The 576,716-nt window shown below is 41.0% G+C and overlaps 11 protein-coding genes and 2 pseudogenes across 18 annotated transcripts; 8 read left to right on the plus strand and 5 right to left on the minus strand.

Moving 5' to 3' along the window:
- The first annotated feature begins 81,477 nt into the window (after positions 1-81,477).
- LOC147631241 (pentatricopeptide repeat-containing protein At4g18520, chloroplastic-like) lies at positions 81,478-84,985 on the plus strand. 2 transcript variants are annotated; one of them, XM_086809590.1, is made up of 3 exons: positions 81,479-82,064; positions 82,178-82,679; positions 82,804-84,985. In XM_086809590.1, exons 2-3 carry the CDS (start codon positions 82,651-82,653, stop codon positions 84,116-84,118), a joined length of 1,344 nt encoding a protein of 447 aa, XP_086665716.1. In that variant the 5' UTR covers positions 81,479-82,064; positions 82,178-82,650; the 3' UTR covers positions 84,119-84,985. The 2 variants fall into 2 exon arrangements, with proteins under 2 accessions (XP_086665715.1, XP_086665716.1); XM_086809589.1 differs by having other exon boundaries at positions 81,478-82,064; positions 82,178-84,985.
- Positions 81,508-331,228, plus strand: LOC147631242 (putative pentatricopeptide repeat-containing protein At3g15130). Of its 2 annotated transcripts, XM_086809584.1 has the most exons (3): positions 81,508-81,742; positions 327,882-328,218; positions 328,332-331,228. In XM_086809584.1, exons 2-3 carry the CDS (start codon positions 328,037-328,039, stop codon positions 331,132-331,134), a joined length of 2,985 nt encoding a protein of 994 aa, XP_086665710.1. In that variant the 5' UTR covers positions 81,508-81,742; positions 327,882-328,036; the 3' UTR covers positions 331,135-331,228. The 2 variants fall into 2 exon arrangements, with proteins under 2 accessions (XP_086665710.1, XP_086665709.1); XM_086809583.1 differs by lacking the exon at positions 81,508-81,742 and having other exon boundaries at positions 327,631-328,218.
- LOC147631243 (pentatricopeptide repeat-containing protein At4g16835, mitochondrial pseudogene) lies at positions 84,353-84,961 on the plus strand (annotated as a pseudogene).
- LOC147631244 (cold-responsive protein kinase 1-like) lies at positions 165,755-168,839 on the plus strand. Its single transcript, XM_086809161.1, has 6 exons — positions 165,755-166,491; positions 166,581-166,738; positions 166,830-166,986; positions 167,305-167,542; positions 167,732-167,861; positions 168,226-168,839. Exons 1-6 carry the CDS (start codon positions 165,864-165,866, stop codon positions 168,526-168,528), a joined length of 1,614 nt encoding a protein of 537 aa, XP_086665287.1. The 5' UTR covers positions 165,755-165,863; the 3' UTR covers positions 168,529-168,839.
- LOC147631245 (uncharacterized) lies at positions 180,658-181,123 on the plus strand (the record flags this gene model as incomplete). Its single annotated transcript, XM_086809162.1, has 1 exon — positions 180,658-181,123. A coding segment is annotated over exon 1 (345 nt), but the record flags the coding sequence as incomplete, so codon positions are not given.
- Positions 181,781-183,754, plus strand: LOC147631246 (putative LRR receptor-like serine/threonine-protein kinase At1g56130). The gene is made up of 4 exons (XM_086809066.1): positions 181,781-181,901; positions 182,220-182,457; positions 182,647-182,776; positions 183,141-183,754. The coding sequence occupies exons 1-4, from the start codon at positions 181,850-181,852 to the stop codon at positions 183,441-183,443; spliced, it is 723 nt and encodes a 240-aa protein (XP_086665192.1). The 5' UTR covers positions 181,781-181,849; the 3' UTR covers positions 183,444-183,754.
- A 65,606-nt stretch (positions 331,229-396,834) lies between the features above and the next one.
- LOC147631247 (cysteine-rich receptor-like protein kinase 29) lies at positions 396,835-400,155 on the minus strand. 2 transcript variants are annotated; one of them, XM_086809592.1, is made up of 7 exons: positions 399,200-400,155; positions 399,011-399,124; positions 398,758-398,909; positions 398,442-398,652; positions 397,936-398,173; positions 397,615-397,744; positions 396,835-397,410 (listed from the first exon to the last, which is right to left on the minus strand). In XM_086809592.1, exons 1-7 carry the CDS (start codon positions 400,023-400,025, stop codon positions 397,054-397,056), a joined length of 2,028 nt encoding a protein of 675 aa, XP_086665718.1. In that variant the 5' UTR covers positions 400,026-400,155; the 3' UTR covers positions 396,835-397,053. The 2 variants fall into 2 exon arrangements, with proteins under 2 accessions (XP_086665718.1, XP_086665717.1); XM_086809591.1 differs by having other exon boundaries at positions 398,758-398,921.
- A 19,059-nt stretch (positions 400,156-419,214) lies between these two features.
- LOC147631248 (uncharacterized) lies at positions 419,215-555,332 on the minus strand. 5 transcript variants are annotated; one of them, XM_086809598.1, is made up of 11 exons: positions 554,881-555,332; positions 546,230-546,414; positions 545,210-545,267; positions 545,063-545,122; positions 502,103-502,171; positions 456,698-456,799; positions 456,511-456,588; positions 423,561-423,605; positions 420,792-420,870; positions 419,963-420,025; positions 419,215-419,757 (listed from the first exon to the last, which is right to left on the minus strand). In XM_086809598.1, exons 1-10 carry the CDS (start codon positions 555,268-555,270, stop codon positions 419,964-419,966), a joined length of 1,128 nt encoding a protein of 375 aa, XP_086665724.1. In that variant the 5' UTR covers positions 555,271-555,332; the 3' UTR covers positions 419,215-419,757; position 419,963. The 5 variants fall into 5 exon arrangements, with proteins under 5 accessions (XP_086665724.1, XP_086665722.1, XP_086665721.1 ...); XM_086809596.1 differs by lacking the exon at positions 420,792-420,870; XM_086809595.1 differs by lacking the exon at positions 420,792-420,870 and having other exon boundaries at positions 419,963-420,026; positions 423,508-423,605.
- On the minus strand, positions 431,670-433,716 carry LOC147631249 (uncharacterized). The gene is made up of 2 exons (XM_086809593.1): positions 432,050-433,716; positions 431,670-431,938 (listed from the first exon to the last, which is right to left on the minus strand). Exons 1-2 carry the CDS (start codon positions 433,546-433,548, stop codon positions 431,812-431,814), a joined length of 1,626 nt encoding a protein of 541 aa, XP_086665719.1. The 5' UTR covers positions 433,549-433,716; the 3' UTR covers positions 431,670-431,811.
- Positions 468,651-470,270, minus strand: LOC147631250 (uncharacterized). The gene is made up of 4 exons (XM_086809913.1): positions 470,242-470,270; positions 469,847-470,192; positions 469,579-469,740; positions 468,651-469,448 (listed from the first exon to the last, which is right to left on the minus strand). Exons 1-4 carry the CDS (start codon positions 470,268-470,270, stop codon positions 469,002-469,004), a joined length of 984 nt encoding a protein of 327 aa, XP_086666039.1. The 3' UTR covers positions 468,651-469,001.
- LOC147631251 (uncharacterized) lies at positions 470,157-471,773 on the minus strand (annotated as a pseudogene).
- On the plus strand, positions 487,458-488,575 carry LOC147631252 (uncharacterized). The gene has a single exon (XM_086809067.1). The coding sequence runs from the start codon at positions 487,507-487,509 to the stop codon at positions 488,434-488,436; it is 930 nt and encodes a 309-aa protein (XP_086665193.1). The 5' UTR covers positions 487,458-487,506; the 3' UTR covers positions 488,437-488,575.
- On the plus strand, positions 488,444-493,096 carry LOC147631253 (uncharacterized). Its single transcript, XM_086809914.1, has 2 exons — positions 488,444-489,583; positions 492,963-493,096. Exons 1-2 carry the CDS (start codon positions 488,581-488,583, stop codon positions 493,094-493,096), a joined length of 1,137 nt encoding a protein of 378 aa, XP_086666040.1. The 5' UTR covers positions 488,444-488,580.
- Positions 555,333-576,716: the final 21,384 nt, after the last annotated feature.

Genomic DNA, 576,716 nt, shown 5'->3' on the forward strand with positions numbered 1-576,716 from the left:
TCCACAACTCAGGTCGAAGCTTTATCAAATCAAGCAAAGGTAAGGTACAAGCCACTGGTGATGACAAAATAGCTTGCACGATACCCATATCCATCTCCTTTGTCAACCTTCTATACATGGAGGGTATCCTCAAGGTTCGAGAACAGTTCTCATATTCTCCCAAATATGATGGTAAGGTTTTCATTGTATGCTTACTTCTAGGAGAAACAATTGTTTGAACTTCCTCCTGGATGCTTGGGCGTCTAAAGTTGTTTTCTGTGCTCCTAGAAAAATCCACCTCAGAGAATGGAGGTGAAATAATAGAGGACATATTCTCATTAACTTTCTCATGAACTGCTGCCCACATCTCATTTGCCATGTCCTCGTTAGCATCAATAACTTCATCATTGCATGGGAAGGCAAGGCTAGGTGGTGGCAGAATACCTTCTTTCAATGGGGTGGCAATTGGTGCAGACTTCTCGCTATGAGCTTGTGAGATGAGCTCACTTTTCATTTCCCAACTTGATGACACTTCTGGTATGGTTTCTAATGTTGGCTTAAGAGAGGTTGGGCCCCGAGGGATAGGTGGAGGTGGTCCCTCCAGTATTGATTGAGCTTCCCTAATGAGTTGCTGATGTACAGCTAGATTGATCTTCTCCTCACGAGGGTTTGGGTATTCTTGAAGCTTCTTGGGTAGCTCAGATAAAGCTACAATGCGACTTCTATGGGCATCAATGATGGCATCTAGAGTCTCGTTCACCTTATCCACAAAAATAGAACCCCCAGAACTATCCTCGGTCGTACTAGCCTCATCTTGTTTAGCACTAGGCCCAGGTTGAGGTTGATGCTCCTCATACACTTCTTGGGATGTAAATGCTTGATCCTTCATGTTTTGTTTAGAGACTTCTTGAGAACTAGTGGATGCACTCTTAGTTCGCTTGTTGCGGTTCTTTTTCCTCCTAGTGGTCTTTTTTCTATTGGAATGTAGGGTCTTGTCCACTAGATTTGCCTTTGCATCCCTAGTTCGAGGTGTCTCATCAGTTTGCATTTCGGCATTTCGTGTCTGTGATCTAGTCATGACTCTAAGTGGCATGACGTCCTCATTCTCTGATGAAGGTGGCGATGGAACTGCCCCTACCAAGTTGAGTGAGACCTTTGGTTGAGAGGTGCCTTCCTCATGTGGTTTCAGCAGACAATCCTTTGGGAAGTGTTCTACACAACACCCTAGATAATATCTTTCAATTGGTGAAAACTGTGGTACTGTTGTATTGGATCGAGCTGCTTGTCTTAAGCGATGTGGACAATCATGAGCCCAATGGGGTTCTCCACACTCATAACAGGGGCCCATTAGTTTGGCTTCTACTTTCCTTTGCTGCCATTGACCTGAGGGGCTTGGAGTCCTAGGTTGGTAGCCGCCTAGCAACATCAAAGAATTTTGTTCCCCCAGTGCTTGGCTTGGATATGCGGGACTTTCAAAGAGATTTTCCTTGGATGAATATGATGCATATTCCTCCTCCACATAGCCTGGGTTTACCAAGTCTCTACACATATTTGAATTGTCATAGTCAACAACCCTCACAGGAGCAGTCCCAAGAGCAGGAGGTTGAGCTCCAAGAACAGGTCGTGCTTGTTCTTGTGCCATCGGTGGCTTACGTTCAAAATTAGTATACTGTTGATGCATTTGTGGAGTCACTCCACCCCTTTGTTGCTCACGCTCCTGTCTCATTCTTGGAATGCAAGTACATTCCTGTGTGGTGTGGGTAAAGTTCCAAGCACAGGTCTGGCACCACTTCTTTGTGGGTTGGTTTGTGACTAGAGGAGAAAAGGTATTACATTCTTCAGTTTTATGGTTACCGCCACATGCTCCATAAAGATGAGGACCTGTAGGTAGTACACTCCTCATTCGCTGCTGGTGTTGTTGTGGCTGCATGGGTGGGCGATAGGTTTGTCCCAATCTCCTTAGTACTAGGTTAGCTATCTGGTCTGGATTTACTAGCGCACTAGACCCTGAACTTTGGTCATCACCCCACTGATCCCTAGGTTGCACCTCAGGGCCAGAACCATCTTGGAATTTGAAGTTATCTGTGAAATCCATAGCATCATGGCAACACTCATTGAAATTTGTATGCTTCTTTGCTTAGAGATGTGTATGCAGTGTTGAATTTTTGAGTCCTTTTAAGAAGAGAGAAATTAATCAACTCTCGGTGGGCTTCTCATCTTCTGGGCAACGATTAATGTAATGCTTCATCCTATTTACACAATCTCTAACACTCTCAGTCTCGCCTTGCTTGAAAGAGTAGATGTTTGCTACCGTGTCATGTTGAATCCCCATCAAGGAAAAAGCAGCAATGAATCTCTCTTCCAGAACTCGTAAAGAAGATTTGTCTGAAGCCTCTAGTGCCTGAAACCAAGCAAGGGCCTTTTCCTCAAGAGTGAGCCCAAATCCTTCAACTTGCATATGCTTGTCAGTCACTTGCTCAGCTCGAACTGCTTGCCTAAATGCTGCTACATGGTCATATGGATCTCCCGACCTTCGTACTTCTTTACCAGTTTCTGAAGAGTTGATGGCCTTACTTGTCTTGAATACTCAATCATAGGGCCCACGGCCTCTCACTCTCAGTGGGAATTGTTCCTCTCTTTGGTGAGATGGTCCACATGCATCCCAAATCGGTGTGGGTCTCCTATTACCTGCCTCACCAACCCCCTCCAAAGATCTTGTTACCCGCATTTCAAGAGGTGCATTTATGGGAGGCCGAGTTGGCTCCCCTACCCTCCGATTGTCATAGTGAGAGAAACGTTGTTGTGGTGTGATCTGTGGTCACACTTTTGGTGTAGGATAATGTCTTGGTGCTAGAGTTGGGCTACTTGTAGTGGTCCACTTTGATGTTGAGGGTCCCTCTCTAATGAACTCTCGTAGGGGAGGAGCAGCAGTTTCTCCAAGAAAGGCTGTCTCTCCTGGTTTAGCTGTATATGTTGAGAACACTTCCATGAATAATGGTTGTCCTTTCCACGTGAGCTCCCGAATCTCCTTCCAATCTAAGGTTCGATATTCATTGGCCCATTTATCAACGATTCGGTTCTTGTATTCTGCAAGCTTCTTGACTACCACCACAAGTGCTAGAGGAAGATCTAGCTCTCGCAATCTAGTTGTGGCATAATATCCTTCTAAAGAGTCCTTATAGACCTCTTGAAGTGGGTCATCTTGTAAGACCTTTGTCACTGGAATTTATCGTACAAACTCCCATTGGTTCTCAGCCCCCTAATCCATTTTGCTCTTGCCTTTCCTATCCCTTTCCAAATTTAGATCTACAAGAAGTAAATCATCTATGGATGGCTTTGAGGACTGGGCATTGGATGGTCCAAGCATGTCCGGCTGAATGAGCCAATCATCTCTAGACTCCCTTGCTCTGGAAAGCTTTGATAAGTCTAAGAACTCGCTTTTAGAGAGCTCCCCTAATTTGTCTACATTCTTTGGATGATAGGTGACTTCGTAGCGAACACCATCTCCACCCATGTACATGTTACCCTAGTCATTGACTAGAGGTGCTCTATCAAGTTCCGAGAAAAAGTCTGCGATCTTAACAAGATACCGTTGTTGTGGATCCCTAAAGATCTCAGCTCCTTGAGCATTCGTGTAGACATATTGAAGTCTCACATTGAGTGGTAACCCCATGGTGTCGGCTTCAAATGGATTAAAAGATGTGGGTATTCTATTTGGGGCTAAGGGATGACTATTTGACAGCCCTAGATTGTCCATGGACAATGAGCTAGTTGTTCTGGAAAGGGTATCAGATTGGGATTCGGAAAAGGTTTCAGCAATATCTACCAAATTTCCTACCGATTGGGTCCCACTTTCCTACGTAGGTACTCTAGAAGGTGCCCTAGGCCCTATGGCAGTGTCTGTATGACATCCCGACCGCAAGTGCATAAGGTCAAATTTTAAGGTTTGTTTTCTTATTTATTTATATATATATATATATATATATATATATATATATATGTATGTATTTTTTTTAAAATCCTACCTATCCACTAAATGCAACTAACCTGAATATGTGTGTAACTATCTATTTTTTTAATTATTATTATTCTTTTTTAAAAAAACTAATTACACAAAATACTAATTATGCACAAAATTATAAAAATTTAAAAAAAATGCAAAATATGCAAAAAATATGGACTCAAAATAAAACACATAATTTACAGAATTTTTCTTTTTCTTTTCTTTTCTTTTCTTCTCTTTTTTTTTATTTTTTTTATTTTTTTTATTTCTTACTAATTACACAAAAGTACTAATTATGCACAAAATTACAAAAATTTAAAAAGATGCAAGTTACACTAATTATGCAAAAAATTATAAAAATTTAAAAAAAAAATAAAAAATTACAAAGTATGCAAAAAAATGTGGACTCCTAAAAAAAATGTGGACTCCTAAAATTATAGATTTTTTCTTTTCTTTTCTTTTCTTTTTAAATTATTTTTATTATTTTATTGTTTTTTTATTTTTTATTTTATTTTATTTTATTTTTTAAAAAAATGTAAAAAAACATGAAAATTAACAAAAAACTAAAAAATAAAAAAATTAAAAAAATACTAACCTTATCTTTCTGCCGGTGCGCCTTCTTTCTCACCGCCACACGTTCTCTGCACGTTCGCCTCCTTCACACCTCCACTGCGGATGCTTTCAATGCTTCCTCTGCCGGCCACTTCACCGTCTTCTTCACCTCGCCTACAGCCAATACCGCCTCTGCTGCAACTGCCTTAGCTTCCTACGTTGGCCACTGCAGCGGCCTTCTTTTCCTCCTCGCTCTCTCTTACAGCCAACCGCCTTTGACTGCAGCTGCTTCCTTGCCTTCTGGCAGCTTCGCCTTCTCTGCCGGCCAGTTGGCTCCTCCGCAATGACTCCTTCGCTCTCTTTTGCTACTGTCGCCAAACCTTTGGCCACTTCGCACCCAGGCGCCCTCCTTCACAGCTGCTGCCACCGCTTCGTCGGCCACCTCAGATGCAGCCGATGATGCCGCCTTCTTTTCCTCCTCAGTCACCTTAGCTGCAGCCGGTCAACTTCTTGCTGACCTTCGCCTCCTTCGCAGCCATAGCCACCGGTTGGCTTTTTTTTGTTTTTTACTGCCTCGCCTTCTTCACCACCGTCAATGCTGTAGTTGCCTGCTTTGCATTTGTTCATGTGAGCAAACCAAATTCAACCATCTCCTAATCATTGCTACCTTGTTACACGTCCTCGTGGAGATAGTGGGCATTTTACAAGCATAAGACAGAAAATTTCTATACAATATCAAAAACATCACATGGAAGGGTGTGGACACATAGAATGCTACCAAACAAAGCAAAATCAGCCCGCTAGTGTACTATGCAAATTTCGTTTCCAATCTATGAACAAAACATGAACACAACAATGAAAGCAACCATGGAAAGCATAAACATGAATGAGAAAACATTAGCGGGAGTAGATCTCAACCGCACAAGTAAGTACTAATCTACTTTTTCTCTTCTAATCACTAGCTCTAAGATTCCACCCTCGTGCTAACCCTAAACCTAAAAACAAAAAGAATTAGTGGTAGTAATGCAAGCTTCTCAACCGGTTTTGAGTCTTTTCCCCGGCAGCGGCGCCAATGGAGAGACGGAAAACTCTCTCACTTGTAGCAAGAGTAGCATGATCCACGTGTAGCTCAATCCAATAGGATTTGCATCCCTTTCGGAGCTAGGGATTCAACCCGTACCGGTGCACAAAAGCTTATCCACAAATAGAGAGAATGCTTATGGCTACCATCACATGACACTAGACTAAGCACACACACAAGCTCAACTTGCCCTCATTCCTACACACCCATTCATTCACAAATACAAGCAAGAGGAACACAATCACTATGCACAACACAAGCAAAGAGAAAGACCTCACTCCACTCCTATCTTCCTACAAGCATGCACACACTCAAGCATCAAGCTTCCATGAAAGCTTCAAATCAGCCCACATACATAAAAACGAAATACTAAAAGCATGCATAAAAGTAAAATGATTAGAGAAGACGATGAGAAAGACTCATGACATTGCTGTTGATTCAATGAAGAGATTTATCTCATACAAAGATGTAGATGGGGTGAGAGAAGAGTCTTCACCTCTATGGAGAAGAGGGAGAGTAGCTCTCTCAAAGGAGCTCTTGCATGAACTTAGCCCAAAGTGTATCTAAGCTCTCAAATGAGCCACTTTTTATACTAAAACTCCTAAAACTCCCAAAACTTCCCATGTGGGATTATTCTTAACCCCACTCCCACACTCATCTACAACTTGGAACTCTTTACAAGAGCCCTAAATAAGAATGTCACTTGTTTTCCTGCTTGCATCTTTGTGTTGCATCCTTGCATTGATCACCACTCGTCACGCAACACATCTCGACCCTAATCAATGGGTTGGACCTAGTTTAAGCAATCTTGTCCGAGAACGGACCCTGATTAGATTGGTATGAAGGAATTGGTCTCTGAATTTGGGTTCTAGACTTCCTTGTGCCCTTTTCATGGTAGGAGTCAGGCAATCTTTTAATTGATGACCAAAACCTTGGCATCCAAAACACCGGTTCTCACTTCTGAACTCATTGTTCTGAATCCTTAAAACAGGTGGGCTCCTGATAAGGTATTCTGGGGAAAGTGTCTTCCCTTTTTAAACAGAATCTTTCTTTTATTTTAGAGAGGGAATCATTTTAAGATCAGAAAGGGAGATTCTTACTCCTGTATACCTTGAAGGTTGGGGGGAGGAATCTTACAAACTTCTACCCCACTTAAAAAGGTGCGAGATGTCCTCATCTTGCAAAGTAGAGGACAACTCTTTTTCTTAAGATCCAATTTATTATGGGTTCCTTAGATTCTGGTCAACCCAACAGAATACTGGGATAAATATTCCTTATATAGAACTCATCATTAAATAATAATTCATTTAGATCATATCATTCTTACGATAATGGTCCATTAGATCGAAAAATTTCCTTCTGAACATTTCTCCACGGGAATTTCAGTTAAGTTATCAATTTGTCATCCCTTAACTTGATCTACCGTGACAAGTGTTAACAGTAGCAATTTGACAGCACAATCCACTAATCTCATAGTGATTTGCTGAATTCATTATCATCATTCTAGTTATGAGTATCATCACAGGGACTCGTCCCATTCATCCTCATTGTGGTTTCGCTCAGGTTATTATATTTCAACTAAATTTCAGAAATCATCATTTTTCAATCAGAATCCAAATCAATTCATCAATTCTCTAACAGAATTAAAAATCATATCAACCACATTCGAAATCATCATCTGGATAGCATTAACGCTTGTAATTTCATGTCTTAGATTTACTCGTATATACTGCCGGTAAAGAGCTGTAGTTATACCCTCGGTATATACGGGTAGTCATGGTACTTGGAACTATAAGGTAAATACCATCATGTCTAGGCCTCAAGCAAGTTCAGGATTCCATATAATTGCGATACTTCCATTTGAAGACCCAATTACTAATTTATGAATTTTTAGTTTGAATATCAATTTGTATGAATTATATCACACAATTACAACCTTTTTGTGATTCTTGATAAATTTTTGACATATTTGGCTTCTCAGTTGATCTTTATTAGCCAATTGGCTCTGATACCAACTGTGAGATCCCTATCCCCACCGTGCAATGGATTCGGATGCTAGCAGCGAAAGTAGCACATCTTGCGAGGGGCAGGGTCCCACACTCGGGGCCTCGCCCATGGATATCCGGACAAGAGACTAATCCGTCGGTTTATCCAAACCAAAACCGGAAAAACTTCCTTTACCGGAAGGCACGGGCGATTTCACTAGGATAACTTTTACTCTAATGTAGTCAAGACCATTTCTGATCAAGCTGATCCGATTGTATCTATAAAGATACTTGGTCAGATCAAGGAAGAAACTTGCACTTGGATCATTGGGATCAACGCTTTTTTCCCCATCAAGAGGCACAGCCGTTGATTCCTATCCATAGAACAATTACTATCTGAGATTTACTTTATCTATCGTAGTAACAAAAATTGAGTCTCGATTTACGGATCCATCAGTCCAGCCTAACCCCATCCAGTCCCATGGATTAGCCAACCGCCCAACCACTATAGTGATGGGATCCAATTTAGAATTTGATTTTTTTGTCTCGGGTACCAGGGAAAAGAGTTCCCAGGCCCCCTAGCCGGATGTTCATGCAAAAATAAAACTAGTCACACCACTTACACACCCAATATGAAATTACCTTTTTCACATATTCAACCAGTTTTAAAACAATCCTTTAATGAACCATAGTATCACTGATCACAATCTTCCAAATCATCTGGTTGATTCTTAACTTCCCATCATTCCTTCATCAGAGTATCTATGGCATCATTGGCAACCAGAACGCTCACCACCTGTCCACTCAGGGGCCTAGCCCATAATACTCGGCAATATAATCACTTATCAAGATGGACTCTCCATTGAAGATCAGCAAGATCAACCAACAGATCCATATAAAGAGCCATGGACTCATCCATTGAAGACCAGCAAGGTCAATCAATCCAGTTTCAGAAAACAACTCTTACTCCTTGTTCCAATATCTTCCTCGATGCACGTGTGGGTATCCTAGGCGACCCAGAGCCCGAGCACCGTATGGTCAGCACCCTCTAGGATCCTTCGCAGGTGACCTAGCGCTTCACTCATAGGCCGCTTCCTTGGTCCCTCATCCACCGTACCGGAAGCTCACCATTTTAATCGAACAGAGGCTGGTCAAGACCTCGGCCGACTTTGCTACGCGAGACGTCCTCCATTGACTCTCCGTCAGCAGTTGTAACTTTAACAGTTAGGTCTTCATGACCTTAATCCACAGGACAGTCAAAATGCTTCCCCAGCATTCTTGACATAAAACAATCATTTACAAACAGTCACAAAATACAGTTTCTAAATCGAACTCTCGTCTTTCCACATTATCCCTCCTTAGTCCACATTACTAATTCCATTCCATTCAATGTGTACTCATTCTCATCCATTTCCTCATATCGACGACACATTAATTCACATACACATTCACATTCACATCCATACATCCACATCTACATGCATACATCCATTTTCACATCCTCGTTTATACATCCACATCCCATATCCACATTGATACATACACATCCATATCCACATCCACATCCACATTCATATTCATACATCCACATCCACATTCCCATTCACATCTATACATCCTCATCTACATCCACAACATACATACATCCACATCCGTATCTACATCCATACTGTTAGATCCCTGTTCCCACCGAGCAACGGATTCGGGGTACTAGCAGCGGAAGTAGCACTTCTCGCACGGGACAGGGGTCCCACACTCAGGCCTCACCCACGGATATCCGGATAAGAGACTAATCCGTTGGTTGTTCCAAAACCGAACCCGGAAAAACTTCCTTTACCGGAAAGCACGGGTGATTCCACCAGGATAACTTTTTACTCTAACGTAGTCAAGATCATTTCTGATCAAACTGATCCAATTACATCTATAAGATATTTGGTCGGATCAAGGAAGAAACTTGCACTTGGATCATTGGGATCAACGCTTTTTTCCCCATTCAAGAGGCACAGCCGTTGATTCCTATCCATAGAACAATTACTGTCCGGGATTTACTTTATCTATCGTAATAACAAAAGTTGAGTCTCGATTTATGGATCCATCAGTCCAGCCTAACCCCATCCAATCCCATGGGTTAGCCAACCGCCCAACCACTGTAGTGATGGGATCCAATTCGGAATTTGGTTAGGTTTTGTCCCGGGTACCAAGGAAAAGAGTTCCAAGGCCCCCTAGCCGGAAGTTCATGCAAACATAAAACTAGCCACACCACTTACACACCCAATACAAAATTGCCTTTTTCTTAGCATCAGCTAACTTTAAAACAATCCTTTAATGAAACCATAGTACCACTGATCACAATCTTCCAATTTATCCGGTTGATTCATAATTTCCCATCATTTCTTCATCAGAGTATCTATGGCATCATTGGCAACTAGAACGCTCACCACCTGTCCACTCAGGGGCCTTTTCAATAGTTCCTAGCCCATAATACTCGGTAATATAATCACTTATAAAAATCAAGATGGACTCTCGTTGAAGATCAGCAAGATCAACCAACAGATCCATAAAAAGAGCCATGGACTCATCCATTAAAGACCAACAAGGTCAATCAACCAGATCCATGCCCGGTTTCAGAAAACAACTCTTACTTCTTGTTCCAATATCTTCCTCGACGCACGCGTGGGTATCCTAGGCGAGCCAGAGCCCGAGCACCGTATGGTCAGCACCCTCTAGGATCCTTCGCAGGTGACCTAGCGCTTCACTCATAGGCCGCTTCCTTGGTCCCTCATCCACCGTACCGGCGGAAGCTCACCATTTTAATCGAACCGAGGCTGGTCAAGACCTCGGTCAACCTTGCTACGCGAGACGTCCTCCATTGACTCTCCGTCTCAGCAGTTGCAACTTTATCAGTTAGGTCTCCACGACCTTAATCACAAAACGGTCAAAATGCTTCCCCAACATTCTTGACATAAAACAGCCATTTACAAACAGTTTACAAATACAATTTCTATATTAACTCTCATTTTTCCACATTATCCCTCATTAATCCACATTACTTATTCCACATTCCATTCATATGTGTACTCATCCAATCACATCATTTTCCATCTCTTCACTTCAGATTCCTTCACATCACATATCATATATTCACATCCATATCCACATCCATACATCCACATCCACATCCACATTCACATCCATACATCCACATCCACATCCACATCCACATTCACATCCATACATCCATATCCACATCCATACATCCACATCCACATCCACATTCACATCCATACATCCACATCTACATGCTTACCTCCATTTTCACATCCTCATTTATACATCCACATCCCATATCCACATTCATACATACACATCCACATCCACATTCACATCCATACATCCACATCTACATGCTTACCTCCATTTTCACATCCTCATTTATACATCCACATTCATACATACACATCCATATCCACATCCATACATCCACATCCACATGCATACATCTACTATCACGTCCTCATTCATACATCCACATCCACATACATACATACATCCACTTCCACATTCCCATTCACATCTATACATCCACATCTACATCCACATACATATATACATCCACATCCACATTCCACATTCACATCTATACAGCCACATCTACATCCACATTCACATCTATACAGCCACATCTACATCCACATTCACATCTATACATCCACATCTACATCCACATTCACATACATCCACATCCACCTTTCCATTCACATCTATACATCCACATCTACATCCACATACATACATACATCCACATCCACATTCCACATTCACATCTATACAGCCACATCTACATCCACATTCACATCTATGCATAAACATCTTCATGCATACATCCCTTTCCACATTCATACATCCACACTCCCATCTCCACATCCACACATCCACACTCCCATCTCCACATCCACACATCCACATACATACATCCATTTCCACATTCCCATTCATATAACCCCATATGCCTTCACATCTAATCTTTTACGTCACATCCATTCTCGCCCTATCACAACCCATATACATCTTATCCTATCACATACACTTCTTACCTCATCCCATACACATCTTATCAAATCTTAATTCATCTTATCACCTCATAACTTATTTCATAAGCATCTTATCACCTCTTGTCACATCTTATACACCTCTTATCACATCCTATCACATCTCATATCTATTTATAGAATACAAGAGAATTCTTATATTTGATATAAGATTTCTTTACACATTTATTTATACATAAATTCTATTTAAGGAGATTAATACTTTCGAAGTAAAAATCAATCTTTTATGCATCTTCTTATGCATAAATTCAATTTGGTAGGATTTACACTTTTAGAATAAAAGAATTTCTCTTATGCATCTAAGTTATGCATAAAATCCATTTATGATGAAAATCACACTTTTAGTATAAAAGAATATCTTTTATGCATACCTCTATGCATGAAATCCAAATATAATAAAAGTCACACTTTTAAAATAAAATAATCAACTTTTATGCATACCTTTATGCATGAAATTCAAATATAATAAAAGTCACACTTTTATAATAAAATAATCAACTTTTATGCATACCTCTATGCATGAAATCCAATTATGATAAAAGTAACACTTTTACAATAAAATAATCATCTTTTATGCATACATCTATGCATGAAATCCAAATATGATAAAAGTAACACTTTTATAATAAAATAATCAACTTTTATGCATACTTTTATGCATGAAATTTAAATATGATAAAAGTAACACTTTTATAATAAAATAATCAACTCTTATGCACACTTCTATGCATGAAATTCAATTGTGATAAAAGTAACACTTTTATAATAAAATAATCAACTCTTATGCATACTTCTATGCATGAAATTCAATTGTGCTAAAAGTAACACTTTTATATTAAAATAATAATCTTTTATGCATACCTCTATGCATGAAATCTAATTATGATAAAAGTAACACTTTTATGTTAAAATAATAATCTATTATGCATACCTCTATGCATGAAAATCAATTATGCATAATATAAAAATCAATTTCTCTATGAATATCTTCAATTAATCTAGGATGATAATTCCTTGAATATGGTAGGAAGTCCTCTTTTCATGCTTTGAATGAAATTATTTTATGCGTAATTTTTATAAAAATTTTGCCATAGCTCCGCTGCTATGAGACTGATAAATCTCAATTTTTTCTAAGGGATAAAGCTTATCATTAAGAATTAATTAGAATGATCCCTAATTGGATCAATAATCCATAATGGATTGAATCATTAATATTCATGAAATACATAAACTAAAAGCATAGAAAAAAGCTATTAATTTGACCTCAAGTATAGATTAATCTTGGATTAAGGAAAAGCTTTATGAAAATCTTCATTTGGATTGAGAATGGGTCATGAGTATGACCATTTCTTGAGTGAGAGAGAGAAATTTCATAAAAACCATTTGAATTAAGCATAAATAGAAATTTATGTAATTCTTAACTATCATTAATCAATTAACTTCAATAGCATTCATCAAATTATGTAACTCTTCACTACCATTCATCAATTAACTTCAATAACATTCAAAAACCATTCTAATTAAGCTTCTCAAGCTTGAGAGGGGTTGAGAAGAGAGAAACATTGAGAAATTATAGAAAATGATCAAAATTCACTAATTACCTTACAAATTGCTTGATTCTTTGTTCACGGTAGAGGCCCCCAACCAATCAATTGGTTAAGTATGTTGATGGAACCACCAATGGGGATTGAAGAAAGAGGGAAGCTCCAAAAACTAGTGAATTATTAATGAATTCACAGTTCTTGGCTTAGGTGGAGTAGAGTAACGATGCATAAACACTATATTTTTCAACAAGGGGTAGGCTTCTATTTATAGAAAAAATTGAGCTCCTAACCAAACAAACTGATTCTAGAATTTTCCAAATCAGTTTGGTCAATTTTTTACCATTTTTAGGTCAGTTAAGCTAACTTTTTGGAACTAGACTTGAATGAGGAGAGAGGAGAGATGAAATATCTCAATTTTTATGAGTTTAAAACTCATTCAAGCATGTGAAATATGCACCTCCTTTAAAGAACTTCCCTTCCTTACATATGTGTCAAAATGGAATCATTATACCCAAATATCTCATATTTTTAATATTGCTCATAGTTTTTTACTAATAAACCTTGTACATTTTCAACTCTTCATCTTATGTGAAATATGCAACTCCTTTAAAGAACTCCTCTTCCTTACATATGTGTCATAGTTTTTTTACTAATAAACCTTGTACATTTTTAACTCTTCATCTTATGTGAATTATGCACCTCCTTTAAAGAACTCCCCTTCCTTACATATGTGTCAAAATGGAATCATTATACCCAAAATATCTCATATTTTTAATATTGCTCATAGTTTTTTACTAATAAACCTTGTACATTTTCAACTCTTCATCTTATGTGAGCATTTACTCATTTTTGGATACCCAAAATATCTCATATTTTTAATATTGCTCATAGTTTCTTACTAATAAACCTTTTACATAGTCAACTCTTCATCTTATGTGAGCATTTACTCATTTTTGGGTATCTTCTTTTACAAATTGGATTTATCTCCTCCCTACACATGGATTGATGCTATTGGCCCATAGAAACCTTAATTGGACCATAATCCAAAAATTTCTGAAAATCTAAACTCTTAGGCTAAGGTCCTTTATACACATTTCCAATTAATTCCAATTGCACATTGGAAATTTCTTTTTGAATTTCTGTTTCAGGGAAATTCATCTTAATTATAAGAGATATTTTTCTATCCAAAAATATTCAAAATCTGAATATTCTCTCTCTAGAATATTTTCTCTCTCTAGGTTAAAATAGTTAGAAACAAGGTCTTTATATTTCTGAAGAGGGATTGATTACAGGGGAAGATACTAGACATCAAAAAGGGGTTGGGAGAGGAATCTTACACATACATCCACATCCACATCCACATCCACATTCACATTCACATTCACATCCATATATCCACATCTACATGCATACATCCATTATCATGTCCTCATTCATATATCCACATCCACATACATACATACATCCACATCCACATTCCCATTCACATCTATACATTCACATCTACATCCACATACATACATACATACATCCGCATTCCCATTCACATCTATACATTCACATCTACATCCACATACATACATCCACATCCGCATTTCCATTCACATCTATACATCCACACACATACATACATCCACATCTACGTCCACATTCACATCTACGCATATACATCTTCATGCATACATCCATTTTCACATTCATACATCCACACTCCCATCTCCACATTCACACATCCACATACATACATCCATTTCCACATTCCCATTCATATATCCCCATATGCCTTCACATCTAATCTTTTACATCACATCCATTCTTGCCCTATCACGACCCATATACATCTTATCCTATCACATACACTTCTTACCTCATCTCATACACATCTTATCACATCTTAATTCATCTCATCACCTGCTAACTTATTTCATAAGCATCTTATCACCTCTTATCACATCTTATACACCTCTTATCACATCCTATCACATCTCATATCTATTTATAGAATACAAGAGAATTCTTATATTTGATATAAGATTTCTTTACACATTTATTTATGCATAAATTCCATTTAAGGAGATTAATACTTTCAAAGTAAAAATCAATCTTTTATGCATCTTCCTATGCATAAATTCATTTTAAATGAAAATGACACTTTTGAATTAAAATTCAATCTTTTATGCATCTTCTTATGCATAAATTCAATTTAGATGAGAATGACACTTTTGAATCAATCTTTTATGCATCTTCCTATGCATAAATTCAATTTGGTAGGAATTACACTTTTAGAATAAAAGAATTTCTCTTATGCATCTAAGTTATGCATAAAATCCATTTATGATGAAAATCACACTTTTAGTATAAATAGAATATCTTTTATGCATACTTCTATGCATGAAATCCAAATATGATAAAAGTAACACTTTTATAATAAAATAATCAACTCTTATGCATACTTCTATGCATGAAATTCAATTGTGATAAAAGTAACACTTTTATAATAAAATAATCAACTTTTATGCATACCTCTATGCATGAAATTCAAATATGATAAAAGTAACACTTTTATAATAAAATAATAATCTTTTATGCATACCTCTATGCATGAAATCCAATTATGATAAAAGTAACACTTTTACATTAAAATAATACTCTTTTATGCATACCTCTATGCATGAAATCCAATTATGATAAAAGTAACACTTTTACACTAAAATAATAATCTTTTATGCATACCTCTGCATGAAATCCAATTATGATAAAAGTAACACTTTTATGTTAAAATAATAATCTTTTATGCATACCTCTATGCATGAAAATCAATTATGCATAATATAAAAATCAATTTCTCTATGATTACAATGAATATCTTTCAATTAATCTAGGATGATAATTCCTAGAATATGGTAGGAAGTCCTCTTTTCATGCTTTGAATGAAATTATTTTATGCATAATTTTTATAAAAATTTTGCCATAGCTCCGCTGCTATGACTGATAAATCTCAAATTTTCTAAGGAATAAAGCTTATCATTAAGGAAATAAATAGAATGATCCCTAATTGGATCATTAATCCATAATGGATTGAATCATCAATATTCATGAAATACATAAACTAAAAGCATAGAAAAAAAAACCATTAATTTGGCCTCAAGCATAGATTAATCTTGGATTAAGGAAAAGCTTTATGAAAAGCTTCATTTGGATTGAGAATGGGTCATGAGTATGACCATTTCTTGAGTGAGAGAGAGAAATTACATAAAAACCATTAGAATTAAGCATAAATAGAAATTTATGTAATTCTTTACTATCATTAATCAATTAACTTCAATAGCATTCATCAAATTATGTAACTCTTCACTACTATTCATCAATTAACTTCAATAGCATTCAAAAACCATTCCAATTAAGCTTCTCAAGCTTGAGAGGGGTTGAGAAGAGAGAAACATTGAGAAATTATAGAAAAGATCAAAATTCACCATTTACCTTAGAAATTGCTTGATTCTTTGTTCACGGTAGAGGCCCCCAACCAATCAATTGGTTTAGTATGTTAATGGAGCCACCAATGGGGATTGAAGAAAGAGGGAAGTGTCAAAAACTAGTGAATTTTTAATGAATTCATAGTTCTTGGCTTAGGTGGAGTAGAGTAACAATGTAAGATTCCTCCCCAGCCTCTCAAAATGTCCAGCATATTTCCTTGTAATCAATTCCCTCTTCAGAAATATAAGAAATCTTGTCTCTGACTGTTTTGGCATAGAGAGAGAAAATATTTTAGAGAGAGAATATTTAGATTTTGAATAATTTTGGATTAAAAAATATCTCATATAATTAAGATGAATTCCCTTGAAACAGAAATTCAAAAAGAACTTTCCAATGTGCAATTGGAATTAATTGGAAATGGATATAAAGGACCATAGCCTAAGGGTCTAGATTTTCAAAAAAATTAGATTATGGTCCAATTAAGGTTCCTATGGGCCAATTGGATTAATCCATGTGTAGGGAGGAGATAAATACAATTTTGTAAAAGAAGATATCCAAAAATGAGTAAATGCTCACATAAGATGAAGAGTTGACTATGTACAAGGTTTATTAGTAAGAAACTATGAGCAATATTAAAAATATGAGATATTTTGGGTATAATGATTCCATTTTGACACCTATGTAAGGAAGGTGAGTCCCTTCAATGCTCACATAAGATGAAGAGTTGAAAATGTACAAGGTTTAATAGTAAGAAACTATGAATAATATAAAAATATGAGATATTTTGACTGTAATGATTCCATTTTTGACACATCAGTAAGGAAAAGGAGGGTCTTTAATGAGGCGCCTAATTCACATGCTTGAATGAGTTTTAAAATCATAAAAATTGAGATATTTCATCTCTCCTCTCTCCTCATCCAAGTCTAGTTCCAAAAAGTTAGCTTAACTGACCTAAAAATGGTCAAAAATTGACCAAACTGATTTGGAAAATTCTAGAATCAGTTTGTTTGATTAGGAGCTCAATTTTTCCTATAAATAGAAGCCTCCCCCTTGTTGAAAAAAAGATAGTGTTTATGCATTGTTACTCTACTCCACCTAAGCCAAGAACTGTGAATTCATTAATAATTCACTAGTTTTTGACACTTCCCTCTTTCTTCAATCCCCATTGGTGGCTCCATCAACATACTAAACCAATTGATTGGTTGGGGGACTCTACCATGAACAAAGAATCAAGCAAATTGTAAGGTAAATGGTGAATTTTGATCTTTTCTATAATTTCTCAATGCTTCTCTCTTCTCAACCCCTCTCAAGCTTGAGAAGCTTAATTAGAATGGTTTTTGAATGCTATTGAGGTTAATTGATTAATGATAGTTAAGAATTACATAAAATTGATGAATGCTATTGAAGTTAATTGATTAATGATAGTTAAGAATTACATAAATTTTCATTTATGCTTAATTCAAATGGTTTTTATGTAAATGCTCTCTCTCACTCAAGAAATGGTCATACTCATGACCCATTCTCAATCCAAATGAAGCTTTTCATAAAGCTTTTCCTTAATCCAAGATTAAGCTATGCTTGAGGCCAAATTAATGGCTTTTTTCTATGCTTTTAGTTTATGTATATTGATGATTCAATCCATTATGGATTAATGATTCAATTAGAGATCATTCTAATTATTTTATTAATGATAAGCTTTATCCCTTAGAAAAATTGAGATTTATCAGTCATAGCAGCAGAGCCATGGTAAAATTTTTATAAAAATTACGCATAAAATAATTTCATTAAAAGCATAAAAAGAGGACTTCCTACCATATTCTAGGAATTATCATCCTAGATTAATTGAAAGAATTTCATTATAATCATGGAGAAGTTGAATTTTTATATTATGCATAAAGGATAAATTTTTATATCAAAAGTGTTACTTTTATCATTTTTATGTTCATGCATAGAAGTATGCATAATGGATAAATTTTTATATCAAAAGTGTTACTTTTATCATTTTTATTTTCATGCATAGAAGTATGCATAATGGATAAATTTTTATATCAAAAGTGTTACTTTTATCATTTCTATTTTCATGCATAGAAGTATGCATAATGGATAAATTTTTATATCAAAAGTGTTACTTTTATCATTTCTATTTTCATGCATAGAAGTATGCATAATGGATAAATTTTTATATCAAAAGTGTTACTTTTATCATTTTTATTTTCATGCATAGAAGTATGCATAATGGATAAATTTTTATATCAAAAGTGTTACTTTTATCATTTTTATTTTCATGCATAGAAGTATGCATAATGGATAAAATTTTATATCAAAAGTGTTACTTTTATCATTTTTATTTTCATGCATAGAAGTATGCATAATGGATAAATTTTTATATCAAAAGTGTTACTTTTATTATTTTTATTTTCATGCATAGAAGTATGCATAATGGATAAATTTTTGTATCAAAAGTGTTACTTTTACCATATTGAATTCATGCATAGGGGTATGAAAAAAAATGATTATTTTATTGTAAAATCGTAAAGAAAAAAAATAATTATTTTATTATAAAAATGTTATTTTTATCATATTGAATTTCGTGCATAGAGGTGAAAAAAATATTATTATTTTATTATAAAAATGTTTTTTAAATGATTATTTTATTATAAAAGTGTTACTTTTATCACATTTGAAATTCTTGCATAGAGGTATGCATAAAAGATGATTACTATATTATAAAAATGTTACTTTTATCATAATTGGATTTCATGCATAGAGTTATGCGCATAAAAGATATTTTTATACTAAAAGTGTGATTTTCATCATAAATAGATTTTATGCATAAATTAGATGCATAAGAGAAATTCTTTTATTCTAAAAGTGTAATTCCTACCAAAATTGAATTTATGCATAAGAAGATGCATAAAAGATTGATTTTAATTCAAAAGTATCATTCTCATCTAAATTGAATTTATGCATAAGAAGATGCATAAAAGATTGATTTTAATTCAAAGTGTCATTCTCATTTAAAATGAATTTATGCATAGGAAGATGCATAAAAGATTGATTTTTATTTCGAAAGTGTTAGTCTCCTTAAATGGAATTTATGTATAATTAGATGCGTAAAGAAATTTTATATCAAATATAAGAATTCCCTTGTATTCTATAAATAGATATGGGAAGGGATAGGATGTGATAAGAGATGTATGAGATGTGATAAGATGTATATGAGAAGAGTTAGGATGTGATAAGATGAGTTAGATGTGATAAGAGACCTATGGGATGAGTTAGGATGTGATAAGATGAGTTAGATGTGATAAGAGACCTATGGGATGAGTTAGGATGTGATAAGATGAGTTAAGATGTGATAAGATGTGTATGGGATGAGGTAAGAAGTGTATGTGATGAGATAAGATGTATATGAGATGAGTTAGGATGAGATAAGATGAGTTAGGATGTGATAAGAGGTGTATGAGATGTGATAAGAGGTGTATGAGATGTGATAAGATGTGATAAGATGCATATGAGATGAGTTAGGATGTGATAAGATGAGTTAAGATGTGATAAGATGTGTATGGGATGAGATAAGAAGTGTATGAGATGAGATAAGATGTATATGGGTTGTGATAGGGCGAGAATGGATGTGATGTAAAAGAATAGATGTGAAGGCGTATGAGGCTATATGAATGGAAATGTGGAAATGGATGAATGTATGTGGATGTAAGAATGTGAAAACGGATGTATACATGTAGATGTAGATGTATGGATGTGAATGTGATTATGGATGTGGATGTATGGTTATGTATGTGGATGTGGATGTATGAATGAGGATGTGAAAATGGATGTATGCATGGATGTGTATGTAAAATAATGAACGTGAATGTGTATGAAAAATAATGTGTCGTCGATATGAGTAAATGGATGAAAATGAATACACATTGAATGGAATGTGGATTAAGTAAAGTGGATTGTGGAGGGATAATGTAGAAAGACGAGAGTTCGATATAGAAACTGTATTTTATGACTGTTTGTAAATGACTGTTTTATGTCAAGAATGCTGGGGAAGCATTTTTACCGTCTTGTGGATTAAGGTCATTGGAGACCTAACTGATAAAGTTGCATGGAGACCTAACTGATAAAGTTGCAACTGCTAACGGAGAGTCAATGGAGGACGTCTCGCGTAGCAAGGTCGGCCGAGGTCTTGACCAGCCTCAGTTCGATTTAAATGGTGAGCTTCCGGTACGGTGGATTAGGGACCAAGGAAGCGGCCTATGAGTGAAGCGCTAGGTCACCTGCGAAGGATCCTAGAGGGTGCTGACCATACGGTGCTCGGGCTTTGGGTCACCGAAGATACCCACACGTGCATCGTGGAAGATATTGGAACAAGGAATAAGAGTTGTTTTCTGAAACCGGGAATGGATCTGGTTGATTGACCTTGCTGGTCCTCAACGGATGAGTCCATGGCCCTTTTATATGGATCTGTGGGTTGATCTTGCTGATCTTCCATGGAGATTCCATTCTATTATATGAATATATTGCCGGTTACTATGAGCTAGGAACTATGGAAAAGGCCCCTGAGTGAACAGGTGGTGAGCGTTCTAGTTACCAATGATGCCATAAGTATACCGATGAATGAATGACTAGAAATAAGGATTCAACCAGAAACTATGAGTATTGTCATCAGTGATATAATGGTTTCATTAAAGGATTGTTTTAAAGTTAGCTGATGCTAAGAAAAAGGCAATTTCATATTGGGTGTGTAAGTGGTGTGACTAGTTTTATGTTTGCATGAACTTCCGGCTAGGGGGCCTAGGAACTCTTTTCCTTGGTACCCGGGAAAAAACCTAACCAAATTCTTAATTGGATCCCATCACTACAGTGGTTGGGCGGTTGGCTAACCCATGGGACTGGATGGGGTTAGGCTGGACTGATGGATTCGTAAATCGAGATTTAATTTCTATTATTACGATAGATGAAGTAAATCCCGGATAATAATTGTTCTATGGATAGGATTCAACAGTTGTGCCTCTTGATGGGGAAAAAAGCGTTGATCCCAATGATCGAAGTGCAAGTTTCTTCCTTGATCTGACCAAGTACCGTTAGAGGTGCAGTCGGATCAGTTTGATCAGTAATGATCTTGACTACGTTAGAGTAAAGAGATATCCTGGTGGAATCGCCCGTGCTTTTCGGGTAAAGGAAGTTTTTCCGGTTTCGGTTTTGGATAAACCGACGGATTAGTCTCTTGTCCGAATATCCGTGGGGGCGAGGCCCCTGCCCTGCGCACGATGTGCTGCTTCCGCTACTAGTACCCCGAATCCGTTGCGCGGTGGAGACCGGGATCTTACAAACAATGCATTAAACATTGTTGAGTTTCAACAAAGGGGAAGGCCTCTATTTATAGGAAAAAGTGAGCTCCTAACCAAACAAACTGATTCTAGAATTTTCCAACTCAGTTTGGTCAATTTTTGACCATTTTTAGGTCAGTTGAGCTAACTTTTTGCAACTAGACTTGAATTAGGAGAGAGGAGAGATGAAATATCTCAATTTTTATGAGTTTAAAACTCATTCAAGCATGTGAAATATGCACCTCCTTTAATGGACTCCCCTTCCTTACATATGTGTCAAAATGGAATCATTATACCCAAAATATCTCATATTTTTAATATTGCTCATAGTTTTTTACTAATAAACCTTGTACATTTTCAACTCTTCATCTTATGTGAGCATTTACTCATTTTTGGATACCCAAAATATCTCATATTTTTAATATTGCTCATAGTTTTTTACTAATAAACCTTGTACATTTTCAACTCTTCATCTTATGTGAGCATTTACGCATTTTTGGATACCCAAAATATCTCATATTTTTAATATTGCTCATAGTTTCTTACTAATAAACCTTTTACATAGTCAACTCTTCATCTTATGTGAGCATTTACTCATTTTTGGGTATCTTCTTTTACAAATTGGATTTATCTCCTCCCTACACATGGATTGATGCTATTGGCCCATAGAAACCTTAATTGGACCATAATCCAAAAATTTCTGAAAATCTAAACTCTTAGGCTAAGGTCCTTTATACCCATTTCCAATAAATTCCAATTGCACATTGGAAAGTTCTTTTTGAATTTCTGTTTCAGGGGAATTCATTTTAATAATATGAGAAATTTTTCTATCTAAAAATATTCAAAATCTGAATATTCTCTCTCTAGAATATTTTCTCTCTCTATGTCAAGGCAGAGACAAGATCTTTTATATTTCTGAAGAGGGGATTGATTATAGGGAAAGATGCTGGACATCTTGAGAGGCTGGGGAGGAATCTTACAGGGTGGACACACACATACATATGAACACATAACCCTTTGGGGGTAGTACACACATGGACACAAGTGGGTACACATGTGAACACATAAACATGGGTACATACATGAAAGCTTCAAATACACAATAGTAAAGAACCCTCTGCATTCACTTGTTCCTATCTTAAAATAATTTGGTTTGAGCTAAAATTCTTGCATTTTCCCATCTCACCACATAAAATTTAGTAGGTAGACCCAAATCAAACAAGATTTTGTACCAAGTAGGCTCAACATACATACAATTACTTAAGCTAGTAACTTTTCAAAGTTCTAATTCTAGGCAGGAAATCTCGCTTGGCTCAGAAATCCATCAAATTTCTATGCCTAGCTCTAAAACTCTCCACTTTAAATCTGACTAGACAGAAAAGCTAAGGGAAACTAGAGGTATCCTCACACCAAGTTTGGTCTTCATCAAACATTGTTGGGTCACCATCTATTTTTAGAAATCCTTACTAAAATTAATAATTCTTTATCAGAGACTAGACTTAAAGCATATGTTGTATTCTAAATTCACTAGGCATCCTTACTGTCAAGTTTGTAACCATTCCAGAAGAGATCTAGTCAACTTGTGAGCCTTCTTAGGTCTCTTTTGAGGAAAAGGACAAGAATTTTTCAAAGTTTGGAAATAAAAACTCCTTGGAAAAAGAGCAATTAATTCTGGCTAATAACTCATAGTCAATTGTTAATTAAATCTAGATAAGGATTTGCACAAGGAGTGCACATAACCACAGACGAGGCATGTTAACTTATATTTTAGAGTATGAAGTGGAGGTGTCTAAATAGGCCTGACTCAAAAACCTATCAATTTCTTCCCATGCCTAGCTCTAAAACTCTCCCCGTTTGGTCTTTCTCAGTTTTAAGTTTACACATTGTGAGAGGTTTTCTGAGCCCAATGGAATCATGACATAGACAAGCCGAGAGGAGGAGAAGGCAAATTGTAAAAAGATGGTGTGAACATATGCTAGTCTAGGACATAGTATGTAGCTGATGTAGCTTGAAAAGGATAGATGTGAAGGCCATACAACGGCTAGAAGAGGGAACTGTGCATGGAGATAGGAGGAGATCCTCGAGGTCTACATAACATAGGAAACATGCATGGAGCAACATGTGGTTAGGAAGGTAGGAGAAGTAGGTTGTTTTTGGTTTTCTCAAAAAAGGGCTTTGGGTGCAAGTCGCAAGGTTAGAGTTTTGGTTTTTTGAATGCTTTGAGGGAGCCATTGTAGAGAAGGAAAGCACCCAAAGAGAAGAGAAGGAATTAGAGTGTGCAGATTTAGGAAAAACGAGAGCAAAGGGTGTGCAAGAGAGATCAACTAGGTTGCAAAGGTAAGTCCTAGGATCCCTATTTACAACTCTGTTAGAACTTGGTGCTACCCAAGTCTTTATTCTACTGTTAGTTTCTATTTGAAGGAGAAGTTCTGTAGAGGTGTCTTTAGAATCCATGAAGAAGGTTTGGAGCTGTGGAGGTTCTCTCAATATTCATCTTTCTTTCTCTTGTTTGAATCTAGGGTCTCAGGGTTAAGACTAGTTTGGTTTTATCTACATGCACACAAGGTGTTTGTGTTTGAATCTATTGTAAATGGATGATAGAATATTATGATTTGGTGTTTTAGCTGGGGTGGATATGTTGTTTTGATTGAATTTGTTGAGAAAAATCAATTGGGAGTCAAAATCTGAAGTCTGTTGAGTTAGTTTTGAGTTAGATAGCCTCAGTTGAGAGTCATCAGAGTCAAAAAATGTCAGCTGAGTATCAGAATCAGTTAACTCAGGGTGTAAAAGGATAAAACTAGTTTTTTTTTTTTGTTTAGAGGATTTTGGGTTCATTCTAATAGTCAAAAGTCAATCAGAGTTAGTCAGGAAACTTTATGGACTGAATGATATCTACTAGAGTTAGCTAAGAGTAATATATTGGGTTGTGGTGATAAATCATTGAGGGGTCCAAGGTCTTTGGGAATTTTTAAACCTTGGAGGATACAGAAGTGGAAAGCTCTAAATCAGTTCAGCCATCTGAACCACACAGGAATCAAGCAAGTTACAGAGCTGAAGGCCAGTTGGAGTGAGATAAGTGATTAAAGCATTGAATTTTTGTAGGATTTGAGGTATTCGAAGGTGTGTGAGTGTCAGCTAAGTCATCTGAGCTTATCAAGATGCTTTAAACTAGCACCCTGACTAATGAAGAAAATGAGCAGTATGGGGCTTTACTTGAAAGAAATCCAAAGCTTTTTGCCAAAGATTGCAGTCAAATGAGGGGAACTTCAAGTGTGGTCCATGAGAGAAGGCTAAAGGAAGGTGTAAAACTAGTAGCTCAAAAGCTAAGGAGCGTAGGTATTATTTAGAGATATGTTTTAGAGGTAGAAGTCCCTAAATTGTTACAAGTTGGTTTTATTTACCCATTATTTATGCAAAGTGGGTTTCCTCTATGGTCATTGTGCCTGAGAAGGGAAATAAGTGGAGTGTTTGTGTGGATTACAAACCTCTAAATGTAGCCACAAAGAGGCATCACTATCCTCTCTCAGTTTAGGATGAGATACTGGACTAGGTTGTAAGACATGATAGATATTCAGTTTGTGATGGATTTAGTGGCTATTTTAAGATTAGAATAGCCCCCAAAGACCAAAAAAAGACCAAATTTATTACTCCTTGGGGGGTGTTTTGATAGAGGGTTATGCCCTTTGGGCTTCTGAATGCATATGCAAATTTTTAGGGCTGGATGGATAAGGTTCTTGGCCCATATCTTGAATCCTTTGCTAGAGTTTTTATGGATGATTTTTGTGTTTATAGTGACGTATGGATCCATGTGGAGAGGTTGGACATAGTGTTTAAAGGTCTTGATGAAGATGGAGCTCAATTCAATCCAGCTAAATGCAAACTAGCAAGGGCTAGGGTTATACTTTTGGGTCATGAAGTTAGTGAGATTGGCTTAGCTCCAGATCCTACAAAAGTGGGAGGTTTGTTGTAGATGATGGAAAGCCCAAAGTCAACCAAGGAGTTGATAAGTTTTGTCCAAAAGCTCAGGTATTTGTCCATATCATTTTGTATGCTTACAGAGCGTGTTCATCATTTATAGAAAGCTAGTCAGCAAGATGCTTTTATGTGGAGTCAAGTGGAGGAGAATACTTTTGAGAACATCAAGGATATGCTTTCCACCCTTCCTATCATGATGCCCCCAAATTGGATCCATGTGTTCTATTTGAGCCTTAGTGTGTTGGACAGTATGTAGTAGGGGCAATACTAATGCAAAAAGGCATAAAGAAATCATACATGAGGCCTTAGTGTTGGATAGCATGCCGTAGGGGCAATACTGATGTAGAAAGGCACAAAGAAATCATACATGAGGCTTGTCCTATGACATCATCAGGACAATGGGTGAAGTTAAGAAGTTATGGCATGAGGTTGAGATGCTAACTTGGACTCTTGTTTATGCTACCAAAAGGCTGAAATCTTATTTGATTTATAGATCTTTTGTAGTACTTACCTCTTGTAGTATGTTTCCCCATGTGATGAGATACCCAGATGATAATCCCAAGGTATAGAGGTGGATTATGGTTCTCGAGGGGTTTGATATGAGTTTCATCAAAGAGGACAGTTGAGAGCTCACATGGTTGATATGCTCACTTACAGGGAATTTTAGGTACAACCTAAGTCTGTCAAGGATGTTGAAAAGTAGATTGTACCAATCCTAACCTACATGAGGAGCTGGAGGACATTGATGGTATACTATTTTTTGAGGGAGATTTTAAAAGTAGTGTTGGCAAAGGAGAAGCAGGATTGGTTTTTGTTGATAAGCAAGGGAAAGAGCTATGGCGTGGATGCCAAGAGATAGTAAAAATCAATAAGCTATGGTGTGGCTACCAAGAGATAGTGGTAAAAAGCAATAATGAAGTTAAATATTTCAGTTTGTGTTTGGGCCTTGAAGAGTGCAAAAGAAGAGAAGTGAAAAGGTTGATCATCAAAGGTGATACCATGCTCATTATAAGGTAGGGTGCAAGAACTTGGAAGGTTAACAAAGATGAGATGAAATGTTGGCTGTCAAAGGCAAGAAGGATTCTTAGTAGTTTTCAAGTTTTTCAAATATGGCCTGTCTTGTGTCTAGGGATGACAACAAGAGAGCCCATGAATTGGCAGAGCAAGTATTTATTAAATATGTGCATGCTATAAAGATCCAAGAGCCTTTGTATCAAGGTAGAGAGACACTTCATGAGGAAGAGCATGTTCTTCTTATAGGTTTTGTAAGAAAGACTTTGGATGATTCAAAGAGGAAAGCATTAGTCAAGAGAGCCATGAGGTATCTCATTATAGCGATTTCACTGATGGTGTTTTGAGAAGAGTTCTATGTCATGAAGAGATTTAGGATTGTTTAAAGTCTTGTCATAAGGAGGGATGTGGAGGTCATTATGGAGTTAAAATCACAAAGAGGAAGGTTTTTACAACCAAGCTTATGTGTCCAAGCATGAACAAAGACATTAATCATTGGTGCAAGAGTTGTCATGAGTGCCAGGCATTCTAGAGAAGAGTGTTGATTCCAAAACCCATGCATCATATATTGAGATATGGGGATTTTGAGAAATGGGGTATGGATGTTATAGGGACTATTCTAGGGAGCAAGAACAAAAAACATTATATTATTACTGCAGTGGATTATCTCACTAGGTGGCCAGAAGCAAAGCAACAAGTAGTGCTACAGCAAAATAAGTGAGAAAGTTCCTTTTTGAAATGATTTGCTATCATTTTGGAGTCCCTTTAGAGCTAATGACTGATCAAGGATGAGAGTTTAAGGCTGATATGATGAAGTATCTTGCAAAGATGTTTAACATAAAGCATAGGTTGACTAGTCCTTATCATCCCCAATGTAATGGGCTTGTGGAGAGTTTTAATGGTGTCTTATAAAAGATGTTATTCAAGGTTGTGGAAGAAAATCCAAGGGATTGGGATATGTACTTGGACAGAGCTTTGTGGGAATACAGGGTGTCAAAAACAAATGCTACAGGGTTCACTCCATATCATTTGGTATATGCTGATGAGTGTGTGTTTCCAATTAACAACATGCTCCGAGGTTTTCTAAGCCCAATGGAATCATGACATGGACAAGCCTAGAGGAGGAGAAGACAAACTGTAAAAATATGGTGTGAACATATGCTAGTTCATGACAGTGTGTAGCTAATGTAGTTTGAAAAGGACAGATGTGAAGGCCATACAATGGCTAGAAGAGGGAACTATGCATGGACATATAGGTAGATCTTGGGAGGTCTACATGACAAAATGCACATGGAGAAATAGGTGGCAGTTTCTGGTTAGGAAGGTAGGAGAAGTAGGGTGTTTTTGGTTTTCTCAAAAAAAGGGCTTTGGGCACAAGCTGCAGGGGTTGGAGTTTTGGTTTTTGGAATGCTTTGAGGGAGCCATTGTGGATAAGGACGTGAGAGCACACAAAGAGAAGAGTAGGAATCAGAGTGTAAAGATTTGGGCAAAAGTAGAACAGAGGGTGTGCAAGAGAGTCAGAGGATCAGCTAGGTTGTAGAGGCAAGTCTTGGGATCCCTATTTGTTCCTCTATTAGAACTTGGTGCTACCCAAGTCTTTGTTCTATTGCTGGTTTCTATTTGAAGGAGAAGTTCTATAGAGGTGGCTATAGACTCCGTCTCGAGAAGGTTTAGAGTTGTGGAGGTTATCTTAGTATTCATCTTTCTTTCTCTTTTTTGAGCCCAAGGTCTTAGGGTTGTTGTTGAGACTAGTTTGGTTTTATCTACATGCAGAAGAGAACGGTGTTAGCTCATTTCTCGACGATATTGGTCTAGAAAAACTTCTCTAAATCAGTCGGTCGTCTATTCTTTGTATTGAAGATTTGGAATTGGTCACAAGATTTTGCTTGATTGAGATTCGAGAGATGGGCTAGTAATTTACTGGCCCGCCATTCTCGTGGTCATGGTCTAACCAAAATTTATTCAATTTACTTCTAACTTTGATTCCGAAGAATTTTCTTCAGATAAATTAACTGATAAATTAATGGTGACTTCCAACCGTAAGAGAAAATCCAATTTTATAAAAATTCATTCTATTTGACCATAATAGATTTAAAAATAGTTCTATTTGAGAATAATGTGATTTTATAAAAATAACTCTTTTTCCAAATAATCCAATTATGAATATGCATCTTTTTACTGATTAATCCGCATAGAATTATCTTAAAATATTCTTTCCATCAATTTGTTCTTCAACATTTAGAATACCATAATTTCCTATGTGAAATTATGGTGAAAACTCTTCTTTTAACATCAAAATTAATTTAGACATTTTTCTACTTAAATACAATGAAAATTCCTCTTTTTAAGTAAATAAAAATATTCATAATTTAGAATATGCCAAAAATTCCTCTTTTAACATTTAAATGTTCATATCTCAAATATCATGGGAATTCCTCTTTTTGCATCTAAATCCTATGCATGAAAATAAATTTATCAAAAATTTCTCTTTTCTCTTAATTAAATACATATGCATAAATACTAAAAAGTATTTTCCATAAATATAATGAAAATCATTCTTTTAGCATAAAATATCTAAACCTAGAATATGGTAGAAATTAATCTTTTTGCATTATTAAAAATATGCATAAAAAAAAGATATATTAAAATATCTAAACCTAGAATATGGTAGAAATTACTCTTTTTGCATTATTAAAAATATGCATAAAAATTACTCTTTTATGCATTATTAAAAATATGCATAAAAATAAGATATATTTTTTTATCTGAAAAAAATTACCATAGCTTTGCTACAATTACTGAAAATATTCATTTTTCTATTTAAATGAAAATATGATAGAAACTCCTCTTTTAAACTAAAAATACATAGCATAATTATAACCACAATTATAAGCATAATTATGATTAATTCTCTAGATTAGACTAAAATAATCATTCCTCATTTTTGAAAATTTTACCATAACCTCCTTTCAATTTAGGATGAATTTATATGATTTTTCCATACCATAAACAAGATTAAAAGAATTAATCTTTCTTTTTTGATTAAAAATCATGAAAATAACTAATCTTTTTCTCTAGCTTGTCAAGAATAGAGTTTGGCTTAAGATAAAGAGAGTATGACAAAGAAACATCCTTCTACCAAGGATTTAGCCATAGGAATGACTAATCTTTTCAAGAGAGATTTTCTTAAAGGAAAAACATTAAGATTAAGCATAAAAATTAAAATTAATCTAAAAAGACATTATGAATCTTTGGGAAAGCTTGATTTGAAGAAAAACCATTGCTTAGAAAGCTTCTCAAGCTTTAGAGGGGTTGAGAAGAAGAAAAACATTGAGAGAATTGAAAATAAACCATTAAATTAGGTTTACCTTTGATTTGGGATTGTTTCTTTGGCTACTAGAAGAGAAGCCCCCAAGCAAGTCCTTGGCCACCAAGAGAGAGAGAGTAATCTCCAAGAGAGTTTGGAGGAGAGAAAAGCTCCAAAGCTCTCAAGAGAAGAGGGGAATTAGAGAGATAATAGAACTAAGATAATTTAGAGAAAATACTGGCATGGTAATGCTCCAATATGAAAATACAAAGGAATGAGGGTCTATTGATAGGTGAGGGAGGCCACTAACCAAGCCCAACTGGCATGGTAATGCTCCAATATGAAAATACAAAGGAATGAGGGTCTATTGATAGGTGAGGGAGGCCACTAACCTTGGCCACCAAGAGAGAGAGAGTAATCTCCAAGAGAGTTTGGAGGAGAGAAAAGCTCCAAAGCTCTCAAGAGAAGAGGGTAATTAGAGAGATAATAGAACTAAGATAATTTAGAGAAAATACTGGCATGGTAATGCTCCAATATGAAAATACAAAGGAATGAGGGTCTATTAATAGGTGAGGGAGGCCACTAACCAAGCCCAACTGGGTTCTAGAGCCTTCCAGCTTCAGTTTGACCCAATTTGGACAAGATTTGGATCAGTTTAGCTCTCTTTTTTATCTAGTTTGCACCAGGAGAGAGGAGAGATTAAATATCTTGATTAAATTGAATTAAAAAATCCAAACAATGATGAAAAAAAAGGTGCCTACCTCAAGTGGGTTTCCCACCTTACTGAGGTGTCAAAAATGCATCATTTTACCTAAATATCTCATTTTTTTACTAATATGCCTTAATCTTTAACTAATAAACCCTGTACTCACTCAACTGTTCATCTTTTTTTTTTTTGAGGAAACACAGAGCTATATTATTGAGTATGAAAAATTCCCCAAAGTGCCAGTGGTGCCCTACTGAGAGGGCATACAAACTGTGTAGTGAGAGGCGTGTAGCCTGTGAGCGGTCAGTGCTACATCACGGTGGATGATGTGATGTGTGCAATATGAATCACTGTGGGGGAGTGTACTCCCATCTAGCATGTCCTCCAACAATCCTGAAGAAGATACCCGTGCGCCCCCATCGTCGAATGAAGGCCTGGTGTCTGTCCTGAGCTGTCTGTGAAGGCTGACAGGAATCATCATACATGGAGCGCAGTGCACGGATAAGATCGAGCCAAATCAGGACTAGAGTATCACGTGTCGATTGCCGCGTGTGACTAAGGACATGGAGACAACAAGCTCTCCAAATGTTCCACATCGCAATCGCAGCAATCACCATAAAAACATCATCCCTATGCCAATGCTCCATCTGCAAGGCGTCTAGTGGAATCATACTAAGGTACCCCCGCCGATACCCCGTCGCCGTAAGCATGAGCACAGCATCGGTGCCCTTACCCTCAAAGAACATGTGGTCCCGACCAAGGAAGGAGCCATAACACAGATCCCCAACTGAGGAAACCTGCATGCTGACCAGCTCTGCTGAGTAGTAGAGCCACTGCTCGCCAAACAGAGGAAGCCAGTGGACACAACCAGAGGTAGTGGGCCTCAGACTCCTGAACCTGATGATCACAGCATATACATATGGGATCATGGCCCATCAAGGCACACCAAGTGCCGACGGCAAGACCAGCATGAGCAGTCAACCAAAAAAAGGGAGTGATCCGCCGAGCAATCCTCAGCCTCCAAATAGATGCCCAGTACTGTGTCAGGAAAGCATGAGAGAGACCTGCATGTAGCCAAGTGTCGAAACGCGTAGGTCTATGTAACTGTCGTCGAAGCAAGCAATGTCTCCCAATCCGAACAGTATACCCGAAAAAGGAAGTACGCCTAGTGCCGGTCTCCACAGCAGGCCACTCCCATTCCCCGGGTCCCAAGTCAGCTGTGCGAAAGAGGCTGTCCCTCCCAGATCCATAATCACCAACGGGCAGCCATACCAATGTGAAAAGACGGGTCCACCTCCCGTCTTTTCCTGTAAGAGCCTACAACATGGATGGGAGTCCAGTCGGACTGTCGCAACTCCTCTAGGCAACCCAAACCATGAAACTGTAATCTGACGTGGCCGAAAGCATTTGGCATGCCCATAGGGATAAAAAGCATAGGCCAATAACAATGGGAGCTCCAAACAAGAGAGGGTGTACCCTCAGCACCAAACATGCATAACCATCCTGAGTGCTCATGCATCTCATGTAAACCCCGAATGGCACGATCCCAAAGCTCTGGAATAGTTGCATCAATCTCTGCAATCCGAGGCAGAATACCCCTGCCTATGGAGAACTCCTCCCCAATGAAATCTGTCAGAAGCTGCCGTGTCTGTGACCAAGCATGCATCAAAGCAGCCGGGCCGCTATTGACACCCAGTCTATGTGTGTCCTCTGGCCAAGCTGGTGACCCTCAGTATCCAACACATGGGGATTCCAGATCAAGGGCTGATGCTCAATCTCTGGCAAAGAGGTAGGAGGACGTCTATGCATGCCCTATCTCATGGAGATCCATATCTGTAAAATGGAGCGCATGAAGGGTGACAAATGAGCTGTATGCAGAGGAGAATCTGAAAAAATATAGCGTATACTCGCAGCCCAAGTATGACCATCGCGGGTTCCCAACTGCGGGGTCACTGTGTGCAAAACCGATCTGAAAAGTAGCTTCCAAGTTTCATTGCCCGGAAACAAGGTGCGGACAATGAACTTGGTAAGCAAAGCATGACACTGCATCTCTGGATCAATAATGCCAAGGCCCCCCTCTGCAATGGGCCGGATAATCATCTCCCAACGGACTCTAGCTCGTGTCAACAGTGCCATCGTGGCCACTCCACAGGAAGCTCTAGTGTCAACAGTGCCATCGTGGCCACTCCACAGGAAGTTGCGAATCAGGCGACAAACCTGTCGCATCACTCCTGTATGAAGCATCCAGCAGGAAGCAATTTACCAAACAGATGCCAACAATACCTGATTGGCCACAAGGACCCACCCTGCAAGAGACAAGTGCTGGGAAGACTAGTGGCAGAGCTTCCTGCGAAGCGACTGCAAAACCGACGCAAACTGCTGCTGGGGAGTGATATCCAGCCCAACCTGAAAACCCAGATAGCGACAAGACTGACCTCGCTGCAACCATGTAAACCCCTCTGCCACACCCCAAGTCGGAACATCCTCTGAGCCAACCAGCATACCATATGACTTGTGCCAGTTAATGCGAGCACCACTGGCCAAGCAATAAACATCGAGAACTGAACGCGTCACATCAAGGACTGCAATGGCATAACGGACCATAAGCAAAGTATCATCAGCATACTCCTGATCAATTAGGTCTCGCTCACCTGTAAAAGTGGCAAGGTGACTCCCTATATATCTCTTTGCCGGGCATGAAGAAAGTCAGAAAGTGCCTCTCCCACAAATAAGTACAAAAAGACTGCAAGGGGGCATCCCTGTCTCACAGAGCGAGAGATGTCAAAAGATCGGCCAACAAAACCCCCAATAGTCACTGCACTGGCTGCTGATCTGTAAAGTGCGGATACACCAGTGATCCACTGCTGCGGAAACCCCATGCGAGCAAGAGTACCCTCTAGGAAGGACCAATCCACCCTATCATATGCTTTCTCAAAATCAAGAAAAAGCAATGCTAGGGGAGTGCCAGTAGACCGAGCCCACTCCACCGCCTGATGGTAGCAAAAGATATTATCCAGGATACATCTGTCCTGGATAAAAGCAGTCTGTGATCCATGAATGATGTCTGGAAGAAAGGGCCTCACTCGCACTGCCAGCATGGTAGCTAATATCTTATATACCGTAGGAAGGAGAGTAATGGGGTGCCACTGTCGCAAGAGCGTGCCATCCCCCCCCTTAGGTATAAGAGATATGAGCCCAGAGCAAAGAGACTGAGGCATGGTCCCAGAATCATAAATCTCCTGAAGCCCTCTCAGCAAGGGCCTTGAAACTGCGTCGCAATGAGTAATGAAGAACTGTCTATTGAGACCATCATCCCCCGGGTAAGAAGCAGGGTCTAGAGCCTCTACCGCCTCACGTAACTCCTGGACTATGAACAAAGAGCAAAGGGAACGAGCCATGTCAGCAGTGACTGAGCGTCGCGTGTGGGACCATACAGTAGCTCTGGCCGCCTGAATGTCATCTGTCAACGGATCAGCACTGAATAGATCTACATAATAGACTGTAGCAATCTCCAGGACTCTATCTGGTTGAGTTTGTAAATGCCCATGGTCATCCAAAACTCCACGTAGAGCAGTCCCACAAGGTCGCTCTCTATGTGTTGCAAAGAAGTCTTTGTTTATTCGGTCACCGAGCGCTACCCAACGAGCCGCAGTCGCGTGACCAGAGAACTCAGATCTCCTCTCTTGAATCGTCCGGATCTCATCAAGCAACTGTGCATGTATACCAGCATAATGTGCATCTCCTGGATGGGACTGCAAGAGACGCTGCACCGATGCTAATGGGGCAAGCAAAGATCGCTCACGCTGGGCCACCTCACGACGACGACAAGCGGAGGTGGTCTCCCGACAAGAAAAACTGGACTCCCTGATATAAGTGGCAAGGAACTCAGCATGTAGGTACTGCACTGTAGGTACTGCACTTTAGTGGACTGCGAAGTGGGATCGGCTCCCCAGATCTGAGGAATCGAAGCATATAGATTGCTACCAAAGAGTAGCCTGTCCGGAATGCGAGACCCCTGGCGTACTGCATGAGGCCGCTCAAAAGTAATAGTCAATGAGACAGGGCTATGATCCGACATCGAGGTGCCAGGCCAGATGCAAGTGGAACCGCCCAGGAAGGAGGCCCAATCGCCAACATAAAATCTATCCAGTCTCTCCAGTAATCGGCCCTGCCTGACGGCGTAGACCCCAAGAAAAGGCCAAGGAGCAAGGCAAGTGGGCAAAAGAAGGCGTATACCACACGTCAACAGCTCGAATGCATAGTAGAAACCTCTCCCAAGCATCCTGCTCTTCTGAAGGTGTGAAGAGGTCAACACAGGGGCGACCTCTGCCTGGTAGTTGCGGGTAGACTCAATGTTGTTAAAGTCACCTCCAACAACCCATGAATCTACCGAGGAAAGCAGAGGACACAATGCATCCACTAAGAGGCTCCAGAAAGCTGAACGAGCTCTGGCAAAAGTCGGGGCATAAATCGACAGAAGCCAATCCGAGTATCCGCAATCCTCACAATCACATACATCGCCCTACCAGGTACCAGAATACCATGCCGAAGTACCGAAGCCACAAAGGATGAGCTAACAGAAATGCAAACACCACAACTGTGACCGGAGTCCCCAATGGACGGCGACCAGTAAGAGCGGGACCCAGAGCCCAGGAGGTGACCAAAGGGATGCGCTAGCTTATGCTCCTGTAGATGTCTACAGATGGCGAAGTGGCGCTAGCAATCTCTCGCTTTAGTCGGGAAGCTCTGTTCCCAACTATCCTCGAAGTACATAAACCATTAACATTCCAAGAGAGGATATGCATAGCACCAAGGTGGAGGAACAAAGCTGTATACCCAAATCAAACGCCCACGAGCAAGGAACCGGAGGACCCCAAACCATAGGTATAAGGCAACCACAATAGTGTACAACCAACAAGTCGACCGAAGCAATACATCCCATGAAAGAGCATGTACATCTGTAAACATAGCATCAGAAAGCATCATGTAGTATAGCCAGCAGAAATGACTGCATCACAATCTCTGCCTCTTGGAAGAGGATGTCTTCTCCAAAGCATCATCCTATGGAGGTAGACAAGGAATCCTCATCCCCTCCGCAAAGAAGCGTACATCCCCGAGCCACTAACTAACCACAGTCTGCGTACATCGCAAGGCTGAAGCCACCCTCTTGATGCCCCAAATCTGCATAGAGGATGGCATCGAGAAGGAGTCCTATAAACATATAACCACCGGCAAGCAGAAGCAGGACTCGGCATCCAACCACTCTAACGCGCCACAGCAGCGTGGGAACAGAGAAGTGAGCCAGTCAGCGTCAAGACGGGCACCAAGCCAACCCAACTGGGACAAAGTATGGGAGCGAACAAACTGTAACACACTCTCTTCTGACCAAACCTCAGAGCCTCCGAAGGGTAAGACAAAAGAGTGCACCTGAAGTGCCAACAAACTGCATGCCAGCACTTGCTCTCGCTGATGGCTGTAAGACATAGAGTCTTATCAAGAAAGGGCCTAAGCCATGGCCGCAGCATTCTGCACGTGCTGCACCCCAAGCTGGCGGACTAAAGTCTAGAAATGCTCGAGACACTCTAGAAGGCAGTGGAGGAGGCGATGGAGGTGGAAGAGGAAGCGATGGGGGCAGAATGGAAACTGGGGGCGCAGGAAGAGCCAGAGGAGCAGGGGGTGGGGCATCAACCTGCATGGCAGCTGGCTGGGTCGACCGCTGGGAAGCCCGTGGCGAAGGTAGCGGAGGGAAGTGAGAGGTCTGAAGACCTGTCACTGCAGGCGGAGACTGCTGACCCTGCTCTACAGAAAACTGAGTGCCCTGGACTGAAGAGAGTGCCGGTGAAAGAGGTCTAGCCGGAGGGATCAGTCGAGCAGGCGGAACTGGAGGAACGCGCCGCTCCCTCTGCTGGAAACTATGACGGCGCTGAACGCGTCTCCACTCGTCAACTGGAGGAGCAAGAGCAGAAAGGGGTGGTGGACGACTCGATGAAGGAACATCTGGCTGCACTGGAGTCTTCCCTTTATGCTCCGGCTGGGCACGATGCTGATCAGTGGTAGGATTCTACTGACGTGGCGACGGGAGAGTGGGACACTGCCTAGCCAGATGCCCCATCTCATGGCACCGAAGACACTGACCAGGTCTGCCAGTGACGAGGAGGCGTTGTGTAAAACGACAAGATCCTCTGCCTGTAACAAGTATAGAGTCCGGAATGTCAGAAGAAGCAAAAAGCTGTACTCGAGGAGGACCTGCTGATAAACGGACGGAACCAGGTACAACTATCCCCAAGTCAGAGGCTAAGGCAATGACAAAGTCCTCCTGTACGAACTGACGGGGCAACGAAGGTAGAGAGAGTGTGAGCGGAAAGCGAGGAGCAATCTGTCGGGCCTCAAACTCGTCCTCTGTGAAAGAAGGGTACCAAGGCAAGATATACAAAGCACGCCCTCCTGCAAGAATAGGGACCACTGCGCAAATGGCAGCCCCACTGAGGCTGCATCAGAGAGTAAGGCCATGAAGATCCCACGTCCGAGACAGGAGACCTCCACCACACGACCCTAGAGGGTACCCATAGCAGTCTGCAAATGATCACACAAAGCAGCATGGGTGCTGGAGCGACCTGTGATGTGTCCAACAACTGCTCTTTCCCTGAAAACACGGCTCGTGGCGTCCGCTCCATCATAACTCGGTCAGGAATCACAAACTGGTGAAGAGGTGGTGGGGGAGCCTCCTGGTGGAAACCCGAAACCAGCGTAGACGCCATGCCAGCAGGGGATCCACAGAAATGAGCTTGATGGTGGACACAAAGATCTCTCTCCCTCCCTCTCTCTCTCTCTCTCTCTCTCCTCAACTCTTCATCTTATGTGAGCATTTACTCATTTTTGGGGTATTTTCTTTTATTCTTTGTATTTATCTCATCCCTACATTAGATTACGCCACTTGGGAGAAGGAAGAAGAGTTGGTAAAAGATTACCCCCACTTTGTGAGATGAGGACATCTCGCGTTTTTCAAGTGGGAGAGGATGTAAGATTCCTCCTCAGCCCTGAATACTGTATAAGCTTTTACCTCAATCCCCTTTAACCATCCCCTAATTCAGAATGTAAGAAAAATATTGTTTTCCATTATTTTGGCTTAGAGAGAGGAAATGTTCTAGAGAGAGTAATTCAAAATTGAGATATTTTTGGATATAAATTTTTTCCTAACATCTAAGATGAATTCCCTTGAAAGAGAAGTTCAAAATAAACTTTCCAATGTGCATTAGGAATTAATTGAATATGTGTATTAAAGGCCCTCTAAAGGAAAGAACTTCCACTTGACCAAACATCCTCTGAGGACTCTGCTCCTCCTGAGAACCTTCTCTCGGACCATCAAGGATTTCTTCAGGTTGGAGTACCATCTAACCTTGAGTCAGAGATATCAATTGTTCATCATCAACCACGTGACTCGTGCTAGGTACATACTTCTTAAGAAAACTGACATGGAATACATTATGTACTTTGAGATGGGGAGACAGAAGAAGTTCATAAGCTAAATCTCTTACTTTCTTTATAACAGCGTACGGTCCATAGTATTTGGGAGAGAGTTTCTTGTACTTCCCTAAAGATAAAGAACAACTTTTGGGTTGTATTCAAATGAAGACCATGTCTGATTCTTCAAACACTCTCTCTCATGTCTTTTTATCAGCATACTTTTCCTATCTTGGGCAGCCTTAATATTTTTGCGGATTAATTGCATTTGCTGATCCATATCATCAAGAATCTGTCTGGACCTCTCGACCCTGATCAATGGGTCGGGACCAAGTCAATGGTGTAAGGCAATCTTGTCTGTACAAAGCTTTGAAAGGGCTCATCCCATTGCCGCAGTACATCCTTTTTGAGTCCTGGCCACCCAGAAGAAGCTTTTTCACAGACATGTAAGTTTTTATGAACCCTAGATGTCCAGCTATCAAGCTATCTAGGGCTTCTTCTAAAATCTTTCCCTTTACTCCCTCATCATTGGTAATGCATAGCCGGTTATCATAATACATCCATTCTTCATCCAATTTGTACCCAAGAACATGACTCATTTCCTAAGAAGTCTTGCTTTCCTGCATTAGTAGGGTAGAAATAAGGGCAAAGAATTTGTCCTGCATGATTCTCTCTCTTGCTTCACTGATCAATGGATTTGACACCAATGTTATTGCAAAAGGAGGCTTTCCTACTGCGCACATCTGCTACCACATTTTCTTTCCTTGATCGGTACTTAATCTCAAAGTCGAATTCCTATAGGGTCTGCATCCATCTTTTTTGACGTATGTTGAGATCCCTTTGGTGAAGATCCACTTCAGACTTTGATGATCTGTCTCATCAAGGTGAATCTATGTCCCAAGAGATAATGTCTCCACAAATTTAGAGAATAAACTATTGAGAGTAACTCCAAGTCATGGACAACATAATTTTTCTCATGCGTTCTGAGCTTTCTGGATTCATAGGCTATTGCATGACCACCGCCGAAGGCAAAACCACTGGCATCTGTAACTACCTCAAAAGGTTTAGAAAAATCTAGCAACTTAAGGATAGGGTTGGTCACTAAGGCTGTCTTTAGCTTATCAAAGGCACTCTGACACATAACAGTCCACTGAAATGGGGTACTCTTCTTCAGGAGATTAGTCAAATGGGATGCTATCTGAACATATCTGGGTATAAAGATTTGATACCACCCAGTTAATCCTAATAATCCTCTGACTTCTTTTACCATCTTGGGCTTTGGCAAATCTACGACTGCTTCGATTTTTGCGGGGTCAGGAGAAATCCCATCTTTAGACACTATGAATCCCAAGTATTCAACCTGGTCAATAGAGAAAGAACACTTGCTCTTTTTTGCAAAGAGTTGGTGCTTCCTTAGGATCTCCAAGACCTTGCGCTCATGATCTTCATGATCTGCTGCATTCTTAGAGTATACCAAGATGTCATCAAAGAAGACAAGAACAAAATCATCCAAGTATTCTCTGAGAATATCCTGCATGAACGTCACTGGGCATTAGTCAATCCAAATGGCATGGAATTCATAATGCCCATAGCGAGTATTGAAATCTGTCTTCGGAATGTCTTGTTCTCCTTGATTCTGATCTGGTAATACCTGGATTTGAGATCTATCTTTCTGAACATTTGGGTTCCACTTAACCGATCCAGAAGTTCATCGATCCTAGGGATAGGATACTTATTTTTAATTGTTAACTGATTCAATCCTGACTCTGTAATCAATACAGAGTCTTAACGTTCCATCTTTCTTCTTCTGAAAGAGAACAGGCGCACTCCAAGGTGAAACAGTGGGTCTGACGAATCCTTGCTCTAGCAATTGTCTTAACTGCTCCTTAAGTTCTATGGCTTTTGGAACTCACATCTTGTATACATGCTAGGCTACTGGCTAAGCTCCAGCGGTTAACTCTATCTCATGATCTACTTCACGAGTCGGAGGCATCTCAGTCAGTTCTTCAGGGAACACATCAGCATACTCACTTAACCACTCTAGTTCCTTAGCCTTAAATTTTATGTCTACTGGATTCATCTTAACTACGTAGACAGCTTGCCTCTTTCTGAGTCCCTTTAACAGTTTAGAAGCTTTGACTAATTACAGCACAGGGATCCAAAAATTCCAGTTCCTTGAACTTTATTCCCGTGAAGGTCAAGGAAAGAGGTGGTTCCATCGTGACAATGAATGTCATCCTGATTCTTATGGAGCCAATCCATTCCAAGGATTCCATCATAGATGGAGCCAATCCATTCCAAGGATTCCATCATAGATTCCCAAGGGTAGGACTCTGAACTAGCAATCTGTTATGTTCCCATCTAGATTAAACTGAATACGGTCTGTCTCAAGGTGGGTGAAAAGAATCTTTCCACTGGCCAATTCCACTTGCATAGGTTTCCCTGATTTTTTATTTAGGACTAACTTACACAGACATCTTGGGGAAATAAAAGAATGTGTACTGCCTAAATCAATCAAAAGCTTACCCTTGTACTCTGCTAGAGTTTGGAGGACTGAGAATTGACGATTCTAACCCTGATGCTCACTGGCGACATAAATCTGTCCTTTTTCTTCCTCCACTTCCTCAGCTATTGTGACGGCTCTAGCTGCTGCAGTTTGAGGTGAAACTCTCTCTCTTTTGTTTTCCCAATTCTAGGAGGGATTTCTAAGGCTACTTTGCATTGAGGCTGCAGGTTAAGTTGGCACTCTTATGGGGTTGCCCTGATTTTGGTGAGAGGGGGACCCTGATTGGTGGACTGATACGAAGGAGACGGTCTCGGGACTCTAGGACCTTGGTTCCCTTGGCCCATAGAAGGAGTTGGGTAATCCTTGAACTGGTGCCCAAACCCTCGACAACTGAAGCACCTATTTTCGCTTCGAAGCTCTTCCCTCTACATTCTAGAAAGAGTCAAAGTTCCTGGAAAAGAGCTTCGAGGAAAAGGTCTTCCTTCAATTCTAGAGTTTCCAATCTCCTGGTTTTGATTGGGACCTTGATGTCTCTTTGGAGGCGGAAGGTTAGAAGAACTTCCCGGTGTCTGAAATCTCTTGAAGGATGAGGGAGCTGTGGCTTTGGTAGGACCTTCATAACAAAGGCATTCAGGAAGTCCTTTGCCATCCTCACTGCTTCATCCCATTGAAACTGGCTTGGCATTCTTTACTAGAGTATCCAATGGTTCGTTTATTCCCCGAATGAACCTGGCCATCAGCTGTTTCTTCATCCAAGCGGTGGCGAGTATTTGAGGAGGAGAGCGAATGCTTGGTGATACTCTTCAATAGTTCTGCTCCCCTGAGTCAACTCCAAGAATTCATTCATCTTGGTTTCAAAAAATCCGAGAGGAGAGAATCTCTTCCTTAGATAAGCCTTGAGATCAATCCATGTCTGGGTGTTTCGATCTAGATGGTTGGTCTCATAATGGTTTCTCCATGCCACCCTGGTTGTCTCCACTATCTTCAACCTTGCAAGAGCCATTGTACTCCTCTCGTTATGTTCGGTGACATCGAAGTATTCTTCCATCGTTTTTGATCCACTTCTCCACAAACTCGCCCAAGTTTTCCCCTTCACCCTTAAAGGGACCTAGTTGAGTTCTGTGAAGGGCTTTACGAACATCGACGTCATTCTCTTCCTCATCTGTGAGCGGATCTCGCTGTCGGCCACAGTTCGCGTGCCTCATAATTCTGCCAGAAAATGATACATCATTAAATTTCTATCTGAAATAAGACTTACGAGGTTCAAAAATAATTACTTCAACAAGATAATCGATCTTATTGGAGATCTATGACATACGTCCGAGGGATAGATCTTATTTCTTCAACTCATTATCTAATAGGCAATTCACTTATATAACTGGAAATTTTCCACAAAACACTTCTTTATTTATATAAATGTTGCAATATGTACATAGAGCATCCAGGCTCGAGAAAGTCAAACCTCTGCGGGAAACACATCAGACGGTGATACTGGGCTACCGACATGCTATGGTACAACTGTTTCCTTACTGCTAAGGGTGCTACAATCTTTCTTTTTGGAGCAAAATAGCTAAGAAGTCTATAAGTATGGCAAGATAGTCTGAAATTTGGAGGCGTGGGGTGATACAGGATCACACCGTGAACCAGCTTTAGCTTCAACAGGATCATAGTCAAAGAGATATTCTCCCTCAGGCGACGCTGGCTGTAAGAGGCGTGGACATACTGCCCTGAATACCACATATGCTACCACCTCTACACTGGGTTGGGAAAATACAACTCTTGAAAATGTTTCACGAGCCTTGCTCTGCTGCTTTGAGACATAGCGGAGGAAAGGATATGCTCAAAGGCAAAAGCAGTCATATCTTGAGATGGAGTGAGGTCGGGCATTAGGAAGTGAATGGGGTCTTCTTGGGCCCTTTAATTTGCCCAAGCCTAATCAAGGTGATTAAGGAATAGCCAAATGGGGGGTTGCCATGTGGACTGAAATGTTGGGTTTTTAAGAGAGGTGTAAGAGTGGTCAAAGGGTGCACTTTTTTCCCCAAAAAGGGGGGGAGGGGGAGGGGGGAAATTTTACAATTTTTGGACCTCCATAACTTCTACATACAAGCTCCGATTTGAGCGGAGATTACATATCCGTGATCTACGCATCAAGAGCTTTCCATAGATATGCTACATGATATGGTTTTATCCGCTAGATTTTAAATTCCATTTTCCCTCCAAAATTCAAATTCGAATAAAGTAGCCGTTTTGAAGCTTCTAATTAGAAAACGTTTCTTCTTAAGAGAAAAGGTTTGACTCCCTTAAACTGCCAAATAAAAGGGCCCAAGAAGCCTTCCATTGAGGTCCTAATGGAATACCAGATAAACATAGGACTTCCATCTATAAAATCCGATTCATCAATTGAAAGTCTTCATTAATGAAGCTTAAGGAATGAAAAACAATATGTAAATGCTCTTTCTGAGTTCTTTATTATAAATTTCTGACAAAATTCATTTTTCCTTCTTAAGCCTTCAACAACGCTCTGATACCAGCTGTGAGATCCCCCCTACCCTCTCTGCGATGCCCCCCTCCGCCGGGGGGTAGCTGGCATAGCAAAAGTAATAGCTTTGGCCTCTCGTGTGCAGGGTGGGAAAATTCCCACTCGGGGCCTCGCCCCCACGGATGTCCGAACGAGAGACTAGCCTGGAGGTTCCTCCAAAACCGAGCCCAGAAAAACTTCCCTCGCCCAGAAGGCTCGGGCGATTCCTCCAGGAAAATCATCTAACGAAAGAATTAATCTAACGAGTCAAGGCCCTAACTAACTTTTCTAATCCAACCACCGAACCAGTAGGTCACATGGTCAAATCAAGGAAGGGACTTACACTTGGGTCATAGAATCACCGCCTTTTTTTCCCTTAAACAAGGCACAGCCCTTGAATTCTTTCCTGCAGAACAAGTGTCTTCCTGGGATGACTTATCCCAGCAATTGTAACTTAATCGTAGCTAATTGTATCATAGGAATCCACCGATCCAGCCTAACCCCCCAACCGACCCATCGGTTAGCCAACCGCCCAACCACTGTATTGGTGGGATCCTTTTATATAAAAATTTGGTTATGTTTTGTCTCGAGTACCATGGAAAAGAGTTCCCAAGCCCCCTAGCCAGCACACACACAAAATACAACTTAGGCACACCACTTACGCACCCAATATGAAATTGCCTTTTTCACAGATTCAGTTGTCTTTCAAGAAAACTTTTAATGAAACCATAGTATTACTGATCCACTGAGGAGTTAGGGTTGAAGATCAAATTTGTTCAAAGTCAAATTTAAGCTAAGAGGACAATTTGGTGGGTCAGTTGATTCAGGCTAAAGAGGGTGAGGTGTCCAATTGTGTCAACAGAGATTCAAAAAGTATTTGTGGAGCTGCTATGTGCCTTGGGCTAGGGGTTTTTAGTGGATTTGATGCTATAGAGGCTAGTTTCTAGAGTGTTATTTTCTCTCTCGTCGGGGGGGGGGGGGGGGGGGGGGGGGGGGCACTCATAAATATGTAAGCATAGCACGTGGGTTTAATAGAAGGGGTTTTTTTAATCCCTTTTTGATAAATTTTTTACACACAGAAGGGTACCATTTAAAAGGGGTATTTACAGATTGAATAGAAAAAGGGTGTGTTTTATTCATGAAAATTTTACATATAAGGAGTTTTTAAATTAGGCCTTGAACGCATGTGATATAGAGGGTTTACATATAGTGAACCCCCCGAGATTGCTCTTCCTAATGTGTTAACATTATTCTGGACTACCCTCATGCTAAATTTGGCCTTGATCAGACACTGTTAAAGTCACTACCTATGTTTAGTAATCCTTGCTAAAATATTAGTTATTTCCAAAAAAGTGGGTTTAAGACATCCATTGTGTACTTAACACCTCTGAGAATCCCATCAGTCAAATTTGGTCTTATTTGGACTAGTTTCAAACAAGTTAAGATCCTTGTTTTGGCTTCTTTTTAAGTAAAAAGCCTTAATTTTTCTAAGTCTAAAACATAGAAAACCTTAGAGAAGAGCACTTTTTGTAAGGCTAGAACTCCTACCCTAAAATTCCATTATAGACAAGGTTTTTCATAGAGTTAGATTGTACCGCGGAGTCCAAGACTATTAATGAACTACTTCTCTGAGATAAGAATCTGAGATCTTACACAAACTAGTCAAAGAAAGTATCAATTGAGGTCAATTTTCTATGCTTGGCAAAATAATATCATTTAGACCTCTAAAAGTAGGCATGGAGAAAACGAGAGGGGAGGGAGGGTATTTATGCTTACTTGGGGGGCCCAAGGTATGCACCAATCAAACTTCCAAGTGTGAGGTTAGTCCACAATCCCTTTTTACTTAACTAGGTGCATGAAATTAAGTGTGATGAGTTCTCAATTCCACTCCACTAATCATGGTTTGAGTCTTGATATTACCCCTTCTGTCCTATCATTTTAATAATTTATAATATGACTATTAGTCTTAGTATTATGGGCTACCACACCTCCAAGAAGGAAGTCTATGCATTCACTTTTGGAAGAAGCAATAGAACACAATTGTCATAATGAACTTACCAATGCTTCGACCTCTTATCCCTTAAGGTCTCCAAGCTCACTTGAGAAGCTCCAATCCTCCAAGCTTCACCTCCACGTTGTCACCGTAGAGTCGCTCACACCACCACACAAGGAAATCACTCTCTCTCACTTCTCTACACAAGCATACAAACATACAAGTATAGAGAATGCAAATGTGCTAGAGTACTCTCTCTCTCACTTCCCTACACAAGCATACAAACATAAAAGTATAGAGAAGGCAAATGTGCTAGAGTACTCTCTCTCTCTCAAGACAAAAGCAAGAACTCTCATAGCACAAAGGGGGATTGTGTCCATTCATTATGAGAAAATACCTTACATACAATTGGCCCTTATTCACACTTGGGTGCCCAAAACTTACTAACTAAGGCCTTGGGTGGCCAATATCTCATAATGTTACAACTTTTATAGTGCCTTTGCATGACACTTATTAATGTCCTCAATTGGAGGAGCATAATTATTAATCCTAACTGGGATTAACATCCCCCCTACCTGATTTAGGTTTTGTCCTCAGAACCTGTCACATCGAGGTCTAAAGACCTGGTCACCAAACTCGTGTGACAATAGAAGTTTAGGCGTGATTGAAGCTTTTTCAGGGCTCTTTTGAATGCAGAGAGTGATCTCCAGAACCCGGTGTCAACCATATCTTCGAATGTTACATGCATGTATGCGCGTAGACACCTTAGGCGTTAATAATATAACATCATGCCTCTATTAATAGGGCCTTGATTCATGTCGAATTGTAGTTGATCCAGCATCATATCCATCATATCTTGCTTTAGGTTGATTAATGAGGACCATGATCAATCTCAGAAATCACACTGCCTACAATGGCAGGGTCTGGGATGCGACACCATGCATGTATCAAAGTCACCATGCGACACCATGCATGTATCAAAGTCAGCAATTACTTCCTTTGTTGTCCTATATCTTTAAATGTTGCTGGCAAGAATAAAGGAAATTTGTAGCAGACATGCGAATCTCTCTGCTTAGTCTCATGGAATTCCAATGGTGTCCATCTTCTTTTCATTGGCATATACAAAGGGTCCACTCTCTGTGTTGGTGGGGCACACATATATTGATGACTATATTCTGGAATAGTCAGATACTCCTTCCTCCACATTGGCTGTGTACCAAAATCTTCCAGATCATCTGTGACAATGGTTTTATATCCCCCTCGTGTATGGATTGGATTTGCCTTTCTGCACCTACAATAACTGATCATGAATGTTACAATTCTGATGTCAAGTAAATCTACCATGTGCGGGTTTGCCAACTTTGTATGTCGTGCCACATTTGACCACCATAAGGTACCCTCTCCAGCCAAGGGAAATAATTCTTCTAATTCTAGCTTTGGTGCTCAGAGAGGGTATGGTACATATGGCTACTTCGTTGGACTAACATCATATGGCTGCTTCGTTGGACTAACATTCTTCTAATTCTAGCTTTGGTGCTCAGAGAGGGTATGGTACATTTGGCTGCTTCGTTGGACTAACATCATAATATGCCTCTGGCACAGGATCCGCCGAGTAGGCTCAAAAGGTGTTATTTGCATTAACACTTTGAACATTAACTTTGGCTTGAGGAGAGGATTCCCTGCTTTGATGAGGCCTTTGTATTCTATAGACAATGACTCAAGAATAGTATCATCGGTAAACGACTCAAGAGTATCTTGGGGTAGATTGTGACTAACCTCTTGAGTTGGCCGTGGTGTAGACGGCGGGTTGGGTGCTGGCAGCAACTCTCGGGGGTTAGAGTGTTAGTAGGAAATTCTAATGGAAGATAAGGAAGACGTGAGAAAACACAATCTGCCTAAGATTTGTCAGTAGGAGGAATATTAGGGTATGGATTTAGTAACTTACTTGCTCTACGGATGAAACACCAAATAAGTAGGAAGATTAGATGATCTTGGTGTCTCCTCTTTACCCTCTCCAAAACTAGGGGGTGGATGGGTGGGGTTTTTGAGCTTCATAAATTCTTGTAGCTCCAGGATATCCTCATGAGATATTGTAGGATATTCAATGTGGAGTTTATCAAAATTATAGAGTATTATAGTTAGCATGGCTTCTAGATGTTTGTGTATATTGCGATAAAGTTTAAGAATGCCAAATGGATGATAGAGTGTACACTCACAAAGATTTAAATGTTGATGGGTATTATACACTTCTAACCACCCATGACTTATGATCTATTGGTAACTACGAGCTACAACCTCGTGATTGGTCGGAGCATCAGAAATATCATTTGGTACAAACAGGTCTAATTTGTCGACATTGTTGTTCAGGATGTCTGAGTTTTGTAACACCCGACACCAACTACGAAGGTTAAGCACAATAGGGTGTAGTGGATAGAAGAAAATATCCTTTGTATCAGTTATAGTACTAGGTCCCTCGAAAAATCCCCATGATATTAGTAGGGTCCGCATCTCAGTATTTTGTTTAATTAGTGTTAAATCTCCTAAGCTCAAGTCATCAGACAGATTGATTTCATATTGTAGTAAAGAGAGTGTTAGTGTAGACAAAAAGAGAGTCAAAGTTTGAGGAGGGGCCCGAGGAGACGAACCTATCTCCGTGGCTCGCTCAAGAAGTAGTCGCAACTCGGTAGGGTCGTGTCTTTCGCTGCATTCCCGGATTTCTAGTTGATGCTCCAATTCCTGTATCATCCGAGAATCCTTAAGGTTTAGAAGATTTGAGATGGTTGTTTCTCGTACCAGTCTTGTGGCATCCAATTCTTCAAAGCGTCTTGTGGCCGCTTCCTGTGCTCGTTTGGCCACAGCTTCCATTTCTTAAGCCTCTGCAATCTTTTAAAGCCTTTCAGTGGCCAAAGCTTGACTAGATTGGAGCTCCTGAGTAATCTGTAGCATTCCTATTTGTGGGTGTCAATTAGCTTCTGCATCTCTTTCTACATTAGCTTTATTTATTTGTTCTCTTTCTTGTTGAAGTTGGATCACTCTGTGTGATCAGCATCCTTAAGAGCTGCTGATATTGATTTCAAGTTGCTTTGTAATTCCTCCTCCTTAGCCTAGAATGTATTTTGGAATTCTTATAGCTATTGAGCTTTGAATGCTCGCTTATTCCTTGTTATGTGCAACTTCTCTTTGAATGCTCGCTTATTCCTTGTTGTGTGCCACTTCTCTTTGAATCTGTTCTTTTGCCTACTCCAATTGTGCCTTTAAGTCAATATTTTCCTTAATTCTTTGTAACAATGTTTGGCTGAGAATGAGATTATTGCTTTTGAGTGTTTGATATCTTACTTCTTGCTCGTCACAGTAGCCTTTAAGCTTTTTAAGATTACATCTCAGTGGGTTGCCTCTGCTGTGCTATTAAATGCTATTACATCTCCTGGAGCATTTGAACTTGGTTGGTGGTGGCATCCTGGACCTGCTTCCATAGAAGCATATGAGTATTCAAAAGGTGGCATGGCCACACCCTATGCTCTTGTTCCCAAATAGAATCACTTGTTCTAGCCGCTCATTCCAATTCAGAGTGTGGTAACTATAAGAGACTGTCTAGGCCTTCCATTATAGTCTCATGAAGGAATTTTTCGTAATCCAAGTTATGTAGGAAAGACTTTTCTGTAATCCTTTCTACATCATCTAGACGTTGCGTTTGCTGGGGCATTGTGTCTCCTCATTTCTGTTGGGGTGACGTGGACAACAGAAGCAACAAGAGATGGAGACAAGAAGCAAAGCATACTGTAGAAGATGTATTGCTGAAGTGATAAAGAGTGCAAAAGATACACCTAATATGATGAACCCCTAACTGGGTGTGTCATATATGTACTAGGTGTCCCAATTGGAACTAGTACTACTGTACCATCGGTCCTAACTTATAATATCTAGGCCTACAAGGCACATACCAAGGAATGAGTGACACCTATGGATAGTCCATAGAGTGGCCTACAAACCCCCCTCAATGGTATGGGCTGAAGTATCCTGGAAACGTCTCAAGATACCTGAAGACTAAAGGTCATGGTTGCACAAATTCATCCAATATGGATATAGCAACCTATGACTGTATAGAGTAGCAGATCACGTAACAAATGGTACCAAGTGTAAAGCTTGTCGAAAAGCCTCAAACTTTGGTTGCGGGAGAGCCTTCGTGAAGAGATCTTCCAAGTTGTCTTCAGTGAGAATGTAAGACAACTGAATGTCACCATCTGACCATCGCTCTCTGACATAGTGGTAATGAAACTCAATGTGTTTCGTGCGAGCATGAAACATAGGATTTCGTGCAATAGCCAAAGCACTCTGACTGTTATTATGAATGACTGTAGGAGTAGTCTGACCAACTAGAACATCTGCAAGTAGTTTCCGTAGCCAAACACACTCTACTGTAGCTGTGAAAGCTGCCCTGTACTCAGCCTCACAACTAAATGTGGCAAAAAATTGTCACTTGCTTCTTGCTGAGCCAAGAGATGCATGAAGAGCCAAGCATGAAACAATTGCCACTGTGGGATCGACGTGTATCATAGCAGCCAGCCCAATCACTATTAGTGAACCCATGCATGATAAGTGAAGAATCAGCCTTGTAAAAAAGGCCCAAGTGTTGTGTGCCTTTGATATATCTGAAGACACGTTTCATTGCATGCCAATGGTGATGAGTGGGACCATGCATAAACTTGCTCAACTGGGAGACCACGTACTACAAGTCCGGCCGAGTATGACACAAGTAAAGTAAACAACCAACTGCCTGCTATGCTGCTGATAAGAGGTAGCATCACAAGGTCCACTGGTATCTTCAGCAGAGAAACGAAAACCAGTCTCTAATGGGGTGGAGATGGGTTTGCAGTCCTCAAACTGAAATCTCTGTAGTAAGAGCTGCCCAATGTACTTGGATTGTGACATAATAATCCCCCCCTCAGTCCGAGCAAATTGTATGCCCAAATAATACTGCAACTGGCCAAGATCAGTAAGAGCAAATGATTGCTATAATTCCCGTTTAAAATCTGCAATTTTCTTGGGATGTGGCCCAGTGAGAATCATGTCATCCACATAGAGGATCAAAATCAGCAAATGTGCCCCCCTCTTGCAGATATATAAAGTCACCTCTGTGGGACTATTTTGAAAACCAAGGCTGAGCAAATGAGTGTGAATCCTGTCATACCAAGCTCGAGGTGCCTGCTTCAATCCATACAAGGCTTTCTTAAGCCGGCATACCTTTTTTTTAGAACCTACAACCTCAAAGCCAGGAGGTTGTGCAACATACTTCCTCTGCCAATAGACCATTGAGAAATGCTGTCTTGATATCCAACTGATGCACTTCCCAATTATTGTGGGCAGCCACAGCAATAACACATCTAATGGTGTGATACGTGAAGTGGGAGCAACGGTCTCTTCATAATCAATGCCCTCTTTCTGAGCATAGCCTTTGGCCACAAGACGGGCTTTGTACCTGTCAAACAACTGAACTGTAGCAATCAAAGCATGAGTAACTAGGTTTGCCAAATCTCTTTTGGCTGTAGCTCTCGTACGGGCTGGCAAAGGAGCATCTAACTTGTTGTCCTTCAAAGTTTCAAAGAGCCAACGAGGAGCTCTTTTAGGCTATCTTATGTCAGCCAATTCCTGCTCTACTGCCTCTTCCACAACATCCTCAAGAGCATGTGGCATCTATGTCACCATAGGTGGCTGTCTGGACTGCGTGATAGGCTCTGTAAATGAGCAGTATGTGGAGGAGTGTATCCCTGTGGTGCATCATCGGAGGCATCAAAACCAAGAAATGGCACAAGACTGTCAAAAATGTCCAAGACACCAAGTGTGGACTGCATTTTGCAATCCCGCAAAGGCATAGATGTCTCATCAAAGATAACATCTCTACAACCACCCTACGTGATGAGGGCTCATAAAGTCTATAACCTCTGCTCTCTGCACTGTATCCCAAAAATACGCATTTGATAGCCTTATCATCCAACTTTGTCCGCCTCTATGAAGGCACATGTGCATAGGCCAAACACCCGAAAGTATGCATATGGGAAATGGATGGCTTGTGACCTTTCATAATTTCCACATATCACTGCATCCAACCAAAACATATTAGGCAAATTCTTGCCCTTAAGCATACACCTAGCCATCTCCATAATGGTCCTGTTTTTCTGCTCAGCAACTCCATTCTGTTGAGGAGTGTAAGGCACTGTGCACTCATGATGAATACCATGAGCTGCCAAGTAATCATTGAATTCCTTAGACATGTATTCCCCCCCTCTATCAGATTTCATATTGGCAATCTTCAAGCCTGCATCATTTTCAGCCAAGGTAATGAAGTTCTTGAAGCATGTGAACACCTCCGACTTGGACTTCAATGCAAATATCCAAGTGTACGTAGTAAAGTCATCAATGAAGGTGACAAAGTAGTAGAAGCCACCAATAGATGCGGTCTTCATGGGACCACACACATCACTGTGAACAAGAAATAACTTGCGAGATGCCCCAACTCTGCCATCTTTGGGGAGAGCAAAGCGGTGCATCTTGCCAAAGTAGACAAGCTTCACAGATATGTTTCTTAGTAGGCATGCGCATTTGTGGCATATCTTTAACCATTTGTGGCAACCGTACCAAGGCATTAAGATTGAGGTGACCAAACCTCTCATGCCATAAATATGTGTCAGGGACATCTGCATCCATAGCATGGGCATCATGGGCTGAACTGTCACTGCATCTATCATATGCATCCAGGCTATACAAGCCCCCTTGAAGAGTACCAGTCAAAACAATAGCATCGACATGACTCAAGTCAGAGACTGTGCGCTGGCGTCTGTGCACGATTATCAGTGTATTGGCTTTTCACTATCGGCCTCTGTTCTTTGGCCAGTTCCTCAGGTTTTTTTTTTGTCACATGGCCAAAAGCTATGGCCATTTGAGGATTCGACTCCAAGTGTCAAAAATGCATGAGACTCTCTCTCTCGACAAAAGAAGATCGCATGTGAGAAACTAGAATACGGTAGGGTTTCTTCAGTGTCTACTTTAAGGTTACTACAACAAAGCTAGGTGGGGTGGCCTCATCCTCAGGGCAATCTGGTTATCCAAAGACCTTCCCATGATGTAATCAAGGGGAGATGTGACCCCCTGTCAGCCTACCCTGTTTCACCCTCAATAATAGGTAAGCCCCTTTCCCCAGTCTCTGCATATTTTTGCGCAAGTACCTGATACTATATAGGCCCTCCACAAAGATGGCCCCAAGTAGCAAAAGCTGAAATGGAAATAAGATTTTTGCGTATGCTTAGCACATACAAAACATTCTCCAGAGTGACAACATTGCCTGCAAACTGAAGTGACTGCAACCTGCCCAACACCCTTAACCATATAGGATGCATTGTTGGCACACGTCACAGAACCCCCCTTTGGGGCATCACTAAGGGAAGTGAACAATGTCCTGCAGGAAGTGATGTGCTTAGAAGCACCACTATCAAAGAACCACGTGGAAGCTAAAACTAACATGCAAGCATCACCTGCATCATGTACAGAAGGATCATAATGGCATTGGACTATGAAACTCCAAGACTGTTCCGTGGCAAAATGAGCATGCTCATTTAGGAGTGGCATCATTGCTAGAGGCAGTGGAGACCACAAGTCCCTTTTCTTTCTTCTTCTTCTCAGAAGCAATCCTTTTCCTGCGTTCAGCTATATCATGGCCTGCAACCCTGCAGTAATTACACCTCTTCTTTTTCTTCTGATCACCCTGGGATGATGAAGAAGAAGACTGATTTGCTGTATTTTTAGGGACAGATTTCTGAAATTCTCCCTTATTCCTATCATTGGCTGCAAATGCTTGATCAGAATGCATACTGGCATTTTTGTTAGAGCGACTCTGCTCCTCCCGCAATAAAAGTGCAACCAACTAATCAAAGGAATAGTAGTTGGCATTGCCCATGGCAACCAACCTCAAGGTAGTAGCAAAACCTTGGTAAGAGTCAGGCAATCCATCCAATATGCCAGATACAAGCTGAGAATCAGGAATATCCTCATCAATGTTGGCCAATTGCTTTTTCAAATCTTTGATAGCTGTCAAATAGGCATCCATGCTATCACCCTCATTCATATGTTGATCCTCCTTTAACTGCTTGCGGAGATAGGCAACACGGGCCTCGTTGCATACCTGATACAAAGAGGCAAGCTTATCCCAAGACTCCCTAGCAGTAACGCATGATCTGATATGAGGTACAATACTCTTCTTAACAGAAAGAGCAATCAATGCCTGTGCCTTAGCATCATGAACGTCCCACTGAATCATCTCCTGAGTAGGAGGTACAAAGGCATCACGGGAAGAACCACTGGATGTGACACCACTAGTGGAAGATGTAGCCTACCTGATAGGCCTAGGCTCATTGCCATTCACAATATTCCATAAATTCTTGGCCACCAAGACATGCTTCATCATAAATGACCACATAGGATAATTCACCCCATCAAGCTTGTCTTCAGCACCGAAAGCCCCAAAAAGATCATCCTTGCCATTGGCCATTTATGCAAACAAATGCACAAATCCAAATGTGACAAAGGCAAGATTAGGAGCCTCAAGATCTGAACTACAAATACCAATTACTGACTCAGCAAGCCTCAAGGCTTTCCAGGCATAAACCAACTGTATGACCAACTGAAATCTGCCAGCAATATTTGAATGGACCTGAAAAGACAAATCCCCGCTGCACGAAGGCCAAATGCGAGCAAAGGCCCAAATTTCCAAGGGATAAATTTGCCAAAGCAAATTGGAAATGAAAATGAAAGCTTACCAAGCAAAATTCAAACTGAATGCATGAATTTCAGTCATGGGTGTCTGATTTTTGCACCAAGTAGGGGCGGATCCCTTGTCTGGAGTTCGTCGACAAGGTTGGGTTGCGAACACTTCAAGGGGGGTGGCTACTACGAGGGGCGCTACTGGACCATGTGGAAGCTGCCCATGTTTGGCTACAATGACTTTGCCGCCGTCCTGACTTGTAGAACACAGCTATGCCAAAAGTTTGCACTTTGTCAAAACCGTTGTGTGCAAGAAGTGGTTTTCTGACGCAGCAGGTGGTTTTGACCCAAATGAAGGCTGAATCAGCTTGAATGGAGTCTCCCAAGGTTGGAGAAGCAGCAAGAGGGATGGGGGATCAAATTTGAATTCCCGCGATGAAACTTCGAGCAATGGCTGGAAACTTCAGAAAATGGCAATGGGTAGCCTCCTGGGAGTGATGATGACCAGCAAGAAGAGAAAGCGGAAGGGGCAGATCTGATGCAATGAAGTGATGGTAACCTGCTCTGATACCACTATTGGGTGATGTGGACAACAAAAGCAACAGGAGACGGAGACAATAAGCAAAGCGTACTGTAGAAGATGTATTGCTAAAGTGATAAAGAGTGCAAAAGATACACCTAATATGATGAACCCCTAACTGGGTGTCATATATGTACTAGGTGTCCCAATTGGAACTAGTAATAACTATACCATAGGTCCTAATTAATAATATCTAGGCCTACAAGGCACATACCAAGGAATGAGTGACACACCTGATAGCCCATAGAGTGGCCTACAATTTCTCTTTTGCTTTCTTGTATCCAGTCATTCTTCGGGGATTTCTCCTTGTAATGAGGTTGCCTCTTCTTAGCTTTGGTGCCTTTCTTCTGGCAAATTGTCCTGTTGAGTGGCTTTCTCTGTACCCAACTCAGCGCGAATGTAGGTGTATCTAATATGGTGGAATCCCAAAGAGGGGAAAGGTTTTTGAAAATTAATTGGGTTGGGCTTGAAGGTGGGGTTCGTTGATGTGTTTCCATTGCCGTGCCAATTGGAGGTGCTGAAAAACTGAAGCTTGTTGCTTCCCGCTGCCCCAGTACTTCCTGAGATGCTATCTCTTGGGCTAGCTCAGCCTTAGTCTTTGTGTTTCCTCTACGACACTAGGCATTATTCCCCTCATCTTCCTATCAGTTTCTTCTTTCTACCTTTCTTGAGCTCCTTCATGATTTCCTATGTGTTCTTTTATAATGCTTGTCCTTCTCATAGCTCTTCGGAGGTAAGTGATGGTGGTATTAGCTGTGTTGTGCCTACTGCATCTGTTCTTTTTGTTCTAGATCTGGAAAAGGTGGTTATGCTATATGATTCAACACCTTTTCATTAAGTACGGATTGCATACCTTTGACTGGTGTGCCTTCAGATAGTTTTCCATTTCCCTATAAATGTACCATGCCCAATCATCCTCTTTTTCTTCATGTACTTTGGTGATTCTATTAAGGGGAACCCTCTTGTACCTATCTACTGACTTTACCTACATTATGAGAGACATGGCTCTGCAAGATTTCTCTATCACCTCATCTCTGATGTTGTCATATTCAGTCCCGTTTGGAGTTGTAAGAGCTTTTCTTCAACATGGCTTCTAGGGGGATCTTCTCGAAATTGTGAGAGTGTATTTTGAGAGGTGGTGGTGGTAACTGTAGAGCTTCCCGTATCAAGTCCTCTGAGAGTAATACGTGCTCTATTGTTCCATCTGCTTTGGCCACATTTCCTCTCTTAGTGGCCTTGTCATAGGACTTGAGGTACTCCGTAGACAATTCTATATTCATGGTTCGGGGGAGACATTCTGCCATTCAATCTAGGCCAACTTTCTCTAATTTGTCTTTGACTTCTAAATCCTCCAAGATCTACAAGCACTCTACGCTATGGTACTGTAGAGCTATCTTTCCATAAGTACTCTGGACTTCCTTGCTTATGATGGAGCCATGGAATGTTTGTGTGTATACTGACCCAAATAGCTTAATTTTGGGCCCCTTGTGGGTCTTTTCTTCCTGCTAATTGGTGATCTAGTTACACTGGCTTGTGTTACTGCCGAAGTCCCCTCGGCTTCTAGGTCAAAGGTAGCTGAGTTCAACATCTGTAAGAATGAGAAGAAGGTCAGTCCGATGACTAGTGAGAGCATGTGTATATGCCTCGTTGTTTTCTTCTTCTTCCTTCTCTCTTTTTTTTTATAAAAGTGTGTATAAGGTTATATTTGATGAGAAGTGTGTTAGTGGTGTGAGTAAATAAGAAGGTATGAGTTTACAGGCGAGAAGGTGAACCATGTGAGAGTGCAGGTTTATGCATCATGAGATGGTAAGGTGCGAAACCCATGAGATGGGCTAAAACCGTGACATGGTTAAACCTATGAGATAGGTTAAAACTGTGAAATGGGTAAAAATCGTGAGATGGTTTAACCCGTGAGATTGGTATTCAGTGAACTGGTTAAACCCGTGAGATGGGTAAAAACTGTGAAATGGGTAAACCCGTGAGATAGGTTAAAACCATGAAATGGGTAAAAACATGAGATGGTTTAACCCGTGAGACTGTTGAGACTGTTATTCAATAGATGGGTAAAAACCAATGAGATGGGTAAAAACCGTGAGATTGTTTGACCGGTGAATTAGTTGTTCCTCCATGAGGCTCTAGGGTATGAAACCTGTGAGGTAAGTAAAAGCCGTGAGATGGTTTAAAACCGTGAATTATTGCTCCATGAGACTTCAAGGTATGAAACCCATGAGATTGTTAGTGCATGTACCCTGTTTTTGTGTATTTTTTGAGAGTTAATTAGTGAGTGTAGGTTTTTTTCGTGTTTAGGGAAAAGGAACAAAACACAAGTAAACAGCAATCATAGCAATCATACTTTGTGAAAATGTAGAATCGTGAGAGTGTAGGGTGCGAGTTACAAATGTGATTGCAAGGTTTTGTGAGTTTATGAGAATGTAGGTTTATGAAGACAAGGGAAAGAAACACACATGCAATCAATAAAATTCGTGTACTTGTATGACTTAATCCTATCATGCAATTTTGATTACGTTCAAGAAGGAAAGAAATGAAAAAACGGAAAAGAACATGAAGGCAAGGCACAAGCTCCCACCTTAACTCGGATATGTCGATTGCGCAGGCAGATGATCAACTAGAAATCGAGCACATGGAGATGCAAGCTCGGGAAATCACATGATATAGAATGGTGAATGTGGAATGCACAAGAAAGGAAAGAATTTTGATTTTATGGTGTGTTCGTTGGACTGGGCAGCTGCCTTAATGGAGTATGTCACATGACCTCTCATGATTGGTTGAAGAAAAAGTGACCGTTTCATGCCGTGAACCATTTAGAACCAGTTCATGGTGTGAACTGTTTGGACTGTTTCACAGCGTGAACTATTTTGGAACCAGTGTAGCATTATATCATAGTCATGTGTGTGAACACACTTAGGACCGTCAAGGCACTTTTTTCCTCAATAGGAGGTTTTTTCCCCCGTGCATATGTACCCCCTCTTATCTACTCATTTTGGGGTGTGTACTTATCTTTTGTATCTAGCACACATTTGTTGATTCTAATCTAGTGAGTTTGTATGATCTCAAGCTTCTCAATCTTGTGTGTGTTCATCATTGCAACCCTAACCCTAATTCCAATAATTAGTCTCAGAGCTAGCTTCCTTGACACTTGATCTAGTAGTCTACCTCCCTCCTCTCATGACCCTGTTTTTCTGTCTCCGATTAAGATACCCTCTTAGGAGAAGAAGGTATATACTGTAGTGTGTTGTATACAAAGTATACTAAATTTTTGGGGTCCGTGGCACGATTCGGGCGTGTTTTGGGCACCGCAAGGTTTTTGCAGAGGTTCTGGAGAGGCATCATTTTGGATTGGTTTAGCTCGATTTTGGGTATTTGGGTTATGCAGAACGGTAAATATTTGGTGTAAAGCAACATCTACAGTGTCTTCAACAACATCGACCATCATACTTTCACTACCAGTAACACTCTATTATCAACTTTGTGTTATTTTTCATACACTTTGCAGGTGATTCAGACAGTTGGCAGCCATCTGGGGTTGCATTCAGTGAAATACTTGAGTACTTACAGTGCATTGAAAGATTTTTCATTTGGTAGACAGTCATGGCTGGTAGTGGTGATGTATTCAACATGTTGTCTGCTGCTACTGCTGATTGAGGACAAGCTTGATGGGACTGACTACCCATTGTGGTCCTATATGATGAGGCATGTACTGGTTGCTAAAGCCTTTAGAATGTGGTCAGTGGTAGTGAAACTCATCTTGTTTCACAACTACCTATGCAACCAAGTGTTGCAAGTACATTTGAAGTAGAATCTGATACATTTGAAGTAGAATCTGATACAGATGTGGCTCCTCCACATGCACACAAGTACCTCCCACTGCTGCTGAAACGAGATGGAATGGAAGAGATGCACAGGCACGTGCATTGCTTGCACTTTCTGGGAAGCCAAGCATTATTCCTCATATTCGTTCATGTAAGACTTCAAAACAAGCATCAGATGCACTTGCTGCATTATACTAAGTGCACAATGAAGCACGTGTTACATATCTACGCAAATGGTTGGAGTTTGAGCACATGAATGAGGGAGACTCAATGGACAGCTTCTTGACCAAGATCAAAGATTTTAAGGAGCAACTCGCTAGTGTGGATGACATATATCCTGTTAGTACATTGGTGCCCATAGTTCTCAATGCATTGCTAGATTCTTATCAGAGTTTTGCCTCTACACTTGGACTCATGATGAAGGGAAATCCAAATGCCCTTACATTTGATGAGTTGGTTTCAGTACTCTTGCAAGAAGAGCAGCCTAGGCAAAACAGATTTGTTATGCGAGTTGGTGACCAAGCTTTTGTTGCCAGTCAGAAAAGGCAAAGGTAAAGCTTCTTTGCATGGTGGATATAAGCCAAAATCAGAATCCTCAGGTAAGGATGCAGAGAAAGAAGGTGATAAGCCTAAAAAGAAGGGCAAGTGTCACTATTGTAGAAAACCAGGGTACTATATAAATGAGTGCAAGAAAAGGCTAGAGAAGGAGAAAAAGAAAGAATCAGGCATGGTTGTGGTGGCTGATGCATCCTGTACCAAGTGCAAAGAAGAAGGAATCTGCAAGTTTTGCTAAAAACACCATATTCGTGAGTTTGGGAATCTCCCAAGTCCCATTTTTGTAATACTAAAAAGGTGGGACCCGATTAACATGTCTATAAGTTTCTCAAAACCCTATCATGTGACCTATCATTGGAAAGCGCTTGAAAAGAGGGATCTATTAAGCTTTAAAGCGCACAATTTGGAGTAATGGTGTTCAAGTTATGGAAAATCCAAAGTTTTGACCACATGTCCCAAACTTATGGGAAATTTTCATATTCCCCAATGTGGTGTTTAAAGATGATTGGGCATGGACTGTACATTGCAGTTATGACCCTTCTGTTCATGATGTATGCATGTCAGTGGTGGCAGAATTGGATGCTTGGTATTTTAACAGTAGTGCCAGTAAGCACATTACTTCACAAAAAAATTATTCTCATCTCTGGAATCTATCCCAAGTGCAGGAACTGTCACATGTGCAAATGGTTCCTCATATCTTGTCAAAGGAGTTGGTAGAGTTGTACTCGCTGTGCTGCAAATGGGGGCGCATTTACTCTTTCTAAAGTTTTATATATGCCAGGCATTAAGAAGAACTTGCTATCAGTTTCAGCCTTAGCCTTGTCATGCTTGATGGTGAAATTTGTGGGTGAGACAAATATACAGTTCAGGATAGTAATGATGGTTATTCTATCATTACCTCAGGTACCTTGTTTCATGGCCTATACAAGATGGATGTATTTGAGAAGTTGTAGCATGATGCTTGATCAGTCTCTATGACTCGTGCTATAAGTGATGCAGAATTATGGCATCCACGATTTGGCCATCTGAATTATGGCAGTTTGTTACACCTTCAAAGGCATAATATGGTGTGAGTTGCCAACTCTTGAGACCCCTTCTAGACATGTATGTGAGGGGTGTATTCTTGTTGCCAACTCTTGAGACCCCTTCTAGACATGTATGTGAGGGGTGTATTCTTGGTATTCATTGGGCATCATTTCCAAAGAATGGATTTGTGAGAGCTGTTAAGAAATTATAGCTTATACATAGTGATGTATGTGGTCCTATGAGGACACCATCTATTGGGGAATATCTCTACTTCCTCACTTTTATTGATAATTACTCCAGATATAGCTGGGTGTATCCATTAAATCAGAAGTCAAAGGTTTTTATGTGCTTTAGGCACTTTGTATCCATGGCTGAAAATGCATGTGAATGTAAAGTTGGCACCCTTCGTTTTAGATTGAGGGGGGGAGTATATGTCTAAGGAATTTCATGCATATATGGCTGAAAAAGGCATAAGGCATCAATGTACAATGCCATACACACCTCAACAAAATGGTGTGGCTGAGAGGAAGACCACGTCTTTCATGGAGGTGGCACGATGTATGGTGAAAGACCAAGATTTACCTCTAGGTTTTTGGTTAGAAGCAACTATGTACGCAAACTATATGTTGAGAACAAATGCCCTACCAAGGCCTTACAGTCTAAAACGACTTATGAAGCTTGGCATGGCAAGAAGTCCTCTGTGGCTCATTTGCATGTTTTTGGTTGTTTTGCTTATGCTCTTATGCCTGAGAAACAACACAGTAAGCTTGATGATAAGGCAGTTAAATGTATATTTGTGGGATACAGTTCAGAAAGCCTGGGATATAAACTCTACCATTCGGCCTCAAATGTATATTTGTGGGATACAGTTCAGAAAGCAAGGGATATAAACTCTACCATTCGGCCTCAAATTGGATTTTGGTAAGTAGAGATGTTCTTTTTTGTCAAAAACTTAGTTCATCCCATGCTTTCATGCAAAAATCAACAGAATGTATGCTCAGAGGACATGTTCAATTTGCTCCTACCTTTGTTTAATGGAGGGCAGCCATATGTAGAGCAATTGAATACTCAACCAAGTGCTGAAATTCAGCCTTTGCAGGTGCAAAATCAGCCTTTTGATGAGGCAATTATTGAGGATGTAGTGGATGAGGAGAGAGCAGCCATAGAAGAATCTAGACATATGCCAAAATTTCTTGTGCATACATTAAGGGATAGCAAGTTGGAAGCCCCTTTACCTAGCAGAACTCGTGCAGGTTCTCATCATGCAGATTATTCTCATGTGGATCATGTTCTCATTTCTACTTTATGTAATGAGGAGGAACATGTTTCCTTTGAGGAAGCACAGGATGATGATCATTGGATGCATGCTATGCAGGATGAGTTTAACTCTATACTCAAGAATGACACCTTGTATTGACAGATCTACCTCATGGAAAGAAGGCCATTGGTACTAAATAGTTTTACAACTTAAAACACAAAGCAGATGGTAGCATTGATCGCTACAAGGCTAGACTTGTTACAAAGGGGTATGCCTAGCAAAAGGGCATTGGTTATGATGAGACCTTTGTGGCCACATCTTGTATGACTACCATTAGGTGTCTCATTGCTTTGGTAGCACATCATGGGTGGAATGTACATCAGTTGGACATTAAGACTGCATTCTTGAATGGTGATTTACACATGAGGAGGTGTATGTATCACATACTCTTGGTTTTGCTCTATGAAAGGAGAAGAGTCTAAAGTATGCAAATTGAAAAAGGCTCTTTATGGCCTTAAGTAGGCTCCTAGAGCATGGTATGAGAAGATTCATGCATACTTGGTTGCAAATAATTTTTACAATAGTACAACAGGGAGTACCCTCTATATGAAGAGGAGTAAGGACACATTTTTGGTCATCGTTCTATACGTTGATGACATGCTACTCACGGGACCCGATATAGATCAAATTTTAGGCTTTAAGGCTAATTTATAGTCATCGTTTGAGATGTCAGATTTGGGGCCCTTGCATTACTATTTAGGGATTTAGCTTATGCAGTGTAATGATGGCATTATTATGCTATAGTCTAAATATATACAGAACCTATTGAAGAGGTTTAATCTTGAAGACTGTAAACCTATGGCTACACCTATGGAGATAGGTATGCGACTTAGTCTTCAAGATGCAGGAGACTCTTTTGATGCTAATTTGTATCAGCAGGCTATTGGATCCCTTCTTTATGTGTGCAACACGAGGCCAAATATATAGTATGTAGTCTCACAATTAAGTATATTTATGCATGGCCCAGGTACAAAGCATTGGTAGGATGTTAAGCGAGTTTTTTGCTATTTATAGGGCACTCAGTATTTTGGATTATTTTATCCAAAGGGGGGTAAGTCACAGCTGCATGCTTTTAATGATTCAGATTGGGCTAGATGTTATGACATACGAGTGTGTGGGTTTTACTTTTGCCTTGGTGATTCATGTATATCATAGCTCAGTAAGAAGTAGCCTACAGTGGCCACTTCTAGCTCTAAAGCTAAGTATAGGGTAGCTTTTATAGCTACAATTGAGTGTGTGTGGCTCAGACGTCTTATGGTTGATTTGGGTGTTGGACAGTCGTCTAGCACTACAATCTTCACTAACAGCCAGAGTGCATTAGCAGTTACAAGGAACCTAGTATTTCATGCTCACACTAAGCACATTGAGGTGCATTACCACTATGTCAGGGAAAGACTATGCAGCAGAGATCAGCTTGGTCTATATGCCTACACATGACAACATGGCAGATTTATTCATGAAGGCTCTTCCTTGTGAAAAGTTCAAAGCTTTTCGTAAAGCTTTGGCTTACTGCCTTTTCAAGATCGATCGGCCATACCCTATACATGTTCACATCATCACTCCAAGGGGGATTTGTAGCATTATATGGTAGTGATGTGTGTGAACACACTTAGGACCGCCGGGGCACTTTTTCCCTCACTAGGAGGTTTTTGTCCCATGCATATATACACTCTCTTCTCTACTCATTTTGGGGTGTGTACTTATCTTTTGTATTTGGCACACATTTGTTGATTCTAATCTAGTGTGTTTGTGTGCTCTCAAGCTTCTCAATCTTGTGTGTGTGCATTATTGCAACCCTTACCCTAATTCCAACAACCAGTTCACAACCTAACTATTTATTGCCATGAACCGAGGTGATACTTTGGCACTTCTAGGCATTTGTTGTTGCAATCTTTTTAACTTCATGTGAGAGTGCTTGATCTTTCCTTCCATCAAACTAAAGAGTGCCTCTACTGAATCTAGTTGATTGTGATTTGTCTCTGTCTCTACTGAATCTAGTTGATTGTGATTTGTCTCTGTCTCCATTTGTTGCACCTTTTTTTTTCTTCTCAATAACATTGCCCACCTCCTCTATTTTGGTGGGTGCAATTGGTGGTATTGCTATCTTTAGATTATCCTATTGAATTGGCTTCTTTTCCCTGAAACCTTATCTTCGTATCATTGTATAGTTGGTTTTCGAGTTGATCCTTAAGGCACCCACTGCCTGAGTACCTAGTGACTTTGGCTATTTTTTCGGTATGGATTGTGGGGTTAATGTCTTCTCTAGTACGTGAGATGATGTTCCCGTCCCCTTGGTGTTTCCATACCATCAATCATAGCTTGCTTCCCCTTGTTTATTAGGCTACATAAGGGCATGATAATGACATTGTTGCCCTCATCGAGTTGTGTCATCCTCTTTTTCCATTGGATATTACAATTGCTAGTGCAAATCCAAGATCGTCCCAGGATCATTTCTTTCTCCATAGATCTTGCAGGCATCACAAACACCTTCCTAACCAAGGGATTATTTTTTATGGAAACATTAACACTTAGAGATCCCTCGGCTTTCATTGTTGACAAGTGAACACTTCGTACTTGTGCATTGGTGGCCTCAAGGTGTGATCTTTGTTTAGAGCTACCCATGTCTCATAGGAGATCAGATTACGACTTGATCCCGTATCTATTAATGCAATGCTCATCATATGACTTTTAGTCATATATAGAGAGTTTTACCCTAAGCCGTGCTAGCTCAATGTCCAGTACTAGTTCATCCTCATCAAGGAGGTTTAGTGAAGCCATGTTCACATGCAATACTCTCTTTTGGAGTATCTATTTGACTTTGGCCTCTCTTCCCTTAGCTTCTTCCTGAGCTTGCTTAATTTTTTCTTTTGCTAACTCCTTCCGTTGTTTTAAAATATTCTCTTGCACAAGCATCTCTTGGGTCATTGGTCCATAATATTTTTTAAGCTTGCTTCCATTGATGTAACCCTCCATTTGTACACCCTCAATTGTTTCAATTCTAACCGACCCCTTGAGGTGTGATTTTGGACACTCTGAAAGGTCCTAATCCTCTATACTTGAGTTTCCTTTTTCTAGTGCTTCCCACACCATACATGAGGATAAGGTCCCCCGTTTCTAATTCCTTTTGTTTCAAGTTATTGTCAAACCAACGTTTTCTTCGTAATTTTTTGACCATAAGACCATGTGATGCAATTAGTTGGATTTCATCAAGTTTCTCTACGTCAACTAGCCTTTCAGCTAATGCATTCTTAATTAATCGTTCTTGCACCACAATTCTCAAGCTTGGAACTAGGTACTCTATAGGCATTACCGCTTCAACACCATAATTTAGACAGAAGGGAGTATATCCGGTCTCTACCTTATACGATGTTTGATATGCCCATAGAGCTGTTGTTAGCTTATATTCCCAATCCATTTGACTTGCTTCTAATGTTTTTGTGTCAAGATAGTACACAAAATCTTGTTTGTACTCTCCACTTGACCATTAGCCTATGGATAATAAGGGGATGACTTTCGGTGGACTACAAGGAATCCAGCAAGTAAGTGATCAATCACCTCATTAACAAAGTGTGAACCACTATCACTGATGACTAATTCTAATGGGCAGCCAAATCTCGAAATGATTTTTCATATAAGAACTTACCTGTTGTTTGTTCATCAGCTTGCTTAGAGGCACTGGCCTCTGCCCATTTCATGAAATAGTCTGTGGCCACATGATCACATATCAAGCTTATGATGGATGCGCACATGGACTAATAGGTCCAACAAAATCAATTCCCCATTTCTCAAAAGGTTGTCTTACAATAACATGGGTAAGTGGCATCTTGTCCCTTTGTTGTAGAATAGAAAATCACTGACACTGTTTGCATCTTTTAACAAATTCCATGGCGTCCCCGAATAACGTAGGCCACCATAGTCCTACTTGAAGCACCTTGCAAGCTATAATTTCTCCAAACGAAATTTCCTTCAGCCATCCCTGAGTGTTCTTCATCTAATATTATGACAAATTTGTCTTCCCGCACACATCTCCTTAAGACATTGTCCTTACCTTGTTTGTATAGTTCTCCAGCAATTAATTGATAAAGTGCAGCCAGCTTAACAAGCCAATGCATTTGATCTTTGTTCAAGGGTCGTTCTTGTGGGAAACCATAAGCTGGATAATCTGATATTCCTTTGCTCCATTTGGGCACCATGTCTAGTTTGAACAAACACAAGTTGCTAGTTTCCCATTTGGAATTCTCGACATATGATCGGCCAACACACGTTGTGTTCCAATAGTAATAACAACCAGGGTGTGATCCTTCCCATAGGGTGCAAGGCTTATTTAACAAGTATAATAGGGCCTGATGATCTACAAAGAATATAAACTTGTTGGCCAATAGGTAATGTTGATACTTCTTGACATTATAGACCATGGCCAACCCCTCCCATTTTGTGGTGGTATAATTCACCTCTACATCATTCAAGCGAAGCAAACTGGGTAGTCCAGTTTGAACTCACCAGGCTATGCCAATACGCATCCAATAGCAAAGTTCAAGGCATTGATGTGCACATGAAATATAAGATCCCAGTTAGGTGGTCTCAGAATTGGTGCATTGGCCAATGATTGCTTCAATCTATCATATGCTTCCTAGCATTCTTCAATCCATTCAAAGACAATGAGTAGCTTATATAATGGTCTGGCAATTTTAGCATAAAATATTATGAAGCGACGATAATACACAACGTGGCCCATAATCTTTGCGCACCTTTGTAATTAGTGGGTGGGGGCAATTCTAAGATCAACCTAACTTTGCCTTCGTCAATGGAGATACCGTTCTTAGAGATAATGTGTCCCAATATCACATTGTATTTAACCCAAAATTGCCACTTTAAAGGGTTTAAGGATATACGATACAATAAACATTGCTCAAAAACTTTTCTCAAGAAAGCCAAATGGTCTATGCATTGAGAGTGCACACAGATCATCAATGAATACCTCCAACCACTTTTGCAATAGTAGTCTTTGAAGGCTGTTCACATTAATTGTTAGAATGTTGCTGGGGCATTGGTGAGGCCAAAAGGCATGACTTTGTAATAAGAAAATGTCCCCCACAAGGAATTGAAAGCTATCTTATGCTGGTCTTCGGGTGCTATAGACACCTAATTATAACTTGAAAATCTGTCTAAGAAGCTATAAGCTTCTTCACCAGCTACTCCCTCCAAAATGTGTTCCGTATAAGGCAATGGGTAATGGTCCTTCCTAGTAGCTGCATTGATCTTTTTGAGATCGACACAAACCCTAAGTTTCCCATTTTTCTTTGGCACTATTATGATTGGTGACAACCAATCCATATGTTCTATCTCGCATGAGTTTATCAATTTCCTCCTTACAATTGCTACATATTTAGGATTCATCTGGTATGGTTTTTGCCTGGTTAGTCTTGATCCGTTCATGATTGGGATCGTGTGTTGCACCACTTCAAGTGATACACCCTTCATCTCTTTGTAGTTTCACGCAAAACAATCCTTAAACTCCTTAAGGAGAGCAACAAGCTCTTTTTCTTCAGCCCAGAGTCAAGTCTTTAGTGATATAAATAGGTTTGGTTTCCTCCCCTGGCTCTGCAATAGGTTTGGTTTCCTCCCAGAGTCAAGTCTTTAGTGATATAAATAGGTTTGGTTTCCTCCCCTGGCTCTGCAATATCAATTTCCCTGACCTCAGCTGGGCCATCATATGATGTGGATAAACCATCTTCCTTAACCCTTTTTTGCCGTCAACCAGACCACTTTTCGTTTGTCAATTGTGTATGTCTTGAAATGGTATGGTACTGAAAGCATGTCTGGTTTATCCTCATCCTCACTTTTTGTTTTAGCCATCACCTTCTTAGTCTCACGCTTGGCTTCCACCAAAGCTTTATTTCGTTTTTGGCGCCCAACTTTTTTAACCTTAGGTGTTTCCGGTTTCTTGAAGGGTGACTTCCTCCCTATGTTTCCCTTCAAGGGATATCTTGCTTAAATCCTCACCCCAATTCTTAGAAAACTCGTCGTGTACCTTAGTAGCTTCGAGGTATCTCAGCCACTGGGCATATATCTGTATAGATGTGGTTTGCTCAATTGTGACCGAATCATTATCAAACCATTGCCCTTCCATGGGGTGTGCTTTCCATGTTTGCAGATCTATCTTTAGAGTTTGTGAGTCCCTTCAAACATACACATGGTCTAGTGCCCAATTGTGCACCAATTGGATTCCCTCATCCATGAAGGGTCTCCCCAAGATTATGTCATATAAGTTTGGTTGGGCACTGAAAATCCATTATCATAAATTTATGATGGTAGTGGAATGTAAAGAGTTTAAGTCACACATTCTCTAAAAGCCCAATGGGTCTTGAAGATGTTCTGTCTCCCATTTTAACGATAAGATCTGCTCTTTTCAAATTGGGTTTTCCCTAATTTTTTGAACATCATTTTGTGTGTCTGGTATTTGAAACATCCCCCTAGGTAAATATGATGGGTTTGGCTATCCTATCTTGTAGGGGAGGATGGTTTCTCCTCTTTCCCAAACCCAGAGAATCGTAGCCCTTCTTCTTCCATGGATTCTTAACTACTTGTCTTGATGAGGTTAGATTCCTTAAGACACTTAGTTGAGTGCTCAGTGAGTGGCCTGAACCAACACTCTTTTGATAGGAAGATCTTGGGTGATTTGATGCACTGTCATCGGAGTAAGGTCGTCTCCGATGAGCTTTCTACATGTGAATGTGATTTGATAAGCTGATTTGCAACCCCAATTGAATTTTTGTAAGGTACTGTTGATCTGATTCTTTGTTTTCTATGGCCGTGAGATCGAAAATAATAGCTCACATCGTGAGATGTGAGAGAATTGTTCACGTCGTAAGATCCAAATCATTCACGTTGTCATGAAATGGTAAGTAGTTCACGTCATGAACTAATTTCTATATTCTCACGTGCTCCAATAATTACTTCGAATTCACAAATCAGCGTTACCTTGATCTAATTTTACTAGTCTCAATGTGCTCAATTAAGGCACTTCCCTAATCTTAATCTGATAATACTAGATTCGTGAACTAGATCTGGTTACATCATGAAACTGTAGAAACAGTTCACGTTATGAAATGGTAAACCATTCATGCCATGAAAAGCTGCATCGTGAGATTTAATTGGTTTATGTCGTGAGATGTCCAAGAACAGTTCACGTCATGAGATCCAAATCATTTAGGTCGTGAACTATATAGTGTTTCAGGTCGTGAAGCATTCTCTACTACTTCATGGATTACAATTTTGTCGGACTCGTGGTGTTAGAGATGTCAAGATAAGACAACCTATTTTTTGCAAGGTAATCCCGTGATTTGCAGCGCTGATTGCAAGAGCGGTTCACGCCATGAGATGGCAAGAAGTAGTTCACGTCATGAGCTATTTTCCTACACTTTCACGTGCAGAGTTCCTGCGTTGATAGAGAGGAGTTTGGGTGCAAATTACCTATCCAGATGCTCCAAAATGATTGTGCTAGCAATAGGGAATGTAATGCGAGTTCAAAACACAACCAATGGCTCCTTTTGTGATTCTTGTGGATTTTTCAAAAGAAACAAAAACAGAGTATCACCCTGCTCATTCATTTTCACAAATTTGGTGATACAAACATCAAATTTGAAAGGAAAAAATAGTGGAGCTTTCCTCTAAGGTCACTCCATACACACCCACACAACAAAAATGACCAATTCCTCACAAACCTTCACTTCCACTCAAACCTTATCCATTCATTCGATACACAATGCACTACCAGAATGCAAAGGTAATGATGAAACTTATGTAATGGGAGCTGAAACTCAAAGAGGATGGAAGAAACAAAGTGGTTTCCCTGGCAGCGGTGCCAAAAATGTTATGGGCTATCACACCTCTCCAAGAAGGAACTCTATGCATTCACCTTTGGAAGAAGCAATAGAACACAACTATCGTAGGGTAACTTACTAATGCTTTGAGCTCGTGTTCCTTGAGGTCTCCAAGCTCACTTGAGAAGCTCCAATCCTCCACGCTGCCACCGTAGAGTCGTTCACACCACCACACACAAGACAATCTCTCTCTCACTTCTCCACAAAAGCATACAATTATAGAGAATGCAAATGTGCTAGAGTACTCTCTCTCTCAAGACAAAAGCAAAAACTCACATAGCACAAAGCCTAGGGATTATGTCCATTCATTATGAGAGAATACCTTATATACAATTGGCCCTTATTCACACTTGGGCACCCAAAACTTACTAACTAAGGCCTTGGGTGGCCAATATCTCATAATGTTACAACTTTTATAGTGCCTTCGCATGACACTTATTAATGTCCTCAATTGGAGGAGCATAATTGTTGTTAATCTTAATTGGGATTAATACTTAGATAATACATAAGGTTCATTAAATAAATTTAGAAGGCCTTACACTTAACCTTTGTAATTTCAAAAGGTTTACATCCATTTAATTTCTCTTGTTGATAATTGTAATATTTTTAACCCAACCTTAGCACAAAATAATGTCCATCTTTTTAATTATTCACCCATTTAATTTCTCTTGTTGATAATTGTAATATTTTTAACCCAACCTTAGCACAAAATAATGTCCATCTTATTAATTATTCACACTAGTTTTTGATTAATACACTATGGGTACATGAGTCTACATGGCTAGGTTTGACATGGGACTATTAACACAATCATTTTCACGTTCTCAATTTCACAACCCTTATTAATTATTCACTAGTTTTTGATTATGGGTACATGAGTCTACATGGCTAGGTTTGACATGGGACTATTAACGCTTAATCATTTTCACGTTCTTAATTTCACAACCCTTATTGAATTTTACCATGGCACCCACATTTCCATGGTTAGGGTATGTACATTCATCCACTCATATACATGCATACACGTGCATATACACACCATGTGCACATCTTGCACATATTAATTTGTAAGGGTTAATCTCTAAAATTCTCAATAGTTGTGCACATTAGGCATAATTTATTTCATTCTTAAGAATTCCATATTATCTAATCAAAGTCAAGCTCTGAGGTTCAAATATGCATATGTGCACCCCTCATGCACCTTTTTCACAATTATTTTATTCTAATTAACCAAATTCTCACTTCTATTTTCTAAAACTATTTTTTTAATAATTTCAAGAACTTTAGACCACCCCCAATTTGTTTTATTTGTTGATAAAGTTTCTAGTAATACATTTTTCTCAACACCTGTTACACCTCCAGGTTTTACTATGGTTGCATGTGGCGAGTACACATCTTTGATGAACATCACAGCTTTGATACATGGGAAGGGCATTATCTCTTTGACTAGAAGATCCCCACTGTCTTGCTATGCATGTGGTGGACCCCTCACATTAAGGTCGAGTGTCCTAATAGGATATATAAGCATGTGCCAATGGCTACAAACCATGTTTCTTTGGATAGATTCTCCACTGGGTGTGGTATTAAGCATTTTCTCAAAGGCTGTCCCTACCATACTATTCCATTGATAAAAGAAGTGGGCATTTGGAACCAACTATAGCTTGAACATGTTAAGTGTCTTGCAAGGGAAAAATACTGAGCATTTTCTCAAAGATTATTCCTACTGTACTACTCCACTGGTATAAGCAGTGGTCCTTTGGGACCAACTACAACTTTGAACATGTTGTCTTGCAACAAGGGCAAAAGATTAATCCTTATATAAGCTAGCTAAAGAGAACAAGGGCAAGACCACTGAGATGAACTCAAAGCTCGCACTTCTAAGAGTGAAAAAAGAAGAGAAAAGTAGAAGACACACAAAAACCTCTAGCAATGTTTGACTCCTTGATCTCCACTGCCAAGATCTAAAGTTCCATCTATTATCGATGCCACTTCACTTTGAGGATCTTTTAAAAATGGATTTGATCGAGATTTCCTAGAGGGGTCTTTGGGAACTCTTCCTCGATGTACAAGAAGTGAGTGTGATAAACAACAAGATAGAAATCCTTGGACCAATTATAGTTAGATCTATATGGTTTCACAAGGATGCCCAGACACAAGAAAGAGGTAAGTAACCGAGGGATGTGGAATTGTTGTAGACAATCTTGTCTACTCACATTACTCCCTTGGTCCAACTATTACAAGGCAATCGTGTGATGTGGAATGATATACAAGATTAGTTAGGCGGCAAGCTAAAAGCCAAATATGAAGAGTTAGATGATGATGAAGAAGGAGATTTTGAAACTTATAGTGATGAGAGTATTCCAAAAGTTCTAATTAGCAAGCTTTAAGAATATCAGTACTCTGAAGGTGAGGATATGAATCCAACCATTCCCATATCTTACAAGGGATATCAAATTCCAATTAGCCTTGATAGCATAGTTGGGAGTGAGTATTACAACTAAAGCTTGTTGGTTAAAGTGGGAAAAACTCTTGAACCCACAAGAGTCTCTGTGAAAAATGATTGTTGGACCGCTAGAATGATGATATATAAAAGTTAGCAAAATGCACATGGAAAACCTACTCTTGAACCCACAAGAGTCTCTGTGAAAAATGATTGTTGGATCTCTAGAACGACGATACATAAAAGTTAGCAAAATGCACATGGAAATATGTGAAATTACCTTTGAACACAATTTTGTTATTATGGAATTCAAGACCTACAATATGATGCATGCACTACCGATATGGCAAATGCAATTTTGTAAAGCACTAAGCCAGTCTCTTACTCTCTCAAGGTAAGCACATAGGGAGAGAACCAAGCTTGGAGAAAATAAAAGAATGGTTGTCTACAAGCCCACCAGCCCAAGGAACACCCATGTATAAGGCACCTACCCCTCTCGTCGGTGACAAAGAAAGTGCACGCCAAAAGAGACCAACCGCTATGGTGATTGATATTGATGGATGAGGCCACGCATCAACCAGAGTATAACGAACATGTACGAGATCTTAAGTATGTTGGGAGGCCACATAAGATCGTAAGTATGTTGGGAGGCCACATAAGATCATTTTTAAGGAGCATGATACAAGAAGTACTCTAGAAAGAACAATGGAAGTCGCAGGGTGCAGTGTCATTGATGAATGAAGGAATGTGGGCAATCCGAAGGACATATATTGGCAACAAGGTCACATGCAGCGGAATGCCTCGCGGGGGTAAGAGGTGTGGGCACAACACATAGTCGGAGCTACGAAGGGGTGTGTGACACCCATTTAGCATATTCATATTCTAGTATTTTATTGGCTTTTCCAATGTCCTTGTACATATCATTTTGGAATGGTTACCTTTTTTATATAGGCTCAAACATTATTATTACCCCTTTTGCTATTTCTATGCACATGTTGTGCAAGCTCTCTATTTTTGCAAGCCTTGAGCTATTTTTGTAAGGGAGCTAATTTTGTAAAGGGGTACCGTAAATAATTAATACAAAAAAATATGGGTGAAAAGGTACGGGAGCCTCTTCTCATGCCAGGGGAGATTCAAACCAATACTCTTGTTGATGGTTATTTTCCATGCTTGTCAATTATTTGTTTATGCTATGCTTTTGTTGTTAATTTGTGGAGAGTCTTGAGCTATTGGATTTTAAGCGTATGAGTTTATTAAATCTCTTCTCGAGTGGTACAAAGATCCTGATAGTGGTATTAGAGCTTGGGTAACCACTCATGGGAAGACTATGAATTCTTTTAAAGACATTTAGTTGCAGTTGATGTTGTAGTTGGAGAGAAGCAAGTACACTAAAGGGTAAAGATTTCAGCAAATTTGAGCTTTTATGGAGGGGCCAAGACCTCAGTTTTAAGGCTAACTAAAGCGGTCAAAATCAACTCCAAAAGGGTCAACTAAAGCTTAAACAAATCCTCAACTAAGTGGGTTTTGAAGCAACACTTATATGCTTTTTCTTAATCACTATTAAGAGGTCTTAATCAAGCTTCAAAGTAGGCCCAAAGCCAAAAACGAAAAAGCTAGCTAGCGGGTTGCTCTAAAGCTTTGGAAATCTACAAACTACTCTTGATTGAAGATCTGTTTCATTGGATCCGTTCGACTCAGCCTCTCACTCAAAAAGTACTTGACACTTGCATACTTTCATCAAGGATCAGAGCTTACAAAAATCCTATTTCTTTCCATGCACAAAAAGCCTAAAATCTAAGCTGTGGTTCATGTGTGGAGCCTTTCTAAGTCAAAAACCCTTCAAAATCAGTCTGAATTCATTCGAATTTGGCCCGGCTTCAAAGTAAAAATATTCTCAATTTTTTGTACCCATTTCACTCATAAATTTACATCTCGAAATTGTGGGATTTTCAAATTTTGTCAAAAAAGCGACTTCCGTAATTTACCAAAAAGTGGTCAAATCACCTCCGAATCGAGTGGGCTTTGATGTGTGGTCTCTCCCCACATTTTTCTAAGAAAATTCAGAGCTTCCACACAAAAATTCAGAGTTTTTGCTTTACCATGGTGTGGTCCTAGCTTTGGTATTACTTGATGGATCGGCTACCATCTCTACGTCGAATTCCACAAAGTTTCAGACTTACTTCAAATTTTGAACAAGGCAATAAGTATTACTTTTCATACTTATTTTCTGTTTGCTTATCGTAAATATTATCAATTTGTGCATTTTATTATTCTTCTTCTTCTCATTCCATGGTAAATCCACAATCCCCAATAATCATGGAGCAACTTCAATATATTCAAGCTCAACTCAACCAAGAAAGAGCTAAAAGAATGGAATTAGAGCAAATAGTCAACAACAAGAAACGTGAACGAATTGTTGAGCCTCAACTAGACATCTGTCGTACCATTCAAGAGACTTTTTGAGAGCAAGAAGAATGAAAAGGCAAGAAGATTAGTTAAAAAGCATTCACTTTTCAAAATTTTTATGGTAAGAAGGAACCAAATGTTGTATTGTCATGGCTTATTTAACTTGATGACTATTTTTCTAGGGAAGAATTTTCTGAGAAGGACAAAGTTAAATATGTTGCCAACCACTTGGTTGAAAGTGCATCTCTATGGTGGAATGCCATTAAGTAAGGATGGGATAGACCAAGGACGCGGAAGAAATTTCAAAAGCTCATCAAACAAAATTTTCTTCCACCTCAATACAAAGCCAGGGTGCGTCAACAATGGGATATGCTACGCTAACTTGATAAAGAAACTGTGCAGATGTATGTGGATAAATTTTGGCAAACACTTATCCAACTTCAAGCCATTGAGAGAGTGCGATCGAAGGACCAGAAGCAAAAGTTCATTGCCGGATTTAAGCCTACACTTAGGGCGGAGATCAAAATGTTTCAACCACACTCTCTATCCACAACTATCTCTTTAGCCCACAGTTGTGAGCAAATGAATGGAACCCCAAAGTAGAACAAACCACCACCTGAGTCTCATACTAATAAATTTAAAATTTTTGTTCCTTATTGTAAGTTTGACAAGAACGCCAATGTGAATAGAAGCATAGCTTCTAACAATGATAAACAAGGCACCCCAACAAGAAGAAGAAGAAGAAGAGTGAAGATGTGAAACCAAGGCAAGTTTTCGTACCTAAAATCATGAGATACTACAATTGTGGACAACGAGGAAACATTGCAATCAATTGCCTAGAGAAAAAGAAGAAACCCACTACTCGAGTCAACATGATTGATGGTGAAGACGATGAGGACGATGATGACTTTTCTCTCGAGCAAGAGGGTAATTCTGAACAAGAAGAGGAATATGATGATCAAGGTATGCCTAAAACCATTAAAAAGAAAGTCTCTCTTCATATTCTTCTTAAAATGAAAGGTACAATTAAGGGTAAGGAAGTCAAAATATTGCATGATGATGGTAGTACTCACAATTTTATTTTCAAAAATCTTGTGCATGATCTTAAATTAAATGTTGTTCCTTCTAAGTACAAGATAAAACTGCATTTCAAGGATTACGCTCGAGAAGTGAAAGAAGTTGTATTATCCATTGCACCTTATGAGCAACCCCACACATTTCTCGTTACACCTTTGCATTCATATGATGTTATCCTTGGTATGCCATAGAGACATGAGCACAACCCATGCATTGATTATAACTCTCGTAATTTATCATTTGATTCAATGGTGAGAGTGTTTGTATTAAAAAACTAAGGGAATCTAGTGGATGTGCACTCCTTAGCCACACCCAGGCTAAGCAAGCCACTTGTTTCATGAATGAGCTACCACCAAGTTCACCTAATTTGAGATGAGAAGACCATAGGATAGACATTATTCCTAGTAGCATCCCACCTTGTAGAGCTCCTTATAGGGGGTAAAAATTTTTAGAGCAAAAAGAGATCTAAGATATACTAGAGGACTTACTTGATAGAAAAATTATCAGGCCTAGTAGTTCACCATACGAAGCACCCGTTCTCCTTATCAAAAAGAAGAATGGAATATTTTGCATGTGTATAAACTACTGAGCTTTGAATAAGAATACTGTCAAGAATAGGTATCCTATACCCTGTGTAGATGATCGCTTAGACAAGTTGAAATGCGGTATTTTCCAAGATTGACCTTAAATAAGGTTATCATCAAGTTAGAATGGACTGCCTTTTGCATGCAAATGGGTCATTATGAGTTTTTAGTAATGCCATTCGGACTTACTAATGCTTCGACTACATTTAGTCGTATGATGAACCGTATATTCTTGAAGTATCAGAATTTCGTGGGTGTCTTCTTTGATGATATTTTAGTCTTTAACAAAGATCAAGACAAACACAAACATCATTTAGAGAAAGTGTTCAACTTTTTGAAGGAGAATCAACTTTATGCCAATCTAGACAAGGGTGATTTCTTTTAAAGAGAGATTGAATACCTTGGGCACATTATGTCTACTGATGAAATTCGTGTTGACCCTAAGAAGATAGAGACCATTAGAACTTGGACAAGACCAAAGGATATTCATGAATTAAGATCTTTTCTTGGATTGTGTTCATATCATAGGAGATTTGTGAAAAAGTTTGCTTACAAAGCCCATTACTTAACTGAACTCTTGAAAAAGGCGAAGGTTTTTCATTGGACTGACATGTATGAGAAATCTTTTAATGCTCTTAAGTATGCTTTTACACATGCACCTGTATTGACGCTACCTGATTTTCTTAGACCATTCTTTACAGTAGTCACTGATGATTAGTGGATATGGAATTTGTGCTGTACTTATGCAAGGCAATCATCCCATTGCCTTCAAGAGTAGGAAATTGAAACCGTCTGAGATTAATTATAGCACTTAGACAAAGAACTGATTGTTGTCGTGCATACATTAAAAATTTGGAAGCATTATCTCATGGGTTCATAATTTATTATTAAAACTGATTCAACAAAGCATCAAACACTTGCTTTCACAATCTTTGATTTTGGATAGACATATTAAGTGGGCATCTTTTATTCAAAGTTTTTAGCTAGCTATTCAATACACTCGTGGATGCAAAAATGTTGTTGCTAATGCTTTGATTAGGAGACCTAGCATTAATAACATATCTTTTATTGAGGGTATTTTATTTGATAACATGAAAGGAAACTATGAAAATGATTCTGATTTTCTAATGCATATAAAAAATGAAGGATAATGATTGTTTGCCGCATTTAGATTACTCATATGATGATGGATATTTCTGTTCTTTCACTCAACCATTTAGGCGAGTCATCATTTAGGCAAGTCATCATTGAAGAATCTCATGAACCTTCTTATGTTGGACATAGAGGTGTCTCTTCTACTTTTCAAATTGTTGCTAGAGATTTGTTTTGGCCTAGCATGCATCGTGACATTGCAAAGTTTATTTTTGAATGTGTTATATGTCAAAAGATAAAAAGTCATAAAGGAAAGACATTTGAATTGCTTATGCCTTTACCCATTCCCAACAATGAACCTTGGGAACAAATAAGCATGGATTTCATTTTTGATTTTCCTGTGAGACTGCTAGCAAGAATGACATGATTTGGACTATTGTTGATAGATTTAGCAAACAAGTTATTTCATTCCTTGCAAAAATACATTAACTGCTTATCAAGCTACACATATGTTCATTAAACAACTCTTTGTGCATCATGGATTACCTAAGATTATTGTCTATGATAGAGATAGAAAGTTTTGTAGTGATATCTAGACTACATTGTTTGACAATCTTGGTACAAAACTTGATTTTTTTGCTACTTTCCATCTTGAGCCAAATGGTCAAATTGAAGTTACAAATAGCACCATTCTTGATTTTCTTAGATCTTATGTTTCATCCCAGCCTAAGCAGTGGGACAAGTATTTACACATTTTGCAATTGGCATATAACAGTTATTCTCACACTGCTACCAAGAAAGCACCTTTTTGAGATAGTCTATTGAAAGGCTTTGCCAACTCCTCCGATTCGTCTTTCACATTCTATAGAGGATGCATACTCATTTGCTAGAGACTTTGAACAAATCCATAATTTAGTGAAAGAGAACATTCAAAAAGCTCAAGAAAAGCACATAAAATATGCGAATTGTGAATGCAAGCATGTCATCTTCAATGAAGGCGACTATGTACTTCTTCGGATTGAGAAAAGAAGACTCAAGTCTATAAAGACCAACCCTGTAGTTAAGCTAGCTCCTAGATTTTATGGACCTTTCATGATCATTGCAAAGATTAATGCCTTTAAATTGGAGCTACCCTTCTAATTGGCATATTCATAATTATTTCCATGTTAGTCTTTTGAGACCATTCAAGGGACCTCTACCTTCTCATCCTATGCTAGAAGAACCTCCTGAATTAGTAGATGAAGAAGAACGTTTGGAACCTGAGTCTATTATTAAACATGAGACCACGATTACACTCACTGGCAACACTTATGTCAAGTATCTTGTGACCTTCAAGAACCATCCTATTGAGAATGCTAGATGAATGCCTAAGCAATTTTTCCATTCTTTCCCAAATCTCATATGCTCTTACTAAACACGCAACTGAGGTCATTTGTAACCCAAGCAAGAGATCAAATGGGGACACCTGTGTGATCATTACGCATGCATTGTAATGTGGGTGACACCATTGTTTAATTCCATATGTGTGATGTATACTTATCGGGGGTACATTTTGTGTTTGGGTTATGCTGATATCTTTGAGGACTAATGTGTTTAGTCAACTGTGAGCGCTCAATTTAAATGGTCGGGATTAATTTATTAATCAGCTGTGTGCGCTGACATTTTATTTATGGACATACGATAATTGAACAACGACGACGGACATTAGTTCGGAGCGAGACATGTGTTGGATTGTAATGGGATCTCCGGGAGCATGTGACACCCATTTAGCATATTCATATTCTAGTATTTATTGGCTTTGCCAATGTCCTTGTACATATCATTTTGGTATGCTTACCTTTTTGATATATGCTCAAACATTATTATTACCCCTTTTGTTATTTTTGTGCACATATCGTGCAAGCTCTCTATTTTTGCAAGCCTTGAGCTATTTTTGTAAGGGAGCTAATTTTGTAAAGGGGTACTATAAATAATCAATACAAAAGCATATGGGTGAGAAGGTACGGGAGCCTCTTCTCATGCCAGGGGAGATTCAACCCAATACTCTTGTTAATTGTTTTTTGCATGCTTGTCAATTATTTGTTGATGCTATGGTTTTGTTGTTAATTTGTGGAGAGCATTGAGCTAATGGATTTTAAGCGTATGAGTTTGTTAAATCTCTTCTCAAGTGGTACAAATATCCTTATTATAGGAGAGCAAGAATGCAAAAGGTGTTATTCCCGGTGGGGCTACAAGGTTCTTTACAACTGCAACTTCCAAAGAACCACAAACACAGAGGCAGGTGGCTCAAGCATGCGAAGTGGCATAAGAGTCGAGTACCACACGTCGATATCAGAGGAAGCGGCAAAAAAAATAAAGGACACTTTGAAAATGAAACTATGATGGTAGAAGAAGTGTAGAGACTGGAGCATGAGTATGAAGTTTTCAAGATCGAAACACACGGGGATAATGCACACGTGGGAAATATATGATGTGCATGTGAAAGACGAACCATGTTATACATGTCTAGATTTTACAACTAGAGAATCTAAGAAGAAGCGTATATTGTATGCAAGCACTTGTACTTCATTTATTTGCATATGCTAGGCTTGTGCTAGAATGAGAATATGTTCATCCCACCAGCCTATCCTATCGGACTTGGAGCTTTATAATGCCTTGTCTCGTAAGAGAACCTACCCTAATTTAGACAATTGAATGCATGGAATATCACTTGTCCTCCTGTAGTATTTTGGGACTTTTGTAACCTTAGTCATTGTAGAGGGTTCGATTGTAGAATATCTTCCCCCCATCCCCCCCCCTCTTCCCCCTCTCGTTATAGGTTGTGCATTTTCAAGCAAGTATGGTATTGTAGAATATGCTCATCTATTAAAATGAATGATATTCATGTTACGACTATTAAACGGTTTGAAATCTTACAAAAGTGACAGGGGAACAATGAGCTAGAAAGAGAAGAGAGAGGCAAGGTTCACCACAAAGCACACAACCCCTTATTTGAAGTTGTATGTATTTTAAAAAAAACAATACATTCTCGCTCTTCCCCAAAAAGTACAAAAGATGCCTTTATTATTGACATTAAAAAAGACAAAATGTGTTTTTATTTTGTTTGTTGCAAAAGTAGAGTACATCTTTTCCACTACTATAAATATAAAGATAAGCTCCATAACACTTTGTTAATCACCATTGCCACTAAGCCTTGTTAGTAGAGTACACCACCCTAAACCCTCCTTCATATTGTTTGTGATTCATCAAATATTAGCATTGAAGTTGTTGCTACGCGTATGTGGAGGTCAAGCAAAAGACCATAGATGGTGCACAAGCATGCAAAGGTCTCACATCCTTTCCACTTCCTGGTAATGATGATGCTATTTCTCATGAAGGGCAAAGTGTATAGGCTTAATTGTGATATGGAGAGCCCATGGTTTTATTGATGAATCGTCTAAGCGTGTCTTGCTAGAGGAAGTCCAGAATTATATGAACACTATTCACTTACTTTGTGCCTTCACTCCGGAGGACAAGCGAGGCCCATAGTAGTAAATATGATGGTTTTCACATTTCTGTATTTGGAAGTTGAATGAACTTGGTTTTATTTTCACTTTGAAGCAATAACCTCGATGGAGAGGATGCGATGTTGTCATGTTTTTCTCTTTTTCACTCCGTCTGGCTCTCTCTTGCCCTCTTCCTCTCAAATAATTATGTCATGAATCTCTCTCTCTCTCTCTCTCTCTCTCTCTCTCTCTCTCTCGATGGAGGGGGGAGGGAACCTTTTTGGAATCCGCTCGCCCGATTCCAAAAAGCGCTCGCTTTCTAGAAAATGCTCACCATAAAAAATTCCCCTATAAGACATGCAAGCTCTCTCACACACTCTCACACTCTCTGTAATAACTGCACACACTCTCACACTCTCTGTAAACTGCACACATACTTAAGAGATAAGGTAGAGTAGAGAAGATAGTGTCCATTCTCATTAGAGAAGTTTTCCTTAGCTCGGTCATCCCTTGATTACATCGTTATGAGCACATTAGAGCAAAAGAAGTCAAAATTTCAAAGAAACCCAAATGAATAGATTTGTTGATACCAATCACTTGCAATGACTCTGGCTTTGTAAAAAATGTGTCAAAGAAACCTGTCAAAGTTGTCTCAGTAGCTAGGAATTTAGGGAGCAAAAGGAGCCATCTAGGAGTCTATATGAAAGTTGTAAATAGATACCCAATGTTTGCTATTTAAAAAAAAAAGGTTTAAGTGATGTTAACTAGAGGTGAATAAGCAGGAAGCCACTCATGCAACTTCAATGCGCTCACTTCTATGCAAATAGCAAAACCAAGAAGCTTAAATTAACAATAAAACCTACTATACATTTAAAAAAAATATTAAGACATGAATTTGTTAAATTATTTTGTGATTACTTCTTTTCTTGCTTGCTAACTCCTTTGGAACCTGTATAGGAGGAAAAAAACATTCCTTTGGGCATCGTTGAGCTTAAATACAGAGATTGCTCCTCTAGAAACACGAATTAATGTCCTAATAGCCAAAGCAAGGAGGTTTCTGCCCCAATTAGGAAGATTACTGAACATGCTACTTCCGTAAGCGGGTAGATTAATGCCCATTTACTACCCTAAATTTGAGAGGTCACTACCCTAGACACAAGGATTGCCACCATAAGGTTACAGGATAGATTGACATATGCTTCGGACTTTGATGGCAAGACTCAGAATTCTAGGGTTTTTCTAGTGTCAAGGGTTTTGGTGGGTGAGGTAACCTTTTATGGAGTTGTGCAGATAAGATATTCGAGAATCCAGAGCTATGGTGGTTCAGGAGCTATGGTGGAAATGCACAGTGGATCCATTGCAGGCTTTTCGCAATAAATACACACAGGAATTTCAGTCTTCAAACTCTCTGTGTTTCCAGATAAACAGGCACCATGCAGATTTTGCAGTTGAAGCCTTGCACGTTGAAGGAGCTTCATGCGTGGAGCACACACTCAGGTTTTCCTTTAGTGGTGGAAATTCTCATGTTCCTCACACTTGTGTGCTGCTGCCTGTCATTACTTAATCTTACAAGTTAGCCATGGGTTTTAATATACTTCTCCTCCTTGCAGAGCGACACAGAATGGGACCTTCGGCAGCACAGAATGGTGGCTTCATGGCGCATCCCATGCCTGTGAACATTTCTTGTGACAATGATTGAGGCGCTTCCCCTGGCCTTGACACGTGTGGATTTGCAAGAATTTTGCATGCCCAAACACACATTGCACCATCTTCTAAATAGCTGCATCATGGAAGAGGATCTGGTGGCAGGAAGGCGGGTCCATCAACATGTGGTTGAAAGCGGACATGAGTCGGACTCTTCTCTTGGGAGCCACCTGATTCACATGTTTACTCTGTTCGACTGCGTGCTGCAAGCGAAGCAAATATTTTGCAAGCTACCTGAGCCCAGTTTGTTTGCGTGGGGCGCATTATTGTCAGCACATTCAAGCGTTGGAGAGAATGAAGAAGTACTCAAACTATACCAAGAACTGGTACTTTCAGGTGTGAGGCCAGATGGCCATGTTTTTGGCACCATCCTGAGAGCATGTTCCAATATTGCAGCCTTAGAACAAGGCAAGTTGATTCATGCACATTTAGTTGAAAGTGGATATCAGTACAATATTTTTGTTGCCAGCAACCTTATACATATGTATGCCAAATGTGGGAATCTGAAGGATGCATCTATTGTGTTTGCCAGGTTGCCCAGGCTTGATGCTGTCATATGGAGTGCCTTGATTGCAGGTTTTGCCCAGCATGATTATGGTCATGAAGCTCTCCGTCTTTTCAATGATATGATACATGAGGGCTTGAAACCTGACCAGGTCACGTTCATTGGCACCTTGAAAGCATGTGCCAGTGCAGCAGATCTAGATGAGGGTTGGCGGATTCATGCTCTCATAATTGAAGAGGGGTTGGAACCAGATGTCTTCACTGCCAGCACTCTTGTTGACATGTATGCCAAATGCGGGAGCCTTGACAGTGCACATGTTGCATTCAACAGGCTGCCAAAGCAGAATATTGTAATATGGAGTGCTTTGATTGCAGGTTGTGTGCACCACGGGCATGGTGTAGAAGCTCTCCAACTTTATAGGCAAATGCAGCAGGAGGGCCTGCAACCTGTCCCCTTTATATTTTCCTGTATTTTGAAAGCGTGTTCTATGACGGCAACCCTAGAGCTGGGCAGAGAAACACATGTCCTGATCATTGAAAGGGGTTTTGAAGGAGATCTATATGTTGGCAGCACCCTCACTGACATGTATGCCAAGTTTGGGAGTATTGAAGATGCACGTAATGTGCTTTGCAGACTGCAATTACGAGACATTGTGACATGGAGTACACTGATTGCAGGGTATGCTCAGCATGGGTATAGCAATGAAGCTCTTCAACTCTTCACACAAATGCAGCAGGAAGGGATCCGGCCAAACTCAGTCACCTTTGCATGCATCTTGAAAGCATGTTCCTGCATTGCGAACCTTGAAAATGGAAGGCTCTTCCATGCGCAAGTCATAGAAAGTGGTTTTGCATCAGACACATTTGTGAGCATTTCTCTTATTGACATGTATGCTAAATGTGGATGCCTGCCAGATGCCTGCTCTGTTTTCAACATGTTGTCAAGTCGGGATGTTGTTGCGTGGAGTGCTTTGATCACAGGGTATGTTCAGCATGAGCATGGCCATGAGGCACTCCGACTATTTCAACAAATGCAAGAGGAGGGTAAAGAGCTGGATCCTACTGCGTATGTTTCTACTTTGAAAGCATGTTCCAGTGTAGCAGCATTGGGACAAGGCAGGCAGGTTCATGCCAACATAATTGAAAGGGGATTCGAGTTAGATGCCTTTATAGGAAGCACTCTCATTGATATGTATTCCAGCTGTGGAAGCTTCGAGGATGCTTGTAGAATATTTTACATCATGCCTTGGCAAACTGCGGTGACTTGGAATGCAATTATTGCTTGCTGCGCTCAATACAGTGATTATTTTTCAGCAATCAAATACTTCCAGGACTTGCAGTAAACAGGACTTAAGCCAGATAGTATTACTTTTCTTTGCCTTTTTTCGGCATGTGGTCATGTGGGCTTAGTAGATGAAGGTTGTTTACTTTTTAGATTGATGAGAGACAAAAATGGTATCATACCTAGCCTTGAACATCTTAATTCTATAGTCGACCTCCTTGGCCATGCAGGATGCTTGACTCAGGCAGAAGATTTACTTGAAACAATCCCATTTCAAGGGAATGTTGTGGGGTGGATGACATTGCTAAATGCATGCAGAACATACGTTGATGCCAAACTGGGGAAAAGATGCTTTGATTTCATAGTCTCCGTGGATTGTGAGAAGGTTGCTGCTTATGTGCTGATGTCGTACATCTATACACGTGCTGGTATGCATGAGGAGGCAGTGATAGTTGAAGGCCTGAGAAAATGCACTAATCGGTGGAAGAAGCCAGCAAAGTGTTTCATTGAGATTAACAATCGGGTGCATTATTTCACCGTGGGCGACGAAAAGCATCCACAAACTGATGTTATATATGCAAAGCTCTATGCACTCAGCAAGGAGTTGAAGGAAGAAGGATATAAGCCACGGTTAGATTTGATACTGGACTCCTATTCTAGTGAAAACAAGGAAGATCTTTTGTGCGGACATTGTGAGAAACTGGCTGTAGCTTTTGGGCTCGTTTGTACACCCCACGGGGCGACGATCCGGGTAACTAAGAATCTGAGGGTGTGTGCTGACTGCCATATGGCCATAAAATTGATATCCAAGCTTGAAAAACGAGAGATTATAGTAAGGGATACATACTGTATACATCGCTTCCAAGATGGAGCATGCTGTTGTAGAGAGGACCATGAAACTTAGAAGGTTTGAAGGCTTGAGATCTCACTTTCCTGGATTGCATCAGAACGTATTAAAAGTGTTGACAATAAACAAAGTAAGACAGCTTGGATTGAATCTACTAAGCTTATCGTTGAAGGTATGACTCGTGGATCCCAATTTTCCAAATCACAAAAAAAAAGTACAAGTGCCTAAGAATGCATCTTACACTTTTATGTGTAAGTTGTTTCACATGTAACCAGCAGCAGCAAGAACAATCCACAGATCATGAGTACTAAAACAATGGAAAAAACTTGCTTTTGAGCCTATTAAGATATCACTTTCAAGAGTAAAAAGTCTACTTGCTAGAGCCCTTGGGTACAAGCAAACTTTAAAGAGTGGATAACTGTGTAAGTGACGAAATGGATAGATTACATACAACATCTAAGTACCAAATCCAAGTTTTTGACACATCAAATACTAACTTTTGCATAATTATGCACTAACTAAACACATGATCATTAAATAAACGAGGTGTGGATGGTCAAGGATATGTCATGAAGTTGGCATGCAAGGTCAAGTGATATAATTCGGGGCTGATTTGTAGCTGGATGAAGGGCATATTTGGTGAGAAGGTTTGGGTAGCCCTCGTAGTAGCAGGTAGCTTGTCAAGGCGGCATGAAAGGTATAGGCAATGTAAACACTCTTCATGTAAGGCCTCCTTTTGTTGTGTGAATGATTGGACCCTTGAAAATTAGATAGTTGGTAGAAGTTACCCACACCCGTGTGATTGGTGGAATGAGCACCAAGAACACCATGGAATGATTTGGTGGTCAATATCTTCTTGGCATGACATGATATTATACTCGGAGCATATAGCATTATTCCTAGAGCTTGGGCTTCTTTGTGGCAAATACGTTGGAGCCAAGGTGAGGCTGTATTGGAGTTGAATTAAAGTCAAAGCACAGGTTGTATACATTGAAGCTCTGTAGAGATACCTGCAAGGTCGAGGGTTCTCCAAGCAATGGGTTTGGTCTCCCATCCAAAGATGTACCTAGGGAGTTTTTCGTTGACTAGGTTAGTTGCAAGTGTATATGTGCATATATATCGTGAGATGCAAGACGTGAAAAGAAATGTGATGCTTGTATTGATATATGCAGGTGACGTACATGGGCAATGGGCATAAGGCGTGCATGGCTTGGAGGTGAAACTCCTTTTGGTAGAAACTCCAATAGAATGTTTTCTTTGATATTTATTTGTCTACTTTCTTTAACTCTTATACATGGTTTGAGATAGCGAATTGAGTGTTGATGTGTAACGAGGCTGGCTGATAAGGCGGGTGTAAATTGTTAAATTTGCAGCAATGTGATGAGCTATGGTGGATCAAATGCTAGAATCAACATCATTAACAAAGAGATTAGATGATAATTAAAATATGATTAGTGAGCAATTAACTGATAGCTTAATGTAGGCATGGGTAATTAAAAACCAGCAAATTCTCATTAGGCCAATGCCTCAATTTATAGGGTTTACATCCAAGCATCAAAACCAATGATTTCTCCTTGATTCACTCCACCTCTTTGCTTGATTCTCTCCACCTCTTCCCAGAATATCTCCACACCTCCTAAATCTCCTCATGCTACCCTTTATTCTATCCTAGTAAATACTTCTCACCTTTTCACAGGTTCTCTCACATTTACTGATTCTCTTTTATAGCCTCTTGCCAAGGGCTTGTTCCCGCACACACCCTATTCACTTGTATATTTCAACACCTCCTCTCAAGTGAATACTCCTAGCACACCTGAACCCTATACCAAGTTTCCCTCTTACTTTTGATAGTCCACGACCAGTGCCTCAAGTCCCTAAACTCATAGTCCTTGACACTCTCTCTCTATGTGTCCAAGGCTTCTATACAAGTGTCCGCGACCTTGACTAAAGTGCTCACACATACATCTACCACATGGCCTGATAAAAAACAGAAGCAGGAGGGAACACACACAAGAGAAGCAAACCCTAATCCATATCCATCAATCATAAAGAAGGAGAGAAGCCAAAGTCACCATCTCTCTCTCACACACAAAGGAGAACACAACATAGTGTTATGTCCACACTACAAAGTAAACCTAATGTAATGTCCACACCACACATGACCAGCTGGACGCGGTCATAAACACACCACATGATATCTATCTACCATACTGTCAATCTGTCAGCACCCATGTGCTATCCTCCAGCTGTATACGTGCTATCCTCCAGCTGTATACGAGCTTGACATTTCAACACTCCCCCTCAAGCTCGACATGTCCATCTCGAGGACTCCCAATCTGGTACAGAAATACTCGAACTTATTCTTACCAAGTGCTTTGGTAAAGATATCTGCAACCTGCTCATCTGTCTGCACATATGTCAAATCAACATGCCCATCTACTTTCTCTCTGATGAAGTGATAGTGGACCTCAATATGTTTGGTCCTGGCATGATAAACTGGGTTGCTAGCAAGCTGAATACTAATGTTGTCACAATGAATGACAACTCTCATATCACTCTGTAACCTGACATCATCTAGCAACTTCTTCAACCACATAGCCTCACATGCAGCTATGGCTGCTCCACGATACTCTGCCTCTGTGGTAGATAAAGCAACTGTAGGTTGCTTTTTACTGCTCCAACTCACAGCTCCACTACCAAGGCTGAAAACATAGCCATTGGTAGACCGCCTGTCATATGCACTACCGGCCCAATCTGCATCTGTATATCCATAGACATGCATGTCTTTTCCTGCCTCATAGAAAAGACCATAATGCACGGTAGTTTTGACATATCTCAGAATCCGTCTCACAGCATCCAAGTGAGGTTTACGAGGACTCTGCATAAACTGACTCACCAAACCAACTGCATAACTGAGATCTGGCCTCGTAATGGTCATGTAGATAAGGCTACCAACCATTTTCCTGTACATGGTGATATCATCAAGCTCATCACCCAAATCAGCCCTAAGCTTCATGTTTTGCTCTAATGGTGTCAACATTGGTTTGCATGCTGTCATACCATACTTTGCCAGCATGTCAAGTGCATATTGCCTTTGCACCAACCATATACCCTTGCTTGTTCTAATCACCTCAATGCCAAGAAAGAACCTTAAATCACCAAGGTCTTTCATATCAAACTCTTTGCATAAAGAGGCCTTAACCTCATCAATGCCTTTTCCACAATCACCTGTGATAATCAAATCATCAACATAAATGACTATCATCACGATACCATCATGTGTCTTCTTCACATAAAGTGAAGAGTCTGCATTTTCGACCACAAATCCAATACTGACAAGATATCTGCTGATCTTGTCACTCCAAGCACGAGGTGCTTGCTTCAAACCATAGATTGCTTTCTTTAACCTGCAAACAAAAGTCGGATATTTTGGATGTACATATCCTTCTGGCTGTTCCATGTACACCTCTTCTTGTAGTTCACCATTCAAGAAAGCATTTTTTACATCCATTTGATGTAAAGCCCAACCTTTTTGTGCTGCTAGTGCAATGATAGACCTCACTGTAGCCATCTTAGCCACTGGGCTGAAAGTTTCATCATAATCAAGACCATAAGTTTGTGCATATCCTTTAGCGACCAGCCTTGCCTTATGTCTCTCTAGGCTGCCATCTGACTTGCACTTTACCTTATACACCCATTTGCAACCAATTGCATTCTTTCCTTGCGGTAACTCAGCCAATTCCCATGTATCATTTTTGTCCAAAGCATCCATCTCTTCATCCATGGCTTTCTGCTATACATGCTCTCCAATAGCCTCTGTATAGCATGTAGGTTCCACATGCTTTACCATAGATGTCATGTATGCATAGTGCATAGCAAAATCTCTATATGTCAATCTTTCCACTGGATATCTGACTCTCTGGGATCTCCGCAATGCATGCGGGTCACTCTGTACACCTGTAACTCGAGCATGTGGTGGCACATATCTGTCCTGCCTAGCACCAGGTGTGCGTAAAACAGGTATGCCAAGCTCCTCATCCAAACTCTCAGAACTAGAGGACTCATAGCCTGTGATCCCAATTCCTTCAACTTTCTTCTTGCCTTTATCCATAGCACTGCTCCCAGTGCTCACACTCTCATGCCTCAGACGTCCTGACCATGGACGTACACTGCTACTCTCAGCTTCTGCTGCTGGCCCAGACATAGTAGTAGAACTAGAACTTGCTTGTGATGGCAAGTTCACAGACACATCTGCCTCAAGTGAGTCAATAACTCCCTCATCTTTTGCTTTGTACCAACTAGCAAGCTCATCAAACACCACATCTCGTGAGATGACTACTTGTCTAGTTTGAGGGTTATAGCATTTGTAGGCCTTTCGATCCTGTGCATATCCAACAAATGCACATTTCTCTGCCTTAGGTTCCAACTTCCGTCTTCTTTCATCAGGCACATGGACATAAGCTACACATCCAAAGACTTTGAGATGTCCAATGTCTGGCCTGTAACCTGTGAGCCGCATCTCTGGCGTGCTTCCATGAATGGCTGCTGTAGGTGTTTTGTTCAGGATATACACTGCAGTAGCACATGCTTCTGCCCAATAGTAGTCTGGCATGCTCTTTTCATTGAGCATTGCCCTTGCCACTTCACATATGACTCGATTCTTTCTCTCAGCCACACCATTCTGCTGAGGTGTATACCTGCATGTCAACTGTCTCCTTATCCCATGCTTCCGCAAGAAATGCTCAAAAGCTTTTGAGGTGTATTCACCACCTCCATTTGTTCTCAGACACTTAATCCAACAGCCATATTGTTTTTCTACAAGAGCCTTGAAATCCATGAACTTTTCCAGCACTTCTCTTCTCTCTCAGAAAATATATCCATGTCATCCTGCTGAAATCATCTATAAACGTCACATAGTATAGACTGCCTTTGATAGATGGGTTTTGTGCTGGGCCCCATACATCACTGTGCACTATCTCAAGTGGCCTATTACTCATATTTCCTTCTCTAGGAAACCTTAACCTTGCCTGCTTTCCAAACTGACAGGCTTCACAAATATGCATATGTCCATCATATTTGAATCGAGGCAATCCACTGACAATGCCTCTTGTTTGCATGTTCTTTAATCTCTGTATATTGACATGTCCAATCCTCTTGTGCCACATGTCAATGTCTTGCACAATCCCATTGCTCTTTGAAAACATGGCTGAGCTCAATTCTGGTATGCCTGAATCCAATTTGAACAACCTTTCTTCCTTCTTGCCCTTGGCAATCAATCTACAGCCATGCTTAAAGTCTTCCACAAAACAGCCATTCTCATTGAATCTTACTTGTAGTCCCTGCTCAACCATTTGGCCTACTGATGCCAAATTCTTTGTGATGGATGGTACATATAACACTTCTGACATATTCTTCACATTTCCATCATGCATCCTCAAAGGCACACTGCCAACATGTGTTATAAGATGCTGAGAATCATCTCCTGTGACCACATAACCATTTGTATCCAATGGTTGCATCTTCTCAAACCACTCACCATGACATGTCATGTGGTTTGAGGCACCTGAATCCATATACCATGACTCATCTCCTGCATTCTGAGAATCCATTGTCCCCATAACGTGCTTCATTGCAAAAAGATGATTTGAACTCCCATCATTGTTGCTAGTAGATGCATAATTCCCATGTTGTGGTCTTCCATTCCTCACATCATTCTGCTTTTTGTAACAATCTTTTGCCATATGTCCAAGTTTGCCACAATAGTGACATTCAATCCCATTCAAATTTTGTTGAGGACCTTGCCATCGTCCTCTACCACGAGCACCTGTTCCAAATCTCCCCCTATGGGATTGAAATCCATGACCTCCACGTGATCCAAATGATGACTGTGAATTCTGAAAATTCTGATTTGATTGTGGTTGAGTAGACCTGTCATTCCAACCACGTCCTCCATGGCCTCGAGGGGTAAATCTCCCCCTGCCTCGAAAGCCTCTAGATGAGTAAAAAGCCTGATTCCTTGCATGCTCATCATTGCTTGACGAGGATGCACCACCTGTAACACTCATACCACCAAGGCCAAGCTTCAATTCTTCCACAATGAGCAATGACACAAGCTCATTAAAGTCTGGCATTCCTCCCAACCTTACTGAGATGGAAGTGTCAAAAGATTTGTATTCTTTGCCTAAACCACGCAATGTGAGAGAAACCAAATCATCATCATCCATTGGGGCATGGATTGATGACAAGGAATCTGCATAACCCTTGATTTCCTGAACATACTCATGTATACTCCGATTCCTTCGTGTTACACTGTGAATCTGTTGCTTTAGTTGAATCTTCCTTGCACCAGTGTCTGTCTCATACATTCTGCACAATATACCCCATGCTTCTTTCGGTGTATCTGCATCTTGGATGTGAATAAGCAAGGCATCTGTTACACATATGGAAAAATAATGCAACACCTTCGAAGACCGCTCTACCCATTGCTTGTGAGCCAGTAACTGAGCATTATTTGGTTGAGGAGGTAGGTATGGCTCCGGGTCTTCCTCCGAGACGAGACTCCATAAACCTTTTCCTTTCAAAAAACTCTTCATGCGAAACTTCCACACTTGAAAGTTAGTGCGATCAAGTTTCTCTCCAACAATCTGTATCGGACCATCTCCCATTGTTGCAAAAAAATATAGTAGATGTACCCCTTTGACAAGTTGTATGCCGGACCTGTAAGGCTTCAAATCTCTCCAAATCACATCAAATGCTTGCAAATTGTGTGCATTAACATCCCACAATGATTCACCAACAATGTGCACTCGATCAAAGTTGAAACCAAATGATACTCCTTCACAAAAAAATTTCTGGTTTTTTTCTCGCCAGTAATTTCTCGCCAGTAACCAGTCAAGATTATGCTCTAAATCCTTCAAATCTTGTCCAAATTCAATGATTCAACTTGCATTGGCTTCCCAACACATTGCTCCAACATATCCTAGAAGGGTTTGATCAAATTCTTCAAGGTGAATGAGAACCACCAATTTTTTGTAGCTCCTTGGTTTGCTTTTTTCTGCATCTGTCAGGTACCACCTCTCACTAAAAGTGCTCTATCTCCTTCAAATCTTATCCAAATTCAAAACTTTTTGAATAAAAATTTTAGCAACTCATAGGACTCTACTTGTACCAAAGGAATTAGGCCAATTTGATATAGACAAAGATTAATGCCTTGATTAAAAATGCTCTGTTTCTGGACAGACTTTCTGCAAACCTGCAAACCTCTGCTAATTGAGTTCAATGAGCTCCAAATACATCAAGTGAGCTGCCCCAAATGTTATATAGCTCTCTATCACACTTTTGCTAAGTACTCCAAGATTTAAAGCATCCAATTTGGTGTCCAAATGAGTGAATTAGACATTAATCATTGCAAACTATCCAAGTATCTGCTTCTTTATGCGCCGCCTGCTCCTGAGGGCTGTAGAAGAAGGGCAAATGCTCATTGACATCATCAGCACCTTAGCAATGACCTAAACTAACATGTGCTTGAAGGGTTTGGCTCAATTCTTCCTCTAGCTTCCGCAATCGATCCTCCACCGGCGGGCATATGTTCTCTGTTTTTGTAGAGTCCAAAAAACCAGAATTTTTTTCTTCACAAATTGCCTGTAATGCATCAATTTTCATGCAATGGTTTGCTCCAGTGTTGCTAATACATGTGCCCTTTCACAATACATGAGAACCTCTGTGTTTCCCTTGTATTTGCACCAATACTTTTGACAAAATACATTCCTTCACAAGCTTTCCATGAAAGCTTCAAAACCAGAAATTTTCTGCTTGCTTTATGCACTTTAATCTTCACTGAACTTGCTCTTTGATACCTGCAATCCGCAGAGGGGGTCTTGCTACACTTACCAATGGTCCTTAGCTCTCAGATCTGATGCCGATGTGTGCTCCACAGCTTCTCCTTTGCTCCAAGCTCCAATGGCTTCCTTCACAGCTTTTTCTTCTTCTTCCCTCTTCTCTCACTCACTCTCACAACACAGCTAATGAGCTCTTGGCTCTGATACCATGATAAAAAACAGAAGCAGGAGGGAACACACACAAGAGAAGCAAACCCTAATCCATATCCATCAATCATAAAGAAGGAGAGAAGCCAAAGTCACCATCTCTCTCTCACACACAAAGGAGAACACAACATAGTGTTATGTCCACACTACAAAGTAAACCTAATGTAATGTCCACACCACACATGACCAGCTGGACGCGGTCATAAACACACCACATGATATCTATCTACCATACTGTCAATCTGTCAGCACCCATGTGCTATCCTCCAGCTGTATACGTGCTATCCTCCAGCTGTATACGAGCTTGACATTTCAACATGGCCTACATCATCGGCGGTGGCTCACAGGTAGTTTTACTCTGTTGGGACAGGTTACATTGGGTTGTGGGTTCTCTCTCTCTCTCTCTCTCTCTCTCTCAGATTTTCACATGGCTCCTCACTTCTTGGAGCCTCACATCTTCTCTTGTCTTCAGTCTTCTTGTCGTGGCAGCTTCTCTTCACGCGTTCATGTCTTCCTTTAATGCTTCGTCTAGCTCTTCTTCTCGGTGTTGATCTTCCTCTTGGTAAGAGATGTCCTTCTTCTTTCATGGCTGGGGCCATGAGCTTGTTGACCGTCAGTTCTTGTTCCATGTGAGCAACATGTTTTAATGTATTGTTGACAGTTCTTTTGGGCTTTTTATGTCTATCTTGTGTCATTATGCAATGCAAACCCAAATCTATGTGGGAGGTCTTGCCTGTTGTCTTATTCTGGATAAGGGTAGTGTCTGATCCCATTTTTACAATAATGTAATGTGCCTAATACATAATACATATAGCATTCATTCTTATGCACATTCCCAAATGCAACTCTGGCTGTGAATAACTTGAATTTTTGTGTGGGTTAAATGCAAGATGATGATTACCACAAATTTATCAACATAATTTTAGCAAAAATTACATTAAACCAAGGGTAACAAATCTGTACGGAATGGTTGGACTGTCAAACCATCTCCGAATTGCAATCCGAAGTTATAGGGATATGTATCAGATACCTAATAGTTAATTTGAACCCTCAGTTGCATCAAAAAATAGGGATTAGTGTTAATTACTCACTGATTCGTAAATTAATCCTTCGTTTTGTGTACAAAAAATAGAGTATGCGAGGAGTCCAGATCTGAGGCCTTAGAGTTCAAATGAGCTCAAATCCTTTCAAGACCATCAATAGCAATTAGTCTAGTACAGGATTAAGCCAAGAAACACAAGATTTGACCAAACATTGAATGCTTAATCTCTGTTTTACCAAAGTCACCTACAGATTTGATGAAGAGCTTGGATCTCACTGTAGACTTGATCAAATCCAAATCTGTCTTCACCACCTTGTAGAGCACCCTTGAAAACCTCTAGGGCCAAGAGGAATTAGAGCAATTTGATCTAGAGAAGAAGACATTTCATTTTTTTCTCAGAAAAATGACGCCTGCAGATTCGTAATTTTTGGGAGCTGTAGAAGGGAGTTTGACGTTTTGATTGAATAGGCTCAAAGGTGGGCAAGGTAGCTATGTTGCCTAGAATCTTTTGCCCTAATGTTTCACCTGGAGGGAGATCAAGCCCCTCCACTGGCTGGGGGTGCAGAGAGCTAGTTGAAAAGAGGTAAACATCTTAATTATCTGCTAATCCTAATTAGCCATGTGATTAGCAAGATAATGGGCTCACAAATTGATGGATTCTAGGGTAGGCTCTAATACCATGTTAAATTTGCAGCAATGTGATGAGCTATGGTGGATCAAATGCTAGAATCAACATCATTAACAAAGAGATTAGATGATAATTAAGACGTGATTAGTGAGCAATTAATTGATAGCGTAATGTGCACTACTTGGGTCTCTTTTTGAAAACTTAGTGGTTACTCGACCCACTCACTTGAAGCATGGTGATAGCGATAGAAAGAAATGAAGAATTTGAGGTGAAATTACGAATTGTTGAACAAGGCCAACTGTGGCATGCATCTTTGCATTGAGCTTATGGGTATCTATACCTCGCTTGATTTTAGCATGGTTGTAGGAATGGTTTGTGCCTTGGAGAGAGATGTATAGGCCAGTTGATTCTTAGCTTTTATCGGCTTCAGTTGCATATAAACAATTTGAAATATATGATCATCGGTTGTTTTGAAACTAAATTTTGTACTGGAACTAAATCTATATGTTGAAAGTTTTATGTGACCCTCGCAGGTACAATGAAAGAGAGCATCATTCTTAGGAGGGGATGTGAAAAGATGCAGGGGGGAAGAGAGCTTGAGCTCTTGCAAGCACACACACACACTCACAAAACCCTAATAGAGAACACACAAGGTGAGAGGCTGAAAATCTTCTTCTTCTCTACTCAACACTCAACACACCATATACAAGATAAGAGTACACACAATATGAAAGGTACTCAACCAATACATACACGAGTTCTCTATAGTGTGAACCCGACTAAATGAGCTGGCGCTATAACTATGCCAGTCTCTAGAATGGCTGTCACACAGCCTATCATCCCACTGGCTGCATATCACCCAAGATCTCACCAACCATGCCAGTGGTGTAAGTGTGGGGCCTATCCCCCAGGCGGGTCATCAGTGGCCACCGCCTCACTAGACGAGCTCGATATCTCAACACTCCCCCTCGAGCTCAACTCCATCTCATGTACACCAACCAAGTGAAGCCCTGAATCTGCGGAGCTTCTCTGTACCCAATGCTTTGGTGAAGATGTCAGCTACCTGATCCTCTGTGCTGACATAAACAAGGTCAAGATCTCCTGCCAAGACCTTCTCTCTGACGAAGTGGTAGTGGACCTCTATGTGCTTCGTACGAGCATGAAAGACTGGGTTCCTTGCCAACTGTATACTACTAATGTTGTCACAGAAAATGACAACTTGTCTATCCAATGATAGACCCAAATCTGCAAGTAGCTTTCTCAACCAAGCTACCTCACATGCTGCCATAGCAGCTCCTCTGTACTCGGCCTCTGTACTCGATAGAGCAACCGTAGGCTGCTTCTTGCTGCTCCAAGTCACAGCAGCACTGCCCAAAGAAAACATGAATCCACTGGTAGATCTTCTATTTGAGATACTACCAGCCCAATCAGCATCTGTGTACCCATGTACACATATCTCTGTCCCAGTCTCATAGAATAGTCCACAATGTAAAGTAGACTTCACATACCTCAGTATGCGTCTGATAGCATCCAAATGCGGTTTCCGTGGAACCTGCATAAACTGACTCACCAACCCAACAGCATAGCTCAAATCTGGTCTGGTGATCTTCATGTAGATCAAACTTCCTACTATGCGTCTGTACATAGTAGGACCTCCAAGATCTCTCCTGAATCTGCACTCAACTTGCCATTCTGATCCAATGGCACAGAAATAGGCTTACAGCCTGTCATACCATACTTGGACAACATGTCCAAGCCATACTGTCTCTGCAGTAATCCAATACCATGTGGTGACCTAATCACCTCAATGCCCAAGAAATATCTGAGCTCCCCCAGATCCTTCATCTCAAAGTTCTGTCTTAGCAAGATCTTTACATCAAAGATCTCTGCATCATGGTCCCCCGTAATGATCAAGTCATCTACATAGATGAAAACAAGCACAACCCCTCTATCACCATGTCTCACATACAATGAGAAATCTGCATTGGCTACATGAAAGCCAATAGTGACAAGATATTCAGAAATCTTGTCAGACCATGCTCTTGGTGCTTTAAGCCATACAAGGCTTTCTTCAACCTGCAAACATGCTCTTGGTGCTTTAAGCCATACAAGGCTTTCTTCAACCTGCAAACATGCTCGGGGTGACCCACATCCTCATAACCAGGTGGCTGCAACATATACACCGCTTCTTGCAAATCCCCATGCAAGAATGCATTCTTTACATCCATCTGATGTAAAGACCATTGCTTTGACGCAGCCACTGTTATCACAACTCTCACCGTTGCCATCTTGGCAACTGGGCTGAAAGTTTCCTCATAATCAATCCCATATGTCTGCGCATATCCTTTGGCTACCAATCTAGCCTTGTACCTGTTTATGCTTCCATCACTGTTATGTTTAACTTTGTACACCCACTTGCATCCAATGGCTTTCTTGCCTTCTGGCAATTGCACTAAATCCCAAGTTTCATTTCCATATAGTGCATCCATCTCCTCATCCATAGCTTTCTCCCAACACACATTTCCAATAGCCTCATCAATGCATGTGGGCTCAACAACCTGCACAACCTTTGCCATATATGCATAGTGATGCGCCACATAACCATCATAGGTAAATCTCTGCACAGGATTTCTCACTCTCCCAGATCTTTGCAGCTTCTCATTCATGGCTTCCATAGCCTTCTTTACACCAGGTGTTCTCATAGCTGGGATCCCAAGCTCCTCATCAAGGCTCATATCTGAGCCACTCAACATGAGAATGCCCTGCAGAAATGTCAGGCATACCAAGGGGCTCAATCACTTTCTCTTTTCCTTTACGTGATGTAGTAATCACATTTGCAGGACTGGTATTATGACGCAGCCTGCCACTCCATGGTCTATCAACAGACCCACTAGATGAGGACTCTCCTGGTCCACTCAAAGACTGTGATTGCTGACTTGCATTCTATGCAACCACACTTCCACTCACATCAGCCCCAATAGCTTCTTTTTCAGCAGCATACCAGCTGCTCATCTCATCAAAGACAACATCCCTGCTTACCCTCAACTCACGTGTAGTAGGGTTATAACACCTGTATCCCTTTTGCTCAAGGGAATATCCAATAAACACACATTTTTCAGCTTTTGGATCCAGCTTGGTTCTCAGCTCATCTGGCACATGCACATATGCAATGCATCCAAAAACTTTCAGATGAGACAAATCTGGTTTTCTGCCAGTAAACCTCTCCTCTGGAGTTACATCATGTATGGCTGCAGTTGGAGTCCTGTTCATGATGTATACTGCTGTAGAAACAGCCTCAGCCCAATAGCAATGCGGCATATTCTTCTCTTCCATCAATGCTCGCGCAATCTCAGCAATGTGCCTGTTTTTCTGCTCAGCAACTCCATTTTGCTGCGGAGTATATCTGCATGTGAACTGTCTCCGAATACCATTCTTCTTCAAGAATTCAGAGAACTCATTGGAGAAGTACTCTCCCCCTCCATCTGACCTTAGGCACTTTACATATTTCCCTGTTTGCTTTTCAACCAAAACTCTGAAATTCTGAAAGTGAGTGAACACCTCACTCTTCTCCTTCATGAAATATACCCACACTTTTCTTGTGTGGTCATCAATGAAAGTGACATAGTACCTGTAGCCTCCCATAGACACGGTCTTCGTAGGACCCCATACATCTGAATGCACAACATCTAGTGCATTTCTGCTCACATATCTGTTACGTGGAAACACATGCTTTGTTTGCTTCCCAAATTGGCATGCTTCACAAATTTTATGCATACCTTCCACTTTAAATTTTGGCAGCCCTGTCACAATTCCTTTTGTCTGCATAGACTTCAATCTCTGCACATTCACATGTCCAATTCTTTTATGCCATATGTCTGTGTCTGCAACAATTCCTGAACCATTTGCAAACATCGCAGCACTCATTTCAGGCATGTCTACATTCAACGTAAACATTCTGCCCACTCTGTTGCCTTTTGCAACCAATCTGCACTTGTCTTTGAAATCTTCAACATAACAACCATCAGGGTTAAACCGAACCTGCAAACCCTGCTCAATCATCTGGCCAACTGAAACCAGATTCTTTGTTATATTCGGTACATGAAGTACATCTGCAAGGTACTTCACTTTGCCATCCTGCATAGACAATGGCACATCTCCAATGTGGGCAATTGGATGAGCAGTGTCATCCCCTGTTTCCACAAAACCTGGTCTTTCCGGGTTTTTCATCTCCTTGAACCACTCCCCATGACTCGTCATGTGGTTCGAAGCGCCTGAATCCACATACCATACATTATCCTTTTGTGCTGCATCAACATTTTCAGACATGGCATTCACAACATGCTGCATAACAAACAACCTTTCATTATCCTCATTATTTCTGCTTGAGGATGCATAGTTGTTTTGCTGCACTTTCCCATTTTGCATGTCAGCGTGCTTCTTATAACATTCTGACTGCACATGTCCAGGCTTACCACAATAATAGCATTCACGTGCATCATTATATTGCCTTTGCCAATTTCCACGGCCTCTTTGACTCCCCCTGCCTCTGAATTTGCCTCTTCCACCTGCGTGTTGTTGTTGTTGTTGATTCTGGGACTGTTGTTGTTGCTGCTGCTGCTGACCATAATTCTGATTACCTGTTCGGCAACCTCCTTGACCGCGTCCACAGCCTCCTCTACCTCGTCCTCTTCCTGACTCGTGTAGAAGGCCTGTTGCTCTGAACTGTTTTTGCTTTGTGAAGACTGTTGGTCTTCACCCAAGCTCTTCTCTTCGATAATCAGCATAGACACCAAATCTGTAAAGTTGGGAATGTTTTCCCGAGTCTGAATAGACGTCTTAAACGCCTTGTATTGTGGCCCGAGACCACGTAGACAGACTTCCACCTTGTCATCATCATCTACTGACACACCAATAGATGCAAGGGATTCCACAATACCCTTTATCTTCAATGCATAGTCATTCACAGACATGCTCTTTTTCTCCACAGTATGAAGTTCATTCTTCAATTGTATCTTACGTGCCTTGGTATTTGTTTCATAAAGCTTTACCAAGGTGTCCCACGCCTCCTTGGGGGACTTGGCATCTTGAATGTGCCCAATCATGGTGTCCTGTATACTAATGGATAGCCAATACATAACCTTCCTGGCTCCTTGGTTCCAGTCTTTAAACTCTTTCACATCTGCAGCAGTCGGATTTATGTGTATCTCCGGTGCCTCTTCATGTTCACCTTCTATGTAGTCCCAATAGCCTTTTCCCATCAGGAAATTAGTCAACCTGAACCTCCAAGCATGGAAGTTATTCTTATCCAGCTTCTCAGCCACAATCTGTGTTATGCCATCATTAGACATCTTGCCAAACACACAATTTTACCAAAAACTCCACTCTGGTTTTTCCTGCACAACTGCTGTATTTTCTGCACAGCGGTACTGCAGTCCACTCAAATGTCACAACCAGTGACCTCAATGTGCATACATACACCCAATGGCAACTGTAGACCTCTTTGCAGCACCCACAGTGTCTGCACAGTCAATCTGTCTTCTTGCAGTACTTAAAACAGAGTTCTGCAGAGAATCGATGACTTACCCGCAGTGCTCGAAATCGCCTGTTTTCTGAAAAACGGAGGTCCAGACGCGCCCGAAACGCGTTTTCGGCCCGGAAATTTTAGTCCGAAGGACTGTATAGTTGCCCTATAGCTTTACTCCCGCGAAGAAAGCTCCTCAATCAGAGATCGTTTGCCGGTGCCTCCCGTAGAGCTCCCGACAAGGGTGTAGTCACCAACACAAATAGGGAAGAGTAGTTGAAGCTCTTACCCTCGTACCGCTTCCTGTGGTTCTCTTGCTTGCAGCTCAACCCTTAGCACGAACCAGGCTCTGATACCATGAAAAGATGCAGGGGGGAAGAGAGCTTGAGCTCTTGCAAGCACACACACACACTGACAAAACCCTAATAGAGAACACACAAGGTGAGAGGCTGAAAATCTTCTTCTTCTCTACTCAACACTCAACACACCATATACAAGATAAGAGTACACACAATATGAAAGGTACTCAACCAATACATACACGAGTTCTCTATAGTGTGAACCCGACTAAATGAGCTGGCGCTATAACTATGCCAGTCTCTAGAATGGCTGTCACACAGCCTGTCATCCCACTGGCTGCATATCACCCAAGATCTCACCAACCATGCCAGTGGTGTAAGTGTGGGGCCTATCCCCCATCAGTGGCCACCGCCTCACTAGACGAGCTCGATATCTCAACAGGATGGATAGTAAGTTGGCAAAAAAGAACCGCAACACTCGTCAATCTTTCCCTTGGAATGGTTAGCACCTTGGTGGATGAGGGCACCCTCACCTATCACTTCCCAAGCATTGTCCTCCATCACTTATAAGCCATCACCTCATGTAACCCCTAACATTCAACACTCTCACTGCGTCGACCACCCCCTAAAACCACTAAGGAGATCCAAAACCTCATTGACAAAGATGAAGAACACCCCCCAAACGTAAATCTCAATAACCCTTCAAGAAGGTCACCAAGAAGGGTAAGCTAAGGAAACAGATTGCCCATTTAGCTAGAGCCTACCCATGAACATAGATCTACCAAAGCGAAAGCCCCATAGAACAAAGTTTTACCCAAACCCTGAGCCCCATTGGATCCCCATCAAAATGTTAGAAGCTCAAGGATCCTAAGACAAAAACCCTTTCGTTTGGATCCTAAAAACCTTGCACATTGTACCCTAATCTCCAAGACAAAGGCTTATACGAAGGGAACCCCTATATTTGGGTTATGCAATTAAGAAAACTTGCACCACAAACCTTTGATGCAACCACGCCATTAAATGCAAAACCAAAGTAGAGTAGAGATTAATAGACGATACCAAAGCTTAAGGAGAAATGGAGATGAGTGGGTTCCACCTTGACTCATGTGCCAACACCACCTTCTAGGAAGTCGGCGGAGTCCTGAGTAAGTGGATGCCAAGTAATAAGAGGTGATACTCATGTGTCGACACCACCTTCTAGGAAGTTGGAGTCCTTCGTGGACACAAGCATTAAGAGGCAGTACCTTGTCATGGTGCAATAGCCTTATCCATCCATGTTCCCATCAAAGAAGAGCCACCCATGGTACCAAACCCCGAAGAGTGCTCTTCAAACACTTCTGTGGCACCACCCACCATTGAGCAACCCCAAGGCTCAAAAAAATCACCCAACCAATGCCGGCTCTTTTCCCTGATTAGGTTCTCTTCTCAAGGGAGTTTTCATGCTCTCTTTCTCTCTCTCTCTCTCTCTCTCTCTCTCTCTCTCTCTCTCTCTCTCTCTCTCTCTCTCCTTCTCTCTCTTTCCTCTGAAATAAAGTAATAATAATGATTTTTTAAGATTTTTTAATGACATGGCACTCATGCCACATGGCACCCTGGGCTTGCATTGCTACATGGTACATGTAACCCTTTGTTAATGACTTGGCACACAGTGCCATGTGGTATTGTGGACTTGCGTTGTCATGTGGCACAAGTAATCTTTTTTTTTTCCCAAGTTTTTTTGGGTGATGATGTGGCACACAGTGCCACATGGCATCATAGGCCTATGTTGACACATGATTCTCTTTTTAAAAAAAATATTTTTTGAGTAATGGCGTGGTACTACCTTAGTGACACGTGTTGTCGTTGGCGTGCGTTGCCTCATGGCACATGTAATCATAATGTTTTATTTTTCAAGATTTTTTTGAGTGCTAACATGGCACTCGATGCCATGTGGCACCATGGGTTTTCATTACCATGTGGCACATGCAATCTCTTTTTTTGAAGATTTTCTTATGGTGGTAACATTGCCGATAATTGTCAAAAACGAATTGAGCCCAAAAAAAAGGGCTCACACAAATATAAAAATGCAATCATTCGCAAAACCCCCCACCCCGTTAGGAATTCCCAATACACCACTAACCTCTTCATTCATTAACTATCTTTTCTTATTCCTTCTGGAGGAACAAAGACCATTGAATGTCATTCAACATTAAAGCCATTGACAAAGCTTGTTCATTCTCCCCACACAAAGGTCTTCAACGTGATCATACAAACGCAATCGCCCATCAGGAAGGGGGGAATGTTAATCCAATTCTAGGATTAACAAGAGCTACTGCCGTTATCTTACATCAAAGAGTCATGGTGGATACACCAAAGGGTTATACATTCATGATATGAAGAAATAGTGTCCAAAGCTACAACTTGGACGAGCGCTCGTAATGGTGTGACGGAGTATTTATGGCAATTCCCGTTTCAAGAGCATGTGGTAGCAAGTTAGGATGAAGTCCTAAGTGATGTACTTGTTGCCATATACATAGGCAGTGATGTGTGTGAACACACTTAGGACCGTCGGGGTACTTTTTTCCTCTTTAGGAGGTTTTTTCCCTCGGCTTGTATATACGCCCATCATTCTAGGGCTAACTTATCTTTTGTACATTGACACAATCTAATACACTTTGTGTTGTGTGCATTCTTGCTTCTTCTTCTCCAAGCTTTGTGTGCTTTCCTGCAACCCTAATTCCAACAATTGGTATCAGAGCAGGCATCGGCTCCCAGGGCTACGCCGCCAGCACCCTCCGACTCACGTTCTCCGATTGAGGTGAGTTTTCACGAGCGCTTGCAGATCCCTATACTCTGCAAATTAGTCCAAAGGGCTTCGCGTTCTCAGAATTTGCATTTGAGGTCGTTTCGGGCTCCGTTTTTGCATTTCAAGTTCTGCACAAGTGTTTTCGTCATTTTCTGCAGAAATTTCGACAGTGCAGTTTTCTGCAAAATAGGCATACGTATTCTATTGTGGACCGTGCTACATAGCACGAGTTGTTCTCTGCTTCATTACAGGTAGCTTTTGCATCAGTTTCAGTCAGTGGCCATGGCTGATAACAACAATGATGTATTTTTCATGTTGTCTGCTGAAGACAAACTGGATGGAGACAGCAACTACCCACTTTGGGCATACATGATGCAGCATGTTTTGGTTGCAAAAGGAGTGTGGAACATTGTGCAGGGTATGGATGTACGTCCAGGTTCTGTGGATGTAGGATTTGTTGAGGATGTTGCAGGTTCTAGCAGCTCTACTGTTGCTGCTATTTTACCCACTGCTGAACAAGCTCGTTGGGATGGTAAAGATGCGCAGGCTCATGCCTTGATTGCACTTTCTGTCAAACGTAACATCACCCCACATATTCATTCAGCTAAAACAGCAAAACAGGCTTGGGATATTCTAGCTGGTTTGTATGTATGTCGTAACGAGGCAAAAATCGCTTACCTGCGTAAAGAGCTAGAATTGAAGATTATGCAAGAAGATGATGACATGAATGTTTTTCTTGCTAAGATTAAAGATCTCAAAGAACACTTGATTTCTGCAGGTGAGATTATTCCTGATCATTCTCTTGTGCAGACTGTTCTTGATGCTTTACCTGAGACATATCAGACTTTTGCTTCCACGTGGAGACTTCTTAATGAGGACAGACCTGATGCTGTCAAGTATGATACTTTAGTCAACAAGCTCTTGTAAGAAGCGCAGTCCAGGCAAAACAGGGCCAGGCAACGTGCAGTTGATCAAGCATTTATTGCTGCCCAAGAGAAGAAGTGGTAAGGCAGTCCCTTCCACTGTTTCTTCTCCTATTAGTAGGTCTGCAACTTCTTCTCCTTCCACAGGTAGCAAAAATAAGTCTGAGAAGGCTCTTGATAAAGGCAAGAAAAAGACCAGGTGCAACTATTGTAAGGCAAATGATCATGTCATTAAGAATTGCCCTAAGCTAAAGGCTAAAGAGGCAAAGAAGAAAGAGTCAAATGCAGCCACAATAGCGGATGCTTCTACAAATGCAGATTCTGTAAATGTTGTGCAGGATACAGAATGGGCGTTTAGCGTGTATTGCCAGTATGACCCATCTGGGCTTTGCGTTCTCAGAATTTGCATCTGAGGTCGTTTCGGGCTCCGTTTTTGCATTTCAAGTTCTGCACAGGTGTTTTCGTCATTTTCTGCAGAAATTTCGACAGTGCAGTTTTCTGTAAAACAGGCATACGTATTCTATTGTGGACCGTGCTACATAGCACGAGTTGTTCTCTATTCAGTCTTTGCTTCATTACAGGTAGCTTTTGCATCAGTTTCAGTCAGTGGCCATGGCTGATAACAACAATGATGTATTTCGCATGTTGTCTGCTGAAGAAACTGGATGGAGACAGCAACTACCCACTTTGGGCATACATGATGCAGCATGTTTTGGTTGCAAAAGGAGTGTGGAACATTGTGCAGGGTATGGATGTACGTCCAGGTTCTGTGGATGTAGGATCTGTTGAGGATGTTGCAGGTTCTAACAGTTTCTGTTGACTCTCATGTTTGGTATTTTGACAGTGGTGCTACAAAGCACATTACCTCGCATCGTGATATGTTCACTTCTCTTGAGGCTGTCCCTAATGGGAATACTGTCACATGTGCCAATAATGCTTCTTACCCAGTGAAGGGCATTGGTAAAATTATGCTTACTGCTGCAAATGGCAGCGCTTTCACACTTTCAGATGCTTTGTATGTGCCAGGGATAAAGAAGAATCTATTGTCTGTCTCTGCGCTTGCTAGACTTGGACTTGTAGTCAAATTTGTGGATGACAGATGTACTGTTCATGATTTGGCTTCTGGTGATATGATTATTGTATCTGGCACCTTGTTTCGTGGGATGTATAGGCTCAATTCTTATGACAAGTGTGTGGAAGATTCAGCAAATGCAGTTTTTGATGAAAAGGCAGTTTCAGATGCAAAACTATGGCATGCTCGTTTTGGTCATCTGAACTTTGCTAGTTTGCTGCGTTTGCAGAAATTTGATATGGTTGCTTCATTGCCCCCTCTTGAGGCACCATTGAAACATGTTTGTGAAGGCTGTATTTTGGGCAAAATGCAGCGTTCTGCGTTTCCAAAGGATGATTCTGTGCGGGCCACTCGCAAATTGCAACTTGTACATAGTGATGTATGTGGGCCTATGCAAACTCTGTCATTTGGTAAACACTTGTACTTCGTGACTTTCATTGATGATTACTCAAGGCATACATGGGTATATCCGCTAAAGGCAAAGTCCGAAGTGTTTTTGTGCTTCAAACAGTTTTTTCTTATGGTTGAAAATGTATCCAATTGTACTGTGGGCACCCTCCGATCGAGGGGGGGAGTACTTGTCTAAAGAGTTTGATGCATTTCTGGCTAGTCGTGGGATAAAACACCAATGTACAGTGCCGTATACCCCTCAGCAAAATGGTGTTACTGAGAGGAAGAATAGGTCACTTATGGAGATGGCACGATGTATGGTCAAGAGCCAAGCTTTGCCACATGCGTTTTGGCTTGAGGCTGTCATGTGTGCTGCATATGTACTCAACAGGTGTCCCACTAAGGCCTTGCAGTCTATTACTCCATACGAAGCTTGGCATGGCAGGAAGCCTTCTATTGGTCACTTGCGTGTCTTTGGTTGCTTGGCCTATGCTTTAGTGCCTGTGCAACAACACAGAAAATTGGATGATAAGGCTGTCAAATGCATTTTTGTTGGTTATAGTGTTGTGAAAGCAAGGGTTACAGATTGTATCATCCGCAGTCAAAGCGTATCTTGATTAGTCGAGATGTTGTTTTTGTGGAAGATGCTGTGCAGCCCTTGTTATCATGTACCAAAGAGATAGGTGTGAGCTCACGGGATGTATTTGATACGTTGTTGCCTCTCTTTACAGGTGGGAATTCAAATGTAAGTCCTAATGAGGTAAATATTCAGCCTATGCAGATTTCAAATGACATCATAGATCAGCCTATTTCTGATGCAGATTTACAGGATGTAATTCATGAGGATAGGGCTGAAAATGAGCAGGCCAGAGGTATGCCTAAATGGCTGGTGCAAACCTTGCGTGATAGTAAGATTGATGCACCTATGACTAGTCGTACTCGTTCAGGTTTTCAGCATGCCTCTTATACATCAGATTGTTATGCTTTGGCTGTGTCTAGTATGTGTGAAGAGGAAGAACCTCTTTCATTTGATGAGGCACAAAATTCAGAAAATTGGTTAGCTGCAATGCAAAGTGAATATGATGCTATAATGAAGAATGGTACATGGTCTTTGTGTGATTTGCCTATTGGTAAAAAGGCCATTGGATGTAAGTGGGTTTTTAAGCTGAAACGAAAGCCAGATGGCAGTGTTGATCGCTATAAGGCTAGGCTTGTTGCAAAGGGTTATGCTCAAGAAAAGGGCATTGATTTTGATGAGACCTTTGCTCCCACTTATTGTATGACTACCATTCGTAGCATTTGTGCATTGGCAGCGTTGGAATGTACATCAGTTGGACATAAAGACTGCGTTCTTGAATGGAGATTTGCATGAGGAGGTGTATGTATCGCAGCCTCGTGGTTTTGTTCAAAGAGGGCAGGAAAACAAAGTGTGCAGGTTGAAAAAGGCTTTATATGGTTTAAAGCAAGCTCCACGAGCTTGGTATGAAAAGATACATGCATATTTGACTGCACATGGGTTTCAGAATAGTCCAACAGAAAGCACTTTGTATGTTAAACATGTGGATGGTGTACATCTAATCATTGCTCTCTATGTCGATGACATGCTGCTCACAGGACCAAATGAGAGTCATATTGCTGATTTTAAGGCTGATTTGAATGCCTCTTTTGAGATGTCAGATTTGGGGCATTTGCATCATTACTTGGGGATACAATTTAAGCAGTGTGATGGAGGTATTACTTTGTGTCAGACAAAGTATATTGAGACATTGTTGCGGAGATTTGGCCTTGAAGACTGCAAGCCTATTGCTACTCCAATGGAGACAGGTTTGAAGTTGAGTCTTCATGATGCTGGAGATCACTTTGATGTCACACTCTATCAGACAGCTGTTGGTTGCCTCATTTATGTATGCATTACGAGGCCGGACATTCAGTTTGCAGTCTCACAGGTGAGCAGATTTATGCATAGCCCAGGGTCTCAGCATTGGAAGGCAGTTAAACGCATCTTTCGCTACTTGAGTGGCACCATACATCTTGGGTTGTTTTATCCCAAGGGGGGATCATTGCCGCTAGATTTGCATGCTTTTTCGGACTCAAATTGGGCTGGTTGCTATGACACAAGAGTGTCCACAAGTGGTTTTTGTTTCATGCTCGGTAGCTCATGCATATCTTGGTTGAGCAAGAAGCAACCTACTGTGGCCACTTCTAGTTGTGAAGCTGAGTACAGGGCAGCTTTCACAAGAGTGTCCATAAGTGGTTTTTGTTTCATGCTCGGTAGCTCATGCATATCTTGGTTGAGCAAGAAGCAACCTACTGTGGCCACTTCTAGTTGTGAAGCTGAGTACAGGGCAGCTTTCACAGCTACGGTTGAGTGTGTGTGGCTCAGACGGCTTATGGCTGATTTGGGTGTTGGACAGGAGTCTGCCACCTCTATCTACACTGACAATCAGAGCGCATTGGCAGTTGCGAGTCCATTCAGGATCACCAGATGTCAGTGCCCTTTTATGTGGCAAGTAAGTCCAAGGCAGTGGTAGAGGCTGTTCTCGGTCGATCATGGTTAAGTGCTACCAATTGTTTATTAGATTGGAAGAATAGACAATACAAGTTGCAAATTGATTCTGATTGCATCTTGGGATCTGCTACTCCACGAGCTTTATCATGTCAAAAGGGTGGTGTTTCTACCCTACACAACCCACTTTCAAAATCTGCTCTTGAAGCTCCAACACAAATGATGTGGATAATTGATGAGTACTCAAGTGAGGGCCATGGCTGGCATGTTCAACTACTTTAGTCACTGCTCAAAGAAGGCCAGGCAAGAAGGAATTATCAATTTGGCTACCCAAAGATGCGTACAAACTGGTACCATCTAGCCTAGTAAAAAGCACATCTTTTCCAAGCCTAAACCTCGGATTGTTACTCGTTGGGTCCCCAAGCATGTTCTTAAAGCACAAGGCTATTATGAGGGTGCAACAGCACTTTGGCTTCCCAAATGCCATGGTTTGCTAGGGGTAAAAGAGTGTATCAGAAAGATTCCAAAAGCCACCCTTGGTTTTCCATATCAGTGGATGCAAAAGAAATCAACACAACCTCTTCAAGATAGGATAGGTGGCTGCGATAGCACCTACAAATCTACTTGTGTTGATCCTCCTAAAACATGTATTGAAACACCAGTTGTCCCAATTTCTCCTTGTTACAAAATTCCACCATCAACTTGTGTACCTAAGACAACTTCACATGAGTCTCCTTTGAGCATAGATTCTAGCACTTCAATGCCTAAATCCTCTTATCTTGCTCAAATTCCTCGACAATTGCTAACCTTCCCACCTCTTAAGAAGGACATACCCAAAACCAAAGATAAGGCATTAACACTACAATTGAAGCTCTTTGGTAGATCAATGTTTGAATAGTGTGGTTCCTTATGCCTTTAGAGGATTGTGTTCTTTTTGAGATGATCTTATCTAAAATGTTTTTGATTGGGATTGTAATGATGGATATGAGTGTTTCTAAATATCATTGTTCTATGTCCAGATAACTCCTGATGGATACTTGGTAAGATACATGTCCACCATGCATTGACCCCGATAGTACTCGACCTGAACATCGTGGGGGTTATAGTGCTCCTCCTTTTCAAACTCATTCTAGGTACTTCTATGCTCCCTTAATTGCTGTGGGCATCACTTTGTCACGTTATTCTATCAACAGCATCACCCATTTCCACATTGTCAAGAGTGTGCACGACTCGTATTAGGAGAAGCTTCACACATTTGTTGGATATGCTGCTCTTACTTTAGACGATATGGCACGGGCTTAATGAAACAAATTGTGGGAATTACACTGCAACGCCATAATCTTCTTAATGTGAGAATACCAGAGAGAGGACCAAATCAACGTAGATTACCTGAGGAGGTTCAAGCACAACAATGGAGGGATACATGCTTAAATGACTTGCAACCACCGATCTTGCAAGCCCTCCTTCCCCAAGCCTCAACATGTCAATATTGGATCAATATGAGTACCTATATTGCACAGTTCCAAAATCGAAATTGTCTGCTTAACCTTCCCATAGAACCAATGCCATATTTTAGTGAGGAAGCACTCCTTCCTCTAGTACCTTTTCCAGAGGCTGGTTTTTGTGAAGGGTTGTCCCTGCATCCTGAAGAAATTGATACCATCTTTCCAGCAGACGTGGACACGAATCCACCACCAGTGCAAGGGTAAGCTCAGCGACTCCATAATAAGATCAACAAGCCAGGGCACTTTTCTCCCACTGGGTTTTTCCCCTCGGCTATATTCTCGGTGATTGGCACCAATAGCAAATTTTATTCCTTTCTTTTCTTTTCTTGTTTGTTAATAAACATTTTGCAGAGATCTCAGCTAAACAAGAGCATACAAACACGCCCCAATAGTCCACCTACCGTGCACACAAATTAGGAAGGGGGGAGACATGCAATGCCTACAAAGAGCAAAGAGAAGCAATCTGCACAACATCAGCAATGCATCAATGCAAACGAACAACATCAACGAGCACTACAACAGGTGTATTCAAATCATAATCTTTTGTTCTTTATGTGCTTTCAACTTTTGAATACATTGTTTGCATGTTCACACACAGTTGGCTGGTTTAAGTTTTAGATTAATTGTTAAAATGTGGTGAGTGAATTCTAGATTCTTAGAGGACTTAGTAGAAGATATTTCTATTTAAAGACAGTGTAGGATATATACCAATGGAGTATGCCAAGTTCTTATGCTTTCAAGGTATATTAGTTATCCCTTTGGTAGCTATCTCTTAGGTATGGGCTAGGATTAATAAGGAAATTTACGAAAAAATATGCCCTAAAAAATATATACAAGTGAATCGAGACATGACGTGTTTACAGCCATGTGGAATGCTTGGTAGGACCTGGGGTTGTCTTAGCACCTTGGGGCCGATGTCTTGGTTTCCATGGGGTGAACACTGACGTCTAAAAGCTTCAGAAAAAGACCTTCAAGGAATCTATCACCTTGATAGATGTTGGTAGGACTGTGGGGTACATTATAGGCCCTCGAGACCGATGCCCTCATCTTCATGGGATACTCCTTATGTCATAAAAGAAAGAAAAGGGTCTGTCGCCCTTGAGATACTTAGCGGCCTTTAGATTCTCTTGGTGGAGGTCTCTTGGCCATTGCTTGGGTCTCATTGGGATGGAACCTTAATCTTTATCATCCTCTACACACACATCAAAAAGTTAAAAAATAAAAATAATAAAAAATAATAAAAAAAACAAAAAGAGGTCCAATCACCATTGTTCATATTTAGGAGTAGGTTTGCCACTTAGGAATAACTTAAATACTTGTAGGACATTGAGACTGCAGTCATAACCTGTGGTATGCAAGCACACTTGCCTTTGCATAGCACTATCTACCACTTAGTCTCACTTTGACTAGTCTTTACTCACCTATTTTAGTACTCTTTAAAACTCTAATCAGCCTTTCACTTGTATGCTCACGTGTGAAATTGTCATTGCTGGTTTTTTTCTTTCTTTTTCTTTTCTTTTTTTCAATAAAAGGCTTTACTTGTATCCATTGTTTTTGCAGCTCTTGCTTCTACCGCGCTCGAGGACGTGCGCAAAATACGAAGGGGGGAGTGTTGTGTGACGAGTGAAGATCAATGCAAGGATGCAACAAAAAGATACTTAGGGCTCTTGTAAAGAGTTCCAAGTTGTAGATGAGTGTGGGAGTGGGTTTGACAATAATCCCACATGGAAACTTTTGGGAGTTTTAGAGTTTTTGTATAAAAAGTGGCTCATTTGAGAGCTTATGGACACATTGGGCAAACTCATGTTTGAGCTCTCTTGAGATTAGCTCTCCCTCTTTTCCCATAGAGGTGCAAGCTCTTCTCTCTCCCCATCTACATTGTTGTAAGTTCTATTTTTGTTAATTCAATGCAATGAGTTGATATTTGTCTCTCTTCTCATGTCAATTCTCTTGTGTGCATGTTTCTTATTGATAGCTTCAAGGTTTGTGTGCATGCTAGGGAAATGAGTATTTGAGAATGAAGAATGCTTTGATCTTGTGTATGTAATAGCTAAGCTTTCTTCTTGTTTGGATGCATGGATGAGTGGAATGTGGAGTTGAGTGAGCAATAGCAAGATTGAGCTTGTGTGTGTGTTAAGTCTATGTCAATGGTAGTAGTATTCTTAGCATTCTCTCCATCAAATGGATAAGCTTTTGTGCACCGGTACGGGTTGAATCCCTAGCTCCGAAAGGGATGCAAATCCCATTGGATTGAGCTACATGTGGATCATACTACTCTTGCTACAAGTGAGAGAGTTTTTCGTCTCTTCAGAGATCTATCTGTTAAAGTTGCAACTGCTGAGACGGAGAGTCAATGGAGGATGTCTCGCGTAGCAAGGTCAGCCGAGGTCATGACCAGCCTCGGTTTGATTAAAATGGTGAGCTTCCGGTACAGTGGATGAGGGACCAAGGAAGCGGCCTATGAGTGAAGCGCTAGGTGACCTGCAAAAGATCCTAGAGGGTGCAGACCATACGGTGCTTGGGCTCTGGGTCGCCGAAGACACCCATAAGTACGTTGGGGAAGATATTGGAACAAGGAGTAAGAGTTGTTTTTTGAATTCGGGTGTGGATCTGGTTGATTGACCTTGCTGGTCCTCAACCTCCGTCCGAAATTTAGTCTTGTGATGATGGCCAACATGATCAGTCTCCTCTCCCCAATGCGCTATACACAGATACCCAATATCATTGATCTTCCATGGAGATTCCTATTTGTTATGTGAATATATTGTCGTGGTTACAATGAGCTAGGAACTATTGAAAAGGCCCCTGAGTGAACACGTGGTGAGCATTCTGGTTGCCAATGATGCCATAAGTACACCGATGAAGGAATGATTGGAAATAAGGATTCAACCAGAGATTTTGGGGATTGTGATCAGTGACACAATGGTTTCATTAAAGGATTGTTTTAAATATAGCTGATGCTGAGAAAAAAGGCAATTTCATATTGGGTGTGTAAGTGGTGTGACTAGTTTTATGTTTGCATGAACATCCGGCTAGGGGGCCTGGGAACTCTTTTCCCTGGTACCTGGGACAAAACCTAACCAAATTCCTAATTGGATCCCATCACTACAGTGGTTGGGCGGTTGGCTAACCCATGGGATTGGATGCGGTTAGGCTGGAATGATGGATACGTAAATCGAGACTCAATTTATGTTTAGTTTGATAGATAAAGTAAATTTCGGACAAAAATTGTTCTATGGTGGAAAAGAATCAAAGGCTGTGCCTCTCAATGAGGAAAAAAGCGTTGGTCTCTATGATCCAAGTACAGTCTTTTCCTTGATCTGACTATGGAACTTATGGGTTCGGTCAGATAAGCTCAGTTAGTTAAGGCTTTTGACTACGTTAGGAAAAAGTTGTCTTGGTGGAATCGTCCGTGCTTTCCGGACAAAGGAAGTTTTTCCTCGGTTTTGGAAAAACCGATGGATTAGTCTCTTGTCCAGATATCTGTGGATGAGGCCCCGAGTGTGAGACCCTGCCCCGTGCAAGAAGTGCGAATTCCGCTGCTAGCACCCCTGAATTTGTTGCACGGTGGGGACAGGGATCTTACAGCTGAGGTTGTTGTGGGTAGTGGCATTGTGCAGGCAGTCAAAATAGAGAACACCAAGATCATCAAGTGTAAACGTATAGGCGGCTGTAATCGTTACTCCCAAGAAGAATAGGAGGTTGACGAAGCTGAAGAAGAAGTAGCCTATCTAATCATATTCATGAGAGAAAAAAGGACTTCATTGAGAGTGATGTCACCATTTCTCAGCAGTCATGTAAGAAAAAGGACAAGGATGAAGCAGATTATGCCCTTGGTGAAGGTAGTTGAGGCCAATGTCACCAAAGTTAATGGTGAAATTGTAAATCATCGTACCATAAATGAGGAGGAATTCAAAATGCCATGACATGTAAAAAATGTAAAAAGGTTTACTTTTTTAACAAAGTCATTTTTCTTTTATCCATTTTTATCTCATTACATTCAATGGTAGTTGAGATAATTGGGATTCATGAAAGAGACAACTTCCCCTAGACTCCCCACCTAATTGCATTAGCATCCTAATCCATCTCTCTCTCTCTCTCTCTCTCTCTCTCTCTCTCTCTCTTGCTTTAACTCTCTAAATATTTCATACTCTGTCTAACTCTCTATGTTTCTCTCAAACTAACGAATCTCTCTCTCTCTCTCTCTCTCTCTCTATAATTCTCTCTCTCTCTCTCTCTCTCTCTCTCTCTCTCTCTTTAACTCTATCCATCTCCCTTACTCTCTCAAAAAATAGGACAACTCCCTCTAACTCTCTCTAGCATACACTCTCTCTCTAACTCTCTCTAACTCTCTCTCTTTTCGTCTCTCTAACATTGACACTCTCTCTCTAATTCCCTCTCTCTAATACTCACTCACTCCCTAACTCCCTGTAACTCACTCTCTCTCTAACACTCACTCTCTTAAATTCTCACCTTCCAACTCTCTCTCTTTAAGTCTGTCAATATCTTTTACTCTCCAACTCTCTCTAATTCTCTAGAACTGGCCAACTCTCTATCTAACTCTCTCCAAATCTATCTCTCTCTTTCTTTCCTTCTCTCTAACACTCATTTTCTCTCTCTAGATCACTCTCTTTACCTTTGTCTAACTCACTCTCTACCTCACTCTCAGTCACTCTCTCTTTCTCTTCTCTCTCTCTCTCTCTCTCTCTCTCTCTCTCTCTCTCTATCTTTTTCTCTCTCTTTAGTTCTTTCTCTATGTCTATCTCTATGTCTATCTCTCTTTCTTTAACTTTCTCAATCTCTTTCTCTATGTCTATCTCTCTTTCTTTAACTTTCTCAATCTCTCTCTCTCTCTCTCTATCTATCTCTTTCTCTCTCTTTAGTTCTTTCTCTATGTCTTTCTCTATGTCTATCTCTCTTTCTTTAACTTTCTCAATCTCTTTCTCTCTAACTTTGTCAATATGTGTGTGTGTGTGTGTTTAACTTTCTCAATCTCTTTCTCTCTAACTTTGTCAATATGTGTGTGTGTGTGTTTAACTTTCTCAATCTCTCTTACTCTCTCTAACTCATTTCTCTCAAATAGGGAAACTCTCTCTCTAACACTCTCTCGATGTAACTCTCTTAACCTCTCTTAGTATCCTCTCTAACACACTCTCTATTTTTATCTCTCTCTAACTCACTCTGTTTACCTTTCTCTAATTCACTCTCGAACTCTCTTTCTCTCTCTCTTTTTAGCCTCTCTCTCTCTCTCTCTCTCTCTCTCTCTCTCTCTAGAGGAGATGATGATGTTTATGGTCAGTGTTCATGGTAATGGGAGGTGATATTGGAGGGGAGGGAAGCATATTGAGCATCAAACAAATGAGGGGTTGGGATCGAAGGAGCCCCTATGCTTTTTAGATAGTGTGTCCAAGTGTGAGGTGCTTGCATGAGCAAGTGTAACATGCCTGCAATGTGCAAGGGGGACATGCCAAGTGTGCAAGGTGCTATAGGGTTGTTGCATACTAGGTTAATGTGGAAGGGCATGAATATGTGACATATGCCATACATTGTTGTGCAATGGTGACATCGCCATTGTGTGTAAATCTAGCATGTAGATGATTTTAGTAGAGATATACACACACTCAAGTAGTAGTGATGTGATTGCACCAAGTTGTAATGTTGCATTTTTCATTGGTCACGTCATCAACCTATGATGTGATCACCCCAAGCTGCTATGTTGCATTTTCTACCAGTCACATCATCAACCCATGATTTGTCTACCTTATGCAAGGATATCATTTCATCTACACTTTGTTGTTGATTTGCACTCCACATTGATGTATATTTGATGTGGCTACCCACTTGTGTCCTTGTTTTCTTGTATTGAAGGTTCATGCAATATCTATACCATGGGCGAGCTATAGTGATGAAGCCAAACTTTGAGAGGCGATGTTGGTGGTGATAGGTGAAGTGCGTTAGCAATAAAAAATGGTAATAATTGGGAGGCAAGAGTTTATGGTGGAGTTGGCACAATGTCAATTGGGAGGGAGGTGATGTCTAAGCTTGGCCTAAGCATGAGTGAAAATGAGAGGCAAGGGCAACGTGATTTTGGGCAAGGAGGCATCTCAAGGGTTTCACTTTATACAAAACTTGTATATCACATGTCTATTCAAGAGGTATTTTTTAAATCCCTTATTTGTGAACTTTGAGTATTTAAAATGTCCCCTTTCTATACAAACTTGTAATTTTTTTACTTCATTGAAAAAATCCCTTATGTAAGTAAAATTCTATGAGTGTGTTTTTTGGGGGAGCTTGGTGGAGGGAGATTTTTTGGCAACCCTTATGTCTTAAAGATGTGAACGTTCTCTCTCTAGTCCCTCTACCACTAGCTCCTCCCATCTCCTCCCACTACCTCCACGTCCACCACCTCTTAGCCTAGGCCACTTTTCCCCCTCTAGCATGGCTTAGCTCCTCCCTTTCCTCTCTCCCCCTTCTCCTACCCTCTCTCTATCCCTCTCACTCATTTCATCTTACACTACAATAGAATGAGGGTTTAGCATCGAAAATAGCAACGTTTTTATAACTAGAAGGGCAGCTAGGTGTTAGACCATTTTCGCTGCTAGAAACACTTCTATTTTCGCTGCAACGGGTTCGCTGCAGCAACGACTTAAATTTGCATTGCTAAGCAATGATCACTCTTTACACATCAAAAAAAGATCTAGGATAGACTCGGGAGTCTGCACAGGGCTCCCTAGTCTGCCCCCAACTCTTAAAAAAAAACAGAGTCACAATTTCAGGTTTGTAACACAAACACAAAGATAAGAAATACATACATTGTGGAGAATGTAATTGAGCCCAAAAAATTATTATATTTAAGAAATTATTAGGCCTTTGGCCATATATACATCAAGTTTTTACAATGAAGAGGTATGAAGAGGTGGGTGTCTAACTAGAATCCTCATCGGATTCCGAGTGATCATCATCCAATTCCTCATCCTCTTCACTTGCTTTTCCGCTGATAATATGGATCCTCCTCTTCTTCTTCCCCTTCATCTTGCATACATGCCATCAAGCGTAAGGTAAGCAAGAGCATTAAAATACAATTAGACGTAGAAAAGAGAATGGTTTAGGCAACACATTACCTTATCAGCTTGAGTCCCCAAAATGGACTCATCCAAGTGTACACCTCGTGTACGCATCCATGCCCACAATTACAGACGGGTTCATATTACTCCTTTGTTCGGTCACCCCCCTCTACAAAAAACAATTAAAAAAATATACAATTATTTCAAGAAAATAATATAGTATAAAACCAAATGAAAGGAGAGAAGAAATGGTACTTACGAAACGAGCAAGAAAGGAGGATTTCCCACTAGAGCCGAAGTGTGAAGCCCCTCGCATCTGTAGTGAGGAAGCACTCACCGCCGTTTGTTGTTGAAAAGCACCTAGATGCTTTCTCTCACAAACTGTGTGTGTGCCTCCACTCCTTAGCCATACACACGCTAAGCTTCTCCAAATTATCTTTCACTGATCTCTTGATATTTGCTCTCCTATTAGAGGGTAAAATCTTGATGCGCCGCTTTATCCACGCCTCGGAGAAGCGCAGACCCGCATGTGGCATGGAAAACTCTGACTTAAGCACAACGATAACATATTGATTAGAAATTTCATATTGTACTTTCCACTTTTTGAAGGAGTTCACAAATTCCAGGCTCGTAAGTACATGCATACGATTCATGACTTGCTTTTCTCGTGCATCCATCACACGAGGGCACCATCACATCCATGGTGTATGGTAGGAGGCGTGGATCGAACGATGGAATGGGCCTCATGGGGGACTGGCTCATAATGTGTAGATGATGAGCCCCCTATTGGGGAGACGTATCGTGAGACCTAGTGCTGCTTTTGCCAAAGCAAAAGTAGCCAGATCCCCCCTGCTACTAGCATGTCTACTACCCCCTAGACTCTCTACTACGTTGTCGTGGTGGTGGTGAAGACGGACATGAGGGAGCGAGGGGTGGGTCTAGTAGAGGAAGGTGGTGTAGGCTCATCATAGCCATATTGTGATGGGCCTGCACCACTCAGCCCCACGCGTATCAAAGGCGTGGTCTGCCCCAATTGAGCATGTGGGATAGATTTTGTCCACAGCATCGACTCGCTAAGTGGGGGAGTTTGCCCCCGTGTGGCATCGACTGACCCGACTGTAAGCCCGCTTGCATATAAGATTAAAACAAAAGACAAATAGAATACATAAAAGATTAACTTTGTGTATGTGAAAAGGCTTGATGGAACCATACTTGTGTCTGTGTAAACTAAGACCAAGCTTGCTGCCCATATCATTCATTTATAATGGATAACAGATTGGCCACATCAGGATCTTGTAACGGGTCGATTGACATTATTGCTACATACATGCATAGGCAAAAAAATATGGTTGCTCTACCAAGACATACTCAAATCTTAGACAAAGAATACAACATGTGATATTAGAACATTGTTAAGACCTCCTACAATATTGCTTAGACAAGCAGGGTGGATAGTGTCCCTTTCGGATGATAGCTTCTAAGGACTTTCCACATGCTCCCAACTATTAAAGCCAAATGCAACTCCTATTTTGCAAGAGAAAGATAGTGAGAAGATGGAGGGCTCCCCCTACACTATAACCACCTACTCGTGGATAACTACTCCTAACCTGACATAAGCAGCATTCTAGATGGCATATAAGAATTCCCCATATCACTATGTATAAGTCCATTTCCTAAACCCGGCACCCAAGGGTGGAGTAAACATGAGGTTGAATGAATAAGGCCACTTACCTTGCATATGTCAAGCTAACCAAGCAAAAACAACAACACAAGCTTTAGATAAAAAATACAACTTGTGATATTAGGACATTGTTATGACCTTGTAGAATACTGCTTAGGCAAGCAAGGTGGACAGTTCCCCTTTTGGATGATAGGTTCTGAGGACTTTCCACATGCTCCCTACTATTAAAGACAAAGGAAACTCCTCTTTTACAAAAGAAGGATAGTGAGAAGATCGAGGGCTCCCCCTCCACTATAACCACCTATTCGCGAGACGGATAACCACTCCTAACCTGACATAAGCAGCATTCTAGATGACATATAACAATGCCCCATATCTCTATGCATAAGTCCATTTCCTAAATCCAACACCCAAGGGTGCAATAAACATGAGCTTAAATGAATAAGGCCACTTACCTCGCATATGTCAAGACAACCAAGAGAAAACAACAACACAAGCTTAGACAAAAATTACAGCCTGTGATATTAGGATATTGTTAACGACCCCCTTCAATACTGCTTAGACAAGCAGGGTAGATAGTGCCCCTTTCGGATGATAGCTTCTGAGGACTTTTCACACACTTTCCACTATTAAAGCCAAAGGCAACTCCTCTTTTGCAAGAGAAGGATAGTGAGAAGATCGAGGGATCTCCCTCCACTATAACCACCTACTAGCAGATAACTACTCTTAATCTGACATGAGAATTATTCTAGATGGCATATAACAATGCCCCATATCTCTATGCATAGGCCGTATGCAGACGCGGTATGCATAAGCCATGTGTATAGGCCGTATGAGCTATCAGCCGTGCTTTATGGCAGTCAATGGAACCATCTGATTTGCATTTCACCTTATAAACCCATTTGCAACCAATGATATTTTTGCCTTGTGGGTAAGGCAACCAAATCCTAAGTTTCATTATTATGAACCAATGCGTCCATCTCAACATCCATTGCCTTCTCCCATACATGCTTCCCAATAGCTTTGTAGGTTCCACATGCTTCACCAAAGAGGTCATATATGCATAATGCATAGCAAAGTCACGATATGTCAACTTGTCAATTGGATACTTGACCCTTTGGGATCTCTGCCGCAATGTATGCGGATCATTCTAAACACCTCACTCTAGCATGTGGAGGCACATATCTATCCTGCCTTTTGCACCTGGTGTGTATAAAACTGGTATGCCAAGTTCCTCATCCAAACTTTCTGAACTTGACAACTCTTAACCTGTAATGCCAACCTTCTTTTTCCCTTTATCCCCCATAGTGCTCACACTCTCATGTCTCAAGCGTCCTGACCATGGACGTATAGTGCTACTCTCAGACTCTGCTGGCCCAGACATAGAAATAGAACTTGCTTGTGGCAAGTGCACATGCACATCAGCATTAACCGAATCAGTGACACCCTCATCCTTTGCTTTGTACCAACTAGCAAGTTCATCAAACACATCTCGTGAGATAACCACTTGCCTAGTTTGTGGATTGTAACATTTATATGTCTTGCAATCCTGTGCATACCCAACAAAAATGCACTTTTTTGCCTTGTACCAACTAGCAAGTTCATCAAACACATCTCGTGAGATAACCACTTGCCTAGTTTGTGGATTGTAACATTTATATGTCTTGCAATCCTGTGCATACCCAACAAAAATGCACTTTTTTGCCTTAGGATCCAACTTCTTCCTTCTCTCGTCTAGCACATGCACATAACCTATGCAACCAAACACTTTGAGGTGTCCAATGTGTGGCCTAAAACTTGTAAGACGCATCTCTGGCGTACTTCCATGTATGGCTACTGTGGGTGTCTTGCTGAGGTGTATACATGCAAGTTAACTGCCTTCTTATGCCATGCTTGCTCAAGAAATTCTCAAAAGCATGTGAGGTGTATTAACCACCTCCATTTTATCCAAGAGCCATATTGCTTCTGTGCAAAAGCTTTGAAGTCCATAAACTTTCCCAACACTTAACTTTTCTCTCTGAGAAAGTAAATTCAAGTCATTCTGCTGAAATCATCAATGAATGTCATATAATACGAGCTGCCTTTAGTGGATAGGTTTTGTGCAGGACTCCATACTTCACTATAAACTATCTCAAGTGGCCTGTACTCATGTTGCCTTCTTTAGGAAATGGCAACCTTGCTTGCTTTCCAAATTGACAAGCATCACAAACATGCATATTCCCATCATACTTGAATCTAGGCAGCCCACTAACAATGCCTCTTGCCTGCATGTTCTTTAACCTTTGTATGTTCACATATCTAATCCTTTTATGCCACATGTTAATGTCCTATACCACATTTTGGCTTTTAGAGAACATGGCTGATTTTTCAACTCAGGAATCCCAGTAATAACCTGCCTTCTTTCTTGCCTTTGGCAATGACTCTACATCCATCTTTGAAATCCTCAACGAAGCAACGATGCTCATTGAAATGAACCTGTAAACCCTATTCCATCATTTCACCAACTGAGGCCAAACTTTTTGTAATAGAAGGCACATACAAGACATCTGCCATAGACTTTGTTTCATCATTGTACATCACCAATGGTACACTTCCAACATGTGTGATAGCATGTTGGGAATCATCTCTTGTCTCCACATAGCCTTTCACATCCATTGGCTTCATATGCTCAAACCATTTGCTATGTCAAGTCATATGGTTTGATGCTCCAGAGTCCATATACCAAGTGTCATCACTGTCACCATTTGTCATCATAGATCCCACGACATGTTTCATGGTAAACAAGTGATTTGCACTGCCATCATTAATGCTTGATGCAAAATTTCCACCATTTGCATAATTTCCACCATTTGCCTATTTCCACCATGTTGTGCATAATGTCCACCATGTTGTGCTCTATCCCCTCTCAAATCATTTTGTTTATGGTAACAATCACGTGCCATATGATCAAACTTCCCACAGTAATGGCATTCCACATTTTGCATAGATGCTTGTTGGCCTTGCCAACGTCCTCTTCCACGAGGATTACCTCTGCCTCTCTAAGGTGTATATCCACACGACCACCTCTGGCACCATATGTAGGCTAAAAATTCTATTGCACGGTGACCTATCCTGCCATCCACGACCTTGACCACGACCTCATGATGCAAATCTCCCCCTGCCTCTAAATCCCCTTAGTGAATAGAAAGCCCGATTTCTGCCATTATTATCATGGCTAGTAGATGCATCATGAAAAGAGTCACTGAGTTTGATTTCCTCAACAAGCAAGAGTGAAACCTACTCATCAAAATCTGGTAAACCTATACTCCGAACAGAAATAGATGTATCAAAAGACTTGTACTCCTTGCCAAGACCACGCAAGGCAATGTCTACCAGACCATCATCAGGCATTGATAGTTGCCAATGCATCTGCATACTTCTTTATCTCTTGTACATAATCATGAATACTCTTTCCTTTCCGCTTCACATTATGAATCTGTTGTCTCAATTGAGCCTTACAAGCACTAGTATCTGTATCAAACAACTTTACCAATGTATCCCATGCATCCTTGGGATTCTCAGCATCATGTATATTGTATGAGTATAGCATCCGAGATACATATAGACAAGTAATGTACATAATCATGAGTACTCTTTCCTTTCCGCTTCACATTATCAATCTATTGTCTCAACTGAGACTTACGAGCACTAGTATCTGTATCAAACAGCTTTACCAATGTATCCCATGCATCCTTGGGATTCTCAGCATCATGTATATGCATGAGTATAACATCCGAGATACATATAGACAAGTAATGCAAAACTTTGTATGCCCTCTCTGACCATTGCTTTGTATGAGCTACAACCTGTTGGGTTATGTAGGTTATTGGGGTAGTTCTGGATCTGGCTCCACACCTATAACAAGGTTCCAAAACCCTTTTCCTTTTAGAAAGCTTTTAATCCTATACTTCCATGCCTGGAAGTTCTTTCTATCCAACTTCTCACCCACAATCTGTACTGCCTAGAAGTTCTTTCTATCCAACTTCTCACCCACAATCTGTACTGGGTTGTCTCACATATTTGCTCAATGCAAATGCACCTTTCGCACACGTCCAATTCTATAAATGATCCTTCCTCAGCTCAACCACACTTTAATAAGTGTTCCAGATACTCCAAAGTACTCAATGGACTTCACTGTTGATGTACAAATTCACTCTGATTGCATTCAAATTGAACTGGCATACACAGTCCAAAGTACCCTTATTTTATCGTGCTTTCCAAGGCTTCAAATTGTAATGTAGTGGTTCAATCAAGTGTGAATAACTTGCATTGACACCTAAACAAGCTCAATGTTGCATACAACCAAGGTGCGTACATACCAAAATTATCAAATCCCCTTCTCTGTTTTGAGAAAAACCAGTAGTAAAAGTGCTTTGATTCCTTTGATTCTTGTCCAAATTGAGATACCAGGCATTCATTAGCTTAGCAATGATGTCTACTAACTCCATGTAAAAGGAATTAGACCAATTGTTTAAGTCGAGAGAGTAATTAGCCAATTAATGACCCTCTATTTCACTAATCATTGTATACAGCCTGTTAATTAGCTCATAATCAGCTCCAAAATGCATAATTGCTCCAACCAACCAAATAGCAACCTTCTCATCTGTGATCACAAAATTGCTAAGCAAAGTTTTAATTTAATCAATCACCAAACTAGAATTTAGCCTCCACTTTGCTAATAAATGAGATTTCAGCTCTATTTTTGCCCTTCAGGAGGCTATGCCGCCTGCTGTAGGGGTGATTTCAGTGATTTGTTGTGGTTATTGAGGATATATTTAGGTACCCAACACTCTAGGCATGCACAAAATCCACCAATTGCTTGATTTTTGTAAGAGACTAGCTCCAATTTCATCAACAATGGACTCCTCTTCTCTGTTTTTGTGAGGGCTTCAAAACAATGAATTTCCACTCACTTATATGCATCAAAATTCAATCTAGATCTTGCACATGAGTTGCCAATACATTTCCATTTGCCAGATACATGATTCTTTGTCACATTTGTAACTATTTTCCTCATACATTCACCACACTCAAGCTTCAATGGAGAGCTTGCAAAACAGAATTTTTCTTTGCTTTGGGTAACTCAAATCTGGTGTTGTTTGTGTTTTTGCACCTGCAATCCGCTCAAGGATGTTTAGTAGTCCTTACCCAGTAGCCCAAGCTCTCAGATTTGATGAAAATTGGTGTGCTCTAAGCTTTGTAGCTCCAATGGCAAGCTTCACAGCTTCTTCTCCCTCTTCTCTCACTCACTCTCATAAACCCTAATAGAGAGCACCAAGCTATGATACCATGATGAAAAATAGGTAGAGGGAGAGGGGACACACATAGGAGTAAACCCTAATGTATTAAAAAAACCCTAACCAAAGAGGGAAGCCATCTCCCTTCTCACACAATGCATAAAGCCATAATCCATAATCTACAACACACTACATGTGTTGTGTCCACACACTGCTAACCCTAGCTAATGTCCACACACTATGACTAGCTGGACGCGATCATTTATGTCTCACACATGTTACCACCTAACATGCCAGCACATAGTGCAACTGGCACAAGTTGACATCATCGAGCTTGAATCTCAACAAGAAGCATGCATTAAGTTCTATGCATAGAGCTAAATGGCAAGAAGCATGCATAGAGCTTAATGTATGTAGCTAGATGAAAGAAGCATGCATGCATTAAGCATGTATGCAAGAAGCATGCAAAAAGATTAATGCATGCATAGAGCTAGATGTAAGACACTGCATAGAGCTAAATGCAAGAGCTTGATACATAGAGCTAGATGCAAAGAGCTTGATACACAGAGCTAGATGCAAAGAGCCTGGATAGAGATAAATGTAAGGGCCTACATAGAGCTAGATGCAAGAGCCTGATGCATAGACCTTTATGCAAGAATCATGCATGCATTAAGCTCTATGCAATCTTTCAAGAAGCCTATGCAAGCTCTATGCATAAGCTTCATGCAAGCTTGCAAGAAGCCTATGCAAGCTCTATATATAAGCTTCATGAAAGCTTACAAAGCCTATGCAAGATCTATGCATGAGCTTCTTGCATAAACTCCATACAAGAAAAAAAGCCTATATAGCATGCTTAAAGAGAGATACATGTACCTGTGCACACATTGTAAGTATCAAGTCACTCGAAAATGAAGAATTTGTAATAACCATGTACGCATGTATGGTATATATCCAGTGGAACATCTAAAAAATCTACGTTTTCACTCTCACAAAGGTCCTAGTAATATTGATGATCATGTCGAGCAAATAGAAATCTAGCCCAACAAAACACTACCAGATATAATTTTCAGGACAAGAAACTTCGCAAACCAAACTATACAGAAAAGTTATCCTGGAGAACCCATCCAATAACATTAACAAAACAAGAGGAAATATTGGAGGAGGCTATGATGGATGAGATGTTAGATGCATTTATAGAATCACTCGGTGATAGACCAGAGAGTCATGGTGAGGAGAACGATACCATAGCACAATGTTGAGATATAACACATGAAGAAGAGGAATTGCATAACCTCATACATCTACCACTTTATCCTCGAGCTTGGATATCCAAATTATGCACGTGCTTGTCTATGTTCAACTTACAATCAGTGTTTGGGTGGTCTGATACAAGCATGACAAAGCTATTCAAGTATGTATGACATGATTATGATGTAATTTTCTTGTGTGTATAATGTACACAGTGTTGATTAAGCAGATCTATTTTATCTTGGCAAGTTATTAAAGGACCAAATCTTACCAGTCCTGGATACTAAGATGCCAAGCTCTAATGCGAAGGCCAAAAGATTGCTACGTGTGATTGGCATGGACTACAATTGTATCAATGCTTGTCCCAATGATTGTATCCTATACGGACACGAATACACACATCTCAAGAAATATCCAAGTTGTGGGATGCTCAGATATAGGCAAGATGTTCAATGATAGAAGGTTCCTACAAAAGTTCTCAGACACTTCCCTATCATACCTTGCATAAAACATATGTTCAAGTTCAAATCTATAGCAAGTATAATGACATGGCATCGGTCTACTAGATCCACGAACAATGTCATGCGTGTCCTAGGTGATTCACTCGCATGGAGCCACATTGAGGAGAAGTGGCCTATTTTCAAGGAAGAGAGCCACCACATTTCTACCTACCCCCCCAAAGAAGCACATGGATTAGATAATAATCAATTAATTGTTTCCTTCCCCCCAAGTCACGTACATCCCTTCTACCTCTTCCTCCCATCAAATCTCATCCTCTTCCAAGGTATGTGCTATTCTCTCCCTCTCCTATGCTCTAAAGATTTCATGGAAAGCTTCATCCCCTTCCCCTTTACTCTCAAGATTTCATGGAAAGCTTTATCCATGGAAAGCTTCATCCCCTTCCCCTTTACTCTCAAGATTTCATGGAAAGCTTTATCCATGCTTTGAGGTGAGATTTTATCTTCCCTACCCTCCCTTTACTTTCTCTTTCTTCTATCTCTTTGCCTTTCCCTAACCCTAGCTTCTACATAGAAGTGCCAATATAAAGCTTTGATGGTAGGCTTTCAATTTAGATGCAAGGGTTAGGGTTTCATAAACCACAATCTCTCTATTTAGTTTGTATTAGAGTTAGGGTTTCATAAACCACAATCTTTCTATTTAGTTTGTATTAGGGTTAGGGTTAAGAGACTCACCTTGTTTTTCTCCTCTTCTCCTTCTCCTCTTTCACTTCTCCTCTTGCTTTCTTACATGTTAAAATGTAGCATACCTTTTAAATTTTTATTTTATTTTGTTGATATTTTGTGGGCTTATTCAAGTCAACACTTACAACATTCTTGAGAGCTTTCAATGCATGCATTGAAAGCTCTCAATGCATTCATAGAGCTAGAATATAATTCACAATGCATTCATTGAGCTAGCATAGTTCTCTCGATGCATGCATAGAGATCTCGATATATGCATAGAGTACATAATGAGATTTATTAAATGTGTTATACTAATCACTTTGTTTAATGCTATGCTTTGTAGGTCTTTCACTAATCCTATCCTTTGGCTTGACAAATAAAGAGGTAAGCTCTATTTTTCTTATAATCGTTATTACAAGCTTTACGTTTATTACGCCTTTGGGTTCCGAATTTAGGTTTAGCTTGCACAAATCTTATGCATAGGCTTTATGCATAAAGCTTGCATATAATTTTTATGCGTTGGCTTTATCCATAAAACTTTATGCATAGGCTTTATGCATAAAGCTTGCATAAGCTTTATGCCTAGGCTTTGTGTAGACATAGATCTCTCAATGCATAACGATTTATACATAAAGCCTACAAAAGCTTTATGCCTAGGTTTTGTGCAGGCATAGATCTCTCAATGCATAACGATTTATACATAAAGCCTACATAAGCTTGCATAAAGCTTATACCTAGGATTTATGCATAAAGCTTGAATAAGCTTTATGCATAGTTGTAGAGCGGTTCTCTCTACCATGCAATATAGTGCTCATAGAGTACTACCGATCCGAGGACTCGACCCGATTAGTGCATGAAGGCTTATCCCTTGCGGGAGAGCTCACATACACGAACCACCACTTGACGATTCATCCATTCAATCACCTCAGTCAATCTCTCAATCCCTTAAACCCACTACACTAATCAAGAGAACAAGCAATGCATGGCAATCTCTGAATCCCATTTAAACATTGATTAAATCTTAGCTTTCCCTAATGCCAGCAAACCACAAGCGTGCATCTACTAATCCATAAGCTTAAGCAAGCATAGAATGTAACATTCACAAACCCACAAGCTCATAGAGAGAGTCTATCCATGAATAACTCATTGCCAATGAAGTGGGCAAGAGCTTGCATCAATGGAGAGTACACACACACACACTACAAGCATGTAGCATAACACAAGAGAAAGAAAGAAGCATTTAACTAATCATAGATTAATCTACTTCAATGATGCTAAAAAAAATTAAGAGAATGTGTAAGATTCCTCCCCAGCCTCTCAAAATGTCCAGCATCTTCCCCTATAATCAATCCCTCTTCTGAAATATAAAAGACTTGTTTCTAACTATTTTAACCTAGAGAGAGAAAATATTCTAGAGAGAGAATATTCAAATTTTTAATATTTTTGGATAGAAAATTATCTCATCTTATTAAAATAAGTTCCCCTGAAACAGAAATTCAAAAAGAACTTTCCAATGTGCAATTGGAATTAATTGGAAATGGGTATAAAGGACCTTAGCCTAAGGATCTAGATTTTCAGAAATTTTTGGATTATGGTCCAATTAAGGTTCCTATGGGCCAATAGCATCAATCCATGTGTAGGGAGGAGATAAATCCAATTTGTAAAAGAAGATACCCAAAAATGAGTAAATGCTCACATAAGATGAAGAGTTGAAAATGTACAAGGTTTATTAGTAAAAAACTATGAGCAATATTAAAAATATGAGATATTTTGGGTATCCAAAAATGAGAAAATGCTTACATAAGATGAAGAGTTGAAAATGTACAAGGTTTATTAGTAAAAAACTATGAGCAATATTAAAATGATTCCATTATGACACATATGTAAGGAAGGGGAGTTCTTTAAAGGAGGTGCATATTTCACATAAGATGAAGAGTTGAAAATGTACAAGGTTTATTAGTAAAAAAACTATGAGCAATATTAAAAATATGAGATATTTTGGGTATAATGATTCCATTATGACACATATGTAAGGAAGGGGAGTTCTTTAAAGGAGGTGCATATTTCACATGCTTGAATGAGTTTTAAACTCATAAAAATTGAGATATTTCATCTCTCCTGCTTGTCTATTTCTTCTTTTATCTTTCGTGGAAAATTCTCATTGTATAAGTATAAGGACGTTGCTTGGAAAGCTTTGCATCCTCTCGCAATGGAATTGTATGCTGACATATGCTTGGATCAACTCCTTTGAGGTCTTTATAACTCCAAGCAAAAACATCGTGATACTCCTTTATTGTCTCCTCATCTAAGGACAAGTTTGTGGCAATCCACACATAGCGAGGCTCTTTTCCTGGCTCAGCGATATCAAATTTTTTTTGCATCTTCTGGACCATCATATGAAACCCCTGGCATGCTTGGCTTTTGTCGCATGGGTTGTTGAAGAACAATCTTCGATCTTGAAAGTGTATTGTGTGAAGTTTGGGGGAACATTGAGACCTTGTTCTTGTCCACTTGAGTCATCACTCACTAATTGGCTTTTGTCGCATGGGTTGTTGAAGAACAATCTTCGATCTTGAAAGTGTACTATGTGAAGTTTGGGGGAACATTGAGACCTTGTTCTTGTCCACTTGAGTCATCACTCACTAATTGAAGACCATGCGGTTTTGAGCTCTCTTTTGCAATCTTGCATCAGAGTTTTTCGTTCAACCTTTACCTTTGCACTTCTGACACTCTCTTTTGAATCTGTTTTAGACTTGAGTTTTTATTTTGGTCTCTTTGTTTTTTTACAATTTTTGCTAACAGTGTTTTAGCTTGTCTCCTGGTTGGAATCCATCTGATCATTTTACTTGGTCTTTGACACTATCTTGTGCTTGGACATAGTATAGATATCCATTCTTTCCTGAGAAGTGAGGTGGTGGTCGAGAGTGTTCATTCTTAAACTCCTCGTCTTCTTTTTGTATTCTCTCACGTCGTTCCCTCTCATCTTGTTTACGGATTCTCTTATGGCTCTTACAGCATTTACGTTTAGGTCGGCTTCGAGGGATCTCTACTTGAACCTCCTTTCCTCTCAAGAGTAGGCATGCCTATCCTAACTCTTCCTCGGGGATTATCACATCATCATCAAAATCAGAGTCCCATCCATCTTCCTTATTAGCATCATTAGCAGATTCGAGTGTTAAATCCTCCACTGAGACTTTCTCTACATGTAGTGCTGTTGTGGATGCATCTCCATAGTACAAATCATCTAGAAGGTCACGTGGTTGTACCATTCATATAGGAATAATGTCATATCCATTTGAGTCACAAAATTGAATTGGCTTAGGTAAAGCACATGTCGATATTGTTGCAAGGACGTGAGTCCATTCTAGGGGATCAATTAAGTGCTCAGGGAAGGGTTGTGGAATGTATGCCTCATCTGATACACTTCAATTACCCTTAAGTCTCTCAGTGTTGAAATCCTTACATGAGGCTCCACACATCCACAGATCTTCTCGCCCATTTGACAATGTAACTCAGATGAAGCAGAATCAAACTCATCTATTGGAGACCTTGTTACATCACGATATGAGTGATTCTTTAGGTTGACCCTTGTGATGACAGAATCATGTCGGAGGTACAAATAATTGTATCCCCAATCTTGAATCATTTGAAATTGTCGCATGAATGGTCTACCCAATATCACTTCATAGTTTGGATGCTTTCCAAAATCCACTACTGCAAATGTGTGCTCATATTCAATCCCACATGTGATGACCAATATGTTCTCTAGCAGCCCAATGGGATGTTCTAAGCTTCCATCTGCTAGCTGCAAGTGCATCCTTGTACTCCTAATAGCTGGTTTGCCCCACTTTTCCCAAATGGACCTTGTCACAATGCCCACTCCTGCACCACTATCAAGTATTGCAGTTGAAGCTACTTTTCGCACTTCTAATGGGAGGGTAGCATTTCCCTGATCATCCTCACAAAATTTTCCTACTTTGTTGATAGGAACTGGCATAACATGCTTTGTCTCAGGGTGTATAGTACAATGATGGTGACCCTTTTGTATAGCAATACCTGCTCTGACAAACATGTGGCAATATCATTCCACAACTCTGGTCGAAGCTTTATCGAATCAAGCAAAGGTAAGGTACAAGCCACTGCAGGTGCTGACAAAATAGCTTGCACGATACCCATATCCATCTCCTTTGTCAACCTTCTATGCATGGAGAATATCCTCAAGGTTTGAGAATAGTTCTCATATTCTCCCAAATAAGATGGTAAGGTTTTCATTGTATGCTTACTTCTAGGAGAAACAATTGTTTGAACTTCCTCCTGGATGCTTGGGCATCTAAAGTTGTTTTCTGTGCCCCTGGTAAAATCCACTTCAGAGAATGGAGGTGAAATAATAGAGGACATATTCTCATTAACTTTCTCATGAACTGCTGCCCACATCTCATTTGCCATGTCCTCGTTAGCATCAATAACTTCATCATTGCATGGGAAGGCAAGACTAGGTGGTGGCAGAATGCCTTCTTTCAATGGGGTGTCAATTTGGTGCAGACTTCTTGCTATGAGCTTGTGAGATCAGCTCACTTTTCATTTCCCAACTTGATGACACTTCTGGTATGGTTTCTAATGTTGGCTTAATAGAGGTGGGGCCCCAAGGGATAGGTGGAGGTGGGCCCTCAAGTATTGATTGAGCTTCCCTAATGAGTTGCTGATGTACAACTAGATTGATCTTCTCCTCACCTCACGAGGATTTGGGTATTCTTGAAGCTTCTTGGGTAGCTCAGATAAAGCTGCAATGCGACTTCTATGAGCATCAATGATGGCATCTAGAGTCTCGTTCACCTTATCCACAAAAACAAAACCCCCTGAACTATCCTCGGTTGTAATAGTCTTATCTTGTTTAGCGCTAGGCCCAGGTTGAGGTTGATGCTCCTCATCTTGTTTAGCGCTAGGCCCAGGTTGATGTTGATGCTCCTCATGCACTTCTTGGGATGTAAAAGCTTGATCCTTCATGTTTTGTTTAGAGACTTCTTGAGAACTAGTGGATGCACTCTTAGTTTGCTTGTTGCAGTTTTTTTTCCTCCTAGTGGTTCTTTTTCTATTGGAATGTAGGGTCTTGTCCACTAGATTTGCCGTTGCATCCCTAGTTCGAGGTGTCTCATCAGTCTGCATTTTGGCATTTCGTGTCTGTGATCTAGTCATGACTCTAAGTGGCACGACATCCTCATTCTCTGATGAAGGTGGCGATGGAACTGCCTCTACAAAGTTGAGTGAGACCTTTGGTTGAGAGGTGCCTTCCTCATGTGGTTTCAACAAACAATCCTTTGGAAAGTGTTCTACACAACACCCTAGACAATACCTTTCGATTGGTGAAAATTGTGGTACTGTTGTATTGGATCGAGCTACTTGCCTTTGGCGATGTGGACAATCTCAAGCCCAATGGGCTTCTCCGCACTCATAACAGGGGCCCATTAGTTTGGCTTCTACTTTCCTTTGCTGCCATTGACCTGAGGGGCTTGGAGTCCTAGGTTGGTAGCCGCCTAGCAAGATCAAAGAATTTTATTCCCCCAGTGCTTGGCTTGGATATGCGGGACTTTCAAAGAGATTTTCCTTGGATGAATATGATGCATATTCCTCCTCCACATAGCTTGGGTTTACCAAGTCTCTACACATATTTGAATTGTCGTAGTCAACAAACCTCACAGGAGCAGTCCCAGGAGCAGGAGGTTGAGCTCCAAGTATAGGTCGTGCTTGCTCTTGTGCCATCGGTAGCTTACGTTCAAAATTAGTATATTGTTGATGCATTTGTGGAGCCACTGCACCCCTTTGCTGCTCACGCTCTTGTCTCATTCTTGCAATGCGAGTACATTCCTGTGTGGTGTAGGTATAATTCCAAGCACAGGCCTAGCACCACTTCTTTGTGGTTGGTTTGTGACTAGAGGAGAAAAAGTATTACATTCTTCGGTTTTATGGTTACCGCCACATGCTCCATAAAGATGAGGACCTGTAGGTAGTACACTCCTCATTCTACTGTTGTTGTGGCTGCATGGGTGGGCGATAGGTTTGTCCCAATCTCCTTAGCGCTAGGTTAGCTATCTGGTCTGGATTTACTAGTGCGCCAGACCCTGAACTTTGGTTATCACCCCATTGATCTCTAGGTTGCACCTCAGGGCCAGTACCATCTTGGAATTTGAAGTTATCTGTGAAATCCATAGCATCATGGTAACACTCATTGAAATTTGTATGCTTCTTTGCATAGAGATGTGTGTGCAGTGTTGAATTTTTGAGTCCTTTTAAGAAGAGAGAAATTAATTGACTCTGGGTGGGCTTCTCATCTTTTGGGCAATGATTAATGTACTGTTTCATCCTATTTACACAGTCTCTAACACTCTCAGTCTCGCCTTTCTTGAAAGAGTAGATGTTTGCTACTGTGTCATGCTGAATCCCCATCAAGGAAAAAGTAGCAATGAATCTCTCTTCCAAAACTCGTAAAGAGGATTTGTCTAAAGCCTCTAGTGCCTGAAACCAAGCAAGGGCCTTTCCCTCAAGAGTGAGCCCAAATCCTTCGATTTGCGTATGCTTTGTCAGTCACCTGCTCAGCTCGAACTGCTTGCCTAAATGCTGCTACATGGTCATATGGATCTCCCGACCCTTCGTAATTCCTTACTAGTTTTTGAAGAGTTGATGGCCTTACTCGTCTTGAATACTCATCATCGGGCCTACGGCCTCTCACTCTCAGTGGTTCCTCTCTTTGGTAAGATGGTCCATATGCATCCCAAATTGGTGTGGGTCCCCTATTACCTGCCTCACCAACCCCCTCTAAAGATCTTGTTACCCGCATTTCAGGAGGTGCACTTATGGGAGGCTGTTATATGTACATTATATGTGCTATGTTATATAACCCACATTAGGCTTCTGAGCATGGGAGCATGGGAACAAGCTCTAGTGGAGCATGGGTTAGGACTAACCTTAAGGGTTAAGGTTAGGGTCAGGCATCCAAGGGTCACACATGAGGAATGGAAAGTCAAGAGTCACTTGAGGGCCCTCCTATATAATAGGGGAATGGGGCAAGGGGGCTTGGGGGCTTGGAGACTTGAGGGCTTATGCTATAGTCTCTTGTGTAGAGGTCCATATCTACTCATCTACCATTTCACACTTTAGCTACATGATATTGGATTGGAGTTATACCTCTTGATGGTATGGGACATCAAGGTAGAGGTATGATGTATTTCATTTATTATTCATGTGTGCATCCCCTGGGCTCTCGGGGGTGGTTGGGTGGTTGGGTTTATGCCTGATTTATGCATGTTTATGCATAACAATTATCTAGAGAGATCTTAGGGTTTTAACAGAGGCCGAGTTGGCTCCCCTACCCTCCGATTGTCATAGTGAGAGAAACATTGTTGTGGTGTGATCTGTGGTCGCATTTTTGGTGTAGGATAATATCTTGGTGCTAGAGTTGGGCTACTTGTAGAGTGGTCCACTTTGATGTTGAGGGTCCCTCTCTAGTGAACTCTTGTAGGGGAGGAGCAACAGTTTCTCCAAGAAAGGTTGTCTCTCCTGGTTTAGCTGTATTAGTTGAGAACACTTCCATGAATAATGGTTGTCCTCTCCACGTGAACTCATGAATCTCCTTCCAATCTAAGGTTTGGTATTCATTGGCCCATTTATCAACGATTCGGTTCTTGTATCCTGCAAGCTTCTCGACTACCACCACAAGTTCTAGAGGAAGATCTAGCTTTGGCAATCGAGTTGTGGCATAATATCCTTCTAAAGAGTCCTTATAGACCTCTTGAAGTGGGTCATCCCATTGGTTCTCAGGCCCCTGATCCATTTTACTCTTACCTTTCCTGTCCCTTTCCAAATTTAGATCTACAAAAAGTAAATCATCTATGGATGGCTTTGAGGACTGGGCATTGGATGGTCCAGGCATGTCTGGCTCAATGAGCCAATCATCTCTAGACTCCCTTGCTCCAGAAGGCTTCGATAAGTCTAGGAACTCACTCTTAGAGAGTCCTCCTAATTTGTCTACATTCTCTGGATGATAGGTGACTTCGTAGTAGCGAACACCATCTCCGCCCATGTACATGTTACCCTGGTCATTGACTACAGGTGCTCTATCAAGCTCTGAGAAAAAGTCTGCAATCTTAACGAGATATCGTTGTTGTGGATCCCTAAAGATCTCAGCTCCTTGAGCATTCGTGTAGACATATTGAAGTCTCACATTGAGTGGTAACCCCATGATGTCAGCTTCAAATGGAATAAAAGATCTTGTGGGTGTCCTATTTGGGGCTAAGGGATGACTATTTGACGGCCCTAGATTGTCCATAGACAATGAGCTATTTGTCCTGGAAAGGGTATCAGATTGGGATTCGGAAAAGGTTTCAGCAATATCTACCAAATTTCTTACCGATTGGGTCCCACTTTCCTACGTAGGCACTCTAGAAGGTGCCCTAGACCCTATGGCAGTGTCTATATGACGTCCCGACTGCAAGTGCATAAGGTCAAATTTTAAGGTTGTTTTTTTTTTTCAAAAAAATCCAAAAATTTTCAAGTTGGCTCAAACTTTGCCAGAACCCATTTTGAACCCCCTCGAACACATTAGGCCAAAAAAATAGCGTATTTTTTAGGATAAAAAATCACCTAAAATTTACCAGTTTTCCATACTGAACTCACTATGGGAAAATGGTTTCGGGACCAAAATTTCGACGATGGGTGTTTTCTAACTCCTCTCAAAAAGTTAGATAACCTCCCAATTTTTTACGGCAGAAAATGAAAAAATTTCCAGATTTTTTTTTTGGCACGCCTTTATCCAGTGCGGTGGCGGTCTTTATGGTGCGGTGTGTGGGTCTCTCCGCACGGTGCGCTATTCACGCACAACCGCCTTCTTTTATTATTATTATTTTTTTCTTTTTTGAAGTGCGTGTGCAGTGAACTCAATGCATGTACAGCTGTGAGATTTGCAGCGAATGCATGTGTAGGGAACTCAATGCGTGTGCAGCTGTCTATGAGATTTGCAGCAAATTCGAAATGTTCAATCTTCATGTGTGTGTACAGATTTCAGTTTCTCTACAGGTGCAGGTTTAACAAAGAACTAAAATGCACATAATTAAAGATGCAAAAAACTAAACTAAGCTAAGAACAGAAAAATAAAACGAACATGCAGAACATTGAAACTGTAAAAATTAACCTCAGACAGCAAAAATTATCCTCAAACAGAATGACAGAAATGCAAATTAGGGCTCTCTCTTTCACACAAAAATTGAAATTGGTAGGTTTAGCGCCTACCTCCAATCCTTCCCATGTGTTGAATCCTTGTCTTGACCTCAAGGGAGAGGCATAGAGCTAGCCAATCGCACTCAAATTGTAAGACAATAAAGAGAATTTAACAACAGATGAGTCTTAAATAAGTACCAAAATTAGTCCCAAAGCTTTCTCTCCTATCCAACGGTTTTGCAACCGATTGGAGCTTAACAAGGAGTGGTAGTGTGTGTATGCTGCTCAACTAATGTAGGCACTCGCTCCTCGATAGCGGTGCCATTGTAGAGCGGTTCTCTCTATCGTGCAATATAGTGCTCATAGAGTACTACCAATCAACAAATGTATTGAGAAACACAATGTCAATCCGAGGACTTGACTCGATTAGTGCATGAAGGCTTATCCCTTGCGGGAGAGCTCACATACACGAACCACCACTTGATGATTCAACCATTTTATCACCTCAATCAATCTCTCAATCCCTTAAACCCACTACACTAATCAAGAGAACAAGCAATGCATGGCAATCTCTTAATCCCATTCAAACATTGATTAAATCTTAGCTTTCCCTAATGTGCCAGCAAACCCATAAGCGTGCATCTACTAATCCATAAGCTTAAGCAAGCATAGAATGTAACATTCACAAACCCACTAGCTCATAGAGAGAGTATATCCATGAATAACTCATTGCCAATGAAGTGGGCAAGAGCTTGCATCAATGGAGACTACACACACACACACTACAAGCATGCAGCGTAATACAAGAGAAAGAAAGAAGCATTCAACTAATCATAGATTAATCTACTTCAATGATGCTAAAACAGATTAAGAGAATGAAGTGGAGCTATACTCATTGGAGCTTGATGCTCATTAGAGTACAATAGAGAGAGAGTTAGAGAGTTGCCATAGATTGAGAGCTCAAGAGCTTCACTCAATAGCTTATGAGAATGGCCAAAAATGTACTCTTTCTTTAGCTAACATCTCTTTTATAGAGATGTCACTAACCCTAACCCTAGGCCTCTTTCACACATGGGCGGACAACCCCATAAGTGAACCTTGCTTAATACACTTAGAACTCTCATTTAGAACCCACATTGGCCTAAAACGATTTACATTGCACTTCGGCACAAAAATATGAAAAAATTATGTGCGTCTTTATGTTCCCATGGCTACAATCCCGCTCTCTCGAATTAATTGCTTCCGGCCTCCTTCCATAATCCGTGTTCCCGTGAGTGAACAATAGTCTTTATGCATAAAGCTTTATGCATAAGCTTTATGCATAGGCTTTATGCATAAAGCTTGCAAAGCCTACGCATAAAGCTTAAAAAAGCTTTATGGTGGATAAGCTTGCATAATCTTTATTCATAAGCTTTATGCATAGGCTTTATGCATAAACTTGAATAGGATCTATACGTAAGCTTTATGCGTAGGCTTGAATAAAGCTTGCATAGGATTTATACATAAGCTTTATGCGTAGGCTTTATGCATAAATCTTATGTATAGACTATTTATGATGAATGTTTTATTCTTAGAGAAATTAGCTCCTCTGCATGTATTTAGATTGGGATATATGTATAGGGAATGTGGAGCGATCCTAATTAGGACTCAGATGTTGCAAACATGCTCAACATCATCAACAACCAATGTTATGGTGCACAAGCAGGGATGCAATTTTCATATACACAAGTATGTTGTATGACCTCTTTTGCATTTTGTAAGTCCATTCATGCATCCTTATATGCATGCTAGCATACCATCAAGCCAATCTACTTCATATGGCCAATCTACTACATATGGTCAATTGACTCCATGGGGACAATCTATTCTTTTGATAGGCCTAGGTCGAGTGGTGCAAGCCCATCACACTATGGTTGTGATGAGCCTACAATGCCAATGGCAACTAGACCCACCCCCACTCCTTCTTGTCCAACTTCACCACACAAAATCATAGGGATTCTGAGGGGTCTACTAGATGTAGTAGAGCGAGGGGAGAGCAAGGTGCTTTTGTTTTGGGAAAAGTAGCACTAAGTATCCGGAGACATCTCCCCAAAAGGGGGTTCATAATCCACTCATTTTGAGCTACCCCCGAGGAGAGCCATGCCACAATTTGATCTACGTACCCTACCATATAACATAGATGCTGATGGGACGCTTGTGATCGATGTGGTAGAGGGAAGAAAGTCATCAATAGGATGCATGTACTTGCAAACTTGGAGTTCCCAAACTCCTTTAAGAAGTGGAAAGCACAAGATGATCTATCAAAATAATATGTTATTGTTGATGTGCTCAAAACTAAGTTTCCTGTTCCACATCCGGCCTCGGCTTCTCAGAAGACTAGATAAAGAAGAGGATAATTATTATCCTTTTGAATAGGAGAGAAAAAATTAAGAGAGTGGCCAAGAACAACGCAGATAAGCTAATAGGGTTCTTAATGGCTGATAGAGGGAAGCAAGTCATCAATATGATGCATGTACTTGCAAACTTGGAGTTCCCAAACTCCTTTAAGAATTGGAAAGCACAAGATGAGATATCAAAATAATATGTTATTGATGTGCTCAAAACTAAGTTTCATGTTCCACATCTAGGCCTCTGCTTCTCAGAAGACTAGATAAAGAAGAGGATAATGCTTCTCCTCTCTAATAGGAGAGCAAACATTAAGATAAGAGCAGCCAAGAACAATGCAAATAAGGCAAGTGTTTGCTCACAAAAGGAGTGGAGGCACACATGAGGCTTTGTGAGGAAGCATCTAGCTGCTTTTCAACAAAAATTTGTGGCAAGTGCTTCAAGACTATGAAAGTGAGGAGCATAGCACTTTGCATCGGGAGGAAAATCCTCCTTTATTGCTCACTTTGTAAGTGTCTATTTTACTTATCGTCTTTATTTAAGCTAATTAAGTTTTGAACTATATTATTTCCTTTAATCTAATTGTATCTTTTTTTAATAGTTTTCTAGAGAGAGGTTTTTGGACATGACCCAACAAAAGAACAGTATGATTATGGGTATAGAGTCCCCCGTCTGCAATTGTGGGCTTGGATGTCTACATGAGGTGTGCATTCAAACGAGTCCATTTTGGGGACTCAAACTTTAACAAGGTAAGTAACACATAAGACCTTCTCTTATCTATATATTATCTTTTATTATTTTATAGTTACTTTACTTTTGTTTGAATATATGTAGGATGAAGACAAAAGGAAGAGGAAGACCCGGACTACAAATGTGAAGTAGGTGAAGTAAGTGATGAAGATGAGCTGGAAGAATACGTGAAGATTCTGATCAACCATCCCTTCCTTAATTTTTTTTATATGGCCAAAGGCCTTACCAATCTAGCAAAATAAAATATATTTTGTTCACTTGCATCCTTCCTAGTTTTTCTTTCTTTTTCAAGTTTTACTATCTACGTAAAAAGTTAAAAGAGCTAGGGCAAATTGGGGAGTCCTTTGATGACTTCCGAATCTCCACAGTTTTTTTTTCATGTAATAGGAGCATTGCTCAACAACAAGAATAGCAATGAAATAACACTACTCACAGTAGAGATATTTTGTTTCTATTTTCACTCTTGAGTGCTCTCATTGTTTGTACAAAAAATAACACTATTTCTAGTTGCAAAATAGGCTCAACATCTCCGTGCCGTTGTAGTTATAAAAGGGCTCATTTTGTTGTAATGATATATGCATGTGTATGTATGGATATATATACACACACACATAAACATAAATATATATTTATATGTGTATGTATATATGTATATATATATATATATTATATGTATGTATATACATGTATGTATAAGTATATACATATATACACACATATATGTGTATAGATACATATATGTATGTATCTATACACATATGTATGTATATATATATAATATGTATGTATAAGTATATACATATATATACACACACACACACATATATATATATATATATATATATATATATATATACATATATATAGTGTTATGTAAATGCATAAAGCTCAATGCATTAGGATGTGGGAGATTTTATCCATATGGAAAAAAAGTACCCACATAGCATCGACATGGATACATCATTAAAAAAAGAGGGTTGTGTTTAGAGCTTACCTTAAGAGTGTATGGCGAGGGAGAATAGAGACTTCACAAGATAGATAGAATACCTACACATAAGAAAAACATGAGTTATATGAAAATAAATATGCATAATAAATCTTATGAGAGATTATGCATCTCATGAGAGGTTATGCAAAAAAAGAAGAGGGTTGGGTTTGAGCTTACCTTAAGAGTGTATGGTGAGGGAAAGTAGAGACCATGCAAGATAGATGGAAGACCTACACATAAGAAAAACACGAGTTATATGAAAACAAATCTTATGAGAGATCATGCATAACTCATGAGAGATTATGCACATAGACAGCTCTCTTTATGCATATCTTATGAGAGCTTCATATGCCCATATGAGCTCTACTATGCATAGGTCGTCCATAAAAGATATTTTTTTATACTTTGTGCATGCACCCAAATGAATAGAGCATTATAATCTATGCTGCATGATAGAGCTCTTTTTAGGAATAGAGCATTATCATCTATGTATAGAGTATAAAAGGTCATAAGAGATCTCTATGCATGCCCAACCAAAGGAATAGAGAATTATAATCTATGTATATAGTTAAAGTAGAGAGCTCATACATAAAGCATTGGGAAAACATGTGTGCATACCTAAACCCTAACAATAGAATTTAAAAAACATAAAACCATAGAACCATAAAAGAAATTCAAATTGGGTTTAGGATTGGAGCCTACCTCTAAAGAAAGCATGTCCTAAAGAGTCTTTATATTAACATAAAAGTAAACATGCATAAAAGGAATATTAAATCAATAGAGAGAGATGGATTGGAGAGAAGGAATGAACAAGAACATAGTAAATATAAATATTTTGATGGAAAAACATAGAGTATTAAATCAATAGAGAAAGCGATATTGGAAAGGAGGAATGTAGAAGAACATAGGAAATACACACATTTTAATATTGAAAAACATAGAAGGAAGGAGAGACATACTTTGGGATTGACAGCACTATGCTTGTAAAAGAGAACAATATGCTTATGGAAGAGAGCATTATGCTTGTGGAAGAGCAAGGAACGAAGAAGATTAATGAGATAAAGGAAGACCAAGGTAGGCAAGTCATGCAATGAGAGGCACCTTATTACGTTGTAAATGTTTTCCTAGTCTCAACACACCTATTTATGTAACTATTTGGGTGGCTAGACATGAGCACATCCGTGCAAATACATGGGTACATCCGTGCAAATACATGGGCACATCCATGCTAATAGTTATGTGCATAGCTACATGTATAGCTAGAACCATTGAGGGTAATCTTCTTTTGAAAGTTGGCCTCTATCACCTCCCAAAAGAAACACACATACAAAGACAAAAAAGAAGAGATATCTTAATCCTAAACAAGCTCAATGGAAGAAGAAAAAAGGAAGCATCCATGTCATAAATAAATTCACAACCCACTAATGGAAACTGAGGCTTGAAACATATGGAATAGACCAAAGATTACCTATTAGCTCTCAAATTACAAGAGAGAGATAGTGGCTTAATCACACATGGATTTCACACACCTAGGGTGATGTTGGCAAGGGCCACATGATGCGGTGAGCATAGAGAGGAAAACCAAAGACTTTGGTGAAGGTATGGGTGATGGGGAAAGAAGAGGCTAGCATGATCTTGAGGACTAAGAGAAAACTTGTTCTTTGATGGTGATAGATGGGGAAAGAAGAGGCTAGCATGATCTTGAGGACTAAGAGAAAACTTGTTCTTTGATGGTGATAGATGGCCCCTTTTATAGGTGGAGAGGGACTCCCTTAGCAAGGATTTAAGTGTTGTGAAATTGGTTCGATGAAGAGGTTGTAATTGGACCAGGTCTCCAATTGCTGCTAGGTCCAAGATGGTGGAGAAAAATTCAAAAGATATGATTATAATTTTCTTTTGAGCCAAGATTTTCAAAGGCTATTTTAAATAGGTTTGGGGTGAAATCATTACAAAGTGGTGAATGTAGTTGTGGGTAAGAGAATGAGTGAGGAAGAGGTTTGGGTAAACTGTCCAGAATTTTTGCAGTCAACTGTTTTGATGTAACTTTTCTGTGTAGCTTGGATTGAGGAGCTTTCAAAACCCAAATTGAAGTTCACTACATGCTCTGTAAATTTGACTTTTTGTTTTATACATAGTATGAACCCAAAAGTCTCATCCCCAAATTGTGAGTGGAAGATGGTCAAAAATTGAATTTAAAATGTATACCCTAAAAAAGTCATTTTGGTGGGTCTCCCATGTCTCCAAGACTTTTTTTGCCAAGCCATCTTGGGAAGAAAAAGTGTACATATATGTATATAATATCAAATGGAATCTTGAATTATTTATGCATAATGCTCACCTCCTCCCCTTTGGTGATGTAAGACTTGTGCACATGTGGAAAATGCCAATAAATGCCAAGTCTTTGGGCACTCTGTGGATTATAATACTATCCCAATTAAAAATAATTTAATCCATTATTCCCACCCTTCTTGACTTAGATTGCCAAACTTATTCTACTCGGCTTATTACTCACCTTATATGCTGAAATCTTATATTACTCACCTTATATGCTGAAATCTCAAAACAATCCCACATGCCTTACATATGACCAAGATATGTATATAAGATAATAATAATAATAGGAATTTTTACATTTGGAATAGGCTATAGTTTTTCAATGTGAACAATGCCCATATAATTAAATAAATGTAAGATGGGGTCTAAGAAATGGTGAAGAAGAATTGCCTTGGATAAATCCTCAAAATGACAAGATGGTCCATGAAGATGATGAGAATGTGATAGTGGACTAAAATATATTGTGATAGGTTGTGCATGTACTCTCAAGCCCTTTTTAAAAAAAAAAGTAAATGGATAACGTAAATGAGCTATAGTGTATGTAATGTGTGAGGTTTTTTAACATTTTTTAAGGAGTGATTTCTAGGGAGGGTGCTAAGCATTGATCTAGAGGGTGTGCAAGAATGTGATTGTTTTGGAAAAAGTGCAACCTACTGTGTGAAAGGGTGAATTTACAAATATGTGGGTACAAATAGTGTTTTCAAATAAATATGGCTCATATTTATCCCCCTTCATTAGAGGCATTCATACCTCTAATGGTGAGCTGAAGAGGTAGGAAATTGAGGAGGTATACTCTCTGGGATCAAATGTGTTGAATTGATCCTCTTTCTTGTCATCTAGATTGTCCTCTTGCTGTTGTTGAATTAGAGAGGCTTCCAATAATGGCTCTACCCTCTCAAAATATGGCTTTAACCTCCAGCCATTCACTCTAGTTTTGTGTAACTTTTTCAGATAGATCTTGCAATATGTAGCTACCATTGGCAATTTTCTATTGGATAATGAAAGGACCCTCCCATCTTTGGAGAAATTTGGTGTCATACCTATTATCCAATCTGCTATCATATACCTGAGGACGAGCATTCCCTTCTCCAAGACTTTCTCTTTGAGTGCTTCATTAAACTTATCCCGCTTCTTGGTGGCCTACTGATGGTGGCCTACTGAATGTAGAATCTCATTCTTGGTGGCCTACTGAATGTAGAAGCTCATTGCTTCATCCCCCTGTCAAACTCAAGCCTTTGTAGATCTAGTAACCGATCCTCCTCAAACCTCTCATGTGGCCCAACTTGGCTTTTCACCAAGACCCTAAGGCTTGGTATCTCCACTTCCAGAGGCAACAAGGCCTCTTGACCATAAACTAGATGGAAGGGTGAGAAATTGGTGGCTACTTTGAATGACGTTCTGTAAGCCCATAGCGACTGCAATCAAGTTCTTGTCCAAATCCTTAGCTCATCTCTCCACCTGTTTAGTGATTATTTTGCATAGAACTCCATTGACATTTTCTACTAATCCATTGCATTGAGGGTAATAAAGGCTAGAATATTTGTGTTTAGTCATCAACCTATCCAAAAGCTCCTAGAGAACATCTGCCCTCCTGAACCATGGTCCCCATGATCTGACACCAACTCCAAGGGTGTTCCAAACCTGCAACAAATATTGTCGAACACAAACTTGCCCACTTCTTTGGCTGTAATCCTTCTAGTGCTGGTCGCTTCTGCCCACCTGGTCATGCAATCCACAGCTACAATAATGTAAACTTTTCCTGTGAGACTAGGTCCTTGGGAGGGGACCTATGGCATCAACTCTCCAATTTTCAAATGGGCCATAGGAGAATATGGGATTCCTTAGTTCATAAGTGAGTCTCTTATCTCCTACAAGTTCGCAAGCCTTACAAGTCTTGCACCATTGTTGGACATCCTTGAGTAAACTAGGCCAACTTTATCCTATCAAGAGGATCTTTTTGCTAATAATTTCTTGTGCAAAGTTCCCACCACACACTCCATCATGGCAAGATTGGAGTATGTGACCTATTTCATCAGATGAGGGAACCCTCCTTATTACCAAGTCCTTCCCTTTGTGGTTAAAACCTTCTCCAATCAATTGATAAGATAAAGCACTCCGTACTAACCTGTGTCTTTGTACTTTGGTGAGATGGCTTGGAGAATCTCCTGTGATTAGGACCTGAATGATTTCCTAAAGATGCTCTTTGCCTTGAAACTTAGGCTCATGAGGTTTTATTGCACAAACATCTAACTACTAGTTAGCTAGGGCATCTGCACCCCTATTATTATTCCTAGGCACATGCTCGATTTTCACACAACATCAAACTCTCTTGTTAAAAACTTGACCTGCTTCTAGCCAAGTACCTCACCTTTTGGAGAACAGTAACTAGTTGTTTGGTGCTTGTTGATGGAGACGGTAGAGCTAGGAGGTTCCTCACCTTTGATGGATCTGCCTCAATTCCTTGTGCATAAATCATGTGGCCCAAAAAAAGCAACTTGCTTTGAGCAATGTGACACTTCTCTGGATTCAATTGTCCACCTAGTTGAAATAATCTCTTCAAGCTCTCCTCCACCATTTGGCAATGTGAAACCCTGCTACTGTATATGCAGAAATCATCAATAAACACCCTTATAGATGATCCAAAGAATGGCTAAAAAACATAGTTAATCTTTGGAAAGTGGCAGGGGTATTAGTGAGGCCAAAAGGCATCACTTTGTAAGCAAAACATCCCCAAGGGGTGATGAAAGTGGTCTTCTTCTGGTCCTCTTTAGCTATCTTGATTTGAAAATAACCTGAATAACCATCACAAATTGTATACCTTTCATGACCATCTACTTCATTTAGGATCTCATCTTGGAAAGGGGAAAGTGATCCCTCTTTGTGGCTACATTGAGGGGTTTATAATCAATACATTCCCTCCACTTACCATTCTTTTTGGGAGTGACTACCATAGGGGACACCCACTCAGAATTGTCCACAGGATAAATGAACCCTACTTTTAAAAGTCTATTCACCTCTATTAACAAAGCCTCTCTTTGTACTACCCCTAATCATATCAATTTTTGGACAACAGGCTTTGATTATGCCTTCAATTCAATATGATGCTCAATTGCCTCTACCCCAGTGATTTGAGAGTAATTAGAAATGAAAAGATAAGGATACCTCTTGCTCAATTGCCTCTACCCCAATGATTTGAGAGTAATCAGAAATGAAAAGATAAGGATACCTCTTGCTCAATTGCCTCTACCCCAGTGATTTGAGAGTAATCAGGATACCTCTTGCTCAATTGCCTCTACCCCAATGAAAAGATTAGGATACCTCTTGAGCATGTCAAGGTAGCTTTCTTGTTCTTCTGGTGTCAAATTTGCTGCCAGCATTTGTCTCAGCCTCTCCTTTGGCCCTGTATCTATTTGGTGTGATGTCCTTAGCTCCTTGTTGGCTTCCCTATTCTAGGCCATAACATCAAACAAGCTTGTATCCTCAATGCTTGATGTTTCTTCCTCAGTCTTTGTGGTGGAGTACTTACTAATCTCTTCATCTATAGTGGTTTCATATCTCAAATCAATTTCCTTACCTTTGTTCCAGTAATATGTGACCTTCTGGCTAGAGGATCCCTTCAACCCTTCTGGATTTAAGACAAGCATTTATGTTCCCCATTTTTTATCTCCATTCATGGCAATAAGCCATGGCCTCCCTAAAATGATTGGATATCCCTCCCCCTTGCTAGAGATAATATACATGTCAACTTCCACTTCAATGGAGCAAACTGTGATTCTTACACCCTTAATGACTCCCAAATATTTTATGCTAGAGTTGTTGGCTAAGGTTACTTTAAAGGGAGATGGAGAACCAATCTCCAGACCTAACTTGTGCATAGTCCTCTCTAACATTACACACATCTGAGCTCCTCCATCCACATACACCCTTGACACCATATGACCCTTAATCCAGGCATATGACACCATATGACCCTTAACCCAAGCATCTAAAACTGGGACAATGTCTTTATGGGGGTTGCTTCTAATTAGATTCATGGTCCTGACATGCTTTTTCTTGGGGATTCTAGTGCTTTCAACCTAGCCCACTTCTTTCTTAATAGAGGTGACATCTCTAAGAGTTATGTATAAGTAATATTGGGTCTTTGTGAACTCAAATCAATGGAAAGGTTATAAGACTTGAGTCCCTTACCAAGAGGAAAGTCCTCCATAGTGATCTTTTGCCTGGACCTCTTGGCTTTCTTGACTGGCTTGCTACTCTCGCCTTCCTCCTTCTTTTTCTCCTTCATGGCCTCCTCTAGGTCTTCCATCTTGTCATCCATGTGCTGAGCTGTAGCTCTTTTTATTGCTGGCATGGCCTCTAATTTCTACATGGGTTATTCAACTGTGCCTAATTTGAGCACATTGATCACTCAATTCTCTGTCGGTGGTGGTGGTTGTGGTTGTGGCACCGGTGGAATAGGTGGAATGGTTGCAAGTAGTTGGGGTGGGGGCATATCCCTTCGGAGTGGTTGAGCGGGCCTTTGGACGACTAGGAACATCCCCCCTCGAGGTCTCCTTGGGTATGGGAAGTTATACATCCCATGACCTGACTCATTATAGTTGTGTTGTGAGACCCCACTGCCCCCTTCGTGCACTAGATTCCCGGTTGCTAGCAGCGGAAGTAGCTTCCCCTCGCGCGGGGTAGGGTTTCCCACTCGGGGCCTCGCCCTCAAATGTCCGGACAGGAGACTAAACTGGTGGTCATTCCGAAACCGAAATCGGGAAAATTTTCCTTGCCCAGAAAACAGGGACGATTCCACCTTTTGGATTTTCCTAAAGAATTTTCTAATAACGGGTTCAAGAGATTAAACTATCCTTCATCTGATCAAACCAGATAGAAGGAAAACTATCACTAAAGAAATCAATGCTTTTTCCTAACCGAAATCAGGCACATCCGTTGATCTAATCATCTGAGAAAATCAATGCTTTTTTCCTAACCAAAATCACGCACAGCCGTTGATCTACTCATTTGTTGAGAAATTCTTCAGGGTTTTATTTAACTACTCGAACTCTAAGCGTATTCCTATTATTTGAATTTAATTATTAAAACTCCACTGATTTCAGCATAACCCCATCTGGCCCATGGGTTAGCCACCACCAACCACTGGAATCGGTAGAACCAGACAATTACTCACCCACCCATAATTGAATGCCTTTCTTAACTTTTGCTTTCGAATACAAATACGCACACACTCCTCTTTAAAACTTTAACATATCAAATAATCCATTGATAAACAGTTATTGGTTACAGATATCATAACTCAAAATTTCCATCCAGTCCCTTGTTTCTAAAAAAAAGAAGTATCACTCTGGACTATCCGTTGAGACCCACAGTAACAGATTACAATAATCATTTCGTCCATCATACATATCTTCCATGACATACCCATGGGTGTCCTAGGCACCGCGAGCCCATGCATCGCCTGGTCAAAATCCTCCTTAGGTGTCCTTGCACTTCACTCAGGGACCGCTTCGTCGGCCCTCACCCATCATACTAGAAGCACACCATTTTTCAACCATACCGAGGCTGGTCAAGACCTAGGGAGGCTTTGCCGCATGAGCCATCCTTTGAACACTCCCCGCTAGCTATTGCAACCAAACTTCCCTTAGAAAAACATATACCAAATGCTTGTAAGATAGTCCTTTAAGAAAACAGGGTTTTTATGCAAGTTTTCAGTTTGATTTTCTTTTGAATACAATGAGTATTTCTTGAATGAGTATCCCCAAAACTTCTTGAACGGAATTCTGAATTTCATACCAGAATTCCTCGAATTCTGTAACCTTGATCCACAGATCAATTCGAAGGGTCTCAAACTTAGTTTCAGATTTGGCGAGAGTTTTGAGTGTATTTTTCTAAACTAGTCACATCTTCTTTCCTCGAAACTGACGAGTTTGGTCTTTGTCATAGTCTGATTCAAGGTTCGAGTTTGATAAGTTTTTTCTTGAACTATCTTTCTTGAGAAGGTTTGATAATTCAGTTACTATTTTACAGAATTTCTTTCTTTGAATATTCACTTAACTGATTTCTAAATTAGTTACGAATTGCAATGAGGAATAAAATAATCATTTATATGAATATTTTGATCTCGATAGATTTCTTGAATTTTCTTTTTACAATCTGTGTGAATATAAAACGACAAAAATTTATCTCTTAGAGTATTTAATTATTCATTCATCAAATACTCATAAGATTTAAACATAGAATTTAAAAGAATTCTAATTTTGATATAAAAATTCTTTATGCATCTATTTATGCATAAAAATCAACCTCAATGGGAATAACACTTTTATAAAAAGAAAATCCTTCTAATGCATTTATTGATGCATAAAATAAATTTTAATAGGAATAACACTTTTAAAATAAAAAGAATTTCTTTGTGCATCTATTTATGCATAAAAATCTATTTTTATAAGAATAACGCTTTTATAATTAAAAAAAAAATCTTTAAGCATAAAAATTTAATTTTAATAAGAATTTATAATTTAAAAAATATCCTTTATGCATCTTTCTATGCATAAAAAATAATTTTAATAAGAATAACACTTTTGTAATTAGAAAATTCCTTTATGCATCTTTCTATGCATAAAAATCAAATTTAATGAGAATAACACTTTTATAATAAGAAAATTTTCATTATGCATCTTTCTATGCATAAAAATAAAATTAAATGAGAATAACACTTTTATAATAAAAAAATTTCCATTGTGCATCTTTCTATGCATAAAATTCAAATTTAATGAGGATAACACCTTTATAATAGTTAAAAATTTCCATTATGCATCTTTCTATGCATAAAAATCAAATTTAATGAGAATAATACTTTTATAATAAAACAATTTCCATTATGCATCTTTCTATGCATAAAAATCAAATTTGATGAGAATAACACTTCTATAATAAAAAATTTCCATTATGCATCTTTTTATGTATAAAAATCAAATTTAATGAGAATAACACTTTTATAATAATAATAAATTTCATTATGCATCTTTCTTTGCATAAAAATTAAATTTAATGAGAATACCACTTTTATAATTAAAAAATTTCCATTATGCATCTTTCTATGCATAAAAATCAAATTTAATGAGAATACCACTTTTATGATAAAAAAAAATCCATTATGCATCTTTCTATGCATAAAAATCAAATTTAAAAATTAATATCCGTGATATCCATGCGTATTCATTGGTGAATATGTACATGGAGTAATTAGAATATTTCTTTTAGATGCAAAAATGGTGGAAATTACTCTTTTGGAATAACATAAAAACAAACTTTCTTTTCCACAAAATTCTCGAAAACTTTACCATAACCTCCTTTGTATGGCTAGCCATTTCTCATTTTTATCATTCTATTTTAACTTAAATTAGCCCAAATCAAATTCATAGAACTCTTATCTACACAATTTTCTAAGTTCAAGAGAGTAAACAATAAGAACAGTTGAATTAATCCCTTAGTTAATCTTTCTAGGATTAAGAAAGGCTGGAATGTAAAGAAGAGAAGGAGGTGGCCTTTTCCTCAAAGGCATGCTATGCCTTTCCTCAAAGGCATAGCATTTGAATTTATTTCAATCAACTGCAAAACATAAAAATCAAGAAAACCATAGATTTAAAATTCATAATAAGTAAGAAAATTAGCTTACATGAAGCTTGTAAGCTCTCCTTTGGCTTGAGGGATTGAGGGTTCTACTCTTGTTTGAAGCAAGAGTGGCCGCCAAATCACTTTGGAGAGGATTAGGCCAAAAACAATTGAATTATTAAGAAATTCAATTTAGATGGCTCAAGACATGAGTAGAGTAACAGTGCATAGACACCATTAAGCTTTTACAAAGGAGGAGGCTTCTATTTATAGGAAAAAGTGAGCGCCTAACCAAGCAAACTGATTCTAGAATTTTCTAGATCAGTTTGGCCAATTTTTGACCATTTTTGGGTCAGTTCAATTTACTTTTGGATCTAGTTTTGAGATAGGAGAGATGAAATATCTCATTTTATTGATTAAAATTTGGGAGTAATAATGAGAAAAAAGGTGCCTCCTTCATGAGGGGAGATCCCCACTATGAGGTGTCAAAATTTAGTTTTTTAATTGTTTTCTTTGGTCCTTAGTCCATTTGGATTAATCTTATTGGTCCATAAGAACCTTATTCCAAAATTTTCAGAAAATGTGGACCCTTAGGCTAAGGTCTTTTGTGCACATTATAATTTATTTCTAATGCACCTTAGGAATTTCTTTTGAAACTTGTGTTTCGGGGGAATTTATTTTACTAAGAAGGGATATTTTTCCATCCAAAGATATCTAAAAATTGAATTACCTCTCTCTAGAATATTTTCTCTCTCTAGGCCAAAAACAGGTAGAAACAAGATCTCTTATTATTCTGAAAAGGGGATTGATTACAGGGGAAGAAACTGGACATCTTGAGGGGATGGGGAGGAATCTTACATCCTCTCCCCTTCACTTGAAAAACGCAAGATATCCTCATCTCGCAAATTGGGGGTGATCCCACATCAGTTCGACTTCTCGCAAATTGGGGGTGATCCCACATCAGTTCGGCTTCTTTCTCCTAGGTGTTGTCTTCAAAAGGATAGAACTTCCATTTGACTAATAATTCTCTCAGAATTCTATTCCTCATAACCTTCTCTCGAACATCAAAGGATTTCTTCAGGCTGGAGTTCCATTTGCCCGTGGGTTGAAGAAGTTAACAGTTCATCATCATTAAGCACATGATTCGGGCTCGGTACATACTTCTTAAGTAGGCTGACATGAAATACATTATGTAGTTTGAGATAAGGAGGTAGAAGAAGTTCATAGGCTAAGTCACCTACTTTCTTTGTAACCAGATATGGCCCACAGTATTTGGGGGATAACTTCTTGTACTTCCCAAGAGATAGGGAACTTCTTTTGCGGCGTACTCGAATGAAGACCATATCTGCTTCTTTAATTTTTCTGTTTGATCTCTTCTTATCTGCATACTGCTTCTGTCTATCCTGGTGGGTAGCTCTTATATCCTTGTGGATTGACTACATCTGCTACTCCATGTCGTCAAGCATCTATCTGGACATCTCGACCCTAATCAATGGGTCGGACCAAGTTAATGGTGTTAGGCAATCTTGTCCATACAGAGCTTTGAAAGGGCTCATCCCGATTCGGTGATAAGAAGCATTGTTAGGCAGTCTTGTCCATACACAGAGCTTTGAAAGGGCTCATCTCGATACTTTGGTGATAAGAAGCATTGTAGGTAAATTCGACTAGGTGCAGATAGCTTAGCCACTTCTTGGGTTCCCTACCATAGCATGACCGAAGTATATCTTCGATTACTTGGTTCACCCTTTCTGTTTGACCATCGGTCTCGGGGTGATAAGCTGTGCTGAGATCCAAGAAAGTTCCTACTTCTTCAAAGAATGCAGTCTAGAATCTTGATGTGAACTTGGGATCTCGATCACTTACTCTTCTCCTGGGTAGGCCATGCAATCTGAAGATTTCCTTGAGGAACACTCTGGCCACATCCACTGTAGTGTAGGTTTCTTTTACTGAAATCAGATGGGAAACTTTGGTTAGTCTGTTAACTACCACGAAGATGGGAAACTTTGGTTAGTCTGTTAACTACCATGAAGATGGAGTTGAAACCTGATTGCATTGAAGGTAGTCCAGTAATAAAATCCATACTGATACATTCCCACTTCATCTGGGGGATGTGTAATGGATGTAACTTCCCAAGCATTTTTACTCTCTCGACCTTGACTTTTTCACATATTAGGCATTGACGTACATGATTAAGTACATCCTTTTTTAGTCTAGGCCAAAAGAAGCTTTTCAGACATGTAGGTCTTGATGAAACCTGGATGTCCTACAATACGGCTATCATAGAATTCATTCAGAATTTGACCCTTAGTTCACTCATCATTGTGGGAATGCATAGCCTGCTATTATAATACATAATTCCTTCATCCATAGGGTAGCAATAGGGCCAAAGAATCTATCATGCAGGATCTTCTCTATTGCTTCATTAATCAATGGATTTGACACCACTGTGATTGCAAGCAAGGAGGCTTTTCTACCGAGGGCATCTGCTACCACATTTTCTTTGCCTCGACAGTACTTGATTTCAAAATCAAATTCCTACAGGGTCTGCATCCACCTTCTTTGGCGCATGTTAAGATCCTTCTGAGTGAAGATCCAGTTTAAGCTCTGATGATCCGTCATCAAAGTGAATCTTTGACCCAGTAGGTAATGTCTCCACAACTTTAGGACATAGACTACTAAAAGTAGCTCCAGGTCAGTGGACAACATAATTTCTCTCATGCATTCTAAGTTTTCGAGATTCATAGATCACTGCATGACCTTCTTGCATGAGCGCACCTCCCAGGGCAAAACCACTGGCATCAGTTACTACCTTAAAGGGTAGAGAGAGATTTGGCAACTTCAAAACGAGATTGGTTACCAAGGCGGTCTTCAGCTGATCAAAAGCGCTCTGACACCTGGTAGACCATTGAAACAGGGTATTTTTCTTGAGAAGATTAGTCAAGGGGGAAGCTATGAGAGCATACTTAGGTATAAAAATTCTGTACCAACCAGTTAATCCCAAGAATCCTCTGACTTCTTTCACTATCTTTGGTTCAGGCCAATCTATGACTACTTGGACTTTTGCGAAATCTTGAGAAATTTCATCTTTGGATACCAGAAAGATTTATTATTCAACATGGTCAACAGAGAAAGTGCATTTGCTCTTTTTTGCAAAGAGTTTGTGCTTCCTTAGAATCTCAAGAACTTTACGGACGTGAGCTTCATGGTCAGTTGCATTCTTTGAGTAAATTAGAATATCATCAAAGAAAACAAGAACAAAATCATCTAAGTATTCTCTGAGAATGTCCTGCATTAGGCGATTGAATGTAGCTGGGGCATTTGTTAATTCAAACGGCATGACAGTAAATTCATAGTGCCCATAGCGAGTATTGATTGCTGTCTTCGGGATATCTTGATCATTAATCCTGACTTGGTAATACCCAGATTTGAGATCTATCTTTGTGAAGATCTTGGCTCCATTTAGCTTGTCCAAAAGCTCATCAATTCTAGGGATAGGATACTTATTCTTAACTGTCAGCTAATTGAGACCTTTGTAATCCACACAGAGTCTTAACGTTCGATCTTTCTTTTTCTGAAAGAGAACTAGCGCTCCCCACAGTGAAACACTAGGTCTTACAAACCCTTGTTCTAACAGTTGCCTAAGCTATTTCTTGAGTTTGATGGCTTCAGGGACTGGCATTTTGTACGTGCATTGGGCTACAGGGCTGAGCTCCGGGGGTCAATTCTATCTCATGATCTACTTCCCGAATCAGAGGCATCTCAGTTAGCTCTGCTGGGAATAAATCATCATACTCACTTAACCATTCTGGTTCTTTAGCCTTTAACTTTGTGTCTACCGAATTCATTTTGACAACATAAATGAGTTGCTTCTTTCTAAGTCCTTTTAGTAACCTAGAAGCTTTTACTAATTGCAGATTTGGGGATTCAAAAACTCCAGTTCCTTGAACTTTGTTCTCGTGAAGGTCACGGAAGGAAATGGTTCCATTGTGACAGTGTGTCAACTTGATTTTTGTGGAGCCAATCCATTCTAAGGATTCCGTCAAAAACTCCCAAAGGTAAGACTCTGAACTGGTAGTCAGTTACATTCCCATCTAGATTAAACTGAATACGATCTGTCTCATGGTGAGTGAAAAGAATCTTCCCACTGGCCAATTCAACTTGCATAGGTTTCCCTGATTTCTGTTCTAAGACTAGCTTACGCAAGCATCCTGGGGAAATAAATGAATGAATACTGCCTGAATCAATCAAAAGCTTGAATGTCTTACCTTTATACTCAGCTAGAGCATGGATGACAGAGAATTGATGATTTGGCCCTTGGTTTTCAATCGCGGCATAAATCTGACCTCTTTCTTCTTCCACTACTTTTGCTATGGTAACTGCTCTGGCTGCAGATTGGGACGGAGCTCTTTCTCTTTGGTTACCCCAGTTCTTGGGAGGGAGTTCTGAGACTACTCTGACTAGAGGCAAATGGTTGAGCTGGAGTCCTCCTGGGATTACCCTGATTTTGGCAAGACGGGACCTTGATTTGACTGATACGAAGGGGCTGGTCTCTACACTCTGGGTCCTTGACTTCCCTGTCCTCTTGACATGGCAAGAGTCGAGTAGTCTTTAAGCTGGTGACCAAAACCCTGACACCTAAAACACCTGTTCTCACTTCTAAGCTCATCCCTCTAAATCCTTGAAAGAGGTGGGGCTCCTGAGAAAGTGTTCTGGGAGGGAAGGGTCTTCCTTCACTTCTGAATCTCCTAGCATCTTGATTCTGAAGAGGGTCTTGCTGCCTCTTTGGGGGTGGAAAGTTTGAAGCACTTCCCGAGGTTTGGAATCTTTTAAAGTTTGAGGGTGCAAGCTTCGGTGGGACCTTAACAACAAATGCTTTGGCAAAGTCCTTTGCCATTCTGACAGCTTTTGCCATTGAGACTGGTTTGGCATTTTTCACTAAAGTGTCCAGTGTTTCGTTCATCCCTCGAATGAATCTGGCCATCAACTGCTCTTCATCCAAAAGTGGAGAATATTTGAAGAGAAGGGCAAATGCTTGATGGTATTCTTCAATCGTCCAGCTATCTTACTTTAATTCCAAGAACTCATTCATTTTGGTTTCCAGGAAGCCCAGAGGACAGAACCTCTTTCTGAGGTAAGCTTTAAGATCTGACCAGGTCTGGGTATTTCGATTCGAGACGGTTTGTCTCTCGCAATGGTTCCTCTATGCGACCCTGGCCGTTTGCACAATTTTCAATCTGTCGAGAGCCATCTTGCTCTTCTCATTATAACCAGTTACATCAAAATACTCTTCCATTACCTCGATCCATTATAACCAATTACATCAAAATACTCTTCCATTACCTCGATCCATTTTTCCACTACTTCTTCTAACTGTTCCCCTTCACCCTTGAAGGAACCAGGTTGGGATTGGTGCAGGGCTTTAGGAATGTCCAGGTCTAACTCTTCATAAGAGGATTCGGCTGCCTAGCGCACGGGCCGCGCCTCATGATTCTGACAAAACAATATTTTTGTCAACATAACTTTGTCATGACTATTTAATTTTTGACATTTATTTCTTAAATAAATAAATATTCCATCATAATTCTTGAAAACAAGATTCACTCTGATAATTTTATTAACCAATATTCACAACCACGAAAACAATTTGGAATCTTTTGCAAACATCATTTATTATCACAAGTTTTTGATATATACATAGAGCGTCTCGGCTCCAAAAGTCACTGCCTCAACAATCGCGTATCATAAAAAGGCGATACTGCGATGGAGACATGCTATGATATACATGATTCATCACTGATAATGGTGCTGTAGTTCTACTCCTAGGAATAATGCGGCTAAGAAGTCTAAAAATACGGTAAGAAATTCTAAAATTTCGGGGTGAGTGATTATAGAGTTGCACATAATGAATAACTCCTAGCCTTATCAAGATCATGGTGGCTAGCGAGATATTCTCTCTGAGTCTCGCTCGTTGATTGGTATTGACGTTAATACTTCGCCCTCTAGAGAACCACATATGCTAACGTCGCTCTACTGGATCAGAAAAGTATAGATCCTCAAAGTGACGAGCGAGTCTCACTCTGCTTTCTCAAGTTGTAGCGGAGTTGATGAGATTTTCGAAGGCAAAGGTGATCATATCTTGACTATGGGAGAGTCCACGAATGCTAGACAGATTTGGGGTATCCATCTAAAAATCCAGTTCAATTTATGAGTTTTTAATTTATAAAGTTCATTTCAAACATAATCTTAACAAGTGAAAACATTATTTCCCAGATTTACTTTAAAATTTTAGGCAATTTCTGCCCTGCTATTTTTGTAAGTTTACAACAGTACTCTCTGATACCAACTGTGAGACCCCACTGCCCCCTCCGCGCATCGGATTCCCGGTTGCTAGCAGTGGAAGTAGCTTCCTCTTGCGTGGGGAAGGGTTTCCCACTCGAGGCCTCGCCCTCGAATGTCCAGACATGAGACTAAACTGGTGGTCATTCCGAAACCAAAACCAGGAAAACTTCCCTTGCTCGAAAAATGGGGATGATTTCACCTTTTGGATTTCTTAACGAATTTTCTAACGGGTTCAAGAGATTAAACTATCCTTCACCTGATTAAACCAGATAGAAGGAAAACTATCACTGACTTAATTTGAGGAAATCAATGCTTTTTCCTAACCGAAATCAAGCACCTCCGTTGATCTAATCATATGAGGAAATCAACTCTTTTTTCTTAACCGAAATCAGGCACAACCGTTGATCTACTCATTTGAGAAATTCTTCAAGGTTTTATTTAACTACTGGAATTCTAAGCGTATTTCTATTATTTCAATTTAATTTTTTAATCTCCACTTTTTCCAGCCTAACTCCATCCGGCCCATGGGTTACCCAACCACTGGAATCGGTAGAACCAGACAATTACTCACCCACCCATAATTGAATGCCTTTCTTAACTTTTGCTTTTGAATACAAATACGCACGCACTCCTCTTTAAAACTTTAACATATAAAATAATCCATTGATAAACAGTTATTGGTTAGAGATATCATAACTCAAAATTTCCATCCAGTCCCTTGTTTCTTAAAAAAAACAGTATCACTCTGGACTCTCCGTTGAGACCCATTAGTCAGCAACAACGAGATCCAGTAAGAGATTACAATAATCAATTCGTCCATCATACATATCTTCCATGACATACGCATGGGTGTCCTACGCACCGCGAGCCCGTGCATCGCCTGGTCAGAACCCTCCCCAGGATCCTCCTTAGGTATCCTGGCACTTCACTCAGGGAGGATCGCTTCGTTGGCCCTCACCCATCGTACCGGAAGCACACCATTTTCAACCATACCAAGGTTGGTCAAGACCTCGATAGGCTTTGCCATGTGACCTGTCCTTTGAACACTCCCCGGCCAGCTGTTGCAAATGCTCCCTCCACAATTCTGGTGTAAGACAGTCCTTTAAGAAAATAGGGTTTCTATGCAAGTTTTCAGTTTGATTTTCTTTTGAATACAGTGAGTATTTCTTGAATCAGTATCCCCAAAACTTCTTGAACGGAATTCTAAATTTTATACCAGAATTCCTCGAATTCTGTAACCTTGATCCATAGATCAATTCGAAGGGTCTCAAACTTAGTTTCAGATTTGGCGGGAGTTTTGAGTGTATTTTTCTATACTAGTCACATCTTCTTTCCTCGAAACTAACGAAAGAGTTTGGTCTTGGTCTTGGTCATAGTCTGATTCAAGGTTCGATTCGATAAGATTTTTCCTGAACTATCTTTCTCGAAAAGGTTTGATAATTGAGTTATTATTTTACTGAATTTCTTTCTTTGAATATTCACTTAACTGATTTCTAAATTAGTTACGAATTCCAATGAGGAATAAAATAATCATTTATCTAAATATTTCAATCTCGATAGATTTCTAGAATTTTCTTTTTACAATCCTTGTGAATATAAAACGATAGAAATTTCTCTCTTAGAGTATTTAATTATTCATTTATCAAATACTCAAAGGATTTAAACATAGAATTCAAGAGAATTCTAATTTTGATATAAAATTTCTTTATGCATCTATTTATGCATAAAAATCAACTTCAATGGGAATAGCACTTTTATAAAAAGAAAATTCTTTTATGCATCTATTTATGCATAAAATCAATTTTAATAGGAATAACACTTTTAAAATAAAAAGAATTTCTTTATGTATCTATTTATGCATAAAAATTCATTTTTATAAGAATAACGCTTTTATAATAAAAAAATTCCTTTATGCATATTTCTATGCATAAAAATTTAATTTTAATAAGAATAACACTTTTATAATTTAAAAAATATCCTTTATGCATCTTTCTATGCATAAAAATCAATTTTAATAAGAATAACACTTTTGTAATTTAAAAAATTCCTTTATACATCTTTCTATGCATAAAAATCAAATTTAATGAGAATAACACTTTTATAATAAGAAAATTTCCATTATGCATCTTTCTATGCATAAAAATCAAATTTAATGAGAATAACACTTTTATAGTTAAAAAATTTCCATTATGCATCTTTCTATACATAAAATTCAAATTTAATGAGAATAACACTTTTATAATTTAAAAAATCCATTATGCATCTTTCTATGTATAAAAATCAAATTTAATAAGAATAACACTTTTATAATTAAAATGTTTTCCATTATGCATCTTTTTATGCATGAAAATCAAATTTAATGAGAATAACACTTTTATAATTAAAAATTTTCTATTATGCATCTTTCTATGCATAAAAAACAAATTTAATAAGAATAATACTTTTATGATAAAAAAATTTTCATTGTGCATCTTTGTGTGCATAAAAATCAAATTTAAAAATTAATATTAGTGATATCCATGCATATTCATAGGTGAATATGTACATGGAGTAATTAGAATATTTCTTTTAGATGCAAAAATGGTGGGAATTACTCTTTTAGAATAACATAAAAACAAACTTTTTTTTCACAAAATTTTGGAAAATTTTACCATAACCTCCTTTGTATGGCTAACCATTTCTCATTTTTATCATTCTATTTTAACTTAAATTAGATTCATAGAACTCTAATCTAAATTCAAGAGAGTGACCAATAAAAGAAGAGTTTAATTAATCCCTTAGTTAATCTTTCTAGGATTAAGAAAGGCTGGAATGTAAAGAAGAGAAGGGCGTGGCCTTTTCCTCAAAGGCATAGCATTTGAATTTAATTCAATCAACTGGAAAACATAAAAATCAAGAAAACCATAGATTTAAAATTCATAAATAAGTAAGAAAATTAGCTTACATATGAAGCTTGTAAGCTCTCCTTTGGCTTGAGTGATTGAGGGTTCTACTCTTGTTTGAAGCAAGAGTGGCCACCAAATCACTTTGGAGAGGATTAGGCCAAAAACAATTGAAATATTAAGAAATTCAATGTAGATGGCTCAGGACCGGAGGAGAGTAACAATGCATAGACACCATTAAGCTTTTACAAAAGGGGAGGCTGCTATTTATAGGAAAAAGTGAGCCTTTAACCAAGCAAACTGATTCTAGAATTTTCTAGATCATTTTGGTCAATTTTTGACCATTTTTGGGTTAGTTCAACTTACTTTTTGGATCTAGTTATGAAATAGGAGAGATGAAATATCTCATTTTATTAATTAAAAATTGGGTATAATGATGAGGAAAAAGGTGCCTCCTTCATGAGTGGAGATCCCCACTCTGAGGTGTCAAAATTTAGTTTTTTAATTGTTTTCTTTGGGCCTTAGTCCACTCTTCATCTTATGTGAGCATTTACTCATATTTGGGGGGTTTTTCTTTTATTCTTCAATTTATCTCCTCCCTACATTTGGATTAATCTTATTGGTCCATAAGAACCTTAATCCAAAATTTTGTGCACATTATAATTTATTTCTAATGCACCTTAGAAATTTCTTTTTAAACTTCTGTTTCGGGGGAATTTATTTCAATATGAAGGGATATTTTTCCATCTAAAGATATCTAAAAATTGAATTATCTCTCTCTAGAACATTTTCTCTCTCTAGGCCAAAACAGGCAAGTAGAAACAAGATCTCTTATTATTCTGAAAAGGGGATTGATTAGAGGGGAAGAAACTGGACATCTTGAGGGGCTGGGGAGGAATCTTATAGTTGTAGCAAAATACCTCTTGTGCTTGTCTCATAGGTCCCCTTCCAGCCTCTCGTGGTGCTTGTGCTCTAGGATTTTGCACCAAATTTAGATTTAGACTCTCTAGTTGTTAAGTTATCTTTTGGAGAAGCTCTTAATGTGTAGCCTCAACTGCTCCTGGTGGTGCCATACCTAAGACTGTAGATGCCCTTGGTGCCAAATGAGCTAAAGGATTCTTTTGAGTGCCCTCCTCTCTTCTTCGCATGTCCAATTCTACCTTAGGTCCAAGTGATTGGAATCTCAAATTTCTATCTTTCTCTCTAGCCACTCTAAGTGCCTCTTCAAAGTTGATTGAAAATTTAGACTCTACCTTTTCTCTCAAGGGTGGGAAAAGACCGGCTACAAACCTATCCCTCTTAAGAAAATTTGGGGCTACCTCACCTCGAGATAAAGAGTTGATCCACCTGGTCCAAAGTTCTTGTTTTTTAGCCTTGTACTTTTTAAAGTATTTCAAAGATCCTTGTTGATGTTGTAGTAGTTGTGCTGCCAAAATCCTTCAGGGGATTCACATCTTCCATATTTGTTCATGAAGGCCTCTTGAGGTTCCTCCCATCCATCTTTGGTAGCTTGCGGCAAGGTACCATACCATGTCTTGGTTTCCTCCTTTAGGACAAGAGGGAAAGCCCTGATTTTTATGGCCTCAGTTTCTCGCCCAGAAATGAGATGGGCCATCTCTAGATTATACAAAAACTCCATGGCATCTTCGTTTGCTCTCCCATGAAAGTGGGAAAAGAAGTATCCGTTTGGGAAAAATTCAAGAAGATGAGGGCTCAAGAAAATAAAGGAAGAAAACTTGCTATAGAGCTTAGGAAAAGTGGATATTAGGACATCAAAACAAATATAAATACATCAAATGTGACCTCATAATTAAGAAAGGGTAAAATGAATGGTTATTGGGATGCATTGATCTCTGCTAGCCGCTCAGCCCCGAAAAGCAATGCAAGGCATTGTTGGAAATTAGCTTTGTGGCTTAGAACCACATGGATTGACAAGGCTGGAATAGGTTGATAAGGATGATTTGGCCTAATTGGCAAATTAGGGCGGTTCATCCTCCTAAGACAAACCTAAATGGTAGGAAAATTGTAAACTGAAGGGGCTTGGAGAATAATCCTCAATGGGGGCACCAATTTATGAGTGTGATTTTCTTGAAAGGTGGCCTCTATCACCACCCAAAAGAAACACACTCACAAAGACAAAAAAGAAGAGAGCTCTTGATCCTAAACCAACTCAATGGAAGAACAAAAAAGGAAGAATCCATGTCATAAATACACAACCCATTAATGGAAACTGAGGCTTGAAACATATGGAATAGACCAAAGATTACCTATTAGTTCTCAAAGTACATGGAGAGAGAGAGAGTGGCTTAATCACACATGGATTTCACACACCTAGGGTGATGTTGGTAAGAGCCACATGATGCCGTAGAGAGTAAAAACAAAGACTTTGGTGAAGGTATGGGTGATGCGGAAAGAAGAGGCTAGCATGAGCTTGAGGACTAAGAGAAAACTTGTTCTTTGTGATGGTGGTGATAGATGGCCCCTTTTATAGGTGGAGAGGGACTCCCTTAGCAAGGATTTAAGTGGTTTGAAAATGGTTCGATGAAGAGGTTGTAATTGGACCAAGTCTCAATTGCTGCTACGTCCAAGATGGTGGAGGAAAAATCAAAAGATATGATTACAATTTTCTTTTGAGCCAAGATTTTCAAAGGCTATTTTAAATAGGTTTGGGGTGAAATCATTACAAAGTGGTGAATGTAATTGTGGGTAAGAGAATGAGTGAGGAAGAGGTTTGGGTAAATTGTCCAGAATTTTTGCAGTCCAGAAGTTTTGAGGAGCTTCCAAGACCAAAATTGAAGTTCACCGGAAATTTGACTTTTTGTTTCATACATAGTATGTATTGAAAAGTCTCATCCCAAATTTTGAGTGGAAGATGGTCAACAATTAAATTTAAAAATGTATACCCTCAAAAAAGTCCTTTTGGGGGTCTCCCATGTCTCCAAGATTTTTTTTTACCAAGCCATCTTGGGAAGAAAAAGTGTACATATATGTATATAATATCAAATGGAATTTTGAATTATTTAGGCATAATGCACACGTCCTCTCCTTTGGTGATGTAAGACTTGTGCACATGTGGAAAATTACAATAAATGCCAAGTCTTTGGGCCCTCTTTGTGGATTATATTACTATCCTAATTCAAAATAATTTAAGCCATTATTCCCACCCTCCTTGACTTGGATTGCCAAACTTATTCTACTGGGCTTATTACTCACCTTATATGGTGAAATCTTTAAAAAAATCCCACATGCCTTACATATAACCAAGATATATATATATAAGAAAATAATAATAGGAATTTTTACATTTCGAATAGGCTATAGTTTTTAAATGTGAACAATGCTCATATAATTGAATAAATGCAAGATGGGGTCCAAGAAATGGTGAAGAAGAATTGCCTTGGATAAATCCTCAAAATGACAAGGTGCTCCCATGAAGATGATGAAAATGTGGTAGTGGTTTGAAGTATATTGTGATGGGTTGTGCATCTACTCTCAAGCCCTTGTTAAAAATAAAAAAGAGAATGGATCACATAAATGAACTAGTGTATGTAATGTGTGAGGTTTTTTTAACATTTTTTAAGGAGTGATTTGTAGGGAGGGTGATAAGCACTAATCTAGAGGGTGTGCAAGAATGTGATTGTTTTGGAAAAAGTGCAAACTAGTGTGTGAAAGGGTGAATTTACAAATATGTGGGTACAAATAGTGGTTTCAAATAAATATGGCTCACCATGTCACGATGGATGCCACCACTATCACTACTTGCACCACTCTCTCACTATTTCATGGCTATGGCCTTTATTCTCTTATAGTTTTTCATCCCCTTAGCAAAGGAAGCTCTACCTTCACCCCCATAGCAAAAGAAGCACCATTCTCCTCTAAATATAGGTAAAAGAGACACATTTCATATAGCTATTTGTTTCTACTATTTTAGTTAAATCACTTTGATTTAGAAATTTAATCCAATCCTTACTATGCAAGTGGGGTGTAAGACCATGGCTATTGTAGCATTAGAGTCTAGTTTCCATATGGACATGAGAGTGACCAATCCTTACTATGCAAGTGGGGTGTAAGACCATGGCTATTGTAGCATTAGAGTCTAGTTTCCATATGGACGTGAGAGTGACCAACTCTCCATTGCTTTCTAGAATTGTTATGACAGCTATAGGGAGTGTATGTGAGTGAGGGGGAGTGTATGTGTGTGGGGGGCATGTATGTGCTACGTGCATGAGATGTATGTGAGTGGGGGACATGTAAATAAGTGGGGGTATGTGTGTGCGAGTGTATCTGAGTGGGGTTGTATATGTGAGTGTATGTAAATAGGGAGCATACTTAATCCTACCCATCTGATACAAGTACTTAATCCTACCCATCCACCACAAGTGTTGGCATCATTACATGAGGGACATACGCATGGGCCACTTGACCTTGACTCTTTTCTTAAGCATGTTAGAGAATGTAAATAGGGAGCATACCTAATCCTACCCATCTGATACAAGTACTTAATCCTACCCATCCACCACAAGTGTTGGCATCATTACATGAGGGACATACGCATGGGCCACTTGACCTTGACTCTTTTCTTAAGCATGTTAGAGAATGTAAATAGGAGATAGGGTAGTGGAAGCATACCTTTTTGGAGTGCCTACATGGGACAACGGAAGCCAATGATGGGTGTGTCAAGGCAATCCAACCAATAATGCTTTTGATACAAAAAGAAGAAGAAGAAGACAAGGCAAGAAAAAAGAAGGAGAAGACAATGCAATAAAATAAACTTAAATCATCCGCATCTTGCATCATGCATTGAAGTCTTACAATGAAAAAACAAAATAGAAACAAAAAATGGTAAGAAGGGGTGTACCATTGATGTGGGTTTTTCAAAAAGGCCAGTATTGGAACACTAAACTATGAATATTTAACCTAAGCTGGTAAATCCCACGTGGGAGGTGGAGGACTGGGGACGTTGAAGAAGCTGTAAGTCTCGTAACGATAGTATCAGCTGACAGAATGCTAGGTTTCCCCTAGAGTGAAATCACACACTAGCCTCCAATTATACAATGTGAGGCACTGAGAGCACTCTGATTCGTTAAGATATCCTAGGCACTGAGAGCACTCTGATTCGTTAAGATATCCTAGGCATTGAGCGAGGGAATCAAAAAGCAAGTCTAGGACTCATGTTCATGAGGGATGGATATCACTAGAGATGGATGTCATCATTTCTCAAGAGTCGTGAGACGACAAAGAAACCACTAAATTATTACTTTCGCTTTTCTTACTTTTGCTTTCTTTCTTTTCTCTCGACTGGACATCCATCATGTATCTATAGTGTCTTTAATTCACCTATCCTTTTGGCGACCGTCTTAACTACTTTAGCACACATTTTCTAAAATAAGATTATTCCAAATAACACCATATTAGATAAAGTGGGAAAAATCCCATTCCCAGGTTGGTCGTGTTTTTTATTTTTGTGTGCTTTTTGTGTTAAAAAATATTAAAAGACAATGCAAACTTGCTAGGAAATATATGATATATACTATGAAATTAGGAGCCCCCATGTTCCACACTATTATTTTAATAGTCCAAGAACAAGATTAAGGCTGTAGAGTAAAGAGAAACTCTTGTAATTTGGTGTTTTCAAATAAAAGTAGAACAAACCCTATATGCAACACATTGAAGTTAGATGGGAGTTTGTGTGCAAATACACGGGCACATCCATGCTAACAGTTATGTGCATAACCGCATGTATAGCCACATGTATAGCTATAGCCATTGAGGGTGATTTTCTTGAAAGGTTGCCTCTATCACCACCCAAAAGAAACACATTCACAAAGACAAAAAAGAAGAGAGCTCTTGATCCTAAACCAACTCAATGGAAGAAGAAAAAAGGAAGCATCCATGTCATTAATCCACAACCCATTAGTGGAAACTGAGGCTAGAAACATATGGAATAGACCAAAGATTACTTATTAGTTCTCAAAGTACAAGAGAGAGAGAGAGTGGTTTAATCACACATGGATTTCACACACCTAGGGTGATGTTGGTAAGAGCTACATTATGCGGTGAGCATAGAGAGGAAAACCAAAGACTTTGGTGAAGGTATGGGTGATGGGGAAAGAAGAGGCTAACATGAGCTTGAGGACTAAGCCTGAAAACTTGTTCTTTGATGGTGATAGATGGCCCATTTTATAGGTGGAGAGGGACTCCCTTAGCAAGGATTTAAGTGGTGTGAAAATGGTTTGATGAAGAGGTTGTAATTGGACCAGGTCTCAACTGTTGATAGGTCGAAGATGGTGGAGAAAAAATCAAAAGATATGATTACAATTTTCTTTTTGAGGCAAGATTTTCAAAGGCTATTTTAAATAGGTTTGGGGTGAAATCATTACAAAGTGGTGAATGTAGTTGTGGGTAAGAGAATGAGTGGGGAAGAGGTTTGGGTAAACTGTCCAGAATTTTTACAATCCATTGTTTTGGCTGTAACTTTTTTTATGTAGCTCGGATTGAGGAGCTTCCAAAACCAAAATTGAAGTTCACCGCATGCTCTGTAAATTTGAGTTTTTGTATCATACATAGTATGTATTGAAAAGTCTCATCCCCAAATTTTGAGTGGAAGATGGTCAACAATTGAATTTAAAAATGTATACCCTGAAAAAAGTCCTTTTGGTGGGTCTCCCATGTCTCCAAGACTTTTTTTACCAAGCCATCTTGGGAAAACGTTGCTTATATTCTGGACATTAATTTCTAACTTTGCATTTTTTAAGCTTAGTAAGCTAGTTGTCTAAACTTTAAAATGTCTCAAATCTATCCTAACTTTTTAAAAGCTTTGTTGCCTAGATTTCAAAATATCTCAAACCTATCGAAGTTATTGAATTTTGTTTTCCAAATTTCAAAAGATCTCAATCCTTTCCAAAATGCATCCGTGTACCTCTGTCCGCTTAGATTGGAACTTTGCATTGATTTCAAGGTTTGTTCAACTTTCTCTCTAATTGGGCTTTAGCATTTTTGAAAGGTTGTATGATGGTCCTTTACCACCTAATGTCCAGTCGAGAGAAAAGAAAGAAAGCGAAAGTAACAAAAGCACGTAATAATTTAGTGGTTTCTTTGTCGTCACGACTCTTGAGAAATGGTGACACATCCATCTCTGCTGATATCCATCCCTCATGAACATAAGTCCTAGACTTGCTTTTTGATTCCGGTCATGGGCAGAGGCCAGACGCCAAGCTCCCATGCTGATACATGAACTGTTTCGCCTAGAGTAGAAGTTCACACTTGCAGTGGTACAGTGTGTGGCTCCATGGCTTCACTCAGCAGCAGCTGCTTCTTCTTCTTCTTCTTCTTCTTCTTAATCTTCTGCTTCATCAACCTCTTCTTGCCAGCAACGGTTGCAGCTGGTTATGAATATACACCCGATGATCTTGGTGTTCTTTTTACTAACTGCCTGCACAATGCCACCACCAACAACAGCCTCAGCAGCACGTTCCAGCACAACTTGAAGTCGGCTCTACGCGACCTGACAAACCTCTCTTCCTCCGGGACGAGGTACAACATTACCTCCGTTGGCTCCGGCAACGACCAAGTCTTTGCCATGATTCAGTGCCGTAGCGACCAATCGACGCAGGGCTGCTACTTACGTTACGAGACTTACAGCTTCTTCAACCCAAGTCCTCCAAGATCTACCCGGCCACCAGCTCCACCGACAGCATCGGCCTCAACCACACACAAAACACAATGTGGTACTTTGCACTCTCTCTTACTTCTTAACGACGTCGTCCGACGTCGTCTAATAATAGAATTTCAACTTCCAGGATCGAAAATCGCAATCATTGCGGCAGGCGCTGTTGTTGGACTAGTTGTCTTTGCCGCAGTAGCTCTATATTATCTCACGGTCGCAGTGCGGCGACGCAAGGCAAAGACAAGACAAGGTGAATGTCATGGATATATTGTATACAGTGTGTGCTAATTATAGTCCACTTATTGTGTGCTAATTATAGTCCACTTATTGCTGGTCCAGCAGATCTTCATGCAGCTCGACAAGGTGATCCTTGGGCGCAACCATTGTGCGCCCAACGGAAGGCCGAAGTATTCTCGTTGCATGAATTGGAGGTAGCAACTGGGAACTTCCATGCCGACAACAAGCTTGGGGAGGGTGGATTTGGTCCTGTCTACAAGGTTGTGCTCCTAAGTATGATCTACTAAGTAAGCTTTGGCTGCAGCAGCTCGACCTCTATCTAATGTTTTGCCATCTACTGCATGTCTTCAGGGAACTTTACCAAATGGGCAACATGTTGCTGTCAATCTCATAACCAGTGTACAACACAAGAATCTAGTAAAGCTGCTGGGAAGCTGTGTGAAAGGTCATGAGTGGATGCTAGTGTACGAGTATCTACCCAACAAAAGTTTGGCCGCACTACTCTTTGGTAAGCCTGATCACTGCACAGTGGTAGGAAGAACACAAGGCATGAAAATGCCCCATCTGCATACAATTGAGACAAGAAATAACCATTTTAAGGGCCAAAGTGGTTCACTTCATTCCCTTGTCCCAACCTTTTATGGGATGCCTGGGTGATGGGATTAACCGCACATGGATTTGCAGTTGTTGTTGCTTTTCTGAAGAACTTCAAAGATCTTAATGCAGTATATCTTTCTTGTTATATACAGCTAAACAATTGTTAATTTCTTGCACAGATTACACACATAAAGAAGCTCATTATACTGGTATTTTCTATTGTATGCAGGAGATCCAACGGATCACAAGAAACTAGAGTGGCCTACTCGATATGGCATAATTCTGGGTATGGCTCGAGGTTTAGCATACTTACATGAAGAGTCTCAGATCCGCATTATCCACAGAGACATCAAACCGAGCAATATCCTTCTAGATGATGACCTCAACCCAGTCATTTCGGATTTTGGCCTTGCTAGGCTCGTATTAGATGAGGAGTCACATATCAACACAAGAGTTGCTGGAACCTTGTAAGTCTTTTGAGGAACAAAGATAAAATCAAACCACAAGGTCACATATTTCTAAGAGGTGCAAGGAAAATTCAAAACACAAGCTCATGTACAAGAGAATGTTTCTTCAAAATAGACTAGATGCTGCTTTGGTCATAAAATGCTGTGTCAAGATAGTTCTAATGACCAACATTTCCCTCTGTGGTGAAGAGGATATCTTGCCCCAGAGTATGCCATCCATGGAGAGCTCACTGAAAAAGTTGACGTCTTCAGCTTCGGGGTAGTCACCCTTGAGGTCATAAGTGGAAAACGAAATTCAAATGAAAGGCTTCTTGAATGGGTAAGTAATCAATGTATTCTCCTACACACCAACAAGCTTGCAGTGCTCTAAGCCTATTTACACAAGTACCATTGAATTTCATTAATTATTATTTTTAATTAGTAGGTAATCAATCCATTCTTCTACACACCAAGTTCCAACCATGCTCTCACAAGTAGCATTCATTGATTATTAATTTTAATTAGATGGACTTTCCTATCTGTTGACATTTGGTTGGCTATAGAATTGTTGTAAAATCTTCAAACAAATGTGAGAGCAATTTTCTTTCAACATTAACTTTGAGAATTGTCCTTGTGCATACATACACACACGCATGTATGTAGAGTTTTGCTGAAGCAAGCCGATTTGCATGATGTTAGTGCAGACATGGAGGCTGTACCAGCAACAAAGACAGTTGGAGCTGGTAGATCCAAGCCTGGGTAGCAACGTCTCTGTTGGACAAGTCATACTTGTAGTTCGTGTTGCATTGCTGTGTACTCAAGCGATTCCAAAGCTGAGACCAACCATGTCTACGGTGACCTCACTGCTTTCTGGGAAGTCTGGCATATTGGAAAAACCTACCAAGCCCGCATATGTTGAAATAAGCACTCCACATGATTCCTCTAGCACTCCACTTATCCATATTTCTAATAATGCACAGTCCATAAGTGAAGTGGAAGCTAGGTAATTCTTCACATAGTCTAGGTTAAGCATTCTGTATGATGACGAGTATTGTATCACCCTCCTCCTCAATAATTATGGCAATTTTTATTTCATAAATGATGTCTATGGCCTCAATCTCCACTTCTCCCATAGAAGGAAGGGAAGACGTACTACATTTTGGTTCTTGTAATCTCCTATGCATGAGAACAATTTATTGATATAATTTCTAGCATCAGGACTCTAAAGATAATATTTGTAGCATTCTAGAACAATTTATTGATATAATTTCTAACATCAAGACTTGAAGCTAATGTTTATAGCATTTCTACACCTATTTAGTTTGGTTTGAGTTTATGCTTCATGTGTTTGTTAAAGAAGCCAGAGTCTCCACAATTGTTATATTGTGCAAGCTCTATTAATTGAGATAAATCTTTACTTTGACATGTTCTTTCTTTAATAATATTTTAAGCATAGCTAGAAAGACCAAGCGACTAACTTCTGAGCTTGTGTACACTTTACTACCATGATGCCAAAATAGGGTAAAGTAGGTCTACCATTGTAACAAGAATGAATAGGGGATTTTTGGGCTTAACAAAGGGCCCACTAAGGGATTTTCCATTAAGAAGGACCACTTCTATTATCTTTATTAATTCTACGTATGTGAAAAAGTAAATTGATGCCTAAATTGCATACACTAAATCTTTTTATAGAAATTGAAAGATCTAATTGATAAATACATGAATACGAGAAAACACCAAGTGAAAGACATCAACATGTACCTGGCATCGCTCATCAAAGATCTACAACACCTATGGAAGGGGATAAAGGTGCTTGACATGTCCAAGCCTATAGGCAAACAAAGCTTTGACGTTCATGGCATTCTAGTATATGGACTATCCATGACTATATTGCCAATGGTTTTTCATCAGGTACATGATTAAAGCCTTGGATTGTTTGAATTTGAGAGTATTTTGGAACTCCAATTGCACCCAGAAATCAACTTTTTTTAATAGGTCTATCAAACAAGGGTTATAAGGCATGTACAACGCTATGCGGTGATTGGTTGTTGCAATCAAAATATAGCAAAGATCTCAACAAGGATATATATTTTTGACATAGACCCACAGTACACATGTTAAGATCTAGATCACAAGAAAAAATTTTCAATGGTAGGATTAAGAAAGGATGTTGTCCTATACGAATGATTCCTATGGAGCATGGTATATAAAGTGGAGAGTTGGGCCTCTTATAGATCCAGATGCAGAGCTTACAAGCGATGAGGAAGAGAAAGAGGAAGACCATCATAAAGCTAGAGGGAAAAAATCAATGGCACCTTTTGTTTCATGCTGGTATAGTTTGGAGTATTGGAAAGATTTGAAGATTACTTATCTTCTAATTACCTGCCGATGCACATTTTCAAAAATGTTCTCACTTTGGAAACACCTTGTGGGCTTGATAAATTCAGAGGCTGTGAGAGTGGATTTAAAGGAACATAACTCTAAACCATCTTTATGGCCTATAGTAAACATTGAGATATGAAAGAGTACTTATATGCCAGCTCCATGGGTTCTTACAAAGTAGGAGATGAACACAATCAATGAGAGGATGAGATCGATACTACGTACACATATGGGCTATGGTGCATCGCTATGGAACATGTTTAACGGATGATACCACTCTTTTTGGTTTAAAGATGCATGACTAGCATAACTTCCTAAAGGTAGGTTGTGTTTCTAACTCTCCTTCTTGACATTTGATCATTTTACATGTTATTGACAGCAAAAAGTCATATGTGCAAATGTCGGGTGATGGCCTCTATAACAGCACGAAGAGGCATAGAAGAAGAAAATGTAAAGGGACCAGAAATATGAGATGCTAAGATCCCTACTCCAAGGGCACCAATCAACTCTGCTTCTATCCTTAGCTCTTTAGCTAACACCTTCAGATACCTTAACACTCCCCAATCTGACCCAGCTGACTCCACCAATTGTCCTCCCAAGTCAGATATGACCTCCAACACCTTTGATCTTCCACCAATATCGCCTAGCTGACCTCCTCTGACAGTCTGCTGACCTAAACCCTCCCTAGTTGACACACACCTCACTGTAAACCAATTCAAAATGTTGACACTGACCCCAATCCAATATATGAGTCCTCCTATATCTTTTATTGTCATCCAGCATTATCTAACTGACCCCAATCCAATATATGAGTCCTCCTATATCTTTTATTGTCATCCAGCATTATCTAGCCTTCAACTTACAACCCCGACATCTTCCTAAACACTTTGTTGACTCTTTGCTTACTTGCTCTGACACCAATCTGATTGTACTAACCAAACTGACTCAGCTGACTCGGCTGGATCAAACTTCCTCTTCTTTGTGTCCTCTGACACTCTTAGCCCCTCAAAACACTCAAACCTCACAAGAATTTAACACTATAGACTCTCAATTGATTGCACTGACTCATAGCTGACTCTAAATTCCCATTTAGCCCACAAACCAGTCTGATTTAGTGTTGACTGTTGTTGCTAATTGTTGACTTTCTGCTCATAGTCCTCTGATTATAGACCTAACTCAAAACCACAACCCTTCAACTCGGATATACCAATCCTAGCCCTCTACAACTTCAGCCGATTTTACGTGATGCTCAACTGACCTTATACAACTCTGTATTCTCTCATCTGATGATGCTAACTGAGTCAGCTCTGACTCAGCCCCCCTAGCTCTCCAAACATCAGACTGACACACACATATGTTCTATCTCCATAAACTCAATCAAAGAAACACATTCATCACAACAAAAATGTCACAACAAAAAACTTTGCATCCATTTATAGCAGATACAATTCAAACTCTCCAAACACACAAAAAACACATAGTGTCTCAACATCCCTAAGATGTGAGCCAAAACATATGAGAAGAAAACACTAAAAAACTTGGGGACCCTTCACAGTTAAACCCCAGTGAAAACACTTCAAAGCACCATCTTTAGTAGCTACATTTGAGCAAGAATAGGACTGAGTCAGTCTCTAACAGAGATGCTGCACATAGATCCTAGGGCAACCACATCCTAGATGATCCTCTAGTCTTCAGCACACCCTCTACTTTGGCTAAACCAAATCCACTCACACTGTATTGCTCTTTCCTCTGCAACCATAAAAAATACTACAGGACCTCCAGTCTGTAATCTTAAAAAAATTGATTGCAGGTAGCGTCTCCACTACAGTACTCACTCTCTCACTCTCTTCTCTCTGGTGGTCTCTCTAGCCACACCCTCAATAAACCACCACTTCAAAAAAACTCTCCCCTGTCTTTAACATGTCGCTGCCTTACTTTCTTCCAGAAAGTTTTGCCGCTCGGTTCCTTTGTTTGCCCATTCTCTTTCCGTTCTCATTTCACACCTGCGCATCTACACTTGGTTGCCACATGTCATTTTTACCATCTAGGATCCACCATATACCATCATATATATACTTCATCCACCTATACATCATGCTTAGATCGGGATCGGGATTTTTCTCACATATTGCCCACCCCCTTGGTAAAACATAGTGTTTAATGGTCTCCTTTGTGCTCCAAACTCTTTTCTGCCACCACAAACCACTCCATTCAGCTCCATTGACAGTAGAAAAAGGTACCATCCAACATCTCAACACCCTCTTGGATCAAAAGGGTATAATACCATCTTCCAAAGCCATCCAAATTATTGGATTGATCCACCCACCTGGATCAAATACCTATAAACAATCTTCAAACAACCTCAAAGTCCTGCCCCTATCAAATGGTTGTATCATGCAAACAAACCTCTTTCTACTTCCTCCATTCCTATCAGATTTATTCACTTCATATGATTTGGAAAATTTGGCAATTCTCTATACTTCCACCAATCCTTCATTCCATTCCCCCAATACATCCTCGCCATCGCAAAAAAACGTTCCAGCAACATCCTGAACATTGACATGTAAAGAGCCCAAATCGACAATATGTTGCATCCCCTGGTCAAGATCCTCAGCTTCCTCATTCCATAATCTTCTCACATCATCTAAAAACTCATCATACCAAACACACACTCTAGTATCCATATGGGCATCAACGTGCTTAACATCATCTGGATACATAGATTCTTCAAGAAAAACAAAGATACCCTCCAAGGTGTCATGCAACAAAGTATCTACATCAATATCCATATATTCATGTACATATAATTGCTGATTTGTGCTAGCATCATAATCACCTGTGTCATCATAGAAAGGCAATTCTAACAAACTCTCTACCTCACACTCTAACACTTCACCAAACAAACCTATAGATTCCACACTAGCATCCTCTGATGAAGCAATTTCCCAAACTCAAGTACCTGAGATATCTCCAACACACTAGGGACCACCTGCCCCTCCATAGTATACTCACCAACCATTGATAAGTCCTCCATCACTTTGTCAGCATCTACTACCTCCAACTTTGGGTCCACAGCCATACAACCTATACTTTATGTAGCTTCACAAACACACTAATCCATTACCTTTGCATCCATCAACACATCACTCACACAGTGATCGATAACATGCTGACTACTCCTATCATGACACACATCAAGCAAATCAAAAGTATCAACTTTACTCTCGACATAGTGGGTGGCATACACAAACCAGCTCACCATCTCATCTTCCTCTCTTGGTACATGGCAGTATTCACAGCTTCTACAAATGTGTGTGGTTCTTTCACCTCCACCTTCTCTTTGATCCTCCCATGTAGCGCTTCAATAAACTTGTCCTTCTTTAGAAAGTCATGAGGAACTTGATTCTCCCCCAAAGTCTTGAGCATCATCCTCCATGTAGCTTTACACCTATCCACAAAATTTGACACTTCTTCATTCTCCCCTTGGTTCAACTTGTTCAGATCTCTCCACAAGTTCTCAGGAGTATCTACCTTTATCTTTTCCTTAGGGCTTCCTTTATCCTATCCAAGCTTCCTCTTTTAGTATTTGTGGCCTCATACTCAAACCACTCCTTGTGGCTGCATCTTGTAAGGTCCCCACCCTAGCTGGCTCAAGGGGATCTTTTTGATGGGAAGCTAAGTCCCCTTTGTCTTCGATTGACGACACCTCGATCTCTTGGAAATATGAGGATACGAGCAAATGAAGGGACCAACTCTATCTCGCAGGGGAAACATAATTATTCTAATAGGAATCTATTCCTCCGATCAATGTGTGTGATCAAGGATGGAACAAGTTCACACTTGATTCATGGAACCTAATGCATTTTTCCTCTTTTCTTTATGAGGCACGGCTACTAGGTCGTTCTCCTAAAACGGACTTGTTTGGGTGCTATTCTATTATGGATCATAAATAATAATTATGTTGGAAAGTTACCCGACTCATTGGGTCCAACCTTCCATAGGATGGTGCCATCGCGGCATCCATCCACCCACTTTCCACCCATGCACCCAATCATTTTTTACCTAATTAGGTCCTACCACACTGTGAAACATATAAAAACAAGTTCTTTAATTATTTCTCATCACTAACTCATTAAGACAGTTCTTCCAAAACAGTTGAAAAAAATGGATCTTCAAACACAATCATAATATTATCACTTGCTCGTTACATTATTCACGTTCTCCCAGGAAACCCTCGCACCAACATGGGTGACATGGTTCCTGTGGGGTAGCAATTATTCATGGAGGGGTCTAGAACTCCGAACATCACTCACCTGCTTAGTGAGGACTACTAAGTGGGTCCCGAGCTCCCTCATCCTCGGCGTGGTGGTGGTGACGTTCAAAATTCAAAGCCTCCACTGAGTCCCACCTGCCCCCTCGAGGGGTGTGCCCCTTAGTTGGCTTTTATTTGCACACCATTTGCCCCTCACACCTGGAAGCAAGCAGCTCATCCACCTAGATGGGTCCAACTCTGAGTATCTAGTGGGTTGTTCCCTCAAAGCAGGAGGATAGCTTTAGGGTGGACCGGCGATAACCGATCAATTGGTAACAACCAATCAAACCTCATAAGCTCAGCGATAACCGATCGATTGGTAACAACCAATCAAACAAGAGAATCATGGAGGGGCTAGAACTCCCAACATCACTCACCTGCTTAGTGAGGACTACTAAGTGGGTCCCGAGTTACCTCATCCTCGGCGTGGTGGTGACGTTCAAAACTCAGAGCCTTCACTGAGTCCCACCTGCCCCCTCGAGGGGTGTGCCCCTTAGTTGGCTTTCCTTAGTTGGCTTTTATTTGCACACCACTTGCCCCTCACACCCGGAAGCAAGCAGCTCATCCACCTAGATGGGTCCCCCAACTCTAAGCATCTAGTGGGTTGTTCCCTCAAAGCGGGAGGATAGCTTTAGGGTGGACCGGCGATAACTGATCAATTGGTAACAACCAATCAAACCTCCTAAGCTCAATGATAACTGATCGATTGGTAACAACCAATCAAACAAGAGAAAATATAATTCCATAACATTCACAGTAAAAAAGAGAAAATAGTCTTTTCAACTTGAGATTGCAATAAGACATTCTTTATTAAAGAATTTGCCATTGTTATATGCCCTTCTTGTTCTTTTTTTAGGCAAGTTTTTGTGTAGGACTTCCTAATCTTACTAGGTCGCATAATGCAAATATTAAAGAGCATTTCTAACTTGGATGATATTGACGATGGCGGTAGTGCCTGCACAGCGGTGTTACTTAGTCCGTTAGAGACCTTGCTTAGTTCGAAGGTTGCTTGGTCCCGCGTTGTTACTCGCATTCTTAACTCCACGTAATTGCTTCTTACAATTTCCCTGTGTAGAGACCCTGACAGAACCAACAAATTTTTTGCCATAACTTTGTGATGAAAACTCAGGATATGGTTATGTAGCCAGTCAAAAGAACCGGAAGTCATCGGGTCTACAAGCTAATATGGGCAGAATAGGCAAAAACGTCTGTATATAGCCACAAACATCCATATTTTTAGTGTGCATGGACTCTAAATATATATAAGTACTCTAAATATGACCTCCTATCACCAAAATTCAAAATTCTATTTTTGGAGATATTTATCTCTTAATATATCTATTCTTGTCTTCTTATTTCTTTTCAAATTTTTGGGACTAATATTTTTATTCTATCACTTTCTTAACGTTTCTAGCCTTATATTCTCTCTCAAAGTGCACTCTCTTTGTTCTTGAAACCTATATTAAAAGAGAATCGTTACATGGCTTGGGAGGGATATTACACATCTTCTAACCACAGACTCACCATCTTCAACTTGTAGGCATCATCATCTCTATTATTCCTGAAAGCTACCAATTCAATTCTCTTAAGGAACACAGTGACATCCTCTCCCTTCTCACCTCTAAAAACATCATATCCAAATTCAACCTAGATGGCAGCCCATGGTGGCAAATTGTGCATGTGAATCCTCAAGGTGGATGAACTGTTGAGAGCATGGTCTCCATCATAGTCGAGGATGTGGACTAGCAAGTTATCCATCATGATACAACATTGTCCATCAAGAGTACATGTCCCAACCTTGACATGATGAGTGAGTGCACATGCAGATAGACCAACACCGTCAACATTGCATGAGGAAGAGGAGGATGGGGTGGACGAAGATCTCCCAGAGTTTGGCATTGAGAAGGTTTCAGAGCTTGTAATGTCCACCAAGATCCCTCCTAGACTAGACATGGACCTAATGGAGGAGGAACTACAACAAGCTAGAAAGGACAACGACAAGACACTCTTTAGTCAGGTATAATCCTTTTCTACCTTATCTCCAAGGAGCTGGATACAATTGTGAAGACGAATGTAGTAAACTTTTTCTTTGCTTTTAGGTTGCTTTCTTTTTATCTTTCAGAAGTAGCTAGCTACGGGTGGGGTGGAAGGGGTAGCCTCTTAGTCGTAGAGTAGCCATACATGGCTACTTAGGGGTTTGATTCCCCTTGGGCTCAGGCTCAGTTATTTTTGTGTAGGCCATATGTCATGGAGCACGTTATGAACAGATTGTAGGCCATATGTCATGGAGCATGCGTATGGTAGGGGTACAAAGGTAATACATGCATACAGTTCTTGTTTCTTATTTTATGTCATTTCAAATTGCTAGTGCAAAATTTTCTTCCAACTTTCTTATGGTCAAGCAGCCAGAAAGTGCCCATGCTTGTTGGCTTTCATCTATGTTAGCCCGCCGCAAGCATGTAGGCTTGTTGGAGTGGAGTTGGAAGCGTAAAATTTTATTTTGCCACCATTTGGTCCCTACACCAATCTTGATCAATGTTTCACACACTGAGCAAAACCAAGGTGTGAATAGGGATTTTCCATAGAAGAAAGCTAAAGCATTTACTGGCAAAGTTTGGCATAAAAGACGACTACAATACATAAGCAGCATGGGATTTATTTATCAAGGTGACTTATAATGCTTATAAGTTACTGTGTTCACATATATTTAATGAAGTCTGGACATATTTAATATTTGAGGCATGGAAAGTTTTACATCTACTGTTTTCTCATAGACCTAGCCATACAACAAGCTCTATTTCAGAGCTGATTTTGATATTGTTTAAGGCTCATTTATGGACTATTTTGAGACAATTTTTGGACAATTTTTTGGGCTATTTTACATTTGTATATGGAATTAGACCTCTTCATGAGACTTTCTGTTGTTTTGTGGAAAATATGGTGTTGTATGCACCCGCACCTTGGTGTTGTATGCACCCGCACCTTGGTGTATTATAAAAGCTTCTATGTGAATAAAGAAGCTCCTACGGGGGGGCAATCATTCTGGCTTAGTGTGGTTTGGGCTATGAATCGAGACTAAATTAAAGGCTATTTAGATCATAGGTGCTTTCAAATGAATAAAATGCCACAATAAACATAACAGCGAGCTCCCACAATAAATATAACAGCGAGCTCCCACATAAGACATGAGATGCACATAATTCTAACATAACTACTAAATAAAGAATACTCATTACCATGCATTAGCTTGTTGATGCATCATTAGAAGTGCCATCTCCTGAACAAAGACCTTGTGGCTCCACCCCCTCCTAAACTCCTACTCCAGCTGGGCGATGACATAATTTTTATTGATCTTGTCCTAGTCCCTACATTTAAAAGATAATTGTGCCTAATAAGATATCATGCCATGTAAGAAATTGTAATTATTTGAAATGAATACATGTAATCAAATTGAAACTTACATTCACATCCTATGGAGCATCAAGTAAAGGTTCACGAGGTCTCTCATCCCGGTGACAAAAACCGATGCTCTTATCAGTGGCACAATGACATGCCCCACCCCACCGTCATAATGATACACTACACATATGCATCACCAATACAAGTGTGGGGCACTATACGCAGTGGTGGGTCCTTTGGTGCATCAAGTGGTGGTGAGGACACCAATAGCAACACATAAATATTTTCAGTTAAATGACATTATAAATAAAAAATTCTTTTTGTCTTTTATGCAATGATTTGAATTGCATAAGCAATGCCCGCTATTTTTGCCTATAAATTTACCCTATTGCTAAAAGGGGGTCTTTCTTCTAGTGTCCAAATGAACACCTATATTTGTAGCCAATTTTGTGTTCTAATCCAATGGCACTTAGATTGGCTTACAACTTGTAATTTATACTTAGGCACAACATGTCCAAAGCATACTGCCTTTGCAAAAGCCAAATCCCATCATGGTGATCTAATCACCTCTATACCTAGGAAATATCAAAGATCACTCAAATATTTTATTTCTAACTTCCTCTTAAGGAGAATCTTCACCTCATGAATAATAACATCATTGTCCAATGTGACAATCAAGTCATCAACATAGATGACTAATAATCCCCCTATCAGTATTTTTCACAAAAAGTGAAATATATTATAGATATATGAAATCCAATAGTGATAAGATACTCTCTTATCTTATCTCACCATGCTCCAAATATACAAGGCTTGTAAATAAAATCAAGATGTGTATGGTTCTCATATCTTGGTGGCTGCACCAAAAGAAGCAAAAGAAGCAAGATTACTTTTTTCGGGCCATGCTGCTGAGCACGTTTTTTTTTACACAGTAGCATTTTTAGTAGCAAAAAAATGCTGCTGAGCAGCGCTTTTTCACTGCAACATTAAATTTCTCTTCCAAAACGATGCCAAATAACGCTACTGTGCCCTCAATGTGCTGTAATGACTTGAAGTGGCTTGCATTGTACCTTCTGGTAGCCACTTATTCACAGATTTTCATGATGTACTTAACATTGAAAGAAGATAGTACACTCACAACTAAACAAAGAGGAAGAGGGGTATTGACCGGTGTGAATACCCTCTAGCATTTTTGCATTAGCTTGGGTGTGTACATCCCCTAGCATTAGTAGAATTAGCTTAGGCTAATCAGTTATGGGATTTGGTTATTACAAGATGTCAAGAAGTGGTTATAAGAGGGCTAGAGGGGACTTCGGATCTTGTGCAGGTTATGGGAGCCCAATAGTTACATAGGTAGCCCAATAGTCACAAGTGGTATCCCAAGAGTCACATGGTTGGATGGCTATATAAAGCCCCTCTTGTATGTAAATTGGACATGAGTATAACTTTGGTATATACATGATTCTTGCACACACAATATGTGATACATGGATATGGAATACACTAGTTATAATGTTATATTGTTATGCTTGTATGTTTATGTTATATCTTTTATCTTATTGTTGATCCATGTCTCCTGCTCCATGCTCAAGTGTACATGTGTACTCCATGGCTATGTGTGTAGGATCATGTGTTCCCCCATGTTAGCAAGGCGATGCTAACAGTGTGCCTTGAGTAAGTTATTAATAAAAGTAAAAAATCAGAGCAATGTTGTCCCCATAGGACCACATACATCACTATGTATTAGCTATAATTTATGGATAGCTCTTATTGATCCATCTTTCAGGAATGTTGATGCCCATTGTTGCCCAAAATGCACCCCTTATAACATGTTTGATAGGAACCTTAAGATTTGGAAACTTTGACAGTATCTCTTACCTTTTAAGGCACAACAAACTACCAAAATTCAAGTGACCAAATTGGGCATACCATAGCTTCACATTACTTATAGCATATGTGGCAGTAACTAAACAAGCATTATATATGCCAATGTCTCATACCTATCCAGCCTTGCCAATCTCTCATATCTATCTAACTTGTAAAGCTCCTGGATGTGTCTCCATTATTTAAGTCATAAACTATACACCTATCATCAATAAATTTGTAACATTGCTTATATTTTGGACATTAATTTGTAACTTTGTATTTTTTTAAAGCTTAGTAAGTTAGTTGTCTAAATTTTAAAATGTCTCAAATCTATCTTGACTTTTTAAAAGCTTTGTTGCCTGGATTTGGATTTCAGAATACCTCAAACCTATCCAAATTATTGAACTTTGTTTTCCAAATTTCAACACATCTCAATCCTTTCGAAAATGCACCCATGTACATGTGTCTTTTTAGATTGGAACTTTGCATTGTTTTCAAGGTTTGTTCAATTTTTTTCGAACTTTGCCAAGCTTAGTAATTTAGTTGCCCAAATTTCAAATTGACTTAATCCTATCCAAGCTTGTTGCCCAAATTTCAAAACATCTCACTCATGTCCAAAATCCCACCTAATTAGAAGTCAATTTGCGACTTTACTTTGTTCTTCAACCGTTGTTCAACATTTCCTGAAATTTTAAAAATTATGCAAAATTTATTCAAGCTGTTGCTTAAATTTTAAAATATCTCTAGTTGGACTTTAGCATTTTTGGAAAGTGATTTAAGGCGTGGTTCAACTTTACTCGACACTTTTATGATTGTCCTTTACAAAAGGAAGAAAAGCAAGTAATAATTGAGTGGTTTCTTTTTCGTCACACGACTTTTGAGAAATGGTGACATCCATCCAGGGGTCGGGAAAACAATTTTACGGAAAAGGAACTAAATCCTTTTCACAACTAAATGAGAAGGAAATTGCTATTTTTGAGATGGTATTTTCTATGTGAACTTAGAAAATATAACTAAAACTTGTAAAATTTGAAAGGGTTCTATTTCCTTCTAATAGGAATTTGAGAAGGATTTTCCCGAAGTTGAACAAGTTCTAGGCTAAAGCCAACCCGTCTTTTCCCGTCTTTTCCGAACCCTGCATCCATCACTTTGTGAACACGAACACATGAGTCCTAGACTTGCTTTTTGATTCCGGTCATGGAGGTTGTTCAAATTGCAAGTCAGTGGCGCATGCTGATACATGAACTTTCTCGCCTAGAGTAAAAGTTCACACTTGCAATGGTACAGACTGTAGCTCCATGGCTTCACTCAGCAGCAGCAGCAGCTGCTTCTTCTTCTTCTTCTTCTTAATCTTCTGCTTCATCAATCACTTCTTGCCAGCATCGGTTACATCTGCCTATAAATATACACCTGATGATCTTGGTGTTCTTGCTATTTACTGCCTGCACAATGCCACTACCAACAACAGCCTCAGCAGCACGTTCCAGCAGAACTTGAAGTCGGCTCTACGCCGCCTCACAAACCTCTCGTCCTCCGGGACGAGGTACAACATTACCTCCGTTGGCTCCGGCAACGACCAAGTCTTTGCCATGATTCAGTGCCGTAGCGACCAATCGACGCAGGGCTGCTACTTACGTTACGAGACTTACAGCTTCTTCAACCCAAGTCCTCCAAGATCTACCCGGCCACCAGCTCCACCGACAGCATCGGCCTCAACCACACACAAAACACAATGTGGTACTTTGCACTCTCTCTTACTTCTTAACGACGTCGTCCGACGTCGTCTAATAATAGAATTTCAACTTCCAGGATCGAAAATCGCAATCATTGCGGCAGGCGCTGTTGTTGGACTAGTTGTCTTTGCCGCAGTAGCTCTATATTATCTCACGGTCGCAGTGCGGCGACGCAAGGCAAAGACAAGACAAGGTGAATGTCATGGATATATTGTATACAGTGTGTGCTAATTATAGTCCACTTATTGTGTGCTAATTATAGTCCACTTATTGCTGGTCCAGCAGATCTTCATGCAGCTCGACAAGGTGATCCTTGGGCGCAACCATTGTGCGCCCAACGGAAGGCCGAAGTATTCTCGTTGCATGAATTGGAGGTAGCAACTGGGAACTTCCATGCCGACAACAAGCTTGGGGAGGGTGGATTTGGTCCTGTCTACAAGGTTGTGCTCCTAAGTATGATCTACTAAGTAAGCTTTGGCTGCAGCAGCTCGACCTCTATCTAATGTTTTGCCATCTACTGCATGTCTTCAGGGAACTTTACCAAATGGGCGACATGTTGCTGTCAATCTCATAACCAGTGTACAACACAAGAATCTAGTAAAGCTGCTGGGAAGCTGTGTGAAAGGTCATGAGTGGATGCTAGTGTACGAGTATCTACCCAACAAAAGTTTGGCCGCACTACTCTTTGGTAAGCCTGATCACTGCACAGTGGTAGGAAGAACACAAGGCATGAAAATGCCCCATCTGCATACAATTGAGACAAGAAATAACCATTTTAAGGGCCAAAGTGGTTCACTTCATTCCCTTGTCCCAACCTTTTATGGGATGCCTGGGTGATGGGATTAACCGCACATGGATTTGCAGTTGTTGTTGCTTTTCTGAAGAACTTCAAAGATCTTAATGCAGTATATCTTTCTTGTTATATACAGCTAAACAATTGTTAATTTCTTGCACAGATTACACACATAAAGAAGCTCATTATACTGGTATTTTCTATTGTATGCAGGAGATCCAACGGATCACAAGAAACTAGAGTGGCCTACTCGATATGGCATAATTCTGGGTATGGCTCGAGGTTTAGCATACTTACATGAAGAGTCTCAGATCCGCATTATCCACAGAGACATCAAACCGAGCAATATCCTTCTAGATGATGACCTCAACCCAGTCATTTCGGATTTTGGCCTTGCTAGGCTCGTATTAGATGAGGAGTCACATATCAACACAAGAGTTGCTGGAACCTTGTAAGTCTTTTGAGGAACAAAGATAAAATCAAACCACAAGGTCACATATTTCTAAGAGGTGCAAGGAAAATTCAAAACACAAGCTCATGTACAAGAGAATGTTTCTTCAAAATAGACTAGATGCTGCTTTGGTCATAAAATGCTGTGTCAAGATAGTTCTAATGACCAACATTTCCCTCTGTGGTGAAGAGGATATCTTGCCCCAGAGTATGCCATCCATGGAGAGCTCACTGAAAAAGTTGACGTCTTCAGCTTCGGGGTAGTCACCCTTGAGGTCATAAGTGGAAAACGAAATTCAAATGAAAGGCTTCTTGAATGGGTAAGTAATCAATGTATTCTCCTACACACCAACAAGCTTGCAGTGCTCTAAGCCTATTTACACAAGTACCATTGAATTTCATTAATTATTATTTTTAATTAGTAGGTAATCAATCCATTCTTCTACACACCAAGTTCCAACCATGCTCTCACAAGTAGCATTCATTGATTATTAATTTTAATTAGATGGACTTTCCTATCTGTTGACATTTGGTTGGCTATAGAATTGTTGTAAAATCTTCAAACAAATGTGAGAGCAATTTTCTTTCAACATTAACTTTGAGAATTGTCCTTGTGCATACATACACACACGCATGTATGTAGAGTTTTGCTGAAGCAAGCCGATTTGCATGATGTTAGTGCAGACATGGAGGCTGTACCAGCAACAAAGACAGTTGGAGCTGGTAGATCCAAGCCTGGGTAGCAACGTCTCTGTTGGACAAGTCATACTTGTAGTTCGTGTTGCATTGCTGTGTACTCAAGCGATTCCAAAGCTGAGACCAACCATGTCTACGGTGACCTCACTGCTTTCTGGGAAGTCTGGCATATTGGAAAAACCTACCAAGCCCGCATATGTTGAAATAAGCACTCCACATGATTCCTCTAGCACTCCACTTATCCATATTTCTAATAATGCACAGTCCATAAGTGAAGTGGAAGCTAGGTAATTCTTCACATAGTCTAGGTTAAGCATTCTGTATGATGACGAGTATTGTATCACCCTCCTCCTCAATAATTATGGCAATTTTTATTTCATAAATGATGTCTATGGCCTCAATCTCCACTTCTCCCATAGAAGGAAGGGAAGACGTACTACATTTTGGTTCTTGTAATCTCCTATGCATGAGAACAATTTATTGATATAATTTCTAGCATCAGGACTCTAAAGATAATATTTGTAGCATTCTAGAACAATTTATTGATATAATTTCTAACATCAAGACTTGAAGCTAATGTTTATAGCATTTCTACACCTATTTAGTTTGGTTTGAGTTTATGCTTCATGTGTTTGTTAAAGAAGCCAGAGTCTCCACAATTGTTATATTGTGCAAGCTCTATTAATTGAGATAAATCTTTACTTTGACATGTTCTTTCTTTAATAATATTTTAAGCATAGCTAGAAAGACCAAGCGACTAACTTCTGAGCTTGTGTACACTTTACTACCATGATGCCAAAATAGGGTAAAGTAGGTCTACCATTGTAACAAGAATGAATAGGGGATTTTTGGGCTTAACAAAGGGCCCACTAAGGGATTTTCCATTAAGAAGGACCACTTCTATTATCTTTATTAATTCTACGTATGTGAAAAAGTAAATTGATGCCTAAATTGCATACACTAAATCTTTTTATAGAAATTGAAAGATCTAATTGATAAATACATGAATACGAGAAAACACCAAGTGAAAGACATCAACATGTACCTGGCATCGCTCATCAAAGATCTACAACACCTATGGAAGGGGATAAAGGTGCTTGACATGTCCAAGCCTATAGGCAAACAAAGCTTTGACGTTCATGGCATTCTAGTATATGGACTATCCATGACTATATTGCCAATGGTTTTTCATCAGGTACATGATTAAAGCCTTGGATTGTTTGAATTTGAGAGTATTTTGGAACTCCAATTGCACCCAGAAATCAACTTTTTTTAATAGGTCTATCAAACAAGGGTTATAAGGCATGTACAACGCTATGCGGTGATTGGTTGTTGCAATCAAAATATAGCAAAGATCTCAACAAGGATATATATTTTTGACATAGACCCACAGTACACATGTTAAGATCTAGATCACAAGAAAAAATTTTCAATGGTAGGATTAAGAAAGGATGTTGTCCTATACGAATGATTCCTATGGAGCATGGTATATAAAGTGGAGAGTTGGGCCTCTTATAGATCCAGATGCAGAGCTTACAAGCGATGAGGAAGAGAAAGAGGAAGACCATCATAAAGCTAGAGGGAAAAAATCAATGGCACCTTTTGTTTCATGCTGGTATAGTTTGGAGTATTGGAAAGATTTGAAGATTACTTATCTTCTAATTACCTGCCGATGCACATTTTCAAAAATGTTCTCACTTTGGAAACACCTTGTGGGCTTGATAAATTCAGAGGCTGTGAGAGTGGATTTAAAGGAACATAACTCTAAACCATCTTTATGGCCTATAGTAAACATTGAGATATGAAAGAGTACTTATATGCCAGCTCCATGGGTTCTTACAAAGTAGGAGATGAACACAATCAATGAGAGGATGAGATCGATACTACGTACACATATGGGCTATGGTGCATCGCTATGGAACATGTTTAACGGATGATACCACTCTTTTTGGTTTAAAGATGCATGACTAGCATAACTTCCTAAAGGTAGGTTGTGTTTCTAACTCTCCTTCTTGACATTTGATCATTTTACATGTTATTGACAGCAAAAAGTCATATGTGCAAATGTCGGGTGATGGCCTCTATAACAGCACGAAGAGGCATAGAAGAAGAAAATGTAAAGGGACCAGAAATATGAGATGCTAAGATCCCTACTCCAAGGGCACCAATCAACTCTGCTTCTATCCTTAGCTCTTTAGCTAACACCTTCAGATACCTTAACACTCCCCAATCTGACCCAGCTAACTCCACCAATTGTCCTCCCAAGTCAGATATGACCTCCAACACCTTTGATCTTCCACCAATATCGCCTAGCTGACCTCCTCTGACAGTCTGCTGACCTAAACCCTCCCTAGTTGACACACACCTCACTGTAAACCAATTCAAAATGTTGACACTGACCCCAATCCAATATATGAGTCCTCCTATATCTTTTATTGTCATCCAGCATTATCTAACTGACCCCAATCCAATATATGAGTCCTCCTATATCTTTTATTGTCATCCAGCATTATCTAGCCTTCAACTTACAACCCCGACATCTTCCTAAACACTTTGTTGACTCTTTGCTTACTTGCTCTGACACCAATCTGATTGTACTAACCAAACTGACTCAGCTGACTCGGCTGGATCAAACTTCCTCTTCTTTGTGTCCTCTGACACTCTTAGCCCCTCAAAACACTCAAACCTCACAAGAATTTAACACTATAGACTCTCAATTGATTGCACTGACTCATAGCTGACTCTAAATTCCCATTTAGCCCACAAACCAGTCTGATTTAGTGTTGACTGTTGTTGCTAATTGTTGACTTTCTGCTCATAGTCCTCTGATTATAGACCTAACTCAAAACCACAACCCTTCAACTCGGATATACCAATCCTAGCCCTCTACAACTTCAGCCGATTTTACGTGATGCTCAACTGACCTTATACAACTCTGTATTCTCTCATCTGATGATGCTAACTGAGTCAGCTCTGACTCAGCCCCCCTAGCTCTCCAAACATCAGACTGACACACACATATGTTCTATCTCCATAAACTCAATCAAAGAAACACATTCATCACAACAAAAATGTCACAACAAAAAACTTTGCATCCATTTATAGCAGATACAATTCAAACTCTCCAAACACACAAAAAACACATAGTGTCTCAACATCCCTAAGATGTGAGCCAAAACATATGAGAAGAAAACACTAAAAAACTTGGGGACCCTTCACAGTTAAACCCCAGTGAAAACACTTCAAAGCACCATCTTTAGTAGCTACATTTGAGCAAGAATAGGACTGAGTCAGTCTCTAACAGAGATGCTGCACATAGATCCTAGGGCAACCACATCCTAGATGATCCTCTAGTCTTCAGCACACCCTCTACTTTGGCTAAACCAAATCCACTCACACTGTATTGCTCTTTCCTCTGCAACCATAAAAAATACTACAGGACCTCCAGTCTGTAATCTTAAAAAAATTGATTGCAGGTAGCGTCTCCACTACAGTACTCACTCTCTCACTCTCTTCTCTCTGGTGGTCTCTCTAGCCACACCCTCAATAAACCACCACTTCAAAAAAACTCTCCCCTGTCTTTAACATGTCGCTGCCTTACTTTCTTCCAGAAAGTTTTGCCGCTCGGTTCCTTTGTTTGCCCATTCTCTTTCCGTTCTCATTTCACACCTGCGCATCTACACTTGGTTGCCACATGTCATTTTTACCATCTAGGATCCACCATATACCATCATACATATACTTCATCCACCTATACATCATGCTTAGATCGGGATCGGGATTTTTCTCACATATTGCCCACCCCCTTGGTAAAACATAGTGTTTAATGGTCTCCTTTGTGCTCCAAACTCTTTTCTGCCACCACAAACCACTCCATTCAGCTCCATTGACAGTAGAAAAAGGTACCATCCAACATCTCAACACCCTCTTGGATCAAAAGGGTATAATACCATCTTGCAAAGCCATCCAAATTATTGGATTGATCCACCCACCTGGATCAAATACCTATAAACAATCTTCAAACAACCTCAAAGTCCTGCCCCTATCAAATGGTTGTATCATGCAAACAAACCTCTTTCTACTTCCTCCATTCCTATCAGATTTATTCACTTCATATGATTTGGAAAATTTGGCAATTCTCTATACTTCCACCAATCCTTCATTCCATTCCCCCAATACATCCTCGCCATCGCAAAAAAACGTTCCAGCAACATCCTGAACATTGACATGTAAAGAGCCCAAATCGACAATATGTTGCATCCCCTGGTCAAGATCCTCAGCTTCCTCATTCCATAATCTTCTCACATCATCTAAAAACTCATCATACCAAACACACACTCTAGTATCCATATGGGCATCAACGTGCTTAACATCATCTGGATACATAGATTCTTCAAGAAAAACAAAGATACCCTCCAAGGTATCATGCAACAAAGTATCTACATCAATATCCATATATTCATGTACATATAATTGCTGATTTGTGCTAGCATCATAATCACCTGTGTCATCATAGAAAGGCAATTCTAACAAACTCTCTACCTCACACTCTAACACTTCACCAAACAAACCTATAGATTCCACACTAGCATCCTCTGATGAAGCAATTTCCCAAACTCAAGTACCTGAGATATCTCCAACACACTAGGGACCACCTGCCCCTCCATAGTATACTCACCAACCATTGATAAGTCCTCCATCACTTTGTCAGCATCTACTACCTCCAACTTTGGGTCCACAGCCATACAACCTATACTTTATGTAGCTTCACAAACACACTAATCCATTGCCTTTGCATCCATCAACACATCACTCACACAGTGATCGATAACATGCTGACTACTCCTATCATGACACACATCAAGCAAATCAAAAGTATCAACTTTACTCTCGGCATAGTGGGTGGCATACACAAACCAGCTCACCATCTCATCTTCCTCTCTTGGTACATGGCAGTATTCACAGTTTCTACAAATGTGTGTGGTTCTTTCACCTCCACCTTCTCTTTGATCCTCCCATGTAGCGCTTCAATAAACTTGTCCTTCTTTAGAAAGTCATGAGGAACTTGATTCTCCCCCAAAGTCTTGAGCATCATCCTCCATGTAGCTTTACACCTATCCACAAAATTTGACACTTCTTCATTCTCCCCTTGGTTCAACTTGTTCAGATCTCTCCACAAGTTCTCAGGAGTATCTACCTTTTTCCTTAGGGCTTCCTTTATCCTATCCAAGCTTCCTCTTTTAGTATTTGTGGCCTCATACTCAAACCACTCCTTGTGGCTGCATCTTGTAAGGTCCCCACCCTAGCTGGCTCAAGGGGATCTTTTTGATGGGAAGCTAAGTCCCCTTTGTCTTCGATTAACGACACCTCGATCTCTTGGAAATATGAGGATACGAGCAAATGAAGGGACCAACTCTATCTCGCAGGGGAAACATAATTATTCTAATAGGAATCTATTCCTCCGATCAATGTGTGTGATCAAGGATGGAACAAGTTCACACTTGATTCATGGAACCTAATGCATTTTTCCTCTTTTCTTTATGAGGCATGGCCACTAGGTCGTTCTCCTAAAACGGACTTGTTTGGGTGCTATTCTATTATGGATCATAAATAATAATTATGTTGGAAAGTTACCCGACTCATTGGGTCCAACCTTCCATAGGATGGTGCCATCGCGGCATCCATCCACCCACTTTCCACCCATGCACCCAATCATTTTTTACCTAATTAGGTCCTACCACACTGTGAAACATATAAAAACAAGTTCTTTAATTATTTCTCATCACTAACTCATTAAGACAGTTCTTCCAAAACAGTTGAAAAAAATGGATCTTCAAACACAATCATAATATTATCGCTTGCTCATTACATTATTCACGTTCTCCCAGGAAACCCTCGCACCAACATGGGTGGCATGGTTCCTGTGCGGTAGCAATTATTCATGGAGGGGTCTAGAACTCCGAACATCACTCACCTGCTTAGTGAGGACTACTAAGTGGGTCCCGAGCTCCCTCATCCTCGGCGTGGTGGTGGTGACGTTCAAAATTCAAAGCCTCCACTGAGTCCCACCTGCCCCCTCGAGGGGTGTGCCCCTTAGTTGGCTTTTATTTGCACACCATTTGCCCCTCACACCTGGAAGCAAGCAGCTCATCCACCTAGATGGGTCCAACTCTGAGCATCTAGTGGGTTGTTCCCTCAAAGCAGGAGGATAGCTTTAGGGTGGACCGGCGATAACCGATCAATTGGTAACAACCAATCAAACCTCATAAGCTCAGCGATAACCGATCGATTGGTAACAACCAATCAAACAAGAGAATCATGGAGGGGCTAGAACTCCCAACATCACTCACCTGCTTAGTGAGGACTACTAAGTGGGTCCCGAGTTCCCTCATCCTCGGCGTGGTGGTGACGTTCAAAACTCAGAGCCTTCACTGAGTCCCACCTGCCCCCTCGAGGGGTGTGCCCCTTAGTTGGCTTCCCTTAGTTGGCTTTTATTTGCACACCACTTGCCCCTCACACCCGGAAGCAAGCAGCTCATCCACCTAGATGGGTCCCCCAACTCTGAGCATCTAGTGGGTTGTTCCCTCAAAGCGGGAGGATAGCTTTAGGGTGGACCGGCGATAACCGATCAATTGGTAACAACCAATCAAACCTCCTAAGCTCAATGATAACTGATCGATTGGTAACAACCAATCAAACAAGAGAAAATATAATTCCATAACATTCACAGTAAAAAAGAGAAAATAGTCTTTTCAACTTGAGATTGCAATAAGACATTCTTTATTAAAGAATTTGCCATTGTTATATGCCCTTCTTGTTCTTTTTTTAGGCAAGTTTTTGTGTAGGACTTCCTAATCTTACTAGGTCGCATAATGCAAATATTAAAGAGCATTTCTAACTTGGATGATATTGACGATGGCGGTAGTGCCTGCACAGCGGTGTTACTTAGTCCGTTAGAGACCTTGCTTAGTTCGAAGGTTGCTTGGTCCCGCGTTGTTACTCGCATTCTTAACTCCACGTAATTGCTTCTTACAATTTCCCTGTGTAGAGACCCTGACAAAACCAACAAATTTTTTGCCATAACTTTGTGATGAAAACTCAGGATATGGTTATGTAGCCAGTCAAAAGAACCGGAAGTCATCTGGTCTACAAGCTAATATGGGCAGAATAGGCAAAAACGTCTGTATATAGCCACAAACATCCATATTTTTAGTGTGCATGGACTCTAAATATATATAAGTACTCTAAATATGACCTCCTATCACCAAAATTCAAAATTCTATTTTTGGAGATATTTATCTCTTAATATATCTATTCTTGTCTTCTTATTTCTTTTCAAATTTTTGGGACTAATATTTTTATTCTATCACTTTCTTAACGTTTCTAGCCTTATATTCTCTCTCAAAGTGCACTCTCTTTGTTCTTGAAACCTATATTAAAAGAGAATCGTTACATGGCTTGGGAGGGATATTACACATCTTCTAACCACAGACTCACCATCTTCAACTTGTAGGCATCATCATCTCTATTATTCCTGAAAGCTACCAATTCAATTCTCTTAAGGAACACAGTGACATCCTCTCCCTTCTCACCTCTAAAAACATCATATCCAAATTCAACCTAGATGGCAGCCCATGGTGGCAAATTGTGCATGTGAATCCTCAAGGTGGATGAACTGTTGAGAGCATGGTCTCCATCATAGTCGAGGATGTGGACTAGCAAGTTATCCATCATGATACAACATTGTCCATCAAGAGTACATGTCCCAACCTTGACATGATGAGTGAGTGCACATGCAGATAGACCAACACCGTCAACATTGCATGAGGAAGAGGAGGATGGGGTGGACGAAGATCTCCCAGAGTTTGGCATTGAGAAGGTTTCAGAGCTTGTAATGTCCACCAAGATCCCTCCTAGACTAGACATGGACCTAATGGAGGAGGAACTACAACAAGCTAGAAAGGACAACGACAAGACACTCTTTAGTCAGGTATAATCCTTTTCTACCTTATCTCCAAGGAGCTGGATACAATTGTGAAGACGAATGTAGTAAACTTTTTCTTTGCTTTTAGGTTGCTTTCTTTTTATCTTTCAGAAGTAGCTAGCTACGGGTGGGGTGGAAGGGGTAGCCTCTTAGTCGTAGAGTAGCCATACATGGCTACTTAGGGGTTTGATTCCCCTTGGGCTCAGGCTCAGTTATTTTTGTGTAGGCCATATGTCATGGAGCACGTTATGAACAGATTGTAGGCCATATGTCATGGAGCATGCGTATGGTAGGGGTACAAAGGTAATACATGCATACAGTTCTTGTTTCTTATTTTATGTCATTTCAAATTGCTAGTGCAAAATTTTCTTCCAACTTTCTTATGGTCAAGCAGCCAGAAAGTGCCCATGCTTGTTGGCTTTCATCTATGTTAGCCCGCCCGCAAGCATGTAGGCTTGTTGGATTGGAGTTGGAAGCGTAAAATTTTATTTTGCCACCATTTGGTCCCTACACCAATCTTGATCAATGTTTCACACACTGAGCAAAACCAAGGTGTGAATAGGGATTTTCCATAGAAGAAAGCTAAAGCATTTACTGGCAAAGTTTGGCATAAAAGACGACTACAATACATAAGCAGCATGGGATTTATTTATCAAGGTGACTTATAATGCTTATAAGTTACTGTGTTCACATATATTTAATGAAGTCTGGACATATTTAATATTTGAGGCATGGAAAGTTTTACATCTACTGTTTTCTCATAGACCTAGCCATACAACAAGCTCTATTTCAGAGCTGATTTTGATATTGTTTAAGGCTCATTTATGGACTATTTTGAGACAATTTTTGGACAATTTTTTGGGCTATTTTACATTTGTATATGGAATTAGACCTCTTCATGAGACTTTCTGTTGTTTTGTGGAAAATATGGTGTTGTATGCACCCGCACCTTGGTGTATTATAAAAGCTTATATGTGAATAAAGAAGCTCCTACGGGGGGGCAATCATTCTGGCTTAGTGTGGTTTGGGCTATGAATCGAGACTAAATTAAAGGCTATTTAGATCATAGGTGCTTTCAAATGAATAAAATGCCACAATAAACATAACAGCGAGCTCCCACAATAAATATAACAGCGAGCTCCCACATAAGACATGAGATGCACATAATTCTAACATAACTACTAAATAAAGAATACTCATTACCATGCATTAGCTTGTTGATGCATCATTAGAAGTGCCATCTCCTGAACAAAGACCTTGTGGCTCCACCCCCTCCTAAACTCCTACTCCAGCTGGGCGATGACATAATTTTTATTGATCTTGTCCTAGTCCCTACATTTAAAAGATAATTGTGCCTAATAAGATATCATGCCATGTAAGAAATTGTAATTATTTGAAATGAATACATGTAATCAAATTGAAACTTACATTCACATCCTATGGAGCATCAAGTAAAGGTTCACGAGGTCTCTCATCCCGGTGACAAAAACCGATGCTCTTATCAGTGGCACAATGACATGCCCCACCCCACCGTCATAATGATACACTACACATATGCATCACCAATACAAGTGTGGGGCACTATACGCAGTGGTGGGTCCTTTGGTGCATCAAGTGGTGGTGAGGACACCAATAGCAACACATAAATATTTTCAGTTAAATGACATTATAAATAAAAAATTCTTTTTGTCTTTTATGCAATGATTTGAATTGCATAAGCAATGCCCGCTATTTTTGCCTATAAATTTACCCTATTGCTAAAAGGGGGTCTTTCTTCTAGTGTCCAAATGAACACCTATATTTGTAGCCAATTTTGTGTTCTAATCCAATGGCACTTAGATTGGCTTACAACTTGTAATTTATACTTAGGCACAACATGTCCAAAGCATACTGCCTTTGCAAAAGCCAAATCCCATCATGGTGATCTAATCACCTCTATACCTAGGAAATATCAAAGATCACTCAAATATTTTATTTCTAACTTCCTCTTAAGGAGAATCTTCACCTCATGAATAATAACATCATTGTCCAATGTGACAATCAAGTCATCAACATAGATGACTAATAATCCCCCTATCAGTATTTTTCACAAAAAGTGAAATATATTATAGATATATGAAATCCAATAGTGATAAGATACTCTCTTATCTTATCTCACCATGCTACAAATATACAAGGCTTGTAAATAAAATCAAGATGTGTATGGTTCTCATATCTTGGTGGCTGCACCATGTAGACTCTACACACGGAACTAATGGAAAATCTTGTAGAACCTTATGAGGAACATTTGTTGATTCCTCTTTAAAATGTGATGCACCGCGTTTGGGACAAGTAATGGAACTGTCATGCTCTCTTTGATATAAAATACAATCGTGAATGCAAGCATGAATTGTTTCGTAGTCAAGTCCAAGGTTGGTCATCATCTTTTTTGCCTCATCTCTTGTTTTTGGAATGACATTATGAGGAGGTAGAATCTTGCTAGAAATAAACTTGGAATTCACAAAAACAAGACGTTAGGCAAATAAACATATCATATCATGATCAGTGATAAAATCCAAATGCATTTCACTTATGTGAGTAATGCTGAAACTGATGCATTGCTCCTCCAGGAGTAGCAAAATTGGAGGTTCAGGATGAGCAAGGTTGCACTTAATCGTGTCAAAGAGGAGCCCTCATAGATGTTTTTGAGCGCTTCATCTTGAAGAATTTTTTCATGGGGATCACACTGTTGGCTACAATGTTGAAACCACTTGTTAAGAAATTCATTCATGCTATCATCTTTATGATGCCCATCGTTATGTTTCTTTATTTGATAGGCATATTACTCTCTCAACCTTTGAAAAGTACTAGGATTATGAGTTTGTAAAATCCTCATACAATCTATCGACAACTGAGAGTTCCCCTGGTCATCCTTTGTAATATCATAATATGGAACTTGTGATCCATGTGGAATCATGCCAGTGTAAACATGTAATACAAATGAATAAGACAAGCACCACCAAAGTAATAAGAGAAATTACAACAAAGCATGCCGTTGCCTTATGCAACGCATAACTTGTATTGAAATGTTTCTTCCACCATCTAATATACACGCCATAAAATCTAATTAAATCATGACATCTTATGCAACAATTATTTCAAATAAACTCAAAGATATTTGATCTTTGAACATGGCGAGACATAGTGACCAAAAATATAAATGACAATGATAATGACAAAATTCTAGACAATGACAACACCCAATGGCCTTTTACAAAATTCTAGACAAAATGACAGCTAAAAATCCATCTCATCCTCATGAGGAGTTGGCAGGGATGTCTACACTAACCATAATTCACTACTAATTCCTCACCAGCACGTAATGGTCTAATATCATCTACTACACTGTATCTAGGCACATCTCTATGCCCTAGCTCATGACCATTCTCACACTTCACAAAAGTACAATTAGTTCTTTCATGTTTCCATCCACTACTGTTGGTTAGCCCTGAGAGGCAGCATTAGCACATAGCCCATATGTGCTCATGTTCTTGATGTAGAGAGCAAGATGATGCCATGGAACCCATGAATAGATAGGCCCACAAAATGTCATAAGAGTCACCTCTGAATGAGATGGCACGTGCAAATTCTGTGCAATCCAAAGACCTCACCCACCATCTGGAATCGTAGATGGTGCAATCAAATAGCGAGCACCCCAAAAGCTAAAACCCTCTTCGTCTCCGTTGGAGTAATGAGACATAGCTTTGTGTATGATCGATCCACAAGAGAGAGAGAAAGTAATAATTAATTGATTTATAACCGCTTTGTGTGTGTGTGTGTGTGTGTGTGAGAGAGAGAGAGAGAGAGAGAGAGAGAGAGAGAGAGAGAGAGAGAGAGAGAGAGAGATCTTTAAGTGTGTGTGTGTGTGTGCGCGTGTGTGTGTGTGTGTGTGAGAGAGAGAGAGAGAGAGTATCTTATGTGTGTGTGAGTTATAGATTATAATCCGGCACAAAAAAACATATTAGTGTCGCTTAAGTGATGCCCATCTCATCACTTAAGTGATGCTCCCCAAAATAAAATATTAAGTGTTGCTTAAGCAATGTTTTGTTGTTTATATGATGAAAAAATGTGTCGTTTATACATCACTTTTGTGTCTCTACAAGCATCATGTAAGCGACGTCCAATAGAGACAACCTATATGACACTAAATTTCCCCTTTATAGCGACGAAAAAAGCCATCGCTATAGTTGTGCAGGACCCTACTATGCACAAGCACATTTTATGGAGTTTGATCTACATGACTATCACCAGGCTAGATTTGAGCTATTTTGTTGGATTGGTGAGTTGGTTTCTACAAGACTTAAAGAAGCCACACTTGGATACGAACTTGGATGTGGCTATGAGGATACTTAGGTACATAAACTCCACAATTCACTATAAACTCACTTTCCTATAACGCTAGAGTATCGGTACTTGTATGATGGTTATACAAATGCAGGGGTGGTAGTATCTCAGATACAAGATCTAATAGCATTTTTATGTCTTCTTGCAACAAGGAGGTCAAGCTCACCCTCCCTCGTATTCTTCTCATTCCTCACTAGGTATCTTGCTAACTACTTCTAATTCATTGGGATTCACCTTTTTTACATTCTCCTCAAAGCTTCCCTTTATTCTCATACACTTCCACCTCATGGAATTAATACCATGTATGCTACCTTCATGTGTTGTTCCCTTATGAAGACCACATTAAGCATGCCAATGAGATCGCTTCACACATTTTGTGGACCATATCACCAAATTTCCTTGCTTTGAAAATGATTGCCAAGTGTTAGATTTAATGTACTAGTAAGAAAGATGAAATATTCAAAGAAGTCAAAATTAAAATACGTCTTACCATGTAATGTATAAGCTTTAGTTTCAAAATCATGAAAAGGTATTCACAGTTAAATCAAAATCTTTTGCATCCCCCATTTTAAACTTCATCTTTTGCATAAATGGTGCCAATTTATCACAAGTGTAATCCACACATTTGCCTTGGCCAGCCTTGTCTAACCTCCATTGTGCTGCACTTAGGAACAACCCTATGGTGCGACTTCTTCTATGCATCATACTTCTCTAATTTACTTCACCCTTTTCATCTTTGATACAAACAAAAATTTCCCCACCAATTAAGCAAGGTTTGCACAATAAATAACACTCTCCCCTGATTTTTTAATATCCTTCTTGATCTAACCTTTCCCTTGATGCAATCCAATCTCTGACAAGTGGCTTCGACATCAAATCTATAGGTTGCATATTCTACACAAAATTGACATATTCAAATACTAAATTCTTTACGTATTGATGTATTAATTTCTTTACAGTTCTTAGTGATAACATTCAAAGTATAGAAATGAACTCTTGTATGTGATCTCCTTTTGGATCCCATACTTGACATATCCCCTTGTAGGGGTAGGTCAAGTATGGGACCCCGTTTGGATCCACTCATGAGTACAATTTTAAAAGTTTTGTGAGCTCCATTTGAAAATGGCCCTCTACTTCACTCCTTCTTTATCTCTTCAAACTCTTAATAGGCATCTCTTAATTAGGAGGATGCTTAAACTATTAATGCTTAGAATGGAGGGAAAGGATGATATTGAGTTAAAATAATGAAACTAAAAATATGCTAAGAGAAACCAAAAGACTCAATACAAGAATCCAAATTTACCCTCCGAATGGATCATACTTCTCTAATTTAGTTCACCCTTTTCATCTTTGGTACAAATGGAAATTTTCTTGCATTTTCCCCACCAATTAAGCAAGGTTTGCATAGTAAATTACACTCTCCCCATATTTTTAATATTCTTCTTGATCTAACCTTTCCCTTCTTATCTCTGACAAGTGGCTTCGACATCAAATATATAGGTTGCATATTCTACACAAATTTAACATATTCAAATACTAATTTCTTTACATATTTAAGTATTAATTTCATTACAATTCTTATGATAACATGCAGAGTATAGAAATGAACTCTTGTATGCAATCCCCCTTTTGGATCCCATACTTGACATATCCCCTTGTAGGGGTAGGTCAAGTATGGGTCCCCGTTTGGATCCACTAATACAATTTTAAAAGTTTTGTGAGATCCGTTTGAAAATTGCCCTCTACTTCACATTGTCCTTCTTTATCTCTTCAAACTCTTAATAGGGGTGTCTTAATTAGGAGGATATTTAAACTATTAATGCTTGGAAAGGAGGGAAAGGATGATATTGAGTTAAAATTTTGAAGCTAACAATATGCTAAGAGAAACCAAAAGACTCCATACAAGAAACCAAATTTACCCTCTGAATGGAAGGGAAACTAGTTGGGGTGAAAATTGTAAAAAAACTAAACAAACAAGCTTGAACCATAAAGACAGATGTTGATAAAAATAAATAAAAGAAGTCAATCTCTAGATGTCAAATTTTCAAATTTCTACTTTGTAGAAGTATAAAGAGCTCAGATCCACCTCATAAAGATGAAATTAGAAGGGGAAATGTAACAGCTTGGTTTGGGAATCAATTCAACTGTGCATTTTTGGTTGAAATAGAAAAGTACTTTTTAAGATTTTTAAAATTTGGCAAGATTTAAATTCTATTTTGGAAATGGACATTGTTGGAATAAGGAAATGGCTTAATATATTAGAATATTGTGACTTTAAGATTTAAAACAAGAGGACGAGTTAATTTTCTATAAATTCTTTTTTTCCTTGACTTAAGGAAGACCATAGAAAAGATTTCTCTCATAGCTGCCATCCTAGAAAATGGGCTAAAAATCTCATCATTGTAAATATCATAGGTTTATGCATATTCTCTGGCTAATAATCTTGCCTTGTACCTGCTCATAAACCCATGTAAATTTTGTTTTATTTTGTAGACCCACTTGCGTATCCAATTGCAAGTGGGTCTACAAAGTAAATAATCTTGCCTTGTACTTGCTCATAAACCCATGTAAATTTTGTTTTACTTTGTAGACCCACTTTCATATCCAATTGCATTTGAATTTTACTTTACTTTGTATACCCACTTGTATCCAATTGCCTTCTTCGTCTTATGTAGAGGCACCAAATCCCATGTCTCATTTGTATCCAATGTAGCCATCTCTTCATCTATGGCATCTTCCTAATGCTTATGTCCAAGTGCCTCCTCAAAACATGTGAGCTCTATCTCTTATATTTCTTTGACCTTATTGAGCTATGTATGTGACGGTCCCAAATTTAACCATATCTTAATCGTACAACTTAATCTAAGAAAAGATTAAGACTCACTTAATCATGATATTTCTACATAGCAATATAATCAAATCAACCCTCTCAAATAGCAAAACAAGCATGCATGCCATATCCAAGATTCTTATCACATAAGCAAAGAATCATAAAATCTCAAACATACTTTCACATAGTATAAATCTCTATCAATTAAAGCATAGCATCTCAATCAATCTACATATATGTGTCCATATCAAAGATTATGTCATCATCACCATGCTCAATAACATGGTTGGTCATAATGATCGATAGATCTAGGGCATTACCCTATTCCACCCAACTTCCCATGTACATCACGGTCATCCCAAGTTCACCTCTATCTTATTCTTGTCCTTTTCTAGTTCTACCAGAAGGGAATAAATCTCATTCTTTAAAGTCACATGGGAATTATTTTTAAATAAATTCAGTTATCATGTTCTAATCAAGAATATTATCTCTAGCCACTATAACTATGTCATAACTATGCTTATGCATTATTCCATCTAGTCTATATAGGCAGAATAGTCAATCTTGATAGAAATTTCCATTGCAAAGCCTGACAATTACCCTCTTTGAAAGAGAAATATCTTTCAATCTATTTGTGTGTGTGTGTGTGTGTGTGTGTGTGTAGGACCTTAGAGAATAAGAACTGTTGCATGGCCACGTGAAACTAGTGAACTGATGTTATCAACTACTATGAAGTGAAGATGGAACTGCTACATGGATACCTAGAGTTGGGGGTAGTTGACAAAATGGAGAAGAAGATGTTTGGAATTAGGGGGTGATGGAAGAGTATAAGAAAAGCGCATGGTTATGAGAGGGACAAGAAGAGAATAGAGAAGACGTGAGAGAGCCAAGGCTTTTTTTGGGATGGTGAACCAGCTCTAAGATAGCTTGCAATTGAGTTTTATTATGTTTTGAGAAGAAAGTGACATAGGTTTGTTTGAGGAGATTGGGTTTGCTGAGAGCAGAGTTTGTATAGGGTAGAGGGTCTTATATGACATGGACCTTTGAAGCTGCAACTCTGTTGGAACTTGGATCATCTAAAAGCCTTAATCATTCCATGTGGTATTTTTTAGTGGAATCCTGCAGAGTATACCTACAACCCTTATTGTTGTTGTTGGTATTATAGAATTAAAGATACAGGGTTTTGCTAGGATAATTATGTGGAGGTCGATCCCTTCATTTTGTAGAGTTTTCTCTTATCTGTTCAATCCCCAAATCTCAGGGGTGTTCAGATTTGCTCAATTTTATATATTTACAGAAGGTTTGATTACGTGAGATTTATGAGTTCCTAGACTTTGGTTTTATCTATGTTGTTTTAAAAGAGTTTGTTGAAGATAACCAATTTTGATTGAAGAGCTGACTTGTGTTAAATCAAAACTATGTCAGTTAGCTTGTGTTTGAGGTAGTAGGTTCTGACAGAGGCATCTTGGTCAGCTATTGATAATCATGATAGGTCAGAGCTGGTGTTTATGAAGTATAGATTTTGTTTTGTTGAACACTTGTTAAGGCTAGGCTGACAATCAAGACCAATCAGAAGTCAAGTTCATAGGTTGGGAAGCATTGCTAGTGGCCTTGGTGTCAGAGAGCTATGGGAGGTCAGAAGGGAGAGTTAGGATTGGTTGAAGCTTAGTAGGAGTCAGTTGTGGGTGTTCATAAGTAGTTCTGATCTTTTTGTGCTGAAGGGGAAAGTTTTGAGTCAGGTCTGACAGTCAGCTCTATCATCAACAATCAGGCGCAGAACTAAAGGAAAGGTATTCCAGAGTCAAAAGGGTGTCAGGTACTGTCAACTATGTAGGGAGGTATGTCCTGGTGGGGTTGGAGTGTTTTGAGGGCTTAAGAGGGGCAGTGGACATGGAGGAGAAGAATTCTGATCCAGTTAGGTTGATCCAGTTAGGTTGATGTGGCTAGTTTGGTCTCAAAATAGTGAGAGTAGGGTTAGTAGGAGTCATCACAGCGATCAGTCTCTTTGGTATGGTATCTCTTTGAGATTAGAGCAAGCTAAGTGTCAAGGAAGCTCAAAGGACACGTGTGTAAATATTTTTGCTTCAGTTGAGATAGTTGAGTCGTGAGGGTCTAGTTCACTTAGGTTCAATAAAAAAATGAGTGTCAACAAAGGGTCAGCAGAGCAAAGTGTCCAATAAGTTTCTAGGGTTGTGCATTTTAGGCTAGCTAATGCTAGAGGATTCTAGGAGAGCCTCGAGGACTCATTTCTGATTGGAGTCATCAGCTAGTGTTTGATTCGGAATACAGGCTCAACATCTTATTTGTTTGTGCAGCTAAAAGATTTTGTGGTCATCTGGGAGTCAACTAAGGGAACCTAATAGTTTATAAGTGAAGAACTAACCTGGGAGGACCATTGGGGTGGTTAGTTGAATATTTTAAAGAGTTTGGAGTGTGCCCAAGTATCTGCTTGCGTCAACTAGAGATCAGAGGATATTAGCTGAGTGGTCAACTACTTAATTTGGTGTTGTCTATTGGTGTTGTGGTGCTGGGTAGTGCCCTCTTCAAAGTGGTGTGTTCAGACAGGCTATAGAGACAGGTCTCCCCGACACATCATTATTTTGGTGCCCCCATTGAGGAGGGCTTTGAAGCACCCTTCAGTTTGTGTGCAAGTATGAGAGTTTTCAGTAGAGAAGATGGCAACCATGATGACATATGTGGTGTTCCAAGGACATGCTCGAGAGGATCCCAAGGATTTTTTGGCAATGGAGTTGGTAGCTTTTACCTTTTGGACAGATAGAGATGAGGATAAGCTGACATTGTTGTCTATGTTACTGAAGGGAGACGCCAAAAGGTGGTTGTAGACATGGAGAGACATTAATGTGACTTTTATGCAGAATTATAAACAAAGTGAATCCCCAAATGCCCTATTGTAGGAGATCAAAAAGTTAAAGCATAATTTGTCTGATGTGCTTGACAGATTTGTGGACCATTTTGAATACCTATGGGGAAGATGGGATGCTTCCTTGGGAGAACAGAGCACCCGCTTGTTCTTTTAAAGAAAGACTTGTTTATCCAATCCCTTCATGCAAATATGAGGGAGAAAGTGGAGCTGAAGAGGCCCAGAACCTTTGAAGAGGCCTTGAAAATTTCCCGAGAGAAGGAGTGGAAGCTACAAAGAATGGCTCAGAAGCAAATGGAAGCCAGTTATGAATGGGAAGAGAAGAGAAGAAGGGAGGACTGCTTGAGTAGTCCCAATGGTTATTGATCAACGGATGCGGGTATTAATCATCTAACTCAACAGATGGAAAATTTGAATCTAAATATGTTGCAAGGAGGTAGAAATGCCCCTAGGGTAGGAGATAGAGATGTTATGAGAGGCAAGGGAAGAGAAGGCCTAAACATGAATGGGGTGTCAAGCTGAGAACTGTGGGAGGTCAAAAGGGAGTCACTTAGGATCGTCCAAAGCCCAGTAGGAGTCAGTTGTGTGTGTTCAGGAGTATTTTTGGTCTCTTTGTGCTAAAGGGAGAGGTTTTGAGTCAAGTCTAATAGTCAGATGTCAACACTCAGGAAGAATTGAAGGAAAAGGTATTCCCTAGATTCAAAAGGGTGTCAGCTACCGTCAGCTGTGAGTGTAGGGAGGTGAGTCCTAGTGGGGTTAGAGTGTTTTGAGGGCTTAAGAGGGTCAGTGGACACAGAGGAGAATAATTATGATCTGACTAGGCCAATTCAGTCAGAACAGTTTCAGAATAGGATTAGTGTTTGTTGTAGATGATGGAAAGCAAAAAGTCAACCAAGGAGTTGATAAGTTTTGTCCAAAAGTTCAGGTATTTGTCCATATCATTTTGTATGCTTACAGAGCGTGTTCATCATTTATAGAAATCTAGTCATAGAGCAAGATGCTTTTATGTGGAGTCAAGTGGAGGAGAATGCTTTTGATAACATCAAGGATATGCTTTCCACCCTTCCTATCATGATGCCCCCAAATTGGATCCATGTGTTCTATTTGAGCCTTAGTGTGTTGGACAGTATGTAGTAGGGGCAATACTAATGCAGAAAGGCATAAAGAAATCATACATGAGGCCTTAGTGTTGGATAGCATGCCGTAGGGGCAATACTGATGTAGAAAGGCACAAAGAAATCATACATGAGGCTTGTCCTATTACATCAGTAGGACAATGGGTGAAGTTAAGAAGTTATGGCATGAGGTTGAGCTACTAACTTGGACTCTTGTTTATGCTACCAAAAGGCTGAAATCTTATTTGATTTATAGATCTTTTGTAGTACTTACCTCTTGTAGTATGTTTCCCCATGTGATGAGATACCCAGATGATAATCCCAAGGTATAGAGGTGGATTATGGTTCTTGAGGGGTTTGATCTGAGTTTCATCAAAGAGGACAGTTGAGAGCTCACATGGCTGATATGCTCACTTACAGGGAAGTTTAGGTACAACCTAAGTCTGTCAAGGATGTTGAAAAGTAGATTGTACCAAATCCTAACCTACATGAGGAGCTGGAGGACATTGATGGTATACTATTTTTTGAGGGAGATTTTAAAAGTAGTGTTGGCAAAGGAGAAGCAGGATTGGTTTTTTTGATAAGCAAGGGAAAGAGCTATGGTGTGGATGCCAAGAGATAGTAAAAATCAATAATCTATGGTGTGGCTACCAAGAGATAGTGGTAAAAAGCAATAATGAAGTTGAATATTTCAGTTTGTGTTTTGGGCCTTGAAGAGTGCAAAAGAAGAGAAGTGAAAAGGCTCATCATCAAAGGTGATACCATGCTCATTATAAGGCAGGGTGCAAGAACTTGGAAGGTTAACAAAGATGAGATGAAAGGTTGGCTGTCAAAGGCAAGAAGGATTCTTAGTAGTTTTCAAGTTTTTCAAATATGGCCTGTGTCTATAGGGATGACAACAAGAGAGCCCATGAAGTGGCAGAGCAAGTATTTATTAAATATGTGCATGCTATAAAGATCCAAGAGCCTTTGTATCAAGGTAGAGAGACATTTCATGAGGAAGAGCATGTTCTTCTTATAAGTTTTGTAAGAAAGACTTTGGATGATTCAAAGAGGAAAGCATTAGTCAAGAGAGCCATGAGATATCTCTCATTATAGCGATTTCACTGATGGTGTTTTGAGAAGAGTTCTATGTCATGAAGAGATTTAGGATTGTTTAAAGTCTTGTCATAATAAGGAGGGATGTAGAGGTCATTATGGAGCTAACATCACAAAGAGGAAGGTTTTTACAACCAAGCTTATGTGGCCAAGCATGAACAAAGACATAAATCATTGGTGCAAGAGTTGTCATGAGTGCCAGGAATTCTAGAAAAGAGTGTTGATTCCAGAACTCATGCATCATATCTTGAGTTATGGGGCTTTTGAGAAATGGGGTATGGATGTTATAGGGACTATTCTAGAAAGCAAGAACAAAAAACATTATATTATTACTGCAGTGGATTATCTCACTAGGTGGCCAGAAGCAAAGCAACAGGCGGTGCTATAGCAAAATAAGTGAGAAAGTTCCTTTTTATCATTTTGGAGTCCCTTTAGAGCTAATGACTGATTAAGGATGAGAGTTTAGGGCTGATATGATGAAGTATCTTGCGAAGATGCTTAACAAAAAGCATAGGATGACTAGTCCTTATCATCCCCAATGTAATGGGCATGTGGAGAGTTTTAGTGGTTTCTTATAAAAGATGTTATTCAAGGTTGTGGAAGAAAATCCAAGGGATTGGGATATGTACTTGGATAGAGCTTTGTGGGAATACAGGGTGTCGAAAACAAATGCTACTAGGTTCACTCCATATCATTTGGTATATGCTGATGAGTGTGTGTTTCCAATTAACAACATGCTCCGAGGTTTTCTAAGCCCAATGGAATCATGAGAGGGACAAGCCTAGAGGAGGAGAAGACAAATTGTTAAAATATGGTGTGAACATATGCTAGTTCATGACATAGTGTGTAGCTAATGTAGTTTGAAAAGGACAGATGTGAAGGCCATACAATGGCTAGAAGAGGGAACTATGCATGGAGATATAGGTAGATCTTGGAGGTCTACATGACAAAGGAAATGCACATGGAGAAATAGGTGGCAGTTTCTGGTTAGGAAGGTAGGAGAAGTAGGGTGTTTTTGGTTTTCTCAAAAAAAGGGCTTTCGGCACAAGCTGCAGGGGTTGGAGTTTTGGTTTTTGGAATGCTTTCAGGGAGCCATTGTGGATAAGGACGTGAGAGCGCACAAAGAGAAGAGTAGGAATCAGAGTGTAAAGATTTGGGCAAAAGTAGAACAGAGGGTGTGCAAGAGAGTCAAAGGATCAGCTAGGTTGTAGAGGCAAGTCTTGGGATCCCTATTTGTTCCTCTATTAGAACTTCAGGCTACCCAAGTCTTTGTTCTATTGCTGGTTTCTATTTGAAGGAGAAGTTCTGTAGAGGTGGCTATAGACACTTTCTCGAGAAGGTTTAGAGTTGTGGAGGTTATCTTAGTATTCATCTTTCTTTCTCTTTTTTGAGCCCAAGGTCATAGGGTTGTTGTTGAGACTAGTTTGGTTTTATCTACATGCAGAAGAGAGGGTGTTTATGTTTGAATCTATTGTAAATGAATGATAAAATATTGTGATTTGGTGTTTCAGTTGGGGTGAATATGTTGTTTTGATTGAAATTGTTGAGGAAAATTAATTGGGAGTCAAAATCTAAAGTTTGTTGACTCATGTTTGAGTCGTATAGGATTAGCTGAGAGTCATCAAAGTCAAACAAGGTCAGTTAAGTATCAAAATCAGTCAAATGAGGTGTAGAAGGATAGAACTAGTCTTTTGGGTTTAAAGGAAGCTATTTTGGGTCTAGTCTGACAGTTAGAAGTCAGGGTGTCAGTGTGACTTTCAAAAGTCAATTAGAGTCAGTCATGCAATTTTGTGGGGTTGAATGATATCTACCAGAGCCAACTAAGAGTCAAATAAGGGGATGTGGTGATAAATCATTAAGGGTTCCAAGGTGTTTATGGATTTATAAACCTTGAAGGATAGAAAAGTGGAAAGATCAGAGTCAGTTCAGCACACCAGCTAAAACCAGACAAGAATCATGCAATTTTCAGTTGAAGGTCAATTAAAGTGAGATAAGTAACTGAAGTGTTAAATTTTTGTAGGATTTGAGGTATGTCTAAGTGTGTTAGAGGACACATAGATGAGGAGATCTTAATCAGTTCAATTAGCTGAATCAATTCAATTAGACCTAAGTCAGATAGAAATCAAGTAACAAAATCAGAAGTGGTGTGTTATTAGGATTTGAGATATTTAAAGGTATGTGAGTGTTAGAGGACACATAGGTGAGGAGACCTTAATCTGTGAGATCCCCCCTGCTGCCCTCTCTGCGATGCCCCCCCTTCGGGGTAGCTGGCAGTGACAGTAGCAACTTTGGCCTCTCGTGCACGATGGGGAAATTCCCACTCAGGGCCTCTCCCCCACGAATGTCCAAACGAGAGACTAGCCCGGCGGTTCCTCCAAAACTGAGCCCGAAAAAACTTCCCTCGCCCAGAAGGCTTGGGCAATCCCTCCAAGAAAATCATCTAACGAAAGAATTAATCTAATGAGTCAAGGCCCTAACTAACTTTTCTAATCCGACCGAGCCAGTAGGTCACATGGCCAGATCAAGGAAGTGACTTGCACTTGGGTCATAGAATCACTGCTTTTTTCTCCTTAAATGAGGCACAGCCGCCGCTAAATTCTTTCCCACAGAACAAGGGTCTTCCTAGGACTTATCCTCCCAGCAATTGTAACTAATTGTATCATAGGAATCCACCGATCCACCAACCGGCCCATGGGTTAGCCAACCACACAACCACTGTATTGGTGGAATCCCTTTATATAAAAATTTGGTTATGTTTTGTCCCGGGTACCAGGAAAAAGAGTTCCCAGGCCCCCTAGCCGGCACACATGCAAAATACAACTTAGGCACACCACTTATGCACCCCTCGGGGGGTCACTATATGTAAATCCTCTATATCACGTGCGTTCAAGGCCTATTTAAAAAGTCCCTTATCTGTGAATTTTTTAGTGAATATAATGTATCCTTTCCTATTCAAATCTGTAATTTTTTTTAAAATACAATAAATAAATCCCCTCTGTAAATATATTTCTGTAAGTTTTAAATATTTAAAATGTCCTTCTGTTGAACCCACGTGATACTTACATATTTATACGAGTGACCCCCCCGCCAATATGAAATTACCTTTTTCAAAGATTCAGCTATCTTTCAAGCAAACTTTTAATGAAACCATAGTATTACTAATCATAATCCTCCAAAATATCCAGTCCATTGTTCTACAAAAATATCATCCGGACTCTCCGTTGAAGACCAGCTAGTCAACAAACGAGATCCAATATCAAGTTCTAGTTCCCATAAATAGTTCCTTTCTAGTCCATCCATATCTTCCTCAACATACGCATGGGTGTCCTAGCAACTACGAGCCTATGCATCACCTAGTCAGGACCCTCTAGGATCCTACTTAGGTGTCCTAGCACTACACTCAGGGACTGCTTCGTCGGTCCTCGCCCATCGTACTGGAAGCGCACTATTTTAACCATACCGAGGCTGGTCAAGACCTCAGCAGTCTTTGCCACGAGCAACGTCCTTTGATGACTCCCCACCAGCTGAATCTCTCCTTAGTTAAACAAAAGCCAAATGCTTCCTCCAGCATTCTGGTGTAAAACAATCCTTTTCAAAAACAGAGTTTCTATGCAAGTAAGAATTTTTCCTTTTTGAGTTTGAATCCACAAAAAACCCTTTTTCTTGAAAACCCGACTTTCTTAATGAATTCATGAATCTCTTATATCAGGGTAATCCACCCATCAATTTCAAATGAATTTCCAGCTCATTTCTCGACGATATTGGTCTAGAAAAACTTCTCTAAATCAGTCGGTCGTCTATTCTTCGTATTGAAGATTTGGAATTGGTCATGAGATTTTGCTTGATTCAGATTCGAGAGATGGGCGAGTAATTTAGTGGCCCGCCATTCTCGTGGTCATGGTCTAACCAAAATTTATTCAGTTTACTTCTAACTTTGATTCCGATGAATTTTCTTCAAATAAATCAACTGATAAATTAATGGTGACTTTCACAGGAGACTCTTTTAATGCTAATTTGTATCAGCAGGCTATTGGATCCCTTCTTTATGTGTGCAACACGAGGCCAAATATATAGTATGCAGTCTCACAATTAAGCATATTTATGCATGGCCCAGGTACAAAGCATTGATAGGATGTTAAGCAAGTTTTTTGCTATTTATAGGGCACTCAATATTATTTTATCCAAAGGGGGGTAAGTCACAGCTGCATGCTTTTAATGATTCAGATTGGGCTAGATGTTATGACACATGAGTGTCCACTAGTGGGTTTTACTTTTCCCTTGGTGATTCATGTATATCATAGCTTAGTAAGAAGTAGCCTACAGTGGCCACTTCTAGCTCTGAAGCTAAGTATAGGGTAGCCTTTATAGCTACAGTTGAGTGTGTGTGGCTGAGACGTCTTATGGTTGATTTGGGTGTTGGACAATCGTCTCTAGCACTACAATCTTCACTAATAGCCAGAGTGCATTAGCAGTTGCAAGGAACCTAGTATTTCATGCTCACACTAAGCACATTGAGGTACATTACCACTATGTCAGGGAAAGACTCTCTATGCAGCAGAGATCAGCTTGGTCTATATGTCTACACATGACAACATGGCAGATTTATTCATGAAGGCTCTTCCTTGTGAAAAGTTCAAAGCTTTTCGTAAAGCTTTGGGCTTACTGCCTTTTCAAGATCGATCAGCCATACCCTATACATGTTCACATCATCACTCCAGGGGGGATTTGTAGCATTATATGGTAGTGATCTGTGTGAACACACTTAGGACCGCCGGGGCACTTTTTCCCTCACTAGGAGGTTTTTTCTCCCATGCATATATACACTCTCTTATCTACTCGTTTTGGGGTGTGTACTTATCTTTTGTATTTGGCACACATTTGTTGATTCTAATCTAGTGTGTTTGTGTGCTCTCAAGCTTCTCAATCTTGTGTGTGTGCATTATTGCAACCCTAACCCTAATTCCAACAACCAATTCACAACCTAACTATTTATTGCCCCATGAACCAAGGTGGTACTTTGGCACTTCTAGGAATTTGTTGTTGCAATCTTTTTAACTCCATGTGAGAGTGCTTGATCTTTCCTTCCATCAAACTGAAGAGTGTCTCTACTGAATCTAGTTGATTGTGATTTGTCTCTGTCTCCATTTGTTGCACCTTTTTTTTTCTTCTCAAACAATAACATTGCCCACCTCCTATATTTTGGTGGGTGCAATTGGCGATATTGCTATCTTTAGTTTATCCTATTGAATTGGCTTCTTTTCCCTGATTCCTTACTCCCTTCATATCATTGTATAGTTGGTTTTCGAGATGATCCTTAAGGCACCCACTGCCTGAGTACCTAGTGGCTGGCTATTTTTTGGGTATGGATTTTGGGGTTAATGTCTTCTCTGGTACGTGAGATGATGTTCCCATCCCCTTGGTGTTTCCATACCATCAATCATAGCCTGCATTCCCTTGTTTATTAGGCTGCATAAGGGCATGGTAATGACATTGTTGCCCTCATCGAGTTGTGTCATCCTCTTTTCCCACTGGATATTACAATTGCTGGTGCAAATCCAAGATCGTCCTAGGATCATTTCTTCCTCCATAGATCTTGCAGGCATCACAAACACCTTCCTAACCAAGGGATTATTTTTGATGGAAACATTAACACTTAGAGATCCCTCGGCTTTCATAGTTGACAAGTGAACACTTCGTACTTGTGCATTGGTGGCCTCAAGGTGTGACGTTTGTTTAGAGCTACCCATGTCTCATACGAGATTAGATTACTATGAGATCCCTGTTCCCACCGCGCAACCGATTCGGGTACTAGCAGCGGAAGTAGCACATCGTGCGCGGGACAGGGGTCTCACACTCGGGGCCTCGCCCCCACGGATATCCGGACAAGAGACTAATCCGTCGGTTTATCCAAAACCGAAACCGAAAAAACTTCCTTTACCCGGAAAGCACGGGCGATTCCACCAAGATAACTCTTTACTCTAACGTAGTCAAGATCATTACTGATCAAACTGATCCGACTGCACCTCTAACGATACTTGGTCAGATCAAGGAAGAAACTTGCACTTGGATCATTGGGATCAACGCTTTTTTCCCCATCAAGAGGCACAACCGTTGATTCCTATCCATAGAACAATTACTATCCGGGATTTACTTCATCTATCGTAATAATAGAATTTAAATCTCGATTTACGGATCCATCAGTCCAGCCTAACCCCATCCAGTCCCATGGGTTAGCCAACCGCCCAACCACTGTAGTGATGGGATCCAATTAAGAATTTGGTTAGGTTTTGTCCCGGGTACCAAGGAAAAGAGTTCCAAGGCCCCCTAGCCGGAAGTTCATGCAAACATAAAACTAGTCACACCACTTACACACCCAATATGAAATTACCTTAGCATCAGCTAACTTTAAAACAATCCTTTAATGAAACCATTATGTCACTGATGACAATTCTCAAAGTCTTTGGTTGAATCCTTATTTCCAGTCATTCATTCATCGGTATACTTATGGCATCATTGGCAACCAGAACGCTCACCACCTGTTCACTCAGGGGCCTTTTCCATAGTTCCTAGCTCATAGTAACCGGAAATATATTCATATAATAGAATGGAATCTCCGTGGAAGATCAGCAAGATCAACCCACAGATCCATATAAAAGAGCCATGGACTCGTCCGTTTTGAGGACCAGCAAGGTCAATCAACCAGATCCATGCCCAGTTTCAGAAAACAACTCTTACTCCTTTTTCTAATATCTTCCATGACGCACGTGTGAGTATCTTCGGCGACCCAGAGCCCGAGCACCGTATGGTCAGCACCCTCTAGGATCCTTCGCAGGTGACCTAGCGCTTCACTCATAGGCCGCTTCCTCGGTCCCTAATCCACCGTACTGGAAGCTCACCATTTGAATCGAACCGAGGCTGGTCAAGACCTCGGCCGACCTTGCTACGCGAGACGTCCTCCATTGACTCTCCGTCAGCAGTTGCAACTTTATTAGTTAGGTCTCCATGACCTTAATCCACAAGACGGTCAAAATGCTTCCCCAGCATTCTTGACATAAAACAGTCATTTACAAACAGTTCACAAAATACAATTTCTATATCGAACTCTTGTCTTTTCCATTTTATCCTCCTTAGTCCACATTACTTATTCCACATCCCATTCATATGTATTCATCATCATCCATTCACTCATATCGACGACACATTATTTCCCATACACATTCACATTCATTATTCTACATACACATCCATGCATACATCCATTTTCACATCCTCATTCATACATCCACTTCCACATACATACATCCACATCCGTATCTACATCCATACATCCACATCCACATCCACATTCATATCCATACATCCACATCCACATCCACATTCACATTCATACATACACATCCACATCCACATTCACATTCATACATACATATCCGTATCTACATCCATACATCCATATTTCATCCATTCTCGCCCTACACATTCCATATACATCTTATCATATCCTATTACATCTCATACACATCTTATCACATCTCATACACCTCTTATCACATCTTATCACTTCCCATACGCATCTTATCACATATTATCACATCTCATACACCTCTTATCACGTCTTATCACATTTCATATCTTTTTATAGAATACAAGAGAATTCTTATATTTGATATAAGATTTCTCTACATTTTTATTTATGCATAAATTCCATTTAAGGAGACTAACACTTTCGAATTAAAAATCAATCTTTTATGCATCTTCCTATGCATAGTTTCATTTTAAATGAAAATGACACTTTTGAATTAAAATTCAATCTTTTATGCATCTTCCTATGCATAAATTCAATTTGGATGAGAATTGACATTTTTGAATTAAAAATCCATCTTTTATGCATCTTCCTATGCATAAATTCAATTTGGATGAGAATAACGCTTTTGAATTGAATCTTATTCTTTTATGCATCTTCCTATACATAAATTCAATTTAGATGAGAATGACACTTTGAATTAAAAATCAAACTTTTATGCATCTTCTTATGCATAAATTCAATTTGGTAGGAATTACACTTTTAGAATAAAAGAATTTCTCTTATGCATCTAAGTTATGCATAAAATCCATTTATGATGAAAATCACACTTTTAGTATAAAAAGAATATCTTTTATGCATACCTCTATGCATGAAATCCAATATGATAAAAGTAACACTCTTACAATAAAATAATCAACTTTTATGCATACCTCTATGCATGAAATTCAATTATGATAAAAGTCACACTTTTATAATAAAATAATCAACTTTTATGCATACCTTTATGCATGAAATTCAATTATGATAAAAGTCACACTTTTATAATAAAATAATCAACTTTTATGCATACCTTTATGCATGAAATTCAAATATGATAAAAGTAACACTTTTGATATAAAAAATTATCCTTTATGCATACTTCTATGCATGAAAATAAAAATGATAAAAGTAACACTTTTGATATAAAAATTTATCCATTATGCATACTTCTATGCATGAAAATAAAAATGATAAAAATAACACTTTTGATATAAAAATTTATCCTTTATGCATACTTCTATGCATGAAAATAAAAATGGTAAAAGTAACACTTTTGATATAAAAATTTATCCATTATGCATACTTCTATGCATGAAAAAAATAATAATAAAAGTAACACTTTTGATATAAAAATTTATCCATTATGCATACTTCTATGCATGAAAATAAAAATAATAAAAGTTACACTTTTGATATAAAAATTTATCCATTATGCATACTTCTATGCATGAAAATAAAAATGGTAAAAGTAACACTTTTGATATAAAAACTTATCCTTTATGCATAATATAAAAATTAAATTTCTCCATGATTATAATAAAATTCTTTCAATTAATCTAGGATGATAATTCCTAGAATATGGTAGGAAGTCCTCTTTTTATGCTTTGAATGAAATTATTTTATGCATAATTTTTATAAAAATTTTGCCATAGCTCCGCTGCTATGACGGATAAATCTCAATTTTTCTAAGAGATAAAGCTTATCATTAAGGAAATAATTAAAATGATCTCTGATTGGATCATTAATCCATAATGGGTTGAATCATCAATATACATAAACTAAAAGCATAGAAAAAAGCCATTAATTTGGCCTCAAGCATAGCTTAATCTTGGATTAAGGAAAAGCTTTATGAAAAGCTTCATTTGGATTGAGAATGGTTCATGAGTATGACCATTTCTTGAGTGAGAGAGAGAAATTACATAAAAACCATTAGAATTAAGCATAAATGAAAATTTATGTAATTCTTAACTATCATTAATCACTTAACTTCAATAGCATTCATCAAATTATGTAACTCTTCACTAACATTCATCAATTCACTTAAATAGCATTCAAAAACCATTCCAATTAAGCTTCTCAAGCTTGAGAGGGGTTGAGAAGAGAGAAACATTAAGAATTTATAGAAAAGATCAATATTCACTAATTACCTTACAAATTGCTTGATTCTTTGTTCATGGTAGAGGCCCCCAACCAATCAATTGGTTAAGTATGTTGATGGAGCCACCAATGGGGATTGAAGAAAGAGGGAAGCTCCAAAAACTAGTGAATTATTAATGAATTCACAGTTTTTGGCTTAGGTGGAGTAGAGTAACGATGCATAAACACTATATATTTTTCAACAAGGGGGAGGCTTCTATTTATAGGAAAAATTGAGCTCCTAACCAAACAAACTGATTCTAGAATTTTCCAACTCAGTTTGATCAATTTTTGACCATTTTTAGGTCAGTTGAGCTAACGTTTTGTAACTAGACTTGAATTAGGAGAGAGGAGAGATAAAATATCTCAATTTTTATGAGTTTAAAACTCATTCAAGCATGTGAAATATGCACCTCCTTTAAAGAACTCCCCTTCCTTACATATGTGTCAAAATAGAATCATTATACCCAAAATATCTCATATTTTTAATATTGCTCATAGTTTTTTACTAATAAACCTTGTACATTTTCAACTCTTCATCTTATGTGAAATATGCACCTCCTTTAAAGAACTCCCCTTCCTTACATAGTGTCAATATGAAATCATTATACCCAAAATATCTCATATTTTTAATATTGCTCATAGTTTTTTACTAATAAACCTTGTACATTTTCAACTCTTCATCTTATGTGAAATATGCACCTCCTTTAAAGAACTCCCCTTCCTTACATAATGTCAATATGAAATCATTATACCCAAAATATCTCATATTTTTAATATTGCTCATAGTTTTTTACTAATAAACCTTGTACATTTTCAACTCTTCATCTTATGTGAAATACGCACCTCCTTTAAAGAACTCCCCTTCCTTACATAGTGTCAATATGAAATCATTATACCCAAAATATCTCATATTTTTAATATTGCTCATAGTTTTTTACTAATAAACCTTGTACATTTTCAACTCTTCATCTTATGTGAGCATTTACTCATTTTTGGGTATCTTCTTTTACAAAATTGGATTTATCTCCTCCCTACACATGGATTGATGCTATTGGTCCATAGGAACCTTAATTGGACCATAATCCAAAAATTTCTGAAAATCTAGACCCTTAGGCTAAGGTCCTTTATACCCATTTCCAATTAATTCCAATTGCACATTGGAAAGTTCTTTTTGAATTTCTGTTTCAAGGGAACTTATTTTAATAAGATGAGATAATTTTCTATCCAAAATATTAAAAATCTGAATATTCTCTCTCTAGAATATTTTCTCTCTCTAGGTTAAAACAGTTAGAAACAAGTCTTTTATATTTCTGAAGAGGGATTGATTACAGGGGAAGATGCTGGACATTTTGAGAGGCTGGGGAGGAATCTTACATTCTCTCCCACTTGAAAAATGCGAGATGTCCTCATCTCGCAAACTGGGGGTAATTTCGCAAGATGCACAAGTAAGAGACTGAGAGAAAATTTTTAATTAAGATTAACCACCAATTAAAAAAGTCTCAAAGAGAGTAAAGGTCAAGACAAGAACAAGATTTAAACTTTATTCATTCTTGGAACATATACAGTAAAGATAGAAGAACTCTTTACACTTCCATAAGCCCGTCCATCATATGATCACAAAAGCAGCACTCACAAGCTGCGCACGTATAAGGTAACTCATCTATGGGAATTATTCTGTTGGTTATTGCCGCGCCTATCTCAGTGGTATGAGGTGTTCTAACAAAAGGACCTCTGAGAGGCAAACCAAAAACGGGGTAAAGGCATATCTTCTGATGAGGAAGAAAACACGCCAGTAAGAAGACCCACTCAGAAAACCCAAGATGTCTTGATCTCATGACGCAGTAGTATCGGGGACCCAAACCCAAGGCTTCGATAACCATGGCCAAGCGGACATTGTTACGAAAGTGCTGCTAACCCCAGGGTGTTACCCTAGTTATGTCTTGATAGGTCCGCCATTTGGTCTGAGCTACAGACGTTCCCAAGTGAGGAAAAAGTGAGCGCTCATACTGTTCTATAAAATCCTTCTTCACAGACTCACTTGCGTCTTGAAGGTGAGAAATCATCACGGATAAAACTAATTCCTGTTGCCAAGCCATGAAGGAGATTAAGAAGAAGGGAGATCGATGGAAGTAAGATTACTGTGAGCGATAAGTAAAAGTTACGACTTATATAAAGGAAGGAGTTAGCGTAACCTAGAAGCCAACGGTATCTTGCCACTGAAGTTTTACCGTCTTTCCATGATTTGGGTTTGGCACAAATTTCTATAGAAGGCATTAAGAACTTTGAGATGAGGAGATAAAAGAAGTTCGTAGGCTAAGTCACTTACTTTCTTTGGTCCATAATATCTGGGGGAAATAACTACTTATACTCCCCTAGAGATAAAGAAATTCTTTTGGTCCGTATTCAATGAAGACTATAACTGCTTCTTTGAATTCTCTGACTGTCCTCTTCTTATCTGTATATTGTCTCTGACGATCCTAGGCAGCGTTTATATCTTTATGAATTGCCTGCATCTGTTGCTCTAAGTCGCCAAGCATTTGACTGGTCATCTCGACCCTAATCAATGGGTCGGACCTAGTTAATGGAGTTAAGCAATCTTGTCCGAGAGACGGATCCTGATTAGATTGGTATGAAGGAATTTGTCTCTGAATTTGGGTTCTAGACTTCCCTGTGCCCTTTCCATGGTAGGAGTCGGGCAGTCTTTTAACTGATGGTCAAAACCTTGGCATCCAAAACACTGGTTCTCACTTCTGAACTCATCGTTTTGAATCTTTAAAACAGGTGGGCTCCTGAGAAGGTATTCTGGGTAAAGTGTCTTCCCTTTTTAAACAGAATCTTTCTTTTATTTTAGAGAGGGAATAATTTTAAGATCAGGAAAGGGAGATTCTTACTCTTGTATACCTCGAAGGTTGGGGGGAGGAATCTTACAAACTTCTACCCCACTTAAAAAGGTGCGAGATGTCCTCATCTCGCAAAGTAGAGGACAACTCTTTTTCTTAAGATCCAATTTATTCTGGGTTCCTTAGATTCTGGTCAACCCAACAAAATACTGGGATAAATATTCCTTATATAGAATTCATCATTAAATAATAATTCATTTAGATCATATCATTCCTACGATAATGGTCCATTAGATCGAAAAATTTCCTTCTGAACATTCCTCCACGGGAATTTCAGTTAAGTAAGTTATCAATTTGTCATCCCTTAACTTGATCTACCGTGACAAGTGTTAACAGTAGCAATTTGACAGCACAATCCACTAATCTCATAGTGATTTGCTGAAATCATTATCATCATTCTAGTTATGAGTATCATCATAGAGACTCGTCCCATTTATCCTCATTGTGGTTTCGCTCAGGTTATAATATTTCAACTAAATTTCAAAAATCATCATTTTTTAATCAGAATCCAAATCAATTCATCAATTCTCAAACAGAATTAAAAATCATATCAACCACATTCGAAATCATCATCTTGATAGCATTAACGCTTATAATTTCAAGTCTTAGATTTACTCGTATACTGTCAGTAAAGAGCTGCAGTTATACTCTCGGTATATACGAGTAGTCATGATACTTGGAACTATAAGATAGATACCATCATGTCTAGGCCTCAAGCAAGTCAAGGTTCCATACAATTGCGGTACTTCCATCTGAAAACCCAATTACTAAATTACGAATTTTTCAGTTTGAATATTAAATTGTATGAATTATATCACACAATTACAACCTTTTTGTGTTTCTTGATAAATTTTTGGCATATTTGGCTTCTCAGTTGATCTTTATTAGCCAATTGCTCTGATGATTGTATTCTGTGATGACAAAATACTCTTCCAAGACTTCCACCCATTTCTCCACAGCCTCACTCAGGTTCTCTCCTTCTCCTTTGAAGGGTCCTGGCTGAGACGACCTATGAAGAGCCTTGCGAACATCAAGGTCAAGCTCGTCATCTTCAGAGACAGGATCTGGCTGCTGACGACCACGGTTTCCTCGTGTCATGATTCTGCCAAAATTTATATATTATTAAATTTTTATTTTGATATTATTCACGAGATCCTAAGACTTAAGAGTTCGAAAAACAATTTCTTATACAAGACAAGATCTTAATGGAGATCTATGACATATGTCCGATAACAGATTTTTTTTTTCTTTATCAGCAGCAGATCGTTTGCCCATAAACAATCATTTATCCAACAGAAATTTTTTAACCAGAAAACGTTTCTTTATTTATATAAAAGTTGCAATATGTACATAGAGCAACTCGGCTCTGAGTTCAAAATCTCCTCGAAAGACATATAAGAGGACCGTACTGGGCCATAGTCATGCCCTGTTACATAAGTTCTCTAACTGCGAAGGGAGCTATTATTTTCTCCTTAGGGATAAATCGACTAAGGAGTCTATAAACTCGACAAGCAAGTCTGAAATTTTGAGGCGTTGAAAGATATAGAATGACACCACGCGTCATTTTCAGCTTTATCAAAATCATGGCCAATGAGAGGTTCTGCCTCAGCATTGCACGCCGGTTGTAAGAGGCATGGATATATAGCCCTGCAACCCACTTATGCTGTTGTCTCTCCACTAGGTTAGGAAAATATAATTCCTTGAAATGGCGTGCGAGTCTTGCTCGGCTTGTTCATGTTGAAGCGGAAGAGATGAGATGCTCGAAGGCAAATGCAATCATATCTTGAGACTGGGTGAGGTCGGGAATACCAGATAAATGGGGAACTTCCATCTATAAAAATAATTTCTTTGATTAAAATTTCTTTATTAAAGAAGCTTACGGAATGAAAATACATTATGAAAATGCTGTTTCTGAATTCTTATTACCAATTTCAGATAAGAATTTAATTATCTTTATTAGCTTTCAAAAACCGCTCTGATACCAACTATGAGATCCCTGTTCCCACCGCGCAACCGATTCGGATACTAGCAACGGAAGTAGCACATCGTGCGCGGGACAGGGGTCTCACACTCGGGGCCTCGCCCACGGATATCCGGACAAGAGACTAATCCGTCGGTTTATCCAAAACCGAAACCGGAAAAACTTCCTTTACCCGAAAAGCACGGGCGGTTCCACCAGGATAACTCTTTACTCTAACGTAGTCAAGATCATTACTGATCAAACTGATCCGACTACACCTCTAACGGTACTTGGTCAGATCAAGGAAGAAACTTGCACTTGGATCATTGGGATCAACGCTTTTTTCCCCATCAAGAGGCACAGCCGTTGATTCCTATCCATAGAACAATTACTATCCGGGATTTACTTCATCTATCGTAATAATAGAATTTAAATCTCGATTTACGGATCCATCAGTCCAGCCTAACCCCATCCAGTCCCATGGGTTAGCCAACCGCCCACCAACCACTGTAGTGATGGGATCCAATTAAGAATTTGGTTAGGTTTTGTCCCGGGTACCAAGGAAAAGAGTTCCAAGGCCCCCTAGCCGGAAGTTCATGCAAACATAAAACTAGTCACACCACTTAACACACCCAATATGAAATTACCTTTTTCTTAGCATCAACTAACTTTAAAACAATCCTTTAATGAAACCATTATGTCACTGATGACAATCCTCAAAGTCTCTGGTTGAATCCTTATTTCCAGTCATTCATTCATCGGTATACTTATGGCATCATTGGCAACCAGAACGCTCACCACCTGTTCACTCAGGGGCTTTTCCATAGTTCCTAGCTCATAGTCACTGGAAATATATTCATATAATAGAATGGAATCTCCGTGGAAGATCAGCAAGATCAACCCACAGATCCATATAAAAGAGCCATGGACTCGTCCGTTGAGGACCAGCAAGGTCAATCAACTAGATCCATGCCCGGTTTCAGAAAACAACTCTTACTCCTTGTTCCAATATCTTCCACGACGCACGTGTGGGTATCTTCGGCGACCCAGAGTCTGAGCACCGCATGGTCAGCACCCTCTAGGATCCTTCGCAGGTGACCTAGCGCTTCACTCATAGGCCGCTTTCTTGGTCCCTAATCCACCGTACCGGAAGCTCACCATTTGAATCGAACCGAGGCTGGTCAAGACCTCGGCCGACCTTGCTACGCGAGACGTCCTCCATTGACTCTCCGTCAGCAGTTGCAACTTTATTAGTTAGGTCTCCATGACCTTAATCCACAAGACGGTCAAAATGCTTCCCCAGCATTCTTGACATAAAACAGTCATTTACAAACAGTTCACAAAATACAGTTTCTATATCGAACTCTCGTCTTTTCCATTTTATCCTCCTTAGTCCACATTACTTATTCCACATCCCATTCATATGTATTCATCATCATCCATTCACTCATATCGATGACACATTATTTCCCATACATATTCACATTCATTATTCTACATACACATCCATGCATACATCCATTTTCACATCCTCATTCATACATCCACTTCCACATACATACATCCACATCCGTATCTACATCCATACATCCACATCCACATCCACATCCACATTCACATTCATACATACACATCCACATCCACATTCACATTCATACATACATATCCGTATCTACATCCATACATCCATATTTCATCCATTCTCGCCCTACACATTCCATATACATCTTATCATATCCTATCACATCTCATACACATCTTATCACATCTCATATACCTCTTATCACATCTTATCACTTCCCATACGCATCTTATCACATATTATCACATCTCATATAACACCTCTTATCACGTCTTATCACATTTCATATCTTTTTATAGAATACAAGAGAATTCTTATATTTGATATAAGATTTCTCTACATTTTTATTTATGCATAAATTCCATTTAAGGAGACTAACACTTTCGAATTAAAAATTAATCTTTTATGCATCTTCCTATGCATAGTTTCATTTTAAATGAAAATGACACTTTTGAATTAAAATTCAATCTTTTATGCATCTTCTTATGCATAAATTCAATTTGGATGAGAATTGACATTTTTGAATTAAAAATCCATCTTTTATGCATCTTCCTATGCATAAATTCAATTTAGATGAGAATAACGCTTTTGAATTGAATCTTATTCTTTTATGCATCTTCCTATGCATGAATTCAATTTAGATGAGAATGACACTTTGAATTGAAAATCAAACTTTTATGCATCTTCTTATGCATAAATTCAATTTGGTAGGAATTACACTTTTAGAATAAAAGAATTTCTCTTATGCATCTAAGTTATGCATAAAATCCATTTATGATGAAAATCACACTTTTAGTATAAAAAGAATATCTTTTATGCATACCTCTATGCATGAAATCCAATATGATAAAAGTAACACTCTTACAATAAAATAATCAACTTTTATGCATACCTCTATGCATGAAATTCAATTATGATAAAAGTCACACTTTTATAATAAAATAATCAACTTTTATGCATACCTTTATGCATGAAATTCAATTATGATAAAAGTCACACTTTTATAATAAAATAATCAACTTTTATGCATACCTTTATGCATGAAATTCAAATATGATAAAAGTAACACTTTTGATATAAAAATTTATCCATTATGCATACTTCTATGCATGAAATAAAAATGATAAAAGTAACAATTTTGATATAAAAAATTATCCTTTATGCATACTTCTATGCATGAAAATAAAAATGATAAAAGTAACACTTTTGATATAAAAATTTATCCATTATGCATACTTCTATGCATGAAAATAAAAATGATAAAAATAACACTTTTGATATAAAAATTTATCCTTTATGCATACTTCTATGCATGAAAATAAAAATGGTAAAAGTAACACTTTTGATATAAAAATTTATCCATTATGCATACTTCTATGCATGAAAAAAAAATAATAAAAGTAACACTTTTGATATAAAAATTTATCCATTATGCATACTTCTATGCATGAAAATAAAAATAATAAAAGTTACACTTTTGATATAAAAATTTATCCATTATGCATACTTCTATGCATGAAAATAAAAATGGTAAAAGTAACACTTTTGATATAAAAACTTATCCTTTATGCATAATATAAAAATTAAATTTCTCCATGATTATAATGAAATTCTTTCAATTAATCTAGGATGATAATTCCTAGAATATGGTAGGAAGTCCTCTTTTTATGCTTTGAATGAAATTGTTTTATGCATAATTTTTATAAAAATTTTACCATAGCTCCGCTGCTATGACTGATAAATCTCAATTTTTCTAAGAGATAAAGCTTATCATTAAGGAAATAATTAAAATGATCTCTGATTGGATCATTAATCCATAATGGGTTGAATCATCAATATACATAAACTAAAAGCATAGAAAAAAGCCATTAATTTGGCCTCAAGCATAGCTTAATCTTGGATTAAGGAAAAGCTTTATGAAAAGCTTCATTTGGATTGAGAATGGTTCATGAGTATGACCATTTCTTGAGTGAGAGAGAGAAATTACACAAAAACCATTAGAATTAAGCATAAATGGAAATTTATGTAATTCTTAACTATCATTAATCACTTAACTTCAATAGCATTTATCAAATTATGTAACTCTTCACTAACATTCATCAATTCACTTAAATAGCATTCAAAAACCATTCCAATTAAGCTTCTCAAGCTTGAGAGGGGTTGAGAAGAGAGAAACATTAAGAATTTATAGAAAAGATCAATATTCACTAATTACCTTACAAATTGCTTGATTCTTTGTTCACGGTAGAGGCCCCCAACCAATCAATTGGTTAAGTATGTTGATGGAGCCACCAATGGGGATTGAAGAAAGAGGGAAGCTCCAAAAACTAGTGAATTATTAATGAATTCACAGTTCTTGGCTTAGGTGGAGTAGAGTAACAATGCATAAACACTATATATTTTTCAACAAGGGGGAGGCTTCTATTTATAGGAAAAATTGAGCTCCTAACCAAACAAACTGATTCTAGAATTTTCCAACTTAGTTTGGTCAATTTTTGACCATTTTTAGGTCAGTTGAGCTAACGTTTTGTAACTAGACTTGAATTAGGAGAGAGGAGAGATGAAATATCTCAATTTTTATGAGTTTAAAACTCATTCAAGCATGTGAAATATGCACCTCCTTTAAAGAACTCCCCTTCCTTACATATGTGTCAAAATAGAATCATTATACCCAAAATATCTCATATTTTTAATATTGCTCATAGTTTTTTACTAATAAACCTTGTCCATTTTCAACTCTTCATCTTATGTGAAATATGCACCTCCTTTAAAGAACTCCCCTTCCTTACATAGTGTCAATATGAAATCATTATACCCAAAATATCTCATATTTTTAATATTGCTCATAGTTTTTTACTAATAAACCTTGTACATTTTCAACTCTTCATCTTATGTGAAATATGCACCTCCTTTAAAGAACTCCCCTTCCTTACATAGTGTCAATATGAAATCATTATACCCAAAATATCTCATAGTTTTTTACTAATAAACCTTGTACATTTTCAACTCTTCATCTTATGTGAAATATACACCTCCTTTAAAGAACTCCCCTTCCTTACATAGTGTCAATATGAAATCATTATACCCAAAATATCTCATATTTTTAATATTGCTCATAGTTTTTTACTAATAAACCTTGTACATTTTCAACTCTTCATCTTATGTGAGCATTTACTCATTTTTGGGTATCTTCTTTTACAAAATTGGATTTATCTCCTCCCTACACATGGATTGATGCTATTGGTCCATAGGAACCTTAATTGGACCATAATCCAAAAATTTCTGAAAATCTAGACCCTTAGGCTAAGGTCCTTTATACCCATTTCCAATTAATTCCAATTGCACATTGCAAAGTTCTTTTTGAATTTATGTTTTAGGGGAACTTATTTTAATAAGATGAGATAATTTTCTATCCAAAAATATTAAAAATCTGAATATTCTCTCTCTAGAATATTTTCTCTCTCTAGGTTAAAACAATTAGAAACAAGTCTTTTATATTTCTGAAGAGGGATTGATTACAGGGGAAGATGCTGGACATTTTGAGAGGCTGGGGAGGAATCTTACAATTACGACTTGATCCCGTATCTATTAATGCAATGCTCATCATATGACTCTTAGTCGTATATAGAGAGTTTCATCACCCTAAGCCGTGCTAGCTCAATGTCCAGTTCATCCTCATCAAGGAGGTTTAGTGAAGCCATGTTCACATGCAATACTCTCTTTTGGAGTATCTATTTGGCTTTGGCCTCTCTTCCCTTAGCTTCTTCCCGAGCTTGCTTAATTTTTTCTTTTGCTAACTCCTTTCGTTGTTTTAAAATATTCTCTTACAAGCATCTCTTGGGTCACTGGTCCATAATATTTTTTAAGCTTGCTTCCATTGATGTAACCCTCCATTTGTACACCCTCAATTGTTTCAATTCTAACCGACCCCTTTGAGGTGTGATTTTGGACACTCGGAAAGGTCCTAATCCTCTATACTTGAGTTTCTTTTTTCTAGTGCTTCCCACACCATACATGAGGACAAGGTCTCCCGTTTCTAATTCCTTTTGTTTCAAGTTATTGTCAAACCAATGTTTTCTTCGTAATTTTTTGACCATAAGACCATGTGATGCAATTAGCTGGGTTTCATCAAGTTTCTCTGCGTCAACTAGCCTTTCAGCTAATGCATTCTTAATTAATCGTTCTTGCACCGCAATTCTGAAGCTTGGAACTAGGTACTCTATAGGCATTACCGCTTCAACACCATAATCTAGATGGAAGGGAGTATATCCGGTCTCTACCTTATACGATGTTTGATATGCCCACCATAGAGCTGTCGTTAGCTTATGTTCCCAATGTTTTTGTGTCAAGATAGTACACAACATCTTGTTTGTACTCTCCACTTGACCATTAGCCTATGGATAATAAGGGGATGATTTTCGGTGGACTATAAGGAATCCAGCAAGTAAGTGATCAATCACCTCATTAACAAAGTGTGAACCGCTATCACTAATGACTAATTCTAATGGGCAGCCAAATCTCGAAATGATTTTTTTATATAAGAACTTACCTGTTGTTTGTTCATCAGCTTGCTTAGAGGCACTAGCCTCTGCCCATTTCATGAAATAGTCTGTGGCCCCACAGGATCACATATCGAGCTTATGATGGATGTGCAGATGGACTAATAGGTCCAACAAAATCAATTCCTCATTTCTCAAAAGGTTGTCTTACGATAACATGGGTAAGTGGCATCTTTTCCCTTTGTTGTAGAATAGAAAATCACTGCACTGTTTGCATCTTTTAACAATTATCATGGCGTCCCCGAATAACGTAGGCCACCATAGTCCTACTTGAAGCACCTTGCGAGCTATAATTTCCCCAAATGAAATTTCCTTCAGCCATCCCTGAGTGTTCTTCATCTAATATTGTGACACAAATTTGTCTTCCCGCACACATCTCCTTAAGACATTGTCCTTACCTTGTTTGTATAGTTCTCCAGCAATTAATTGATAAAGTGTAGCCAGCTTAACAAGCCAATGCATTTGATCTTTGTTCAAGGGTCGTTCTTGTGGGAAACCATAAGCTGGATAATCTGATATTCCTTTGCTCCATTTGGGCACCATGTCTAGTTTGAACAAACACCAGTTGTTGCCAGTTTCCCATTTGGAATTCTCGACATATGATGTTGTGTTCCCTTTTTTACCTTGACTATGAAGTCGAATTCCAATAGTAATAACAACCAGGGTGTGATCCTTCCCATATGGTGCAAGGCCAAGTATAATAGGGCTTGATGATCTACAAAGAATATAAACTTGTTGGCCAATAGGTAATGTCGATACTTCTTGACATTATAAAGCATGGCCAACCCCTCCCATTTTGTGGTGGTATAATTCACCTCTACATCATTCAATTAAAGCAAACTGGGTAGTCCAGTTTGAACTCACCAGGCTATGCCAATACGCATCCAATAGCAAAGTTCAAGGCTGAAATATAAGATCCCAGTTAGGTGGTCTCAGAATTGGCGCACTGGCCAATGCTTGCTTCAATCTATCATATGCTTCCTTGCATTCTTCAGTCCATTCAAAGACAATGAGTAGCTTATATAATGGTCTAGCAGTTTTAGCATAAAATATTATGAGAGACAATGATAATACACAACGTGGCCCATAAATCTCTGCACACCTTTGTAATTAGTGGGTGGGGGCAATTCTAAGATCAACCTAACTTTGCCTTCGTCCATGGAGATACCATTCTTAGAGACAATGTGTCCCAATATCACACTGTATTTAACCCAAAATTGGCACTTTAAAGGGTTTAAGGATATACAATACAATCGACATCGCTCAAAAACTTTTCTCAAGAAAGACAAATGGTCTATACATTGAGAGTGTACACATAGATTATCAATGAATACCTCCAACCACTTTTGCAAGTAGTCTTTGAAGGCTGTTCACATTAATTATTCACAAAGCTTTCACAAGGGCCTAAAAAATTTATCTTTGTCGGGCATAAAAAATCTTCTTAGGCTGACCTGCTATTATGTGAAGATGGTAACATGAGAACATGTGAATAACTTGTTCACATGTGTTATTATCACAAAAAATCTTGTGATCACGTGAATATTAAATCCCTGATGGCCAGGAGCTTTACAAGTTAGATAAATATGAGAGATTGGCAAGGTTGGATAGGTATGAGACATTGGCATATATAATGCTTGTTTAGTTACTGCCACACGTGCTATAAGTAATGTGAAGCTATGGTATGCCCAATTTGGTCACTTGAATTTTGGCAGTTTATTGTGCCTTAAAAGGTAAGAGATGGTGTCAAAGTTTCCAAATCTTAAGGTTCTTATCAAACATGTTATGAGGGGTGCATTTTGGGCAACAATGGGCATCAACATTCTTGAAAGATGGATCAATAAGAGCTATCCAAAAATTATAGCTAATACATAGTGATGTATGTGGTCCTATGAGGACAACATTGCTCTAATTTTTGACTTTTATTAATAACTTACTCAAGGCATACTGTTAGCATCGCCTTGCTAAAACATGGGGGAACACATGATCCTACACACATAGCCATGGAATACACATGTACACTTGAGCATGGAGCAGGAGACATGGATCAACAATAATATAAAAGATACAACATAAACATACAAGCATAACAATATAACATTATAGTGTATTCCATATCCATGTATCACATATTGTGTGTGCAAGAATCATGTGTAAGAATCATATATATACCAAAGTTATACTCATGTCCAATTTATATACAAGAGTATATAGCCATCCAACCATGTAACTCTTGGGATACCCCTGTGACTATTGGGCTACCTATGTAACTATTGGTCTCCCATAACCTCCACAAGATCCGAAGTCCCCTCTAGTCCTCTTATAACCACTTCTTGACATCTTGTAATAACTAAATCCCATAACTCATTAGCCTAAGCTAATGCTACTAATGCTACTAATGCTAGGGGATGTATATACCTAAGCTAATGCAAAAATGCTAGAGGGTATTCACACCGGTCAATACCCCTCTTCCCCTTTGTTTAGTTGTGAGTGTACTATCTTCTATCAATGCCAAGTACATCATGAAAATATGTGAATAAGTGGCTACCAAAAGGTACAATGCAAGCCACTTCAAGTCATTACAACACATCGAGGGCACGGTAGCGTTATTTAGCATCATTTTGAAAGAGGAATTTAATGTTGCAGTGAAAAAGCGCTGCTCAACATCATTTTTTCGCTACTTAAAATGCTGCTACACTGTTAAAAAAACGTTGCTCAGCAGAATGGCCCGAAAAAAGTAATCCTGCTTCTTTTGCCACTACACTGATTTTATCATTTGAATATCCTAACCTTGATACCTTAGGTTTTTTTGTAGGTTCATATCTAATCTATCTCTTCTATCTCTCCTACCCTATCCTCCTCAAGCTCAAGCAAGGTATGTCTTCTCTTTTCCTTCATCTACTATGCAAACAAGCTCTTTCTTGTTGTGAGTATTTCCCTTCTCTTTCCTCTCTTTTAAGTTTTTCTTTTCTTCTTTTTTCCCTTCTCATTGAAGCTTAACCCTAACCCTAGCTTCTACATAGAAACCCTAATAGAGAGCTTTGATGGAGAGCTCTCCGTTAAAGGTCTATATTATGTTTTCTATGTAGAAGCTAGGGTTAGGGTTAAGTTATAATGAGAAGGAAAAAAGAAAGATTCAATATGTTTTCTATGTTATGCAATATCTTTCATTAAGATTTTTATTAAGATTAGGGTTTTGTATATGCTTTCTATTAGGGTTAAGATGAGGGTTACTAATACTTTTTTTTCTTTATTTGGTTTGATTTTGTAGATTATCCACACATACAAGTCTCATAAGGTACGAGATCTCTCCCTTTTATGTTTTCTCTCTCTTAGGCTTTTACATGTTATAGTGTTTGTAAGTTTTAGGATTTGTTATTTTTTCTCTTCTCTATGGATAGTAGAGCTCCTCTCAAGAGGTGGCCATATGCCTTAGCCTCATGTATGAGGCTAGTGCATAAAGCTTATGCATGTCTCATACATAAGGGTAGTGCATAAACCTCATCCATGAGACTTATGCATTACCAAATGCATAAGCCTCATGCATGAGGCTTATATATAAGGTTTATGCATAAAGCTTATGCATTAGCGATAAGCCTCTATGCATAGCCTTATACATAAGCTTATGCACATGAGGCTTATACATTAGCCATATGCATAAGCATCATGTATAAAGCCATATGCACAAGCCTTATTTATAAAGCTTATGCATATGGCTAATGCATGAGCCAAGTACATAAGCTTTATGCATGAGGTTTTATGCATAAGCCACATACATGAGGCTTATATATGAGCTCATGCATAAACCTTATGCATAAGCTGCATACATGAGGCTCATGTATTAGGCTAATACATAAGCCTCATGTATTAGGCTAATACATAAGGCTCATGTATTAGGCTAATACATAAGCCTCATGTACGCGATGGCTTATGGATAAGGTTTATGCATAGCTTTATGCAGTCTAGGAATGCATAGCCTTATGCATAGCCTCGTGCAAGATATGAGTGCTATGCATAAGCCTTATGCATAGTATGCATAAGCCTTATATTATGCATAAAGCTTATGCATAGGCCTGCACGTATCTACCAGAATGCATCGGAAGCTCCCATTACTTGCCGAGTGCTACGTAAGCATGCCGGTAGCTACTGATATGCCGAGGTAGCTACCCAATGCATGACGGCGGGTGCTATACCTAAGTATGCCGGTATGCTAGCATGCATCAGGAGCACCCAATACATTCCACGTGCTACCTAGGCATGCCGGTAGCTTCCAATGCATGCCAATAATCGGGAGCTACTAACATACACCAGGAGTACCCAATGCATGCTAGGTGCTACCTAAGCTAGACATGCCAGTAGTTTCTAATGCATGGTGGCACGGTAACTACTACCGACATGCACCCGGAGCACCCAATGCATGTCGGTAGTTAGCGGCATCATGCACTAGAAGCACCCAACATGTCTATATACTTTCTCTTCTAATTCTAACTCAGAATCAGTTCTGACACAAAAGACACTTGATCTTCCCTCTCAGAGATCCCTCCTCCATCGTATCAATGCCTTGAGCTCAAATAACCACCGATGGCATGAGTAATCCGTAACCACCGATGGCATGAGTAATCCGCCACATCATAGCATGAAGTCGGCAAGTAAAGGTCTTGAGGTCTGAGTCTCAAAGTGCCAAAGGTATATGTGAAAGTAGCGAAAGATATGTGATACAAACCACAAAATGGCAAGTCAAAGTAGCGATCCCGTAACCATGAAGATAGTGCCACAAATTGATCTCATGCAATCAGGATTAATAATAGAATCGAAACTATATACAGAGTGTTGATCATAAGAGGGATAGAGGTAATCAGAAACACCCATATCTACATGTGAACACTCCCCACAAAGCACACAATATGTGTAAACACACTCATAAAGCACTAAGCATGTGAACAATACCCAATGAAAGATTAAAATGTATGAGCACCCCACAAAAAACTGTGCTCGTGTGTGAACAAATGCTAGGGGGTGTTCACACCCGTCAACACATTGAGTGCATCCATTGAAAGAAAAGTCAAAGGCTTTTACATGCTTTAAATACTTTGTTTCTATGGGTGAAAATGTGTTTATATGTGAAGTTGACATTCAAATCAAGGGGGGGAGTATATGTCAAAGGAGTTTCATGTGTATATGCCTGAAAGAGGCATAAAACATCAATGCAAAATGCCTTATACACCTCAGCAAAATGGTGTAGCTAAGAGGACGAACAGATATGTTATAGAGATGGCACATTGCACTGTTAAATATATGCTCTCATTGCAAGTATATGAAATGAAGAGGAACCTGTTTCCTTTTATAAATTATCATTGGATGCAAGCCATACACGCCATACATGATGAGTACAGCTCAATCCTTTAAAAGGACACTTGATATTTAGCAAATTTTCCTTATGGCAAAAAGGACATTGGTACAAAGTGGGTTTATAAGCTTAAGCATAAAGCTTATGGTGGTAACATTGACCGCCTACAAAACAAGGCTTATTATAAAAGGGTTATGCTCAGAAGAACGGCATAGATTATGATGAGACCTTTGCACCCATGCCTTGTATAACTATGATTAGGTGTATTATTATACTAGATTGCAGCTCATCATGGTTGGAATGTATATCAATAAATATCAAGATTAAGGAGGTTTATGTATCTCAGTATCATAGTGTTTTGCAAGACGATGTTTATGTATCTCAATCTCATAGTGTTTTGTAGGAGGAGATTTATGTATCTCAGTCTCATGCTGTTTGGCATGAGGGGGTTTTCGTATCTCAATCTCGTGGTTTTATTGAGAAAGGAGAGGAGTAAAGTATACAAGTTGAAAAAAGATTTCTATGGCCTTAAGTAGGCTCCCATAGCATGGTATAATACATACTTGATTGCAAATGGTTTTTACAAGAGTCTAACTAAGAGTACCCTCTATGTAAAGAGAAGAAAAAAAAATTAGTCATCGTTTTTAAACATTAATGACATGATGCTCATATGTCCTAATGAGGTGCAGAAGGTTTCAACTCTCAAGATTGAATTACATGTGTCATTTGAGATGATAGATTTGGGCTCATTACATTATTATTTGCACATATAATTTATGCAATGAGGTGATGGAGCGTGATGCTGACATTATTGTGGTGTTATAGTCAAAGTACCTACAAATTCTACACATAGAGATTTCTTACATGGTTTGTTCTTGAAGACTGTAAGTCTATAGAAGCAGATACTAGGTTTAATCTGTGAAACAATTAAAGCATCACTTTATCTGCAAGCTATTGGGTGCCTCATCTATCTACATAATGAAGCTAGATATTTAATTTGGGGTCTCCTAATTGAGCAACTTTATGCACAATCCTAGAAGTAATCATTCGTAGGCTACCAAGCAAGTATTCGAATACTTACAAGGCACTGAGTCTCTTGGCCTATTATATCCGAAGGGGGTGACATTCAACTACATCGTTACACAAAATATGGACTCTCATTTTTTCCCCTTACGCTACAACAGAATGAGGGTGTAGCAGCAAAAATAGCAGTGTTTTTATAACTAGAAGGCTAGGCATTTTCACTACTAAAAATGTTGTTATTTTTGCTACAACGGGTTCATTGCTCAGTAGCGATATTTTGCTGCTATTTTTGTGTTAGAAATATAAGCCCAACTTGTCCCTTAGCCATCAAATAAATGTGCATAGGATGAAGTGTTGGGTTGCTGGACATGTTGGTCGGGCGTCGCCCATGCCCATCACTAACTTGTCACTAACACTAAGTGTATAGATAACACTCGGTGAGACACTCATGTATCATTATTCTATCTGCATACAATAGAGAAGAAGAGGGCACGGCTCTCCCTCGCACTCTGTGTCTACGCTCTCGCACTCTACTACTCTTGCATGCTTGCTCTCCGCCTCGCAAGTCTCTTCTGTTCCCTCGCTCCTTTCATTCTGGTATCAGAGCTCGAGGTTTTGCTGACGGTGTGAGCGTACAGTGTGGAGATTCGTGGACTGTTTTTCAACCATGTTTTGCAGAGCTTACATGTGGTTTTGTAGAAGCTGAGCTTTTGCCTCTTGTTGACCCTTGCTTTGGGCTTGAACAAGAGTGGTTTTTACAGGTGTTTTTGAAGGGGTAATATTCAGCCATGTACATGATTGTGGTGCAAAAATTTTGGGGCAGCTTTACCCTCTTGTGAGTAGGTGGTTTGGTTACAAATCTAGCTTCTCTAGCCTATGCAGGTGTGCCCCCAAGTTTTTCCCTATCTCTGGCTGCATTTTACAGCACTCTGGTGATGAAAGATCGTCCAAACAATGTGCCGTTTTTTGCACATGGAAGAACATGCAGATCGCGGCGGCTCTTTTGTCTTCTTCATGTGTCTCAGATTTTGATTTTGAGCTTTGGAAGACCACGTTTGGAGGATTTCTTTGATCCAGCAGCAAGTACCAAATATGCTTCTTCTTGCAAATCTGCTTGGTGCAGGTGTCTTTCCTCACGTAGATCTAGTACCCTCTTGGTGCCGTCTGTGGGATCTAGTGCCCTTGAGCCTCTACTTTGCAGGTGTTTCTTGCTTGAGAATGGACTGCCATAGCTCCTCTTCTACCCACAGATTTGGCTTGCAAGTGACAGTGGATTTCTCCTGCAGTTATTGCATGTTTACAGGTTATGTGAGAGGCACACACACATGCATTTTTGTGGGCATTTGCTACATGTATGCTACTATGGGTTATGCTAGCTCTTTGTGAGCTGTAGTCATTGTATGCACATTGTGTGGTCTCTACATTAGCTCCTCTTTCGGCGCATTGAGCATTCTCTTTTCGTGACTGCACACTACTTCGAGTCTTCGTCGACGAGCACAGATTTCTCATCCGGTGGGAGTTCCCTTCGAGTCTAGCAGTTGCAGGTCTTTTCTACGACATTGGTTGCATCTTTTGGTTGCTCTTGGTGCCGTGTTTTGGCATAGAGTGTGATATGCATTTGGGACTTGATTTTGATGCTCAGTGACAGTTTGGCTTGCATGTCACATGCCTATAGTCTATGCGTTGACAGAGACAATGATTTGTGGGTCAGTTCACTTATGCATTGTGAGCTTTGAGCTCAGGTGTGGGAGATTATGCTTTAGTGACATACAGATTCACTTGATAATTATCTTGTACTTGGTTGCGTTTGCTTACTTGCCATGTTGGCATTGTGTTTCTGACTTTGTTGGGCTTGCCATTTCGTATACGTGAGCTGCGATAGCTCTTACGGCATTGTGGTTGCCCATTATGTATGATCATTGTGGATATGTACTGTTTATGGTCAGATTTCTTTGCATCCGTGTGTGAGGATCGTTGTGAGGTTTTATTGAGCTGGTGGGTACTGAGCGTGGCGTAGGACCCACTAGTGATACAGGTGTGGGAGCAATCCCTCGTCGAGTGCCCCCTCTCTGCATCGACTACATGTATAGACATGAGGTCTCAGTGATTCAGTGACTTGCTGGGACAGTGTTGCTTTATGCATTAGCCTTATTGGACAGTTTAGCATTATTTTATGCGTAATTTTGATCACTTTTTATTGGCTGGTTTTGTGGTATTCTGGGCCATTTACAACTGTTATACTACCAAAATTCTGCCAAAATTTGTAGCTTTTTCATGCCTTGATATGCCATTGATATTCTCTCAGTATTTGCATTGATTAGATAGCCTATTTTGGCCGTTTGCTTTTGGTTCATAAGCCACTGTACAAAGGAGACTGCCAAAATTTTCTAAGTGATTTCGTGCATTATCTTGCTCTCATGGCATCAAAGGACAAAGATGTCTATGACATAAAGAAGTTTGATGGTTTGAATTTTGCCTTGTGGAAAGAGCAGATACAAGATGTCTTGGTATAGAAGAAGCAAAGACTTTCCATTCGTTATGCAGCTAGGACAGAGCAGCAGATGGATATGACACAGATTGAGTGGGATGAGCTAGATGCTATGGCATGGTCTACTATACGATTACATCTTGCTGAGTCAGTCTATTTCACTGTGTTGGAGTGTGAGACAGCTTATGCGGTATGGTAGAAGCTATGCAACACATATGAGAGAAACACTGCCAGCAATAAGGTGTTTCTGATGGGAAAGCTCTATGATCTGTAGATGAAAGAGTTTGCTAGTGTTGCTGCACACTTGAATGAGTTTAACAATCTGTTTGCCCAGATTAGAGCACAGCAAATGAACATTGATGATGAGATGAAAGCAATTCATTTGCTTTGTTCACAGCCATCGTCATGGGATACGTTTTGTACTGCCATCAGTAATTCTGCCCCTAATGGTCGCCTTGTCTACGATGAAGTCTCTGGAGCACTGCTTTCAGAAGAAGCAATACGTAAGGCTATGGGTAGTTCAGATCATGGTGAACCCCACTATGTGCAGAAAGAGGGTAAGCAGCGTAGAGGTCGCTCAAGGAACCGTGATAATGACAAGAGTGGTAAGAAGAATGATGCAAAATCTCATGGTAGACTAAAGTCTCGTGGTAGCTTGAAAGATGTTCAGTGTCATCACTGTGAAAAGTATGGCCATTTTGAGCCCCCTCACGCGTGGGGTAGGGTTTCTCACTCAGGGCCTCGCCCTCGAATGTCCGGGCACGAGACTAGGCTGGTGGTCACTCCGAAAACCGAAACCAGAAAAATTTCCCATGCCCGAAAGCGTGGACGATTCCACCTTTTTGAATTTTTCTTAACGAGTTTTCTAACGAGATCAAAATCTAAACTATCCTCCACCCGAATTAAATAAGATAAAAGGAAACTATCACTGATATAAGTTGATCATTTGAGCAATTCAACGCTTTTTTCCTAATCAAGATTAGGCACAGCCGTTGATCCACTCAATCGAGAATTTTATCAGGAAATTAGCTATCTACTCGAATTCTAGTGTAATCCTAAGATTTTTCAGTTTGATTATTAAAAACTCCATGATTCCAGCCTAACCCCATCCGGCCCATGGGTTAGCCACCACCCTACCACTGGAATCGGTGGAACCCAAACAAGTACTCACCCACCCATAATTGAATTGCCTTTCTTAACTTTAGCTTTAGAAAACAGATACGCACACACTCCTCTTTATTAAAACTTTAATAAAAACAATCCATTGACAAACAATTTACTGGTTATACATGTCATACTTTAAAATTTCCATTGAGTCTTTGTTTCTCACAAAACTGTGTCACTCTGGACTCTCCGTTGAGACCAGCGAGTCAACAACAAGATCCAGTGTGATAGATTACAATAAACATAGGTCCATCATATAATATCTTCCTCGACATATGCATGGATGTCCTCGGCACCGCGAGCCCGTGCATCACCTGGTCAGAACCCTCCAGGATCCTCCTTAGGTGTCCTGGCACTTCACTCAGGGACCGCTTCGTCGGCCCTCGTCCATCGTACCGGAAGCGCACCATTTTAACCATACCGAGGCTGGTCAAGACCTCGGCCGGCAGGCTTTACCGCATGAGCTATCCCTCGAACACTCCCCGCCAGCTGTTGCAACCGAACTTCCCTTAGATAAACATATATGCCAAATGCTCCTGTAGAGCGGTTCTCTCTACCGTGCAATATAGTGCTCATAGAGTACTACCGATCAACAAATGTATTAAGAAATAGAATGTCAATTCGAGGACTCGACCCGATTAGTGCATGAAGGCTTATCCCATGAGGGAGAGCTCACATACACAAACCACCACTTGACGATTCAACCATTCAACACCTCAATCAATCTCTCAATCTCTTAAATCCACTACACTAATTAAGAGAACAAGCAATCCGTTTTGAGGCTTCAAATTAGAAAACGTTTCTTCTTAAGAGAAAAGGTTTGACTCCCTTAAACTGCCAAATAAAAGGGCCCAAGAAGACTCCATTGAGTTCCTAATGCCCTTCCTAATTTGTGTGCACGGTAGGTAGACTATTGGAGCGTGTTTGTATGCTCTTGTTTAGCTGAGATCTCTGCAAAATGTTTATTAACAAACAAGAAAAGAAAAGAAAAGAATAAGATTTGTTATTGGTGCCAATCACCGAATATAGCTGAGGGGAAAAACCCAGTGGGAGAAAAGTGCCCTGGCTTGTTGATCTTATTGTGGAGTTGATGAGCTTACCCTTGCACTAGTGGTGGATCCGTGTCCACTTCTGCTGGAAAGATGGTATCAATCACTTCAGGATGCAAGGACAACCCTGTGCAAAAGCCGACCTCTGGAGAAGGTGGTAGAGGAAGGAGTGCTTCCTCGCTAAAATATGGCATTGGTTCTATGGGAAGATTAAGCAGACAATTCCAATTTTGGAATTGCCCAATATAGGTACTCATAGTGATCCAAAATTGACATGTCGAGGCTGGGGGAAGGAGGGCTTGCAAGATAGGTGGTTGCAAGTCATTTATGCATGTATCCCTCCATTGTTGTGCTTGAACCTCCTCAGGTAATCTACGTTGATTTGGTCCTCGGTCTGGTACTCTCACATCAAGAAGGTTATGGCGTTGGGGTGTTATTCCCACAATTTGTTTCATTAAGCCCGTGCCATATCGTCGAAAGTAAGAGCGGCATAGCCAACAAATGTGTGAAGCTTCTCCTAATACAAGTCATGCACACTCTTGACAATGTGGAAATGGGTGATGCTGTTGATAGAATAAAGTGACAAAGTGATGCCTACAGCAAATTTCACCTAAGGGAGCATAAAAGTACCTAGAATGAGTTTGAAAAGGAGGAGCACTATAACCCCCGCGATGTTCAGGTTGAGTACTTCAAGGTCAATGCATGGTGGACATGTATCTCGCCAAGTATCCATCAGGAGGTATCTGGGCGTAGAACAATGAAATTTAGAAACTTCAAACTTTATACGCTCATATCCATCATTACAATCCCTATCAAAAATAATGTATATAAGGTCATCTCAAAAAGAACACAATCCTCTAAAGGCATAAGGAACCACATTAGTAAATGTGAGACTATTCAAACACTGATCTACCAAAGAGCTTCAATTGTAGTGTTAATGCCTTACCTTTGGTTTTGGGTATGTCCTTCTTAAGGGGTGGGAAGGTTAGCAATTGTCGAGGAATTTGAGCAAGATAAGAGGATTTAGGCAGTGAAGTGCTAGAATCTATGCTCAAAGGAGACTCATGTAAAGTTGGATTTGTCTTAGGTACACAAGTTGATGGTGGAATTGTGTAATAAGGAGAAATTGGGACAATTGGTGATTCAATACATGTTTTGGGAAGGTCAACACAAGGAGATTTGTAGGTGCTATCACAACCACCTATCCTATCTTGAAGAGGTTGTGTTGATTTCCTTTGCACCCACTGATATGGAAAACCAAGGGTGGCTTTTGGAATATTATTGGAATCTTTTGCCTCTAGCAAACCATGACATTTGGGAAGCCAAAGTGCTGTTGCACCCTCATAATAGCCTTGTGCTTTAAGAACATGCTTTGGGACCCAATGAGTAACAATTTGAGGTTTAGGCTTGGAAAAGATGTGCTTTTTAGGAGGTTTAGCTTCTAGGCTAGATGGTACAAGTTTGTACGTATCTTTGGGTAGCCAAATTGACAGTTCTTGCCTGGCCTTCTTTGAGTAGTGACTAGAGTAGTTGGAACATGCCAGCCATGGCCCTCACTTGAGGACTCATCGATTATCCACATCATTTGTGTTGGAGCTTCAAGAGCAGATTTTGAAAGTGGGTTGTGTAAGGTAGAAATACCACCCTTTTGACATGATAAAGCTCGTGGAGTAGCAGATCCCAAGATGCAATCAGAATCAATTTGCAATTTGTATTGTCTATTCTTCAAATCTAATGAACAATTGGTAGCACTTAACCATGATCGACCGAGAACAACCTCTACCACTCCCTTGGACTTACTAGCCACAAAAAACGGAACTAACATCTGGTGACCCTGAATGGACATCATAATGACACATTTTTCCGAGCTATAGGGTTATCTTCACCTGAGAAGCTTCGTAAGTCAATAGGAATGTGCACAAGTGTTGGTTGTCCCAAGGCTACCCATGTGTCAAATGAGAGAACATTATAATCTGCACCAGAGTCAATTAAGGCAGAGACAAAGTAGGTAGTCTCATGAAGATGAAGACACGCGTGAATATTGAAAGGATCGACATATTGTTCATCTCAGTAGCCAACTGTAAGGTCAACACAGAAGCCTTGCGACGCTCCTTGGCTTTTGCAACTCTAGCTTTAGCTTCTTCTTGAGCTTGACGTTTAAGTAGGTCATGTGCTTCTTTCCGTGTGTAGGCAGCATGCATTTGTTGAAGCATGACTTCAGTTAATGGTTCATTGTATTTCTTGAGATGACTTCCATTAATGAAGTTAGGCATTTGCTCACCTTCTAGTGTCTCTAAACGCACTGCTCCACTTGGAGTAAGCTCATTAATCACAAACGGTCCTAGGCCATGTTTCTTGAGCTTTCTCTTATGCTTCTTAAGTGTGTACAAGAGCACAAGGTCCCCTTTTTTGAATCGACCAGTTGTTACATTTCTATCATACCATTGCTTTTGTCTCCTTTTCTCGGCATACATCCCATTACCACTAATAAGCGGCTCTCATCAAGCTTTTCCAATTCATCAATGCGTTGAGAAAGCTCATGACCAGTCCAGTCCAATTGTTTAGCAACTCGTAGAAAAGGTACAAGAAATTCAATGGGAAGAATTGCATCTAGCCCAAAAGCAAGCTCAAATGGGGTTGTGCCCACAGATGTTTTATAGGTTGTCCTATATGCCCAAAGAACTGAGTGTAACTTTTGCTCCCAATCAGTCCTATGTCCCTCAACAATCTTTGTGAGTGCTGTGCAGAGAATCTTGTTTAGTACTCTCAGCTTGACCATTGGTCTGGGGATGATAGGGTGCAGAACGCTTGTGAATTACCATAAATTCTTGAAGTAAAAACTCTATGACCTCATTCACAAAGTGCGCACCTTGATCACTAACGATTTCAATAGGTAAGCCATAGCGTGTAAACACGTACTCATACAAGAACTTGGCTGTGGTTCTGGCATCATTTTTTATTGTAGCCTTTGCCTCTACCCATTTGGTCAAATAGTTAGTTGTGACTATAATATATTCGGCATGCGTGTGACGAGCTGGAGGTTTAATGGGACCGACAAAATCAATACCCCATTTGGCAAAAGCACGTGTGCTTAACATAGGCCACAATGGTATATTGTCCTTTGTGATGGGAGGTTTGGTCCTTTGACAATCGTCACAACGTTTTACATATTCTTCGGTATCCATTTGTAAGGTTGGCCACCAAAGCCCAGACCACCTAATCAACTTAGCTGTGGTATTGCCCGAAAAGTGTCCACCCCCAACACCTGCATGTGCATGAGTCAAGATTTTCAAGTAGTCAGCTTCACATACACGCATGCGTAAGTTGCCATCCTTGCCCTTCTTGTAGAGTTGGCCCTCTATCAGCATATAGTTTGCTGCTTCAACTTCAATAGCATGCTTTCGATATTTAGGAATTTTTCGATCAGTATGACCATGCTGAAGATAGTCCACAATATACTTACTCCAACTTGGTGTAGTTGAAATTTGGAATAATGTGACATTATGAAATGGCTGTTGAATTTGACATGAAGCACAATTACGAACAAATTTTTCAGCATCCGCATGCATGGTAGGCCACCATTGCCCATCCTGAGATATACGTCGCACACAATTAGTAGCTGATGCATGGATTCCACCGATACCCTCATGTGCCCATTCCAAGATCTCCTCATATTGGTCAGGGTTAGGTATAAGCTGCAAGACTCCGTCATTACCCTGACGATATAATCTCCCTGAGATTAACTTGAATGGTCGCCATAGGTCCACATTAGGACCCCGCTAGTTGTATCTGCCCACTTGTCAAAATTTTAAAGATGGGTTCAGACCATTTAGGAGTTGTCTCTACAAGGAAAAGTGTTGAATCTAACATATCATCATCCACACCCCCACAGGAGCTTCGCCAGAGGTGATTCGAGACAAATGATCTGCCCTAAGATGACTTGTTCCTTTTTGGACTGCCACTTCAAAATCAAACTCAAGAAGGATGATAAACCACCTCACAATCCTTCCAGTTGCACAAGGCTTATTCACCAAATATAGCAGTGCTTGATGGTCCACAAAAAATATAAATTTGTTTGCCAAAAGGTAATGGCGAAACTTTTTCACTGCATATATCATGGACAAACCTTCTCTTTCTGTTATGGTATAATTCTTCTCAGCATTGTAGCATATGAGATTGGGAAATCCTTATTATGTTCTCCCGATTGAGCCAAAATACATCCAATTGCAAAGTTTGAAGCATCAATATGGACATGAAAGATTTGATTCCAATCTGGTGCCCGTAAGAGGTGCCCGTAAGATGGGTGCAGTCACACTAATGCTTGCTTCAACTTTTCAAAGGATTCCTCACACTCGTCAGTCCAATTAAACTTTACAAGAAGAGCATATAATGGTCTAGCTAGGACAGCGTACATGTAGATGAATCGACGATAATAGCCACAATGTCCCATGAATATTTGTACCACCCCTTTAGGGTTGATAGGCCGAGGTAATGAGACAATGACATCAATTTTATCCATATCTGTTGAAATCCCATTGCGAGAAACAATATGGCCCAAAATTTTCCCTTGTCTTACCATGAATTTGCACTTGTCAGGATTCAAGCATCATACGATAAACTTGACATTTCTGAAACACAAGTCTGAGGTGTTCTATATGATCATCACGCTCTTGTGAGTGAACACATAAATCATCCATGAAGATCTCAAGAAATAGCCTAAGGTACTCCTTGAATACATGACTCATCAACCGCTGAAAGGTTGCAGGTGCATTTGTTAGACCAAATGGCATAACACGATAGGCAAAAATGCCATCTTCAGTAGCAAAGGCTATCTTGTGTTGATCCTTTGGATCAATTGACACTTGATTGTAACCAGAGAATCCATCTAAGAAACTATATGCCTTTTTCCCTGCAACTCATTCCAAAACATGATCCGTGATTGGAAGTGGATAATGATCACGTACAGTAGCTGCATTTACCTTCTTGAGCTTTACACATACTCGAAGTTTTTCATTTTTCTTGGGCACCACTACAATAGGGGAGACCCATTCAGTGTGTTCAATCTCATAGATAAATTCTGCCTCTAAGAGCTTGTCTATTTCTTCTTTTATCTTTCGTGCAAAATTCTCATTTAAGGACGTTGCTTGGAAGGCTTTGCATCCTCTCGCAATGGAATTGAGTGCTGACATATGCTTGGATCAACTCCTTTGAGGTCTTTGTAACGCCAAGCAAAAACATCGTGATACTCCTTTATTGTTTGAATTAATAACTTCTCCTCATCTAAGGACAAGTCTGTGGCAATCCACACATAGCGAGGCTCTTCTCCTGGCTTAGCGATATCAATTTTTTTCCATCTTCTGGACCATCATATGAAACCCCTGGCATGCTTGGCTTTTGTCGCATGGGCTGTTAAAGAACAATCTTCCGATCTTGAAGAGTGTACTGTGTGAAGTTAGGGGGAACATTAAGACCTTGTTCTTGTTCACTTAAGTCATCACTAATTGAAGACCATGTGGTTTTAAGCTCTCGTTTGCAATCTTGCATCAGAGTTTTTGGTTCAACTGTTATCTTTGCACTTCCGACACTCTCTTTTGAATCTGTTTGAGACTTGAGTTTTTGTTTTGGTCTCTTTGTTTTTTTACGATTTTTGCTAACAATTTTTAGCTTTTCTCTTGGTTGGAATCCATATGATCGTTTTACTTGGTCTTTGATACTATCTTGTGCATGGACATAGTATAGATATCCATTCTTTCCTGAGAAGTGAGGTGGTGGTCGAGAGTGTTCATTCTTTCCTGAGAAGTGAGGTGGTGGTCGAGAGTGTTCATTCTTAAACTCCTCGTTTTCTTTTTGTATTCTCTCACGTCATGCCCTCTCATCTTGTTTACGGATTCTCTTATGGCTCTTACAGCATTTACGTTTCGAGGGATCTCTACTTGAACCTCCCTTCCTCTCAAGAGTAGGCGTGCCTTTCCTAACTCTTCCTCAGGGATTATCACATCATTATCAAAATTAGAGTCCCATACATCTTCCTTATCAGCATCATTAGCAGATTCGAGTGTTAAATCCTCCACTGAGACTTCCTCTACATGCAGTGCTGTTGTGGATGCATCCCCATAGTACAAATCATCTAAAAGGTCACGTGGTTGTACCATTCGTATAGGAATAATGTCATATCCATCTGAGTCACAAAATTGAATTGGTTTAGGTAAAGCACATGTCGATAATGTTGCAAGGACATGACTCCATTCTAGGGGATTAATTAAGTGCTCAGGGAAGGGTTGTGGAATGTATGCCTCATCTGATACACTTCGATTACCCTTAAGTCTCTCAATGTTGAAATCCTTACATGAGGCTCCACACATCCACAGATCTTCTCGCCCATCTAACAATGTAACTCTTGAGCCCTCAGATGAAGCAGAATCAAACTCATCTATTGGAGACCTTGTTACATCACAATATGAGTGATTCTTTAGGTTGACCCTTGTGATGACAGAATCATGTCGGAGGTACAAATAATTGTATCCCCAATCTTGAATCATTTGAAATTGTCGCATGAATGGTCTACCCAATATCACTTCATAGTTTGGATGTTTTCCAAAATCCACTACTGCAAAGGTGTGCTCATATTCAATCCCACATGTGGTGACCAATATGTTCTCTAGCAGCCCAATGGGATGTTCTAAGCTTCCATCTGCTAGCTGCAAGCGCATCTTGGTACTCCTAATAGTTGGTTTGCCCCACTTTTCCCAAATGGACCTTGTCACAATTCCCACTCCTGCACCATTGTCAAGTATTGCAGTTGAAGCTACTTTTCGCACTTCTAATGGGAGAGTAGCATTTCCCTGATCGTCCTCACAAAATTTTCCTACTTTGTTGATAGGAACTGGCATAACATGCTTTGTCTCAAGGTGTATAGTACAATGATGGTGACTCTTCTGTAGCAATACCTGCTCTGACAAACATGTGGAAATATCATTCCACAACTCTGGTCGAAGCTTTATCAAATCAAGCAAAGGTAACGTACAAGCCACTGGTGCTGACAAAATATCTTGCATGATACCCATATCCATCTCCTTTGTCAACCTTCTATGCATGGAGGGTATCCTCAAGGTTTGAGAACAGTTCTCATATTCTCCCAACAAATAAGATGGTAAGGTTTTCATTGTATGCTTACTTCTAGGAGAAACAATTGTTTGAACTTCCTCCTGGAGCGTCTAAAGTTGTTTTTTGTGCCCCTGGTAAAATCCACTTCAGAGAATGGAGGTGAAATAATAGAGGACATATTCTCATTAACTTTCTTATGAACTGCTGCCCACATCTCATTTGCCATGTCCTCGTTGGCGTCAATAACTTCATCATTGCATAGGAAGGCAAGACTAGGTAGTGGCAGAATGCCTTCTTTCAATGGGGTGTTAATTGGTGCAGACTTTCGCTATGATCTTGTGAGATCAGCTCACTTTTCATTTCCCAACTTGATGACACTTCTGGTATGGTTTCTAATGTTGGCTTAAGAGAGGTTGGGCCCCGAGGGATAGATGGAGGGATAGATGGGGAGGTGGACCCTCAAGTATTGATTGAGCTTCCCTAATGAGTTGCTGATGTACAGGTAGATTGATCTTCTCCTCACGAGGTTTTGGGTATTCTTGAAGCTTCTTGGGTAGCTCAGATAAAGCTGCAATGCGACTTCTATGAGCATCAATGATGGCATCTAGAGTCTCGTTCACCTTATCCACAAAAACAGAACCCCCAGAACTATCCTCGGTTGTACTAGCCTCATCTTGTTTAGCACTAGGCCCAGGTTGTTGAGGTTGATGCTCCTCATGCACTTCTTGGGATGTAAAAGCTTGATCCTTCATGTTTTGTTTAGAGACTTCTTGAGAACTAGTGGATGCACTCTTAGTTCGCTTGTTGCGGTTCTTTTTCCTCCTAGTGGTCCTTTTTCTATTGGAATGTAGGGTCTTGTCCACTAGATTTGCCTTTGCATCCCTAGTTCGAGGTGTCTCATCAGTCTGCATTTTGACATTTCGTGTCTGTGATCTAGTCATGACTCTAAGTGGCATGACATCCTCATTCTCTGATGAAGGTGGCGATGGAACTGCCCCTACAAAGTTGAGTGAGACCTTTGGTTGAGAGGTCCCTTCCTCATGTGGTTTCAGTAAACAATCCTTTGGAAAGTGTTCTACACAACACCCTAGACAATACCTTTCAATTGGTGAAAATTGTGGTACAGTTGTATTGGATCGAGCTGCTTGCCTTGGGCGATGTGGACAATCACGAGCCCAATGGGGTTCTCCGCACTCATAACAGGGGCCCATTAGTTTGGATTCTACTTTCCTTTGCTGCCATTGACCTGAGGGGCCTAGAGTCCTAGGTTGGTAGCTGCCTAGCAACATCAAAGAATTTTGTTCCCCTGTGGTTAAACCTCCACCAGTGCTTGGCTTGGATATGCGGGACTTTCAAAGAGATTTTCCTTGGATGAATATGATGCATATTCCTCCTCCATATAGCCTGGGTTTACCAAGTCTCTACACATATTTGAATTGTCGTAGTCAACAAACCTCACAAGAGCAGCCCTAGGAGCAGGAGGTTGAGCTCCAAGTACAGGTCGTGCTTGCTCTTGTGCCATCGGTGGCTTACGTTCAAAATTAGTATACTGTTGATGCATTTGTGGAGCCACTGCACCCCTTTGCTGCTCACGCTCCTGTCTCATTCTTGCGATGCGAGTACATTCCTGTGTGGTGTGGGTAAAATTCCAAGCACAGGCCTGGCACCACTTCTTGTGGGTTGGTTTGTGACTAGAGGAGAAAAGGTATTACATTCTTCGATTTTATGGTTACCGCCACATGCTCCACAAAGATGAGGACCTGTAGGTAGTACACTCCTCATTCGCTGCTGCTGTTGTTGTGGCTGCATGGGTGGGCAATAGGTTTGTCCCAATCTCCTTAGTACTAGGTTAGCTATGTGGTCTTTACTAGTGCGCTAGACCCTGAACTTTGGCATCACCCCACTGATCTCTAGGTTGCACCTTAGGGCCAGTACCATCTTGGAATTTGAAGTTATCTGTGAAATCCATAGCATCATGGCAACACTCATTGAAATTTGTATGCTTCTTTGCATAGAGATGTGTATGCAGTGTTGAATTTTTTGAGTCCTTTTAAGAAGAGAGAAATTAATCGACTCTGGGTGGGGGCTTCTCATCTTCTGGGCAACGATTAATGTACTGCTTCATCCTATTTACACAGTCTCTAACACTCTCACTCTCGCCTTGCTTGAAAGAGTAGATGTTTGCTACTGTGTCATGCTGAATCCCCATCAAGGAAAAAGCAGCAATGAATCTCTCTTTCAAAACTCGTAAAGAAGATTTGTCTGAAGCCTCTAGTGCCTGAAACCAGGCAAGGGCCTTTCCCTCAAGAGTGAGCCCAAATCCTTCAATTTGCGTATGCTTGTCACTTGCTTAGCTCGAACTGCTTGCCTAAATGCTGCTACATGGTCATATGGATCTCCCGACCCTTCATACTTCTTTACTAGTTTTTGAAGAGTTGATGGCCTTATTCGTCTTGAATACTCATCATCGGGCCTACGGCCTCTCACTCTTAGTGGGAACTGTTCCTCTCTTTGGTAAGATGGTCCACATGCATCCCAAATTGGTGTGGGTCCCCTATTACCTGCCTCACCAACCCCCTCCAAACTCGCATTTCAAGAGGTGCATTTATGGGAGACCGTGTTGGCTCCCCTACCCTCTGATTGTCATAGAGTGAGAGAAACGTTGTTGTGGTGTGATCTGTGGTCGCACTTTTGGTGTAGGATAATATCTTGGTGCTAGAGTTGGGCTACTTCCAGTGGTCCACTTTGATGTTGAGGGTCCCTCTCTAGTGAACTCTCGTAGGGGAGGAGCAACAGTTTCTCCAAGAAAGGCTGTCTCTCCTGGTTTGGCTGTATTAGCTGAGAACACTTCCATGAATAATGGTTGTGCTCTCCACGTGAGCTCGCGAATCTCCTTCCAATCTAAGGTTCGGTATTCATTGGCCCATTTATCAATGATTCGGTTCTTGTGTCTTGCAAACTTCTCGACTACCACCACAAGTGCTAGAGGAAGATCTAGCTTTGGCAATCTAGTTGTGGCATAATATCCTTCTAAAGAGTCCTTATAGACCTCTTGAAGTGGGTCATCCTGAAAGACCTTTGTCACTGGAATTTGTCGTACAAACTCCCATTGGTTCTCAGCCCCCTGATCCATTTTGCTCTTTCCTTTCCTGTCCCTTTCCAAATTTAGATCTACACAAAGTAAATCATCTATGGATGGCTTTGAGGACTGGGCATTAGATGGTGCAGGCATGTCCGGCTCAATGAGCCAATCCTCTCTAGATTCCCTTGCTCTGGAAGGCTTTGATAAGTCTAAGAACTCACTTTTAGAGAGCTCCCCTAATTTGTCTACATTCTCTAGATGATAGGTGACTTCGTAGTAGCAAACGCCATCTCCACCCATGTACATGTTACCCTGGTCATTGACTAGAGGTGCTCTATCAAGCTCTGAGAAAAAGTCTGCGATCTTAACGAGATACCGTTGTTGTGGATCCCTAAAGATCTCAGCTCCTTGAGCATTCGTGTAGACATATTGAAGTCTCACATTGAGTGGTAATCCCATGGTGTCGGCTTCAAATGGATTAAAAGATCTTGTGGGTGTCCTATTTGGGGCTAAGGGATGACTATTTGACGGCCCTAGATTGTCCATAGACAATGAGCTAGTTGTCCTGGAAAGGGTATCAGATTGGGATTCGGAAAAGGTTTCAGCAATATCTGCCAAATTTCCTACCGATTGGGTCCCACTTTCCTGTGTAGGTACTCCAGAAGGTGCCCTAGACCCTATGGCAGTGTCTATATGACGTCCCGACCGCAAGTGCATAGATTAGTCTTAAATAAGTACCAAAATTAGTCCCAAAGCCTGCTCTCCTATCCAACAGTTTTGCAACCGATTGGAGCTTAACAAGGAGTGGTAGTGTGTGTACGGTGCTCAACTAATGTAGGCACTCCCTCCCCAGTAGCGGCGCCATTGTAGAGCGGTTCTCTCTACCGTGCAATATAGTGCTCATAGAGTACTACCGATCAACAAATGTGTTAAGAAACACAATGTCAATCCGAGGACTCGACCCCGATTAGTGCATGAAGGATTATCCCATGAGGGAGAGCTCACATACACAAACCACCACTTGACGATTCAACCATTCAACACCTCAATCAATCTCTCAATCTCTTAAATCCACTACACTAATCAAGAGAACAAGCAATGCATAGCAATCTCTTAATCCCATTCAAACATTGATTAAATCTTAGCTTTCCCTAATGCCAACAAATCCATAAGCATGCATCTACTAATCCACAAGCTTAAGCAAGCATAGAATGTAACATTCACAAACCCACAAGCTCATAGAGAGAGTCTATCCATGAATAACTCATTGCCAATGAAGTGGGCAAGAGCTTGCATCAATGGAGACTACACACACACTCACTACAAGCATGCAGCATACACAAGAGAAAGAAAGAAGCATTCAACTAATCATAGATTAATCTACTTCAATGATGCTAAAATAGATTAAGAGAATGAAGTGGAGCTATACTCATTTGAGCTTGATGCTCATTAGAGTACAATAGAGAGAGAGTTAGAGAGTTGCCATAGCTTGAGAGCTCAAGAGCTTCACTCAATAGCTTATGAGAATGGCAAAAACGTCCACTTTCTTTAGCTAACATCTCTTTTGTAGAGATGCCACTAACCCTAACCCTAGGCCTCTTTCACACATGGGCGGACAACCCCATAAGTGAGCCTTGCTTAATACACTTAGAACTCTCATTTAGAAACCCACATTGGCCTAAAACGATTTACATTGCACTTCGGCACAAAAAAATGGAAAAATTATGTGCGTCTTTATGTTCCCATGGCTACAATCCCGCTCTCTTGCATTAATTGCTTCCGGTCTCCTTCCATAATCCGTGTTCTCGTGAGTGTTCCCGTGGAACAGCTCCCTCCAGCATTCTGGTGTAAGACAGTCTTTTAAGAAAGCAGGGTTTCTATGCAAGTTTACAATTTTGAATTTGTTTGAATACCATGAGTATATCTTAAATCCGTATCTCAATACTTCTAGATCCAATTTTCAATTCCAAACAGAATTCCTCGAATTCCGTTAACTTGATTCTCAGATCAAAATCAGAAGTCTTAACTTAATTTCAGATTCGGTGGTTGATTTGAGTACATTTTCTCTGAACTGGGCGCATCGTCATTGATTGAAACTGACGAAGGAATTAGGTCTTGGTCAATAATCTGAGTCAGAGTTTAGGTCTGGAAAGGTTCTTCCTAAAATTATCTTTCTCGAAAGGTACTATCTCAATTTCTCTTTTTCTAAAATTTCTTTCGACGAATATTTGTTTACAGATTTCAAAAACATGGATTTCTTGAGAAATATTCATTTACCTCGACCTCCGATTTAAAAAAAATATCTTTTATGCATGGAAATCAAATATGATAAAAGTAACACTTTTATAATTAAAAAAATTATCTTTTATGCATACTTCTATGCATGAAAATCAATTTTGATAAAAGTAACACTTTTATAATAAAAAATTTATCTTTTATGCATACTTCTATGTATGAAAATCAATTATGATAAAAGTAACACTTTTATAATAAAAATTTATCTTTTATCCATACTTCTATGCATGAAAATCAATTATGATAAAAGTAACACTTTTATAATAAAAAATTATCTTTTATGCATACTTCTATGCATGAAAATCAATTATGATAAAAGTAACACTTTTATAATAAAAAAATTATCTTTTATGCATACTTCTATGCATGAAAATCAATTTTGATAAAAGTAACACTTTTATAATGAAAAAATTTATCTTTTATGCATACTTCTATGCATGAAAATCAATTATGATAAAAGTAACACTTTTATAATAAAAAATTATCTTTTATGCATACTTCTATGCATGAAAATCAATTATGATAAAAGTAACACTTTTATAATAAAAATTTATCTTTTATGCATACTTCTATGCATGAAAATCAATTATGATAAAAGTAACACTTTTATAATAAAAATTTATCTGTTATGCATACTTCTATGCATGAAAATCAATTTTGATAAAAGTAACACTTTTATAATAAAAAAATTATCTTTTATGCATACTTCTATGTATAAAAATCAATTATGATAAAAGTAACACTTTTATAATAAAAATTTATCTTTTATGCATACTTCTATGCATGAAAATCAATTATGATAAAAGTAACACTTTTATAATAAAAATTTATCTTTTATGCCTACTTCTATGCATGAAAATCAATTTTGATAAAAGTAACACTTTTATAATAAAAAATTGATCTTTTATGCATACTTCTATGCATGAAAATCAATTATGATAAAAGTAACACTTTTATAATAAAAATTTATCTTTTATGTATACTTCTATGCATGAAAATCAATTTTGATAAAAGTAACACTTTTATAATAAAAATTTATCTTTTATGCATACTTCTATGCATGAAAATCAATTATGATAAAAGTAATACTTTTATAATAAAAATATTATCTTTTATGCAAATAATCAAAATGCATCTTCTATGCATGAAAATGATACTTTAGAATATAGAAACCATAAGGATTACTCTTTTAGAATAATAAAAGATGAATTTTATTTCACTAATTTCTAAAAATTTCACCATAACTTTCTTTGTATGGCTGACCATTTTTCAAATTTTTAAGTCTTTAAAACTAATTAAAAGTGCACCAAGAGTATAGAAATTATCATAAAGTAAACATTTTTTCACTTAATTAAGACAAACATTATAAAAACTTGACTTTAATCATTAACCATTCACCTAGGATAGAGAATGGTTGGTTTTGCTAGAGAAGAGAGGGGAATGCCTTTTTGTAATGAGGCATAACATTATTTGCAATTTTAGAGAAGACATAAAGCATAAAAGCCATTTAAAACCATAAAAATCATAAAATAAGTGAAAAAGAAGAAGAATCACCACTTACTAATGACTTTGAGAGCTTTCCTTTGGCTTGATGGTTTGAGGGTTCAACTCTTGTTTGTAACAAGAGTGGCCACCAATCTTTGGAAGAGGGAAATGTCAAAAACTAGTGAATTATTAATAAATTCACAGTTCTTGGCTTGGGAGGAGTAGAGTAACAGTGCATAAAACACTATTGAGTTTCAACAAAGGGGAAGGCTTCTATTTATAGAAAAAAGTGAGCTCCTAACCACACAAACTGATTCTAGAATTTTCCAATTCAGTTTGGTCAATTTTTTACCATTTTTAGGTCAGTTGAGCTAACTTTTTGGAACTAGACTTGAATTAGGAGAGAGGAGAGATGAAATATCTCAATTTTTGAAGATTTAAAACTCAATTGCACATGTGAAGTAGGAACCTCATTCATGAGGGGGAAATCCCCATGCAGAGGTGTCAAAAATGCATCATTACTTCTAAATATCTCCCCTTTTTAACTATTAGCCTTGTCCTTAGTCAACTCTTCATCTTATGTGAGTATTTACTCATTTTTGGGGGATTTTTCTTTTATTTCTTTATTTATCTCCTCCTTACATTTGGATGAATCTTATTGGTCCATAGGAACCTTAATTTAAATTTTCGAAAAAATCTTCACCCCTAGGATAATGCCTCTTGAACAGATTATACTTAATTTCTAATGCACCTTCTGAAAATCTTTTTGAACTTCTGTTTCAGGGGAACTTATTTTAATAAGATGAGATATTTTTCTATCCAAAAATATTCAAAATCTTAATATTCTCTCTCTAGAATATTTTCTCTCTCCAGTTAGAAACAAGATCTTTTATATTTCTGATGAGGGATTTGATTACATGGGAAGATGCTGGACATCTTGAGAGGCTGGGGAGGAATCTTACAATTAAGATCTAATGATTTGAGCAACCTAAAGTGATAATCCCTCACCATCCTCCTCATATGCCATCACTGCCCTCAGCCTCAGTTGCCCAAGCAATTGTTCCCCATGTAACTGTGTGGGTGGAGGCTGATCCATAGTAAAGATGCAGAGAATCTTATGCCAAACCTTCCCTCAACCTCAGTGGCCCAAGTAACTTTGCCCCAAGTAACTATGTGGGGGGAGCTCGATCTATAGTGAAAATCTTATGCCAAACCTACTAAGCCTTCAAGCAATGATCATAGGATTCATGTAGATAACCACACGCAAATAGATTGTTAATCTACCTTTGATGAACAAGTGGAAACTACCATGGAAAGAGTGTAATCTTGTATGTCCAAAAACTATCCTATATCCTTTTCCAGAAATTTGAAAGAAATTGAGGAGGGAGGCCCTAGGACTGCTAGTTCCCCTTAATTCTACTATAATGCCCTCAATCTCAAGCATCTAAGGAGGGAGGCTCTAGGATTGCTGATGTCCGCTACTATTGATGGAGTTCCCTCAATCTAAGGCATCTAAATCCTATTTCCTATACATGCTATGTAAGCAAAGAAGGGGGTGCCAAGAGTCTCCTCTCTAACAAAGGGATCCCTCTACCATGTCCACTCTCGAAGGTCCCATTGAAGGCACCTAAGCAGGCGATTACCCTCCCATTCTCCTAGAAACCAATCATTTGCACTCTCTACAGAGTAGATCTGCTGATGAGATCCTTGGAAGGGATCTCTACTCTAACAAGTCTACCCATGAGGTCATGCCATCAAAACAAAGTACATCTGATTAGTCCTTGAAAGGGGGCTCTGCTCTGATAAGTCTATAATGAGGCTAGATAGAATACGTAAGGAAGGCTAAACTCTTGTGTCGAGGGCCAAAGGGCTCTCAGACTCACCACTGAACGAGTAAATTGAAAGGGCATGGCTTATGTTATAACCCTAACTCCTACTCTAGTTAAGTCAAGTCAACATTGTAGTCCAAAGAAGGCAACTAGAGATGGACCACTCTAGCAAATGACTAAGAGTGTAGACTCATTGCATGTATGATAATAGGGATTCATCACATGAGGAAAAGCTTTGAAAAAAAGTCATAAAGTTTGTAACTATTCATAGTTCAAAGGTCAAAGGTTATAAGTCAAATATAAAAGGGTGAATGTAAAAGGTGAAAGGTTATAAGTCAAATGTAAAAGGGTGAATATAAAACAAGTCATAAAGAGTGCAGGTATTCATAGTTAAAATGTCAAAGATTATAAGTCAAATGCAAAAGGGTTAATGTAAAAGTCAAAGATTATAAGTCAAATGCAAAAGGGTTAATGTAAAAGTGGAGATTCCACACGATATCATTGATGAGTCAAATGAAGCTCTTGGTAATAGGATGAAGGGACATACCCCTTCATTCTAGCAAAGTCATGGCTTTTGGAGAGTCTAAGTCATACCACTTTGTTCTAGAAAACTCAAGCCTTTCAAAGAGTCCAAGGGACAAAAAATATTTTCCTAATGCTTTACCAATAGGCTTTGGGCTCACTTTTGTTAACAAGCTCTTTTCAAACAATGCAATGAGATTTACTTTATGTTTATCTTTTACCCTTGTTAAACAAAGCCTAATATTTTCTAGTTATTTCTATAATCACCTTAATCATGGCATTCATTCCTTACTATGAGCCTCCCTAGTTTAGTAATTGTAAGTCACATGAGGCATATAATCCAGGGGGTGCACCTTCATAAAATTCTACAAACAACGTGCATTCAAACTCAGATTAAAAACCCTATCTGTAACCCCTTGCTCTCCTTTTGACACATACGTCATGTGAATTTTGTGGATAATATTAATATCCCTTATTGTAAATGTACAATTTCAAGTCTTGATATTTCTTATCTCCTTAAATAGCTTTCACAAACAATGTATAGAACTCACTATTGCGTCTAGGAATCATCATTTAACTACTTTTGCTAAATTTGATTTTTCAAAATACATAAACATACCACAATATTCTTTAAAAAAAAAGTAGACTCCTGTAAGTTCTATTGGAAATTTTAGTATGAGTGATACTTGCACTGCACATGCATTTCATAGCTCATTATGCATTATGGATTAGTGTTTGATCACCAAAACCCTAAAATTAAGCTTTGTGGGGGTATGTAACCCCTTTGTCCCCTTTTTAGTGGAGGGACTCTTCTTCACTCAAGGCTGCATTGGACTATAGCCTCAATGGTAAAAAAACATGGAAGATGAGGGTGATGTCTACTAATTAAAATGCACCTACAATTTTTTCACCAACAAAGCAAAATTGGAGAAATTCCTCTATTACCCTTTGGGGTTTGAAGGCATGATGAATTGACTGGCGGTGTTCATTTTCTAAATGATGGGCTGCAGCACCGCCTCATGCCTACTATAATGTCCACATTAAGCTACTTTGACATAAAAATTTGACTAACCCTTGATTATATTGGTTAATTATGTGTTTATGAGCTTGAATCATAAGCAGCATATTGCTATAGCTAGCCCTTGGACCTTTTCTGAAGAAGTTTTGTGGAAGGTCTCCAATTGAATGCTTCAAAGGGCATCTATTTGCTACCTCCAAAAACACTTATTTTTCTCACTGATCTATGCGAGTAATGCTTGATTAATCACTAAAGCTCTCAAATAATTAGTGAATATTAATCATGCCTTCATCATGTGAGTCATCTAATGCAAAATATATCAAACCAAGAAAATGGTCAGAATATCCAAACCCTATTATTATTCCGATGCAAAGAATATGGGGGTTTTATACTTTTTTGCTACACACGTGCATTTTTATGGAGAAGGTAGTTTTCAATATTAAGTTTTGATCTCTTTGTAAGGATTTTAGACCCTATCCTTGGACTAATTTTCCAAGTGGTAAGATGTCTAACTCATTCAAGTCTGAAAAGTTCAAGGGAAATGGTTTCCACACATGGTAAATCAAAATCAAGTTTACGTTGATGGGGAAGGGACTTTGAGGTGTTACTTTGATGAGGAAGGGATTGCGAGGTGTTACAAATGGAAAAGAGAGAATGCCTATACCACCAGAGAAGAAAAGAGCATTTGGATAAGCAAGGATGAAAAGACACTAGCAATCATTTCCTTGGGCCTTAATGAAACTTATATATCCATCATATAGATGGAAAAGAAACTTCTTAAGAGACTTGGAAAACTCTTAATGCTTTGTTTGGAGCCAATAAAAAAACATAAAAATTAGTTTTCTCATTAAATTTTCTGAACCCAAGATGAATTCAGATGAGTCTCTTCCAACTCATCTTAACTACATAAAGCCTAGCAAGTATCAAGAAACCCATTGGGGAAGACTTCATCATAAGTCTCTTCCAACTCATCTTAACTACATAAAGCCTAGCAAGTATCAAGAAACCCATTGGGGAAGACTTCATCATAAGTCTCTTCCAACTCATCTTAAGTCTCTTCCAACTCATCTTAACTACATAAAGCCTAGCAAGTATCAAGAAAACCATTGGGGAAGACTTCATCATAATAGTTCTTTTAAAGAGTCTCTCTCTCAGGATCTCTCTCAGGAAGAGTATAGTAACATGGTTAAAGCTACTCTTATCGACTTTCCTATATCCACACTCATGGATGTTAAAGCATCTTTACTAGAAGAGTTTAGCAAAGTCTCGGGGGGTTCACCTTTAAAAAATGTTGCATATCACGTGCGTTCAAGAGGTAATAAAAAACCCCCTCTACTTACATGTCACACGCTAATAAAATGACCCCTCTTTCTTAAGAAACTTACAACTTTTTTTCAAAATTGGATAAAAAAGCCCCTCCTGTATATGTAAACCTGTAACTTTTTGGAATTTAAATACCCCTCTTAGATGAACTGACGTGCTACACTTACATACTTTTAGGTGAACCCCCCGGGAGCAAAGTCAAGCAAAGGTAAGGCAACATGGAAGGGGATTTCTTCAAACAAACAAGGATTATAGAAGTTTGGCTCAAAATCTCCCTTATATTATAAAGGATCATATCAAAAAAAGTATTTTTCTAAGAAGCCTTGCAACTTCTGTGGAAAACCGAAGGCATGAAGAGAAGGGTTGTTTCTTCATAAACAAAACATAGAAGTAACTTCTTATATAGGTGAAGATAAATCAAGTGAATAAGAAGTGTTTTTTCTTCGTAAAAAAAGCACAAAAGGCACTTCTTCTACAGGAGAAGATGACTCAATTTAAGAAGAAACACAGGAGAAAGAAGGAAAGACCTCAACAAAGGTTAACTTTACTCAAGATCATTGGGCCTTCTAGACTAGCTAAAGCCTGGGCACTCCTCTATGTTAAGTGAAATGTTATCATAACTAGCATTGTAATGTCGTAACTAGCATTATAGATAGTAACTAGAGCTAGAATTAACACCATAGTAGCCATGGATATTTTGTTGAGGGAGGGTGTTGAAATAATACACCGAAATATCATGTGACATTAGCGATATGGGCTTATGGTTCTATGTCTAAAGGCCTTAATTAGCACAAGATTTTTGGGCATGACCACACCTCTAGGACAACCATGGCTTGTGTGGGAGGGATCTTAGGTTACACTCCATTCTAGGCAACGTGTACTCTTTTTTGTAACTTTTGGATTAGGTATATGTGATTATCTCTTAATCACTTTTTAATAACTTTTGTACCAAGCCTATAAATAGGTTGGCATCCAATGAATGTTAAATAGTCTTTCTCCACTCTCTAAATTGTCATTATGCTGAGATCTTAATTAGTCATGTATACTTCCTAATCACTCTTCAGCTACATTAATCATGCTTAATCCTATTGATTAGGATTTTTCTTAAGCTACCATGAATTTCAACACCTCCTACCAAGTGATGTATACTTAATTAGTCATGTATACTTAACCCTAATCACTCTTTAGCTACATTAATCATGCTTAATCTTGTTGATTAGGATTTTTCTTAAGCTACCATGAATTTCAACACCTCCTACCAAGTGATGTTCTACCCTCACTCCTAGTGTGAGCATCAACCCAATCTTGTCTTTCGAAGCACAAATCCATCATGCTCTAGTATGTTAGCCTCCTAATGATGTTTCTTCAACAAGTGGCTAATCATTTGGATCCTTATTAGAAGGGACATCCTTGATTATAAAGGATGCGTCCAAGTGTGATTAACACTATCACCATAAAGGATGCGTCCAAGTGTGATTAACACTATCACCATAAAACCAAACCATCTACCTTCTATTTCTTACAAAAGTATTGATCTTTTTGAAGAAGTCCAAAGAAGCACATAGCAAAAACTCCTACTTTTCTAGCTCTTCCCTTTTGATTAGTCAGTTTATTACACTTGGATCCCTGATCTTCAATGTTCTCTTGGCATATCAACTTACTTCCCACATTTATCCTAGTCCACACTATTTTGTAGACTCTCTGTAGCTATTATCGTTGACTCCATCCTTGGCATCAATTCAGGCATAAAGTGTCTTTTATTGACTAGTTAACTCACATTCTCATAATCTGGTTCTTTTTTTGTATTCGATCCATTGCATACCTATATCTTTTTCTTTTATTCATGTATCTCCATCCATAAATCCCTCTTCTTTCTTACACTTTCTTGCATGTTGGTGAAGACTTTTCTCCCCACCATAAAATACAAAATATCTTTTTCCACTCTTTCATCACACCTCATTCCCCACAACATTAAACAAAATAGACCAATTTGTCTATACCTCATCAATTTAACCCATTAATCTCAGTTGAGATCAATGAGCCCATTAATCTCAGTTGAGATCAATGAACCCATGGATTTAACTCATGGATCTTAGCTTTTTCACTATAACACATCGGGGGCATATCAACGTTTTACAATGGGGGATGTCAAGGACTTTTAATGCTATTGAGAAGTGGAATTTTGTTGCTATCTTTGTAGCTGAGTAGCGAAGAATCGTTGCTTAACACAGTGAAAAATCGATGTTCAGCATTGAATAAAATGTTGTTTGATGAGTTGTGAAATTTTGTTGCTCTTTGTTGCTAATTGAAAAATAAACAAAATTTTGTTATCAAGTAGTGACCTGCAAAAAGTGTACTCATGCTTATTTCATTTCCACCGAAAGACATTGTCATTCAAAATGTATTTTTCCTCTTTGGTATTTTGTGTAGATAGTTATCCATTCCATCTCTTCAACCTTTTCCATCCTATGCTTAATCAAGGTATGTTGTCTTCATCTCCTCTCTTATGCATACAAGCTTTTTATGAAAGCTTCATCTCCATGTCCATCTTCCTCTCCTATGAAAACTAGCTTTCCATGAAATCTCTCCATCTCCATCTTCTTCTCCTAAGCAAACTAGATTTCCTTGAAAGCTTCTCTTTCCCCTCTCTTATAAGTTATTTCCCAACTCTCGCTTGACGTTTAATCCTAACCCTAGATCCTACATAAAAACCCTAATCGAGACATTTGATAAAAATCTACATAAGCCATAAGCTTTCTATTAGGGTTAGGATTAGAGATTCTCTTCTCCTCTTCCACTTCTTATGTGATAAAATCTTGTTTAATACTAATTTTATTTTGTATACTTATTTTTTTCATCTTGGTTTGATTTTATATGGTTTCCTTCTACATCTTCAAGAGCAAAGACTTACAAGCCTCATAAGGTAAGAGATCTCTCTTTTTTATAGGGTCTCCTTCTACATCTTCAAGAGCAAAGACTTACAAGCCTCATAAGGTAAGAGATCTCTCTCTTTTATCTTGTGTGTTTTTTTAAGATTTTATATGTTTTAGGATTTATTTATGTTTTAGGGCTTATGCATAAGGCTTAGTCTCATGCATGAGGCTCATGTATATTAACCTAATGCATGTGGCTTAATTTATCAACTTAATGCATGTGACTTAAGCTAATGAATGAGGCTCATGTATTAATCTAATGCTTTTAGCTTAAGCTAATAAATGAGGCTCATGTATTAATCTAATGTTTTTAGCTTAAGTTAATGCATGAGGCTTAAGCTTATGCATTATCCTCATGTGCATGAGGCTCATGGATTGGCCTAAATCATGAGGTTTATGCTTATACGTGAGGCTCATGAATTAGGCATGAGACTCATGCATAATGCATGAGGGTAATGCTTGCATAAGCCTCATGAATTAACCTAATGCATGAGGCTAATTCTTACATAAGCCTCATGCATTAACCTCTTCTATGCACTAATGTATAGGCCTCATGAATGAGGCTAATTCTTACATAAGCCTCATGCATTAACCTCTTCTATGCACTAATGTATAGGCCTCATGAATGAGGCTTATGCATAAGCCTTATGCTTAGGCTAATGACCCCGATGACATGTTGTAGTGTCTTTACTAATAAGTAGGGCATATGTAAGTGTATGTTTTTATCTCACCTAATATTTGAAATTTTTTAAGGTGAGCAACCCTCTCCTCCACATAAGGTGAGCAACCCTTTATCTCATTTTTTGCAATAATCTTTATGTTTATGGTTTATGGTTCATGTGTTTTTAGGTATTCTTTTTTTGGATCCAACACCTTGCCCTTCCTATATATTCAAAGGACCTATTACCATATTGGAGAATTTGGAAAAATCCCAAGACTTTGGGAATTTTCTTTTGAATCTACTTTTTGGTGTGTCTTAGGCATACAAGTTACTCGAAAGTTATCGGAGAATGTGCATTTAGAACCTACTCTTTAAGCTCTTTCCAATGATATGTCACGTGAGGGGGTTCTAATAAAAGCTTAAAAAGGTTTACCATGGTCCCTTTTTTACAATCTTGCAAAATGGGAATTGGGATTTTTCCAAATTATCAGAAACCCTAAACTTATAAACCTTAAATGCTTTCTATTAATTGTACACCCTCAACTGCTATTAATGACACATGCTCGAGTGCTATGGGAGTTTTTTTTCATGTTACTGGTATTCTTAAAGGTGCCCTATTGGATGTGATTTCATTGACTTTTCCGTTATGAGTTGCAGATGTTGAATCTACCACGTCTTTTTGGAGTCTATACTTTGATGGAGCATGTAGGAGCAAGGACAAACTTTGATGGAGCAAGGACAAACTTGGTAGCTGCGGCATTGTCATATATCCACCTGAAGGGAATGCTATTATTTTGGGAGTTCTTTTGGGAGATCATTTGAGCAACAACATTGCTGAATATCAGGCACTTTTGATTGGTTTGAGAGCACTACTTCTTTTGGGAGCATCCCATGTTCATATCTATGGAGATTCACAACTCGTGGTCCACCAGTTTCATGGCCAAGCCCGCACCCTCCACCCTTTGATGCACTACTATAGTCTTTTAGCTCGTGACCTCTTCACCCATTTCATCTCTTCTTCCTTGACTTTTTTGCCTCGTTCATGAAAATCGTGTTGCAGATTCCTTAGCTTTGATGGCCCTTTCTCGTTCCTTTACCCAAAATTTTGATCGTGCCTTGGTAGATACTGACATTGATCCTTGGGAAATAGTGCAAGACCTTAAGTGTTTGGGAGTTGAGGAGTTGGGTAGTCTTCTAAGGGTTTTCAAGTCATCCCATCCTTCCACTTTTGCTTCTCTCATTCTATCCATGACCCGTCGATTGATTCACTTGTTAGAGGTTACCTTTCTCACTATAGATCCTAGCCATTTTCTCATGATTCTATAGCCCAATGGAGAAGGCACTAGTCTAACCAGAGATTCTGGGTTCACACTAGCCAGCTAGCTTTCCCTGCAGGACGCCACTGTTGCATTTTTTTTCCGCCCTTCCACTATGTTTTGATGCATGAGCATATGCGTGGCTCGCATTTTTTTTCCGCCTTGCCTTCACTTTGTACCTCACTTGGTTTTGGCACACAAGCATATATTCAAACTAGCCTACATTCATATGGCGAGTTCTAGCATTCACCCGGAGGAGAGGACAATGTGCCCGTGCACACAATGCAAACATCAAGTTGCCCACAAGCGAAACATTTGTCAATAGCATGTTTGACAGTGGTGGGGAGAATTTCCATACAAACATATTGCATCCTTGATTGCTGGTAGAGATATCAGAATAGATATTGATTCTACACTTGATACTCAACCGGAACGCGTTCGACCACATAGATCCACCCACATGCTGCAAGATGATGTGAACCTATATTGAAGAAATCATGGAGATGAACATAGATGAGTTAATCGATATTATGTGTTTTTAAAGGCTTTAAACCTTAGCTTGCTGGAAAAATTGCCATGTAATGTGGAAATGAAAATTGACAAGCTACGTGTAATTCGAAACGCTGCCATGCAAGCCTGCAGCGAAGCGGCACCAATCCACACACACGTTCACTTGAAGAGAGAGGGATGTCGCCATTGTCTGGGCCGGCCGTTGTGCTGTGAACAAAAGAAATGAAGCAACCCATACTAACAGCCGCCGCTGCAACCTGATCACATAGATTGTGAAAGAGAAGGGAGACAGAGTCGTGCGCTCCCTCACACACGCAAAAAGAGGAAGAAAGCGATTCGTCCCGGTTGCATCGCTGGGAAACGACCTACATTGCTGCAGGGAAATATCCTTCGCATTATACGTTTCCTTTTAAGCTTTTCTTTAAATAAAACAAAATTTATTAAAAAGAAGCTTTTCTTTATTTAAAAAAATACCATTAAGAAGGGGCTATCGTCACTTTCACTTGATCAGTAAAGCTCCAATAGTATGCATGCTTGGAGAATGCATAAGAGGCTTCTATGCCTATGCATTACCTCTACTCTATGGTAGGTCTTCTTTGTTTATGTCCATATGGGTGCTTTATGCATGCTCTTTGTATGCTCTTCTTTGTTTAGGTCCATATGTGTTCTTTAAGCATGCTCTTTGTATGCTCTAATAAGCATACATACAACATGCAAAGCTCACTAGGGGATTTGGGAGGTCATTTTTAGACCTTTTCATTCTATGGAGATAAGGGTCCTACATTAGGGAAAATGTGGACTCATTTTTGGGCCCTCTAAGAAATGCCAAGTCATCATTCTATTACGAAAAGGGGGATCGTGGATAACTCTATCCATAGCACCTCAAAACTATATCATGTAACATATCATTGGAAAGATCTTGATGAGAGGATTCTAACGCACCAACCTTCGACAAATTTGGAGTTTTTATGCTCAAGTTATGACCTCCCCACCAAAAAGTAACCTCAAAAGTTTTGTAAACGGAAGCCTCACCCTCATTGGTCCTATGGATATTCCCTAGAATCTCAAAAAGCTTAAAAGGCCCAAAAGTGAGTCCAAATTTTCCCTAATGGACCAATAAGAGAAAGGTATCAAAAAATTCTTAATTATCACTTATTATTTCTTCATATAAAAGCAGAGTATATAAATATCCTAAAATATCTCAATAGTACTTTTGAATACCACACTCTTTATAGTTAGAATCTTTATATAAATTATTTACTGAAAAACTCATTTATTACATATAACATCTCGTAAAACATATACTATTCATTAAAGATAAGTATATTCAGTACCATCTTCTTCTTTGTCTTCTATTAACTTTCTTCCTTATCTTCTATTATCTATGTATCTCTTATGTGTATGTGTATCCTTTTCTAATACATTATTATAAACAATGATACTTTCTCATTACCCTTCTATGTTGATTTCTTCTATTTCTATGTCAAATACACTAGATGAAGACAATTGGATACCCACAATGATTAGAAATGAAAATTGGGTTCTTCTACAAAAACATAAATCTTGAAGATAAAATTAGAATGAGTTTATCTCATGGAAGAGAGAAATAAAAATATTTTAGACTTGGACAAAATAAAAGGTCTATCAAAGAAGTTCTTGTACATCATGTGTACAAGAACTTCTTTGTGCATGTGTACAAGAACTTCTTTGTGCATGTGGACATGTGGACAAAATAAAATGTCTATCAAAGAAGTTTTTTGTGCATGTGTACATAGACAAAGAACTTTGCTTTCCAAAAAGACGCAGAGAAATTCCTCCTCATTGACCAAATTATAAGAATTTTTCTTTATTTTTTAACATATTTTGCATAGGTATATCTTTTAATACTTACATGAAGCTTTTTATTTCTTTTTATAGATGTGTATCTTTTAACTCTTATGGATTGTAAACTTGTGGAGTACAGGAATCTTTGATGTTATTCCTGCATTTATTGGTGGAGAGCAGTAATACACAGGAAGAAGTCTAAGATCACTTGCACAAAGTGGTATATTCTTTTATGACTCCTTTTATAATGCACCATGTAGTAATACTAATTTGGGTCACTACAAAGTCTGACTTTGCCTACCTTTAGAGGTCAGGGCGAATGATTACTTCCAAGCCCTTGCACTAGTGAGAACTTTAGATGCAAGATTTTATAATAGTTACAAAAGTCAATGAAACCACATATAGCTACCATGCAAATAAAAATAAAGATAAACATGCCTCTGAATGTCTATCAGATTCATATATTCAAATTACAAAGACAATGTTTATATATAAGTATTTATAATTAGAATTATTAGATCAATCATGGAATAAAACAAAAAAAATGGTATGAAATTTCAAGTCCTATCAAATTCATTGTCATATAAATACAGGATAGGGAGTAAAAATTTTTTTGGCTAGATTAATTTTTCTTTTGGATCAGAACTTGAATGCTTTCTGTGATAATCCACTCATGGATATTAATATTTTTATCAATGAAAACAATATTAATGTAATATACATTAGGAAAAAATGTTCTTTGGCACAACTGACTTGCATAATGAAGAAAATGTAGAGCTTCCTCACAACTTCTTCTTTCAAGTAAATAATGGAAAGGTGTAATTTAACTCAACACATTATATAAACATAACAAGATTTTATATGCATTTGACTCAATTTTATGACTTTTTTAATAACATGTACCTAAAAGGCAAGAAGGATGCTTTAAATGTCAAGACATGAACAATGCTATTGTACGCATTATTCCAGATGCACACTCTTGAGCACAAAAGGAAGCTAGACACGTAAGTTAAAAGTAAATTTTCTTGGGACAAAGTGGAGAAGAATGTAGTACACATTGTATACATAATTATGCGATAGACTAAACCTCTTTTTTACATCCCAAGTTCAAGCCATTGGAGTGGAAGAGTTATCTCGGGCTAGCACGGTGGCTTTTGGTTCATCCTTAGTTAGTTGCATTGCCGCTCTGACCTCAAGAGTTGCATTCTCTGGCTCTATTGTGTCACTAGTTGGTTTTGTTATCGTTCTCACCCCTCAGCAACATGTAGCTTCAAGTTGATTAGCTCTTATGGTTGGGCCTACTTCAACGTGCCTGCTTAGATGACGATGCTATCATCGATGAGATGTTCACCTTTCTTCTTCGTTGTCTTATTTATTCTTTAATGTATGTGCTACTGGGAACTGATCTACTTACGATTAACTCTATCAACCTTGTACAATTAGCTCTATCATTACTGGGAACTAACTTCTTCTTTGACATATGTGCTACTTAGAACTGATTTACTTATGATTATCTCTATCTCCCTTGTATGAAAAATTCAATTTATAATAGGGAGCATGAACTTATGAGGAAACATGATAAAGCTAACACACTAACACATCTAGAAGTAGAAAATCTTCAGCTTCAAGGTAAGAAAAACGTTGATCTCTAGATGGAAGGTAATATGTACCCTAAAGATCCCTTTATTAGGTGCCCCCATTATTTTGGAATGTAATTTCATTTGTGAAATTTGTTGGTGATGGACATAACAGCTTTATAAGAAATATGTCATCTCTGATTGTTGATATTCTTAAAGTAAAACATCTTGCTCATTGTGAGATTGATTTCATGAAACAAAAAGTAGAACGGAGTCTTCAAAAAATGAAAGATAATAGAGAAAGGATTCAAGCTCTTTAAAAAAAGAAAACTCCAAGTGATAAGGTGTTAAGGAAACCCTATCCTAACATGTCATGGGAAGTTTCCTATCCGCCGAGCTTAAGAGCTCCACCGTATCCGCTCGTCACCACCATCCTCCCGCACTTGCTATCACACCGAGGCAGTTACTCTAATCCAATGGGTGATGCAAGCTCTCTCGTGAAGATCATGTGGGATCTTCACAAAAGAGGATCACGTTGGTTAGCCTAATCACACGAGAGAGAGAGAGAGAGAGAGAGAGAGAGAGAGAGGAAGCAAGAGGAAAGCATGAGAAAACAAGTGATTAGCACTAATCACTCCCAAATCCTAACCCTAAGCACACCACACATGCTAGATTAGAGTTGCGAGAGAGAGGGAGAAAGAGAAAACTCCACTTATATTGCAAAAATGGGAGAATGAGTTACAAAAAAGAGAAATTGGCTTCTATAATTCCAAGCCTTTTCCCACTAGGCTGCCCGACTGACCAAGATCCTCTTGTCTGTCCCTCCAAGCTCAATAATTGGGAGCACCTTTAGGGCGTTTTCTTCATCAAATGATGGGATTTACAATATATAGTGTCGGTGCCCATTACATAATTGTGCGGACATAGTTGTCCTAGGAATGTGTTAAGTAATATGTGTTTAACATACTCCCCTTCCTAAAGTCGATCATCACGTCCTCCTAATTAGTGAGGGGTTGTCAAGGCACACTGGGAAGTGTTTCACTTTGTTGGTTCTCCTGTCTCTCTGGAAATGAGAGAGGTTTGGGGAGTTAGTAAGATGGAAAGAAGTTAGTGAAGTACTCGCGAGATTAAGTATCCAGCTAGTTTGATAGGCTCAAGAGGGGGAATTTGGAAGGGACAAGGAGGCAATGCACATTGAACTGCTTGTGATTTGAGATGTTGTAATTGATGATGATGTGGCGAGGTACATGAAACTCTAGCATTGTTTTCTCAAGACACCATAATGGGTATCGTGGCTTCCATGGAGGTCTCGGTTTGTGGTGTTCTCTAGTTTTCTTTTTGTGGGTTGTCTTCTTCAGTCATTGGAGCTTTGGGATCCTTTTTGGTGATAGGAGTGGTAGTCGATGGCATGGATTTAGACATGTGGAGCCAAAGAAGAAGTTAAGGGGAGGATTGATTAGACATGAAGGAGAGTTACTCTGTTGAAGCAAGGGTGATTAAGAAATCCAGGGGATGGGTCGTACCATGGACCTTGCTTGCGCTCGCTTGGGTCCCCCCATCCAGAGAGATGTACCTAGAGGGATGCCAATGATGAAGCTTTGTGCGGTGTGTGCACATAGGATAAGGCCCAGTGAGAATTATAGGTGTCGAGCTTGGGTGAGGGAAAAAGGTGTGCCCTGGTCCTAATCACATAGAGACTTATTTTTTTTTATGTGTTTATTGATCAGCACCCCTAAAGAGGGTTTTGTACTAAGTGGCCCATCTGGCTAGATTTGTGAGCTTACATTTGAGTTTATCTTTGAGGAGTTGGAGAAGCTCAGCCATTTGCAGCATTGCCCCTTGGTTTGGTGATGAAGTCGAGGGGGGGTGGAGCTTCGTGAAGGAGGCTCTATTGGGGAAAAGGCGTGGGAAAATTGGGCTTTTAAGTGCCCATGGGTTGGGAGTGGGCAAGTCCATAGGATTTTGTCGAGGAGGAGGGGGCTTGCCTGCCCGTTGATCACCAAACCATGTTTGTCGATTGGACCAGTAGTGGCTTGGGTGGTGTGGTTTGGGTGCCTTTTTGAGGGGTATACCTTGGGAGCCAAATGATGGAATTGCCATCATGGAAACCTTGGACTTCTAAGAGACATTTGGGCACCCAACACTGTCGAGAGTGATGAAGGTCCGTCATTGTCGAGGCTTCTTGGTTTTTGGTCGATGAGGCTTTGAGCTAGGTGTAGTTTGTCAACGTTGAGGATAGGCTTTTGATGGTGGCTTGGGGAGCCACAGGTGTGTGTTGCCTTCATGGAAGCCTTGTGCTTTAAGCACATACCAGTGTTGTTAGCTTCCCTGTGCTTAGGGTTTCCGAACCCATGGTTGTGGGACCTTTTGTCACACGGCTTCCGGGGGAGTTGTTGTGGGGAATGAGCACACGCGGCATGCTTGAGTGTTGTCTTCATAGTAGCCTTATGCTCCTAACAAGTGGTCGGGGGGACGATCCAATATTGAAGCTTGAGCTTAGGGCTGGTTTTTTTTGGCTTAGTTGGCCTTTTGCACTTTGGTTTTAGGAAGGCTGTTTGGGGATCCATAGTTTTGTGTAGCCATCGTAGAATCCCTGAGCGGCAAGAAGATTCTTGGGCATCCACCATTGATTGTCATGATGATAAAGATATGAGGTCGGGGCAGTGTGAATGGTCGAGGTTGTAGAGATGAGGGGGAAAGTCGATGTGACGAGGCTTCATTCTCATTGGTAGATGGTGTTGACAGTGGTCGATCAACTAGCTTTGGTGAGGCATGGGTTGTGGGAACAGGGTAGAGTGCCGGTGATGAAGATGGGGCATGAGGGATAAGGGAAGTCGCGAGGGTGAGGGTGTGTGTATGATTTCCTCTTGGGGACAGAAGAGGATTGTGGCCTTGTTGCCGTTGATTTCCATGGAGGACGTTTCTTCGCGCCAATTTATTTGGTAGTAAGTGGCATCAATCTACTCTTTTCCAATTATTATCTGGCCTTGGAGTGCTCCTGCATTGATACCCACTACTCATTAAATGCATTTCATGTGAAATTTAAATATAATTATTTTCTTTTTTTGTGTGGATTTTCCAAGAGCTTTCCACGCCTTCAAGAATATGATATTAGTGTGGACCATAGGATAGATGTGGGCTTGCCACCATTATAGACCATTTACGGTCGAGAGTCCAATCCATATTCTTGGTGGGTTGAGTTATGGTGGTAGTTCAGGAGTGGAAGACTTACTAGTTATTGTAGGGGTTGTGAGAATACTCTTTGTGGAAGCCGTTGGTGGGGGTAGAGGATCAGATTCGAGGCACCCCCCATCCAGAGGATCATTATTACCTTGCCTAGGGGAAGCTCTAGGGTAGTTGTGTTGTCAACGGAGTTGATTGTACTTGTAGCATTCTAGACCTAGCTTCCTTCAAGGATGACTGCTTCCTTTATCTCACCTATGGGAACCACATAGAACTTACAAGGCAATGGGTTAGATATAGTATGTACAATTTATATAAAGGACCCAAGGCTCTGTATGCATTGTCCACCCAGCAATTGAACTTTGGCATGGGCAGTTTTAAGAGATGGTTTGCCCTGAGAGACCCATGCTTCCCATGGAAAAAGATTGTGGCTAGCTGTGGGTGACATCATGGCATGCTTTCGTTACATATTTCTGCCAAAGGGGAAATCTATCAACACCCTAGGATGGTTGTTTCAAGTTGGGGAGCTACACTTACACTGAGGGTGTTAAAAAAGTGAGGCAATGGCTTTGTAGCAAGGATTTTAAGCCAATCGCGGTCAACTTTGTCACTATTGAGAGAAGTGACCATGCATGGCACCCTCGCATCATCAAGGGCTTGATGATAAGCATCGCAAACCAAGAGATCATTACTCCTGGCGGTGGTCACAACGTCTTCAGAAAAGGGAGCTTTGGCTATGAGTGTCAGGCATATAAATTGACCTTAAGTGTTTGAGAACCTTTGCGGAGGTTGTTGAAATATACAAGTGAATAGGGTGTGTGTGCGGGAACAAGCCCTTGGCTAGAGGCTATAAAAGAGAATCTGTAAATGTGAGAGAACCTGTGAAAAGGTGAGAAAAATCTATTGGGAGAGAATAAAGGGTAGCATGAGGAGATTTAGGAGGTGTGGAGATATTCTGGGAGAGGTGGAGAGAGTCAAGCAAAAGAGGTGGAGTGAATCAAAGAGAAATCAGTGGGATTGGATGCTTGGATGTAAACTCTATAAATCAGTGGGATTGGATGCTTGGATGTAAACTCTATAAATTGAGGCATTGGCCTAATGAGAATTTGTTGATTTTTTATTATCCATGCCTACATTAAGCTATCAGTTAATTGCTCACTAATCACATCTTAATTATCATCTAATCTCTTTGTTAATGATGTTGATTCTAGCATTTGATCCACCATAGCTCATCACATTGCTGTAATTTTAACATGGTATCAGAGCCTAGCTAGAATCCATCAAGTCTATGAGCCCATTATCTAACTAATTAAGATTAGTAGATGATTAAGAAATAATCACTTTTTGAGTTATTTTCAAAAGTAGCCCACTGTATCCCCAGCTAGTGGAGGAGCTTGATCTCCCTCCAAGAGAAACATTAGCTCAAGCCCTTGTAGCCATACATAGCTATCTCACCTGCGCTCCAGCCAAGCAAATCAACGCAGCAAACCGCCTACGAAAGCTCACGATTTTTGCTAATTTGCAGGCGTCAGTTTTTTGAGAAAAAATGATATCTCTTCTTCTTAAGTTGTAATGGGTCTAATTCCTCTTGGCCCTAGGGGTTTTCAAGGGTACTCTACAAGCGAGTGAAGTCAAAATTTGATTTGATCAAATCTATAGTGAGATCCAAGCTCTTCATCAAATCTGCAGGTGACTTTGGTAAAACAGAGATTAAGCATTCAATGTTTGGTCAAATCTTGTGTTTCTTGGATTAATCCTCTACTAGACTGATTGCTATTGATGGCCTTGAAAGGATTTGAGCTTATTTGAACTCTAAGGCCTCAGATCTGGGCTCCCCGCATACTCTATTTTTTTGTACACAAAACAGAGGATTAATTTGCTAATCAGTGCTAATCACTATTTTTTGGTGCAATTGAGGGTTCAAATTAACCATAAGTATGTGATACAGATCCCTATAACTTCAGATTGCAATTCGGAGATGGTTTGATACTCCAACCATTCCGTACAAATTGGTTACCCTTGATTTAATGTAATTTTTGGTGATTTTATGCTTATAAATCTATTGTAATCATCTCCTAAACACCAGATTGAGTTGTAAAAGGGTAGACATTGCCCTTGAATCTTGAAATTGGATCAAGAGGTAGGACCCCCTTCACATTATCATGAGTACAGCACAAGAAATAGCCAAATTTAATGGGGAGCAGTTTTACACATGGTAGACAAAAACCATGTATCTGGTCATGAGGAAAAATTTGTGGGGGCTAGTTGAGGGAAGAGATGAATGCCCAGAGGTGAGAGGGGAAAATGAGTGGAAGAGCAAGAATGAAAAAGGATTGGGACTTATCACACACAGTTGAAATGATGAAATCATTCATCACATCACAGAGATACAATGGGCAAAAGATGCATGGGATGAACTCAATAAATTATTTGGCACACAAGCTAAAAATTCAAAGATAAATCTATTAATGCAATTCTACAAATTGGATTTGAAGGAAAGTGAACCTTTAATCATACACTTGAATAGATATAAAAGTAGTAAGCACTATTGGCAAAAAGGTAGAAGATGATGAGGCACTAGCAGTGCTTTTGAAGAGTGTGGACAAAGGTGAATATGAAAACATTGTAGCAACACTAAAGAATGTACCTGAATTGAAGCTACACGAGATAGAAGGAGCTCTACTAGAGAAAGAGAGCAAAGGCAAAGAGAAGAAATAGCTCGACTCAATAGCAGGAGAAGAAAAAGCATTTTTCACCCGAGGAGGATTCTCTCGAGGATGAGGATGAGGAAGAGGCAGAGTAGGAGGAAGGACCTTCACTTGCCACAACTGTGGAAAGCCAAGACACATGGCAAGAGACTGCTACAGCAAACCCAGTAGAGAAGGAACGACATCGGCAAACTTCATGGAGGCTCCTAAAAGGAAGTGGAGTGAGATCATCACATTGCTGTAATTTTAATAGAGGTAGACATGGATCAGTCAGGTTTATCGCGTGAAGGGTTGACCCAAGATGGCATCATAGGTGGCATCACAAAAGTCCATGACTACAAATGTGAGGTGTAATGTCATGTCACAGACTTTCACCTTGAGGTCATGTGCTATGCCTAGGGGTTTTGTAGATTTCTCATCCGCAAGATTGATCACCAATGTGGTATGATCAAGACATGGTTTACCCCAATTTTCCCAACATGTTTGTGTGAGGATGCTTACACCAACACCTCCATCTAGGATGCCTTTGACCACATGTCCGTTATAGGAAATGGGCAATCTTGTATTTTTGTCATCACCTTCAAAGTATTGTCCCACCGCATTGACGTGAATTGTTGGTGCACCTTTGGGTTGTGGGTTGTGGTGATGGAGTAAGTCTGGATGATGGGGCTTAGCGTCCGAGGAATCTGAGTTATGTTGAGATATCGAGCTCATCTAGTGAGGTGGTGGACACTGATCACCCGCCTAGGGGATAGGCCCCACACTTACACCACTGGCATGGTTGGTGAGATCATGGGTGATATGCGGCCAGTGGGATGACAGGCTGTGTGACAGCCATTCTAGAGACTGGCATAGCTATAGCGCCAGCTCATTTAGTTGGGTTCACACTATAGAGAACCCTAGTATGTATTTGGTTGAGTACCTTTTCATATTGTGTGTAATCTTATCTTTGTATATGGTGTGTTGAGTGTTGTGTGAAGAAGAAGAAGAACTTCAGCCTCTCACCTTGTGTGTTCTCTTTTTTAGGTTTTGTGAGTGTGTGTGTGCTTGCAAGAGCTCAAGCTCTCCTCTCCCCTGCATCTTTTCATGGTATCAAAGCCTGGTTCATGCTAAGGGCTGAGCTACAAGCAAGAGAAGCACAGCTTCGAAGCGGTACGAGGGTAAGAGCTTCAACTACTCTTCCCTATTTGTGTTGGCGACTACACCCTTGTCGGGAGCTCTATGGGAGGCACCGGCAAACGATCTCTGATTGAGGATCTTTCTTTGCAGGATTAAAGCTATAGGGCAACTATATTGTCCTATTGGATTGAATTTTTTGGGCCGAAAACGTGTTTCGGGTGTGTTAGGACCTCCGTTTTTCGAAAAGCAAGCAATTTTGAGCACTGCGGGTAAGTCATCGATTCCTTGGCAGAACTCTATTTTAAGAACTGCAGGAAGACAGATTGGTTGTGCAGACATTGTGTGTGCTTCAAGGAGGTCAACAGTTGCCATTGGGTGTATGTATGCACATTGAGGTCACTGGTTGTGACATTTGAGTGTAGTACAGTATCGCTACAGAAAATACAGCAGTTTGTGCAGGACAAACCAGAGTTTTGTTTTTGGTAAATTTGTGTATCTAGCAAGATGTCAAATGATGGCATAAACCAAATTATTGGTGAGAAGCTTGATAAGAACAACTTCCATGCTTGGAGGTTCAGGTTGACAAATTTCCTGATGGGAAAGGGTTACTGGGACTACATACAAGGTGAGCATGAAGAGGCACTGGAGATACCGAAGATCAATCTGACTGCCAGATGTGAAAGACTTCAAGGATTGGAACCAAGGAGCCAAAAAAGTTATGTATTGGCTCTCTATCAGTATACAGGGCACCATGATTGGGCACATATACGATGCCAAGTCCCCCAAGGAGGCGTGGGACACCTTGGTAAAACTCTATGAAACGAATAACAAGGCACAAAAAGATACAGTTGAAGAATGAACTTCATACTGTGGAGAAAAAGAGTATGTCTGTGAATGACTATGCATTGAAGATCAAGGGTATTATGGAATCCCTTGCATCTATTGGTGTTTCAGTAGATGATGAAGGCGTTCAAGATGTCTATTCATACTCAGGAAAACATTCCCAATTTCACAGATTTGGTGTCTATGTTGATTATAGAAGAGAAGAGCTTGGGTGAAGACCAACAGTCTTCACACAAAACAAAAACAATTCAGAGCAACAGGCTTTCTACACAAGTTTAGGAAGAGGACAAGAAGGTAGAGGAGGCCATGGACGTGGCCAAGGAGGTGGCCGAACACGTAATCAGAATTATGGCCAGCAACAACAACAACAATAGTCCCAAAATTCACAACAACAACAACACGCAGGTGGAAGAGGCCAATTCAGAGGCAAGGGGAGTCAAAGAGGTCGTGGAAATTGGCAAAGGCAGTATAATGATACACGTGGATGCTTTTATTGTGGTAAGCCTGGACATGTGCAGGTAGATTGTTATAAGAAGTAGGCTGACATGCAAAATGGGAAATTGCAGCAAAACAACTATGCATCCTCGAGCAGAAACAATGAGGGTAATGAAAGGTTGTTTATTATGCAGCATGTCGTTAATGCCACATCTGAAAATGTTGAAGCAACACATAAAGATGATGTATGGTATGTTGATTCAGGTGCTTTGAACCACATGACAAGTCATGGGGAGTGGTTCAAGGAGATGAAAAACCTTGAAAGACTAGGTTTTGTCGAAACAAGGGATGACACTGCTCATCCAATTGCCCATGTTGGAGATGTGCCATTGTCTATGCAGGATGGCAAAGTGAAGTACCTTACAGATGTACTTCATGTTCTGAACATAACCAAAGAATCTGGTTTCAGTTGGCCAGATAATTGAGCATGGTTTGCAGGTTCAGTTTAACCCTGATGGTCGTTATGTTGAAGACTTTAAAGACAAGTGTAGGTTGGTTGCAAAAGGCAACAGAGTGGGCAGAATGTTTACATTGAATGTAAACATGCTTGAAGTGAGTGCTGCGATGTTTGCAAATGGTTCAGGAATTGTTGCAGACACAGACATTTGGCATAAAAGAATTGGACATGTGAATGTGCACAGAATGAAGTCTATGCAGAGACTAAAGGAATTGTGACAGGGTTGCCAAAGTTTAAAGCTAAAGGTATGCAAAAAATATGTGAAGCATGCCAATTTGAAAAGCAAACAAAGCATGTATTTCCACGTGACAGAAATGTGAGCAGAAATGCACTAGATGTTGTGCATTCAGATGTATGGGATCCTATGAAGACCATGTCTATGGGAGGCTCCAGGTATTATGTGACATTTATTGATGACCATACAAGGAAAGTGTGGGTATACTTTATGAAGGAAAAGAGTGAGATGTTCACTCATTTTCAGAATTTCAGAGTCATGGTTGAAAAGCAAATAGAGAAACATGTAAAGTGCCTAAGATCATATGGAGGGGGAGAGTACTTCTCCAATGAGTTCTCTGAATTTTTTAAGAAGAATGGTATTTGGAGATAGTTTACATGTAGATACACTCCGCAGCAAAATGGAGTTGCTGAGCGGAAAAATAAGCACATTACTGAGATTGCACGAGCATTGATGGGAGAGAAGAATATGCCGCATAGCTATTGGGTTGAGGCTGTTTCTACAGGAGTTTACATCATGAACAGGACTCCAACTGCATCCATACATGATGTAACTCCAGAGGAGAGGTTTACTGGCAGAAAACCTGATTTGTCTCATCTGAAAGTCTTTGGATGCATTGCATATGTGCATGTGCCAAATGAGCTGAGAACTAAGCTGGATCCAAAAGCTGAAAAATGTGTGTTTATTGGGTATTCCCTTGAGAAAAAGGGATACAGGTGTTATAACCCTACTACATGTAAGATTCCTCCCCAACCTTTGAGGTATGCAGGAGTAAGAACCTCCTTTTCTGATCTTATAAATTATTCCCTCTCTAAAATAAAAGAAAGACTCTGTTTAAAAAAGGAAGACACTTTACCCAGAATACCTTCTCAGGAGCCCACTTGTTTTAAGGATTCAGAACAATGAGTTCAGAAGTGAAAATCGGTGTTTTTGGATACCAAGGTTTTGGTTTTCATTCGAGTACGGCCCAAAAGAATTCCTTTATCTCTTGGGAAGTATAAGAAGTTAGCCCCCAGATATTGTGAACCTTATATCTGAATTCAAAACACCATATTAGTGAATTTGGAAATTTCCCACTTCCCATTTTTTAATACTTAAAAAAGGAGACATGGATAACATGTTTGTAAGTTTCTCAAAACCCTATCATATGACCTATCGTTGGAAAGCGCTTGAAAAATGGAATCTAAAGAGCTATAAAGCGCTCATTTTGGATTAGTGGTTTTCAAGTTATGGTTAATCCAAACTTTTGACCACGTGTCCCAAACTTGTGGAAAATTTCCATATTCCCCAATATGGTGTTTCAATGAAAGTAGGTGACTTAGCCTACAAGCTTCTTTTACCTCCTCATCTCAAAGTTCTTAATGTATTTCATAGAAATATGTGCCAAGCCCAAATCATGGAAAGATGGTAAAACTTCAGTGACAAGATACCGTTGGCTTCTAAGTTACGCTAACTCCTTCCTTTATATAAGTCGTAACTTTACTTGTCGCTCACAGTAATCTTACTTCCATCGATCTCCCTTCTTCTTAATCTCCTTCATGGCTTGGCAACAGGAAGTGAGTCTGTGAAGAAAGATTTTATAGAACAGTATGAGCGCTCACTTTTTCCTCACTTGGGAACGTCTGTAGCTCAGACCAAATGGCGGACCTATCAAGACATAACTAGGGTAACACCCTGGGGTCAACAGCACTTTCGTAACAATGTCCGCTTGGCCATGGTTATTGAAGCCTTGGGTTTGGGTCCCCGATACTACTGCGTCATGAGATCAAGACATCTTGGGTTTTCTGAGCGGGTCTTCTTACTGGCGTGTTTTCTTCCTCATCAGAAGATATGCCTTTACCCCGTTTTTGGCTTGCCTCTCAGAGGTCCTTTTGTTAGATCACCTCATACCACACTGAGATAGGTGCGGCAATAACCAACAGAATTATTCCCATAGATGAGTTACCTTATCCGTGCGCAGCTTGTGAGTGCTGCTTTTGTGATCATATGATGGACGGGCTTATGGAAGTGTAAAGAGTTCTTCGATCTTTACTGTATATGTTCCAAGAATGAATAAAGTTTAAATCTTGTTCTTGTCTTAACCCTTACTCTCTTTGAGACTTTTTTAATTGGTGGTTAATCTTAATTAAAAATCTTCTCTCAGTCTCATACTTGTGCATCTTGCGAAATTACCCCCAGTTTGCGAGATGAGGGCATCTCGCATTTTTCAAGTGGGAGAGAATGTAAGATTCCTCCCCAGCCTCTCAAAATGTCCAGCATCTTCCCCTGTAATCAATCCCTCTTCAGAAATATAAAAGACTTGTTTCTAACTGTTTTAACTTAGAGAGAGAAAATATTCTAGAGAGAGAATATTCAAATTTTTAATATTTTTGGATAGAAAATTATCTCATCTTATTAAAATAAGTTTCCCTGAAACAGAAATTCAAAAAGAACTTTCCAATGTGCAATTGGAATTAATTGGAAATGGGTATAAAGGACCTTAGCCTAAGGGTCTAGATTTTCAAAAAATTTTAGATTATGGTCCAATTAAGGTTCCTATGGGCCAATAGCATCAATCCATGTGTAGGGAGGAGATAAATCCAATTTGTAAAAGAAGATACCCAAAAATGAGTAAATGCTCACATAAGATGAAGAGTTGAAAATGTACAAGGTTTATTAGTAAAAAACTATGAGCAATATTAAAAATATGAGATATTTTGGGTATCCAAAAATGAGTAAATGCTCACATAAGATGAAGAGTTGAAAATGTACAAGGTTTATTAGTAAAAAAACTATGATGTAAGGAAGGGGAGTTCTTTAAAGGAGGTGCATATTTCACATAAGATGAAGAGTTGAAAATGTACAAGGTTTATTAGTAAAAAACTATGAGCAATATTAAAAATACGAGATAATTTAAGTATAATGATTCCATTTTAACACATATGTAAGGAAGGGGAGTTCTTTAAAGGAGGTGCATATTTCACATGCTTGAATGAGTTTTAAACTCATAAAAATTGAGATATTTCATCTCTCCTCTCTCCTCATTCAAGTCTAGTTCCAAAAAGTTAGCTTAACTAACCTAAAAATGGTCAAATATTGACCAAACTGATTTAGAAAATTCTAGAATCAGTTTGTTTGGTTAGGAGCTCAATTTTTCCTATAAATAGAAGCCTCCCCCTTGTTGAAAAATATATAGTGTTTATGCATCGTTACTCTACTCCACCTAAGCCAAGAACTGTGAATTCATTAATAATTCACTAGTTTTTGAAGCTTCCCTCTTTCTTCAATCCCCATTGGTAGCTCCATCAACATACTTAACCAATTAATTGGTTGGGGGCCTCTACCGTGAACAAAGAATCAAGCAATTTGTAAGGTAATTAGTGAATTTTGATCATTTTCTATAATTTCTCAATGTTTCTCTCTTCTCAACCCCTCTCAAGCTTGAGAAGCTTAATTAGAATGGTTTTTGAATGCTATTGAAGTTAATTGATGAATGTTAGTAAAGAGTTACATAATTTGATGAATGCTATTGAAGTTAATTGATTAATGATTGTTAAGAATTACATAAATTTCCATTTATGCTTAATTCTAATGGTTTTTATGTATTTTTCTCTCTCACTCAAGAAATGGTCATACTCATGACCCATTCTCAATCCAAATGAAGCTTTTCATAAAGCTTTTCCTTAATCCAAGATTAATCTATACTTGAGGTCAAATTAATGGCTTTTTTCTATGCTTTTAGTTTATGTATTTCATGAATATTGATGATTCAATCCATTATGGATTATTGATCCAATTAGGGATCATTCTAATTATTTCTTAATGATAAGCTTTATCCCTTAGAAAAAATTAAGATTTATCAGTTATAGCAGCGAAGCTATGGCAAAATTTTTATAAAAATTACGCATAACATAATTTCATTCAAAGCATGAAAAGAGGACTTCCTACCATATTCTAGGAATTATCATCCTAGATTAATTGAAGATATTCATAGAAAAATTGATTTTTATATTATGCATAATTGATTTTCATGCATAGAGGTATGCATAATAGATTATTATTTTAACATAAAAGTGTTACTTTTATCATAATTAGATTTCATGCATAGAGGTATGCATAAAAGATTATTATTTTATTGTAAAAGTGTTACTTTTATCATAATTGGATTTCATGCATAGAGGTATGCATAAAAGTTGATTATTTTATTATAAAAGTGTGACTTTTAACATATTTGGATTTCATGCATAAAGGTATGCATAAAAGTTGATTATTTTATTATAAAAGTGTTACTTTTATCACAATTGAATTTCATGCATAGAAGTATGCATAAGAGTTGATTATTTTATTATAAAAGTGTTACTTTTATCTTAATTGAATTTCATGCATAGAGGTATGTATAAAAGTTCATTATTTTATTATAAAAGTGTTATTTTTATTACAATTGAATTTCATGCATAGAAGTATGCATAAAAGTTGATTATTTTATTATAAAAGTGTTACTCTTATCATATTTGGATTTCATGCATAGATGTATGCATAAAAGATGATTATTTTATTATAAAAGTGTTACTTTTATCATAATTGGATTTCATGCATAGAGGTATGCATAAAAGTTGATTATTTTATTATAAAAGTGTGACTTTTAACATATTTGGAATTCATGCATAAAGGTATGCATAAAAGTTGATTATTTTATTATAAAAGTGTGACTTTTATCATATTTAAATTTCATGCATAAAGGTATGCATAAAAGTTGATAATTTTATTATAAAAGTGTGACTTTTATTATATTTGAATTTCATGCATAAAGGTATGCATAAAAGTTTATTATTTTAACATCTCAATTCACATCTACATCTATACATCTACATCTACATGCATACATCCACCTCCACATCTACATCCACATCTACATCTACATGCATACATCCACCTCCACATTCACATCTACATCTATACATCTACATCTACATTCATACATCCACATCTCCATTTACATCTACATCTATACATCTACATCTACATGCATCCATCCACCTCCACATCCACATCTACATCTATACATCTACATCTACATGCATACATCCACATCTCCATTCACATCTACATCTACACATCTACATCTACATGCATCCATCCACATCTCCATTTACATCCTCATCTATACATCTACTTCTACATGCATACATCCACATCTCCATGCATACATCCACCTCCACATTCACACTCACATCCATACATCTACATCTACATGCAAACATCCACATCTCCATGCATAATAAAATTCTTTTAATTAATCTAGGATGATAGTTCCTAGAATATGGTAGGAAGTCCTCTTTTTATGCTTTGAATGAAATTATTTTATGCGTAATTTCTATAAAAATTTTGCCATAGCTCCGCTACTATGACTGATAAATCTCAATTTTTTCTAAGGGATAAGGCTTACCATTAAGGAAATAATTAGAATGGTCTCTAATTGGATCATCAACCCATAATGGATTGAATCATCGATATACATAAACTAAAAGCATAGAAAAAAGCCATTAATTTGGCCTCAAGCATAGCTTAATCTTGGATTAAGGAAAAGTCTTATGAAAAGCTTCATTTGGATTGAAAAGGGTCATGAGTATGACCATTTCTTAAGTGAGAGAGAGAAAAACCATTAGAATTAATTATAAATAGAATTTTATGTAATTCTTTACTATCATTAATTAATTAACTTCAATAGCATTTTAAAAACCATACCAATTAAACTTCTCAAGCTTGAGAGGGGTTGAGAAGAGAGAATCATTGAGAAATTATAGAAATGATCAAAATTTAGTATACTTATCTTATAATTTGCTTGATTCTTTGTTCACGGTAGAGGCCCCCAACCAATCAATTGGTTAAGTATGTTGATGGAGCCACCAATGGGGATTGAAGAAAGAGAGAAGTGTCAAAAACTAGCGAATTATTAAAGAATTCATAGTTCTTGGCTTAGGTGGAGTAGAGTAACAATGCATAAGACACTATATTTTTTTCAACAAGGGAAGGCTTCTATTTATAGGAAAAATTGAGCTCCTAACCAAACAAACTGATTCTAGAATTTTCCAAGTCAGTTTGGTTGAATTTGGACTAGATTTGGACCTAGTTTGGTTACTTTTTGATTCGGTTTGGTTCCATTTTGATTTGGTTTGGTTCAAGAGAGATGAGAGATAAAAATATCACATTATTTTTTAGTTTAAAACTCATTCAAGCATGTGAAATATGCACCTCCTTTAAAGAACTCCCCTTCCTTACATATGTGTCAAAATTCTATTGCTCATAGTTTTTTTTACTAATAAACCTTGTACATTTTCAACTCTTCATCTTATGTGAAATATGCACCTTCTTTAAAGAACTCCCCTTCCTTACATATGTGTCAAAATTTTATTGCTCATAGTTTTTTACTAATAAACCTTGTACATTTTCAACTCTTTATCTTATGTGAAATATGCACCTTCTTTAAAGAACTCCCCTTCCTTACATATGTGTCAAAATTTTATTGCTCATAGTTTTTTACTAATAAACCTTGTACATTTTCAACTCTTCATCTTATGTGAAATATGCACCTTCTTTAAAGAACTCCCCTTCATCTTATGTGAAATATGCACCTTCTTTAAAGAACTCCCCTTCCTTACATATGTGTCAAAATTTTATTGCTCATAGTTTTTTACTAATAAACCTTGTACATTTTCAACTCTTCATCTTATGTGAAATATGCACCTTCTTTAAAGAACTCCCCTTCCTTACATATGTGTCAAAATTTTATTGCTCATAGTTTTTTACTAATAAACCTTGTACATTTTCAACTCTTCACCTTATGTGAGCATTTACTCATTTTTGGGTATCTTCTTTTACAAATTGGATTTATCTCCTCCCTACACATGGATTGATGCTATTGGCCCATAAGAACCTTAATTGGACCATAATCCAAAAATTTCTGAAAATCTAGACCCTTAGACTAAGGTTCTTTATACCTATTTCCAATTAATTCCAATTGCACATTGGAAAATTCTTTTTGAATTTCTGTTTCAGGGGAACTTATTTTAATAAGATGAGTTATTTTTCCATCCAAAAATATTCATAATTTGAATATTCTCTCTCTAGAATAATTTTCTCTCTCTAGGCTAAAACAGTTAGAAACAAGGTCTTTATATTTCTGAAGAGGGATTGATTACAGGGGAATATGCTAGACATCAAAAAGGGGGTTGGGAGAGGAATCTTACAGTTGATCTTGCTGATCTTCCACAGAGATTCCATTCTATTATATGAATATATTGTCGGTTACTATGAGCTAGGAACTATGGAAAAGGCCCCTGAGTGAACAGGTGGTGACCGTTCTGGTTGCCAATGATGCCATAAGGATACCGATGAATGAATGATTGGAAATAAGGATTCAACCAGAGACTTTGAGGATTGTCATCAGTGACATAATGGTTTCATTAAAGGATTGTTTTAAGCCAATTGATGCTAAGAAAAAGGCAATTTCATATTGGGTGTGTAAGTGGTGTGACTAGTTTTATGTTTGCATGAACTTCCGGCTAGGGGGGCCTTGGAACTCTTTTCCTTGGTACCCGGGACAAAACCTAACCAAATTCTTAATTGGATCCCATCACTACAGTGGTTGGGCGGTTGGCTAACCCATGGGACTGGATGGGGTTAGGTTGGACTGATGGATCCGTAAATCAAGATTTAATTTCTATTATTATGATAGATGAAGTAAATCCCGGATAGTAATTGTTCTATGGATAGGAATCAACGGCTTGATGGGGAAAAAATCATTGATCCCAATGATCCAAGTGCAAGTTTCTTCCTTGATCTGACCAAGTACCGTTAGAGGTGCAGTCGGATCAGTTTGATCAGTAATGATCTTGACTACGTTAGAGTAAAGAGTTATCCTGGTGGAATCGCCCGTGCTTTCCGGGTAAAGGAAGTTTTTCCGGTTTCGGTTTTGGACAAACCGACGGATTAGTCTCTTGTCCGGATATCCGTGGGCGAGGTGTAAGATCCCTGTTCCCACCGAGCAACGGATTCGGGGTACTGGCAGCGGAAGTTGCGCTTCTCGCGCGGGACAGGGGTCCCACACTCGGGGCCTCGCCCACGGATATCCGGATAAGAGACTAATCCGTCGGTTGTTCCAAAACCGAACCCGGAAAAAAAATTCCTAACCGGAAGCACGGGCGATTCCACCAGGATAACTTTTTACTCTAACGTAGTCAAGATCATTTCTGATCGAGATGATCCAATTACATCTATAAGATACTTAGTCAGTTCAAGGAAGAAACTTGCACTTGGATCATTGGGATCAACGCTTTTTTCCCCATTCAAGAGGCACAGCCGTTGATTCCTATCCATAGAACAGTTACTGTCCGGGATTTTTTTTTTCTTTTCTATCGTAAAAACAAAAGTTTGAGTCTCGATTTACGGATCCATCAGTCCAGCCTAACCCCATCCGATCCCATGGGTTAGCCAACCGCCCAACCACTGTAGTGATGGGATCCAATTAAAATTTTGGTTAGGTTTTGTCCCGGGTACCAGGGAAAAGAGTTCCAAGGCCCCCTAGCCGGAGGTTCATGCAAAATAAAACTAGTCACACCACTCACACACCCAATATGAAATTGCCTTTTTCAATCAGATTCAACCAGTTTAAAACAATCCTTTAATAAAACCATAGTATCACTGATCACAATCTTCCAATTTATCCCATTGATTCTTAATTTTCCATCATTCCTTCATCAGAGTATTTATGGCATCATTGGCAACTAGAACGCTCAGGGGCCGTTTCGATAGTTCCTAGCCTTTAATAATTTTCCATCATTCCTTCATCAGAGTATATATGGCATCATTGGCAACTAGAACGCTCAAGGGCCGTTTCAATAGTTCCTAGCCTTTAATACTTGGCAATATAATCACTTATCAAGATGGACTCTCGTTGAAGATCAGCAAGATCAACCAACAGATCCATATAAGGGGCCATGGACTCATCCATTGAAGACCAGCAAGGTCAATCAACCAGATCCATGCTCGATTTCAGAAAACAACTCCAACTCTGTTCCAATATCTTCCTCGACGCACGCGTGGGTATCCTAGGCAACCCAGAGCCCGAGCACCGTATGGTCAGCACCCTCTAGGATCCTTCGCAGGTAACCTAGCGCTTCACGCATAGGCCGCTTCCTTGGCCCCTCATCCACCGTACCGGAAGCTCACCATTTTAATCGCACCGAGGCTGGTCAAGACCTCGGCCGACCTTGCTACGCGAGACGTCCTTCATTGACTCCCCGTCAGCAGTTGCAACTTTACCATCACGACTTTAATCACAAGACGGTCAAAATGCTCCCCCCAGCATTCTTGACATAAAACAATCATTTACAAACAGCATTTACAAACAGTATTTACAAACAGTTTACAACACAATTTCTATTTTAACTTTCATTTTTCCACATTATCCCTCATCAATCTACATTACTTATTCCATATTCCATTTATATGTATACTCATCCCATCACATCATTTCTATCTCATCACTTCAGATTCCCTCACATCGCATATCGTATATTCACATCCATACATCCACATCTATATGCGTACATTCACATCTACATACATACATCTACATCTCTATGCATACATCCACATCCACATTCACATTCACCTCCATACATCTACATCTACATGCATACATCCACATCTCCATTCACATCTATATCTATACATCTACATCTACATGCATCCATCCACCTCCACATCCACATCTACATCTATACATCTACATCTACATGCATACATCCATATCTCCATTCCCATCTACATCTATACATCTACATCTACATGCATCCATCTACCTCCACATCACATCTACATCTATACATCTACATCTACATGTATACATCCACCTCCACATCCACATCCGTATCTATACATCTACATCTACATGTATACATCCACATCCACATTCACATTCACCTCCATACATCTACATCTACATGCATACATCCACATCTCCATTCACATCTACATCTACACATCTACATCTACATGCATCCATCCACCTCCACATCCACATCTACATCTATACATCTACATCTACATGCATACATCCATATCTCCATTCCCATCTACATCTATACATCTACATCTACATGCATCCATCTACCTCCACATCCACATCTACATCTATACATCTACATCTACATGCAAACATCCACATCTCCATGCATAATAAAATTCTTTTAATTAATCTAGGATGATAGTTCCTAGAATATGGTAGGAAGTCCTCTTTTTTATGATTTGAATGAATTTATTTTATGCGTAATTTCTATAAAAATTTTGCCATAGCTCCGCTACTATGACTGATAAATCTCAAATTTTTTTTTCTAAGGGATAAAGCTTACCATTAAGGAAATAATTAGAATGGTCTCTAATTGGATCATCAATCCATAATGGTCTCTAATTGGATCATTAAGAAAACAATTAGAATGGTCTCTAATTGGATCATCAATCCATAATGGTCTCTAATTGGATCATTAAGAAAACAATTAGAATGGTCTCTAATTGGATCATCAATCCATAATGGATTGAATCATCAATGTGCATAAACTAAAAGCATAGCAAAAAGCCATTAATTTGGCCTCAAGCATAGCTTAATCTTGGATTAAGGAAAAGCTTTATGAAAAGCTTCATTTGGATTGAGAATGGGTCATGAGTATGACCATTTCTTGAGTGAGAGAGAGAAATTTCATAAAAACCATTAGAATTTAAACATAAATGGAAATTAACTTCTATAGTATTTATTAAATTATGTAACTCTTCACTACTATTCACCAATTAACTTCAATAGCATTTAAAAAAAACCATACTAATTAAACTTCTCAAGCTTGAGAGGGGTTGAGAAGAGAGAATCATTGAGAAATTATAGAAAATATCAAAATTCAATATACTTACCTTATGATTTGCTTGATTCTTTATTCACGGTAGAGGCCCCCAACCAATCAATTGGTTTAGTATGTTGATGGAGCCACCAATGGGGATTGAAGAAAGAGAGAAGTATCAAAAACTAGTGAATTATTAAAGAATTCACAACTCTTGGCTTAGGTAGAGTAGAGTAACAATGCATAAGACACTCTATATTTTGGCTTAGGTGGAGTAGAGTAACAAGGCATAAGACACTATCTAATTTAGCTTAGGTGAAGTAGAGTAACAAGCATAAGACTCTATCTAATTTGGCAAAGCATAAGACTCTATCTAATTTGGTTTAGGTGGAGTAGAGTAACAAAGCATAAGAGACTATATATTTTGGCTTAGGTGGAGTAGAGTAACAAAGCATAAGAGACTATATATTTTGGCTTAGGTGGAGTAGAGTAACAAAGCATAAGAGACTATATATTTTGGCTTAGGTGGAGTAGAGTAACAAAGCATAAGAGACTATTTATTTTGGCTTAGGTGGAGTAGAGTAACAAAGCATAAGAGACTATATATTTTGGCTTAGGTGGAGTAGAGTAACAAAGCATAAGAGACTATTTATTTTGGCTTAGGTGGAGTAGAGTAACAAAGCATAAGAGACTATATTTTTTTCAACAAGGGGAGGCTTCTATTTATAGGAAAATTTGAGCTCCTAACCAAACAAACTGATTCTAGAATTTTCTAAGTCAGTTTGGTCACTTTTTGACCATTTTTAGGTCAGTTAAGCTAACTTTCTGGAACTAGACTTGAATGAGGAGAGAGGAGAGATGAAATATCTCAATTTTTATGAGTTTAAAACTCATTCAAGCATGTGAAATATGCACCTCCTTTAAAGAATTCCCCTTCCTTACATATGTGTCAAAATTGTATTGCTCATAGTTTTTTACTAATAAACCTTGTACATTTTCAACTCTTCATCTTATGTGAAATATGCACCTCCTTTAAAGAACTCCTCTTCCTTACATATGTGTCATGGTTTTTTTACTAATAAGCCTTGTACATTTTCAACTCTTCATCTTATGTGAAATATGCACCTCCTTTAAAGAACTCCCCTTCCTTACATATGTGTTTATTTACTAATAAACCTTGTACATTTTCAACTCTTCATCTTATGTGAGCATTTACTCATTTTTGGGTATCTTCTTTTACAATTTGGATTTATCTCCTCCCTACACATGGATTGATGCTATTGGCCCATAGAAACCTTAATTGGACCATAGTCTAAAGATTTCTGAAAATCTAGGCCCTTAGACTAAGGTTCTTTATACCTATTTCCAATTAATTCCAATTGCACATTGGAAATTTCTTTTTGAATTTCTGTTTCAGGGGAACTTATTTTAATAAGATGAGTTATTTTTCTATCCAAAAATATTCATAATCTGAATGTTCTCTCTCTAGAATATTTTCTCTCTCTAGGTTAAAACAGTTAGAAACAAGGTCTTTATATTTCTGAAGAGGGATTGATTACGGGGGAAGATACTAGACATCAAAAAGGGGATTGGGGGAGGAATCTTACACGAGGCCCCGAGTGTGGGACCCCTGTCCCGCGCGAGAAGTGCTACTTTCACTGCTAGTACCCCGAATCCGTTGCTCGATGGGAATAGGGATCCCACAGTTGGTATCAGAAGAGCAGGTTTAAAACTAATACGGATAAGCAAATTCTTATCATAAATTGATAATAAAAATTCAAAAAAAATATTTTTCATAATGTATTTTCATTCCGTAAGCCTCTTGAATGAAGAATTTTTAATCAAAGATTTTTTTAATTGTCTGGTATTCCCGACCTCACCCAGTCTCAAGATATGACTGCGTTAGCCTTCGAACATCTCATCTCTTTCGCTTCAACTCAATCAAGCCGAGCAAGACTCGCACGCCATTTCGCGGATTTATATTTTCCTACCCCAGCAGAGAGAATACAGCATAAGTGGTTTGCAGGGCAATATGTCCACGCCCCTTGCGACCGCCGTACAATGCTGTGGCAGAATCTCTCATTGACTATGATCCTGTTAAAGCTGAAAATCGTGCGTGCTGTCATTCTATATCATTCGACGCCTCGAAATTTCAGACTTTCATGTCGAATTTATAGACTCCTTAGTCGATTTATCCCTAAGGAGAAAATAATAACTCCCTTCGCAGTTAGAGAACTTATGTAACAGGGCATGACTATGGCCCAGTATGGTCCTCTTATATGTCTTCCGAGGAGATTTTGAACTCAGAGCCGAGTTGCTCTATGTACATATTGCAACTTTTATATAAATAAAGAAACGTTTTCCGGTGAAAAAATTCATGTTGGATAAATGATTGTTTATGGCGGACGACCTACCGCTGATATTTAAAAAAAAACTAACTTTTATCGGACATATATCATAGATCTCCATTAAGATCTTGTCTTGTATAAGAAATTGTTTTTCGAACTCTTAAGTCTTAGGATCTCGTGAATAATATCAAAATAAAAATTTAATAATATATAAATTTTGGCAGAATCATGAGACGAGGAAACCGTGGTCATCAGCCAGACCCTGTCTCTGAAGATGACGAGCTTGAACTTGATGTTCGCAAGGCTCTTCATAGGACTCAGCCAGGACCCTTCAAAGGAGAAGGGGAGAACCTGGGCGAGACTGTGGAGAAATGGGTGGAATCCTTGGAAGAGTATTTTAACATCATAGGATACAATCATCAGAGCAATTGGCTAATAAAGATCAACTGAGAAGCCAAATATGTCAAAAATTTATCAAGAAACACAAAAAGGTTGTAATTGTGTGATATAATTCATACAATTTGATATTCAACTGAAAAATTCATAATTTAGTAATTGGGTCTTCAAATGGAAGTACCGCAATTATATAGAATCCCTGACTTGCTTGAGGCCTAGACATGATGGTAATTACCTTATAATTCCAAGGGCCGTGTGACTACCCGTACATACCGAGAGTATAACTGTAACTCTTTACTGACAGTATATACGAGTAAATCTAAGACTTGAAATTATAAGCGTTAATGCTATCCAGAGGATGATTTCGAATGTGGTTGATATGATTTTTAATTCTATTTGAGAATTGATGAATTGATTTGGATTCTGATTGAAAAATGATGATCCTTGAAAATTGGTTGAAATGTAATAAGCTGAGCGAAACCTCAATGAGGATGACTGGGACGAGTCCCTGTGATGATATTCATAATTGGAATGATGATAATGATTTCAGCAAATCACTATGAGATTAGTGGATTATGCTGTCAAAGTGCTACTGTTAACACTTGACTCGGTATATCAAGTTAAGGGATAACAAATTGAAAACTTGCTTGACTGAAATTCCCGTGGAGGAATGTTCAGAAAGAAAAATTTTCGATCTGATGGACCATTATCGTGTTAAAGATATGAATGATATGATCTAAAATGAATTGTTATTTAATGATGAGTTCTATATAAGGGATATTTATCCCCGTATTCTATTGGGTTGACCAGAATATAAGGAACCCAGAATAAATTGGATCTTAAGAAAAAGAGTTGTCCTCTACTTTACGAGATGAGGACATCTCGCACTTTTTAAGTGGGGTAGAATGTAAGATTCCTCCCCAACCTTCGAGGTATGCAGGAGTAAGAACCTCCTTTTCTGATCTTATAAATTATTCCCTCTAAAATAAAAGAAAGACTCTGTTTAAAAAAGGAAGACACTTTACCCAGAATACCTTCTCAGGAGCCCACTTGTTTTAAGGATTCAGAACAATGAGTTCAGAAGTGAAAATCGGTGTTTTTGGATACCAAGGTTTTGGTTTTCATTCGAGTACGGCCCAAAAGAATTCCTTTATCTCTTGGGAAGTATAAGAAGTTAGCCCCCAGATATTGTGAACCTTATATCTGAATTCAATGAAAGTAGGTGACTTAGCCTACAAGCTTCTTTTACCTCCTCATCTCAAAGTTCTTAATGTATTTCATAGAAATATGTGCCAAACCCAAATCATGGAAAGACGGTAAAACTTCAGTGACAAGATACCGTTGGCTTCTAAGTTACGCTAACTCCTTCCTTTATATAAGTCGTAACTTTACTTGTCGCTCACAGTAATCTTACTTCCATCGATCTCCCTTCTTCTTAATCTCCTTCATGGCTTGGCAACAGGAATTAGTTTTATCCATGATGATTTCTCACCTTCAAGACGCAAGTGAGTCTGTGAAGAAAGATTTTATAAAACAGTATGAGCGCTCACTTTTTCCTCACTTGGGAACGTCTGTAGCTCAGACCAAATGGCGGACCTATCAAGACATAACTAGGGTAACACCCTGGGGTCAGCAGCACTTTCGTAACAATGTCCGCTTGGCCATGGTTATTGAAGCCTTGGGTTTCGGTCCCCGATACTACTGCATCATGAGATCAAGACATCTTGGGTTTTCTGAGCGGGTCTTCTTACTGGCGTGTTTTCTTCCTCATCAGAAGATATGCCTTTACCCCGTTTTTAGCTTGCCTCTCAGAGGTCCTTTTGTTAGATCACCTCATACCACTGAGATAGGTGCGGCAATAACCAACAGAATTATTCCCATAGATGAGTTACCTTATCCGTGCGCAGCTTGTGAGTGCTACTTTTGTGATCATATGATGGACGGGCTTATAGAAGTGTAAAGAGTTCTTCGATCTTTACTGTATATGTTCCAAGAATGAATAAAGTTTAAATCTTGTTCTTGTCTTGACCCTTACTCTCTTTGAGACTTTTTTAATTGGTGGTTAATCTTAATTAAAAATCTTCTCTCAGTCTCATACTTGTGCATCTTGCGAAATTACCCCCAGTTTGCGAGATGAGGGCATCTCGCATTTTTGAAGTGGGAGAGAATGTAAGATTCCTTCCCAGCCTCTCAAAATGTCCAGCATCTTCTCCTGTAATCAATCCCTCTTCAGAAATATAAAAGACTTGTTTCTAACTGAGAGAGAAAATATTCTAGAGAGAGAATATTCAGATTTTTAATATTTTTGGATAGAAAATTATCTCATCTTATTAAAATAAGTTCCCCTGAAACAGAAATTCAAAAAGAACTTTCCAATGTGCAATTGGAATTAATTGGAAATGGGTATAAAGGACCTTAGCCTAAGGGTCTAGATTTTCAGAAATTTTTGGATTATGGTCCAATTAAGGTTCCTATGGGCCAATAGCATCAATCCATGTGTAGGGAGGAGATAAATCCAATTTGTAAAAGAAGATACCCAAAAATGAGTAAATGCTCACATAAGATGAAGAGTTGAAAATGTACAAGGTTTATTAGTAAAAAACTATGAGCAATATTAAAAATATGAGATATTTTGGGTATCCAAAAATGAGTAAATGCTCACATAAGATGAAGAGTTGAAAATGTACAATGTTTATTAGTAAAAAAACTATGATGTAAGGAAGGGGAGTTCTTTAAAGGAGGTGCATATTTCACATAAGATGAAGAGTTGAAAATGTACAAGGTTTATTAGTAAAAAACTATGAGCAATATTAAAAATACGAGATAATTTGAGTATAATGATTCCATTTTGACACATATGTAAGGAAGGGAGTTCTTTAAAGGAGGTGCATATTTCACATGCTTGAATGAGTTTTAAACTCATAAAAATTGAGATATTTCATCTCTCCTCTCTCCTCATTCAAGTCTAGTTCCAAAAAGTTAGCTTAACTAACCTAAAAATGGTCAAATATTGACCAAACTGATTTAGAAAATTCTAGAATCAGTTTGTTTGGTTAGGAGCTCAATTTTTCCTATAAATAGAAGCCTCCCCCTTGTTGAAAAATATATAGTGTTTATGCATCGTTACTCTACTCCACCTAAGCCAAGAACTGTGAATTCATTAATAATTCACTAGTTTTTGAAGCTTCCCTCTTTCTTCAATCCCCATTAATAGCTCCATCAACATACTTAACCAATTGATTGGTTGGGGGCCTCTACCGTGAACAAAGAATCAAGCAATTTGTAAGGTAATTAGTGAATTTTGATCATTTTCTATAATTTCTCAATGTTTCTCTCTTCTCAACCCCTCTCAAGCTTGAGAAGCTTAATTAGAATGGTTTTTGAATGCTATTGAAGTTAATTGATGAATGTTAGTAAAGAGTTACATAATTTGATGAATGCTATTGAAGTTAATTGATTAATGATAGTTAAGAATTACATAAATTTCCATTTATGCTTAATTCTAATGGTTTTTATGTAATTTTTCTCTCTCACTCAAGAAATGGTCATACTCATGACCCATTCTCAATCCAAATGAAGCTTTTCATAAAGCTTTTCCTTAATCCAAGATTAATCTATACTTGAGGTCAAATTAATGGCTTTTTTCTATGCTTTTAGTTTATGTATTTCATGAATATTGATGATTCAATCCATTATGGATTATTGATCCAATTAGGGATCATTCTAATTATTTATTAATGATAAGCTTTATCCCTTAGAAAAAATTGAGATTTATCAGTTATAGCAGCGAAGCTATAGCAAAATTTTTATAAAAATTACGCATAAAATAATTTCATTCAAAGCATGAAAAGAGGACTTCCTACCATATTCTAGGAATTATCATCCTAGATTAATTGAAGATATTCATAGAGAAATTGATTTTTATATTATGCATAATTGATTTTCATGCATAGAGGTATGCATAATAGATTATTATTTTAACATAAAAGTGTTACTTTTATCATAATTGGATTTCATGCATAGAGGTATGCATAAAAGATTATTATTTTATTGTAAAAGTGTTACTTTTATCATAATTGGATTTCATGCATAGAGGTATGCATAAAAGTTGATTATTTTATTATAAAAGTGTGACTTTTAACATATTTGGATTTCATGCATAAAGGTATGCATAAAAGTTGATTATTTTATTATAAAAGTGTGACTTTTAACATATTTGGATTTCATGCATAAAGGTATGCATAAAAGTTGATTATTTTATTATAAAAGTGTTACTTTTATCACAATTGAATTTCATGCATAGAAGTATGCATAAGAGTTGATTATTTTATTATAAAAGTGTTACTTTTATCTTAATTGGATTTCATGCATAGAGGTATGTATAAAAGTTTATTATTTTATTATAAAAGTGTTACTTTTTTTACAATTGAATTTCATGCATAGAAGTATGCATAAAAGTTGATTATTTTATTATAAAAGTGTTACTCTTATCATATTTGGATTTCATGCATAGATGTATGCATAAAAGATGAATATTTTATTGTAAAAGTGTTACTTTTATAATAATTGGATTTCATGCATAGAGGTATGCATAAAAGTTGATTATTTTATTATAAAAGTGTGACTTTTAACATATTTGGAATTCATGCATAAAGGTATGCATAAAAGTTGATTATTTTATTATAAAAGTGTGACTTTTATCATATTTAAATTTCATGCATAAAGATATGCATAAAAGTTGATAATTTTATTATAAAAGTGTGACTTTTATTATATTTGAATTTCATGCATAAAGGTATGCATAAAAGTTTATTATTTTATTTTAAAAGTGTGACTTTTATTATATTTGGATTTCATGCATGGAGGTATGCATAAAAGATATTCTTTTATACTAAAAGTGTGATTTTCATCATAAATGGATTTAATGCATAACTTAGATGCATAAGAGAAATTCTTTTATTCTAAAAGCGTAATTCCTACCAAATTGAATTTATGCATAAGAAGATGCATAAAAGATTGATTTTTATTTCGAAGGTTTTAGTCTCCTTAAATGGAATTTATGCATAAATAAATGTGTAGAGAAATCTTATATCAAATATAAGAATTCTCTTGTATTCTATAAAAAGATATGAAATGTGATAAGATGTGATAAGAGGTGTATGAGATGTGATAAGATGCGTATGGGAAGTGACAGGATGTGATAAGAGGTGTATGAGATGTGAAAAGATGTGATAAGATGTGTATGAGATGTGATAAGATATGATAAGAGGTGTATGAGATGTGATAGAATGTGTTAAGATGAGTTAGGATGTGTTAAGATGAATATGGGATGTGTTAGGACGAGAATGGATGTAATATGGTTGTATGAATGTGATGTGGATGTATACATGTAGATGTGTATGTATGAATGTGAATGTGGATGTATGAATGTAGATGTGTATGTATGAATGTAGATGTGTATGTATGAATGTGAATGTGAATGTAGATACGGATGTGTATCTATGTATGTGAATGTGGATGTATGAATATGAATGTGGATGTATGGATGTGGAAATGGAAGTGTGGATGTATGAATGTGGATGTGGATGTGGATGTATGCATGTAGATGTGTATGTATGTATGTGGATGTAGATGTGAATGTATAGATGTGAATGAAAATGTGGATGTGGATGTATGAATGTGAATGTGGATGTGGATGTGGATGTATGGATGTGGATATGGATGTGTATGTATGAATGTGCATATGGGATGTGGATGTATAAATGAGGATGTGAAAATGGATGTATGCATGTAGATGTGGATGTATGGATGTGAATGTGAATGTGTATGTGAATTAATGTGTTGTCTATATGAGGAAATGGATGAGAATGAGTACACATTGAATGGAATGTGGAATAAGTAATGAGGACTAAGGAGGGATAATGTGGAAAGACGAGAGTTCGATTTAGAAACTGTATTTTGTGACTGTTTGTAAATGATTGTTTTATGTCAAGAATGTTGGGAAAGCATTTTGACCGTCTTGTGGATTAAGGTCATGAAGACCTACCTGTTAAAGTTGCAACTGTTGACGGAGAGTCAATGGAGGACGTCTCGCGTAGCAAGGTCGACCGAGGTCTTGACCAGCCTCGGTTCGATTTAAATGGTGAGCTTCCGGTACGGTGGATGAGGGACCAAGGAAGCGGCCTATGAGTGAAGCGCTAGGTCACCTGCGAAGGATCCTAGAGGGTGCTGACCATACGGTGCTCGGGCTCTGGGTCACCGAAGATACCCACACGTGCGTCGTGGAAGATATTGGAACAAGGAGTAAGAGTTGTTTTCCGAAACCGGGCATGGATCTGGTTGATTGACCTTGCTGGTCCTCAACGGATGAGTCCATGGCTCTTTTATATGGTTTGTGGGTTGATCTTGCTGATCTTCCACGGAGATTCCATTCTATTATATGAATATATTGTCGGTTACTATGAGCTAGGAACTATGGAAAAGGCCCCTGATGAGTGAACAGGTGGTGAGCGTTCTGGTTGCCAATGATGCCATAAGTATACCGATGAATGAATGACTGGAAATAAGGATTCAACCAGAGACTTTGAGGATTGTCAGTAGTGACATAATGGTTTCATTAAAGGATTGTTTTAAGTTAGCTGATACTAAGAAAAAGGCAATTTCATATTGGGTGTGTAAGTGGTGTGACTAGTTTTATGTTTCCATGAACTTCCGGCTAGGGGGCCTTGGAACTCTTTTCCTTGGTACCCGGGACAAAACCTAACCAAATTCTTAATTGGATCCCATCACTACAGTGGTTGGGCGGTTGGCTAACCCATGGGACTGGATGGGGTTAGGCTGGACTGATGGATCCGTAAATCGAGATTTAATTTCTATTATTACGATAGATGAAGTAAATCCCGGATAGTAATTGTTCTATGGATAGGAATCAACGGCTCAACCTCTTGATGGGGGAAAAAGCGTTGATCCCAATGATCCAAGTGCAAGTTTCTTCCTTGATCTGACCAAGTACCGTTAGAGGTGCAGTCGGATCAGTTTAATCAGTAATGATCTTGACTACGTTAGAGTAAAGAGTTATCCTAGTGGAATTGCCCGTGCTTTCCGGGTAAAGGAAGTTTTTCCGGTTTCGGTTTTGGACAAACCGACAAATTAGTCTCTTGTCCGGATATCCGTGGGCGAGGCCCCGAGTGTGGGACCCCTGTCCCGCACGAGAAGTGCTACTTCCGTTGCTAGTACCCCGAATCCGTTGCTCGGTGGGAATAGGGATCTCACACTACACGTGAGTTGAGGGTAAGCAGGGATGTTGTTTTTTATGAGATGAGCAGCTGGTATGCTGCTAAAAAAGAAGCTATTGGGACTGATGTGAGTGAAAATGTGGTTGCACAGAATGCAAGTCAGTAACAATCACAGTCTTTGAGTGGACCAGGAGAGTCCTCATCTAGTGGTTCAGTTGATAGACCATGGAGTGGCAGGCTGCATCATAATACCAGCCCTGTAAATGTGATTAGTACATCACATAAAGGCAAAGAGAAAGTGGTTGAGCCCCTTAGTATGCCTGACATTTCTGCATGGCATTCTCATGTTGATGATGGAGAGTCTAGTGGCTCAGAGATGAGCCTTGATGAGGATCTTGGGATACCAGCTATGAGAACACCTGCTGGTATAAAGAAGGCTATGGAAGCCATGAATGCAAAGCTACGAAGATCTAGGAGAGTGAAGAATCCTGTGCAGAGGTTTACCTATGATGGTTATGTGGCACATCACTATGCATACATGGCAAAAGTTGTGCAGGTTGTAGAGCCCACATGCATTGATGAGGCTGTTGGAAATGTGTATTGGGAGAAAGCTATGGATGAGGAGATGGATGCACTATATGGAAATGAGACTTGGGATTTAGTGCAATGGCCTGAAGGCAAGAAAGCCATTGGATGCAAGTGGGTGTACAAAGTAAAACATGATAGTGATGGAAGCATAAGCAGGTACAAGGCTAGATTGGTAGCCAAAGGATATGCGCAGACATATGGCATTGATTATTAGGAAACTTTCAGCCCAGTTGCCAAGATGGCAACAGTGTGAGTGTTGTGATAGCAGTGGCTGCGTCAAAGCAATGGTCTTTACATCAGATGGATGTAAAGAAGGCAGTCTTGCATGGGGATTTGCAGGAAGAGGTGTATATGTTGCAGCCACCTGGTTATGAGGATGTGAGTCACCCCGAGCATGTTTGCAGGTTGAAGAAAGCCTTGTATGGCTTAAAACAAGTACCAAGAGCATGGTCTGACAAGATTTTTGAATATCTTGTCACTACTATTGGCTTTCATGGAGCTCACTGTATGTGAGACACAGTGATAGAGGGGTTGTGCTTGTTGTCATCTATGTAGATGACCTCATTACGGGGGACCATGATGCAAAGATCTTTGATATAAAGATCTTGCTTAGACAGAAGTTTGAGATGAAGGATCTGGGGGAGCTCAGATATTTCTTGGGCATTGAGGTGATTAGGTCACCACATGGTATTGGATTACTGCAGAGACAGTATGGCTTGGACATGTTGTCCAAGTATGGTATGATAGGCTGTAAGCCTATCTCAGTGCCATTGGGTCAGAATGGCAAGTTGAGTGCAGATTCAAGAGAGATTTTGGAGGATCCTACTATGTATAGGCGCATAGTACGAAGCTTGATCTACATGACGATCACCAGGCCGCCAGATTTGAGCTATGTTGTTGGGTTGGTGAGTCAGTTTATGCAGGTCCCTCGGAAGCTGCATTTGGATGCATTGAGACGCATACTGAGGTATGTGAGGTCTACTTTGCATTGTGGACTATTTTATAAAACTGGGACAGAGATATGTGTACATGGGCACATAGATGCTGATTGGGCTGGTAGTATCTTAGATAGAAGATCTACTAGTGGCTTCATGTTTTCTTTGGGGAGTGCTGCTGTGACTTGGAGCAGCAAGAAGCAGCCTACGGTTGCTCTATCTAATACTACAGAGGCTGAGTGTATAGAGGTGCTGCTATGGCAGCATGTGAGGTAGCTTGGTTGAGAAAGTTACTTGTAGATTTGGGTCTATTAGTGGATAGACAAGTTGTCATTTTCTGTGACAACATTAGTAGTATACAGTTTGCCAGGAACCTAGTTTTTCATGCTTGCACGAAGCATATAGAGGTCCACTACCATTTTGTCAAAGAGGGTTTTGGCAGGAGACATTGACCTTGTTTATGTAACCACACAGGATTAGGTCGCTGACATTTTCACCAAAGCATTGGATACAGAGAGAAGCTCCACAGATTCAGGGCCTTGCTTGGTGTACATGAGATGGAGTTGAGCTCGAGGGGGAGTGTTGAGATATCGAGCTCATCTAGTGAGGCAGTGGACACACTGATGATAACGTGCCTGGGGGATAGGCCCCACACTTACACCACTGGCATGGTTGGTGAGATCATGGGTGATATGCGGCCAGTGGGATGACAGGCTGTGTGATAGCCATTCTAGAGACTGGCATAGTTATAGCGCCAGCCCATTTAGTTGGGTTCACACTATAGAGAACCCTAGTATGTATTTGGTTAAGTACCTTTTCATATTGTGTGTACTCTTATCTTTGTATATGGTGTATTGAGTGTTGTGTGAAGAAGAAGAAGAACTTCAACCTCTCACCTTATGTGTTCTCTTTTTTAGGGTTCTGTGAGTGTGTGTATGCTTGCAAGAGCTCAAGCTCTCCTCTCCCTTTGCATCTTTTCAAGTTAGCTGCCTCCCCCACAGAAGCCTATAGTTTGTGTTCCATCCAATCTCAACGGTCATTCCATAAATTTGGACTAACTTTTAACAAGGTTCCAATGGTTATTCCATCCATTGTTGTCATTGGCATGGTGGCCAATTGCGTGGAATAGCTTTCTCACATATTGTCATCAAGAAAGTTCAGCAAAAGTTTGAAAATTTTCACCCACATAGGTTTTGTATGTGATATGTGTGGGTGCAAGTGTTATGACACTCCCCTTCCTAGAGCTTGTGCTAAGCTCGGAATATCAAGTTGTGGTGCAAGGGGAGGTGGTGCAAGGGTGGGGGATGGGAATAGATCCGTCATGGATAGAGAAGAGGGTACGTGACTGTGCTCGAGGCATCTATCCACATCGAGGTGCATGTATGGAGGGACCCCACTAGATGAGGGCTCTTCAAAAATTGTTTCGCCCTCACGGCCCAACGTGTGTGGCATGGCGACCACATGTGAATGGGCAATGGGGGCCATGGTGCCACCAAATGAAATGTAGGCATTGAGGGCATGCAACCATGACCAAAAGGTGTCCATGGTGTGCAGGGAAGCTTAGAAAAGCTTCAACAATGCGTGCACGGGCTTGAAATAGGAGTTTTGGATCTCTTTTGCCTCGCGGTGTGAATGCACCCTTAAGGCAAAAATGGCCTTTTGAGGCATTTTATGCGTGTAAAAATGACCCTAGTGAGTCGGGGAGGTAGACCATAAGCACCACTAAAGATTTGAAAATCTTAAAAATTTTGCTCTTTTTAAAAAAAATATATATTGGGAGATGGTACGTCAATATGCTTATTAGGAGCATACGGTCGTGGGCTTTGGTATGAACGGCCGTGGCAAGTTTGGAACGGCCGTGGCAACTCTGGTCAAGACCTCAACCGACCTTGCCATGCGAGACGTCCTTCATTGACTCTCCGTCAGCTATTAGCAACCTTTTCACTTAGGTTCTTACGACCTTAATCAACAAGATAGTCAAAATGTTTCCCCAGCATTCTTGACATATAACAGTCTTTTAAAAAACAGGTTTCATATACAAATACAGTTTCTAACAAACTCCCATCTTTCCACATCATCTCTCATTATTCCACATTCTTCTACATTAATTTACATCGCACATTCCACATCCATTCCCATCGTCCTACATCCATTCTCATCCATTCACATCTATTCACATCCATTCACGTTCACTCATATTATATCACATCCATTCAGATCCATTCACATCACATCGGATCCATTCACATCACATCACATCAGAATCCATTCACGTTCATATTATATCAGATCCATTTACATCCATTCAGATCCATTCATGGATTTAGTAACTTACTTGCTACGGATGAAACACCAAATAAGTAGGAAGATTAGATGATCTTGGTGTCTCCTCTTTACCCTCTCCAGAACTAGGGGGTGGATGGGTGGGGTTTTTGAGCTTCATAAATTCTTGTAGCTCCAGGATATCCTCATGAGATATTGTAGGATATTCAGTGTGGAGTTTATCAAAATTATAGAGTATTATAGTTAGCATGGCTTCTAGATGTTTGTGTATATTGCGATAAAGTTTAAGAATGCCAAAAGGATGATAGAGTGTACACTCACAAAGATTTAAATGTTGATGGGTATTATACACTTCTAACCACCCATGACTTATGATCCATTGGTAACTACGAGCTACAACCTCGTGATTGGTCGGTGTATCAGAAATATCATTTGGTACAAACAGGTCTAATTTGTCGACATTGTCGTTCGGGATGTCTGAGTTTTGTAACACCTGACACCAACTACAAAGGTTGAGCACAATAGGGTGTAGTGGATAGAAGAAAATATCCTTTGTATCAGTTAGTACTAGGTCTCTCAAAAAATCCCCATGATAATAGTAGGGTCCGCATCTCAGTATTTTGTTTAATTAGTGTTAAATCTCCTAAGCTCAAGTCATCAGACATATTGATTTCATATTGTAGTAAAGAGAGTGTTAGTGTAGACAAAAAGAGAGTCAAAGTTTGAGGAGGGGCCCGAGGAGTTACTGGCAACGAACCTATCTCCAAGGCTCGCTCAAGAAGTAGTCGCAACTCGGTAGGGTCATGTCTTTCGCTGCATTCCCGGATTTCTAGTTGATGCTCCAATTCCTGTATCACTCGAGAATCCTTAAGGGTTAGAAGATTTGAGATGGTTGTTTCTCGTACCAGTCTTGCAGCATCCAATTCTTCAAAGCATCTTGTGGCCGCTTCCAGTGCTCGTTTGGCCACAGCTTCCATTTCTTAAGCCTCTGCAATCTTTTAAAGCCTTTTAGTGGCCAAAGCTTGACTAGATTGGAGCTCCTGAGTAATCTGTAGCATTCCTGTTTGTGGGTGTCAATCAGCTTCTGCATCTCCAAGGATTTGGTGTTGATTGTCTCATTCAATGCCCATACTTTTTCTGCATTAGCTTTATTTATTTGTTCTCTTTCTTGTTGAAGTTGGATCACTCTGTGATCAGCATCCTTAAGAGCTGCGGTTATTGATTTCAAGTTGCTTTGTAATTCCTCCTCCTTAGCCTAGAATGTATTTTGGAATTCTTGTAGCTATTGAGCTTTGAATGCTCGCTTATTCCTTGTTGTGTGCCACTTCTCTTTGAATGCTTGCTTATTCCTTGTTGTGTACCACTTCTCTTTGAATCTGCTCTTTTGCCTGCTCCAATTGTGCCTTTAAGTCAATATTTTCCTTAATTCTTTGTAACAATGTTTGGCTGAGAATGAGATTATTACTTTTGAGTGTTTGATATCTTACTTCTTGCTCGTCAGTAGCCTTTAAGCTTTTTAAGATTACATCTCAGTGGGTTGCCTCTGCTGCTATTAAATGCTCCTGGAGCATTTGAACTTGGTTGGTGGTGGCATCCTGGACCTGCTTCCATAGAAGCATATGAGTGGTCAAAAGGTGGCATGGCCACACCCTATGCTCTTGTTCCCAAATAGAATCACTTGTTCTAGCTGCTCATTCCAATTCAGAGTGTGGTAACTATAAGAGACTGTCTAGGCTTTCCACAGTCTCATGAAGGAATTTTTCGTAATCCAAGTTATATAGGAAAGACTTTTCTGTAATCCTTTCTACATCATCTAGACGTTGCGTTTGCTGGGGCTTTGTGTCTCCTCCTTTCTGTCGGGTGACGTGGACAACGAAAGCAATAGGAGACTGAGACAAGAAGCAAAGCGTACTGTAGAAGATGTATTGCTGAAGTGATAAAGAGTGCAAAAGATACACCTAATATGATGAACCCCTAACTGGGTGTGTCATATATGTACTAGGTGTCCCAATTGGAACTAGTACTAACTGTACCATAGGTCCTAACTGATAATATCTAGGCCTACAAGGCACATACCAAGGAATGAGTGACACCTATGGATAGTCCATAGAGTGGCCTACAAACCCCCCTCAACGGTATGGACTGAAGTATCCTGGAAACGTCTCAAGATACCTGAAGACTAAAGGTCATGGTTGCACAAATTCGTCCAATATGGATATAGCAACCTATGACTGTACAGAGTAGCAGATCACGTAACAAATGGTACCAAGTGTAAAGCTTGTCGAAAAGCCTCAAACTTTGGTCGCGGGAGAGCCTTCGTGAAGAGATCTTCCAAGTTGTCTTCAGTGGGAATGTAAGACAACTGAATGTCACCATCTGACCATCGCTCTCTAACATAGTGGTAATGAACCTCAATGTGTTTCGTGCGAGCATGAAACACAGGATTTTGTGCAATAACCAAAGCACTCTGACTGTTAGTATGAATGACTGTAGGAGTAGTCTGACCAACTAGAAGATCTGCAAGTAGTTTCTGTAGCTAAACACACTCTACTGTAGCTGTGAAAGCTGCCCTGTACTCAGCCTCACAACTAGATGTGGCAACTATCACTTGCTTCTTTTGCTGAGCCAAGAGATGCATGAAGAGCCAAGCATGAAACAATTGCCACTGTGGGATCGGCGTGTATCATAGCAACTAGCCCAATCACTATTAGTGAACCCATGCATGATAAGTGAAGAATCAGCCTTGTAAAAAAGGCCCAAGTGTTGTGTGCCTTTGATATATCTAAAGACACGTTTCACTGCATGCCAATGGTGATGAGTGGGACTGTGCATAAACCTGCTCAACTGGAAGACCACATACTGCAAGTCCGGCCGAGTATGACACAAGTAAAGTAAACAACCAACTGCCTGTGCTGATAAGAGGTAGCATCACAAGGTCCACTGGTATCTTCAGTAGAGAAACGAAAACCAGTCTCTAATGGGGTGGAGATGGGTTTGCAGTCCTCAAACTGAAATCTCTGTAGTAAGAGCTACCCCATGTACTTGGATTGTGACGTAATAATCCCCCCCTCAGTCCGAGCAAATTGTATGCCCAAATAATACTGCAATTGGCCAAGATCAATAAGAGCAAATGATTGCTGTAATTCCCGTTTAAAATCTGTAATTTTCTTGGGATGTGGCCCAGTGAGAATCATGTCATCCACATAGAGGATCAAAATCAGCAAATGTGGCCCAGTGAGAATCATGTCATCCACATAGAGGATCAAAATTAGCAAATGTGCCCCCTGTTGTTGCGGATATATAATCACCTCTATGGGACTATTTTGAAAACCAAGGCTGAGCAAATGAGTGTGAATCCTGTCATACCAAGCCCGAGGTGCCTGCTTCAATCCATACAAGGCTTTCTTAAGCCGGCATACCTTTTTTTTAGAACCTACAACCTCAAAGCTAGGAGGTTGTGCAACATAGACTTCCTCTGCTGTGTAAGGTCCCTCCCAAGCCATGTATGTATGTGTCTCTTTTAATATAGATTTCAATAAGGAAAGAGAGTGTACTTAGAGAAGAGTGAGACAATAAGGCTAGAAACATTAGGAAAATGTTAGAATAAAAATATTAACTCCAAAAATCCTAAAAGAAATAAGAACATAAGAATAGTTCTATTAAGAGATAAGTATCCCCAAAAATAGAATTTTGAGTTTAGGTGATAAGAGGTCATATTTAGAGTACTTTTACACATTTAGAGTCCATGCATACTAAAAATGTGGAAAAACAACGCGTTTCTAAAGATGGTGCATTTGTGACTATATACAGATGTTTTTGCCTATTCTGCCCGCGATGGCTTGTAGACCAGATGCCTTCCCGTTCTTTTGACTGGTTATATGACTATATTCTCAGTTTTTATTAGAGAGGTATGGTCGAAACAGTTTGCTGTTTCTGTCAGGGTCTCTACATAGAGAAAACTGTGAGAAGGCAGCAAGTAGCCTCAAGGTAATCCTAGAGTTTGAGATGCATATATCTCTTCATTCTTATCTAATATCTTAGAAAAGAAGCTTAGATTTCTATGGTCTTTTCGAAGGAAGAGACCAAAACTCCATAGCTTTTCTTGTAGAGAAAGAATAGTAGACCGTAGTCCTGTAAGAGAAGGTTATTTTGCCATAGACCTTAGAAAGAGAGAAGAGTCACAGTACGAGTAAGAGGAGATAAAGCTTGGGGATGATTGGATGATTTCAATCATAAGACAAGGTATGAGAAGACTTTATTCTCATATGTCAAGTTCTAAAGCTCTTGTACGAGCAAAGGCAACGATAAACAACAAATTTCTACAAGGTATATATATATTTTGTTTTTCAATTATATATCATTTTCTTAGGGGTTGGGGTATGGCCCCGGCTTCTCTATTGATTGTTACAGTGATCTATTTGATTGATTTACCATTTAAAGTTTGTATTCTTTTAAACAACAGCGTATGCCTTAATAAAGAATGTCTTATCGCAATCTCAAGTTAAAATGCTAAAATCTGTGTGAGAAAATGATTGTTTTCTTAAGAAGGTAACATGGATTCTAGTCCTATGATTTAGTGAGTAAATAGATTGTTATCTTGGTTAAATTAAGGTACAGGTACAACTCTCCCTGCCTTGACGCTACCCCGTTCTTGTGCTTGTATAGCCGGACGGCGGAGATGTTAGTAAGGCCCGGAGTTGGCCCATGGTATCCCTCATACCATTGGGAGAATGAGGTTCGCCGATTGAGGCGACGAGTGATTATGATGCTGCCTAGTTCTGAGGGCCCAGGCTAGTGCGGTGAATTAGCCCACCCTAGTGCGCAGACATCCCTCTGAGGGACGGGAGGATCGAGTGATGGAGCCTGAGAGGGCGACAGGCCGGCTTGAGTCCTCGCCAGTGGCCGACGATGAGGTGTATGGTCCCGTAGGGTTTTGCCCAGCATGTGAAGGCTGGAAGGCCGAATTCTAGATCATCGGCGGTATAAAGGAAAAGAATAAGAGAGCCAGTTTGGCTTGTATGAAATTGATTCATGTTTAAACTTTATCTTTGGCATTATTGTATTGTGAAAAAAGACTGTTTTAACAAACCTTGTGAAAAGGGCTTTAATTAAGGAACATGTTTATTTATGTCAAACAGTGTGGTAGGATTAATTAGAAAACAAATTGACGCGTGAGTAGGGTGGAAAGTGGGAGGATGGAATGCCCCGACGGCACCATCCTACGGACGGGTGGACCTGATTAGTCGGGTAGCTTTCCAACAGATTAAGTGAAAGCCCTACGCTAGATAAATAGGTTCTCGGGCAACTCTATTCTAGAAGACTAGGCCAGCGGCTGTGCCTTGCATGGATGAGGAAAAAAAGCGTTGCCTCTAGAAATGAAGTCTTGTAGTTGCCCAATTTATGTGATCAATTACCCTATGGATGATTTGATTTTAGAAGACCACGCTCCCCCTGTGGGATAGAACTAGGTCTTACCTATGAATCGTATCCTTGAATCTCTGTATGGTCAAGGTGTCGATGAGTAGGAAATTTTCTCTAAGATAAGACTTAGTGGACTATCTTAAGTGTTTCCCCTATTTGTGGAAGGGGGGGAACCTTACAAGTGGTATCAGAGCCAATCTTAGTTCCTAGGATTTGTTTTTCAAAGGTTAACTATCAAGGGATTAAAACAAGTGATTGGTTATCATATGAGGACGAATTAATCATCTCTACTGGCCATAGAAGTGATTTGAATATCCTCACATGTTGAGACAATCATCTTATGAAATTGTGCTTGTATCTTGGGAGTGCACACGCAAGATATTTGTACAATAAATTTGAGAAATTAGATTAGGGAGAAAACCTTTTGTGAGAAAAAACATAGGGTGATTAAATGAAGAAACTAGTGAGAGACTGAATAGAAGGATAGACCGAAACTTTGTTTAGAGAAAATTTCAGGATATATCTCATTAGTTCGCATATTATAAATTATTAAGATTATAACTCCATTAAGGTTTGAATAGTTGACGTGTGAATGTCATCCATTGGATGCTTTACACTAGGACGATCATCCAAGATCTAGAACCCATCTCAGACAAACATGAGTCTAACTTCGGATGTGTAATTCCCAGAGGATCATGCTCTTAGATGTGTTAATCCCAAGATACTAGATGTGTAATTTTCAGAAAACTAATCATCTTAGATGTGTCAATCCTGATAATCTTTGGATGTGTCAATCCCAAGGCACCAGATGTGTAATTCTTAAAAAATGAAGATCTCACATATATTAATCCAGAGTGCCTTTAGATGTGGCACTATGATAAGTATTTGGATAGTTTTGAACTTTTCATGGATATAATGAAAGAAGCAAGTTCACCCTTGCTCATCTAAAAATTGAAAGAAATGCCGAATTAGTTGGAAGCACTGTTGTCAATCTTACCACTGGAGCTAGAATCAGTTTATGAGATGCCATGAAATTACACCTTCGTGAAAGGTTTTGTCCTCTAGGATTTTGAGAGGATAAAATGAATGAATTTTTGGAGCTAACCCAAGAAAGGAAGACCCTAAAAGAATACCACCAAACTTTTGTTAAACTTCTTCTAATTGCTCCAGAGATGGATGAGGTAACTCTTCTCCATCAATTCATTTGGAAGCTTAATCTACCTTTGAATAACCTCATCAAGAATGTAAAACTATCCTCTATTTCAGAAGCCATAATTATAGCCAGAGACTATGATAAAATTTTTATATAGAAAGTGTTGAGAAGGACATGAGTCCTTCCATGTTAATCAAGAAGAGGTCTCCTAATTCAAGAGAAACGTCAAGCCCACCCTTGGCTACAAGGAATCATGAGCTAGAGCAAAAATTAGGTCAAGAAATAGAGATAGCAGGATTAAAGATAATCAAATTCAACAAGTATTTCTATGAGTAAATAGAAGAGGATTTGTGCAAGATTCATGTGAAGTAATGTGCATGATGAATAGAGGTATTCTAAAAGACGGTACTAAGATTATGAAATTACTATCATAAGTTAGATTGCGTAAAGGATTGATTCCCTTACGTTTCTCCATGACAATTTGTTAAGTACCATATTACATGGGCGTATAGAATAAGGAATTCGAAGGTTCATAGCATATGAGAGGTATATGGATGCATGAAATTAGAATAATAAAGACCTTTTGGAGACACAATAAAACAAGCCAAACACATGAAATAAGGGACTCGGAACAATGTTTAGATAAAAGAAGATTTTTAACTAGTGGGGACACCGCTTTGAAAGAGACAAGAGGATTTACTTAGATACTACCCCAGCTCGCGAGATGAGGACATCTCGAATCTTTTAAGTGGGGGAGATTGTAAGGTCCCTCCCAAGCCATGTATGTATGTGTCTCTTTTAATATAGATTTCAATAAGGAAAGAGAGTGTACTTAGAGAAGAGTGAGACAATAAGGCTAGAAACATTAGGAAAGTGTTAGAATAAAAATATTAACTCCAAAAATCCTAAAAGAAATAAGAACATAAGAATTAAGAGATAAGTATCCCCAAAAATAGAATTTCGAGTTTAGGTGATAAGAGGTCATATTTAGAGCACTTTTACACATTTAGAGTCCATCCATACTAAAAATGTGGAAAAACAACGCGTTTCTAAAGATGGTGCATTTGTGACTATATACAGACGTTTTTGCCTATTCTGCCTGCGATGGCTTGTAGACCAGATGCCTTCCCGTTCTTTTGACTGGTTATATGACTATATTCTGAGTTTTTATTGGAGAGTTATGGTTGAAACAGTTTGCTATTTCTGTCAGGGTCTCTACATAGAGAAAACTGTGAGAAGGCAGCAAGTAGCCTCAAGGTAATCCTAGAGTTTGAGATGCATATATCTCTTCATTCTTATCTAATATCTTAGAAAAGAAGCTTAGATTTCTATGGTCTTTTCGAAGGAAGAGACCAAAACTCCATAGCTTTTCTTGTAGAGAAAGAATAGTAGACCGTAGTCTTGTAAGAGAAGGTTATTTTGCCATAGACCTTAGAAAGAGAGAAGAGTCACAGTACGAGTAAGAGGAGATAAAGCTTGGGGATGATTGGATGATTTCAATCATAAGACAAGGTATGAGAAGACTCTATTCTCATATGTCAAGTTCTAAAGCTCTTGTACGAGCAAAGGCAACGATAAACAACAAATTTCTACAAGGTATATATATATTTTGTTTTTCAATTACATATCATTTTCTTAGGGGTTGAGGTATGGCCCCGGCTTCTCTATTGATTGTTACAGTGATCTATTTGATTGATTTACCATTTAAAGTTTGTATTCTTTTAAACAACAGCATATGCCTTAATAAAGAATGTCTTATCGCAATCTCAAGTTGAAATGCGAAAATCTGTGTGAGAAAATGATTGTTTTCTTAAGAAGGTAACATGGATTCTAGTCCTATGATTTAGTGAGTAAATAGATTGTTATCTTGGTTAAATTAAGGTACAGGTACAACTCTCCCTGCCTTGACGCTACCCCGTTCTTGTGCTTGTATAGCCGGACGGCGGAGATGTTAGTAAGGCCCGGAGTTGGCCCATGGTATCCTTCATACCATTGGGAGAATGAGGTTCGCCGATTGAGGCGACGAGTGATTATGATGCTGCCTAGTTCTGAGGGCCCAGGCTAGTGCGGTGAATTAGCCCACCCTAGTGCGCAGACATCCCTCTGAGGGGCGGGAGGATCGAGTGATGGAGCCTGAGAGGGCGACAGGCCGGCTTGAGTCCTCGCCAGCGGCCGACGATGAGGTGTATGGTCCCGTAGGGTTTTGCCCAGCATGTGAAGGCTGGAAGGCCGAATTCTAGATCATCGGCGGTATAACGGAAAAGAATAAGAGAGCCAGTTTGGCTTGTATGAAATTGATTCATGTTTAAACTTTGTCTTTGGCATTATTGTATTGTGAAAAAAGGCTGTTTTAACAAACCTTGTGAAAAGGGCTTTAATTAAGGAACATGTTTATTTATGTCAAACAGTGTGGTAGGATTAATTAGAAAACAAATTGACACGTGAGTAGGGTGGAAAGTGGGAGGATGGAATGCCCCGACGGCACCATCCTACGGACGGGTGGACCCGATTAGTCGGGTAGCTTTTCAACAGATTAAGTGAAAGCCCTACGCTAGATAAAGAGGTTCTCGGGCAACTCTATTCTAGAAGACTAGGCCATCGGCTGTGCCTTGCATGGATGAGGAAAAAAAGCGTTGCCTCTAGAAATCAAGTCTTGTAGTTGCCCAATTTATGTGATCAATTACCCTATGGGTGATTTGATTTTAGAAGACCACGCTCCCCCTGTGGGATAGAACTAGGTCTTACCTATGAATCGTATCCTTGAATCTCTGTATGGTCAAGGTGTCGATGAGTAGGAAATTTTCTCTAAGATAAGACTTAGTGGACTATCTTAAGTGTTTCCCCTATTTGTGGAAGGGGGGGAACCTTACATCTGCCAATAGACCATTGGATATGCTGTCTTGATATCCAAACTGATGCACTTCCCAATTATTGTGGGCAGCCACGGCAATAACACATCTAATGGTGGTGATACGTGAAGTGGGAGCAACGGTCTCTTCATAATCAATGCCCTCTTTCTGAGCATGGCCTTTGGCCACAAGACGGGCTTTGTACCTGTCAACTGAACCATTAGCTTTCCTCTTCACTTTGTAAACCCACTTAGTCCCCATGGCATGTTTACCTGCAGGCCAGTCACATAACTCCCATGTTTGATTGGCATGAATGGAGTGCAATTCATCTTTCATGGCTTGCATCCACAACTTATTTGAAAAGGCATCTCTATGACAAACAGGCTCCTCATCACATGCTGTAGCAATCAAAGCATGAGCAGCTGAGTTTGCCAAATCTCTTTTGGCTATAGCTCTCATACGGGCTGGCAAAGGAGCATCTAACTTGTTGTCCTTCAAAGTTTCAAAGAGCCAACGAGGAGCTCTTTTAGGCTGTCTTATGTGAGCCAAATCTTGCTCTATTGCCTCTTCCACAACATCCTCAAGAGCATGTGGCATCTGTGTCACAACAGGTGGCTGTCCGGACTGTGATAGGCTGTAAATGAGCAGTATGTGGAGGAGTGTATCCTTGTGGTGCATCATCAGAGGCATCGGAACCAAGCAATGGCACAAGACTATCAAAAATCTCTGAGACACCAAGTGTGGACTGCATTTTGCAATCCCACAAAGGCATAGAGGATGTCTCACCAAAGATAACATCTCTACTTACAACCACCCTACATGATGAGGGCTCATAAAGTCTATAACCTCTGCTCTTTGCACTGTATCCCAAAAATACGCATTTGATAGCCTTATCATCCAACTTTGTCCGCCTCTGTGAAGGCACATGTGCATAGGCCAAACACCCGAAAGTACGCATATGGAAAATGGATGGCTTGTGACCTTTCATAATTTCTACATATCACTGCATCCAACCAAAACATATTAGGCAAATTCTTGCCCTTAAGCATACACCTAGCCATCTCCATAATGGTCCTGTTTTTCTGCTCAGCAACTCCATTCTGTGGAGGAGTGTAAGGCATTGTGCACTCATGATTGATAAATACCACGGGCTACCAAGTAATCATTGAATTCCTTAGACATGTATTCCCCCCCTCTATCAGATTTCATATTGGCAATCTTCAAGCCTGCATCATTTTCAGCCAAGGCAATGAAGTGCTTGAAGCATGTGAACACCTCCGACGTGGACTTCAATGCAAATATCCAAGTGTACGTGGTAAAGTCATCAATGAAGGTGACAAAGTAATAGACGTGCGAGCATGAAACCCAGGATTTCGTGCAATAGCCAAAGCACTCTGACTGTTAGTATGAATGACTGTAGGAGTAGTCTGACCAACTAGAAGATCTGCAAGTAGTTTCTGTAGCTAAACACACTCTACTGTAGCTGTGAAAGCTGCCCTGTACTCAGCCTCACAACTAGATGTGGCAACTGTCACTTGCTTCTTGCTGAGCCAAGAGATGCATGAAGAGCCAAGCATGAAACAATTGCCACTGTGGGATCGGCGTGTATCATAGCAACTAGCCCAATCACTATTAGTGAACCCATGCATGATAAGTGAAGAATCAGCCTTGTAAAAAAGGCCCAAGTGTTGTGTGCCTTTGATATATCTGAAGACACGTTTCACTGCATGCCAATGGTGATGAGTGGGACTGTGCATAAACCTGCTCAACTGGGAGACCACATACTGCAAGTCCGGCCGAGTATGACACAAGTAAAGTAAACAACCAACTGCCTATGCTGATAAGAGGTAGCATCACAAGGTCCACTGGTATCTTCAGTCGAGAAATGAAAACCAGTCTCTAATGGGGTGGAGATGGGTTTGCAGTCCTCAAACTCAAATCTCTGTAGTAAGAGCTACCCCATGTACTTGGATTGTGACGTAATAATCCCCCCCTCAGTCCGAGCAAATTGTATGCCCAAATAATACTGCAATTGACCAAGATCAATAAGAGCAAATGATTGTTGTAATTCCCGTTTAAAATCTGTAATTTTCTTGGGATGTGGCCCAATGAGAATCATGTCATCCACATAGAGGATGAAAATCAGCAAATGTGGCCCAGTGAGAATCATGTCATCCACATAGAGGATCAAAATTAGCAAATGTGCCCCCTGTTGCGGATATATAAAGTCACCTCTGTGGGACTATTTTGAAAACCAAGGCTGAGCAAATGAGTGTGAATCCTGTCACATGCCAAGCCCGAGGTGCCTGCTTCAATCCATACAAGGCTTTCTTAAGCCGGCATACCTTTTTTTTAGAACCTACAACCTCAAAGCTAGGAGGTTGTGCAACATAGACTTCCTCTGCCAATAGACCATTGGATATGCTGTCTTGATATCCAAACTGATGCACTTCCCAATTATTGTGGGCAGCCACACGACAATAACACATCTAATGGTGGTGATACTTGAAGTGGGAGCAACTGTCTCTTCATAATCAATGCCCTCTTTCTGAGCATAACCTTTGGCCACAAGACGGGCTTTGTACCTGTCAACTGAACCATTAGCTTTCCTCTTCACTTTGTAAACCCACTTAGTCCCCATGGCATGTTTACCTGCAGGCCAGTCACATAACTCCCATGTTTGATTGGCATGAGTGCAATTCATCTTGCATGGCTTGCATCCACAACTTATTTGAAAAGGCATCTCTATGACAAACAGGCTCCTTATCACATGCTGTAGCAATCAAAGCATGAGCAGCAGAGTTTGCCAAATCTCTTTTGGCTACAGCTCTCGTACGGGCTGGCAAAGGAGCATCTAACTTGTTGTCCTTTAAAGTTTCAAAGAGCCAACGAGGAGCTCTTTTAGGCTGTCTTATGTCAGCCAATTCCTACTCTACTGCCTCTTCCACAACATCCTCAAGAGCATGTGGCATCTGTGTCACAACAGGTGGCTGTCCGGACTGCATGATAGGCTGTAAATGAGCAGCATGTGGAGTAGTGTATCCTTGTGGTGCATCATCAGAGGCATCGGAACCAAGCAATGGCACAAGACTATCAAAAATGTCCGAGACACCAAGTGTGGACTGCATTTTGCAATCCCGCAAAGGCATAGAGGATGTCTCATCAAAGATAACATCTCTACTTACAACCACCCTACGTGATGAGGGCTCATAAAGTCTATAACCTCTGCTCTCTGCACTGTATCCCAAAAATACGCATTTGATAACCTTATCATCCAGCTTTGTCCGCCTCTGTGAAGGCACATGTGCATAGGCCAAACACCCGAAAGTACGCATATGGGAAATGGATGGCTTGTGACCTTTCATAATTTCTACATATCACTGCATCCAACCAAAATATATTAGGCGAATTCTTGCCCTTAAGCATACACCTAGCCATCTCCATAATGGTCCTCCTTAGACATGTATTCCCCCCCACTATCAGATTTCATATTGGCAATCTTCAAGCCTGCATCATTTTCAGCCAAGGCAATGAAGTGCTTGAAGCATGTGAACACCTCCGACGTGGAATTCAATGCAAATATCCAAGTGTACATGGTAAAGTCATCAATGAAGGTGACAAAGTAGTAGACGTGCGAGCATGAAACACAGGATTTCGTGCAATAGCCAAAGCACTCTCACTGTTAGTATGAATGACTGTAGGAGTAGTCTGACCAACTAGAAGATCTGCAAGTAGTTTCCGTAGCCAAACACACTCTACTGTAGCTGTGAAAGCTGCCCTGTACTCAGCCTCACAACTAGATGTGGCAACTGTCACTTGCTTCTTGCCGAGCCAAGAGATGCATGAAGAGCCAAGCATGAAACAATTGCCACTGTGGGATCGGCGTGTATCATAGCAACTAGCCCAATCACTATTAGTGAACCCATGCATGATAAGTGAAGAATCATCCTTGTAAAAAAGGCCCAAGTGTTGTGCGCCTTTGATATATCTGAAGACACGTTTCACTGCATGCCAATGGTGATGAGTGGGACCGTGCATAAACCTGCTCAACTGGAAGACCACATACTGCAAGTCCGGCCGAGTATGACACAAGTAAAGTAAACAACCAACTGCCTGTGCTGATAAGAGGTAGCATCACAAGGTCCACTGGTATCTTCAGTAGAGAAACGAAAACCAGTCTCTAATGGGGTGGAGATGGGTTTGCAGTCCTCAAACTGAAATCTCTGTAGTAAGAGCTACCCCATGTACTTGGATTGTGAAGTAATAATCCCCCCCTCAGTCCGAGCAAATTGTATGCCCAAATAATACTGCAATTGGCCAAGATCAATAAGAGCAAATGATTACTGTAATTCCCATTTAAAATCTATAATTTTCTTGGGATGTGACCCAGTGAGAATCATGTCATCCACATAGAGGATCAAAATCAGCAAATGTGGCCCAGTGAGAATCATGTCATCCACATAGAGGATCAAAATTAGCAAATGTGCCCCCTGTTGCGGATATATAAAGTCACCTCTGTGGGACTATTTTGAAAACCAAGGCTGAGCAAATGAGTGTGAATCCTGTCATACCAAGCCCGAGGTGCCTGCTTCAATCCATACAAGGCTTTCTTAAGCCGGCCAACCAAAACATATTAGGCAAATTCTTGCCCTTAAGCATACACCTAGCCATCTCCATAATGGTCATGTTTTTCTGCTCAGCAACTCCATTCTGTTGAGGAGTGTAAGGCACTGTGCACTCATGATGAATACCACGGGCTGCCAAGTAATCATTGAATTCCTTAGACATGTATTTCCTCCCTCTATCAAATTTCATATTGGCAATCTTCAAGCCTGCATCATTTTCAGCCAAGGCAATGAAGTGCTTGAAGCATGTGAACACCTCCGACGTGGACCTCAATGCAAATATCCAAGTGTACGTGGTAAAGTCATCAATGAAGGTGACAAAGTAGTAGAAGCCACCAATAGATGCGGTCTTCATGGGACCACACACATGACTGTGAACAAGAAATAACTTGCGAGATGCCCCAACTCTACCATCTTTGGGGAGAGCAAAGCGGTGCATCTTTCCAAGTAGACAAGCTTCACAGATATGTTTCTTAGTAGGCATGCGCATCTGTGGCATATCTTCAACCATTTGTGGCAACCGTACCAAGGCATTAAGATTGAGGTGACCAAACCTCTCATGCCATAAATATGTGTCAGGGAGTACATCTGCATCCATAGTATGGGCATCATGGGCTGAACTGTCATTGCATCTATCATATGCATCCAAGCTATACAATCCCCCCTGAAGAGTACCAGTCAAAACAATAGCATCGACATGACTCAAGTCATATGCCCATCAAAAACAATCTTATGTCCACAAGTAGCAAAAGCTGAAATGGAAATAAGATTTTTGCGTATGCGTGGCACATACAAAACATTCTCCAGAGTGACAACATTGCTTGCGACTGAAGTGACTGCAACCTGCCCAACACCCTTAACCATATAGGATGCATTGTTGGCACACGTCATAGAACCCCCCTTTGGGGCATCAGTAAGGCAAGTGAACAATGTCCTGCAGGAAGTGATGTGCTTAGAAGCACCACTATCAAAGAACCACGTGGAAGCTGAAACTAACATGCAAGCATCACCTGCATCATGTACAGAAGGATCATAATGGCATTGGACTATGAAACTCCAAGACTGTTCCGTGGCAAAATGAGCATGCTCATTAGGAGTGGCATCATTGCCAGAGGCAGTGGAGACTGCAAGTCCCTTTTCTTTCTTCTTCTTCTCAGAAGCAATCCTTTTCCTGCATTCAACTATATCATGGCCTGCAACCCTACGGTAATTACATCTCTTCTTCTTCTTCTGATCACCCTGGGATGATGAAGAAGAAGACTGATTTGTTGTATTTTTAGGGGCAGATTTCTAAAATTTTCCCTTATTCCTATCATTGGCTGCAAATGCTTGATCAGAACGCATACTGGCATTTCTGTTAGAGCAACTCTGCTCGTCTTGCAACAATAAAAGTGCAACCAACTGATCAAAGGAATAGTAGTTGGCATTGCCCATGGCAACCAACCTCAAGGTAGTAGCAAAACCTTGGTAAGAGTCAGGCAATCCATCCAATATGCCGGATACAAGCTGAGAATCAGGAATATTCTCATCAATGTTGGCCAATTGCTCTTTCAAATCTTTGATAGCTATCAAATAGGCATCCATGCTATCACCCTCATTCATATGTTGATCCTTTAACTGCTTGCAGAGATAGGCAACACGGGCCTCATTGCGTACTTGATACTACAAAGAGGCAAGCTTATCCCAAGACTCCCTAGCAGTAACGCATGATCTGATATGAGGTACAATACTCTTCTTAACAGAAAGAGCAATCAATGCCTGTGCCTTAGCATCACGGCCATCCCACTGAATCATCTCCTGAGTAGGAGGAACAAAGGCATCACGGGAAGAACCACTGGATGTGACATCACTAGTGGAAGATGTAGCCTACTACCTGATAGGCCTAGGCTCATTGCCATTTACAATATTCCACAAATTCTTGGCCACCAAGACATGCTTCATCATAAATGACCACATAGGATAATTCACCACATCAAGCTTGTCTTCAGCACCACCGAAATCCCCAAAAAGATCATCCTTTCCACCACTGGCCATTATGCAGACAAATGCACAAATCCAAATGTGACAAAGGCAAGATTAGGAGCCTCAAGCTCTCAACTGCAAATACCAATTACTGACTCCGCAAGCCTCAAGGCTTTCCAAGCATAAACCAACTGTATGACCAACTAAAATCTGCCAGCAATATTTGAATGGACCTGAAAAGACAAATCCCCGCCGCTGCACGAAGGCCAAATGCAAGCAAAGGCCCAAATTTCCAAGGGATAAATTTGCCAAAGCAAATTGGAAATGAAAATGAAAGCTTACCAGGCAAAATTCAAACTCAATGCAGGAATTTCAGTCATGGGTGTCTAATTTTTGCACCAAGTAGGGGCGGATCCCTTGTCTGGAGTTCAACAAGATTGGGAGCATCTATCGCGAACACTTGAAGGGGGGCGGCTACTACGACGGGCGCTATTGGACCATGTGGAAGCTGCCCATGTTCGACTGCAAACTACCGCCGTCCTGACTTGTAGAACATAGCTATGCCAAAAGTTTACACTTTTGTCAAAATCGTTGTGTGCAAGAAGTGGTTTTCTGATGCAGCAGGTGGTTTTGACCCAAATGAAGGCTGAATCAGCTTGAATGGAGTCTCCCAAGGTTGGAGAAGCAGCGAGAGGGATGGGGGATCAGATTTGAATTCCCGCGATGAAACTTCGAGCAATGGCTGGAAACTCTAGAAAATGGCGATGGGTAGCCTCCTAGGAGTGATGATGACCAGCAAGAAGAGAAAGCGGAAGGGGCAGATCTGATGCAATGAAGTGATGGTAACCTGCTCTAATACCACTGTTGGGTGACGTGGACAACGGAAGCAACAGGAGACGGAGACAAGAAGCAAAGCGTACTGTAGAAGATGTATTGCTGAAGTGATAAAGAGTGCAAAAGATACACCTAATATGATGAACCCCTAACTGGGTGTCATATATGTACTAGGTGTCCCAATTGGAACTAGTACTAACTGTACCATAGGTCCTAACTGATAATATCTAGGCCTACAAGGCACATACCAAGGAATGAGTGACACCTATTTATAGCCCATAGAGTGGCTTACAATTTCTCTTTTGCTTTCTTGTATCCAGTCATTCTTCAGGGATTTCTCCTTGTAATGAGGTTGCCTCTTCTTAGCTTTGGTGCCTTTCTTCTGGCAAATTTTCCTGTTGAGTGGCTTTCTCTGTACCCAACTCAGCGGATGTAGGTGTATCTAATATGGTGGAATCCCAAAGAGGGGAAAGGTTTTTGAAAATTAATTGGGTTGGGCTTGGAGGTGGGGTTCGTTGATGTGTTTCCATTGCCGTGCCAATTGGAGGTGCTGATAAACTAAAGCTTGTTACTTCCCGCTGCCCCAGTACTTCCTGATAAGATGCTATCTCCTGGGCTAGCTCAGCCTCTAGTCTTTGTGTTTCCTCTATGACACTAGGCATTATTCCCCTCATCATGAGAGAGACATGGCTCTACAAGATTTCTCTATCACCTCATCTCTGATGTTGTCATATTCAGCCCCGTTTGGAGTTGTAAGAGCGTTTCTTCAACATGGCTTCTAGGGGGATCTTCTTGAAATTGTGAGAGTGTATTTTGAGAGGTGGTGGTGGTAACTGTAGAGCTTCCCGTATCAAGTCCTCTGAGAGTAATACGTGCTCTGTTGTTCCATTTGCTTTGGCCACATTTCCTCTCTTAGTGGCCTTGTCATAAGACTTGAGGTACTCCGCAGACAATTCTATATTCATGGTTCGGGGGAGACATTCTGCCATTCAATCTAGGCCAACTTTCTCTAGTTTGTCTTTGACTTCTAAATCCTCCAAGATCTACAAGCACTCTACGTTGTGGTACTGCAGAGCTATCTTTCCATAAGTACTCTGGACTTCCTTGCTTATGATGGAGCCATGGAATGTATGTGTGTATACTGACCCAAATAGCTTAATTTTGGGCCCCTTGTGGGTCTTTTCTTCCTGCTAATTGGTGATCTAGTTACACTGGCTTGTGTTACTCCCGAAGTCCCCACGGCTTCCAGGTCAAAGGTAGCTGAGTTCAACATCTGTAAGAATGAGAAGAAGGTCAGTCCAATGACTAGTGAGAGCATGTGTATATGCCTCGTTGTTTTCTTCTTCTTCCTTCTCTCTTTTTTTTTATAAAAGTGTGTATAAGGTTATATTTGATGAGAAGTGTGTTAGTGGTGTGAGTAAATAAGAAGGTATGAGTTTACAGGCAAGAAGGTGAACATCGTGAGAGTGCAGGTTTATGCATCATGAGATGGCAGGGTACAAAACCCGTGAGATGGGCTAAAACCGTGACATGGTTAAACCTGTGAGATAGGTTAAAACTATGAAATGGGTAAAAATCATGAGATGGTTTAACCTGTGAGACTGGTATTCAGTGAACTGGTTAAACCCGTGAGATGGGTAAAAACCGTGAAATGGTTGAACCCATGAGATAGGTTAAAACCATGAAATGAGTAAAAACATGAGATGGTTTAACCCGTGAGACTGTTATTCCATAGATGGGTAAAAACAAACGAGACGGGTAAACACCGTGATGAGATGGTTTGACCGGTGAATTAGTTGTTCCTCCATGAGGCTCCAGGGTATGAAACCCGTGAGCTAGGTAAAAGCTGTGAGATGGTTTAAAACCGTGAATTAGTTGCTCCATGAGACTTTAGGGTATGAAACCCATGAGATTGTTAATGCATGTACCCTGTTTTTGTGTATTTTTTGAGAGTTAATTGGTGAGTGTAGGTTTTTTTCGTGTTTAGGGAAAAGGAACAAAACACACGTAAACAGCAATCATACTTCGTGAAAATGTAGAATCATGAGAGTGTAGGGTGCGAGTTACAAATGTGATTGCAGGGTTTTGTGAGTTTATGAGAATGTAGGTTTATGAAGACAAGGGAAAGAAACACACATGCAATCAATAAAATTCGTGTACTTGTATGACTTAATCCTATCATGCAATTTTGATTACGTTCAAGAAGGAAAAAAATGAAAAAATGGAAAGAAAACATGAAGGCAAGGCACAAGCTCCCACCTTAACTCGGGGATATGTCGATTGCACAGGTAGATGATCAGCTAGAAATCGAGCACATGGAGATGCAAGCTCGAGAAATCACACGATATAGAATGGTGAATGCGGAATGCACAAGAACGGAAATAATTTTGATTTTATGGTGTGGTCATTGGACTGGGCGGCTGCCTTAATGGAGTATGTCACATGACCTCTCATGATTGGTTAAAGAAAAAGTGATCGTTTCATGCCGTGAACCATTTAGAACCAGTTCACGGTGTGAACTATTTGGACTGTTTCACAACGTGAACTATTTTGGAACCAGTGTAGCATTATATCATAGTCATGTGTGTGAAAACACTTAGGACTGTCAGGGCACTTTTTCCCTCAATAGGAGGTTTTTTCCCCCGTGCGTATGTACCCCCTCTTGTCTCCTCATTTTGGGGTGTACTTATCTTTTGTATCTAGCAAACATTTGTTGATTCTAATCTAGTGAGTTTGTATGATCTCAAGCTTCTCAATCTTGTGTGTGTGCATCGTTGCAACCCTAACCCTAATTCCAATAATTGGTATCAGAGCTAGCTTCCTTGACACTTGATCTAGTAGTCTACCTCCCTCCTCTTACGACCCTGTTTTTTTGTCTCCGATTGAGATACCCTCTTAGGAGAAGAAGGTATATACTGTAGTGTGTTGTATACAAAGTATACTAAATTTTTGGGGTCTGTGGTGCGATTCGGGCGTGTTTTGGGCACCGCAAGGTTTTTGCAGAGGTTCTGGAGAGGCATCATTTTGGATTGGTTTAGCTCGATTTTGGGTATTTGGGTTGTGCACAGCGGCGACAGTAAATATTTGGTGTAAAGCAACATCTACAGTGTCTTCAACAACATCGACCACCATCATACTTTCACCACTAGTAACACTCTATTATCTACTTTGTGTTATTTTTCATACACTTTGCAGGTGATTCAGATAGTTGGCAGCCATCTGGGGTTGCATTCAGTGAATACTTGAGTACGTACAGTGCATTGAAAGATTTTTCATTTGGTAGACAGTCATGGCTAGTAGTGGTGATGTATTCAACATGTTGTCTGCTGAGGACAAGCTTGATGGGACTAACTACCCATTGTGGTCCTATATGATGAGGCATGTACTGGTTGCTAAAGGCCTTTAGAAACTCATCTTGTTTCACAACTATCTATGCAACTAGGTGCTGCAAGTACATTTGAAGTAGAATCTGATACAGATGTGGCTCCTCCACATGCACACAAGTACCTCCCACTGCTGCTGCTGAAACGAGATGGGATGGAAGAGATGAACAGGCACATGCATTGCTTGCACTTTTTGGGAAGCCAAGCATTATTCCTCATATTCGTTCATGTAAGACTTCAAAACAGGCATGGGATGCACTTACTGCATTATACCAAGTGCACAATGAAGCACGTGTTACATATCTACGCAAATGGTTGGAGTTTGAACACATGAATGAGGAAGACTCAATGTACAGCTTCTTGACCAAGATCAAAGATTTTAAGGAGCAGCTCGCTAGTGTGGATGATATATATCCTGTTAGTACATTGGTGCGCATAGTTCTCAATAACACTATATTAGTGAATTTGGGAATTTCCCAATTCCCATTTTTGAATACTTAAAAAAGGGGACATGGATAACATGTTTGTAAGTTTCTCAAAACCCTATCATATGACCTATCGTTGGAAAGCGCTTGAAAAATGGAATCTAAAGAGCTATAAAGCGCTCATTTTGGATTAGTGGTGTTTAAGTTATGGTTAATCCAAACTTTTGACCACGTGTCCCAAACTTGTGGGAAATTCCCATATTCCCCAATATGGTGTTCAATGCATTGCCAGATTCTTATCAGAGTTTTGCCTCTACACTTGGACTCATGATGAAGGGAAATCCAAATACCCTTACATTTGATGAGTTGGTTTCAGTACTCTTGCAAGAAGAGTAGCCTAGGCAAAACAGATCTGTTATGCGAGTTGGTGACCAAGCTTTTGTTGCCAGTCAGAAAAGCTAAAGGTAAAGCTTCTTTGCATGGTGGATATAAGCCAAAATCAGAATCCTCAGGTAAGGATGCAGAGAAAGAAGGTGATAAGCCTAAAAAGAAGGGCAAGTGTCACTATTGTAGGAAACCAGGGTACTACATAAATGAGTGCAAGAAAAGGCTAGAGAGGAATCTGTAAGTTTTGCTATAGATGATTGGGCATGGACTGTACATTGCAGTTATGACCCTTCTGTTCATGATGTATGCATGTCATTGGGAAGAATTGGATGCTTGGTATTTTAAGAGTAGTGCCAGTAAGCACATTAATTCACAAAAAAATTATTCTCATCTCTGGAATCTATCCCAAGTGCAGGAACTGTCACATGTGCAAATGGTTCCTAATATCTTGTCAAAGGAGTTGGTAGAGTTGTACTCGCTGTGCTGCAAATGGGGGCGCATTTACTCTTTCTAAAGTTTTATATATGCCAGGCATTAAGCAGAACTTACTGTCAGTTTCAGCCTTAGCCTTGTCATGCTTGATGGTGAAATTTGTGGGTGAGATAAATATACAGTTCAGGATAGAAATGATGGTTATTCTATCATTACCTCTCAGCAGGTACCTTGTTTCATGGCCTATACAAGATGGATGTATTTGAGAAGTTGTAGCATGATGCTTGATCAATCTCTATGACTCGTGCTATAAGTGATGCAGAATTATGGCATCCACGATTTGGCCATCTGAATTATGGCAGTTTGTTACACCTTCAAAGGCATAATATGGTGTGAGTTGCCAACTCTTGAGACCCCTTCTAGACATGTATGTGAGGGGTGTATTCTTGGTATTCATTGGGCATCATTTTCAAAGGATGGATTTGTGAGAGCTGTTAAGAAATTATAGCTTATACATAGTGATGTATGTGGTTCTATGAGGACACCATCTATTGGGGAATATCTCTACTTCGTCACTTTTATTGATAATTACTCCAGATATAGCTGGGTGTATCCATTAAAGCAGAAGTCAAAGGTTTTTATGTGCTTTAGGCACTTTGTATCCATGGCTGAAAATGCATATGAATGTAAAGTTGGCACCCTTCGTTTTAGATTGAGAGGGGGGTATATGTCCAAGGAATTTCATGCATATATGGCTGAAAAAGGCATAAGGCATCAATGTACAGTGCCATACACACCTCAACAAAATGGTGTGGCTGAGAGGAAGACCAGGTCTCTCATGGAGGTGGCATGATGTATGGTGAAAGCCCAAGATTTACCTCATGGTTTTTGGTTAGAAGCAACTATGTGCGCAAACTATGTGTTGAACAAATGCCCTACCAAGTCCTTGCAGTCTAAAACGACTTATGAAGCTTGGCATGGCAAGAAGTCCTCTATGGCTCATTTGCATGTTTTTGGTTGTTTTTCTTATGCTCTTATGCCCTGAGAAACAACGCAGTAAGCTTGATGGATAAGGCAGTTAAATGTATATTTGTGGGATACAGTTCAGAAAGCAAGGGATATAAACTCTACCATCCAGCCTCAAAGTGGATTTTGGTAAGTAGAGATGTTCTTTTTGTCAAAAACTTAGTTCATCCCATGCTTTCATGCAAAAATCAACAGAATGTATGCTCAGAGAACATGTTCAATTCGCTCCTACCTTTGTTTAATGGAGGGTAGCCATATGTAGAGCGATTGAATGCTCAACCAAGTGCTAAAATTCAGCCTTTGGAGGTGCAAAATCAGCCTTTTGATGAGGCAATTATTGAGGATGTAGTGGATGAGGAGAGAGAAGCCATAGAAGAATCTAGACGTATGCCAAAATGTCTTGTGCATACATTAAGGGATAGCAAGTTGGAAGCCCCTTTACCTTAGCAGAACTCATGCAGGTTCTCATCATGCAAATTATTCTCATGTGGATCATGTTCTCATTTCTACTTTATGTAATGAGGAGGAACATGTTTCCTTTGAGGAAGCACAGGATGATGATCATTGGATGCATGCTATGCAGGATGAGTTTAACTCTATACTCAAGAATGACACCTCGTATTGACAGATCTACCTCATGGAAAGAAGGCCATTGGTACTAAATGGTTTTACAAGTTAAAACACAAAGCAGATGGTAGCATTGATCGCTTCAAAGCTAGACTTGTTGCAAAGGGGTATGCCCAGCAAAAGGGCATTGGTTATGATGAGACCTTTTTGGCCACATCTCGTATGACTACCATTAGGTGTCTCATTGCTTTGGTAGCACATCATGGGTGGAATGTACATTAGTTGGACATTAAGATTGCATTCTTGAATGGTGATTTACACATGAGGACGTGTATGTATCACAGACTCCTGGTTTTGCTCTATGAAAGGAGAAGAGTCTAAAGTATGAAAATTGAAAAAGGCTCTTTATGGCCTTAAGTAGGCTCCTAGAGCATGGTATGAGAAGATTCATGCATACTTGGTTGCAAATAATTTTTACAACAGTACAACAGGGAGTACCCTCTATATGAAGAAGAGTAACGACACATTTTTGGTCATCGTTCTATACGTTGATGACATGCTACAGGACCCAATATAGATCAGATTTTAGGCTTTAAGGCTAATTTACAGTCATCGTTTGAGATGTCAGATTTGGGGCCCTTGCATTATTATTTAGGGATTCAGCTTATGCAGTGCAATGATGGCATTTAAATATATACAGAACCTATTGAAGAGGTTTAATCTTGAAGACTGTAAACATATGGCTACACCTATGGAGACAGGTATGCGACTTAGTCTTCAAGATGCAGAAGACTCTTTTGATGCTAATTTGTATTAGCAGGCTATCGGATCCCTTCTTTATGTGTGCAACACGAGGCCAAATATATAGTATGCAGTCTCAAAATTAAGCATATTTATGCATGGCCCAGGTACAAAGCATTGTTAGGATGTTAAGCGAGTTTTTTACTATTTATAGGGCACTCAATATTTTGGATTATTTTATCCAAAGGGGGGTAAGTCACAGCTGCATGCTTTTAATGATTCAGATTGGGCTAGATGTTATGACACACGAGTGTCCACTAGTGGGTTTTACTTTTGCCTTGGTGATTCATGTATATCATAGCTCAGCAAGAAGTAGCCTACAGTGGCCACTTCTAGCTCTGAAGCTAAGTATAGGGTAGCTTTTATAGCTACAATTGAGTGTGTGTGGCTCAGACGTCTTATGGTTGATTTGGGTGTTGGACAGTCATCTAGCACTACAATCTTCACTAACAGCTAGAGTGCATTAGCAGTTGCAAGGAACCTAGTATTTCATGCTCACACTAAGCACATTGAGGTGCATTACCACTATGTCAGGGAAAGACTCTCTATGCAGCAGATTTCAGCTTGGTCTATATGCCTACACATGACAACATGGCAGATTTATTCATGAAGGGGTCCCCCGTTTCTAATTGCTTTTGTTTCAAGTTATTGTCAAACCAATGTTTTCTTCGTAATTTTTTGACCATAAGACCATGTGATGCAATTAGTTGGGTTTCATCAAGTTTCTCTATGTCAACTAGCCTTCTTTCAGCTAATGCATTCTTAATTAATCGTTCTTGCACCGCAATTCTCAAGCTTGGAACTAGGTACTCTATAGGCATTACCGCTTCAACACCATAATCTAGACGGAAGGGAGTATATCCGGTCTCTATCTTATACGATGTTTGATATGCCCATAGAGCTGTCGTTAGCTTATATTCCCAATCTGTTTGACTTGCTTCTAATGTTTTTGTGTCAAGATAGTACACAAAATCTTGTTTGTACTCTCCACTTGACCATTAGCCTGTGGATAATAAGGGGATGACTTTCGGTGGACTACAAGGAATCTAGCAAGTAAGTGATCAATCACCTCATTAACAAAGTGTGAACCACTATCACTGATGACTAATTCTAATGGGCAGCCAAATCTTGAAATGATTTTTTCATATAAGAACTTACCTGTTGTTTGTTCATCAGCTTGCTTAGAGGCACTGGCCTCTGCTCATTTCATGAAATAGTCTGTGTGGCCACAGGATCACATATCGAGCTTATGATGGATGCGCAGATGGACTAATAGGTCCAACAAAATCAATTTCCCATTTCTCAAAAGGTTGTCTTACAATAACATGGGTAAGTGGCATCTTGTCCCTTTGTTGTAGAATAGAAAATCACGAACACTGTTTGCATCTTTTAACAAACTCCATGGCGTCCCCGAATAACGTAGGCCACCATAGTCCTACTTGAAGCACCTTGCGAGCTATAATTTCCCCAAATGAAATTTCCTTCAGCCATCCCTAAGTGTTCTTCATCTAATATTGTGACAAATTTGTCTTCCCGCACACATCTTAAGACATTGTCTTCCCGCACACATCTCCTTAAGACATTGTCCTTACCTTGTTTGTAAAGTTCTCCAGCAATTAATTGATAAAGTGCAGCCAGCTTAACAAGCCAATGCATTTGATCTTTGTTCAAGGGTCGTTCTTGTGGGGGAAACCATAAGCTGGATAGCATCTAATAGCAAAGTTCAAGGCATCAATGTGCACATGAAATATAAGATCCCAGTTAGGTGGTCTCAAAATTGGCACACTGGCCAATGCTTGCTTCAATCTATCATATGCTTCCTGCATTCTTCAGTCCATTCAAAGATAATGAGTAGCTTATATAATGGTCTGGCAATTTTAGCATAAAATATTATGAAGCAACGATAATACACAACGTGGCCCATAAATCTCTGCACACCTTTGTAATTAGTGGGTGGGGGCAATTCTAAGATCAACCTAACTTTGCCTTCGTCAATGGAGATACCGTTCTTAGAGACAATGTGTCCCAATATCACACTGTATTTAACCCAAAATTGGCACTTTAAAGGGTTTAAGGATATACGATACAATCAACATCGATCAAAAATTTTTCTCAAGAAAGCCAAATGGTCTATGCATCGAGAGTGTACACACAGATCATCAATGAATACCTCCAACCACTTTTGCAAGTAGTCTTTGAAGGCTATTCACATTAATTGTTAGAATGTTGCTGGGAATTGGTGAGGCCAAAAGGCACGACTTTGTAAGCAAACGTCCCCCACAAGGAATTCAAAGCTATCTTATGCTGGTCTTCGGGTGCTATAGACACCTAATTGTAACTTGAAAATCTGTCTAAGAAGCTATAAGCTTCTTCACCAGCTACTCCCTCCAAAATGTGTTCCGTATAAGGCAATGGGTAATGGTCCTTCCTAGTAGCTGCATTGACCTTTTTGAGATCGACACAGACCCTAAGTTTCCCATTTTTCTTTGGCACTATTATGATTGGTGACAACGAATCCGTATGTTCTATCTCGCATGAGTTTATCAATTTCCTCCTTACAATTGCTACATATTTAGGATTCATCTGGTATGGTTTTTGTCTGGTTAGTCTTGATCCGTTCATGATTGGGATCGTGTGCTGCACCACTTCAAGTGATACACCCTTCATCTCTTTGTAGTTTCACGCAAAACAATCCTTAAACTCCTCCTTAAGGAGAGCTATGATGAATTGGGATTATAGCATGTGTCACCACTTTCATAATAATGCTCTAATTGATAAATTGGTATTTTGAGTTTGACATGGGACTATTAACGCTTAATCATTTTCACGTTCTCAAATTCACAACCCTTATTAATTATTCACTAGTTTTTGATTAATACACTATGGGTACATGAGTCTACATGGCTAGGTTTGACATGGGACTATTAACGCTTAATCATTTTCATGTTCTCAATTTCACAACCCTTATTGAATTTTACCATGGCACCCACATTTCCATGGTTAGGGTATGTACATTCATCCACTCATATACACGCATACACATGTGCATATACACACCATGTGCACATCTTGCACATATTAGTTTGTAAGAGTTAATCTCTAAAATTCTCAATAATTGTGCACATTAGGCATAATTTATTTCATTCTTAAGAATTCCATATTATCTAATCAAAGTCAAGCTCTGAGGTTCAAATATGCATATGTGCACCCCTCATGCACCTTTTTCACAAATATTTTATTCTAATTAACCAAATTCTCACTTCTATTTTCTAAAATTATTTTTTAATAATTTCAAGAACTTTATACTACCCCCAATTTTTTTTATTTGATAAAGTTTCTAGTAATACTTTTTCTCAACACCTGTTACACCTCCAGGTTTTACTATGGTTGCATGTGGCGAGTACACATCTTTGATGAACATTACAGCTTTGATACATGGGAAGGGCATTATCTCTTTGACTAGAAGATCCCCACTGTCTTGCTATGCATGTGGTGGACCCCTCACATTAAGGTTGAGTGTCCAAATAGGATATATAAGCATGCACCAATGGCTAAAAACCATGTTTCTTTGGATAGATTCTCCACATTTTCTCAAAGGCTATCCCTACCATACTACTCCATTGATAAAAGAAGTGGGCATTGTTGGGGTTCATCAACACAAACACGAATACAACAAGCACACACAATTTCTCAACAAGAAACATGTTGATTAGGCGAAAACAGAAATTCAGACACAACAGAAACTGAATATACAGAAGACAGAAATCTGACAGAGCAAGGTCACAACAAGAGATATGAACACCCTGAAATCTGCTTCATTCCCCTCCCTGTATTTATCATTTGATTTAATGGTGAGAGTGTTTGTATTAAAAAACTAAGGGAATCTAGTGGATGTGCACTCCTTAGCCACACCCAAGCTAAGCAAGCCACTCGTTTCATGAATGAGCTACCACCAGATTTACCTAATTTGAGATGAGAAGACCATAGGATAGACATTATTCCTGGTAGCATCCCACCTTGTAGAGCTCCTTATAGGGGGTAAAAATTTTTAGAGCAAAAAGAGATCTAAGATATACTAGAGGACTTACTTGATAGAAAAATTATCAAGCCTAGTAGTTCACCATACGAAGCACCCGTTCTCCTTATCAAAAAGAAGAATGGAATATTTTGCATGTGTATAAACTACTGAGCTTTGAATAAGAATACTGTCAAGAATAGGTATCCTATACCCTGTGTAGATGATCTCTTAGACAAGTTGAAATGCGGTATTTTCCAAGATTGACCTTAAATAAGGTTATCATCAAGTTAGAATGGTTGAAGAGGATTTTTACAAGACTGCCTTTCGCATGCAAATGGGTTATTATGAGTTTTTAGTAATGCCATTTGGACTTACTAATGCTTCGACTACATTTAGTCGTATGATGAACCGTATATTCTTGAAGTATCAGAATTTTGTGGGTGTCTTCTTTGATGATATTTTAGTCTTTAACAAAGATCAAGACGAACACAAACATCATTTAGAGAAAGTGTTCAACTTTTTGAAGGAGAATCAACTTTATGCCAATCTAGACAAGGGTGATTTCTTTTAAAGAGAGATTGAATACCTTGGGCACATTATGTTTGCTGACGAAATTCGTGTTGACCCTAAGAAGATAGAGACCATTAGAACTTGGACAAGACCAAAGGATATTCATGAATTAAGATCTTTTCTTGGATTGTGTTCATATCATAGGAGATTTGTGAAAAAGTTTGCTTAGAAAGCCCATTACTTAACTGAACTCTTGAAAAAGGCGAAGGTTTTTCATTGGACTGACATGTACGAGAAATCTTTTAATGCTCTTAAGTATGCTTTTACACATGCACCTGTATTGACACTACCTGATTTTCTTAGACCATTCTTTATAGTAGTCACTCATGGTTAGTGGATATGGAATTGGTGCTGTACTTATGCAAGGCAATCATCCCATTGCCTTCAAGAGTAGGAAATTGAAACCGTCTGAGATTAATTATAGCACTTAGACAAAGAACTGATTGTTGTCATGCATACATTAAAAATTTGGAAGCATTATCTCATGGGTTCATAATTTATTATTAAAACTGATCATCAACAAAGCATCAAACACTTGCTTTCACAATCTTTGATTTTGGATAGACATATTAAGTGGGCATCTTTTATTCAAAGTTTTCAGCTAGCTATTCAATACACTCGTGGATGCAAAAATGTTGTTGCTAATGCTTTGATTAGGAGACCTAGCATTAATAACATATCTTTTATTGAGGGTATTTTATTTGATAACATGAAAGGAAACTATGAAAATGATTCTGATTTTCTAATGCATATAAAAAATGAAGGATAATGATTGTTTTCGCATTTAGATTACTCACATAATGATGGATTTCTGTTCTTTCAAAAGAAATTGTGCATCACTCAACCATTTAGGCGAGTCATCATTGCAGAATCTCATGAACCTTCTTATGTTGGACATAGAGGTGTCTCTTCTACTTTTCAAATTGTTGTTAGTGATTTGTTTTGGCCTAGCATGCATCGTGACATTGCAAAGTTTATTTTTAAATGTGTTATATGTCAAAAGATAAAAAGTCATAAAGGAAAGACATTTGAATTGCTTATGCCTTTACCCATTCCCAATGAACCTTGGGAACAAATAAGCATGGATTTCATTTTTGATTTTCCTTTGACTGCTAGCAAGAATGACATCATTAAACAACTCTTTGTGCATCATGGATTACCTAAGATTATTGTCTCTGATAGAGATAGAAAGTTGTGGCATAAGAGTCAAGTACCACACGTTGATATCAGAGGAAGCAGCAAAAAAATAAAGGACACTTTGAAAATGAAACTATGATGGTAGAAGAAGTGTAGAGACTGGAGCATGAGTATGAAGTTCTCAAGATCGAATCACACGGGGATAATGCACACGTGGGAAAATATGATGTGCATGTGAAAGACGAACCATGTTGTACATGTCTAGATTTTGCAAATAGAGAATCTAAGAAGAAGCGTATATTGTATGCAAGCACTTGTACTTCATTTATTTGCATATGCTAGGCTTGTGCTAGAATGAGAATATGTTCATCCCACCAACCTATCCTATCGGACTGGGAGCTTTATAATGCCTTGTCTCGTAAGAGAACCTACCCTAATTTAGACAATTGAATGCATGGAATATCACTTGTCCTCCTGTAGTATTTTGGGACTTTTGTAACCTTAAAGCACACAACCCCTTATTTGAAGTTGTATGTATTTTTTAAAAAACAATACATTCTCGCTCTTCCCCAAAAGTACAAAAGATTCCTTTATTATTGACATTAAAAAAGACAAAATGTGTTTTTATTTTGTTTGTTGCAAAAGTAGAGTACATCTCTTCCACTACTATAAATATAGAGATAAGCTCCATAACACTTTGTTAATCACCATTGCCACTAAGCCTTGTTAGTAGAGTACACCACCCTAAACCCTCCTTCATATTGTTTGTGATTCATCAAATATTAGCATTGAAGTTGTTGCTACGCGTATGTGGAGGTCAAGCAAAAGACCATGGATGGTGCACAAGCATGCAAAGGTCTCACATCCTTTCCACTTCCTGGTAATGATTAGGCTTAATTGTGATATGGAGAGCCCATGGTTTTATTGATGAATCGTCTAAGCGTGTCTTGCTAGAGGAAGTCCAGAAGGATATGAACACTATTTGCTTACTTTGTGCCTTCACCCCGGAGGACCAGCGAGGCCCATAGTAGTAAATATGATGGTTTTCAGATTTCTGTATTTGGAAGTTGAATGAACTTGGTTTTATTTTCACTTTGAAGTAATAACCTCGATGGAGAGGATGCGATGTTGTCATGTTTTTCTCTTTTTCACTCCCTCTGGCTCTCTCTTGCCCTCTTCCTCTCAAATAATTATGTTATGAATCTCTCTCTCTCTCTCTCTCTCTCTCTCTCTTGATGGAGGGGGGAAGGAATCGTTTTAGAATCTACTCGCCCGATTCCAAAAAGCGCTCGCTTTCTAGAAAATGCTCACCATAAAAAATTCCCCTATAAGACATGCAAGCTCTCTCACACACTCTCACACTCTCTGTAATACTGCACACACTCTCTGTAACTGCACACATACTTAAGAGATAAGGTAGAGTAGAGAAGATAGTGTCCATTCTCATTAGAGAAGTTTTCCTTAGCTCGGTCATCCCTTGATTACATCGTTATGAGCACATTAGAGCAAAAGAAGTCAAAATTTCAAAGAAACCCAAATGAATAGATTTGTTGATACCAATCACTTGCAATGACTCTGGCTTTGTAAAAAATGTGTCAAAGAAACCTGTCAAAGTCGTCTCAGTAGCTAGGAATTTAGGGAGCAAAAGGAGCCATCTAGGAGTCTATATGAAAGTTGTAAATAGATACCCAATGTTTGCTATTTAAAAAAAAAAAGGTTTAAGAGATGTTAACTAGAGGTGAATAAGCCACTCATGCAACTTCAATGCGCTCACTTCTATGCAAATAGCAAAACCAAGAAGCTTAAATTAACAATAAAACCTACTATACATTTAAAAAAATATATTAAGACATGAATTTGTTAAATTATTTTGTGATTACTTCTTTTCTTGCTTGCCTAGTAACTCCTTTGGAACCTGTATAGGAGGAAAAAAACATTCCTTTGGGCATCGTTGAGCTTAAATACAGAGATTGCTCCTCTAGAAACACGAATTAATGTCCTAATAGGCAAAGCAAGGAGGTTTCTGCCCTAATTAGGAAGATTACTGAACATGCTACTTCCCTAAGCGGGTAGATTAATGCCCATTTACTACCCTAAATTTGAGAGGTCACTGCCACCATAAGGTTACAGGATAGATTGACGTATGCTTCGGACTTTGATCGGCCCGGTTCCCATGGCAAGACTCAGAATTCTAGGGTTTTTCTAGTGTCAAGGGTTTTGGTGGGTGAGGTAACCTTTTATGGAGTTGTGCAGATAAGATATTCGAGAATCCAGAGCTATGGTGGTGCAGGAGCTATGGTGGAAATGCACAGTGGATCCATTGCAGGCTTTTCGCAATAAATACACACAGGAATTTCAGTCTTCAAACTCTCTGTGTTTCCAGATAAACAGGCACCATGCAGATTTTGCAGCTGAAGCCTTGCACGTTGAAGGAGCTTCATGCGTGGAGAGCACACTCAGGTTTTCCTTTAGTGGTGGAAATTCTCATGTTCCTCACACTTGTGTGCTGCTGCCTGTCATTACTTAAGCTTACAAGTTAGCCATGGATTTTAATATACTTCTCCTCCTTGCAGAGCGACACAGAATGGTGGTTTTGTTGGACCTTCGGCAGCACAGAATGGTGGCTTCATGGCGCATCCCATGCCTGTGAACATTTCTTGTGACAAAAGCAACATGATTGAGGCGCTTCCCCTGGCCTTGACACATGTGGATTTGCAAGAATTTTGCATGCCCAAACACACATTGCACGATCTTCTAAATAGCTGCATCATGGAAGAGGATCTGGTGGCAGGAAGGCGGGTCCATCAACATGTGGTTGAAAGCGGACATGAGTCGGACTCTTCTCTTGGGAGCCACCTGATTCGCATGTTTACTCTGTTCGACTGCGTGCTGCAAGCGAAGCAAATATTTTGCAAGCTACCTGAGCCCAGTTTGTTTGCCTGGGGCGCATTATTGTCAGCACATTCAAGCGTTGGAGAGAATGAAGAAGTACTCAAACTATACCAAGAACTGGTACTTTCAGGTGTGAGGCCAGATGGCCATGTTTTTGGCACCATCCTGAGAGCATGTTCCAATATTGCAGCCTTAGAACAAGGCAAGTTGATTCATGCACATTTAGTTGAAAGTGGATATCAGTACAATATTTTTGTTGCCAGCAACCTTATACATATGTATGCCAAATGTGGGAATCTGAAGGATGCATCTATTGTGTTTGCCAGGTTGCCCAGGCTTGATGCTGTCATATGGAGTGCCTTGATTGCAGGTTTTGCCCAGCATGATTATGGTCATGAAGCTCTCCGTCTTTTCAATGATATGATACATGAGGGCTTGAAACCTGACCAGGTCACGTTCATTGGCACCTTGAAAGCATGTGCCAGTGCAGCAGATCTAGATGAGGGTTGGCGGATTCATGCTCTCATAATTGAAGAGGGGATGGAACCAGATGCCTTCACTGCCAGCACTCTTGTTGACATGTATGCCAAATGCGGGAGCCTTGACAGTGCACATGTTGCATTCAACAGGCTGCCAAAGCAGAATATTGTAATATGGAGTGCTTTGATTGCAGGCTGTGTGCACCACGAGCATGGTGTAGAAGCTCTCCAACTTTATAGGCAAATGCAGCAGGAGGGCCTGCAACCTGTCCCCTTTATATTTTCCTGTATTTTGAAAGCGTGTTCTATGACGGCAACCCTAGAGCTGGGCAGAGAAACACATGTCCTGATCATTGAAAGGGGTTTTGAAGGAGATCTATATGTTGGCAGCACCCTCACTGACATGTATGCCAAGTTTGGGAGTATTGAAGATGCACGTAATGTGCTTTGCAGACTGCAATTACGAGACATTGTGACATGGAGTACACTGATTGCAGGGTATGCTCAGCATGGGTATAGCAATGAAGCTCTTCAACTCTTCACACAAATGCAGCAGGAAGGGATCCGGCCAAACTCAGTCACCTTTGCATGCATCTTGAAAGCATGTTCCTGCATTGCGGACCTTGAAAATGGAAGGCTCTTCCATGCTCAAGTCATAGAAAGTGGTTTTGCATCAGACACATTTGTGGGCATTTCTCTTATTGACATGTATGCTAAATGTGGATGCCTGCCAGATGCCTGCTCTGTTTTCAACATGTTGTCAAGTCGGGATGTTGTTGCGTGGAGTGCTTTGATCACAGGGTATGTTCAGCATGAGCATGGCCATGAGGCACTCCGACTATTTCAACAAATGCAAGAGGAGGGTAAAGAGCTGGATCCTACTGCGTATGTTTCTACTTTGAAAGCATGTTCCAGTGTAGCAGCATTGGGACAAGGCAGGCAGGTTCATGCCAACATAATTGAAAGGGGATTCGAGTTAGATGCCTTTATAGGAAGCACTCTCATTGATATGTATTCCAGCTGTGGAAGCTTCGAGGATGCTTGTAGAGTATTTTACATCATGCCTTGGCAAACTGCGGTGACTTGGAATGCAATGATTGCTTGCTGCGCTCAATACAGTGATTATTTTTCAGCAATCAAATACTTCCAGGACTTGCAGCAAACAGGACTTAAGCCAGATAGTATTACTTTTCTTTGCCTTTTTTCGGCATGTGGTCATGTGGGCTTAGTAGATGAAGGTTGTTTACTTTTTAGATCGATGAGAGACAAAAATGGTATCATACCTAGCCTTGAACATCTTAATTCTATAGTCGACCTCCTTGGCCATGCAGGATGCTTGACTCAGGCAGAAGATTTACTTGAAACAATCCCATTTCAAGGGAATGTTGTGGGGTGGATGACATTGCTAAATGCATGCAGAACATACGTTGATGCCAAACTGGGGAAAAGATGCTTTGATTTCATAGTCTCCGTGGATTGTGAGAAGGTTGCTGCTTATGTGCTGATGTCGTACATCTATACACGTGCTGGTATGCATGAGGAGGCAGTGATAGTTGAAGGCCTGAGAAAATGCACTAATCGGTGGAAGAAGCCAGCAAAGTGTTTTATTGAGATTAACAATCAGGTGCATTATTTCACCGTGGGTGACGAAAAGCACCCACAAATTGATGCTATATATGAAAAGCTCTATGCACTCAGCAAGGAGTTGAAGGAAGAAGGATATAAGCCACGGTTAGATTTGATACTGGACTCCTATTCTAGTGAAAACAAGGAAGACCTTTTGTGCGGACATTGTGAGAAACTGGCTGTAGCTTTTGGGCTCGTTTGTACACCCCACGGGGCGACGATCCGGGTAACTAAGAATCTGAGGGTGTGTGCTGACTGCCATATGGCCATAAAATTGATATCCAAGCTTGAAAAACGAGAGATTATAGTAAGGGATACATACTGTATACATCGCTTCCAAGATGGAGCATGCTGTTGTAGAGAGGACCATGAAACTTAGAAGGTTTGAAGGCTTGAGATCTCACTTTCCTGGATTGCATCAGAACGTATTCAAAGTGTTGACAATAAACAAGGTAAGACAGCTTGGATTGAATATACTAAGCTTATCGTTGAAGCTACAATAACCAAAAATACTATACAAACAAAATGCATGACTCGTGGATCCCAATTTTCCAAATCACAAAAAAAAAGTACAAGTGCCTAAGAATGCATCTTACACTTTTATGTGCAAGTTGTTTCACATATAACCAGCAGCAGCAAGAACAATCCACAGATCATGAGTACTAAAACAATGGAAAAAACTTGCTTTCGGGCCTATTAAAATATCACTTTCAAGAGTAAAAAGTCTACTTGCTAGAGCCCTTGGGTACAAGCAAAACTGTGTAAGTGACGAAATGGATAGATTACATACAACATCTAAGTACCAAATCCAAGTTTTTGACATATCAAATCCTAACTTTTGCATAATTATGCACTAACTAAACACATGATCATTAAATAAGCGTTACAAAGACATAGCAAATAGCTATGTACTTATCTAACATTATATCCTCATTTCATTATCACATTGGAATGTTCCTTTGCCAATGGGGTGAAGGAAGAGCTCTCTTCTCGCCTAATCAAGATTCATCTTCGTAGTGGTTCTCTATCATAAAAGGTGGGGGAAGCTGAAGCTAATGGAAGAGAGAAACCTACAAGCAAACCTATTCAAGCAAGTATCCATTTGGTATGCATGAATCTAATAGCATACAAGCAAGCAAGAGTATAGAAGAGAAGAGCTCACATGTATTCTATTCTAAGGAAATGATTGTGTATTGTTTAATGTCAAAAATGATTTATATACAAGTAACTAGTTTTCATACTATGGCGACGAAACTTAAAAGTGCTCCAACCTCTATTACTAAGCAAGTATGTATACAAAGATCCTTAGATATTTTCTTTTTGACATTAAGCTCAAGATATGTTCCAACACGGTCTTACAAAAGGTAAGTGCCTATTCGAGCAGCAGGTAAGATAGTAAAGCACCTTATGATAGGTCGGGCAAGTGAAACTATGCTAACATGTAGAATGGTTAATATACCACTCTTCCTAATAGTGACTGATCCTTGCATTACCTAAGCCGGTGTGGTGAAGTTGCTATCGAGGTGGAAAGGTGTGGATGGTCAAGGATATGTCATGAAGTTGGCATGCGAGGTCAAGTGATATAATTCGGGCTGATTTGTAGCCGGATGAAGGGCATATTTGGTGAGAAGGTTTGGGTAGCCCTTGTAGTAGTAGGTAGCTTGTCAAGGCGGCATGAAAGGTATAGGCAATGTAAACACTCTTCATGTAAGGCCTCCTTTTGTTGTGGGAATGATTGGACCCTTGAAAATTAGATAGTTGGTAGAAGTTACCCACACCCGTGTGATTGGTGGAATGAGCACCAAGAACACCATGGAATGATTTGGCGGTCAATATCTTCTTGGCATGACATGATATTATACTCGGAGCATATAGCATTATTCCTAGAGCTTGGGCTTCTTTGTGGCAAATGCGTTAGAGCCAAGGTGAGGCTGTATTGGAGTTGAATTAAAGTCAAAGCACAGGTTGTATACATTGAAGCTCTTTACAGATACCTGTAAGGTCGAGGGTTCTCCAAGCAATGGGTCATACCATGGATGAGGCTTACACCTGCCCATGGTCCCCCATCCAAAGATGTACCTAAGGAGTTTTTCGTTGACTAGGTTAGTTGCAAGTGTATATGTGCATATATATCGTGAGGTGCAAGACGTGAAAAGAAATGTGATGCTTGTATTGATATATGCAGGTGACGTACATGGGCAATGGGCAAAAGGCGTGCATGACTTGGAGGTGAAACTCCTTTTGGTGGAAACTCCAACACAATGTTTTCTTTGATATTTATTTGTCTACTTTCTTCAACTCTCATACATGGTTTGAGATAGCGAATTGAGTGTTGATGTGTAACGAGGCTGGCTGATAAGGCGGGTGTAAATTGTTAAATTTGCAGCAATGTGATGAGCTATGGTGGATCAAATGCTAGAACCAACATCATTAACAAAGAGATTAGACGATAATTAAAACGTGATTAGTGAGCAATTAACTGATAGCTTAATGTAGGCATGGGTGGGTAATCAAAAACCAGCAAATTCTCATTAGGCCAATGCCTCAATTTATAGGGTTTACATCCAAGCATCTAATCCCACTGATTTGTCCTTGATTCACTCCACCTCTTTGCTTGATTCTCTCCACCTCTTCCTAGAATATCTCCACACCTCCTAAATCTCCTCATGCCACCCTTTATTCTATCCTAGTAGATACTTCTCACCTTTTCACAGGTTCTCTCACATTTACAGATTCTCTTTTATAGCCTCTTGCCAAGGGCTTGTTCCCGCACACACCCTATTCACTTGTATATTTCAACACCTCCCCTAAAGTGAATACTCCTAGCACACCTGGACCCTATACCAAGTTTCCCTCTTACTTGAAAGTGAATACTCCTAGCACACCTGGACCTTATACCAAGTTTCCCTCTTACTTGATAGTCCACGACCAGTGCCTCAAGTCCCTAAACTCATAGTCCTTGACACTCTCTCTCTATGTGTCCAAGGCTACTATACAAGTGCCCGCGACCTTGACTAAAGTGCTCACATATACATCTACCACATGGCCAACATCATCGGTGGCTCAGAGGTGGTTTTACTCTGTTGGGGTAATTAAATGTATGCATGTGCCTATCTCAATGAGTTTGGGATAGGTGTGAAAGCATTACGGCTTATCACATGTGGGTTCTCCGCCCGAGCACTGCAATGCTCAAAGTGGTATCCGGTGGATTCTAGATAGGATGAGGTACATACATGGGTTTAGGTCATCATCCCATACATGCGTGTCCAAAAATGAAGGTAGTTCCACCCAACCTTTACGCTCAAATGGACTTGGTTCATGCACATGCGCTATATGGTTACACATGCATGGGCATGTTAGATATAGCTAGTTGCAGTTGGTTTACACTCTAATTTATCATTGAGGGGGAGTTTTGACAATGGAAATGCTAACTTTTTGGGTGTGAGATTTGAATGTTAATTTGGTTGGAGAGATTGTATGCACACACCCAAGTTTACATTGAGGAGGGGTGTAAAAATGGACTTGAGTATGTGAACGCATCCTAGAGGTGTTAGATATTCTCTTCAGTGTGTGGATGGATAAGAGTGCCACATAGGTGGACACATGTATGGATATTTGGGCTAAAGGAGGCTATCTATATTAGAAGCTTTTCATTGTATGGTTCATAACATATGCAATAGAGTATTGTTGAGTGTGCTACTCTCTCTCTCTCTAGCAATGGCCACCTTAACCTTATGCTTAATCTTTTTTCTACCACCATGATCAATCCCATATTAGGATTCTTAACATCTCGTATGCCCTTTAAATTTCTTCTACGTAAATTTTTGAAACACCCCCTCCTATGGAGAAAATTTTCTCACAGATACACACCACACACACACACACAAAAAAAAAGGGTTGTGTATGCCACATTGGCAACCCAGTTGTGACCACAATGCCACACGGCACTGGTTGGGTGTGCCACATCATCATAAAAGACCTTGAAAAAATTTAGGGTTTCTTGTGCCATATGGCAATGCAGGCCCAGAGAGCCTCAACATCACCTAGAAAAAAACTTGAAAAAAATTATTACATGTGCCACATGGCAATACAAGACACGATGCAATGTCATCACTATAAGAAAATCTTCAAAAAAAGAGATTGCATGTGCCACATGGTAATGAAAACCCATGGTGCCACATGGCATCAAGTGCCATGTCAGCACTCAAAAAATCTTGAAAAATAAAACATTATGATTACGTGTGCCATGAGGCAACGCAGGCCAACGACAACACGTGTCACTAAGGTAGTACCACGTCATTACTCAAAAAATATTTTTAAAAAAAAGAGAATCATGTGTCAACATAGGCCTATGATGCCATGTGGCACTGTGTGCCACATCATCACCCAAAAAAACTTAGGAAAAAAAAGGAAAAAAGATTACTTGTGCCACATGGCAACGCAAGTCCACAATACCACATGGCATTGGGTGCCAAGTCATTAACAAAGGGTTACATGTACCATGTAGCAATGCAAGCCCAAGGTGCCACGTGGCATGAGTGCCATGTCATTAAAAAATCTTGAAAAATCATTATTATTACTTTATTTCAGAGGAAAGAGAGAGAAGGAGAGAGAGAGAGAGAGAGAGAGAGAGAGAGAGAGAGAGAGAGAGAGAGAGAGAGAGAGAGAGAGAGAGAGCATGAAAACTCCCTCGAGAAGAGAACCTAATCAGGGAAAAGAGCCGGCATTGGTGATCTTTTTGAGCCTTGGGGTTGCTCAATGGTGGGTGGTGCCACAGAAGTGTTTGAACAGCACTCTTCGGGGTTTGGTACCATGGGTGGCTCTTCTTTGATGGGAACATGGATGGGTAAGGCTATTGCACCATGACAAGGTACTGCCTCTTAATGCTTGTGTCCACGAAGGACTCCAACTTCCTAGAAGGTGGTGTCGACACATGAGTATCACCTCTTATTACTTGGCATCCACTAACTCAGGACTCCGACTTCCTGGAAGGTGGTGTTGGCACATGAGTCAAGGTGGAACCCACTCATCTCCATTTCTCCTAAAGCTTTGGTATCGTCTTTTAATCTCTACTCTACCTTTGGTTTTGCATTTAATGGAGTGGTTGCGTCAAAGGTTTGTGGTGCGAGTTTTCTTAATTGCATAACCCAAATGTAGGGATTCCTTTCGTTACAAGCCTTTGTCTTGGAGATTAGGGTGCAATGTGCAAGGTTTTTAGGATCCAAACGGAAGGGTTTTTGTCTTAGGATCCTTGAGCTTCTAACATTTTGATGGGGATCCAATGGGGCTCAGGGTTTGGGTAAAACTTTGCTCTATGGGACTTTCACTTGGTAGATCTATGTTCATGGGTAGGCTCTAGCTAAATGGGCTACCTGTTTCCTTAGCTTACCCTTCTTGGTGACCTTCTTGAAGGGTTATTGAGATTTAGGTTTGGGGGGTGTTCTTCATCTTTGTCAATGAGGTTTTGGATCTCCTTAGTGGTTTTAGGGGGTGGTCGATGTGGTGAGGTTGTTGAATGTTAGGGGTTACATGAGGTGATGGCTTATAAGTGATGGTGGGAAGTGATAGGTGAGGGTGCCCTCATCCACCAAGGTGCTAACCATTCCAAGGGAAAGATTGACGAGTGTTGCGGTCCTTTTTTGCCAACTTACTATCCATCCCCTCCTAGGAATGATGCTCTCTTTCATTGTACCTGCAAGGGTCACATAAAACTTTCAACATATAGATTTAGTTCCAGTGCAAAATTTAGTTTCAAAACAACCGATGGTCATATATTTCAAATTGTTTATATGCAACTGAAGCCGATAAAAGCTAAGAATCAACTGGCCTATACATCTCTCTCCAAGGCACAAACCATTCCTACAACCATGCTAAAATCAAGTGAGGTATAGATACCCAGAAGCTCAATGCAAAGATGCATGCCACAGTTGGCATTGTTCAACAATTCATAATTTCACCTCAAAGTCGCATAAGTTATGTAATTCTTCATTTCTTTCTATATCGCTATCACCATGCTTCAAAGCGAGCGGGTCGAGTAACCACTAAGTTTTCAAAAAGAGGCCCAAGTAGTGCCCAAATCCATCCGACCATGTCTGGAAGTCCACCGATAGTTCGTTAATTGCTCACTAATCACGTCTTAATTATCATCTAATCTCTTTGTTAATGATGTTGATTCTAGCATTTGATCCACCATAGCTCATCACATTGCTGCAAATTTAGCATGGTATCAGAGCCTAGCCTAGAATCCATCAATTTGTGAGCCCATTATCTTGCTAATCACCTGGCTAATTAGGATTAATAGATAATTAAGATTTTTACCTCTTTTCAACTCGAACATAACAAAGAATCTGGTTTCAGTTGGCCAGATGATTGAGCAGGGTTTGCAGGTTCGGTTTAATCTTGATGGTTGTTATGTTGAAGACTTTAAGTTGAAGACTTTAAAGACAAGTGCAGGTTGGTTGCAAAAGGCAACAGAGTGGGCAGAATGTTTACGTTGAATGTAAACATGCCTGAAGTGAGTGCTGCAATGTTTGCAAATGGTTCAGGAATTGTTGCAGACACTGTTGGTTATGAGGATGTGAGTCACCCCGAGCATGTTTGCAGGTTGAAGAAAGCCTTGTATGGCTTAAAACAAGCACCAAGAGCATGGTCAGACAAGATTTCTGAATATCTCGTCTTTCATGTAGCCAATGCAGATTTCTCGCTATATGTGAGACACGGTGATACATGGGTTGTGCTTGTTGTCATCTCTGTAGATGACTTGATCATTACGGGGGACCATGATGCAGAGATCTTTAATGTAAAGATCTTGCTTAGATAGAAGTTTGAGATGAAGGATCTGGGGGAGCTCAGATATTTCTTCGGCATTGAGGTGATTAGGTCACCACATGGTATTGGATTACTGCAGAGACATTATGGCTTGGACATGTTGTCCAAGTATGGTATGACAGGCTATGAGCCTATCTTAGTGCCATTGGATCAGAATGGCAAGTTGAGTGCAGATTCAAGAGAGATTTTGGAGAATCCTACTATGTATAGGTGCATAGTAGGAAGCTTGATCTACATGACGATAACCAAGCCAAATTTGAGCTATGCTGCTGGGTTGGTGAGTCAGTTTATGCAGGTTCCTCGGAAGCCGCACTTGGATGCATTGAGATGCATACTGAGGTATGTGAGGTCTACTTTGCATTGTGGACTATTTTATGAAACTGGGACAGAGATATGTGTACATGGGTACACAAATGTTGATTGGGCTGGTAGTATCTCAGATAGAAGCAGATAGAAGATCTACTAGTGGTTTCATGTTTTCTTTGGGGAGTGCTGCTGTGACTTGGAACAGCAAGAAGCAGCCTATGGTTGCTCTATCCAATACTATAGAGGCCGCGAGTACAGAGGTGCTGCTATGGCAACATGTGAGGTAGCTTGGTTGAAAAAGCTACTTGCAGATTTGGGTCTATCAATGGTGGATAGACAAGTTGTCATTTTCTGTGACAACATTAGCAGTATGCAGTTGGCCAGGAACCTAGTTTTTCATGCTCGTACGAAGCATATAGAGGTCCACTACCATTTTGTCAGAGAGAAGGTCTTGGCAGGAGATGTTGACCTTGTTTATGTCAGCACCACACAGGATTAGGTAGCTGACATCTTCACCAAAGCATTGGGTACAAAGAAGCCCCGTAGATTCAGGGCTTCGCTTGGTGTACATGAGATGGAGTTGAGCTCGAGGGGGAGTGTTGAGACATCGAGCTCATCTAGTGAGGCGGTGGACACTGATGATGACTGGGGGATAGGACCCACACTTACACCACTGGCATGGTTGGTGAGATCATGGGTGATATGCGGCCAGTGGGATGACAGGTTGTGTGACAGCCATTCTAGAGACTGGCATAGTTATAGCGCCAGCTCATTTAGTTGGGTTCACACTATAGAGAACCCTATTTATGTATTTGGCTGAGTACCTTTCATATGTGAGTACTCTTATCTTTGTATATGGTGTGTTGAGTGTTGAGTGAAGAAGAAGAAGAAGAAGAAGATTTTCAGCCTCTCACCTTGTGTGTTCTCTATTAGGGTTTTGTGAGTTGAGTGTTGAGTGTTGAGTGAAGAAGAAGAAGAAGATTTTCAGCCTCTCACCTTGTGTGTTCTCTATTAGGGTTTTGTGAGAGTGTGTGTGTGTTCTTGCAAGAGCTCAAGCTCTCTTCTCCCCTGCATCTTTTCATAGCCTATGGATGTAAATTTCGACCCACATAGGCATTTGTTTTCATGAAGAGAATTTTTGTTATGTAATATGGATAAGGGTGGCGGGAAGAAATTGTAGCCTATATCATGTACATATGTGGTGGTGGCAAAAATTCATAGTATGCATATGTTGATGTTTGATCCAGATAGCCATTCATGAACATAGGTGATGGTATATCTAAGAGTAGTGTAGAAATGAGCTCTAGTTATAATTATTTATAGTGCATGTGAAGGATGTTGAAAGATGGTATGTCTAAGGGTAGTGTAGAATGAACTCTGGTTATAATTATTTAGAGGACATGCAAAGGATGCTGAGAGATGCAATCTTCGCTCACGACATTGTCTTTGTGTACAAAGAGAAAAGAGAGGAGCTTAGGGATTCTGGAATGGTGGTAGAGAAGAGCTTAGAGCTTTCACGATGATGGTAGATTCAAGGTCCCCTATGCTGGAGAGCATACTACTGCACATAGGCATGGCAGAGTCCAGGCTCACATGCACCCCCCTCCTCGACATAGATGGTCGCACCACATGTATTTGCTTATAGTTATTCAACTTTAAAATTGAATTGTAGAACATAAATCAGGATTGGCGAATCAATCGACTTGAGGTATTCAAAATCAATGGAGCCTTGCACATTTGGATTAAAACCAATGGATCACAGGTCATCATGGGTTATCTCATCTAGCTCTTCTGTTATCATGATTTTTTGGCATCTACTATGTAGCGATAATATTTATTGATACGAAGTGTGAGGTCCCTATCCCCACCGTGCAACGAATTCAGGGATTCTAGCAGCGGAAGTAGCACTTCTTGCGCGGGGCAGGGTCTCACACTCGGGGCCTCGCGCGGATTCTAGCACTTCTTGCGCGGGGCAGGGTCTCACACTCGGGGCCTCGCCCACGGATATCTGGGCAAGAGACTAATCCATCGGTTCTTCCAAAACTGATCTCGAAAAAACTTCCCTTGCTCGGAAAGCACGGGCGATTCCTCCAAGATAACTTTTCTCTAATGTAGTCAAGAGCCTTAACTAACTGAACTGATCAGACCAAATGCGTAAGTCCCAAGTCAGATCAGGGAAAAGATTGCACTTGGATCATAGAGACCAATGCTTTTTTCCTCATTGAGAGGCATAGCCGTTGATTCTTTTCTATAAAACAATTTTTGTCTGGGATTTACTTCATCTATCGTACCATAACAGAATTGAGCCTCAATTTAAGGATCCATCAGTCCAGCCTAATCCCATCCAGTCCCATGGGTTAGCCAACCACCCAGCCAACTGCCCAACCACTCTAGTGATGGGATCCAATTAAGAATTCGGTTAGGTTTTGTCCCGGGTACCAGGGAAAAGAGTTCCTAGGCCCCCTAGCCGAATATTCATGCAAACTTAAAACTAGTCACACCACTTACACACCCAATATGAAATTGCCTTTTTCTCAGCATCAGCTATCTTTAAAACAATCATTTAATGAAACCATTGTGTCACTGATCACAATCCTCAAAATCTCCGGTTGAATCCTTATTTTCAATCATTCCTTCATCGGTGTACCTATGGCATCATTGGCAACAAGAACGCTCCCACCTAATCACTCAGGGGCCTTTTCAATAGTTCCTAGCTCATAGTAACCGGCAATATATTCACATATCAAAATGGAATCTCCGTTGAAGATCAGCAAGATCAAGCAACAGATCCATATAAAAGATCCATGGACTCATTTGTTGAGGACCAGCAAGGTCAACCAACCAGATCCATGCCCGAATTCAGAAAACATATCTTACTCCTTGTTCCAATATCTTCCCCGACGTACATGTGGGTATCTTCAGCGACCCAGAGCCTGAGCACCGTATGGTCAGCACCCTCTAGGATCCTTCATAGGTCACCTAGCGCTTCACTCATAGGCCGCTTCACCATATGGTCAGCACCCTCTAGGATCCTTCATAGGTCACCTAGCGCTTCGCTCATAGGCCGCTTCCTTGGTCCCTCATCCATTGTACCGGAAGCTCACCATTTAAATCAAACCGAGGCTGTTCAAGACCTCGGCCAACCTTGCTACACGAGACGTCCTTCGTTGACTCTCTGTCTCAGCATTTGCAACTTTAACAGATAGGTCTCCACGACCTCATTCACAAGACGGTCAAAATGCTTCCCCAGCATTCTTGACATAAAACAATCATTTAAAAATAGATTTCACATATAAATACCGTTCAAACAATATTTCCATCTTTTCTCATCACTCCACATCCTTTCACATTAGTCTCATCTTTTCTCATCTTCCCACAATTTTTCTTTTCCTTCATCAATCTCTATCACATCACATTATTCCCGCATCAAATCACATCCAATCGCATCATCCACACATCAATCCACATCATCCATACATCCATCCATATCATCCACACCAATCCACATCATCCATACATCCATCCACATCAGACGAAATTTAGCAGAATATATTGATTACATTATTGGAGAAATCCTTTTCAACTATACAAACTTGCCCTTGCAAGTGGCTCAAATACAACTTTTTTTGGGGGGAGACATGTGATGCATGAGGTTATACTCTCCATCCTTGTACTGACAACAATATCATCTACTTTGAATCTATATTCAGGTGATATTTCATCCAGAAACTCAAGCGACTCTCTTACATGTTGTAGTCGCCAGTTTGATGTTACTATGAGTTTCCTGGGATCTATGAATGGATGGACTATCATGTTAAATTCAAACTCTGGACAATTCTCTTCAGAATCCAAAGGGACCCAACTACCAAGCTTGCTTTTCCATCTCCTATAGTCATAGCCCAAAACTAGGGATTGGCGACACAGTTGGTATGAGATAGACAAAGAATTTGGGCTTACTCTACAACTGATATTGTCCCCCATATGAAAAGTTTCCTTGGTACTCCATCCTTCTCCAAGTACAGTGTCCAGATCAGTCAGAGATAGTCTTCTATTAAGCCACATCGTTCTTGTCCTCTCCAATTCCATTGTTTTGAAACATGCCACAAAGACATGTATAGGCAAGAACCATTGAATTTTTATCCTTCTTGAAATCCTTCCAGGAGACATAGCTTTAAGAATATCATCTTTGATTTTGGATTTGAAGCTTGTTATGGTATTTGGATCAAGAACTTCCCATTCCAGTGACATTAATGTGGGAATAGGTATGTCATATAATTCTCCATGAACACCTTCTCTTGATGGAACCCTGTATTCTGCAAAATACACAAATAAATCCACTGATTTGTAAAATGAAGGTGGTTTGTCTGCATACATGACATCTGCAATCCCCTTGTGAATTGCTTTGAATGTGCCACTTAAGCTCTCAATAGGCTGCCACTCCACAGCTGTTGACGGAAAGATAACTGAAATTAAACAAACAACAAATATATCAGAAGGAGAAATATTGTGTTGTATCAAATAGATAAAGTTTTGTTGAATTACAGTAAGAATGGAGAATTGGATGTTCATCCAAGTTCAACACCATGTCTTTGGCCATGTAGACATGTTGAACTTTTGCAAGCCAGCCATTGTCGGTCACTTTGAAGGCAAGAACACGACCTTTCCAATGGGATTTCACTTCATTTCGCTTGGTTCTTTTCACCCTGTGGGCACCTTTGCAAGAGGGAAGCATTGTTACCCAATCATTCACATGAAAAGACATGGGTTTCCAAACACCATCTTCTCTCGTGTTATGAAAATCACAAGAAGTTATATTATGAGAAGGACGACGTGAGGGCGCCATAGAGGCTCACAGATGAGAGAAAAATAGTGAATCTTTTGAAAGTGCAAAGAAAGGAGAATAAACCATATGCCAAAATGAAGGGAAGGTGGAAAGTAGACGTTTGAAAAAATTTGGTGATTTGTCATTAATAGCGTTGTTTTCAAGGCCTGTAAATTTAGCCGTTTTAGCCGTTCGCCACTAAAATACAACCGTTAAGAAAACATTTAGAGGAGACAAGAATGCCATACTTTTGTATACGTGTCAATTCACAATTGGACAATTTCTTAATCCTTAGATTAACAAACAACCCTTTTCTAGCCGTTTTTGGCCCTAATGCATACATCCATCCACATCAATCCACACTATCCACTCATCCATCCACATCAATCCACATTACCCACACATCAATCCACATCAATCCACATTACCCACACATCCATCCACATCAATCCACATTACCCACACATCAATCCACATTCATTTCATAAGTATTTCCATTCTCATCTAATCACATCTTTTTCTATCTCATCACTTATTTCCTCATTTATCCTCATCAGATCACATCTACCCATACATCTCATCACTTTACATACATTAACATTTATCCAGTTTACATTGCATCTTATCACATCCATTTCACATCACATCTCATTCCTTCACATCCCGATTCACATGCTAACACATTCATTCGCGTTCCTTATCGTTCATTCACATCCCGATTCACATGTTATCACATTCATTCACATCCTATATCATTCATTTACATCCTGATTCACATGACATCACATCTCATCTATTCATTCACATTTATCTGATTCGCATCACATATCATCACATCTATTTACCTTTCATTCTCATCACTTCTATTCTCATCCATCTATTTACCTTTCATTCTCATCACTTCTATTCTCATCCATCCATCCATTCTTTCCCATCTATCTGATTCGCATTACATCTCATCACATCTATTCACCTCACATTCTCGTCACTCCTATTCTCATCGCATCCATCCATCCATCCATTCAATCCCATCTATCTGATTCGCATCACATATCATCACATCTATTTACCTCACATTCTCGTCACTCCTATTCTCATCGCATCCATCCATCCATCCATTCAATCCCATCTATCTGATTCGCATCACATATCATCACATCTATTTACCTCTCATTCTCATCACTTCTATTCTCATCACTGTATCCATCCATCCATTCTTTCCCATCTATCTAATTCACATCCCATCTCATCACATCTATTTACCTCTCATTCTCATCACTTCTATTCTCATCACATCTATTTACCTCTCATTCTCATCACTTCTATTCTCATCACATCCATCCATCCATTCATTCCCATCTATCTGATTAGCATTCCATCTCATCACATCTATTTACCTCTCATTCTCATCACTTCTATTTGCATCCCATCTCATCACATCTATTTACCTCTCATTCTCATCACTTCTATTCTCATCACATCCATCCATCCATTCTTTCCCATCGATCTGATTCGCATCCCATCTCATCACATCTATTTACCTCTCATTCTTATCACTTCTATTCTCATCCATCCATCCATCCATTCTTTCCCACATATCTGATTCGCATCCCATCTCATCACATCTATTTACCTCTCATTCTCATCACTTCTATGCTCATCACATCCATCCATCCATTCTTTCCCATCTATCTGATTCGCATCCCATCTTATCACATCTATTTACCTTTCATTCTCATCACATCCATCCTCTATTCATTGTCATCTATTTGATTCATATCACATCTTATCACATCTATTTACCTCTCATTCTCATCACTTCTATTCTCATCACATCCATTATCTGATTCATATCACATCTATTTATAGAATGTAAGAGAATTCTTATTTTTGTTTTAAGATTCTTTACGCATCTATTTATGCATAAGAACAACTTCAGTGGGAAATAACACTTTTATAAGAATCCGTTTATGCATCTATTTATGCATAAATTCAATTTTAAGGAGAATAACTCTTTTGAAATAAAAATAAATTTCTTTATGCATCTTTCTATGCATAAATTTAATTTTAATGAGAATAACTCTTTTGAAATAAAAATAAATTGCTTTATGTATCTTTCTATGCATAAAATCAAAATTGATGAGAATAACTCTTTTGAAATAGAAATAAATTTCTTTATGTATCTTTCTATGCATAAAATCAAAATTGATGAGAATAACTCTTTTGAAATAAAAATAAATTTCTTTATGCATTTTCTATGCATAAAATCAAAATTGATGAGAATAACTCTTTTGAAATAAAAATAAATTTCTTTATGCATCTTTCTATGCATAAAATCAAAATTTGATGAAAGTAACGCCTTTATAAAAAAAAATCTTTTATGCATCTATTTATGCATAAATTTAATTTTAATGAAAGTAACACTTATAATTAAAAAATTCTTTTATGCATCTATTTATGCATAAAAATAAATTTTGATGAAAGTAACACTTTTATAATCAAAATATTCCCAATATGCATCTTTCTATGCATTGAAATTAATTCTAATGAAAATAATACTTTTATTATAAAAATATTTCTAATATGCATTTTTCTATGCATAGAATAAAAATAACACTTTTAGAATACACAAGCGATAGGGTTTACTCTTTTTGAATAATAAAAGATAAAACCTATTTAAGAAAATTTTGCCATAACCTCCTTTATATGGCTGACCATTTTTCAATTTTTTTCATTCTCAAGTTACTTAGAAATTATCCCAAATGGTTTAAAGCATTCTAAACTAATCAAATTTCACTTTTAAAAGAGAAACAATATGAAAAGTTTAATTCTAACAATTTGATTACACATCTAGGATAAAGAAAGGCTGAATTCAAGAATGAAGAGAGGGGGAAAGCCTTTCCAACAAGGCATAGCATCATTTTTTATTTTAAAGAAAACAAAAAGTAGAAAACCATTAAATGGAATAAAGAAAAAGGTAGGATTTCTAGCTTACATGAATTTTTGTGAGCTTTCCTTTGGCTTGATGGTTTGAGGGATCTAATCTTGTTTGTAACAAGAGTAGCCACCAATTCTTTTGAAGAGGAAATGGTCAAAAACTAATGAATTATGAATAAATTCACTGTTTTTGGCTTTGGGGAGGAGTAGAGTAACAATGCATAAAACACTATTAACCATTTACAAAGGGGGAGCCTTCATTTATAGGAAAAAGTGAGCCTCTAACCAAGCCAACTGGTTCTAAAATTTTCCAGATCAGTTTGGTCAATTTTTGACCATTTTTAGGTCAATTTAGCTTACTTTTTGGATCTAGTTGAAGCAGGAGAGAGGAGAGATGAAAATATCTCATTATTTGTGAGTTTAAAACTCAACCACACATGTGAATTAGGTGCCTCCTTCATGAGGGGAATTCCCCCACATTGAGGTGTCAAAAATGCATCATTTCTTCTAAATATCCCTTCTTTTTAAACTAATAACCTTGTCCTTAGTCAACTCTTCATCTTATGTGAGTATATTACTCATTTTTGGGGGGATTTCCTTTTATTCTTCAATTTATCTTCTCCCTACATTTGGTTAATCTAATTGGTCCATAGGAACCTTAATTAAAAAATTTTAAAAAATCTGGACCCTTAGGCTAAGGTCCTTTTTATCTGATTTCAGTTTATTCCAATTGCACATTGGAAATTTCTTTTTGAATATCTGTTTCAGGGGAATCCATTTTAGACACTAGGAGGATTTTTATATCCAAAAATATCTCAATTTTGAATTACCTCCCTCTAGACATTTTCTCTCTCTAGGCCAAAACAAGGTAAAATAGGATCTTTCTTTTATTTCAGAGAGGGGAATAATTATAAGATTAGAAGGGGAGGTTTTTACACCTGCACACCTCAAAAGCCGGAGGGAGGAATCTTACATCCTATCCTACTTAAAAAACGCGAGATGTCCTCATCTCACAAAATTAGAGGAGAACTCTTTTCCTTAAGATCGAATTGATTATTCTGGGGTTCCTTATAGTCTGGTGAACCCAATAGAATCCTGGGATAAAGATCCCTTATATAAAACTCATTATCAGATAATAATTCACTCAGATCATATCATTCAAATCCTTATCACAATAATGGTCCATTAGACCAAATTTTCTATCTGAACAATCCTTCATGGAAATTTTCCATTATACAGATTTTTAATTTGACATCCCTTAACTTGATCCACTGGGTCAAGTGTTAACAGCAGTAATCTGCCAGCACAATCCACTAATCTCATAGTGATGTACTGAAGTCATTAACGTCGTTCGAGCTACGAACATCATCACAGGGACTCATCCCATTCATCACCATTGTGGTTTTGCTTAGTTTATTACATTTCAACCAAAATTCAAGAATCTTCATTTTTCAATCAGAATCCAAATCAACTCATCAGTTCTCAACCAGAATTTAAAATCATATCAACCACATTTGAATATAAAATCATATCAACCACATTCGAATTCATCATCTAGATCGTATTAATGCTTATAATTTCAAGTCTTAGATTTACTCATATATACTGCTAGTAAAGAGCTGCATTTATACCCTGTGTATACGGGTAGTCACAGTCCTTGGAACCATAAGGTAAATACCATCATGTCTAGGCCTCAAGCAAGTCAGGGATTCCATACAATTGCGGTACTTCCATCTGAAGACCCAATTACCAATTTACGAATTTCAGTTTGAATATCAATTCGTATGAATTTTTTCACACAATTACAACCTTTTATTGCTTCTTCATAAATTTTTAACATTTTTGGCTTCTCGATCCTCACATTAGCCAATTCGCTTTGATACCAGTTGTGAGGTCCCTATCCCCACCGCGCAACGAATTCAGGGGTTCTAGCAGTGGAAGTAGCACTTCTTGCGCGGGGCAAGGTCTCACACTCGGGGCCTCGCCCCCCACCACGGATATTCGGACAAGAGACTAATCCATCGGTTCTTCCAAAACTGATCTCAAAAAAACTTCCCTTGTCCGGGAAGCACGGGCGATTCCTCCAGAATAACTTTTCTCTAATGTAGTCAAAAGCCTTAACTAACTAAACTGATCTGACCAAACTCGTAAGTCCCAAGTCAGATCAGGGAAAAGATTGCACTTGGATCATAGAGGCCAACGCTTCTTTCCTCATTGAGAGGCACATCCGTTGATTCTTTTCCATAGAACAATTTTTGTCCGGGATTTACTTCATCTATCGTACCAGTTGGGGGTTGCGATCATCAAAGAGCTGCCTTACCCAAGTAGGAAGTGGCTGTCCTTTAGGTGCAGGGGTAGACTGGTGTGATTTCTGAGAGCCTTCATCATCCAAAAACTCCTCCTCCTTTAGTTTTTCGATGCTTGGGCTGGGCACATGGTGGATTATTTATCCATTTGATGATAAAGTGGACGGATCCTTGTCCTCCACTGAATGTGGATGCTCCACAAACACCACATCTCGGCTGACCATTATCTTCTTAGCCTCTAGATCAAATAGTCGTTGATAAGCCTTTGACTCTGTACTGTATCTAGGAAGATACATTTCTTGCTTTTGGTAGCAAGCTTAGTTCTATTTGCATATGGTATATGCATGTAACATTCAACTGAATGTTCAAAAATGAGAACATGACGGCTTCTTACCCGAATAGGCCTCATATGGTGTGATTCCTTTGAGGGCCTTTGTGTAGGATCTGTTTTGAGAATGTAAACTACAGTGTTGACAGCTTCATCCCAAAAAATCAAGGATGGCAATGATTTTGAACTTCCAAAGAGTGTAATTTTTCCCATCTAATTTTCCTTCAGTGAAGGCATGTGGACAGATGCGCAGCATTGGAATAGCAACAATAGCACCGGACCCTCAAGTAGACATCACTCCAAGCTACTTCTATGTAGAGAAAGACTAGACTTTGTGTACTATTGTTGCTAAGCACATCTATTGCTCTGATACCATGTAAGAATATGGCACAGCGGTAACAGATACAGCAAGAAAAAGTACACTAGACAATGCAATAGAGAGAATGCAGAGAATTTTAAAATTCTGATTATACCAAACAAGAGATAGGTACAATATGATGGAGCTGTCCACGTGTGTGCTCTAGTGTAGAGCTTAGATGACAATCTAGACAGGCTCTAGATGGAGGGCGTACTGAGAGTATAGGGAATATATGCTCACAAGCATTGGATACCTTTGCTTGTGCCAACTATGTCCATTTATAGTGCTACGGGTAGTGCAGTGAACGCGTCCAAGATGTGGGCGGCTATGTTGCATTAACGTAGCTCATCTTTCGTGTATTCATAACGTGTCCCCACCGACTATCATCCACTAATAATGATGAGCTTACTTCCCAAGGGAATATTCCCTATACCATTTTGGGCCGCACCTAACACTCGTACCCCTCATCATATCCTAACCATCAACGATCACAACTACGACCCCTTCTAACATCTAAGCTGGGGTTCCCACTAAAGATATGTGCACCTGGCTTCTCCTCATAATGGGGGCCGTACAAATGTGCACCACACATCAATGTGAGATACATGCTAAGAGGCGGGCATTAAACATATACTAATAGTTTTCAGTGATTTGGATGCTATTAGAGGTAGATTCTATTTGCTCGTCCCATGCTTTGGTGCCTTAATTGAGGATCAGAGAGTTCTTGTGTACAGGGATTTGATCAACGGATTAGAGAACACTTAAAGATTAGCTCTCACAACATATAGCAAGAACAGGGTACAACTTATTCAAAGGACAGAGAGGTGAAGGTGTAGATCAATTTCTAAGGAGAATTGAATTAGCAACACTTAGCAACAACATGGATGAAGATTCTTAAAATTTGAGAATGTTGGGATTTTTTTTGGAAAGAGTAGCTAGAGAGTGGTATATGAAGATGTGGCTATAGACGATGAAAAGGGAAATTGGGACCGATTGAGGGGAGCTTTAAGAAGGATATATGGAAAAGTTGACAACCCTGAAGATCTTTGGAGAGAACTCAGTAGGTTATATCAAGGGCAGGAAGAAGCAACTATAGCTTTTTTGAGTAGATTTGAGACAGTTTGGAGAAAAATTCTAAGGCTTTTGGCAGAGAAATAGGTGCCACGAGACTTCCTAAAGATAGAAAAATTCATATAATTGCTACATGGAAGCATTAAAGAAAATGTGGATCCAGATACTTATGCACAGGCAGTAAGGATGGCCACAGAGCAATGGAGGAAGAAGGTGACAAAATAAGAGCTAACAAGAAAGGAAAGGAAAGCAAGTAGGCATGTGGTGCAACTTTTCCCTATGGACGTGCATGTGGAAAGGGAGTCCCATGTGGAGGCTCCAAGGGTTGCAGATCCAAATAGAGGGCAAGATGCATGTGGAAAGGGAGTCCCATGTGGAGGCTCCAAGGGTTACAGATCCAAATAGAGGGCAAGATGGGCTTCATCAAGAGATCCAAAGGTTGACTGATTACATTGGAAACTTGAATCTTGCTATGCAGGTTATTCAAAACCAAGTATGAAGACCACAAGGGGAGAGAAATCCAAGAAATAGAATGGATCATGTCCAGTGCTACAATTATGGAGAGAGGGGTTGTATAGCACCTCAATGTCCTCAACCAAGAAGAGAGCCAAGAGGTATGTATCCTATTTTTCAAAGACCAGAGGGTAATAGGTATGCTCGCAATACATATGAGCTTCTCTTCCTAAGTACAAATCCATCATGCTCTAGTATATATGTTAGCCTCATCAACATCTAATGATGTTTCTTTAATAAGTGGCTAATCATTTGGAATCCTAGAAGGGACACCCTTGATTACAAAGGATGTGTCCAAGTGTGATTAAAACTAATGTTGTTTCTTTAATAAGTGGCTAATCATTTGGAATCCTAGAAGGAAACCCTTGATTACAAAGGATGTGTCCAAGTGTGATTAACACTAATGTTGTTTCATTAATAAGTGGCTAATCATTTGGAATCCTAGAAGGAAACCCTTGATTATAAAGGATGTGTCCAAGTGTGATTAACACTATCACCACAAAACCAAATGATCTAATTTCGATTTCTTATCAAAGTACTGATCCTTCTAAGAAGTCCAAAGAAGCACATAGCAAAAACTCCTACCCTTCTAGCTCTTCCCTTTTATTTAATCGGTTTATTATACTTGGATCCTTGATCTTCAATGTTCTCTTGGCATCTCACTTTGCTTCCCACATTTATCTTAGCCCACACTGTTTTACAAATTACTCTATGGGCTATTCTCGTTGACTCCATCCTTGGCATCAATCTAGGCATAAAGTGTCTTTTATTGACTAGTTAATTCACTTACTCATACTTTGGTAATTGTTTTCTTGTAATAGATCCTTTGCATGCTTAGATCTCTTTCTTTTACTCATGTAACTCCATCCATAAATCCCTCTTCTTTCTCGGATGGGAGATATACACTTTCTTGCATGTTGGTGAATACTTTTCTCCCAATGAAATAAGAAATATCTTTTTCTACCCTTTCATCACCTCATTCCATATACCATTAAACACAAGAGACCAATTTGCCTATACCTCATTAGCGACCATGAACCCATGGATCTCAACTAAGATCCATGAATCCATGGATCTTAGCTTTTTAGAAACCATGTCATTCAATGAAAAACATAGATACATCTTTGCAGGAATCAATAATACGAATAAGAGCAACATCAAGAAAGAAACATTTCAAGCTACGATCATCACCAACACTTAATCATGTAGGACATACCATTTCCATTCATCCTTGCCCAATATTGTTCATTCTTATCTTCTAATCTTTCTAAGCCAAAGCATACTGAATGCTTTCATTGAAGTTATTTAGTGCATCTTTTAAACCTAAGTGCTCCATTGAAACTTGAAATGTGACTTGTAATGCAGTCAATCCATAGATGCCCATATCTCAACTCCAATGCCTATGTGTGCTCATGATGATAAGGGAAGATGGAGAAGAAAATAACTACAAAGGATAGAGAGAGGGCAAGCCATAAGCAACATCAACCAAGCCACACAATCACAATCCACTTGCATACATGAAGGAGAAACATACAAGCACCATAAGGGCTCAATGCAAACCTCGATTGTGTAAATGGAATCGCTCCATTTCTCATTAGTAAAAAATGGTCTATATACATGACCATGATCATATTTACAATCTCCAGGAGGCCCAAAAAGTTATTGAAGCTACTTCCTAGGCTATGTATATATGAAAACCATCTTAGCCCCAGCATTACACCTATCGTAAGTTTGGCTAGATCCCATAAGCATATATTATTGAGTGCTTAGCATGGTTACAAAAGCTTACAAAAATAGCACAATCGTGCATCAAGAGTCACGAGTATATTAACCTTGTGGTTAACATACTCCCCTCCCCTAGTCTAGATTATGTCATCGTTATAACCCAACTTGATGTAACATGTTATTCTGTGGAAAGATCTATGCGAGAGAGCCAAAATTTGGTCTCAAACATATGTTTGAACGTGAGCCACTGCTAGAGCATTTGCTTCATGTGGGCTCTTTGTTGATGTCAAAAGCCAAGCCTTGCCCCTCGTCATGGTATTAGATCTAGTGCGGGAACTTGTTAAGCTTGAAGAATCTCATCATCACTACAATCTTGTTTGGAATGGGGATCGTGTCTTACGAAACTCTGGTTGTAGAAGGAACGGCCATCTCTATGGGGGCTGCTCACCCCAATGAGCTCATGTGTGATTAGCTGAGCGTTGGCATTTTGGGGTGCTTATAGTCGCCTCCTGTCTTTGGTGGTTTGTGGGATTACCATGCTGATGGAAATGGTGGTGCGGAAGGGTAAGGATTACTCCCTACGTTGGCCTGATCTCAATGTCCGTTTGGCTGGTGGGAGCAACAAATGGGGAAGTGTTCTAACTACTGTCGTGACCGCAGGCACTACTGCTCTGCTAATGGTAGGGATGACAACACCTGCGCCCATCTTTTCATGATGTTATAAAACTTCATATGAGGAGGATCAACGCACAGCTACACGCAGGTGTTGTGTTCCTTGAAAGCCCTGATGTGCCTGTGTACAACCTTCTATCTTTTATAAGGATCAATGTGCTCGTACCATCAAGGATGAGGGGTACTTCTGTCCATAGCTTTGCTCTTTGTGGAGGAATTTATATCCTGCAGGTGGCCAAATTATCAAGGCCCTATGTTGCCATGTTGGCTATCCCTAGACGCTCCATGTTTTGCATGACCTTTGGCCCCTTGATGACTTCGTAACATGACTCCTTGGGGTATGTGATCTTGTGTTCTATCTTCTTCTTGCTCTTCCCATGCTGCCCACTTCCCATAGGATCTCTATTGCATAGTACTTCTCAAGATGCCTTGACTTTGGGAGAATTTTGCTTCTTCTTTTCTGTGCGTGTAATCTCATGGGTGTTATTGGTCTTTGAGGAGGACACTATGGAAAACATCTAAAAAACGGATGCCCAAAGAGTGAGCAGATGATGAAAGGTGAGAGCTCATGGTAGAAATTAGCAAGAGTTGAGAGTTGTATTGAATGAAATGAAAAGACTTAAAAACAAGGAGAAGGGCATTTGTTTATGTAGGTGTTGGTCTAGGAACGTGTGTTCTGAAGACGATTTGGTGTGGCTTGTCAAACTATGAAGGGACGTGCATGCAAAGAGAATATTTGTGTGAGAATGTGCATGCATATAAGGAACATGCATATGCAAAGAAGAATGTGCATGCATAGAAGGAACATGTATATGCAAAGAAGAATGTGCATGCACAGAAGGAACATGCATATGTGCAAAGATGTAGGGGTGCGTGTGTGTGTGTGTTAACAACAGGGAATGCCAACATGTGCACACCTCTAGGTACCTGTGTGGCTACAAAGGTTTACAAACGTGCATGGCTAGACCTATGAGAACATATATTTGTAAAGATCTAGTTCCTAGAGACCTTAGTGAAAGTTTGATATTTTTAAGCAATTTTGGCTTAGATTATTGTATCTTTTGTGTGTGAGCCTATTAATGCAGGTTTTTTTTTGCTTTTTTATGTGTGCCTATAAACGAAAGATTTTTGTATTTTTTTATGTGCACTTATGAATGCAAGGTTTATGAGTAATGTGTTGAGACCTTTGTGAATTGATCTAATGACCTATATGGGTGCATGTAGATGCACACCTTGTTTGATATTTGAAAGTAATTTTGACTTAGATTATTGTATCTTTTGTGTGTGAGCCTATTAATGCAAGTTTTTTTGCTTTTTATGTGTGCCTATAAATGAAAGATTTATCAGTGATGTGTTGAGCCCTTTATGAATTAATCTAATGACATATATGGGTGCATGTAGATGCACACCTTGTTTGATATTTTAAAGAAATTTTGACCTAGATTATTGTCTCTTTTGTGTGTGAGCCTATTAATGCAAGTTTCTTTGTTTTTTTATGTGCGCCTGTAAATGAAAGATTCCTGTGTTTTTTATGTGCACCTATAAATGCAAGATTTATCAGTGATGTGTTCAACCGTTTGTGAATTAATCTAATGACCTATATGGGTGCATGTAGATGCACACCTTGTTTTTTTTTCTCCTTTGATCGCAACATTGTCTTTAACAAATTTTCTTTCTTTGTTGTGCTTCTTTGTTTAGTATGTTCTCCTTCTCTTATCTTCTTTCTTCGACTTTGTTCACTTATTTCCTCCACATTTTTCTTCCCTTATTCCTTTTTGAGGGAATTCAGGTTGAAAGTATTGACTCCAATTGAGAGGCTAAGCTAGAAAGCATTGTTTGGTTCTTCAAGTGTTAGAAAAAGCAGAGTCAAGAACCATTGTTTGTGGCTCTGGTAATGGCAGTGATGATTATGAGAGAGCTCTACCTCAAGTAATCATTGGTAAGCTCTCTTATCGTTGCTCTACTATAGGTTCAAAGATTTCTAGTGGCATGCTTGGAGTAATAAGGTATGAGTTAAAAGTACATGTGATATCTTCTCTGTAGTATTTTGTTGCTACTACTTGGTGGGACTTCTCGCTCTTGATCCTAATCCAAATTCTCTTTCCCTTTAGTACAGCCTTGAGGTATTGCCTATACTTCCCTTTTTCCATCTCTATAGCTAGCCTATCATCACTGTATTTTTATCTATAATATGTATGTATGTACACACACACACACACACACACACATACATATACGTGTGTGTATGTATATATATATATACACATATATGTACACAACCACATATATATACACATATTTACACACACACACACACACACACACACACGAGGCTAAACTAGAAAGCATTGTTTGGTTCTTCAAGTGTTGGCAAAAGGAGAGTCAAGAACCATTAGTTGTGTCTCTAGTAATGGTAGTGATGACTATGAGAGAGCTCTACCTCTAGGTAACTATTGGTTGCCTAAGACAGGGCTCTCTTATGGTTTCTCTACTATGGGTTCAAAGATTCCTAGTGGCATGCTTGGAGTATTAAGGCATGAGGTAAAAGTAGAGGTGATATCCTCTCTGTAATGTTTTGTTTTTGTTGCTTGTTGGCGGGGCTTCTTGCTCTTGATTCTAATCCAAATTCTCTTTCCCTTTTGTAGAGCCTTTAGGTGGTGCCTATAATTACCTTTTTCTATCTCTAAATAGGCTGGCATCCATTGAATGTTAACTAGTCTTTCTTCACTCTCTACACTGTCATCTTGTTGAGATCTTGATTAGTCATGTCTCGGGGGGTGCACTACTAAGAAACCCTATGTATCACGTGCGTTCAAGGGGTATTTAAAAAACCCCTTACCTATGAATTTTTCATGAATAAAATAACCCCTTTATCTTTATAGTCTTAATGGTTTTTTTCAAAATCGATTAAAAAAACCCCTTTTGTAAATGTACTTCTATAAATTTACCTTAAAATTTTGAATTAAAAAATCCCTTTATTTGAACTCATGTGCCATAGTTATATATTTTTAGGTGAGCCCCTTCAGAGTCATGTATACTTAACACTAATCACTCTTCATCTACATGCATCATGCTTAATCCTTTTGATTAGGATTTTGCTTAAGCCACCATGAATTCTAATGCCTCCTACCAAGTGATGCTCTAGCCCCACTCCTAGTGTGAGCATCCATTCGAGCTTCTCTTCCTAAGTACAAATCCATCATGCTATAGTGTGTTAGCCTCATCAACATCTAATGATGTTTCTTTAATAAGTGGCTAATTATTTGGAATCCTAGAACTCCAAAGAAGCACATAGCACAAACGCCTACCCTTCCAACTCTTCCCTTTTGGTTAATTAGTTTATTACACTTGGATCCTTGATCTTCAATGTTCTCATGGAATCTCACCTTGCTTCCCACATTTATCTTAGCCCACATTATTTTACAAAATTACTCTATCGACTATTCTCGTTGACTCCATCCTTGGCATTAATCTAGGCATAAAGTGTCTTTTATTGACAAGTTAATTCACTTACTCATACTTTGGTAATTGTTTTCTTGTATTGGATCCTTTACATTCCTAGATATCTTTCTTTTATTTATGTAACTTCATCTATAAATCCCTCTTCTTTCTTGGATGGGAGATATACACTTTTTTACATGTTGCTTGAGACTACCCTTTCATTTTCTAGCCTTTCATCACCTCATTACATACACCATTAAACACAAGAGACCAATTTGTCTATACTTCATCAGCCTATGAACCTATGGATCTCAGCTGAGATCCATGATCCCATGGATCTTAGGTTTTTAGAAACCATATCATTCAATAAAAAACATAGATACATATTTGCAAGGATCAATAATACAAATAGGAGCAATATCATGGAAGACACATTTCAAGCTATGATCATCACCAACACTTAATTATGTAGACATACCCTTTCCATTCATCCTTGCCCAATATTGTTCATTCTTATCTCCTAATATTTCTAAACCAAAGCATACTGAATTCTTTTATTCATCATGGCAGACCTTTTGATGAAAAAATTCATCCCTAGACCGTGGCTTCATCAAACTTTGGAGCGTGTTGTGAATATTTAGTACGAGCGCTGTTTGAACTTTGTTCTGGTGCCTTGGAGTGTGTCTTGCAAATTTTTTAATGACGGATGAAGGATTAGCTTATTGAAGATGTCTTTCTTAGTGACCATGTCAATTCCATTTATTCACTGATGAAAATACCGCACAATCTCTTTGAAAATTTCTGCTTTTCTTTTGCCATGTCTTAGTGGCCATGTCAATTCCATTTATTCACTGATGAAAATACCGCACAATCTCTTTGAAAATTTTTTCTTTTCTTTTGCCCCATCAATGGTCTCTACATGGTCCCAGTTTCTTGCTTCCTCTGCTTTTCTTTTGTTTCTGGCTCTTTGTTTTCTTTTGAGTTGTGCTTCATATTCCCTAATGAACTTACATTCTTGGGATGGGAGTGCATTAACCTATAACATATAAACTTATGTTAAATCCCCCACTTTTACATGGCATAGAAAGAGAGAGAGAGATAGAGAGATCAGTGTTCAGACTTGCAAAGTTTCAACCTCTTCCAACTCTTGTAGTTTCACTATATTTATCTTTTGTGTATTCATCCAGATAGAGAAAGATAGAGAGGGAGACAGATCCTAGGATGGGCACATGTGTTGCTCTGATCGAAATCCATCCAAAGGTAAGATAGAGAAAGAGAGTATTCAGCCATCTGTGTGGGTGTGTGTGGAGAGAGAGAGAGAGAGAGAGAGAGAGAGAGAGAGAGAGAGAGAGAGAGAGAGAGAGAGAGAGAGAGAGAGAGTATTCAACCATCTATGTGCGTGTGTGTGTGTGTGTGGGAGGGGGATAGAGAGAGAGAGAGAAAGAGAGAGAGAGAGAGAGAGAGAGAGAGAGAGAAATGCAAGCTTTGTTTGTGTGTGGGTGCACAAGTGAGTGTGTGTGTGTGTGTGTGTGTGTGTGTGCGTGTGAGAGAGAGAGAGAGAGAGAGAGAGAGAGAGAGAAACTCTAGCCCGTGACGTGGGAGAAGGGGATCATGAAGGTCTGAATTGTAAAACCTAAAAGTTTTTATTGTGAGATCTTTTTTGTAGAGTAAAATGGATTTCTAGAAATCTAGCTTTACACCTTTCAAATAGCTAGTTCACTACCCAAATAGCATTATCTAGGACACTACTTTTTTGTACACATATTCATGATTACAACCTTAAATAAATGAGACAATATGTGATATTAGAACACTGTTGACACCTTCTACCTACAATACTGCTAAGACAAGCAGGGTGCAAAGTGCCTATGCACATAAGGGCTATGTATAAAGCCTATGCAAAAGTGCCTATGTAAAAAGGCCTATGCATAAGGTCTTATGCATAAGGGCTTATACATTAGCCTATTGCATAAGGGCTTATGCATAAAGACTTTGCATAAGGCCTATGCATAAGGTCTTATGCATAAGCCTATTTATTGCATAAGGCCTTATGCATAAATCCTATTCATAAAACTCATATCTCTATAAGGGCTTATGCATAAGCCTATTTCATAAGGGCTTATGCATAACCATAAGCCCTAAACCCTAAAGCCTTAAGCATAACCATAAGCATAGGTCTTATGCATAAGCCTTATGCATAGGCTTAACGCTTATGCATAGGCCTTATACATAGGCCTTAAGAATAGGCTTATGTATAACTTGACCTAGCCCTAATCTTGAGCACCCAAGGGTGCAATAACACAAAGAGAAGAAGCATAAACAAAGAATGGAAAAAGGGGCTTACCTCTTCTTTGAGAAGCAGTAGGAGAGGATTGGCCTAAACGCTTGCTAGTTGTTCATTTGAATAAACCTATAAAAAAGCAACATAATAAATCAAAAAATTAATTCATTTTAACATATTCGCAAAGCAAGGAGAAGAAGAGGAAAAAGAGGTGAGTACCCTAAATCCTATTCCTAATGCATAAGTGATTGAAAGAAATTGGTTTATGTTTCCCTAAGCCTAGCTCTATGCATAGAATGCTTAATAGATAGCTTGATGGAGAGCTCTCCACATCAAAGCTCTTTATTAGATCTCTGTGCATAGGGCTCGGGTTAGGGAAAGGGAGAAATGGAAAGGAAAGAGAGGGGAAGGGAAAGAAAAGGTCACGTAGAGCTATGTAGAAGCTTTCCATGAAAGCTTGGAATGGAAGAAAGCATTGAAGCTTTCCATGAAAGCTTGGGAGAAAGAAATGAAGGAAAGGGACACTTATCTTAGAGAGGAATAGGCTTGAGAGAAGAGGTGTGGAAATGCTGCTATGCAGGCATCCTCTTTGCATGTGTAAGTAGTGGAATTAGGAAGAAAATAAAGACTCCCGTCTCGACAGCGATTTGGGCTGGAGTCCTAGTTTCCAGGTCACTGCCCAGCAGCAAGATTTTGTTGCTAACTTTGCTACTGGGTGGCGCAGATATATTTGCTGCTGTAGTAGCATTTTTTTGATGCTGAGTAGCGAAAAAATGCTACTGTAGTTCGCTGTCTAGCAGCGTAATCCTAGGCAATTTTGTGTCATAAGTTCTCAATACCTTAAGTATTTTTGTACTTACCCTAAATTAGTTTTGTCTAGGTTTTAGATATTTGACAGTGATCAAGGGCTAGAAGTTGGTCTTGCGGCATGGTTCAGAGAACAAATTTATTGTGTGTGTGTGATCTGTGCAAGAACCAATATATATGACGTCGTCGTATAACAATTGAGCATGCCCGGATGTATGGGCTTCATGAGGCATTGGCACGACCAAGTGTGGATGATCACATGGAGAAGAACCATAGGAGAGTGGTGGATAACATGCCATACCTTTTGGTGACATCGAGTAGTAGAGTGCAGAAGGTGGCAATGCTTCATATGGAAAGAATGACAGAGACTTGACTTCGCCAACCAATAAATGATGTGCCTCCACCATTGCCACGTTAGGAGGAAGTGAATCTCATCATGGACGACATGGTGAATGAATTATTTGGACGGAAGGTCATAGATGATAGTGAGCAAGCTTCAATGTCACAAGAGGAGGAAACCTTGCATATAGAGGCAAGCACCCCTTTGTATGAGGGATGTTTGTAATCCACACTATGAGAAAAATTTGAGCTATTAAACTTGCAAAAACAACTCATGGATGGAGTGATGCAAGTGTGACAAGTCTTCGTAGGTAAGATAACCTCATTCTAATTCTCTTAAATAGAAAATGTCTCATGTTTCATATACTCTTCTTGCTAATATTTTGACATATGATTTTTAATGTTATGTTGTAGGCTTCTCAAAAAGATTCTTCCCCCTCAAAATCTATTACCAAACTCATGATATGGGTGTTGTAAAATGCTCTCTATGCTAGGTATGGATCACAAACAAATACACACATCTCAATGATTGCGTACTATTTAGAGGGTTGATAAAGATACAACACAATGTCTACAATGTGGGGAGAGACACTATAGGGATGATTTGCAAGGAGACAAAGTTTCTTAGAAGGTGTTGAGACACTTTCCTATCATTCCTCCCATGTAACACATGTTTAAATGTAAGGGGATTGCAGAACTCATGACATGGCATGCTACTCATGGCTAAAACTGATGGCATCATGAGGATCGTAGCTGATTCACCACCATGGAAACATAAGGAGCATCAATGGCTAGAGTTTAAAGATGAGCCCCTTACTTATGTCTTGACTTGGTCATGGATGGTGTTAACCCATTTGGCTTCAAGTCCACATCATGGTCTAGTTGGCCTATTATATTGGTGAATTACCACCTCCCTCCATGGGTAGCAATCAAGAAAGGTCATATCATGCTTTCTCTCCTTATACCAGACAAGTCTAAGGTGGCAAACATGGATGTGTACCTCGAGCCTTTGATTGAGACACTATGGAGAGGTATCAAAGTGGATGATGTTTGAAGGCCAATAAATAGGCATGAGGCAAACATGAAAGATGTTTTGCTTTGGACGATGCATGACTATCCTCGGTTCTTGGAGTGCTCAGGAACATACTTGAACCAGATAACTTTGAGCTTTAATCTTTAAAAATTAGGTTTATATTTCTACCTCTCAATCATTTCAATTTTAAAATAGGACATCATGCATGTTCGATTTGTGGACCATTACTTGTTTCTGAAATATCCTCTACACTTAAGAAGGTGGTGTATGACAAACATCATTGATTTCTCTGTCCTTCACATCCCAAGTATGTGCCACATGATATCGTACCACTTGTAAAATGAGAGGTAGAGCTGGTTTGTGCCATGGAGAAGCACCCCCAATCCACCACCCGATGGGATGTCTAGACACTCAATCTTCTTTTGACTTCCATATTGGTGTGACATGAAGATTAATCTTCTCTTAGATCCCATGCATATCTTCAAGAATGTGGAAAAAAATATTTGGGACCATTTAATCGGTAAAAGAGATACAAAGGGTGCAAGGGATGACTTACAAAATAGTGGACACCTTCAAAGTGCACGGCAAATTGAAAGTGAGAGTGGCAACATGGTCGTACCAAAGGCACCATGGATATTAAACCAAGAAAGGATGTGAGATTCCTCCTCAGCCTGAATAATGAATAAGCCTTTACCTCATTACACTGTACTGATTCCTGTTTTTGAATACAAGAAAATATTATTTTTCCTTGTTTTGCCTAGTGAGATAAAAATTTCTAGAGAGTGGTAAATCAATATTGAGATATTTTTAGATATATAAATTTTAAAAATATCAAAAATATGTTTCCCTGAAATAGAAAATCAAAATAAATTTTCTAAGGTGCAATTGGAATTAATTAAAAATGATTTAGAAGACCTTAGCCTAAGGGTCAAGATTTTTTGAAAATTTTGGATTATGGTCCAATTAAGGTTCCTATGGACCTATAAGATTAATCCAAGTGTTGGGATGAGATAAATCCAATGAATAAAAGAAAATAATGAGTAAATACCCACATAAGATGAAGAGTTGACTGAGTACAAGATTTGTTAGTTAAAGAAGTGGCTTTTTAATGCTTTTATGCTATTTAATTTATGCTTTTATGCTATTTAATTTATCAAAAACTTAGGAATCAAGTCCATAATTGGATATTGATCAAAATAATAGTTATTCTTTCATATGGTAGTACTAAACTTTATGCTTTCAAAATTATTAAAAATTATCAGTAAATAGTAGCAGAGCTATGGCAAAATTTCTGAAAAATTAACACATAAATCATTTTCATTCATAATATGAAAAGAGGACTTCCTACCATATTCTAGGATTAATCATCCTAGATTAATTGAATATTTCTCATCATAACCATGGAAAATTTGATTTTTATGTTTATACCTAAATAGTTATTTAGGAAAAAGGAGAATTTCTAGTAATTCATTTTTATGATAAAAGATAAACTCCCATGACAATAGAAATCCATGTATTCCAATGAGGAAAGAGAAAAATTTGGAATACTAAAATAATGGATATTTTATTTAAAAATCAAAGAAAAATTTTAGTTAAATTTATCTTTTTGCATAGATAAATTTAAATGATGAAAGAGGAATTCCCACCATAATTGGAATTCAACCATTTAAGTGAGAAAAGTGGAATTTATAGTGTAAAGGAATTAATGGAGATTTTTATTTAGTTTTTAAGAGAAAATTTAGTTAAATTTATCTTTTTACATAGATAAATTTAAATGATGAAAGAGGAACTCCCACCATAATTGGAATTCAACCATTTAAATAAGAAAAGTGGAATTTCTAGTATAAAGGAATTAATGGAGATTTTTTATTTAATTTTTAAGAGAAAACTTAGTTCAATTTATCTTTTTGCATAGATAAATTTAAATGATGAAAGAGGAATTCCCACCATATTTGGAATTCAAACATTTGAATGAGAAAAGTGAAATTTCTAGTATAATGGAATTAATGGATATTTTTATGTAATTTTTAGAAAAAAATTTAGATAAATTTGATTTATGGTAAAAGAGGAATTCCCATGATAATTGGATTGCACTCATTAAATGAGAAAAAGAGGGATTTCAAGTTTATTCAAAAAAATACATATTGGTATTTAGTTAAAAGAAGAATGTTTATGATAATTAAGAAACGATGGATTCGAATTAAATCTTAGTGTCAAAAGATGAATTTCCACCATAATTCTACCTAATGAATTAAGGTCGAGAAATTATGTGGCAGAAAGAATACCTTTGGATATTGTAATTGGTAAAACCACTAAATAGAATTTTACTTACATTAAAACCTCTGTTTTTCATTCAAAGGAGTGTTTTACGCCAGAATGCTGGAGGAAGCATTTGGCATATGTTTTACTAAGAGGAGGTTCATTGTTGGAACAGCTTGGCGGGGAGTCTTCAAGGGACATCGCTCACGGAAAAGCCTACTGAGGTCTTGACCAGCCTCGATACGGTTAAAATGGTACGCTTCCAATACGATGGGCGAGGACCAACGAAGCGGTCCCTCAGTGAAGTGCTAGGACACCTAAGAAGGATCCTAGAGGGTTATGACCAGGCGATGTACGAGCTCACGGTTGCTAGGACACCCATGCATACGTCAAAGAAGATTTCAGATGGACTAAAAGGAAAGATTTTTGAGAACCAAATTTTGATACTGGATCTCGTTGGTTGGCCAGCTCCCTCGTCTTCAATGGAGAGTCCAGAGGACACATTTTGTAATACAATGGACTCGGAACTTTGGTAAATGATGATTAGAAATATTATGATTTCTATTGAAGGATTGTTTAAAGCCAGTCAAATCTGTTATAAATGGCAATTTCATATTGGGTGTGTGTGTGGAATGCCTACCTTAATTTTTGCATGAACCGTCGGCTAGGGGGCCTGGGAACTCTTTCCCTCGGTACCCGTGCAAAAACTCAACCAAATCTTTATAAAGGAATCTCACCCATACAGTGGTCGGGTGGTTGGCAACCCATGGGCTAGATGGGTAGGCTGGATCATCGGAGGATTCCTGTGAAATAATTAGATACGATTAGTTACGTTAATTAAATTAAATCCTGAGAAGACCTTGTTCTGTGGGAGGGGATCAGCGGCTGTGCCTCGTAAATGAGAAAAAAAGCAATGATTCCATTGACCAAGTGCAAGTCTCTTCTTCATCTGACCATGTGACTTCAGGTTCAGTCAGATCAGTTTAACTAACTAAGACTTTGACTCGTTAGAGTAATCCCCCCATTATAGAAGATTTTTCCCATGGTGGAATCGCCCGTGCCTTTTGGGCGAGGGCAATCTTTCCGGGCCCTGTTTCTTCGGAGGAGCTACTCGGGCTAGCCTCTCCTCCAAACATCCGTGGGCGATGCCCCGAGTGTGGATCCCCTCCCCGCGCAGGAGGCCAATGCCGCTTCTGCCCTGTCGACACAGTAGTGCAGAGGGGCCAGGGGTCTCACAGCTAGTATCAGAGCTTTGTTTTTGAAAGCTAATAAGGATAAGTGAATTCTTATCAGAAATTGATAATAGAAACTCAGAAAAAGCATTTTCATATTGTATTTTCATTCCGTAAGCTTCATTAATGAAGAATTTTTAATCAAAGAAACTATTTTTTTAGATGGAAGTTTCATACTTCTCTGTTGTTCCCGACCTCACCCAGTCACAAGACATGACTGCGTTTACCCTCGAGCATCTCATCTCTTCCGCTACAACTCGAACAAGCCGAGCAAGACTCACATGCCATTTCGAGGATCTATATTTTCCTGACGACCCAGCGGAGAGACGGTAGCACAAGTGGTTGCAGGGCAGTATGTCCATGCCTCTTGCGACCAGCATGCGATGCTGAGGCAGAAACCTCTCATTGGCCATGATTTTGATGAAGCTGAAAGTGATACATGGTGTCATTTTATATCACTCTAGGCCTCAAAATTTCAGACTTTCTTGCCAAATCTACTATAGACTCCTTAGTCGCTTTATTCCTAAGGAGATAATAGTAGCTCCCTTGGCAGTAAGGGAACGCTTGTATCAGGGCATGTCTATAGCCTAGTATCGTTGTCTTATGCGTCCCCGAGGAGATTTTGATTTCTGGAGCCAAGCTGCTCTATGTACATATTGCGACTTTTATATAAATAAAGAAATGTTTTCTGGAGAAAAATTCCCTGTTGTATAAGTGATTGTTTATGGACGAACTGATAAAGAAAAATCTGTTACTGGACATATGTCATAGATCTCCAATAAGATCATTTATCTTGTTTAAGAAATTGTTTTCCGAACCTCTTAAGTCTTAGGATCTTGTGGACGATATCAAAATAAAAATTCATAGAACTTAGCCAGGACCCTTCAAAGGAGAAGGGGAGAACCTCGGCAAGGCTGTGGAGAAATGGGTGGAAGCTATGAAAGAATATTTTGACGTCACAGGCTATAATGAAATGAGCAAAATGGATCTTGCCAGGTTGAAAATTGTGGAAACTGCTAGGGTGGCATGGAGGAACCATTGTGACACCAACCATGTAGACAAAAATACTCAGTCCTAGAACGACCTTAAAACCTATTTGAGGAAGAGATTTTGTCCCCCCGGGTTTTTAGAAACCAAAATGAACAAATTTTTAGAACTAAAGCAGGGGAGCAAAACCATGGAAGAATATCACCAGGCATTCGCTCTTCTACTCAAATATTCACCACCTCTAGATGAAGAGCAACTCATGGTGGCCAGGTTCATTTGGGGAATGAACGAACCCTTAGACACACTGGTCTAAAATGCCAAGCCAGTATCCATGGCAGAAGCTGTCAAAATGGTGAAGGACTTTGCCAAAGCCTTCATCGTGAAAGTCCCGCCAAAGCCAGCTCTCTTGTAAGATTCCTCCTCTATCTCTCAGGATGTCCAGTATCTTCCCCTATAGTCAAATCCCTCTTCAGAAATATAAAAGATCTTGTTTCTACCAGTTTTAGCCTAGAGAGAGAAAATCTTCTAGAGAGTGGTAATTTAGTTTTTAAATATTTTTGGATGGAAAAATATCTCTTCTTATTAAAATAAGTTCCCCCAAAATAGAAGTTCAAAAAGATTTTCAGAAGGTGCATTAGAAATCAAGTATAATCTGTTCAACAAGAGGCCTTATCCTAAGGGTCAAGATTTTTTCAAAATTTTAAATTAAGGTTCCTATGGGGCCAATAAAATCAATCCATGTGTAGGGAGAAGATAAATCCAATTTGTAAAAGAAAAATACCCAAAAATGAGTAAATGCTCACATAAGATGAAGAGTTGACTATGTACAAGGGTTATTAGTAAAAAACTATGAGTATTACTTAAAAAATGAGATATTTTGGATATAAATAATGATTCCATTTTGACACATGTGTAAGGAAGGGGAGTCCCTGCAAGGAGGCATCTACTTCACATGCTTGAATAAGTTTTAAACTAAAAAATAATGTGATATTTTTATCTCTCCTCTCTCTTGGATCAAACCAAATAAAACCAAATAAAAAAGAAACCAAACTAGGTCCAAATCTAGTCCAAATTCAACCAAACTGAATCTAGAAAATTCTAGAAATCAGTTGGTCTTGGTTAGAGCCTTCCTCTCCTATAAATAGTACCTGAGTCCTTTGTAAAAAAATAGGAGAATTATACTATGCCAGAATTATGCTGAAATAATGATAATTTTTACTATTCTCTAAAATTCTCTCCAAATTGAAGAAATTGGAGCTTCCCTCCTTCTTCAATCTCCATTGGGGGCTCCATCAACACACCAAACCAATTGATTGGTTGGGGGCCTCTACTGTGATCAAAGAATCAAGCAATTTGTAAGGTAAAGTGTGAATTTTGATCTTTTTCCATAATTTCTCAATGTTTCTCTCTTCTCAACTCCTCTCAAGCTTGAGAAGCTTAATTGGAATGGCTTTTTAATGCTATTGAAGTTAATTGATGAATGGTAGTAAGGAAATACATAAATTCCCATTTATGCTTAATTTTAATGATTTTTATGATTTTTGTCTTCTCTAAAATGATGATGATGTTATGCCTCATTGAAAAAAGGCATTCCCCTCTCTTCTTTAGTAAATCCAACCATTCTTTATCCTAGATGAATGATTAATAGATAAAATCAAGTTTTTCATAATGATTCTCTTAAATAAGTAGAAATTGTTTACATTAGAATCATTTAAATACTCTTGGTGAAATTCTAGTTGATTTTAGAGAGTTAAAAATTGAAAAATGGTCAGCCATACAAAGGAGATTATGGTAAAATTTTCTAAAATTGTGTAAAATAAGTTTTACTTTTTTATTCTAAAAGTGTAATTCTTACTAAATTAGATTTTTGCATGGAAAGATGCATAATCTTCATCAATTTTTATTTTATGCATAGAAAGATGCATAAAGATTTTTTTTAATTCAAAAGAGTGATTTTTATCATAAATGATTTTTATGCATAAATAGATGCATAAAAGAAACTCTTTTATATTAAAAGAGCAATTTTCATTATAAATGATTTGTATGCATAAACATATGCATAAAAGATATTTTTTTTATATTAAAAGTGTGATTTTCATCATAAATGATTTTTATGCATAAATGGATGCATAAAAGATATTCTTTTATGTTAAAAGAGTGATTTTCATCATAAATGATTTGTATGCATAAATATATGCATAAAAGAAAAAAAAAATATTAAAAGTGTGATTTTTATCATAAATGATTTTTATGCATAAATGGATGCATAAAAGATATTCTTTTATATTAAAAGAGTGATTTTCATCATAAATGATTTTTATGCATAAACATATGCATAAAAGATATTTTTTAATATTAAAAGTGTGATTTTCATCATAAATGATTTTTATGCATAAAAGAAATTCTTTTATATTAAAAGAGTGATTTTCATCATAAATGATTTGTATGCATAAACATATGCATAAAAGATATTTTTTTATATTAAAAGTGTGATTATCATCATAAATGGATTTTAATTAGATGCATAAGAGAAATGCTTTTATTCTAAAAGTGTAGTTCCTCCTAAATTGAATTTATGCATGGAAAGATGCATAAAGAATTTATTTTAATCCAAAAGTGTTATTTTCATCAATTTTGACTTTATGCATAAATAGATGCATAAAGAATTTTTTTTTAATTCAAAAGAGTTATTTTCATCAGTTTTGATTTTTGCATAGAAAGATGCATAAAGAACTTTATTTTTAATTCAAAAGAGTTATTCTTAGCAATATTGATTTTATGCATAGAAAGATGCATAAAAGATTTATTTTTATTTCGAAAGTATTATTTTCATTGAAACTAAATTTATACATAGCTAGATGCATAAAAGATTTATTTGTATTTTGAAAGTGTTATTCTCATTAAGATGGAATTTATGCATAGTAAAATGCATAAAAGGTTTATTTTTAATTCGAAAGTGTTATTTTCCTTAAAATTGAACTTATGCCTGAATAGATACATAAAAGGATTTTTATAAAAGTGTTATTCCTACTAAAGTTGTCTTTATGCTGCCTAATTAGATGCGTAAAGAATCTTTATATCAAAAAATTAGAATTCTCCTACATTCTATAAATAGATGTGGATGTGGATGTATGGATGTAGATGTGGATGTATGGATGTATGTATGTGGATGTGGATGTATGAATGAGGATGTCAAAATGGATGTATGGATGTAGATGTGGATGTGGATGTATGTATGTGGATGTGGATGTGAAAATGGATGTATGGATGTGGATGTGGATATGATGTATCAATGTGGATGTGGATGTATGAATGAGGTTGTGAAAATGGATGTATGGATGAAGATGTGGATGTGGATGTATGTATGTGGACGTGGATGTGGAAATGGATGTATGGATGTGGATGTGGATGTGGATGTATGGATGTAGATGTGGATGTGGATGTATGTATGTGGATATGGATGTATGAATGTGGATGTGAAAATGGCTGTATGGATGTAGATGTGGACGTATGAATGTGGATGTGAAAATGGATGTATGGATGTCGATGTGGATGTATGGATGTGAATGTGGATGTGGATGTGGATGTATGGATGTAGATGTGGATGTATGGATGTATGTATGTGGATGTGGATGTATGAATGAGGATGTGAAAATGGATGTATGGATGTAGATGTGGATGTGGATGTGGATGTGGATGTATGTATGTGGATGTGGATGTGGATGTGGATGTGGAAATGGATGTATGGATGTGGATGTGGATATGGATGTATCAATGTGGATGTGGATGTATGGATGTGGATGTATGAATGAGGATGTGAAAATGGATGTATGGATGAAGATGTGGATGTGGATGTATGGATGTAGATGTGGATGTATGTATGTGGATGTGGATGTGAAAATAGATGTATGGATGTGGATGTGGATGTATGGATGTAGATGTGGATGTGGATGTGGATGTGGATGTGGAAATAGATGTATGAATGTGGATGTGAAAATGGATGTATGGCTGTAGATGTGGACTTATGAATGTGGATTATTAAGAGACTAAGGTTTTGTAGAAGGGTGAGAGAAGGGTGTGAGTGTGAATGGACTTGAGGTCCACTTGTTCACCTATTTAAAGGTGAGGCCATGAGGCATTTTGTATGAGAGCAAGGCCTAGTTGTATGTATAAGCAACTTAATAATAAGCAAGATATTATTCTTGTATTTTGTGAGTCTCTCCTCTCCACACACTTGATCTAGCATGAGCACCATGTTTTCTCATCATGGTATCTAGAGCCTAGGTGATTTGAACCACTTGTGGTGTAGATTAGGTCAAAAATATCCATTTTTTCCTCATCTTCCTTGTGTGGAGCTCAACCCTCTCATGGTTGAGGAGCTACAGCAGCTTGTAGAGTGGATATTTCTCAGTGATTTTAACTAGAGAATTGTAGAGAAGGCCGGGGCGCATCGATTCGTACAGCCAATTTTGATCTTTCTCCTTCTGGCGCTGCGGCATTACGTCTGCAGTCCGCCAGCGACGCCTTTCTACTGCCGCGTTGGTCGTACAGCCATAGCTTGGCTGTAGACCACCATAAGTGATGCAAGTTTAGGGCTATTGTAGCCCAAGGATTGAAGTCTTCACAGCTCCATTTTCAGCTCAAATGGTCCACGCATTCGCCGGCTGGAACAGAATAACCAGGCGCCTCTCTCTCTTCCATCCAAGTTTCCATTAAAGCTTGTTTTTGGGTTTTTCTTGCTCAATCATCTCCTCCCTTGATTTAATCACTCAAATGGTGGTGTGAATGTTTTGTTGCTGAGTTCTTCTCTTGTCTTTGAAGAGTTCTCATTCACATGAGGTAGCCATAAGCCTCATGCCCGTCAAGCTTCAACATCAACATCAATTTTTAAGCTTTCAAAGCGATTAAGTGTGCTTCTAAGCACTAATTATATTATTTAACACTAATTAAGCTATTAATCCAACAAAGGGAGGTTATTTTAAAGTGTTCTTAAGCACTAATAGTGTTATTAAACACTAATGGTGAGTTAATCACCAAAATAAGTATTATTTTACACTAAAAATGTGCTTTTTAGCACTAATTGTATTTTATACACACTAATGGTGATATTAATAATCAACCAAAGTGTTGCTAAACACTAAGGTGGTCTTAACCATCAAAGGAGGAGGTCATTTACATTACGGAGGCTCTTCTTCATCAACATGGAGGAAGGGCACACACCATAAGTGCCACATTCAAGTCTTCATCGACAAACCGCTTCTTCCAAAGAGAAATGGTGCAACCATGAACCAATTGTCTTCATCTCATAAGCTAAAGAGGTGGAAGAATTCTGGTTTTTTCATCATCAAACTCAGATTTTTGAGTGGTTTTAAACTTGAACACATGTACACTAAGTGTTCATTTACAATGTTATTGTATATTACCCTTGAGACCCCTTGTTTGTAAGAGGCATAGGCATGCCATAAGCCATATGTTCTCGTTTCCCAAGGCCAAGGCATTTCATTCCGCTGCATATTTTGATTTTTCATCGTATAAGATGAGTTGTAAGGTTGAGCATAGAATCCCTAAATGCTCTACCTTGTTGGTTGTCATGATTCTAAGCATCTTTTGGCATTACTTTTGTAAGAGGCATTGGCAACATTATGAGCCATGTCCTCTCCTTCTTGAGCCAAAGATGATAATCCTTATTTGTTTGAGTATTTACCTCAACCAATTACTCATTAAGCTTGTAACTTCAAACCCTAAAGGGTATCATTTAGCTAACATGCATAAAAGCTATTATAATTGTGGAGTAGACACTGCCCTTGACCAATGCATAAGGCAAGTGGTAAGACCCTCCCATTCCCTTCCCCATTTAAATCTACCTCATTACTCATGGAGGAGATATACTATTCAAGGAAGCATAAAGCATGTTGGAGGACCATCTAAAAGCAAACCACTTAAGCAAGGGTGGCAGCCTGCTTATGATCATTGTGTGAGAATGGTCAAGGTGGAAAGCATATGGTGGAAGCAATGGCATGTATGTATCAACCATGTCATCTACAAGAAGCCAAGCAAACACAAAGAGTGGGTGCACCATCATCTAGGTGTACATCTTCATCGACAACAAATTAAAGACTTAGATGGCAACAATGTATTAGCCTCTAAGGCTCTAGGAACTCTTTTGTAAATCCTAGATAACCACACCTATATTCAAGCCTTGTACGCCTAATGTTATAAAGGCATCCTATGTCCAATACCACCTATTCCATCCTTCCATAGTTGGTATTGAGGGGGGGTATTAAGAGGCTAAGGTTTTGTATAAGGGTGAGAGAAGGGTGTGAGTGTGAATGGACTTGAGGTCCACTTGTTCACCTATTTAAAGGTGAGGCCATGAGGCATTTTGTATGAGAGCAAGGCCTAGTTGTATGTATAAGCAACTTAATAAGCAAGATATTATTCTTGTATTTTGTGAGTCTCTCCTCTCCACACACTTGATCTAGCATGAGCACCACGTTTTCTCAACATGGATGTGAAAATGGATGTATGGATGTATTTATGTGGATGTGGATGTGGAAATAGATGTATGGATGTGGATGTGGATGTATGGATGTAGATGTGGATGTGGATGTGGATGTATGTATGTGGATGTGGATGTGGAAATAGATGTATGGATGTGGATGTGGATGTATAGATGTAGATGTGGATGTGGATGTGGATGTATGTATGTGCATGTGGATGTATGAATGTGGATGTGAAAATGGATGTATGGATGTAGATGTGGACGTATGAATGTGGATGTGAAAATGGATGTATGGATGTAGATGTGGATGTATGGATGTGAATGTGGATATGGATGTGGATGTGGATGTATGGATGTATGTATGTGGATGTATGAATGAGGATGTGAAAATTGATGTATGGATGTAGATGTGGATGTGGATGTGGATGTGGATGTATGGATGTAGATGTATGGATGTATGGATGTAGATGTGGATGTATGAACGTGGATGTGAAAATGGATGTATGGATGTAGATGTGGACGTATGAATGTGGATGTGAAAATGGATGTATGGATGTAGATGTGGATGTATGGATGTGAATGTGGATGTATGGATGTGGATGTGACTGTATGGATGTATGTATGTGGATGTGGATATATGAATGAGGATGTGAAAATGGATGTATGGATGTAGATGTGGATGTGGATGTATGTATGTGGATGTGGATGTATGTATGTGGATGTGGATGTGAAAATGGATGTATGGATGTGGATGTGGATATGGATGTATCAATGTGGATGTGGATGTATGAATGAGGATGTGAAAATGGATGTATGGATGTAGATGTGGATGTGGAAATGGATGTATGGATGTGGATGTGGATATGGATGTATGAATGTGGATGTGGATGTATGGATGTGGATATGGTTGTGTGTATGAATGTGGATGTGGAATTAGATGTATGATGTGGATGTACGAATGTGGATGTGTATGTAGAATAATGAATGCGAATGTGTATGTGAAATGATGTGTCGTCAATATGAGTGAATGGATGAGATGTGATGACATGTGAATTGGGATGTGAAAATATGATATGTGATGTGAATGAATCTGAGGTGATGAGATGAAAAATGATATGATTGGATGAGAATGAGTATATATATGAATGGAATGTGGAATAAGTAATGTGGACTGATGAGGGATAATGTGGAAAGACGAGAGTTCAATATAGAAACTGTATTTGTGACCTGTTTGTAAATGACTGTTTTATGTCAAGAATGCTGGGGAAGCATTTTGACCGTCTTGTGATTAAGGTCGTGGAGACCTAACTGATAAAGTTGCAATTGCTGACGGAGAGTCAATGGAGGACGTCTCGCGTAGCAAGGTCGGCCGAGGTCTTGACCAGCCTCGGTTTGATTTAAATGGTGAGCTTCCGGTACGGTGGATGAGGGACCAAGGAAGCGGCCTATGAGTGAAGCGCTAGGTTACCTGCGAAGGATCCTAGAGGGTGCTGACCATACAGTGCTCGGGCTCTGGGTCGCCGAAGATACCCACACGTGTGTCATGGAAGATATTGGAACAAGGAGTAAGAGTTGTTTTCTAAAACCGAGTATGGACTGGTTGATTGACCTTGCTGGTCCTCAACTGATGAGTCCATAGCTCTCTTATATGGATCTGTTGGTTGATCTTGCTGATATTCAACGAGGATTCCATCTTGATTTTTATAAGTGATTATCTGCTGGGTACTATGAGCTAGGAACTATCGAAATGGCCCTTGAGTGAACAGGTGGTGAGCGTTCTGGTTTCCAATGATGTCATAGATACTCCGAAGAAGGAATGATTGGAAATTAAGATTTAAACGGATACTTGCAAGTTTATGATCAGTAACACTATGTTTTCATTAAATGACTGAATTAAATACATTTGAATCTAGGAAAAAGGCAATTTCATATTGGGTGTGTAAGTGGTGTGACTAGAGTTAAATTTGCTTGAAAATCCGGCTAGGGGGCCTGGGAACTCTTTTCCCTGGTACCCGGGACAAAACCTAACCAAATTTCTAATTGAATCAATACAGTGGTTGGGTGGTTGGCTAACCCATGGGACTGGATGGGGTTAGGCTGGACTGATGGATCCGTAAATCGAGACTCAATTTCTGTTTAGTTCGATAGATGAAGTAAATCCCTGATAAAAATTGTTCTATGGAAAAGAATCAACGGCTGTGTCTCTCAAAGAGGAAAAAAGCGTTGGTCTCTATGATCCAAGTATAGTCTTTTTCCCTGATCTGGCTATGGGACTTACGGGTTCAGTCAGATGAGCTCAGTTAGTTAAGGCTTTTGATTACGTTAGGGAAAAGTTATCTTGGTGTGCTTTTTGGGCAAAGGAAGTTTTTTCGGGTTCGGTTTTGGAAAAACCGATGGATTAGTCTCTTGTCCGGATATCCGTGGGGGCGAGGCCCCGAGTATGGGACCCTGCCCCGCGCAAGAAGTGCTACTTCCGCTGCTAGCACCCCTGAAACTGTTGCGCGGTGGGGACAAGGATCTTACATTCCTCATCCTTCAAAAGATTGCAGACACCGGGAAGTTCTTCCAACCTTCTGCCTCCAAAGAGACACCAAGGTCCTAACCAGACCAACCCTGTCCTTAAATTACCAGATTTTACCAAACCCTTTGAGGTAGTTACTGATGCGAGTGGGTTTGCCTTAGGTGGTGCTCTGATGCAGGAAGGTCATGCAGTGGCCTATGAATCCAGAAAACTCAGAACACATTAGAGAATTTATGCCGTCCATGACTTAGAGTTACTCTTAGTAATGTATGCTCTGAAGTTGTGGAGACATTATCTTTTGGGACAGAGGTTCACCTTGATGACAGATCATCAAAGTCTGAGTGGATCTTCACCCAAAGAGATCTCAACATGCATCAAAGGAGATGGATGCAGACCCTGCGGGAATTTGATTTTGAAATAAAGTATCGACCGGGAAAGAAAATGTGGTTACAAATGCACTTAGCACAGAAAAGCCTCCTTGAATGTAATTATAGTGGTGTCAAATCCATTGATCAGTGAAGCAAAGGAGAAAATTATGCAGGACAAATTCTTTTCCCCTATTGTTACCCTTCTTATGTAGGAAAGCAAGACTCTTCAGGAAATGAGTCGAGTTCTTGGATACAAATTGGATGAAGGATGCATGTATTATAATAATCGGCTATGTATCCCCAATGATGATGGAATAAAGGGAAGAATTCTGAGAGAAGCCCATGATAGCCTGATAGCTGGACATCCAAGGTTTATAAAAACCTATATATCTATGAAGAAAAGCTTCTTCTGGCCACAGGACTCAAAAAGGATGTACTTGATCATGTGCAAAAATGCTTAATGTGTCAGAGAGTCAAGAAAGAGAGAGTCAAGATGCCAGGGAAACAACAGCCTCTAGACATTCCTCAGATGAAGTGGGAATGTATCAGTATGGACTTTGTCACTGGGTTACCTTCAGTACAATCAGGTTACAACTCCATTTTTGTGGTAGTTGACAAGCTAACCAAAGTTGCCCATCTGATTCTAGTGAAAGAAACATACTCTGCAGTAGTGGATGTTGCCAAAGTTTTTCTTAAGGAGATTTTCAGATTGCATGGTTTACCCAGGAGGATAGTAAGTGACAGAGATCCCAAATTCACATCATCGAAATTTTGGACTGCATTCTTCGAAGCAGTAGGAACTTTCTTGAATCTCAGCACAACCTGTCACCCCGAAACAGATAGTCACACTGAAAGAGTAAATCAAGTAGTAGAAGATATCCTTCGATCATATTGTGGTGGTAGGGAACCGAAAAAGTGGTTAAGCCATTTGCATCAGGTCGAATTTGCTTACAATGCTTCTTATCATTAAAGCATTGGGATGAGTCCTTTCAAAGCTTTGTATGGACAAGATTGCCTTACACCATTGACTTGGTCTGACCCATTGATCAAAGTAGAAATGTCTAGAGAAATGTTTGATGATGACATGGACCAGCAAATGCAATCAATCCGTAAAGATATAAAGGCAGCCCAAGACAAGCAAAAGCAGTATGCTGATAAAAAGAGATCAGAGAGAGAGTTTGAAGAATCAGATATGGTCTTCATTCGAGTACGACAAAAAAGAAGTTCCTTATCGTCGTTAGGGAAGTACAAAAAGCTCTATCCTAGATACTGTGGGCCTTATGCTGTTATAAAGAAAGTGGGCGATCTAGCCTACAGTCTTCTGCCTCCTCATCTCAAGGTGCATGATGTATTCCATGTCAGTTTGCTTAAGAAGTTTGTACCCAGCCCGAGTCACGTGCTTGATGATGAACAATTAATCTCTCTGACTCAAGGCCACATGGTACTCCAACTTGAGGAAATCCTTGATGATTGGGAGAAGATTCTCAAGAGCAAAGTCCTCAAAGAATTCTTAGTAAAGTGAAAGTTCTTCCCTCTAGAAGATGCCACCTAGGAGAAAGAAGAAGAGTTGGTGAAGGATTAACCCCACTTTGTGAGATGAGGACATCTCGCGTTTTTCAAGTGGGAGAGGATGTAAGATTCCTCCTCAGTCTGAATAATGAATAAGCCTTTACTTCATTACCCTGTTTCTGAATACAAGGAAATATTATTTTTCCTTGTATTGCCTAGTGAGATAAAAACTTCTAGAGAGTGGTAAATCAATATTGAGATATTTTTGGATATATAATATCAAAAATATATCTCCTTGAAACAAAAAATCAAAATAAATTTTCTAAGGTGCAATTGGAATTAATTAAAAATGATTTAGAAGACCTTAGCCTAAGGGTCAAAATTTTCTAAAATTTTGGATTATGGTCCATTTAAGGCTCCTATGGACCAATAAGATTAATCCAAGTGTTGGGATGAGATAAATCCAATGAATAAAAGGAAATACCCAAAAATGAGTAAATGCCCACATAAGATGAAGAGTTTACTGAGTACAAGATTTATTAGTTAAAAAATATGAAATATTACTAAAAAAATGAGATATTTTAGAGTAATCATTCATTTTTGACACCTTGGTAAGGAAAAGAGGAGCCTTCAAGGAGGTGCGTAATTCACATGTGTGGAGAAGTTTTAAACTAAAAAATAATAGGATATTTTTATCTCTCCTCTCTCCTAGATCAAACCAAATCCAAAAGGGAGCCAAACTGGTCCAAATCTTGTCCAAAGTTGGCCAAACTGAAGCTAGAAAATTCTAGAACTTAGTTGGACTCAGTTAGTGGCCTCCCTCACCTATAAATAGACCCTCATTCCCTTGTATTCTCATCTCTGAACTAAACTATGCCGGTATTACTCTAAAATAAGCATATTTTTAAGAATTAATATATATTTTTATTTATTTTTTAAGAGAAAATTTAGTTAAATTTATCTTTTTGCATAGATAAATTTAAATTATGAAGAAGAAATTCCCACCATAATTTGAGCACTCTCGAATTCGTTGTGCAAAGGGGGTGGCTATAAGTGCGTCTATACGTGCGTTTATAAGAACATCTATACTGATATAGACACGCTTATAGACGTGCATATAGATACGCATATAGACGCCTGTCGATAGATGCGATTTTAGACGCACTTATAAACGCACCCATAACATTTTAAACCATGTTGTCAAAACGCGGCTATAAACGCGTCTACGATCGTCAAAAGAGGAATTCTTATGACATTCTGAATTCCATCATTTAGATGGGCAAAGAGAAATTTCTAGCATATCAAATTAATGGATATTTTAATTTAGATAAATTTATTTTATGAGAAATGATTGATGGAAAAAGAGGAATTCCCATGACATTGGAATGTAAATAATTAAATGCAAAAAGAGGAATTCCCATAGTAATTGGGATCCAAGAAATTAAATGGGAAGAAGAGGAATTTTTAGTATAATTCGATATATGATTATTTACCAAAAGTGAAAATATGGGTAGAATTGGTTTCTACAAATCCCATGAATTCTTTTATTCAAAAGAAGAAAATTAAATATAATTCAATTGAGGAATTGAGAAGGAATATGAAAATAGTTGTCAAAAAAAGAATCTTTAATTAGGCCAAGCAATCGGTAAAAATTTAGAAAAAGTCCTATTATCGATATTAATCAAGAAAAAGCTATTAAATGGGAATAACATGTGAATGGATGTTTTAAGATGTGTATGGGATGTGATACTATGTAAATGGGATGCGATAGGATGTGTATGGGATGTGATAGGATAAGAACGGATGTAATAAGAACGGATGTAATAAGATGAGTATGGGATGTGTTTGGATGTGAATGCGGATGTATATGTGAAAGAAAGGGTATGCATGTGTATGAGAATGAATAAATATGGATATGGATGTAGATGTGTATGTGAATGTATGGATGTATATGTGTATGTGAATGTATGGATGTAGATGTATGGATGTGGATGTGTATGTGGATATGGATGTAGATGTATGGATGTGGATATGGATATGGATGTGGATGTATGGATGTGGATGTGGATGTATGGATGTGGATATGGATGTGGATGTATGGATGTAGATGTGTATGTGGATATGGATGTAGATGTATGGATGTGGATGTATGGATGAGGATGTGGATGTGGATGTATGGATGTGGATATGGATGTGGATGTATGGATGTGGATGTGTATGTGGAAGAATGGATGTGGATGTATGGATGTGGATATGGAAGTGGATGTATGGATGAGGATGTGGATGTGGATCTATGGATGTGGATGTGGATGTGGATGTGTATATGGAAGAATGGATGTAGATGTATGGATGTGGATGTATGGATGTGGATGTATGGATATGGATATGGATATGGATATGGATATGGATATGGATATGGATGTATATGTATGGATGTGGATGAGTATGTGTAGAAGAATGAATGTAGATGTGTATGTGGAAGAATGAATGTGGATGAGTATGTGTAGAAGAATGAATGTGGATGTGTATGTGGAAGAATGGATGTGGATGTATAGATGTGGATGTGTATGTGGCTGTGTATGTGGAAGAATGGATGTGGATGTATAGATGTGGATGTGTATGTGGGTGTATGAATGCGGATGTGTATGTGAAGAATGGATGTGGATGTGAATGTGTACGTGGAAGAGTGGATATGCATGTGTATGTGGAAGTACGAATGTGGATGTGAATGTGGAAGAATGAATGAGGATGTGTATGTGAAAGGATGTGATGTCGATGTGAGTGAATGGATGAGATGTAATGTGATGTGAATCGGGATGAGAATGAATGAGATGTGATGTCATGTGAATCAGAATGTGAATGAATGATATGGAATGTGAATCAGAATGTGAATGAATGATATGGAATGTGAATGGATGATATGTGATGTGAATGAATCTGATGTGATGAGATAGAAAATGATGTGATTGGATGAGAATGGGTACACATATGAATTGGACGTGGATTAAGTAATATGGATTGATGTGGAACAATGTGGAAAGACGAGAGTTCAATATAGAAACTATATTTGTGACCTGTTTGTAAATGATTGTTTTATGTCAAGAATTCTGGGGAAGCATTTTGACCGTCTTGTGAATAAGGTCGTGGAGACCTAACTGATAAAGTTGCAAGAGTTGATGGAATTGGAGAGTCAACGGAGGACGTCTTGTGTACCAAGGTCTGCCGAGGTCTTGACCAGCCTCGGTTCGATTTAAATGGTGAGCTTCTGGTTACGGTGGATGAGGGACCAAGGAAGCGGCCTATGAGTGAAGCGCTACGAAGGATCCTAGAGGGTGCTGACCATACGGTGCTCGGGCTCTGGGTCGCCAAAGATACCCACACGTGCGTCGTGGAAGATATTGGAACAAGGAGTAAGAGTTGTTTTCTGAAACCGGGCATGGATATGGTGGTTGATTTACCTTGCTGGTCCTCAACGGATGAGTCCATGGCTCTTTTATATGGATCTGTTGGTTGATCTTGCTAATCTTCAACGGAGATTCCATCTTGAATTTTTTATAAGTGAATATATTACCGGGTACTATGAGCTAGGAACTTTCGAAAAGGCCCCTAAGTGGAGAGGTGGTGAGCATTCTGGTTGCCAATGATGCCATAGATTCTTCGATGAAGGAATGATTAGAAATTAACATTCAACCGGATATTTTGGAGGATTGTGATAAATGATACTATGACTTCATTAAATAATTTTTTTAAAGATAGCTGAATCTCTGAAGAAAGCAATTTCATATTGGGTGTGTAAGTGGTGTGACTAGCTTTAAGTTTGCATGAACATCCGGCTAGGGGGCCTGGGAACTCTTTTCCCTGGTACCCAGGAAAAAACCTAACCAAATTCTTAATTGGATCCCATCACACTGGTGGTTGGGCGGTTGGCTAACCCATGGGACTCGATCGGGTTAGGCTGGACTAATGGATCAAAAAGATGAGAACTATACTATGCCAATATTATGCTGAAATAATGATATTTTCTATTATCCTCTAAAAACCTCTACAAAATTGAAGAGATTGGAGCTTCTCTCTCTCTTCAATCTTCCTTAGTGACTCCTACAACATACCAAACCAATTGATTGGTTGGGGGCCTCTATTGTGATCAAAGAATCAAGTAAATTAGAAGGTAAAGTGTGGATTATTGTCTTTTTCTTATTAAAACTCCAAATGCTTCTCTTCTCTCAAGCTTGAGAAGCTTTATTCATAAAATAACTTCAATAGTAATCAAAAGCCATTCAAATTAAAGCTTCTCAAGCTTGAGAGGGGTTGAGAAGAGAAGCATTTGGAGTTTTAATAAGAAAAAGATAATAATCCACACTTTACCTTCTAATTTACTTGATTCTTTGTTGATCACAGTAGAGGCCCCCAACCAATCAATTGGTTTGGTATGTTGTAGGAGTCACCAAGGAAGATTGAAGAGAGAGAGAAGCTCCAATCTCTTCAATTTTGTAGAGGTTTTTAGAGGATAATAGAAAATATTATTATTTGAGCATAATAGTGGCATAGTATAGTTCTCATCTTTTTTTACAAAGGGCTAAGGATCTATTTATAGGAGAGGGAGGCCTCTAACCAAGTCCAACTACTAAGGAGAGGGAGGCCTATTTATAGGAGAGGGAGGCCTCTAACCAAGTCCAACTACTAAGGAGAGGGAGGCCTCTAACCAAGTCCAACTAATTTATAGTTCTCATCTTTTTTTACAAAGGTCTAAGGATCTATTTATAGGAGAGGGAGGCCTCTAACCAAGTCCAACTAATTTTTAGTTCTCATCTTTTTTTACAAAGGTCTAAGGATCTATTTATAGGAGAGGGAGGCCTCTAACCAAGTCCAACTAATTTATAGGATTTTCCAGGTTCAGTTTGGTTGAATTTGGACAAGATTTGGACCTAGTTTGGTTCCCTTTTGATTTGGTTTGATCCAAGAGAGAGGAGAGATAAAAATATCACAATATTTTTTATTTTAAAACTCCACCACACATGTGAAATAGGGGCCTCCTTGAAGTCCCCCCTTTTTCTTACACATGTGTCAAAAATGAATCATTATACCCAAAATATCTCAATTTTTAAGTAATGGGTGGTTGCAAGATGAGGTTATCTAGTTTCATGTCGTGGGCGCCCTTGGCTTTAGCTGAAAACAGGCATTTTTTCAAGAAGAATAGCCAATCTCTCATAGTTAGCCAAGGAGTTTCACTTCAAGGTCTTCTAATGAAACATCATATGCAAAGTTGGGCACCTAAAACTATAATCTGATCCAATATCCAATAATTGCAAATCCCCTTTTCTTTGGGAACCAAGTTTGTATACAGGCCCTGTCCTAGGTTTAGACAGGTATAGTGAATGTGAGTAAATTGCCTATAACTTTTACATTATTACTCATACGATGTTCCCACTTTGCATTTCACAAATACAAATAACATAGAGCTTAACTTGATTTATCGAGTAATTTTTGATGTGTTCTACTATTTTCTATATTATTTAAAAGATATTAGAATTGTTAAAAAACATACTATTTTATCCTCCCACCACATCTACCATTTAAAATGCTCAAATTGTATGGATCTAGTGATGAATAGATTGGGAAAGATTAGTATAATGTGGGTATAAGATAAAATTACAAATCTAACGGTTTGATTTTTGTAGATTTACTTTGGAAAATTTATTATGACTGTCAGAGGCCCATTAAATCAATAGTAATTTAATTCTAGAAAATTAAATATTGAATCTTTCAATCTAAAAACTCATGGGATCAATACTCTTGTTGCCATGAATTTATCAAAAAAAATTTGGCTTGATTTGAGTATGGGAAGGTCCATTTTCAATCCTCCCAAGTGAAAATTCCCATATTGTGTCCACTCTCCCCTTTTCAAGTCTAAAACCAATCCTAGTTAGGTTTGGAAATCTAGGCTTGGTAAACTTCACAGCTTAGGTTTCATTCCATGTGTGAGGCTTGGGTAGGCCCAAACCTTATACATGCATGCCACTTTATGTCCACGTGAGCATCGAGAGGATCCACATAAGCAGCTTGCCACCTCAGCTTGCCACCTCCACCCTCCATGTCAACATGGTCAACCTAGTTGACTCCCCACCTCATCATCCTAGTCATCATTAATGCCACATCATCTTGCCACCTTTGCATGCCACCTCGCACATGGTGACATGGCATGCCACATCATGGAATTGCCACATCAACCATAATAGTGCCACATGTCAAGAGAATGCCACGTGTCATGCACGCTTGTGACACGTGGCATCTCCTTCCCACCTCCCCTCTTTTTTCAAAAACATATTTTTGGAAAAGTTAATTTAGTAATTTAGAGAAATAGAATATAGAAATTTAAATAATAAAATATATGTAACTTATTAAATAAAAGAATTTAAAATCACTAATTTAAAAGGATTATATTTTGGGATTAGATCAATAAAAATATTATTAAAGATCATATTATTAATTTTAAAAAAATAAATTTTTTATTTTTATATTTCTTGAAAATTTTTTATGTAGAATAAACCTTTGAATAAAATATAAAAAAAATACTTTATTTAAAAAAAGCAGTTATATAATTATAAAATAAAAGATTTCTTTAAAGATATATTTATATATATTTATATATCTAGTAATGATAAATATTTAGACTTGTTAATAAATATTATAAATAATATTAATTTTTAAGTGGATAATAGTTTATCTTTAAATATCTTTATGTTTATCTTAGTTATCCAATCAATCTTAGATAGGAAATCCAGTGAGATTTGAAGTGGATAACCTATTTTTCCTATATAATCACACATCTCTAGTACTATCCCACACTTATCTGTAGTACTATCCCATCATTGAGCCCTTATAATATTTTCTCTCTTAGCTTCCTTGAGAATGGGTTCTCAAAGCCGTAGGAGTCGGAAACGTGATAGGACTAGACTCCCCCCCATCCACCAAGTTCAAGAGGAGGAGAGGAGAAGGGTAGCTCGTGAGAGAAAGAGAGAGTGGAGAGCACGTCAACGAGCAACACCTTCCGTTGGCGATGATCCAAGCCTTGCTCCTCCTCTTCCACTTCCTCTCCCTTCGCCCTCTTCCCCCCCACTACCCCTTAGTTTAGATAATCCACATGAACCCGCCCTTCTTGAGTCCTCTCTTCTACAAGAACCCACCCCCCCTCCTTTGGGCGCCCTTCGTGTGGATAGGAAAGAACTATCAAAGTCAGGGGCACATCGTCGTGCCCATGCAATCTTCCAATCCTATTTCAAAGACCTCACGTCTTCATCACAGGCATGTGTGCTTGATGCTTTGATTGATCTGCCCAACATGGCCAACTGCAGGGCGCTTTCCGACATTGGAGGTCGAAGAGAGAGGAGAGCTGGCATGGCGGTGCTACAAAGTGTTCGTCATTCCTATATAGTTAACAAGAAGAGGAACTCTGCGGACGCTTTGGCTGCTCGACGGGCTATTGTGGCAGCCATAAGTAGCTCCCAAATGAAGGGTAAGGTTAGTGCCACATCTCGCATCCTTTCCATAGCACCACACGCACTTAGAGTTGGGTCTATTAGGCGACAAAGTTTAGATGCCAATGAGGTTGGTGCTATGTGGGCGAGTAGTGGTCGTGTAGCTAGGCATGATCGCCTACTAGATGAAACCACTAGAACCTTGATAGAAAGTTTTTGGGAGGAGAATTGTCGTGCATCGCCAGTTTTCAAGAAAGCTTTGCGTAAGAGAGTGACAAGAGGAGTGTTCATTGAGCACGGTGCTTGCTTTCTTGAAATGTCCCAAACTGAGTTGTATTCTCAGTTTGTAGCTTCGTATCCAGAGCTTAAAATTGGGCAAAGGTCATTTGAGGGGTGTAAGCCTTGGTTTGTGAGGTACTCACGTCAGCGTGACACATGTTGTTGTCGCTACCATGTTGAGTTCAATCTTTTTTATGATGTGTTCCGTTCTCTTAGTGGGCATAGAGAGTTGCCTCGTAGTCCACGTGATTTCATCCACTCTCTTTTGTGTGCACGCACGGAGGATGCCCAGTTCCATAGGATGCCTTGTGTGGAGAGCAATTGCACATCATGTGGTTCACTTGCACATCTACAGATGGTAGATCTTGATGCAAGTGACCAAGAGATAGTGGCATGGCAACGTTATGAGTATGTGACACACCAGCTCCAGAGTGGTGGACAGTCCAGGAAGTTGCAGCTCGTGGACAAACATACACCACGTTGTCACTTCACAGCCACATTTAGGGAGCAGATCTACCCCTACATACGGCACAGTCATTGTGCCAAGTGGCAGGATCGTCAGTTCCGAGCATGCCTAGCAGAGTTTCCTATTGGTGTGGTCGTCTCTGTGATTGATTTTGCAGAGAACTACACTTTCACACCTTTTCAGGAGATACAATCTGAGTATTACTTCTCAGAGCAGGTAATGGTTATATTTTGTACTATTTGTTTTATGTTTGAGCTTCATTACTTAATTGATTTTTTGTGTCCTAAACGTATGTATTGCTTCCCTCACCAGGTTGCTATTTTGGTCCACATTAGCTATCGACATGCAGAGGCTCATGTAGATGGGATAGCGAGTATCCCCGAGACCCGTGTCATTATTCGAGAGTATCATTTCTATATCAGTGATGATCGTTCACATGATGCACATTTTGTGCAACACTGCTTTCGTCTCCATGACGATTTTTTAGGAGATTGTGGGATCAGACATGTCCAGCGATGGGTTTGGTCGGATGGTTGTGGCGCACAGTTCAAGTCATCACGTCAATTCTATTGGCTCTACAGGTTGTACTTATGGCTTTCTTACATTTTCAATTAAACTAAATTAACTAGAACATCTTAAAGAAAACAATAACTAAGACTATCTTTTATGTATTTATAGGTGGCATGTGCAGTCTAGTATCCCAGTGATTTGGTCATTCTTTGAGACTGGTCACGGGAAGGGTGAGCATGATGGTGCAGGCACGTGTGTGAAACGTGCCTTGAGGCGTCATCAGCTGCGACAGGATGCTCAGCGGTTCAGAGATGCGGGCCACGTAGTCGAGTGGTGCTCCCAACATTTGTGTGGGAGTGCAGCATCATCGTACCCCAGACGTGATGCTCGGATTGTCAGGAGATTTTTTTGGCATGTGGATGGTGGCACGATTGACCGCAGAGCCTCCCATGATTGTGACACAGTACCTGGCACCTTGGGCTTACATTCCATCAGGAGCACGTGCATGGCGGCCCCCACGATTTACACACGACGGTTTGCATGCTTCTGTGGAGCATGTATGGATGGCGATTGGTCACATTGTGCCTCGAGAGGATGGGCAGATGCATGGATACAGACATTCCTCTCCCCCGAGCATCCTTCACATCCAGTGGTGTCTGATGAGCACACAGGTCCTGCGTTCATGGTCAGTTATGATGACCTGACAGATTTGCTACAGGAGGGTGATGTATTTGCTGTTATTGCCAGTGAGGGAAACAGCGAGGGAGTAGACTACTATCTGATGAGTTGCACTAGGCCAAAGTGCATGCTTGACCAGGATACAGTGGATGATCATGGGTTTTCTTATGACGCCCATAGCATGATTGTGGCAGGCCGGTTCTACCAGCAGATTCGACTTCATCGGGGGAGTCTTGAGTTCCAGCAGTGGAAGTGGGAGTTAGAGGCATTTCAGTTCTCTCATCTAGTGGTTGCTACCAGGCTCACTCTTGTTCGAGTACAGAGCCGAAAACACAGTTCTCACCCTCGTTTTCGGCTTCGAGTGGATGACCATGAGAGCATTCTAGAGCAGTTGAGAGCTAGAGAGGGTGCTGCTGACTAGATCTCTATCTTGATAGTGACTAAACTCAGACTAGCTGGGTTAGCTCACTTACATTGTACTTAGATTTTTGGGCAGTGACTAACCTCAGACTAGCTGGGGTAGCTCATTTTCATTCTGATGTACTTATTTGATGTTTATATCATTATGAGTTTTCTCATTATTGAGTATCATTACATTTTAGTTGATGTTCTTGATTTTATTATATTTTTTAACACTTTGGCTATCATATTGTTTGTTGAAAATCTCCATGCCATCGTACCCAAACATGCTCCGATGGGGACCAAACTTTGCAAGCATGTGGGGGTGGGCCCCCCCCACATGCTTGCAAAGTTTGGTCACAATCAGAGCATGTTTGGGTTGGCAATGGGCGCCCAGTGCGGGTTTTTCAAGTCTCTTGGTGCTTAAGAGGCCATGGAAAATCCGGGCCTTCCCCATACCATCGTACCCAAACATGCTCCGATGGGGACCAAACTTTGCAAGCATGTGGGGGTGGGCCCCCCCCACATGCTTGCAAAGTTTGGTCACAATCAGAGCATGTTTGGGTTGGCAATGGGCGCCCAGTGCGGGTTTTTCAAGTCTCTTGGTGCTTAAGAGGCCATGGAAAATCCCGGCCTTCCCCATACCATCGTACCCAAACATGCTCCGATGGGGACTAAACTTTGCAAGCATGTGGGGGTGGGCCCCCCCCACATGCTTGCAAAGTTTGGTCCCCATCGGAGCATGTTTGGGTTGGCAATGGGCGCCCAGTGCGGGTTTTTCAAGTCTCTTGGTGCTTAAGAGGCCATGGAAAATCCGGGCCTTCCCCATACCATCGTACCCAAACATGCTCCGATGGGGACCAAACTTTGCAAGCATGTGGGGGTGGGTCCCCCCCACATGCTTGCAAAGTTTGGTCCCCATCGGAGCATGTTTGGATTGGCAATGGGCGCCCAGTGCGGGTTTTTCAAGTCTCTTGGTGCTTAAGAGGCCATGGAAAATCCAGGCCTTCCCCATACCATCGTACCCAAACATGCTCCGATGGGGACCAAACTTTGCAAGCATGTGGGGGTGGGCCCCCCCCACATGCTTGCAAAGTTTGGTCACAATCAGAGCATGTTTGGGTTGGCAATGGGCGCCCAGTGCGGTTTTTTCAAGTCTCTTGGTGCTTAAGAGGCCATGGAAAATCCGGGCCTTCCCCATACCATCGTACCCAAACATGCTCCGATGGGGACCAAACTTTGCAAGCATGTGGGAGTGGGCCCCCCCCACATGCTTGCAAAGTTTGGTCCCCATCGGAGCATGTTTGGATTGGCAATCGGCGCCCAGTGCGGGTTTTTCAAGTCTCTTGGTGCTTAAGAGGCCATGGAAAATCCGGGCCTTCCCCATACCATCGTACCCAAACATGCTCCGATGGGGACCAAACTTTGCAAGCATGTGGGGGTGGGCCCCCCCCACATGCTTGCAAAGTTTGGTCCCCATCGGAGCATGTTTGGGTACGATGGTATGGGGAAGGCCCGGATTTTCCATGGCCTCTTAAGCACCAAGAGACTTGAAAAAACCGCACTGGGCGCCCATTGCCAACCCAAACATGCTCTGATGGGGACCAAACTTTGCAAGCATGTGGGAGGGGCCCACCCCCACATGCTTGCAAAGTTTGGTCTTCATCGGAGCATGTTTGGGTACGATGGTATGGGGAAGGCCCGGATTTTCCATGGCCTCTTAAGCACCAAGAGACTTGAAAAACCCGCACTGGGCGCCCATTGCCAACCCAAACATGCTCTGATTGTGACCAAACTTTGCAAGCATGTGGGGGGGGCCCACCCCCACATGCTTGCAAAGTTTGGTCCCCATCGGAGCATGTTTGGGTACGATGGAATGGGGAAGGCCCGGATTTTCCATGGCCTCTTAAGCACCAAGAGACTTGAAAAACCCGCACTGGGCGCCCATTGCCAACCCAAACATGCTCTGATTGTGACCAAACTTTGCAAGCATGTGGGGGGGGCCCACCCCCACATGCTTGCACAGTTTGGTCCCCATCGGAGCATGTTTGGGTACGATGGTATGGGGAAGGCCCGGATTTTCCATGGCCTCTTAAGCACCAAGAGACTTGAAAAACCCGCACTGGGCGCCCATTGCCAATCCAAACATGCTCCGATGGGGACCAAACTTTGCAAGCATGTGGGGGGGACCCACCCCCACATGCTTGCAAAGTTTGGTCCCCATCGGAGGATGTTTGGGTACGATGGTATGGGGAAGGCCCAGATTTTCCATGGCCTCTTGCACCAAGAGACTTGAAAAACCCGCACTGGGTGCCCATTGCCAACCCAAACATGCTCCGATGGGGACCAAACTTTGCAAGCATGTGGGGGGGGCCCACCCCCACATGCTTGCAAAGTTTGGTCCCCATCGGAGCATGTTTGGGTACGATGGTATGGGGAAGGCCCGGATTTTCCATGGCCTCTTAAGCACCAAGAGACTTGAAAAACCCGCACTGGGCGCCCATTGCCAACCCAAACATGCTCTGATGGGGACCAAACTTTGCAAGCATTTGGGGGGGGCCCACCCCCACATGCTTGCAAAGTTTGGTCCCCATCGGAGCATGTTTGGGTACGATGGTATGGGGAAGGCCCGGATTTTCCATGGCCTCTTAAGCACCAAGAGACTTGAAAAACCCGCACTGGGCGCCCATTGCCAACCCAAACATGCTCTGATGGGGACCAAACTTTGCAAGCATTTGGGGGGGGCCCACCCCCACATGCTTGCAAAGTTTGGTCCCCATCGGAGCATGTTTGGGTACGATGGTATGGGGAAGGCCCGGATTTTCCATGGCCTCTTAAGCACCAAGAGACTTGAAAAACCCGCACTGGGCGCCCATTGCCAACCCAAACATGCTCCGATGGGGACCAAACTTTGCAAGCATGTGGGGGGGGCCCACCCCCACATGCTTGCAAAGTTTGGTCCCCATCGGAGCATGTTTGGGTACGATGGTATGGGGAAGGCCCGGATTTTCCATGGCCTCTTAAGCACCAAGAGACTTGAAAAACCCGCACTGGGCGCCCATTGCCAATCCAAACATGCTCTGATGGGGACCAAACTTTGCAAGCATGTGGGGGGGACCCACCCCCACATGCTTGCAAAGTTTGGTCCCCATCGGAGCACGTTTGGGTACGATGGTATGGGGAAGGCCCTATATGGCTTTCATTTGTAACCTTTTGATAATTAAAATTTTAAGTTTCTCTTACAATGTCTCGGTGTCATCATGTTTGTTAACATGGAGTGTCTATCATGTGCCAGTTTTTCACCCAAGGCATCATAAATACTCCTGGAGGACTGAGGAAGCTGTGCCAGAACAGTGCGAATTTGGCCTCTGCAAAACGGCGATGTAGGCTCAAAATTTGCACTGTTCTTGCTCTTCTCCCCTAGCCACTCAGGATCATTTCTGATGCATTTATAAGATAAAAACACACTAATTGAGCACACTAATTGTGAGAAACAATAGTTTATAAGATAAAAACACCTTTAATCATGTGTAAAAATATAGTGTTTATCATCCAATGCATTATAATTGCTCCTGGAGGACTGGGGAAGCTATGCCAGAATAGTGGGAATTTAGGCTCCAGGCTCCAAATTCGCACTGTTCTGGCACTGCTCCCCCAGCCACTCAGGATCATTTTTGATGCATTTATAATGAAGTTGAGCACACTAATTGTGAGAAATAGTAGTTTATAAGATAAACACACCTTTAATCATTTGTAAAAATATAGTGTTTATCATCTAATGCATTAGAATTGCTCCTGGAAGACTGGGGAAGCTATGCTAGAAGAGTGCGAATTTAGGCTCTGCAATGGCGGTGCAGGATCAAAATTTGCACTATTCTGGCACTGGTTCCTAAGCCCCTCAGGATCATTTTTGATGCATTTATAATGAAATTGAGTACACTAATTGTGAGAAACAATAGTTTATAAGATAAAAACAGCTTTAATCATGTGTAAAATTGCATTGTGTTTGTCATCCACAATATCAGAATTGCTCCTAGAGGACTGGGGAAGCTATGCCAGAATAGTGCAAATTTAGGCTATGCACAGCGGAGCGGTGAGAAGGCTCAAAATTTACACTGTTCTGGCACTTCTCCCCCAGCCATCACTCAGGATCATTTTTGATGCATTTATAATGAAGTTGAGCACACTAATTGTGAGAAATATTAGTTTATAAAATAAAAACACCTTTAATCATGTGTAAAAATATAGTGTTTATCATCCAATGCATCAGAATTGCTCTTGGAGGACTGGGGAAGCTATGCCAGAACAGCACGAATTTAGGCTCTGCGCAGCAGCAGCGACGGTGCAAGCTCAAAATTTGCACTATTCTGGCACTGCTCCCTCAGCCACTCAGGATCATTTCTGATGCATTTATAATGAAGTTGAGTATACTAATTGTGAGAAATAATAGTTTATAAGATAAAAATAGCTTTAATCATATGTAAAATTACATTGTTTATCATCCAATGCATCAGAATTGCTCCTAGAGGACTGGGGAAGCTATGCCAGAATAGCGCAAATTTAGGCTTTGCAACGGCGGTGCAGGCCCAAAACTCACACTATTCTGGCACTGTTCCCCCAGCCACCATTGAGGATCATTTATGATGCATTTAATAAAGTTGAGTACACTAATTGCAAGAAACAATAGTTTATAAGATAAAAACAGCTTTAATCATGTATAAAATTACATTGTTTATCATCTAATAATGCATCAGAATTGCTCATGGAGGACTGAGGAAGCTATGCCAGAACAATGTGAATTTAGGCTCTGCAGAGCGGCGGCGGTGCAGGCTCAAAATTCACACTGTTCTAGCAATGCTCCCCCAGCTACCACTAAGGATCATTTCTGATGCATTTATAATGAAGTTGAGTACATCAATTATAAAAACAGTAATTTACAAAATAAAAATACCTTTAATCATGTATAAAAATACATTATTTGTCATCCAATGCGTCAGAATTGCTCCTGGAGGACTAATGCCAGAACAGTGCGAATTTGGGCTCTACAGCAGCGGTGCAGGCTCAAAATTTGCACTGTTCTGGCACTGCTCCCCCAGCCACTCACAATCATTTTTGATGCATTTATAATCAAGTTGAGTACATTGATTATGAGAAACAGTAGTTTACAAGATAAAAATACCTTTAATCATATGTAAAAATATATTATTTATCATCCAATGCATTAGAATTGCTCCTGAAGGGCTGGGGAAGCTGTGCCAAAACAGTGCAAATTCGGGCTCTACAGCAGCGATGCAGGCTCAAAATTTGCACTATTCTGGCACTACTCCCCCCAGGCTCCCAGGGTCATTTCTGATGCATTCACAAAAAAATTGATGGTACAAACTAGAAAAAACAATGATATACTTGATGAAAATAAGATACATCATCTTTACAAAAGCTTTCTTACAATATTGAGCTTCCTTCTCTTGTTATTGGGCAGAGTGTGCTCAAGGAGTGATTGGGCTATTTCTTGAGGATCCTCTATGCCTATGCTTTTGGCCATACCTATACGAGCAAGAAGCTTACCCCTAAATCCAGAACCAAAAACAAGGGATTTTTTAATTAGAACTATACATTTGGTGCTCTGTGCCATAGAGGCTACACAGAGAGCACCTTAGAGAGGGCTTTCAAAAAGAAGAGAGTGAAGGCAGATTGAGGGGTGTAGTTCCTATGGATAATGGCGATGCCATCGATAGGAAGTCGACCAAGATAGTGTGCCAACGCAACATCATGTCCATGGACCTTGGCCTCATCTTTGCTCTGCCGCCGCCTCTCCCAGCAAATGCGTCAATTTCAACCACCCTTTGCAATCAAAGGAAAAATTAAAATATTTTCTTATACATAATTACAGTTGTAAAAGGTCAATTATTACCTCTTGCTCAATGTCTTCTTTTGCCAAAGTGTGCTGGTGGGGGCAGAGAGGTCAATCGAGGACTTAGCCTCATCCTTTTTTGGTGCTTTGGTCTCCTCCATTACTCCAACAGCAAGGGTATCCTTTTCAGCCTCTAGCTTATCTTGTAAGGTTGTGAATTCCTCCTCTGGAACTAGGACTTGCTTCGTGGTCTCAACCATAGTTCCAAAGCAACTGTCTCTGCGATAGATTCTCCAAGGGGTAATATAGCACTATCTAGGTGAGGACCAAGGTTGGACATAGCAAGGTCCACCTCACATCGCGTGCATATAATGCCCAAGCATTCATCCATTCTCAAGCCAACTGTATTTTCAAGATCATGAAGAAATAAGTATTCTTCACCTTCCACCACAATGGTGCTCAAGAGATTGATCTCAAGCTCTGGCAGCACCTTGCTCTCCTCGTGTGTGGGGAAGATGGCCCCGCATCTTCTACTACAGTGGGTTGTTCAGCTGCAGATTGTGCACCCTCTGGAAAGTGCTCTGATGCAAGCTGCTCTTCTACACCAACACTCGTTCTTCCTACTGCCTTCACTTCCTTGTTATCTCTCAAATACCCTACCAACTACAATGCAGGCATCTCTACCTCCTCATCCGAATCCTCATCTCGCTGATGAGGAACGCAAAAGTGGTGAGCCACGAGAGGAACCTAGTTCCTAAATTGCCCTTCCCCAACCTCTTCACCTTCTGCTTATTGAAGGTACAGTAAGCTCCTGCGGGGATGCATATGTCGATGAAGCGTTCAAGGCGCTAGATGTAGGGGCGAGCATATTGTTGAATGTACTTAAGCAGTGCAACAAGCACCCATCGATCATTGGGGCAATGGGGAAAGGAGATGGAGTGGGGAGCCAAGTATTGCTCCATGTATGCAATCTGCGTCTCATAATGTTGGGACGCAAGGGCGAGTGACTTTTCAATAAAAATGATCCAAAGAGAAAGCAAGAGATGGCATAGAGAGAAAAAAGACAATAGAAAGAAAAGAGAGAGAAAAGTTCGCTTCATGCCCTATGGAAGAGAGAAGTATGTTATGTATTCAAATATTTGAAATAATCTTATTTTATAAATGTGTACTAAAGTAGTTAAGATGGCCGCCAAAAGGATAGGTGAATTAAAGACACTATAGATACGTGAAAGATGGCATATTAAAGACACTCTCCTCTAAATATAGGTAAAAGAGACGCATTTCATATAGCTATTTGTCTCTACTATTTTAGTTAAATCACTTTGATTTACAAATTTAATCCAATCCTTACTACAGCCTTTTTTTTTTCATTTTTGGCCCTAATGCTAGTAGAGTGTAAGACCATGGCTTTTGCACTTTCAGAATCTAGTTTCCATATGGAGGTGGGAGCGACGAACTCTCCATTTCTATTCAGAATTGTAATGACATCTATAGGGAGTGTATGTGAGTGAGGGGGAGCATATGTGAGTGGGGGCATGTATGTGCTATACGTGCATGAGATGTATGTGAGTGGGGGACATGTAAATAAGTGGGGGTATGTGTGTGTGAGTGTGTGTGAGTGGGGATGTATATGTGAGTGTATGTAAATAGGGAGCATACTTAATCCTACCCATCTGATATACAAGTACTTAATCCTACCCATCCACCACACGTGTTGGCATCATTACATAAGGGACATACGCATGGGCCACATGGCCTTGACTCTTTTCTTAAGCATGTTAGAGAATGTAAATAGGAGATAGGGTAGTGGAAGCATACCTTTTTGGAGTGCCTACATGGGACAAGAGGGAATCCAATGATGGGTGTGTCCAAGGCGATCCAATAATGATTGATACAAAAAGAAGAAGAAGAAGACAAGAAAACAAAAAAGAAGAAGAAGACAATGCAATAAAATAAACATAAATCATCCGCATCTTGCATCATGCATTGAAGTCTTACAATGAAAAAACAAAATAGAAACAAAAATGGTAAGAAGCGGTGTACCATTGATGTGAGTTTTTCAAAAACACAAGTATTAGAACACTAAACTGTGAATATTTAACCTAAGTCAATAAAGTAAAGTTTAAATACAAAGTTAGTGGCACCCAAACTAAATATGTATTGAGAAGACTAGAGACACATTTTGTGCCAGGACAAGACATGACCTTAAGCATGAAGGCAAAGATATGGAGGTAATCTCTATTCATATTACTATTGATACATGGTGTGTGTATGTTTACATGATTGGGGCTTGTGGATCCATCAAGAAGTATGTATGTGGATCCATCTAGAAGGGGTTATGTGTGTAGGTGTGTGTAGATGTGTGTGCCTATGTTTATGTGTGTAGGTATGTGTATGTGTGTGCCTATATGTTTACATGATTGGGGCTTGTGGATCCATCTAGAAGAGTTTATGTGTGTAGGTGTGTGTAGATGTGTGTAGATGTGTGTGCCTATGTTTATGTGTGTAGGTATGTGTATGTGTGTGCCTGTGTGAATGTGAGTGGATGTGTGTAGGTGTGTGTGTGAAGCAGAGAAGGTGAGAGAGGGGGAGAGGAGGGTAAACCTTACCCATCCCAACACCTTAACAAGGAAAAGAACGAGAGCACCTTGAGGATAAGGAAGGAAGGAGAGAAGGAGGGTAAACCTTACCCATCCCAACACCTTAACAAGGAAAAGAACGAGAGCACCTTGAGGATAAGGAAGGAAGGAGAGAAGGAGAGGGATAGGGGAAACCTTACCCATGAGATCATCTTGAGGAGGAGAAGGTAGAGAGAACCTTGAGGATCTGGTCTTGAGAAGGAGGAGAGAACCTTGAGGAGGAGGGGATGGAGGCATCATCTATGTTGATTACTTGATTGTCACATGGGACAATGATGTTATTCATGAGTTGAAGATTCTCCTTAAGAGGAAATTTGGAATAAAATATTAAGAGTGACCTTTTATATTTCCTAGATATAGAGGTGATTAGATCACATGATGGGATTTGACTTTTTGAGAGGCAGTATGCTTTGGACATGTCTTTCCCTAGTACAAATGACACATTGTAGGCCAATATTGTAAGCCAATCTGAGTGCCATTGGAGCAGAACACAAAATTCATGGCTACAAATATAGGTGTTCATTTGGAGGACCCTAATATGCACAAGCACATTGTATGGAGTTTGATCTACATGACTATCACCAGGCTAGAATTGAGCTATGTTGTTGGGTTGGCAAGCTGGTTTATATAGGCCTTGAGGAAGCTACACTTGGATGTGGCTATGAGGATACTCAGGTACATAAACTCCACAATTCACTGTAAAATTTTCTATAAGGCTAGAGTACAGGTACATGTACATGGTTATACACATGCAAGGATGTTAGTATCTCAGCCCGAGATCTCCTAGAATTTCTATGTCTTCTTGCAAGGATCTCAAGCTTACCCTCACCATTGTATTCTTCTAATTTCTCACTAGGTATCTTCCTCACCTTTTTTACATTCTCCTCAAAACTGCCCTTTATTCTCATATACTTACCACATGGGATTAGTACCATGTATGCTACCTCCATGTGTTGTTCCCTTTTAAAAACCATATTAAGCATGCCAATGAGATCACTCCACAGCTTTTGTGGACCATATCACCAAATTTGCTTGCTTTACAAAGTAAGTATACTTTTAGGATGTGATGTATTGCCAAGTGTTAGCTTTAATGTTCTAGTAAAATAGATGAAATATTCATAGAGCTAAAAATTAAAATAAGTCTTACCATGTAATGTGTGAGCTTTAGTTGCAGAACCATGAAAAAGTAGTCATACTTGAATCGAAATATTTTGCATCCCCCATTTTAAAATTGATCTTTTATGCATAAATGGTGCCAATTTATCACAAGTGTAATCCACACATTTGCCTTGGCCAACCTTGTATGACCTCCATTGCTGCACTTAGGAACAACCCTATGGTGCGACTTGCATCATACTTCTCTGATTTAGTTCACCCTTGGTGCAGAAAGAAATTTTCTTACCTTTGTCCCATTAATTAATCAAGGTTTGCATGGTAAATTACACTCTCCCTTGATTTTTAATATCCTTCTTGATCTAACATTTCCCTTGATGCAATCTGATCTCTGACAAGTGGCTTCGGCATCAAATATACAGGTTGCATCTTCTATGCAAATTTCACATATTAAAATACTAATTTCTTTACATATTCAACTATTATTTTCTTTAGAATCCTTATGATAACATACAAAGTATAGAAATGAACTCTTCTATGCGATCCCCCTTTAGATCCACTCATACAATCTTAAAAGTTTTGTGAGCCCCATTTGAAAATGGCCCTAAAAAAATCAAGATACTTCACATCGTCCTTCTTTATCTCTTCAAACTCTTTTTAGACTTTTCTTAATTAGGAGGATCTTTAAACTATTAATGCCTGGAATGGAGGGAAAGGAGGATATTGATTTAAAAGTTTGAAGCTACCAATATGCTAAGAGAAACCAAGAGACTCAACACAAGAATTCAAATTTACCCTCCGAATGGAAGGGCAACTTGTTGGCGCAAATAATTTAAAAAAACTAAAGAAACATGCTTGAAGCATAAAGACGGGTGTTGATAAAAAGGAATAAAAAAAGTAAAACTCTAGATGTCAAATTTTCAAATTTTCACTTTGCAGAAGTATAAGGAGCTCAAATCCACTTGATAATGATGAAATTAGAAGGGGAAAATGTGGGAGGTTGGTTTGGGAAATTAATTGAACTGTATATTTTTGGTTGAAATAGAAAAGTACTTTTTAAGATTTTTAAATTTTGACAAGATTTGAATTATATTTTGGAAATGGACATTGTCGAAATAAAGAAATGGCTTAATATGTTAGAATATTATGACTTTAAGATTTGAAAGAAGACAGAGAGAGTCAATTTTTTATCATTTCTTTTTTCCCTTGATTTAAGGAAGAGAGGGAAATCCCATAGTGGGCACTTTGTTAAGTCCAAAAATCCCCTATTGTTTCTTGTTACAATGGTAAACCTACTTTACTTTATTTTGGTACCATGGTAGCAAGGAGTTGTCTCAATAAATAGAACTTGCACAATATAACAATAGTGAGACTTTTGCTTCTTTATAACAAACACATGAAGTATAAACTCACACCAAACTTGATAGGTCTAGAAATGCTACCAATAGCTTCAAAGTCTTGAATATAGAAATTATATCAATAAATTGTTCTAGAGTGCTACAAATAATAGCTTTTGAGTCCTGATGCTAGAAATTTTATCAATAAATTGTTCTCATGCATAGGAGATTACAAGCACTAAAATGTAGTACATCATCCCTTCCTTCCATGGGAGAAGTGGAGATTGAGGCCATAAACTAAGCCATAGACATCATTTATGAAATAAAAATTGCCATAGTTATTGAGGAGGAGGGTGATATAATACTAGTCATCATACACAATTCTTAACCTAGACTATGCGAAGAATTACCTAGGTTCCACTTCACTTATGGACTGTGCATTATTAGAAATATGGATAAGTGGGGTGCTAGAGGAATCATGTGCAGTGCTAGAGGAATCATGAGATGAAATACTCCATATATAAGGCGTAATATGTGGAGTGCTTAATCCAACAAATGCTGGCTTAGTAGGTATTTCCAATATGTCAGACTTCCCAGAAAGCAGTAAGGTGACCGTAGACATGGTTGGTCTCAACTCTGCAATCGCTTGAGTACACAACAATGCAACATGAACTACACGTACGACTTGTCCAGCAGAGACATTGCTACCCAGACTTGGATCTACCAGCTCCAACTGTCTTTGTTGCTGGTACAGCCTCCATGTCTGCACTAACATCATGCAAATCGGCTTGCTTCAGTAAAACTCTACATACATGCGTGTGTGTGTGTATGCAGCTAGGAAAGTCCATCTAATTAAAATTAATAATTAATGAATGATACTTGTATAAATAGGCTGAGAGCAGAAGTTTGTTGGTGTGTATGAGAGCACAAGTTTGTTGGTGTGTCGAAGAATGGATTGATTACCTACCCATTCAAGAAGTCCTTCATTTGAATTTCGTTTTCCACTTATGACCTCAAGGGTGACTACACCGAAGCTGAAGACGTCAACTTTTTCAGTGAGCTCTCCATGGAGAGCATACTCTGGGGCAAGATATCCTCTTCACCACAAAGCGAAATGATATTAGTACTTTCTTGACACGGTATCTTATGACCAAAGCAGCATCTAGTCTATCTAGAAGAAACATTCTCTTATACATGTTCTTGTGTTTTGAATTTTCCTTGCACCTCTTAGAAATATGTGATCTTATGTTTTGATTTTATTTTAGTTTTGGTTCCTCAAAAGACTTACAAGGTTCCAGCAACTCTTGTGTTGATATGTGACTCCTCATCTAATACGAGCCTAGCAAGGCCAAAATCCGAAATGACTGGGTTGAGTTGATCATCTAGAAGGATATTGCTCGGTTTGATGTCTCTGTGGATAATGCGGATCTGAGACTCTTCATGTAAGTATGCTAAACCTCGAGCCATACCCAGAATTATGCCATATCGAGTAGGCCACTCTAGTTTCTTGTGATCCGTTGAATCTCCTGCATACAATAGAAAAAAAACCAGTATAACAAGAGCAACAACAACTAGTCCATGTGCGGTTAATCCCATCACAATGTGCCACCCACGCATCCCATAAAAGGTTGGGACAAGGGAATGAAGTGAACCAATTTGCCCCTTAAAATGGTTATTTCTTGTCTCAATTGTATGCAGATGGGGCACTTTCATGCCTTGTGTTCTTCCTACCGCTGTGCAATGATCTTTTAAACCAAGAGCACAAGCTAGTATAGAGTCCTGTATCATGCTTACCAAAGAGTAGTGCGTCCACACTTTTGTTGGGTAGGTACTCGTACACTAACATCCTCTCAGGACCTTCCACACAGCTTCCCAGCAGCTTTATTAGATTCCTGTGTTGTACACTGGTTATGAGATTGACTTCATTCATAAACTCACGCCTCCCTTGCTGGCTTCGTAAAGATAGCTTTTTAACAGCAACATGCTGCCCATTTGGTAAAGTTCCCTGAAGACATGCAGTAGATGGCAAAACATTAGATAGAGGTCGAGCTGCTGCAGCCAAAGCTTTTGTGGCCTTGGAAGAGAAGCATTTCATACTTAGTAGCACAACCTTGTATACAGGACCGAATCCACCCTCTCCAAGCTTGTTGTTGTCATGGAAGTTCCGAGTTGCTACCTCCAATTCATGCAATGAGAATACTTCGGCCTTCCGTTGGAACAGTGGTTGCGTCCAAGCATCACCCTCATTTATACCCTGTCGAGCTGCATGGAGATCTGCAGGACCAGCAATAAGTGGACTACAATTAGCACACGCTGTATACAATATATCCATCGTAAATTAAAGGTTGAAAACGGAGATGCACCTTGTCTTGTTTTTGCCTTGCGTCGCCGCACTGCAACCGTGAGATAATATAGAGCTACTGTGGCAAAGACAACTCCAACAACAGCGCCTGCGACGATGATTGCGATTTTCGATCCTGCAAGTTGAAATTCTATTATTAGACGACGTCGTTAAGAAGTAAGAGCTGCAAATTGAGAGTGCAAAGTACCACCTTGTGTTTTGTGTGTGGTTGAGGCCGATACTGTCGCCGGTGTAGCTGGTAAATCCCGCGTGGGAGGTGGAGGACTGTGGACGTTGAAGAAGCTGTAAGTCTCGTAACGATAGTAGCAGCTCACAGAATGCCAGGTTTCCCCTAGAGTGGAATCACACACTAGCCTCCAATTATACGATGTGAGGCACTGAGAGCACTCTGATTCGTTAAGATATCCTAGGCATTGAGCGAGTGCATATACGCCCCCCGCACTCTCGGCTGCATAGCCGCCGTTTTGTGGAGCTAGGGTGGTGACATTTTCCATCAACGCTTCAACGGTTGATAAGAAGACGGAATCGCTAGTTTTGCCATAGCAAGATCCTCCTACATAAGTGAAATTTGGCGTGAAGAAAGGCTGGTTATCATAGCGGACGTAGCAGCCATCTAACTGGATCCGAGCTCCGATTGAAAGGGGGCAAGCGTTCTGCAATGTGGTGGTCGCATCGGAAACGCAACGGAAGCAGCCCTGCGTCGATTGGTCGCCACGGCACTGAATCATGGCAAAGACTTGGTCGTTGAAGGAGCCAACGGAGGTTATGTTGTACCTCGTCCCGGAGGAAGAGAGGTTTGTCAGATCGCGTAGAGCCGACTTCAAGTTGTGCTGGAACGTGCTGCTGAGGCTGTTGTTGGTGGTGGCATTGTGCAGGCAGTTAGTAAAAAGAACACCAAGATCATCGGGTGTATATTTATAGGCAGATGTAACCGTTGCTGGCAAGAAGAGGTTGATGAAGCAGAAGATTAAGAAGAAGAAGAAGAAGAAGAAGCAGCTGCTGCTGAGTGAAGCCATGGAGCCACACACTGTACCACTGCAAGTGTGAACTTCTACTCTAGGCGAAACAGTTCATGTATCAGAATGGGAGCTTGGCGTCTGGCCTCTGCCCATGACCGGAATCAAAAAGCAAGTCTAGGACTCATGTTCATGAGGGATGGATATCACCAGAGATGGATGTCACCATTTCTCAAGAGTCGTGACGACAAAGAAACCACTAAATTATTACTTGCTTTTCTTCTTTCGCTTTCTTTCTTTTCTCTCGACTGGAGATTAGGTGGTAAAGGACAATCGTACAACCTTTCAAAAATGCTAAAGCCCAATTAGAGAGAAAGTTGAACAAACCTTGAAATCAATGCAAAGTTCCAATCTAAGCGGACAGAGGTACACGGATGCATTTTGGAAAGGATTGAGATCTTTTGAAATTTGGAAAACAAAATTCAATAACTTCGATAGGTTTGAGATATTTTGAAATATTTTGAAATCTAGGCAACAAAGCTTTTAAAAAGTTAGGATAGATTTGAGACATTTTAAAGTTTAGACAACTAGCTTACTAAGCTTAAAAAATGCAAAGTTAGAAATTAATGTCCAGAATATAAGCAACGTTTTCCCAAGATGGCTTGGTAAAAAAAGTCTTGGAGACATGGGAGACCCACCAAAAGGACTTTTTTCAGGGTATACATTTTTAAATTCAATTGTTGACCATCTTCCACTCAAAATTTGGGGATGAGACTTTTCAAATTTACAGAGCATGCGGTGAACTTCAATTTTGGTTTTGGAAGCTCCTCAATCCGAGCTACCTAAAAAAAGTTACAGCCAAAACAATGGATTATAAAAATTCTGGACAGTTTACCCAAACCTCTTCCTCACTCATTCTCTTACCCACAACTACATTCACCACTTTGTAATGATTTCACCCCAAACCTATTTAAAATAGCCTTTGAAAATCTTGACTCAAAAAGAAAATTGTAATCATATCTTTTGATTTCTTCTCCACCATCTTCGACCTATCAACAGTTGAGACCTGGTCCAATTACAACCTCTTCATCAAACCATTTTCACACCACTTAAATCCTTGCTAAGGGAGTCCCTCTCCACCTATAAAATGGGCCATCTATCACCATCAAAGAACAAGTTTTCTCTTAGTCCTCAAGCTCATGTTAGCCTCTTCTTTCCCCATCACCCATACCTTCACCAAAGTCTTTGGTTTTCCTCTCTATGCTCACCGCATAATGTGGCTCTTACCAACATCACCCTAGGTGTGTGAAATCCATGTGCGATTAAACCACTCTCTCTCTCTCTTGTACTTTGAGAACTAATAAGTAATCTTTGGTCTATTCCATATGTTTCTAGCCTCAGTTTCCACTAATGGGTTGTGGATTAATGACATGGATGCTTCCTTTTTTCTTCTTCCATTGAGTTGGTTTAGGATCAAGAGCTCTCTTCTTTTTTGTCTTTGTGAGTGTGTTTCTTTTGGGTGGTGATAGAGGCCACCTTTCAAGAAAATCACCCTCAATGGCTATAGCTATACATGTGGCTATACATGCGGTTATGCACATAACTATTAGCATGGATGTGCCCGTGTATTTGAAACACCAAATTACAGGAGTTTCTCTTTACTCTACAGCCTTAAAATGGCCCTAGGATCATTTTTTAATCTTGTTCTTGGACTATTAAAATAATAGTGTGGAACATGGGGGCTCCTAATTTCATAGTATATATCATATATTTCCTAGCAAGTTTGCATTGTCTTTTAATATTTTTTAACACAAAAAGCACACAAAAATAAAAAACACGACCAACCTGGGAATGGGATTTTTCCCACTTTATCTAATATGGTGTTATTTGGAATAATCTTATTTTAGAAAATGTGTGCTAAAGTAGTTAAGACGGTCGCCAAAAGGATAGGTGAATTAAAGACACTATAGATACATGATGGATGTCCAGTCGAGAGAAAAGAAAGAAAGCAAAAGTAAGAAAAGCGAAAGTAATAATTTAGTGGTTTCTTTGTCGTCTCACGACTCTTGAGAAATGATGACATCCATCTCTAGTGATATCCATCCCTCATGAACATGAGTCCTAGACTTGCTTTTTGATTCCCTCGCTCAATGCCTAGGATATCTTAACGAATCAGAGTGCTCTCAGTGCCTCACATTGTATAATTGGAGGCTAGTGTGTGATTTCACTCTAGGGGAAACCTAGCATTCTGTCAGCTGATACTATCGTTACGAGACCTACAGCTTCTTCAACGTCCCCAGTCCTCCACCTCCCACGCGGGATTTACCAGCTTAGGTTAAATATTCATAGTTTAGTGTTCCAATACTGGCCTTTTTGAAAAACCCACATCAATGGTACACCCCTTCTTACCATTTTTTGTTTCTATTTTGTTTTTTCATTGTAAGACTTCAATGCATGATGCAAGATGCGGATGATTTAAGTTTATTTTATTGCATTGTCTTCTCCTTCTTTTTTCTTGCCTTGTCTTCTTCTTCTTCTTTTTGTATCAAAAGCATTATTGGTTGGATTGCCTTGACACACCCATCATTGGCTTCCGTTGTCCCATGTAGGCACTCCAAAAAGGTATGCTTCCACTACCCTATCTCCTATTTACATTCTCTAACATGCTTAAGAAAAGAGTCAAGGTCAAGTGGCCCATGCGTATGTCCCTCATGTAATGATGCCAACACTTGTGGTGGATGGGTAGGATTAAGTACTTGTATCAGATGGGTAGGATTAGGTATGCTCCCTATTTACATTCGCTAACATGCTTAAGAAAAGAGTCAAGGTCAAGTGGCCCATGCGTATGTCCCTCATGTAATGATGCCAACATTTGTGGTGGATGGGTAGGATTAAGTACTTGTATCAGATGGGTAGGATTAAGTATGCTCCCTATTTACAGATGGGTAGGATTAAGTATGTAAGGCATGTGGGATTTTTTTAAAGATTTCACCATATAAGGTGAGTAATAAGCCCAGTAGAATAAGTTTGGCAATCCAAGTCAAGGAGGGTGGGAATAATGGCTTAAATTATTTTGAATTAGGATAGTAATATAATCCACAAAGAGGGCCCAAAGACTTGGCATTTATTGTAATTTTCCACATGTGCACAAGTCTTACATCACCAAAGGAGAGGACGTGCGCATTATGCCTAAATAATTCAAAATTCCATTTGATATTATATACATATATGTACACTTTTTCTTCCCAAGATGGCTTGGTAAAAAAAAATCTTGGAGACATGGGAGACCCACCAAAAGGACTTTTTTGAGGGTATACATTTTTAAATTTAATTGTTGACCATCTTCCACTCAAAATTTGGGATGAGACTTTTCAATTCATACTATGTATGAAACAAAAAGTCAAATTTACAGAGCATGCGGTGAACTTCAATTTTGGTCTTGGAAGATCGTATTCAACTCCATCTAGATGGGAATTTAACTGACTATCAAGTGATTAATCAGTGGTAATCACTATTGTTTGGTGCAATTGAGGGTTCAAATTAACCATTAGGTATTTGATACAGATCCCTATAACTTCAGATTGCAATTCGGAGAAGGTTTGATACTCCAACCATTCCATACAAATTGGTTACCCTTGATTTAATGTAATTTTTGGTGATTTTATGCTGATAAATCTGTTGTAATCATCTCCTAAACACCAGATTGAGTTGTAAAAGGGTAGACACTACCCTTGAATCTTGAAATTGGATCAAGAGGTAAGACCCCCTTCACATCATCATCATGAGTACGGCATAAGAGATAGCCAAATTTAATGGGGAGCAGTTTTACACATGGCACACAAAAACCATATATCTGCTCATGAGGAAAATTCTGTGGGGGCTAGTTGAGGGAAGAGATGAATGCCCAGAGGTGAGAGAGAAAAATGAGTGGAAGAGCATGAATGAAAAAACATTAGGACTTATCGCACTCAGTTTAAATGATGAAATCATTCATCACATCACAGGGATACAATGGGCAAAATATGCATGGGATGAACTCAATAAATTATTTGGCACACAAGCTAAAAATTCAAAGATAAATCTATCAATGCAATTCTACAAATTGGATATGAAGGAAAGTGAACCTTTAATCACACACTTGAACAGATATAAAAGCATTAAGCAACAACTAGCAGCAGCTATTGGCAAAAAGGTAGAAGATGATGAGGCACTAGCAGTGCTTCTAGAGAGTGTGGACAAAGGTGAATATGAAAACATTGTAGCAACACTAAAGAATGTACCTGAATTGAAGCTACACGAGATAGAAGGAGCTCTACTAGAGCAAGATAGCAGAGACAAAGAGAAGAAATGGCTGGACTCATCAATAGGAGAAGAAAAAGCATTCTTCACCCGAGGAGGATTCTCTCGAGGACCAGGACGAGGAAGAGGCAGGGTAGGAGGAAGGACCTTCACTTGCCAGAACTGTGGAAAGCTAGGACACATGGCAAGAGACTGCTATAGCAAACCCAGTGGAGAAGGAACGTCATCGGCAAAATTCATGGAGGCTCCTAAAAGGAAGTGGAGTCAGATCATCTTTTCTGAGAGAGAGAGAGAGAGAGAGAGAGAGAGAGAGAGAGGAACCCCACAACCCAATGTAACTTGCCCCAACAAAGTAAAACCACCTCTGAGCCACCGATGATGTAGGCCATGTGGTAGATGCATGTGTGAGCACTTTAGTCAAGGTCACGGGCACTTGTAGTAGCCTTGGACACAAAGAGAGAGAGAGTGTCAAGAACTATGAGTTTTTAGGGACTTGAGGCACTCATCCCGGACTATCAAGTAAGAGGGAAACTTGGTATAGGGTCCAAGTGTGCTAGGAGTATTCACTTGAGGGGAGGTGTTGAAATATACAAGTGAATAGGGTGTGTGCGGGAATAAGCCCTTGGCTAGAGGCTGTAAAAGAGAATGTGTAAATGTGAGAGAACCTATGAAAAGGTGAGAAGAATCTACTGGGAGAGAATAAAGGGTAGCATGAGGAGATTTAGGAGGTGTGGAGATATTCTGGGAGAGGTGGAGAGAATCAAGCAAAAGAGGTGGAGTGAATCAAGGAGAAATCAGTGGGATTAGATGCTTGGATGTAAACTCTATAAATGGAGGCATTGGTTTGCTGGTTTTTGATTATCCATGCCTACATTAGGCTATCAGTTAATTGCTCACGTCCTCATTATCATTTAATCTCTTTGTTAATGATGTTGATTCTAGCATTTAATCCACCATAGCTCATCACATTGCTGTAATTTTAACATGGTATCAGAGCCTAGCCTAGAATCCATCAATTTGTGAGCCCATTATCTTGTTAATCACCTGGCTAATTAGGATTAGTATCTAATTAATATTTTTATCTCTTTTTTCAACTAACCTCTATATCCCCAGCTAGCGGAGGGGCTTGATCTCCCTCCAGGAGCAACATTAGCTCAAGCCACTTTCGCCAATCATAGCTAACACCCTTCTGCTCTAGCCCATTCAAACAATGCACCAAACTGCCACTCGTAGTTGTAGAAATTTGCGATTTAGTAGGCACAATTTTTTTGAGAAAAAATTGAGATTTTTGCTTCATCAAATGGAATGGCTCTAATTCCTCTTGGCCCTAGGGGTTTTTAAGGGTGCTCTACAAGCTGGTGAAGACTGAATTTGATTTGATCAAGTCTACAGTGAGATCCAAGCTCTTCATCAAATCTGCTGGTGGTGACTTTGGTAAAACGGAGATTAAGCATTCAATGTTTGGTCAAATCTTGTGTTTCTTAGCTTAATCCTCTACTAGACTAATTGCTATCGATGGCCTTGAAAGCATTTGAGCTCATTTGAATTCTAAGGCCTCAGATCTGGGCTCCCTGCATACTCTATTTTTTGCACACAAAACAGAGGATTAATTTGCTAATCAGTGCTAATCACTATTTTTTGGTGCAATTGAGGGTTCAAATTAACCATTCGCTATTTGATACAGATCCCTATAACTTTAGATTGCAATTCAGAGATGGTTTGATACTCCAACAATTTCGTACAAATTGGTTACCCTTGATTTAATGTAATTTCTGGTGATTTTATGTTGATATATCTGTTGTAATCTTCTCCTAAACACCAGATTGAGTTGTAAAAGGGTAGACACTGTCCTTGAATCTTGAAATTTGATCAAGAGGTAAGACCCCCTTCACATCATCATGGGTACGGCATAAGAGATAGCAAATTTAATGGGGAGCAGTTTTACACATGGCAGACAAAAACCATGTATCTGCTCATGAGGAAAAATCTGTGGGGGCTAGTTGAGGGAAGAGATGAATGCCCAGAGGTGAGAGAGAAAAATGAGTAGAAGAGCATGAATGAAAAAGCATTGGGACTTATCGCACTCAGTTTAAATGATGAAATCATTTATCACATCATAAGGATACAATGGGCAAAAGATGCATGGGATGAACTCAATAAATTATTTGGCGCACAAGCTAAAAATTCAAAGATAAATCTGTTAATGCAATTCTACAAATTGGATATGAAGGAAAGTGAACCTTTAATCACACACTTGAACAGATATAAAAGCATTAAGCAACAACTAGCAGCTATTGGCAAAAAGGTAGAAGATGATGAGGCACTAGCAGTGCTTCTAAAGAGTGTGGACAAAGGTGAATATATGAAACATTGTAGCAACACTAAAGAATGTACCTGAATTGAAGCTACACAAGATAGAAGGAGCTCTACTAGAGCAAGATAGCAGAGATAAAGAGAAGAAATGGCTGGACTCAACAGCAGGAGAAGAAAAAGCATTCTTCAGCTGAGGAGGATTCTCTCAAGGACGAGGACGAGGAAGAGGCAGAGTAGGAGGAAGGACCTTTACTTGCCACAACTGTGGAAAGCCAGGACACATAGCAAGAGACTGATACAGCAAACCCACTGGAGAAGGAATGACATCCGCAAAATTCATGGAGGCTCCTAATAAGGAAGTGGAGTCAGATCATCTTTTCTGAGAGAATGAGAGATAGAGAGAGAGAGAGAGAGAGAGACCCCACAAACCAATGTAACTTGCCCCAAGAAAGTAAAACCACCTCTGAGCCACCAATGATGTAGGCCATGTGGTAGATGTATGTGTGAGCACTTTAGTCAAGGTCATGGGCACTTGTAGTAGCCTTGGACACATAGAGAGAGAAAGTGTCAAGGACTATGAGTTTAGGGACTTGAGGCACTCATCGCGGACTATCAAGTAAGAGGGAAACTTGGTATAGGGTCTAGGTGTGCTAGGAGTATTCACTTGAGAGGAGGTGTTGAAATATACAAGTGAATAGGGTGTGTGCGGGAACAAGCCCTTGGCTAGAGGCTATAAAAGAGAATGTGTAAATGTGAGAGAACCTATGAAGAATCTACTACGAAAGAATAAAGGGTAGCATGAGGAGATTTAGGCGGTGTGGAGATATTCTGGGAGAGGTGGAGATAATCAAGCAAAAGAGGTGGAGTGAATCAAGGAGAAGAGAGAGAGAAACCCTACAACCCAATGTAACCTGCCCCAACAAAGTAAAACCACCTCTGAGCCACCGATGATGTAGGCCATGTGGTAGATGTATGTGTGAGCACTTTAGTCAAGGTCACGGGCACTTGTAGTAGCCTTGGACACATAGAGAGAGAGTGTGTCAAGGACTACGAGTTTAGGGACTTGAGGCACTCATCGCGGGGTATCAAGTAAGAGGGAAACTTGGTATAGGGTCCAGGTGTGCTAGGAGTATTCACTTGAGAGGGGAGGTGTTGAAATATACAAGTGAATAGGGTGTGTGTTGCGGGAACAAGCCCTTGGCTAGAGGTTGTAAAAGAGAATGTGTAAATGTGAGAGAACCTGTGAAAAGGTGAGAAGAATCTACTAGGAGAGAATAAATGGTAGCATGAGGAGATTTAGGAGGTGTGGAGATATTCTGGGAGAGGTGGAGAGAATCAAGCAAAAGAGGTGGAGTGAATCAAGGAGAAATCGGTGGGATTAGATGCTTGGATGTAAACTCTATAAATTGAGGCATTGACCTAATGAGAATTTGCTGGTTTTTGATTATCCATGCCTACATTAAGCTATCAGTTAATTGCTCACCAATCACATCTTAATTATCGTCTAATCTCTTTGTTAATGATGTTGATTCTAGCATTTGATCCACCATAGCTCATCACATTGCTGTAATTTTAACATTTACTGGAAATATATACGAGTAAATCTAAGACCTTGAAGTTATAAGCAAAAATGCTATCCAGAGAATGAATTCGAATACTGGTTGATATGATTTCTTGAATTTTGGTTGAGAATTGATGAATTGATATGGATTTTGATTGAAAGATGATGATTTCTAGATTCTCGTTGAAGGAAGATAAGTTGAACAAAGCCACAATAAGGATGAATGGGACGAATCCCAATGATGATGGTAGTAACTAGAAGATGATGGTAGTAACTAGAAGATGATTATAACTTTCAGTAGATCACTATAAGATTAGTGGATTGTGCTGATAGATTACGCTATTTGACCTTTGACCCAGTGGATCTAATTAAGAGATAACAAATTGAGAACCTGCATAACTGAAATTCTCGTGGGAAGAATGTTCAGATGAAATTTTCGGCCTGATGGACCATTATTGTGTTAAGGATATGAATGATATGTTGTGAATGAATTGTTCTCTGCTGATAATGAGTTTTGTGTGTTCTTCTTGTAAGGGATCTTTATCCCAAGATTCTGTGTGGGTTAACCAAACTATAAGGAACCCCAAAATCACTTGGATCTTAAGGTGAAAGAGTTTATCCTCCAGTTGCGAGATAAGGACATCTCACGTTTTTAAAGTGGGGTAGGATCTAAGATTCCTCCCTCTAGCTTTTGAGGAGTAAAGGTATAAGAACCTCCCCTTCTGTTCTTGAAATTATTCCCGTCTCTGAAATAGAAGAAGGATCTTATTTTACCCTGTTTTGGCCTAGAGAGAGAAAATATCTAGAGAGAGATAATCCAAAATTGAGATATCTTTGGATATAAAAGTCCTCCTATTGTCTAAAATGGATTCCCCTAAAACAGAATTTCAAAATGAACTTTCCAAGGTGCATTAGGAATTAATAGAAAATGTGTATAAGGGACCTTAGCCTAAGGGTCTACATTTTCAGAAATTTTTCGATTATGGTCCAATTAAGGTTTCAATGGACCAATTGGATTAATCCAAGTATTGGAATGAGATAAATCCAAAAGAATAAAAGAGAATATCCAAAAATGAGTAAATGCTCACATAAGATGAAGAGTTGACTGAGTACAAGGTTTATCAGTTAAAACTTATGAGATATTACTAAAAAAATGAGATATTTTAGAATAATGATGCATTTTGACACCTTGGTAAGGACAGGGGGGCTCTTGAGGTAGGTGGAAGGGTTTTTAATTCAAAAAAATTGTGATATTTTTATCACTCCTCTCTCCTAGATTAAACCAAATAAAAAAGGGAGCCAAACTAGTCCAAATCTTGTCCAAATTGAGTAAAACTAAACCTGGAAAATTTGAGAACCCAGTTGGACTTGGTTATTGGCCTCCCTCACCTATAAATAGACCCTTAGTCTTTTATAAAAAAATATTGGAGCTATACCATGCCAGTATTATATTGAAATAATCATATTTTCTATTATCCCTTAAATTTTTCTCTCTTGGGAGCTTGGATCTTTCTCTCTCTACAACAACTCTTGGAGTTGCTCTTATCCTCTTGGTGGACCAATTGATTGGCCGAGGGCTTCACTTTTAATAGAGAATCAAGCTGGAGGTAAAATCAATTTTCTTATTTTTTCTAATTTATCTCAATGATTTCTTCTTCTCAACCCCTCTCAAGCTTGAGAAGCTTTCTAAATAATTGTTTTAATTCAAATCAAGCTTTCTCTTAAAGTCTTAATGCTTAATTAAAAGAAAGTTAATCTTTATGCTTATTTGTAATGCTTTCTTTAAGTAAATCTCTCTCTCTAAAAGAATAGCCATCTTTATGGCTAAATCCCTTGAAAAAGGATGCTTCTCAATGATAGTCTCCTAATTCAAAGCTAAACTCTAGACTTGATAAGCTAGAGATTAAGAAAATAAAAATCCATTTTGATGAAAGTAACACTTTCATAATTAAAAAAAATAATTCTTTTATGCATAAAAATCCATTTTGATGAAAGTAACACTTTCATAATTAAAAAAATTATTCTTTTATGCATAAAAATCCATTTTGATGAAAGTAACACTTTCATAATAAAAAAAAGTTATTCTTTTATGCTTAAAAATCCATTTTGAAGAAAGTAACACTTTCATAATAAAAATTTTATTCTTTTATGCATTAAAAAAAATAATCAATATGCATCTTCTATGCATGAAAATGACACTTTTAGAATATAGAAACAATAGGAATTACTCTTTTAGAATAATAAAAGATAATACTTATTTCTAATTTTTGGAAAAATTTTACCATAACCTCCTTTGTATGGCTGACCATTTTTTAATTTTTTTCTTAACAATTAACCTCAATTGATTTTTAAGCATTCTAAACTAAACAATTTTCACTTTTTAAATGAGAAATAATATGAAAGTTTAATTCCAACTATTAGTTCACTTAACTAGGATAAAGAAGGGCTGATTTTAAGAATGAGAGAGAGGGAAAGCCTTTCCACAAGGCATAGCATCCATTTATCACTTCAAATAACACAAAAATTAGAAAGCATAAAAAGAATAAAGAAAAATATAAGATTTCTAACTTACATAAATTCTTGGGAGCTTTCCTTTGGCTTGATGGTTTGAGGGTTCTACTCTTGTTTGTAACAAGAGTGCCACCAATCTTTAGAAGAGGGAAAGGTCAAAAACTAGTGAATTATTAAGAAATTCACAATTCTTGGCTCTTGGGAGGAGTAGAGTAACAGTGCATAAACACTGTTATTTTTCAACAAAGGGGGAGGCTTCTATTCATAGAAAAAAGTGAGCTCCTAAAAAGGGAACTTCTTTTATTAAGAAGACATATTTTTCCATCCAAAAATATTCAAAATCTGAATATTCTCTCTCTAGAATATTTTCTCTCTCTAGGTCAAAATAGGTAGAAACAAGATCTTTTATATTTGTGAAGAGGGATTTGATTACAGAGGGAAGATGCTGGACATCTTGAGAGACTGGGGAGAAATCTTATAGAAACAACAAAGCGCAAACCGAACAACTAGGCATAGTATTGGCCGTCAGTGCCACCGGTCGACCGCAACACTTCACCACTATGACCCTCCACCTAGATCAAACTTAAAACAAGGGTGTAATCCATGCATCTTATCCACATACTCCATCTCTTTAGGATCAAATGGCATCATCATGTCTACATCAATATAGCTTGCAGCACCTTCATGTGACTACCCCACGTCCAAGACACCACCCATAAACATTGATCTCACACTAAGCACTAACGGGCTCTCATAAAATCCCATGTAGTCACCTTGCCTCAAAACATTCCAATTCAAAATATTAGGGGAGTCCATAGAAGCATCCAGCACATCATAAATATCTTCACAAACATCATCATCCCTCTCTTTACTTCTGAGCCATCCTCTTCAACTTCCACTCTTTCTCAATAGAAATCCTCAAAGCTTCTTCAAAATTCCATGGCCTCTTCAGTTCCACCTTCTCCTTCTTCAGATCCACATGAAGAGATTGAATAATCATATCCTTCTTTAGAAGAATTGATGGGTTCTTTTCTCCCAAAGAATTATCTTCCCCACAAATCTTCAAAGTGGTCTACAAACCTATCAAAAACATCAAATAAGTTATGCTTTAAATTTTGAATTTTCTACCATAAAGCATTAGGGGATTCACTCTGCTTATAGTGCTGTACCAAAGCCACTTTGATATCCTCATGTTGTTGGCTGAGCTCTCCATGTCTATAACCATCTTTTAGCATCACCTTTCAGCAACATGGTCATCAAAGTCACCTTGTCTTCATACCTCTCCTTACCAAAGGTGAAGGCTGCAAGTTCCATTCGTGCCAATAACTCCTCTGGATCTTCACCACAGCATGACCATGAAACATAGGATAGGTCATCGTAGCAGTCATCTCCACGGCCTAAAACTTTCTTCAAGCCTACAAGTAATTTGAAGGGTGCTTTCAAAGCCCTCCTCAGGCACCAAAACAATGATGTATCTTGGGAGTCTTCCTTTATAGCTCGTCTGAACACACCACCGTAGGGAGGGCTTTATAAACTAGCACCACAACACCAGCGCAACACAAATCCATGGCATTAATGAACTCAGTTGTTATCCTCTTACCTTTAACTAACACAATCGAACACCTTAAAACCCCTTAAACTAATTTACCTGACTCCACCAGCTCTCCTCCCATGTCAAATCTAACCTCCAATAGTTGTGATCTTCACTCCTAACCCTTGATCTGACCTTAGCTAGCTAATCTGAATCAGCCTTCAGCTTGCTAACACTCCGTTGGTCAGTATTAGCTAGTTGTAACCCGAGTCAAATGCATGTTGATGACCCTAGTCAAATATGTGTCCTCTAATGTCCCAAAAAGTTCATCCAGCTACCTTCAAATACTTGCCTCAAATCCTCATAGAATCTATGAGCATCCCGTGCTGACGTCCTCTAATGTCCCAAAAAGTTCATCCAGCTACCTTCAAATACTTGCCTCAAATCCTCATAGAATCTATGAGCATCCCGTGCTGACGTCCTCCTAACTTTGGAATACCTTTCCCTTCTTTTCTACAGAACTAACTGCTTGGTGATTGACCTTTGAGAGTGAGAACAAATCCTAAACCATTTCCTCTCAACCCAAAAGAACCATATCTACCCTTGTATACCCTCAACTCACTCCTAGTGATACTCATCTAGCCCTAGCTGACACCCTGCTGACCTAAATTAGCCTTCAAATGACCTAGACCACCATCTAGCCCACAACCTATCCAAATGACTTCTAACTATTCTCTGATGGTCAACCTAGACTTCATAGACTTCAAACCAAACAAAATCTACTCTTTTACAACATCAGATGACTAAACCAAACCAACCAACTCCAACTGACTCTGTTAAACCCTGTTGACTCAAAATTAGAGCTTTTTGACTCAGACCTCATTCAGCAAACTTTAGCTCTTCACTCACAAATTAATTCTCTCGACAAACTCCATCAGCCCAACAAATAACAGAGCATAAACAACTCTTCAATCAAAACCATAGGAAACCTTCTGCTTATAGATAATAAAAGAGCTTGTCTCAACAACCCTAAGACCTGGGGTTTAAACAGAAAAGAAAGATCATCAAGAACAAGGAGGATCCTCCACAAGTATATCCCAGCAAATCTCTTCAAGCCTTTTTCTTCAATTTCACAAGAACCAGACAAAGGGACCTACAACCACACTCTGCAAACTTCCACCATCAAACACAACAGAGAATTGTTGAGCAAAGTCTTGGACTGCTCCAAATTCTTATAGAGCTACATCCCAGAGATCCTAGGGCATCCATCTTCTACAAGATCCTCTGCTTCCCCTTGTAGAGGTTGGCATTGATATATCTATGCATGCGTGCGTGCACGTGGGTGTGTATTTAAAGAAAAATTTAAAATATTAGATCGTCCTTTGTAGAATCATCTTTAGCAAGTGCCTTTAAGTGTATTAACATTTTATCAATGTAAATATACATTATTAATTTCTTGCCTTGATAATATAGAGGACTATCCAAGATACTCAACTGGTGGCAAAATATCTATAGAAAGAACATGTGTTATCATCCACTTTGTTGCTTCAACAAACCGATAATTCAAATTTAATTATCATGGTGTAAGACCTCCAGAATTTATTGTCATCATCAGTGAATTTTACAAATATAAATTTCCTCCCAAAGTAGTCCTCATTAGACCACACACATGACTATGTTTTAGCTGCAATTTGTGATTAGCTCAATCTGTTACATTTTTTGAGAAATTTGGCAAGAAAGTTTGCTAACCTAATGCATCCTTCACAAGAATATCTTGGTGGTGGATTAAGAGAAAGCTCCTCTAACATCCCATGTTGTAAAAGCATTAAACCACCAATAAAAGTATGACCAAACCTAGCATACCACAATTGGGCATCTTTTATTGCATTAGAAGTGTCTACCAAACAAGCAACATCACATTTATCATACATGTCCAATTTGTACAAACCTCGCGGCCAAAGATCCAGTATACACAATCTATATGTCCTATTCTCTATCATAGATTTAGTTTTATGTGAATTCCTAGAATAAAAGGTACATTTTCAAGACAAAGATCCTTACCAATAACATTAGTGAGAACAATCTCACCAATACCTTGAATAAGGTAAGAGGCATAGATATCAATGTAACCACTGTGTATTCTCCATATGTTGACCAAACTTTTTTGCAAAAGCTATGTTCTTAGAAGCACAACTACCAAGAAACCAACTTTAACGACAACTGCACTTCGTCAAGCATCTTGTTTAGCACTATAACTTTAAATAACTATAAGTGAGAAGCCTTGATAGACAACAACATTAGCTGAGTGCTCTTTCTAAAAACTCTTGTTGGATTTCTTCTTTTTCTTTTCTTTCTTTTGTAGCTTAAAGCAATTTTCGATTGTGTGGTCGAGCTTTTCGAGCTTTTTGCAATACCAACAAGTAACCTTCTTTTTGTTCTTTAAAATCGCCCCCTTAGACTCAGAAATTTTATTAGAATTAGTATTCCGCTAAACTTTCATTCCCTTATCCTTGGTTGCTAAATCTTGATAACTCTTATTCAATTCATTTCCTGTTAAATCGATGAGTAAATTGTATAAATCAACACGATTGAATCCTATTATTCAGATTGAGTTTGATCGGCAGTTCTCTAATCACACGATTTGAGCGTCTGATTTTACTTCTTCGATCCATGATTCAACTTTTGAAATCGACGACTCATTCGATCGTCTGATTTATCTTTTAGAATCGTTTCATTTAATCTTTCAATCTAGAGTTTCATTTTTTTTCAATCATGGCGATTCTGGGTGGAAGTATGTTAAACGTGCTACGCTTTTATAGGTTTTCAGCAGCACTAACATAAAAAATGGTCATGTGGTAAATTTTTTGCAAATAAGATTAGATTTTTTGGGAGATTATGCATAAAGATTCTTTTCTTAAAGAGCTTTCTAATGATGTATATCATGATATCAAATTTTGCATTGTAGTTCATCTTTAGATCTAAAAATCATTATAAAAAGTCATGCTTCATCCTTCTTTGATCGGGCTATTCGACTTCTTTGATCACCTCATTCAACTAAAAACTTCAATCCTCTAATTGAAACGTAGAGATTTCAATCGTCCGATTCAAAGTGTAGATTTTTAGCAGATTGATAAATATGTCAGCGTCTAGTGACTTTATTTCAAGATATTTTTAGCATCTCTCTTTCTCTAATTCAAGAGCAATAAAGTATGACCAACTCATCTAATGACTTTTTTGGTATTCTCTCATAAGAAGGTAAATTAGATTAATCAAATTACTTTGGAGTTTCATGGTAATAATATTCTTATTTCCAAGGATTGAAGAGGTTTTGTTACCACGGTGGCATGATTTCTCCTAGCACTTCTCAAAGGGGTCAGTGCCAACAGACCTCGATACATGCACAAGATCATGATAAAAGAAAATGGAATTCTAATGATGCACAAGATTTGGCAATAATAACTGCCTTTCGTAATGCCAAAAAGTCTTTGAAAGCATTAGTTGTATATTCTCCTCCTCTATCTGTATGGAGAGCTTAAAATTTTAAGCCAGTTTTATTCTCAACCATAGTAAGAAAATGTTGAAAATGAGAAAATGTCTCTAAATTTTTTTTCATGGGGTAAGACTAGCTGAATTTATTGTAATCATCAATGAATGTGATAAATTATAGATTTTCTTCGAAAGATAGAGTCTGTATATTTGACCACACACTACTATGTCTGAGCTCTATCTGTTACATTCTTTGGGAAAGATTGGGAGGAGAGTTTTCCAAGGATACATCCTTCACAAATATTAATGAGTGGGGGATTAAGGTGAGGCGAGTCCTCTAACATCCCATGTTTCTGTAAAAGTATTAATCCACCAATAGATGTATGGATAAACGTAGCATGCAACATTTAGGCATCTTTCAGTTTATTTGAAGTGTCTTCCAAACAAGCATTAAAAGATCCATGTCTCCACCGCGCAACGAATTCAAGGGTGCTAGCAGCGGAAGTAGCACTTCTTGTGCGGGGCAGGGTCCCTCAGTCGGGGCCTCGCCCACAGATATCCGGACAAGAGACTAATCTATCGGTTCTTCCAAAAACGAACCCGAAAAACCTTCTCTTGCCCAGAAAGCACGGGCGATTCCTCCAGGGAAATTTTTCTCTAACGTAGTCAAAAGCCTTAACTAACTGAACTGATCTGACCGAACCCGTAAGTCCCATAGTCAGATCAGGGAAAAGATTGCACTTGGATCATAGAGACCAACGCTTTTTTCCTCATTGTTGAGAGGCACAACCGTTGATTCTTTTTCATAGAACAATTTTCGTCCGGGATTCACTTCATCTATCGTACCATAACAGAATTGAGTCTCAAATTTAGGGATCCATGAGTCCAGCTTAACCCCATCCAGTCCCATGGGTTAGCCAACCGCCCAACCACTGTAGTGATGGGATCCAATTAGGAATTTGGTTAGGTTTTATCTTGGGTACTAGGGAAAAGAGTTTCCAGGCTCCCTAGCTAGATATTCATGCAAACTTAAAACTGGTCACACCACTTACACACCCAATATGAAATTACCTTTTCACAGACTCAGCTGTCTTTAAAACAATCATTTATTGAAATCATAGTGTAACTGAACATAATCCTCTAAAATCTCCGGTTGAATCCTAATTTTCAATCATTCCTTCATCGGTGTACCTATGGCATCATTGGCAAAACCAGAACGCTCACCACCTGTCCACTCTCAGGGATCTTTTCGATGATTCCTAGCTCATAGTAGTCGACAATATATTCACATAACAAAATGGAATCTCCATTGACAATCAGCAAGATCAACCAACAGATCCATATAAAAAAACCATGGACTCATCCGTTTGAGGACCAGCAAGGTTAATCAACCAGATCCATACCCGAAGGTCGAAAAACAACTCTTACTCCTTGTTCCAATATCTTTCACGATGCACGTGTCGGTATCTTCGACAACCCAAAGCCCGAGCACCGTATGGTCAGCACCCTCTAGGATCCTTCGCAAGTGACCTAGCGCTTCACTCCATAGGCCGCTTCCTTGGTCCCTTATCCATCGTACCGGAAGCTCACCATTTTAATCGAACCGAGACTGGTCAAGACCTCGGTGGACCTTGCTACGCGAGACGTCCTGCATTGACTCTCCGTTAGATGTTGCAACTTTAATCAGATTAGGTCTCCACGACCTCATTCACAAGACGGTCAAAATGCTTCCCTAGCATTCTTGACATAAAACAGTCATTTTAAAAACAAGTCATAAATACAGTTTCTATAGAGAACTCTCGTCTTTCCACATTATTTCACATCAATCCTCATTTATTTCATCTGTATTTCCATTCTCATCACATCATAATCATTCACATCACATATCACATCTATCCCAATTTACATCACATCTCATTCATTCACATCCCCCAGCATTCTTGACATAAAACAGTCATTTTAAAAACAAGTCATAAATACAGTTTCTATAGTGAACTCTCGTCTTTCCACATTGTTCCACATCAATCCTCATTTATTTCATCTTGGTGGTGAAAAGAGATGAGGTGTGGCATGTATGTAACATCTACGAAGGGTCGATTGGTTGCAGTGAGAAGTGTGTTGACACAAGCCTGCCAGAGCCGGGTTATTTAAGGGGGTATGCTAATTTCCTTTCCAAGAAGTGAAGCCAAAAATCTCTTCTATTTCTTGTTCATTGTTTACGAAAAACTCTTGCTTCTTGCATCTAATGAGAAGTCAATGCTTCTTCTTTGATTGGTAGGCTTATCAATGCTAAAGGTTGAATTCTTCATTCCATTTCCAACTCGATATCTCACATTCCTTATCATACCATTTATTCTAATAAGTGGTGCTTTTAAGGCCTTTCTTGGACTACAATGTAGAGTTTAGCTGTGAAAGAAGGTTTTCTTGTCATGTGTCGATTAAGACCAATAAGATAAATAAAGTTAAGGTTGTAGAGTGGGTCTTTCTCTTGAGAGAAGTGGTCGTGATGAAAACAATTTTCGTTGAGGGTGGCAAGATATTGTGAGAGCTTTTCATGTTGAAGCAAGGTGGCAATGATGAGTGCTTGGCATGAGCATGAGCACACAAGAATCAAGCATGTGGAACGACGTACGCCCATAACATGGCTCCCATCACTTTTGTATGAATAGCACGCATGCCATGAAGATGCGACATTTTTTAATCCATTACAAACCATGTATTGTACCCACTTCAACCTTTGTATGTAGTACACCGTGATAGTAATAGTAGCCCTTTTGTTAACTCAGCACCTACTTATGTGTACCTTAAATGGCATGACCTGATGGAGTATTAACGCATCCGCTTGAAAAGTCTAGCATTCCTAATTGTCTTTTCCTTGTCCTTGCACAAAAATCTCTTGCTACCAGTACTTCTAAGTTCCTAGAGAAATCTTCTATGCCAACCTTGCATGAGAATCTCCTACGACTAGTCCATCTATACTCCTAGAGAACTCTTCTATGTAGAATAAGTCATGGTAGGAGAATTTCGGTTCCAAGCTTACCAAAGCCTTCGAGTAAGCAAACTTCATTTGGGAGAAGCAACATAGCGTTATGCAAATTGCTCATTGGTAACACAATTCAATATTGTGTTGTGCCGATTTTGAACCTTTAGCATTTTGATTTCGAATGTTTCCATGATGCATGTTGAATATATATATATATATGTATGTATGTACGTACGTACGTGCGTATGTATTTACACATACATTAGAGAGAGAGAGAAAGAGAGAGAAAATGGCCACTTAGGAAGCATAAATGCAAAGTGATACAAAATGCATGATTTTCCCCCAAACAGAAGATTTGCCAAGAGAGAGAGAAACAAAGAACGGGGAAGGGAGAGGAGAGAGGTGCGGGTGATTTTTTTTTCATATATAAATAATTATGCTAGAGAAGACCCCACGGGTTTAAACCAAGTTAATGCATGAGGCATTAAAGGAAAATTTTAAGGAGTACCCAATTGAAGCTTTAGCATGTAAAGTTGGAAATGTCTAGCTAAGAATCCACCAGTCCTGAAGTACAACCAGATTGCTTATATTGCACACAAGGTGGAAGCTTATATCTACAATATTAGTTGTGTGAAGCCTCCAGTGAGCTCCCATGGGTCGAGAAGCGCTCCTTGTGTTCAATGTGAGATCATGCTCATCTTGGTGACAATATTCCTGCAAAATCTCAATCTCTAAACCATTCCTTCAATGAAACAATGTAAATGTGTTTTCATGCATTGGTATGAAGTGAAGCCTGACCAATTTGGTACAACCTCGAGAGGCCTCGTGTAAAAACAACGAGAGAGTATGAGGCTCCACAGGTAGCCTGATCATGAGAGAGCATCTTTTCTATCTGGGAGTATCCAATGTATTTTCACACAGACACAGGCTTTCCTAGACCCGAAATGTCTATCTTTAATAGGTCCTTTCTGAACAAAGTTCTTCAGCCTGAATCGCGTGTGAATCTAACAATGTACTTATACACAGCCACTGGCTTGTCTAGACCCATAATGTCCATATTTGACAGGCCTTCTTGAATAACAGGAAACATGGACACTCTCTGAAAAGCCTGCAATTCAAATTTTAAACAACACAATGTAAGGTTTTGATGTGAAGTAACCGCATCACAAGCACAGCAGCATGCAAAAACGCTTGCGCACAGACAAATAGTAGCCAACTGATCTCATACAATGTAAGCTTGTGGACAGCTAAATAGAAAGCAACTTGTGCACATGCATGCATGTAACATCATTAAGGGCATCAAAAGTTCACACCTCAATGGATGAAACTTCTCCTGTTGTTGCATCCCAACGATATCGAGTTCTGTTTTGACTGGCCTATAATCGGTAATTTCATTATGGCAATTAGCGTTACTTAAGATCACAACTTCACAAACTCACATCCACAACGTGAACACACCTGTGCACCCTAACACCCAAGCTACAACGCATATATCAACAATGGAAACAAAGAGAGAAAAACAAAACTTCAGGGATACAACCTACAGTTTAAAAACAAAGAAAGTTTTTCACAAATTGCATCATATTCATATTGCTGCTACTTAGACAGCTGTAAAGCTGAGGACAGTTAAGGATCTTTGATGATGCAACACGTCATGTAACACTATTAGAGGATAATTATCAATGTGAGCCATTCTCCTCCTTTCGCTCGACACACTGCAGACATGAAACTTTTCAAAAGATTAAAAATTACTTTTAGTGGCTTTGTTTCCTGGTGGGTCTGCAGCTTAACCTGTTGAAGGGTTTTAAGTACCATGTGTCTGCTGGTTGATATATAGGCATGGTTCTTGACCCAATGAAAAGTTGCTCGTGATCAAATTAAGACTCTAGGGGTATTACAACCCTCACCAATTCAAAAGCACACGTGGGAGATAATCACCATAGATGTCATTAAGAGAATACATGGAGGCCGAGGCACTTTATAGCCCCGATGCTATGCAGCCCATGGTACACCCATTCAATGATCAGGCATACCCATTTGAGAATGTGAAACTAAGTTAAAAACTCTATCACATGTTCATCCACAAATGGATGGAGAAATAACAGTGTGATAAGGGAAAATCAGGGTTAAGTTGAGCCTCACTTTCACTGTCACAAGCATAATTGTGGGACTGTCGTCGTGAACATTCTGGCACCAAAGCAGACTCTCTGTGCTTCTCAAGCTGGCAAGTTCAAACAGATCAGACGAAATAAGTGAGGCACTAAAACAGAATTATACTTGACATCGAGGCTATCCGATATGCAAGTTCCACCATTAGGATTAGTCTATTTGACAAGGTTCTTCGATGAGATCCACCTTTTTGGCTTTTCATGAAAAATTAGACTTTTGATGGCAACCATTTAAAACCTTAGTAATTTAGGGCCTTTCTATAAAGCCTTTGTAGAATTACTTTGATGATCGAAGGTATATGGATACAATGGTGACCTGCCAGCATACACAGGAACCTGTCCAACATATCAACAGACGTCGACAGCCTCTAATGGGCCCATCAACAGAGCTAGCCCCATCAACAATGCCATCAGAAATCTCCAGTATGACACCAGACGCTCCTCAACAAATGCACATTGAATCCATGTTTAAGGTGCTAAACTTGCCCTGCTAAGGGGGTGGACTGGGTGTGGGTGATGTCATGTCATGTGCATTCCGCACTTGGATGCCATGTGGACATGACTGTACAAACTAGCGCAGAACCCGAGGCCCGGATACCGTGCATTTTCATTGTGAGCCCTACAAAACTGTTTACCACACAGTGTGGTTAGTCCAGTATGGAGTCCTGCATCGTCGTGTCATGCTCACAAGGAGTATGATATGACTTACAGGGTGCCAGGACACTTAATAGACTCATGTCAGGTGCCTTGGGCAACCTCGGTCCATGTCTGGGCAGGAAGACAAGTCCCTGGTTGCGTGTGAAACCATAGTCCTCGGGACTAACAGCAACAACATCGAGTATGGGAATGTGCCCACCCTCACAGGTTTTGTGTACAGCCTTTAGGCAGGCTCTCCAAGGGCTCAAACTAGGGGCCATGGAGCAGAGGGCAAAGCCAAAATAGGGGCCATGGGCCATGGGACAACTGCGCCCAAGGCCCAGCCCTTTTGGAGGCCCACTGGCACAAGGCGCAGTCAGACCAACTCGGCCAGCCTACTACAGCTTCCACCCCCTATATATAGGCCAGTTGAGCCCCCATCCACCCTATCACATGATTAGATACATACGCATCCCTCTGGCAGTTGTCTTGAGCCTGCAAGGAAAGAAAATGCGAGTCCAATGGAGGTCCAAAAACACATCAACACAGGAAGCCAGCTTTCAGCTTGGTTCTCCCGCTGTTGTGCATGATTTTGTGTGTTCCTCCCGGGGTAAAACGCAAGGTACAGGTCACATTCCCTGTCTTGGACGGGGATCCAACAGAGCCTGATTTCGACGGAGGTGATGCCATATATTATGGATGGTTAAGATATGATTTAGATAGTCTTGGCATCATATTTGAACACATTCGCATCTGAAGCAACCAAGCAAAAACTCATTCATCTTCGCAGCAATCAAGCAAATACTCCATTCATGGAGGGGGGCCTTCAGTGGGTATTGGAACCCCATCTGGTGTACTGTGCACATTCTCTCTCTCTCTCTCTCTCTCTCTCTCTTCCTTGCACACCACCGACCCCCCCGCCACCACTCCCCATCTCACATTACACCCAGGTCCATTTTGATCACAAGCTTGACCCTGTTTACTCTGACCACCGCCAAGCCGTCACCTCCAGGATGTGGATCCTGCTATCCCCCTACCCACTCTCACATCACAGCTCCCCACCCATCTCCAAACACCCGCCCACCACTTCTTTCATCTGCATGCAACGGTCTACCGCCAAGCCACCCTGCGGTTCCATGCCCCATAACTGTTGGTGTGATGACAAATGCCAAGCCACATGCTCCCATCTTATGCATGAGGTATGGAAAGTGTAAGAGTACTTAGACAGGATCCTGTTGATGCTGAGGTCAATATACCTTAATGTCAATTAAGCAGCCAGATGACCTAGCCTGGATTATAACTGCATGGATGACACGTGCACCATTATCATGCCAAGTGGTCAAGAGTAGAGCTGCATCACTATTCCATAAATAGGTTTATAACTCCATCTTACTGATTAAATGATACATACATTTCCAAACTTACTAAGCTGAGCCAATGAGGTGATAGCTCAAGTGGTGAAGGTGTTTGCCTAGGACAAAGAGGTCCTAGGTTCGAAAACCCACTTGGTGCTTCCTCAGCAGCATCACCTACGGGTGGATAAAGAAGCGCCTCTGTCTACAGACCGTGAAATTTCGTAACTATAGGAAGATGGTGAAATTTGGTAACAATGGGAGGATCTTGGGCCAAAGGCCAGTTGAAAAAAAAAAAAAAAACTAACTAACTGAGGATTTGCTTGCATCAGCTCTTTTTTACTAAGCCACTTACAGACACGCAATCTACCCTTTTGGCATTCTTGCTACTGACACCCTGTCCCAGATCACTCAGAATTCCAAAAGTTGCTTCTAAGCCAAAGGCCAGTTGAAAAAAAAAAAAAACTAACTAAGCTGAGGATTTGCTTGCATCAGCTCTTTTACTAAGCCACTTACAGACACGCAATCTACCCTTTTGGCATTCTTGCTACTGACACCCTGTCCCAGATCACTCAGAATTCCAAAAGTTGCTTCTAAGAATAGGGGGCCTTTTACAAATACAAATGAAATACAAACCAAATTTAAAATGGAACATCAGACAACAGCAAGGAACACATGTTCCAAGAAAACAAAAGACACTTTTTTTTTTTTAATCCTCCTTTCAAATATGTGAAGTTTTTGTCATGCAATTGCACCTTGACCGTTGGAGGACCTCCTTCAAACTTGGCATTGTCAAAGATCTGCCAATAGAAAAATGCTTCATCAGCCTTGTTTTTTTCTATGTTTTTATGACAAAAAAACAAAATACACAAGCTAATCAAGATGTAAACACATGTAACCCCAAGCCAGATTCATAGCGAAAAACATTGACCTGGACACAAACATGAAAGCATCCAACTCCTTTTTATCCTTGCGAAACCAGAGTAACTTGTTGTTACAGAAATGCACCGTTTATACAAAGTCGAAGACGGCTCCACGTTATTGCTATCGATTTTCTACTAACCCTCTAGACCAGGTTCCTTAAAAACTATCATGTTGCTTTGATTAAAGAGCCTATTCAAAAAACAGAATGAACTGAAAAACATCTGCTAGAGAATATTTGATCCATAGAGTCACTTGCTGCAGGCCTCTACAACTAAGTGCCCATGCAGATCCAAAAACAGAACTACTTGTTCTCACTTTCTGAATATGTCAATTTTTGTTCTGAGTGAGTATGGATGATCCCTAATGATCTACTTGATCCTTTGTTGGTCCCAATCCAGAGAGGGTAAGAGAACGAGTCATGATTGATGGGAGAAAGCAAAGAGAGACAGTAATGGTAAATGCATGCAACGAGCATAATAAAGAATTTATGTGGGTCATAGATTTGGGCACTCAAAGTGCTCGTGTGATTTTGTCTACTTATTGAACTCCATATTAGATGTTAGTGGGTAGAGGTGCATGTTACTCCGCGGCTCTCTTACCTCTTTTTATATGTCCGTGTTGTTTACTTGATTTTCCCAAACTCAAGAGTTATGTTCGAGACCCAAGTGGTACACCGAAATGAGGGAGACTTTGTATCATTTGGCTATTAGGGTAATTCTTAACATGTCCTCCTCAAATTTTATGGCTATTTTACAACAAGTATCTAGCAAAGTTCATCTAGGTAAAAACATCTAATCATGCATCTTTGGGTCTCATAGTCCCTTAAGGAAGCAAAACAACACTTGACCTCTCCTTAAGGAAGCACAACAATATGTTGCTTAATATTATGGAGCTATGCCATTGGGCTCCAATTGTCACCACTTTGTGTAAAACTTGAGACGAACACATTTTATTCCACGTGAATTTGACTTTGTAAGTTTGTCCTCAGGTTTTAATGTTATGTACCATTCGTGGTGAGAGCCTTCCCATTTAATTAAGAATGAATTTTTGTTAAGTCATCTACTGGCCCACATGTCGCCTCAAAGATTTCTATGTTTTGGATTGGGTCTCCATCACCCATAAATATTTGCATCAACTTAGCAATGTGATGTGTGCTTTATTTGTGATTATCTTAGTACATGAGATGTTCCCAATTCCCTAGCCATCCTCTTTCCTATCGCAATAGCCCTTCTCAATAATTCAATTGGGGTAGTTCTGTGACAAGTTGTGGGATTGGTCCTAGTAGAAGACCACACGTATTTGGTTTTCTACTAGGACTAGTGGGATTAATACTCCCTTTCCACAAGCTAATCAGCACAATAAGCAAAGGATAACTCCAAGATTAAAGGGAAGTACACAAGAGTCGTGGAAAGCATACTTGCATTGCCACCACATATGCCATATGCCAAATATAGCCAAGTGTCCCTAATAGCTGTCACATTGCCACACATCACTGCTTACATAATATCCTTCTAAGAGGCTATTCCCACACAAAGAACTCACACACACACTAGCGGTTGTTCACACACATTGGAACCGCTGTATTCAAAGACTAAGCTTACACATAATACAGTGCTAGTTTACATAACCACCTAGCACTTGTTTATTCCCACATTAATCACTATTAATATTTAACATCCCCCCCAAGGTGATAATGTGGCTAGAAAGCCCAATCATCATTGAATAGATTTGCTTTTTCTTTTGGCTATTGTTTCTTGTCGTCGGAGATAGAAATAGTTGCGTTTGCAAAGTCTTCATCAGCTTTCAGTTGTACAAGTCACTTCCGACACTCTTCGATACAGTGCCCTGGCTTGTGGCAGTAATGACACTTTCCTTTCTTCTTGATGTCACCATGTGATGAGTCCACTTTGCCTTTGTCCCTAAACAAAAGAGCTTGGTCTCCTCTGCTTGCATCACCCTTGGATCTGTTCTTCCTTGTCTACTCCTCATAGAGAAGTAATCCAACCAGTTCCTGAAAGGATATAGGATTGCATCCTCTTCTCATAGAGAGATCCACAAAAGTGTGACATCTCTGATAGGACTCAGGTAAGGAATTACGAATGGTAATGACCAATTTTCCGTTATTAACTATCTCATCTATATTCAACAGCTATTCTTTTAGGTTTGCTTCATTACAAGACTAGAACTGTTGGGTAGGAGGGAAGCTAGCCTGCACACACACACACACACAACCTCAAGCACAGAGAAACGTGAGTGCTAGAAAAGATGTACTCAATAATGATATGAAATGAAAGTACGAGTACTAAAAGGCCTAGGGTAAAGTGCCCAACACACATAAGTGTGTTCACACGGGAAAAAAACTATGTCCAATCACAGGGAAAAAGTGCCCGTGAATAAGCTGGGTTCACACCTGAACTAGCCGGGAGTGGACATGACCAACAATTCCCCCTCAAGTGAATGGTGTGAACGGGTAGCAGCAGGGTGATAAAGCTGTGAATGCTGCCTTGCACTATGCTCCACAGTCAGAGTGAACTGCAGTGCCAATGGAAAAAGCAAGCACTATATGACAGGGAAAAGGAGAATCCCTAATGTCATATTGCTAATGCTAGAGCACAGTAGTACATAAATGCATCACCAAAAATGCATGGCAAAGATCATGTGGACATCAACTGCATCAAATCAAGAGGCATCGCATAATATCCCCCTGAAGGCAAGTACCAAATGCCAAGCTGAACTGCATGTAATCCACATCAATGCTCTATAACTCCACCAGTGATAAGCATAAGAAGAGGTAGCAGATATACGCATGTATAAAGGCAACAGGATCCAGAAGTCATGCCTGTGAGACATGCAGTGTAAGCTGCAGAAGTGATACTCATCAATGGAGGATCCGATGAGGAAAAAATCAGCAATGGTAGGGCTGATAAATGTAAAAATTCAGCAATGGGGAAAGCTGAAAATGGGGAGAAAAAGTGGGGGCTCGAGGCGGGCATCAGCCAATGCTATGAGAGGATAGGTAAACTCTCGGCGATGCCATGATCAGTGGCATGTATGGCAAATGTAAAGATGCATAATCCCACAATGAATAATATTGTGACATGTCAAAACCATGAGAGCAAGCCAACACTGGCCAAGTGTGTAAAAGGCACTCCCAGTAAACATCACATGTGAGAAAGTGACAATGTCAACACTGTAGAAACAATCCCGCTGCAAGGGAAAACATCATAAAAGAACCCTCAGTAGACATCACATAAGAGAAAGCGTCTAGCATAGACCAGCATAAGGGTCAACAAGCATAAGTGACCATGAGGCATCACCAACTGCATGTAGGCAAGTAGAATCCCCCCTTGAAATGCATCTGCCAGACAATGCATGCCATGGAGTACAGACTATAAAGCATAGTCATCAAAAGCAATGGCATCACAAGACATCTCTGCAGGCAATGAAGATGTAAGTGTCAAGGCTGACACGTGTGTAGCCAAATTGGCCTGATCTTCACCTGTGGAAGAAGATGCCAGCTTCTTCTTTTTTTCACTCTCAATACGCTTCCTGCATTCCTCTATGGTGTGCCCTGTTTTCCTACAATAGTTGCAGCGCTTTTTCTTTTTAGGCTTGTCCTCTGTCTTGGGAGGATTCGATGGGCTAGGTTTAGACCCAGATCTATTCCCACGAAAAGGAGCAGCCATTGCTGACTCAACAGACATTATGTTGTTCCTGTTGGAACGAGATTGCTCTTCACTGAGCAAGAGAGTCACAAGGCTGTCAAAAGTGACCGCATTAGGTGCATTGCCAGCCAACAACCGCAAAGTGGTGCCAATGTCTGATAAGAGTCAGGCAAGTTGTGCAAAACTGTCTGAACAAGATAGCTATCTGTCAAAACCTCATCAATGTTAATGAGCTGCTCTCGTGGGTCCTTCATATGCGTAAGGTACTGATCGATAGAGTCACCTTCAAGCATACGGTCAGTCTCAAGCTTGCCCTGAAGGTAAGCTACACAAGCCTCATTGCGACCTGAATACAATGCCGTCAAGGTATCCCAAGCACCCTTTGCAGTGGTGCAAGATCGAATGTGCGGAATGATATGCCTGCGGTACGAGAGAGCAATCAATGCATGGGCCTGAGCATCCCTAGCATCCCAAGTATGCTGCTGCTGAGAAGGAGGAAGACGAGGAGGTGGACCTACAGCAGGAGGATGAGTGGGAATCACTTCACCTTCCGCTGGAGCAGGCGCAAGAGGACGCTCCTCACTGCCATCCACATACAACCATACATTTTTGGCAACCAAAACATGACGCATCATATAAGCCCACATAGGGTAGTTGTCCCCATTGATCTTGTCCTCTTGAGATAGCATTCCAAAGAGGTCATTATTACTGTTGGCCATGATAGGACAGCAAATCTGTCACAAGTCACCACGAGTATGTAATGTCCAGCAAAACAGTAAGAATGCAGGAGATAAATAGCAGGATAACCAATGGATTGAAAGGGAACTTCTTCACTAGGAGAAATACATATGCATGTCCCAAATCTGCAAGTGTACTGCATGATGATGAAAATCTGTCAAAGTGTCAAACCACAAATGTATACATGTGCCGTGAAAAACACAATCAGCTGACACCTGTAAGAGCTGCAAGTGATCAAATCTTGGCAGATCAAATGTAAATTGGTCGAATGCTCCAAAAATGGGCTCAATGTAGAAAAGCCCTAATTTTTAGGCAACCAATTAGACCACATCTGAACCGGATCTGCACCTACAACTCTGCTAATAATGCGATTGTCACCTGTACCAAGTGCTGCAGTGCCCAAAAATTGGGGGAAATGCCCCAATGCCAACCAGATGTGCCTGCAATACCCAAAAATTTGGGGGAAATGCTCCAATGCCAACCAAATGTGCCTGCAATACCCAAAATTGCCTGCAAACAGTGCCAATTTTTGCAAAATCCCCAAATTTCTAGTGCAATTATGCGCCAAATCTACTGAAATCAATGCCAATGTGTGCCAATGTTGCAATTGCAAGCTCAATGGTGAAAAGCCCCAAATTTCAACAGGCAGTTTGTGCAATTTCAGGTCAAAAATTTGCAATTTTGAGCTCAATGTTGAAAAGCCCCAAAAATAATGCTGTGTATTTAGCAATTTCTGAGTATTTTAAAAAATTACAAAAATACCCCAAATTGTGAGCAGCTTCAATCGTGCAAGTACAAAAGCACAATCGACGGGTAGAGCAGTACGGGCAAGTGCAGGGGCGGAGCAAGTCGGCGGCACAGTACGGGTAGCACAGGGATAGAGCAAGTCGGCGCAGTACGGGCAGTACAGGGGACGACGGCCAGGCGTCATACGGTGGCGCAGGTGACGGCAAAGGCGGCAGCGCATGGATCTGAGAGGTGACGAAGGCAGATCTGAAGGCGGCGACCCCAAATCCGGCAGGCGTTGGAGGCGGCGGCACACGGGTGACAGATCTGACGGGCGGATCTGAAGGTCAACGACGCACAGCGACGGTGGCGGGGGTGAACAGTGGCGACGTGTGTAGAGCGGCAGCGGCGGCGGCAACAGCGCACACAGAGGACGCACGGTCGTGGGCACACCTGTACGGAGCAAAGAGTACACGCAGATCTAGAGAGAGTGTGTAGTGTCTAAAGTGTGGAATAGGCTGCAACAAGGGGCAAACCCTAACCCTAATGTTTGGGAGCAACAGGGTGTAACCCTAACCCTAACCTGGCTCTAATACCAATGTTGGGTAGGAGGGAAGCTAGCCTACACACACACACACACACACACAACCTCAAGCACAGAGAAACGTGAGAGTGCTGGAAAAGATGTACTCAATAATGATATGAAATGAAAGTACAAGTGAGTAATAAAAGGCCTAGGGCAAAGTGCCCAACACACATAAGTGTGTTCACACGGGGAGAAAACCTGTCCAGTCTCACAGGGAAAAAGTGCCCGTGAGTAAGCTGGGTTCACACCTGAACTAGCCGGGAGTGGACATGACCAACAAGAACATGGTCTCGCAAGGACCACCCAAGTAGTCCTTGCAGAGTTGCAGAACCGGATGTGAGGAAGAATGTCACGGGCATTCCACCGCCTTTGATCTTCAACGGGTCCAAGAGCCAATGCTGAAATGGTTAACATCAGATGTGCCACAATTTTAGCCCCCCTAGGTATTGGTGTTGCACGACGAGGCTCTTGCCTCGTGACAATCTCCCATATTCCCCTGGCTATCAGCAAACTCTTTATCATGAATCTCCTTTGTAAGTACTTTAGACCATTAAGCCAATCATAAATTTTCATGAACCCACCAAACCCAGAAAGATCAGTGTGGTAGGAGCTCTTTGCGACATCATTAGAGTAAGGGATTTCACAAAGCTCCATAGTGATTAGTTTAGACTATCCAATCGATCTTCAGTTGTCATTAACCCACCAAGCCTAGAAAGATCAATGGTGGCAGAAGCGCTCTTTGCGACATCCTCACAGTACGGGATTTCCCAAAGCTAGATAGGGTGCTTGCAAGGAACACAAGCCTCTTCTCGATGTGAGTTCTTGGAAAAGAAAGGAAAGGAAATAGGTAAAGGCGCGTGCACACAAGCCACCATGATATAAGGTGTGATCGCCAAAGTATACCAGAAGTAGGGTGCATACTTCAAAGAACTTACATAAGACTCAAGGTGGTAAGGTACGTAGTGTTCGGTACGGTATCAGTACATACGGAACGTACTTCTGTACGGAACAAATTTTAAGGTACGTAAACAGTACGTACCATTTGTAAACAGTCCTAGAAACCTGAATATTTTGTAGACATAGCAACCAAAATACTTAAAATAAAGAGACTGAACCTCATTACTTAAAGTTTAAATCAATTATCAGTTACCAAGCCCATTACACAATACCTCATGTTAACATTAAACAGTCATAGTGATATAAGCAAGAACCATGAAAGTCATAGATAATAAAAGAGAGTACAAATATCATGTCTACAGCTGCCAGCACATGTCCTGGTCCACAAGTGCAAAAAGCAAAACAATGAAACACTACACAGTTGTCTAGACTCTAGAGTCTAGACGCAAGAGTCTCAAATCTCATCATCAGATGAAGATGATGAGTCTTCTAAAGAGAGCATGCCTCCATCATTGATACCATTGCCCTCTTCATCGAACTCTGGCTCAGTAGCAACAAGCTCCAGTGCATCCTCATCATGTGCCTCGGGAATCTGAGTGTGAATGAGTTCGACAGCCTCATTTGCACGCCTCTGCTGGGTGCGACGAACTGGAAGCTTTCCCCTGCGAATGCTCTCTCGTCTCGCAGAGCCTGGATCTGGAGCTGCCGGGCGTAGAGGAATGCTGAGAGATCGTGCACGTGAGCGGGTCACACAACGATCCACGCTCTCAAGCTCTCTATGTAAAGCTCTCAAAATCTCCTCTTGCTCATCTCTAATCTGCCGATCCACAAGCTCCGGGCTGGGTTCATCTACCATTTTGAGTAGTGTTGGATCAACCTGTTTAAACATGCCACAAATTGCATATTGGACAATGGACATCCATTGAACTACAAAAAAATTTCTACTTCTAAGTTCTTATTGAGTCCAAATTTCAATGTATACCTGCTTCGGTGACCCCAAAGCATGGTAGCTTCGCACGAGCCTCATGTTAGCTCTGCAATACACCAACTTCTCTAATTGAGAAGTACTAAGGCGATTCCGAATCTTAGTGTGTATAAGGGAGTATGAGCTCCAGTTCCGCTCACATGCTCCAGCCGAGCAATCCTGTGCAAAAATGAGTGCAATGCGAGCAAATTTGTAAATCTTTCAATGCTAAAACATCAATCTTCATTTCCGAAGATTATACTTTAGAGATTAATTACAAGTTACCTGAGATAGAACACGAAGAGCAACTCGTGAAAGGTTGGGAAGACCAACCCTTCCATAAGAGTGCCACCATGTCAAAGGGAATTTCATGGCTTCCTTCCTCAATGACACAGGTCTCGCAAATGAAGCACCAATACCACTCATGTAAGTGGTGAACTCTCTATCAATCTGAAGTTGCTCCTCCTCTGAGAACATCCTTCCCACATACTCTGACTGCTTCATGCTCAAAGCAGTATTATTCCATAGCTCTGGCGACCTGTAGAGAGAGGATGGAGCATGGCAGCCATCGCATGGATGGGACGGCTCATGAATGTCCACCGTTTGTCTACAATGTCCAGGATCTCACCTCGGCTGAAAATGAGAGATTGAACATACATGTCTTAGGTTATAGTGCTAAGAGAATCGAGAATCGAGAAGTCATAAAAATCAAAGAAAGAGGAAGAAATTAGAACTATTGCTTACCGTTGAGCAGTCATCATGGAGCACTGAGCAACATGGTCTTTCATTTGCATAAACAAATGAAAGACCAGCCCCAAAGTTGAGCCCTCCATGTCTGTAAGTCGGAGAAGGACATACACGGGCTTAAGTGCAACTGAAAGGCTATGAACTTGCTGCCAAAAATCATCATCCAGGATCCGCCTCTGCAAGTATTTTGTACGCTCATCCTCTGAATTATGCATCTGTCGCCACCTTGGATCCACAACTGTTGATGATAGTGAATCTCTTATCTTGTAGAGCCTATCCAAGACCAAGAACATGTAGGCAAACCTGGTCTTGGATGGTCTCACCATATCCAAAGGGCTATGGCTCCGAAAGATGGCAAGAGCCTGATGCTTCTTGCGGAAGAAGGTGGTGATCTTTACAGCATCTGCAACAATGGGCTGCACCCAAACAAGCTTCCCAATGTCTTCCATAAGTAAATCAAGACAATGGGCAGCACATGGAGTCCACACTATATGTGGAAACTCTGCCTCGACCATTTGACCCATTGCCTTGCAGTTAGAGGCGTTGTCGGTCACCACCTGCACAACATTGTCCTCCCCAACCTCAAGGATAGCCTGTCGAATGTGGCCATAAATGAACTCCCCTGTGATCCTGTCGCCTGCTCTCCCTGCATCCACGGCACGCAAGAAATAGGTGCCCAAGCAAGATGACACAAGGATATTGATTATGTGCCTCTTGCGAATGTCTGCCCACCCATCTGAAATAATAGTGCATCCAAACTCCTGCCAACCTGCTTTCACAGGTGTGAGCGCCTTGTCTATCAAGGCCTTCTGCTCATCCAACATGGATGTACGCATCTTCGTATACTGAAGACCTGTCCATGTCTGAGTAGGCCCTACCTGCGCAATTGCTTTCACCATTCTTTTCCATTGGTCTGTCCTTAACACATTGAAGGATATATTACACTCAATAAGAGTGCGACAAATCTCCATTTCTGCCACCCTTTGCCGCTCTTTTACCCAAGCTTGTGATGAGATACAAGAACGCAGAGTGGATTGCTTTGATGCCTCCCCTGTACCTCTCGCATCTTGTGGCAGGAGGTCCTCATCATCAGCAATACGTGCCCTCTTCCTGCCTATGGTGGATTGGGCTGAAGCCGAAAGACTTTCACCCTCATCTACTGTACCTGAACCTGTAACATCTCCAATAAAAGCATCATGGAGAGCATCTTGCGTACTTTCACCACCTCTAACACTGCTTGCACCACCCATTGCAGGACAATTCTCCGCAATCAATTGGTCCCTCACAGCTTGTGGTATTTTATCACATGGACCACATTGATTGGTGCACCCGATACCTGTCATGTGCTTGATGACGCGAGTTATGGTGCTAGTGTACTGCTCCCCGCAATACTTGCATGCCCATAGCCGAGTACCTGACCCTTGCTGAGAAGGGGTGTTAACAACCCTCAGGACATTGGTGTGGATTGCCCAGTTCGGGTTGGTCTTGCGCGGCATGATGAAGCCTGGGCGTGAGAGAGAGCGAAGAAGAGCGAAGAAGCTACTCTGCAGAGTTTTGCAGGTACACACGATTGTGCAAGTATTCACATGGACCCAAAAATTTTTCGCTTAATGCCCAAAATCTGGTCGCTTATCCGCAAGCGCATGGTCGCCACACACGTTTCGCCACGCCACGCCACTTTTTTTCTTTTTTTCTTTTTTTTAAAAAAAACCGTACGGATCCGTACAGTACGGTACTGTACCGTACCGTACGGCTGTACCGTACTGTACGGATCCGTACGTACGTACGGAATCAACCTTGATAAGACTTCAGGAGTGTTGCACAAGAACAAGAATGCCTAGATGAGCTTTGATTTTCGAAAATTTGATGTTTGCAAAAAAAAACCCAAAATCTCTTCACCTCTACCCCAATCTCCTTCGTATAGTATGGCTACATAGACCCCCAAAGCAAGCAGCCCAAGACAGCGCACACGGGAGAGGTGGTGAAACCGATCCCGTCAAGTGGGAAAGACTCAGTTGGACACCTACACGTTTAATAGCACAACTTTAAAACCACAAATATGAAATGGACAACTTAAAACAACTTGAAAAATTAAATGAACAGAAATTGAAAGATGGACACCAGCACTGGGGCCGGAACGGGCCGACCCCCCCCTCAATATATGATATATTTATTGGGAGTATTTAAAGAATACAATGCTCCATGGGTTCTGAGAACCAGATAATGTCCATGTACATATGAAAACAGTACTAAACAAATAGCTCGAATTTCGATGTAGAAGCTCGAAGCAGATCGACCACTAGTGTGGTCCAATCGCTACGGTCCTGTGCTTTCACTGGACTCCGCGGAGAGCACCACACTGGTGTTCCGAGACCACGCACAGACAGGCGCTCTCGTACTAACGCCTGGCTCTCCCGATCTCAGCACCTTTGGACCGAGGTTCGCCCATATAGCTTGGACAACCCGGCACCGAACGGGTGTAGGCCGAGCAGGACGAATCTTTTACCAGATTTAAACATTAAATGCTTTACTCAAATCTGAAAATCACTTACTTGTAGTTGGTTGATAAAAGACCAAAACTTGCGGAATGATGAAGCCACTCAGGTGATGCGAAGTCTTCCTTGTAGAACACCCGTGGAGATGATGTACCGCCACAAAGGACACAGCCGCCTGGGGGAAACAATTCAGAGGTAATACGTGGCCTTCATGTGATGGCAGCCAACTCTGTGTAGGCAAAACATGTAATGGGCGCCTGGCTGTATGCGCAGCAGTGCTTTGTGAAGAAAGCCCACGACTGAGTGCAGAAGCAGCCGCCTGAAGAAGCAAGTTCAGTCGCCTGTAGAGGGGCAGCCGCCTGTGGAGTGCAGCAGCATAGGTAGTCCCCTGCAGGTTTCAATCTGCAAGTACTGTCGCCAGAGGGAGTAACAGCCTGTGTACTGTAGTGTGGGGGAGAGTAGCCGCCTGCAGTCAGTGCTGGGCTGGCAACACAGCCGCCTGTAATAAAACAGGCGCAGCCAGCAGTACAGAGGGAAGATGAAGCAGCCTGTAGGAGATGACTACGTGGAGTAAGCAGCCAGCCTGTAGCAGGGTTCAGCCGCCTGTAGAGGGGTATGCGCAGCCAGCAACCAAGGATTCTGATGCAATCGCCTTCATGAAGAGTATGCGCCAAAGGAAGAGATGGTCGCCGGTTGATGATTTCCACGCCAGCGGCCAGATACGATAGTTTGAGAGAGAGCCCTTTGTTATTAATAAAATTCATGTGGAGTTTAACTCCACGCTTGCATGAAGGTGGGGGAGTTTGGGTAGGTGCCCTTGCCCACCCCCACACTCACTTAAAGTGGGGCTCCCCACCTTGGCCCCAAAGTGGGTGCCCAAAGGGGGTGCCCACTTTTAAATGAGTGTGAACCCCTAACCTTATAAAGCAAAGGGGTTAGAATTAAATAACATTTAACAACATGTACCATATACTTACCACCTGTTCACATGCACTGAAACTCGTCAGAATACAGAGCACACTTCACGACTCACTGGCAGGCGTCCCCGCTCAGTAAGTAACACGTCAAGCAGGCAAACACACAAATACATGTCATGCGAAAACAGTTTCAAGCATACAAAATATGTGTGCATGTGCAAAAAGTAACATGGACATATCTCCCGTTCATGGAACATGTACAAATATCTGTCGGCACAAAACTGGCACGACATTTATTACATAAAAACCTGGTCTTCCTATGGAGTGACAGTCCCATAGGTAAGACACAGTTCCAGGCACGAGTTTCCCTAGGTGTGACAGTCCCATAGGTAAAACACGGCACGAATACTGGCTCTTCCATGGCGTGACAGTCCCATGAATCGAGCACAGTCCAGGTCATACACGGGTGGCACTGATCTGGCTCCCGTCCATACGACACCATCCTGCTAACACACGGGTGGCACCAGTCTGGCTCCCGTCCATGTCAGCAAAATACTGGCCTCTTCACATGAGACACCGGCCTGGCCTCAAGTGAACGAGACGCAAAAGCCACAGTTCCAGGCACGAGTTTCCCTAGGTGTGACAGTCCCATAGGTAAAACACGGCACGAATGCTGGCTCTTCCATGGCGTGACAGTCCCATGAATCGAGCACAATCCAGGTCATACACGGGTGGCACTGATCTGGCTCCCGTCCATACGACACCATCCTGCTAACACACGGGTGGCACCAGTCTGGCTCCCGTCCATGTCAGCAAAATACTGGCCTCTTCACATGAGACACCGGCCTGGCCTCAAGTGAACGAGACGCAAAAGCTAGGAATGGACCAAATGGTCGGCCAATTGGTGACATCCCCCCGGGCTTCTAAAGAGTTGACCTCAACTTAAAAGCCTCAAGATATGCCTGCAACAATTGCGGATAATCTGCAAAATAATCCTCATTTACCCATTTGGCATCAATAGGCAAATAATTCTTAAACTTCACAAGGTATCTCCTGGAAAGCTTTCCTGCAGGTAGCTTTCGCTCCTTGTGAAAAACAATCTGTTCTGGCTGGAGGATCTCCTCAAGCTCTTCAATCTCTGGCGGATCTTCTGTGACAGGCTCATCAGGATCTGGCCCCACATATTTCCGAAATAGACTCACATGAAAAGCATTGTGAATCTTCCAATGACTAGGTAAAGCAAGCCTGTATGACACTTCATTGATCTTATGAATCACCTTGAAGGGTCCATAATAGCGAGGAGAAAGCTTAGGATATGATCCTTCTCGTCCTGGCCTCTTCCGAAGCCTAGCCTTCTCAAATTTCAGCAATACCCAATCACCTTCTTTGACTTCCATGTCCCTTCTATGCTTATCAGCAGCCTTTTTATGTTTATCCTGAGATCTTGCAATGGCTGTCCGCACCTGACTAAAGGCAACATCCAAGTCACGAACATATTCATCAGCAGCAAAAATCTCATCCTTTGTTCGAAGGATGGGTGGTAAGACCACTCTGCCATAAATAATCTCAAACGGAGTCTTTCCTGTGGAAGCATGGATCGTATTATTGTAGGCAAACTCAACAAGTGGAAGATACTTCTCCCATGCACTCTTTTGATCTGCCACATAACACTTCAATAAATCCAACACGGCTGAATTTGCAGCTTCACTTTGGCCATCCGTTTGGGGATGATAAGCTGATGAAAACTCAAGCTTAGTACCCATATTATCAAACAAAGCCCTCCAAAATAGGCTTGTAGTCCTGGGATCTCTATCCCCAACAATGGATTTAGGCATACCATGATGCTTGAAAATATTAGCAAGAAAAAGCTTTACCATATGATCAGCTTTAATGGTTTTCTTGACAGGCAAGAAGTGAGCTTGCTTGCTAAACCTGTCCACAATAGTCCAAATAGCATCATTCCCATGCTGGGATCTAGGCAAATCCATAATAAAATCCATCGTGATACTTTCCCAAGGTTGCGAGGGAATAGGCAATGGCTGAAGCAAACCTGGAGGCTTTTGCCTATCAAATTTCACCTTTTGGCAAGTGATACATGCACGCACATAAGCCTCAATGTCTTTACGCATGCTTGGCCAAAAGAAATACCTCTGAATCATGCGAGTAGTAGGCATAATACCTCTATGACCAGCATAAGGTGGAGCGTGACATTCGTCCATAACCTTTGGACGCAAATCCTTCACCACACATAGGCAATTATCCTTCATGAGATAACCCTCGTTGATAACATAAGAGGCATGTGAATGACCAGCCATCAAATCAGTCCATACATGGCAAAAATCAGCATCCAAATGATACAAATCTCTCATAGCAGATAGATCTCCATGAGAGGCCACTGAGACTGCAGCAATATAAGGCCTCCTAGATAGTGCATCGGCCACCACATTTTTCTTTCCTGGAGTATGCACAATCTGAAAATAAAACATGGAAAGAAAATTCGCCATTCTCATTTGCTTCTCTGAAAGCTTGGTTTGAGATAGAAAGTATCTCAAGCTTTGATGATCTGTCTTGACCACAAATTCAGCCCCAAGAAGGTAGTGTTTCCAAATCTTTAAGGCGTGAATTATAGCCAAGAGCTCTTTCTCATAGATATCCATATGAAGCTCAGCATCATGCAAACGACGGCTCTCGTATGCAACTGCATGCCCTTCTTGATTTAGGACAGCTCCTATGCAATCACCACAAGCATCACATTCAACCACGAATGACTTGTGCAAGTCAGGAACAATCAATACTGGACCACATATGATCGCATGCTTGAGCTGCAAGAAAGCATCCTGTTCCTTTGAAGTCCATTTGAAAACAGTTTTCTTCTTCGTGAGATCATGTAGAGGAGTTGCAATCATAGCAAAATGCCTTATGAAACGCCTGTAGTATGAACATAATCCCAGAAAACTACGTACTTGATGTACGTTTTGCAATTCGGGCCAATTCCGAATAGTCTCTATCTTTGCAGGATCCATTGTAACTCCATCCTTGGATACAATATGTCCCAGATAATGAATCTCTGAAAGGAAAAACTCACTTTTCTTGGCATTGACGAAAAGTTTATGCTTCCGCAACTCTTCGAACACTGTGACCAAATGAGTTCTGTGTTCCTGCTCATTCTTGGAGAAAACCAAGATATCATCAAAGAAGACTCCTGTAAACTTGCGATGGGATCGGAATATCCTATCCATCATACGATTAAAAGTAGCAGGAGCATTGGTGAGACCAAAAGGCATTACCAAGAATTCATATAATCCGAAGGCTGTCCTGAATGCAGTCTTATGGACATCTTGTGGCACCACTCGGATCTGGTGATAACCACTCTTCAAATCAAGTCTGCTAAAGCAAGCTGAGCCATCAAGCTTATCCAAGATATCATCAATACGTGGAATTGGGAATCTGTTCTTGATGGTAAGCTTGTTCAAAGCTCTATAGTCTACACACATACGGAATGATCCGTCCTTCTTTTGAACAAGAACCACAGGAGAGCAGTAAGGTGAGGAACTGGGCTGAACCAAACCTTTCTCTAAAAGCTCGTTTACTTGCTTCATAATTTCTTCTTGTTGTGCAGCACTTACTCGGTATGCGGGTTTGTTAGGAGGAAAACTACCTGGCACAAGATCTATGCGGTGATCTTCGGGCCTTTGAGGAGGTAATTCACCTGGCAACGAGTCAGCAAAACAGTCTTTGAATGCATTAAGAAAATTCAGCCTATCATTAGACATAGCATCCACATTTTGATGATTTGGCACAAGACTATCACGCACAAAAATCAAGTACGCTGAAAGACTCTTTTTCATTGCTTTATTAATTTGGATGTGTGATACAACTGGGATGGAATCCCCTTCTTTGCCAGCATCAATAAAGTGCATGCGGCCTTTATGCATAAAAGAAATCATATTGGACTTGTAGTCTTTGCGGGGCTCAAGCCTATGGTGCCACGGCTTGCCCAACAATACATCACATCCATTCAGAGGAGCAACTAGAAAATGCTCATTGTCAAGATAGCCCTGAATATGAATACGCAACTTCCCAATCAAAGGGGTAACCTGCACCTCTTTGCCAATAAATGCAGCTTCAGCTTCAATCTGAGGTCCCATGTTTTCAACCTCAATACCCAATGCAGCTGCCATTTGCATAGAGATGAAATTGTCAGTTGCACAGTCATCAAACATAAATAATGCGGGCTGATCCTTGATTTGCCCCCAAGCCTTGCAAACCATACGCTCTTTTGCATCATGACCTGTTTTACCTTGCACATCAGGAACTGCATGAACATTTGCTTTGGTGTGCTTGTCCTCGTGCTTTGGTTTGCGATCTGGGCATTGCCGAAACATGTGGTCTTTGCTACCACAAGAAAAGCATTTTCCATCCTTAGCATATTGCTCTCTTTGCTCCGGGGTTAATCCAAATTTGTTCTTTCTTGGGCCCTGTTCTTTAGATGGGTTATTTTCAGCTTTACCACCCTTGTAAGGCTCCCGGAAGCTCTTTTTAGGTGGCTGTCCACCCTTTTGCTGATTTGGGACAGCCTTGTCCTTCGCCTTGGAACCTCCTTGATCCTGCTTGATCTTGAGCACCAATTGCTCTGTAGCAAGGGCAGAAGCTGTGAGTTGTTGCAACGTATGTTTTGGGTGCAATTCAATACCCGATCTATAAGCAGGTTGCAATCCAGAACGAAACTTCCTCTTTCTTTCATCCTCTGTGATTAGCATAAAGGGAGTCACTTCCAGCAACACTTTCCAAAATTTGTTCACATACTGTTGCACACTCTCATTATCTTTTTGTTCCAGCCTGTCCCACTTTTGAGTGAGAGTTTGCTCTGCATTGGGTGGCAAGAACTGAGCATAAAATCTATCTTTGAATTCCTTCCAAGTAGAGATGGGATCCTTGGTGATCGTTTCGGTGATCCACCAATGGGCAGCAGTGCCTTTCAGAAACATACTAGCATGGCGCACCTTCGACTTTTCTGTAAAGTCTTCATCGCTAAAAGCAATGTCGAACTGTGCCACAAACGCTAGCACCTTAGAAGCATCATGTTCACCATGAAAGACATCAAATTTGACAGATTTATCACCTGCTTTGAACTCCTTGAGCTTCCTGGCATGAGGCTCATGGTCCTCTCTTTTTCTTTTCCCCTTATCCAACGGGGTAGCCCTGTCTGCATGGGCTCCATGGGCCGTCATAGAAGCTTCATGGGGCACGGTGGCATGTGCTCCACGAACTCGAAGCTCAGATGCATGTGACTTACCTGCATATGGCATGGTCTCTCCATGAGACAACTCAGAAGGCAAAATTTTTCTGGAAGTAGACCTGTCACCATGAGATACATATCTTGCATGCATATGACTTTCGTGCCCTCCATGAGCACTGGCATACATAAATCTATCAGGCTTTGTGCCTTGTGGAGAGGATGCATGACGAGAAGTGACAGTCACCTCTTCCTTTTGCATATAAGATTTCAGCCTCTGGGATGCAGGATCTCCATGCTTCAAACGAGGTGGATTTCTGAATTTTAGCTCTCCGTCATCCCCCTCTTTGATATCACCTTTGCGAAGGAGATAGGCAAGTGCCAACTCCCTTGGTTTCTTGCCCACTTCACGAGCCATTGATTCAAAGGTTACATCAACCATAGCATCAGCCTTCCTGGCTTCAATAGCACTTTGCAGATGAGGATCTTCATGCAAAAACTTCAATTCTTGCTCTTGAGCCTGCAAAAGTTTTCTCATATGTTCCATTTCAGCTCTCATAGCATCAGGGTCTTGTTCAAGCATAACTGTCTTTCCTGGAGACAGTTGACCTTTGGATTCACTATCAAGAACCCTTTCAAGAGGCTTGTGTCTACCTCGCAGGGCATCAGACCCACGAGAAGCACTAGAGGGACCCCTCGAATTTGGTACTTCCAAAGGGTTGCCTTGGCTGTCCATTGTGTTCAAAGTTTGCTAAAAGCGGGATGTCTAGTACACAGGTTCGTTTCCCCACTAGGAAGAGGGAAACAACCGTGCTCTGATACCAATGAAACCGATCCCGTCAAGTGGGAAAGACTCAGTTGGACACCTACACGTTTAATAGCACAACTTTAAAACCACAAATATGAAATGGACAACTTAAAACAACTTGAAAAATTAAATGAACAGAAATTGAAAGATGGACACCAGCACTGGGGCCGGAACGGGCCGACCCCCCCCTCAATATATGATATATTTATTGAGAGTATTTAAAGAATACAATGCTCCATGGGTTCTGAGAACCAGATAATGTCCATGTACATATGAAAACAGTACTAAACAAATAGCTCGAATTTCGATGTAGAAGCTCGAAGCAGATCGACCACTAGTGTGGTCCAATCGCTACGGTCCTGTGCTTTCACTGGACTCCGCGGAGAGCACCACACTGGTGTTCCGAGACCACGCACAGACAGGCGCTCTCGTACTAACGCCTGGCTCTCCCGATCTCAGCACCTTTGGACCGAGGTTCACCCATATAGCTTGGACAACCCGGCACCGAACGGGTGTAGGCCGAGCAGGACGAATCTTTTACCAGATTTAAACATTAAATGCTTTACTCAAATCTGAAAATCACTTACTTGTAGTTGGTTGATAAAAGACCAAAACTTGCGGAATGATGAAGCCACTCAGGTGATGCGAAGTCTTCCTTGTAGAACACCCGTGGAGATGATGTACCGCCACAAAGGACACAGCCGCCTGGGGGAAACAATTCAGAGGTAATACGTGGCCTTCATGTGATGGCAGCCAACTCTGTGTAGGCAAAACATGTAATGGGCGCCTGGCTGTATGCGCAGCAGTGCTTTGTGAAGAAAGCCCACGACTGAGTGCAGAAGCAGCCGCCTGAAGAAGCAAGTTCAGTCGCCTGTAGAGGGGCAGCCGCCTGTGGAGTGCAGCAGCATAGGTAGTCCCCTGCAGGTTTCAACGCCGCCAGAGGAGAAGAAACAATCTGCAAGTACTGTCGCCAGAGGGAGTAACAGCCTGTGTACTGTAGTGTGGGGGAGAGTAGCCGCCTGCAGTCAGTGCTGGGCTGGCAACACAGCCGCCTGTAATAAAACAGGCGCAGCCAGCAGTACAGAGGGAAGATGAAGCAGCCTGTAGGAGATGACTACGTGGAGTAAGCAGCCAGCCTGTAGCAGGGTTCAGCCGCCTGTAGAGGGGTATGCGCAGCCAGCAACCAAGGATTCTGATGCAATCGCCTTCATGAAGAGTATGCGCCAAAGGAAGAGATGGTCGCCGGTTGATGATTTCCACGCCAGCGGCCAGATACGATAGTTTGAGAGAGAGCCCTTTGTTATTAATAAAATTCATGTGGAGTTTAACTCCACGCTTGCATGAAGGTGGGGGAGTTTGGGTAGGTGCCCTTGCCCACCCCCACACTCACTTAAAGTGGGGCTCCCCACCTTGGCCCCAAAGTGGGTGCCCAAAGGGGGTGCCCACTTTTAAATGAGTGTGAACCCCTAACCTTATAAAGCAAAGGGGTTAGAATTAAATAACATTTAACAACATGTACCATATACTTACCACCTGTTCACATGCACTGAAACTCGTCAGAATACAGAGCACACTTCACGACTCACTGGCAGGCGTCCCCGCTCAGTAAGTAACACGTCAAGCAGGCAAACACACAAATACATGTCATGCGAAAACAGTTTCAAGCATACAAAATATGTGTGCATGTGCAAAAAGTAACATGGACATATCTACCGTTCATGGAACATGTACAAATATCTGTCGGCACAAAACTGGCACGACATTTATTACATAAAAACCTGGTCTTCCTATGGAGTGACAGTCCCATAGGTAAGACACAGTTCCAGGCACGAGTTTCCCTAGGTGTGACAGTCCCATAGGTAAAACACGGCACGAATACTGGCTCTTCCATGGCGTGACAGTCCCATGAATCGAGCACAGTCCAGGTCATACACGGGTGGCACTGATCTGGCTCCCGTCCATACGACACCATCCTGCTAACACACGGGTGGCACCAGTCTGGCTCCCGTCCATGTCAGCAAAATACTGGCCTCTTCACATGAGACACCGGCCTGGCCTCAAGTGAACGAGACGCAAAAGCCACCGTTCCAGGCACGAGTTTCCCTAGGTGTGACAGTCCCATAGGTAAAACACGGCACGAATACTGGCTCTTCCATGGCGTGACAGTCCCATGAATCGAGCACAGTCCAGGTCATACACGGGTGGCACTGATCTGGCTCCCGTCCATACGACACCATCCTGCTAACACACGGGTGGCACCAGTCTGGCTCCCGTCCATGTCAGCAAAATACTGGCCTCTTCACATGAGACACCGGCCTGGCCTCAAGTGAACGAGACGCAAAAGCTAGGAATGGACCAAATGGTCGGCCAATTGGTGACAGGTGGCCACCAAAAAACAACAAAAAATAGAGACAGAGTGAAAAAATTTGATAAGGCCCTTTAAGGCACAAAAATCTTGGTTGGCGAGGCAAGGCTCGGATGAGAGGCCCTCAGTCACACGTGGTGGTTCTCCTTGGTGGCCATCCGATTCTTTGTTGTGCCCCGCTAGGCAAAGCAGGTGGAAAACGGGCTGAGCTTGTGATAGGATGCAGTACGGCCCCATGCAACTGTAGAGTAGTGGAGCACATGTATGGTGGACATGGCAAACTAGAGAAAGCACAGCAAAACAGCTGCGCGTCTTTGATACCACAATTGATCCCGATACAAAGAGGACAAGGGCACGACTGATGGGAGAGAGAGAGACAATAATGGTGACAAGCAAGATAATCAGCACATTACGCAAAGGACTACTTGGGGATTAAATTGAAGTACACAAGAGTCATGGAAAGCATACTTGCATTATAATATTTTGTCCTTTTTATAGGGAAGACCCCCCTTTACATAGGTGAAGGATATGCTGCCACCACATATGCCATATGCCAAAAATGATGCCAAGTCTCCCTAATAGGTGTCACTTTGCCACACATCACTACTTACATAATATCCTTCTAAGAAGCTATTCCCACACAAAAGAACTCACACACACTAGAGGTTGTTCACACACATTGAAACCGCTTTATTTAAAGCCTAAGCTTACATATAATACAATGCTAGTTTACACCACCATTTAGCACCTGTTTATTTCCACATTAATCACTATTAATATTTAACATCCTTGACTAAACCGTGTGTGATTTAAGAAGAATAATATGTTTCAGTATAGACAACTCCTCTCAACTAGTTTTAGTTTGTTTTGTTTTGTCTCTATGGACAAAACGGAGAGGTTTCACAGTGACTTGTTAAATCGAATTGGGGAAAAGTGAGAAATCAAGAAAAATGTATGACATTTCAACAATTGGGTGTGAAATTCGATAAGATTAAGGTGAGAAATATGAAAAATTCAGAGAAAATAGGAAATTTCAACAATTGGGTGTAAAATTAGGTGCAATTTGTAGGAATCTAGGATTTGTTGTTGCAGGTACAGCTATGGAGGGTGGTACTCCATCTCGACTGAGAGAGAGAGATTGAGGAAAGCATTCTATAGAGAGAAAGAAAGAAAGAAAGAAAGTTATATTAAACGTTTGACACAATGCTATCCATGGTATGTCTCAAAATGGAAAAGGAAAACAAAACAAGTACAACTAACATAGCTCTTTGAAAGTAGAGGCTAATGCAAAATCATGACATGGGAGTACATGGGATATAAAAGCGATAGTACAAGAGAATCTCATCATGGAGTGCCTGAGAATATGAAGCACCAAGGGCACATAATCCTCCAACAGACGGTACACCTCTCTCAAGTATGTCGAGCATGGGGTTACTAACTATGGCCGAGAGATCCCCTTCTGTCACAGTATGTGAGAAGGTGGTGCAGTGGCAGTGCAGCATGTCTTGGATTTGGAGCTAATGGGAGGATCGTGGTTGGCGTCCCATGGGCTGGGGACACCGGGTACGTCGAGGTGCGCAAGCCCGTTCCAAAGTGCCTCCTCGGGGATGGGGCGGAGCAGAGGTATCCTGTGGTGGACCCATGGGGTCCACTATGCCAATATCCTCTCCCTGGGCCCGCAAGAAACTGGTGATGGTCTACTGGCAAGAAAGGAGGTCCATTTCAAGTCAATGTCTTGAAAACCAGGTGGAAACTCGAGCATACCATGCTCTAGTGTCAACCTCACATGCGAGCTGTCGTGAGGACTCCACGGCAAGCCTCAAGTATCTTTGGGGACTCATCGTGCCGATGCGGTGGAGGTAGGTGACTGTCTGAGAAAGTGTGTCCACCACCATCAGGGCCGCTCCAAACTCTACTTGAATGATCGCATGTGGGACTGATGGTTTGCTGCAAATCATGCGAGAGAACATCATGACCTGGGGCCTCTCCACACGCTGCCATTCCTCCTCCAATAGATCTAGTCCCAAAAAGGTGCTCCATACATCGAGGCTAGTGTGACGAGAGAGTCAAAGAGCCAACCCTTCGTCCTACGCTCCTGGAAATGGGCCTGGAAGCACTATCGCTCAAGGAGGGTCAAAGTTGCATATCCCCGTGTCACTCTAGTGTGTGCTATGTGGTCCTAGTAAAGCGGGGACCACTAAAAGTAGCTCCGAAGTACACATATGATGGGACAATCTCCACTGAAGCTCCCCTGTACGTGCAGCTCAATCTGGATATGTAGGGGAGGGACCTCCCACCTCTTCAGTACTGCTTGGACTCCCCTTTTCTCTGGATCTCCCATGAGGACATCAACAACCAGATTATCCAGTTCGACCTCCTTAGCCTCCACATACACAGCACATGAATTGCACCTTCGGAGCTCCCACCGAAGATGCACTTCTATAGAGATCATTTCCTCAAGCTCCTGTGGATGGCTTTATCCAGCAACCAGGTTACATGTGGATCGTGACTGGCCAGCTACAGGTATCCTCCCACCGCCTACACGTGGAGACGGGGCACGCAGAGCGCATATTCAGAGATGGAGAGCTCATACAAAGACCTCGGGAGGAGAGGATCTGCAGATTATGCCACACAAGGCTCAAGACAGAGGAGCACTATACCTGTCACTGCCCAGTGAACTATGAGATCTACGGGAGGTACCACTATCTCTTCCGTGAGGATTTCGGCCCATTATCTAGGATCATGGACTCCCCAGACGAGTGCTGCCTAGACTCTTCCTAGTGGAGCTTCGTAGACATAGAGACACTCCTAAGAAAGTGTCGGCCATAGCTTCCACCCCAGGTGTTGAAGACCATAACCTTGGTTTCACCAAGGTTGACAATAAGATCTCGTTGTGTACAGAAAACCTGCAGAGCATCTAGGTGTCGCTTAAGCCCCTCAGCTAAATCTGATAGGAGCATAATGTCATCTGTGTAGAGTAGGAGGGGAATCAATATGCCTGCAAGTGGAGTGCCTAGCTCGCCTAGTCTGTCAATGAAGCTCGAGATCTCATCAATGTAGATGCCCAAGAGAGTAGGTGATAAAGGGCAGCCCTGTTTCACCCCAATATTACAAGTGATCTCCTGTGACATCCCTCCTGGGGCTCTCACCCATCCTATGACTAACTCATGACGAGCAATGATGCTCCAAATCATGTTGGATGGAGCCCCAATGTACTATAGACGTTGGAGTGGTCCGACCCGGGGAACAGTATCAAAAACTTTACGGAAGACCACATAGCAACAATAGATTCTCTGATGGCATGCTCTGCCCTCCTCCATGATGGCTCAAAGAGTGAAGATGTGGTCGAGGGTAGAGTAGCTCCTCCGCAAGCCTACCTATTAGGCACAGTCACCAGAAACGTTTCGAGGTTTTTGACGTTTCGGGGTTTTTGAGGTTTCAAGACAGCATTTCGTCTTTTAGCTAAGAAACGCAGAGGTTTCGTAATTTTTTCTATATAAATACAATAAAATGGTTTAGAACTTGTAGTTTGTAGAATTATTCGTAGGCCTACCTAGTGCTAGCTAGGCACTTAATATATGGTAAAAGCTTAGGCAATTGCGGTCACAATTGGACAATTGGGGAGTTGTGGAATTGTGACTCCTGAGAAATTGGGGATTTATGAGAAATTGGGCAATTGAGAATTTAGGGAATTGGGAATATTGGGGAATTTGTGAGAAATTGGGGAGAGAGGAGGAGGAGGAGGAGGAGAAGAAGAAGAAGAAGAAGAAGAGGTGACTGCAAATCGCGTGCAAGAAAGAGAAAGAGAGAGAGAGAGAGAGAGAGAGAGAGAGAGAGCTATGGGCGGGGCGGTGGTGGAGCCCTCTCCACTATTGCCGGTCGATCTGGTGGCTGAAGAGGGGTGGAGCACCAGTGGCAAGGAACGTGGCCGGAAATCCGACGACGGACAGACTCTGCAGCGATAGAAAAACGCAGGCGACGACGTAAGCTCGCCAGAGGCCGAGCATTGGGAACTGCACATCCAGAGGGCTGCAACCCAGCTCTGATACCATTGTGGGTTAGGGTTTCACAGAAACAGAGACATAGAGAAGTACACATCAACAAGGTCTCTCAAGAGAGTGAGAGAGAGAGAGAGATGGTGAGTGATGCTCAAAGAAAGATGAAGAGATACAATATGTGGAGTGAGTGAGTTGACTCCACAATATCAAAATACAAAATATGTGGTGTCCTTTCACACCTAATATCCAAGGGGAAAAACCCAAAGGGAGAAAAGTGCCCTTGGTTAGCCCATGTTCACATGTGGCACTACTCATAGCATATGTGGCATAACTCATAGCATATATGCCAATAATACCTTCCCCATTCAGAAAAGCAAGCCACTCCGAATAGAATACTCTCTCAAACTAACAAAAATAGGGATTATCCCAACTTGGACAATATCCAAGACTCTACTAAAGAATCTCTTAGATACAAGCCCTTAAGAGAGTTAAATAGGTTGGATTGAATCTCACTGAACGAAAGCTGATCCACATGGCGGATTCTGCTCAAAGCATCTGCCACGTTATTTGTAGACTCTTTAAGATAACGGCGATCAAACTCTTGCATAAGCTTTGACCAACAAGCCTTTCTCCTCCTCAACTCTCGGAGAGTTGCAAAAGTATTTCAAAGATCAATCATCGACATAGACAGCAAACGTTGAGCCATATAAGTAATGTCTCCACTTTTTCAAAGCATGAGTCACTGCATAATAGCTCTATTTGATGCGTGGGTCAATCAACTTTTTACTCTCAAAAACAGCTGGTCTTGTAGCATGGACCGGGGACACACAACAGAGCCTTCTTCTTTAAACCTATGAGTTTATGCAATACACTTACTTTAAGACAGAGGAGTTGAGAGAGAAGATGAGAATCGACACCAGTTTGGGTCCCAATCACCCACTGAAGTGCCCCTCTACAAGCAAGAGTATTTGCTTGTATTACTTTGGAGAACTTTGTACAATGATGTGAATGATGACTATGAACTACTGAACGCAAGGATGAGGAAGACTGAATACGGGCCGACCCGATAGCACTATAAAATACTCTATGAAGCCACTTATGCAAGTCGATAACTGCTGAGGATATGCAAATATGCTGGCAGAAGATGAGATGATCTTCTATGCTGCCTAGGGAGATAAAGCACAGGGTGCTTGAAGGCTGATTTGTATGCTCTAGAAAACCCATAGGCTTTTAGAAACACATATTCACTATCTACCTGATGAACCTGTGAAATGAGATGATCTATGCAAGGGAATATGGGGCACCTTATATATGAATTATTTGTTGCAGTCGGCTGAGATCTCCTGCTGTCAGTGTATATTTAGTATTTACAGCTCACGACCTGTGAAAATAAGCATTTTAATGCTACGCATGGTTCACACACGTGATGCGCTTTATCTGTTGCTGGCCTACTACTGTTAGGTGATGCCCATGCTGGCCAACTGAGATTTAGGGGCTAGCCAATGGATTGGCCCATAAACCCATGTACTTGTTGTCCCATGGGTTGGCCCATCATTCATCTGTTAAAGGATACGAGGATCTCGGTCCTTCCTATCAAACCTCTTGTGTAGTATCGGGTTCTGTTGGTAGCACTATTAACCTAGATGAATGTGTTGTGTGCGGTATTTCTATCATAGAGGATGTTGTTACTAGTGTCTACATGTTGCCATGCCAACACCCATACCATCCACTTTTCTTTTCAACGGCTTGTAAATCTGCCAGCAAGTGTTTGTCATTTGAATGTGAGCAAACATTTAGTGATATTGTGAAGTTAGTAACACCTAGAGCTACACAAGTAGATGAGCATACTAGCACAGGTACTAGATGTTGGCATCCATCATCATATCAAGTTTGTTTAATGTTCATTTTTTGATAACTTTTAAATTTTCCATGTAGAAGGAGAGAAAATTCCCATGGAAGCATCTCCTTATGATGGTGTTGGTAAATATTTTTTACGCCTTGTGTTCTACAACTAATGGATTGACTAGTATGCCCTAATCCTCAAATGACCCAAATGCTTGTTCTCCAAGTAGGTTAAGCGACTGACCTACATAGCTCGTGCCTGACATGTTGCGGACTGGGGAATACAATAGAGCTAAGACATACAACAAATATTCCTAGAAGGGTATTAATGATGTAAAAAATATATACTAAATGTTGAGCCAATGTGTTGTCACACAACACTGCATTGCACGGTGCATGTGGCATTCCCCCTTGCTTAGCTTGGGGGCACGTTCATGGCTTCCAAGTAGTCCCACGATATCAATGGGTACTCCTGGAAGAATTCTTCATCTAGCCATACAATTTCATGAGTGCCTAGGTCCTTGAACTTCATGTAGAACTGTCTTTGTCTGCGGCGACCAAAACCATGCCTTCATATCTATGGAGGAGAATTTTCTCGGGCTCAATGACTTCAGCTTTGTCAACCATCTCAGGTTGTTGCTCATCTGAGGCCACCTACAAAGCTGGTCCAACATAGGGCTTCAACCGAGAAACACGGAAGATGTTGTGCAGAGTCTAACTGCCTGGTCGCTTGAACTTCATGGAGACGTCACTGATCTTGTTGATGATCAAAGCTTCAAAAGGAAAGCTTGGGAGAATGCTTGCCCACTTGCTTCAATCTCTGCTTCATGATCCGGAGATACACCCAATCCCCTTCTTTGTCTTCTAAACTTGTTTGTTGGCCCTAGTGTATGCTTCCTAAGCTTTGGCGAGGAGCTCTTCAATGATTTCTGAAAATGTTTCAATGGTCTTGTTTGGCCTCCAAGGAAGGCACACCATCCTCGTAAGAAGTGACGAGAAACGACAACAAAAAGCTGCCTCAAAAGGAATCGAATCAATACTAGATGAGTATCATTCACGATTGCCTATACCAAAGAAAGATAATTCTCCCACTTCATTTGTTAATCATGACAATACACTTCAAAACATCAAATGCCATTTAATTGTATATTTCTATCTGGCCGTCTGCCTATGAATGGAATTCGTTGGACAATTGTAACTTGGTCCCAAAGTTGTCAAATAATAAATGTGAAGTCTTGTCAAATTTAATTGTCCTTGGCAAACCACATTGGGGTACCAAAGGCGAAGAAATATGCGAGTAATATCTTATGTTGTGGCCGTCTACTTGCACGGAATGAGCATGCATAACTCATTGAACCGATCAACATTCATCATGCATTGTGTGCTCTTGGATCCAAATGCTATTTGAAGGGATCCTACAAAGCCCATGTTGATATCCGAAAAGGTTCTTCTGGAACTGGCAAAGGCTGTAGCAACTTTGAATGCTTCGTATGAGGAACCTTAACATTTTGGCAAATCTAAGGTGATTGGACATGTTGATAGATATTCCTTCTCATTTTTGGCCAAAAAATAAACACTCTAACTTCTCCAATATATTTTTGATCCTGCAATGACCTCCAACAAGAGAGTCATGGATATCGTAAAGAAACCAGTTCTTGTAAAACAACCAGTCATCCTGGATGGTATATTGACCCAGTTCTAATGGTATAGTGACCCGGTTCTGACTGAAGGGCCAATCTATAGCCAAGTCGAGTGATTTTTCAACAATTTGGAGATATGATTGAATACATCCCTAGCAAAAATAACCCTGCCACCACTGATGCTCTAAGTCGCAAAGGTACTATTCAGACTCTACCGGAGTGTACTATGCTTGAAATACAAGGAAAGAATCTAGATAGTATGAGAGGCACTAGGCATGATTTGCAGCCATTCAAGTGCCTAATGATCCGTCTTAACTATAAATTTCCTCCCATAAAGTAAAGGTTTCCGAGGACGCTCGGACACTCGTGTGTCATGCTAGTGAATTGGTATCGTGGGTGACTCCACATTAAATACTAGTTACCTAGTGTTATTGGTATAGCTTGAGACCATGCTTGACGGGTGTATGTTGTTGAAGTGTAACAAGTAATGTCATGCATCACGACTGTGTGTAGTCGAAGTGAAACAAGTGGACTACCTAGACAACTACACACCGTTGAAACGTAACAACTGGTTTATGCAAAAAACATGCCATGTTAGATGATGTGTATAGTGATATGCTCATCAAAGTGTAATAAGTGGTTAAGACATGCCATGCTAGATGATGTGTATAATGATACTCTCATCGAAGTGTAACAAAAGTGGCGAGTGTATGTTGCGTTTGTATCTATCAAGGTTTCATATTGAGATTAATTATTGTCATAGCAATTAATTGAAACAACTAATGTGTTTACTTTTGTGAGATAGGTGATGAGCAGTGCGTGTGTCACACATGGAGAACCTTGTGTATATCAACTTGGGTTATTATTATTTCGTATGAGTTACTTTTGTTGGCCATGTGCCAAAATTATTTATACACGCTTGTGCGTGGCGTTCCTATATTACTAGCATATATGTTAGAAGAGTTTTAGTATTTTATACTAAGTATGTGAACAAGCTCTAGTGCTTGAGTTATTTTTGTAAAAGTGGAAAAGCAAGCCGTATTTTGTACGCACAACTATTATTAGCTCCTTGGGCTATATTTTGAATACAATTCTAAAAATACTCATGTTATAAAAGTAGGAGCTCCACGCATGAGGGAGGAGATTGTACCCAATAGTGTGTTGATGGTGATGTTACTCTATCTCATGTTTTATTTTATGCTCAATCTTGTCAATTTGATTCAAGTCTATGGTTTGTTTCTTATGTATAAAAGAGTTTGATTAATTCTTCAAGAAGTACATGAGGTCCCGTGACAATGGTATCAAGCTATGGGTACTTGCACTTGAAGAATAGGGAGAAGTTCACAAAAATCCAAAGGATAGAGAAGACAAAAGCTTAAGGACTCTTGGGCAAAGCTTGGAAGATTTATGGGAATTCTCTGAGCCATAGAATGAAGAACTAGATCAAAGGCTAGCAATTCATGTCACCCTTTCTTTCAAAACCACTTCTGTGAAGCCAAAAACACCCTTCTTGATGAAAAGTGGTTTTTCTCGTCTCTTAAACTCTTGTTGATCGGTCTATACGAACAAAATCAACATACAAGGGAGAAATTGGCTCCACTTTCAAATTGCTAAACCCTTGCTCATGACAGATTTTCATAATGGACAGCTATGGTGGGCTCTCAAGCTTAAAAAAATTTATAAAGAAAAACAATGTTTTTGTTTCTTGCAGATCATTAATCTTTGGATTAAAGATTAATTCAAGTTTTTGTTTTCAAGAAGAGAATCAAGTCTCAAATTTTTCTTCTCTCCCTTCCATCATTCAGTGACAACGACGACAGTTGTACGGCGTGAAGAATGTGTTTATTTTTCTTTTTTCCTTGCTTGCGCTACCAGCGGTTTTCGCAGCCGTAGAGAAGCTTTACTTTTTTAAAAATAAAAGTTTTGTTTTTCCTCACTTCGTCCGCCGCTTGATATTATGTTGCCTTAAAGCTTTAAACTAAGCTTTGTATATCCCTCAAAGCTTACCTATTACATAAGCTTTAAAAGCTTATATTGCTACAAGTCCAAAGCCTTCATTGGCTAGCTTTTAAAAAAAAAAAAAGAAGAGAGGGAGCTCTACAAAAGCAAAAATTCAGCAAGTGGACAAAAACCTTGATGGAGGATTCTTCTACAAAATTTTAAGAACTTTTTCAAGACTTCTTCAACGCATTATTAAGGAGTTATTATGCCAGTTATCTTCTATGTCGAATGCATTTCTTGGGCAATATTTTCAAGCTTTTGAAGACTTGTGAAATGGTGAACTATTCAACATCAACAAAATTATTTCTACCACTTATCTTTCGACATACAAGCTCTACTTCAAACGTTTTACCAACTTCTCAAATTCAAGCACATCGGCAACATTTTAATACTCAACCGCACATCAAATGAGCTAAGTATTATCATAATTCCAGCAATTTTCGTTTCTACATTTAATATCTCTACCTTTTATTTTTCCACATCTCTCTTTCATCATGAACCCTCGTGGATTGGATTTTCTTATTAGCTTTGCTAGTAAACAATTCAGTGAATAAACTATACCACCATAGAAACAAAGGAGTTAGCCATGGTATATGCTGTTAAGATTTTTTCCCATTATCTTTTGGCTAACAAATTCTTGATGGATCATCAAGCTTTATTATATTTAGCCCCCACTTCATGAATGGTTCTAACGCTTGTATGGGTTGTAGACATAGTTGCAAGCATTCTTTGCATTCGTGCATTCGCATTCGAGAATGCCGAGTTTGCAAAAGAATGCATCAAGGGTGGATGCATTCGCATTCGTGGCGGGTAAAAAAATTATTTTTTTGGGCATAAATAGAATGTTCAAAGTCAATGCTTGAAAACACAATGAAAAACTTGAAAGCTTGAAACTTAAAAGATGTTCGAATTGAGAACTTAAGACTCAAGACTCAAGAGTGCTGGAAATGTACTCAATACTCATATTATCGCATAAAGAGTGAAGTACATAAGTCAGAGTACTAGACTGTAGTCCCAAGGCAAAGAGCCCAACACACTAAAAGTGAAGTGTGCTCACACGGGGAAAAAACCCTTGTCCAGCCAAGGTAAAAAGTGCCCGTGTGTGAGAGGTCATGTACATGGTGAATCGTGATCATTCATCATCTTCCTCTTCAGAGGAAGAAGATGAAGTAGCATCCTCATCTGTCTCAACAATATCAGCTTCAGCCTGCTCAGTACCAACTGCATGCATGTCCTCTTCTTCCTCATCCTCCATAGACTCACGAGCCTCTTGTAGAGAAACAAGTCCCTCATCATCTTTCTCCTTGTTGATCTCGAAGGCTTGAAGGCAGGAAGTCCTTCACTCGGTAGTAGAGAGAAGCTCGGGAGTCAGAAGCTCGCGGGTCGGAAGCCCCTTGGGCGGCTGGGCCTCGCCGTGGGTGAGTAGAGACGCGCAAGGGAGCCGAGAGCGTAGGCGTGTAGTGCGAGTCGACAGCGTGCAGGGAGCGGAAGTGTACGCCAGAAGAGTCGTTATGTTAAAACTACCCAAAATTGGCCGAATTTGTAAGTGTTAAAAAAATTGTAGGCAAAGTTTGCAAAGGGATGCAAACTGCAAACGTTTGCAAACGTTTGCAAAGCCTTGCATTCGAGAATGTTTGCAACTATGGTTGTAGAGGCATCATATCGCTCGGCACGGGCCTCCCTGCTCTTTGGCATTGGTTGCACTGCCTGCAATGTTTGTGCGTGTCAGTATATAGACATTGCTCCACACCCACAAGCAAGAACCAGAAGAATCTGTAGTCCACTGGCTCTCCTTCCAAGTTGGCAAGGAACTTGTTGTCTGTAGTCCACTGCCTCTCCTTCCAAGTTGGCAAGGAACTTGTTGTCTGTAGGTTGAATTCAGGCCATGACATAAAAGTGGAATTTTACAAAGATAAATGCCATATTAAAGACATAGACTTTAAAGTAGTGTCTCAAGGAGTGAGAATTGATGGACTTTACATGCTTGACTCCATGAGGGATCAACAAGCATTAATAGTATCCAAAGATGATCAAAGTCAATTGTGGTATGAGAGGTATGGACATTTAAGCTATGGCACCCTTCAGCTACTTGAACAAAAAGGTATGGTCATTACTTCCAAAGATAGCTTCAAGTTCAAGTGTTTGTGAGCCATGCATGATGGGAAAGCAATCTAGATCCCCATTTCCAAAGCATGAAGTATATAGGGCAAACTATGTCCTTGATCTCATACATAGGATATTTGGGGCCCTTCACCCAACTAGGGTGAAGGCAAAGGACACCAAAAGGGAGAACTCAGTAGAGGGAGGAGAAGAGGAGGTGGGTGGGGTGGGATTGCCTACCCATCCTCATAAAGAATCAGAGGAGACTACGGCCTCTTGAGGGACCTTCGGTGGGGCTACCCACCACCAAGATCTTGATCCTGCGCTAAAGCTCACAACGGGTACCAGAGAGAACGGTTGCCTTGGGGGGCAAAGTGAGCAGGTGGAAGGCAGGGAGCAGGGCAACAAGGCAAGGACGGCACAGGGGGGAGGGCGACAGGCTCACCCAGGGGGAGAGGCTCCAGCTCTCCTGAATCATTAAGCTTCTGAAACTCAGAGCACACTACCCTCTTAATATCACATACAAGATTCAATCCTAAACAATTTCCTTGGAGTAATCAAACTAACTCACATGCTTACGGCCTCTCAAGCTCCCATGCAACTTAAGCATTTGCCATTAGTAGAATTAAAAGGGGTCAAGTATTAAAGCATTTGTTCCTTTAACCGCCAAAGACTTGGGTGGCCTCTAGCAATCAAAAACAGTCAAGACTAGTGGGCATTGACGGTTTCCTTCTGCAAGACTAGCAATGGTTACCAGTAAAAAATAGAAATTAAGGTATAGATGAGTCAGGGCAAAGCATCCTAGGCAAGGTTTACTAGAAACTCTACCCTGTTTCAGCTAACACCACACACATCAAACATGTAGCCAGAAGGTGAGATTATAATTGATACAAAAAATCTTTTTACTGTTGATGATACTACACTCTCAAAAAGTTTGAGATGGTTCATTGAATTCTCCTCAAAGAGCGCATACTTCATGAGTTAGAAAGAAGTTCAACAAAATAGCTAATCCCATGATAATACATCACTAAACATCATAACAATGGACTAGCCAACCTGTTGCGAGAACTCAGAAGTATCAAATTGACCAGGCCCAGATAGAGAAGCTGATCGTTTAGTTACGACATTCTGCACCTGGAAATAAAAAAGAAACTCAAACAACGATAAAGTATCATGGACCCTCCAAAATGGCAGACAGACCAGCACCATGCTGGACAAAAACCACAAAGCTAACTATTGATACCTTGAGTCCCCCTCGCAAGACAAGAGTTAGACGGTCAGGCTGCTGAGGAGTCCAGACTCCATGATCTACAACATTTCTCCCCACAGTAGACTCCACAAGGGACTATATCCACAAAAAGCAAAGCCAAAATACATCTTATAAACTATCAAAATCACAAAATAAGCAATCCATATGATTACTCTCATTGCTCTCTTGAACTTACAAGAGAGTTGAAACATAAACTAGATATGGCAATCTAAATCCCAAAGAAGGAAAACATTAAGTCGCTTGATTACAATAAGTAGTTCCCTCAATGTAGAGTTATCTTAAAAAATAGATTTTTTCCCCCACATTAAGCTTTTTTTTTTAAGTGATGGAATGACGTGGGTGAAGGTGATGGATGATGTCGATAACCCCTCCCCTTCATGTGTGTCCACCAACAAATCATCACATCATAGCAAATAAAGAATGCAAACCATCAAAAGAATTATCTTTATCAACAGAGACCAAAGGCAACTCTTCATCATGTGCATCTAGATTATTCAAGATTTCTTCAATGACTTGGTTATCTTCAACCTAGCCATCATGCAGAACCGCAAGATCCAGAACCTTTTCTTCATCAGCAAAGCATCCAACTCCTCCTTAGCTTGTATGTTCACCAACATGGAAGTGTTTACCTTAAACATCAAAGTGCAATCTTTCTAAGGGCCGCCGTGCTCTCGATCCTTCTTGATGTCCAATGTGTCTTCAAACAGATCGGTTGCCATGGGAAGAAGATCATCATCCTATGAAAGAGAAGCTTTGGGAGAACATCTGGGAATCTAGGCTCTATAATACAACAACTCTCTGACTTGGGAGTTGTAGTGGATGAGGATGATAAGAAACCTGTGCTTCTATCGAGTATAAAAGAGATCTGAAAATCCTCTAAAACCTTGATTGTACTACGAGTGGCTTAGGAAATAACTGATACTGAGATGATTGCAGTCCTCATAGACGAAGACCGTCGCAAAGGGCAATCTGAGATTTCCTTTGAGTCAAACAGAGTCATATCCACAAAGGGGAAAGGCAAGCGAACTATCACATGCAACTTAACTTCTACAAGGAGAAAAAAAAAACACAGAGGACATATGCTTCAAGAAGATAGCCAAAGAGCAAGAGAAGGAGCATGCAAACGTGGCGGCCGAAGATGAAAAAGAATTACATGAAGCAGAAGCATCCTCAACAGTGGAACATGCAACCACTATCATGATAGTCTTTCTCTAAAAGTGGAAGATTACGATCGGGCTTTCCAAAAGCCAATATGTGCGGGTCATAAGTTCTCTCCAACTCTAGTAGTAAAAAGAAGAGGACGAAGATGAATATGTTGCACAAACATCCATGACACCACATAAGGCTCACTGTGATGAATAATCTCTCTTGATAAGGAAGTTAAGTTTGGTCTTTTTAAAGTATTCTTGTATGAGTCAAGGGATGTCCCCTAAAATTTGATGAATCATCTTGTGTGTTTTTTCTAAGCCTTGTTTTCTATTAAAAAAGCTTCCTACCTAGGTTCAAGGGGGGTTTCTTTAGTCATGTGTGGTCAAGTTCTTATGTCAAGCATGATAGGAGAGTTTCAGGTGTTGGCACACTAAAATCTTTTGTATCATGTCTTGCAGTTTAGAATCCAAATCGCATTGGATATTGAAGGTCTTCTCAAGCATCTCCACGTTCGCTCCAAAGGGGGATTTGTTGGGTATTTCGGAGCTCATATGCATGTGTGCATTTATCTGTGAACACTCCCTATTAATGTGTGTGTGAACCCACTCTTAGAGGTGTTAAATATCTAGATAATATTTGGGTTAGGCAGTGATGTCATTCACATAAGCCTCTAAAGCTACAATTGCATTGTACTCGGTGAAGGTTTTACAACATCACATTAAGCAACTAATCATCATTTGAGTCGTGCAATACTATGTGTCTCTAAGCATTCTCTCTCTCTTTCTCTCTACACTCACATAATGAGTATTTACTATCCACCTAAGGTTAGACAGCTTCTGCTAACCATGCCATGTGTCAATAGTATGATATGTGTGTAATTTATATGGGTCAAAAGATTACGCTACTAGCCTACAAAAGCATGTACTTGTGAAGGGTTTCAATATCAATCAATAACTACGGGCTTTTTGCGAGGATCGGGACCTCACGGCGGTGAACCTTGCGACATAGTCACAGAAAACGGCCGTTTCAGTCCCTAGAAACGCATTTCTCCATTGCAGGCCCCCATCCGTTTCCATGGCCGTTTCTTGTTTCCCAAGTGATATTGTCACAGGAAACGGTCATTTCCACCCCTAAAAACTCGTTTCGCTGTTTCCATTCCTCATAACGTTTCTCGTTTTTGGTGACTATGCCTTGGAAGACCAAGGTTATGATCTTTAACACATCCCCACAATGGGTAGACAGATCTGCACCTCAATTTACATACAATGGGCAGCCCATGGGGTACGTCGCCTCTTATGTATATCTTGGGATCATGTTTGCCGGGCCTCAGTTCTCCATGCGGAAGGCAGCCAAAACCAGATTGATCCGAGGGTATGCAGCTCTGGGCTCACTTGAGAGGCATTTCTCTCACACAGTTTCAGGAGCCGAGGACGAAGCCCCGGCTATTTGACACATTGGTCTTACCTGCATTATTGTATGGAGCTCCCATTTGGGGTCCCAATTTATACCACAAGAGGAGACGGAGAAGGAGTCAGCTCTGACAGATATAGGAGAGGTATATGATGGGTGGAAGCCGATGGAGAGGCCACTAGTGATGATGATCTCGCACATGATTAGGAGTAAGCATTCAATGCCACATGAGATTGTGCAAGCAAAGATGGGGGCTGCCCCTATCCAGTCAGAGGCTCTTTTCCAGAAAATGACATACTGGCACAAATTATGGGAACTCCCACTAGATAGATACCCCCAGCTTGCACTAGAGTCCTCGAGACAACTGGCACTTGATGGAGACATGCAGTGTTGGTATACACAAGTGAGCACTTGGTTTGGTATGCATGGCATGCAAATGGGGGCACTCCCACCGTTTCAGTACAGTATAAAAGCCCTTTCCTTTGCTCTCAGCCACACAAAACTAAACAGGGTGATCAAGAAGGACATTGTGAGATTGGATACTCAGAGGACCTAGCATCCACCCCTCCAACCCCTAGGGATGAACATGGCTTTCTACAAAGACCATCTTCTTCACATGACGGAGGACGGCTTCATCATATGCCCGCACTACATGGATACACATCTCTCATTCGGGGTGCGGTGTGCGATTGGACAAATCCGCACCTCATCCCACCAAATGAGAATGGAGACAGCCAAATATGGGCCGCGAGCAGCTGCACCAAAGGACAGGACATGCCAGCTTTGCCATACAGAGGCTGAGACAAAGGCTCATTATATAGGCAGATGCCCAATATACTATGAGATCAAGGGAGGTTCCACTACCTCTTCCGAGAGAAATTCGGACCACTCTCTAGGATCATGGATTTTCCAGACTAGAGACGCCTAGGCTCTTTCTTCAGGAGCTCCGCAGGCACAAGGAATCCCTACTGCGGCCCAGATCAGCTGCACCGGCCCAAGGGCTAGCCCGAGGACCAGCACAAAGAGCTTTCACTTACTTCTTCCAGACTAGAGCCCCGAGAGCAAATCCCCCCCCCCTCGACCTCCAGGCTGATGTAGAAGCCTGACCGAAAGGAGTGACATTAGACAAAGCCAACGAGCTATGTAGAGCCCGACGCTCCCGACATAGTGGCCCACCACCCACACTCACGTCACCTCAGGAGGATAAGAGCCATCATTCCCCACTACCGCAGGACTTTCTCCCACCCTGTCAGCCTCACTACATTGGGCACCACGTTACAACGCCCTCTGCGAGATACTCTTTGCTGCTGATGTGAGAGCATGAGGCTCTTTGTTTTTCTTTATGGATATTTTCTTTTAGTTTTACTTTCAGTACCATGATGATGTATTCCAAGGACATGAGGAAACATTTTGGTCTCAAAGGTCATTTTGGCCTTTTGAAAACATTCATACAACTGATTGATCAAGCTATAGAGCTGGGGCGGTCGAGGCGCCCAAAGATGAGAGGCCCATCCCGACACCGACGGAGACTACAACACAGGATCACGACCATACTAGCACGGCATGGGAGACGTCCAGTCCGAGTACTCACCATGGAGGACATTGAGGATATCCGCCATCAACTGATAAGAGACATCTTTGGATAGTGATGTATCCTTTTGGTGACCAGGCCGACTGTTGGCACCTGGCCGACCAGGGCTTTTCTGGTCGTGAGCAGTGGCTGCTATCGGCCGGTTTTAGACTGGCCGACCAGCAGCCTGGGCCCTGGGGCCATATAAAATGGCCCCTTGACCCCCCAAACTCTTAGTTGAGTATTGTATCAGATCTTGTATATAGTGCAGAGTTTACACAGCCTCACTCTCTCTCATGCGTTTTCTCTTCCACACACTTCAACGTTTTTCCTGCTGGAGGTTCTCTTCTCATCTTCATGTTGGTGTCTTGCTACATTGTGCTCTCAGCAGTTTGTCTCATATCCGCTCCGTATTCAATACTGGTTGGTGCGCAGCAACCAAGCTAGCTTGTCGACTCTTGAGCAAAGCTTAGCTAGACTTGCTAAGCAGATAGCGTAGGGCAACACGCAATCTGTGGAGAGAGCAGCAGTTGCTATGCAGGCTGCAACTGAGGCGAGCGACAGCAGCTGCACAAGTTGTTGGTCATCATCGCCACGAACGAGGCGTAGCAAGGCGTTGGGCGTTAGACGCCTGACCACAAGGCGTAAAACCAACTACCGGCGGTCAGCTAGAGGAGTCGAGCGCCGTGCGGGAGAGGCTCCGTGTCACTGTTTCTACCGGCGCCTGTTTGTCGTGCTACGGCAAGGTCGTGGCGGGCTCTGTGGACCAGGACGGGCAGTGCTTCTTGGACGATTACCAGCAGGCGACCGCCCGGCAAGAATAGGGCATTTCTCGCCCAGCCTCCTCGGCCGCATCCAGTATGTAAGTGTCGCCCGGCACATCCAACACCAACTTGTACGCCTGCACCTGCCCGACTACAAAGGTTTGCTGCAAGAGCCACAGGAAGCAGCACGAATACAGCTTCAGCACGAGTCTGCACAGCAGCAGCAAATTTGATGCCCCCCCCTTTTTTTTCTGCAACAGAAATCATCCAATTTTCAAAGGTATTTGTTTCAATTTTTTGGGATTTTGCATGTCCAATCATCAATTGAGTAGGTACAATCATCAATTGAGCAGGTACAGGTCCAAATTGCTCAGATTTTGAGCAAAATTGGCAAAATTGGGTGACATTGGTCACATTCCTGGTCAATTTGCAGGAAATTGGATGTCAGAATTTGGGGCTTTTGATGTAATTGTGCCATTCGGCATTCATACATGCTGTATGATGTGAGCAATCTCACATTTGGGGCAAAATTGCAGGAAATTGGAGTGCAAATTAAAGGGCTTTTGTGCCGATTGGGTTGATTTGCATGCAGGCACTAGCATTTGATGCTTTGGGCAATGTGTTGACGCCTGTCAAGCACTCAATGTGCTTGTAAATCAAGGGGCTTTTATGTATTGGATGTATATGTGGCCAGGGGGAAGCACTGTGAAGACTCTGGATGCCTTCATGTGCGTCAATGTACCATGTATGATCAAAAATTGATCTTAAATCAAGGGGCTTTTCAAGATTTTATGCTTGTTGAGCTTGGCAAAGCAACAGGCAAGACTTTTATGCCTTGAATCCTCAGAAATCCACTTGCAGTCAAGGGGCTTTTGCCCAATTTCTGTTCGGGACTGTTGTATGCAGTGGTGGGGACTGTAAAAGTTTGATTTTCACTCATTTGGACAGCCAGGAGAGCATTTATTGCTGCTGTACTTGCTAGTACAGATTTGGTACAACTTTGTGCAAGTTTTGGCATGGCTGTACATTGATTTGAGTGAGGAAAAGGTTCATTTTCAGCTGCTGTACTTGCCGGTACAGATTTGGTACATCATTGGTGAGCACTTAGTACTGCTGTACAGTACTTTGGAAGGGGAACAGAGCACATTTAAGGTGCTGTCCTAAATCTGCAGCAACCAGATTTTGGTGATTTCATCACATTCAATGGGAGTAGAGTTGCATTCGTGCTTCCGCAGTGGGAGATAAACTTTGGGAGAACAACAGTGAGCACTTTGTGTGCTTTGGTGCAGTGTTTGCACATCTTGCAGGGAGTCACGCATTGACTGTGAGACAGGTTGCATATTGCTATGGCAACCACGGGTGAGAGCTCTTCATTGCTTCACATCAAGAAGCTTGAAGGCTCACATAATTATGACATTTGGCAAACTCAGTGCTATAATGTGTTGCTCCAGAAGAAGCAGCACAAGCCCATCAAAGAAAGGGGTGTAATGCCCGCTTCTCTTACTGCTGAAGAATGGGAAGATATGGATGGGCTAGCAAGATCCACTATCATGTTGTCTGTGTCAGACACTTTACTTTTCAGCATTCGTGAAGAGAAGACAGCTTGGGGAATGTGGCAAAGATTGCAGGACTTGTATGCCCAGCAAAGTGCCTCAAGCAAAGTGTATTGGTTGAAGAAACTCATAGGTCTTCAAATGAAGGAAGGGGCGTCTATGACAGCCCATCTAAATGAGTTTAATGGTGTTGTCAGCCAGGTCATCAATCAAAAGTTGGCAATGGATGATGAGTTCAAAGCCACTTTTCTCTTATGCACTTTGCCAAAGAGTTGGGACACATTCAGGACAGCCACTAGCAATTCGAATGCTATGCTGTCATATGCAGATGTTGAGGGTGCTCTCCTTCAAGAGGAGATGAACAGGAAAAACAACTCTGTTGGAAAGTCCAATGCAATGAATGCACGTGGGAGATCCCAGCAAAGAGGTAAAAGCCAAGAACGGGGAAGGAGCAAGTCTCGCTCCAAAAAGGACTTGGAATGCCATTATTGTGGCAAGAAGGGACATATCAAAAAGCAATGCTACAAATGGAAGAATGATCACAAGGAGAAGGGCAAAGGAAAAGACAAAGACAAAGATGAAGCCAAAGATGTAAAGCCAAAGGGCAAAAGTAGAGTCAAGATTGAAGAAGTCAATGTGTCACATGCAGGTGACAGTGAGGATGAGGTCCTATTCACGTCTTCACTTGATGCCCATTCACTACTTGCAGGAGATGGTCATGGTATGCACTCATGGATCATTGATTCAAGTGCCTCCTTTCATGTCACAGGTTGCAGAGACTTGTTTGTCAGGTATACTGCTGGCAATGAAGGAGTAGTTTATTTGGGTGACAACCATGCATGCAAGATTCTTGGCAGAGGTGATGTGAGGCTTGTGTTTTCAGATGGCTCACAGCTTATGCTCCATGATGTCAGGCATGTGCCTGAGATCAAGAAGAACCTGCTTTCTACTGGACAGCTTGATGATGCTGATTATGTTACCACATTTGGTCGTGGAAAGTGGAAGATTAGTAAGGGCTCACTGGTTGTTGCCAGAGGCTCTAAGGTGGACACTCTTTACTTCATGCATGCTGGTGTTTGTCACCATGCTAATGTAAATGCAACCGAGCTGCCGGAAATCTCTATGTGGCATAGCCGGTTGGGACACATGAGTGTCAAAGGAATGGAGCAATTGTCTCGTTTTGGTTACTTGCCTTCTCTAAAGTTCTCAAGTTTTCAGTTTTGTGAGCATTGTATATATGGCAGGCAACTCCAGTGCCCCCACAAGAAAGCTCTTGGACAGAAAGATGCTCAGTTAGAGCTTGTGCATACAGATGTATGTGAGATGCCTCAGCTTTCTTTGGGAGGGGCAAAATATTTTGTGTCATTTATTGACGATGCCACACGCAAGGTGTGGGTTTATCCTCTTCGTTTGAAGAGTGATACATTCTCAGTGTTTCAGAAGTTTGTTGCTCATGTTGAGAATCAAACTGGCAAAACACTGAAGGCTTTGCATTCCGACAATGGTGGAGAGTATATGTCCAAACAGTTTCAGGACTTTTGTGATGCTAAAGGCATCAAGAGAGAGCTCTCTACTCCTTATGATCCTCCACAAAACGGGACAGCAGAGAAGATGAACAGGACCATTCAGGAGAAGGTCCGTTCTATGTTGTCACATGCTGCGTTACCTCATGGTTTTTGGGCTGAAGCTGTTATGACAGCCGTTCATCTTATAAACAGGTCACCTAACACGAGGCTTGGTGGAAAAGTGCCAGAGGAAGTATGGACAGGGAAGCCTCCGTCCTACAAGCACTTGAGAGTGTTTGGTTGCGTTGCGTACGTGCACATACGCAGGGAAATGCGCACCAAACTTGATCCTAAGTCTCACAAATGCATATTCCTAGGATATGGTGACAGAGGTGAAATGGGGTATAGACTTTGGGATCCAGTGAATAGAAAGATTATACGTAGCAATGATGTCATTTTTGATGAAACATGCATGTATAAGGAGCCTGCAAGGCAACAGGAGCCTGGCAAAGTCATCTTTGATGATGATGGACATCATGGACAACAACCAAGGGCTGTAAATCAGCCATTACAGCATCAAAACCAGCCCTTAAATGGTGCTGAAAATGGTCCAAATGGACAGCCAGAGATGGCAGAAGATATCCCTATGGATATCCCACAGTTAGAGGAGATACCGGGCATGATCTTTCAACCATATGGCATGGAACAGGAGCCACCAATTGGTGATATGCAGGCTGGACAGCAACCTGCAAATGATGGTCATTGGGTACGGAGGTCCACAAGACCCTCCAGAGCCCCTGACAGGTTTGTTCCAGGGGTTGACTACTTGATGCTCACTGACTGTGGGGAGCCCTCATGTTATAAGGAGGCTTTACAAAGGGCAGACAAGGCTCTTTGGGAGCGTGCTATGAAGTCAGAGATGGATTCTCTGCACAAAAATGGAACATGGAAGTTGGTGCATTTGCCTGCAGGCAAGAAGGTTTTGCCATGCAAGTGGGTTTACAGGCTCAAAGTTGCACCTGATGCAAAGCCAAGATACAAAGCCAGGTTAGTGGCTAAGGGCTTCAAGCAGGAATATGGTGTGGACTTTGATGAGATCTTCTCTCCAGTGGTCAAAATGACCACACTTAGAGCTATATTAGCTTTGGTTGCTCATGATGATCTGGATTTGATTCAGATGGATGTGAAGACTGCTTTTCTTCACGGTGATCTCCATGAGGAGATATATATGCAACAGCCAGAGGGTTATGCAGTAAATGGAAAGGAGAAGCTTGTATGCAAGCTGAAAAAGAGTCTTTATGGGCTCAAACAGGCACCAAGGGAATGGTATCATAAATTTGATACATTCATGAAATCCCAGGATTTCAGGAGAAGTGACATAGATCACTGCTTATACACCAAGAAAGCTTTGGATGGTAGTCTATTGATACTCATCTTGTATGTTGATGATATGTTGATTGCCGGGAAATCTCGTAAAGAGATGGATGCCTTGAAGAAGAGGCTGCATCAGACCTTTGATATGAAGGATTTGGGTGATGCAAATCACATTTTGGGTATGCGGATACTTTTCGGGACAGAAATCAGCATGTGTTGTATTTGTCTCAGAAGGAATACATTGGCAAAGTTTTGCAGAGGTTCAATATGGACGGGGGGAAGAAGACTAGTACTCCTTTGCCTCCATATGTGAAACTCAGTGCTATGGACAGCCCACAGTCGGATAGTGACAAGGCTGATATGGCCAAGATTCCGTATGCTTCAGCTTGTGGCAGTCTCATGTATGCCATGGTTGCTACTAGGCCAGACATTGCATTTGCAGTGGGAGTGGTTTCTAGATACATGGCCAAACCTGGCAAGAAGCATTGGGAAGCAGTGAAAGGTGTCATGAGATACCTGAAGGGCACACAAGATATGTGCATATGCTTTGGCAAACAGAATGCATTCGTGCATGGTTACACGGATTCGGATTATGCCGATCATCCAGATAACCGGAAGTCTACTACCAGTTATGTGTTTACATTCACAGGAGGTGCTGTGTCATGGATATCCAGGATGCAGAAGTGCACTGCCTTATCTACTACAGAGGCCGAGTATATTGCAGCCACAGAGGCTTGCAAGGAGGCATTATGGCTATCTCGGTTAGTGGTTGATTTGGGTTATAATACAGGGGATGTTCCATTGTTGCATTGTGACAGTCAGGGTGCCATCCAGTTGGCAAAGAACCCTGTCTTTCATGCAAAGACGAAGCATGTGGATGTGAAGTATCACTTCATCAGAGAGGTGATAGAGAACAAGCAAATTCAGCTTGTTAAGATTCATACGGATGACAACCCGGCTGATCTGTTGACAAAGAGTTTGCCTCCAAGGCGGTTTGCTCATTGCAGACACTTGATGGGCATTGGATGAGGCCAGTTTCAGCCTTGATATGGCCTTGTATATTATCATGTACATGCTGTTTTTTTTTTCTTTTCCTTCATTTAAGGGCACTTTGCCTTTAAGTGGGAGGTTGTTGGGGTAAAGGCATTATGCCCACCCTTATAGTGTGTACTAGCCCATAAGTTATAGTACATAGTACACTTAGTACTTTTAATGTACTAAGTGCACTATGTGTACTAGTGCAAATATACATGTGTGATAGGGGAGTCACACACTCACACTTGATGAGTTGACTTATCCCCACATATGTCTCTCTCTCTCTCGCTCTCTCCTTCTTCTCTGTGTATGTCTCCCACATGAAACCCTAATTCTCTCCCTTCAACTAGTGGTAGGCTCAGCACCATCACATGGGAGGAGCTTATGCCTATGGTCTTGGACCAGGAAAAGCGTTTTTCGAACCCTCCACAAGGCGGAGATTCTGCGGCCTTGACCGGCCAATGGTCGCAAGGCCACAGTAAGGGCAAAGGGAAGTCCTCACAGGAGAAGTCTTCTGAGCAAGAGCCCAACGTGGATCGTGACACCTTGAAGGCAAAGAGGACCAGTAACAATTGTGGCGAGAAAGGCCATAATTGGAGAAAATGTCCTAAGCGGCTCACCAAGAAGGGTGATGATCAGCAGTAACAATGAAGACTCCAGCTTTTGTGCACTCGGAGATTATGGACACCGGTGTTTCATCTTCTTCGAGCAGGGAGGCGGTTGGACCCAGCTAGGAATACTCAGGATTGGATTCTTGATAGTGGTGCTTCCAAGCACATGACTCCTTCCCGAGAGTCATTACAAGATCTTTGGAGGCACGCAGGTCACATCCTGATTGGGGACGAGTCCACTATACCTATTCATAGTGAGGGCAAGTAAGAGATCGTTCCCGATGGCAGAGGGGAGAAGCATTTCTCCCAGGTTTTTTTTGTCCCATCTCTTGGTTTTCATTTGTTGTCAGTGTATGAGGTTTGCAAGACTAGTGTACGGGTGGAATTTGAGGAGCATTCTGTTGCTCTCCGGGACAAAGCGACAGGCCAGGTTGTATGGGAAGGCAGAGTGGAGAATGGGATTTACAAACTCTCAACACTCTCTCTTACAAGTTCTCAGTTTCGAGATGTGTGGCAGTTTTGTCATGACCACTTGAGTGTGGATACGCTGCAGCAGGCTTTCAGAGACCAAATGGTGGATGGCTTGCCAGATGTTGGCAGCAATAGGCAGGAACATTCCAATTCTTGTGTTCGTCAGTCAGAGGAGCCTTTACAGGTGAACTATGCTCTGATGTCTCGTGTCAGTCCTCGGGACAAAGAGCCTCCTGCAGTTGAGGAAGCTCTTTCCCACGGGACTTGTAGGAAAACCAAGCAAGTGGCAGATGGTGACTTGCAAGTGGAGGCGAATGTTGTGCAGCCTCCAGGCTTTGAGGTTTCGGGTTCAGAGAGGGTGGTTTACAGGTTCCGGAACAAGGTGGTTCCAAACGTTATGTACTGTACGGATCCGTACGTATTGTACGTTGTTTGGTACGGGAAAAAAATTTTAAGGTGCGTAAAAATACGTACCATTGGTAAAAATACATAAAAATGCATAAAATCTCAGAAATTTCAGCCACCTACATAAAATTTCAGTCCATATCCACATTGACATATAATTTTATAAAACTTTCGAAATAGAGACACAACAAGGTCAAAAACCTACTAATTCAAAAGTGAGAAATTAGAATCACAAAGTCGTCAATCATACTTAAGTTAATCGTACTTAATACTTAATACTTATTACTTAAGACAAGTCACATTGTCACAAGTGAGTCGTGACAACTCACAATTCACATCAAAAAATGATGAAATTTGAAAATGAGTCTATGAATAATGACAAAATGTGCCATGTCCATACAACACCAAATCAAAACTAAGGTAATCCAAATCAAAACTCATCATCCGATGAGGATGATGACCCTGGAGAATCAAGCATATAACCCTCCGTGATGACATTGCCCTCGTCATCATACTCAGGCCCTGTCATCATGGGCACAGGTGGGTGGGCTGCCTCAGATGTCCCTGTCCCTGCCTCTGCATCATCCTGCTGGGTAGTGTGAATGAGGCGAATGGCCTCATTCGCACGTGCTCGAGGAGTCTGAATAGGCAGCTTCCCTCTCCGGGCGCCTCTCTGGCCAGAACTCTCTGCATCTGCAGGTCCCTCATGTAGCTGAATTTTATAAGCCCGGGCTCTCGATCTTGTCACCCGCCTGTCTACACTCTCCAGCTCTCTATGCAGGAGGCAAAGAATCTCGTCTTGCTCATCTCTCAATCGTTGCTCTGCCTCATCAATGGTGGTAGGATCTGGGACCAGCTTGACACGTGTTGGATCCACCTATTCAACGTAAAACCAAAGAGAACGCGGAGTGTCAACGACTCAACTTTTTGTATACTATAGTTACTAGTATAAAAGCTATGTAAATGGGAGGCCAATCCCCATAAGAGAATGAATAGAATAAACTCACTTGTTTTGGGGTGCCCAAAGCATGATAAGCTCGTACGAGCTTCATGTTGGCCCTACAATAGACCAGTCTCTCTAGTTGAGAGGTGCTCAAACGATTGCGTATCTTTGTATGTATGAGCGAGTAAGCGCTCCGGTTGCGCTCACAAGCACCTGCTGAACAATCCTGCACTCCAATTCAAAAAAAGTGCTTCATTCATGTGAGCTCGGCAATTCCCAACAAGCTTCACAAGACTAGTTCAAATGGCATAGTACATACATGATATACATACCTGAGATAGCACTCGCAGAGCTATATCTGTAAGCTGTGGAAGACCCTGTCTTCCATAGCTTTGCCACCAAGTAAGAGGAAGCTTGGTGGCCTCTGGTCTAAGAGCAACAGCTCTAGCAAATGAGGGTCCCAAGTTGTTGACCCAGTTGCAGAGCTCCACATCAATCTCCAATTGCTGCTCCACATCATACATACTATTAATGTACCTATCTCGTAAGGTGAGCAGCTCCCTATCATGAAAGAGAAGTGGCGTCTTGTAGAAAGGATGGAGGAATGCAACCATCCCATGAATGGGGCGACTCATATACCCCCATCGATAATCCACAATAGCCAATATATCATCTCGGCTCCAAGAGTAAAATAAACAGAGAAGTAGAGCAATTAGTAAGTCAAGACTCAAGAATCAAGATTCTGTAATCGGCCATCAAGAATCAAGATTTTACTTACCAATTCTGTGTCAGGGACGTACAGGCTGCAATATGACTCTTCATCTACATGAAGAGGTGGTACACTAAGCCCAAAGTGGAGCCCTCCATGTCTGTGACTCGCAGAAGTACAAATACTGGCTGCAAAGCCACTAAGAGAGTTTGCACATCCGTCCAGAGGGTCTCATCCAGTATCCGTCTCTGTATGTATTTGGTGGGCTCTGTCTGTGAATGATACATATCTCTCCACTTTGGATCCACAACTGTCTGTAATAGTGGATCTCTCAATTTGAAAAGCCTGTGTAGCACCAAATACATATAGGCAAATCTTGTCTTGGATGGCCGCACCATATCTAGGTTGCTGTGGCTCCTAAAGATAGCCAGTGCCTGCTGCTTCTTTCTGAAGAATGTAGTGATCTTCGTGGCATCAGAAACTGTGGGTTGCACCCAACTCAGCTTGCCTATGTCCTCCATAAGCAAATCAAGGCAATGGGCTGCACATGGAGTCCACACAATGCGAGGAAACTCCGCCTCCACCATGTCTCCCATTGCCTTGCAATTAGCAGCATTGTCTGTTACAACCTGCACCACATTCTCTGGACCAACCTCAACAATTGCCTGGCGAATATGCTCGTAGATACTCTCAGCAGTGATGCGTTCGCCTGCCTTCCCAGCATCCACAACGCGTAAGAAATACGTACCAAGGCATGAAGAGACAAGAATATTGATGATGTGTCGTCGCCGTGTGTCACTCCAGCCATCCGAAATGATAGTGCAACCAAATTGTTGCCAACCTGCTTTCACTAGCACCAATGCCTTGTCTATCAAGGCCTTTTGCTCATCAAGCATCGTGGTGCGCATCTTTTTGTACTCAAGCCCTGACCATGACTCCGTGTGTCCCACCTGGGCTATAGCTCTGGCCATCCTCTTCCATTGGTTAGTCCTCAAAACATTGAAGGAGATATTGCACTCTATGAGAGTGCGAGCAATCTCCATCTCAGCCACCTTTTGCCTTTCTTTGACCCAAGACTGTGCATGCACACGAGAAGGCAAGGTGGTTTGCCTTTCCGTATGTGTATCACCCTCATTCTCATCTTGCATGACAGAAGGCCTCTTTCTGGCAGACGATGCCTGCTCAGAAGAGGCAGGCTGAGATTCATCAACCTGCGTGGATGGACCGGTCAAGTCCCCAAGAAGAGCATCATGAAGCGCATCCTGTGTCTCTTGTGTGCCTCTTCCTCTTCCAGCTGCCCCCATTGCAGGGAAATTTTCAGCAATCAACTGATCTCTCAATGCTTCTGGCACTCTCTTGCACCCTGCACAATTGTTGGTGGTGCCAATGCCTGTGAGGTGCTTGATGACACGAGTAATTGTACTCGTGAGGGTGAAATTGCAGTACTTGCACTGCCATTGTCGAGTGCCACTACCCGCCTGCCCTGGAGTAGTCACAATGCGAATGACGTTTGTGTGCTCCTTCCAGTATGGGTTCTCTCACTTCGGCATGATTGCTCTGACAAATTCAATGCACAATGCCATACAATTTCAATCAGGATTCAGCAATCATGCAATGCATAATATTTAGTGGGCAGCTCAACTGAGAGTGAGAGTGAGAGTGAGAGTGAGAGTGAGAGGGAGAGGGAGAGAGAGGCTGAGAGCTAAGTGCATGGTCCACAGATGGTGGCCTAAGGCTTTGAGAGAGAGAGAGAGAGAGAGAGAGAGAGAGTGTTATGTTGCTGCCTTGGGGGCCTAAGCAAGGGTGGGTGGGGAAAGGGGGGCGAGAGCACAAGAACACAGAAGATGGCTAAGCAAAGGGAGGGCAGTGGCAACAAAGGGGGACGAGAGCAGAAGAACACAGAAGATGGCGAAGCAAAGGGAAGGCCTGGAGAGAGAAAGAGAGAGAGAGAGAGAGAGAGACTGTACCGGAAGGTGTGCGCTGGCGGCTGTACGGAGTCCAGGTGCTATCGCTGGCGACAGTACAGAGTCCAACGCTATTGGCAAAACCCAAAAGAATGCGAAACCCCAAAAAAAAACGTTTATCGCAGGCGAACAACGAAAACCCCCCCCCTCCCCCCAAAAAAAAAACCGTACGGATCGATCCGTACGTACGGATCCCCGTACTGTACGGATGTATGGTACGGATTGGATCCGTACGTACGTTTTGATCCAACATTGTTCCGGAAGGCCTTGTGTGGTCTTCAGCACGTTCCCAGGACTTGGCATACGAAAGTTACAGTTGATGATCCTTGTGAGCAGGTTGATGCCTCTTTGTTTCAAAAGCGGTTTGGTTCATTGATTTGGTTGTTGCACACCAGATTGGACTTGAGCTTCCCGGTGGGGCTATTGAGCTCATTTCTGCACATGCCTTTGAAGACTCATTGGGACGCACGATTGCAGATCTTGCGGTTTCTAGAGCGTACGAAGGATCTTGGACTCTGCTATGATCCTAGAGAGGGAATGACGGATGGAGTCAAAATCCGCGGTTGGAGTGACTCGGATTGGGGAGGAGATCGAGACACAAGGAGATTTACATTAGGCTTGTTTTACCCTCGGCTCAGGAGTTTTTTCATGGAGCAGCAAAGGCAGCCGACTATTGCCTTGTCATCTACAAAGGCAGAGTACCGGGCTACTTGTGGTGCTGCTTGCGAGGTGGTGCAGTTGTTGCAGAGGTTACTTGGCGAGATTGGGTTTCCTCACGAGGAACCCACGGTCATCCAAAGTCACTTTGTTCGTGAGAAGTTTTTTGCTGATGACATCTTGCAAAGTTTTGTTCGACGGAGGACAATGCAGTGGACCTCTTCACAAAGTCTCTACCTCAAGCTATGCTCTGGCGGCACTCCAGCTCCCTAGGGTTGGTTCCACACCAGGAGCTGAGAGGGGGTGTTAGCAGTCATCTCCTATCTGTACATTACACCAGGGCCTCTATTGTGGGTGTGCCCGACCGTTTTTGGTGTTTCCCCATTTTTCCTCACTCTCCCTGTATTTTTCCCATTTTTCCTGAGGTGTGGAGGACTGTCGGCTGATTCCTGATGCTAGCCGACTATTGATCTGCCACCCGACTTCTTCTAGTGACCAAGCCGACTACTGGCACCTGGCCGACCAGGGCTTTTCTAGTCATGTGCACACCTAGTGTTGGTTGTGAGCAGTGGCTGCTGTCGGCCTGTTTTAGACTGGCTGACCAGCAGCCTGGGGCCATATAAAATGGCCCCTTGCCCCCCCACACTCTTATTTGAGTATTGTACGAAATCTTGTATATAGTGCAGAGTTCACACAACCTCACTCTCTCTCTTCTACGTTTTCTCTTCCACACACACTTCAGCGTTTTTCCTGCTGGAGGTTCTCTTGCATTTGCTCATCTTCATGTTGGTGTCTTGCTACGTTGTGCTCTCAGCAGTTTGTCTCATATCCACTACGTAGTCCGACAACAAAAGCATGTACTTGTGAAGGGTTTCAATATCAATCAATAACTATCATCGAGTCGTCGAATTCTCTCTCTCTCTCTCTCTCTCTCTCTCTCTCTCTCTCTCTCTCCAGTGTCCGATGCGGCACATATTATGAGATGGAGGTACCTCCATAGTGTACCTTCCAGTTCCAGTTTCATTTTCTAGGTGCCAGTAGTATCATCTTTATTTTTCATTTTCTGGGTTTTTTCATCCAGACATTGTATCAGATCCACCATGATGTAACTTTTGGTCTCATAGGTCATTATGGCCTTTTGAAGACGTTAATATAACATTTCATTTCATTTCATTTCTCCCCAACATGCTCCACTGCCATCGAGCTACCTTTCCACTACGTGACAGCTGAGGGAGACCTCTCGGCCATACTCATTAGCCCCATGCATGATATTTTGGAGAGTGGTATACCATCTACTCGGAGCTGATGTTGTTCTCATGTTTCTATGTTCTTAGTATTCCATGATGAGTTTCCATGGACAGTTTTGTATCACCCCACTGAGATAGCTATGTTTATGTTTTTTTTCTGTGTTATTTTCCATTCCATGATGAGATATGCCATGGACATTACTGTATCACTTTGGTCTCATAGGCCCATTGGGTTTTTAGTAGACGCTTAATCTCTCTCTCTCTCTCTCTCTCTCTCTCTCTCTCTCTCTCTCTCTCTCTCACACACACACACACACACCTGCACAGAGATGAACAGGGTCATCAAGGAGGACATTGTTAAACTGGATACTCAGAGGACCTGACGTTCGCTCGTTCAGCCCCTAGGGACGAACATGGCCTTCTACATACATCATCTTCTTCACTTGACAGAGGGCGGTTTGATCATACGCCCACGCTACATGCATAGTTGCCAGGTGTTTTCATACGAGTTTCGCAAGAAACGGGTTTCATTCGGACTAAAAACTAACTGTGGAAATTTATACATATACAAAATATGACTCATACATGATACATAGCAAACGTAGATTGATCATGATTCATTGTTGTATACAAAAGCATAAATGAACATTCAACAGACAACAATGATTATAGCAGAAGCATAGATGAATAATGACTCAAACGAGATTACATATGAATCATGGAAATGAAATCCCTGCACTCTGGAGCCATCAATGATATACCATGTCACATGATTCATGAAGAGACTAGAGTAAAGATAAATGTAAATAACACACAAGTCAAGCTGTAATTGGAATCCTCAATCCTAAGTCCTGATTCCTACAACAGAAGACTCAAGAGTCAAGACTCATCATCGTCCTGACCCTCAGCCAAATCCATATCCTCATTTGCACGCTCAATATCATCAACCTCCTCCTCACTACTAGTGCCACTCCTAGAAGACTCCTGAAATGCATCCTCATCAGGTGGAGGTGCATACGAAGTACTCGCACCAGCTGAAGCTCCTGCCTGAGATCGTGATCATAGATTGCAGTGGCAAAAGACTAACCTCTCCAATTGTGTTGTGGATAGTCTGTTTCTCTTCTTGGTCTGGAGTAAGGCCCATGTACTCCAATTTCTCTCACAAGGCTCGGAGCTACAGTCCTTGGAGAGAATTCGCATTGTTATACAGCTCTGAACGAAAACAAGATAGACATCCTCACTTCTCATATTACAGGAACATGCTTTAAATTTCTAATAATAAACTATTGGGGCTAAATCCCGAGTCTCTAGTCCCGAGTCTTGCCAAGTGAGCTGCCTCAATGCTGTATTTCTCCCTCCAAGAAATTGGCTGCAACTGAGTCTCCTCTCTCTCTCTCTGCAGTGCGCGACCCAAAAACACCGCTTCGATTACGGAATAGAACACCTTCATCCTCCAACTTCAAGAGCACATCATCGACATCTCCCACAAGCCTCCTCATGTAAGCAGTCCATCCATCTTCTAGTTCTCTGTTCACATACTGCTCCTCACTCCTCCATAGAGGATAAAGGATATGGGCAGCGGCATGGATGGACCTACGAAACCAATCCCAACCTAGACCCTTCATAAGAAAATCCAAGAGTAACAAAGTTTAGAGAGAATGAAAACATAAAGTTATATATTATCTAGCCATGGGCAATTGCGAAGAATGAGTACCTGGTTGCAAACAATGTAGTACATAAGTCAAGAGCTTCTCCTATTTTGTCCATGAATTCATAAAGATAGCCAATTGTAAACCGGCCTCGGTCTTCAGACAAAACCAAAGGGCGGTGCAAAAACAAACTTGCACACAAAACACTTCAACACCATTGAGGACCTAGAAAAGGAAGACAAACAAGGGGAGCTAGATTGCTCCTACAAACAGCACACGGACACCGATTGGCCCCAAAACGGAGTGGCACCCCTTGCGGTATTTCTTTAATTGATTATAAGAGCTTTGATTACAATAAGGCTGGGAACTCAGCCGTCATAGTAGAACTCCTGAAGCCTGCAAATACCATGCATCATGGCTTCATATCCACTCGGCATCCACAAACAAGTCCAGCCATTGTTCACATCAAAAGACTCTCACACATTGAGTCCTGCATACAGAAGCTTTCTCCCATGATCAGGGCTGCCACAACCATCCATAGCCTCTCACCCTATGAATAGCATCACACCCTGACACGTCCAGTGCTTCTGCATCACAACACAGACTCCCAAACTGTCTCTCAGAAGAGAACTCGCATCACAGCACAGCATACCATACAGTCGACACACCTGTACCAACCTTCTCTACCTTCCAAGGGTACTATCCATCTCTGTCTCATCGATTCCCTGTCCCCTTCCCAATCAGTAGCAAGGTTGTACCAAACATGTGTCCATTCCTGTATCTTCTGCCTGCATGTGACCTATCTCCTGGAGAAACCCAAATACATGTTTCCTCGAGAAACCTACGACCTGTTTCCACATGAAACCCTTAGGCCTGTTTCCCTTTGAAACTTCTACCCTGTTTCCATACAGAACCATTCATGGCACCATTCAACAACAGTGCCAACAACGACATACATCTAGTTACCTGTTCCCTCATGAGTCATGAAACATCTGGAAACATAGAGATGCCCATCACTATAGGTCCCTCTCTTCCTTTCTAGCAAGAAGAAAACAATCTGCTCCATGAGCATGCAGCCATGCGAGCTTGCTTCACTCCCATGCCAAGAAACACTACCAGGTGACCTTGTACTTGCAGCCAATAATCCATGTACACAGTGTACTTGCACCCAGGCAAAACAACCCATAAACAGTCTCAAAACATCCCTGTTGCAAGGAGGATCATCACACTTGTGCACCTCTGTCCAGCAGCCACCTATGAGTGAAAGGAGCTCTACACTACTACAGTCCAACTGGAGTCTCCTATGCACTGCCAAAGGCCTGCATGGCCTTCTGCAGTGTTATCCTCCTGCGGACCAGCCCTATGACCATCTGCGCAAGCAGTTCAACTCGCCAGCAGCTGTAAGCACTTGCACAAGACCTTGTGCGCTGCGCTGCAATGACAGCCCAAGTTTGCCTTCAAGAAGCTGCGTGTACCTCTGCAGTCCTGGCTGCCTGAGAGTCCAAGGAAACCAGCCCCTCCCTTCTGCAAAAACATGCCGCCCTCCAAAAAGCACACACCTGGCTGCCTGTGTGTCCAGAGAAACCAGCCTGTAAGCTGCAGCCTGACTCTGTGCAAAAGAGCACGTGTTTCAGCCCTGTGCGCTTGCATTCCAGCCAGCCGGTGTCTTGCCAAAAGCACAGGAGAAGGAGATTCAATAGGCGCCTGTATACACTGCAGCGCAGCAGCCAACCAGCCCTCCAAAAGCCAAAGAGAGAGAGAGATTTAACAAGTGCCTGGCATACTGTTCTCTATAGCGCAGCAGCCAGCCCGTGAACTCTTCCCAAAAAGCAGGCGTTGAAAGATATTTAGCTGCGTCTCTCCATGATTCAGAGCAGCCCGCCAGTATCTCCTTCCAAAAAGCAAGAGTAGCGCTGCCCACCTGCAGTCGTTCCAATCAGCCACAGTAGGCCTAAAGCGCAGCCGTGAAGCGCAGCCCTGAAGCACAGCCCGCCAGCCCTGTTTTCTCCCAAAAGCATGAGAGAGAAAGAGGCGCGCCCCCCCCAAGAGTAGAGTAGCCTCTATAAATTACCTAGGGGCCTCCCAAGGTTTTAAAACCTTTTTAACTTTAATTTTTGGCCACCAAAGGTTATAAAACCTTTTTAAATTTTAAATCTCTGTCCCCTTCACACTTGGGGTTGTCCACACATGGGTTTCATTTTCAACTCCAAACTGATGCCATTCACACTATCCACCATGTCCCCGTTGTCGTGCCACGGCACGTCTATGGTGTGAAACCATGCATATGAGGCCATTAAATGCAAATCCAGATGCATGGGATTAAGTGCTTGTGTACATATGGATGTATGGTGTGATAAATAAAGCTTTGTCATGAAAGCCCCTGGCAGATGTACAGGTTTGATGATTTTTCAGGAAGCATGTCAGGTGTGTGTTTTTTTTCCGGAGTAAATATGGGAGATCTGGAGCTTATTCGGGATGCAAGTATGGCACCGACTGTGGTCGTATTTGGAAATTCATAATGTTGATGATGTGGATGATGACAGTTGGCAGCATTGTTTGGAAAGCTGATGATGTTCCTGATGACAAGGTCATGGCGTGGCGTGTGAATTTGAAATTGAAATGAGGAGGGGCATAGTATGGTGGCATATTTTTGGAGCCTTTAAATAATTATGAATTTTAGTCACAATGGCCAAATATAGTAATAGCAAACGTAGAAATTCTCATGGGCTGCCAACGCATGTTCTAGCAAAGCTGGCGGATACGTTGAAGGTGTGGCCGTTTCGGAGGCGTGAGAGCCTGAGGCGCGGGAGAGAGAAGCCAGTGGGGATTGCGTCGAAGGCAATATGTACAGAGGTGGGTGATACCAGAGGGAGTGATGGGGAGGGGGTTTTCTTTGGTGGAGGATGCCGCTCCTGAGGCCAGTGTGACTATGTTTATATTGTAGAGGGTTGCTGCCTGGTGGAAGAAGGTCGCCTCGACAGTGGGAGACGTGACCAGTTGTGAAGGCTGCACGAGCTCGTGCCAACTTGGCAACACATGGATATCAATGGTGTCGTTGGGCTGGCGCACTCGAGCCACTAGTATAGTTAACCTTGTCACATAGTGACGGTGTTAGACAAGAGGCTTGGTGATCTGTGTATTCTGTCAGTCGTGAGACGACGACAGAAATCATGAGGCAATAGCAGTCGCTGGTGGCGTAGAGGCATTGGTTGCACTTGCTCAAAGTTGCAGCACTGGATCTGACAGTTTGCAGGAGAGAAGCTCGTGCTGCTGGCGAGCTGAACCAGGATACTGGGAAGGGACTGCCTTGGGAAGAGGATCGTCTGGCTGGGCTGGGAATTCAGCGGGGGCTCTGAGGCGTCAGCCTGTAGGCCGCCTTGTGTGTGGGAGGGAAGAAACTGCCTTGGGAAGAACTGCTGGGCTCTGGGAAGCAGCCGCAGGTGTGAGCAGAGCAGAGGCACATATATGTGTTGCTTGTTTGTTTAGCTGTTCGCTGGTAGCACAGTGGCGAGTTTCTTTGATTGTATCTGCTCCACTTGCTCTTCAGCGTATGGAAGTGCCGTTGAGTGTGATGACGACGCCGGTTTTGGAGTGTTGACTGCTAGTGTCGCCTCCCAGTCTGCATCTACGTAACAGGTCGTGTGCATAGGCTTGGCCACATAAGATTGTCAAAACAAGGTGACGAAATGGTGGTCAAGGAACAATATAACTGGAAATGATTATTCACGGTGGTTACATGTAAAGAGGCTCTGTCTATTTCTTGTGGAAGATATCAAGCTCTGCTAAAGCTTTGCTATGGGCTGTCGGCATGCATATGCTGAAGATATGTATACCTTTGTATTTGATGATGTCTTGTGAGTTTTATTTGTTTTGTCTCATGAGTGTTGTTGCATGTCAAACATATTGTACAAACATATAGCATATGTTATGTGTGAAGAACAGCAGGAACCAATGCTTCTTGCTGAAAGCATTATTGCAGAGTTTGAAGATCTAAGACAAGAAGAAGATGCTATCATTACTGCATTCTTATCTGGTTATGATACTTATAAGCAGGATGATGTACATGAATATGCATGCGAGGAAAATAAAATATTACAAGATGGGCCACAAGTATGTGTGATTGATTTAGAGGGGGTAAGTGATATGGGTGATTCCAACAGTGATGTTGCTTCTGAAGCTGGTTGCCAAGGTTCTTTGGATTTGGGTTATCCTGGAATGCTAACTGGGTGTTCCAACAATAAACAGGGTGATGCTATGTCATCAGTGTCAGGGTTACCTTGCAACCACATTTGTGAGCAACAATCTCGAGCTTGGAAGCCTGTTTATGATGATGATTTGGAGAAGGAAATTGAATCTGTCTTTTTGGATCATACAGGGTTCAATGACATACAGATTCAAGGGTACTTGGGTGAGGGACCCATAATTCTAAGCCCATCTGCTGCAGACAGGTATCAAGAAATACTGGGAGATAACATGCAGGATATGCAAAGTGTGGTCACAGAGCCTCAAGAGGCTGCATATGAGCAACCAAATGGATATAGTTATGGGGGTATGAATGTTCATGATAATCAACATGTGGGATTGCAAGATGATAATGGCTTCAATGCGATTGATCCTGGATTGGATGCTATCTTAGATGATGCATTGGATGATTTCATGGTATATAATAGATCCCCATCAGCTCTGGGCTCTTCTATGCTTGATGCTAGTCAACTGTCGGTTGCAAGTGAGGATGTACAGGTGTTATGTAAGCCAAATGATTATGATGAGATTGATCCAGAGCTGGAGGCTATTCTCGATGATGCCTTGTTGGACTTTGTATGTGTTGATGGTGTGGATGCTTTGCATACTTTGCAACGGCCTAAAGAAGAGGTATATAATAGCATAGAGGAAGCCAATGAAGACCATGCTTTTCCGTCTTTGGATGAGAAGAATGAATGTTTGTCAGTGGGTGAGCTGGATCCAGGCAAGGTAGATTTGGATGGGATGTTACCAAGTGTGTGTTCCATGCTGTTAATGCAGTTGTTATTTGGTGTGGCCATACAATATGTGGTGCAAAGGCTTCAAACATGGCCTGAGGAAAATTTTGAAGCAAATTATTTTGAAGAGCATCCCACTTTGAATGATGAGGGTCATTATGCATATGCAGCGAATCTAAGTGAGGATAGCGCTTCATATGAGCAAAGGATATGGCACATATGCCAAAAGCGATTGGTATTTGATCCAGGTGGGAAAGCAGAACCATTCAGATGTGATTGCTAAGATATAAATATCTTGCAGGCTAGGGGGGGTAGGTTAAGATGTCATGCTATGTTTCAACAAAGGATAACCCCTTGTGAGTGGCACTATGTATATTCTTCTACTGTTTCATGTTTACTAGGGTGATACCAACTGGGTCAGATTTGACAGGGTTTAAGACGCCTAGTTGGATGCTTGTACATATACCAATGTTGGTGTGCAAATAATGCATGGACACTGAGTTCCAGGACCTGTGTGGCACATACCAGAGGATGTGCAGGTTTAGAGGGGGTGGATGTCGTGCCACGGCACGTCTATGGTGTGAAACCATGCATATGAGGCCATTAAATGCAAATCCAGATGCATGGGATTAAGTGCTTGTGTACATATGGATGTATGGTGTGATAAATAAAGCTTTGTCATGAAAGCCCCTGGCAGATGTACAGGTTTGATGATTTTTCAGGAAGCATGTCAGGTGTGTGTTTTTTTTCCGGAGTAAATATGGGAGATCTGGAGCTTATTCGGGATGCAAGTATGGCACCGACTGTGGTCGTATTTGGAAATTCATAATGTTGATGATGTGGATGATGACAGTTGGCAGCATTGTTTGGAAAGCTGATGATGTTCCTGATGACAAGGTCATGGCGTGGCGTGTGAATTTGAAATTGAAATGAGGAGGGGCATAGTATGGTGGCATATTTTTGGAGCCTTTAAATAATTATGAATTTTAGTCACAATGGCCAAATATAGTAATAGCAAACGTGGAAATTCTCATGGCTGCCAACGCATGTTCTAGCAAAGCTGGCGGATACGTTGAAGGTGTGGCCGTTTCGGAGGCGTGAGAGCCTGAGGCGCGGGAGAGAGAAGCCAGTGGGGATTGCGTCGAAGGCAATATGTACAGAGGTGGGTGATACCAGAGGGAGTGATGGGGAGGGGGTTTTCTTTGGTGGAGGATGCCGCTCCTGAGGCCAGTGTGACTGTGTTTATATTGTAGAGGGTTGCTGCCTGGTGGAAGGTCGTCGCCTCGACAGTGGGAGACGTGACCAGTTGTGAAGGCTGCACGAGCTCGTGCCAACTTGGCAGCACATGGATATCAATGGTGTCGTTGGGCTGGCGCACTCGAGCCACTAGTATAGTTAACCTTGTCACATAGTGACGGTGTTAGACAAGAGGCTTGGTGATCTGTGTATTCTGTCAGTCGTGAGACGACGACAGAAATCATGAGGCAATAGCAGTCGCTGGTGGCGTAGAGGCATTGGTTGCACTTGCTCAAAGTTGCAGCACCAGAAACCAGCCTTTTTCAGCCCAAGACAAGATGGAGAGGATCGACATTGAAGACCTAATCAAGGTAGCCATCCAACAACACAAGAAAGAGACGGACAATGCAATTAATATGGTCAGCCGGAGCCTTCTTGACAACGTCAAGAAACTTGAAGCGCGGATAGCAGCCCAAGATGCAAAGATCGCAAATCTCAAGAAGGAGATAGCAGAAGCACGTGCTCAACATAAGCTCGAGGAAGGTGAAATTCAGCCCGTCATGATGGAGGAGCTGAACACCATCAAGGCCCAAGTGAGAACACTTCAAGAGGGAGACGAAAAGAAGGCTTGGGAGACCTCCTCGTGGGTGGAGGTGCTGACGAAGACGCAAAAGCAAGTAGATGAAATGGAGAAATGGATAGAAGTGGTCAAGAAAGGTAAGAACAAGGAGGCCGAAAGCACATCTACCTCGAAGATTATCAACCTAACCATTGAGGAGGAACAAAGAAGAAAGACAAGGGAACTTCATGTGCGGATCACGGGTCTTAAGGACAGTGACAATGTAGAGGAGGAAGCCAAAGATTTATACACACACATGGGCATTTCGAGGCCTACACACACGGGGGCTCGGAGAGTGGGCAAGAAAGACAAGAATGGAGAAGAGAGCTCGAAGGAGAGAGCTCTCATTTTACGCTTTCCCACCTTGGAGGCCAAGAAGGATTCCTTGGCCAAGCGCTCCGCCCTTAAGAAAACGGGCATCTTTTTAGGAGATGACCTCACCTTGGCACAGCTAGCACATATGAGGGAGTGCATGCCGGAGATTAGGGCAGCCAGAGAAAAAGGGAAGCTAGCATTTTACAGAGGAGGCAGAGTGGTGATACTAGAGAGACGCACCACTTGACGATGCGAGACCTATGGGACCAGTTTGAGACTTGCAGTATGGAACTGCAACGGAGCATTGAGACTAGATGTGGGGGCCTTTGAGGATAGCTTCAGAGATAGCGACATCATCTTCTACTCGGAGACACATCAGGCCCCAGGCAGCACATTACCGAGAGTGGCGGGATACAGATGGGAGACGACTTGTAGACAGGAGGCCCGTTCAAAGCATAGTGGTCGCGGATCTGGAGGAGTTGCAGTTCTTTTTAGAGAGGAGCTTCAGCCACTCATCCATGTTATGCGCCGTGATGAGAGCGCGAGGTACATGTGGGTCAGAGTGAGGGCAGATGAGGGTAGACCCCTATACATTGCTATATGTTACTTTCCACCCAGCACATCTCATTATGCAGCGCCCAAGGGGCAATCTCCATATATGATTCTAGATGAGGACATATGGGAGTTCTCCAGGGAGGGAGATGTTATCATACTTGGGGACTTTAATGCTCGAACGGCTGAGTACCAAACCTCCTTTGACACTTCGGAGGAGATGTTGAGAGAGATAAATGTGGAGGAGATGTGTTTGACCCGGAGATCACAGGATGAGGTGGAGTGTACTAAGTTTGGGAGATACCTCTTGGAGATGGGGACTGCACATGGGCTGGCCATTTTAAATGGCCTAGAGAGGTATCCACTTGCCAGTGGCTTTACTTGCTTTCCACACAGACATGGGGCCAGCACAGTGGATTATGTTTTAGCCTCGCCAACCTTCATCCCGAGTATCCAGGATTTTGCGATTGGCCCCAGGCCCATCGGAGTTACGGTGGATCATGCACTTCTCTCCTTTACGGTGGATTTCCACTACAGTACCCGCCAGGTTGGGCAGTCCTATCACCCGAGATATACCTTCTGTAGAGAGACTGATGGAGTATACACTCCAGAGATCTACAGCTTGTTGAGTGCAGAGGATCCACATACGACCATGTCCTGGGAGCATGCCCCAGAATAGTTGGTATGATGATGACTGTAGGGAGCTCAGAACCCGGCTACAGAGAGAGGTGGCCACACGTGTTACTACATATAGATAGTCACGCATCATCTTCCGATGCATCATTCGGTGGAAGAAGAGAGCATTCTTAGCTCGGCTGGAGAGAGACATGTATCAGCTGTTTTTGAGTCAGGATTCTGGGGAGGCCTGGAGATTGCTTAGAGAGCACCCCCCGCCTCCGGTCATTACCTCTCCAGATACATGGGGCGAGTAGGCAGCCTCCCTCTACACAGTACCAAAGCAACAACCACTACCGAACCCTCCAGAGCCTTGCCCACCCACTTCTACCTTCTTCACAGCAGAGATGGTGAGGAGGGCCATCCACAGATTGCACACAAGGAGGGCACAGGATCATGAGGGCATTCTAGCCGAGCATTTCATACATGCTAGAGATATGATTGTTGATTGCAGACTTGCTAGCTCTCATGTTTAATACAGCCATGTGTGAGGGGTTTCCTGGGACTTGGAGTACTTCCACGATTGTGCCGGTACTCAAGTCTAGAGATCCGAGCCTGCCGACTAACTACCGCACCATTATGATTGGTCACTCACTGGCCAAGCTATATGCCTCTATTCTTGAGCAGGAGTTGAGCAGATGGGCAGAGAGACAAGGGGTCCGAGCTCAGGGACAAGCCGGTTTCAGGAGGAGATTCTCTACTTTGGATCATATCTTTACCCTCAAGGATATCATTGAGGAGGGCAGAGCACATGGGAGGAGGATCTACTGTGGCTTTGTGGATTTCCGCAAGGCCTTTGACACAGTGCCCAGAGCTAGACTGATGCGCAGGCTACAAGACTTGGGGGTTCCATATGAGCTCATTTGGGTTATTATGGCACTTTATGAGACAGTAGTTGGGCAAGTGCGGACTTCACAGGGTCTCTCCCAGCAAGTACACTCCACTATAGGGGAGAAACACGGCTGCCCGCTCTCTCCCACTCTATTTGGACTATACATTGATGAGATCTCTGATTATATTGGGACACGAGGGGATAGAGGAACCCAGTTGGCTGGCACTTGGATACCTCTGCTCTTATATGCTGATGATATTGTGCTTATAGCAAACTCACCAGAGGGTATGCAGAGGCGGGTATGCAGAGGCACTTGGATACTTTACATGCTTATGCACAGGACAGTGGGCTCTCAGTTAACCTTGGTAAGACCAAGGTTATGGTCTTTAACACTACAACTCAATGGGTCTGGAGATCAGTGCCTGTTTTCACATATGGGCAGGAGACAGTGGAGTATGTTGACTCATACACATATCTTGGAGTGGTGTTCACTGGGCCCACATTTTACATGAGGGGGGCTGCAGAGGCCAGATTGACTAGAGGATATGCAGCACTAGGAGGTCTACAGAGGATGTTCTCACAAGTACAGTTTCAGGAGCCACGCACTAAGCTGTGGCTCTTTGACACGCTGGTCACATCGGCTATGCTCTATGGAGTACAGATCTTCGGGCCTAGCCTAGATCGTCACAGTCGATCAGGACGCACATACGATGGATGGAGATCGATGGAGAGACCACTTGTGTCCATGATCTCCAAGATGATTCCGGCTAAGGCCTCGGTACCCCATGAGATTATCAGAGTCGAGATGGGAGCACCACCGATCGTAGTTGAGGCTCTTGCCAGATTAGTGTCCTTCATTCATAGCACCTGGAAGCTTCCCCGACACCGGTATGCACGACTTGCTTTAGAGTCCTCTCATCAGCTAGCCATGGAGGGAGACACTTCATGTAGGTATGCGCAGATAGCATCCTGGTTTGAGCTCCATGGGCTCAGTTTAGACAGACTTCCACACTTCCAGTACTCTCTGGAGGCACCCTCTCTTACCTTGACACATTCTGAGATTAGTAGAGTCATCAGACAGGACCTCATTCAGTTGGACACTAGGAGGACATGGCTAGAGCCCTCACAGGAGTTGGGGACGAAGATGGCTTTCTATAGAGACCATCTTCTCCGCACCACTGAGGATGGCTTTCTACTTAGACCGAGCTACATGGATACCCATCTGTCTCATGGATTGAGGTACGCCATTGGGCAGATCCGCACCTCTTCACATCAGTTAGAGATAGAGACAAGCAGATTTAGAGGCATACCTCCAAAGGACAGGATTTGTCAGATTTGTTGGATAGAGCCAGAGACGGAGGAGCACTACAGCATATTATGAGATTCGAGGGCGCTACCATTGCCTTTTCAGAGAGGGATTTGGACCACTAGCTAGAGTCATGGACTATTGTGATCAGCAATGCTTGGGTTTTTATCTCCTGGAGATCCGCAAGCTCAGAGAGTCCATTATCAGGAGCAGACGCCTAACTGGCAGGGAGTCCACACAGAGACAAATTACTGACTTCTTTAGAGGGACTACCCGGGAGGAGACACAACCGACAGCCCAGCAGTGGGCACCCCATGGGACTCTAGTTGAGAGAGCTATCCAGTTGGGCAGATCCAAACGCCCGAGGGCTCGCGGATCCTCACATCGGAGACGGTGCCTACACCGGAGGACTCAGAGCATCGTTGCGAGGCATCGGGCTCATCCGACCAGGCATCTCACTATGGCAGATATCCAGGCCATCCGGCAAAGACCCATGCTAGAGCTCCTAGGATGATTACCACTCCAGCCATATACTGTTGTACTCACTGTCACTTTTGTACTCCCCCATATTCATGTATTCATGTATTCATGTATCCATGTACTCATGTACCCCATTTTGACTAGTAGCATTAGCTTCCCACTCTCCCTAGTTAGTGCTTCCGGATGCTCCCTACTGATGTATTGTAGGGCTAGATACTTACAGTTCTTTCTTTTCTTTTCCAGACAGTGTATCAGATGTCTCATGGTTGTAACTTTGGTCTCATAGGTCACTTTGGCCTTTTGAAGATGTTAATATAACATTTCATTTCATTTCATAACATCTCTCTCTCTCTCCCTGTTCGCTGTACGCCGCCGCCGCTGCCACCCTGCTCTCTTCCCCCCTCCCCGCCATTTCGCCTGCCCGCCTGTTTCGCTCGCATCTCTCTCTCCCTGTTCGCTGTACGCCGCCGCCGCCGCCACCCTGCTCGCTTCCCCCCTCCCCGCCATTTCGCCTGTGCCTTTGCCCACCTCTCCCTCCCCGCCATTTCGCCTGTGCCTCTGCCCACCGCTGCCCTGTTCGCTGTACGCCGCCGCCGCCGCCGCCCTGCTCGCTTCCCCCGCCTGCTGACCTGTTCGCTGTACGCCGCACAGGTCTGCTGGCAATGGCCACCCTTGCTCTCCGTTAGGCTGTGTGCCTTGCGCCGCCCTTTCCCACGCACCCTTGCTCAGGCCCCCAAGGCAGCAGCATAACTCTCTCTCTCTCACTTCTTCCATGGCTTCACCCTTGCGCAACCCGACGAAGGCGACCTTTATGGTCACAAACAAGAGGATAACAAATGTGGAAAAGGAAATGAAGGAATGGAAGGCAGAGATGGAGGGATGGTGGAAGGAGAAAGCAAACTTTCTCCAAATGGTATTCAATGAGGGTAAGCGGTGGAAAGAGGAGAAGGAGGACCTCATAGCGGAAGTCAAAGACCTTCACGGGGAAGTCAACACGCTCAAAGGTGTAATCTCAGCTCTTCAGAGGGAGCTTGCAGAGGCCAAGGCAAATGGTGGACTTGAAGAAGGTGAAATTCAGCCATCCATGATAGAAGAGCTCAAGGTTATCAAGGAACAAGTACGGGCAATTAAGGAAGAAGAGAAGCAACAGGAAGCAAAGACTTCCTCATGGGTGGAAGTCATCACCAAGACGCAAAAGAAGATGGATGAAGCGGAGAAGTGGATAGAGGTCGCCAAGAAGGGTAAAGGTAAGGAGATAACAACCCCTACACCTACAATCATTAATATGACTTTGGAAGAGGAACAACGAAGACGTACACGTGCTTTGCATGTGAGGATTACCGGCCTTAAAGACGGGGATAAAGTTGAAGAGGAGGTGAAAGAGCTTATGGTGTTGATGGGGATTGACAGTCCGACACACGCAAAAGCCTGGAGAGTGGGCAAAAAAAGCGGAGGCAACGGGGAAACATCAAAGGAAAGAGCTCTCATACTTCGCTTCCCTTCTATTGAGGCGAAGAAGGAGTTCTTGAAAAGACGACCCACTTTAAAGAATACAGGCATTTTTCTTGGTGATGATCTTACTCTTTCACAGCTTGCACATATGAAGGAAGTCATGCCAGAGATTAGAGCAGCAAGAGAAAAGGGTAAGATAGCATTTTATAGAGAAGGGAGGGTGGTCATCGTGGAGCGACGCTCTACATGACGGTGCGAGACCTATGGGACCAAATTAAAGCTGGCAGCCTGGAACTGCAATGGATCCCTCAGACTTGATGTAGGTGCCTTTGAGGACAGCTTTACAGATAGAGATATAGTCTTCTACTCGGAGACTCACCAGGCCCCTGGTCAGATGATGCCACAGGTGACAGGATACAGATGGGAGACAGCTTGCAGAGTAGGGACGAGATCGGTACACAGTAGTAGAGGATCAGGAGGGGTGGCAGTTCTTTTCAGGGAGGAGCTGCAACCGCTTATACACATAGTTCGGAGAGATGATCAGGCCAGATATATGTGGGTGAGACTGAGGGCCGACACAGGCAGATTCCTGTATATTGCCATATGCTATTTTGCTCCTAGTACATCGACATATGCAGCACCTAGAGGGCAGTCTCCTTTCTCTGTGCTAGATGATGACATATGGGAGTTCTCTAGGGATGGAGACATCATCCTGCTAGGGGACTTTAATGCCCGGACGGGCAACCGCCAGACAGCCTTTTATGATACCTCGGAGGAGATGCTGAGAGAGTTGGACACTCTGGATATGGGATTAGACAGAAGCTCACAGGATGTGGAGTGCACAGAGTATGGGAGATATTTGGTAGATATGGGGACTGCGCATGGGTTGGCCATACTTAATGGCTTGCAGAGGTTTCCGTCAGCAGCTGGATTTACGTGCTTTCCACATAGACATGGTGCTAGCACAGTGGATTATGTTATGGCTATGCCCAGCTTTGTTTCATGCATTGAGGACTTCACAGTTGGATCTCGGCCCATTGGGGTAGTAGTGGATCATGCATTGTTGACATTGACTATCTCTTTTCACTTTACCACAGCTCAGAGGACACGAGGGGCAGATCACACTCGATATACTTTTACCTCAGAGACTGATGCTGTCTACACAGATGGGATTTATAGACGTCTGCACACAGAGGAGCCAGGGAGACCTTTGGAGGAGTTGACCCATATACTGACAGAGACTTTACATGATGCAGCGAGAGAGGCATATCCACATACTCAGCCTGGACAGAGACAGCATTCTAGATATATGCCCCAGAACAGCTGGTATGATGAGGAGACCAGAGCCCGACTGCAGCGGGAGGTTGCTTTGGGAGTCACTACTTACCGACAGTCACGTATTGCCTTCCGACGCCTTGTGCGAAGGAAGAAGCGGGCCTTCCTTGCTCAGCTAGAGCAGGAATTATACCAGCTGTTCTTGAGCCAGGATTCGAGGGAGGCTTGGCGTCTGTTTCATGAGTCCTCCCCTGCTTTGGCCATCACTTCTACAGAGGTCTGGGGTAGTTATGCAGCATCTCTATATACAGTTCCTGGACAGACACCTTTTTCTGACCCGCCAGCACCATGCCCACAGACATGTACTTTCTTTACCGCAGAGATGGTAAGGAAGGCCATTGATAGGATGAAGACTGGGAGAGCATATGATCACGATGGATTGGTTGCTGAGCACTTTATTCATGCGAGAGACATGCTGGCAGAGCTTCTAGCAGTGATGTTCAATCGTGCTATGTGCGAAGGCTTACCCGAGACTTGGAGTAGGTCCACCATCGTGCCTATCTTCAAGTCAGGGGACCCTATGCAGCCAGGGAATTATCGCACTATTATGATTGGTCACACACTAGCACGATTGTATGCATCCATTCTTGAGCAGCAGTTGAGTAGATGGGCAGAGAGAGCTGGCATTCGAGCAGAGGGACAGGCAGGGTTCAGGAGAGGTTTCTCTACTCTTGACCACATCTTGACTCTCCGGGCCATTATTGAGGAGGGCAGGTCGCATGGGCGACGGATTTATTGTAGCTTTGTGGACTTCCGCAAAGCATTTGATACAGTGCCCAGAGCCAGATTGATGAGGCGATTACAGGAGATGGGGGTACCCACAGAGCTCATATGGGGAATTATGGCTTTATACAGATCAGTTGCAGGACAGGTACGCACCCCAGAGGGGGTCTCTACTTTGGTTCACTCCACTATAGGAGTGAAGCAAGGTTGCCCGTTATCTCCTTCACTGTTTGGTATGTATGTGGATGAGGCTTCTGACTACATTGAGAGATTGGGGGACAGAGGAGCCCAGCTAGCAGGTACATGGATCCCACTATTGTTATATGCTGATGATATTGTGTTGATCTCTGACTCTCCTGAGGGTATGCAGCGTCATCTGGATGCTTTACATGAGTTTGCACATGATAGTGGATTGTCTGTCAACCTTGGCAAAACCAAGGTTATGGTGTTTAACACCACGCCACAGTGGGTTAGGCGATCAGCTCCCACATTTACATATGGGCAGGAGATTGTGGAGTATACAGATGCATATACATATCTTGGGGTAGTATTCAGTGGGCCAGTGTTTTCGATGAGGAGAGCAGCAGAGACTAGATTGACTAGAGCACATGCAGCCCTGGGTGGTTTGGAGAGGATGTGTTCGCAGGTTCAGTTTCAGGAACCTCGAACAAAACTCTAGCTTTTTGACACTCTAGTGACATCAGCTATGCTTTATGGAGTGCAGATATGGGGACCTTCAGTGGGCCATCACAGCGCAGGCGGGTGGAGAGGTATGGAGAGGCCTTTGGTATCTATGATTGCTAGGCTTATTAGAGCCAAGGCTGTGGTACCTCATGAGATTATTCGAGCAGAGCTGGCGGCTGCCCCTCTGGTGATTGAGGCTCTTACGAGATCAGTCTCCTACATACATGGCTTGTGGGATCTCCCCCGAGACAGATATGCACGCCTCGCCCTGGAGTCCTCCCGACAGTTAGCTTTACAGGGAGACACGGCTTGTTGGTATGGACAGATGACATCTTGGTTCCAGGCACATGGTTTTAGCATGGACAGATTGCCTCCCTTCCAGTATTCTCTGGAGGCACCCTCTCTCACTCTTACACGGACAGAGATTACCAGACTCATCCGTCAGGATTTAGTTCAGCTGGACATTAGGAGGACATGGATACAGCCGACTGAGGAGCTGGGCACGAAGATGGCTTTCTACAGAGAACATTTTCTTCAGCTCACAGCAGATGGTTTTGTGATCAGACCCAGTTACATGGATGTACACTTGTCTCATGCAGTACGATGTGCTATTGGTCAGATTCGCACATCCTCACACCAGCTTGAGATTGAGATTGGCCGATATAGAGGTATACCAGCTGAGGCCAGGATATGCCGAGTATGCCATGGGGAGCCAGAGACAGAGCTGCATTATATATGCCATTGTACTGCATACTATGAGATACGTGGTCGTTTCCACTGTTTATTCAGAGAGGGTTTTGGACCACTTTCCAGAGTCATGGGGTACCAGGACCAGAGGTGTTTGGGATTGTTCTTGCTTGAGCTGCGGAGACATAGAGATAGCCTGCTTAGGCGCACAGAGAGCCAGACTCAGAGGCACATTACAGACTTCTTTAGTCCGGCCATCACTGCGCCAGATGGACCACAGCAGCAGCAGGACATGGATACCGCCCACACCAGGGGTACACTGATTGATCGTGCGATTGAGCTTGGGTGGTCCAGACGCCCACGACCACGGAGGAGGGCATCCCAGCATAGACGGAGGTTGCAGCGGCAGATTCGGATTATTCTTGCGAGGCATGCGAGACACCCAGTCAGGGTGCTGACCACAGAGGATATTGAGGAGATCCGCCAGTGTCCGATGCGGCACATATTATGAGATGGAGGTACCTCCATAGTGTACCTTCCAGTTCCAGTTTCATTTTCTAGGTGCCAGTAGTATCATCTTTATTTTTCATTTTCTGGGTTTTTTTATCCAGACATTGTATCAGATCCACCATTGTTGGGGTAAAGGCGTTATGCCCACCCTTATAGTGTGTACAAGCCCATAAGTTATAGTACATAGTACACTTAGTACTTTTAATGTACTAAGTGCACTATGTGTACTAGTGCAATATACATGTGTGATAGGGGAGTCACACACTCATGCTTTTCATGAGTTGACTTATCCCCACAACTCTCTCTCTCTCTCTCCCTTGCTTCTCTGTGTATGTCTCCCATGAATGAACTCTAAACCCTAATTGACAGGTTTCTCCCCATCAACTGGTATCAGAGCCTGGTCCCTCGACCTTGGGGACTACTTTTGTCGCGAAGAACTCCAATTCTGTAGCGAAGAAAGCTTGGGGACGACCTCTGTCGCGAAGAACTGCAAGAGCTTGGTCGCCGGTGCTCCCCTCCCTCTTCTCCTCTGCTGGTCGCCCCCCTTTCTGCTGGTCGCCTCACTTTTGCAGCTGGCCGCCTTCCTTTTGCTGGTCGCCCTGCTGTTGCAGCCAAGAAGGCTGCCCAGGCAGCTCAAGGGGGCTGCCCAGGCTGCCCACGCAGCCCACAGGGCTGCCCAGCCAGCCCACGCAGCCAGCCCACGTGGCTGCCCAGCAGGCCCACGGGCTCCCGGAGTGCCTCCCTTTATCAGATCTGCAGACACACAGCCAGCAAATTTCAAGAGGTATTTTGCTTCATTTTCTGGGGCTTTTTCTTGTTTTCCATGCAATTGTGCAGATTACGCAGGTAATGGTGGAAAACAATTGGGACTTTTGTCAATTAAAGCCAATTTGCAGACATTGAAGCCGAAATTTTGGGGCTTTTCATGTATTGGCACCGGACAGTCACAATTGCAGGCATTAAGGTGTTAATTGAAGCATTATTGCATCAATTGAGTCCAATTTTGGGTAATTGACCATCAATCGAAGCTCATTGCAGTGGCAATTTGGGGCTTCTCATGTAATTGGACAATTGGTGATGCATATGTCTTGTGGTAACACTGTCCATGCATATTTGACAATTTTGGGTCAATTTTGACCAAGTTTGACTGTCAAAATTTGGGGCTTTTGATGTAATTGTGCAATTAAGCACTCATACATGCTGTATGATGTGAAAAATCGCACATTTGGGCAAAATTGCAGCAAATCGCAGTGCAAATCAAGGGGCTTTTGTGCCGATTTGGTCGATTTGCATGCAGGCGATCGCATTTGATGCTGTGGTTAATGTGCTGATGCCTTACAAGCACTCAATGTGCCTGTAAATCAAGGGGCTTTCATGTATTTTGATGTATATGTGGCCAGGGGGAAGCATCGTGAACACTCTGGATGCCTTCATGTGCGCCAATGTACCATGCATGATCAGAAATTGATCTCAAATCAAGGGGCTTTTCAAGTTTTCATACTCGTTGAGCTTGGCAAAGCAGCAGGCAAGACATTTATGCCTTGAATCTTCAGAAATCAGCTTGCAGTCAAGGGGCTTTTGCCCAATTTCTGTTCGGGACTGTTGTATGCAGTGTACAGGACTGTAAAAGTCTGATTTTCACTCATTTGGACAGCCAGGAGAGCATTTATTGCTATTGTACCTGCTGGTACAGATTTGGCACAGCTTTGTGCATGTTTTGGCATGGCTGTACACTTTTTTGAGTGATCAAAAGGTTCAAATTCAGCTGCTGAAATTGCCGGTACAGGTTTGGTACATCATTGGAGAGCGCTTAGTACTGCTGTACAGTACTTTGGAAGGGCAAAAGAGGACATTTAAGGTGCTGTCCAAAATCTGCAGCAACCAGATTTTGGTGTTTTCATCACAAAAAGTGGGAGATAAAGCTTGGGAGAACATTTGTAAGCACTTTGTGTGCTTTGGGTGCAGTGTTTGCACATCTTTGGGTGCAGTGTTTGCACATTTGCAGGGAGTCAGGCATTACAGGTTGCATTTTGCTATGGCAACCACAGGTGAGAGCTCTTCATTGCTTCACATCAAGAAGCTTGAAGGCTCGCAGAATTATGACATTTGGCAAACCCAGTGCTACAATGTGTTGCTTCAGAAAAAGCAGCACAAGCCTATCAAAGAAAGGGGTGTGATGCCCGCTTCTCTTACAGCTGAAGAGTGGGAAGATATGGATGAGCTGGCAAGATCTACTATCATGTTGTCTGTGTCAGACTCATTACTTTTCAGCATTCGTGAAGAGAAGACAGCTTGGGGAATGTGGCAGAGATTGCAGGACTTGTATGCCCAACAAAGTGCCTCAAGCAAAGTGTATTGGTTGAAGAAACTCATAGGTCTTCAGATGAAGGAAGGGGCTTCTATGACAGCCCATCTCAATGAGTTTAATGGTATTGTCAGCCAGGTTATCAATCAAAAGTTGGCAATGGACGATGAGTTCAAAGCCACTTTTTTGTTATGCACTTTGCCAGAGAGTTGGGACACATTCAGGACAGCCACTAGCAATTCGCATGCTATGCTGTCATATGCAGATGTTGAGGGTGCTCTTCTTCAAGAAGAGATGAACAGGAAAAACAACTCTGTGGGAAAGTCCAATGCAATGAATGCACGTGGGAGATCCCAGCAAAGGGGAAAAAGCCAAGAAAGGGGAAGGAGCAAGTCTCGCTCCAAAAAGGATTTGGAATGCCATTATTGTGGCAAGAAGGGACACATTAAAAAGCAATGCTACAAATGGAAAAATGATCAAAAAGAAAAGGGAAAAGGCAAAGACAAAGAGAAGGATGAAGCCAAAGATGTAAAGCCAAAGGGCAAAAGTGGAGTCAAGATTGAAGAAATCAATGTGTCACATGCAGGTGGCAGTGAGGATGAGGTCCTATTTACTTCTTCACTTGATGCCCATTCACTTCTTACAGGTGGTCATGGTATGCACTCATGGATCATTGATTCAGGTGCCTCCTTTCATGTCACAGGTTGCAGAGACTTGTTTGTCAGGTATACTGCTGGCAATGAAGGAGTGGTTTATTTGGGTGATAACCATGCATGCAAAATTCTTGGCAGAGGTGATGTGAGGCTTGTATTTTCAGATGGCTCACAGCTTATGCTCCATGATGTCAGGCATGTGCCTGAGATCAAGAAGAATCTGCTTTCTACTGGACAGCTTGATGATGCTGATTATGTTACCACATTTGGTAGTGGAAAGTGGAAGATTAGTAAGGGCTCACTGGTTGTTGCCAGAGGCTCTAAGGTGGACACTCTTTATTTCATGCATGCAGGTGTTTGTCACCATGCTAATGTAAATGCAACCGAGCTGCCGGAAATTTCTATGTGGCATAGCCGGTTGGGACACATGAGTGTCAAGGGAATGGAGCAATTGTCTCGTTTGGGTTACTTGCCTTCTCTAAAGTTTTCAAGTTTTCAGTTTTGTGAGCATTGTATATATGGTAGGCAACTACAGTGCCCCCACAAGAAAGCTCTTGGACAGAAAGATGCTCAGTTAGAGCTTGTGCATACAGATGTATGTGAGATGCCTCAGCTTTCTTTGGGAGGGGCAAAATACTTTGTGTCTTTCATTGATGATGCCACACGCAAGGTGTGGGTTTATCCTCTTCGTTTGAAGAGTGATACATTCTCAGTGTTTCAGAAGTTTGTTGCTCATGTTGAGAATCAAACTGGCAAAACACTGAAGGCTTTGCGTTCCGACAATGGTGGAGAGTACATGTCCAAACAGTTTCAGGACTTTTGTGATGCTAAAGGCATCAAGAGGGAGCTCTCTACTCCTTATGATCCTCCACAAAACGGGACAGCAGAGAGGATGAACAGGACCATACAGGAGAAGGTCCGTTCTATGTTGTCACATGCTGCATTACCTCATGGTTTTTGGGCTGAAGCTGTTATGACAGCCGTTCACCTTATAAATAGGTCACCTAACACGAGGCTTGGTGGGAAAGTGCCAGAAGAAGTATGGACAGGGAAGCCTCCGTCATACAAGCACTTGAGAGTGTTTGGTTGCGTTGCGTACGTGCACATACGCAGGGAAATGCGCACCAAACTTGATCCTAAGTCTCATAAATGCATATTCCTAGGATATGGTGACAAAGGTGAAATGGGGTATAGACTTTGGGATCCCATAAATAGAAAGATCATACGCAGCAATGATGTCATTTTTGATGAAACATGCATGTATAAGGAGCCTGCAAGGCAACAGGAGCCTGGCAGAGTCATCTTTGATGATGATGGACATCATGGACAACAACAAAGGGCTGTAAATCAGCCATTACAGCAGGAAAACCAGCCCTTAAATGGTGCTGAAAATGGTCCAAATGGACAGCCAGAGATGGCAGAAGATATCCCTATGGATATACCACAGTTGGAGGAGATACCGGGCATGATTTTTCAGCCTTATGGCATGGAACAGGAGCCACCAATGGGTGATATGCAGGCTGGACAGCAACCTGCAAATGATGGTCATTGGGTACGGAGGTCCACTAGACCCTCCAGAGTCCCTGACAGGTTTATTCCAGGGGTTGACTATTTGATGCTTACTGACTGTGGGGAGCCCTCATGTTACAAAGAGGCTTTACAGAGGGCAGACAAAGCTCTATGGGAGCGTGCCATGAAGTCAGAGATGGATTCTCTGCATAAAAATGGAACATGGAAATTGGTGTCTTTGCCTGCAGGCAAGAAGGTTTTGCCATGCAAGTGGGTATACAGGCTCAAAGTTGCATCAGATGCTAAGCCAAGATACAAAGCCAGGTTAGTGGCTAAGGGCTTTAAGCAGGAATATGGTGTGGACTTTGAGGAGATCTTCTCTCCAGTGGTCAAAATGACCACACTTAGAGCTGTGTTGGCTTTGGTTGCGCATGATGATCTGGACTTGATTCAGATGGATGTGAAGACTGCTTTTCTTCACGGTGATCTCCATGAGGAGATATATATGCAGCAGCCAGAGGGTTATGCAGTGAGTGGAAAGGAGAAGCTTGTATGCAAGCTGAAAAAGAGTCTTTATGGGCTCAAACAGGCACCAAGAGAATGGTATCATAAATTTGATACATTCATGAAATCACAGAAATTCAGGAGAAGTGACATAGATCACTGCTTGTACACCAAGAAAGCTTTGGATGGCAGTCTCTTGATTCTCATTTTGTATGTTGATGATATGTTGATTGCCGGGAAATCTCGTAAAGAGATAGATGCCTTGAAGAAGAGGCTGCATGAAACCTTTGATATGAAGGATTTGGGTGATGCTAATCACATCTTGGGTATGCGGATACTTCGGGACAGAAATCAGCATGTGTTGTATTTGTCTCAGAAGGAATACATTGGCAAAGTCTTGCAGAGGTTCAATATGGACGGGGGGAAGAAAGCTAGTACTCCTTTGCCTCCATATGTGAAACTCAGTGCTATGGACAGCCCACAGTCAGATAGAGACAGGGCTGATATGGCCAAGATTCCGTATGCTTCAGCTTGTGGCAGTCTCATGTATGCCATGGTTGCTACTAGGCCGGACATTGCATTTGCAGTGGGAGTGGTTTCTAGATACATGGCCAACCCTGGCAAGAAGCATTGGGAAGCAGTGAAAGGTGTCATGAGATACCTGAAGGGCACACAGGATATGTGCATTTGCTTTGGCAAACAGGATGCATTAGTGCATGGTTACACGGATTCGGATTATGCCGGTCATCCAGATAACCGGAAGTCTACTACCGGTTATGTATTTACATTCACAGGAGGTGCTGTGTCATGGATATCCAGGATGCAGAAGTGCACTGCCTTATCTACTACAGAGGCCGAGTATATTGCAGCCACAGAGGCTTGCAAGGAGGCATTATGGCTATCTCGGTTAGTGGTTGATTTGGGCTATACAGGGGATATTCCATTGTTGCATTGTGACAGTCAGAGTGCCATTCAGTTGGCAAAGAACCCTGTTTTTCATGCAAAGACGAAGCATGTGGATGTGAAGTATCACTTCATCAGAGAGGTGATAGAGAACAAGCAAATTCAGCTTGTTAAGATTCATACGGATGACAACCCGGCTGATCTGTTGACGAAGAGTTTGCCTCCGGAGCGGTTTGCTCATTGCAGACACTTGATGGGCATTGGATGAGGCCATTTTCAGCCTTGATATGGCCTTGTATATTATCATGTACATGCTGATTTTTTCTTTTCCTTTACTTAAGGGCACTTTGCCTTTAAGTGGGAGGTTGTTGGGGTAAAGGCGTTATGCCCACCCTTATAGTGTGTACAAGCCCATAAGTTATAGTACATAGTACACTTAGTACTTTTAATGTACTAAGTGCACTATGTGTACTAGTGCAATATACATGTGTGATAGGGGAGTCACACACTCATGCTTTTCATGAGTTGACTTATCCCCACAACTCTCTCTCTCTCTCTCCCTTGCTTCTCTGTGTATGTCTCCCATGAATGAACTCTAAACCCTAATTGACAGGTTTCTCCCCATCAACCATGATGTAACTTTTGGTCTCATAGGTCATTATGGCCTTTTGAAGACGTTAATATAACATTTCATTTCATTTCATTTCTCTCATGTATGCAACACGTCCATGTCCTGTCATGAAAATAAAAACTGAAATGAAAAGCTAATCCTAGTCATATGCAACTCACTATGCAGTCACTGTCTAGCATGCTATAGATCTACAATCATGATAGGCAGTATACTACTTATTCCACCCAGTGGAGATGGTGGGGTGTAGTACATCATACATGGGGCATGGGGCGACGAGGACTCTCACAATTGTTGTGCCCTGGTGTAGCCTCTGGACTCTCTCCTCAGCTATGATGTATGCAGCACCAATATGGGCCCCTAACCTCTCCACATATGATTGGCGTCAAATGGAGAGACCGCAGATCCTCATGATCTCTAGGATGATTCGCAGCACACCATGACTACCACATGAGATCCTCAGAGCAGAGCTTGCAGTGCCCCCCATGATGGTAGAGGCTTTATTTCAGACCATAGCCTACATCAGATTTTCAGACCATAGCATGCATCAAACGCATCAAAGGGATGGGTCAAGAAAGACTACCCCGCTTGGCCAAGGAGTCCTCAAAGAGTATTTCCACAAAGGGCCATCACCCATCATGGTATGCTGCAGTAGATGAGTGGTTCTCAGCACATGGATAGATTACCACCCTTCCAGTATGATGATGACTCCCCATACTTTACACTCTCCCGAGAGGAGAGGAATAGAGTTCTAAGACAGGATTTGATCCAACTGCACACCAGGGAGACTTGGTCAGGTCCCCTTCCCACCAAGATGCAGTACTACAGAGATCATTTCCTTAGATTCACAGAGGATGGATTTGTCAGACGCCCAGGCTATATGGATGTACACACGTCTCACGCTATGAGGGTGACTTGGTCAAATCAGTGTTTCCTCTCACTCTGGAGATTGAGGCAGTGAGAGCAGCACCGACCCCTAGAGAGGACAAGGTATGCAGATTATGCCAAAAAGAGGCAGAGACAGAGGAGCGTTACATATGCAGATACCACATATATTATGAGATCAGAGGGAGATACCACTGCTTGTTCAGAGAGGGTTTTCGCCCACTTAGCCGGGTGATGGAGAATCCTGATCAGAATGCTTAGACCTTTTCCTCCTTGAGCTACACTGACATATAGAGAGGCTTCTACAAGTGCAAAGCCAGATATAGATCACCAGCTTCTTCAGGCCTATCAGCAAGCCACATCCCCTTCCCTTTGTATCATCTACCTCTCCCGACAAGGGCTCACACTACAAAGTGCCTCCGAGATCAGAGCTGCTAGGAGACTACGAATACCCGGACGTAGACCACCACTACTCCATCAGTCCCAGTCTGCCCAGATCCAGGCACGATACCGCAGAGCTATAGACGAGAGTCCAGAGGCTACACTAGGGCACAACAGATGTGAGAGTCCTCCTCGCCCCATGCCCAATGTATGATGTACTACACCCATCATCTCCACTGGGTGGAATTAGTAGTATACCACCTATCATGATTGTACCTCTATAGCATGCTAGACAGTGAATTCATAGTGACCTCCATAGGACTAGGATTAGCTTTTCATTTCAGTTTTTCTTTCCATGATACTCAAGACAAGGACTTGTTGTATACATATTTGTCTCATAGACCAATATGGCCTTCCGTAGACGATAATATATCATTTCATTCTTTCCCCCATAGGCCAATCTGGCCTTCCGTAGACATTAATATATCATTTCATTCTTTCCCCCCTCAGGCCAATCTGGCCTCGTAGACGTTAATATATCGTTTCATTCTTTCCACTAGACATAGCTGAGGGAGACCTCTCGGCCATACTCATCAACCCCATGCTTGACATTTTGGAGAGTGGTATACCATCTACTCGGAGCTGATGTTGCTCCCATGTTTTTATGTTCTTAGTATTCCATGACGAGTTTCCATGGACAGTTTTTTATCACTCCAGTGAGATAGCTATATTTATGTTTTCATTCTGTTTTATTTTCCATTCCATGATGAGATATGCCATGGACATTATTGTACCACTTTGGTCTCATAGACCCATTGGGTCTTTAGTAGACGCTTAATATCTCATCATACAGTTTCGGGATGTGGAGGCACGCACCATCTTCATGAGGAAGAGGTCATACTACGAGGCTTGGAGGGAGCTCCTATTTTCTTGGATGATGATCTCACGAGGATGCAGCTAGAGCATAGGAGAGCCTGCATGCCACGAGTCTTACACGCGAGGAGAGAAGGCAAGAAGGCCTTCTATCGAGATGGTCGGGTCATCATTGATGGTTGGCCGGCCCATGGATTAGCGGTTTGGGGCCTATGGGACCCAGACCACGCCACTCACAGAGCTACACATGGCAGTATGGAACTGTAATGGTTCACAATGGGTGCAGCCTAGACGACTGGAGCATGTTATGGTGAGGAGAGACATCATACTTCTGACAGAGACACATCAGAGCCCAGAGAGAGGGCTACCTCGAGTAGAGGGATTCCAGTGGGAGTCAGCATACAGGAGGACCACACGCCAGGGTACCTCGAGAGGGTCAGGGGGAGTAGCAGTTCTATTCAGATGCGAGCTACAGGGGAGACAGAGAGTGGTAGCATAGGATCCAGAGGCCAGATACATGTGGATCAGCTTACAGCTCTCACAGAACAGGGTTATATACATAGCCCTATGTTACTTTCCTCCATCGGGATCCTCATATGTCATTACAGAGGACATGCCACAGGAGGAGGAGACAGGAGCCTCGCCATACACTTGTCTATCAGAGGAGATTATGCATTATTCTACACTACGGGAGGTATTTCTTACGGGTGACTTCAATGCCCACACACAGAGCAGACAGTGTGAGGTCTATGACTATGATGACATGGAGATCCTCCACCCTGTGGATCCAGAGGAGATAGGGGCTAGTCGGGCATCAGAGGACACTGGACCAGACAGAGGACATTATGGGGACCACTTACTAGAGTTGGGAGCCTTGGATCTCTTGAAAGATAGGGCATCTGGAAAGGCGCAAATACATCTCTTGAAAGATAGGACATCCGGAAAGGGGCGAATACATCTTACAAAACGTAATCAAGCCGGCCTTGGATCTTATTATAGACAGGAAATCTGAAAAGTTAGTGCTTTTCTCTCTCTACCTCCCTGGTCTCCAAAAGCTCACATAGGCCATGGTCAGTTTGTGATTTTAGGTTTCATGTAGTCTTGTCTCTCCTTTCAAGCAATGTGAGCAACCCAACAACTGTGGAAGCTTTGCTTATAAAATTCTCTGCTGCAACCCAATTGATTCAATGGCTTTTTTCCCTCTAATTATACCATATTATTGACAATGTGCTAGCAGCTGTAATCAACACGCAATTTATCAGATGGGGAAAATAGAGAAGCATAATATTTCACTACATCCAAAATAATCATAATGTAGGGGTTGTCTGTGTCATACCAATGTTGTGAAAAGTCGATCACCAATTATATACTTTTCAAAGGGAATAAAACGAGCCTTGTATGTGACCTGCTTGATTCCTTCCCAGTGGTTCACACGTACATATAACATCAGAAAAGGTCACAGTTAAAAATGTCATCAAGGAACCATAAAAAGTTTGTTTAGAGATGTAAGAAAATGCACCCTTTGTGGCTTTCTTTGATTGTATTTTCACTAGTACAGGAGCCCAGATGGCTCAAAGGAACTTTAGAATGATATACTCTCTCTCTCTCTCTCTCTCTCTCTCTCTCTCTCTCTCTCTCTTTGGATAGTGATGTGTATGATGCTTACCTTTGTTGCTGGAGTTTTCCTCCCAGATGTTATCCATTAGGAGCTCCTAGTACCGTACTTTTCCTCATAGTTGTTTCAGTTTCAGTTAGTTGTTTAGTTGTTTTTAGCTTTTCTTACAGAGACATTGTATCAGATCCAACAATTGTTGTAACCTTTTTGGTCTCATAGGTCATTTTGGCCTTCTAAAGACGTTAATATATCATTTCATTTCTCTCTCTCTCTCTCTCTCTCTCTCTCTCTCTCTCTCTCTCTCATGCTGGCAGCGCTGCTGTGCTGACCTGCTCGCGCTGTACACAGGCGCACTTCCACTCACTACGTGTTCCGCCCTGCGCCCCTGCTTTCGTGCTGTACACAGGCGCACTTCGACTGCCCCCTTTTTCCACCTGCCCTTGATCAGGCCCCCAAGGCACCAACTAGGGGAAATAACACAATGAACCTACAGGAGCTGGAGGCATACATCAAGACAGTGGAGGACAACACCAAGAAATTACTGGACGAACAAAAGAAGGTGCTGGACAGGGTCCTAAACCAACATGAAAAACAGTTGGAAGGCCTCTGCAAGAAGATACAAGGAAAGAACAACAGGATTGAAGAACTGACAGCCCAAGTGAACCACCAGGAAGAGGTGATTCAGATGTTAAAAGAGACCCAGCTGCAACAAACAGGAAGGCCAGAAGCTGCCCCAATGATAGGGGAACTCCGGGCAGAAATGGAAGCCCTAAAGGCTACGGTCAAGGACGACACAGTGGAGGTAGGGGAACTGAATATTCAGGAGGGTTTAAGGACTGACTTGGAGCAGTTGAAAGCTGTGAGTGATGAGCTGCGGGAAGAACTGCAGACCACGAAGAAAGATTGGGTGGAGGTGGTGAAGAAGCACAAACCCCCGCAGAGCATCATACATGAGAATCTCCAAGAGGAGAAACGCAAGAAGGATAGGGCCCTCCATGTGCGGATACGGGGGCTTCCCCAAAGGAGGATGCCATGACACTTTGCCAAATGCTAGGAGTGGACGGGATCGCCCCCCCCCCCCCCCCCCCCCCCCCTCTTTGCAGACACATGGAGGGCACGAAAGGATATGACACGAGAGCGACCCCTCATCATTAGATTCCCTGATGCCACCAGCAGACAGGCCTTCTTAGACGGGTGGGGCTGCCCTCAAGGGCACACAGGTGTACATGGGAGACGATCTCACTCCAGCACAGGTGGCACACCGGCGTGAGGCGATGGTGACTGTTCATGAGGTCCGCAGAGCAGGCAAGTGGGCTATCTACAGGGATGGTAGAGTCATTATCACTGAGCGCCGTCCCAAATAGGGACACGGGGTCTATGAGACCAAACACCTAGGGTTGGCAGTATGGAACTACAATAGCATGCTGTGGTCGAATCCAAGAGGCTTCAGCGAGATTCTCACAGGCAGGGATGTCATTTTTTTTACGGAGACTCATCAGAGACCTGAGAGGGGCTTACCATACATAGCCGGGTATGAGTGGGAGTCAGCTTTTCGAGGCGAGACCCGCACATCGGGAGGAGTACGTGGCTCTGGGGGGGTAGCTGTCCTTTTTAGATCCCATCTCCAATAGATTCTCAGCATCGTCCGGAAGGACGGTGCGGCTATAGCTTAGCAGGGACAGAGTCATCCACATTGCTGTGTGTTATTTTGCACCACGCAACTCCCCTTACGCCGCACAGCATGGCCAGTCACCGTATTTACCATTATATGAGGATATCATGGAGTTCTCACAGTTGGGGGAAGTCCTCCTACTAGGGGATTTCAACGCCAGGACGGAAAGTCAGCAGGTCCCACTACTCGATCTAGACGACCCTATCAAACTACAGGAGCTGGACATCAATGACACAGGTCTGCAGCGATCATCACAGGACCGTGAGGAGGTCACAGTGTCCGGGAGATATTTCTTAGAGCTGGGAGCTGCACATGGTCTCGTTATCTATAACGGGATGTCCCGATGGCCCTCCTCCGGCACCCTCACCTCCTTCCCTCGCTCAGGAGGTCCATTCCGCCACCCCCTTTTGAAGTTGACCATGCCTACCTCTCTTTCACTCTTACCTGCACACCACCCGTCCCTCCACCACCACCCCCCATCTCACATTACACTCAGATCCTCTTTGATCACAAGCTTGACCTTGTTTACTCCAACCACATCTACCGCCAACTCCAGGATGTGGAACCTATTGTCCCCCTATCCACCCTCACAACACAACTCACCACCATACTCCACACATCCGCCACAACTTCTTTCTATGCACGCGGCGGTCTACCGCCAAGCCACCTTGCGGTTCCATGCCCCAGAACTGTTGGTATGATGACGAATGTCGGGCCACACGCTCCCGTCTTAAGCATGAGGTACAGATTGGGCAAATCACGAAGCGCCAAGCGCAACGGATTTCTCAACGGCTCACCCGACGCAAGAAATGGGAGTTCTATGCTCGGAAAGAGGATGAGTTATACCGACTTTTCTTAGGGCCGCACTGCGAAGAGGCATGGACGAAACTCCAAGAACATCGCCCTCCCACACCTATCACCTACCCAGACACATGGCACTCCTATGCACGCTCCCTCTATCATATCCCCCATCAGCCACCCCTACCCCCACCACCAGACCCCCGCCCCACCACCTCCACCTTCTTCACAAAGGGCATGGTCCTCAAGGCCATTCGTAGACTACGCAATGGGCGAGCCCACGATCATGAGGGACTCACTGCCGAGTACATCTCGCATGCCCATGATACCCTAGCGCCCCTACTAGCCTACATGTTCAATAGAGCCCTTCGTGAAGGATTTCCACCCTCTTGGTCCACCAACACCATCACCCCCATCCTCAAAGCTGGAGATCCACTTGATCCTAATAACTGCAGGATGATCATGATTGGCCACACATTGGCCAAGCTCTATGGATCAGTGCTAGAGGCGGAGCTCAGTTCATTTGCAAAGAGCCTGGGATGCAGAGCCTCAGGACAGGCTGGCTTTCGGAGGAGCTACTCTACCCTTGACCCCACATCCTCACCCTCCGTGCCATCATCAAGGAGGGTAGAGCACGACACCAAAGGATTTACTGCTGCTTTGTGGATTTCCGCAAAGCTTTTGACACTGTACCCCGAGCCCGCCTCTTACACCGTCAACAGGAGATCGGAGTCCCATCTGACATTGTTTGGAGCATCATCACCCTCTATGAGTCCATCACCGGACGAGTGAGAGCCCCAGGAGGTACATCACGGGAGATTTCCAGCACCATTGGGGTGAAACAAGGCTGCCCTCTATCACCCACTCTTTTCGGCCTCTACATTGACAAGATCTCGAGCTTCATTGATGGATTAGGCGGGGCTGGTCCCACACTGGCAGGCATATTGATCCCCATACTACTTTATGCAGATGACATCATCCTCCTCTCAGACTCAGCCGAAGGGCTTCAGAGACAGTTGGATGCCTTACATGACTTTTGCACTCAGCCGATATCATTACTTTTATACAAGCTGTACATGGGCTGTACTTAATTTTCAGCAAATACCACATCTCTACTGACAAAAATCCTGCGTGTTGTTGGATTATAAAGACAGTATCCTTTGTTCTCATTGCTGTAGCCCACAAAAATGCATTTCATTGCTTTATCATCTAGCTTTGTTGGGAGTTGTTCTGGCACATGTGCATATGCCAAACACCCAAATGTACGCATATAATCCACTGTTGGCTTTCGGCTATACCAAGCCTCAAATGGTGTTATGGTTTTCAAAGCTTTTGTTGGACACCTGTTCAACACGTGAGTTGCACACATTATAGCTTCCATCCAAAAATTGTGAGGCAACTTTTGTGCTTTCACCATGCCGCTTGCCATCTCCATGAGAGATCTATTTTTTCTCTCAACTACACCATCCTGCTGCGGTGTATAAGGCACAATACATTGGTGTTTGATGCCCTTTTGACGCATATAATCCTTGAATGCATTTGACATGTATTCTTTACCTCTATCTGAGCGGACTCGTTTGGACTTTACATCCACACATATTTTCAGCCATTGCTACAAAGTGTCCAAAGCATGTAAACACCTCTGCTTTTGCTTTCAAGGGGTAAACCCAAGCAAACCTAGAGTAGTCATCAATGAATGTGACGAAATAAAGATGCCCCCCTATGGATGATGTCCGCATTGGACCACATACATCACTATGTATGAGCTGTAATTTACTTTCAGCTCTAACAGCTCCATCCTTGGGGAATGGTTTTCGTTGCATCTTTCCCAAAATACACCCCTAGCATACATGTCTTGTTGGAGACTCAAGAGGTGGCATATTATCAACCATATGATGCTTCTGCAATAGCATCAAACTCCGAAAATTTACATGCCCAAAACGAGCATGCCATAGCTCTGCATCATGCATAGCAAGAGTGTGGGCAAGTATTTGCATCATAAGTACGCTTGTCATAGCTGTCCAGCTTATACAAGCCTTTGTATCGTGTTCGAGGAGTATTTCATAACCCTTTGATGGGTCTTTTATGAAGGCCTTCGGGTGTTAGGGTTAGGGTTTGGAGGTGCTGCAAATACAAGCGTGGGAAGCAGAGAGAGAGAGAGAACACAACTCTTTGTGTATTCAGATGATAAAATGTGAAGTACAATAGCCACATAATAAGTGACCTAAAAAGATGTGTTCACATGTCCGGTCATAAAATGTGCCGGGTGGACCAAAACACTTATAAACTGCTTATAAGTGAAACTAAGCTAAACTGGGGAAAAAAACCTCCACTAACTGAAGTAAAAAGTGCCCCAGTAATCTACTGATGATCACTAGCACTCCTCTGGGTGCATACACAGCATAAAACCCAACAAACCCCCCTGGAGTGATATGTGATCACTGTACATCATCCACCAAAAGGAAACAAATTCAAAGCAATGCGGAATGCTTCGAATTTCGGACGTGGTAATGCCTTGGTGAAGATGTCTGCCACATTCTGATCTGTAGGACAGTAGATCAGACTGATATCACCGGCCTGGAGTCTCTCCCGAACAAAATGATAGTGAATCTCAATGTGTTTCGTGCGAGCATGAAACACAGGATTCCTGGCCACAGCAATGGCACTCTGACTATCAGTATAGATAGGTGTAGGCTCCTCCACTGAAATATCCATATCAGTCATGAGACGACGCAGCCAAACACACTCAACAGTAGCAGTGTAGGCTGCTCTGTACTCTGCCTCACAAGACGAAGTGGCCACTGTGGTCTGTTTCTTGCTTAGCCAAGAAATGCATGAAGAGCCAAGAAAGAAACAATTTCCACTAGTGGAATGTCTGGTATCAAAATCACCAGCCCAATCTGAATCACTGTAAGCGTATAACTGCATGTCACCCCCCTCAGGATAAAGCAATCCAAGAGACAAGGTACCCTGCAAATATCGGAATACACGCTTCACAGCTTGCCAATGTGACAACCGCGGACTGTGCATGAATCTGCTCAACTGAGAAACTGCATACTGAATATCTGGCCGTGTAGTACACAAGTAAATAAGGCACCCAACAGCCTGAGCATATGTAGTGGCATCAAAGGAAATACTGTCATCTTGTAGTGACAGTTTCATCCCAGGCTCCATAGAAGTACTAATAGGCTTGCAATCCTGAAATTTAAACTTCTCCAGAAGTTTAGCAACATACCGAGATTGCAATAACCCAATGCCTCTGTTATCCTGCACAAACTGTTGATCCCATGAGCAAGAGATCATCTACATAAAGACTGATGACCAGCAGATCTGTCTCTTCTTTCTTTACATACAAGGTGGCGTCTGATGGACTGTTCACAAATCCTTGAGTGAGTAGGAAAGCATCTATCTTTGCATACCAAGCTCGTGGAGCTTGTTTCAAACCATACAAGGCCTTTTTCAGCCTGCATACTTTCCCTTCATGACCATGTTCTGCAAAACCCATGGGCTGATATACATAAACTTCCTCCTCGAGGTCCCCATGTAGGAATGCAGTCTTTATGTCCAACTGGTGAACAACCCAACCACGATGTGCAGCCAATGCAATGACACACCTAAGTGTCGACATACGGGATGTAGGAGCAAATGTCTCCTCATAATCAATGCCCTTCTTCCGTGCATAGCCCTTTGCAACTAGACGGGCTTTGTACCTGTCAATGGATCCATCTGCATGTCTTTTCAACTTATAGACCCATTTAGTACCAATTGCTTTCTTGCCTTTGGGCAGATCAACCAAATCCCATGTTTGATTCCTTTTAATAGAATCAATCTCATCCTGCATGGCTTTGTTCCAATGCACATTGTCTCGTGCATCCACAAATGAATCAGGCTCATCATCATCCTGTAAACTGGCTGCCATAACCAGATTTAAATCCATGATGTGTGCATGCTCATTGGTCCGTGTCTCCCTCCGAGTACGACCAGCAAGAGGACCCTCTAAATGGCTGTCCTGTAATGTCCTCAAATACCATCTAGGTATGTGTCTGACCTGTGGTGCCTGCTGCCCCATTTTGGTTCAGCTTCTGGCTCAATTTGCTGTTGAATTTCTGCACCACCTTCATGATTTGCTGGCTGTCCTGTACCCTCATGAGTTGGATCACCAACTGTGGAATGAAACTCCATAGGTAGTAGACCTTCAAACACATCATTTTCAGCCTGATTTACATCATAACCAGCCATGGATATTTCTGATTTTTCATCAAAAATCACATCCCGACTAGTGAATATCTTCCTGGATAGTGGGTCATATAACCGGTAGCCCTTGCTCTCACGGCTATACCCAACAAAAATGCATTTTGTGGCTTTATCATCCAACTTCCTCCTCAACTCTTTGGGTATGTGTGCATATGCAAGACACCCAAAGATACGAAAATGTGATACAGAAGGCTTGCGGCCATGCCAAGCCTCAAAAGGAGTAATGGAAACCAATGCCTTTGTGGGACATCGATTCAAAATATGACAAGCACACATGACAGCTTCCACCCAAAAGATATGTGGTAGCCTCTTTGCCTTTAGCATACATCTGGCCATCTCCATGAGTGACCGATTCTTCCTTTCTGCAACCCCATTCTGCTGTGGAGTATAAGGAGTAGTATACTGATGTTTTATACCTCTACTCTCAAGAAAGGAATTCAACATGTGTGACATATATTCCCCCCCTCGGTCAGAACGGAGAGTCTTAACCTTGCATCCTGACTCCGTCTCAGCAAGTGCTACAAAGGCCAAAAATGCATCATATACCTGTGATTTCTGTGTCAAAGGATAGACCCAGCATTTACGAGAGAAGTCATCAATAAATGTTGCAAAATAGAAGCAACCACCTAATGACTTCGTCTGCATGGGACCACAAAGATCATTGTGTATAAGCTGCAACTTTGTAGTTGCTCGTAGAGCCTGATCACGTGGGAAGGAAAACCTATGCATTTTTCCCAAAATACATCCTTCACAAATGTGATCTAGAGGCTTCTCCATGAGAGGTAGATCTGTAAACATGTTATGTCGCTGCATAAGCATAAGACTACCAAAATTTACATGCCCCATGTGAGCATGCCATAACTCCGCATCAACCATAGCTGGAGTAAGAGTGAATGCATTATAAGCAGACTGATCCACGGGCTGAAATGCATCCAACTGATAAAGTCCATGACATAATGTACCAGTAAGCATCAAGGTAAAAGCATTAGCTTTGTCTCTGACCATGCATTTATCATCATCAAAGTGGACTTGCATACCACAATGTGCCAAAGTAGAAATGGACAACAAATTCTTCTTTATCCCTGGTACATATAAGGCATCTGTAAGGCGGAGAATGGAGCCATCAATGGCTGTGAGCTGAATCTCCCCGATGCCACGAACTGGATATAAAGCATTGTTGGCACACTGAACAGTTTTGCCAACAGGGGCAGGGCCAACATGACAAAACAAATCCCTGCGAGATGTGATATGCTTTGAGGCACCACTATCAAAATACCAAGTACATGCATGCTCTGTCATACTGAGTGCCTGTGAAGACAAAGAGGCATCATAGCTGCATGTATAGAAACAGTAATCCCTGTCCTCAACAAAAGAAGCAGTCTCTAGAGGAGCTTTAGAGGCATCATTACAGACATCCCAGCTTCCTTTGCCTTCTCTTTGGCAATCCTCTTTCTACATTCTGTGATGTAGTGACCTAGCTTCTTACAGTAATGACATTTGCCCTTCTTCTTGGGCTGTCCATCACCTTTCTTGGTATCCTGAGATGAACCACCATCACCTGAATTCTGATTTGAACTCTTTGGCTGAGTTTTTCCTTTCCCCTTTTGACCTGTAGTAAATGCTTGTTCAGCACTTGTGTTCATATTCATATTCTTCCTCATTTGCTCTTCTTGTAGCAAGAGAGCAACAAGTTCCTGATACTTGAGGGGTTCAACAGCATTCCTCATGCTGAGGTTCAAAGAGGTATGAAAAGCCAAGTAAGATCTTGGCAAAGAGTGCAAGATGGTGGACACAAGCTGTGTCTCAGGAATAATCTCATCCACATTGATGAGTTGCTCTCTCAAATCCTGCAGCTTGTTCAAGTGGCTAGACATATCATCTCCTTCATTCATTTTCTGATTTTCTAGCTCTCTTTTCAAAAATGAGATCCGAGCCTCATTACGAGCAGCATACATCTGCTCCAAAGTCACCCATGCATTCTGTGAAGAGCCAGCTGAACGAATATGAGGTATAATAGACCTCTGTACTGACAATGCAATGAGTGACAAGGCTTGTGCATCCCCGGCATCCCATGTCTTCTGAGCATTTGTTCTTTGAACAGGCAATGGCTGCCCTGGAGCCTGTACCTGTTGTCCTCGTCCACGAGCACCCCCTTGGGGAGGAGTCTCTGGAGCCAATGGACCTGGACGTGGTTCATCACCACTAACAAAATCCCAAAGACCTTTTGCCACAAGCACATTTTTCAGCATAAAACTCCACAAGGAGTAGTTCATGCCGTCCAATTTGTCTTCCTTAGACAAATACGTGAATACATCACTCTGCTGTTGATTTGCCATTATGCCTATGCACAATGTTGTACCTGTGTATCAAAAAAACCCAATAGCAAGAACCCTGATAGCAACTGTACTCCACTGAATACAGTTCACCCAAATATACCTGCACTCTCAATCCTCTGAATGTGCAACTCAATGCACCAGTGACTGAGTAGAGCAGCAAAAAATGGCTTACACAGTGCCAAAATGTCCCAAAAATGCCCAAGATTACTGCACCCAAAACCTTGCCAAAAACCTATAGACTTCTTTACAAGAAAGTCTACCTGTAGATTTTCACAGAGAAAATAGAAATGCCCAAAAATCAAAATTTGTAATGCTTACCACAGCTGTACTGAGTAGGTTGTGGTACCAAATGAACAAGTACAGTTGACTGTACTGTGAAGGTACAGCCGACTGGTACTGTACGGAAGTAGTACTGAAGCAGGTACAGTACGGAAGCAAGAGGAAAATGCAGTCGATGCACTGCAGGTACTGTTGACTAGTACAGAACAGGTACGGTACTCTGTTTGCTGCTGGTCGCCTGTATTGACAGTTGTACGGCTGTCCGCGCAGGTGTGTACAGAGGACTGTACGGAGCAGGGCGACCACAGTACGGTACGGTACTGAAACAGTCGACTGTATGCAGGCAGGTACAGTACCAAATGAAGGCGGCGCTGACAGGTGCAGTACTATACTGAAGGCTGCACATACTGTGTACGGGCAGGTGCTCGTGTACGGGCAGGACAGTACCTGAAGGCGGCGCTGACTGTGTACGGGCAGGTACAGGTGTACGGCGAAATGTACGGCGAAGGACAGTAGCTTGTACGAACAACTGACGGCGAGGGTGGCTGGTGGCTATGGCCTGTACGGATGGCTCTGATACACCCGTACTTGCCCGTACAGCTGTACGGGCAGGTACAGGTGTACCGCGAAATGTACGGCGAAGGACAGTAGCTTGTACGGACAACTGACGGCGAGGGTGGCTGGTGGCTATGGCCTCTACGGATGGCTCTGATACCAAATGAAGGCCTTGGGGTGTTAGGGTTAGGGTTTGGAGGTGCTGCAAATACAAGCGTGGGAAGCAGAGAGAGAGAGAGAGAGAACACGACTCTTTGTGTATTCAGATGATGAAATGTGAAGTACAATAGCCACATAATAAGTGACCTAAAAAGATGTGTTCACATGTCCGGCCATAAAATGTGCCGGGTGGACCAAAACACTTATAAACTGCTTATAAGTGAAACTATTCTAAACTGGGAGAAAAAACCTCCACTAACTGAAGTAAAAAGTGCCCCAGTGATCTACTGATGATCACTAGCACTCCTCTGGGTGCATACACAGCATAAAACCCAACATTTTACCAAACACTTCCCATCTTCAAATTCAACCTTTAAACCTTGGTCGTTTACGGCTAAGACAGAGAGCAGATTTTTCTTTATCCCTGGAACATACAACACATTTTTCATACATATATTTGCACCATTGGCTGCAACAAGTATGACATTGGCAATTCCCTTTACTAGATATGTGGTATGATCTGCACATGATACAATGCCGCCATTTGAAGCATAAACCAAGTGCTGAAATACATCTTTGCATGAAGTGATGTGGCTCGAAAAGCACCACTATCAAAATACCATGATACATCCTGTCTGTCAGATGCAATGCAAGACATATCATTGATTGAAGCACTTGGTGTGTCACTAGTGCAAGTGACCAAAAAAGTGTACTCTTCTTGAATTACATTAGTTGATTGCTGCGCTTTGTCATCAAAAGCGTCTGCTACTGCATTGCTTGCATCCAGTATCAACTCCTCCCAAGCAAAGTACTATGCTCTTGAGATTGTGGCCGTACCTCCTCCGAGTATGTCCTCTGCTACCTCTATCATGTTGAAGTTACCACCCATGCACCAAGAGTCAACCTAGGGAAGGGCATAGTGAACTGTGCTCCAAAAGAGGGCTCTACTTGCAATGGCGTTCGGAACATAAACACTGAGGAAGCCAATGTTATCCTCTCCGATCAAAATGGTGACCCACTGTGCTCGCCCCAGGACAATGACTCCTGAGCCTGTCATGGTCGACAAAAGCTGCTCACTTACGGAGATGCAAACTGCTCCCTGTGTCCTTGAAGGGCCGAAGGATGGAGACCAAAAAGTATGACTCCTGCCTGGTAAAATCTTCCCGCATCGGCAGTGATGGGTTTTTTTTACTGTGCAGACCCTAGTGCCCACTATACATGCCTACCCAAACCTTGGAAATGAGAATAAGCCCAATGGGTATGATTTAAACCATAGCAATAAGAGGCTTTTGCATGGCCACCAAAAATAGAAGTAGCTGTTGCCAGTTTTAGTTAAGAAAAGGAGAGGCTAGGAGTTGAGTTGTTGGTCATGCTTTTTTAGAAAAGGAGAAGCTTTTGCATGCATGGGATAGAGACAGCCGAGAAAGAGGGGTGAAGAGACAAGGTTTGGAGAAGCTCTATGAAAGCTTATTGAGAACTACGTTTGGAGAGACAAGGTTTGGAGAAGCTCTATGAAAGCTTGTTGAGAACTACGTTTTTTGTGGAGAAAGACGTGGGTATAGTGTGAGGTGTCTTGGGTTTGTCAAGAGCAGAGGGTGCAAAAGGACGCAAAGGATCTTTTAGGAGGTTGAGATGCCCTAAGATCTCTGGGAATGCAGCTCTGTTAGAACTTGAATCAATCCAGTGCTTTGCTCAATGATCCCTTTTTGTGATTGAAGATAGAGAGCTGCAAAAAGTGGCTACAAATTCCATTGATGTTTGTATCTGTGAAGATGAAGACATGGGTTTGAAGAGGAGTTTTATACTTGTGGAGGATCCCTCAAGCTTCTGTTGCTTCTTCTCTTTTGTTTCCAGGTTTCCAAAATGCCCTTCAGCTTCAGCAACTTTCAAATGCCTTGCCTCACAACCTCTTTGAACCTATCAGCACTCCCCTGCTGACTCAAATCTGACCCGACTAATTCAGGTGACTCAGCTAAATCAGATCTCTCCACTCCAGTGTCCTCTCATACTTCCACACCCTCAAATACCTCAGATCCCACAAAGATTCAACACAACAGACCTGAAACTGATAGCAACTGACTGTCTACTAATTTTGGAACACTTTCAGCCCACAAATCAATCCAATTGACTGCTGTTGACAGACCTCTGACCGTAAGACCAAACCTTGAACCACTTCCCTTCAACCCAAAAGGATCATATCTACCCTTGTACACCTCCAACTGATCTCCCTGGATGCACAATTGACTTATCTGACACCATTCTGACCTGAATCAGCCCTCAACCAACACCTGGACCACCATACAATCCACAAACTTATCTGACTGACTTCTGATTGTTGTCAGACCAGACTTGAGAGGCTTCCTTTCAATCCAACAAGACAAGATCTACTCTTCTAGAGCATCAGCTGATTAACCCAAATACACAGCTGACTCCAGTTGATTCTATCAGATACTGTTGACTCAAAATTAAAGCTGTCTGACTCAGTTCTGATTCTGTACTAACAGAGAATTTCACTCACAATTGATTCCTCTCAACAAATTCCATCAAAACAACACAAATATAACACTAGAGCATAAAAACTCATCAATCCAACTCATAGGATTAAAACTCACACTCAAGCCTTTTGCATATAGATGAAATCAAGCCAATCTCAACCCTAAGACATGGGGCTCATGCAGTTTAATCCCCTCCTTAAACACCTCTTTGCCCTTTGGATCCAATAGAACAATGCCTCCACTTGCCATTCCTCGGCTCCTCTTGAAAGCCCCATCAAAGTACAAAGTATAAGCATTTGGTAGCCCTACTTCTAGGTCCTTCCATCTGGTCACTTTCTTCTCCACTATTGTCTCTTCCTTTAATACCACAGGGTTCTGCCTATATGTCAAGATGTCAACCAATGTAGCTCTGGTGTTGTCCTCCACCATACAGGTAAACTGAAGCTCGCGTAATTCTATCCACCATTTCAATAACCTCCTGGAAGGGATATCATATTGGATAAGATGAGGGAGAAGAGAATAATGGGTCAAGATGGTGAATGGCTTAGGAAACAAATAGGACCTAAATCTTCTAAAAGCAAAAATAACAGCCACCATGACCTGCTCTGCCTCTGAATATGTCCTCTCCCCTTGTGTTTTAGTTCTACTGGCAAAGTACACAGGCCTCGTGTATGAATGCTCTTTCCCCTGTTGCAACAACATTGCACCCACAGCATCTTCACCCACACTTGTGTTCACAAAAAACTCTCTGTCCCAGTCAGCAGGCATAATCACTGGTAGGGTACTCAAAATCTCTTTCACTTGCATGAAAGCCTCTTCCTCCTTGTTTTGCCAACTAAAAGGATCCCTTTGGGATGCCTGCTGCAAAGGATACAGAGCTTGGGACAAAAGGAAAATAAAACTGGCAAGATACCTCACCTTATGGGTGAAGGTTAGCAGCTGCTCCACATCCTGGGGAGCATTCAGTAGTAGCAAAGCTTTAACCTTTTCTAGATCAGCCTCAATCCCATTCTCAGATACTACATGGCCAAGAAGAGAAACCTTGGCTTGAGCCAAATGATACTTGTCTTGATTCAATTGACCTCCCAAATCATCAATTCTTTTTAGATCCAGTTCCAACTTCTCACAATGCACCCACCTGCTACTCTAGATGCCAAAGTCATCAATAATAACTCTGATGAAAGATCCCAAATAAGGCTCAAACACCAAGTTCATGAATCTCTGAAAGGTTCCTGGAGCATATGTCAGCCCAAAGGACATGACCCTGTAAGCAAAGCATCCCCATGGGATCACCGGTGATGAAAGTAGCTTTTCTTTGGGCCTCTGGAGCAATAGAAATCTGAAAATATCCTGAATACTCATCACACACACTATCTCTTATGTCTAGCAACATTGTCCAAAATCTCATCCTGGAAAGGTAACGGATAGTGATCCCTTTTAGTCACTCCACACACCCCCTCCATTTGCCATTCTTTTTTGAAGTAATGACCACTGCGGAAGCCCACTCAGAGTTATCCACAGGGAAAGTAAACTCTGCCTTTAACATCTTATTTACCTCTTCTTTCAGCACTTGCTGCTGTATGATTCCCAACCTCCTCAGCCTCTGGATTACTGGCTTGGCTCTTGGCTTCAACTGGATTTGATGTTGTACTGCAGATACTCCTCTAACCTGTGTGTAAGAAGCGATAAACAAATCTGGAAATTTCTGCAGCATGCCCATATACTCTCCCTTCTATGCCTCAATCAGGTCCTTGGCCAACATCTTTTGCAAAACCTCTTCCCTACTTGGCTGCACTTCAGTTTCGGACTTTAGCCTCTTTCCTTCCTCTGCACACAGCTGCACAGACATGCACAAAAGGTATGAATCTGGCTCTAACAATTGGACCTCTTCCCCATCATCTTTTGAGCTAATTTCCTCAATTTCTGGAACTTCTGGAGAGCTTGTTTCCTCATCCTCTTCCTCTGATGTACTGCTGTCCTGAATCAACTCCCTTCCCTTGTCAATATCATACCTAATCTGCCTCCTTACTGGCTGGTCCGGCCCCAAAATCAAATGCCCTCTCCACCAATCTTGTCCTACCCTCATAGCAATCAGCCATAGCTTCCCAAGGATAAGTGGATAAGCTTCTGACTTGACTGCCATCACTTGTACATCCAATTCAGCCTCTTGTCCCAGTAAATTCACATGTAGCTTCTTCACAATCCCTAGGCATCTGACCCTTGCACTGTTAGCCATTCTGACTCTGAAATCAGAGGGTGCACCTACCTTCAATCTCAAGGCTTCCATTGTCTACCGTGTCATCACACATACTTGTGCACCATCATATATATATACTTTTGGGACTCTGTGGTTATTCACCCAATAATCCTTGATTGGCAAATAGTCTTTATCCCCTTTCACTTTCACTACATTAATTTGGCTTCCTTCTGTCAAAGTATGCAGCGGAAATGATAACCAAACTTGGGTCCACAAGAGAAAGTAGAATGCAGAAAATAGACAGCACAAGAGACACTGAGAGATAGGCGTGTAAACTCTTCTCTATACACAAGATCCCGCACAAAACTGAATGATACAATGGTGAGGAGCATGGGGCCTATTTATATGCCCCATGGATGCAGTCGGCCAGCGCATGAGGCTCTCCACAACTGCATAAAGCAGTCGGCCAGCAGCAGATGTCTCCACGACTAAGTAAAACAGGTCGGCCAGCATAGAATATCTCCACGACTATGTAAAACAGGTCGGCCAGCATCAGCACCTCCACGACTGCAGAATAGGCAATCGGCCAGCCACCATGGGCTCCTGCCACTCATCTGGCATCCATCCACACCATGGAAAAATGGGGGAAAAATGGGGAAAAAATACGGGGAGTGAGGAAAAATGATAAAACACCTATACAGGGTGGGCACACCCACAACAGAGGCCCTGGTGTATAAAAATAGACAGGAGATGACTTCTAACACCCCCTCTCAGCTCCTCTCTGTGAAATCAACCACAGGGAGCTGGGGTGCCGCCTGAGCAAATCCTGAGATAGCGACTTCGTGAAGAGGTCCACCGTACTGTCCTCCGTCGAATAGAACTCTAGCAAGATGTCATCAGCAACGATCTGTTCACGAACAAAGTGCCTCTGGATGACCATGGGTTCCTCCAGTGGAAGCCCAATCCTGCAATGCAAACTCTGTAACCTCACCACCTCACAAGCAGTATCACAAGCAGCCCGGTACTCTACCTCTGTCCTCGACAAGGCAAAAGATGACTGACTCTTACTGCTCCAAAAAACTGCTCGAGGGCCTGAAGTAGATCTCCTCGTGTCCGGATCTCCTCCCCAAACTGAGTCACTCCAACCGTGGAGTTGGACTCCATCCAACAATCCCCCTCGTGTGTACAAGAGTCCATGATCCTTCGCATGCCGCAGAAACCACAGGAAACGCAATCCTGCCTCCCAAAGAGTCAACCGCAACCATGAGCTCAACTGCCTCATCAAGAAGCTCCCATCCAATCTGGTGTCCATCAACCAAATCAATGAACCATTCTGCTTCTGAGTCAAAGAGGCATCACACTGCTCACAAGGATCAACACCTGTTACGGTGCAAAAAACAAGTCCTGGAAACCTACTGAAGACCACGCAAGGCCTTCTGAAACCTGTCAACCACCCCCTCTGAATCCGGAACCACAAAGCCTGGAGTATGCACCTCCTTCTGCAAGTAATCAACTGCCACCTGCCTGGATTTCTGAAAGGTCCCCGTGGAAAGAACATCCTCATCTACAGGAGGTTCTTTGTCCCGAATACTACGAGACATCAGAGCATAAGTTACCTGTTCAGTTTCCTCTGACTGACGAACACAAGAACTACCAACATCAGTACTGGAGAGTTCCTGCCAACTGCTGCCATCCACTGGCAAGCTATCCACCATCTAGTCTTGGAAAGCCTGTACCTGCAGCGTATCCACACTTAAGTGGCCATTACCAGACTGCCACTCATCACAAACCTGAGGACATGGGAGAGAGAGTGCTGAAAGCTTGTAAACTCCATTCTCCACTCCACCTTCCCAAACCACTTGGCCTATTGCTTTGTCCCGGAGAGCAACAAAATGCTCATCAAACTCCACCCGTACGCCAGTCTTGCAAACCTAATGCACTGACAACAGATGAAAACCAAGTGACGGAACATACAACACCTGGGAGGAATGCTTCCCCCCCCTACCATCGGGAACTATCTCCATCCTGCCCTCACTGTGAACTAGGATAGTGGATGTATCCCCAGTAAGAACGTGACCAGAAAGCCTGCAGAGATCCTGTAAACCGGAACGGGAAGGAGTCATGTGCCTGGAAGCACCACTATCTAGAATCCACTCCCGAGTATCCGTTGCGGAGAGTCCTCCAATCTCCTCCCTGCCTGAAGAAAATGAAACAGCGGTGTCCACCACCTCCAGGTGCACAAAAGCCGGAGTCTTCATGATTGCTGCTGAGGAATCTTCACCCTTCTCGGTCTTCCACTTGGGACACTGCCTCCAATAGTGGCCTTTCTCGCCACAATCATTACAGGTCCTCTCTGCCTTTAGTTTCTCGCGGTCAGTTAACGGACTTCTTCTCAGAAGACTTCTCCGACGAAGCCTTCCCTTTGCCCGTGTTACGGCCTTTCGTCCGTTGGCCAGTTAAGGCCTCCGAACCTCCACCCTGAGGAGGGTTCGTGAATCATTCCTCCTGGTCCGTGACCATGGGCACAAGCTCCTCCCACGTGATGGTGCTGAGCCTGCCACTCGTAATCAACGAGGAGTAGAAAGCAGAATATTGAGCAGGCAAGTGTGGGACAGCAAAGTGATGGCCATGTCTTCAGATGATATCTCCTTCCCAGCCGGAGGACTTTCTACTGAAGGGCCTGCAGCTTGTTAATGTGTTCCCACATCGCCGAGGACTTTGCAGGGTTCATAACCCGCATCTGCACTTCCAAGGAGATCATCTTCATGGGTGATACCCTGTTATAAAGAGAAGCCAAGTGCTCCCATATGCCTCTGGCCAGCGTCATGTGCTTTACAAGATTGATCACTTGTGGTGTGCAGTTGAGGAAAATAAATGACCGGACCCTGGTGTTGACACGATCCCACATGTGTGCCTGTGTTGATACCATGTCAGAATGCGCAGCGGAAGACTAACGCACGTAGGAGACGCATCACCATCGAGCATCACGAACACCCCCAACGGGCATTGCAGCATCCCTCCACCGGGCTCCCATCTCCCGGTGAGCTACCTCTCAAAACACCGGCCGGAGGAGATGATTATGACAAGGTGCCACTCTAGCCTATATACGGCTCTTCAACTTTCCATGCTTCCACTTATGGGATAATCCAAGGCACCTTCTAGCCATAGATCACACACTCGAAATCGCCAACCTTCCAACACCCTCCCTCGATTTGAGCTCCACAACGAGGTGCGAGGGGGTCGCCGAGGACCACACACGCCTGAGCCGCCCAGGACCACACACGCCCGGGCTCTCATACCATGTCAAAGTATGCAGCGGAAATGATAACCAAACTTGGGTCCACAAGAGCAAGTAGAATGCAGAAAATAGACAGCACAAGAGACACTGAGAGATAGGCGTGTAAACTCTTCTCTATACACAAGATCCCGCATACCCACACCTATGCAGCGGAAGACTAACGCACGTAGGAGACGCATCACCATCGAGCACCACGAACACCCCCAACGGGCATTGCAGCATCCCTCCACCGGGCTCCCATCTCCCGGTGAGCTACCTCCCAAAACACCGGCCGAAGGAGATGATTATGACAAGGTGCCACTCTAGCCTATATATGGCTCTTCAACTTCCCATGCTTCCACTTATGGGATAATCCAAGGCACCTTCTAGCCATAGATCACACACTCGAAATCGCCAACCTTCCAACACCCTCCCTCGATTTGAGCTCCACAAGCCACCGAGGCACGAGGGGGTCACCCAGGACCACACACGCCTGAGCCGCCCAGGACCACACGCGCCCGGGCTCTGATACCATGTCAAAGTATGCAACGGAAATGATAACCAAACTTGGGTCCACAAGAGCAATTAGAATGCAGAAAGACAGCACAAGAGACACTGAGAGATAGGCGTGTAAACTCTTCTCTATACACAAGATCCCGCACAAAACTGAATGATACAATGGTGAGGAGCATGGGGCCTATTTATATGCCCCATGGATGCAGTCGGCCAGCGCATGAGGCTCTCCACGACTGCATAAAGTAGTTGGCCAGCAGCAGATGTCTCCACGACTGAGTAAAACAGGTCGGCCAGCATAGAACATCTCCACGACTGTGTAAAACAGGTCGGCCAACATCAGCACCTCCACGACTGTAGAATAGGCAGTCGGCCAGCCACCATGGGCTCCTGCCAATCATCTGGCATCCATCCACACCATGGAAAAAAGGGAAAAAAATACGGGGAGTGAGGAAAAATGATAAAACACCTATACAGAGCGGGCACACCCACAACAGAGGCCCTGGTGTATAAAAATAGACAGGAGGACTTCTAACACCTTCCTCCTCCTCTTTTATGGAGCTTCTGGTGTTGACCAATTTACTCCACATTCTCCTATGTTTGGGACATAACTGTAAGAGCTAGGGCCAGGTCAAAGTAGGTCCTTTCTACTGAAAATCTCTCATCATATCATAAGCCTCCTCATGAGCACCTAAGGGGAAGTCGTGCATGCCAATATATTTCCTGGATCTGGTCTTTTTTTTACTCTCCTTGGGATGATCTTCCACCTGCTTCCCCTTCTTCCTTCTTGAAGGTCCTGGCTCATCCTCAACCTCTATCTCTCTAGTCCTCTTATTGGGTAAGATATCTATCCCGTCCTCCATCCCAATCAGGTTCATCTCTCCCTGTCTAGAACCATTCCCTGGCTATTGGTTTGGCATCTCCTCTTCCCTCCTGGCATCCTTTTTATCTTCTCTTGCGAGTGGCATAGCATCCTGTTTGTCTTCTCTCCTAGGTGGCAAAGGGTAGATGTCACCTCCCACCCTCCTGGGGTCATCGATAAACATTACAAAGTATAGATGCTTTCCAAAAGATGGTGTCCGCATAAGACCACAACATCACTATGCACAAGCTGTAATTTCCGGACAGCCCTTGTTGATCCATCTTTTGCGAATGTATTTCTGTGAATTTTACCCAATATGCACCCTTCACATACATGTTTTGGTGGCAGCTCTACATGAAGCATATCCTGTACCCTTTTATGCCTTTGCAATAGCATCAAACTGCCATAATTCACATGCCCAAACCTGGCATCCCACAATTCTGCCTCATGCATGGCAAGTGTAAGAGTGGTAACCACATGAGTATCAGGCTCTCTCCTCTCAAACCTGTCAAGCAGATATAACCGATGGTACAATGTGCCGTAAGTGACCAATGCATAGCCACCTTCACAGTCTTTCGCTGTGCATCTGTCGTCCTCAAAGTTCACTGCATATCCTCTTTTAGCAAAAGAGGAGACGGACAGCAAGTTCTTCTTAATCCCTGGCACATACAATACACCTAGAAGACATAATTCTACACCATTTGCTATTGTGAGGAGCACCTCACCAACACCCTGAACTGGATAAGAAGAATTGTTTGCACATGTTACCCGCTTGCCTTCAAGGGGCAGCCATAAGCTTCTTAAACAAATCCCTCCATGAGGTAATGTGTTTAGAAGTACCATTGTCAAAGTACCATGTGTCGTGTCTTACATTGACACTGAGAGACATATGCTCCAATGATGCATCATAACTGCAAGTAATGAAAGTCCACTCATCCTACACGAGATTTACTGATGCCTCATCTTTCCCTGCAGGTGTTGAAGAAGAATCTATAGCCATGCCGGTTTCCTTTTTCTTCTCCTTTGCAAGCCTCTTTCTGCACTCATTCCAGTAATGACCTGGCTTCTTGCAGTAGTGACATTTGCACTTCTTGGACTTGCCTACATCATTTTTAGCCTTTTGTGAAGGCTGTCCCGAATCAGCCTTTGGTTGAAAACTGTGTTTGGCTTTTCCCTTGCCCTTGTCTTGGGCAGCAAAAGCCCCATCACTGCCACGCATGCTGGAAGATTTATTCTTCCGATTCTCCTCCTCCTGTAGCAATAAACCAACTAACCCTTCAAACAAGATTGGTTCAAAGTTTCCCCGCATTGATAAAGTGAGCAATGTATGGAAGTTCAAATAGTTTTTTGGCAAAGATGATAGTGTCCTGGAAACCAACTCCTTTTCGGAAATGACCTCATCAATATTGAGCAACTACTCCCGAAGATCCTAGATCTTCGTAAGATGATCAGCCATACTATCGCCTTCACTCATGTCCAAGTTTTCAAAATCTTTCTTGAGAAATGCAACCCTGGCCTCATTCTTTGCCTGATACATGGTTTCAAATACATCCCAAACTCGCCGTGAGGTCCTGCAAGACCAAACATGAGGTATAATTGATCGCTTTACTGACAAAGCAATCAAAGACATTGCTTTGGCATTACGAGTATCCCATCTTTTCTGCTCCTGTGAGAGAGGAGTGGGTACTATTGCTTGTTGAGCACCACAGCCAAGCGTGTTAGGTGCTATGTCAACAGGGCGTACATCTTCACCTGACACATAACCCCATAACCCTTTGGTCACCTGACACATAACCCCATAATCCTTTGGTCACAAGTAGATTTCGGACCATGAAACTCCATAGGGAGTAATTACTGCTATCAAATTCGTACTCTTGGGACAAAACACCGAACATATCGGTCATATTTCCAGCCATGTGCTGAAATCTCTTGCAAGAGAGATGCAAACACGTGCAACCAAATATGCTATAAAAAGCACCGGCAAGCAAAATCCCAAACGCACCGGAGTGCAATGCCAGGCAACCACAAAGTCCTATGCAAATGTTTTGCCCGAATACAAGACTACAGATAAACAATGCTGAAAATCCCCAAATTTCTGAGCACCAATGGGCTAATTTATGTGTCAATTGCACATAATTGACAAAAGTCCCAAAAATCTGTGTACCAATGAGCTTATATTGTGCGATTAAGCACTAATTTTAGAAAAGCTCCGAAATTCTATGTCCTGTAATTACAATTGTGTAGATTTTGAAAAATCCCCAAATTTTCCCTGAATCGTGCACTCTAATGCTACCCTGCACTGCAGCGTATACCTGATTCTTGCAATGAAGCAAGAAATTGCACAAAAACCCCCTGATTTGAACCAAAAATCAGTTACCTAATTTTGCAGGGTCGCTGTGATGAGTTGGGCAAGCTATGTCGTCTTGGTGGAGACTGGACAGTTCATGGTGCTGACTCTCCATCGATGGAGTTAGGCTACTTCAGATGACGATGATGACAGGGGTAGCAGGTGTTGATCTGGAACATGTGAGAGAGGAGAGCGGCGTAGGGCACCTCCTTGCTGTGCACGAAGTCGCAGTCACAATCGGGTGCTGTTGAGCTGGAACCTTGCCCTGATAACGACGGGCTATTACAGCGATGGCAGGCATGGGCACAACAATGATGGAAGGCACGAGCACAGCAGCTATGGCGGGCGCACGGGTGCAAGCGACGGCGACGGCGACGGAGATGGGCGACAATGAAGAGCTGCTGGACGGAATGGGAAATGGCGTCAGAGCGCGCAAGCGTTGGCAGCCGAACAAATCCGCTACGGTCACGGAGAATCAATTAAGTGGCATGTGCCACATAAGCCGCAAGTGTGGCGGAACTCAGCCGAGTGCTGCCCACTGTGGTGCGAGCTCAGCCCGTGGGTGGGAGGGCGGCGGTGCCGCCCTTCCCCACTAGCTTCGCCCCCTGGGGAGGCCGAAACGGGCGGCGAAGGCCAAGCGAGCGGAGCACAGGCAGCAGGGAGGTCGGACGGACAGATTGGGCAGCGACAGAAAATCGCACGCACAATGGACGGAGTTGCTGCCGACAGACAGAACTGCAGACAATGACCACTGCGTGCAAGAGAAGGGGAACCTTACTCTGATACTCCTACCCGGTGGAGAGCCTTGGAAGGATTTCCTCTTGGCCCGGATTTTAGACTGCACTCCGAGCCTTGGAGGCCCGTGGCCGCAGAGTACTAGATGGATCTTCACAAAGATGCAAGCCTATGGTTTTAGCCCTGCCTTCGAGGACAGATTCGCAGCCAATCTACTTCATGGTTGGGATCATCTCAAGCCAGCCCTCAGACAGATTGTTCCAGTGGCCTCAGAGGAGCAACTTCGGTAGCCTTTGATCTAGAACCCCCTGATCCGTTTACCCAGTGGCCACATGCTAGGGGCCCGACCGCATATATCCTAGGGCACCTTGAGCATGGGACCAACCAGGCCTCTCTGAGATTGGATTGCGCATAGGCAGTTACCTCGGGAGGAGCAAGAGAGAGGCCTAACAGGGATCCGGGGTAGAGACAGGCTCAGCATCAACATCGACTCAGCTATACATGAGAAGTGGCCGATTCCTATTCCAAACCCGATCCCCCCCCGATCTGGCTAGGCGTGTTTACCAGACACGATATCCTCGTGGCGGTCCATGGAGCAGATGAGGACAGTGGTCTGCTTACTTTTTCTATTGGATCCCATGGCAAACTAGAGAGATCACAACACCCCTTGGAGGATTTCAAAGGCTGCACCTTGCAGAGAGTGAGGGTGATTGGTTTTCTGGCACAGGAATGGCACATAGATCCAGCACCGGCCAAGGTGGCCAGGGAAAGACTATGGCGGCTATGGATTTGGGGGAGCCGACCTCTCACGCGATTGCAGTGGGACCCTGGAGAGTGGACTTCGCATGATCCCGCAGATCGGGAGGAAACTCTGGATGCCCCTTTCTTTGCATATTCAGCACGGCTTGGCCACAGGATCCAGATGCTTGAGATAGATGACACACCGGCAACAGTAGCACACTAGTAGTCTCAGGGCCTATCATAGTGCTTCCTTTCAGATTTCTCGAAGAGGCTTTGGGACAGCTTTCGGCCGAGGAAGATCACTCTCTTTCTTTGGTTGATGGCACACAGGAGTCTGGCGGTCGGTACTTGACCAGCAGTCGGAGGTCAGTCAGCAGCTTGCCTGAGGTGCTGCCACCCCCAAGAGTCTCAACGAAATTAACTTTGGGATTGCTCGAAGGCTCGCAGATTTGGCAACGGATTCTCTGTATCTTTGCTATGGACAAAGCATCAACCCGGGGGTACTATCACTTGGGCCACCGAGGCTAGTGGTTAGGACTTATGAGGAGGATGGGGGAGGACTAGCCCTTCAGGTCTCCCACCATCGTATTGCAGCAGTACAAGTGACAACCCCACCGACAGGTGACTGGCGACTAGGCTCATGCCAGAGATGGGAGGTTTGCAGTAGCATAGCATCCTGGCACATCTAGCGTACTAGATGCAACGAGGCCATCGAGGGTACCCACACTCCGTCGGCTGAGACCATCAGGAGCATATGGCTCGATATCATTCATAACCTCCGCTGTCAGTGGGAGAAGCAAGGAGGTTCTGACCGCATGCGGAAGCGGCGGGAAGCCTTCTTGAGACTTTGGAGGCCTGGCCCTTTCCTCACAAATAGAGGCGGTGACCCCATTTGGCATTACAGACCACCTGTATGGTTGTCTCCCCCCCCCCCGCCCTTATGAGATAGCCTTCTCCTCACAGAGCAGCCAGCCAGAGGAGAAGCATCTCTTCACCCTTTGATCATTTGTTTCCCGCCCTTATATGAGGCAAGTTTGTATCTAGCCCATCGTGGTTGTACTTAGCCCTTTGTGGTTGGTTTTTTCTTTAACTAATTGAAGGATATTTTTCCAGGGAAAAAAAAGGGGTGGGGGGGGGGGGGGGGCAGTTGGGTTTTCTTTCCGCTCCTAAAATTTCCCTTTATCTCTATGTTATAATAAGGGTTCTCTTCCCGGAGTAGTACTCCAAAAATTGACTATTTATGTTTTTTCTGTGTGTTTTTATCCTAGTATCCCATGTGTGTTCACTTGAACAACCGAAGCCATGTAAATCCTTTAAGCCCATGTTAGGAGCCAGTGGGGTTGTGGAAACTGCCAAGGGTGATGATCCTATGAATCAGGCCTAGAATTGTTCTAGGATGTGGGTACTTTGGTCAACTAGCCCTCTGAGTTGCTATGCATTCATGCTTAGACCTAGAGCCCTATCGACGCTTGTACGGAAGCCGTGAGTGTGCCTAGTATGGCCTCTAAGTCATGCTCAAACTTAAGCCTCTGAGTTGGCATAGTGGACATGACTAGTAGATGACATGGTACACTCTAGAGATCATTTTACCTTTTGAAGATTTTCTTTTTTACATCTCCATCTTCGCTCCGTAGGGGGGTTTGTTGAGTATTTTGGAGCTTTGTATGTGCAGCCACTTATTATGTCCACTTGTGTGTGAACTCCGGCCAACTCACTTATCCTATCTGATCATTTGTGATGGATATGTGTGCCTATGTTTCATTCTCTACATCACATCTATCCTCTCACCACATCCTTATATTCCCCTAGTACCTCACTTCATATCATTATCGCTCACATTTTCATGCTAATGATTGTTTAGTATTTGTGTTCAACACAGTTGCTAGCACCATTGGTGTGAAGCAGGGGTGCCCGCTCTCCCCCACGCTCTTTGGGCTCTATATTGATGAGGTGGTCGATTACATCACACAGGGAGGAGGCTCTGGGGTTGAGCTATCAGGTATTACTGTCCATGTTATGCTTTATGCTGATGACATCGTCTTGGTATCCGACACGCAGGTTGGGCTTCAAAGACACCTTGTGGCTCTTGATGACTTCTGCGCACAGCAGGGTCTCACAGTGAACCTTGGGAAAACCAAGGTTATGATCTTCAACACCTCACCCGCAGTCAGGAGCCACACTACTCTCACATTAGCAGGAGGGCGGGTCGAGGTGGTGAGCTCTTATGTTTACCTTGGCATCACATTTACTAGCTCAACTGGACGCTTCTCCATGGCTCAGGCAGTCCGAGACAGAGTGACCCGGGGGTATGCAGCTCTTGCTAGCCTTGAGCGTCAAGTGTCATCAGGCACATTTTCAGGAACCCCGCACGAAGGGGTGGCTCTTTGATACATTAGTGACACCAACCTTGATGTATGAAGCAACGGTTTGGGCACCAGGGCTTGCAGCCTCCACATGGGTACAGCTGGAGAGACCACAGATCTTGATGCTCTCGAGGATGATACGCAGCAAACCATCCGTCCCGCATGACATTGTTCGAGCTGAGTTTGCTGCACCACCTATGGCAGTGGAGGCATTGTTCCAGACGATCTCCTTTATATACAGGATGAGGGAGATGCCCACGGAGAGATTATCCCGCCGAGCTTTTGAGGCATCCAAACAGCTGGCCGAGGCTGGACACACTGGATCTTGGTATGCACAGATGCTACAGTGGTTCTCACATCATGGGATAGACATTGAGCGGTTGCCACCTTTTCAGTATGATCAGTCTGCTCCACGGGGTTACCTCTCTCTCAATGAGAGGAACAGAGTGATGAGACAGGACATATGGCAACGCTACATACAGGAGACATGGACAGCACCAGAGAGCCCACTACCACCGAAGATGTTGTATTACAGCGACCACTTTATGAGCATCTCAGGGGATGGGTTTATACAGCGACCGTGGTATATGGATGTATACATGCCACACAGCTCTCGCGTTGCTATTGGACAGCTATACACGAGTCTCATCACATCAGCTAGAGATAGAGGCTGGGAGAGCGGCACAGGTTCCCAGAGCCGAGCGGATATGCAGATTGTGCCGCGAGGAGGTGGAGACTGAGGATCACTTTGTATGTAGACGTAGAGCCCACCAGGGGGTCAGAGATAGTTATGCAGGATTGTTTGAGGAGCACTCTTCACTACATCAGTTGATGGAGGCCTCGGACCAGCGACGACAGCTTGGCAGACTACTACTAGAGCTTCATAGTTCTCGAGAGAGACTCCTCCAGACACCCGCTCCCACTAGGGGTGGGAGACAGTCCCAGCTCACAGATTTCTTCCAGAGAGCTATGCCAGTGCCAGCTGATGTACCACGTGGGGTGACTGCACAGAGAGCAGAGGAATTGAGAGCCAGGAGGAGACCTAGACAGACTGGACACAGAGCACCCCGACTCCGTCACCGAGAGATAGCAGCTATCCGGATGAGACACCAGATGGAGACACAGGAGAGGCTAGCTCACTTTCATTCAGACTCAGGGTACATGTTCACGCCACTCACAGCCTCAGCATCGGCGATGCATGATATCTTATATCCCTCTTATGGCACTGGATGGAGTTAGACATAGATCTGCATAGCATGCTTGTACTACCCCTTCAGCATATAGAGATGCATCTTGCCTTAGCACTCCATCCACATCCCCACCCCCCTTTATATTGTTTGTATATGGGCTCCACCGATCCATGATGATTTACAGTTGTATCCAAACACATGCACACTTTTTCTTTTCTTCCGATGACCGGAAGAACACAGTTGTATTATTTTTTGTCTCATAGGCTGACTTTGGCCTCTCGTAGACGTTAATGTATCTTTCTTTCTTTCTTTCTTTCTCTCTCTCTCTCTGCTCATTTACCTAGATCAGATTTTATAGTTCTAGATTTTTGTTATCTTTCTTTATTCCTATTTTGTACCCACGATGATGTACCTCATGGATATGATGTAACCTTTTGGTCTCATAGGTCATTTTGGCCTTTTGAAGACGTTAATACAACTCTCTCCAGTTTCCAGTTTCATTTTCTAGGTGCCAATAGTATCATCTTTATTTTTCATTTTCTGGTTTTTTATCCAGACGTTGTATCAGATCCACCATGATGTAACTTTTTGGTCTCATAGGTCATTATGGCCTTTTGAAGACGTTAATATAGCATTTCATCTCTCTCTCTCTCTCTCTCTCTCTCTCTCTCTCTCTCTCTCTCTCTCTCTCTCTCTCTCTCTCTCTCTCTCATGCCTCAGATTATACTTGCTGGAGCTGCGTAGATAGAGAGGGTCTCTTGAGAGGGAGGGGATCAGAGAGGGAGAGACACCTACAAAGGCAGATTACAGACTTCTTTCGACCACAGATTGAGCAGTCAAGCCAGCACGCATTGCAGCTAGCCCCAAAGTATAGCCGCACCAAAGGTACACTGATTGATCGGGCTATAGAGCTGGGGCGGGTCCAAGCGCCCCAAGATGAGAGGCCCATCTCGACACCGGCGGAGACTACAACAGAGGATCAGGACCATACTAGCACGGCATGGGAGACGTCCAGTCAGAGTACTCACCATGGAGGACATTGAGGATATCCGCCATCGACCGATGAGAGACATCTTTGGATAGTGATGTATATGATGCTTACCTTTGTTGCTGGAGTTTTCCTCCCCAGATGTTATCCATTAGGAGCTCCTAGTACCTTACTTTTCCTCATAGTTGTTTCAGTTTCAGTTAGTTGTTTAGTTGTTTTTAGCTTTTCTTACAAAGACATTGTATCAGATCCACCAATTGTTGTAACCTTTTTGGTCTCATAGGTCATTTTGGCCTTCTGAAGACGTTAATATATCATTTCATTTCTCTCTCTCTCCAAGAAGAAATAATTGGATATCTCATGGATATGATGATTTTGTAGATAAAGTCCACCTCTACTCCAAGGTGTGTGGCCAGCACGGAGCATGAGGTAGAGTTATGATAATGGTTTGGTATGACAACTCATTTCCATTGATCATGCCAGTATGAGTCTACAGATTGCCGACTTTACAAACCAATATTTTGCATGGTATGAGACACCCACAATAGTGGTCTTACTACATGGTAGTACTATAATCGAGACTTCATACTTTGGTGAGTTCATTGGAGCTGTGTTGTTGTACATGATTTTCTCACTATGTGTATGCATTGGACTGGCAACCATGGCTACTCGTTTATGCTTATGCATGGGATTGACGCCTGTCGTGTGATACTGTCAACATGACCTTCCGCTGGGACTTGACGTGTTCATGCCGGGAATGTCTGGTGGACTTGGGTATCCGCTGAGACTTGTGCCTGTGTGTACATGCCTAGAAACGCAAGGAGGAATGGCTTTCTGTTGGCCTTGTGCCCATGTGTACATGCCCAGAAACACCTAGATGATTGGCTTTCTGCTGGGTGTGGTACCCCCTGTGTACATGCCTAGAAACGTCAACGCCTGGAGGATTGGCTTTCCACTAGGTCTGGTACTTCGTGTACTTTATTGGAAACCTCCTTTGGTATAGCCTCATGAACGAGGACTTGGTTAAGTACATGCGTGTATTCCTATAAGGCCGATTGGCAAGGGCTACCATGTCACCTAGTCCATGACATGTGACGGAGGAAGGATACTTTGGGGACTTGTGCATGAGCACTCTTTCTACACATTGTTTGGTATGCCGTTCTCGTTTAGTGGTTTTACGGTGCATACTTGAGTTTGGATATGGAGTTTCCTTGTGGACATCCCACACATGGACTTCCTTTGGATTATGGATTTTCTCCATACATTGTTGGACTTCCTTATGGAAGTATAGTATACAAGTTTATGGTATACATGACTATGGATTCCTGGACTTCCTTTCTAAGGATTTGGATCCATCCTCAAGTTTATGGATTATGTTTATGGCTCCCTTTTACTCGGACGGATTATTCTTTTTAGCTCCCTGTATTTGGGATGCATTGGACATATGGAACTCATGGCTATCTCATGGATCGAGGATTTCTCTCTAGATTTCTACGGGTGGCCGAAATGCCTATAGTTACTATGAGTAGCAGAAATGTTTATGGAGCATCAAGATAACTACGCCTGTAAGTGATTCTCATCTTATGTTTCACACTTGAGCCCACCTCTCATCCAAGGTGTGTGGTCAGAGTACCAACACGGAGTGCAAGTGGTAGATTTGGCTTTTATATCCCATGTTTGGAGATATGGTTGACTCTTGTGCCCGTATATAGTATGTTCTCTATGGAGACTTATTTTATCTGGCCCATTTATTTTGGCACATGAATATGATATCTGGACTTATGGGACTCTTTTGTCTCGCCCATGTACCAACCACTGTAGTTGTTGTACCAACCGTTGTACTTGCTGCACCAGCCACCGTACTTGTTGTACCAACCCTTGTACTTGTTGTACCAACCATTGTACCTACTGTACCAGCCCTTGTACCTGCTGTACCAACCAATGTACCAACTGCACCAGCCCTTGTATCTGCTGTACCAGCCCATGTACTTGCTGTACCAGCTAAATGAAGAGTTGTATCTGTTGTACCAACCCATGTACTTGCTGTACCGACTGAATGGAGGGCTGTACCGGCTGAATGGAGAGCTGTATCTGATGTACCAGATCATGTACTTGCTGTACCGGCTGAAAGGAGGGCTGTACCTATTGTTTCAGATTATGTACCTATTGTACCAACCCATGTTATTGTTGTACTAGCTGAATGGAGAGCAGTACCAGCTAAATGGAGGTGTACCTGTTGTACCAGCTCTACTGCATGAAGACCCATGGTTTTGGGAGAAGAATCAGGTATATGAATTATATTGTTGGCTTGGCATTTCTACAGCGTGTGTGCCAGCTAAATTTTATGGTTGCCTCATTTTGGGCTATGTTATGGCATTTGTATATGGATAATCTGGCATCTCCCATGGGGAGAGTAAGGCCCTCAAATCTTGTACATGATATTTTCTCCTTGGATAATAAAATACTCAACGCACGGGCGCGGGGGGGGGGGGGGGGGGGTGTTTGTGCCGGCCCATTCTGGCCTCTATGCGATGTCAATTGTGCATGTCTCTCTTTTACAGTTTTGTGGAGTAAGTGGCATATGTTTAAAGTTGTGGCCAATTTCAGTGTTTAATTGCGTTAATGGTCAAGTGTTTTGCGAAACCCCGAGCTCTCCGGAAGTTACAGAGACACAAGGAGCAATTTGTTCATGCTATGCTCGCGCCACGAGATGGTTCGCCTCGGACTCTTTAAGCATTGATGGTCTGCCACCTTTTCAATACAGCCTTGACGGCCCCCCTCTTGCCCCTTAGGCCAGGAGATCAACCACCTCATCCGCACAAACCTCACTCGATTAGACATCCATATTACATGGCTAGACCCTCAAGAGCTGCCCACCAAATCTCGGTTCTACAATGAGCATTTTCTCTAGCTCACACTAGATGGTTTCATACAGCAGCCACACTACCTACAAAGACACATGTCACGTGCCATGAGAATGGCAATTGGCCAAATCCGAGTCTACACTCACTGAGGATAGAGAAAAGACGATATGATGGCAGCAGATCTATCAGATGTGCACCACTAGGGAGGTAGAGACAAAGGAACACTATATCTGCATATGCCCAATACACACTGAGATTCAGGAACGATCCCATTGCCTATTCAAGGAGGGATTTGGACCACACTCAATGGTGATATATTACGAGGATTAGGCCTATTTCTACTGCAAATGTGTCGCCACCACAGAGATAGACTATTCAGGGCACAAAGACTACGACAAGACACATCACAGAGAGTCCTCACACAATTTTTTCACCAAACAACCCCTGAGGTGACCAGACGTCGTACCCATGAGCAGGAGGAGCCCCAGCTCAGGTAGACCGACTAGCACCTTACCCAAAGCACCCATCAACGAGGGGTCACCATTGAGACAGAGCATGCCAGATCCGACGGGTCCAAAGTCCACCTCTCCTAGCAATGGATGTGTCTCACCTCATAGATGTAGATATGGACGGCATGGACACGCCAGTACACATGCCCCAAGGCCCAAAGCCTTGGGGCTTTAGCTAGGCAGCATTATTTTTCCTTTTTTTATCTGTTTACCAGTTTTTTGTAACACCTAATCTTTGTAATCCCTTATGTCTCATAGACCTTATGGTCTTTTGAAGACGTTTGATATAACTTTCTTTCTTTCTTTGTTTCTCTCTCTCTTGCTCCGTTAGAGAGGGATTTGTATCAGTTATTTATGAGTCAGGACTCAGGCGAGGCATGGAGACTATTCCATGAGCATTCACCATCACCAGCCATTACCTCCACAGAGATTTGGGGTGAGTATGCAACATCCCTGTACACAGCACGAGGATAGCCACCCCTGCCAGACCCATCGGAGCCATGCCCAGAGACGTGCTTTCTTTACTGCTAAGATGGTAAGGAAAGCTATTGACAGGATGAGGACTGGGAGAGCATATGATCATGATGGTTTGGTAGCAGAGCACTTTATTCATGCCAAAGATATGCTTGCAGAGCTTATTGCTATGATGTTTAACCGAGCCATGTGTGAGGGTTTTCCTGAGACTTGGAATATGTCCACGATTGTGCCTATCTTCAAGTCGGGGGATCCCATGCTTCCTGGGAATTATCGTACCATCATGATTGGTCACACATTGGTTAGATTATATGCATCTATTCTTGAGCAGGAGTTGAGTAGATGGGCAGAGAGAGAGGGCATACGTGCATCAGGGCAGGCAGGATTCAGGAGAGGTTTCTCCACTCTTGACCATATCTTGACACTCAGAGCTATTATTGAGGGCAAATCATATGGCAGGAGGATTTATTGTTGCTTTGTGGATTTCCGCAAAGCTTTTGACACACTACTGAGAGCCAGACTGATGCGCAGACTACAGGAGGTGGGAGTGCCAACAGAGCTGATTTGGGGAATCATGGCTTTATACACAGGACAGTTGTGGGGCAGGTACGTACTACTCAGGGTATATCTGAGATGGTTCACTCCACTATTGGGGTGAAACAGGGCTGCCCCCTTTCTCCCACCTTATTTGGGATGTATGTGGATGAGGTTTTGGACTATGTAGAGCGGGAGGGTGACAGAGGAGCACAGCTAGCAGGGACATGGATTCCGCTGTTATTGTATGTTGTTGATATTGTGTTGATCTCAGATTCTCCAGAGGGGATGCAGCGTCATTTGGATGCATTGCACACGTTTGCACAGGACAGTGGATTGTCTGTTAACCTTGGTAAAACCAAGGTGATGGTGTTTAACACCACAGCACAATGGGTAAGGAGGTCAGCACCCACCTTTACATATGGTCAGGAGACAGTGGAGTATACATATGCACATACTTACCTTGGTGTGGTTTTTAGTGGCCCACTATTTTCCTTGAGGAGAGCAGCAAAGACCAGATTGACCAAAGCTTATGCAGCATTGGGGAGACTAGAGAGGATGTGTTCGCAAGTTCAGTTTCAGGAACCTCGAACAAAGCTCTGGCTCTTTGACACTTTGGTCACTTCAGCCATGCTGTATGGAGTGGAGATATGGGGACCCTGAGTGGATCACCACAGTCGAGCTCGTAGCACTGATGGATGGAGATGTATGGAGAGGCCCTTGGTTTCTATGATTTCCCAGATGATTAGGGCCAAGGCCTCCGTACCACATGATATTATCCGTGCAGAGATGGCTGCCCCCCCATTGGTAGTAGAGGCACTCACTCGATCAGTCTCCTTTATATATAGCACTTGGGCTCTCCCTAGAGACAGATATGCTCGCTTAGCCCTGGAGTCTTCACGACAGTTGCAGGGAGACAGATCATGTTGGTATGCACAGATGACAGCTTGGTTCCAGCTGCATGGCTTTAGTATGGACAGGCTACCTCCATTTCAGTAATCCCTGGATGCACCCTCCCTCTCTCTCACACGGGCAGAGATTACCAGACTTATCATGCAAGACTTAACTCAGCTGGACACTAGGAGGACACGGATACAGTCGACACACGAGCTTAGTACGAAGATGGCTTTGTATAGAGATCATCTTCTCCAGCTCACGAAGGATGGGTTTGTGATTAGACCCAGCTACATGGATACTCATCTTTCTCATGGGGTACGGTGTGCTATTGGTCTGATGCGCACATCCTCACACCAGCTAGAGATTGAGACTGGCAGATTCAGAGAAGTACCAGCTGAGGCCAGGATTTGTCAATTGTGCCAGATGGAGCCAGAGAGACAGAGTTAAATTACATATGTTACTGCCCAGTATATTATGAGATACAAGGCCGTTTTCACTGCCTGTTCAGAGAGGGTTTCGGACCACTTTCCAGAGTCATGAGATACCAGGATCAGAGATGCCTCGGATTATATTTGTTGGAGCTGCATAGACATAGAGAGGGTCTCTTGAGAGGGAGGGGATCAGAGAGGGAGAGACACCTATGGAGGCAGATTACAGACTTCTTTCGACCACAGATTGAGCAGTCAGGCCAGCAGGCATTGCAGCTAGCCCCAAAGTATAGCCACACCAGAGGTACACTAATTGATCGGGCTATAGAGCTGGGCCGGTCCAGGCGCCCCAAGATGAGAGGCCAATCTCGACACCAGCGGCGGAGACTACAACAGAGGATCAGGACCATACTAGCACGGCATGGGAGACGTCCAGTCAGAGTACTCACCATGGAGGACATTGAGGATATCCGCCATCGACCGATGAGAGACATCTTTGGATAGTGATGTATATGATCCTTACCTTTTTTGCTGGAGTTTTCCTTCCTAGATGTTATCCATTAGGAGCTCCTAGTACCTTACTTTTCCCCATAGTTGTTGTTTCAGTTTCAGTTAGTTGTTTAGTTGTTTTAGCTTTTCTTACAGAGACATTGTATCAGATCCACCAATTGTTGTAACCTTTTTGGTCTCATAGGTCATTTTGGCCTTTTGAAGACGTTAATATATCGTTTCATTCTCTCTCTCTCTCTCTCTCTCTCTCTCTCTCTCTCTCTCATCGAGAGCCACCAAAGAAAGGGCAGAGTCTCTCAAGAAAGCCCCATGTCCCTACCGCTAGAGATCTAGATGTTATGTACCTAGCACTAACCCTTGGGGTTAGGGACTAATCCAACAAGGTTAGAGGAGCCCTAGGATTAGGGAAAGCAAGAGGATTCAAGTGGCTAGGTTTCAGATTTAATAAATCCAACGTTATTGGCTATTTATGACTGGACTATTATTTATAGCAATGATAAGCACTGTATAAGTGAGTCTTAGATTATTATTGATTCATTGTGGTCTGGACCTGAGGCTTACTCCTACCATGGACATGGCGGATCACAAGCAGACTTGCCAAGGATCCCTTAGGATAGGCACTGGTGGTATGGGCCGCCAGGGCTGACCGGCTTGGCCTGTCGGAGTGGAACATTAGCCCCTGGTTCAGGGGAGGTTTGCAGAAGTTGATGTGTCGTGGGGAGACATGCCTCTATAGCTTGTCTGAGCACACCACCGTAGGGAGGGCTCTATAAACTAACACCACAACACCAGCACAACACAGATCAAGAGCACCAATCCACTCAACTGATATCCTTAGTCCTTCAACAGACAGAAAAGCTCTCAAAACCCCTCAAACTGATTCAATTAACCCCTCCAGCTATCCTCCCAGGTCCGTCCTAACCTCCAACGGCTCTCATCTTCACTCCTAACCCCTCAGCTGACCCTAACTGACACCCAGCTAACCAAAAACAGTCCCAGCTGACACTCAGCTGATCAACTTCTGACTGTAAACTGAATCGGATAGCTGTTGTTGACCCTAGTCAAAAATATGTCCGCCAAGCTTCCTCAAAGTTTCTCAAGCCTCAGCTATCTTCAAAAACCTTTCGTCTAGACTTTACTGACCTTGTCAGCACTCCCCTGTTGACTTCCTAGTGACTTCCTGCTGACTGAATTCCAAACTATCTACCTCAATTGACTCAGTATTGAATCAGATCTCAACACCCTAGTGTCCGCTGACACTTCCACTCCTTCAAAAACCGCAAATCCCACCAAGACTCAACTCCACACACTCACAACTGACAGTAGCTAGCTGTCTGCTAACTCTGGAACTCCTTCCCCTTCTTTTCTACAAATCCGACTGCTGCTGACCGACTAAAAATCTGATAGTCAAGCAAAAATCCTATATCACCTCCTTTCAACCCAAAGAGACTAGATCTACCCTTGTATACCCTCAACTGACTCCTAGTGATCCTCAGACGACCCTAATTGACACCTTTCTATCCTAAAACAACCCTCAGCTAATCTAGACCACCAACCAACCCACAACCTATCCAATTGACTTCCGACTATTCTCTGATTGTCAGACCAGACTTCACACCCTTTAAACAAGTCAAAATCTACTCTTCCATAGCATCAGCTGACTACCCCAAACACAAAGCTGCCTCCAGCTGACTCTGTTAGACCCTGCTGACTCAAAATTAGAGCTTTCTAAGTCAGATATGATTCAACAAACCCCAGATCTTCACTCATACATGAATTTTCTCAACAATCTCAAACCAAACAACACATAGTCACAGGGGACGGAAGGGACGGATTGCTGGGACGGAGGGATGCCGAGTCGGGACGGTTCAGGAACGGGGACGGCAGGGGACGGTCGGACGTCCCCCTGGAGGCGTCCCTCACAAGGGACAGTGAAGGGGACGGCAGTAGGAACGGGGACGGCTGTGGGGGACGGCACTGTGGGGGGACGGCAGGGAGCCATTCTGTGGTTTCTTTTGCCCGTTTCTAGCCATTTGCCGGGCCGTTTCTAGCCGTTTGGCTTGGCCGTTTGGGGAGGCCTTGAGCCTTTGAGGCTTGGGCCTTGAGGCTTGGGCCTTGGGCCATGGGCCTGTCAGAATACGCAGCGGAGATGATGACCAAATCTGGGAACACAAGAGCAAAAACGCAGGCAGAAAAACAGCACAAGAGAGAGAGAGAGATGTAGGCGTGTAACTCTGCTCTATATACACAAGAAGATCCCGAGGAATGATACAAATGAGGTATGGGGGCTGGGGTCCTATATATACCTCCCTAGTCAACCAGCACTAAAGTGCCCACGACTGAAGAAAGAGGTCCCACGACTGCATAAATGCAGTCGGCCAGCAAACTGGTGCCCACGACTGATGAAAACCAGTCGGCCAGCAGCAAGAGTGCCCACGACTGATAAACACCCAGTCAGCCAGCACTGTACTGCTCTTGGCACCCTCTGGCAGCCCTCCCAAGCCTCAGAAAAAATGGGAAAAATAGGGGAAAAATACGGGGAGTGAGGAAAAATGATAAAACACCTCATAAGGGCGGGCACACCCACAACAAAGGCCCTGGTGTATAAATCTAGACAGGAGATGACTTCTAACACCCCCTCTCAACTCCTGGCTGTGTAACCAACACTGGGAGCTGGGGTGCCGCCTGAGCAAATCCAGAGAGAGCGACTTCGTGAAGAGGTCCACCGTACTGTCCTCCGTCAAACAGAACTCTAGCAAGATGTCATCAGTAACGATCTGTTCACGAACAACGTGCCTCTGGATGACCATGGGTTCCTCCAGTGGAAGCCCAAACCTGCAATGTAACCTCCTCCTGCTCCGTAAAACTGCTCCTGGGCCATAAGTAGATCTCCTTGTGTCCGGATCTCCTCCCCAAACCGAGTCACTCCAACCGTGGAGTCGGACTCCATCCAACAATCCCCCTCCTGTGTACAAGAGTCCATGATCCTTCGCATGCCGCAGAAACCACAGGAAACGCAATCCTGCCTCCCAAAGAGACATCTGCAACCATGAGCTCAGCCGCCTCATCAGAAAGCTCCCGTCCAAACTAGTGTCCATCAACCAGATCAATGAACCATACAGCTTCTGAGTCACAGAGACATCACACTGCTCACAAGGATCAACACCTGTTACGGTGCACAAGCAAGTCCTGGAAACCTGATGAAACCTGTCAACAGCCCCCTCTGAATCCGGAACCACAAAGCCTGGAGAAACCACCTCCTTCTGCAAGTAATCACCTGCCACTTGCTTGGCTTTCCGAAAGGTCCCCGTGGAAAGAACATCCTCAACTACTGGAAGTTCTATGTCCCGAACACGACGAGACATCAGAGCATAAGTGACCTGTTCAGCTTCCTCTGACTCACGAACACAAGAACCACCAACATCAGTACTGGATAGTTCCTGCCAACTGCTGCCATCTACTGGCAAGCTATCCACCACCTGGTCTCGGAAAGCCCGCACCTGCAGCGTATCCACACTTGAGTAGCCATTACCAGACTGCCACTCATCACAATCCTGAGGACCTGGGGGAGAGAGTGCTGAAAGCCTGTAAACTCCATTCTCCACTCCACCTTCCCAAACCACTTGGCCTGTTGCTTTGTCCCGGAGAGCAACAAAATGCTCATCAAACTCCACCCGTACGCCAGTCTTGCAAACCTGATGCACTGACAACAGATGAAAACCAAGTGCCGGAACATACAACACCTGGGAGGAATGCTTCCCCCCTCTGCCATCGGGAACTATCTCCATCCTGCCCTCACTGTGAACTGGGATAGTGGACGTATCACCAGTAAGAATATGACCAGAAAGCCTGCAGAGATCCTGTAAACCGGAACGGGAAGGAGTCATGTGCCTAGAAGCACCACTATCGAGAATCCACTCCCAAGTATCCGTTGCCGAGAGTCCTCCAATCTCCTCCCTGCCTGAAGAAAATGAAGCATCGGTGTCCATCACCTCCAGGTGCACAAAAGCCGGAGTCTTCATGATTGCTGCTGAGGAGTCTTCACCCTTCTCGATCTTCCGCTTGGGACACTGCCTCCAGTAGTGGCCTTTCTCGCCACAATCATTACAGGTCCTCTCTGCCTTCAGTTTCTCGCGGTCACTAACGGACATCTTCTCAGAAGACTTCTCCGACGAAGCCTTCCCCTTGCCCGTGTTACGGCCTTTCGACCGTTGGCCAGTTAAGGCCTCCGAACCTCCACCCTGAGGAGGGTTCGTGAATCGTTCCTCCTGGTCCAGGACCATGGGCACAAGCTCCTCCCACGTGATGGTGCTGAGCCTGCCACTCGTAATCAAAGAGGAGTAAAATGCTGAGTACGAAGAGGGCAAATGTGACAGCAACGTTATGGCCATGTCCTTTGACGATATCTTCTTCCCAGCCTGAAGAACTTCCTGCTGAAGAGCCTGCAACTTGTTAATATGCTCCCGCATCGTCGACGACTTTGCAGGGCTCATAACCCGCATCTGTACTTCCAAGGAAATCCTCTTCATGGGCGATACCCTGTTGTAAAGTGAGGCCAAATGCTGCCATATACCTCTGGCCAGCGTCATGTGCTTTACATGATTGATGACCTGTGGTGTGCAGTTGAGGAAAATAAACGAACGGACCCTGGCGTTGACACGATCCCACATCTGTGTCTGGGCCTCCCGGTCCTTCCGGATTGACGGTAACTCCCCTTCCTCTACTTCTGGCCGTGGAACACCAACAACGACGAAATCCGCGAGGTCGTAAGACTCCAGAACGGATTCCATCATCACCTTCCATATGCCGTAGTTGCTCCCGTCCAACTGACGGTCCACCGGGAACGTGGGGAGTGTCGGGATCTTCACATGTCTCTCGGCCATCTCAAACAGATCTGCCATAGCGGGGATGTACTCTGAAAAGGGTCGGTGGGTGGGAACAAAGAAGGAATAAAACCTGCAAGTGGCTGTCCAGCAAATCAGCCCGCCTTCCTCTTGCTTCTCCTCTTCCCGATCAGCCCAAAACAGTCCACCAATCAGCCACTAAAACAGTCCCCCTCTTGCTCACACAAATCCCAAGACCTATCTAGAGCCTAAGGCTCTGATACCATGTCAGAATACGCATGATGACCAAATCTGGGAACACAAGAGCAAAAACGCAGGCAGAAAAACAGCACAAGAGAGAGAGAGATGTAGGCGTGTAACTCTGCTCTATATACACAAGAAGATCCCGAGGAATGATACAAATGAGGTATGGGGGCTGGGGTCCTATATATACCTCCCTAGTCGGCCAACACTAAAGTGCCCACGAATGAAGAAAGAGGTCCCACGACTGCATAAATGCAGTCGGCCAGCAAACTGGTGCCCACAACTGATGAAAACCAGTCGGCCAGCAGCAAGAGTGCCCACGACTGATAAACACCCAGTCGGCCAGCACTGTACTGCTCTTGGCACCCTCTGGCAGCCCTCCCAAGCCTCTAAAAAAATGGGAAAAATAGGGGAAAAATACGGGGAGTGAGGAAAAATGATAAAACACCTCATAAGGGCGGGCACACCCACAACAAGGGCCCTGGTGTATAAAACTAGACAGGAGATGACTTCTAACATGCCTTGGCCCTTGCCTCTCTCGTGCCTTGAGGTTTGGCCTTTAGGCTTGAGCCTTGGGGCCTTGGGCCTTGGCCTTTGCCTCTCTCTCTCACTTGCCCTTGCCTCTCTCTTGCCTATCTAATATCTATATAAGAACAAGGCTACAAGGCTACAAGCATGGAGTTTAGGCTTTAGCATAAACGGCCCTTCGGGCCGGGGGGGAGTCATCTCCCCCCCGGACCCCCTGCAAAGAGGGGCTCACGCCCCCCTCCGCACCTTCCCCCAAGTAGGCTGGTGTGAAACTGCGCGCCGCAACGGACCCAAAATTTACAGCCCATATGCAGTAGGTGTATAATAACTCACCGCATATGCATGTAGCCTGGTTGCCAACCTTCTCCGGAATCGTCTCATGCTATCTGGCCACAATCGGCCACCATCCGGTGTTAATATGACTCAAAAGCTTACCATTTTATGTAAATTTGTGCTCATTTTGATGTACTTCCAAAGTAGAATAAGTGTAGAGTAGAAAAACTTTATTAAAAAAATATTTTTTGAGTGTCGTTCCCTCCCCTGTCCCCGTTCCCTACTTATGTTTGGCCGTCCCTCATCCCGTCCCCGTCCCCGTCCCCCGTTACTTGTGACTATGAAACAGCATAAACAACTCATCAATCAAAACCATTAAAACCCTTCTACGTATAGATGATAATTGAGCCTGTCTCAACAACCCTCCGACATGGGGTTGAGACAGAAAGAGAGAACACTCGATTACTTCTCTCCTCGTCCACTCACGCATGCAAGAGCTCTTTCTTCATTTAGCTGGGGCTGACAACAGCTAGTTCTATTTAGAAGAAGGCCATGCAAAAGCCCCTATTTTCCTAAGTTTCTAACCATACTCTACAGGCTTATTCTTATTCATGGGTTTTAGGCGAGCACATCTATTGGGAACAAGGTATTGACACAAAAACCTATCAACGCGAACCTACGGTTGGGTGGTGAACTTGCTTGCACCCCTTTTATTTGGTTTCTCTAATCTGGTTTATCCCTATGTATCTGGTGATCCTTGGGAGGAGTCTCTCACACTAGACCCTCCACCCACCAGTTGCAAATACAAGACATCCTCAGACATCATAGAGATGTACCACCGCAAGAGGTGGACCGTGCTGCATTTTACACCATTCAAGAGGAGGAGGATAAGCTTTGAGTCTCTTTTTTGTATACACGGGCTCATAGTACATGGGCCCGTTATATTTAGTAGATGTTTATTTTTGTCATGTTTTCTGATGACATCCAATTATTCATGTATCATATGTATTCATTTTCAGTCTCATAGATCCTTGGGTCTATAGACCCTTGGGTCTTTCATGTATCATATGTACTCATTTTATACCATCTTTCCTTCTTTCTTTCATACTACATAGACATTTTATACAATCTCTCCTCTCAGTTAACCTTGGTAAGACCAAGGTTATGGTGTTTAATACTACAGCTCAGTGGGTCTGGAGATCAGTGCCTATTTTCACATATGGGCAGGAGACAGTGGAGTATGTTGACTCATACACATATCTTGGAGTGGTGTTCACTGGGCCCACATTTTCCATGAGGGGGGCAGCAAAGGCCAGACTGACTAGAGGATATGCAGCACTAGGAGGTCTAGAGAGGATGTGCTCACAGGTACAGTTTCAAGAGCCACGCACGAAGCTGTGGCTTTTTGACACGCTGGTCACATCGGCTATGCTATATGGAGTACAGATCTTCGGGCCTAGCCTAGATCGTCACAGTCAATCAGGACGCACATACGATGGATGGAGATCGATGGAGAGACCACTTGTGTCCATGATCTCCAGGATGATTCGGGCTAAGGCCTCGGTACCCCATGAGATTATCAGAGCCGAGATGGGAGCACCACCGATCGTAGTCGAGGCTCTTGCCAGATTAGTGTCCTTCATTCATAGCACCTGGGAGCTTCCGCGACACCGTTATGCACGACTTGCTTTAGAGTCCTCTCATCAGCTAGCCATGGAGGGAGACACTTCATGTAGGTATGCGCAGATAGCATCCTGGTTTGAGCTCCATGGGTTCAGTTTAGACAAACTTCCACACTTCCAGTACTCTCTGGAGGCACCCTCTCTCACCTTGACACATTCAGACGCCAGATCCGCACCTCTTCACATCAGTTAGAGATAGAGATAGGCAGATTTAGAGGCATACCTCTAGGGGACAGGATTTGTCAGATTTGTTGGATAGAGCCAGAGACGGAGGAGCACTACATCGGTCGCCGCACAGCATATTATGAGATTCGAGGGCGCTACCATTGCCTTTTGAGAGAGGGATTTGGACCCCTGGCTAGAGTCATGGACTATTGTGATCACAGATGCTTGGGTTTTTATCTCCTGGAGATCCGCAGGCTCAGAGAGTCCATTATCAGGAGCAGACGCCCGACTGGCAGGGAGTCCACACAGAGACAGATAACTGACTTCTTTAGAGGGACTACCCGGGAGGACACACAGCCGACAGCCCAGCAACAGGCACCCCGTGGGACTCTAGTTGAGAGAGCTATCCAGTTGGGCAGATCCAGACGCCCGAGGGTTCGCGGATCCTCACATCGGAGACGGTGCCTACACCGGAGGATTCAGAGCATCATTGCAAGGCATCGGGCTCGTCCGACCAGGCATCTCACTATGGCAAATATCCAGGCCATCCGACAGAGACCCATGCTAGAGCTCCTAGGATGATTACCACTCCAGCCATATACTATTGTACTCACTGTCACTTTTGTACTCCCCCATATTCATGTATTACTCATGTACCCCATTTTGACTAGTAGCATTAGCTTCCCACTCTCCCTAGTTGCTACTTCCGGATGCTCCCTACTGATGTATTGTAGGGCTAGATACTTACCTTCAGTTCTTTCTTTTCTTTTCCAGACAGTGTATCAGATGTCACATGGTTGTAACTTTGGTCTCATAGGTCACTTTGGCCTTTTGAAGACGTTAATATAACATTTCATTTCATTTCTCTCTCTCTCTCTCTCTCTCTCTCTCTCTCTCTCTCTCTCTCTCTCTCTCTCTCTCTCTCTCTACTTGGTGGCCAAACTAGCAATCAAGTGAGAAACCACTTACAGTGTATCCCAACTGCTTGCGAGAAAACTCGATACTCTTTGAATCTGCTTTATCTTCACCCTATGACCAGACTTAGACTAGTCAAATGAATGCAAAAACATTAAGTCAAACGACCAATTCAAAATGCAAAACTGGGGCTTATTTGACCTGAGGTGTATCCACAGCCACCAATGTTGAATCACAAATCCAAGAACCCTCAAACAACCTGCAATTAAAAATTCCTAAAAGTTAATAAGACAAATCTGATGCATCTGAATGGCACATATGCCAGCCTTACACTGAAACAAAACCAAATTGTGTACGCTTCAAGTGTAATCCTCGTGCACAACACTGTAGTATGCACACTGCATGTGTCTTCTGTACACTTCAAATGTAATCCTCATACACGACACTGTAGCATGCACACTACATGTGTGTGCGCCTGTACATGTACATCAACGTGTACATGTATGTGCAGTCTTGCAAGTTGTGGGGTCCCCATGCATGCACACTTGAATGTGTGCATGTTATTTCTGGAATTTCGAGTTTAGAAACTTGCAAGCTTTGACTTCATTGAAATCTACTCAAAGCGCTTCACATAATCTATTTTATCATACATAGCAAAGACTACATGCTATGACATATCCTGTCACATCAAGAGTATGAGACATGTTTGCACACAGGTTAGAAAAAGACACATGTCCTTTATAGTGTTCGAATCTTCATGAAGAAAGAACGTTTACATGCTGTGCCATACCTAATCACATCATCAGCATTCAAGGGTATGACCCACGCACTTTCACACACACAAGTTAATAAATAAAAATAGTGTATGAATTTTCACAAATAAACAACACTTACATGCTGTGCAATACCTACTCACATCATCAGTATCCAAAAGTATGATGCACGCACATATGCACACACAAGTTAATACATAAAAAATGTCTTATATAGGGTTCAAATCTTCATGGGTAAACACTAAAAAGGACCTCTTCATAGTGTCCTAAATCTTCATAGGTAAAGAACACCTTCATAGTGTTCTAAATCTTTATCACTTCTTCCAGGATAAAGCGCAGACCCAAGAACTAAAGGGAAGATTCCAATCAAATATAACAATTTCTCATCAGCTAAAACAGCAGAGGGAAATCATTTCAGTACAAGACTTCGACTTCAACAAGGTCACACCTAGGATAGTAAATATCCGGATCCCCGATACCAAGATTTTGAAGAAAGGATCTCCCAGCATTATTAAAGTCTTCAGCACCTGTAACTGCAGCTGTGCTGTTGCAGGATGTGCTAGCTGAAACCAAGAAAGGTATCATCAAAGCAACTCTTCTTGAAAAGGTATGTGGCCTCGTCATTGCCATGAGCTGCAAATTGCAAAAAAAAACAAGTTACCATCAAATTCTCAGCCAATAATACAACATTGATACGTGTTCTGTGTGTGGAAAGATTTTCGTGGCATCCTTCAAAAACACTCCAAAACAAGTCAACATAATTATCTACATACAGTCATTAGTTAGGCAGTATTGTTAAATATTAAATAGTGATTTATGTGGGAATAAACAAGTGCTAGGTGGTTGTGTAAACTAGCACTGTATTATGTGTAAGCTTAGGCTTTAAATAAAGCAGTTCCAATGTGTGTGAACAACCGCTAGAGTGTATGAGTTCTTTTCTGTGGTAACAGCCTCTTAGAAGGATATTATGTAAGTAGTGATGTGTGACAAAGTGACACCTATTAGGCACACTTGGCATCATATTTGACATGTGGCATGTGGGGGCAGCCTATGCCCACACCTTGTAAAGAGGGCCTCTCCTTAAAAAGGACCATTTATCATAATGAAAATATGCTTTCCACGACTCTTGTATTTTTCCCTACTCCCTTTGCTATTGTGCTAATAATCTTGCTGCTCTCTCTCTCTCTCTCTCTCTCTCTCTCTCTCTCTCTCTCTTTCACAACTGTGCTCTTTGCATTCCTAAGGTACAACAGTCAACAGTTGGTATCAGAGCTGTACAAATCAATCGCTTATATCTCTGCTTGCTGCAGTTCTGCGCACCCTATCTGCTGATCAGCTACTGCTAGACACGCTCAGAGCTAGGCGCCGCCTCCAACCGCCGATCCGCAGCCAGGCGCCACTCCAGAGCTGTGCACTGCCAGCTAGTCAGGCGGGCGTCAAAGGTGGCTCAGCCCGGCCAATGGGTGGTGTTACTGCAGCCAGCACTACTGCCACCGGTAGTCAGCCAAGATCCACCACCATTCCAGATGGTGATACTGCAACGACAGCAACCTCAGCCGCCGGCGTCTCAGCCTTCCGTCTGCCTCTACCCAGCCTCACGGCTATGAGATCACCGCCGCTTCTGCCCGAGCTGCACCCACAGCTCTAAGACACTGCCGCCGGGTGGTCATCCAAGGGCTTCTTGGTGTACCTTTGTGCTTTTGTCGAAAAGAGAAAAGAGGCAGCTCAATTCAGACCAGCATCTTGTTCACAAAGGTACATATATTTTGGGGCTTTCTTTTGCAAACACCTTTTTGGACAAATTCAAAGCTTCTGTGCTGCATATTTGAAAGAGTGCACAAAGCGGAAGAAAGATAAGCACTAGAGTGTGCTGATCTGAGATGTGCAAGAGAGAGAGATATATATATGAAGCTAATAAGCTCAATATACTGCAATGAAAGCAATCCCGAGAAGAGACATAAAGGTCTCATAAGTGATGGATACAAAAGATGACCAAACTACTAAAAAGTGAAGAGGCTAGCCCACCTATATATAGGTCATGAGGGGCTGGCCCACTGGAACAAAAGACCTGGCCGACTAGAGAAAAGGAGCTAGCCGACTGGAGGTGCAATACCAGGAAAATGGGGAAAATTAGGCTGAAAATAGGGGTGGCCAGCCCACAATCAAGGGCCATAAAAGAGATCAAATGTGGACACAATACATGGGCAGAATATGGGGATGTCTATGCTAACAACCCCTCTCAACACCAGATGCTAAACAAACTCCGAGAAGCCGAAGATGAGGAGCCAAGGAAGCCTGAGACACCAGATTGGTGAACAAATCTGCTGCACAAAAGCTTTAATTGAATGCTATGAGATCTACTAATCCCCAAATCCTCAAAAGAAAAGTTTTCTAAAGTGCATCAGAAGGTGGTAGAAGGGGTTGAGAAAACTTAGCAGATGGCAAAACTCTAAGCTGAGTTGCAGGAAGAGATCCAACTTTTGCAGGATCAGGTCGTCTTACTTCAACGCGCAGTGATTGGTGCAGTGGCTCCTACAGGACCCACAACAATCGCTCCTTTCTCACCTGAGGCTTTTGCCAGTGAGACATAGTCACATAGACACGTGGTTCTGGGCTGAGAAACTCCAAAACCTCAAAACAGCCGAAATGATAGAAACACGTTTCAGAAATGGGAATTTTTTTTCGTTTCTTTAAAAAATTTATCTAAATGTTTTTTTTAATGTTGGGCTCTCTCTCTCTCTCTCTCTCTCTCTCCCCCCCAATTTCTCACAAATTCCCCAATATTTCCAATTCCCTAAATTCTTAATTGCCCAATTTCTCATAAATCCCCAATCTCTCACAAGTCACAATTCCACAACTCCCCAATTGCCCAATTGTGACCACAATTGCCTAAGCTTTTACCATATTTTAAGTGCCTAGCTAGCACTAGGTAGGCCTACAAATAATTCTACAAACTACAAGTTCTAAACCATTTTTATTTTTTTTAGTGAAGATGTATTTATATTAATAATAAGAAAAGAGTACAAGTTTTAAACCATTTTATTGTATTTATATAGAAAAAACTACGAAACCTCCGTGTTTCTTAGCCAAAAGACGAAACATTTTGTCCCGAAACGTCAAAAATCCCAAAACGTTTAAGTCTAAGAAGGCTCCACAGAATTAAACCCACGCGTCAAGTGAACCTAATCCAAAGAAGGATCAAAAGCACCAGCAGACCCTTCAAAACATTAGGGAGGGCAAGGTGTTTCACTTGTGGTCATAAGGGCTATATGAAGGCGAGTTGTCCAAAGGCAAAGACAACTCGCCTTCATATAGCCCTTATGACCGCAAGTGAAACGCCCTGCCCTCCCCTCCCCCTCCCAAATGCTCATTTGACCGAAGTAACAGGTAACCCTCAAATTTCTTCCGTGGATACTTTTGTTTTAGGTTAGAGCGCTTGCATGGAATGTGTTTTCATCAGCAGGGCAATCTTCGGTTCTAACGACTTGAAACGTATGTATGGTTCGATGTTAGTGGAGACTGTACACATCCTTTTGACCTTCGTAGCACTCACTTCGTTAATGCTAAACTTGTGCAAAAGCTAGGAGTGAAGATGCAACCAAGTGATTGAAGGAGATAGCACAAGCGGAAGCATAAACAGTAAACATATGAGAGAGTGCAAAGGAGATTGAGAGAGTTAGACAAGATCACCTTTTATAACAGCAGTAAAGCTTTACAACGGCAATGGCCAGCAGCTGAGTGTTGAACTATGTGCAAGGGAAATGGATGAATGAGTGAATAATGGGGAACTCCTTATATAGTGGAATAGAGACCAGGCCGACTGCCTCTAGGGCTAGCCGACTGGCCCTGGACAAATAAATAGAAAAAAATCCACTAAAATACCAGATAAATAGTAAAGCCCCAAAACACTGAGATGCACAATTCTAACACCCCCTCTGCAGCTCATAGTGTGCAAGAGTCGAAAGAAGATAAGTTGATGAAGATGCAACCATGGACCCTCTAGCACCGCAAATACTGGAATCACCTCGGAGAGAGCACCCACCAACCTGTTTCCTCGAAACAAGATGTCACCACGAACAACAAGGAACTTTGCTTGGCCACGAATTCCCACATAAGTGTGCAGTGAACTCCAAAAATAGATGATGAGCTGCTGGACATACCACGCCCATGATCCCCAACAGTGGACGGAACACATCACGTCCCAAAAGCCTCGAACAATGAACTTGGAACAGATCCAGTTCATAATCTCTGCTGTACCAAAGGTAACCATGTCCTACCAGATGTCTAATGCTTGGAACTCCGAACCACGTTCCCCATGCACCAGTAAGTGGAGCTGCAATCAGCCCCCTCCCCCGTCCACAAGCCTCTTCTGGCTGGAAGCACATGGGGGGAAACTGCATGTGTACTAGAGAAGCACACAATCTGGGGTCTCCTGAGCCGAAAGCGCCCTGGGAGCCCTAGAAGTGGTACTAGAATCTGTATCACTATCCTGTGTCATGTCTTTACCTTTTCTCTGAGATGAAGCCTTGCCCTTGGTCTTGTCCTTCTTCCTGGACAAACAATCTTTGGATAGATGTCCTCTTTTCCCGCAAGAGAAGCAGTGACTCCGACCTTTCTTCTGAACTGAGGAAAGTTCCTGATCAGAACTGTTGGCTGACACCTTCAACTTACCCTATGAGATGAGAACGGACTCCTCCTCCAAAAGTAGAGAGCTAAGATCATCAAAATCCAACTGAGTGGATGTGACTTGGCTCCGCAAAGATCGAGAAATCATATCATAGTCCGGAGGAAGCTTGGTGAGGATAAGAGCAGCCAGCTGAGAAGAGGACAAAGTAGCACCCATAGCCAGTAACTAGTCATGGATAACCTTGGCTTTCATGAGAAAAGACTACTTTGAATTGCCTTCAGGAAATAACAAGCCGTAGAGCTGCCCCTGCAAGGTAACTACCCTCATCGATGAATCTCGAGCAAAGAGATCCTCCAATTTTAACCATACCTAATGAGCACTGGTGAGAGTTTGCATTGCCGGTGAGACCTCCTTGGTGATGGTCTGCACAAGCACAGAATGCGCCTTCGAGTCCTAATTCTCCCAGTCTTGTAATTCCACAGCAAATTCATCCTCTTGATCTTGAGTCCACCGCCGAGAGTTTTGAGGACGCTCGGGCTTCCGTTCAGTGCCCTGAACAATGTCCCACAAACCCTTGTGTTTGAACCAGATCCGCATCGGAAGCTTCCAATGAGCATAGTTGGGTCCTTTCAACTTGTCATCCTTATTCGTGCAGGGGGGAGCCATATCCACAACAACAAAGAACAAATCTCAACTCTCAAGTGCTTTCCAACGAAGCGAGGCACCAAGAACAATCAGCCCCCTCTCAAACCGTAGAGAGAAAGCGGCGGGGCAGCAGCAAAACAGTCCAAGATCCACCGGGAACCGCCTACCAGAAGGGCAGGGACTCGTGGAGGAAGAAGACAATGTAGGGCCACTTGTCTGGCAGCACCACGAGAAAGAAACGCACCACCAACAGATGCTGTAGAAGAAAACGCAGCCAGAACACTTCAAAAACTGCCTCTGAAGAGCAAAACACAACCTGTAGGGCTGGCCGACAGCAACCACCAGAAGAGGGCTGGACCAGAAACGCAGCAAGGTACTGAAACGCAGCTCTTGTATGGGACTGATCTTTAGCCGAAGAAGTGATGGAAGCAAAAACGCACAGCAAAGTGGGCAGATTTGCAGAGTTTGGAGCAGCCTGGACCTAAGCGTATGATACCATGAAGGAGATAGCACAGGCGGAAGCATAAACAGTAAACATATGAGAGAGTGCAAAGGAGATTGAGAGAGTTGGACAAGATCACCTTTTATAACAGCAGTAAAGCTTTACAATGGCAATGGCCACCAACTGAGTGTTGAACTATGTGCAAGGGAAATGGATGAATGAGTGAATAAAGGGGAACTCCTTATATAGTGGAGTAGAGACCTGGCCAACAGCCTCTAGGGCTGGCCGACTGGCCCTGGATAAATAAATAGGAGAAAATCCAATAAATACCAAATAAATAGTAAAGCCCCAAAACACTAAGATGCACAATTCTAACAGTGATCATGTGTATTGTGTGAACTTGGTGGCGAGACATGGACAAATCTGGGACAAGCATGTTTCTTGGTTACCGATCTCTATTCAAAGTCATACAAAGTCCCTAGATTTTTTGATTATGAATCTAGATAGGGTCGATGTTATACTAAGAAAAGAACGGTTTTATAGCTCTGACGTCCATGTAGATTGGAAGGGCCATATTTTGTCCTTTGTAATCGAAAGTACTCCAACATGTTTGAACGGGGATTTTGCAATCCCACCCTCTATTTTGTAAACTTAGCAGGATTTTCGTATTTGTAATGAGGTGTTTCACTGTGTTTGTACACTTTCATCTAATGTTTGATTGTGGATGATAATGGTTAAGTTAGATGTTTGGGAGACAATGGTTTCGAAAGCATCAATGCAAGGTTGAGAAATCCGCGCAATTTCAATTTAGGGACGCTCACGCCCAAGGTCCCCTAGGAGCCCAATCTTAATTGACTGAACGGTCCAAGAAGGTTGCGTGCAGTTGTTTCCTTTGCTGAGTTAGTTTGTGGTGTTCTAGATGGACGGTTGGTTGATCACACCATTGTTTGGATCCCACAATCTCAAGTTTCAACCTATGAGTACGGCATCTTACAGGATAAGCCAGCTGGGGGAGGACAAGATTGTTTGACAATTGTCAAAATATCTCATGATTGGGACACATCACAAGCTATATTTCCCTACGGGAGCTCCACTAGAACGAGAGTTGTCAGATATGAGGACATGTGTGAATTATTTCATTATTTCTTCTGATGGTTTACCTATAGGGTGGAACATGACATGGGGTGGACACCAAGACTCAGTTGGAAAAGGATTGATCACCCTGACTCGACTTTAAAGGTCCCAAGGAAATTTTATATGGTGTGTATCCTAGTGGTATGGGACACTATGATCTACGACATGTAGAGTTTCTGGGTGTGTCTATATTTTCTAACCTTGCTATGTCCTATCCTTATGGGGGATAGTTACCCTAAGGTGGACAGGGTTTACGCAAGACTTGACACGAAAAAACGGAAAGGTAATTTGAATGGGTTTGCTAGGATTGGGAGGGTGAATCTTTCACCCAGTTTTTTGGATTGACTTGTATGATTCCTTGAGAGAGCTATGTCCAGCCCATGGGCCTTTCAATCGGTATTGATAGAGGTCCAAGCACGGAGCTCCATTGATTTAGACCAGGTCTCAAGGATCATTCCACTGTTAGGATGAAAGGCAGTCAGTACTTTTTTTCATAACAAGTTATTGTTCTATAATAATACGGTCTGTGAGCCAGATTAAGCTAAGATTAGGGGAGATATCTCTTATGATTGTTGCAGCACACCTTCAGCAGGTCATCCCGAGATTCGACAGACTTAAGTTTTTCTATTCATTCAATGGACAGAAATAGAGGATGGAATCAGGTTTTGGAGGTTACACTTTGTGCATATAGCTCCAACCAACCGTTTTATGGGGAGAGGTACATCCCTATGATCAAGTTTGCCTATGATACTACTGAGCATATAGTTCTGGCAATAGCTAGATTATGTTTGGTAGGAATTGGGTTAAAACCATGATTCCTTGAGACTTTGATAGCTTGAAGGAGACACACTTGTGGTGCCTGATAGTTTTATGAGTCTCTTAGAGAGGTATAATATCCCCTAGGTACAAGGATTTACCAAATCCTGAAAAGGATGGGTATTATATGGCAGCTAGCAGATAGTTTTTTCAGCGATTTCAAGTTTCCAATTCCATGAGGAGTTGAAGGATTAAATGACGGTTTATGTTCTTCACGGACCTAAGAAGGTTCTGTTTTTTTTGTCTTGTTCCCACGATCATATGCTGGTGGAGGAGCAACTTCAATTGAGTTGGTTACTTGATACATGGCTATGTGGATTTGATAGGCAGGTGTAAACTTGATTCAAAGACAGTTCATGCAGGTAGCTAGATTCTCCTTCATTTATTTCCAAGAGACGATATGTCCTAAGTGGGAAGGATTGTTACGTACCTAGCACTAACCATTGGAGTTAGGGACAAATCCAGCAAGGTTAGGGGAGCCTTGGGATTATAAGTGAGTCTTGGGTTATTATCGATTCATTGTGGTCTAGACCTAGACCAAGAGCCATGGGCATGGTGGATCATGGGTAGTCTTGCCGAGGGCTCCTATGGGCAGGCACTAGTGGTATGGGACGCCATGGCTAAATGACATGGACTCGTGGGAGTGGAACCTTACACCGGGAGGTTTGCGAACGCGATCCTACGGTTGAGTGGTGAGTTTGCCTGCACCCTTCTTTGACTGTACTACTCTTGTTGTGTATTAAGCAATCCTTGGGAGGAGTCCCTCACACCACGAGACTACACAATTCAGTTGTTGCCAGGTACTCAACCACCTTGCAAGTTCCACTATAGATTGAGCAAAATGGAGGAAGGGACAAGCAACTAGACAAATCGTTGCGGAATGGATTTATTCGGCCAAGTCACTCCTCTTTTGCCATCCCCAATGTCTTCATCCCCAAGAATGATATTCACCATGCATGTGTGACAACTTGGAGAAAAAGGGGCTTTTTTTTTTTTTCCGGGAGAGATCCTACTAATAGTTAACATTACAACTCGCTCAACGTCCCAGCCACGCTGGTGTCGTGAGCTACAAGATCATCTACGCGGCCCTCTGAAGAGGGCGACGAGCACACTCGACCACAGAGAGCGGAGGGGCTACACTGGAGTCCTCCTGGGAAAGGCGGCCAGAACACGATCGACGCCGAAAGGGAAGCTTATGGAGAGCGCGGATGCGAGGTGCCGCCGAGGGGTCCAAGCAGGGTTTGAACCCAAGACCTTTCGGTCCTAGGCAAACACTTTACCACTTGGACTATCACCTCTTTGGCGGAGAAAAAGGGGCTTTAAATGTATAAACATAGGGAAAATGCTATACATAATCAATCAAAAAAATGAACTCAATGTAGGTCTACCACAAAGCCTAACCTCAATACATGTTAAGGTAAAGGCAAGAAAATACCTGGGGTGGAGACAGGTGAGGTGAGCATTTGTGGACGAGGCGCCTTGTATGCTGCTGCAGAAAGCCTGTGATGAAGGACCGGCGCGTCTCTGAAGGGAAGCTCCGCTGCAGGAAGAGGCCTAGCCAGAGGGAGTGAACAATGCACTCCAAGCTCGTCTGCCCATCCACCCATTCTGGTTCGAGCTGCTTGCTTTCGCCATAGCCATGCCCATAGCAGAGGTGACTTGAGAGGAGGACTGATGGTGGTCGAAGAGGAGAGCTCAAGCACGAGGAAGAGTGTTGCAACCGGCGGCATGGGGATAGTGGTAGTGCAGAGGCCCTTCGACACGCTGGCGCTGTCTGTGCCGGATGAGGAGGCAGGGTTGACGTGTAGCCCATCGACGCCTCCATACAAGCATTCAAGATCACATCAAAATTATAAGTAGGTGATGGTAGCGTGCATTTGATTTGGATCACAAAAAGAAACAGGCTTGCTTATCACTTTTATTAGCAAAATAATATGCGGCACCAAAACGTTCCATTTGAATAATTAACGAGGAATATGCTAGCATTTACATGTAATTTTGAAGGTTTTGGGGAGAACCTTTAATTTGTATTAAATCTTCTGTATGTGTTTCATCGCATGCATGTCCTTCTTTCTTTCTCTAGGTTCCATGGATTCGCTATGCAGCACAGGAAAAAGGGGGGGTTGGGATCCCCTCGATCGTCGTCGTCATCTCTCTCTCTCTCTCTCTCTCTCTCTCTCTCTCTCTCTCATTCAAAACAAAGTCCAAAAGGGCTTGTTGTCTCACATGGCTCTTCTCTTTGCACATGGAAGCTAAAGAAGTTGTTATATGCATATCGAAAAAGTACATGCATGCTAAGCTCTAGGAGGGCTTGGGGAGGATTCTCTCTATCTAGCCCAAGCAACTCTCTTCTCTCTCTATGTACAACAATAGATAAAAGAGGTAATTTGATGTGGGGCGAGAGAGAAGAGGCACATGGATACAGGAGTCGTACTATGGGTAGAGAGAGATGTACGATGGTTGTTTAAGACCTTTAAACGTAAGGGCTTTAATGGCCACAAATAGCAGCCATTAGTTAATGCATGAATGGAGTTTGAGTGAATAGGACACATGAATAATACTTAGTGTTCAAAAATAAAGTATTGAGAGAGGACCCCCGAAAGTGCATATTTCCATATTGTACTTCAAATCATAATCAAAGGCCTCTTGCTGATTTTTGCAATTCAAAGAGGCAGGCAATCAATTTAATACATAGGTCTAACAAGGAAGCATGCAGCTCTGCAAGCCATAACAAATAAAGAAGCAATGCTATGAAGAGTGGCCAACAAAACAATATGGAATTCATGGACAAGAGCAAGGACACTTGGCTTGTGTTACCATGCGAAGAGCAAGGACATAAGACCTAAGACTATACCAATAACAAAAAAGAAGCATGCAACCTGCAAGCCATAACAAATAAAGAAGCAATGCTCTAAAGAGTGGCCAACAAAACAATCTGGAATTCATGGACATAAGCAAAGAGATTTGGCTTGTGTTACGGATGCAAAGAGCAAGGACATAAGACCTATGAGTGTACCAATGTACTAACAAGAAGATGTCTTTTTGAAAGAATGATAGCAAGTTGGAGATGAAGCCAAAGATAGCAACCCTAGATGACCCATCAACCTTAGACGATTATGTGGAAAAAGAAAGTAAATCTATTGACCCTTCTTTGCATGTCTTTGCTGCAATAGAATCAAGAAATATGCATAATCACGCGTCTATAATCAGGGTGAAAGGAACTATTTCTAATAATGAAAATGGAATTTCTAGTCAATTCTAACAATAATCATTGCTTCCTCTCTCCTAGGATGGTAGAAAAATTTTAACTAAAAATGGAGATGAAGACTACAAGACCTAGAGAGATGGCCATTGGTAGAAAAAACTTCATTAGTGGAGAGATAGAATCCTTAGACTTTAGATTAGGTGATGTATAGTCCACCAAAGCTAAAATTTTGGGTATTGAATCTTGGAAAATATGATACAATTCATGGTATGGATTGGTTGCATGATTAATATGCCATTATAGATTGTCAACCTTCTAGATGAATGACTCTTAGGAAATCCGAGGGCAAGAAGACTGAGAGGAGAGATGAGACTAAATGTAATGCATCATCACAAATATCAGCCATGAAACTAATTTGTGGAATTAGAGACGGCTATAAGACCTTTGCAATCCTAGTGTGAAGAAAGACAGAAAGAGTGAGAAGGAAGAAGAAGAACACCCACCTTATGTGAAAAGAATGTTAGAGGAGTATGGGGATGTTTTTTGGACGACCTTCATGGGATACTTTATCTTATATCATTTGACCATTTGACCATGCCATAGAGATCATTCTTGGTGCATTCATGGTGTTGTGTCTCATGTGAAAGCCCCTTACTAATTCACCATTCAAGAATACATAAAATTAAAAATGCAATTAGATGATTCAATGAAGAAGGGCTTCATTAGACCTAGTGTTTCTCCTTGGGGAGCACTTATCCTCTTTCTTTTCCCCTCACTCCCATCAAAAGTGATACAGAGTGAGGATGCAATGGACAAGCTAGCACACCCACATTGGGAAGTTGCATATGCGGCTCTTAGCAAAGGAATTAGTAGAGTGAGGACATGACGGATGAGCTAGCATACCCACATAAAGAACTACATTTGCAACTCTAACAACACTTGTTTTGGCAAAGGCTAAGGTAAGATCTTAACTTGAATATATTTGGTAATGCCGATGGGGACTAGCGTAGGGCCCTATTTTTTAACCCATTCTAAGTTATTGGGATTACCCAATATTGCCCAAGGAGGTCACACATTTACGGTTTTAGATTAAAAATCCCTTATCTGTGAATTTTTCATGAATAAAACATACCCTTTTTCTATTCAATTATGAATACCCCCTTTAAATGGTACCCTTTTGTATGTAAAAAATGTGTAAAAAGGGGATTTTAAAAATCCCTTTTGTTGAACCCACGTGTTATGCTTACATATTTATGAGTGACACCCCCCCCCCTCGCGCAGCCCCCCGAGCCAGCATATTGTTAATAGGCTTATGTCCGGTCATGCATGGCTGATGGTACTCAATGATGCTGATTCAATAAACTGATACATTAGCACTACGCGGACTCTGTAAATTTTATTAGGCCTCAATATAGGCCAAAGAATTTGTCAATATAACTCACAATTTAAGAACTTAACCCTCGATTTAGTTAGATAAGGGGAGGTCATGTGCACATGAGAATGTATATAGCTTCTCTTGTCAAAATAGTGTCGCCCAGAAGCCGCCATTAGAACGTATTTCATAATACTACTAATACATAGTGACAATGATGATTTATTTTACATATAGGTGGCAAAAAGATCTCCTAAGACAAGCTTAACATGACTACCAATCCTCTGAACAATATGTGGATTGTTGTGATATTTATAGGGATTATCTTTAAAGATACCCGAGTGCTTATACCTTGATAGGTTGTAACAGATAAATTTAATTTGTTCTGCTGATATGATTGGAGATATCTACTGGTTCTTTTGGGATTTCTAAGAAGCTAGTTGTTTTTTCATATAATAGGAAACAATATTGGATCTCTTTATAGAGATCACTAGGTAACCAATTATCTTTCGATTTTTGAACTATCCCTTTACTTTGGGATGATACTATATTCTAGACATATCAAGGGGAATGATCCCATCACTACATAAACCATAGGCTATTTTGGGTGACATCTATAACATGTGATAGGTCCTTTGACACCTGCAAAAGACACACATGTGCTAAATCTTTGTTTGTCTATTTGGATGGATGCAGGTAACAGGATTTATTCTCTCAAAATATGTTCATGGTTTATGCTCTACAACAAAAAATTCTTTTTCACTAATGGATTCACTGGCTCCACGTACTTGTAAAATGATTATTGTACACAAATCTATTATTATATAATCATGTTTAATGTTTTTATTGGTCAAGTTGGATATGGTTCTTGGAGTTTTTCTGACTGTTGATGAAGAAGACTGAAAACACACACTATAACTACAATATATATCTCTTTAAATGGGAGATATATGGAACCTCTAGCTTGATATTCTTGACCTTAGAGGTCTAGCTCTCCTCACTATCATTATGCTCAATGAGCTAACAGGTTTCAACAAGTAGGTGGCTTTACTTTTAGGGTGAGATCAAGGCTCACAGGCAATTTTGCCACGCATGCTGGTTGAAGGTAGTCCCTATCTCATATTTATCTCAAACTCTAATACCTTTCTTTTGATTTTAGATCCTACCACTTCTAAGGGGTGTCGATATTCCAATGGAACATACCCCGTCAAAACCTTGTCAGCATGTCTTGGCATGCATAAAGGATGAAGAGGCTCAGAACAAGATTCTGTCATCTATCAATCTTGAGATGTTCCCTTTTGGATACATCTTGCAGTTCCTCTCACTCAATGATTAGGTTCGAGTACTTGCAACTCTTGATGACAATAAGGATGATGGTAACCAAACCATCTTTGACTTATTATCACAAATTCCTATGCTTACTAAAACTTACCATTCTGATCTTACCTCATTTGCTACGGTGGGACCAGATATCTCAAATTTCTTAAGAAAGCAATGTGGTTTGGAACCTTCTTTCTTAGCTGCTCCATCTACTCCCATTGTTCCACTAACAAGAAATATATTTAATAGGGATCCAGCGGCTCTAAAAGGTATTAAGTCTTTCCAAACAGACATGCGTACTATGATTGATTCTCACCTTTTAGAATTGGTGCCAAAGGTGTCCAAAGTTTATCCTTTTTTACCTATTTGGCAGGTGGAGGTAGAATCAATTGGGGTTTCACATCGTCTATGGACCCTTGCAAATAAAGGATTTCTAGCACCCAACCAAGTAGAAACTTGGATATATCTGGCCAATCTACCAGTTTCAATGCTTGAAGAATGTAAGAACCGTGCTATCAAAGGTGTTCAATACCTGGAAAGGAGAACTACTGAAATCAACTTTTTCTATGAGCCTTTTGGACCCATCTAAGTGCTCATCATCTGTGGGAAGTTATGGGAGAACAAAAGGGACCATGACTTTTTTCAAGGCCAATGCTAATTATTATTCTAAAACAATCTGGAATATTTATAGGCCATATTTAAAATGAGCCTGGAAATTTCTTGATCCTAATGCCCCTTGTGATATTCTAGCATAATTTGGTTCGACCATGCCATATGGTATGTTTTGAATCACTTGGAGGATCTATTTCCAAACAAACCAGTGGTGTTCCATCTCTCGCTTCTTTGTTCTTGGCTAGGAGGTCAAGCCAGAAATTTGGTTTTAGCACAAATTGATTTTCTTCAATTTAGACAGCTAATGCTGGATGTTCTAATTGAACTTAAGGGAACAGAACCAGGAACCATTCTCAATAGTTATGGTCAATTTAAAGGGATAAAACTCATAAATGCACTTCTAAATCCTTGTATTGATACTCGAGGAGGTTACTCATAAATATGTAAGCGTAGCACGTGGGTTCAACACAAGGGGTTTTTAAAATCCCTACAGATTGAATAGAAAAAGGGTGTGTTTTATTCATGAAAAAATTATAGATAAGGGTTTTTTAATTAGGCCTTGAATGCACGTGATATATAGAGTTTACATATAGTGAACCCCTCGAGTATTGATAATGAATCCCCTTCATCTCCTTCTAGAAAGAAACCCAACTCTTCATTTGGCACACAAAGTTCTTTTACCTCCTTTCTCTCCCCCTCCTCTAGCTATAGCTTGGCTAGAAATAGATCAAAATCTTTTACTTTAAAGAGTCACGGGCATAGTTTTCCTGTCTGAAATTTGCAAGACGTGTAATCTTTAACTTTGTGTCCATAGATTTCAAAAAGCCGCACTGGGAGAAGGATTCTCTGTACCAAGGACGATATGCAAAAAGATAACTTCTGCCCCACTCATTTATGGAAAAAATTAAATGGATCCCCTAGAAATGGCTAGCAATGGATAGCTCTTGGATTAATCCTGACTTTTTACACTCAGTAAAAGCACCAAATTCATGGTGATTGGTTTGGATAAAGCACCTAACAATGTATCCATCATTTGCAAAAAACTTGCATACATGCGCAGGTAGAAGGCAATTATCTTTGGTGATGAGTTTTACAAACTCATTGACAATCCATTTAAGATTGCTAATGACTTACAAAAAGAATTACATAATATGAATATTGAAACGACTAACGCGAGGTTACTAGTATTGGTGCCTATGTGTTCAAAATCCATAAAAATAAATTCAGATGAATTTCTAATGCAGCTAATTGCATTTTTACAGATATTACAGTTATCATTACCAAAGTACTTAACTTGGTACTTGAAGACTTTTATAAATCTGTGTGGTATAAAGCAACAAGAGCTTAAAACCTTTCTTAAAATACAAACTAATCCCTTTTGGCTTATTAGAAACTCTACCGAGGTGATATTAAATCTTCGAAATACTATCTTTTACATTTACACTATGGATATCACTCAATGCTACGAGAATATCCCACTAATAGAGGAAATGGGAATCATGAACATACTATACAAGGTGTGCAACATGATATTTGAGAAAAGAAAGAAGGATGGATTTCCTAAGATATCCCTTAGCCACAACCTTCCCTGCTGGATTAAAAAACCATCAGCTACATTCTCAGCTACAGTGGACAGTGTAGAGATGCAACATTTACTCTTTTGGCTCTTTAACCACAATTTTATTCAACTTGGCTCACAAGTTTTTAAACAAACCAAAGGCATTCGTATGGGGTTCTCTTGTTCCCCAGTAATGTGTAACATATACTTTGCTTATTTTGAATATTGCTTTGTCACATCTCATGCAGATACTATTCACAAATCCATGCTAGCAGGCTCACACATTCCTTTTGATACATGAATGATATTCTCAACCTTAACTACCCTATGTTTGCTTCATTGCTCAAAGAAGTTTATCCAACTAACTTTATCTCTATAGGACCTACTTGGAGTAATGGGATAAAGATTGATGACACTCTTTTCATCACTAAAACTAACTATTTGAATATCGAATTCTCCCTCATAAGCCCTTATACGCGTAATTTTGTTACGTGGTATACCTGGAAACATGAAGAACTCGCTATTATACCTTCTAAGTTGGTGAAAAGAAAAAGCAACCGTCCTTTTATCCAAAGCCTAAAAACAATTCTTGGACCCTTTCACCTTGTTGTTTACTCTTCTACTAAACCTTTTTTGCCTTCGAGGAGATATCCAAACTTATCAATAAGTTTTGTAACAACGGATTTAGAAAAAAAAACGTACTTAATGTAATCGCTAAGAGTCTAGCTAGCAATGAATGGCATGGAGCTAGATTTAATCCTTCTTCACTTTTATCAATCTCTTGAGGCAGTAGGCCCATACTTAAGGGGCCTATTGCCTCAAACCATTATGAGTATGGTGTGTGGGTAGGGGTGGGCGCGCGCGCGCGCTGTCGTGAAGTGTGCGGTACAGCCAGGAAAGTACGAGACTTCTAGCTGTGAGAGTGAATGTCAAATCTAACAAGGAAACTCACACACAAAATTTCCCAAGGAGTATTGAACATCACTATTTCCAATGACAAATACATGTGTCGATTCACCTCAATACATCCTTGAATTCATCCTGATGATTGCACAAAATTGCATGAAATCCTTTGAACCATTCACATGTAGGCATAACAAGGCCTTCCAATTTTTCCAATATACATGTGACCAGTTACATCCTTGACATCCAGTGCCATCAAAACCATTATTTCGAGATGCACTTTATCACCTGAAAACCTGCCTTAATATTCTAACATCTCACAAGCAAAATAGCATGGCATATGTACCACATAATCTTGTAATTTTTGAAGTTCCCTATCTTGCACTCTAAAGCCCGGCTAAATAGACTTTGAAATCCAAGCTTAAGGTTCTCCAAAGTATTTTAAAAAAAAACTATACAAGACCTCATTCCAAAGCTTTATAAAGGGAAATCCTTTTTTTTAAAAAAAAAAAATCGCTTATCTCTTTTAAAGAAAAGAAACGAATTCAGAATTCGCTTCTTTCCCTCTGCTCGCCACCTCGCTGTAGGCGTGAAGACAAATTACACATAGCTTGAAGGTTTTTCTAAGAGTTGAATCCTCCTATTACTCATCATTTCCTCTTTAGTTTGAGACCCAGGACACCATGTACAGTAGCCGCCGTCATGAAATTGGGAGCGCTGGTCTTCATTCCTTCTGGTTATAATTTCTGCAGACTGGTTCCCTTTTTTCCCCCACGAACTGGTTATCTCCTCTGATTCCCGCAAGGAATGCGGCGTTGCTCGCCTTTTGCAGCATAATAGTCGGCCTTGCCCACCAAAAAGACTGCGCATGCCTTTTCCTTTAATATCCAGAATATTCTAATTAAAAGGAAAATCCCACGTATGCTGCCCCTTATCCCTTTAATGTGGTATTCTTAACCTTAACATTAAGGTAAGGTCCTCAATGCAAAAAGTGGTTCAACTAATTTAATTCCCCCACATTCAATAAACTCTTTGGCACTGTGATGTCCATTAAATCTCCATTGGCACTGTGATGTCCATTAAATCTCCATTACTCTTGACGTCTTCATAGTTTATAAATCATCATATCGGCCCATGTGATTTATAGAATCCCAAATTGTTCATTCAAGTATTTCTCCATGTCTTCATAAATGCATTCCTTTGTGCATTGATATGCCCTCATGCCATCATATATAACTGGATGCTTCTAACTTGCCCATGAGCTCTGAGTAACAGCAAAACCATCATCCTCCATACTCATATACAAAAACTCCTAGATCTGGCTCAGCCTCAGCTCGTCTTATTGAACCTCATTTACAATATGAACATATGTACATGGCATCATATAATGACTCGTCATGGCACTTAACCCATGCATCTGGATGTGTATTTGATGGCCTCACATGCACGGTTTCACATCATAGACGTGCCATGGCACGACATCCACCCCCTCTAAACCTGCACATCCTCTGGTATGTGCCAAATCATCATCAAGGTCCACATATAACTGGATGTCGTCTTCATCTTCTGCAGTTCCAGAAAGATCATCCATACTACCACTGTCAAGCTTCTCATCCTGAATCTCTTGTGAATCAAAAGGATCACCATCATGCCTTCTTTTAAATATCTTGATTCTTTTGCCAGCCACAAGATTCTTTACTTCTGTTCCATCAAGCTCACACAGAGTATACGTGGCATTTCCATGCACATGCTTGACAATGTAAGGGCCAAACCATCTTTTTGCAAATTTTCTTTGAACAGTGAATTGGTTGTCAAGGCTACTATCATACATTAGAACCCAATCACCTTCTTCTATAGGTTTTGGCCGGAGTCTGTGTCTACTATCAAATCTTTCTTTATTTTTCAGCCTTGCATCTTTCAAGCGAGCTCTAGCAAGCTCTACATCTTCAGGCCTCCTCTCCAACTGTCTTATTCGCAATGCAAGGAGGTCATCTCTGCTCAATCCTTCCACCCAGGGCAATACATTCCAAGTTAGAATTACTTCTTCAACTGGCATCACTGGCTTCTGACCATACATTAATTCTGCAGGCATGTATCCTGTCACTGAGCTATGAGTTGTACGGTCAGCCCACAAGGCATATGGTAGCAGCTTTGGCCACTCTCTCATCCTTTCTCTGCATGCCTTAGCCAAAGCTTTAATGATTGGAGGATGTCCTCGCTCACTTTTCCCATTGCCCTCAGGATTGTAAGCACATGTTAGGGACAGTTTGATACCAATTCTAGAGAAGAATTCCCTTGCTTCTTCAACATCTAGCTCACCTCTATCAGCTGTTATTTTCCCAACATAACCATATCGGCAGATCACATCTTCCAAGAGAAATTTGCATACTGTTTCCGTACTCTTTGTTCTAAGAGCACGCCCTTCTACCTGATTTGTCAAATCTTCTCTTGCAAGTGCTATATACCGCATCTGCCAAATTCCCAAAGGCATTGTAACTAGATCCACTACCCATTTGTAGTGCATGGCAGGTGGGTAGGTTGGTTGCAAGCCATCACGATGCCGCACATTCGAGTACATTTGGCATACTATGCATGTTTCCACATATTGGGAAATATCCTTGTACATTCCTCTCCACCAATATTTTTCCTTTATTTTGGTAAAAGTGGCCCACACACTTCTATGCCCAGCCCAGAGACTCTCATGGAATTCTTTCACAAGCTTTCCTTGAGTCTCTTTATCACATATGACTCTCTGTGGCATAGCATTCCTCTGCTTAGGATGCTTCCAGAGATACCCATCCTTTAGGAAATAACCATATGCTTTTCTGCAGATCCTCTTAAATTCTGAGTCAGACCAATTTTCTTGCCTTGTCAGAGTACTCAAATATTGACCAATAAGCAACCAATCTCCTTCATATATTTCCTCAATAAAAGACTCAAGTGCATTTGATAGGCAAATATGATCCCCTTTTGCATATGCTGTAGTATAGAACTTTGTACCCACATCATCAATGTCACTAATCATCTCTTTCTCATCTTCATACCTAGCTCTTGATAGCATATCTGCAACAACTGGATTATCTTTTCCCGCAATATGCTCAAACTCAGGGTTTAGTGACTTGATATAAGCAATCCACCTAAGCATAGCAATATCTGGAGTGGTACAACTTGCTATCATCCCAAGAAGTGGCAAGCAATCAGTCTCCACAAGTACAGATGCCCCAATAAGATATTCTTTTTCACATTTTAGAGCAGTGACTATCCCCCATAATTCTCTCTTGATCTGTGGATACTTTCGTTGCCGAAAGCTTAATACCTTTGCTCCAAATCTAATTACATACCTATGATCATCCTCATCATCTTGCCCTACTGCCCATCCTATCCCAGTAGGACTAGTATCAACTGTAACAATCACAGGCCTGCCACACTCATAATCTGCCTTTCTCAATGTGGGTGATGATTGGAGCAAATATTTCAGCTTCTGCATAGCTTTAATATGTACTGCACTCCACAGAAATTTTTGATTTTTCCTCAAAAGTTGATAAAGAGGATCTGCTACATGTGCATAATGTGGGATCCAAATAACATAAAAGACACATGCTCCAAGAAATCTCCTCAGCTCTGTAACATTAATGCATGTCTCTTTCATTCTTTGTATTGCATCTATTTTGGCTGGACAAGGTCGGCGTCCACTAGTACTACAAAGATGTCCCACTATTAGCACTTCACCAACTCCAAACACTGATTTCTGCCCAGATAAAGTAAGATTCACCTCTTCAAGCCTGGATAGAATCATGTCACAATCCTTTATATGATTTGCCACAAACTTGCGGCACCCCTTTGAATCCAAATCCCTATCTTTGTCTTTCTCATCACAGCCCTTTATTGGCACATCATCCAAAAATGGCATAGTTTTTTGTGGTATGAAGTCCCGTAAGACTTTATTCATTCCATTCATCATATGTGCCACTGAGTTAGTGGCTCCCTGTGGTAAGGTACACATCCTTACTAATCCCAAAGGAGTTCTCATTGTGGTCAAGTCCCTGCTTTGTATATCCAGCTGGAACTGATCATATCCCGAATACAGATCACCCATAGAGTATATAGCTTTCCCTGCAAATGCTTCTGCAAACTCATCCACAATTGGACCTGCTCCCACATTCCTGATTGTGACTTTGTTTACAGGTTGCATGTCTTGAATAAAGCGCAATGTCCCATTTTTCTTTGGTACAGTAAACCATCTGTTGGAATATGGGGCACATGAAGGCTCCAAGATTCCCATCCTGATCTTTTCCTTTAGTAATTCCATCAACTTTGGCAAGAGAGCCTTTGGTACTGGAATTGGCCGCAGGTTCCAGGGCACATGTGGAACAGTAAAGATCACCATTGGTGCTGTTACACTTGGATCAACACAGCCTATCTCATGCGGCTGAAAAGCAAAAGCTTTCCCATGTTTTACAAGCATCTCCTCAAAGCACTCCCTTTCAACTGGCAACAGAAAATCCTTCTCACCAATCTTCAGCTCTTTTAGAGTTTCTTGAGTAAATTTATGTCCAATTTTCTTCGGATCTCTAAGATTTGGCTGCATAGAAGCTTCATCTATCTTCTCCTTGCTTCCTGGTGGCAAGGGCAAGGCAACTGGTTTCACCTTCTTTGCAACCGTTTTGTACTTTGTATCAACATGAGCATCCATCTCACAGTTCATGTTTTTACATTCCACCCCCTCAAATTCCTGGATTATATCATACATCTCCACAGATGACACCTTTATCATTTCATTTCCACCCTGTAAGCATGCTCTTCCCATATCAAAAAGCACATCCATAGTATCTACAAATGACACCTCATCAAGCACCCCTGAAATAAACTCATTCTTCTCCAAAAGACCACACTGCTCAAAACTTTTTTGATCATTTTGTATATGTTTTTGCATGCCACGCTTCAAATCCTTGCTTTTTACAAAAACCAGTGACCCATAGCTGGAGAATCCCTGAAAATTTGCTGAAAAGCTATTTACATTGATTGAGTCCTGCGAGAACTCATTTCCCCTTGTACCATTGGAATCCCGCTTTACAATGGCACCTGGCCAAAATCCCTCATCTCCCTGTAATTCATGAACTCTCTGTTTATCTTTGGGAGTGACTGTGCCCGAAGAGACTCACGATTCCTTTCATGATTAATGCAAACTGTCAAAAATTGAATAGCTTTTTTGCCATCTTTACTCCTTATTCTTGCATATGCTGAACCATCATCCAAAACCTTTGTTTCCATCCTTACAGCTGTAATGTAGGGTTGCCCAAGGATAAGGGGATACGATGACATCTCCTGAACAAAGAAATTCTGTTCATCCTTCACATCCCCTATAGTTACCCTTACATTTGGACATGCTGCATAAAGCTCTCCAGATGAGTTATTAGCTGCTTTAATCATCCACCCATGATCCACATCCATTGGCCATTTACATTTGTTGTAGAGATTTTTAGCCATAAGATTTATTTCAGACCCATGATCAATTAGAGCGACATATGGCTCTTCCAAATCACCTATCTTGACAAGAGTTTCAGTGGTTGCTCTTGCCCAATGGCTCCTGGAGTAATGACTCTTTGTAGGAACTTCTTTTTCATCATCCTCTTCCACAAAGCGCACTTGTCGTGCCCCATCAGCAGAGTGATTACATTCCACCACATTTTCTCTCTCTTCCTTTTTCTGTACCTGTACTCCATGAGTCTTGGAAGTGCTTGCCTCCCCTTGTGATGGAATAGATTCAATTATGGACTGCCTTTTTCTTCGTATAATATCAATTATCTCATCATGAAATTCTTTCTTTACAATCCCCAAGACTTCCCCTAGTGTGAATTCCACCCTGCTGTTTAGAATCCTTTCTTCAAGTACCTTTTTGAGATCTGTTGCAACTTCAATATTAGATTGAAGCTTGTAGAGTGGACTTTTCCCTTTACCCTTCTCCTTCATTTTTGCTGGCACTTCTTCCATTGAAACATCCTGTGGAGGTCTGCTATGCTGTGGAGGCATATGTGATGGCCCAGGATCCTTCTTTTCACTTCCACGTGTAACTCTTTTTGATGGCCCTCCTTCCTCATTTTCCCTTTTACGCTTCTCCTCTACCTGTGCCTCATTATTTTGGCATTTGGCAATATAGGCATGAATGGATAAAGAATCCACAGGCTCCTCCCAGCCAGTCTCAAGACGTATACAATCACCTGCCTCATGCAAAGCTTGCTTTGACACTTTCTTTGACGCAATTAATTCCATTGTTGATGGCCAAAAATCCTCATTCTCATAATCCTCATCATTCTCAAATCCCTGCTTTAATTGACCAACCTTTAATCCATAGGTTGCTGCCTTAACCATAGAAATGGCATGACTAGCAGCCATATCCTCTACCAGCTTTTTCATCCCTCCTTTCCCAAAGTTTGTACTCAATGGAAGACCAGTCTCTGTAAGATGGATTTTCCCATCTTTGAAAAACACAAGTTGATTTTTAAGAGCTTCTTTATAGCTAGCACAATCTTTCTTTGCATGCTCTGGGTCATCACACCATATGCATCTATATGTAAACCCTTCTTTGCTTTGAGGCCTTTGCACAGAAGCCTGCCCCAATGGTAAACCTTTTTCTTCAATCCTGGACATCTTCAATTTTAAGTCACGCATACCCTTGATAAGCTCATCCATTGGCCCATCTACCTTGGGAATTGTAGCAGCTGGTTTGGGTAGATTCTCAGGGGTAACAGCAGCTATGGGGGGTGCAGAGCCCATCACCATTTTATCCCTCCTCCGCTGCCGCTTTGCTAACATAGTGACTGCATCCTCAACATCATTCCAATCACTCTTTAATCCCTGCTCTGTATCCTTATCCTCAAGGAGGATTTCCAATTTCTCCTGGAGATCTTTCCCAGCTGCTTGCAAGAAGAGCTTTGTCTTTTCTCTGTCCAAAGTTGCACGCTCTATCCTTGACAACTGGGCATAACGCTTCTCAAACTCTCTTAGCAATTCTGTGGCAGAAATTCCCATTTTAGGTTTTGTGACCCATTCCAAGAAAGTTCGTTTGGTCACTCGCTCAGAATCCTCCATGAAATATTCATCCTTTAAAGCAAGCTTGAACTCCTCCCAATTTCTGCCACCATGTGCTGTCTGCAATCCTCTTATGCGCTCTCTTATCTCAGGAACACATACCAGCTCGAAACTTCGAACCATATCCTCCTCAGTCACCCTGTTTAGCTCCATCTCCTTTATATAATTGCGCAGGTACTTTGTAATGTCCTTCCCATCAAATTGATCCACCTTTTTCACAATTGATTGTAATGCCTTGGTCGTGGAAATTTGTCCCCTCTCAGCAGCTTGTTGCTGTTGCATGTACATGGTAAACATCTGAAACATCTGCATAACTCCGGGGTCAAAATGAACCCCCTGACCCTCAGAATTCTCAGCCATAGCTTCCCTGTATATTTCACCACACTCTCACCCCAGCAGTTTCACGTCGGGTTCACCAAAAGCTGTCGTGAAGTGTGCGGTACAGCCAGGAAAGTACGAGACTAGAGTGAATGTCAAATCTAACAAGGAAACTCAAACACAAAATTTCCCAAGGAGTATTGAACATCACTATTTCCAATGACAAATACATGTGTCGATTCACCTCGATACATCCTTGAATTCATCCTGATGATTGCACAAAATTGCATGAAATCCTTTGAACCATTCACATGTAGGCATAACAAGGCCTTCCAATTTTTCCAATATACATGTGACCAGTTACATCCTTTACATCCAGTGCCATCAAAACCATTATTTCGAGATGCACTTTATCACCTGAAAACCTGCCTTAATATTCTAACATCTCACAAGCAAAATAGCATGGCATATGTACCACATAATCTTGTAATTTTTGAAGTTCCCTATCTTGCACTCTAAAGCCCGGCTAAATAGACTTTGAAATCCAAGCTTAAGGTTCTCCAAAGTATTTTAAAAAAAAACTATACAAGACCTCATTCCAAAGCTTTATAAAGGGAAATCCTTAAAAAAAAAAAAAATCGCTTATCTCTTTTAAAGAAAAGAAACGAATTCAGAATTCGCTTCTTTCCCTTTGCTCGCCACCTCGCTGTAGGCGTGAAGACAAATTACACATAGCTTGAAGGTTTTTCTAAGAGTTGAATCCTCCTATTACTCATCATTTCCTCTTTAGTTTGAGACCCAGGACACCATGTACAGTAGCCGCCGTCATGAAATTGGGAGCGCTGGTCTTCATTCCTTCTGGTTATAATTTCTGCAGACTGGTTCCCTTTTTTCCCCCACGAACTGGTTATCTCCTCTGATTCCCGCAAGGAATGCGGCGTTGCTCGCCTTTTGCAGCATAATAGTCGGCCTTGCCCACCAAAAAGACTGCGCATGCCTTTTCCTTTAATATCCAGAATATTCTAATTAAAAGGAAAATCCCACGTATGCTGCCCCTTATCCCTTTAATGTGGTATTCTTAACCTTAACATTAAGGTAAGGTCCTCAATGCAAAAAGTGGTTCAACTAATTTAATTCCCCCACATTCAATAAACTCTTTGGCACTGTGATGTCCATTAAATCTCCATTGGCACTGTGATGTCCATTAAATCTCCATTACTCTTGACGTCTTCATAGTTTATAAATCATCATATCGGCCCATGTGATTTATAGAATCCCAAATTGTTCATTCAAGTATTTCTCCATGTCTTCATAAATGCATTCCTTTGTGCATTGATATGCCCTCATGCCATCATATATAACTGGATGCTTCTAACTTGCCCATGAGCTCTGAGTAACAGCAAAACCATCATCCTCCATACTCATATACAAAAACTCCTAGATCTGGCTCAGCCTCAGCTCGTCTTATTGAACCTCATTTACAATATGAACATATGTACATGGCATCATATAATGACTCGTCATGGCACTTAACCCATGCATCTGGATGTGTATTTGATGGCCTCACATGCACGGTTTCACATCATAGACGTGCCATGGCACGACAGCGCGCGCACACACACACACACACACACACACACACATGCTTCTCATCTTTTATAAACTCACTAAAAAATGGATACTTCTCATCTCTATCTCTATCTCTCTCTCCCACTAACACACACACACACACACACGAACACTCTCACTTGCACATTTCAATTTGGGTGCATCCCTTATTAGTGGTGTTAATCCTTGGAAGGTTGATTCACATAACTACCTTGTAACTAGGGACCATTCACATAACTACCTTATAACTAGGGACCATTCACACATGGTGCCTTTCTAGTAATAAACCATACCTAATCTCATGCATGTGCGGTTAACTCGCATGACATGGCTCTCATTTCTGTTGAGCCAACTCTGGCCGCCTGACATGGATTTCATTTCTGATGAGCTGGCTTTAGCTAGCTATGGTTTATGACCCTGCACATTATCTAGTGGGGAGCCGATGAAGGCGGGTTATGGTTTTGCAAATGTGCTAGCGAGGAGCTCTAATGGCGATTTGGAAGCTTCCTTTGACTCTACCTATATAAATGGAGCAAGGTGAGTGCTTATACACTCACTTAACCCGTGTCTTGTGGTTATTTGCCATGTCTCTTGTGCTAGCATCAGCCGGGGAGTTCCCCCTCTCAGGTGACTCTTATGGATTTACCTCGCATATCCTAGTTATGATTATTGAATCCCTTGATAACTATCGATGGAAACTCTATGCTTAGTACAGATTTATGGGTTAGTGACTATGGAAATCCGTATTGTGCTATGTCCATATTACATACGCCTCAGACTATGTGTTGGAAATTTCTGACTTGTATTGCGTGATTGGATGATGATCTTTGAGGAATCCTACACGTGATGAACATTCGATTTTGGATAATATACATGCTAGTTTTTTAGAAATGGTTTCTCACTTTTTATGCCACTATTTCGAAAAAGTTTCTCAGTATTTATGCTAGAATTAAGTATAAATATTTGAATTTAATTGAGGATACAAGGCTGTGCATATCTTATCTTATGAATATCAGGTGACGATGCTTTGTTGGTCTTGTTAAGCATTCTGGTTTTTTTTTCAAAAATTTTAACTAGGGATGAGCACGGCTCATAATATGGATTCAATATCATTTATGATATATTTATGGTTTTTTTGTGTGTGTGATGATCCTGTAATTCTTTTATGATTAATACCAAACTGTTTAAGCAGTAGATGCGGATTGATCTAGGCATATGGAGATATATCCTTAAGCTAATTCGGCCCCAAATCTCATTCACATGGATTGATATAACACAAAATGTGGATGCACTTTACTTTTTCCTTAATTTACGGTGCCCATCATATTGTTAATAGGCTTATGTTCGGTCATGCATGGCTGATGGTACTCAATGTTGATTCAATAAACTGATACATTAGCACTACGTGGACTTTGTAAATTTTATTAGGCCTCAATATAGGCCAAAGAATTTGTCAATATAGCTCACAATTTGAGAACTTAACCCTTGGTTTAGTTAGATAAGGGGAGGTCATGTGCACATGAGAATGTATATAGCTTCTCTTGTCAAAATAGTGTCGCCCAGAAGCCGCCATTAGAACGTATTCAATAATACTACTAATATGTAGTGACAATGATGATTTATTTTACATATAGGTGGCTTTCTGAATTCATGCAAAAAGATCTCCTAAGACAAGCTTAACATGACTACCAATCCTCTGAACAATATGTGGATTGTTGTGATATTTCTAGGGATTATCTTTAGAGATACCCGAGTACTTATACCTTGATAGGCTGTAATAGATAAATTTAATTTGTTTTCATGATATGATTGGATATATCTATTGGTTCTTTTGGGATTTCTGAGAAGGTAGTTGTTTTTTCATATAATAGGAAACAATATTGGATCTCTTTATAGAGATCACTAGGTAGCCAATTATCTTCAAATTTTGAATTATCCCTTTATTTTGGGATGATACTATATTCTAGACATATCAAAGGGAATTATTAATCATTGCATAAACCATAGGCTATTTTGGGTGACATCTATAACACGTGATAGGTCCTTTGACACTTGTAAGACACACATGGGCTAACTCTTTATTTGTTTGTTTGGATGAATGTAGGTAACATGATCTATTCTCTCAAAATATTTTCGTGGTTTAAGATCTACAACAAAAAATTATTTTTCACTTAATGGAGTCAGTGGCTCCACGTACTTGTAACATGATTATTGTACACAAATCTATTGTTATATAATCATGTTTAACGTTTTTAGTGGTCAAGTTGGATAAGGTTCTTGGAGTTTTTCTGACTCCTGATGTAGAAGACTGAAAACACACACATACTAACAAATAAACATACATACATACATACAAACAAACATATATGTATTTATGTATATATGTTAGTAGGTATTTATGTATGTACGTTAGTAGATATATATGTATGTGTATGTGGATATGCATACACAAAAACATATTTATATATGTGTGTATACACACACACACACACACACACACACACACACACACATAATGTTTTCACTCCGAAAAAAAATCATTCAAAAAGGATCATAAATCATGCTTAGCACTTCTAAAAATTAGAATCATCTTGTGACTCAGGCATAGAGTTTCTCTCTGGTAATATTGTAAAATCGTTCCACCTTGTAAATCTTGTCTATACCATTGAGCTCCAAACTTTGGACAAGTGGAGAGTTCACGCAGATCCCTATAGCAGAGGATGCAATCATTTGGGCATGCATGCATACAATTGTAGTCCATACCAATGGAACTTAGAATCTTCTTTGCATCATCTCATAGCTCGAGTATAGAGTTTCTCTCTAATAATGTTATACATTTCAATAACCTTACAAATTATGAATGATGATGTGATGTTAGCTAGTTGTTTTATGGCTTACCCTAACCCTCCTTGAAACACATCTAATAAGAGATTACCTAGTGAACCGCAACTATCGCGAGGATCTTTCCAATGGTCGAACTCGTAACCCTTGAGGTCTCCAAGCTCTACAACTCCTTGAGAAGCAATTCCACCGTTCCTTCCGTGAGCATTGTCACATCGCCGTGTTGCACTACGGGTACTCGTCCCTTCTCTCACCTCACTTCACTCACACACACTCACTAGCATGCATTAGGGAGAGAGATTAGCAAAAGCAAAACTCAATTGCACAATGGGAGAGTATGTTGTATTATGAGAGAAATGCACTTATATACATGGCCATAAGTGTTCACACACTTAAATTGTGGTCGACCGGGCACTTTAGGCTCATAAGAGGCCTAATGCTATTATAGTGACTACTCTCATAATATATCCATGAAGTGCATCACTTTGGACTTCATCCTAACTTGCTACCACGTAGGAATCACCATAAATATTCCGTCTCACACCATTACAGGCTCCCATCCAAATTGTAACTTTGGACACCATTGCTTCATATCTTGTATGACCCTTTGGTGTATCTACCTTGATTCCTTGATGTAAGATAATGGTGGTAGTTCTTGTTAACCCTAGGAATGAGTTGACATTCCCCCTTCCTGATGGCGTCCTCATGATCACATTGAAGACCTTTGTGTGGGGAGAATGGACAAGCTTTGTCGCTCGATGGCTTTGATTTTGAGTGACATTCAATGGTCTTTGTCCCTCCGGAAGGAATGAGAAAGGTTAATTAGTGAAAGAAAAGCTTAGTGGTTTATTGGGAATTCCTAACGGAATGGGGGGTGGGGTTTTTTGCGACTGATTGCATTTTTATATTTGTGTGAGCATGTTTTTTTTTTGTTTTTAGGTTTTTTGCTCACTTTGTTTTTGGTAATCATAAGCAATGTTGCATGTGATTTGTGTTAGTGGGGATGCTAAGAGATGTTAATAATGGGAGAGAAGAGAGGTAAGGATCCAGAGGAACGTAGATATTATTGTCAGAACGAGATGGTGATTCTCAGTTCCTCATTTGATTCATTGAAACGACTTTCAGCATTTGAAGAATTTGGCCCCTTCGATGATGTCCCTTTGTGTGGTAGAATTTTGTCAAATGTTGTTGAGTAGGATCTATTCTTGCATGCTTCTTCCCATGTGCTTTTTATGTTTTATGTATATTTAAGTGCTCTTATGAAGCAGATATACATGAAGTACAAGAATTGAGTCAAATAGACTCTTATTGAACTGCTCTGTGGTGTTAAAGTAGCCACTTGTTGGAGAGGTTGAAAGAATTACGTTGACTTGCGAGGCTAATATAGATATCTTCACTAAGGATCAGAGATCATTGATTTGTGAAGATGGTAGTGTCGTTTGGAGAGGTTTGTAATTTGAAGGAAAATTCTAGGCAATGGGTTGTACCATTGACTAGGCTTTCACCCACCATGGCTCCCCCATCCAGAGATGTACCTGGAAGTTGTTGATAGTGAGGCTTTGGTGAAAATGTCCTCTAGTGCATGAGTATAGATATGTACTCATGGAGCAGCTGCTACATTAATATAGCCAAAAGAATAGTAAGCGAATAGCTTAACAAAATATAATGGCTATTGAAGATCCTCGAGAGTTGCTTGTGATTTTTATCACTTCTAGGTAGGCCATATGTGTGAATCCCTCTTTTTTTTTGTGACTACCACCTTGTGAGCAACAGGTTCTTGTGGCTACTCTCCTTTTTGAGAGAATAAGTTCTTATGTCTGTGCGGCGTAGCTTCTACACTTAGGCTTCACATCCAAAGGGGTGAAAAGAGCATTGTGAGTTTGTCTTTGATGCGCTCATAAGTCTTCATTGCAGACGTGGGAATTGATTCTTGAATTTTTGGCTCAAATGTTGTCGAGGTGGTAGGTAAGACTACTGGTTGGTTTCCATTGGGGTGGCTTGAACGCACAAGCTCTTATGTAGGTGTTGAATGCACACACGAGTGGTTGAGTGACTTGCTTGGTGTTGCTTGGGCCTCCATTCTTATTGAGCTATAGGTGAAGCCATTGGGGTTGAATTCTGTAGTGAGGCTTTCTTCATGTTGTTTGATTTTGGCAACCATATGATGGGATTACCATCATAGTATCCTTGTTTGTTGAAGCACATGCACAGGCACCCATCTTTGATGAACATTATAAACTGGTGGTTGATGCCTTTGGTGTTGAGGTTATTTTCTTTGAATAGGTTGAGGGGACTTTTTGATTCGCTTGGAAAGCCAAGCGTTGGTATTTCCTTGGTAGTACCCTTGTGCTTGCAGTAATCTCTTTGGTACCCACACTTGTTGACTTGATGGAGTTCTTTGATGAATTCGCATAGGTTTTTGTGGATGGTGTTGTGGATTACTTT

Source organism: Cibotium barometz, chromosome 15, assembly GCF_041138505.1.
Source record: "Cibotium barometz isolate CiBa-2024 chromosome 15, ASM4113850v1, whole genome shotgun sequence".
Taxonomy (NCBI): Eukaryota; Viridiplantae; Streptophyta; class Polypodiopsida; order Cyatheales; family Cibotiaceae; genus Cibotium; species Cibotium barometz.

Bases quoted from the DNA above. Each gene is read 5' to 3' on its own strand.
- LOC147631242 (XM_086809584.1), top strand. From the start codon at position 328,037: ATGGTGGTGCAGGAGCTATGGTGGAAATGCACAGTGGATCCATTGCAG. The intron at 328,219-328,331 runs GTTTTCCTTTAG...TCCTCCTTGCAG, and splicing joins TGCGTGGAGAGCACACTCAG to AGCGACACAGAATGGTGGTT.
- LOC147631246 (XM_086809066.1), top strand. From the start codon at position 181,850: ATGCTAGTGTACGAGTATCTACCCAACAAAAGTTTGGCCGCACTACTC. The intron at 181,902-182,219 runs GTAAGCCTGATC...TATTGTATGCAG, and splicing joins TTTGGCCGCACTACTCTTTG to GAGATCCAACGGATCACAAG. The intron at 182,458-182,646 runs GTAAGTCTTTTG...TCTGTGGTGAAG, and splicing joins ACAAGAGTTGCTGGAACCTT to AGGATATCTTGCCCCAGAGT.
- LOC147631252 (XM_086809067.1), top strand. From the start codon at position 487,507: ATGGCTTCACCCTTGCGCAACCCGACGAAGGCGACCTTTATGGTCACA.
- LOC147631241 (XM_086809589.1), top strand. From the start codon at position 82,259: ATGATTGAGGCGCTTCCCCTGGCCTTGACACGTGTGGATTTGCAAGAA.
- LOC147631249 (XM_086809593.1), bottom strand. From the start codon at position 433,548: ATGCCGCGCAAGACCAACCCGAACTGGGCAATCCACACCAATGTCCTG. The intron at 431,939-432,049 runs GTAAGCAATAGT...TCTCATTTTCAG, and splicing joins TCCATGATGACTGCTCAACG to CCGAGGTGAGATCCTGGACA.
- LOC147631253 (XM_086809914.1), top strand. From the start codon at position 488,581: ATGATGCCACAGGTGACAGGATACAGATGGGAGACAGCTTGCAGAGTA. The intron at 489,584-492,962 runs GTATTGCCTTCC...GCAATTGTGCAG, and splicing joins CACTACTTACCGACAGTCAC to ATTACGCAGGTAATGGTGGA.
- LOC147631244 (XM_086809161.1), top strand. From the start codon at position 165,864: ATGGCTTCACTCAGCAGCAGCTGCTTCTTCTTCTTCTTCTTCTTCTTC. The intron at 166,492-166,580 runs GTGAATGTCATG...TTGCTGGTCCAG, and splicing joins CAAGGCAAAGACAAGACAAG to CAGATCTTCATGCAGCTCGA. The intron at 166,987-167,304 runs GTAAGCCTGATC...TATTGTATGCAG, and splicing joins TTTGGCCGCACTACTCTTTG to GAGATCCAACGGATCACAAG.
- LOC147631247 (XM_086809591.1), bottom strand. From the start codon at position 400,025: ATGGCTTCACTCAGCAGCAGCTGCTTCTTCTTCTTCTTCTTCTTCTTA. The intron at 398,922-399,010 runs GTGCATCTCCGT...CTGGTCCTGCAG, and splicing joins CAAGGCAAAAACAAGACAAG to ATCTCCATGCAGCTCGACAG. The intron at 397,745-397,935 runs GTAAGTCTTTTG...TTTGTGGTGAAG, and splicing joins ACAAGAGTTGCTGGAACCTT to AGGATATCTTGCCCCAGAGT.
- LOC147631248 (XM_086809594.1), bottom strand. From the start codon at position 555,270: ATGGAGGCGTCGATGGGCTACACGTCAACCCTGCCTCCTCATCCGGCA. The intron at 545,268-546,229 runs GTGTGACCTTGT...TTTTAATTGCAG, and splicing joins CCGGATATTTACTATCCTAG to GTTGTTTGAGGGTTCTTGGA. The intron at 431,219-431,323 runs GTATACATTGAA...ATGTTTAAACAG, and splicing joins CTTTGGGGTCACCGAAGCAG to GTTGATCCAACACTACTCAA.
- LOC147631250 (XM_086809913.1), bottom strand. From the start codon at position 470,270: ATGGCCGATTACAGAATCTTGATTCTTGA. The intron at 470,193-470,241 runs GTCTTGACTTAC...TTACTCTTGGAG, and splicing joins TACAGAATCTTGATTCTTGA to CCGAGATGATATATTGGCTA. The intron at 469,449-469,578 runs GTGAGTTTATTC...TACGTTGAATAG, and splicing joins CTTTGGGCACCCCAAAACAA to GTGGATCCAACACGTGTCAA.